General features: G+C 43.5%; 3 protein-coding genes across 5 annotated transcripts in view; 1 reads left to right on the forward strand and 2 right to left on the reverse strand.

Moving 5' to 3' along the window:
* ZDHHC20 (zinc finger DHHC-type palmitoyltransferase 20) overlaps nt 1-11,890 on the reverse strand; it is an 82,339-nt gene extending 70,449 nt beyond the window's left edge. For both annotated transcript variants that reach the window (XM_056561740.1, XM_056561739.1), the window contains exon 1: nt 11,718-11,890. In XM_056561740.1, the coding sequence (XP_056417715.1) occupies nt 11,718-11,835 (118 nt within the window). In that variant the 5' untranslated portion in view covers nt 11,836-11,890. The remainder of the gene's footprint in view (nt 1-11,717) is intronic.
* Nucleotides 11,891-46,451: 34,561 nt separating this feature from the next.
* On the reverse strand, nt 46,452-315,670 carry MICU2 (mitochondrial calcium uptake 2). Its single transcript, XM_056561738.1, has 12 exons — nt 315,422-315,670; nt 187,704-187,848; nt 132,291-132,322; nt 128,945-129,020; nt 115,206-115,253; nt 92,910-92,992; nt 87,041-87,091; nt 71,103-71,197; nt 56,493-56,664; nt 53,559-53,667; nt 49,405-49,562; nt 46,452-47,133 (listed from the first exon to the last, which is right to left on the reverse strand). The coding sequence occupies exons 1-12, from the start codon at nt 315,620-315,622 to the stop codon at nt 47,026-47,028; spliced, it is 1,278 nt and encodes a 425-aa protein (XP_056417713.1). The 5' UTR covers nt 315,623-315,670; the 3' UTR covers nt 46,452-47,025.
* A 156,647-nt stretch (nt 315,671-472,317) lies between these two features.
* FGF9 (fibroblast growth factor 9) overlaps nt 472,318-540,000 on the forward strand; it is a 124,934-nt gene continuing 57,251 nt past the window's right edge. The window contains exons 1-2 of one of the 2 annotated variants that reach the window (XM_056561746.1): nt 472,318-472,642; nt 486,793-486,954. In XM_056561746.1, coding sequence (XP_056417721.1) covers nt 472,630-472,642; nt 486,793-486,954 — 175 coding nt within the window. In that variant the 5' untranslated portion in view covers nt 472,318-472,629. Of the gene's footprint in view, nt 472,643-486,792; nt 486,955-527,912; nt 529,175-540,000 lie in introns of those variants that run through there. The other variant, XM_056561745.1, reaches the window with a different exon arrangement.

The following is a 540,000-nucleotide window of genomic DNA, read 5'->3' on the forward strand; positions in this document are numbered from 1 at the left end:
GATATATAAGGACAGTGTATACATATAATATAGTGATATATGAGGACAGTGTATACATATAATATAGTGATATATAAGGACAGTGTATACACATAATATAGTGATATATGAGGACAGTGTACACATATAATATAGTGATATATGAGGACAGTGTATATATATATATATATAGTGATATATGAGGACAGTGTATACATATAATATAGTGATATATGAGGACAGTGTATACATATAATATAGTGATATATGAGGACAGTGTATACATATAATATAGTGATATATGAGGACAGTGTATACAATATAGTGATATATGAGGACAGTGTATACACACAATATAGTGATATGAGGACAGTGTATACACATATAATATAGTGATATATGAGGACAGTGTATACATATAATATAGTGATATATGAGGACAGTGTATACATACAATATAGTGATATGAGGACAGTGTATACACATAATATAGTGATATATGAGGACAGTGTATACATATAATATAGTGATATATGAGGACAGTGTATACATACAATATAGTGATATGAGGACAGTGTATACACATAATATAGTGATATATGAGGACAGTGTATACACATAATATAGTGATATATGAGGACAGTGTATACATATAATATAGTGATATATAAGGACAGTGTATACATATAATATAGTGATATATAAGGACAGTGTATATATATATATATATATATATAATATAGTGATATATGAGGACAGTGTATACATATAATATAGTGATATATGAGGACAGTGTATACATATAATATAGTGATATATGAGGACAGTGTATACACATAATATAGTGATATATGAGGACAGTGTATACACATAATATAGTGATATATGAGGACAGTGTATACACATAATATAGTGATATATGAGGACAGTGTATACATATAATATAGTGATATATGAGGACAGTGTATACATATAATATAGTGATATATGAGGACAGTGTATACATATAATATAGTGATATATGAGGACAGTGTATACATATAATATAGTGATATATGAGGACAGTGTATACATATAATATAGTGATATATGAGGACAGTGTATACACATAATATAGTGATATGAGGTCAGTGTATACATATAATATAGTGATATATGAGGACAGTGTATACATATAATATAGTGATATGAGGACAGTGTATACATATAATATAGTGATATATAAGGACAGTGTATACATACAATATAGTGATATATGAGGACAGTGTATACACATAATATAGTGATATATGAGGACAGTGTATACACATATAATATAGAGATATGAGGTCAGTGTATACATATAATATAGTGATATATGAGGACAGTGTATACACATATAATATAGTGATATATGAGGACAGTGTATACATATAATATAGTGATATATGAGGACAGTGTATACACATATAATATAGTGATATATGAGGACAGTGTATACATATAATATAGTGATATATGAGGACAGTGTATACATATAATATAGTGATATATGAGGACAGTGTATACACATAATATAGTGATATATGAGGACAGTGTATACATATAATATAGTGATATATGAGGACAGTGTATACATATAATATAGTGATATATAAGGACAGTGTATACATATAATATAGTGATATATGAGGACAGTGTATACACATAATATAGTGATATGAGGTCAGTGTATACATATAATATAGTGATATATGAGGACAGTGTATACATATAATATAGTGATATGAGGACAGTGTATACATATAATATAGTGATATATAAGGACAGTGTATACATACAATATAGTGATATATGAGGACAGTGTATACACATAATATAGTGATATATGAGGACAGTGTATACACATATAATATAGAGATATGAGGTCAGTGTATACATATAATATAGTGATATATGAGGACAGTGTATACACATATAATATAGTGATATATGAGGACAGTGTATACACATATAATATAGTGATATATGAGGACAGTGTATACATATAATACAGTGATATATAAGGACAGTGTATACATATAATATAGTGATATATGAGGACAGTGTATACATATAATATAGTGATATATGAGGACAGTGTATACACATAATATAGTGATATATGAGGACAGTGTATACATATAATATAGTGATATGAGGACAGTGTATACATATAATATAGTGATATGAGGACAGTGTATACATATAATATAGTGATATATGAGGACAGTGTATACACATAATATAGTGATATATGAGGACAGTGTATACATATAATATAGTGATATATGAGGACAGTGTATACACATAATATAGTGATATATGAGGACAGTGTATACATATAATATAGTGATATATGAGGACAGTGTATACATATAATATAGTGATATATGAGGACAGTGTATACATATAATATAGTGATAAGGACAGCGATACATAAGGATATATATATATATATATATATATATATATATATATATATATCTATATATCCAGTATACCCAGTATGTCCCTGTGGCAGGCTCCCAGTAATATACATATATATACCCAGTATGTCCCTGTGGCAGGCTCCCAGTCATATACACATATATATACCCAGTATGTCCCTGTGGCAGGCTCCCAGTCATATACATATATATCCAGTATACCCAGTATGTCCCTGTGGCAGGCTCCCAGTCATATACATATATACCCAGTATGTCCCTGTGGCAGGCTCCCAGTCATATACATATATACCTAGTATACCCAGTATGTCCCTGTGGCAGGCTCCCAGTCATATACATATATACCCAGTATACCCAGTATGTCCCTGTGGCAGGCTCCCAGTCATATACATATATACCCAGTATACCCAGTATGTCCCTGTGGCAGGCTCCCAGTCATATACACATATATATACCCAGTATACCCAGTATGTCCCTGTGGCAGGCTCCCAGTCATATACATATATACCCAGTATGTCCCTGTGGCAGGCTCCCAGTCATATACATATATACCCAGTATGTCCCTGTGGCAGGCTCCCAGTCATATACATATATACCCAGTATACCCCTGTGGCAGGCTCCCAGTCATATACACATATATATACCCAGTATACCAAGTATGTCCCTGTGGCAGGCTCCCAGTCATATACATATATACCCAGTATGTCCCTGTGGCAGGCTCCCAGTCATATACATATATATCCAGTATACCCAGTATGTCCCTGTGGCAGGCTCCCAGTCATATACATATATACCCAGTATGTCCCTGTGGCAGGCTCCCAGTCATATACATATATACCCAGTATGTCCCTGTGGCAGGCTCCCAGTCATATACATATATACCTAGTATACCCAGTATGTCCCTGTGGCAGGCTCCCAGTCATATACATATATACCCAGTACACCCAGTATGTCCCTGTGGCAGGCTCCCAGTCATATACATATATACCCACTACACCCAGTATGTCCCTGTGGCAGGCTCCCAGTAATATACATATATACCCAGTATACCCAGTATGTCCCTGTGGCAGGCTCCCAGTCATATACATATATACCCAGTATACCCAGTATGTCCCTGTGGCAGGCTCCCAGTCATATACACATATATATACCCAGTATACCCAGTATGTCCCTGTGGCAGGCTCCCAGTCATATACATATATACCCAGTATGTCCCTGTGGCAGGCTCCCAGTCATATACATATATACCCAGTATACCCAGTATGTCCCTGTGGCAGGCTCCCAGTCATATACATATATACCCAGTATACCCAGTATGTCCCTGTGGCAGGCTCCCAGTCATATACAAATATACCCAGTATACCCAGTATGTCCCTGTGGCAGGCTCCCAGTCATATACATATATACCCAGTATGTCCCTGTGGCAGGCTCCCAGTCATATACAAATATACCCAGTATACCCAGTATGTCCTTGTGGCAGGCTCCCAGTCATATACAAATATACCCAGTATGTCCCTGTGGCAGGCTCCCAGTCATATACATATATACCCAGTATACCCAGTATGTCCCTGTGGCAGGCTCCCAGTCATATACATATATACCCAGTATGTCCCTGTGGCAGGCTCCCAGTCATATACATATATACCCAGTATACCCAGTATGTCCCTGTGGCAGGCTCCCAGTCATATACAAATATACCCAGTATGTCCCTGTGGCAGGCTCCCAGTCATATACAAATATACCCAGTATACCCAGTATGTCCCTGTGGCAGGCTCCCAGTCATATACATATATACCCAGTATACCCAGTATGTCCCTGTGGCAGGGTCCCAGTCATATACATATATACCCAGTATACCCAGTATGTCCCTGTGGCAGGCTCCCAGTCATATACATATATACCCAGTATACCCAGTATGTCCCTGTGGCAGGCTCCCAGTCATATACATATATACCCAGTATACCCAGTATGTCCCTGTGGCAGGCTCCCAGTCATATACATATATACCCAGTATACCCAGTATGTCCCTGTGGCAGGCTCCCAGTCATATACATATATACCCAGTATGTCCCTGTGGCAGGCTCCCAGTCATATACATATATACCCAGTATGTCCCTGTGGCAGGCTCCCAGTCATATACATATATACCCAGTATACCCAGTATGTCCCTGTGGCAGGGTCCCAGTCATATACATATATACCCAGTATACCCAGTATGTCCCTGTGGCAGGCTCCCAGTCATATACATATATACCCAGTATGTCCCTGTGGCAGGCTCCCAGTCATATACATATATACCCAGTATACCCAGTATGTCCCTGTGGCAGGCTCCCAGTCATATACATATATACCCAGTATACCCAGTATGTCCCTGTGGCAGGCTCCCAGTCATATACATATATACCCAGTATGTCCCTGTGGCAGGCTCCCAGTCATATACATATATACCCAGTATGTCCCTGTGGCAGGCTCCCAGTCATATACATATATACCCAGTATGTCCCTGTGGCAGGCTCCCAGTCATATACAAATATACCCAGTATACCCAGTATGTCCCTGTGGCAGGCTCCCAGTCATATACATATATACCCAGTATGTCCCTGTGGCAGGCTCCCAGTCATATACATATATACCCAGTATACCCAGTATGTCCCTGTGGCAGGCTCCCAGTCATATACATATATACCCAGTATGTCCCTGTGGCAGGCTCCCAGTCATATACATATATACCCAGTATGTCCCTGTGGCAGGCTCCCAGTCATATACATATATACCCAGTATGTCCCTGTGGCAGGCTCCCAGTCATATACATATATACCCAGTATACCCAGTATGTCCCTGTGGCAGGCTCCCAGTCATATACAAATATACCCAGTATACCCAGTATGTCCCTGTGGCAGGCTCCCAGTCATATACATATATACCCAGTATACCCAGTATGTCCCTGTGGCAGGCTCCCAGTCATATACATATATACCCAGTATACCCAGTATGTCCCTGTGGCAGGCTACCAGTCATATACATATATACCCAGTATACCCAGTATGTCCCTGTGGCAGGCTCCCAGTCATATACATATATACCCAGTATACCCAGTATGTCCCTGTGGCAGGCTCCCAGTCATATACAAATATACCCAGTATGTCCCTGTGGCAGGCTCCCAGTCATATACATATATACCCAGTACACCCAGTATGTCCCTGTGGCAGGCTCCCAGTCATATACATATATACCCAGTATGTCCCTGTGGCAGGCTCCCAGTCATATACATATATACCCAGTATACCCAGTATGTCCCTGTGGCAGGCTCCCAGTCATATACATATATACCCAGTATACCAAGTATGTCCCTGTGGCAGGCTCCCAGTCATATACAAATATACCCAGTATACCCAGTATGTCCCTGTGGCAGGCTCCCAGTCATATACATATATACCCAGTACACCCAGTATGTCCCTGTGGCAGGCTCCCAGTCATATACATATATACCCAGTACACCCAGTATATCCCTGTGGCAGGCTCCCAGTCATATACATATATACCCAGTACACCCAGTATGTCCCTGTGGCAGGCTCCCAGTCATATACATATATACCCAGTACACCCAGTATGTCCCTGTGGCAGGCTCCCAGTCATATACATATATACCCAGTACACCCAGTATGTCTCTGTGGCAGGCTCCCAGTCATATACATATATACCCAGTACACCCAGTATATCCCTGTGGCAGGCTCCCAGTCATATACATATATACCCAGTACACCCAGTATGTCCCTGTGGCAGGCTCCCAGTCATATACATATATACCCAGTATACCCAGTATGTCCCTGTGGCAGGCTCCCAGTCATATACATATATACCCAGTACACCCAGTATGTCCCTGTGGCAGGCTCCCAGTCATATACATATATACCCAGTACACCCAGTATGTCCCTGTGGCAGGCTCCCAGTCATATACATATATACCCAGTATGTCCCTGTGGCAGGCTCCCAGTCATATACATATATACCCAGTATGTCCCTGTGGCAGGCTCCCAGTCATATACACACATATATATACCCAGTATGTCCCTGTGGCAGGCTCCCAGTCATATACATATATACCCAGTATACCCAGTATGTCCCTGTGGCAGGCTCCCAGTCATATACATATATACCCAGTACACCCAGTATGTCCCTGTGGCAGGCTCCCAGTCATATACACATATATATACCCAGTATGTCCCTGTGGCAGGCTCCCAGTCATATACATATATACCCAGTACACCCAGTATGTCCCTGTGGCAGGCTCCCAGTCATATACATATATACCCAGTACACCCAGTATGTCCCTGTGGCAGGCTCCCAGTCATATACATATATACCCAGTACACCCAGTATGTCCCTGTGGCAGGCTCCCAGTCATATACATATATACCCAGTACACCCAGTATGTCCCTGTGGCAGGCTCCCAGTCATATACATATATACCCAGTATACCCAGTATGTCCCTGTGGCAGGCTCCCAGTCATATACATATATACCCAGTATGTCCCTGTGGCAGGCTCCCAGTCATATACATATATACCCAGTATACCCAGTATGTCCCTGTGGCAGGATCCCAGTCATATACATATATACCCAGTATACCCAGTATGTCCCTGTGGCAGGCTCCCAGTCATATACATATATACCCAGTATACCCAGTATGTCCCTGTGGCAGGCTCCCAGTCATATACATATATACCCAGTATACCCAGTATGTCCCTGTGGCAGGCTCCCAGTCATATACACACATATATATACCCAGTATGTCCCTGTGGCAGGCTCCCAGTCATATACATATATACCCAGTATACCCAGTATGTCCCTGTGGCAGGCTCCCAGTCATATACATATATACCCAGTATGTCCCTGTGGCAGGCTCCCAGTCATATACATATATACCCAGTACACCCAGTATGTCCCTGTGGCAGGCTCCCAGTCATATACATATATACCCAGTATACCCAGTATGTCCCTGTGGCAGGCTCCCAGTCATATACATATATATCCAGTATACCCAGTATGTCCCTGTGGCAGGCTCCCAGTCATATACATATATACCCAGTACACCCAGTATGTCCCTGTGGCAGGCTCCCAGTCATATACATATATACCCAGTACACCCAGTATGTCCCTGTGGCAGGCTCCCAGTCATATACATATATACCCAGTACACCCAGTATGTCCCTGTGGCAGGCTCCCAGTCATATACATATATACCCAGTACACCCAGTATGTCCCTGTGGCAGGCTCCCAGTCATATACATATATACCCAGTACACCCAGTATGTCCCTGTGGCAGGCTCCCAGTCATATACATATATACCCAGTACACCCAGTATGTCCCTGTGGCAGGCTCCCAGTCATATACATATATACCCAGTACACCCAGTATGTCCCTGTGGCAGGCTCCCAGTCATATACACATATATATACCCAGTATACCCAGTATGTCCCTGTGGCAGGCTCCCAGTCATATACACATATATATACCCAGTATACCCAGTATGTCCCTGTGGCAGGCTCCCAGTCATATACATATATACCCAGTATGTCCCTGTGGCAGGCTCCCAGTCATATACATATATACCCAGTATACCCAGTATACCCAGTATGTCCCTGTGGCAGGCTCCCAGTCATATACATATATACCCAGTATACCCAGTATGTCCCTGTGGCAGGCTCCCAGTCATATACATATATACCCAGTATACCCAGTATACCCAGTATGTCCCTGTGGCAGGCTCCCAGTCATATACATATATACCCAGTATACCCAGTATGTCCCTGTGGCAGGCTCCCAGTCATATACATATATACCCAGTATACCCAGTATGTCCCTGTGGCAGGCTCCCAGTTATATACATATATACCCAGTATACCCAGTATGTCCCTGTGGCAGGCTCCCAGTCTTACACACACACATATATATACCCAGTATGTCCCTGTGGCAGGCTCCCAGTCATATACATATATACCCAGTATGTCCCTGTGGCAGGCTCCCAGTCATATACATATATACCCAGTATGTCCCTGTGGCAGGCTCCCAGTCATATACATATATACCCAGTATACCCAGTATGTCCCTGTGGCAGGCTCCCAGTCATATACAAATATACCCAGTATACCCAGTATGTCCCTGTGGCAGGCTCCCAGTCATATACATATATACCCAGTATACCCAGTATGTCCCTGTGGCAGGCTCCCAGTCATATACATATATACCCAGTATACCCAGTATGTCCCTGTGGCAGGCTCCCAGTCATATACATATATACCCAGTATACCCAGTATGTCCCTGTGGCAGGCTCCCAGTCATATACAAATATACCCAGTATACCCAGTATGTCCCTGTGGCAGGCTCCCAGTCATATACATATATACCCAGTATACCCAGTATGTCCCTGTGGCAGGCTCCCAGTCATATACAAATATACCCAGTATACCCAGTATGTCCCTGTGGCAGGCTCCCAGTCATATACATATATACCCAGTATACCCAGTATGTCCCTGTGGCAGGCTCCCAGTCATATACATATATACCCAGTATGTCCCTGTGGCAGGCTCCCAGTCATATACAAATATACCCAGTATACCCAGTATGTCCCTGTGGCAGGCTCCCAGTCATATACATATATACCCAGTATGTCCCTGTGGCAGGCTCCCAGTCATATACATATATACCCAGTATGTCCCTGTGGCAGGCTCCCAGTCATATACAAATATACCCAGTATACCCAGTATGTCCCTGTGGCAGGCTCCCAGTCATATACATATATACCCAGTACACCCAGTATGTCCCTGTGGCAGGCTCCCAGTCATATACATATATACCCAGTACACCCAGTATGTCCCTGTGGCAGGCTCCCAGTCATATACATATATACCCAGTACACCCAGTATGTCCCTGTGGCAGGCTCCCAGTCATATACATATATACCCAGTACACCCAGTATGTCCCTGTGGCAGGCTCCCAGTCATATACATATATACCCAGTACACCCAGTATGTCCCTGTGGCAGGCTCCCAGTCATATACATATATACCCAGTACACCCAGTATGTCCCTGTGGCAGGCTCCCAGTCATATACACATATATATACCCAGTATACCCAGTATGTCCCTGTGGCAGGCTCCCAGTCATATACACATATATATACCCAGTATACCCAGTATGTCCCTGTGGCAGGCTCCCAGTCATATACATATATACCCAGTATGTCCCTGTGGCAGGCTCCCAGTCATATACATATATACCCAGTATACCCAGTATACCCAGTATGTCCCTGTGGCAGGCTCCCAGTCATATACATATATACCCAGTATACCCAGTATGTCCCTGTGGCAGGCTCCCAGTCATATACATATATACCCAGTATACCCAGTATGTCCCTGTGGCAGGCTCCCAGTCATATACATATATACCCAGTATACCCAGTATGTCCCTGTGGCAGGCTCCCAGTCATATACATATATACCCAGTATACCCAGTATGTCCCTGTGGCAGGCTCCCAGTTATATACATATATACCCAGTATACCCAGTATGTCCCTGTGGCAGGCTCCCAGTCTTACACACACACATATATATACCCAGTATGTCCCTGTGGCAGGCTCCCAGTCATATACATATATACCCAGTATGTCCCTGTGGCAGGCTCCCAGTCATATACATATATACCCAGTATGTCCCTGTGGCAGGCTCCCAGTCATATACATATATACCCAGTATACCCAGTATGTCCCTGTGGCAGGCTCCCAGTCATATACAAATATACCCAGTATACCCAGTATGTCCCTGTGGCAGGCTCCCAGTCATATACATATATACCCAGTATACCCAGTATGTCCCTGTGGCAGGCTCCCAGTCATATACATATATACCCAGTATACCCAGTATGTCCCTGTGGCAGGCTCCCAGTCATATACATATATACCCAGTATACCCAGTATGTCCCTGTGGCAGGCTCCCAGTCATATACAAATATACCCAGTATACCCAGTATGTCCCTGTGGCAGGCTCCCAGTCATATACATATATACCCAGTATACCCAGTATGTCCCTGTGGCAGGCTCCCAGTCATATACAAATATACCCAGTATACCCAGTATGTCCCTGTGGCAGGCTCCCAGTCATATACATATATACCCAGTATACCCAGTATGTCCCTGTGGCAGGCTCCCAGTCATATACATATATACCCAGTATGTCCCTGTGGCAGGCTCCCAGTCATATACAAATATACCCAGTATACCCAGTATGTCCCTGTGGCAGGCTCCCAGTCATATACATATATACCCAGTATGTCCCTGTGGCAGGCTCCCAGTCATATACATATATACCCAGTATGTCCCTGTGGCAGGCTCCCAGTCATATACAAATATACCCAGTATACCCAGTATGTCCCTGTGGCAGGCTCCCAGTCATATACATATATACCCAGTATACCCAGTATGTCCCTGTGGCAGGCTCCCAGTCATATACAAATATACCCAGTATACCCAGTATGTCCCTGTGGCAGGCTCCCAGTCATATACATATATACCCAGTATACCCAGTATGTCCCTGTGGCAGGCTCCCAGTCATATACATATATACCCAGTATGTCCCTGTGGCAGGCTCCCAGTCATATACAAATATACCCAGTATACCCAGTATGTCCCTGTGGCAGGCTCCCAGTCATATACATATATACCCAGTATGTCCCTGTGGCAGGCTCCCAGTCATATACATATATACCCAGTATGTCCCTGTGGCAGGCTCCCAGTCATATACAAATATACCCAGTATACCCAGTATGTCCCTGTGGCAGGCTCCCAGTCATATACATATATACCCAGTATACCCAGTATGTCCCTGTGGCAGGCTCCCAGTCATATACAAATATACCCAGTATACCCAGTATGTCCCTGTGGCAGGCTCCCAGTCATATACATATATACCCAGTATACCCAGTATGTCCCTGTGGCAGGCTCCCAGTCATATACATATATACCCAGTATGTCCCTGTGGCAGGCTCCCAGTCATATACATATATACCCAGTATACCCAGTATGTCCCTGTGGCAGGCTCCCAGTCATATACATATATATCCAGTATACCCAGTATGTCCCTGTGGCAGGCTCCCAGTCATATACATATATACCCAGTACACCCAGTATGTCCCTGTGGCAGGCTCCCAGTCTTACACACACAGGACCTCATGTGCACCCAGCCGGGGCGGATGTGGCCAGGAGGCGCAGTACTCACATATACAGAGCTCCAGCACGTAGGCGTAGTAGGACCAGCACACGACCAGCGTGATGAAGACCACCGGGACCCAGCCCACCACCCGCTGGCAGCAGCGCAGGACGTGAGCCGGCGCCATGATCCCGCAGCAGCTGCCCGTACAGAGCAGCCACTGTCACTGCACAGGGGGGCGGGGCCAGGACACCGAGTACCAGACGGACACGCCCACACTATACGTCAGCGCCATGTCACGGGACACTCAGGGTGGTGGTCGGGGCTGAACCCGGTAGTGGCCGGTTGTAGTGTACGGGATTCTTTTTATTGCAAGGTTTTATTTATCCTAGCCAAGTGTTTCCCAACCAGGGTGCCTCCAGCTGTTGCAAAACTACAACTCCCAGCATGCCCGGACAGCCGAAGGCTGTCCGGGCATGCTGGGAGTTGTAGTTTTTCACAGCTCCAGGCACCCAGGTTGGGAAACACTGTGTTAAGGTTTCTCATATTCAAATTATATTATATTATATATATATATATATATATTTTTTTTTTAACCCCTTAAAGGAGGCAGCGACTTTTATTTTCTGCGCTTTCATTTTTTTCCTCCTCACCTTCAATTTTCCACCTACAGACCCATACGAGGACTTTTATTTATTTATTTTTTGCGCCACCTGTTGTACTTTGTAATGACATCACTCATTTTACCACAAAATCTAAAAAATTATCTGTGGGGTGAAATTGAAAAAAATATAAATGCAATTTAGCAAATTTTTTTTTCTTTAGGGGGGGAGGGGAGGGGTCTTTCTACGTAGAGCACTTTATAGTAAGAAATGACACGTTATGTTTATTCTGTAGATCCATACGATTACAATGAGACCCAATTCGTATAGGTTTTGTTTACTTTTACTACTTTAATAAAAAACATTAGTATGGTTAAAATTGTCCTCTGCCGACCCCTATCACTCTTTAGTTTTTCATATATGGGGGATATCAGTGATTCTCTTACAGCCTACCAGCAGCACAGATGGGGTTAAAGGGGTATTCCGGCCTTATACATCGTATCCCCTATCCAAAGGATAAGATGTCTGATCGTGAGCCCCTGCTCCTGGGCGCAGTATCAAATCAGCCTTTGGCTGTCCAGGAATTTTGGGAGTTGTAGTTTTACAACAGCTGGAGGCACCCTGGTTGGCAGTGGCGTAGCTATAGAGGTCGCAAAGGTCGCCATTGCGACCAGGCCCCTTACCACAGGGGGCCCCCCTGCCACTATACTATATTATTGCCGCACTTCGAGCCCCCAGGTACAGCCCGAGGTCCCGGGCCTGAAGGGAAGGCTTGTAGCAGCGGCGCTGCCAGTTCCAGGCCCGGCGCTAGCCTCAAACCACCCCCCCCTTCCCCCTTCTACCGCAACCCCTAAGCACACACCATAATGTTGGCGAGTCGTACACCCCCCTCCTCCCCTCACCGTATGCAGACACACTGCTAATGCCTGCAGCAACGGCCTAGGAGTGAGCGCAGAGGCGGGACCGGATCACCAGCAGGTCTCCTCGCAGAACTTCATGGCGGCCGCAGGTGAGTGAGGAGGGGTTAATTTAATTTTGGGTCTGGAGGAGCGGCGGGGGGCTTAATTTGGGGTCCGGTGGAGCGGCAGGCAGGGGTGACCAGTTGATCGGGTTGCTGGGGCTTAATTTTCAGTCCGGAGAGGGGGGGGGGGAACGGGTCGGTGTTCATTTCGGGTCCGGAGGGGAGGGAAGACTGGGGGGGAGGGGTACGTGTTGATTTCGGGTCCGGAGGGGGAGTGTGTATGTATGATGTGTGTGTATGTACTGTATGTATGATGTATGAGTGATGTGTGTGTATGTACTGTATGTATGGTGTATGTATGATGTGTGTGTATGTACTGTATGTATGATGTATGAGTGATGTGTGTGTATATACTGTATGTATGGTGTATGTATGATGTGTGTGTATGTACTGTATGTATGGTGTATGTATGATGTGTGTGTATGTACTGTATGTATGGTGTATGTATGATGTGTGTATATGTACTGTATGTATGGTGTATGTATGATATGTGTGTGTATGTACTGTATGTATGGTGTATGTATGATGTGTGTGTATGTACTGTATGTATGGTGTATGTATGATGTGTGTATGTACTGTATGTATGGTGTATGTATGATGTGTGTATGGTGTATGTATGATGTGTGTGTATGAATGATGGGTGAAAGCAACATGTATGTATGTATGTATGATGTATGATGTGTGGAGATGTGTGTAAGCTAGAATGATGTATGTATGGAGATGTATTATGCGGGGCGGGATCTGGAGGTGTTAATGATGTGTGTGTAATGTGTATGTATGTATTATGCCTGTGGGGGGGGGGCATGTGTATGTATGATGTGTGTGTATGTACTGTATGTATGATGTATGAATGGTGTGTGTATATACTATATGTATGATGTATGAATGATGTGTGTGTATATACTGTATGTATGATGTATGAATGATGTGTGTGTATATACTGTATGTATGATGTATGAATGATGTGTGTATGTACTGTATATATGATGTATAAATGATGTGTGTGTGTCTATGTACTGTATATATGATGTATGAATGATGTGTGTGTACTGTATATATGATGTATGAATGATGTGTGTGTATGTACTGTATATATGATGTATGAATGAGGTGTGTATATACTGTATGTATGATGTATGAATGATGTGTGTATGTACTGTATATATGATGTATGAATGATGTGTGTATGTACTGTATATATGATGTATGAATGATGTATGTGTATATACTATATGTATGATGTATGAATGATGTGTGTATGTACTGTATGTATGATGTATGAATGATGTGTGTGTGTAGGTACTGTATGTATGATGTATGAGTGATGTGTGTATGTACTGTATATATGATGTATGAATGAGGTGTGTATATAATGTATGTATGATGTATGAATGATGTGTGTATGTACTGTATATATGATGTATGAATGATGTGTGTATGTACTGTATATATGATGTATGAATGATGTGTGTGTATATACTGTATATATGATGTATGAATGATGTATGTGTATATACTATATGTATGATGTATGAATGATGTGTGTGTATGTACTGTATGTATGAATGATGTGTGTGTGTGTGTATGTACTGTATGTATGATGTATGAGTGATGTGTGTGTATGAATGATAGATGTGTGTAAGCAAGATGTATGTATGATGTGTGGAGATGTGTGGAGACTGGGTCTTATATTAATTTTAGTCTCAAAAAACACACTAGGGCTCATTTTTAGGGGGACGGCTTATTTATTTATGGGGGGCTGCAGGAGTGTGGAGGATGGGGGGCTGTAGCAGTGTAGAGGATGAGGGGCTGTAGCAGTGTGGAGGATGCTGCACCCCCGCCCCCCATCTTCCACACTGCCACAGCCCCCCATCCTCCACACTGCTATACAGCCCTCCATCCTCCCTCAGTCTCCCATCCTCCACACTACTACAGCCCCCTCTTCCCCCGTGGTCCTCCACACTCCTACAGTGCCCCCCACCCCTCTGCCATAATAAACCAGCACTTCCCCACCTTCATAGCGTCCGCAACTGAAGCTGCAGCTCTCGGCGGCGGGATCTCCTTCTACTGCTTACCGGTAGCAGCTGGGGCTGAAACACGGTCCGTGACGTCGGGCGTGCATACGCGCAGACATTTTAAAGCGCCAGCGCCCCTGCCCCGGCTCATTTAACTTGCCAAGGGACCAGCCAGGGGGTCCGCATCGCGTTACTGGCGTCTGCAGTCCGCCAGTTGAGTACCCCTGGCCCTAGGGCTTATTTTCAGGGTAGGGCTTATATTGCAGCCCACCCCCGATAATCCAGCTAGGGCTTATTTTCGGGGTAGGGTGTATTTTCGGGGAAACAGGGTATGCTGGGAGATCTGGAGGCGGCAGGTGTATGTGTTTTTTTTATTTTTTTATAACTGTTTTTTTATTAAAGAATTTTTCTTTAAAACAGGTATTTGAGAATAAGGAAATTAAAGTACATAGAATAATAAACAGAGTCATTACATATTAATAAGACCAGGTTACAATATGATAGCATAGATCCGGCTGTAAAGATCTTGTAAAGTCCAGATTATTTCAGGTCGGCTCTGTGAGTATCCGGGGAAGACTCCACATCAGAGACATGAAGCTTAGATAATAAAGAATGAAGCGAGGATAATATGAAGTGCTATTAGAGGATACTAATAATATCTCTTGACTCCGGATCCATTACACCTCAGTTTATGGTCAATAATCCAGGCAATATGTAATGAAGAAGATGTAAAATAATGTAAAAAAAACCAGGAGGTAAAAAGTTTGTAAGAGGTAGAAAGTTATATAGAGAAAAGGACAGGTAAGTATGGAAGATAAAGATAAAGGGACGGATAAGTAGGGAAGATAAAGAGAATAAAGAAGTATCCGCTCGGCTCCAGCTCCTCGGGGTCCGTCCACCGCCTCAGACCACTCTCAGGGACTCCACATATTCATCCCACTGGCGCCACAAACCATCAAAAGCATCCAGTCTGTTTTCCACCATGGCAGACATATTTTCCATTCTCCGTATATCTGCGATTTTATCTAGTAGCATCTGGAATGGGGGAGGGGGCTATCAGTTTTCCTCCACCATTGAGCCACAAGACACTTGGCCGCAGGGAGTATATGTAAGAAGACTTTAGACTGAATGGTAGTGATTCCGCTGGGGGGGATGTTCAGAAGATATGTCTCCGCTGACAGTGGGATGTGGGACCCTATAACCCTCCTAACTAGTGACTGCACCTCCAGCCAAAAGTGTCTTAGAAGTGGGCAGTCCCAAAATATGTGTGGTATAGAACCAATATTTCTGTTACACCTCCAACAAGAGGATGAAAGCTGCGGGAAGAGGCGGTGCAGCAGCTCAGGCGTGTGATACCAATGTAGTAAGATTTTGTACTGGTTCTCTTTGTGTGTGATACAAGTCGAGGACTTAGCTGCCCGGGACCATATGACCGGCCATTGTGCAAAGGTGAGGGCTTTCCCTAAATAAGATTCCCACTTGGTCATGTATGTGTTTATGTATAATGTATGTGTGTGTATGATGTGCGTGTATATGTATATATTATGCATGTGTGTGTTGGAGGGGCGGGGGGGATGGCGGATGGTCTAGGGAGGGGGAAGAGGAGCATGTAGGAGGACTTATGGGTCTGGGAGGAAAGGGGGGTTGGAACAGAGGAGCTAGGAGGAGGACAGAGGGGTCTGGAGGAGGACAGAGGGGTCTGGAGGAGGACAAGGTGTGATTCAGCTAAACTGAGAAGAAACAGTATGTAACAGTATTATTATTATGGAGGGATTATTATATTTGGAAGGTAGTGTGTGGCAGGGTTATATTCAGAGGGTACAGCATATAACATGGTTATTTCTGAGGGTTTATATTCAGGGTGTACAGTGTGTGGAAGTATTATATTCAGGGGTACAGTGTGTGGAAGTATTATATTCAGGGGTACAGTGGGTGGCAGTATTATATTCAGGGGATACAGTGTGTGGCAGTATTATATTCATGGGGTACAGTGTCTGGCAGTATTATATTCAGGGGGTACAGTAGGTGGCAGTATCATATTCAGGGGGTACAGTAGGTGGCAGTATTATATTCAGGGGGTACAGTAGATGGCCGTATTATATTCAGGGGGTACAGTGGGTGGCAGTATTATATTCAGGGGATACAGTGTCTGGCAATATTATATTCAGGGGATACAGTGTCTGGCAGTATTATATTCAGGGGGTACAGTAGGTGGCAGTATCATATTCAGGGGGTACAGTAGGTGGCAGTATTATATTCAGGGGGTACAGTAGATGGCCGTATTATATTCAGGGGGTACAGTGGGTGGCAGTATTATATTCAGGGGATACAGTGTGTGGCAGTATTATATTCAGTGGGTGCAGTGTCTGGCAGTATTATATTCAGGGGATACAGTGTCTGGCAATATTATATTCAGGGGATACAGTGTCTGGCAGTATTATATTCAGGGGGTACAGTAGGTGGCAGTATCATATTCAGGGGGTACAGTAGGTAGCAGTATTATATTCAGGGGGTACAGTGTCTGGCAGTATTATATTCAGGGGGTACAGTGGGTGGCAGTATTATATTCAGGGGATACAGTGTCTGGCAATATTATATTCAGGGGATACAGTGTCTGGCAGTATTATATTCAGGGGGTACAGTAGGTGGCAGTATTATATTCAGGGGATACAGTGTTTGGCAGTATTATATTCGGGGGGTACAGTGGGTGGCAGTATTATATTCAGGGGATACAGTGTCTGGCAATATTATATTCAGGGGATACAGTGTCTGGCAGTATTATATTCAGGGGGTACAGTGTCTGGCAGTATTATATTCAGGGGATACAGTGTCAGGCAGTATTATATTCAGGGGGTACAGTGGGTGGCAGTATTATATTCAGGGGATACAGTGTCTGGCAATATTATATTCAGGGAATACAGTGTCTGGCAGTATTATATTCAGGGGGTACAGTAGATGGCCATATTATATTCAGGGGGTACAGTGGGTGGCAGTATTATATTCAGGGGATACAGTGTGTAGCAGTATTATATTCAGGGGGTAGAGTGTCTGGCAGTATTATATTCAGGGGATACAGTGTCTGTCAGTATTCTATTCAGGGGGTACAGTGGGTGGCAGTATTATATTCAGGGGTACAGTAGATGGCCATATTATATTCAGGGGGTACAGTGGGTGGCAGTATTATATTCAGGGGATACAGTGTGTGGCAGTATTATATTCAGGGGGTAGAGTGTCTGGCAGTATTATATTCAGGGGATACAGTGTCTGTCAGTATTCTATTCAGGGGGTACAGTGGGTGGCAGTATTATATTCAGGGGATACAGTGTCTGGCAATATTATATTCAGGGGATACAGTGTCTGGCAGTATTATATTCAGGGGATACAGTGTGTGGCAGTATTATATTCAGAGAGTACAGTAGATGGCTGTATTATATTCAGGGGGTACAGTGGGTGGCAGTATTATATTCAGGGGGTGCAGTGGGTGGCAGTATTATATTTAGGGGTGCAGTAGGAGGAAGTATTATATTCAGGGGGTACAGTGTGTGGCAGTATTATATTCAGGGGGTACAGTTTTTAGCAGAATAATAATGATTATTGTCTTCATACAGAGGATGAGGATCTACTGACATAGTGAGAACCTATGATGTCCGGGCGTCAGACTCTGCAGAGAAGATGGAGCTGGAAGAAGTCCTGACGTCTGAACCAGATGAAGAAGAAAAGAAAAGACAACAGAGAAGATGTCACTCAGGTCACTGATATCATTGTGTATTGTCCTGACTGTCCCATCAGAGCTGTATTCACTGATATCACTGTGTATTCTCCTGACTGTCCCATCAGCTGTAGTCACTTGATAGTTCTGCAGTGATGATAGGTGACGATGTACCCTAATCTGGGGCTCTCCAGCTGTTGCAAAACTACAACTCCTTTAATGCCTGAGGCTCTCCAGACATGATAGGAGTTATAGCTTTACAACAGCTGGAGAGCAACTGGAACCAAGGGGATAGTTGGACCCCCAGTAGAAAAATGGGCTGCTTATTCTTAAATGCCCGGGAATATGTTTTGTCTGTCCGGCCCTGCCTGTCAGTCACTTATATAGTTGTGTATTCTCCTGACTGTGTCTCATCAGTGCTGTAGTCAAATATCTTTGAGTAAGGGGTCGCCCGGGATTGGAGAAGCGGGTCGTCAGGTGATAGGGGGGCCCTGGGCAAATTTTTGCACCGGGGCCCTGTGGTTTCTAGCTACGCCCCTGCTGGTTGGGAAACACTGGATTAGATTGTGGGCTTGGTTGTAAATGGTGACGATCTCTTTAGCACACCATGGAATATGCTAGCACTATATAAGTACAGTAATAGGATGCCCTTACAAGAAATGTAACTGTGGATTAAAAAGGGGTACTCCCGTGGAAAACTTTTTTTTTTTTTAATCAACTGGTGCCAGAAAGTTAAACAGATTTGTAAATCACTTTTATTAAAAAAAATCTGAATCCTTCCATTACTTTTTAGGGGCTGTATTCTAAAGAGAAATCCAAAAAAGAAATGCATTTCCTGTGATGTCATGACCACAGTGCTCTCTGCTGTCCATTTTAGGAACTGTCCAGAGCAGCATATGTTTGCTATGGGGATTTTCTCCTGGTCTGGACAGTTCCTAAAATGGACAGCAGAGGTCAGCAGAGAGCACTGTGGTCATGACATCACAGGAAATGCATTTCTTTTTTGGATTTCTCTTTAGTATACAGCCCCTAAAAAGTACTGGAAGGATTAAGATTTTTTACTAAAAGTGATTTACAAATCTGTTTAACTTTCTGGTACCAGTTGATTTGAAAAAAAAAAAAAGTTTTCCACAGGAGTACCCCTTTAAAATATGTACACTTTTCTGTATTGAGGCTGGGATATAAATCTTGACGCAACTGATGCCACAACTGATGACAACCTGCATTAACTGTTTAACATCCGGCATCCATTGGCTCTAAGGCTAAGTTTCCACTTGTTTTTTTTCTGGCAGTTTTTGGAATACTGCCACTGCAGTTTTTGAGCCAAAGCCAGAAGTGGATCCATAAGGGAGGAGAAGTATTAGTCCTTCCTTTATATGTCCTATTCCTTTTGAATACACTTCTGGCTTTGGCTCAAAAACTGCAGTGGCAGATATCCAAAATCTGCCAGAAAAAAAACCAAGTGGAAACCTAGCCTAAGGCTGCATTCACACCACGTTTTTGCAATACATTTCCCGCATACGCTTCCAATGTGAAAACTGTACAGAACCGTATTGAAAACCGTATGCAAAAATATGCATCTTATATGGTTTTGTCAGTTTTTTTCCCGTACCCAAAACCGTAGTCTACCATGGTATTTGGTCCGGGTGAAAAACTGTATTAACCCCTTAAGGACCAGGCGTTTTTCGTTTTTTGCACTTTCTAGACCCCTCAAGGTATTCGCTAGGGGGTACAGCGAGTATTTTAACACCACAGTTTTTGGGCAGGAATTATTACAATGTCAGTATAAAAAATTCGAAATTTGCCTTTTTTCACAAATGCACTATTTGTGGGGCATATTTTTTGGACATCACTTCTGATATTGCAAGAAATGCACCCTATATTTTATTAAGCTGCTCGGCCTGTGTTTGGAAATACCCCCAATTAGGCCACATTTGGTTCCTTGGCCGCGTGGTTGGACCCAGAAGGAGAGGAGCCCCCTTTGGCTTTCAGGGCATCATTATTATATGAATAGTCCCCAGTCATCCTGCGTTTCTGCAGTATAGGTGTCCGTTGTCATGTCAAAAAAGGGATCCATTGTATACTGTACCCGTCTCATTCAGAAATAAATGGAGCTGCTACAGTATACGTCAGCATCACTCTTTTTGACGTGATGCCGACGGATACCTCTAACACTGCGGAAACGCAGTATGAATGGGACGCTGTGTAGGGTCACATAGAGCGCATCCGCAGCATATTTCACACTGCGGATGCCCCCGGCAGTCACAAGGGAGAGATCACTGCTGCGGCTGGGTAGCTCAGTGTGTCCGCTCATGACTGCCAGCGGGAAATCCACCGCTATTAGTGGACACACAAAGCTACCTAGCCGCAGCAGGGAGCTCATTATTGTGACTGTTGTCGGGCATCCGCAGCACGTAAATGCTGCGGATGTGCGCCGTGTGATCCTACACATTAAACATTTTTATGTTTTACTATATTTATTTAATAAATGTGTTTTTATTATTTTTTAAACTTTTTACACTTTTTTCACACTTTTTTTTACACTTTTTTATTTATTTATTTATTTACACTTTTTTTATACTTCTTGTTTTTATACACTTATTTATAAATTTTTTTTTTTACACTTTTTTTTAATGCTTTGGAATACTTAGTATTCCAAAGCATTGCAGTTATATGCTGCCTGCTAATTTTACACTAGCAGGCAGCATATGAGGACGTGCCTCTGGCTAATTTTTTGCACGGTGATCTGAAGTTTTTGTCGGTACCATTTATGCATTGATCGGACTTTTTGATCACTTTTTATTCACCTTTTCATGATATAAAAAGTGACCAAAAATGCGCTATTTTGGACTTTGGAATTTTTTTTGCGTGTACGCCATTGACCGTGCGATTTAAAAAGCAGTATATTTTTTATAATTCGGACATTTCTGGCCGCGGCGAGACCACATATGTTTATTTTTATTTACACTGTTTTTTTTTTTAATTCTTGGAAATGCCGGGTGATTCAAACTTTTATTAGGGGAAGGGATAATTGAAAGGGTTAATGATTTTTTTACACTTTTCTTATGCAATATTATAGCTCCTATAGGGGGCTATAACATTGCATGTACTGATCTTTTACACTGATTGATCCCTCTCCATAGGAATGGATCAATCAGTGTTTTTGGCAATTGAATGCTCAAGCCTGGATCTCAGGCCGTGATATGATGCGAGGTCACCGTGTAACCCCTCGTTATATCACGGGAGCGGGACCAAGGATGTACCCATACGTCCTTGGTCCTTAAGGGGTTAAACCGTATACGTTTTTTTTTAAACATGGGAGTCAATGGGAACCGTACAGAACCGTATGTGCGTACAGTTCCATCCGGTTTTTAACTTTGCACAGTTTTTTTTTCTTGGAATTTCAATCAAACAAGTGAAACTTTATTCAAAATGGAGTGAAAAGTTAAAAACGTATACGTTTTTTTCTTAAAAAAACAGATACCACCGGACATAATTTTTCAAACTGTAAACGTTTTGATACAGTTTAGTCCGGTTTTGTGGAATCAGTTTTTCATCAAAAACCTGATACGGGAACTGTGTTTGCAAAAACGTGGTGTGAATGCAGCCTAAATGCCGGACGGTGGAACACAGCAAGATGCGTTCCCCTGTCCGGTGGCGGTCTGGCATGTCCAACCATCAGGCATCCAAACTTAGATGCTGGATGAATGTGAACTGTCCCATTTAAATGTATGAGATCAGTTTTGCTATCAGTTTCCCTCCAGTGCTGTAGAAAAGATGGCAGACATATGTAAAGGAGGCCTTACGGGAGCAAGAACACCTGTTCATTCCCAAATTTCCTGCTCCTGTACAGCACCATATATGTTGCGGTTTATCCCTGTTGGAAAAAACATGAGTCCCTGCTCTTGTGGAGATAAACATGAGTCCCTGCTCTTGTGGAGATAAACATGAGTCCCTGCTCCTGGGTGCAGCATTAAATCCTCATAATTCAGATCTCAAACTCGGGCTTGTTCCTGTACAGTATATATAAAAGTTAGCAGTGAGTGCCATCTAGTGGTACAACATGATAAGTACATGCAAATTGGATCACTAATATTATTATTATTATTATTATTTTTGAAGGGCAGTAATCCTCATAAATCCTCCTGAGCAGTTTGAAGCCAACATCACATGGAGATCATTCATAATGAAATAAACCACAGATGCTGCTTTTCTTTATTTCTTTTTGCCTTTTGATTTGGTAAAGTTTCAGGAGAATAGTGTTTTTGTTAATAATTGTAGCATGAACGGGATAGGTGTCTGATCACCGGGGGTCCCCAGTAGTGATGAGCGGCATTGCTCATATTCGAATTCGCGATATTCCACGAATATATAGACGAATATTCATCCTATATTCGCTAATTTCGCATATGCGAATGTTCGCATATGTGAATATTCGCATATTCGAGGAAGAAAACAGTGAGGGGGGAGGGCAACTTTACTATTGGTTGCTAGGGAGGTTGTTGATAACCTCTGACAAGTGTATTTGCATCATTCTAATTGGCCCACAAGTGAAACAAAGGAATATGCGAATGTTCACATAGGCAAATATGCGCATATGCGGGGAAAAAAAAGCTAATTTTCTAAATTTCGAAAATATTCGCGAATTTGCGATAAAAATTCGAAATGCGAATATTCGCGCTCAACATTAGTCCCCAGAACGAGAGCAGTCTCCTACCCTGATCTCAGGAGTGACTGACCGCTCCGTAAATCACCCCCTGAGTCAGGACATTGCTGAGGACGATGCATCGTACGGTCACTCGTAAGATCAGTTTATCTTTGAAGTAGGGGCTGGAGCGCCCCGAGGTAGAAGACCGTCCCCTAGTAACAAATTTGGAACCATATACCTCTAGGACAGTGGTCTCCAACCTGCGGACCTCCAGATGTTGCAAAACTACAACTCCCAGCATGCCCGGACAGCCAACGGCTGTCCGGGCATGCTGGGAGTTGTAGTTTTGCAACATCTGGAGGTCCGCCAATGGCTGTCCGGGCATGCTGGGAGTTGTAGTTTTGCAACATCTGGAGGTCCGCCAACGGCTGTCCGGGCATGCTGGGAGTTGTAGTTTTGCAACATCTGGAGGTCCGCCAACGGCTGTCCGGGCATGCTGGCAGTTGTAGTTTTGCAAAATCTGGAGGTCCGCCAACGGCTGTCCGGGCATGCTGGGAGTTGTAGTTTTGCAACATCTGGAGGTCCGCAAGTTGAAGACCACTGCTCTAGGAGAATACCTGGGTTACTGGTACATGATAGGAATAATAGAAATATTATTGTATGAGACCGTGCTTAAAGGAATGTATTTTATTAAAATTCAATGTATATAAAGTTAGTGCCTCCTGTCACAGGGCCCTTGTGGCAGGGATAGATGCACTACTATAAAAACATAGCACAATTATTAGCACATATATTAACAGGACATAAAATTAAATAAAAAAGGACAATTAGTATTTAGAATCCAGCGTATGTAGAAATAAAGTATATATAGAAATAAAAAGGTTCTATAAGGTTATCTTGTTAGACAGTTCTTATACAGGGGTTTCCCCTATGGATGGTAAGATGTCTGCCGGTTACCTTCAGAGACAATCAACTGGTGCCAGAAAGTTAAACAGATTTGTAAATTACTTCTATTAAAAAAATCTTAATCCTTCCGGTACTTTTTAGGGGCTGTATACTAAAGAGAAATCCAAAAAAGAAATGCAATTCCTCTGATGTCACGACCACAGTGCTCTCTGCTGACCTCTGCTGTCCATTTTAGGAACTATCCAGAGCAGCATATGTTTGCTATGAGGATTTTCTCCTGCTCTGGACAGTTCCTAAAATGGACAGCAGAGGTCAGCAGAGAGCACTGAGGTCATGACAACAGAGGAAATGCATTTCTTTTTTGGATTTCTCTTTAGTATACAGCCCCTAAAAAGTACTGGAAGGATTAAGATTTTTTTTTAAATAGAAGTGATTTACAAATCTGTTTAACTTTCTGGCACCAGTTGATTTAAAAAAAAAAAAAAAAAAAGTTTTCCACGGGAGTACCCCTTTAATAACTTAGTCCGGCAAGTTAAAGTGCATTCACACCACGTTTTTGCAATGCAGTTCCCGTATCAGGTTTTTGATGAAAAATGGATTCCTCAAAACCTAAACCCGTACACAGTTAAAAACCGTATACAGTTTGAAAAATGATGTCCGGTTGCATCCGTTTTTTAAGAAAAAAACGTATAAGTTTTTAACTGTTCACTCCATTTTGAATAAAGTTTCACTTGTTTGATTTAAATTCCAAGAAAAAAAATACTGTGCAAAGTCAAAAACCGTATGGTGGAAATTGGATGGAACCGTATGCACATACAGTTCTGTACGGTTCCCATTGACTCCCATGTTTAAAAAAAACGTATACAGTTTTTCACCCGGACCAAAAAACTGTGTTAGGCTACGGTTTTGGGTACGGGGGGAAAAAAATGGACAAAACCGTACAAGAGGCAAAAAATGGACACAACCTGATGCATCGTTTGGCATACGGTTTTCAATGGAGAGTTAATGCATACAGTATTCAATACGGTTCCGTACGGTTTTCACATTGCAAACATATACGGGAATTGTATTACAAAAACGTGGTGTGAACGCAGCCTTAGATAGGTAGCGCTGGCAGGTTGGTCCGGATGCACCAGATCCTATGTATAACGCAGATAGATGGAATCCAGGAGACTGTGCAGGACGTGGGGAGCGCGGGGGCAGGCGCTGGTGGTTTATTTGGGTCCCGTAGTAGGTGTAATGTAGATCGTGGACAATCCGGCTGGGTGCCCGTAGCTGCTGCACTTGGATGGAATAGCACAAGAGAATCCTCGTGGATGAGCGTCTGACGTCGGTGGCAGGTCGAAGGTTTACGGATGAGTTTAGGTATAGTCCCAAAATGTGGATAGCTGGACTATATAGGCTGAGAACTCTTGCTGAATATATATATATATATATATATATATATATATATATATATATTAAAGTGTTCATAAAATTACTAGACGCGTTTCAGGGTACTTAAAAATACCTAACGACCCTCTGTAAATACAGATACAGGTCCTTTTTATATACATGGTCTCGATTTGCACAGATGATACAGATAAAACAATTGGTCATAATGTAGCACATAAGACCGGCAATGTTCTGGAGTTTGCAGGGGGGGGGGGGGGGGGTCACAGCAGTTGGACCCCAGCAATCAGGAGTTTATACCCTATCCCAGTGGTCTCCAACCTGCAGACCTCAGATGTTGCAAAACTATAACTCCCAGCATGCCCGGACAGCCAACGGCTGTCCGGGCATGCTGGGAGTTGTAGTTTTGCAACATCTGGAGGTCCGCAGGTTGGAGACCACTGCCCTATCCTGTAGATAGGGGACAACCGCTTTAAACTGCAGAAGATAACCAGGCGCTCATGTTGGTTGCTGCACTGCCTCGGTGTTCCATTGCACTTGTTTTTGTATGCTCACCTGCATAATAGTCTTCCTTTATCCTAGTGGTTTATCCACTTTTTATCTACCATTTCTCTGCATTCTCACAGGTCTAACGCACCATAGAGGAGATTTTCTCCATAATAGTTCCATGCAGACAATTAGACATGAGCGAACTTACAGTAAATTCGATTCGTCACGAACTTCTCGGCTCGGCAGTTGATGACTTTTCCTGCATAAATTAGTTCAGCTTTCCGGTGCTCCAGTGGGCTGGAAAAGGTGGATACAGTCCTAGAAAGAGTCTCCTAGGACTGTATCCACCTTTTCCAGCCCACGGGAGCACCTGAAAGCTGAACTAATTTATGCAGGAAAAGTCATCAACTGCCGAGCCGAGAAGTTCGTGATGAATCGAATTTACTGTAAGTTCGCTCATCTCTACAGACAACCACTGGCAACTCTACAGTATACATGAGGCCTGAACATGAATATTTAGGGCTAGTAGGTGGGATTGGATCCTGTTCTGTGCCACTCTAATTTAGCTAGTGGTGGGTTCCATTGATTCCAAGGTAGGCCCTGAAAGGTTGTACACCCACCAATCAGACATTAATGGCCTATCATATTAGTGTCTGGTTCTGGTGTGAAAGGGCAGTATGAAATGGTAAGAAGAATATAAAATTGCCAATATAAAAACACATCAGATCAGCACTTCCCGAAATGAGCAAACATACAGCTCTCCTAAGAAAAGAAGCAACAGAAGCTTTAGGCTTTAAAGGGGTTATCCAGGAAAAAAACATCTTTTTATATTTCAACCGTTTCCAGAAAGTTAAACAGATTTGTAAATTACTTCTATTAAATAATCTTAATCCTTTCAGTACTTATGAGCTTCTGAAGTTAAGGTTGTTCTTTTCTGTCTAAGTGCTCTCTGATGACACGTGTCTCGGGAAACGCCCAGTTTAGAAGCAAATCCCCATAGCAAACCTCTTCTAAACTGGGCGGTTCCCGAGACAGGTGTCATCAGAGAGCATTTAGACAGAAAAGAACAACCTTAACTTAACAACTTCAGAAGCTCATAAGTACTGAAAGGATTAAGATTTTTTAATAGAAGTAATTTACAAATCTGTTTAACTTTCTGGAGCCAGTTGATATATAAAAAAAAAGTTTTTTCCTGGAATACCTCTTTAACCCCTTAAGGACACATGACGTACTGGAACGTCATGTGTCCACTCCCGATCTATAACGCGGGGCCACGGCGTGGCCCCGCGTCATAGCGGGTCGGGCCCGGCCTCTAACAACGGCCGGGACCCGTGGCTAATAGCGCGCGGCATTGATCGCTGTGCCGCGCGCTATTAACCCTTTAGACGCGGCGTTCAAAGTTGAACGCCGCGTCTAAAGTGAAACCGAAAGCATGCCGGCTAGCTCAGTGGGCTGTTCGGGATAGCCGCGGTGAAATCGCGGCATCCCGAACAGCTGACAGGACAGCGGGAGGGCCCCTACCTGCCTCCTCGCTGTCCGATCGCCGAATGACTGCTCAGTGCCTGAGATCCAGGCATGAGCAGTCATGCGGCAGAATCATCGATCACTGGTTTCTTATGAGAAACCAGTGATCAATGTAAAAGATCAGTGTGTGCAGTGTTATAGGTCCCTATGGGACCTATAACACTGCAAAAAAAAAGTGCAAAAAAAAAGTGAATAAACATAATTTAACCCCTTCCCTATTAAAAGTTTGAATCACCCCCCTTTTCCCATAAAAGAAAAAACACAGTGTAAATAAAAATAAACATAAATGGTATCGCCGCGTGCGGAAATGTCCGAATTATAAAAATATATCGTTAATTAAACCGCACGGTCAATGGCGTGCGCGCAAAAAAATTCCAAAGTCCAAAATAGTGCATTTTTGGTCACTTTTTATATCATGAAAAAATGAATAAAAAGCGATCAATAAGTCCTATCAATGCAAAAATGGTACCGTTAAAAACTTCAGATCACGGCGCAAAAAATGAGCCCTCATACCGCCCCATACACGGAAAAATAAAAAAGTTATAGGGGTCAGAAGATGACAATTTTAAACGTATTAATTTTCCTGCATGTAGTTATGATTTTTTCCAGAAGTCCGACAAAATCAAACCTATATAAGTAGGGTATCATTTTAATCGTATGGACCTACAGAATACATATCAGGTGTCATTTTTACCGAAAAATGTACTACGTAGAAACGGAAGCCCCCAAAAGTTACAAAACAGCGTTTTTTTTTTTAATTTTGTCGCACAATGATTTTTTTTCCTGCTTCACCATAGATTTTTGGGCAAAATGACTGACGTCATTACAAAGTAGAATTGGTGGCGCAAAAAATAAGCCATCATATGGATTTTTAGGTGTAAATTTGAAAGAGTTATGATTTTTTAAAGGCAAGGAGCAAAAAACGAAAATGCAAAAACGGAAAAACCTCCGGTCCTTAAGGGGTTAAAGGGGTACTCCCATGGAAAACATTTTTTTTAAATCAACTGGTGCCAGAAAGTTAAACAGATTTGTAAATTACTTCTATTAAAAAATCTTAATCCTTTCAGTACTTTTTAGGGGCTGTATAGAGGAAATGCATTTCTTTTTTGGATTTCTCTTTAGTATACAGCCACTAAAAAGTACTGGAAGGATTAAGATTTTTTTAACAGAAGTAATTTACAAATCTGTTTAACTTTATGGCACCAGTTGATTTAAAAAAATAAGTTTTCCACGGGAGTACCCCTTTAATAAAGGCTACCAGTTTATTGCATATATATGATTCCGCACCAGCAATTTACTTTATGTTGAACTTTTGATCCAGAACCTTACACCAACGTGTGCACTTTTTGTTATACTCTCCCCCCCCCCCCTAAGGCTGGAATTCCACTGAGTTTTTTTTTTGCAAAAACGCCGTAAAAAATGCCAATTTTCCCACACTGCGTTTTTTAGGCCAAATAACGCAGCGTCCAGATGTTAGCTGCAAGTCAATAGTAAGCTGCAAAATGCCAGACCACTTGACGTGTTGTAGTTTGGCGTTTCTTTTATCCTTTTGCCGTTTTTCAGCAATTTTGGGCTCAGAGGCTGGTTTTTCAAAACGCCCGACAAAACCTAGTTTGGCGTTTTTTCTGGCGTTTTTTTAATTCTTTTTTAGACTTTAGCGATCCAAAAAAATGATGGAGATACCTTTTCTATTAAAATTTAGTTGGGTACCATTAAAAAATAATAAAAAAGATACAGTAGTGATGGAAAAAATTGTATTTAACGAAATTTATCTTTTTTAGAACAACATTATTATTAATTTTTATGTGGGAGGGTAAAGCACTAAAAATGTAGCCGACAATAATAAAAATCTAGTGTGTGTGTGTTTTTCACTTTTTTCCCCAACTTTTTTTTAGGTAGTACTACTACTCCCAGCATAGAACACACTGTTCCATGATGGGAGTAGAAGTACCTGTAATAATTGACAGATCGCCCATTGCGATCCTCCTGTATAATGTATAGATTCGGCCGCTCTTCTATGGTCTCCTGCACGGCCGTATATATACACATATTCATATTTCCTGCAGAGCTGTGATTGGCCAGATGGTTCCAGCCAATCACAGCTCTAGGAATGTGTGTATATATACGGCCATGCAGGGGACCATAGAAGAGTGGCCACATCTATAGATTATACCGGAGGACCACAGCGGGTGTCAGGAGTGATACCCGCTGTGATCTGTTCTTATCTACAAGTACTACTACTCCCAACATGGAGCACACTCTGCTCCATGCTGGGAGCTGTAGTACCTGCATTAATAGACCGATCACAACAGGTGTCAGAAGTTACACTCCCTGCGATCTGTCTATTATTGTAAGTACTACAGCTCCTAGCATGGAGCAGTGTGCGCTCCATGTTGGGAGTAGTAGTACCTGCAGTTAAGGACAGATCACAGTGGAAATCACTCCTGACACTGGCTGCGATCATCCTTTCTATAGCAGAGATGTGGAGTGGCTCTATACAGCGCTCACATCTCTGCTCTGTACTCCGGCCAGTGATATGAATAGAACATCACTCTTTCATATTTCCCTCTGAGAGCTGTGATTGGCTGAAACCATTTGGCCAATCCCCACTCTGGGCGGAAGATATGAATGATGTTCTATTCACATCACTGGCCGGAGTACAAAGCAGAGATGTGAGCGCTGTATAGAGCCGCTCCACATCTCTGCTATATTATGGACGATCGCATCGGGTGTCAGTAGTGACGCCCGGGGCGATATGTCTAGTATTACAGGTACTACTACTCCCATCATGGAACAGTGTGATTCATGCTGGGAGTAGTAGTACTACCTAAAAAAAAAAAAAATTAAAAGAGAAAAAAAAGTTTAAACTCACACTTTATTAAAAAAATGTATTAAAATTTCGTTATAAAAAAAAAAACATTTAGTTAAATACATTTTTTTACATCCCTACTGTGTCTTTTTTTTCGTACCCAACTAATTTTGTACAAAAAACACCAAAGGGGCCAAAAAAGGCAAATTCCACACAAAAGGAAAAAACGTAAGAAAAAACACCAGAAAAAACTATGGGAAAAACAATGGCAGTTTTTCTTGCATTTTTAAGCCCCCCAAAAAATGCAGGGCAAAAACCTAGCTTAATACTCTGTTTTTACTTACAGGTTTTCAGTGACTTACATACTTACCCGTTTAGTATCGGCTACATACATTAGTATACATCGCAAGACAATAGCCTGACAAGATGATTGCCTAGTTGATAGCATCTTGTTGCTAAGCAACAAGTGGAAGCTTTAGCTGATCATCACTTTGGCTATGCGGTTACTTATACCCACGCGCTAGTGGGCGTGACCAAACAGACTTGCCGCGAAACGGGACTGTCACTCACGAGCTCAGGACTCCTCTTACCTTCGCCACCATTGTACAATGCACCAAGGACCTTGAAATAAAGCCCATCAGCAACAAGAAAGTGCTATTCATGATTTTCTCTACTTAACCCCTTAAGGACCAAGCCCATTTTGGCCTTAAAGGGGTATTCCGCGCCTAGACATCTAATCCTTTAAAATTTTTCAGTATAATCAGAATACCATACAATTTGTGTTTATAAATCTTTTAATACATTATTTTAAAAAATTTGGGGGAATATGATGTGACAAAAAAGCAGCAATTTAGAACTTTTTTAACGCTTACGGCGTTCACCATACGGGATTATTAACATTATATTTGGATAATTCAGACATTTATGCATGTGGTGACACCAAATATGTTTATTAATTTCATTTTAAATGCTTTTTGGGGGTAAAATGGGAAAAATGGACGTTTTATATTTTTATTGTTAGAGGGTATTTTTCATATTTTGTAACTTTTTTATTTTTTTATAAATACACTTTATGTCCCCATAGGGGACTGTTTATTGCAATCATTTGATTGCTAATACTGTTCAGTGCTATGCATAGGGCATAGCACTGATCAGTGTTATCGGTGATCTTCTGCTCTGGTCTGCTCGATCTCAGACCAGAGCAGAAGACCCCTGGAAACGGCCGCAGGCAGGTGAGGGGACCTCAGGCCACCATGCTGGATGATCGGATCCCCACAGCAGGGTTGTGGGTGATCCCATCATTAATTTTCAGTGCCGCACGGCCACAGATGCTGTGATCTGTATTGAGCACAGCATCTGAGGGGTTAATGGCAGACCTAGCTGCTGATAACGATGTTAAGGGGTTAAACTGTATTTTTGAGAGTATTTTCTCTCGATGTAAGAGCATCCTCTCTATGCAGAACACATACCTTTCGCTCTGCATCACACACTGATACTGCAGTATATCTCGTGGCTTGCCAAGGCTTTTTCCGCACTATAAAATATGAAAACACCATGGCCCAGATTTATCAAACAGAGAAAAGGCCGGTAACTACTCACTGGTAATTCTTCACAACAGCACCACCAGAGTGATGGACTCCTCCCCCTAGGGACAGGAAAAGGAAGCACAACCCTCCATAGCCTCAGTGAATTACCGAGACCCATTAAGAGCCTACAAACTAATTAGACTTTCTACAAATATACTGAACTACTAATAAGAAATTATATCATGTAGTCACAAAGTAGATCTACAAAACAAATTATAGTAGGAAAAAAAAATCATTTTTCTGTAAATGTTATTTATTAATTATATATACAAACTCCTTTATTTTTATTTTTTTTCCTTTTTCCTCACCCGTGCGAAAAAGAAACCCAGTGCACAGAAAAAAAAAAAAAAAAAAAAAAGGGGTGGGAATGCCGAGGTGCTGTCGTGACTACGAGGAAACAGAACTACCGGTGAGTAATTACCGGCTTTCCACCCAGTCACGACAGCACCACCAGAGAGAATACCAGAGTACCAGGATTAGGGTGGGACCACCGCCTACAGGACCTAACGTCCAAAGGAAAGAGAAGAAAAGTCAGCAAAGTAAAGCCTGTAGTGCCGAAAAAAAGTGTGTGGAGATGACCAGGTGGCCGCCTTACAAACTTGCTCAATAGAGGCCCCTCTCCTCTCAGCCCAAGAGGAGGCTATAGCTCTAGTAGAAGGGGTTTTTAGATTACCTATCGGAGGAAGCCCCTCTAATAGACAGGCAGAAGAGATAGACTGACGTATCCACCTAGATAGGGAATCTCTAGCAGCCTTGTTCCTTTTGTTAGGACCTGAAACCTGGCAAAAGAACTGATCTGACTTCTTTTGTCCTATTAATGTACTCTAGTACGCACCTCCTAACATCTAAATTATGAAATGATCTTTCCGTATGATTAGATGGGTTGGCACAAAAGGAGGGGAGAACAATTTCTTGTGACAGATGGGAGGCAGACACCACTTTTGGTAAGAAGGCAGGATCAGGACTGATTACAATTCTGTCATCCAGGATATTTGAATATGGTTCTTTGGTTGATAAGACAGAGAGTTCTCCTACTCGTCTGGCTGATGGGATGGCCAGTCGTTTGAGTCAAAACTGTTAACGGCATCTCAGGCAAGGGTTCAAATGGCTGCTTGCACAGAGAATTAAGTACCACAGTGAGGTCCCAGGCTGGTGTATTAATATTTTTTGACCATTGCATTCTGTTAACAGGTCTAAAAAAAATGTTATGATTCACGGGTGGTCAGCAATTCTGTGGCTGAAAAGAGCTCCCAAGGCAGACACCTGTACCGTAAGAGTAGCCGCTCTCAACCCCTTCTCAAGACCCCTCTGAAGAAAGTACAAAATAGCGGCTATGTTGGGCTTGTCAAAGTTTATATTAGGAAAAGCGTACCACCTCGAAAAATCTTCTCCAGACTCTAAAGTAAATTTTAGAGGTTACAGTCTTTCTGCTGGCTTGAAGGGTGTCAGTTACTGCCCCTAAAAGGCCTTTAGCTTTTAGGATTAGCCTTTCAAGAACCAGGCTGTCAGATGAAGACTGCGCACTTCTGGATGGACCCTGTATCGGGAGGTCCAGGACTTCTGAAGGGACCCAAGAGTCCAATATTGACATGGTCCTTAGGCAGGAGAACCATGCCCTCTGGGGCCAGAAGGGGGCAATCATGATTACTCTTGCCCTGTCCTCCCTGATGACCCTAGGGTTGAGCACAAGTGGAGGAAAAGCGTAAGCCAAATCCCACACCCATCTATGTGACAAAGCATCTACTGCTAAGGGCCTGTCTGATGGGGAGAGGGAAAGAACATTTTTAACTTGCCTGTTCCTTCTGGTGGGCAAATAAGTCCACCTGCGGAGTGCCCCACAGAGCTGTGACATTTTGAAAAACCTTCAGGTTCAACTGCCACTCTCCCTGCCGAACCTGATGTCTGCTCAAGAAGTCTGCCCTGATGTTTAGTTCCCCCCTCAAATTAACCGCTGTGATGGATTTCCCCTGAGCCTCTGCAAAGGAAAAGACCTGAAAAGATAACAACATAAGACTAGCACTTCTAGTCATACCTTGTCTATTAATAATGGATACAGCAGTAGTGTTACCCGAAAGTATCCTAAAGCTTGCAGAGCTTAAGGACCAAGAGCGTTTTTTGCACATTTGACCACTGTAACTTTAAGCATTAATAACTCTGGAATGCTTTTACTTATGAATTTGATTCCAAGATAGTTTTTTTTGTGACATATTCTACTTTAACATAGCAGTAAAATTTCGACGATACTTGCATCATTTCTTGGTGAAAAATTGCAAAATTTCATAATAAATTTGAAAATTTTGCAATTTTCGAACTTTGAAACTCTCTGCTTGTAAGGAACATAGACATACCAAATAAATTATATACGGATTCACATATACAACATGTCTACTTTATATTTGCATCATAAAGTTGACATGTTGTTACTTTTGGAAGACATCAGAGGGCTTCAAAGTTCAGCAGCAATTTTCAAATTTTTCACAAAATTTTCTAAATCTGAATTTTTCAGGGACCAGTTCAGGTTTGAAGTGGATTTGAAGGGCCTGCATATTAGAAATACCCCATAAATTATCCCATTATAAAAACTGCACCCCTCAACGTATTCAAAATGACATTCAGTAAGTGTGTTAACCCTTTAGGTGTTTCACAGGAATAGTAGGAAAGTGAAGTAGAAAATTCAAAATCTGCATTTTTTACACTCGCATGTTCTTGTAGACCCAGTTTTAGTATTTTTATAAGGGGTAAAAGGAGAGAAATCCCCCCAAAATTTGTAACCCAATTTCTCTCGAGTAAGGAAATACCTGATATGTGTATATCAAGTGTTCGATCGGCGCAGTAGAGGGCTCAGAATGGAAGGAGACAATGGGATTTTGGAGAATGATTTTTTCTGAAATGGTTTTTGGGGGGTATGTCACATTTAGTAAGCCCCTATGGTGCCAAAACAGCAAAAAAAAAAAAAATCCACGTGGCATACTATTATGGAAACTACACACCTCAAGGAAGGTAACAAGGGGTACAGTGAGCCTTAACACCCCACAGTTTTTTGACGACTTTTCGCTAAAGTCGGATGTGTAAAGGATTATTTTTTTTTTCACTAAAATGCTGGTTTTCCCCCAAATTTTACATTTTTACAAGGGGTAATAGGAGAAAATGACCCCCAAAATTTGTTAGGCAATTTCCCCTGAGTACGAAAATACCCCATATGTGGCCCTAAACTGTTGCCTTGAAATACGACAGGGCTCTGAAGTGAGAGAGTGCCATGCGCATTTGAGGACTAAATAGGGGATTTGCATAAGGACGGAACCGGATGCAAGAATGACACTTGCCTCCGATACCAAAAATACCCTATGGCAGTGTTTCCCAAACAGGGTGCCTCCAGCTGTTGCAAAACTTCCAGCATGCCTGGAAAGTCAATCGCTGTCCGGCAATGCTGGGAGTTGTCTTGCAACAGCTGGAGGCTCCGTTTTGAAAACAGTGTCATATGAGAATTTTTTTATTTGGGGTGGGGGGGGGGGGGGGTCTGTGTAGGGGTATGTGTATGTAGCGTTTAACTTTTTATTTTGTGTAATGTAGTATAGTGTGGTGTTTTTAGGGTACATTCACACGGCTGGGGTCTACAGCGAGCTTCCCGCTGGGAGTTTGAGCTGCGGCGGAAAACTTGCTGCATCTCAAGCTCACTGTAGACCCCGGCCGTGTGAATGTACCCTGTACATTCACATGGGGGGGGGGAGGGGCGCAAACCTCCAGCTGTTGCAAAACTACCACTACCAGCATGCCCTTTGGCTTTCCGAGCATGCTGGGGTTTGAAGTTATGCAACAGCTGGAGGCACACTGGTTGCAAAACACAGAGTTTGTTATTTAACTCTGTTTCGCAACCAATGTGCCTCCAGCTGTTGGAAAACTACAACTCCCTGCATGTACGGTCTATCAGTGCATGCAGGGAGTTGTAGTTTGCAACAGCTGGAGGCACACTGGTTGCGAAACACCGTGTTAGGTAACAAACTTCACAACCAGTGTGCCTTCAGCCGTTGCAAAAACTACAACTCTCAGCATGCAGTGACAACTGAGGGCATGCTGGGACTTGTAGTTATGCAACAGCTGGAGGCATACTACTAACACTCCCAGCATGCCCTTTCGCTGTCCGTGCATGCTGGGGGTTGTAGTTATGCAACAGCTGGAGGCACACTGGTTGCAAAACACTGAGTTTGTTACTTAACTCAGTGTTTCCCAAAAAGGGTGCCTCCAGCTGTTGAAAAACTACAACTCCCTGCATGCCCAGACCGCCGAAAGACATGTTGGGAGTTAGTTTTGCAATATCTGGGAGGGTCACAGTTTGGTGACCACTGTGCAGTGGTGTCCAAGCTGTAGCCCTCCAGATGTTGCAAAACTTCAACTCCAAGCATGCCCAGACTGTCCAGGCAAGCTTGGAGTTGTAGTTCTGCAACATCTGAAGGGCCACATGTTACAGAACTACAACTCCCAGCATGCTTGGACTGTCTGGGCATGCTGGGAGTTGTAGTTTTGCAACATCTGTAAGAGCACAGTTTGGACACCACTGCACAGTGGTCTCCAAACTGTGGGCCTCCAGATGTTGCAAAACTACAACTCCCAGCATGGCCAGCCTTTGGCTGTCTAGGCTTGCTGGGAGTTGTAGTTTGGCAACTCCTGGAACGCAGCAGTGAAGATCACTTACCGCTGATCTTCACTGCTGCGTCCGCCGCTGCCTCCGCCGGTCCCGCACTGTCTGTCCGGATACCGCCGCGGGTCCCGACACGATCGCCGGTCCCGGGACATAATCGTTGGTCCCGGGACCATCCGCCATCTTCCCCCCGCTCTGTCCCGACATCGAGGGGCGGGGCAGAGCGGGGATTTCACCTCTAACCTCCTGCCCCCCTCCTGCCATTGGTCGCTAGTCCTAACGACCAATGGCAGGGGTTTAGGAGCGAGGTGGCAGCTGCCACCACGCTCCTATCACTCAGGATGGATCGGAGCGGTCTCTGACTGCTCCGATCATCCCTATTTTCCGGGCGATCGGGTCACCAGAGACCCGATCAGCCCGGAACCCCGCAAGTCATTGTCATTAGTCAGTGACTAACTGACTGACTAATGACAACGATCTGCAGCAGGGGACCAGTCTGATTGGTCCCCTGCTGCATAGTGTCATCGGTCAGCTGTCCAGGACAGCTGAGATGACGTTTCTATCACCATGCCAACGGACATGGTGATAGAAAATGTATTGGACGTGTATAAACGTCCATTTGCGTTAAGTCACAGAAAAAATGGTCGTGTATACACGTCCATTTGCGGGAAGGGGTTAACATTAGTGTCCCAGGAACCCTGAAGGTCTCTATCCCCCACATGGACACCCCACCCCCAGGGACTGGCATCTGTGGTAATTACCATGGGCAAATGAACCTTCCAATCTAGACCTCGATTTAAATTATCCTCAACAAGTCACCACCCCAGGGAAGAGATCACTGACTGGGGTAAGAGGATAACTTTCTCCAAACCACCCTGGGACCCATCCCACTGATCTAAAATCTCTAACTGAAGGGTCCTAGAATGAAAATGGACCCAGGGTACTGCAGGAATGGCTGGAGTGAAGAGACCTAACAAGGACATACCTATTCTAATAGAGATTCTAGGGGACAAATAAACCTCTCTAACTAAAGACTGAAGCATGTTTATTTGTTGAGCAGGTAAAAAAGATTTTTTAAGTGTGGAATCTAAAAGAATCCCCCCAAAAATGTTCTGCTGCGTAGGAGAGGGAGAGGATTTCTCCCAGTTTACTAACCAGCCAAGTTTACTTAGAACCTTTAACCCCTTAAGGACCGGGGTTTTTTCTGTTTTTGCACTTTCGTTTTTTGCTCCTTGCATTTAAAAAATCATAACTCTTTCAATTTTGTACCAAAAAATCCATATGATTGCTTAATTTTTGCGCCACCAATTCTACTTTGTTATGACGTCAGTCATTTTGCCCAAAATTCTACGGTGAAACGGAAAAAAAAATCATTGTGAGACAAAATTGAAAAAAAAAATACGCCGTTTTGTAACTTTTGGGGGCTTCCGTTTCTACGCAGTACATTTTTTGGTAAAAATGACACCTTCACTTTATTCTGTAGGTGCATACGATTAAAATGATATCCTACTTATATAGGTTTGATTTTGTCAGACTTCTGGAAAAAATCATAACTTCATGCAGGAAAATTAATACGTTTAAAATTGTCATCTTCTGACCCCTATAACTTTTTTATTTTTCAGCATATGGGGCGGTATGAGGGCTCATTTTTTGCGCTGTGATCTGAAGTTTTTAACAGTACCATTTTTGCATTGATAGGATTTATTGATCGGACATTGATAGGACTTTTGGACTATTTTGGATTTTTTTTGCGCGTACGCCATTGACCGTGCGGTTTAATTAACGATATATTTTTATAATTCAGACATTTCCGCACGCGGTGATACGATATATGTTTATTTTTATTTACACTGTGTTTTTTTTATGGGAAAAGGGTGATTCAAACTTTTAATAGGGGAGGGGTTATATGATCTTTTTTCACTTTTTTTTCAGTGTTATAGCTCCCATAGGGACCTATAACACTGCACACACTGATCTTCATCATTGATCACTGGTTTCTCATAAGAAACCAGTGATCAACGATTCTGCCGCATGACTGCTCATGCCTGGATCTCAGGCACTGAGCAGTCATTCGGCGATCGGACAGCGAGGAGGCAGGTAGGGACCCTCCCGCTGTCCTGTAAGCTGTTCGGGATGCCGCGATTTCGCAGCGGCTATCCCGAACAGCCCACTGAGCTAACCGGCACTTTTTACTTTCACTTTTAGCCGCGTGGCTCAGCTTTGAGCGCGCGGCTAAAGGGTTGATAGCGCGCGGCACCGCGATCAGTGCCGCGCGCTGTTAGCGGCGGGTCCCGGCTTCACTATGACGCCGGGCCCGCCGGGATATGATGCGGGGTCACCGTGGGACCCCGCGTTATATCACAGGAGCGGGACCAAGGACGTACTCATACGTCCTTGGTCTTTAAGAGGTTAAAGTATAGTCTAGGAAACACTGTACCTTCTCAATTGTCTCTGCAACAATAAGGAAATCGTCCAGGTATGAAACAAATACACCCTCCCTCTCTGATGTGGGCCGCCATTTCTGAAATAATCTTGGTGAAGACTCTAGGGGCCACTGAGATTCCAAATTGGAGGGCTCGGAACTGGAAATGCATCAGATAATAGTCTATGTAAACCGCCAGTCTCAGATATTTTCGCTAGTCCTGATGAATGGAGACATGCAGGTATGCATCCATCAAATCTAGTGATGCCATAAAACAGTCCTTTGTTAGAAGGTTGATTCTTCCTCTCACACGGGATTGCACACAGTTTTGCCTCACAGTTACTGTCTCGTGTCCAACTCTTAATCCATAACGCTCTCCTAGCTGAGTTAACTAGGGCCCCCGACCTGGCGGACAGCCTCAGAGCATCCAAGGAGGAATCAGCTAAGAAGCCAGCCGCCTTCCTAATAGCATAGAAGCTAACAATTAATCTTTGGGAATATCATTTTTGACGGTTGCAGATAATTGGTCTATCCATAAAATAAGGGAACGAGCTACAGAGGTACCAGCCACATTAGGTTTTAAAGTAGCACCAACAGTCTTCCAAGATCTTTTAAAGAACCCCTTCCCTTTTCTGTCCATTGGGTCCTTAAGAGTACCTAAGTCCTCGAAGGGCAGTGACCCTTTCTTGGTCCCCTTGGCAATAGCTACATCAATCTTGGGCACTTGATCCCCATACTTGGAGTCTGCAGAATCAAAGGGATATTTTCTTTTTATGGCCCTGGGAATAAAAGATTTCTTATCTGGGTAATCCCACTCTCTAGAAATATTTTGGGAGATGTGAATGGGAAAAACTCTCCTCTTCTTAATTTCCAGTCCCTCGAACATAATGTCCTGGACGGATTTTTTGTTCCTTTGTCTCTTCCATCCCCATGGACGATCTGACTGCCTTTATTAACTGGTCAGTGTCCTCCACCAAAAATAAGGGTTTTCCTGTAGAATCATCATCTAATTACACAGATCTATCCCCTGTAGGGATGTACAGAGAAAAAAAAAACATCAGTATAGGGGAAACAATGGAAATATAAATAATTCAGGTTACAGAATGAAACCAATACCTGAGTCAGAGTTAACCAAAATCTGACCTTCTTCCTCCTCCACCACAGACGGAACAGAGGGATGAAGCGTCGGCTGAGGAGTCGGGGTGGGACCAGGCAATAACCCTCTTAGAGAAGCTTCAATCTGATTTTTAACTACCGTAATTCCTGCCTCTGCAGGAGTAGGGATGGGGTTTCAGCTGCTATAACTCGCCTAGTACAAGCCGCACAATTAGGCTTATCATAGTCCGTGACCAAACCAACTCTAAAGAAAAAAAATTAGAAAGCATAATAATAAAAAGAAAAAAATACCCTTAAAGGGGTTCTCCGGTGCTTAGACATCTTATCCCCTATCCAAAGGATAGGGGATAAGATGCCTGATCGCGGGAGTCCCGCCGCTGGGGACCCACGTGATCTTGCACGCGGCACCCCATTTGTAATCAGTCCCCGGAGCGTGTTCGCTCCGGGCCTGATTAATGTCGATCACGAGGCCGGCGGCGTGTGACGTCACGCCTCCGCCCATGTGTGACCTCATGCTCCGCCCCTCAATGTAAGTATATGGGAGGGGACGTGACAGCTATCACGCCCCTCCTCCCGCAGGGATCGCTGGTAATCCGACCCGGAGCGAACACGCTCCGGGGACTGATTACAAACGGGGTGCCACGTGCAAGATCAGCAGCGGGACTCCTACGATCAGGCATCTTATCCCCTATCCTTTGGATAGGGGATAAGATGTCTAAGCACCGGAGTACCCCTTTAAATGAAAGGTATTCACCCGGACATGAGGTAGCTGCACATAGCGCATTCCCTGTTCTTTGATTTTTTAGAGGCCTTTTTGGGGACATCACCCTAAATTAAAATCAAACTACCATTAGGAAAAAGGGCTTGTAGTAAAAAACCTTGTAACACTCACCCTCTCAGCCAGGTGACTACCGTGGATGAAGGTCTGGGAGAATCCATACAATCCCACTTGGAATGTTCACCAGAAGCACTCATTTATAGAAATGCACCCCCTCCTTGAAGTCTGCTATCACAGCTTGTACGGCTATCCAGCACACAGGAGGCAGATTGAAGCAAGGCGTTAGATTTAAAAAAAAAAAATCTCTACTGGGGGCATGCCGGAGAGCTCCCAATCAGGAGCTATTGAAGACTCTGCTAACCCTAACTTTGCAGGGACGCGACTTCCAGGCCTCTTCACCGTCACCATATCCCCATCAGGGACATGGACTGCTGGAGGCTTCCCATGGGGACAGAAAACCACTGAGGCTATGGAGGGTTGTGCTTCCTTTTGTGCTCTAGATTTCCTGTCTTTAGGGGAAGGAGTCTATCTTTTTGGTGGTGCTGTGGTGACAAGGTGGAAAATGGAGTGATTTTCCCACAACAACCAATCACAGTTCAGCTTTCACTTTACCAGAGCTTGTTAGCTGAGCTGTGATTGGTTACTGTGGGAAAAATCACTCTATTCTTTCTCTGACACAGTTGAATAAATCTGGGCCTATGTCTCCCCTACATGTTTCAATTCACCAGCCATGTCTTCAGGGGAATAGAGGCAAATAGATGCCATTTGCCTCTAAACCTGTTTGTTTTAGTAAAACTCAAATAAAAGTCAAGTTTTATAATATTACAGATAGTTATAGGGGGGGGGGGGGGGTTTGCACAATTAGGGATTTTGCACCCCGTACTGCGTGACTAGCAGTTTTATGAGTCAGGGACAGTGTCAGGATATACTTGCTTCACTCAAGTGTGTGTTTCTCCATCTGTATCCTTACTTGCCGTGGAATCGGCGTGGGAAGCCACTGCAACCGGTGCCTTGGAATTTGGACGTATAGGCTATTTAAATATTGTGCCTCTGTACACGCACAACACAAAAAGGTGAGTGAACTACTCAACCTCTCCTGATTATCATCCAGCAATATTAAGATTGTTCTGCACAAGGGAGCGCTCTTTGTTTCTTAGTATCTAGGGATATATTCTCTGGAAAATCAGGGTTTGGTGTTCTTTTGAGTTATAATTACCCCATATTTCCCCTTGGGAATTGTGTTCAGCTATGCAAGTCTATGGGACTTCCAGCAAATCTATATCCTGATTGCTTTAGTCCCAGGCTACGAAGTTAGCGGGAGATTTAAACACGTATCCTGCCTCTGCACCAACATCGGAGTTGCGCTTTAATAGTAATATGGTATGAAGTGACTTCCTAGGGATTCTCTAGTGGTGGTTGTCGGCAAAAAACGTGACATGAATGCAACTAGCCAAAAAGCCAAAACCTGTCCACTATAAAGAAAGATTATGAAATTAATCTGCATAGAATTTTAGACCCAATAACAACGGAAAAGTAAAAATAACTGTTCCATAGGAGCCCCCATGATCACCTGTATTTACCAATCATAATCCAGGGTAATTCCACCTTTTTTTATTTCAAGATTTAAATTGTAGAAGATTATGTATATATATATATAAAGATTCCATACCAAACATTAATAAAGAACTCAAACATTATTTTTCACTCAAACAATACTTAGATGAAAGAAAAAAAAAACACAAAAACCAACAAAACATTTTTTTTTCTTCCTTTAGTGATTATGTAAGCATTTTTCTTTTAATTTTTCCTCTTTTTTTCTTTTCTTTTTTTGAGAAATAAACACAGAGGCCCAGATTTATCAATCCATCATAAACAACAATATGTCTGGTTTTGCCCACAGCAACCAATCACAGATCAGCTTTTATGCTGGTGATGCTGGTAAAATGAAAGCTGAGCTGTCATTGGTTGTTATTAGCAAAACTAGACAGATTTGGGCCAGAGTATTCAGAAATACAGAGGACCCCCCCCCCCCCATTCACCCTGATAGATTGTGCAGTATCCCATGTAAACACCACGATCAGTACAGACACATCACTAACTTACACTCCAGTTTTTTGGCACAATGTTTCAGTAAACCTTGCTTTATTAGCAATGAAAATAATAAGAAATATTAAAGGGGTACTCCAGTGGGGAAAAAATAAAATTTCATATTAAACAGAAAATTTAACAGATTTGTAAATTACTTCTATTAAGAAATTCTTAATCCTTCCAGTACTTATCAGCTGGTGTATGCTTGAGTTGTTGTTTTCTGTCTGACCACAGTGCTCTCTGCTGACACCTCTGTCCGTGTCAGGAACTGTCCAGGGCAGGAGAAGTTTGCTTTGGGAATTTGCTTGTACTCTGGAAAGTTCCTGATATGGACAGAGGTGTCAGCAGAGAGCACTGTGGTCAGACAGAAAAGAAATTCAAAAGAAAAGTACTTCCTCTGTAGTATACAGCAGCTGATAAGTCCTGGAAGGATTAAGATTTTTAAATAGAAGTAATTTACCAATCTGTTTAACTTTCGTGCACCAGTTGATTTGAGAAGAAAAAAATAAAATTAAAAATAAAAGTTTTCCACCGGAGTACCCCTTTAATGAGATCCATTGAGATTGGAAATTGGGGAAAAATACGATGTTATCCAAAAAGACTGGTACATCAATGGAAACACATACGCAATGCCTGCAGTAGTGTTTCCCAACCAGTGTGCCTCCAGCTGTAGCAAAACTACAAATCCCAGCATGCCCGGACAGCCTTCGGCTGTCCGGGCATGCTGGGATTTGCAGTTTTGCTACAGCTGGAGGCACGCTGGTTGGGAAACACAGGTCTTACAGTATAACCAACCATTGAAAGGGCTTGGATAGATTTTGTTGCAGAAATAGCTGATGTCCCATTTATCTGCATAAGGGTATGTTCACACTGAGGAATTGGCGAGGAATCATTTTGGTCAGGAAATTCTTCAAATCTTCTGCATGGAGGAAAATTGGTGCGGAATTTACTGCAGAATTCTTAAGAGAAAATCTTGAGGAGGATCAGTACCACAACTATTAATCCTCCTCAGCACTTCAATGCTGCATCAATTGCACTAAAACCTCATTTAGTCAGGAAAAATAAAGTCCCATTGACATCAAAAGGATTCCGCCAGAAGGGTGAACATGTTTATTCTTCTGGTGGAATCCTTTCGTAAAAGCCCATTTTAAGGGTGGTCCGGGCATGCTGGGAGTTGTAGTTTTGCAACATCTGGAGGTCCACAGTTTGGAGACCACTGGCATAGACCATGTTTGGCAAATAAGATATAGATGAAGAAAAATTAATGAAAGAGCCTATGAAAGAGTGAGGTTTCTGCAAACACCACCCTAAAAATGGGCATCCCCTGGTGGTCTCAGGGTTGGGGACAGATTTTGTCTTTTTTTTTTAATTGTATTTTGTATCTCAGTGCAGACATAATGTTATAAATGCTGTTCGGTCTCGCACATATGAGACGAGGGAATGTTACAAAGTGCATTATTAAAGTCAGCGTACTTTACCATATATGGGGACTAGTGTTGAGCGGCATATTCGAATTTGTGATATTTCGCGAATATATGGAAGAATATTAGTCATATATTCGCAAAATTCGCATGCTTTTTTTTTACTATGCGCCATAAAATTTGCATGCGCATTGACCATTAAATTCACATGCGCAATATCGTGTAATAAAAGAGCTAAAAGAAGGGAGGGATCAATATGGGTGAAAATTAGCATATGCGAATTTCCGGGCGCCTTGTTTACACCACAAGCTGGAAGCAGGGAGGGATGATCACTGGGATGTATACTGTGAAAAAAAAAGCAAATATTCATAATTGCGAATATTTAGCGCTTTATTCGCGATAAATATTCGCATTGCGAATATTCGCGCCCCAACACTAATGGGGACTACCAATATATTGTTATAAAAAATAAAAATAAAGTCTTTGGGCCCCATCAGGCACCTTGGTTTGTGACTGCTACTAGAGAAGAGCGAACTTACAGTAAATTCGATTCGTCACGAACTTCTCCGCTCGGCGGTTGCTTTTCCTGCATAAATTAGTTCAGCTTTCCGGTGCTCCCGTGGGCTGGAAAAGGTGGATACAGTCCTAGGAAAGAGTCGCCTAGGAATGTATCCACCTTTTCCAGCCCACGGGAGCACCGGAAAGCTGAACTAATTTATGCAGGAAAAAGCATCAACTGCCGAGCCGAGAAGTTCGCGACGAATCGAATTTACTGTAAGTTCGCTCATCTCTAACTGCTACCTTTGCACCCTTATTGTTACCCCCCCTATATAAGATCTCAGACCAGCCTATATGACCTGCAGTGTATCTACCTACCTTGTGGAGAACATATATGCTGCAGGTGGACGGCATATTACCAGCACACTACTATATAGTATATGGCTCACCAGATGACTTCAGTACAAATATGACAAATAAATCACCTTGCCCAGTAATATTTCCCAGCAGCGGAGAATGACATCAGCCGGCTATGAGTACTTTACATCCATTAGTGAAAAAGCCATAATGTGATATGCGGCTTCTTAAAGAGGATCTGTCTGCTCCCCCAACCTCATGTATTCTCCTTATTTTGGAGCATCGTTTCTTAGAAGTGTGTTGTTCCGTTCCTCTGTTATTCCTCCTGAAAATGCACGAATTAACTGACAACTGGGTGTTACCATTCCCACTTAGGGTGCGTTCACACGGAGTAAATCAAGAGCAATTCACGCCGAAAAATTTACGGGCGGAATTTTTTTTTAAATTTTCGCAGTGTGAACAGGACAGCGGAAAAACCATTCAAGCCAATGGGCAGAGGAGATGTGAATTCATTTGGAACGGAAAATTCAAGAGGAATTACTCGACCCCTAGACATCTTATCCCCTATCCAAAGGATAGGGGATAAGATGTCTGATCGCGGGGGTCCCGCCGCTGGGGACCCCCCGCAGTATAGCATGCGGCACCCACCTGTTTCTTGTCCGCCCCCTCCCATAAACTTGCATTGAGGGGACGGGGTGTGACGTCACACGGGGGCGGAGTCATGATATCACGGACTTCCGCTCCCGTGGTCGCGACCCAGACCCTCCAGCGCTTCCGGACAAGAAACAGGTGGGTGCCGCATGCTATACTACGGGGGTCCCCAGCGATCAGACATCTTATCCCCTATCCTTTGGATAAGGGATAAGATGTCTAGGGGTGGAGTAGCCCTTTAAGTCAATGAGGCTCAGTTGCAATACCAGACTTGGCCAAGAGTGGAGCTGTTTCTAACATCAGGAAACTCATTTAGTTTATCCTTGTTATCCTAAATTTCTGGCCTCCCTTGTGAACTGTGATCGATTATTACAATATTGCATGTAAAAGTGTGACTCTCCAGCAATCCTGGGTGAATATGTGTCATACATTGCAAAAAATCAGTGCTGATGCTTTCTGGGATGTTTAGACACCAGAATAGCAGAGCCTGTTAAGTGCAGTTAGAAGCCAAATCTGTCCCCTTTAAGTGGGAACCCCGACATACATACAGTACAGGAAGAAACGGCCCATGAGATCAGTGCGGTGATGTAGAACAGGCTGATATGCGAGATGCAGACTGCTAGAAACAGGTAAACCAGACGTAAACACAAATATATGGTAAGAGAAATCCAATAAAACCCATACATCTCATATAAAATGAAGAACAATGTTAGAACGGGCTCTTCCCGACTTGTTTCCAAACTTCATTGGCGCCTTTAATGGTTTCCCGCTTGACGCACTTCCAATAGCCTTGTAGTCCCTGCTGTTGTGGCACATGCTAGGAGAGAATAAAGGAAAATGTATCTATTAATTTAGTAATAACTAGTAATGAGAATTTTATTTGATCAGTTCATGTTACAACATAACATTACAATTCTCACTATAAATTCGTTTTACTTTTTTTTTATTTTTTTATTTTTTTAAGTTATTCCCTGACGAAGGGGCTCCTAATCCCTAAAAACACGTTGTGTTTTATTTTACAATAAAAGGCACTTGTGATTAATTTATCACTCTATGTCAAGTGGATTGGCGGGTTGGGCCATACAACCAGTAACTCTTCCTCCTCTCAGATCTGCTGTACTCCTAGGCTGGTATACTCCATTGGCGATACCCAGAAGGCCGCACTGTCTGCATTAGGCCTACAAAAGTGGTTGTGTCTCTTGCACAACCAAAAACAGTAAGCAGACCTCTGTTGGGGTGCTTCCAATACCTGCCTTTATTATTGTGCAGTATATACTGCTCTGCTTTTTTCTTTGCTTTCCAAGATATACTGAATTGCTGCAATTACATCATGTACAGTGTTTATGTGACGCCTTAAGCCTGGAATGCTAGTGGTGGTGAATTTAGTGGCAAAAGGTTTTTTTTTTCTTTTTTTGGGGGCTGGTTATATAGAAAGTAGTACATTTATTGGCAAAAGTTTTTGCCACATTTTTTGTTTCCGTTACAGTCTGTTTAATTTAGCTGTAAGCAAAAATGCTGTCAGCCATGTTATTGTGTACGCCAAAAAAAAATTAAAAAAAATTAATAAAAGATACATTATGGTAAGATTATATTTTTAGAATTTAAGCCGTTGGGAAACATATTATGCTGAATGGTGTCTGTTTATGTATCCAATTTTTTCCTATAAAACGTATACTTTAGAAGGACAGCAATAACGCTGTGTGGATGCACCTTTACTGCAAAGGTATGTGCACATAGCCTTAGAAAGCCATACTGGGTCTCTGCCGGCCACCATACGATGCCTCAATACTGTTTTATTATGGACTCTTAACAAAATGATCCTCTCTAGCTGGGTCACATAGACTTCTATGGGTGCCTTATTATCAAAGTTAGAATACAGTAGTGCCAAGAGGTCTTAGGATGGGCTCGTCTATAACACAAACTGGGATTCCTGTCTTAATCTATTAGGGCAGTGGTCTTCAAACTGTGGCCCTCCAGCTGTTGCAAAACTACAATTCTCAGCATGCCCGGACAGCCAACGACTGTCCGGGCATGCTGGGAGTTGTAGTTTTGCAACATCTGGAGGGCCACAGTTTGAAGACCACTGTATTAGGGGCTAGTTATCTTTGTTCCTAGTCCACCTTGAAATGTAGCCATTGAGAGCCATCACTTGAGCATCAGCACCATGGTAAAACTATGATCCACCATAAACTCTGTATACACGGAGCTAAAGCAAAAATATGTATTCAGCACCAATAACAAAAAGGAAACAATTGGTCCTTTCCCCTCAAACATTCTCTGATCTACTGCACACCCTAATGGTCTATAGTTCAAAAACAGGTAAGAAAAAATAATGTCTGATGTAGCTTGAGAGATGTGCCTGTCCCTGGAACTGCAGATCCTGGTCCTGACAAAGACCAGGTTGACAAAGGGCCCTGCACAGGTGTCGGGTATATTTTTATTAATTTTATTTTCTTTAAAGGGGTACTCCACCTCTAGACATCTTATCCCCTATCCATAGGATAGGGGATAAGATGTCTGATCGCGGGGGTCCCGCCGCTGGGGACCCCCGCAATATAGCACTCAGCACCCACCTGTTACTGCTCCGGAAGCGCTAGCGGGTCTGGGTCCCGACCACCCGAACGGAAGTTCATGACGTCGCGACTCCGCCCCCGTGTGACGTCACGCCCCGTCCCCTCAATGCAAGTCTATGGGAGGGGGCGTGACGGCAGTCACGCCCCCTCCCATAGACTTGCATTGAGGGGACGGGGCGTGACGTCACACTGGGGGCGGAGTCGTGACATCACGGACCCTCTAGCGCTTCAGTAGCAAAAACAGGTGGGTGCCGCATGCTATATTGCGGGGGTCCCCTGCGGCGGGACCCCCGCGATCAGACATCTTATCCCCTATCCTTTGGATAGGGGGATAAGATGTCTAGGGGTGGAGTACACCTTTAAGGCTTGGATGCTGTCAGTCCTAAATTTTTTGCCAGATTTAGGGCATTGCCAGCTCGCGGACATTGCTTTGGATGCCTTTGAATCTGTCAGTAAAGAACCAGTTTTGGCGCCATAGTGGCTTTTTTTATGTGGACGCTGCTGTTTTTTCTTACCTTCAATCCTCTATGGAGCCTGTTCTTCAGGACACCCAAAAACTCTCCGTGGCTTAAACAGTTGTCTCCATCTAAATCAAAGATCTTGAAGACTGTATCCAAAACATTTTCTGATAATTCTTCTCCTGTTGCCACTTTCACCGCTCGCTTGAATTCAGCTGGAAAGTAATAAGAAAAAAATATAATGATATAAAACACAACCAACTCTCAGCCTCCACTGTCCAAACACAATTAACCCATTACACGTACATCTTACAAAGCTGCAAATATCGTCAGGACCCGGAATATCGTGTATGGAGCTGTCCCTACTTTCCCTGATGACAAATGCCAAGGGAAAAAAAGGGTGAAACATGTTGGATTGTAACATGCCTGAATCTCTGTTCCCACAGATTAGCTGCTGCCATAGATAAGTGGTAGCGGCCTATCCCAATTTCTCCACTAGAAAATAAGTGCATGGTCGACAAAGTAGAGGGGTTTATCTATGAGGCTGTCAGAAGGAATAGCTTTCAACCAAACAAGCATTCAGCTGACAGCTACTGAAGGTCAATGGCCAGATTAATGTACTTATTATTTGGTGCTTGACATTAAAATGGTCTTCAGCCAGTTAAGGCCATGCTCACACACCGCAAGAAAACAAACAATGGGTGTATTTTATTTATAGCAATTTTTGCAAATGATTACGGTAAACAAATGGCTGCAAAAAATACTGTAAACATATACACGTTGGCTGCCCAGGCATGCTGGGAGTTGTAGTTTTGCAACATCTGGAGGCCCACAGTTTAGAAGACCACTGGCCCAAAAGGTATGTTTTAAAGGGGTAATCCACTGGAAAAAAATTTTTTTTTTAAATCAACTGGTGCCAGAAAGTTAAACAGATTTGTAAATTACTTCTATTAAAAAATCTTAATCCTTCCGGTACTTATCAGCTGCTGTATGATCCACAGGAAGTTCTGTTTTTTTGTTAAATTTCCTTTCTGTCTGACCACAGTGCTCTCTGCTGACACCTCTTTCCATTTTAGGAACTGTCCAGAGCAGGATAGGTTTTCTATGGGGATTTGCTCCTACTCTGGACAGTTCCTAAAATGTACAGAGGTGTCAGCAGAGCGCACTGTGGTCAGACAGAAAGGAAATTTAAAAAAAGAACAGAACTTCCTGTGGATCATACAGCAGCTGATAAGTACTGGAAGGATTAAGATTTTTTTAATAGAAATAATTTACAAATCTGTTTTACTTTCTGGTACCAGTTGATTTGAAAAAAAAAAAAAAAATCCCAGTGTGCATGGTAACATCAGGCAGTGTGTTTAAACTACTAATTTAAGAGATAGAACCGAAAGCTGAGCACTATATAGTGATACCGATGGCGCCTATACTGTATGAAAGGAAATAAATCTCATGAGTTAGTTGCTACCATCTATTATATGTAGTCATCAGAGCACAATAAATCATTAACGGTTTGTGACATACAACTTTATGTGGCTAAGGAAACAAGTTTGGAAATTGATTTATAATTTATTTATTTTTTGCAAATACCGTATTTATCGGCATATAACACGCATTTTTAAAACTAAAATTTAAGGCAAAAAGCCTGCCTGCGGGTTATACACCGATAAGTCTTCTGGTCACTGATTTAAAGCGGCCGCGGCCACTTTAAATTAGTGACCAGCGGTGTCTCCTCCCCGCTCTGCTTTTAATTTTTCTTACCTCCTCCCTCCCTCATCATTCCCTCCTTTCCCAATGCTTTTAATAGTTTTTTTTTATTTTTCTTACCTGGCTGTGCTTCAGCAGGCCAGGTCAGACGGGGGGTCTTGCGGGCTGCGGTCAGTGAAGCAGATGAATGATGTCCTCTGCTGGTTTCTCTGCGCGGCATCAGAGACGTCAGTTTTGATTTCCTGCAGTCGCCACACTCCAAACTCTGACTAGCAACAGCTGCAGGAAATGAAAAGTGACGTCCCTGATGCCGTGCAGAGGAGCCGGGAGAGGACGTCATTCATCTGCTTCACTGACTGCAGCCCACAAGACACCCCACCTGACCTGACCTGCCGAAGCGCAGCCAGGTAAGGAAAATAAAAAAAAACTATGAAAAGCAGGGAAAAGGGGGAATGATGAGGGAAGGGAAGAATAACATAGGAGGAACATGATGGGGGGATGATGAGACAGGCAGAAATGATGAGGGCGGGAATGATGGGGGGGGATGATGAGACAGGGGGAAATTATGGTGGGGGGGGAGGCACTAAAGGCTTAATGTCTGTATGGCTAGTGGTGGTCTATGACGGGGAAATGATGAGACATGGGGGGGGGTGGCGATGAGACATGGGGGGGGGGTGGCGATGAGACATGGGGGGGGTGGCGATGAGACATGGGGGGGGTGGCGATGAGACATGGGGGGGGTGGCGATGAGACATGGGGGGGTGGCGATGAGACATGGGGGGGTGGCGATGAGACATGGGGGGTGGCGATGAGACATGGGGGGTGGCGATGAGACATGGGGGGTGGATGGCGATGAGACATGGGGGGTGGATGGCGATGAGACATGGGGGGATGATGATGATGAGACATGGGGGGGATGATGATGAGACATGGGGGGGATGATGATGAGACATGGGGGGGATGATGATGAGACATGGGGGGGATGATGATGAGACATGGGGGGGATGATGATGAGACATGGGGGGGATGATGATGAGACATGGGGGGGATGATGATGAGACATGGGGGGGATGATGATGAGACATGGGGGGGATGATGATGAGACATGGGGGGGATGATGATGAGACATGGGGGGGATGATGATGAGACATGGGGGGGATGATGAGGAGACACGGGGGGGATGATGATGAGACATGGGGGGGATGATGATGAGACACGGGGGGATGATGATGAGACACGGGGGGGATGATGATGAGACATGGGGGGATGATGATGATGAGACATGGGGGGATGATGATGAGACATGGGGGGATGATGATGAGACATGGGGGGATGATGATGAGACATGGGGGGATGATGATGAGACATGGGGGGATGATGATGAGACATGGGGGGATGATGATGAGACATGGGGGGATGATGAGACATGGGGGGATGATGATGAGACATGGGGGGATGATGATGAGACATGGGGGGATGATGATGAGACATGGGGGGATGATGATGAGACATGGGGGGATGATGATGAGACATGGGGGGATGATGATGAGACATGGGGGGATGATGATGAGACATGGGGGGAGGCGATGAGAGGGGTAAATGTGGCACAGGGACTGATAGAAGGGAATGAATGATGTGGCACTGGAGGGGACAGGACCAAACTGAGGAGCAGAAGAAATCAAAGTTGGGGGGGATGATGTGGCCTTTAGTCCAAGTCATTTATTTTACATTTCATTTTTTTAACTGAAATTTCCCTGTTAAAATGGGGGTGCGTGTTATACACCAGTGCGTGTTATACACCGATAAATACAGTATATGTTTTTACTTTTAAGAAGAAGAATAAAGAGAAAGTTGCTTGACAAATATTTCCTTTTGGGTTATATTCACTTGGATCTGCCACAGGTTGTGTCCGTGCACCAAGTCTCTATGTTGGGTCGGTGAGTTATACACTATGCTGGTTGGGGTTATTTTTATTGTTCATACATGGAGCAGCTCTACATAACAGTACCCAACTCTATGATGTTCATAGGACAGTGATTCCCAACCAGGGTGCCTCCAGCTATTGCAAAACTACAACTCTCAGCATGCTGGGTGTTGTAGTTTTGCAACAGCTGGAGGCACCCTGGTTGAGAAACACTGCCAGAGACTAAAATTAAGTGAATGAGTCAACTGGTGCCAGAACATTATACTGATTTATTAATTACTCTTATTTAAAAATCTTAATCCTTCCAGTACTTATCAGCTGCTGTATGCTGCAGGGGAAGTTGTGTAGTTCTTTCTAGTCTGACCAACATGCTGGGAGTTGTAGTTTTGCACTGAGACATTGCTAAAAATCCTGATGATTCTATATGGGGCTGAGGTGGATGTCTATTGGCTCAGACACCGCAACTACAAAAACCAAAAAGGAGACCACGCCAACACAGCAGTTACAGTAAGACACCAGTTAAATCAATGGTACTTTACTAAAAGTGCTGTACAGGCCTTTTATGTAGCGTTCTGACACTTACCCAACTTCACCGCTTTGTTTGCCATGCTGAACATTTTCATAGTGATAGAGAAATCTTCCAGATTGTTCATGAAATGATAGAACCTCTTAAATTCCTCCAAGCTGATACTCTGTAAATCCAAACGACACAAACCAATATCAGTGAGAAAAAAGATCCATAGTCACAAGACTCCATCCGCAATATTTGTTACCCTGCTAAACATTAGGGAAACTGTTCAGTCTATCCTCATGGGCAGCAGGGGCAAAAAGGACCACTGAATAAGGCATTGTAATTCTAATGAGGTTCAGAAGATGTTCTTGGTAAACATCAAAGTTTAGGTCTTTGTTAGCTAAAGCAGATACAATAACGCATTTCAGGGTTATTCACCCCTTCAGACTGGAACCTGATGAAGAGGTAAATGGTCCCGAAACATGTTAATGATGTATCTTCTTTTTGAGGTTTAACAAGAACCTCATTGGACTTGCAGTGCTTCATTGGATTCCTTTTTGTCGATATTGCCATTAAAGGGGTACTCCGGTGCAAAACATCTTATCCCCAACAAAAGGATAGGTGATAAGATGTTAGATTGCAGGGATCCCATCGCTGGGCACCTCCGCGATCTCCGGGCCGGCAGCAGAAGCGTCAGGAACACGGGAGCGTGTAGCTCCCATGTTTGTCACGCCACACCTCCTCCGTTCATGTCCAGTATGTAGCAGTCATGCCTGCTCCCATAGACCTGTAGTGGCTGTGGCTGTAGTCGCCAGTCATCCGGCACGGAGTGGAGTTTGCTCCGTGCACAGATGACCAGGGTGCTGGGGGTACCCAGTGGCGGGATCCCCGCGATCTAACATCTTATCCCCTATCCTTTTTATAGAGGATGTTTTGCGCTGGAGTATCCCTTTAAATTCACTACAGGACACGTTTTCAAAGACCCCTAGAATGAGCAGCATATTAAAATCTCTAGTAACCGTAAATCGGGGTCATATGCATGTTTTAACACGCTCCAAGGGAGTTTACAGCGTGTCAAACTATATCCCTTGCCAGAGGGTGTTCACCACTGGGGTAGCACACAATGGCGCCATCATCTGGCCTTTCTATCTCTTCCCATATAGCAATCCATGATCAGGCTTCTCTCCACATGATCTGCCTCCAGCCTTAAAGGGGTACTCCGGTGGAAAACATTTTTTTTTTTTTTTTATTAACTGGTGCAAGAAAGCTAAACAGATTTGTAAATTACTTCTATTAAAAAATCTTAATCCTTTTTTAATAGAAGTAATTTACAAATCTGTTTAACTTTCTGGCACCAGTTCATTAAAAAAAAAAAGTTTTCCACTGGAGTACCCCTTTAAAGGGGCAGTCCAGTGGAAAACAATTTACAAATCTGTTTAACTTTCTGGCACCAGTTGATTTAAAAAAATGATGTCTATTTAAAAATCTTAAAAGGGTTCTCCGGTGAAAAACAATAAAAAAATATATATATTTTTAAATATACTGGTGCCAGAACGTTAAACAGATTTGTAAATTACTTTTATTTGAAAACCTTTATCCTTCCAGTACTTAGCTGCTGTATTCTCCAGAGGAAGTTCTTTTCTTTTTGAATTTATTTTCTGTCTGACCACAGTGCTCTCTGCTGACACCTTTGTCCATGTCAGGAACTGTCCAGAGCAGGATAGGTTTGCTATGGGAATTTGCTCCTGCTCTGGACAGTTCTTGACATGGACAGAGGTGTCAGCAGAGAGCACTGTGGTCAGACTGGAAAGAAATGTAAAAAGAAAATAATTTCCTCTGTAGTATACAGCTGCTGATAAGTACTGGAAGGGTTAAGACTGTAATTTACAAATCTGTATAACTTTCTGGAGCCAGATGATACACCCTCAAGGGGTTTATTTCAAGAGAAAAAGGCATCCCCTTTTCACAGGATGGGTGATAACTAGCCGACCAAAAGAATGGAGATTAATGTCCTCTGAATGCAGCAGCAGCATGCAACCTCGGCCACCACTCCATTCGCTGTCTATAGGACTTCCAATCATAGCCAAGTCCAGCACTTTGCAATGTATTCCAACCATGGTGTCTCTTGCAACTCCTGGCGGCCCCCTGGTTGGGAAACGCTGCTATAGACAGTGAATTGACAGCCAGCCATGTGCACTGCCACTCCATCCACTCAGGAGACAACTGAGCATCAAGGGATCAAAGGGGTACTCTTTTAACGGAGAACCCTTTTAAGATTTTTAAATAGACATCATTTTTTTAAATCAACTGGTGCCAGAAAGTTAAACAGATTTGTAAATTGTTTTCCACTGGACTGCCCCTTTAAAGGGGTACTCCGGTGAAAAACTTTTCTTTTTTTAAAGCAACTGGTGCCAGAAAGTTAAACAGATTTGTAAATTACTTCTATTAAAAAATCTTAATCCTTCCTGTACTTATTAGCTGCTGAATACTACAGCGGAAATTATTTTCTTTTTGAAACACAGAGCTGTCTGCTGACATCATGAGCACAGTGCTCTCTGCTGACATCTCTGTCCATTTTAGGAACTGTCCAGAACAGCATATGTTTGCTATGGGGATTTCCTTTTCCTCTGGCAGTTCCTAAAATGGACAGAGATGTCAGCAGAGAGCACTGTGCTCATGATGTCAGCAGACAGCTCTGTGTTTCTAACGGAAAAGAATTTCCACTGTAGTATTCAGCAGCTAATAAGTACAGGAAGGATTAAGATTTTTTTAATAGAAGTAATTTACAAATCTGTTTAACTTTCTGGCACCAGTTGATTTAAAAAGAAAAAAGTTTTTCACTGGAGTACCCCTTTAAATCTACGTCTATACAGGGGATTGGAGCTCTGGCCATTATATATATATATATATATATATATAAAACCCAGTCTCCATCTAGGATGTAAACAGTATTCAGGAGTGGATGTTGACTTCAGGCTATAGGAGGACCAACTCAGCTGCACTCACTTCTCCTGGAGGGATCCTGGTTTTCACATTATGCCAGTAGATGTCATTGTCCTCCTCATCTGTGAAGAAAAGGAGCCATTCCGCAAAGTCCTCCTTCCTCATGAAGTCCAAACCCTTTGAGAACTGAGCGAATTCCATTTCTTGAACCTCTGTCTGGAGGTTTTCGATAAACCTGAAATAACAAAAAGCAAGAATTGCTGCTTCTTCGTGCAGGGTCACAGTAATCCCGGGTGCAATGTAGAAAGTAACTATCCTTTACATTCAGCTCAATTGCAGTGTTTCCCAACCGGGGTGCCTCCAGCTGTTGCAAAACTACAACTCCCAGCATGCCCGGACAGCCGAAGGCTGTCCGGGCATGCTGGGAGTTGTAGTTTTGAAACAGCTGGAGGCACCCTGGTTGGGAGACATTGCTAAATATTTTAAGCACAGAACATCAATAGAGGTTTATTCCCAGGGGTTGTATATAGTCATAAACTTGCAGCCAATGTCCCCCTTAGGTACATGAATAGAAGAGAACTCATTCTGAAGACCCACGCTTCCCATACATTCATATGTAGGTTTTATAAATAGGATGTTCATTCCAGAATATACGCCAGTAAGCTGCCCTACTGTGCACAGGGCTTTACCTATGTAGACCCCATGTCAGGTATTGTCCCCACACCAGGCCTTGCAATAGGCAAAACACTGGGATAGATTTTGCCAATCGTGTTCCATGTAAGGCTGGGTTCACATCACGTTTTTCCCAATACGGGACCCGTATCTCAGCCATATGCCGCCCGTATGTAATTCATTTCAATGAGCCGACCGGAGTGAAACGCCGACTCCGGTCGGCTCATTTTTGCCCCGTATGCGGTTTTCCCATAGCACCTAAAATCGTGGTCGACTACGATTTTAGGTCCGGTAAAAAACTGCATACGGGGCAAAAATGAGCCGACCGGAGTCGGCGTTTCACTCCGGTCGGCTCATTGAAATGAATTACATACGGGCGGCATATGGCTGAGATACGGGAGCACAAGGTTTTACTCCCCCCCCACTGTATGCGGTCCCGTATTGGGAAAAACGTGATGTGAAGCCGACTGTTAGGCTGGGTTCACACCACGTTTTTTGCCATACTGTTTTCAATCAGTTTAACTAAAGAAAACCGTATGGCAAAAAAAACCGGATGGAACAGTATGGGAAGAGTCAACCGTATGCGTTTTTAAACCGTATGTTTTTAAAATAGCATACAGTTCCGTCTGTTTAAAAAAAAAAAAAAAAAAAAAACGTTTTTTAAATTTTTTTCCATTTTTAATGGCAGGGGTGTTGGGTGGGGACTTTAGGATGCAAATGCGCAAGTGCAAAGTAAAAACCGTATACTGTATCCCGTATGGAACCGTATACATGTGCGTTTCCCATTGACGTCCATGTTAAAAAAGAAAAAATGTATGCGGTTGCATTACGGTTTTTTAACCGGAGTCAAAACCATGGTTGACCATGTTTTTGTCTCTGGTTTAAAAAACGTACTGCAACCGCATACTTTTTTTTGTATAACATGGACGTCAATGGGAAACGCACATGTACAGTATATGGAACATACGGGAAACAGTATACGTTTTTTACTTTGCACATGTGCATTGGCATCCTAAAGTCCCCACCCAACACCCCTCCCATAAAAAATTGACAACATTTTCAAAAACGTATGTTCTTTTTTAATTTTTATAAAAACAGACAAAACCTTATGCACTTTTAAAAACAGTATACGGTTTACATTTTCCCATACTGTTCCATCCGTTTTTTTGCCATAAGGTTTTCTTTAGAAAAACTGATTGAAAAGAGCATGGCAAAAATGTGGTGTGAACAACGCCTGAGGCGGGATTCACACTGCATAAAATTCGGAGCATATATTTTAATTTACAAGAATTGCAGTCACAGAAACAAATTGCAGCCGCATTTTGCGGGATATATAATAAACTATGAGCAGAAAAATTTACATTGTGTGAACGCAGCCCAAGTCTCAAGAACATGAGTTGAAGGGTAAACTGAATAGAGACTGCAGGAAGGAGCACGAAGAATTTTTAACTTTTGGCTGTGAATGGCAAAGAAACAACTCGTAACTAAAAAGTACAAGGAAGAATTAACACAACTTTTTATATGTTGCTAAAATCTCTATCTGTCACTAGAGGGTGCTAAAGTACCATCCTTAAACTTATAAGAAAAACGGGCAAAATAGGTGCAAAATATTCACCATTGAGCATCTGGTAAGAGTAAGTGCAATATCGAACATACAGAGACTACTGCTGTTTAGGAAGTTAACCATGAGTAGTGCATCCCCCCCTTGTACTCCGGTGGAAAACTTTTTTTTAATTTTTATAAACTGATGCCAGAAAGTTAAACAGATTTGTAAATTACTTCTATTAAAAAATCTTAATCCTTCCAGTAGCTGCTGAATACTACAGAGGAAATTCTTTTCACTTTGGAACACAAAGCTCTCTGCTGACATCACGAGCACAGTGCTCTCTGCTGACATCTCTGTCCATTTTAAGAACGGTCCAGAGTAGGAGAAAATCCCCATAGCAAACATATGCTGCTCTGGACAGTTCCTAAAATGGACAGAGATGTCAGCAGAGAGCACTGTGCTTGTGATTCAGCAGAGAGCACTGTGTTTCAAAAATAATTTCCTCTGTAATATTCAGCAGCTAATAAGTACTGGAAGGATTAAGATTTTTTTTAATAGAAGTCATTTACAAATCTGTTTAAGTTTCTGGCACCAGTTGATTTAAAAAAAAAGAAAGAAAAGTTTGCCACCGGAGTTCCCCTTTAAAGGGGTACTCCAGAGAAAAAAAAGGTTTTCAAATCAACTGACGCTAGAAAGTTATACCGATTAGTAAATTACTTCTATATAAAAATCTTAACACTTCCTGTACTTATCAGCTGCTGTATTATCCACATAAAGTTCGCTCTTTCCAGTCTGACCACAGTGCTCTCTGCTGACACCTCTGTCCATGTTGGGAACTGCCCAGAGCAGGAGCAAATCCACATAGCAAACCTCCCCTGCTCTGGACAGTTCCTGACATGGACAGAGGTGGCAGCAGAGAGCACTGTGGTCAGACAGAAAAGAACTGGTTAAGAGCAAGCAAGGACTATATGTTATAAAATGTTAAAGGGGTACTCCACCCCTAGACATCTTATCCCCTATCCAAAGGATAAGGGATAAGATGTCTGATCAAAGGGTCCCGCCACTGGGAATGCCAGGTGCAGGCGTTGTGATGCCATGGCCACGCCCCCTCATGACATCATGGCCACACCGCCTCAATGCAAGCATATGGGATATGGGAGGGGGTGTGGCGCATGAGGTCTAGCATTGTCTTGCATTAGGAGGAACCCAGGGCCAACCGCATCAGCATATGGTCTCACAAGGGGTCTGAGGATCTCATCTCGGTACCTAATTGCAGTTTATCTCTTGTAAGCACATGGAGGGCTGTGCGGCCCCCAAAGAAATGCCACCCCACACCATTACTGACCCACTGCCAAACTGGTCATGCTGGAGGATGTTGCAGGCAGCAGAACATTCTCCACGGCGTCTCCAGACTCTGTCACGTCTGTCACATGTGCTCAGTGTGAACCTGCTTTCATCTGTGAAGAGCACAGGGCGCCAGTGGTGAATTTGCCAATCTTGGTGTTCTCTGGCAAATGCCAAACATTCTGGACAGTGTTGGGCTGTAAGCACAACCCCCATCTGTGGACATCAGGCCCTCATACCACCCTCATGGAGTCTGTTTCTGACCGTTTGAGTGGACGCATGCACATTTGTGGCCTGCTGGAGGTCATTTTGAAGGACTCTGGCAGTGCTCCTCCTGTTTCTCCTTGCACAAAGGCGGAGGTAGTGGTCCTGCTGCTAGGTTGTTGCCCTCGTCCACGGCCTCGTCCATGTCCCCTGATGTACTGGCCTGTCTCCTGGTAGCGCCTCCATGCTCTGGACACTACGCTGACAGACACAGCAAATCTTCTTGCCACAGCTCTCATTGATGTGCGATCCTGGATGAGCTGCACTACCTGAGCCACTTGTGTGGGTTGTAGACTCCGTCTCATGCAACCACTAGAGTGAAAGCACCGCCAGCATTCAAAAGTGACCAAAACATCAGCCAGGAAGCATAGGAACTGAGAAGTGTTCTGTGGTCACCACCTGCAGAACCACTCCTTTATTGGGGGTGTCTTGCTAATTGCCTATAATTTCCACCTGTTGTCTGTTCCATTTGCACAACAGCATGTGAAATTGATTGTCAATCAGTGTTGCTTCCTGAGTGGACAGTGTGATTTCACAGAAGTGTCATTGACTTGGAGTTACATTGTGTTGCTTAAGTGTTCCCTTTATTTTTTTTTTAGCAGTGTGCAAAAAGAGACAGAATAAGATGACATAGTACAAGCAAAACAGGGATACAATAAAAAGGGAGAAATAAACAATTAACACATTTCTTTTAACACAATTACTTTTATTTAAAAATCTTAGTCCTTTCAGTACTTATCAGCTGCTGTATGCTCCAGAGGAAGTTGTATATTTTTTCTGCCTGACCACAGTGCTCTCTGCTGACACCTCTGTCCATGTCAGGAGCTGTCCAGAGTAGGAGCAAATTCCCATAGCAAACATCTCCTGCTCTGGACAGTTCCTGACATGGACAGAGGTGTCGGCAGAGAGCACTGTGGTCAGACTGAAAAGAACAACTCAACTTCCTCTGGAGTATTCAGCAGCTGATAAGTACTGGAAGGATTACGTTTTTTTTAATAGAAGTAATTTACAAATCTGTTCAACTTTTTGGCACCAGTTGATTAAAAAATGTTTTTTTCCACCGAAGTACCCAAAATAACCTTATTACATGACTGGGCCGATCACTGGATTGTTTGTGTGGCCCTTAGCTTTATTATTGTTGGCCGCACATACCCTGTGAACACTGATTTTATTGGCCACACCACAGACGCGATCAGCTGATCAACAAGCTTTTTCTCATTCGATGGCTGATTATCTGTAACAAATGTTCCTATGAACATTCATCAGATCTAAAGCCAAAATGAGATCACAGCGCTGCCCTGAGGCACCTTTGGTATTATGCTTGGTGCAGTTATAAATTTATGGCACCTACTGTTTTTACCCCTTAAGGACATGCACCGTAAATGTACGGCGCTGCTAAGAGGTACTTAGGGCACAGCGCCATACAATTGCGGCACAACTTTCCTGGATCACCGCGCAGGCAGCGGTGAATGGCGGCGGGGAGGACCGGCGGCAGCTGCTGCCTTGTAGTTCCACAGCTACAACTCCCAGCATGCCCAGACAGCCAAAGGCTGTCTGGGCATGCTGGGAGTTGTAGTTTTGCAACATCTTGGAGGGCTACAGTGTGGACACCACTGAATAGTGGTCCCCAAACTGTGTACTTCCAGATGTTGCAAAACTACAACTCCCAGCATGCCCAGACAGACCAGGCATGCTGAGCATTGTAGTTCTTAAACATCTGGAATATCTGTAAGGGCACAGTTTGGAGACCACTATACAGTGATGTCCAAACTGTAGCCATCCAGATGTTGCAAAACTACAACTCTCAGCATGCCCAGACAGTCCAGGCATGCTGAGCGTTGTAGTTAGGCAACATCTGAAGGGCCAGATGATGCAGAACTATAACTCCCAGCATGCCTGGGCTGTCTGGGCATGCTTGGAGTTAAAGTTTTGCAACATCTGTAGGGCCACAGTTTGGCGACCACTACACAGTGGTCTTCAAACTGTTCTCCTCCAGTTGTTGCAAAACTCCAACTCCCAGCATGCCCTTCAGCTGTTCGGGCATGCTGGGAGTTGTAGTTTTGCAACAACTGGTGGCACACTGGTTGGGAAACACTGTCTGTTTCCTAACTATGTGTTTCCCAAACCAGTGTGCCTCCAGCTGTTGTAAAACTACAACTCCCAGCATGCACTGACAGACGATGCATGCTGGGAGTTGTAGTTTTTCAACAGCTGGAGGTACACTGGTGCGGAAACACTGTCGTAGTCTGTTACCTAACTCAGTGTTTCCCAACCAGTGTCCCTACAGCTGGTGCATAACTACAACTCCCAGCATGCACAGTCTTTCAGTGCATGCTGGGAGTTGTAGTTTTGCAACAGCTGAAGGTTTGCCCAACCCCCCAAGTGAATGTACAGGGTACACTCACACAGGCAGAGGTTTCCCCTGGGTTAAGTATGAGCTGCCAGCGGGAAACTCGCTGTAAACCCCCACCCATATGTATGTACCCTAAAAACACTACACCTACACAAAACAAAGTGTAAAAAAACACTACATATACACACACTCTAACGCTGCCCCCTCCCCAAATAAAAATTAAAAACATCTCCTACGACACAGTTTCCAAAATGGAGCCTCCAGCTGTTGCAAAATAACTCCCAGTATTGCCGGACAGCCATTGACTGTCCAGGCATGCTGGGAGTCTTGCAGCAGATGGGGGCACACTGTTTGGGGAACACTGCCTTACAGTATTTTTGGTGGAGGAGGCAAGCACCATGCTTGCATCTTTGTCCGTCCCTATGCAAATCCCTAGGTTAGGTCTCAAATGTGCATGGCGCTCTCTCACTCCGGAGCCCTGTCGTATTTCAAGGAAACTGTTTATGGCCACATATAGGGTATTTCCGTACTGGGGAGAAATTGCGCTACAAATTTTGGGGGGGCTTTTTCTCCTTTTACCTCTTATGAAAAGGTAATGTTGGGGACTACACCAGCATGTTAGTGTAAAAAAAAATTTGTGTAAAATGCAAAAATTAGTGTTGCCCCATTCTTTTCATTTTCACAAGGGAAAAAAGAAAAAAAAAGCCCCCCAAAATGTGTAACCCCATAAAAACATACCCCATATGTGGATGTAAAGTGCTCTGCAGGCGAACTACAATGCTCAGAAGAGAAGGAGCGCCATTAGGCTTTTGGAGTGAAAATTTGTCCGGAATTGAAGGCCAAGTGTGTTTACAAAGCCTCCATGGTGCCAGAACAATGGACCCCCCCACGTGACCACATTTTGGAAACTACACCCCTCACTTAATAGTGTAATAAGGGGTACAGTGAGCATTTACGCCCCACAGGTATCTGACAGTAATTTTTCATTTGCACAGCCTACTGTTCCAAAGATCTGTCAAACGCCAGTGGGGCGTAAATGCTCACTGCACCCCTTATTAAATTCTGTGAGGGGTGTAGTTTACAAAATGGGGTCAAATATGGGGGGGGGGGGGGTCCACTGTTCTGGCACTATGTGGGCTTTGTAAACACACGCGTCCTTCAATTCCAGACACATTTTCTCTCCAAAAGCCTAATGGCGCTCCTCTTCTGAGCACTGTAGTGTGCCCGCAGAGCACTTTACATCCACATATGGTGTATGTTCTTACTCAGAAGAAATGGGGTTACACATATTGAGGGCCATTTTCTCTTATTACCCCTTGTAAAAATGTAAAAATTGGGGGGAAATTTTTTTAATGAAAAGTCATCAAACACCTGTGTGGTGTAGAGGCTCACTGTACCCCTTGTTTTGTTCCTTGAGGGGTGTAGTTTCCAAAATAGTGTGCCATGTGTTTTTTTTTTTGCTGTTCTGGCACCATAGGGGCTTCCCAATTGTGACATGCCCCCCAAAAACCAATTCAGCCAAATTTGCTTTCCAAAAGCCAAATGTGACTCCTTCTCTTCTGAGCATTGTAGTGCACCCGCAGTGCACTTGACTTCCACACATGGGGTATTTCCATACTCAGAAGAAATGGGGTTACAAATTTTGGGGGGCATTTTCTCCTATTACCCCTTGTAAAATGTAAAATTTGGGGAAAAACCAGCATTTTTGTGAAAAAAAAAAATTCATTTACACAACCAACTTTAACGAAAAGTCGTCAAACACCTGTGGGGTGTTAAGAGTCACTGTACCCCTTGTTACATTTCTTGAAGGGGGGAGGTTCCAAAATAGTATTCCATGTGTTTTTTTTTTCTGTTCTGGCACCAAAGGGGCTTCCTAAATGTGACATACCCCCCAAAAACCATTTCAGCAAAATCCACTCTTCAAAATCCCATTGTTGCTCCTTCCCTTCTGAGCCCTCTACTGCGCCCGCAGAACACTTTACATTCACATATGAGGTATTTCCTTACTTGAGAGAAATTGGATTACACATTTTGGGGGGATTTCTCTCTTTTTACCCCTTGTAAAAATTAAAAAAATGGCTCTACAAGAACATGCGCGTGTAAAAAAAAAAAGAAGATTTAGAATTTTCTCCTTCACTTTGCTGCTATCCGTGTGAAACACCTAAAGGGTTAAACTTTCTGAATGTCATTTTGAATACTTTGAGGGGTGCAGTTCCTATAATGGGGTCATTTATGGGGTATTTCTCGCAGAAAGGCCCCTCAAATCCACTTCCAACTTAACTGGTCCCTAAAAAATTCTGATTTTGAATTTTTCATGAAAATTTCGAAAATTGCTGCTATACTTTGGAGCCCTCTAATGTCTTCAAAAAGTAAAAACATGTCAACTTTATGATGCAAACAAAGTAGACATATTGTATTACTGAATCAATATATAATTTATTTGGAATGTCCATTTTCCTTACAAGCAGAGAGCTTCAAAGTTAGAAAAATGCTAAATTTTCATGACATTTTGGGATTTTTCACCAAGAAAGGATGCAAGTAATGACGAAAATTTACCACTATGTTACAGTTGAATATGTCAAGAAAAAATCTCGGTATCAGAATAAAAGGTAAAAGCATCCCAGAGTTATTAATGCATAAAGTGACAGTGGTCACAATTGCAAAAAGGGCTGAGTCCTTAAAGCGTACCCGTCAGATCCAACAAAAAAAACATTTTTTTTTTAAATATATCACTCAGTACCTAATCCTGACCATGTGCATCTAATTTTTATGTGTCTAGCACCTCTCAAAGGGAGGGGGCGTGGCCTCACTGTGCAGGTCTCCGCCCCCTCCCTCAGTATGCTGTCTGCTCACATCTCCCCTAGAATTACCAAAACTACAACTCCCAGCTTGTCCTCACTGACAGTAGCGGGACACAAGCTGACAGTGGGAGGATTTTTTCCTGCACTCACAGCTGTCAATCAAGGAAGTGTCCATGACATAAGTAATGATTCATGGACACAGCAGGACTAGTATGTGTCCAAGCAGGCGGGGGGGGGGGGGCAGTTGTTTGACAGGCTTTTTCAGTAATTTTCTAATGAAAGCAATTGCAAAACCTATTGGTTTTGCATGCTGTACAACATATCAAAAGTTTTTATATCTGACAGCGCCCATTTAAGGTGAAAATGAGTCCCTAAGGGGTTAAACATAATTTTTTGTTCCCCTGGAATACTCCTTTAAGAGCAATATACAGATGTGTCAGCTTTGCTTAATCTGGGACAACCAGCGTGTGACCTAACAGTACAATCTGTGCAATAACACAAAGGGAATGCCATGAAATCTAATATAATAGCAGAGGAATTACAGACCGCTTTATGAAGAATGTTGGTTACCATTGCCTGCCATTCTATGAATAATGAGAGGTGACAGAGTAAAATATTTCTTCAATAAGACTAAACCTGGCTGGCACCCATAAGAATATGGGCGCTATGTACAGAGCCCTGGAATGGAGCAGTTGATTAAATGAATTATTCATGGCGGCCCCCACATTGAGGATATGTTCCTGATAAGCCCGGCTCTCGCCCTTGTATGACATGAGGACGTTGTGTCTGCAGGCAGCTGCTTAAGATGCCGACACCTTACAATTAGTTCACCCAGAACTGTATCCGTATCTGTCGGAGGACGGCGATTAAAGATTTCATAGACTCAGAACAGCTTTTTGATATTAACTAAACTATGTCTGGCAAACGCTGGCCATAATCAGATGATCAGAGTCAGTGAAAAGCTGGGACGGCCATATCTCACTATTATTACAGTAAGGCCTTATCCAGATGGGCATTAGGTACCAATGTTTAATTGTCCATAAGCCAGATGTGACATCCAGACCCCCCAACGTTCTACTTAACTGAACTTACAGAACTATGGATGGTTTATGGGTTTACAGAGCTGTGCAGTGGGTCTTGGTATTTATTGGGTACCAAATGCTGATTTTAAAGGGGTACCCCGTCCCTAGACATCTTATCCCTTCTAAAGTATAGGGGATAAGATGCCTGATCGTGGGTGTCCCGCAGCTGGGAGCCCGCAATCGCTGTGCAGCACCCAGCATTTGTTTAGAATGCTGGGTGCCGGCGGCGGGGTCGTGACGTCACGACCACGCCCCTCGTGACATGACATCGCCTACCCCTCCCATAGACTTGCATTGAGGGGGCGTGGTGTGACATCACGAGGGGCAGCAGAGTACTCCTTTAATGTCAGATGAGGTTCAGTCTCTGCAATTATTGGGTCAGCAGGTCGATGGTGACTATTATGCCCTATTTGCCCCTTAGTTCCAATAAAGAAAATTCTAAAATATTAATCATACCAAGACATTTTGGACATTTGGGGATTTCAACTTTGAGGGAACAGTTTCGGCCCTGTTTTGTTCCACCATGACTGCGCTCCAGTGCACATAGCAAGGTCCATAAAGGCATGGTTGGGGGAGTCAGTGATGAAAGAACATGACCTGCACACAGCCCTTGGGATGAACCAGTGTCTGAGCTCAGTAAAGTTCTTCTGGATGAAGGGGAAAAAATTTCCACAGATACCTCCATAATCTTATAGAAAGTCTTCCCAGGAGATTGGAAGATGACCAACTCCAGTGGGGACCAACACCATATTAATGCCTATGGATTTAGAATGGAATGTGCTGAAAACTCCTGTAGGTGTGACATGAGGGTGTCCCAATACTTTTGTCCATATAGTATACATCTTACGTGCCCAAGCGGCAAGGGGAAGTCAAAACATTGCCCGAACTTGAATTTGGTGATAATATCAATGAGCTATTTTGTTCATAATGGTCAACCTTTAAAAACAAAAAAATGTGAGCAAAGGAATAGGTTGGTGGGAATGATCACTGTAGATGGACCACCTTGTGTTATGACTCCTCATACAGACCAACTAAAGTGTAGGTGTGCCCATTGCCACTCAGAAGTTCATGCTGTTGCATGCGATTCTCATGTTCTTATTTTTTTCCTATAGATTAAAATAGTAAAGAGATCCGTAAACCTGAGCGATCTTTTCTCACGTAATGTTCTCCATCTGACAGGTGTCTCCTTCATGTGTACAGAGAAGGTTTGTCTAAGCAGACAGGTGTCGTGTTTCTATATTCAGCCCTCTTCAGACCTGTCAGTACACTGTTATCTCAGCGCCTAAGAGCTCTCATGTGGGTCCACTCAAACTGTTCTAAAAAATGACGACTCCATCCAAAAACAAATACATATCGAGCCAACGTACTTCATGACTTTTTTTTATTTTTTTTCTTCTACAAGAAAGCGGAGACTTCTCAACAAACTCGTGATGGATTTGGAAGACTTCTGGCTTTTCCCACCAGGGTAGACATTTCCCTTGGTGAAATGATGTGTTCTTCTAAAAATCCTATCCGTCATCTCCTGTACAAACAGAGTGGGGCAGATCAAACACCCACAACAATGTTCTGTGTGAGGCAAAAAACATCAGCTAGAAAGCTGTCTGTGAAAGATCGAAGCTTACAAAAAAAAAAAAAGACGACGTGCTGGGTTTCCATTATTGTGTAGGATGATGTCAAGAGTGCTATTTACTCTGCTGCTCGGAGGGCTCTGATCTTCTCTTCAATGTGCCATGCATTAAATAAACTCTACTGTCAGCCTGTGATATATAGAATGATAAAAAACACATTCCAGTTCACAAGGAGGGGGGAATAAGTGACAATTTTGAAAATTACCAGGATTAGACCCTACACTTAGCCTGCAAACCTTGGAGTGAAATGTGGGAGTAAATCCTGATAACAGGCTTCTGTGTGTGCGGTGGATACAATCCTACTGCACAGGCCGTCCATGTAAAGTATGTGTTTTTATCAAGGCAAAGGCTTCCACGGAGGGTGAAATGGTATGGGATCTGCTGTAATACCCCACTATGTATACAATAAACAGAAAGGTTATCTCATAGAAAAGTCTATAAAAATTACCATTGCCTTTAGAATGATAACTTTTTGAAAATTAACATTTATGAGCATATTATATATAAATGATGTGTCTAAAATACCACTGTGGCAGAAATATGGTAACATTTGAGAATCAAATATCTTGTTAATAAGATAACTACAATAGTGAGAATAAGGCTCAGTTCAGGTCATCTTGCACCTTTTTCTGAGTTGGTTCCACTCCTGGTTTTATCTAAAACTACTGACCAAAATAAATATATATATTATATAGTATTCTTTATCTAAAACTACTGACCAAAATAAATATATATATTATATAGTATTCTTTATCTAAAACTACTGACCAAAATAAATATATATATTATATAGTATTCTTTATCTAAAACTTCTGACCAAAATATTATCTATCTATCTATACACACACACATATAAATAGGGGATGGATAATGCACTGTGTGTGATTTTACCAAGTTAGTGGATGCTCTGTCCTCAAAGGCCTGACCACGGTCACACTCCAATAAACGAAAAAGGTGGAAGGCGGCACTCCAAAATAGGTTTCAAAACAGGTAGTACGTTTATTCACCCATGCAATACAATACAAGTGATGCAACGTTTCGACCACTACTGAAAAAGCAGTAGAGGTCGAAACGTCACATCACTTGTATTGCATGGGAGAATAAACCTACTACCTGTTTTGAAAACTATTGCCATCTTCCACCTTTTTCGTATATATATGCGTGTGTGTGTGTATATATAAAAAATTAGGATAAATCCGCAGCACACAAGTCCATTAGAGGTGAAAAATGAAAATTTATTCCATAGCCAGGTGAATGTAACAGCAACGTTTCAACCAGCTCTCCTGGTCTTTCTCAAGCCTCTTGAGTGCTCCTTGAGTGCTGCTTCCCTCTTCAGTTTGCAGTTTTATATATATATATATATATATATATATATATATATATATATATATATATATATATATATATAAATATAGATAGATAGATAGATAGATAGTATTCTGTATGTAAAAATACTGACTCCTAAATATTAGATAATTAAAATAATCTATTTAGAAAAATACACATTTTGTTGACAACTGTTCAGATGACAATTTTTTATTAGTCTATGTTTACTGTGAACCCAAGGAAAGTAAATGCTAAATGTGTGTACAGGGTTACATTAGCCAGGGCCCTGTTAGGCAAATATACATTTGCCTAACAGTATACTGCAAAAAAGAAATCCTGGGATATAGTATACGGGATGCATTAGAAAAGAAAAAATGACATAATTTACATGCGACGAGCTTTCATTTAACGCATATGTAAGGAGTTTTTTCCTTACATATAAACAGAAACAAAAAATAAGATGTGAACAAAGCTGTAAGGAGTTGTTGAGGAAATGTGTTTATAAGTAAAACTGCTGAGGGTGGGGAACAAAAGTTTAAAAAAATTATAAATAAACAAACATGTACTCATTTGCTGCCAATCCCCTGCCAATGCCTTCCCTGCTGCTCGGAGTTGCCCGTTTTCCGTTCTGAGACACTGGAAATGCCCGCTCAGCCAAGCAATGGCCGCAGCAGCCCCCAGAGATTGGCTGACAAGGCATTTCCGGTGGGTCAGAATGGAGGACCAATTAACATACATCACCGGTAGGGGATCAGTAGGAGGTGAACATGTGCTTTTCTACTCTGTCCTTCCACCCGGAGCTGTTTTACATCTGAACATATCTACTTAGGCATCCCCTTAAAGGACATCTGCAGCGTTATAACACTTATCCCCTATCCACAGGATAGGGGATAAGTGTTTGATCGTGGGGAGTCCGACCACTGGGACCCCCCCCCCCCTGTGATCTCCTGAACGGGGCCCTTGCATTAGCGCTCAGTGAGAGCGCTAAAGTACGTAGCGTCGACCTAGAGAGGTCGATCATACGCCCCTTCCCCATACAGTTCTATGGGAGTGGCGGGGGGCACAAACATTGCCTCCCCGCCTCTCCTATAGAACTACATGGAGGAGGGTGTCGGCTGCGGCCCCGTGCAGATCACAGGGGGGGGGGGGGGGGTCCAAGCGTTGGTACCCCCGCGATCAAACACTTATCCCCTATCCTGTGCGTAGGGGAACAGTTGTTTTCACCCAAAGATGTCCTTTAAGCCTTATCACACCCAAATCATAATATATATTATGTTTACACAATATAAATAAGAAATCTTTAAATTTACCTGCTAAATTAGGAAGTACCAGGTATACAAAGTGCTACCAGAAAGCTAAAATTCAGAGTAAAGTGGAAACTCTTCCAACATTACTACCGTAGCCCATTAATAATTATATATTAAAATTATATATGCGCAAGTGAACTGAAAGCTGCTCCCGAAGTTTTTTTCTACTTTTACCGTAGCCCTTTGAAATTAGATGCAGTGTAGCTGCTGGCACACACATCATATCCTGCTTATTATACATTCATAATGATATGTGTATAGGAAGATTTCATTAGGACTTGACAATATTTCTGTATATGTCATATGTAACGTATAAGTTACAATGTGCTTTGATATAAACCAATAAATACCTGTAAAATCTGGAATACTGCAGCTTATCCTGTCCTCCACGACCAAAGAAATGAACGAGCAAGGTTGTCTTGATATCACTGTCTGAAGACGTCTCCTACAGAACACAGATAGTTCTACAGTGATCATTGCGTTTATCACAAAAGTATTGACCGAAATGTATACAGTGCAACTTGATTGTGAAACACAATTACCCCAAGACTCTTGGCTTGGAGTACAGATATCCCTATAACATAACTTTTATTGATATGTATTAAACGAAAACAAGCAGAAAATTGGTGCTCAAGGTGAGTTTTAAAATTACATGCACTTTATGCCTGTTCACATAATATTAACAGGTGGAAAACCACTCACTGAAATGCTCATAGTGGGAAATCAGACATAGTCCCACATTAATTGGCATATATGGCATGAGCTAAAAACATAGGATGCCTCCCCTACATGTTTCGGTGAAACGTCAAGTCATCAGGAGGTGTGGCAACAACCCGACCACGTAGATGTCCCCTTATTTATAGACGACAGGTACTGTGTCACAATCCTGTGCCCGTCTGGGCAACAGATACAAGCGCTTTTAAGAATCGACCTATCATGATAAACCGCTTGCCCCACCTCATTGGTGCTTACTACTATGACATGTAACAACGGCAGGTGTATAATTACCTGCGCGATTCACGTCACCAGAATCCGTCACTCTCAGAGCGCCGTGCACTCTGTTATGTTTTAGGGAATCCTCTTATATACCCCAAGCCAAGAGTCTTGGGGTAATTGTGTTTCATATTTAATCAGATCCCGGATTGCCCCTTGGGGTAATTGTGGTCAGTGCAACTTCATACATCCACTCCTTGGGGAGACCAGTCTTGATCCCAGCCTTTTTTTTGACAGGACCATGGGTGTTCATCTCAAAGAGGCTCTACTGCAGTGGTCTTCAACCTGCGGACCACCACATGTTGCAAAACTACAACTCCCAGCATGCCCGGACAGCCGTTGGCTGTCCGGGCATGCTGGGAGTTGTAGTTTTGCAACATCTGGTGGTCCACAGGTTGAAGACCACTTTGATTCACAGCCAGTAGAGCAGTAAAGTGTTTTTTTTTCAGTGCTGTATGAGCAGATGAAGTGTACGGGGGGCTCTGTACAATCTTTAAGTTTTATTGGGCCGTAAATTATTACTGTAATTGTCCATACTGAGCACTATACCTAGGGGGACTCTTTAAAGGGGTCCCCCGGTGGAAATTTTATTTTTATTTATTAATTTTTTTTTTAAATCAACTGGTGTCAGAAAATTTAACAGATTTGGAAATTACTTCTATTTAAAAATCTTAATCCTTCCAGTACTTATCAGCTGCTGTATGCTCCAGAGGAAGTCATTTTCTTTTTGAATTTATTTGTCTGACCACAGTGTTCTCTGCTGACACCTCTGTCCATGTCAGGAACTGTCCAGAGCAGGAAAGGTTTTCTATAGGGATTTGCTCCTACTCTGTCAGCAGAGAGCACTGTGGTCAGACAGAAAAGAAATGCAAAAAGTAAAGAAATTCCTTAGGAGCATACAGCAGCTGATAAGTACTGGAATGATTACGATTTTTAAATAGAAGTAATTTACAAATCTGTATAACTTTCTGGCACCAGTTGATCTGATGTAGGTCTTACTGGTGGGGCACCCAGCTGGGAGGATCTTATGCTACACTATCCGTCTGTTTCTGCAATCTATGGTTGGGCAATGAAACTTTAAGAATTCTAATTCTAATGTTTCATCGGGTTCAGGAGACAATTGAAAGAGACATTTCTTTAGTTCCTGATCATAGTGATGTTCAGGTTGGGGAGACCACAAAAGAAATGTATGTTTCCTTTGACACAAATAGAGTGCATAAAACTACAAGTGTGTAAGACAAAAATAAATTAATTGTGGGATTAAATGCTGGTTAAAGGGGAACTCTGGTGGAAAACTTTTTTTTTTTTTTTTTTAAATCAATTGGTGCCAGAAAGTTAAACAGATTTGTATATTACTTCTAATAAAAAAAATCTTAATCCTTCCAGTACTTATTAGCTGCTGAATACTACAGAAGAAATTATTTTCTTTTTGGAACACAGAGTTCTCTGCTGACATCATGACCTCAGTGCTCTCTGCTGACATCTCTATCCATTTTAGGAACTGCCCAGAGCAGCATATGTTTTCTATGGGGATTTTCTCCTACTATGGACAGTTCTTAAAATGGACAGAGGTGTCAGCAGAGAGCACTGTGTTCCCAAAAGTAAAGAATTTCCTCTGTAGTATTCAGCAGCTAAGTAGTACTGGAAGGATTAAGATTTTTTTTTAATAGAAGTAATTTACAAATCTGTTTAACTTTCTGGCACCAGTTGATAAAAAAAAAAATAAAAAAAAAAAAAAAATAAAAAGTTTTCAACTGGGGTACCCCTTTAAATGCTCAAACACAGTAGGTAACCAAGAGCTCTAGCTGAATTGAGAGTGCGGTTATTAGAAGAGTGTAAAATTGACAGAAAAGTTCAAAACAATGGAATCCATACCTTAAATAATTGACGTTTTTAGGGCTTAAAAAAAGAAAAAGACAAATGCAACATATTTTTGCAAGGTGGTGTAGAATAGAATCCCCATAAGCAAACAACATGAAGCAGTTTCCATAAATGTCCCCACACAGCGAATGTGTCCCAATGGGTTATCTGGCATGAAACACTATGAAGTGTTGGGGCTAATAGTTTGACCAATATGCAAAGGGGTGGTACAGGATAAGAACAACATGGCGTCTGTATTGTTGTGTCTGGTATCGCTTCTCACCCTTGTGAATGGGGATGACCATAAGGCTATGTTCCCACAACACTTTAACGGCCATAACATTAATGTGTGTGGGCACTGGGGGATAGAATTCCATGCAAAACATACATTGAAAAGAGGACAAAAAACCCTAGTGAGAACATACAGTAGTTTAAGGATAAAGAAGATGGCATCATTATATACAATACGTTCAGAAACTTTTTTTCACATTTTATTATGTTGGGGCACTGGGATTATATTTAAAAAATTAAGCTCCCATGCCCATCACTTACGCTCAGAATGAAAACGTGAAAACAGAATTTTTTTAAATTTTGCTCATTTATCAAAAACGACATTTTTGAATGGAAGTAAGTATTCTAACTAGGGGTGTGAATCGCCAAGAATTTGGCGATTCGATTCGAATCACGATACCAGTGTGGTGATTTGATATATCCCAATATATCGCGATACCGTCTAGGTGACGATACATCGCGATATATCCCGATTCTGTCTAAAAAACAATGTCTTTTACACTTTTATTAAAACTTTATTTTTATTTTATTTTTTTATACACTTTATTAGTCTTTTAGGAATCATTAGATTCTCCAGACAGATGAATAGAGATCTATTGAACTCCATTTATCTGCGATCCATTAATAGAGCCTGGTCCAGCCAGGCTCTATCAATGACAGAGCCACGGAGAGCAGGGAAGCAGAGGTAAGCCCGCCGGCTACCTCCACAGTGGATCGCCAGCCCGCGATCGCACTGCGGGGGGGGGGGGGGGGCTCTGATCTAGCCCACCAGGGAGCATACACATGTCCCTTTAGACGCCGCTGTCAGCTTTGACAGCGGCGATCTAAAGGGTTAATAATAGCCGCATGCTGGCTATTAGTGGCGGCCCCCGGCTACTGAGAACAGCCGGGGGCCGCAGAGTATGGAGTGGGCACGAGTCGGAGCCCGCTACATACACCCAGAGCGCCGCCACGTCAGATCCGGCTGACAAAATGTGGAACTTGTATCTCCTGATGCCCGGGGCATGCTGTTCCGGGATCAGGAGATACAAATTCCACATCACTAAAAGAATCGATTCAAAAATATTTTGAATCGATTCAGTATCGGCAAGTGAAAAATCGGGATAATCGCGGGAATCGATTTTTTCTTACATCCCTAATTCTAACCCTTGAATTTTAGCTCTGGGGCCTCCCAATTAGACATGAATTGGTAAGTTCTCACAGCTCACAATGCACATTAGAGCAAAAACCAAGCCATGAGGCAGAAATAACTAAAGAACTGCCCGTAAAGCTCAGAGACAGAATTGTGTTAAAGCACAGATGTGCAGAGGGCTACAAAAAAACATTCTGCTGTACTGAAAGTTTCCAAGAACATAGAGGCCTCTATAATTATGAAATGGAAGAAGTTTGGAACAATCAGGACTAATCATAAAGCTGGCTGCCTAACCAAACTAAGTAAACATGCTGTGGGGTGTTTTTAAGTGGCTGGGGCAGTGTGGCTGGTCATGATTGAGTAACATTTTTAATTAGAAAAAGTACATTGATATTTTTTAATAAAAACCTAATCCAGAGCGCTCCAGACCTCAGATTGGGCTAAAGGTTCATCTCCAAAAAGAGAATGACCCTAAGCACACAGCCTAGACAACACAGAAGTGGCTTAGGAAACTCTGAAGGTCCTGGAGTGGCCCAGACAGAGCCCTGATTTGAACCCCATAGAACATCGCTGGAGGAACCTGAAAATGCCTTCCACCGATGATACCCATCCAACGAGACAGAGTAGGAGAGGGTCTGGAGAGAAGAATGGCAGAAAATCCAGAATGGTGTACAAACCTTGTGGCCTCCTCCCCAAGAAGACTGGAGGCTGTAAACACTGCCAAACGGGCTTCAACCAAGTACAGTGATCCCTCAACTTACAATGGCCTCAGCATACAATAGTTTCAACATACAATGATCTTTTCTGGACCATTGTAACTTGAAACCAGACTCAACACACAATGCTATGGAATCTGTGAAATGTGTCGAGGGCTGGAAGAACCGACCAATCAGAATGGGCATCTCACTGATAAAAACCCCTGTATTACTGAAGTGCATGCACTGACTGGTGTCTTGTAATGCCCCCTACAGTACAGGGAGGTATTACATGTTCAGTATTCTTTACCTGTGCCAGGGTTAGCTGCTCCTTTGGACACCAGGTGAGGGCGGCTCCATTTTCCTTTTTTTAGGACATTGCGTGTTCTCTACAGGACCCTGAAGAAGCTTCTGTCCTCTACATAGACCAGGGTTTCCCATAGAGGGTGTCTCCAGCTGTTGCAAAACTACGACTCCCAGCATGCCCGGACAGCCGAAGGCTGTCCGGGCATGCTGGGAGTTGTAGTTTTGCAACAGCTGGAGGCACCTTCTTTAGGAAACACTGAAATAGACAGTGATTTACAGCTCCCAGCAGATCTTTCTAACTTTTATATGTAAGGATTTGTTTTATCTGTATTAGGTATCTACCTATTTTTGTTTAATCCTCACTTTTTCCTATTTTTGGATGACATTTTGGTGGCTTCAGAACCCATTACCAGGTTTCCATAGAGTTATGGACTCAACATACAATGGTTTCAACATACAATGGTCGTCCTGGAACCAATTAATATTGTAACTTGAGGGACCACTGTACTGAGTAAAGGGTCTGAATAATTATATCATTGAAATATTTGAGTTTTTCATAAATTTGCAAAAGACTTCCAATATTCTAATTTAGTTTTGTCATTATGGAGTATTGAGTGCAGAATGATAGGGGAAAATGTCATTTTTTTTTTAATTCGATTACAAGTCTGTAACATAACAAAATGTGAAAAAAAGTGAACCGGTCTGAAGACTTTTCGAATGCACTTTATAAGACAGTATAAGTGGTAGCTATTCCTTTTATATTCTAACCAGGTAATCTGACTATTTTCCTTTACTTCCTAAGAGACAGGTAATGTAACGGTACACTCGCATACGACAGAGCTGCTGATCCGCACAACATAATCCGGTGTGAAGTAAAACCTGTGGACACATCGCATGTCAGGCTCCCTAGAGAGCAGTATAGTAATGGAAAAGGAATTTTGTGAGTGACTTGTGAGCACGCTACACATAAGTGTTACTACCTTCATACTTGTTTATTCTGCTGCCTTCACACAGAAATCTTCCTCATAGAAATTTGCACCAACAAAGAGAGTTGGAAAAACTTAGCAATGTTCAACAGATGTGCATCCAAATAGTCATGAGTGATGAAGAATGGAGCAAATGACAAGGCCAAGAGGAGACTACCAGACATGCCTTACGACGCTTCATATGCCCCAGCCTTAAAGGAGTAGTCCAGTGGTGAACCAGTGGTGAACAACTTATCCCCTATCCTAAGGATAGGGGATAAGTTGCAGATCGCGGGGGGTCCGACCGCTGGGGCCCCCTGCGATCTCCTGTATGGAGCCCCGATAGCCCGCGGGAAGGGGGCGTGTCGACCCCCGCACGAAGCGGCGGCCGACACGCCCCCCCCAATACAACTCTATGGCAGAGCCGAAGCGCTGCCTTCGGCAATCTCCGGCTCTGCCATAGAGATGTATTGAGGGGGCGTGTCGGCCGCCGCTTCGTGCGGGGGTCGACACCCGCTATCTGGCCGGAGAGCCTGGCCCCCGTACAGAGAGATCGCAGGGGGCCCCAGCGGTCGCACCCCCCGCGATCTCAAACTTATCCCCTACCCTTACGATAGGGGATAAGTTTTTCACCACTGGACTACCCCTTTAATAAACAATATTAAAGCAGATGTCCGATGGCAGGGGGTCTGACCGCTGGGACCCCCTGCGATCTCCCCTACCAAGCCCCCGCTCTGCTAGAGTGAGTTTTGCACCCAGTACGTCAGCTGGTCAAAACACGCCACCTCCATTCATCTCTATGGGAGAGGCAGAGGCACGTGAACACTGTCATCCATAGAGAAGAATGGAGGGGGCGTGTGACCACCAGCTGACGTGCTGGGTGTGTAACGTCACTTTCTTTAGCAGTCTCTGGACCCCATATGGGAGATTTCAGGGGAGGTCAGACATTAAGGGGAAACATTTCTTACTGCTGAATATCTTCTTTAAAGGGGAACTCCGGTGGAAAACCATTTTTCTCAACTCAACTGGTTCCAGAAATTTAAACAGATTTGTAAATTACTTCTATTAAAAAAAATCTTAATCGTTCCAGTATTCATCAGCTGATGTATACTCCAGAGGAAGTTGAGTTGTTCTTTTCAGTGTGACCACAGTGCTCTCTGCTGCCACCTCTGTCAGGAACTGCTCAGAGCAGGAGAGGTTTGCTATGGGGATTTGCTCCTGCTCTGGACAGTTCCCCACATGGACAGAGGTGTCAGCAGAGAGCACTGTGGTCAGACAGAAAAGAACTACACAACTTCCTCTGTAGTATACAGCAGCTGATACGTACGGGAAGGGTTAAGATTATTAAATAGAAGTAAATTTACAAATCTGTTTAACTTTCTTGCACCAGTTGATATAAAAAAAATAAATGTTTTACCCCTTTTAAATACTATGTGGCCAAGACACCAAAGCAATGTGTATCAATGTTCACAGTCAGAGGTGTAACTTGCAGTTTCTGGGCCATAATGCAAAATCAGTAACAGGGCCCCATGTCTACCATGTGCCATTTATAATACTGGTGCTTTCTTATGGGGCACAGGTGTCTTCGGGGCCCCGATGGAACTGCTACCTCTGCACCCCCTATAGTTAGGTTACAATGTGGACCTGTCCCATCCAAGCATGGTTAGAAATAGGATTATCCAGGATAAGAGAGCTGCAATACCACACACACCTGTCAAGCTGGTACAAAAATACAACTCCCGGCATTCCCGTTTTTGCATTTAAAAAAAGCAGCATGTAACATTAGACCTCCCCTGTAATGGCCAATGGAGGGAAAAGGCAGCCCAGCGATAACAACTGATCACCAGGGCGGCTATCTTAGAGAAGAAGCAATCTTCATGATATAACCCCCTTTAAAGGGGTACTCCCCTGGAAAACTTATTTTTTTTTAATCATCTGGTGACAGAAAGTTAAACAGATATGCAAAGGATTTCTATTAAAAATCTTAATCCTTCCAATACTTATCAGCTGCTATATGCTCCACAGGAAGTTCTTTTCTTTTTGAATTTATTTTCTGTCTGACCACAGTGCTCTCTGCTGACACCTCTATCCATGTCATGGAACTGTCCAGAGCAGGAGAGGTTTGCTATGGGGATTTGCTCCTACTCTGGACAGTTCCTAAAATGGACAGAGGTGTCAGCAGAGAGCACTGTGGTCAGACAGAAAGGAAATTCAAAAAGAAAAGAACTTCCTCTGGAACATACAGCAGCTGATAAGTACTGGAAGGATTAAGTATGTAATTTACAAATCTGTTTAACTTCCTGGCACCAGCTGATATAAAAAAAATGGTCAGTGTTACTTTAGAAAACACTTATTATTTTATAGGGACATGTCATAAGTTTTAAATACTCTAACCTATAGCTAGACCTAGCTGGGAGAAGTCTATGGGATTGTCTTGGTCATGTGGCTGAGCCGTACACTTCTCTCCATGTGTATTCCCATGACCAGTCAGGATCTAAACACTCTAGGGACAAATTCCAGTAAGTTATAACAACCTTATGCCAGGCACACTTTTTATTTGTTGCCATTTTGTTGCTTTATATCCATTAAATAAATTATTTAATACTGTGTCCGAGTGTCAGAGTAGCGTGGCCCGGGGTCTACTAGGCTCCAGGGCCACAAGGCCTCTCTCCTCAGATGTTATGCCTGGTCCTCCCGGTGATTGACACACAGGGCACGTCTGCCTGTGGCGGCCCTGCACAGTTGGTGAGTGAGTGCGCGCACAGTCAATATGTGGCGGGCTGCCAGTGACTCAGAATCTATGACTGCACCGTAATACACAATAGTGGTGCATGGGCCGACTAACTACTTAACTTAATTGGGGCATAGCAGACTATGGAATACAAAACGTACCCTGGTGGGGTTACAGAGAAATTAACAACTTCAAATTACTCAAGATCCCAGTGAAATGGGATTACTCTAACCCTCTTGTTTACCCCACCAAAAACCTAACTTTTATTAGATATTTATTAAGAACTACTTGCACAAAAGCTCTTTAAAAATACCTATATCACGAGAGTATAAATATTGATGTGTGCCACACGGCTGAATAGTGTAAACCTCAGTGGTGCTTATAACTGTACACTGTATTGCACAACCCTATCGGCCTCTTTTATTGTCTTAGCAAATTGTTAGCTGCAGTCCACCAGCTTGCTTAAAGGGGTACTCCACCCCTAGACATCTTATCCCCTATCCAAAGGATAGGGGATAAGATGTCAGATCGCCAGGGTCCCGCTGCTGGGGAGCCCCGGATCGCCGCTGCGGCACCCCGCTATCATTACTGCACAGAGCGAGTTCGCTCTGTGCGTAATGACGGGCGATACAGGGGACGGAGCAACGTGACGTCATAGCTCCACCCCTCGTGACATCACGGCCCGCCCCCTTAATGCAAGTCTAAGGCAGGGGACGTGATGCCTTGAGGGGGGGAGCCATGACTTAACGATGCTCCGGCCCCTGTATCGCCCGTCATTACGCGAACTCGCTCTGTGCAGTAATGATAGCACGGTGCCACAGCAGCAATTCCGGGGGTCCCCAGCAGCGGGACCCCGGCGATCTGACATCTTATCCCCTATCCTTTGGATAGGGGATAAGATGTCTAGGGGCAGAGTACCCCTTTAAGGTATTCACTAGGTGACACTAGACATAACAATATTAACACACCTACCCCCCGACACGTTTCGCTCAGTCGAGCGGCTTCAGAGGTCTGGGCTAATGGTTGTCAAAAAGCTGCTGGCTTTGGTTTATATGTGCTTTGTTTGTGAGCACATACAGCATGTTTGGCTGTCCGGGTATGCTGGGAGTTGTAGTTTTGCAACAGCTGGAGGCACCCTGACTGGGAAACACTGCGTAAGACGATAAAGTGCTGAGCAGTTTAGTCAAGGCTTCCCTTCAGCAGTATTACTTCTCAGACTTACATCATTAGGGAACACATACAAGACAGACATTTCTTGGCATATGATACCAGTCAATTAATAACTTTCTTATCAATATTTCCTTGGCCATACAGGTGTAAGTAGAGATGCTCATGCCAACAGTAGTTTTGCATAGAGACAGGTTCTCTTCCAAGATGGCCTAGCCGCACAATTTATGATACTTAGGTAATGCATAGGATGCTTATTAGATAACATGAAGATGATTCAGTAGGTTTCCTCCTATCGTGTAGAATATGTTGTACTGTGCTTGGATTGGAAGGATTTATCTACACACTTTGTAATCCGTGGGACTGCGGCATGTTGTCTAGATTAGGACAATCTGCAGATACAATTCTGGAGCTGATCTCACTTGCAAAGAACGGTTTTTGGGTTTGATAGGTGCCATATGCTAAAGGCACACACATACTTTACTGTACATGTTATCTTCTGCTAATGAGGTGAGCTGCCAGTTACTATGTTAGGACTGTACACTCCTGTCCTGTAAGGATGGATGGATGGGCTCAGGCTACTCCCCCAGTACTGGTAAAGCTTCAATCACTAATGCAAGATGGCAAAGCTAGGAAAATGGTCTGAAAATGTATCAAGGACAGTCAATTTAGATGCTCACTATAGACAATTCACACAGACTATCCATATGATATTAGGGACCTTTTTTTTCTCCTGATAGGTAGAGATCCAATAACTGTCTATTAATCGGCTGAACCACATGTGCTTTAGGCCATGTTCACACGGCTGAAAATGAGCGGAATGTCCGCAAGAAAATACAGGCAGACATTCCGCACATTTGCTTGTCTTGTCTTCATAGACAGCAATGAATTTCCCAGTGGAATCTGCGGAAGTTCTGTCAGAACTGCAGATTCCTATTGAAAGCAATGGGACTCTGCTGCAGCAGAATGTTCAAAGGGAATATTCCCTCAGAATTCAACGCAAGCATTTCTCTGTGTGAACATAGCCTTAGGCTGATTATGCGTTTAGCATAAACTGTAGAAATAATTATTACGGTAATGGCTACAATACAATGGGGCACTCTTTTAGACACAGGCATGGACAAAGTCCAGTAAGTGAGGGTGGGCTAGCACTCCTCTGTGTGTCTGATGGGACATGAGAGAGCACAGAGGAGTCCTAACAGACAGGAGAGAGCACAGAGGAGTGCTATCAGACAGGAGAGAGCACAGAGGAGTGCTATCAGACAGGAGAGAGCACAGAGGAGTACTATCAGATAGGAGAGAGCACAGAGGAGTACTATCATATAGGAGAGAGCACAGAGGAGTGCTATCAGACAGGAGAGAGCACAGAGGAGTGCTATCAGACAGGAGAGAGCACAGAGGAGTACTATCAGATAGGAGAGAGCACAGAGGAGTACTATCAGATAGGAGAGAGCACAGAGGAGTACTATCAGACAGGAGAGAGCACAGAGGAGTACTATCAGGCAGGTGCGAGCACAGAGGAGACCTATCAGACAGGAGAGGGCACAGAGAAGTGCTATCAGACAGGAGAGTGCACAGAGGAGTTCTATCAGACAGGAGAAAGCACAGAGGAGTGCTATCAGACAAGAGAGCACAGAGGAGTTCTATCAGACAAGAGAGAGCACAGAGGAGTGCTATCAGACAGAAGAGAGCACAGAGGAGTGCTATCAGACAGGAGAGAGCACAGAGGAGTCCTACCAGACAGGAGAGAACACAGAGGAGTACTATCAGACAGGAGAGAGCACAGAGGAGTACTATCAGACAGGAGAGAGCACAGAGGAGTACTATCAGACAGGAGAGAGCACAGAGGAGTGCTATCAGACAGGAGAGTGAACAGAGGAGTACTATCAGACAGGAGAGAGCAGAGATGAAAACTATCAGACAGGAGAGAGCACAGAGGAGTCCTATCAGACAGGAGAGAGCACAGAGGAGAACTATCAGACAGGAGAGAGCACAGAGGAGTACTATCAGACAGGAGAGAGCAGAGATGAGAACTATCAGACAGGAGAGAGCACAGAGGAGTCCTATCAGACAGGAGAGAGCACAGAGGAGAACTATCAGACAGGAGAGAGCACAGAGGAGTACTATCAGACAGGAGAGAGCAGAGATGAGAACTATCAGACAGGAGAGAGCACAGAGGAGTGCTATCAGACAGAGGAGTGCTATCCCACCCTCACTTACTGGACTTTGTCCATGCCTGGGCTTCAGCTTGGACAAAGCCATAATTTTATAATCCATGATTTCTATAAAAAGGAAATACTATTTTCTTATGAAGTATATTAGAAAAGTTAATGTTTTGCCAAGATGTACAATATATAAAAAGTTTTTAAATTTGACAGTGCCCATTTAAAGTCACAGAGAATCCCTTAAACCTTATTCAAATTTATCAATAAAAAAACCCACTTTCCTCCATGTGCTGTGGTGTCTTTCTTTATAGGCATATCCATGACCATTAGAGGTGATAAACATTACACATAGCATTGGCATTCTTAAAAGTGGGTTGAAAAAAAGGCAGCAAAAACTAATTGTACATAGTAAAAAAGTGAGGTAAGGGAGATCATAAAGCATTTATTTTTATCCTATCATCCTAACTATTCCAAACCAGATGGCAAAACACACAGAATAAAGCCTTTCAATCCCTTAAACACTGAAACGTAGATTGAACTGTTAACATTACATGCAATATTTTGTCGAAAGACATACAATGCTTGGAGAGGAAATTGTAACATTTCGAGACGTCTGTCGGTGTCTTACATTTGCTAATTTTTTTTTTTTTTTGTCAATGCACTGCAAGCTAAATAGCCGGAGAGAAAATACACACTTGATGTCGGCCTAGGGGACGCTGAGAGTCTACAGTCGGGGCCTGGACTGAGATTCTCTTCTGTCACCGCGTGCGCTGGGCCATTCTTTGAACACAACAAATACACCAGGCAACATGAAGAAAGATAAAAAAAAAAAAAAAATGTTTTCAAGGGAAAAGAAGGAGGGTATCGGTATTTCAACAGAACTATTCTTATGACATCTAAATAGCCCCTGTGTCTTTTATCCCGCTGAAGAGGTAAGATGAAAGATGAGAATCTTTTCATGAGACTTAATACTAATGGTTATTTAGCTTTCAGCAAATCTTAAGAAACCAAAGCCATTAGTTCAGCGTGGGTCTTCATGCTTATTGCAGACGTGACATTTCAAATATTTTATAGTCCGGCCTGTAATGATCAGTGCTTAGTGGTGGACATCTACAGAGGACTATTATTTAAAGGGGTACTCCGGTGGAAAACTTTTTTTTTCAATAAACTGGTGCCAGAAAGTTAAACAGATTTGTAAATTACTTCTATTAAAAAATCTTAATCCTTCCAGTACTTATTAGCTGCTGAATACTACAGAGGAAATTATTTTCTTTTTGGAATGCAGAGCTCTCTGCTGTCATCACGAGCACAGTGCTCTCTGCTGACATCTCTGTCCATTTTAAGAACTGTCCAGAGTAGGAGAAAATCCCCATAGAAAACATATGCTGCTCTGAGAGATGTCAGCGGAGAGCACTGTGCTCGTGATGTCAGCAGAGAGCACTTAGTTCCAAAAAGAAAAGAATTTCCTCTGTAGTATTCAGCAGCCTATAAGTACTGGAAGGATTAAGATTTTTTAATAGAAGTAATTTACAAATCTGTTTAACTTTCTGGCACCAGTTGATTTAAAAAAACAATAATAAAATTTCCACCGGAGTACCCCTTTAACCCTTTCCAGACCAATTTTCCTTGATGGGTTTTGGAATAATGCTGTACAAAAGTCTTCCAAAAAGAAAAAAAAAAAGAAAAATTTGGGCTGTTTTTATGGCACCAAATGGAATCTACAATCTTGAGGGTGCACTTACACACACTGATCTGTTGCCTGGGCATGCTGGAGGTCCACAGTTTGAAGCCCTTGGAGGTATATGCTCCTACTGGCAGAACCGAAGCAAAACTACAGCGGCGGAGGAGAGCAGAAATGACGGTCCAAGGTCCAATGCACTTTTGCACCAGCAGTCGGACGCCGGAGAGGAGGGGCAGCTTGGCAGCAGACTGTATGTACCCTGCATTTGTACAGCGTCCTCTCCTCAGGAGAAGACTTCTGTCATGTCACCCCATCCTCAGCTCTGGTGTTAGCTCCACACGGACTGACCCCCATCTGTAAGGTTTGCCACAGTCGCACTTTTTCCCCCGGGATGGCAATCTAGCCCATATTCGAGTACAGAACAGGGAGATCCCTCCTTACACTGAGTCCCCGCTATGCCCCCTGCACAAGCTCTACTAAAATAACCTAGATCTGCCAAATCTCTTATATTTAAGGCCAGCTATAATACATAAGAGTCCTGTTTCTTCACCTAACCACTAGTAATCCTGTGAAAGCCAGTGTGGCCATGTTACGAGAATGAAAAATAAATAAAAAATAAATTGAAGCCTGCTGCGGCTTGTACGGATTCATATTAGATAACTAACAGCAACCTATATATTAGGAAGGATTTAAAGAATTTATAGCTGTAAGAGCGTGTCTAAGGTATTAACGTTATATTTGTAGATTCAGCTCTATACATGACTCAAAAATTCCCGTCTTTTGTGTTCCTTGGAAATCTTGGCCGATTAGCAGCGCTGTACATTCCTGTAATAACACCTCTACACGAGCGAGGAAAAGAAGCCGCTCAGTGCAGAGCTCTCCAAAATATTGATGGGAAGGAGACACATATAAACAATACCCATCTTGGCTTATCTGAGATGACATAGCCTATCCCTGCATTTATAAAATATATGCACCGACTTGTTTGCTAGTCATTTTATCAGCTGGGATTCCAAGGTGGGATTGGCGGATATCCAAGCACAATGTTAGTGGGAGTAGCAGATCAGTTTTAAGTTCTACAGAACACGGCCGCCTTTGCAAAGTAGAAGGGGAAAAAAAAGCTTGACTGCTGCTGGGAGAACTACAAAGCACATAACCTTAAATGAACGCACATTCTTGTTTTGTAGGCAGAGATAAATCTCTGTGCACATAACATTTTCAAATATTTAGTTATAATTTCAAAGTTGGATCATAATACACCTTGAAATCCCAGCTTCAGATCAAGGTTCTATACGTATACATTAATGTGGTTACATTAAAGGGGAATCACTTGTAAAATGGAGTAGGCAGAGAAGCGGGAATGAGATCAGCTTGGATGACTTATGGAGGCGTTTATTATTATTGACTTTTTTTAGCGTGATCATTTTGTATCATCATTGGCTGGCATTGTGACTTGTTATTTGCTGGTGGAACTGTACTTTCTTGCAGTCTCCTTTGTCAAGTGCTTGGTTGCTTGTTGTTACAAAGTTTGTTGTGCTTACTCTCATTAACATTAAAGGAAAACTGTCAGCTTTCTCCCCCGAACTAACCAGCAATACTGGCTGGTAGTACCGGGGAAGCTGATCAGTTTGGTCCTTACCGTGCCCGGATCCGCCACGCCGTTCGGCCGTAATCTTCAATTTTCGGAATATGCAAATGAGGAGCTAACTGGCACCGCCCAGGCTAACTGGCACTCTGACGTCAGTGCGGTTTGCTGCAGCGCCGCCTAGCTCATCAATATTCCTCCCCTCTCTCTTCATTACAGAGCGGGGAGAAGAGGGAGAGGAGGAATATTGATGATCTGGGCGGCGCTGCAGCCAGTTAGCGTCTCATTTGCATATTCCAAAAATAGAAGATTACGGCCAAATGGCACGGGGAATCTGGGCACGGTAAGGACCAAACTGATCAGCGTCACCCGCACTACCAGCCAGTACCATTGGTTAGTGCAGGGGGGGGAGAAGCCATACACTTTACTCATGGAGACGAACCCAACCCAACCTTTAGTCTAAGGTGTATGTGCACCTTTATTTTTCACCAAAGATGTGGTACATCTGGAAACAGAAACCCTGCACTCTTTCACACAGCCCAATCCATCTTCGCCCTCCGAATCTTTCCTCCCATAAAGATTAGATTATCTTCTGATCCTGCAGAAATGGGCATGCTCAGCTGTTTTTTTACCTAAATGTGTATGGCCAGTGGGATTAACCGTTTAAAGCAATAATCATTTTTTAAGAACTGAATACATTGCATGGTAGAGATTTACCTGTGTAAGGTTCATCTTGATTTCATCTTTTGTGCCAAGAATCTTTTGCAACTACAAGGTAAAAACAAAGAAAGTTAAAGCGTTTAACATGTAGCATAAGCAGGATAACAAAGTGAAAAGAAACCTTTTAAGAAGCAAATCTAAAAAGACAGCAGTGGTTATCTGGGCCTACCAGAAGAGACGAATATGAGGGCCTGCCTCTATCTATAAAGAATATGTGAATGTCAAGATCTAATAGGTTGTTCTTGAATCATTTAATAGAAGACCCTAGTGACCAGTGATTGGCTCTTGATATGTCTTCAGCTAGACCTTTGGCACCCAGCTGTACAAAGGTCTTATTATTGTGTAAGATTTAAGACCTCTAGAAGCCACTGATACCTTGATGGGTCCATCCAATTTTGAGCAATCTATAACACAGACAAAGGTTTGGTGCATTTTAAAACAACACATAGTCCTTAGACACAGCTCCAATACAATTACTTCATTCGTTTAGTACTCCACTCGTCTACAGGTATATTAGGTCTGCTGCTCAACCTCTTTAATGCAATATATAGACAAGCATACCTAAACAGCGTGGCTTCGGCTGACAGTCAGCGAAGTTACTCACAAGCTTTCTCATCAACTTCTTTTTATTTCAGTTTCCAAACATTACATATGGTAGCGATAACTTTAACATCAGATGTCCGATCTTATGCAGGTCAGATGGACAAAGACCTGTGCTCCATCCTGCTGTGCGCTACGTTTCAGGGCATACTCCCTGTAGTCATTCGCCAATTTGGTGCATTTTTAACCCAATGCGACTACATAGGTAACTATGAGTTGAGCAAATGTACACAAAGATGTACCGAATCTAAGGTATCAGTCGCAGGTTGACTCATCCAGTCTTGTAAAAGTCGTTCCGATTCCCTGGAGAAGTCTGGAATGAGACTATTTTCTCCTTTCGGACTTCTTCAGAGAACTGGAACACTTGGAAAACGGAACAACTTAAACAAGATTAAAACATATTTATGGCCAATTTATTAGAATTAGGTTTGGCAAATCTTACAGTAGACTAACTCAACTTTAGTAACCAAGAAAAATTAGTACATTTACTCTGTACAGATAGCCCATGCTTATTCACAGTTACCTACCAGCAGTATCAGACAGTATCAGAACCATCCCCATTAATAGTGTCTCACATACAGATCAAATAGTCAAGACAGTAACCTCAACGCATGTAAAAATAAACCACATACCTTACCGGGTCAGTCTCATTCCTCAAAGGTCAGCAAGAATAAAAATTGACTTGTGGTTAAATAGTATTATATAAACACATTTCTGATGTACAGGACCCACATGAGCAGAACTAGCTTTGTGCCCTGAGAATCAAATTTTTCCTATTCCATTAACATGGGCAGTGCTTTTATTTGAGACATATTTAGAATTTTTCCCCTCGGTAATGAAGTGAAAGCATGCGGCACAAACATAGAACAGAAGCTTGTCTAAAGTTAGAAGTTTGGGCAGAATAAAGTTATCTATAAAATGTACTTCAAAGCGGGCAAATCACTTTATTTCTAATATATTTAAAATTGATAAACCTGTAATGAAACTTTTTTTTTAAGTTGTTTTATAAATATATATATACACACACACACACACACACACACACTGCTTAAAAAAATGAAGGGAACACTAAGATAACACATCCTAGATCTGAATTAATGAACTAATCGAATGAAATACTTTCTTCTTTACATTACAAAATTATCAATGGAAAATCAAATTTATCAACCCATGGAGGTCTGGATATGGAGTCACACTCAACATCAAAGTGGAAAACCACATTACAGGCTGATCCAACTTTGATGTAATGTCCTTATACAAGTCAAAATGAGGCTCAGTAGTGTGTGTGGCCTTTACGTGCCCGTATGATCTCCCTACAACGCCTGGGCATGCTCCTGATGAGGTGGCGGATGGCCTCCTGAGGGATGTCCTCCCAGACCTGGACTAAAGCATCCGCCAACTCCTGGACAGTCTGTGGTACAACGTGGCGTTGGTGGATGAGCGAGACATGATATCCCAGATGTGCTCAATCGGATTCAGGTCTGGGGAACGGGCGGGCCAGTCCATGGCATCAATGCCTTCCGCTTGCAGGAACTGCTGACACACTCCAGCCACATGAGGTCTAGCAGTGTCTTGCATTAGGAGGAACCCAGGGCCAACCGCACCAGCATATGGTCTCACAAGGGGTCTGAGGATCTCATCTCGGTAACTAATGGCAGTCAGGCTACCTTTGCGGCCCCCAAAAGAAATGCCACCACAAAACATTACTGACCAACCGCCAAACCGATCATGCTGGAGGATGTTGCAGGCAGCAGAACGTTTTCCACGGCATCTCCAGACTCTGTCATGTCTGTCACGTGCTCAGTGTGAACCTGCTTTCATCTGTGAAGAGCACAGGGCGCTAGTAGCGAATATGGCAAACGTCCTGCATGGTGTTGGGCCGTAAGCACAACCCCCACCTGCTCCTCCTTGCACAAAGGTGGAGATAGCAGTCCTGCTGCTGGGTTGTTGCCCTCCTACAGCCTCTTCCACGTCTTCTGATGTACTGGCCTGTCTCCTGGTAGCGCCTCCATGCTCTGGACACTACGCTGACAGACACAGCAAACCTTCTTGCCACAGCTCGCATTGATAGGCCATCCTGGATGAGCTGCACTACCTGAGCCACTTTAAATAAAAGTGATCTACAAACTAGGGATCGACCGATTATCGGTATGGCCGATATTATCGGACGATAATCCCGATTGTGGGCATTATCGGTATCGGCAATTACCTTGCCGATAAGCCGATAATGCCCCCCCAACCCGCTGCACCGCGTCGCACCCCCCACCGTAGTGCTGGGCGGTATAACGGTATGAACCGGATACCGTTTTTTTTTCTCCCACGGTATGGATTTTTGCCCATACCACTATATCGGTCGGGCCCCTCCCCCACCCTCCGAGTCAATAAAGAAAATTAAACTTACCCGTAATGGGGGTGGTCAGGGCCATCCATCCTTCCTGTAGTGTCTGGTGGCATTCCGGGTGGAGGGTGAACCGGTCCGGGCTGTCCTTCTCCGGGGGTCCTCTTCTCCACTCTGGGCAGGCTCCGGCCTAGTACGCTGCATAGACGCCGCTACGCCGTGACGTCAGGTGCGTCGCTGCGCAGCGGCGTCTATGCAGCGTTACTAGGCCGGAGCCTGCCTGGAGTGGAGAAGAGGACCCCCGGAGAAGAAGGACAGCCCGGACCGGTTCACCCTCCACCCGGAATGCCGCCGGACACTACAGGAAGGATGGATGGCCCTGGACCACCCTCCCCGGACGGTCCCTGCAGCAACTGGGAAGGCGAGTCAGGGTTCTGGGATGGACAGGGGTCTGTATAATATACTATACCTACAGTAGGCCCTTCAGCTGTTGAGGCCCTCCAGCTGTTGCAAAACTACAACTCCCAGCATGCCCGGACAGCCAACGGCTGTCCGGGCATGCTGGGAGTAGTAGTTTTGCAACAGCTGGAGGCACCCCTAGGCGCGGTGCGGCGCGGCGGGGAGAGCGGTGGCGGTGATAGGTCTCAGGACCCCCAGACAGGCAGGGGGAGAGAAGCGGGTGGTGGCGGCGGCCTATGGCACCGCAAAAGCCACTGCAGTGCATTGATTTAAAGCGCCCGCTTTAAATCAATGATCTGCAGCGGTGTCGCAGGGGGATAAATAGCCGATAACTTATACCGGAATATCGGTATAAGTTATCGGCTATCGGCCCTAAGCTCCACCGATTATCGGTATCGGCCCTATAAAAACGATATCGGTCGATCCCTACTACAAACCTGTTTAACTTTCTTGCACCAGTTGATTTGAAAAAAACTTTTTTTTCCCACCGGAGTTCCCCTTTAATGCCCATGCAAAAATATAGTATCACACCCCATTCTCTTCATGTACTCACACCCATTTCTCTTATCCATCATCTTTCCATTTTGGTTGAATTTGAGGGTTAGGTATCTTTTTTTCCAACGACATTATGTAACTGTATGGATAACTAGATGGAAGCTAGATTGCATCCTTTTCCCTATGAAGGGCTGCCTGTAAGACTCCATATACACAGCTGGATTTCTTCCATGAGGTTTAAGAGGAAGTAAAAAAAATAACTACTGGAAATTAAGAGACCATATATTTTGGCCATATCACGAAAGTAATATACAAAGTATTTTAAAACAGAAGCACGAGCAGATATAGAAGTAAATGGAATTTGTCTCGTGTCAAATGTTTCTGAGCAAAATCTAACAATAAATGAGCACATGTAGGGGGCAGTAAATCAGAGAGGCTGCCCCCTTGAACAGTAGCATCCTAACATACTTGAGAGTACGAGGAATATATACAATCTACCCACTCCTCCATCTTCGTAATGGAACTTTTTCTACACAACTATAATTTGTAAGAGCTATTGCCGGCCTGTGCATAATTCTTTTTACCTAAATTTCCTGTCAATCTGATAAGTAGAGGACACTGGGAAGAGATGGGAGATCACATATCTACCTTTATGATTTAATACAGCAAGCAGGATAAACTGTATATTCTCCTAGCCATACCAACCCTGTAGTTCTCATCCCCCTCTAACTATCTTTAGAACATTTGAGTACAGTGATCCTTCAACTTACAATGGCCTCAACATACAATAGTTTCAACATACAATGGTCTTTTCTGGACCATCGTAAGTGTAAACCAGACTCAACATACAATGCTACAGACAGTCCAGATCTGTGAAACGTGTCAATGGCTGGAAGAACCGACCAATCAGAATAGGCATTCACTGGTAAAACCCCTGTATTACTGAAGTGTATGCACTGACTGGTGTCTGGTAGCGCCCCCTACAGTACAGGGAGGTATTACATGTTCTGTACACTTTACCTGTACCAGGGTTACCTGCTCTTCTGGACACCAGGTGAGGGCGACTCCATGTTACTTTTTTAGGACATCGTGTGTACTGTACAGGACCCTGAAGAAGCTCCTGTCCTCTACATAGACCAGTGTTTCCCAAGCAGGGTGCCCCCAGCTGTTGCAAAACTACAACTCCCAGCATGACCGGACAGCCTTTGGCTGTCCGGGCATGCTGGGAGTTGTAGTTTTGCAACAGCTGGAGGCTTCCTGCTTGGGAAACACTGACATAGACAGTGATTACAGCTCTCAGCAGATCTTTCTTACTTTTATATGTAAGGATTTGCTTTATCTGTATTAGGTATCTACTTATTTTTCTTTAATTCTCACTTTTTCCTATTTTTGGATGACATTTTGGTGCCTTTAGAACCAATTGCCAGGTTTCCATAGAGTTATGGTCTCAACATACAATGGTTTCAACATACAATGGTCGTCCAGGAACCGATTAATATTGTAACTTGAGGGACCACTGTATATAAAAATGTAGAAAATGTTAATTATTAGGGCATAGCCAAGTTACTTTCAAGGCAAAACCAAAGTGAGTGCAGGGTCCCGAATGACGCAACTCTGACGCACGTTGCGATATGTACACCTTTGTCATTGACTGACAGCTATCTGTGTATAAGTGTGAGCTGTCCTGCTTTGTGGGCATGTGCTGCTAATTATGAAACACAAATAGCTTCCAGCTATTGTAAAACTACAACTCCCAGCATGCCCAGACAGCCCTTGGTTGTAGTTTTGTAACAGCTGGTGGCATGCTGGTTAGGAAACACTGGCCTTAATGGTGCATCTGACAGATTCCCTTACGTGACTTGTTTCTTGCAGAATTTTCCACAGTACAGTACAAAGTTAATTTCACAAGATGCAATGCATATTTCTTTTAAGATGCATTGGTTCTTGCCACATACACACAGGTAAGATTCTTACCTTGAAAAACTCTTTCTTGTCCACCTGGTCATTGTCATCAGCGTCTAGCATCTCAAATGCAATTTGGAATCCAGTTTTAGGTTCTGACAAAAAAAAAAAAAATGGAATTGAATATATAGTATATATACATACATATACCCAGATTAAGGCCCCTGTGTGGTCTCAAAAATTTTCAGTATCACATGCACAGGAATTATGAGGACAACTGTTGGGTGCAAGAATCTGTATTCCCTATAAAATGCTTAGGATAGGCACATGGTTAGTGGGGTATATAGCAAAGATCAGAACACCCCCAATTCATTATATTTTTCTTGTTGCACTGATGCTAGATAGAGTAGGAGGGAGCAAGTGGCTTAGAAATTCTATCTCTGCCTTGACACTTGTCTGACCAATAAAAGGGCAGTTTTGGCAATTATAATAGGCTCCAGGAAAAGTAAAGTCTGTTTTTATAACCTAAGTACCCGGCATTCCCTGGTCTTCCTATCTAAACCTTGTGGGAGAGGAAAAGCTACAATGGCTCTTTGTTCGTATATCCTGTCCTCATAGCCCACCCTCCGCACTAACTAAATCTTTGCACTTGCCTACTGGACAGTCAGCAGGATGTTTTTAAGTCCTGGGCAATCTCTGCAGCTGGTCAGTAGATGTATCATAAGTCCCATAGACTTGCACGGCCTTCAGACGAAAAACCCCACCCTCACATAAGGGGGTGGGTTAGGGTTAATTTAATTATAATTCAAAATCTCCCATGGAGTACCCATTGTTAACTTAAATTTCAATTTCAATTACCTTCAGGGCATGAAGCCCTTCCGGGACAAAACCCTAAACTAGGGTTACCCCTTTTAAAATATCACTTATTTCATGTTGTTAAAATACCCCTATAATTGTGCTCAAAATAATACAAAAAATGTGTATTAAAAGCACAACCCGGGTTTGGGTACAGGTTCTATAGACCTGTTTATTTCTGGAGGTATTCAATATTGGTTCATAATTGTCACTCCTTTTATTTGGGTTATCAATTTATTCCCTTGTGGTTGAACCAATGCAAACTTCCTATTTTCCCTTCCGGATTGCTATATTAAAATACAAATGTCCCTAGCATCCCCCCGACATTTCGCCGATAAGAACTGGCTTTATCAAGGTGCGGGATACTAAGTATACTAGAAAAAACGAATAGAAAGCAAACGGGTGCAAACAGGTGACAAAGGACTGTAAAAAAATCCCATTGACATCAATGGGCTCCTTTTACAGCCGTTTGCAAAAGTATCAAACGGATTGCAGAATGGGCATGAATTAACGGGGACAGACGGCCGTGTGAACGAGCCCTCAAGTGTTTTGAAGGTTTTATCGCACAGAAAAGGTGCTAAAAATGCACAAAAAGGTGAGTTTTTGTGCAGACATTGTCCCTCATTTACTATTGAAAACCCGACATGTGCCAGAAATTCTGCCAGAAATTCTGTCTGCGCCAGATTTTGCGCCAGAATTGAAAAACCCCGACTAACTCTCCATTTTGCTAAGAGAACACCCCCAAAGGGGCGTGGCCAACAGGGAAAGGGGGCGTGGTATCCGAAAAGGGGCATGTTCCCAACATTTTCACAAAAACCCAACATATTTACTAAGGTTTCCACAGAAAATGTGGTGGATTTGAGCTGAGGAAAACTAGACAGATCAGGGAATGTGTAAAAAAAAATAAAAAAAAAAAAAAAAAAAAATAAAGTGTAGGGAAAGTGGAAAATGTAGGGAAACCTTAGTAAATACTGTGGAAAATAAATAGTAGGGAATTAAAACCCACAAAGAAACCTACACTCCACTCTTAGTAAATAAGGGCCATTGGCCCTTATTAACTAAGCTAAAACCCACTAGTTTGTGTCAGGTTTTTCCAAGTTATTTTGTGTTTATTTCAGTTTGAGACAGTGTGCACCAACTATCCCGACATTGCATTGTGAAAAGCCAAAAAAGGGCATGGTGTGTTACAAAGGGGGCATGGCCAGACTAAAAAGGGGTGTGGCTTCCGAACCCGACCTATTTAATATGAATTTTCTGTGAATAAATGGCTGGAAATTTCCACCTAGAAACAACGGGTCAGAAAATGTTCCCAACTTATTATTAAATCTGTGAATCCTTATAGTAGAGAGGTATCCTACAAAGTCTGAAATAACATTTCACACTAGTAAAAACCCAAACACTCTTGGCCAATGAGGGCAAATATGGCAGAATTATATACAAAATAAGTACTATGCATTTTAGTTTTTACAGGTAAATAAAATAAGGTCTTTAAAGAAACAAAAAAAAAAACTACACGTCAACTGTCAAACATTTCCGAATGAATTTAATGGTCTATACTAAGACTGTGATCAGTGTAGAATCCCAACAAACCCCTTCAACACCCCATTCCTGTTCAGCAGTATATTATGTCGGAGTGCTAAATTGTCGTCTTTCCCAATAAATATTCGTAAACGTGAGTGCACATTTCACTAAAGACAGGAGCACAGAAACCTGTTTATATAGCAAATGCCAGAACAGAGATCTCTCGTTCTAAAAAGACTTTGTTTTTCTAAATCTCATATTTCTGACTCTAAAGGTTCTGATACAGTAGAGCACCAGACAATGACACCTTTACAGTATCCAGAGTTGAGAGCATCAGTTCATACATGAACCTTTTAATATGAAAGGACACTTATCACATCCCACTTGACGTTATCTTGTGTGAAGGGTCCATTTGGAGCCTCCCATTACGTCTCGCACACCTAGCATTAGTCTAGGGTTCATCACAAGAGGAATCATCTCTTTGTAAAATGAACCTGAAGTGGGAGCCAGAAATTAAGAGCGGCTGGAACGTCCAACGTAAAGAACATTCTCTCTGGAAAATGAATTTTTCTTGATGGAATGTTGTTCTAAGATTTCTTAGATATTGGTTGAATTCTGATGCCTCCCGAGCTAAGTGGAGTGGATCGGTATGAAATATAATTCCTCCGCAAAGACAGAAGATGTTTGTTTCTAACAAGGGTCTTGTAATCTGTTACAAAGGCATGAATAGAGGAAAGTACAATGTCCCTCAGAAAAGGCGGCCACCACCTATTAGTGGTATCTGCAGTAATGAAATGATGGTTACACTCACTCCATGAATGATGCTTTCATTTCATCTGAAGATGACTGCAGATTGTTATAGTGTGCATTGTGCCGATGGAATTCCAAGATCAACCCTGTTGTTTCTTACCAAAAGTTACTGGCCATGAATCTGAAATATTATAGTTTATGTGCCAATTGTACTAAATGCAGGTGTGCACAGTGTTTCTTCAGACACCTGGAAGCAAATAAAGGGTTCAATACAAGGGTAAAGGTTGTAAGACAATTAATAACCCTACAATAACCTCAAACTTTACGGCAACAGTCTTTCCCAATTTCCCCATACGCATGGCCAAACATTCATGTTTCCTGTTTGCCGCACACCAACACCAAGGTTTCTCAAGTGGTACGGGACCTAACACTAACCTACCTGTGCCAGATAAGCAAAACCAGGAACCAAATTACAGCAGCCTTAGGTCCTTGTAGACTGCTCCCAGGTTACCTCCAGTGTGACTGAGAACACATACAAAGGGAGCAGGAGACAGGCTACAAGCCCCACCCTGGTTGGAGAATATATTGCCGGCCTCACAGGTGAAACCATAATGCTTCCCAATATAATAAGGATATACTGGCTAATGTCTAAATTTTACACCAGTTTTGAGGGTTATCTAATGTCATTGTTTACATCTACCACAGTAGTGCACCTATATTCCTGTTCTTTTGTAAAATTATGAGTGTTATACCCCAGCGTAGGTGCACTTGGGGTTGAGCACCTCCTGCCATTTCAGACCACGTCAATGTAGTTGTTTAAGATCCCTGTTCTTGGCGCCTCCAGTCACAGGAAGCCTGAGGTCCTGACATTACGGGAGCACCCCTATCTGGCCAGAAGCTCCGTTCTCCATCCTCTGTGCAATTACAGATCTTCCTTATGCAGGAAGGAGGCCCATCACTAGGGTCTCTGAACTGCAGCTTCTCCACTTTAGCAAGGCTCATAGGTTAACCCTTTAAGTGCAATCCCATCTCCTTTCTACCCTGTTAACCCTTCAGTTGCTGTACTTTTGCTCTTCACTTTGTTAGCCATTCAGGTGCTTCCCCCCCTCCCCCCCCCCCCGTTAACTCTTCACAAAGCGGTCCTCACTTCCTCCATTTAACCCTTCCCTGGTCCCCAAATCCTGTTTCTTTATCCGATTAATGGAACCAATAATAGGTCAACTAATCGATTTTACAAATAATCGTTAGTTGCAGCCCTAAAGGGCACCTAATGTTTACATTGCTAACAATGAATTGTATTTATTTATTACTAGACAGAAAGGAATATGGCACCATAATGAAGACTGCATGATAGATCTGGTAGCTGGAACCATGTCAGTGCTTAGAAGCATTCTTCCTTGTTTGTTCTATTAGTAGAATGCACTGCTGCACAGTCCCATTCAAGTAAAAATCTGCTGGATTTATCATTCTACACCTTTTTTGTGTGTTCTGGTAATGTGTAGGAGCACAAAATTTATTAAAAGGTAGAAGAGCATTTGATACATTTTGTGCAGGTCACATTTTCTGAAATTTCTCTCTTCACATACACAAAAAAGCTAATTCTGGGCTGGTGTAGTTTTAGAGACTTTTTTGGTGGTTTTGCGCCTTTTTTGCACCGTTTCACAAAAAGGTGCAGTTCACAAATCCCTTCTATATCATGTGTATTGCCAAAATCAGTGGAGTGCAACTCAAAATCAGCATAAATATGTAAACCTAAAGGTGCAAAAAATAAACCTTGCTTGGGCCTTTTTTGCACGTTTTTTAGACACAAAAAACTGTCTAAAGACCATGATAAATGTCGTCCTAAGTCTTTGTACTGATATCACTTCTGGAGGCAGCACTTGCTATACTATTAGTAGTGGAGATGTAAGGCAATGCAGAATTGTCCCATTTACTTAAAGGGGTACTCCGATGGAAGACATTTTTCTTAACTGGTGCCCGAAAGTTGAACAGATTTGTAAATTTCTTCTATTTCAAAATCTTAATCCTGCACTTTATACTACAGAGAAATTTCTTTTCTTTTTGGATTTTTTTTTTGTCTGTCCACAGTGCTCTCTGCTGAGACCTCTGTCCATGTCAGGAACTGTCCAGAGCAGGAGCAAATCCCCATAGCAAACCTTTCTTTCTGTGGACAATTCCTGACATGGACAGAGGTGCCAGCAGAGAGCACTGTGGACAGAAAAAAAAAATACAGAAAGAAAATAACTTTCTTTGTAGTATAAAGCAGCCAATAAGTACTGGAAGGGTAAAGATTTTTTTAATAGAAGTAATTTAAAAATCTGTTCAACTTTCTGGCACCAGTTGATTAAAAAAAAAAAAAAAATTCCATCAGAGTACCCCTTTAAACGGGCAAACACTGGAGCTACTACAGTGCAATAATAAGCCTCAGGAAACACTGACGTGGCCGTGGCACTTACACGCGCTGCAGCCCCTTCAAACAGGTGACCAGCAAATGTGCCAGGAGTTGAACTCCCGATGACCTAATATTGAAGACCCATCAAGTCACTGAGCCATTTAGTAGACCCATGCTAACAATATTTGTCTATGGTAGTGTTTCCCAACTAGGCTACCTCCAGCTGTTGCAAAACTACAACTCCCAAAATGTCTGGACAGCCAAAGCCTATGGCTGTCTGGGCACATTTGGAGTTTGTAGTTTTGCAACAGCTGGAGGCACCTTGGTTGGGATACACTGGTCTATGGAGAGTGCACGGCTGGGTGCTTGACTTTATGCAGCTGTTTGCAGTAAGTTTAACTAAAACACCTGAACTCCATAGTTGAGGGGGTTCCCTTTTAGTCTTATAGTGTAGTTATTTTCGAGGGGGATTCAGGCTAGGGCCACATTCCAACTTTGACTGTACGACACAGATTGCACTGGGACATGGTACAAAATGTTAGTGAATGGTGTTTTGTTGCAGCATGGAGCCTCTTTTATGGATTTTTAATTACAAGTTGGAGGTCAAATTCGATTTAGTCACTACTGACCTCAATGCACGTCGCATGTGACTGCAAAGTGCTAGCAAATCCACTGCTATGTGGCTATTTTTTAGACAGCCAAACTGTAAATGTAACAAAGACAATCAAAAGTAAATCACAAACAAGTCGCTTAAAGGGGTACTATGGAGGGAGGGAGGGTAAAAAAAGGATGGATGGATGGATGGAGGGAGGGAGGGTAAAAAAAAAAAAAAACGTTTTAAAATCAACTGGAGCCGGAAAATTTGTTAATTACTTCTATTTAAAAAACCTTAATACTTCCAATACTTATCAGCTGCTGTATACTACAGAGAAGGTTGTGTAGTTCTTTCCAGTCTGACCACAGTGCTTATACGTTCTGTGTGAGGAACAGTCCAGGGTAGGAGAGGTTTACTATGGGGATTTTCTCCTACTCTGGACAGTTCCTGACACAGACAGAGGTGTCAGCAGAGAGCACTGTCGTCATACTAAAAAGAACTACACAACTTCCTCTGTAGTATACAGAAGTTGATAAGTACTGGAAGGATTAAGATTTGTAAATAGAAGTAATTAACAAATTTGTATTTTCTGGCACCAGTGAAAAAATATATTTGTTGTGCAACTTAGATGTGATTTGCTTTTAGGTGTCGGTAGACTGCACTGAATTCTGGTGCTAGTCTGGATGTAGAATATTAGTTCTGTGGTAGGTCCTTTCTATTACAGACTATTGGTACATTATATGATGGTCAAATACTTCACACCACCAATGAGCTGCTAAATATATTACTCTTTAGATGATGGAATATACATAGGAATTGCAACATGTCACTAGCAAAATCTGCACGGTTTGGAGTGTATTAGTATCTGTAAAAAATTTTATAGATTTTCCACTGCTGAAAATCTGCAGCAAGTCAGTCCTATGTATAAACATCCACACAGAGTGATTTTCTATAAAAGTAACAAAGTGGCCAATAGATGGCGATAGATATTTACTATAACTAAATGTTTGGCAAATACCTGAGAAGTATGGAATCTATTGATATAGATCCTAAGTAATTGAGTGAAAAACTTTACTTGCAGGATTTGGAAAACAACTTATGATATATGGATACAGTCATGGCCCTAAATGTTGGCACCCCTGAAATTTTTCAAGAAAATTAGGTATTTCTCACAGAAAAGGATTGCAGTAACGCATGTTTTGCTATATACATGTGTATTCCCTTTGTGTGTATGGGAACTAAACAAAAAAAGGGAGGAAAAAAATAAAATTTGACATAATGTCACCAAACTCCAAAAATGGTCTGGACAAAATTATTGGCACCCTTAACGTCATATTTGGTTGCACACCCTTTGGAAAAAATAACTGAAATCAGATGCTTCCTATAACCATCAATAAGCTTCTTACACCTCTCAGCCGGAATGTTGGACCACTCTTCCTTTGCAAACTGCTCCAGGTCTCTCTTATTGGAAGGCACCTTTTCCCAACAAAAATTTTAAGATCTCTCCACAGGTGTTCAATGGGATTTAGATCTGGACTCATTGCTGCCACTTCAGAACTCTCCAGAGCTTTGTTGCCATCCATTTCTGGGTGCTTTTTGACGTATGTTTGGGGTCATTGTCCTGCTGGAAGACCCAAGATCTCGGACGCAAACCCGGCTTTCTGACACTGGGCTGTACAGTGCGACCCAAAATCCGTTGGTTATCCTCAGATTTCATGATGTCACATTCAAGGCCCCCAGTGCCAGAGGCAGCAAAACAACCCCAAAAACATAACAATCTCCACCATATTTCATTGTAGGTACTGTGTTCTTTTCTTTGTAGGCCTCATTCCGTTTTCGGTCAACAGTAGAATGATGTGCTTTACCAAAAAGCTCTATCTTCGTCTCATCTGTCCACAAGACGTTTTCCCAGAAGGATTTTGGCTTACTCAAGTTCATTTTGGCAAAATGTAGTCTTGCTTTTTCATGTCTGAATCAGCAGTGGGGTCTTCCTGGGTCTCCTGACATAGCGTTTCATTTCATTTAAATGTCGGCGGATAGTTTGCTCTGACACTAATGCTCCTTGAGCCTGCAGGACAGCTTGAATATCTTTGGAACTTGTTTGGGGCTGCTTATCCACCACCCGGACTATCCTGTGTTGAAACCTTTCATCAAATTTTCTCTTCAGTGTAGATTAGTTACAGTACCATGGGTTGCAAACTTTTTTTTTAAACATATTTTATAGAAATTTTTGACATCAGTAAATTCTCATCAAACCAAGAAAATAGAGGTATGCGTACATCATGCAATTCGTATCAGAAAAGAATGTCCCATAACAATCTAATGTAGGGCCGTGGTATAATGGGGTCAGTAGTGCCACAGTGAAGGGCAAAGTCCCACTGGAGGTATGCCAGTGTCCATAGGTAGCAGACCCAAACTTGATGCATTTCGAGAGGGGATTCCTCTCTTCGTCAGGTTGCTGACAAGGAGTGGAAACCTCTCTCGAAACGCGTTGTCCTGAGCACCCAGCTATATGTGTAACTAATTTGCCTCTGTATAACATATACTCTGGTGAATAAAAAGTTTTCACAGTAAACTGTCTGCGAGAACTACTTCTACATCCCACTGAAGTGCCGATATCGCAAGTCAGATTGGGGACCACCCCCTGCCAGGGATTCCCGCAACCTGCATCCAGCTGAGTTCCTGACTGCTGCCAGCGGTACTGACTATCGGTGGCTCCCGGAACGTGCCGCAACCTACACAAGTTATTCCCAGTGTTGTGCCTGCCAATAGCAGAACTGGTTAAGGTGAGCGGCACTTCTGCTATTCTTTAATGTACCAACTTTTTAAAAAGTTAAACTGCACTATCGGAGCACCGTTCTCTGTCTCTTTTTTTCTATACCCCCCTGTTCCAGTTTGTCAATGAAGAGCAACACATCATCCGCGAACATAGTATATTTTACCTCTCTCGCCCCTACCTTTATGTCAGCGTAAATGAAATGCTGACAATAGAGATTTCGCCAATCGTTCAAGTGCAAGGTCGAAAAGGAGTGGCGAGAGAGGGCAACCTTGTCGGGTGCCTTTGAACAGGGGAAAGGTGCCGAAAGGATACCTGGCGTATAGATTCTGGCCGTAGGAGTCGATTAAATACCGGAAAGATAATTGCAGAAAGGACCACGTAGGCCGGCACAGTCCAGCACCAGCCCCAACCAATCCCATCGAACATTATTAAAAGCCTTTTCGGCATCTAAGGACAATAGAGCGGGTTTTTCTCCCAGCAGGGGCTGGTGCTGTAACCGATCCAATACCGCAAGAACTGTCCTTAAATTCAGTGTCTAATAAAGCCCACTTGGTGGGTACCGATCAGGGCTGGCATGAAGCGGGATAAACTATCCGCAAGAATCTTAGACAGAATCTTGACTTCTTGATTTATCAAAGAAATTGGCCTATAGGAGCCCGGATCGCTGGGATCCTCGCCCAGTTTCGGTAGCACCATTATGTATGCTATAGAAGCTTCTTTAATGATCGACTCCGTGGAAATAAATTCCCTGAAAACTTCTACTAAGATCAGGGATAGTTGGTAGAGATGAGCGAAGTTACAGTGATTCGATTCGTCACGAACCTTGCGGCTCGGCGTTTGCTGACTTTAGCCTGCATAAATTAGTTCAGCTTTCAGGTGCTCCGATGGGCCGGAAAAGATGGATACAGACCTAGGAGACTCTCTCCTAGGACTGTATCCACCTTTTCCAGCCCACCGGAGCACCTGAAAGCTGAACTAATTTATGCAGGCTAAAGTCCGCAACTGCCGAGCCGAGAAGTTTGTGACGAATCAAATTACTGTAACTTCGCTCATCTCTAATAGTTGGGGTAAGAGAGCTTTATAAAATTACCCGAGTACCCATCTGGGCCCGGAGCTTTACCATTATGAAGATTTTTGACAACTGACTGAATTTCCTCCTCCGTCACCTGGGCATTTAGGATATCCCTCTGGTCATGAGTCAGCAAGGGGAAGTCAAGCCCCCTGAGGGAAAACTTCACCCGTGGATCCATCAGAGGGAGAGCTTTGATAAAGGTTGGTATAAAATTTAGCTAGAATGTTCTTTATGGAATGTGGATTCGTATGTTTCATTCCAGCGGGGTCAGTTATGTAGGACAGCCAAGAGGCGGCTGGCTTTATTCCCATGGTGGAAAAGGTCGACTTCAAATTGAGAGTGGTGGAGTCGCTCTATTCTGTCTAGCCAGAGCTCAAATTGAATCCTAGCTTCCTTCCAGGCCGACCTGTGGGCTCCGTAGGAGAGTTAAGAAAGAGGGTATTCATCTCTTAAACGGGAGATGGCTGCAGTGAACTGTGTTAGGCTGCTTTCACACTATAAAAATTAATCCGGTACAAACGTCCGTTAGAAAAGCCCTGGTAAACGTCCGTTAAAGAATCCCATTAAAGTCTATGGGATTTTTTGATTATCCTTTATGACCCGTTATAGTCCGTCATGAACAACGGCCGTTAGTTGTGACGGAAGAAATAACGGCACATGCACTAATTTTTCTTCCGTCACAAGAAACGGGTAAATTAACGGCCGTTATTTTTAACATTGAAGTCTATGGCTGATGGATGAGCCTTTATGTCATCCGTTTGCACACAGTTTATTATATCCGTTATTACTTCTGAGCATGCTCAGAAGAGGTGACATCAGCAGACTCCTGCAGTGCTGAGGGTGGACTACTACTCCCATCATGGAACATACTTGTTTCCATGATGGGAGTAGTAATTCCCTGGCTGCGGGAGTCTGCAGACAGCTGGGGAGGCTACATTACTGTTTGTACTACAACCCCCATCATGGAACAGAGTCTGTTCCATGATGGGGGTTGTAGTACAGGGGCTGAGGGATTGATCGCACCGGGTTTCACTTCTGAGACTCGATGCGATCAAAAGTTATTAAGCAGGGGAGCGGGCAGCATGCTCCGCAACCCTGCGATGTATCAGTGTGTTTTAACTTTAATTTTTGAATCCCCTGCAGGAAGCCCTGAATGGCCGATCAGGGCTCTCAGCGAGAGATTGAAAAATGAACTTTGAGAGTAGCAGGGGCCAAAGAGCACTGTGGGAGGCAAGATATATAGCGCTGCAGAGGGGGGGGGGGGGGGGGGGGGAGACATATAGCCTATATATCTAGCCCCCCCAGCAGCGCATTAGATATGACCCCTGCCGGCGCATGTATTTGTGCCCTCGCAGCTCTTCTATATACACATGCCCCTATCCCTGTATGAATGAAAAGTATTTCTATTAGCAGCGCATAGTGCCGGGAGCAGTCTCTATGCGCTGCTAATAGAAATACCTTTCATTCATACGGCGGTAGGGGCATGTGTATATAGAAGAGCTGTGGGGGGCAGGCATATAGGGTATATAGCTGCCCCCCCAGTGCTTCTACATACATATACACCTGCTGCCATATGAATGAAAGGTATTTCTATTAGCAGCGCATAGTGCCGGGAGCCGGCACTATGCGCTGCTAATAGAAATACTTTTCATTCATACGGCGGTAGGGGCATATGTATATAGAAGAGCTGCGAGGGCACATATACATGCGCTGCAGGGGTATATATTTAATGCGCCGGCGGGGGGTATATATTTAATGCGCAGGCGGGTATATATTTAATGCGCAGGCGGCGATCATATCTAATGCGCTGCTGGGGGGCTAGATATATAGGCTATATGTCTGCCCCCCTCTGCAGCGCTATATATCTTGCCCCCCATAGTGCTCTTTGGCCCCTACTACTCTCAAAGTTCATTTTTCAATCTCTCGCTGAGAGCCCTGATTGGCCATTCAGGGCTCCCCGCGGGGGATTCAAAAATGAAAGTTAAAACACACTGATACATCGCAGGGTTGTGGACCATGCCGCCCGCTCCCCTGCTTAATAACTTTTGATCGCATCGGGTCTCAGAAGTGAAACCCGGTGCGATCAATCCCTCAGCCCCTGTACTACAACCCCCATCATGGAACAGAGTCTCTTCCATGATGGGGGTAGTAGTACAAGCACTAATGTAGCCTCCCCAGCTGTCTGCAGACTCTTGCAGCTGGGGAATTACTACTCCCATCATGGAAACAAGTTTGTTCCATGATGGGAGCAGTAGTAGTCCCGGCTCTGGGAGTCTGTAGGCAGAGGTGTTTGGCCATACATGAGGGATAAGGGTAACGGATGAATATTTATTCAGCTGTTAGCACCCTTTATTTCATCCGTTATTAAACGTCAGTTTTTACACAGAAAACGGACATTTAATAACGGATGAATGCTCATAGTGTGGGCGCAGCCTAAGAGGTACGTTTCTAGGCTGATATATGAGCCATCAGACAGCCTCTAAGCACCGCTTTCCTCGTTTCCCAACAGAGTAGGGGGTCAGATCGATGCGCTTCATTGTGCACTGTAAACTCCAGCCACCATGCCTGTAGTTGTTCCACAAATGACTCATTTTTGATGAAGAGGGAGGAGAAACACCAGACAATATCGCTACATTTTGGGCAGGCGGGGTAAAACTGCAAGGTTAAAGGAGAGTGGTCCGATAGGGCCAGGTCTCCAACATCCACAGATTGCAGCTTAAAGGGTAGCTCCCACCATCCTATTTTTTTTTTTCTGTCCCTGCCTATTGCCAATCTATCCCTAACCCCCTCCCTGCTTTTAATTTTTACTATATTAAAAATGCTTTTTGTCTGCCTGGCAGTGTGCTCACTACCAGGCAGACTTCCCCAACAGGCACCACGTCACTGATGCCTGCCTGGGGGGACTTTCGCCCTTAGTTTATCTACACAGAGTGCCTCCAGCTGTTTCATCACTACAACTCCCAGCTTGCCCTGACATCTATTGGCTGTCAGGGCATGCTGGGAGTTGTAGTATTGAAACAGTTGGAGGCACCCTGTGTAGATAAACTATTAGTTACATGCGGCACTAGCCCGTCCCCTCCGTCTCCCTCCCCCCCCCCGCGCCAAACCCCGTTCCCTCCATCACAACACCCCCCCCCCTCTCCCCCCCATCACACTTACTGCAGAGTCCGGCAGCGGGCATGCGGGCATGCAGGGACAGCGGCAGCGACGAGGTGGAGGAGGCGATGTGCGGGAGGAGTGGCCTCCCAGCCAGTGGCAGGGGAGCCAATGCGCTCGCTCCATGCCTGTCTGATTGACAGGCAGGGAGCGAGCGCAGGCTGAATGAAAAAGGGCCAATGCCCGGCCGCAACGGTCCTTTTTCAGGTGTGACGTCACACCAGGCTGCAGCCGGCCACTAGGAGGGAGACCCCTAGTGGCCGGTTTTCAAATGTAAATTAAACAATTTTAATTAAAAAAAATTATAATAAAAGTATATTAGAGATATGTTGTAGTACATAAGTACTACAACATATCAAAAAATAAAGTTGGTGACAGTGGCCATTTAAGGCTAAGGTCATAGGTAACAAAAACAATTATCAATTCGAGACCAGGAATTATAGGAGTTCGAAAAATGCTTCCAATCGTCCTGCAGTCCCAAATGGTCCAAAAACAGGAGAAGAATACGGTCTCTAGATCTAACTTGTGCAGCAAGGGGCTGGGGGCTCTGTCTGTCCACAACGGGTTCTAGCACCATGCTAAAGTCACCCTCCCCCCCAATATTTTACCAACCGAGTCATCAGTCTGTAACCTGGACGTGAGATCCCTAAAGAAAGAAACATTCTCTCCATTAGGTGCATAAATGTTATATAGGCTGAGTATCTCTCCATTATGTTCTAATTTAAGGTGTGAAATCCTTCCCTTGTCATCTGTGTCATGGGATATAAACGTGAATGCAAATGATTTGTGTAACAGGGTGAGTACCCTTGCTTTCCCGTCTTTAGCTGCTGAGCCATAAACATGTCCCACCCATTGCTGCTGCATCTGAAAGAAATCAGCTTCAGGCAAGTGAGTTTCCTGAAGCAGCACAATGTCTGGGGTAAACCGTTTTAGAGCCTTCGCTTCTGAGGGGAGCGGAGGCCCTTTACATTCCAGGATACTATCTTAGCCGTTTACATCTCTTAAGAGGGAGACTCCCAAGGGAGATATAACTGGATAACAATTGGAAACATTTTGGGTTAGGTATCCTGTGACGGAAAGCAACAGCAATAAGTAGGTGTATTGAGGCCATCCCTCTACATGTGTTTGGGCGAGAGACAAGGGGGGACATGTATCATTATTTGTGTGTGGTAGAAGCATTTTACCCCTTTTCCCGAATTCTAAATTATGTGCAGAAGCGCTAAATTTATCAATCAAGTGCAATGAGCTTCATAAATTGCGGGTAAATATAGTGATCTCCTCAATCCACTCTTTGGAAAATAGATTCGATGATTTAGAGCATCTTGCTACGTTAAGTCCAAGATGGCTTATATCTGCGGAAAAAAAACTGCTCTTGTGGCAAAATTTTTGGTGTAAAGAAAAAGTACGCAGTTAATAAATCCATGTGTACTATAGATGTCACTCCAAGGTACCCTGATTCAGCCACATCCGGAGGACATGCTCTACCAAAACGTGCGCAAAAAAATTGCGCAAAAAAAGGGCTTGCGCAAAATTTTGCGCAAAAAAATACACACAAAACAGGGGTAAAATCTTTGATACATGTCCCCCAAGGTACAGAAATATAGCATACCTGAAAATGACAAAACAACCACAACATTAAACATAAATGTCTGTAAAGAGCAATGGACAAAGCTCAAAAATTACCAGCTGAAACATACAATGTGGGTGACCCACCAAAGGCCGCAAAAACTAGGGCCTCCCTCTTTGGGGTATAGGACTTTTTCGGATGATGCAGAGAGAGTAGAAAGACTAAACATAAGGGGATAGTGAGCCCCCCGCCCCTCCCCTCGGCAAGGACTTCAAGGAACTAAGGGAATAAACATGTGTATAGCAAAACATGTGCTACTGCAATCCTTTTCTGTGAGAAATACTTCATTTTCTAGAAAAATTTTAGGGCCTTGACTGAAGATAGATAGATAGATATCGATCCAAAGATAGGTGGCACTTCCACTTTAGCAATAAGTCCCGGGGTGCAAGCTGAAGACCACAGTCCCAATCGCAGACTGTGTAGATAATCCAGAAGCGAAAAAATTCCAGCACCACACCTGTTGTAAAAGTGCAAAAGATGGGATTTTATTGACCCATATCAAGTGGGTCAATAAAATCCCACCTTTTGCACTTTAACAACGGTAGATGGATAGATATGAGAGAGAGCGCGAGAGAGAGAGAGATACGAGGTAAATAGATAGATATGAGATAGATAGAAAGATTGATAGCTATATGATAGATAGTTAGTAATAGAAGCTATAAGATAACTCATAAATGCTATCAGATAATCTATATAGTAGGTCCTTGTATATAAAGATTGCAGCCGATTTGAGGACCACATCTCAGAATAATATGGCTGCTGTCCAAAGATAGTGCCAGACCTATCCACAGATTGCATGAGGTATTGTAGCTCAGACCCATTAACTTTAATGAAACTAATCTGCAAGACATAATGGACCAGTGTGGTACTGTTCCTGAAAAAAACAGCCATGTTTTTATAATGCTACACAAAGGGAACCTGTCACAGGGTACATGCTGCCCGAACCATGACAGGCTCCCCCCTCTGTACAGTGAGACACAAGATTTATGGTTCAGCATTTTAGAGGACATTGCAATTATAATTATAAAGCTTTCCGGGAATGGGGATCCTAATCATTGGTGTGGTCCCCAGCAGCTTTCCAGCTCCTCTAGGGTTCCTCTAAATGTTTCATGCTGTAAGTGATGGAATGATGGGGTTCCCTTTAAAGCATTTCCGTCACTTTAAAAAACTTTTGACACCTCACACAGATCTCCACCAATTGCATGATGGAGCCAGAAGAAGCTTGTGGCTGAGCACTTTACTGCTGACTCTGACAAACTCCATTGTAAGTCTATAGGGCTCGTCTCCTACAAGAAGTCAGATTGAGCAGGGAGCCAAGAAGTAACATGCTTAGCTGCATGCTTCTGCTGCCACTGTCTAGCGATTGGTGTCCATAATTCTTTAAGATGGCCATACACATTAGATAAAAGTTTCCTAATCCCAAGACTTTTCCAGAGGAACCATATACAGGAATGCTTCTCCAGATGTTGAAGAATTACAGTCGTCCCTTAAGTTACAATATATATAGGTTCCAGGACGAGTCCATTGTATGTGGAGACCATAACTCTATGGAAACCTGGTAATTCGTTTTGAAAGATAAATAAGTAGATAACTAATAGAGATAAAAAAAAGTCCTTACATATATAAAAAAAAAAAAAAGATCTGTTGGGAGCTGTAAATCACTGTCTATGTAGAGAACAGGAGCTTCTTCAGGGTCCTGTACAGTACATGCAATGTCCTAAAAAAGTAACATGGAGCCGCCCTCACCAGGTGTCCAAAAGAGCAGCTAACCCTGGTACAGGTAAAGAGTACAGAACATGTAATACCTCCCTGTACTGTAGGGGGCACTACCAGACACCAGTCAGTGCCTGCACTTCAGTAATACAGGGGTTTTACCAGTAAAATGCCCATTCTGATTGGTCAGTTCTTTTAGTCATTGACATGTTTCGCAGATCTGTACTGTCCGTAGCATTGTATGGTGAGTATCAAGTTACAATAATCCAGAAAAGACCATTGTATGTGGAAAATATTACCTGAGGCCATTGTTAGTAGAGAGATCACTGTACATCTGTCCTTATTCTACACTGTGCTCATTTTCATATTTTTTTGACACGCAGATCTGGACTGTCGGTAGCATTGTATGTCGAGTATGGGTTCAAGTTACAATAGTCCAGAAAAGACCATTGTATGGGGAAACTATTGTAACCTGAGACGATGTAAGTGGAGGGACCACTGTATTGGACGTGTGAAGAGTTTCTCTCTGGCAGCAGCTTATGTTCATCCTCACAAAAGTATGAATGCTCAACTGAGCGTGCATGGTTTTGGTGGCCAAACCAGCATTTGGTTATATCAAAATGTACAGCCGATGTGGCATCCCGCAAACAGGACTAGAACGCATTTGCTTTTTTTTTTTTTCTTTAGAAAAATTAAACGTCTCTCTTTAAGTGGTGGAGCTACAACGCTCAATGTGCATTACAAGAGGATAAACAAGTGCAGGTTCACGTAATCCAGATATTTAGGAAAATCTTCACATAGCAGGTGGTAAAACATCTACAATGCCCGCACATAAAACACACTCATGGAAGAAGTGAACAAATGATAAGAAAGATAAATAAACCACACAGAAGACGGCTAAACCGCAGTCTACCGTGATTTATAATGTCTATGATGCATAAATGTCAGGAGTGAAGTCATTTGCATGAGTAAATCAGATTAGGTCCGGTCTGCGGAGTGTGTGCTTCTCGGCGCAGGATCCTCACATTCCTGGCTCGCACTCCCCTTCCCATCTATATACAACCACCCTATCTCTACTAGAAGCTTATTTTATTTAGACTTTTACCCTGACTTGTCAAATTTGACAAAACTGACCTCCCACGTTAGTGCTTTGTAGACCTGTATCAGTAAGGGCCTAATACCTAATTGATAGTGGAGGTCCAATGGCTGGGACCAATACTGATCACTAAAACTAGGGTTCCTTGTCATCCGAGTGAATGGTGCAGTAGTGGGCATGCTTGCAGGGAATTAAGGTGGAAGAAGATGATCCATAAAAGAAAAACCTCTGCATCTCGGACTGACAGATCATTGCCAGTGTGACTGCTACAGGGGCTGTAAAGTTAGAGTAGTTTATAATATAGTGTCTGTACCTGTGTTTGACGACTGGTCTCGCAATTCCTATGTGATCTTTACCCTGATGCTTATTTTAAGCAGCATACAAAATGAGTGCCGTCTCAGCTTTTCCAAGGTGGCAGTGCGACCAGAGACATTACATCACTAGTCAGGTGTTCAAAGGAGCATATCTGTGCTTCAATGGGTGGAGTGACTGCTGGGTGGGATTCTCCACAGGGCTGCAGGGAATTGCAATTTCCTGCACAGCATGCAAGGCAGCTCAGCTGTGCTGCAATGGGTGGAGTGGCTGATGTGTGGGAGGGAGAAAAGTGACCTCACACTTACAAACAAGGGATCCTTGGACTTGTAGTTGGAGGGAAGGAACACGAACAGGAAATAGCCATTTCTCAAAAAGAAAGCAGCAGCGTTTTGGTAATCTGACAACAACAGCCCCAAGACAAGCACCGATCCTTCCTAAGCAGGTGCATAACTGTCTGTCAGGTAGGAACAAAAGTCACATTATGTTGGATAACCCCTTTAACATCTCAGACTAAAGTTTGCGATCTAGAAGAAGTTTACTGAAAAGACTATCCATAGGAAACCATATATATTCTTATCTAATATAGGAGTATGTTTTTCGAATGTACTGAACAGAAATGCTAGTGTTGCCTTTGTTTGGAGAATGACCAAAGTGCCACCAAGTTTGTCTGGCACTGGTTTGCTATCGAACATAGTTTTATGAAGGTTGTGGTCAAATGGGAGTCACACTGGACCCTGAAAGTTCTGACACTTAACAACAGGAATAATGCACCATTATGGAGGTGGGTGGAGGTGGGGCATCAAACCAAGAAACTTACATGATTATAAACCTATGCAACCTATTAGGAATCCACTAAAACAGGGATGTAACCTACACGTACAATCAAAATATCAGACTACATTAGCAAATATATTAATCATCACACATTCAAAATACCATATTAAACATGTTTTTATTTATTTTATTATGAGGGTAATAGAAAGTATAAAACAGAAATAAATGTGGAATGGTCTATATAGAATGCGTGCTGTACATCTAGTAGTCAAAGCAGTATATATGATAACCCCAAGGATGGTTATACACTTGTACGCTTAAATAATGTTTTATATGGCATTTTAGCATTTTAAACAAAAAGTTCAGAAAGTCTATTCATAAACTTTGTGTATAGGTCAATTAAAGTTTAAAAATGTATAAAATGATTTTAATTGTCATTCAGTATACCATAAAAATATCTGACTAAAATAGCTAATATCACTGAAGCAAAAAAATGTTTTGGCCACGACTGTACTCTTTGGTTGAGTTATCTCTGTCCTTCAAAGGGAACTCTGGGGGGGATGTTTTCAAATCAACTGGTGCCAGAAAGTTAAACAGATTTGTAAATTACTTCTATTAGAAAATCTTAATCCTTCCAGTACTTAGCTGCTGTATACTACAGAAGAAGTTGTGGTATTGTTTCCAGTCTGACTACAGTGCTCTCTGCTGACACCTCTGTCCATTTCAGGAACTGTCCAGAGCAGGAGATGTTTGCTATGGGGATTTGCTATTACTCTGGACAGTTCCTGACATGGACAGAGGTGTCACCAGAGAGTACTGTGGTCAGACCACAACTTCTTCTGTAGTATACAGCAGCTAATAAGTACTGGAAGGATTAAGATTTTTTAATAGAAGTAATTTACAAATCTGTTTAACTTTCTGGCACCAGTTGTTTTGAAAACATTTGTTTTCCACTTGTTTCCTCCTGAGTTTTTTTTTAACCAGCAACGATCAATATGATCAATGCGGGTTCAGGTTCGGCTTCTTGTCAGACAGGATACATCGCTACAGCCTGGTGAGATGAATAAGCTTGTGGACATCAAATACTAACCCCTCCACTACTTTAGGACACCAGGGAAGAAGGCCCTGACTGTTCTAACATGCTAAATCACCAGGAAGCAGGCATTAACACCTTCACTACCCTAGATCACTAGGGATGTAGGGCTTTAATTGGTCCACTGCCCTAGACCACCAGGGAAGCAGTCATTGTTCCATTACCTTAGACAATCAGGAAAGTAGGTATTAACCCCCAACTACCCTAGACCACCAGGGATGTAGGCTTTAACTGTTCCACTGCCCTAGACCACCAGGGATGTAGGCTTTAACTGTTCCACTGCCATAGACCACCAGGGAAGCAGTCACTGTTCCACTACTTTAAACAATCAGGAACCCCCAACTACTCTAGACCACTAGGGAAACAGATGATATCTGCAACACTGCCCTAGACAACCAGGGACGTGTGCATTGAATCTTCCACTACCTTAGATCATTATAGAACAGTATTTCCTGACCAGTGTGCCTCCAGCTGTTGCAAAACTTCAACTCCCAGCATGCCCAGACAGCCGTTGGCTGTCCGGGCATGCTGGGAGTTGAAGTTTTGCAACAGCTGGAGGCACACTGGTCGGGAAACACTGCCATAGGAAATTGTAAATAAGTCATGTATTTTTAATCATGAGAATTTGTTACCCACTATTCTTTGCTCACAAAAAAGAAATCACTATATGCTGATTTTTTGCAGCAAATAATGACAAGCAAATTCAATATTGGAAATTTCTGTAATAATCATAAATGGCAAATAACAGAAGCTGCAGGTGATGACAATATTAATGCCGACACTGAGAATATTTGTATTTTTCTTGACTTGTACAAAAAATCCAGGAAGTCCTAGAGGCATACTGTATATTAGGCTGCTTTCACACTATAAAATTCATCCCTTTCAAAGATCCGTTTGATGTTCCGTTATGAAAACCCTGAAAATCGGCCATTAAATGTCCGTTAGAAAATCCCATTATAGTCTATGGGATTTTTACATTATCCGTTTTAATCCGTTATAGTCCGTTATTAATAACGGACGTTATTTTGTGACGGAAGATAGTAACGGGAGAAAGTGCATGCGCTATTTCTTCCGTTCATTCTCCCGTCACAAAATAACGTCCATTATTAATAACGGACTATAACGGATTAAAACGGATAATGTAATCCCATAGACCATAATGGGATTTTCTAATGGACATTTAATGGCCGATTTTCAGGGTTTTCATAACGGAACATCAAACAGATCTTTGAAACGGATGAATTTTATAGTGTGAAAGCAGCCTAATATACAGTATGCCTCTAGGACTACCTGAATTTTTTGTACAAGTCAAGAAAAATACAAACATTCTCAGTGTCGGCATTAATATTGTCATCACCTGAAGCTTCTGTTATTTGCCATTTATGATTATTACAGAAATTTCCAATATTGAATTTGCTTGTCATTATTTGATGCAAAAAATCTGCATATAGTGATTTCTTTTTTGTGAGCAAAGAATAGTGGGTAACAAATTCTCATGATTAAAAATACATGACTTATTTACAATTTCCTATGGCAGTGTTTCCCGACCAGTGTGCCTCCAGCTGTTGCAAAACTTCAACTCCCAGCATGCCCGGACAGCCAACGGCTGTCCGGGCATGCTGGGAGTTGAAGTTTTGCAACAGCTGGAGGCACACTGGTCGGGAAATACTGTTCTATGGTGATCTAAGGTAGTGGAAGATTCAATGCACACGTCCCTGGTTGTCTAGGGCAGTGTTGCAGATAATATCTGTTTCCCTAGTGGTCTAGAGTAGTTGGGTGTTCCTGATTGTTTAAAGTAGTGGAGCAGTGACTGCTTCCCTGGTGGTCTAGGGCAGTTGAACAGTTAAAGCCTACATTCCTGGTGGTCTAGGGCAGTGGAACAGTTAAAGCCTACATCCCTGGTGGTCTAGGGTAGTTGGGGGTTAATACCTACTTTCCTGATTGTCTAAGGTGCATTCACACCACATTTTTGCAATACAGTTCCCGTATCAGGTTTTTGAAAAACGGATTCCTCAAAACCTGACTAAACTGTATCATAACATGTGTACACATTTCAACCCGTATACAGTTAAAAACCGTATACGGTTTGCAAAATGATGTCCGGTTGCATCCGTTTTGTAAGAAAAAAACGTATATGTTTTTAACTTTTCACTCCATTTTGAATAAAGTTTCACTTGTTTGATTGAAATTCCAAGAAAAACCGTATGGTGAAAACCAGATGGAACCGTATGTACATACGGTTCTGTATGGTTCCCATTGACTCCCATGTTAAAAAAAAACCGTATACGGTTTAATGCAGTTTTTCACCCGGACCAAAAAGCGTGGTAGACTCCAGATTTGGGTACAGGTAAAAAAAACTGTACAAAACCGGATGAGGTGCAAAACCGACGCAACCTGATGCATCTTTTGGCATACGGTTTTCAATGGAGAGTTAATGCATACGGTTTTCAATACGGTTCTCACATTGAAAAAGTATACGGGAACTGTATTGCAAAAACGTGGTGTGAATGCAGCCTGACAGTGATTTATTTCATACTAGATAACCATTTTGATAATAAAAGTTTGCAGAGTGAACAGACAGAGAAAGCATCCATGTATTGTTGTCCCACAAAACAATGGTCAATACCTACTTGTTAGAATGGTGAGAAGAAACAGGTACTCTGTGTATGAGATGAGCCCTGAGGAGAAGAACAGGGACATGGTAAGACAGCAGTAATAGTACCATAGCATGCAGCACAGCAGACATTCCAGACCATTCTTATTGATGACATTGCAGTTTATGTTACCTTGTCACATTTACACAAATAATGGCAGAGCAGATAAGTTTGACATTTTTCATTGTGTCATCGGTAAGGCTCAGACCGTGCAAAATCGGCCCATATGTTTGTAGTGCACTGAGCGTGATATTTTTTTTTTTCTTTTTGCTAGAATGTCAGCATCTGTTTTAAGCTTTTTATTTTTTTTTACCCAATTAAACAGAGTTACATGTATTTGTTTTATTAAGACGTCTGCACTAAATCTTTCCCGCAACACACTTTCACTATTCCCTTAGAATACGCACTGTTTATATAGATATCCATCTCCTATCTACATGAAAAGACCTAAAAATGTTAAGTGGGCCTGCAGGTAAACCCGAAAAAAAAAAAAAATAACGCCTATCAGGGCTCATGAAAGCAAACTGTAGTGCCCTTTAGCAGTGGATCTGCCATGGATTTCGGCCAATTCACGCCTTAGGGTATGCGTACGCAGCGTATTTGTTGGAAATATACTGCACAAAATACATGGCATCAATTCGGAGAGTAGCTTAAAGTGGTACTCTGCTGCTCAGCGTTTGGAAGAAACTGTTCCGAATGCTAGATCCAGCGGCGGGATTGAGGGGGTGGGGCGTGAAGTCATGAGGGGGCGGGGCTATGATGTCACAAGCTCCCGACACAGGCTTGAGCATTCGGAACAGTTTGATCCAAACGCTGAGCAGCGGAGTACCCCTGTAAGATTTCTGCTAATATATAAGCATTTTGGTCCATATATTTTGTGCCTGCTTTGGATTCAGATTAGTCCTATTTGAAGGGGCTAATCTGCATCTTGGACTTCTGACACGCTTTATGTATTTACCAATAAACATATGTGGAATAAGTGACATTCATTTCAGGGTATTTGAAATAGACAGCAAAAAAATATACACGCCACCGTCCACATCATCCCACAGTCCACATCATCCCACATGAATTACCTTTGAAAACAATTAGATGCATTAAGCTTAATTTTTTGCACAAATGCAAGAATGGGACTAAGCTGTAGTAGTACACATGACCTGTGGACATAAGTGGTGCTGTTTTTCTAGTCCTGGACAACCCCTTTAATGCTACGTGAATAGACAGACGTATGGTACAAGTATTTTATTATACATATTCTAGATCCCCAGTGGTTCTACTAAACCAAAGTTACAACACCATAGTATCTACTATGAAGTAAATTTGATTCAGCAGAAAATCTGGGTGTTATGTCCAGAATATAGACTGACAAAAACAAGTACAATATTAAAGCAACTATATCCCCTTTTGGCCCAGGCCTTCCCTTCCTGCTCCAGTAAGAGCCAGAACCCTTCATATAACACCCTATAGCTTAGCGTCCCAGCAATATGAGAGTATGAAGAGTTAGGGAAAGTGCAGGGATTTACATTAACGTTGCAATATTTACAGGGAATAGGTCACTAGATTTATGCTGCGCTATTCACCTGAAGTGAAACACAGTTTGACATTTCTCTGTACAGCTAAATAAATCACAGCCGTCTATTGAGCGAGCGCGCACAATTAGTGGCCGCTTTGAACCCACCCACACCCCCCATTATGTCTGTGACCAGTAGTGACAGAACTCAGTAGAGGGTGGGCTGAAAAATACACTCATGAATATCGCAGACTACTGGGTGCATGCTCACTCAGCAGTCTTTTATTTAAGAATATTTTTATTCATTTTGAAAATTTACAGGTCATAACAATAAGTTGGGACAACCCCCTGAACAAATCATCATGGAATTGTAGCCACTGGTACAGAGGTAAAGAAACTAAGACAATAAGAATACAAACCAAAACTAAAACCAGCAAAACAGACTCCCCCCCCCCCCCCCCAAATTAATTGGAATGGCTATCTATAAGACAAGACAACACATGAGTCCATGTACTAGGCATATGACAGTTGAGTATCGAAAAAAAAGCAATAGAAACATGAAAAGTACACTGTTTACAAGCAAGCATGGTGCACACTAGTCCATCAAAAGAGATCCCCATCTCCCCAGGGGATTTGAAGCCTCCCCAGAGAACCCGCTAGACCTCTATTTAAATACCAGGTCGTATCCAGAAAAGACCCCACCACCTGAGCTCTCTCGGAATCACTAAGAAAGGTTACTATAAACGTCTGCCAGTTTCTAAAAAAAAAAAAAAACCTTGGCCAACTTTTCCTTCATATGAGTCAATTCAGCCATGTCTATAAAGTATCTCTTATGCTGACCACCACAGAGGTGCTTTAACAGGTTATCAGCCACCAGCCTGTGGTTAAGCAGGCAACATTTTGCCACTATAGTGTCATCTGGCTTTATATGCAACAGGATAAGTTTCGAGCCAACAGGTAGAGTAACATTTAATTGATGGCTAATAAGGGCAAATTATTAAGTCCAGAATCTATGAGTAAGGGGACAGGTCACTAGTCCATAAAGATGGTCAGTCCCATGTTCCCAACAATTAGGACAATCCTCAATTCTCTCCGGCCTGTCTGGCGTGTGAGGGAAAGTAAAGCCATAAACGGCATGATGAATGATCTTGAATTGAGTTGACCTTGTCCCAACCCTCGAGGATCTGCAGAGTCAACAATAACTAAACAGGGAAGTGCACACCGATTAAGGCTCCCTACGTTTCACGTGTCTATAGAGACAAGAAAGAGTACAAATGCATACAAGAACAAAAGTTTTAAAGGAAGTAGTAGCAAATTCCTTGGATAAGCTGCCCAGTCTAGGTTGCAGGAGGGCCATAACCTGGCCATATGGTAGAAAGTGACCTGGCTTCCCAACCATGGAGGTTAAAAAGATCTGGAAAGGTAAGATAGAAGGGCTCAGAGGCAAACGATGGCATAAAGTCAATATCCCGGCTTCCCTCCACCGATCAAACATGGGATTTTCTCTGGCCAATGTAAACTCAGGATGTGTCCACAGGAGCACGTGTTTGCTTAACATGAAGGGAAGCCCTATAAGCATACAACAAGCCTTCCATGCTGCGACAGAATCATGCAAGAGAAGGCTGCCTCTCAAATCCTTCGGCATGGCTCTAAAAGGTTGTGTGGAGGAGAGTTGGCAACAACCATGGACCAAACATACCAGCCTCCAATTCCAATAGCAATTACTATTCCTCAGTCTAAACTAGGACGGTAGAGACAGGCTAAAATGTAATGTCTAATGTCTGGGAAACACACCCTCCCTTTTCCTTAGGCAGCATTAACTTCGTCAAGGATAAGTGAGGACTTTTATACGCCCAAATAAAATTTGTAAATGCAGACGTCAGAAGATTACGTTCCGATGCTTTAGTAATACTAGAATCGTCTGCAAAGGGTATAATAACTTGGAAAAGCTCAGTATTTTGACCAGATGACATCTAGCCAAGAGAGGTAAAGGCAATGTCACCCACTGGTGCAGTTCCCCTCTGTAGTCTGCTTTGATTTAGGCTAGGGTCACTCGTACAGTATTTTGCTGCATATTTTGCTGCTGCGTGTTTCCTGCCCAAAATCAGTTGCAGAAAAATATTCAGCAAAATATGGCACGTGTGACCTACCCTTACAATTTTAGTTGTACATATCTACAGAAAAATATAAAATAGGGATTCACTCTGGGTCCCCCTCACCTCGGATAGGGCAGCACAAATCTGGTGACAGTGTGTCTTTAAGACTTCTCTTATGTTAAATAGATCAAAGTATTTCAAGCCCTTCAAGAGCCAAAGAAGAGTGGAGAGTCACCTGTCCAGAATCCCATGTGGCTATTGAAAACAAGTAAGCCTGTCAGGTCACTTGATCACAACGATAACACAAATAGGTCTTTTGCCAAAAACAAGATTTTTCCCTCTCTATTCAATGTGTCATTTTCACAAGGCGATTTCTTTCGACTTCACGAACTGCAAGGTTAGAATATACTAGTGTGGTTCAGGTCGAGATTTTGGCACACACAGTGGTAGTCAGCACAAGATTATACACCATGGAGGGGGCTGAGAAGAGGCAGTGTCCTTTCATTCCTTATGTGTTTGAATACCTTGAAACACATTGCAAAGCCTAACAGGCAGTAGGGGGATTAATCACTCGATAGAAGCTTATACAGTACAGAAGACATTTCGCTGTGGCATGTTTAAACACCGCTTACAAAAACGTAAACCCCATTTACTTCCGTTTACATTGAGCCAAATTAATAGATAAAGGAAACCCATCAGTCTCTGGCACAAAGGGTGGATGCTAATAGTACTTCTGGTAGCAAAAGGAAGTGTGAATGGGATCTTAGAGGAAGCAGCAGCATTGTAAAATTGGCAATCCATGGGTGACAACCAACTGGTTTGCATTCCTAGGCTTCTGACTATCTTGTCTGCCTGGATGTGCTAGAGTATTTAACAGTATACACCAATCAGCTAAAATATTAAAACCACTTGCCAAATATTAGGTCCCTCGTGTGCCACCAAAACAGCTCTGACTACTCGAGACTTAGACTCAACAAGATAGCCTGAAGGTATCCAATTGTATATGGTACCACCAAGATGTTAGCAGCAGATCCAAGTCCTGTAAGTTGTGAGGTGAGGTCTCCACATATTGGACATGTTTTTCTGGCACATGCTAAAGACTATTTGGAAGGCAAGTCAACACCTTGAACTCTTTGTTATGTTCTCTATTTTAGAATTTTTTGCAATATGTCCAGGGCAGTATCGTGCTAAAAGAGGCTACTGCCATTAAGTAATATTGCTGCCAAGGATGGGGGTTGGAATTGGCCTGTACAATGTTTAGGTAGGTGGTACATGTCACATCCACATAAATTCTAGGCCCCAAGAGCATGACGCTGCCTCCTGCAGCTTATCTTTTTCTCATAGTGCATCCTGGTGCCTTCTCTTCTACAGGTAAGTCATGTACACACACCTGGCTGTCCACATGATGTAAACAAAAACATGATTCATTAGACCAGCCCAGCTTCTTCTATTTCCCATGATCCAGTAATGATGCTCGTGAGCTCATTGTAGGTGCTTATGACAGTGGACAGGAGTCAGCATGGGGACATCACCATTCTACAGCTATGGAGCCTCAGGCTGAGATACCCTATGTGTTGTGACTACTATCATAGCCCCCAGAAACCTTTTAAGCACTTAAGGTTATTACTGATCCTTTGTTGCTGTCACTGGCCCACCAGTTGTCCTGCCTTGGACCACTTTTGGTAGGTTCTAACCACTACAAATGGGAAAAACTTCATAAAACCTGCTTTTTTTTGTAGAAGCTCTGAATCAGTCTAGCCGTCACAATTTGGCCCTTGTCACAGCTCAGATCCTTACTCTTGCCCATTTTTTCTGCTGCCAAGACATCAACTCCAAGAACTGACTGTTCACTTACTGTCTACCACCCCTGACAGATGCTGTTGTCATGAGATAATCAGTGTTTTTCCCATTCCGTCAGTGGTTTTAATGTTATGGTGTATAGTTGGTATATAACTAGGCACATCTGCCATGCTAGGCTATACAGCACACATTCTTGTCTGTTTTAATACATTTAAAAAGGCAAAAAGTAATCCTAATAAGACTGTGAAAAGTCTTTGATAAAGATACACCCGATTTCACTGCCATTATATAGGAAAGCATTCTGTAAAACAAACAGTGAAGCAGAAGTGCTGTGATTTGTATATTTTTACTTGTATGGGGCAGGACACAATAAAAATGCAGTAACCATAATGCCCTTTGATGAGATGTCAGCACTGCCCAATCTGCAGCAGGAATGTGGGTTTACACAGCACAGCGACATATAGTTTAGGAATCCTTAGAGTAGTGCAGACCCCCCGGACCCTAGAAGCACCTGACAAAGTCCTGGACAGGAACAGCTTAATGCAATTACTTCATTTACAGTTAGTGTGACCATATGCACCAAGTGCACTATAGACTAAGGACATTATATTCCGACTACTACAACGTATTTATGCAACCCTTCTTAATACTTAAGAATACTACTGTTTGTATCCAGGACATGGGGAGTGCAGAAAAGTAGTCCTAACCCATTATGAAGCCCATACTCAGTAGTCCAGGTAGCCCTTTATGAGTTGCCACTACCCCCCACCCACCGGTTGCTGATTGACAATTTTGTGCCTATGCTGTACATAGACAAAAAGTACAGTAATTGGGTACAGTAATGCTTTGCCGTAACCAAGGTCTTCGTGACTTATTTATACTGCCCACAGACGGGGGGTTATCAGTGACTGTGCCACCACCTGCAGTAACTGGATCAGTAATACTGTCTGGTACCTGAAGGTGTTAACCATCGTACACATTCCTATCAGTGGTTTTCAGTGGGAGCCATCATGGATTGCAGAGTTGCACTGCAGTGACTGTGATGCATTGCAGCTTAAATAAGTGAATGGGGCCGTGTTAGGACCCACAATGGTCTGCAAGCACGGCCCGACAGTCGCAAGTAGAGATGAGCGAACTTACAGTGAATTCTATTCGTCACGAACTTCTCGGCTTGGCAGTTGATGACTTATCCTGCATAAATTAGTTCAGCTTTCAGGTGCTCCGTTGGGCTGGAAAAGGTGGATACATTCCTAGGAGAGAGTCTCCTAGAACTGTATCCACCTTTTCCAGCCCACCGGAGCACCTGAAAGCTGAACTAATTTATGCAGGATAAGTTATCAACTGCCAAGCCGAGACGTTTGTGACGAATCAAATTTACTGTAAGTTCGCTCATCTCTAGTCACGAACTTCTCAGCTCGGCGGTTGCTGACTTTTCCTGCATAAATTAGTTCATCTTTCCGATGCTCCAGTGGGCTGGAAAAGGTGGATACAGTCCTAGGAGACTCTTTCCTAGGACTGTATCCACCTTTTCCAGCCCACCGGAGCACCGGAAAGCTGAACTAATTTATGCAGGAAAAGTCAGCAACCGCCGAGCTGAGAAGTTTGTGACGAATCGAATTTACTGTAAGTTCGCTCATCTCTAGTCGCAAGAATTCCATTTGATATGGGGGCATAGCAGAGAATCTCTGAATGCAGGTTCTCTTTCTATGAAGTACACTTTCCCTTATAGGCCTAAATGTAAAGTGGTTCTTCTCTGCCTTCTCCCACTAGCACATAGGGGGGTATTTATCAATGGATTTATGTGTTTCTTTTAACACAACTTTGGTGCAATATTTCGGTGCAGTGTCTTTTTGCGCCAAAGTTTGGCGCATCTTCTCCACTGTCATTTCTACAACTTTCTCAAAATCACAGGGTCCTGTGTGTGATTTTAACTTTAGTCAGTAATTCATCATTTGCGCCAATCGATCTATGGCACAAATCCCGTTTTTTTGGGGGCGCAAATCGCCGCCAAGAAATTTTGCACATGGAAAACACACTTGGCAATGTCAGAAAATGTAAAGGCGTCAAAATACATTAAAAAAATGTTTTTGGTGAAAGCAGCGACGCCTCCGGGGCTGCTCAATACTATCCTGCGACATAGTTGTCTCTGAGGAACCTTCACCCTCCGTTGAGCCAGCATTGGACATGGCCGCACAGGTTCAGGAAAGGGAAGCACTAAAGCAGTGGTCTTCAACCTGTGGACCTCCAGATGTTGCAAAACTACAACTCCCAGCATGCCCGGACAGCCAACGGCTGTCCGGGCATGCTGGGAGTTGTAGTTTTGCAACATCTGAAGGTCCGCAGGTTGAAGATCACTGTCCTATACTTGTACATTGTATTTGGTTCAGAATCTTTTTCTAGATTTTTATCCTATAAAATTAGGTGCGTCTTCTATGACGAAAAATACGGTGTTTTAGTTGAGGCATTGGACAGAAGGCTCCGTACAGTAAGGGGAAGGTGCTGGGGTCCATTTACACTATGTGTATTAACTGACAACAAAGATTGCTTTTTCCAAGAGAAAGGAAATGTTCTCTCTGGGAAATAACTTGCCTTGCAGATATATTTTATAATTACAGGATTAGTGAGGAGTAAGCTGACACCGCATTTATCTATAGATTGCTGACTAATTTCTGACCTTTCTTAGTGTGAAATTTACAAATGTGCAGATGGGTAAAAGAAAGGGGCTGAGCCGATAACCCGTACGATAATGATGGCCTATTCTCTTACATAGGCTTCTGAGTATTAACTGTTTTTGCTTCGGTCTGGTAGACTGCATACAGTCTCTTACATCAGGGCATCCACTCTTACTGCAGGTCACTGACTTATATCCCCATCTCAAAGATTTATGGCCCATTTACTTAATATTAGAGAGGAGCGAACTTACAGTAAATTCGATTCGTCACGAACTTCTCGGCTCGGCAGTTGATGCCTTTTCCTGCATGAATTAGTTCAGCTTTCAGGTGCTCCGGTGGGCTGGAAAAGGTGGATACAGTCCTAGAAAAGAGTCTCCTAGGACTGTATCCACCTTTTCCAGCCCACCGGAGCACCTGAAAGCTGAACTCATTTATGCAGGAAAAGTCATCAACTGCCGAGCCGAGAAGTTCGTGACGAATCGAACTTACTGTAAGTTCGCTCATCTCTACTTAACCTCTTCAGGACGTAGGGCGTATGGATACGCCCTGCATTCAGAGTTCTTAAGGACCGAGGGCGTATCCATACGCCCGTGGGAAATCCGGTCCCCACCGCTAGATGGTTGGGGACCGGAGCCGGATGCCTGCTGAAATCATTCAGCAGGCACCCTGGCACCTCGCCCAGGGGGGTTCTGAGACCCCCCCCCCCCCCATGTCGGCGAACGGAGAAAATCGCATGTCAATTCAGACATGCGATTTTCTCCAATTCCGGGCTGATCGGGTCTCTGGTGACCCGATCACCTGGAAAATAGGGCTGATCGGAGTTGTCAGCAACACCCCCGATCAGCCTAAAGGATAGGAGTGAGATTGCAAAGCTGCGATCTACTCCTATCCCCTGCCATTACTCAGAACGGAGTTCTGACCAATGGCAGCGCAGGACAGGGGGTTGCCATGGCAACCCCCCGTTCTCCCCGCCCCTGGATGTCGAGGGGCTCTGGGAAGAAGATGGAGGCCGTACCTGCAGGAGAAGATGCCTGGGGACCTGGGATCTTCGCTGGAGCCTGCAGGATCCTGATCAGGTAGGGAATCGACAGTGGGGGGGGGGGGGGGGGGGGAATTGAAAGTGAAAGTAAATCGATCTTTACTGTGGCAACCACTAGGGGGGCCAAACTGCAACTCCCAGCATGCCCAGAGAGCCAAAGGCTGTCTGGGCATGCTGGGAGTTGTAGTTTTGCAACATCTGGAGGGTCACAGTTTGGAGACCACTGTTACAGTGGTGCCCAAACAGTAGCCCTCCAGATGTTGCCAAACTACAACTCTCAGCATGCCTCGACTGCCCAGGCATGCTGGGAGTTGTAGTTCTGTAACATCTGTCCCTTCAGATTTAGCAATTTTCATGACATTTTTGAAAATTGCTGCTCTACTTTGAAGCCCTCTAATTTTTTCAATAAGCAAAAGTATGTCCATTTTATGATGCCAACATAAAGTGGACATATTGTGTTTGTGAAGAAAAATAAAATTTATTTGGAATATCCATTTTCCTTACAAGCAGAGAGCTTCAAAGTTAGAAAAATGCAAAATTTTCATGAAATTTGGGGATTTTTCACCAAAAAAGGATGCAATTAACGCCGAAAATTTACCACCAAAATAAATTAGAATATGTCACGAAAAAACAATCTCAGAATCAGAATATTCGGTAAAAGCGCTTTCACGTTATTAATTTGTAAAGTGACGGTGGTCAGAATTGCGAAAAAGGGCTCAGTCCTTAAGGTGAAAAAGGGCTGCGTCCTTAAGGGGTTAATATGCCATAATTGTCTTGGTCCCACCTTGAAAACCTGTACCTACCACACCAACGAGGGTCCCTTAGATGCCTGACTGTCCACACAAGTCCCACAAACAATCAAAACGAGTTGCATAAACTGAGTGGTGCCACAATCTCCACTGTATGCACCCCCGTATTCTGACCCCTATAACTTTTTATTTTCTTATCTTTGGAGCTGTGTGGGGGATCACTTTTAATGTGGTTAGTTTGTGGTGTCCATTGTGCATGAAAAAATAAAATTTTAATAGGTCACACATTTACCTATGCAGCATATAAAATTAATTTTTGTAGCTTAAATTTATTTATACAATATATATGGCTTTGAGGTGTACCATAAAGGTCTGGGACCCATTACCTACGGCCTATATATCAGCTGGCACCTGCTGAGTATACAGAGGGCTCAGTTCCTGAGTCATTTTCATACTTCCCCATACTACATACAACTTATCCGTATCTGAAATATCAAGGAGGAGTTTTTTCCCTCTAGTTGCACCAGCCACAACATTTTATATTTAAAGCTACATAGCTACTTGTTTTTTTCCAGTACAAGTGGCACATACACTTTTTAGGGGAAAATATATGGCAACACTTAACTTTTAACCATTGTTTTGTTTTTTTTCATAAAAATTAATTTAAATAATTTTACATTTTTATAGTCACCGTATAATAACACAATAACATATAATGATAAGTCTATATGCAAGATATATTACTTCCTACAATAGCTGGTTATTGCATAAAGCGATATTAGACTTCCTGCAGACCAGACAACATACCAAGTGTCAAAAACAAATTCAGTATTCTGCCTGAGGCACCCAGGAGAGGGTCAAACTACCTTTAAATGGGCACTGTCATCAACCTTTTTTTCTTTTTTGATATGTTGTAGTACTTATGTACTACAACATATCTCGGTGGGTCGTTCCACCCTGTGGGCATTGGTGTCGCGGCGGTGGTGGTCGCCGCCCGGTGCTGCGCCATTTTATGCTAGGGACGTTGGGGACCCACTCTAAATAGGTGGCCTTGACGTGGCGAGTGGGCTTGTACTTTTTGATCAAAAATGTATACTAACAACCTGTTAGTTTTTGATATTATGCTGAGAAACAATCAGATCATTATACAAGATTGTAGATGTGCACCATGTCTGTTTTTCTACCCGAATTCACACATATCTCGAAAATACTTCTATTATTTTTTTTGTGGTTAAATTATTTTAGTTTGCTCTTGAAATCTGGCCACTAGGGGGTCTCCCTATTAGTGGCCGGCTGAAGACTGCTGTGACATCACAGCTGAATTTGGACCAATCCCGGCTGGGCATTCGGTCTGAATTCAGTCATCCTGCGCTCGCTTCCTGCCTGTCAATCAGACAGGCGGGAGCGAGCGCTTTGAACGCCTTGGCTGCGCACATTGGGTCACTGGCTTCTCGTGCTGGCTGTCCCCGCCCCCGGCATGTATAGTCTGGAGGCAGCATGCGCACTGAATCTCAGTGCTGCGCTGATGCTCCAGGACTGTTCATGTCCTGTACAGGTAAGTCTGATCTGAGGTCTTATTTCACATATTTCGGTCCCGGGTCTCGGCGGTGTAGAATAACACGGCAGGTGGGCGATGCTCCTATGCTCCTCCTCCCTGGATAACACAACACTGCTAAACAGAAAGGAGGAGACCCCGGAGCAGCCTGCCGTGCTATTAACCGCTCATCTATGCACGCTCCCGACGGGAGCACAGCATAGCTGAGCTAAGGGTGGAAGTCAGCCCCCAGCAGGCATCAGTGATGTTTTGCCTGCTGGGGAAGTCTGCCTGGTAAGTGAGCACACTATCAGGTAGACAAAAAGAAATTTCCAAAGTAGTAAAAAAAAATAATTTAAGACAGGGAGGGGGTTAAGGATAGATGGGCAATAGGCAGGGACAGAAACATTTTTTTTTTTTTTACATGGTGGGAGCTACTCTTTAATGGCTAAATAACACAAGACAGCAAGTAACACATAATAGTATCAAGGCATACAGCAAGATTACTGGAGCAGGGATGATGCAAACAAAGAAACTCAGCAAAATGCACACATTATTCTAAGTATAATATGTATGCTTACTGTAGAAAACCCCTTTAAGAGGTGGAGCTTGGGCCCAAAACATGCCACATCATGGATGTGAGATGAAACATCCATGTTAATAAAGGAAACCTAAATAGGAACGCACAGATTGAAGAACTTTAACTGCAGCTTGATCCCAATGATTCTGTACGCAGTGTACGATCTTCACATAAGCAGTGGTTGTGTATAATCTCAGGCTGCAGTGATTAGTTGCTGCAAACAAAAGCAGGAAATTACACATACAAATTGTTTTAGAAGTCGTAGTTTGTTTTCTAGGCTTCGACATGGAGAACACAGGATTAAGTGCTTCATCAAATTGCCTCATGATCCAAAATCTCAGGACCAAGGCTATAAAATGAAGGTTTATAAACATAAGTTAATTGTAGCATACATGTATACTTACTGAAACACCAACGATGTACTCACCTTTTAAAGCGCCTGTGTCGATAGTGGCTAAAGTATCAGTTCAAAATGTGACTTTGGCAGCTAATACCTGGTTTTAATGTTGAAGGGAATCTGTCAGTTCTAAAAGATGCTCAGAGCTCAACGGTCAAGGAGGCAGTGCTGAGCCGCAGCATGCATGGCTCCTCCCTCATACAGCCTTGACTAATTGATGTACAGGGATTTTTCTTCCAGCATTGAGTCTAGGTAGTGAAGGTCATAGGGGAGGCGGGTATGCTGCACCTTCTCTAGGACACCTAAACTCTGAGCATGATCTAAAGCAAATAGATTCCCTTTAACATGCAAACTTTATTGCCGGCGCTACTGTGCTCAGAGATTGGCTGCCACGTAGAGATGCAGTAAGGATGCTTCACTGTTGCACAGAACCAGACAAAGAAAAAAAATGCCTTTACCATAGAAGTGAAGCAGAAGATGTGTACTGAGTGCAATCTACCACCTTTCCAATTGGGTCTATAACAGTGGTCTCCGACCTGCGGACCTCCAGATGTTGCAAAACTACAACTCCCAGTATGCCCGGACAGCCGTTGGCTGTCCGGGCATGCTGGGAGTTGTAGTTTTGCAACATCTGGAGGTCCACAGGTTGAAGACCACTGGTCTATAAGATGCATCGCCGATTAGTTAGATGTTAAATTAGTATTACTTAACACCTGCACAAAGCTTAAAGGGGTACTCCGGTGAAACCCTTTTAACTTTTAAATCAACTGATGGCAGAAAGTTAAACATATTTGTAAATTACTTCTATTAAAAAATCTTAATCCTTCCAGTACTTATTAGCTGCTGAATGCAACAGAGGAAATTCCATTCTTTTTGGAACACTGATGACATCACGAACACAGTGCTCTCTGCTGACATCTCTGTCCATTTTAGCAACCGTGCATAGCAGATGTATGCTAAGGGCAGCATGGTGGCTCAGTGGTTAGAACTGCTGCCTTGCAGTGCTGGGGACTTAGGTTCAAATCCCACTAAGGACAACAATAAATAAAGCGTTATTATTATTATAATAACGTCAGCAGAGACAACTGTGCTCGTGATGTCATCAGAGAGCATTCCAAAAAGAAAAGTGTAGTATTCAGCAGCTAATAAGTACAGGAAGGATTAAGATTTTTTTCAATAGAAGTAATTTACAAATATGTTTAACTTTCTGCCAACAATTGATTTAAAAGAAAAAAGGTTTTCACCGGAGTACCCCTTTAACTCTATGTACACTAGAAGGCTGTAAAATAAATGACTTTGCGGTGTGTTGATGTGTTTCATTAATAGAGAAAGACTTACCGTTATCCCCCAAGTCTCTGAAGAATTTCGGACCTGGTTTAGCTTTAGCTGCCACAGAAAGCATTGAATCAAATTCCTATAGAAGAGAAACGATAAGCTTACATCTGGCCATACAAAGATGTTGTAGAATAACAGAAATGTTAACAATTTTTACATTTTTAGCCAAAAGACTTAGTAAGTGGCAGAGGTATAGTATAAGGCTCCTAGGCTATTGTCTTGCAATTTTTATGATATGCCAATACAGTGCAGCCCCCTTACACTGCTGCCACCAGGATCTTTAGACCTCTCCAGTATCAGGACAAGGGTATGACTGCACATCTAGCGATACCTGGCAGTATATCATCCCTTAATGGGGTCTCCCACTAATCAGTCTCTTTCTGTCTATAAAATAGCTGATGCCAGGGTGTCCCGCTGCTGGGACCCATCATCTGTAGTTTGAAGAGAAAACTTGTATTAGATGTTTAATTACAGGAACCCCTACCTCCCCCTACCCCCCCCCCCCCAAAAAAAAAAAAAAAAAAAAAAAGGCAAAACGGAGCACTACATGGTGATATTGAAATCAATAGGTTTTTTTTTAGCTGTCCTTCTAGTCTGCAATCACAAAAAGATGAGCAGTGGGACTGGGCTTAAAGGGGTTATCCAGGAACATTTTTTTTTTTTAATATATATATATATATATATATATATATATATATATATATATATATATATCAACTGGCTCCAGAAAGTTGAACAGATTTGTAAATTAGTGCGAGGATAAGGATCAAAGGAAAAAAACGGCAGACTCACCGACAGGTACTCTTCAGGACTTTCTTTTTTTATTGAAAATATTCACAATTACATGGTAGAACGTGGGGAGGGACGGGACGGGGGGGGGGGGTATGGGGGGACACAAATCCGGCCGGATTGGTGTACCCCCTGTCCCGTCCCTCCTCACGTTCTACCATGTAATTGTGAGTATTTTCAATAAAGAAGAAAGTCCTGAAGAGTACCTGTCGGTGAGTCAGCCGTTTTTTTCCTTTGATCCTTATCCTCGCACAGTTTTACTTCTTTGTTGGAACCAGGGCACCACCGCTACTCCAGGCTATACAGACTCTGCTCTTTCCTAGCCCGTGTGTCCGGCTTGCTGATCCTTGCAGTGCCGAACCAGCTTTGTGTTCCTTTGAGATTCGTAAATTACTTCTATTAATTATTTTTTTTTAATCCTTTCAGTACTTATGAGCTTCTGAAGTTAAGGTTGTTCTTTTCTGTCTAAGTGCTCTCTGATGACACATGTCTCGGGAACCGCCCAGTTTAGAAGTGGTTTGCTATGGGGATTTGCTTCTCTGCTTTTCTGTCTAAGTGCTCTGTGATGACACGTTTCTTGGGAAACACCCAGTTTAGAAGCAAATCCCCATAGCAAACCTCTAAACTGGGCGTTTCCCGAGACAGGCGTCAACAGAGAGCACTTAGACAGAAAAGAACAACCTTAACTTCAGAAGCTCATAAGTACTGAAAGGATTAAGATTTTTTTTTATAGAAGTAATTTACAAATCTGTTTAACTTTCTGGAGCCAGTTGATATATAAAAAAAAAGTTTTTTTCCTGGAATACCCCTTTAAGGGCACATTTTTTTTTATTTTTTACTATTATTAATCTCAGAATCTCTTTAACTCATAATATAGTATGGTGTTTATAGTTCTTTTTTTTCACAGTTCAGAATGGTGTTAAATAATAAAAGAAGTCATGCTGACTATTAATCCCTGTTCTGAGACATTCCTGGGTCAAGCTGGTTTCTGTACATCCTGGTTCTTTTCAAAGAAACTCCTGCAGCACTTGCCGCAACAGTGACCGACTAAAGCAAGTGGCTGTCGGGTGTCCATGTCAAGTGGGACCAGGAAGTACACTAGCAGGAACCATTGGAACTGGAGAGGTAAGTCAAGTATACCTTCCAACTTTTCCCAAGACCAATGAAAGTTGTCAGGATGCTTGGATGGCTGTCTTTAGAGAAGGAAGTATATATCAGGCCTAAAGACAAATATATACTGTATATTCACATAATTATGATGTACACCTGCACTGTAATATAACACTGCACTGTAATGTTAAAATCTATGCCCTAGTTTGAGGATCAGAACCCGGAGGCATGTATTAATGTATGAGATGTTTATTTTGGTTCCCTTTACACATGATCTGTGTATATAATATGCATCTTTTTTACACTTATATATTTAATTATGTAAACACGTTAATTGGTCCTGCATGGCCATAAAACTACACCACTGCTGTTATTCTTTGCTTGACAATGGCAACGTGAGGTTGCCGAAACGTAGCACCATTTGAAGTGAACAAAGATCACTTTTAGAAGGTTCCCCGACCAGGATTAACTGCAGCAGGCACCCACTCACCACTGGAGTGCTGCTTTCTTTGCTTTACTATATATTATATATATATATATTCACTAACCATGACTCCACAAGACACCCCAGCTGATTTGTTTCAAAATCAGACACCCCATAGCCCCCCATAAACAGTCTTTGAAAATCCAGGTATTTCCTGGTTTGTGCGGGGAGCTGGAAGCTGCAGAAAACTAAAAAAGACCATCATCACCTCCTGTGCTTGTTTCCTGTGTGACCTGCCGGGAGGAATTGCCTCTAGAAAGCTGAGCAGGTCACATGGTTAGAGAAGCAGTGAACATAGATGAGGGAGGTGTGTGAGTGCGGCCTCAGCCAACTATGGACAATCACACACTGAAGTGCTCTCCACTCTCTAAGAGCTGAGGAGAAGGGAGTGCGACATTGCAAAGTGAGATGTTCTCTACACAAAGCAAAGTGTAGACAACAGTCACCATGTGTGCTATGAGGCTTACCCTTCCCCTCCTCATAGAGGACACATGGACATTTGGCAGTGCCGAGCAATCATTATGGGGAGGTCAGGAAAGATAACTGACTGCCAAAATTTGGCAGTCAGGTATTGAAAATGCATGGTCACCTTAAGACTGTTAACAAATCTTTTTTTGTAAATGAACTTGAACAATTTAAAATGGCCAAATGATGAGTCAGCACTATAAACTGGAATTTACTACGAGGCTGGTGCAAATGGATTGGTCATGAGACTTCCAGGGTAAATCATATAGAAAATAGGACATTCCTTTCATGATTTAGCAGAGTACGTAACACTGTATTACTGGGTAGGTGTGGATGGCGCATACCACACAGTGTGGACTTTTACCATGAATTTCCTTCCTTTTATCAGATGAGTAAGATGACAGGTAGTAAGTTGTAAATACTTTGAGACAGATTACCGTATTCACGGCTGATGTATATGGCTCACATTTATCAAATACTTCAGGTGGTAAAACTCCTTACCTTTTTTGTCAGATTCCGAGCGCTGGTTTTATCTAGAAAAGGAAAAAAAAAACATATAAGAAAGGCTTAGTCACTGTATTCGGCTGGGATAAGAAGTATGAGGCACAGAGGGTATATCGGTTAGTCAGATTTTATGGCATATTTCAGGTATGTAAAGACCACATCATACACTCAAGGATCACAGTCCAGACTATACAAAGGCCGTAGTGAATCACCATCATCCGAAGAGGTTCCATGATTTTTTAATTCAAGACTGGAGACAAAGGCATGGTTTCTCAACTAGGATGTCCAGCATGCATCAGCTGCAGAGGCCGGGTTGGGAAACATAGAATGTGTCGGCAGATCAGAACCATTCGGCCCATCTAGTCTGCCCAATATCCTGAATACTATGAATAGTCCCTGGCCCTATCTTATATGAAGGATAGCCTTATGTCTATCCCATACATGCTTAAACTCCTTCACTGTATTTGTAGCTACCACATCTGCAGGAAGGCTATTCCATGCATCCACTACTGTCTCAGTAAAGTAATACTTCCCGATATTACTGCAGAAACCTTTCCCCTCTAATACACTGCTGAAAAAAAATAAAGGGAACACTTAAACATCACAATGTAACTCCAAGTCAATGACACTTCTGTGAAATCACACTGTCCACTCAGGAAGCAACACTGATTGACAATTTCACATGCTGTTGTGCAAATGGAACAGACAACAGGTGGAAATTATAGGCAATTAGCAAGACACCCCCAATAAAGGAGTGGTTCTGCAGGTGGTGACCACAGACCACTTCTCAGTTCCTATACTTTCTGGCTGATGTTTTGGTCACTTTTGAATGCTGGTAGTGCTTTCACTCTAGTGGTAGCATGAGACAGAGTCTACAACCCACACAAGTAGTGCAGATCATCCAGGATGGCACATCAATGCGAGCTGTGGCAAGAAGGTTTGCTGTGTCTGTCAGCGTAGTGTCCAGAGCATGGAGGCGCTACCAGGAGACAGGCCAGTACATCAGTAGACGTGGAGGAGGCCTTAGAAAGGCAACAACCCAGCAGCAGGACCGCTACCTCTGCCTTTGTGCAAGGAGGAGCCGGAGGAGCACTGCCAGAGCCCTGCAAAATGACCTCCAGCAGGATACAAATATGCATGTGTCCACTCAAACGGTAAGAAACAGACTCCATGAGGGTGGTATGAGGGCCCAACGTCCACAGGTTGGGGTTGTGCTTACAGCCCAACACTGTGCAGAACGTTTGACATTTGCCAGAGAACACCAAGACTGGCGCCCTGTGCTCTTCACAGATGAAAGCAGGTTCACACTGAGCACATGTGACAGAGTCTGGAGACACCAGGGAGAATGTTCTGCTGCCTGCAACATCCTCCAGCATGACCGGTTTGGCAGTGGGTCAGTAATGGTGTGGGGTGGCATATCTTTGGGGGGCCGCGCAGCCCTCTATGTGCTTGCCAGTGGTAGCCTGACTGCCTGAGATCCTCAGACTCCTTGTGAGACCATATGCTGGTGCGGATGACCCTGGGTTCCTCGTAATGCAAGATAATGCTAGACCTCATGTGGCTGGAGTGTCAGCAGTTCCTGCAAGAGGAAGACAATGATGCTATGGACTGGCCCGCCCGTTCCCCACACCTGAATCCGATTAAACAAATACATTGACGTGGTTTCAGATGGCAGAAGGTGCTCAACCCCTGAATGCAGATGTGCATAGATACAGGGGGGAGCAGAGCCTGTGCTTGTGGTCCGTTGCTATGGGCAATCCCCAGCAAAAAATGCATACAATGGAGGATGCCTAAAAACGACCACAAGTACCACAATGTCATCCTGCACCAGATATATAGGTGTGGATGTAAAACAATCAAAATAATCTACGTGGAATATCTGTGCACTACTGTGGTAGATGTAATAATGACATTGCCTAACCCTCAAAACTGATATTAAAATTGAGACATTATCCAGTATATCCTTATATGAAGGACATACTTTAGCTTGTGCAGGATGCCATTGTGGTACTTGTGGTCATTTGCAGGCATCCTCCATTGTATGTATTTTTTGCTGGGGATTGCCCATTGAAACAGACCACAAGCGCAGGCTCTGCCCCCCAGTATGTATGCACATCTGCATTCAGGGGTTGAGCACCTTCTACCATCTGATCCCACGTCAATGTATTTGTTCAAAGTTTATACTAATGCAGCCTTTATTATCATTTTAGATAGCATTAAGGTTCACCTGTGAGGCCGGCAACATATCAGCCAGCTTGGTTGGGGCTTATGGTCTGCCTCCCTCCTCCCATTGTATGTGTGCTCAGTCACACTGGAGGTAACCTGGGAGGGGGCTGTGAGTCTGACCTAATACTGCTGTAATTGCCAACTGGCCCCTGGTTTTGCTGATCACACACAGGTAGGTTAGTGTTAGGTCCCGTGCCACTTGAGAAACCTTGGCTTTGGTGTGTGGGCTCGGGTATGTCCTTCATATAAGGATATACTGGCTAATGTCTCAATTTTAATATCAGTTTTGAGAGTTAGCCAATGTCATTGTTACATCTACCACAGTAGTGCACAGATATTTCACATAGATTATTCTGAATCCGATTGAGCACATCTGGGACATCATGTCTCATTCCATCCACCAACGCCATGTTGCACCACAGGCTGTCCAGGAGTTGGGAGGACATCCATCACCTCATCAGGAGCATGCCCAGGCATTGTAGGGAGATCATACAGGCACGTGGAGGCCACACACAATACTGAGCCTCATTTTGACTTGTTTTAAGGACATTAAATCAAAGTTTAAGGACATTACATCAAAGACCATTACTGTAGTTTACCCAAATTCTTTTCCATTGGACGTATCCCCCCCAGGAGCACCAACCCTGTTACATATCTCTGTGTCACAAGCAAAAAGACCAATATCGAACCACCAAGACCTTCTGCAATATCACTAATAAAAATTTCAAACAAAATTGGTCCCAGTACAGATGCCTGAGGTCCCAACTAGCAACAAGACCTTGCTCTTAATATTCTCCATTGACTACAACCCTCTGGCTGTCTGTCCCTCAGCCACTGCCTAATCCACTCAACAATATGGGAGTCCAAGGATAAAGACTGCAGTTTATTGATAAGTCTTCTATGTTGCACAGTGTCAAAAGTCTTACTAAAATCAAGATTAGCGATGTCTACTGCCATTCCGCCAACTAAGATTTTATTTACCCTATCAAAAGATTTGTGTGACATAATCTCCCTGAAGTAAACCCATGTCGTTCTTCATCTTGCAATCCATGGGATTTTAGATGTTCCACAATCCTAAGGCTTCTTTTGTAAAACGTATCTCCTGGCAGCATCTCATCTTCTTTGAGAACCAAAGGATCCGATGTTGAAAACTAACATCCCCAATCTCCTTTGTTTGGGAAGATTCGGCACACATCCTAACACATAAAATAGTTGACTGGAGACAATGAAACGGTCATGTTCAGCAGAATGTGCTCCTGGGCACCCTTACATATGCTCACAAAAACCAAAAATGCATATAGGTAGCTGTATTTGGATTCATGGGCCACCTTTATCAATGCATTGACACCTATTATTATCTTTAAGAACCCCCTGAACTCTTTGAAACTCATTTATCAACGTTAATGCCAAAGTTTTTCCCCTGTGATGGAATTATCAGGGTGTGTACTCAGTTGATAAATATGTTGCACCCTGACAGATTGGTGCACAACTATAAATAAATCTCACATTGGACCTCATTTATCATGACTGTCTAACAAAAACATTGGCCTGGTTGTCCATACCAAGAGATCAACATTTACTTGTAAGTTCTTGAAGGGATTGCCTCCATATTTGGGCATACAGAGGTCATGGGGGGGGAGGGGGGGTCTCGATTCTGGGAATCTCCCGATGATCTAGAATACAGATGTCAGAGAGAGGGCTCATATCCGGGAATCTTCCAATAATAGAGAAAATCTTTATACAGTGGTCCCTCAAGTTACAATATGAATTGGTTCCAGGAATACCATTGTAGGTTGAGACCATTGTATATTGAGACCATAACTCTATGGTTCTGAAACCCCAAAATGTTATCCAAAAATAGGAAAAAGTAAGGATGATAAAAAAAAAAAAATGGATAACTAATACAGATAAAGCAAGTCTTTACATATAAAAGTAAGAAAGATCTGCTGGGAGCTGTAAATCACTGTGTATGTAGAGGACAGGAGCTTCTTCAGGGTCCTGTACAGTACACAGGGGCCTAAAAAAAGTAAAATGGAGCCGCCCTCCCCTGGTGTTCAAAGGAGCAGCTAACACTGGCACAGGAAAAGAGTAGCACAGAACAACTAGTACCTCCCTGTATTGTAGGGAGGCGCTACCAGACAGTGCAAACAATGCATTTATACAGTAGTAGGGGGACCTACTATGAGGTCCTACTCAAACCTCCACAAGAGAGGTCATAAAGTGAGAAATAAGTGTACCTGTCTCTTTAACAAAAAGACTTTGAACCTTTCCTAGCATTACGTCATAAGTTGATTGTTCTAGTGATCGGACGGGATCTAAACACTCAGACCACAACCAAACAGAGAGAGAAGCGCATGGCTGAGTGCTTCTTTTACTCCTCTCTGTGGCAGCCACTGAGATGATCCCTTAGACTTACATTTTTAATTTGTCTTGGTCATGTGGCACAGAGCTTAAAGAGAACGGGCTAAGAGTGCTCTTTTCCCAACCTGTTCTTTTTACATGTCTATGCAACATGTCAAACGTTTTTATTTATTTATTTAATTTATTTTTTTAAATTTACCTGCCCATTTAAAGGGGTACTCCAGTTGCAAACTTTTTTATTTATTTATTTTTTTTTAAAATGAAGTGGTGCCAAAAATTTACAGATTTGTAAATCACTTCTATTAAAAGAATCTTAATCCTTCCAGTACTTTTTAGGGGCTGTATACTAAAGAGAAATCCAAAAAATAAATGTATTTCCTCTGATGTCATGACCACAATGCTCTCTGCTGACCACTGCTGTCCATTTTAGGAACTGTCCAGAGCAGCATATGTTTGCTATAGGGATTTTTTTCCTGCTCTGGACAGTTCATGAAATGGACAGCAGAGGTCAGCAGAGAGCACTGTGGTCATGACAACAGAGGAAATACATTTCTTTTTTTGGATTTCTCTTTAGTATACAGCCCCTAAAAAGTACTGGAAGGATTAAGATTTTTTAATAGAAGTGATTTACAAATCTGTAACTTTTTGGCACAAGTTGATTAAAAAAAATAAATAAAATAAATAAATAAAAGTTTTCCACAGGAGTAGCCCTTTAAAGAAATTAGACAGAATAATTCTGTGGGAGTTGAGCTAAGAGACTCATGGATTTTGGCCATCAGACAGAGGAGACTTCTAGGGACAACTCTGTAAAATATAACTCATTAAGTGTCGAGAACCAAGATAGGTAGAATACTTATTATTTGTTATATGGCAAGTGTTTTGAACCAACAAATTACAGTTATGACCCGGAGAGTGACATGTTCATCCATATTAATAATATATAACCAGGGAAGGCAGTGGGGTAGCCCCTCCGAGACCACAGTTGCACAATAGGCCAGGCACACAACAGTCACTTTGATCTAGTGAAACTCCAGAGGAGTTTGAGATCCCCAATATCAGTTATGGGCTGCACTGTAGGGTCATAAAATATGTTGTAGATAAACAGATTTATTGAAAACAGGAGTGTTTTTCTGGTGAAACATTAAAAAGTACCTGTCATATCCCACAAAAAAAACACAAATGTTATATTTTACTCAGTACCTAACGCACATTAATTTTTGTGTGTCTAGCACCTATATTTCTCTCACAAATACCTTCTATCTGTTGCTCACTTGGTTTGTCATTTTGTGCTTTGAAAGGGGGAGTGTCCTACCTCTGCATGACTCCTCTTCCTCCCTGAGTCTGCTGTGCTGGGTCTCTTCATCCAGTCACTGCAGGCTGCTCAGCAACCCCATTCACTCTGTTTTAACGCTGCAGTCTGACAGGACAGGAGTGAGCACAGAAAAATGCTAGTCCCACCCTCACTTACTGGACCACGTCCCAACCTGTGCTTCAGCTGGGACAAAGAATATGCTGCAGTCGGACAGGATTATGTTATGGATGGTGTGGGGGCCCCCATTGATTTATTTATTTATATTTTTAAATGTTTGGCCAAGATGTACAAGATATAAAAAGTTTTTGAATCGAACAGTGACTATTTAGAAAAATATATAAAATTTAGATATATACACACACATATACAGTTTATGTATGTATATATATATATATATATATATATATATATATATATATATATATTATAAACAACCACCATTGTTGGGGTGTGTAATGACATGTCATCCATAGTGATGTCGAAACGCTAAGTCAGCCAGTCACAAGACTTGTTAAACATTTTTGCTTATTCCTGGAAAACCCCTTAAATAATTAAGTCATAAATGTTAATAGTGAGTGAAACCCTTTAAGAAAATGATGCAATGCCATTAATCCGATGTACAGCACGCCTTTTTCTTATTCTCTCAAGTGCTGTGAAGGAAGGATAATGGTTCGAGTTAGCAATTCTCTTTCATCTTATAAAACATTAGGATTTTTATTATCACCCAGACACATCTTCAGATTGTTTTCTCAGTGACCGTGTTCCTTTGAATTCAGCTGTCACTGTTAAGCCTTTTAACTGTATAAAAGTGATGGGTGTTGCGGAGTGCAAGTGAGCACTAGCTTTAATTCTTCCGAGTGCATTTCCAAACTCTGATGTCAGCCATGTTCCATGTATTTGTGTTGAAGCATGATAGATCATGGAAAAAACATTTCCAGTCTCAGAATTAGATCTGACATGAAACCACTATTGCCCGTGGCAAATCGGAGTCAGAATCTGCTGCGTTGGGTGATGTTATGTTAGTTACAGTTATCATCTAATTTGATTCGCTTAGCCACGGGCACGGACTCCTCTGACGCTATCTAAACATATTATAATAGCCGGTGTGTAAATGTGGCCCTCTGCCTGTAATATCATTAAGTGTTTGTAGCCAGTGACTATTTTGCGCATTCTAAGCAGTATAAACAGAGCACAGAATATTTGAGATAGGTGGAGACATGCTGAAGAAGAAAAAAAAAAAAATGTACTATATGTTGGAAGCCAAAATTCCATCAAGAGGTTCAGAGATCTGCAGAGCCAGCTTTTCTTAAGCTCTACACTTCGGCAAGTAGCATGTAAACTACATAAAAAATAGTTTTTTACTTTAACACAGCAAGAACTGGATGGAAGGTCTAATCCCATCACAGAAGGCCAAAAGAAAATATCTCACATTTTGAAGGCATTCTTCTTAAGATGTAAAGCATACTTTTCGGGAAGTATACCCCAGTTTGGAGCCACTTACAATAATCCATTAGGAAAATGGCCAACAAGCAATTTCATAATACAGTGTTTCCTAACCAGAGTGCTTCCAGCTGTTGCAAAACTACAACTCTTATCATGCGTGGACAGTATGTTGGGTTCCTGTGGCCAAAGAAGAAATAGATACAGAATGCGCCGGTGATTGGCTGGCAGAGGGAATGGGGTCCCTGACTGACTTACCTCCCTTCCATTTGACAAATCTGTCAATCTGAAGAAGGGGTATGCTAACCCCGAAACGCGTTATTGTTGTGTACCAATAAACCTTGAACTTATATTCACTTCCATGACGTGGTTGTGAGATCTCTTTGGATCCCCGAGCACCTGGATAAAGGTCACTTTTTTTCTTACTACCAAGTTCCCTTCCATATGGACTCCCATGACTTTCGAAAACCTTTTGGCAGCATAGGAGACTGCAATCTACGCTACATCAACAGCAGTTTTAGGCTCCCTGTTGCATACAAATTGTTGTAAACCAATGGGGTAAATGTAGAAGAATTGGTCCTTGACCACAAGATCTTCCAGGTCCTCAAAGCTTGTAAAAGACCCACTGCCAGAAAGTGGTAAAAAAGCTCTCAATAACAAATACATAGCTGCCAGCTGTAGACTTCAAAACTTTCTGCAGCACCTCTCTGGGGTGAGGTTGTACTTTCTGATTAAAAACGTCCAAGACTTTGCCTTTTAATCCTCAAATACAAAAATGTGCCCACTGCTCAAGAGACAGGTATTGCCTGCAGAAATGCCTGCAAACCTTAGCAAAAAAATCCCAATCTTTTCCAATCACAGGCAGTTTCGGCAAATGAGGGACAATTTATGTTCCAGGATTGGGGGTTGCATCTGTTTCTCCTTTGAAGCTTGTGCCCAGCTCTCTCTTGACCTTGTGTTCTGCACCTTCTCATTCACTATTAGGCTAGGTTCAGACTACCAATCTCCGGGCAGAAAATTTCCACCCAGAGATTCCGAGTGTGGCCAGCGCTGAATCAGTCGGCGCTAGGACCGCGCGGACACTGCAGTCTCCAATAGACTGCAATGTGTTCCACGTGGATTTCTGCCTGAAGAAAGAGCAACGCCATTCTTCAGGCGGAAATTTCCAAGCGGATTTTCCGTTCCCAAATTCCGCTTCACAAATTCCGTAGTGTGAATTTGTGAACGGAAAAACATTCATTACACTATACATTTTAGCAAGGGGAATTTTCGCCTGCAATTTCAAAGCGAAATTGCAGGCGGAAATTCCGTAGTCTGAACCTAGTCTTATTGTCTGCGTTCTGCAGCAGAAGCCTACTGATAATGTAGAATGAGTAGCAGGTGCGTACTATGGTCAAAGGCACCCAACTGGTGAAGAGCCATTTGAACAGAGAAGTCCATGCCCTCCTAAAACTGGTGGTACAGGTATCCTTAGGAGAAGGATAATAATGCCCATTGCCTTGTTCTGGTTCCACAACAATCTGCTCCATCCATACACAAATCAACAGAATACAATAGGTTTAGAGTTACGGTAAATAGAAGAAATCCCGGCACACACGGATAGATGCAAATCACCAGAAGTGTTTATTCTCAAGTTAGCATGGCATGGCAATGTAGCGACACGCAGTGTCGCTACATTGCCATGCCATGCTATGCTAACTTGTGAATAAACACTTCAGGTGATTTACATCTATCCGTGTGTGCCGGGATTTCTTCCATTTACCGTATGCTGACCAGTCCACGGGCACCACCCTACCAGCTACGAGTGCCGATTCCTTCTACTTCTACTATAGGTTTAGAGTTAGGCCTTGGAGAACTGGGGTGCTCCTTGCAAGGATACTGAGGATCCTTTAGTGCAGAAAAAAACTGCTTGAACCAAGCACGTATGCTCTATCTGTGCACACTTCCTCAGTACTTGACGTTGGTGTGAATTTAAGAGATTAATCTATCACTCACTTTCCCATCAGGTTAAAAAATTTGGCATCAATCAAATGCTCTTTATCTCAGGAGAAAAGTCAGCAGAAACTTTCAAGGAATTGCCTTTTGACCTTAGAGTTTGATACTGTGACCCATGTCCACAGGCCCATCATACTGCAGGCTCTCTCTTGACCAAAACTAGCCTATTGGTACTACAAAATGAGCTGCAGGTGCATACTTCAGGTCCCAGGCACCCAAGAGCAATGTGATAAGAAAAGTCAATGCCCTTCTGAGAACCGGTGCTGTGAGGATCCTTTGGAACACCCTTCATTGCTCAGCTACTCTGAGTGTGACTAGAGCCACGTACAGGGGTCATGGAACACTGATCTGACTTATGCTCCAAGCCCAAACCTGCAATCCCTTTGGAAAGTCACTTGTCTGAAAGGTTTCGGCGGATGAAATAATTCCAATGTAAATTACTAAAACTTGCTGCTGCAGTACATTCGGTATTGCCATTTTTCAAGAGTTGTCAACAGACTACCATGGTGCTCCGCAATTACCATTCATGGGTGATTAAAAGAATTATTCGGTGCTATACATGCCTTCATATCACTGGTGGGGAACATTTTTTGGTCCTCTGACTGGCAGGACAATTTGTAGCCTTATGATGGTGATTTGGGAGATTACAAAGTTTATTGTCTTGAGGTTAAAGTAACGCACTTCAGAAAGTATAATTTATATTAATAAAATACATTTGAAACAAATTTTCTCAATGTTTAGGAGAGAATTTACCAAAAAACTAGATCAAACATTAAAAGTTAAAAAGGGAAAATTGTTACTAGACACACAGACTGGCAATGAGGTGGGAGGATTCGTGGTGCCAGGAGGCAGATTGCTGCTATTTACGTAAGTAATAAACAGAGCCTGGTAATCACATAAAGCATCAGACTGCTCACTTGGCACCTGACCCCTTTCTTCTCTTTAGATCATGACATTGCCTGCACAGGAAAAGTGGGGCGGACAAACTTAAAAGAAGCAATTTAACAAGATCATATAAAGTGCAGACCAACTGCATAGAAGAAAAGATAATGAACTATACAAGGAAGATGAAGATTTCTGAGCCGTAGATAAAAACTATATTGAGAAGATCAAGGACTATATTGAATGCTAAGCTGCAAAAATAGATATAACAAGCATATTAAGGGAAAAACAGCAAAGTGCATGTATTCATCCCTCAATCCGTACATCAAAAGTAAAGGACAACTTTACGTGATCAACCGTGATGGTAATCTTGCTGGTAAATGTGGAGGAATACGAGAGGTGTAAAATACATATAGTGGTGGAGCTAGAGGAAGCATTGGTGACCGACAGACTCCAGCAGTATGCAGTATTGAGTAGGGCTGAAACCAACCATTATTTGCCGATTATTGGTTTGATTCATCGGATTTAAACAGAAAACGGTATTAGGGGACAAAGGAAAGGTTAACAGGAGGGAGTAGGAACTGCATTGTGAAGAGTTAAAGGCCATCTGCGGCCGAAAACAACTTATCCACAGCATAGGGGATAAGTGTTTGATCGCAGAGGGGGACGGGGGCGGTCTGAACGCTGCAGGAAGTGTGCTGGCAGAAGCATGACGTTGCGGCCAACACGCCTCCTCCATGTAGTTCTATGGGAGAGGCAGAGTTAGTGTCTCCCCGCTTCTCCCATAAAACTGTATGGGGAGGGGGCATACCGTGGACCTCTCTAGGTCGAAGCTACGCACATTAGTGCTCTCAATGAGCGCTAATGCGGGGGCCCTGTTCATCTTAGCGGCGTGACCCCTATGATCTAACACCTTGTGCCCTATCCTTTGGATAGGGGATAAGATGTTTGGGGCGGAATACCCCTTTAAGTATCTAAATAGGCTATGTGCTTAAAGGAGTTATCCCTAGGTAGACACTTATCACTTTTCCACAGGATAGATGATAAGTGTGTGATTGGTGGAGATCTAACCACTGGGACTAGTGCTGAGTGGTATGACCAAATATGTATATCACTGTATTTTTCTGAATTATGGCGGTTTCACGGTATTTCGGGGGGGGGGGGGGGGGGGGTCCTCAGTATAGTGTCAGGTGGTGCTCACTATGGTACCCGGGGTCTCTGTCAGGCCGCCCGGTAACTCTCCTCCATGTCTCCGCAGATCTGCTCGAGTTTCCCGCGCTCACCTGGAAGTCACGTGCCCGCCGGGAGTTGCCCAGCTCCTCACTGTCAGTTCAGTGCGGCTCGGACTACACTTCCCAGGGACGCTTCTCTACGCCATCACACATTGGAGTTGGTTGCTATGGAAACGGTAGTGTGGCATGTGAAAAATTCATATCGTAAAGAAAAAACATACAGGTATTCGGTATGAACCGCTATACCGCCCAGCACTAACTGGGATCCTGTGATCAAAAGAATAAGGTTCTTTGTTCTCCTTTGTGAATAGAGCTGGAGTCGCATATGTATTTCACTTTTTAAAACTAATGGGGATACTGGAGTACAGAGTTTAGCTATTTTCAGCAGTCCCATAGAAAGTGAAGGGGCAGTGGCAATGCAAGTGCATACAACTGAATTCCAAAAGGAGCACCTGTGGACCACCATTGTTGAGAACGCTTGGTGTTCAAGTGTTTTTACAACACTTGAATACTCCTTTTTCGTAAAAATCCAAATAGCCATGCAGATATACTATCAACAGTACTATATACCTTCCCCTACGTCCTGTGCTTATTCTATTCCATGATCGGCAAACTAATGCCCCAATACATTTTCAGTCTGCAGAGACCAAAGTTAGTAGTCCTATCCATGCATACTACATGATGGTTTGCACCTTTCAGACATGAAAAAAAAAAGAAAGATATGGCTATTTTATTGCCTATCATCATCATCATCATCATCATCATCAGACTACCAGGGATTAACACTTAAGGACACAGACCATTTTGGCCTTAAGGACGAAGACAATTTTATTTTTGCAGTTTCGTTTTTTCCTCCTCGCCTTCTAAAAATCATAACTCATATATTTTCATCCACAGATGAGAGTGAGGGCTAATTTTTTGAGCGACCAGTTGTTCTTTGTAATGACATCACTCATTATACCATAAAATGTATGGCGAAATTTAAAAAAATACTATTTGTGTGGGGAAATTGACAAGAAAACCACAATTTTGCAAATTTTGGAAGTTTTCAAAATGTTGGAATGTTTAACATGTTTTCTGATTCTGTGGGTCAATACGATTAAAATGATACCCATGATTACATTCTTTTCTATTGATGTACCGCTTTAAAAAAACTCAAACTTTTTAACCAAATTAGTGCCTTTAAAATCCCTCTATTTTGATGACCTATAACTTTTTCATTTTTCCATATAAGCGGCGGTATGATGGCTTATTTTTTTGCGTCGTGATCTGTACTTTTTTTTATACCACAATTGCATATATGAAACTTTTAATTAATTATTATTATTTTTTTTAATCTTTGGGAATAATATGTGACAAAAAAGCATAAATTTTTTTTTTCCTTAACATTGTTTACCTTATTGGGATCAACAAGATTATATTTTGATAGTTAGGACATTTAGGCACGCGCAGATACCAAATTTGTTTATTAATTTTATTTTATTTACACTTTCTGGGGGTAAAATGGAAAAGAGTGATGATTTACATTTGTATTGGGGGAGGGGATTTTTCAAATTTTTTAAACTTTTTTTAAACACTTTAATAGTAATCATTCAATTGCTAATACTGTTCAGTGCTATGCATAGGGAATAGCACTGATCAGTATTATCGGCGATCTTCTGCTCTGGTCTGTTCGATCTCAGACCAGAGCAGAAGACCCTTGGAGACAGACAGAGGCAGGTGAGGGGACCTCTGTCCGCCATTATGGATGATCGGATCCTCGCGGCAGTGCCGAGGGCGATCCCATCATCCATTTTACTGACTGCAATGCCGCAGATGCCGTGATCTATATTGATCACTACATCTAAGAAGTTAATGGCGCACATTAGCACGATCGCTGATGTCCGCCATCACCGGCAGATCCCTGGCTGCTGATAGCAGCCGGGACCTGCTGTGCACGACACGAGCACCACTCTGGTGCTCGTGGTCATGTACAGGACGTAAATGTACGTCCTGGTGCGTTAAGTGCCAGGGCACCAGGACGTACATTTACATCCTATGTCATTAAGGGGTTAATCTGTATAAAATTCCCTCTATAGTAATATTATGCAGAATTTAACAATAAAATAAAACACCAACGTACATGACTATTAGATCATTAAAAGCAACCTTACGTTCACGGACATAAAGCCACTTTAATGAATGTCCCTTTACCAGCAGATGTAAAACTTCAGAGCTGGATATCGTGTCCTGGGACATTTCTGCGTACACAGCTGCCCCTCCAGCGCTGACCAAGGATTACAGCATTCCATTGCAGCAATAACATCGCTGGTCAGGAGGCTTTCAGACTGACATACATATCAACAAAAGAGATATGCACATGAAATGCCATTACAACAAGAATGGCCATGTAATAGCGGGGGATGAATAAATGCATTCTGATGATGCCTTCGGGGCATTTTACCACATACTGTAGACCGTCAGATTTGCTTTCAAAGAGTCCACCTGTGCCGGCTGGATAGACTGAAAACAAGCGAGTGACACAGTGCACTCGGGTTCAACATCACAAAATCTTCAGAAAGAGATGAGCAAATTTACAGTAAATTCGATTCGTCACAAACTTCTCGGCTCGGCAGTTGATGACTTTTCCTGCATAAATTAGTTCAGCTTTCAGGTGCTCCGGTGGGCTGGAAAAGGTGGACACAGTTCTAGGAGACTCTTTCCTAGGAATGTATCCACCTTTTCCAGCCCACCGGAGCACCTGAAGGCTGAACTAATTTACGCAGGATAAGTCATCACCTGCCGAGCCGAGAAGTTCGTGACGAATCGAATTTACTGTAAGTTCGCTCATCTCCAATGGGAGCCTTTAAAATGAAGGGAAACCTGGGCGACAATGATTTGTAACCTGGGTATTAATCTGCAAATGTGGAACATATGAATTCCCTTTTATCAAGTAGAGAATAATGCGTCTAGGGCAGTGGTCTTCAACCTGCGGACCTCCAGATGTTTCAAAACTACAACTCCCAGCATGCCCGGACAGCTTGCTTTTGGAACAATTTTACTTTGTAATGACACCTTTTAATTTTACCATATAATGTTTTGTGCATAATAGGTTTCGTTTTCATTCCATAAGGTAAAACTGACATGTTTTCTTTACTCTGTGGGTCAGTATGATTATACCACCACCCAGGGTTACATGATTTTTTATTATTGTACTCCTAAAATAATCCTCAAACAGGGTTATATGTGCACTTACTTTTTGCGCCTTGATCTGTAGTTTTTATTGGTACCACTTTTGCATATATGGGATTTTTTTTTTTTAAATAATTTTGACATACAAAATACCGTATTTTTTGCCGTATAAGACGCACTTTTACTTCCCCAAAACTGGGGGGGGGGAAAGTTGGTGCATCTTATACGGCGAATACACACACCTATCGGGTCGGTCCCTGCGGCCATCAATAGCCGGGACCGGCGGCTAATACAGGACATCACCGATCGCGGTGATGCCCTGTATTAACCCTTCAGACGCGGCGATCAAAGCGGACCGCCACGTCTGAAGCGAAAGTGACACTAACCTGGCTGCTCAGTCGGGCTGTTCTGGACCACCGCGGTGAAATCGAGGCATCCCGAACAGCTTACAGGACACCGGGAGGGAACTTACCTGCCTCATCGGTGTCTGCTCCGTGCCGGGATCCCCTGCATGGTGGCGCTCCCCTTCGACGTCATCACGTCGTCGCGCACGCCGTCCCTTCATCCAATAGGAGCAGCGTGCGTAGCGACGTGATGACGGCGGAGTGATGACGGCGACTGAGAGCGTGGCGTGACGTCACGATACTCCGGCCCCGTGGTCGTGAGGCTTCAGACACAGAGCGATCATCGCTTTGTGCAGCTGAGACAGGTGGGTGCTGCATGAGAGATTGCGGGGGTCCCCAGCGGCGGGACCCCCGCGATCAGACATCTTATCCCCTATCCATTGGATAAGGGATGAGATGTCTTAGGACCGGAATGCCCCTTTAATGGACAGGTTATTCCATATAATCTTTGAATATACTCACATACTTAAATGCAATACTGATTCACTTCCTGACAATCCCATAACAAATGTATTATCCCAGCTTCTTCATAATCACATCTTGGGCATTTGGAATCAAGTCTATATCCCATTTTATACAGTGCTAATGGTGAGAGATGCAATCTATGTGCTATCTTAAATAAAGTTATTTTGTGATTAACCCCTTAAGGACTTTTATTTTTACGTTTTCGTTTTTTCCTCCTCGCCTTCTAAAAATCATAACTCTTATGTTTTAAACCACAGAAGAGTATGAGGGTTTGTTTTTTGCGAGACCAATTGTCCTTTGTAATGACATCACTCCGGAATATCGGTATAAGTTATCGGCTATCGGCCTGAAAGGCCACAGATCGGTATCGGCCCTAAAAAAAATCGATATCGGTCGATCCCTAGTATGAGGGCTAATTTTTTGCGCCGTGATCTGAAGTTTTAATCAGTACCATTTTAGTTTTGATCGCTTTTTATTCCTTTTTTTATGGTATGAAAAGTGACCAAAAATACGCTATTTTGGACTTTGGAATTCTTTGTCGCATACGCCATTGAGCGTGCGGTTTAATTTACGATATATTTCTATAGTTCGGACATTTACGCACGTGGCAATATCATAGATGTTTATTTTCATTATGGTTATATATTTTTTTATATGGAATTTGGGAAAAGGGGGGTGAATTTAACTTTTAATAAGGAAGGGGTTAATGTGTGTTTTTAAACTTTTTTAAAACTTTTTTTTTGTCCCTTTGGGGACTTTTAGGAGGAATCATTTGATTCTTCATAAAGATCAATGGGATTACATACAATCCCATTGATCTGTGTGCTCCCCACTTGATTGATAAAGCCTGGCCTTGTTGAGCACCGGAGCCGCCACTGCAGAAGAGGTAAGCCCTCAGGCTACCTAAGTAGTGGATCAGCGTGATCGCGCTGCGGGGGGGGGGGGCGATCTACCCCACTGAACCACCAGGGACTGGATACAGGCACCTTTAGACGCTGCTGTCAACTTTGACAGCGGCGATCTAAAGGGTTAATAACCGGCCGCAGCATGTTGGCTATTAACGCCGGCCCCCAGCTACAGGAATCAGCTAGGGGCCAACCGGTATGACAAGGGCTCGAGACGGGCCTGTGTCATACCCCGTTAACGGCCATTGGAAGAGCATAGACTTCCATGGTCGTTATCGGGTTAATGTACCGCTTTAAAAAAAAAAAAAGCAAACTTTTTAACCAAATTGGTACGTTTAAAATCCCTCTAATTTGCTGACTAATAACTTATTTTTCCGTATAAGCAGCAGTATGATGGCTCATTTTTTGCACCGTGATCTTTACTTTTTATTGATACCACATTTACAAATATAAAACTTTAAATTTTATATACATTTTTTTTTAATCAAATGTTACAAAAAAAAGCAGCAATTTTGGACTTAAAAATTATTATTATTTTTTTTTTACATTCACGCCGTTCACCGAACGGGATTATTAACATTATATTTTAATAGTTCGGATATTTACGCATGCAGCGATACCAAATATGTTTATTCATTCTTTTTTTTTTTATTTACTTTTTTTTATTTATTTATTTATCTTTTATACTTTTTGGGGGTAAAATGGGAAAAAAGGGACATTTTACATTTTACAATTTTTTTTATACTTTTATTTTTACACTTTAAAGGGTAACTTTCATCAAATAAACTTTTGATATATTTTAGATTAATGAATGTTGAATAACTTTCCAATAGCATGTTAATGAAAAATATGCTTCTTTCTATTGTGTTTTTCCCGATCAGTCCTGTCAGAAAGCATTTCTGACTCATGCTGGAGTCCTAAACACTCAGAGCTGCCAGCCTGCTTTGTTCACAGCCAAACAGGCTGTGAACAAAGCAGGCTGGCAGCTCTGAGTGTTCTCCTTTGTGAACAAAGCAGACTGGCAGCTCGTAGTGTTTAGGACTCCAGCATGAGTCTGAAATGCTTGCTGCCAGGACTGGTAGGGAGACCCCTAGTGGTCATTTCTTCAAAGTGGAAAATTAAATAGAAAGAAGCATCTTTTTTAATAACATGCAATTGTAAAGTTATTCTGCATACATTAATCTATAATATATCAAAAGTTTTTTTGATGAGAGGTACCCTTTTTAATAGTCCCTGTAGGAGACTCTCTATAGCAATCACTTGATTGCTAATACTGTTCAGTGTTATGCATAGGGCATAGCACTGATCAGTATTATCGGTCATCTTCTGCTCTGGAGATGGACTGGAGATGGACTGGAGATGGACTGAGGAAGGTGAGGGGACCTCCGTCCGCCATGCTGGATGATCGATCCATTTTAGTGACCGCACTGCCGCAGATGCCGTGATCTGTATTGATCATGGCATCTGAGGGGTTAATGGCACACATCAGCACAATCGCTGATGTGCGCCATTACCTGCGGGTCCCTGGCTGCTAACAGCAGCCGGGACCTGCTGCGCATGACCCGAGCATTGGTCCGATGCTTGTACAGGACATAAATACACGTCCTGCGTCGTTAAGGGGTTAAAGCTAATTTTTACTTTATTCATATCAACCCACATCTCTATCCATTACGCAACAGAGATATTTTCTAACTCCACTATCCATTTTTCTCTACTTTTTGGTGAGTTTTGTGCACTGGTGCTCTTGATTAATTTTTTATAAATATTTCCTATTGTGAGTTTTCCTATATAGTGTACCTGTCGTCAACAAAAACTTTTTATATAATGTAGATAATAAAATGATATGTATATTTGTAATATACATTGGATAAAAAATGTGTATATTTTTGGGTCAAGAAATGTCCAAATACAGGAAGTGAGGGCAGGACAAGCAGGATTCTGAGCAGGCTCCTGGCTTGTCAATCATCCTGATGTGGGAGCCCATAGCATGTCACAAAGCCTCAGTGTACAAAGCCCTGCTTGTCCTCAGTGTACAGAGCCCTGCTTGTCCTCAGTGTACAGAGCCCTGCTTGTCCCCAGTGCACAGAGCCCTGCTTGTCCTCAGTGTACAGAGCCCTGCTTTTCCTCAGTGTACAGAGCCCTGCTTTTCCTCAGTGTACAGAGCCCTGCTTGTCCACCCTCACTTCCTGTATTTGGACTCCTCATAGAGACACACTGGCAATAACCAATGTATATTACAAATATACATATAATAGGATTATTTACATTATCTGGGAATATCCAATAACAGATGACAGTGCCAGACAATGTAAGCCCCCAACTGGTTATTCTAGTAAGGGTAAGTGCACACTATGGAATCTTTTGGCAGAGATTCCATTGCAGCAGGCACCATTGAAATCCATCAGCACTAAAAACATGCAAACCTGCGCAGTCACCATTGGGTATGCCGGGTCACGCCTCCATTGCGCAAAGCCGGCTATTAGCAATGGAGGCTGATACAATGGGTATCTCCGGAAATGGACCCCGGATAAGTGTAAGTGATACAGGTCACTTGCACTATAACACTGTGTATTGAGTTTTGTGCAGGTTAATTGGGTGTCAGTTTACCTTTAAAGGGGTTCTCCGGTGCTTACACATCTTATCCCCTTTCCAAAGGATAGGGGATAAGATGCCTGATCGCAGGAGTCCCACCGCTGGGGACGCCCGTGATCATGCAGGCTTGCATTGAGGGGCGGAGCGTGAAGTCACATGGGGCAGAGGCGTGACGTCACACGCCGCCGGCCCTGTAGTCGCCCGTAATCAGACCCGGAGCGAACACGCTCCGGGGACTGATTACAAACGGGGTGGCGCGTGCATGATCACGGGCGTCCCCAGCTGCGGGACTCCTGCGATCAGGCATCTTATCCCCTATCCAAAGGATAGGGGATAAGATGTGTAAGCATCGGAGAACCCCTTTAAGGCCTTAAGAATACATTCACATATGGTCACATTTTTATGCACTTTCCACAAAACTGGATAGGTCCTAGAAATGTTGCCAGGTCCAAGGCAAGACATGACCCTCTCTATAAGGAATGTATAAAAGTATAAAAAGATAAATACTGTTGTATAAATCCATGCACAATAATTTCTATAAATATATTCCCTGACCGATGGTCTACTTTGTGATCTGTAGACCCAACTACCTGTCGTCCATTACAGTAGCCACAATACTGAATCATTTGTTGTGAGTGCAGAAAGTGTCTGAAATGTATATGCAGGGTCCTTGTGCCAATGTCCTCCGTTATTTAGATCAGTCATCTCTCTAAGGAAATTAGGAGAGCTTATGTACACTGTTGGGAAGACGCCAGGCCTGGCAGCGATCCACTGCAGACGGAGCTTTGCGTCACCGGCCAGCCATACCCATCTCACTGCCAGCAGGCAAACAGGAGCTATACCGCAGGATACCGCAAAGCAATACTGTCAGCTTAGAAACCACTTAGTACTCCTAGAACACTTCACACTGGAACACGCAAGGTAAAGCTTCCAAGCCACATAACCCCCCTCCAGCAAAGCCTGAATGCTATGCTCTTACCGTTCACTTTTAGACTGCATAAAAGGCATGTTGACTGTGAAAAGTTAATTGCAAAGGCAATAAACAAACGTATCCAATATGTATGTTATACATGTGTACCGTATATACTCGCGTATAAGCCGAGGTTTTCAGCACGATTTTTTGTGCTGAAAACGCCCCCCTCAGCTTTTACCAGAGTGAACAAAAAAAAACTTTCTGGCCTGTCAATCCCTTCTCAGTGGTCTTCAACCTGCGGACCTCCAGATGTTGCAAAACTACAACTCCCAGCATGCCCGGACAGCCATTGGCTGTCCGGGCATGCTGGGAGTTGTAGTTTTGAAACATCTGGAGGTCCGCAGGTTGAAGACCACTGCGGCCTTCGTCATCATCCAGACACCCCTTTTGTTTTCTACTTACCTCCCCTCGGTGGAAAGGAAGGGTGAGCTGGTCCGGGCCATCTATGCTGCAGGGACCGTCCGGTGGGGAGGGCTAGTCGTTCCGGGTTGTCCATTTTCACAGAGAGGCCCTCTTCTCCGCTCTGTCCCCGGACTAATGACGCTGCATTGACACCACCGCGCAGGGACGTTCATGCGCACGGACGTGACATGCGCGTCGTCGTCTGGATGATGAAGGGGGGATGATGGCGGGGGTGTTAATGATGGGGGTCTGGATGATGACATGGGGGGGGATGATATATTTCCCACCCTAGGCTTATATTCAAGTCAATAACTTTTCCTGGGTTTTTGGGGTGAAATTAGGGGCCTCGGCTTATACTCGAGTATATATGGCACCTATGCAAGTTTATTCAGCATTGCTTCGTATGAAATTATATTTGGAAACATAGAAGGTTTATTCATATATGTTTGTTTTTAACAAAATTTCCTCTGAAATCATCTATATTCTACAGGGGCCAAGTATAATTTCCCTGCAGCACCTCTACAGGGTTAATGAAGCATTACACACTTACCATTAAATTAAATGAGCTGTCCATGTAAAAAAACAGAGGAACTGGGTCCTCCAAAGCAAGAGATGCTTTGTAGTAGTTTAAAGTCCTTTCCTCTATTAAAGGGGTACTCCAGTGGAAAACTTTTTTTAAAATTTTTTTTAAATGAACTGGTACCAGAAAGTTAAACGGATTTGTAAATTACTTCTATTAAAAAATCTTAATCCTTTTAGTACTTTTTAGCAGCTGTATGCTACAGAGGAAATTCTTTACTTTTTGAATTTCTTTTTTGTGTTGTCCACAGTGCTCTCTGCTGACACCTCTGTCCGTGTCAGGAACTGTCCAGAGCAGCATAGGTTTGCTATGGGGATTTCTCCTGCTCTGGACAGTTCCTGATACGGGCATCAGGTGTCAGCAGAGAGCACTGTGGACAACAGAAAAAAGAAATTAAAAAAAATAAAGATTTTCCTCTGTAGCTGCTAAAAAGTACTGAAAGGATAAAGATTTTTTAATAGCAGTAATTTACAAATCTGTTTAGCTTTCTGGCACCAGTTCATTAAAAAAAAAAAAAAAAAAAATAGAAAAGTTCTCCAGCGGAGTACCCGTTATCTCTCCATTTTATAATAGGGTATTGAAAAATTTATCTTAAAAACATACAGCCATTTAAAGCGGGTGTATAGTCATTTGTATGCCTAAAGAAGATGTAATCTTTGCCACTAAAGAGCAGGACTAATGCTGGGAAAACAGGACCTCCTTTGTGTAACTCATAACACCATCCCATGCTGGGTTCACAAATGCGTTGGAGCCTCTGTTCGGGCGTCCATTGCAGGTTCCAGTCAAAAGAACTGAGCGACCAATTGTATGACAGACACCAACACATCTGGAGAAACCATATTGGCCCTGATTTACTATTGTAAACCTGACCTGTTTTGTCGGGTTGGGCACCACAATGTGTTGCATTGCGCCACAAATTGTGTCTGCACCAGAATTTGCGCCAAAATAAAAAACGGCCAACTCTCCATTTAACTCGAAAATTCAAAAAAGGCGTGGCTGCTGGGGAAAGGGGATGTGGCCAATGAAAAGGGGTGTGTCTAAGACATTTTAGAAATATCACAACATATTTACTAATGTTTCCACAACAAATGTGGCGGATTTGAGCTCTGGCAAACCCTACAGCCCAGAGCAGTTATAAAAAAAATGTTAAAAAAATTAAAAAAGCAAAATGTAGGGGAAAAGTATATATAAAAAAAACAAACAAAAAAACACAACACTGGAAAAATATCTGTTGGAAAAAAAACCCACAAAGAAAACTCCACTCTTCTCTAAAATCAGGGCCAATGACTTCAATGGGGTCTGTCAGGTTTCCATCATTTTGGAGGATTCTAACAGGACACAAAACACTTTATGCAGCATTTTTTTTTAAAGGGGCACTCCGCTGTTCAGCGTTTGGAACAAGCTGTTTCGAACGCTGGAGCCGGGAGACATGAGGTCACGCCCCCTCCCATAGACTTGCATTGAGGAGGCAGGGTGTGACATCATGAGGTGGCGGGGCTATAACCTCACGAGCTCCAGGCGCCGGCTCCAGCGTTCGGAAGTTTGTTCAAAAGGCTGAGCAGTGGAGTACCCCTTTAATCCTGTTATTTGGAATTCATAATAGAGCCTCCGAGAAAGATGTGAATGAAGCCTTACCTGTATGAACATTACTTTAAAGGAATCCTGTCATCAGTTTCATGCTCCCTGAACAACAAGTCCCAGGGCCCTGTCCCTGTCAGCTTCTCCCCGCCCACCGGCCTTGATTGATAGATCCCTCCCTATCCTCAAACAGGTAAAGATCTATCAATCAAAGCCAGTAGTGCAGGCTGAAGCCACCAGGAACCGCCCAATGACTTGTGGCTTATAAAGCATCTACTATATATTGTAGGTGCCCCATTTCTTAACCAGGTGTCTCCCACAGCCATGTTTTTATACAGTTTGCACATTAAGTCCCTTTCACACTATAAAAACACTTCCGTTATGAACGCCCGTTTAGAAATATCGGCAGCTATACAACTGGTACAAAATCACTAACGGCCGTTAGAAAATCCCATTATAGTCTATGGAATTTTTCTAATAGATGTTTTAACCCATTATCGCCCGTTATTAATAACGGACTTTATTTTGTGATGGGCGATAGTAACGGGAGAATTAGTGCATGTATTATTTCTCCCGTTCATTCGCCTGTCACAAAATAAGGGCCGTTATTAATAACGGGAGACTATTAGAAAAATCCCAGAGACTATAATGGGATTTTGTAACGGCCATTAGTGATTTTGTACCGGCTGGATAACTGCCGATTTCCTAACGGGCGTTCATAACGGAAGTGTTTTTATCGTGTGAAAGGGGCCTTAAAGTGTAGCTCCCACCATCCTTTTTTTTTCTCCTGTCCCTGCCTATTTCCCATCTATCCCTAACCCCCTCCCTGCCTTGAATTTTTTTTTTTTTACATATTAAAAATGCCTTTTCTCTGCCTGGTAGTGAGCTCACTACGAGACTTCCCCAGCAGGCACGACGTCACTGATGTCATCGGATAACAGCACAGTTAAATCTGATATACATTATATACTCAAGTATTAGCCGTTCCAAATATAAGCCGAGGCCCCTAATTTCTCCCCAAAAACCTAGGAAAAGTTATTGACTTGACTATAAGCCTAGGGTGGGAAATACATCATCCCCCCATGTCATCATCCCCCCATGGGAATGGGGGGTGTTTTCAGCCCGAAAAATTGTGCTGAAATACTCTGCTTATACTCGAGTATATACGGTATGTGAAGAGTGCATTAGAGAAGATGAAGGTTTAAACATTAAGGTGCAATGATTTCTTACTTGATATAGGGCTCATGATATCACACCAATAACACTACCTTATTTCAGAATGTATCCTGTACTTTAAATTAACAAAACACTATATAACAATAAAATGATATTTATGTAACCATTAAAATCCAGTTTACCTTAACCCCTTAATAACCACTTTTTTTTTTTGCACTTTAGTTTTTTCCTCTTCACCTTCTAAAAAACGCTTTAAATTTTCCACCTACAGACCCATATGAGGGCTTTTTTTTTTTTGCACCATTAATTTTACTTTGTAATGACATCAATAATTTTACCACAAAGTCTACTGCAAAACCAGAAAAAAAATATTTGTGGGGCTAAAATGAAATAAAACAAACAAACAAAAAAAAGGCATTTTGTATCTTTATGGGGCTTCCGTTTATACGCAGTGCACTTGTTGATAAAGTGACACCTTATCTTTATTCTGTAGGCCCATGTGGTTAACATTTCCTCTTCTGACCCCTATAACTTTTTTTATTTTTGCGTATACGGGGATGTACGGGGCTCATTTTTTACACCAGGATCTGAAGTTTTCATTGGTTCCATTTCTGTTTTGATCAGTGTTTATAAAAAATTTAGGGTATACAAAGTGATCAAAAATATGCAATTTAGGCCTTTGGAATTTTTTTTAAAGTATATGCCATCGACCAGGCGGTTTCATTAACCTTATATTTATATAGTTCGGACATTTATGCACGTGGAGATACCACATATGTTTATTTTTATTATGTTTATATTTTTTATATGGAATTTGGGAAAAGGGGGGGGGGGTGATTTAAACTTTTAATAAGGAAGGGGTTCATGTGTGTGTTTTTAAACTTTTGCAAAAAATGTTTTTACACTTTTAGTCCCCTTAAGCAACTTTTAAAGAAAGTGGTTCCACATTGATCTGTGTGCTCTGCGCTCGATTGATGAAGCCTGGTCCTACTAGGCTTTATCATTCCCAGTGCAGCAGCCACAGGACTTGAGGTAAGCCCTCCGGCTACCTCAGGGGTGGTGATCCACCCCACTATACACTCTGCTACACACAGCTCAGAGCAGTTCAGTGTGAGATGAGCTATGATTGGCTAAGGCTGCACACACACCCCTCAGCACTCCAGACTTTTCCTGATTTTAGATTTCTGCCAGGCCAGGAGGAGTCCAAAGTCTGTGTAAGAGATGGGGGGAAATGTGCTCTAGATAAGTAGGGAGACATCTAGTGGCAGCGTTTTTTTAAACACAAATAAAACAGAAAAACCTCACTTTTTTTTTTACAACAAGGTATATTAGAAAGATTTTTTATTTACCATAAGGAGTGCAACAGCAAAAATAGTTTTAATGAGAGTGCCCATTTAACCCCTTAAGACGCAGGACGTATATTTATGTCCTGCGCCGGCTCCCGCTATATGAAGCTGCGACCCCGCATCACATTGCGTCGGTCCCGGCGCTCATCAACGGCCGGGACACGCAGCTAATACCCCACATCGCCGATTGCGGCAATGTTCGGTATTAACCATTTAGAAGCGGCGGTCAAAGCTGACCGCCGCTTCTAAAGTGAAAGTGAAACTATCCCAGCTAGTCAGTCGGGCTGTTCGGGACCACCGCGGTGAAATCGCGGCGTCCTGAACAGCTTACAGGACACCGGGAGGGCCCTTACCTGCCTCCTCGGTGTCCGATCGAGGAATGACTGCTCCGTGTCTGAGATCCAGGCAGGAGCAGTCCAGCGCCAATAACACTGATCACAGGCGTATTAATACACGCCAGTGATCAGCATGAGAGATCAGTGTGTGCAGTGTTATAGGTCCCTATTAAAGTGTTAATAAAGGCAATTTAACCCCTTCCCTAATAAAAGTTTGAATCACCCCCCTTTTCGCATAAAAAAAAAAAAACTGTGTAAAAAAACAAAAAAACATATGTGGTATCGCTGCGTGTGCAAATGTCCGAACTATAAAAATATAGCATTAATTAAACTGCACGGTCAATGGTGTACGTGCAAAAAAATTCCAAAGTCCAAAAAAGCGTATTTTTGGTCACTTTTTATACCATTAAAAAATGAATAAAGTGATCAAAAAAGTTCGATCAAAACAAAAATTGTACCGATAAAAACTTCAGATCACGGCACAAAAAATGAGCCCCCATACCACCCTGTACGTGGAAAAATAAAAAAGTTATAGGGGTCAGAAGATGACATTTTTAAACGTATAAATTTTCCTGCATGTAGTTATGATTTTTTCCAGAAGTACGACAAAATCAAACCTATATAAGTAGGGGATCATTTTAACCGTATGGACCTACAGAATAATGATAAGGTGTAATTTTTACCGAAATATGCACTGCGTAGAAACGGAAGCCCCCAAAAGTTACAAAATGGCGTTTTTTCTTCGATTTTGTCACACAATTTTTTTTTCCGTTTCGCCGTGAATTTTTGGGTAAAATGTCTAATGTCACTACAAAATAGAATTGGTGACGCAACAAATAAGCCATCATATGGATTTTTAGGTGGAAAATTGAAAGGGTTATGATTTTTAAAAGGTAAGGAGGAAAAAACGAAAGTGGAAAAACCCTGAGTCCTTAAGGGGTTAAGCATAGGAATATCATCTGAAGAATATTTCCCTGTAAACACAGTCAAATAAAGAATACACAAACAGTGAAGGCATTGGGGGCATTTTTTTATTTTGTGTAGCTCTTACGGTAGAAAATAAATGTAGTTCTATAAAAATGCTAGTACTTGAGCGATCGATTGCAGCCAAACAAGGAGGGCACAGGGGACATTACATGGAAAATGCTTTATTTGTGAGAATGGAAATGTTGTTCTTACAGTGATGACACTGCAGGAAGGCTACATCAGATGAACAGCTCGCAGGAAGCCTTGCTAGGCTCTCCTTACTGCTACAGCGGGTTTCATGTGCTGTGACCTTGTTTTGAGGACAGTGAATCTGCACAGATCAAAGTCACAATCTGACGTCTGCAGTTTCAGATTTGAAGATATGTTTGATAAGAAGACATCTGATTTAATAAGACTGCAATGACCCCACAGAGTTTACAAGGCTTCCATTTACTCTCACTCTATATCCAAGTGCAAATTAATAAAATAAAGGCCCATATTCATCTGTTCACGAGGCTAAAATTCAAATAAATGTGAGAAATATTATATAAGAGACAGATATGCCAAGCCTCAAACCTCCTTCTTGGTCCCCAGTTCATTGTCAATGCTGCCTTGACGTTCTTTACCTAAATACTCCAGTGACATTGGTTGGTATTCTGAGTATTTGAAGCTGGAAGAAATGACTAAGCTTAAAGGAGTATTCCAGGCCAAAACTTTTTTTATATATCAACTGGCTCCAGAAAGTTAAACAGATTTGTAAATTACTTTTGTTAAAAAATCTTAATCCTTCCAATAGTTATTAGCTTCTGAAGTGGAGTTGTTGTTTTCTATCTAACTGCTCTCTGATGACTCACTTCCCGGGAGCTGTGCAGTTCCTATGAGGATATTCTCCCATCATGCACAGCTCCCGGGACGTGACATCATCATTGAGCAGTTAGACAGAAAACTTCAGAAGCTAATAACTATTGGAAGGATTAAGATTTTTTTAATATAAGTAATTTACAAATCTCTTTAACTTTCCGGAGCCAGTTGATATATATAAAAAAAGGTTTTGCCTGGAATACCCCTTTAAAGTGTTACTGTCATTAAAAACGCAAAGACATGACAAAAGTTATGATCTCTTGTGTTCTCCGTACCAAGACCCCCCCCCCCCAATAAATAGTTATTGGAGGGGGTGAAGCGCTTGGCAGCAAGCTTTACTTTCTGGCCCAGCATGCAGTCCAGATGACAGAGCACTGAGCTGGAGAGTCAAGTGCACTGTCAGCACCAAGATCCTGCCCAATCTTAAAGGGGTATTCCAATCTCAGCCTTTTACCCCTTATCCATAGAACATGGATATAACAAGCTGATCAGTGGGGTCTGATTGCTGGGACCCCGCAGATTCAGAGACAGTGGATAGAATTGTCTATGGAATAAATGGAGCTCCCCAAAAAAAACATGCTTGTATGTGTGCGGAAATGTCTGAATGATTAAAGTAATTGATCCTGTACGGTTAACTGTATAAATGAAATACCACATGCAAAAATTATAAAATTTTGGTCACACCACAACCCAGAAAATGTCCCATCAACACTGAAGTAGTACCAATTAGAATTACAGGTCACAGCACATAAAATGAGCTTTCATACAGCTTCGTAGATGCAAAAGGTGTAGGCCTCAGAATACTGCGATTCAAAGCATTCTATATATTTTTATATATATATATATATATATATATATATATATATATATATATATTTTAACCTCTTGGGGACGCAGGACGTACAGGTATGTCCTGAATCCTCGGTCCTTAATGACGCAGGGCGTACCTTTACGCCCTGGTTCCGTTTATCAGGTTTAAACCATTCTCACCAGCGGAGAACGGGTTAAACCCGGTGGGTCCCAGTTGCTTTGAGCAGCCAGGACCCACGGCTAATGCCAGGCACTGCATGGCTGATGCCTGGCATTAACCCTTTAGACACCGCGATCAAAGTTGATTGCGGCATCTAAAGCGAAAGTAAAAGAATCCCGGCAGCTCAGCTCCGACAAAATCATGATGTCCCGATCAGCTTACTGAACGACGGGAGGGTGCTTACCTGCCTCTCCGTCGTCTGATCGGCGATATACTGCTCCATGCCTGCTCAGCAGGCAGGAGCAGCAGACAGCCGAGAACACTGATCAATGCTATACTATGGCATAGCATTGATCAGTGTAAGCAATCAGAAGATTGCCTGTTGTAGCCCCCTATGGGGGTTACATTTTTTTTTAAATAAAAGTCCATTAACCCCTTCGCTATTAAAAGTTTAAATCACCCCCCTTTCCCATTTTTAAATAAAATAATGTAATAAAGAATATAATAATCATATGTGATATCACCGCATGCATAAATGTCAAAACTATTAAAATAGAAGGTTAGCTAAATCACACGGTCGATGGCGTACACGTAAAAAAAATACCAAATTCCGAATTTTTGCCTTTTTGGTCAATTCATATACCATAAAAATATCAATAAAAAGTGATCAAAAAGTCCTATCAAAACAAAAATTGAACCTATAACATCTACAGACGACGGCACAAAAAATTTGCCCTAATGCCACCCCGTACGCAGAAAAATAAAAAAGTTATAGGCATCAGAAAATGCTGGGAACTCCTGCCAGGCATCCCAGCCTCCTAAACATTTCTCAGCATTTGAGCAACTGCAGGAGTCACATTCTGCTAAAGGGACAACGTTTTTTTTTGTCTCGGATCAGATTTAGCGCTCGTGTATCTACGACTCTCCAATAGAGATGCATGATGGGGGCGTGTTGATCCTGTGGATAGGGGATAAGATGTTATGTACCGGAGTTCCCCTTTAACAGGTCTAAGCACGACAGTAATGTGAACCCAGCTTAAAGTACTACTTCCTGATATTACTTTTACACCTTTGCTCCTCTAAGTTAAAACTAGGTTTTCCTGTCTTTCAAAAAGTATAAGCCCTCATCTGGCTCTGTATATGGAAAAAATAGAAGACTTCTAGATCTTAGAAGATGAGCAGTTACAAACATGAGAGGGAAAAGGGTTAATATATACCAATTGCCAGTTATACACAAAAATGAAAATGGATTTAACAGTCCAAAGTATTTCTCATCATGTATAATTATTACCCTCCCGATCCCAATGGACTCTGAATTACGTCACATACATACGGCATGTCTACTACCTCAACCATTTCTATATGAAGCCTATAGTCATATCTATTAGGTATTAACCTTTATAGCCAATTCACGGCTTGCAAACGTCTTTTATGAGTTTTGTAAACACTAGTTTTAAATACTATGAAGAGCAGCTTTCCACGAGCATCCAGTCAGATCAGCCCCCTAACCAGAAGGAGAATCACCCCAGACAGAAAGGCTGCCTTGTGCTGCAGCGAGAGCGTGCAAGAAAGTCAGCCAAAAGTCCAGGCGGCTGGCAGGTCAATGCAACCAGATGCAACTCCTGGAAAAACACATTCCTGAGATTGCCTTCCCAGATCAATAGCTACCAGAGAACACCCCGAGTACGATCCGTCAAGTTGTTTTTAAGGCTTTCACAATATAAAAAATAGTGGGATTGCCTGCTACCATGAATTCCTAGACACTTAGATTTATGTGCTGGGAAACTATTTACTAATGTTCTCCTCATTACGTTACATAACAGGCTTCCCGGCCTGCTTTTATGTCCGCTAATGTAAACACTAAGTACAGATGGAATAAAACTTAAGACGTAACAGTGCACAGCCTCAGGACAGGTGCTTCTATACAATATATACCTAGAAATGTACACTGGCAGCGCTGGCATCCTGGGTTCAAATATGTTCAAGAGCAATATCTGCATGGAGTTTGTATGTTCTTCTTGTACTTGCCTGGTTTGTATGTTCTCCTTACATCTATAGCCCAAGTCTCCAAATTGGGTAAGTCCATCTCTTGCAAAACTACAACTCTGAGCATGTCCGGACAGCCAATGGCTGTCCAGGCATGCATGGAGTTGTAGTTTTGCAACATCTGAAGGTTAGTGCTCTCAATTTACCCAAGTGCAAGTAAAAAGTGCAACATGTGTTCACACAAAAAAACGTGCACAAGGATGCGGTCCATCGCAAGCCCTTCTCCGAAAGAAGAGAGGCCCCCCCAATAAACCAAACCCTTCTCCTCCGGGCCAAAAGGTTCCAGGTACAATGTACCCTTTCGCAAAGCCAAAAGTGCTCCTGGGGAACAACTAGCCTTAAGCCAGGTTGTCACCAAGAAGCCAGTAAAACCAGTTTGGCATTCCTGTCGAAGTAGGGCTACACAGGGCATGGCAAGGAGGTGAGGAACCTAATGGTCACACAAACCTCACCTAGACTGCCAAGAGGGACACGCAGAAGGGCAACAGCACCCTGACTAATCCAAGTGAACAAACAAAGCACACAGTGACAAAAACATACGTAATGCAACATCTAGAGGTCCAGTTTAGAGATCACTGATCTATAGTCTATTCAGACTGAGCACCCACTGGGACGGGGACCCATGTAAAGATCTTTGTACATCACTGTGGAATATTTTGGTGCTATAAAAGCAACAAGAAATAACTTAATACCTTCGTGACTAGACACCTGTTCATATGTACTTGTCCTCTTAAAAAATGTCTAAAAATGTATCTTTTAAATGACTTTACTATTGTTTAATGTTTTGTCTGTGTCACTAAAATAGACCCATTACTCAGAAATCTGATACATCGGTCAGATCACTTATCGATCATGTTTCAAATATTACAGTTTGCCATCAGCGGCAAACTCATTTACTATTATCTGTGAAGAATATGAGGACAATGATCCGGCCCATACAAAAACAATTATGGTAAAATGATGTTCCATGTAAACTCCCCCAAAAGAGGGCACTCCCTCCAACTGGAGAAAAAAAGGTTCAACTTACTACACCCATAAGAAGTGCGAATGTTTGGAACTTTTCGGAGCCGGTTTATTTGTTTATTGGCTTAAAAACATGGTGGGGGTACATGTGGTAACTAATGTTGGAGAACAAAGGGGGACCTAAGTACAACATGTAAGCCCAGAGGGGGTCCTAACTATACTGTGGGACACAAAGTTGGGCCAACTACAATATGGAAACACAAAGGGGTGCTAATTGTTTTTTGAAGACACAAAGAGGACCCTTACTGTAATGGTTGCTAAAGGGGGCACTCTGGAAGAGAGTTACTTAGAGAAGAAACCTAAGATGTTTGTCTGGCAATTTAGAGTTGTGGCTGGAAGAAGTCTTCTTAGCGATATGGACTGATATTACCTGTGAGTATAGTCTGCAGAGAGCCTATAACAACAAAAAAAGAGGAGCTATTTGCAAGATAAACAATTGATCTTTATTGGAAAAATACATATTCAAACAGTGCATGAATAAAATCATTTAAAATAGGAGGAAAGGACGACAAAAAGGCGGCCATACCTGGGACAAACCACTTGTCAGGCAGTAATGAATATAATTAATGGATGTAAAAAGTAAGAAACAAGATGTGCAGCAGCTACTAGTTAAATGGCAGGGGATCTGGACAACATAAGTCCTAAGGTGCAGGTGCAATCCACTATATGCCGCACTAAACACAATACATAAGGCTGAACAAACACCAAGTTTACATACCAGATAATAACAGAAAGTACTGCAAGTCCCAGGGTGGCGGCATCCTGGGACTTGCAGTACTTTCTGTTATTATCTGGTATGTGAACTTGGTGTTTGTTCAGCCTTATGTATTGTGTTTAGTGGATTGCACCTGCACCTTAGGACTTATATTGTCCAGATCTCCTGCCATTTTGCACATTTAACTAGTAGCTGCTTCACATCTTGTTTCTTACTTTTTACATCCATTAATTATATTCATTACTGCCTGACAAGTGGTTTGTCCCAGGTATGGCCGCCTTTTTGTCGTCCTTTCCTCCTATTTTAAATGATTTTATTCATGCACTGTTTGAATATGTATTTTTCCAATAAAGATCAATTGTTTATCTTTCAAATAGCTCCCCTTTTTGTTGTTATTGATTCAATTTGGAGTCTAGTTGGCATTTCTTGTAAACCAGTAAGGTTTTTTTTAGTATTACAGCACCCCACTTCTCACTTGAGAATCTACCATAGTCATTCCCCCATTGCGGTGTTCGCTATAGGTGGTTGCTAGTACATGCCCTAGCTATATAGTGATTTTTTTGCATGTTTTTTGTATTGTCTGCAGAGAGCCTGTATAGAACTGGCATCTACACCTATATGGTCCATGAATGGTGGTATTGGTCTTAGTACTTTTTATTGAGTAATAGTAAGGTGTTATTATTCAGTCACTATATGGTAGAAATGCTTATTTAGTCACCATGTGATGTAATGGTAGTGGTCACAGTGTGGCGGTATTATATCAAGGCAGTATCGGCCAGACTATATGTGCTAACTGTATCTGCTCTTTGCATACTAGTATTGCTTGGTAACTATATAGCTATTATACAGTATTATCATACATAGAACGTTGTTGTATAGCCAAGTTGACATTGGGGGAGGGACTGGACAAAAAAATGGCAGCAATGTTGAGTTGTCCATATATATTTGATTATGGATAGTTAAAAAGTATTCGTAAGCTCAAACAAGATCTTACAGGATTTTGGCACCTCACCAATTTCATGACATAATGCTGAGATAATAGGTTTGTAATATGCCATAAAGCTATTGAGCAGATACCCATCATATCGGCACAGCTATCCGGCTCATACTGAGGCTTATTCACATGGCATATGAAGCAGTCGGTCTGCAGTGGATTGTGCATCTACCCAGCATAAGTTTGCATTGGCATAGCCAAAAGAAAGGAATATAAATCATGAATACATAATAGCACTTATAATTTATAAACAACCCAATTTCACTATTAAACACCACTGCTGTAGGTACAACATGTACATGTAAAATCATATTTTCAACAGACCTTTATAGATTCAGAAAAACGTAAATTATCCTTTTTTTTAACAATACGAATTGTTTCCAGCACATTTTTTTTTTCTGCAAATATAATGATTTTTATTTTGTAATTCTTTGGCACAACTTAAAAGGCTTGGAACGGAGGTTGTCTGATGCCATTCTGTAGACTAGTCATGTTTCATAGTAAGAAATCTTCCACTAGAAGCACATCAAGATTATGTTAACAATTACCGCTAAGCAATATGAATTGACTGGGTTAGTTTGCCGAAAACTTGCACATACTTAAAATTATTTTTAGCTCGCTGAGGCAGGACAGTCATTTTTATCATTCTTAGACTTTCTTTACTTTCCACTCTTGAACAAGAGATAATTCGTCTCACAGTGGATTTGGCCATTTTTTGCCAACAACACACAAATTATAAATTGAGACTATATAACATTTCTTAATAGAAGATTAGAAAATAAATTAAAATACGTAAAAGAGAAGCTTAAGAAAAAATTCTTACATGCGCCAAACTTAATGGCTGAGGGCATAAAAAGTTATCTGGCTGTTACTCAATCGTAACTTAATAAAACTAATGTACTGTAATTCTGAATGCTGCACCGATCTGGCAATTCTAGACTCCTCTCTCTGTCCAAATACTTAACTTTTGCCTTTCTCTTGATACAGGCACAGATCTCCCCTTCTGTTTGTCAGTGACCTGTATGGGGGCTGTCTGTCTGGCTCCGCTAATGAACCGAGTCACACAGCCGGCCCCCTACATACACATTCCCGACACAGAGAAAAGAGGAAAGCTCTCTGCCTGTGTCGGAATAAACACCGAAGTGAAGTTGCCGTGAATGCAAGACAGGGCATGGAACAGGGACAATGGCACAATATTCAGAATTACAGCACTTTAGTGAGCTTTAATAATTTACTTTTGAAAAAACACTAAATAACTATGTATATTCAAGTTAACCCTTGCCAATAAATAACCCCTATTAGGGCACAGGCACATCATACAGGGAAGGGAATCCCTGCTCATGGCCCCCATTAACAGCAAAGCCGAAAGTTGCAGATGAAGTGGCTTCCACTCTTGACATGTCATACATGGGTGTAGATTTATTTGATCTCCATTGGACGGGAAATGTATTGTTAGCTGCAGCATTCAATAGGGCTTCTTTAGGTAACCCCTGTTCTATTAGTCAGACTAGCTAATCTAACAGCTAATAGACCAACCATTTGTTTGGCTACCACTGACATTAACATAATTGCCAATCCATCAAGTCAAACTTGATAGAAAATGTGCCAAAAATAACAGGTGACATGATGGGTGATAGGTTAAAAGTAACTCGGAGAGGTACTTTTTAAATGGTGCCAATTTTGGCACAACATGTACAGAATAGCCTATGGTCCAAAATTTTGGTAAAAAACAAAGCATAAAAAATGTCAGACACAGTTTAATTTTACTGCACTGGTCATTGAAGACAGCGAACAATGCCATAAAAACACAATGTATCTAAAATACATATAAGACAGAAGGGATATTATTCACCGATGTTTTATATGCCCTTTCTGCTGAATGGTTGCATCAGTAGGCTTGACAGCCCACAAACTACTAACAATATCCAACTCATTTCGCCCTTTTCTTGGAAGCCGGATTACTTACCAGAAAAGGGAAATATTAGTTGTTTTTGAAATTTCAGACAGTTTTAGTCTGAATCAGCTTTTCACTGGAAACTTTCTGTCTAATAATTCCCTTTCCGTCTAATAATTATAATAAAACAGAAATCTAGCAAAAAAGGCTTTACAGTGGTCCCTCAACATACGATGGTAATCCGTTCCAAATGGACCATCGTTTGTTGAAACCATCGTATGTTGAGGGATCCGTGCAATGTAAAGTATAGGACAGTGGTCTACAACCTGCAGACCTCCAGATGTTGCAAAACTACAACACCCAGCATTCTGGGAGTTGTAGTTTTGCTGCATCTGTAGGTCCGCAGGTTGAAGACCACTGGTATTGGAGGTTATACTCACGTGTCCCCGCTGCTCCGGACCGTCACCACTCGCCACCGCTGCCCTGGATGTCGCCTTTCATCGCTGTCGCCGCGTCCCCGGGGTGTCCCCGATGCTCCGGCAAGTCCTCTGCTTCCACGGAATCCTCGCTCTCACGTCGCCGCTCCTATTGGATGACGGGACAGCATGCGCAGCGACGTGATGACGACGATGGAGAGCGCCGACGATGCAGGGGATCTCGAAGAGGACGCGCCGGAGCCCCGAGGATAGGTAAGTGATCGTCAGCGGACCACACGGGGCACCGTAAACGGCTATCCGGTGGCAGCTGAAGCAGTCTGCGCTGCCGGATAGCCAATAATGTGATGGCCCCGACATACAAAAGCATCGTATGTTGATGCTGCCTTCAACATGCGATGGCCTCCGAGAGGTCATCGTATGTTGAAATGATCATATGTCGGGGCCATTGTAGGTCGGGGGGTCACTGTACCAGGCTCAACAAGTACGGATCACCATGACGCAGAAGCTAAAAGATACGTCCATATACTGTGTAGACCTCAATCATGCTGTTACCAGAGTTAAGTAGTGTCAGTGCTAACAACAAACTGACTTTCCTATAGAATTAATTTATGGCAATTGTCTTGCTGTCAAATCATTCATGATTTTCTAGGAAGGAATAAGGCTGCGTTTTCACTTGGCAGCTTTTCTGTAAAACTGCCATTGCAGTTTTTGAGCCAAAGCCAGAAGTGTATTGGTAAGGTATGGGAAACATAAAGGAAGGACTTATACTTATCTTTTCTGGTGGATCCACTTCTGGCTGAGGCTCAAAAACTGCAGTGGTAGTATTCAAAAAATAAAAAATAAATAAAAAAAAAACTTGCCAACAACCCAGAGTAGACTAGAGATGACAAGCACTCAAGTGAGATGGATAAGCAAAGTTGTATTTCAGCTTGCCTAGGAGTATCGTAGTGCAGGAATATCCTCTCAAAGTCTAAAAATAGCCATTAGCAATGTAATTAAAAAAATCCTTTAGGATCAAGCAACATCTTGCACACAAAAAAAATATATCAAAATACAGAAGAAACACACACATAGATGATGTTAGGGATAGATATCTTCTGCATTTCGATATATTTACTCCTAAGATACTCCATGATGAGCTGTAACACAACTTTGCGTATGTTTGTGTTTTTCCAAAAATTCTATATATTTTTATGTCTATAACATACTGCTGGAACCTAAAGAATTTTTCATTGGATTGAAAATGAAGCAGTAAGTTTTATTCCAGTACGTGCCAGATACAGTGGACCCACCCCAATTTCTGTGAGGTAGAAATCAGTCTTTGGCTACATCACATCACGTTTGGGGCAAAAATTTCCTGATCGGAGTCACTAGCTGTCTCTGTTGGGCTAACTGAAATGAATGAGGTACAGCACCGGCACATCTGGAATACGGAAGCAGCCATTTTTTTTTATTCTCTTGCCGGACTGCCATATGGCCCAAATGTGATGTAAATGCAACATATGACAGTTTTTTTTTATATAATTCAAAATATGCTTTTAAAAAGGTATGGCAACTTTTAAGATTATATATGTACACCACAAGTAGGTGAAAGCCCTACATAATGGATCTCACCCTCACAAAGTGATGAAAGAGAAGTAGACAGAAGTTTCATCTAAGCCTTGTCCTACCAAATTATGTGCTAGATTAAGACATATCTGGGAACATAAAAATAAAATAGAGGAAATGTAATTTATATTGCATCTGTAAAACTATATTCATACATTGATACAGTGGAAATTTTGCGTAATATTCCTTATGCATACATTTAGCCTATTAAAATCACGTAGACAAGACTGAATGACACATATCCTCTGGTTATCTGACGTATTATAAGGCTGGAAAAACAGGAAATCACGCAAAATCCGTTAATCAGATAGTATTAAATTATAATCTCTATATGTATATTTACTCCTAACAGGAACCACGTATGAATCAGATGAAAAATATGGTGACATGTATGAGAGATGGAGCTGGAGGTTCAGACCTAGTACTAAAAGGACAATGCAGCCCTGGTTGTGCCTGGTACCAGTTTGAAGGAATGTTTGTATTAGGGGGATGGGTGCAAATATCTTGAGTATTCCCACTCTACACCCATTAACGTCACACATTTAAAAGGAATATCTCATAATCTTATCAGAAAAGCTGTTAAATTGAGTGAAGACTTAATTTGATACTGGCCTTCTGTAAATATAAACAGGGTAAAACATTGCATTGACCAGGATATTTGGTAGGCAGCCCATCGCTGAGGCCAGATACAAATTAATAGACTTGGTCATGCAAACATATTGAGTGACGAAGCCCGCAGTGCAAACACTCCACACAATCCTGGCAATGGCACTGTCAGATGCACAGAGACACTCAGCCAGGGGAGAGATCGATCCATCTGGAAGGAAAAGAAGAGGCTCGTGCGTCCAGACATCTCATATTCTAAGACGCCTACGCCAAAACTATCTACGTTAGTCGAATAATAGCCCATCATAAGGCCACGTCACCAATCCAGATAACCAGTATTATGTGACTAACATTACAGATATGGAACATATATTAAAGCTTCTAAATCCAAACAGTGTAAAGGATATTAATTTTGTAAGGCTGCAAGAAGAGTGACTAAAGGTAAAGTGAAAAACAAATCTGTCTCAGTCATATGTTTAATCTTCTGAATGAAAGAAAAATATATAACAAAATAGGAAAAAAATAAAAAAACTTTTGTAATAAAAAAAAATTCATGGGCATGACATTTATATCATTATTTTTATTTTTCCATTCTGCCCAGGCTGCAACAACAAAAATAATAAGCTTTTAAAGAGGTTATCCACCATAAGGTGATTATAGTACGTACCTATGTTTTGAGATTACTAAAACACTGTCGCTAGTTTTTTGTGAACTGGTATTTCCTGCTTGAGTTTTCTTTTTTGACTACAAATGCCATAATTCCATTTTCCTCCCTCCCACACATCAGCCACCCCACCCATTAAAACATAAATGAGCAGCATCCATTCAAAAGACTTGTGGTTTTCAATCAGGGTGCCCACAGCTGTTGCATTAGTTGCAGTTTGATCTCTCTCCCACCAAGCGATCGCTCCACCCATTGAAGCAGACTAATGAGTCAGGTCTCGGCCACATTGCAGCCTAGGAAAAATCTGAGAGAACAGTCATTTTGTATGCTGTTAAAAATAAATATTGGGGTGACAATCGCATACAAATTGTGAGAAAACAGTCACATACAGGTACAGACACTATATCTATCTATCTATCTATCTATCTATCTATCTATCTATATATATATATATATATATATTATATATATATATGAACTACACTAACTTTACAGACCCTGTAGCATAGTCAAAAAAAAATCCTGGAATACCCCTTACATTACCTTACGCCGCTCTCCCAGTGCCATCGATATTGGTCCCCTGTCCTTCAATCCCGACCGTCCGCATTCCAGTGCTAAAAAGTGTTACAATCTGTTAACTTATCACCAGCCGGACCCGTTACATCACACTGCCACTCAGTGTATCACCGTCTGAGGCCGGACATTACTACAGACAGCAATAAGCTCAGCGCAGAGTGGCATGTCGGGCCCCAGAATGCGGAAGAAGCCTGGGGCCAAAGAACAGGAGACCAATATCAGCGCCCAGGGAGCGGAGTAAGGTCAATTAAAGTTTATTGCTTCTTTTGTTGCAGCCTGGAAAAAACAAAATCTTGCTGAATCTCTGCTCGCGGAATTCAGCAAGCGAAGATTCAGCCTGGCAGCCGTCGGCGGGAGGAACCCGCAGCACTGCGCCGTCACCATTGATGGCAATGGAGTGCTTGCGTAATTTCGCTCAAAGAATTAATATGTTCTTTCTTTGAGCGGAACAATGTTGAACAATTCAAAATAGCAACAATTTCAAGGTTACAAGTCCATCTCCAGAGATCTAGATTTGCCTTTGTCCACAGTCGCAACATTATTAAGAAGCTTGCAACCCTTGGTGCTGTAGCTAATCTCCCTGGGCGTGGACAGAAGAGAAAAATTGACGACAGGTGTCAACACAGGATAGTCCGGATGGTAGATAAGCAGCCCCAAACAAGTTCCAGATAGATATTCAAGATATTCAAGCTGTCCTGCAGGCTCAGGGAGCATCAGTGTCCGCGTGAACTATCCGTCGACATTTAAATGAAATGAAACGCTATGGCAGAAGTCCACTGCTGACACAGAGACATAAAAAAGCAAGACTACATTTTGCCAAAATCCTTCTGGGAAAAGTCTTGTGGACAGATGAGACCAAGATAGAGCTTTTTGGTAAAGCACATCATTCTAATGTTTACCCAAAAACGGAATGAACACAGTACCTACAGTGAAATATGGTGCAGGTTCAATGATGTTTTGGGGTTGTTTTGCTGCCTCTGGCACTGGGTGCCTTGAATGTGTGCAAGGTATCATGAAATCTGAAGATTACCAACGGATTTTGGGTCACACTGTACAGCCCAGTGTCAGAAAACTGGGTTTACGTCCGAGAGCTTGGGTCTTCCAGCAGGACAATGACCCCAAACATATGTCAAAAAGCACCCAGAAATGGATGGCAACAAAGCGCTGGAGAGTTCTGAAGTGGCCAGCAATGAGTCCAGATCTAAATCCCATTGAACACCTGTGGAGAGATCTTAAAATTGCTGTTGGTAAAAGGCGCCTTCCAATAAGAGAGACCTGGAGCAGTTTGCAAAGGAAGAGTGGTCCAACATTCTGGCTGAGAGGTGTAGGAAGCTTATTGATGGTTATAGGAAGCCACTGATTTCAGTTATTTTTTCCAAAGGGTGTGCAGCCAAATATTAAAGGGGTATTCCGGGTAAAAACATTTTATCCCCTATCCAAAGGATAGGGGATACAATGTCTGATCACGGGGAGCCCGCTGCTGAGACCCCCCGCGATCTCCCTACAGCACCCACATTCTATGCGGGTGCTGAGTCTCCAGTTTCGGAAACCTCCGCTGGAGACTCGGCACCCGCATAAAATGTGGGTGCTGCAGGGAGACCGCGGGGGTTCTCAGCAGCAGGCTCCCTGCGATCAGACATCTTATCCCCTGTCCTTAGGATAGGGGATAAAATGTTTTTGCCCGGAATACCCCTTTAAGTTAAATGGGTACTCCCATGGAAAAAAAATTTTTTTTTAAATCAACTGGTGTCAGAAAGTTACAGATTTGTAAATTACTTCTATAAAAAAAAAAAATCTTAATCCTTCCAGTACTTTTTAGTGGCTGCATACTACAAAGGAAATGCTTTTCTTTTTGGATTTCTCTTCTGTCACAACCACAGTGCTCTCTGCTGATCTCTACTGTCCATTTTAGGAATTGTCCAGAGCAGGAGAAAATCCCCATAGAAAACATATCCTGCTCTGGACAGTTCCTAAAATGGACAGCAGAGGTCAACAGAGAGCACTGTGGTCATGACAGAAGAGAAATCCAAAAAGAAAAGCATTTCCTCTGTAGTATACAGCCCCTAAAAAGTACTGGAAGGATTAAGTTTTTTTTTTTTTTTTTTAAATTGAAGTAATTAACAAATCTGTTTAACTTTCTGGCACCAGTTGACTTAAAAAAAAGAAAAAGTTTTCCAAAAGGAGTACCCCTTTAAGAGTGCCAATAATTTTTTCCAGCCCATTTCTGGAGTTTGGTGTGACATTATGTCCAATTTGCTTTTTTCCTCCCTTTTTTGGTTTAATTCCAATACACACAAAGGGAAAAAACATATGTATAGCAAAACATGTGTTACTGCAATCCTTTTCAGTGAGAAATACTTAATTTCCTTGAAAAATTTCAGAGGTGCCAACATTTATGGCCATGGCTGTAATGTACATTTATTTAAATAAATTGTATATTTTTGGGTGAAAAAATGCTGTCCATGCAGTTATTGCCTGTGTGTCTCTATGACAAGTCCAAATACAGGAAGTGAGGGCAGGACAAGCAGGGCTATTCGCAGGCTCCTGGCTTGTCAACCATCCTGCTGTGTGAGCTGGGAGCTTGTCCCAGAGTCCTGCTTGTCCTCAGTGTACAGATCCCAGCTTGTCCTCCCACACTTCCTGTGTTTGGACTCCTCACAGAGACATTCAGACAATAGCTGTAGGGACAAAAATATACACATTTTTTAACCAATGTATATTACAAATATTCATATAATGGTATTATCTACATTGCATAGAAAGTTTTTTGTTAATGATAGGTACACTTTAAAGGCATTTTCAAAGACTTTTTCAATAGTGGTCTATGCTCAGGATAAGCTAATAATATCTGATGGGTGGGGGTACGACACCCATTGCCCCACCAATCGGCTGTTTGCCAGAGTTGAAATGCCTGGATACACGGTGAACATGGCTGGAGGCAGAGAGCTCCATACATTGTGTTGCGGACATGTTGGGTTACAGCAGCTCAACTTCCATTGAAATGAATGCTTAGTATAAAGCCCATCTCAGGCTGGAATCACATACACCGTTTTTATTGAGTCAAATATAGGAGTGGATCCAAAGCAGAGACTGATACTCCTCTTTCTTTCACTCGCCTTTGTGTTTGGCTTAAAAACTGGAGGTGTGATTTCAGCCTTGTGGAGTGATAACTTAGTGCACCCACGTGTTACGTGACAATAATTGAAAATAATGCCGATCTCCTTGATAAAGGTCAAAAAAGGTTTACGCAGGAAAATCAATGATCAACTGACTGTTCTTACGAAAATGCATAGAGATGTTTTCACATTCCACACTCTTCCAACGAGTAGTGTAACGACAAAGATAAGCAAAAAGACTGCCTAAATAGAGGCAAACTCATTGGCTATTGATGTTATAATTCGTGCATGTTTCAGTCTCTAATGATCCGCCTTGGTTTCTAGTCATTTTGTCTTAGATAAAGAGGGATAAGCTATAAAAATAGAACTAGTAATACGATTGCCACAATTTAAACTTCTGTGTTAGACTGTCATAACACAAAGTCTTCCGATTATTGTTTTATTGCTCTTAAATTGCGATTACTTTTCATTACTTTGACATGTTAAGGAAAAAAAAAGTTATTTCCTCCTTGAAAGTAGAATGAAGGTAATGGCTTCAGTTATAGTACATCTTTTGGGATCTAGAGGACCTGTGGTGTATTATACAGACAATCCAATGGTTTGAATGGCAATGTGTAATGCCCAGTGTTTACTGCGGTGGCACTGTAGGGAGAATTAACACTTACTGACAGGTTTTCCTACAAATTGCTGGGGTTCTCTGTAGGGGGATACTTTGTGATCAGATTATCAAGGTTCTCCCGAAAACAACCCCAAAAGTCCCTTGTAACAATGTAGAAAGTCACCTAGAGACTACTTTGGGGCCTCACTTTATCTGTGTATGCATGTTATATCGTAAATCAGAGGTAACTAAGGGACTACGGATCCATAGTATAAATCATCAAATACATTTGTATCCATACAGCCTCTGTACCCAACGTTCTGCTATGAATGTAATGAACCAAATTATTCTACTTGTTAAAATTATCCAAATTATAGCAAAATCTTCAATTACTGATTGTCTGGTTCCATTGAAAAAAACAAAACTAGCTTAAAAAGGAGAAAAGGAGTTTTCCCATCTGCATAATATATATATATACTTCCTGGCCATCTCCAGTCTGATTTTGGCAGCTGGATAACAAGATGGCTGTTTTTAACAAATTTCAAAAAGATTCCCTTTGACTTCCTGACCAACTCCAGTGGCTGCAAAAAGGCTGGAGACTGACAGGAAGCCATCTTTATCATAGATGGGGAAACCCCTTATAAGACTGGTGTTACACACAGCTTTATTCAGGTAGAATCCCTTCAAGATCAGATTAACACTCTGGGGTCTGGGGTTAAAACAGCCTTATATCTCTCCACAGACAAGCTGATGAGTAATCTTCCCTATTTCAGGACAATTCTCTAGCCTTATAGATGATCCATTAGGTTTCTTCTGCTTCCCTTATTCTAAAACATCTGTCAAGCATCAGGCCAACAGTAAAGTAATGTATTGTTGACCCATATGATTCTAGACAATTTTAATGTATCGCATTAGAAGGATATTAATAAAACTCATCAATACACACCCCATAAAGATAGTAGGTGGAATAAGTTTTTGTCAGTAACTTTGGTGTGTAACATTCCCAAGCCAAAGCCCATTTATGGCAGACGGCCAGGAACGAAAGAGAAGCGAGACTGAATGTTTGCAGAATAAATCAAGTGATCTGAGATTTGCACAGCATGTATTGGAAAAACACTATGCAATCTGCAGTAATACAGATGTTGCAGAACTATAACTCCCAGCATTCTCAGCCAAGCACAAGCCTTTTGTGGTTTAGAGAGTCAATGACTGTGAATCGGTTGGATTTATGATACATGGTCAATATCAGACATTTTTTAAATGAAGTTTTAGGTTTGGCTCTTCCCATGGTTATTGAGAACAGGTGTTTTGGCAATTTGTTACAGAATTCATTGCCTCTGAAAATCAAGCAGAAGTTTTTATTCTTTGAAATGACTACTGTATAATGTCTCCTGTCGTAGAATACATCTGTCTATCAGGGAAAGAGAGGGAGACATTGTTAATCTCAGTAGTAAAATGTTCTCATTAAACCTATCACTGAGGTTTTCCACCTGTACATTCCTGTGGCTCGTGAAGGCGGCGGGCAGTCAAAAGAAGGACCAATCCGTAGCATCACACCTGCTCTTTTTAGATGGTCTCCCTATCATTTCAACATTATTGCAAATCTCCACTGGAAAATATATCTGACCTGTTGTTAAACTGCTGCAAAGCCCTTTGTTTTAATACTGGTGCTCTGTGGTAAAATATAAGCAAAGCTTCTTCAAGCCCTCAGCATGTGGGGTATTCTAATCTTATAAAGTAATAGAGTGCTAGTATATGACATCCCTTTATGACTGGTGGGGGATCAACCTCTGGGACCCCTGTGATCCCGAGAATACCCTCATCCCCCTACAAGTAAATGCGGTGACTGCAGTTCACTGCATAGGGTGGAACAGGGCACAGAATCAATGCTGCAGCCCCTTCTTTCTCAGGATAAGCATAATCGGTCACCCAAGGACTATAAAGTGATGACACATAATTAGCCATATTCTACCACTTTAAGAGACAGGAATACCCCTTAAACTGTAATATCTCATGGCTAAGTCTTAAAGTGTCCATGTCATTTAAAAAACTAAGTTTTGACATGTGACCGAGAATGTCGATTTGGATGTTCAGACCACCAATCAATCATTAAAAAAAAGATAGAAGAGCACTGCTAAGAGCTGCTCTCTCTGTCTTGCTGCAATATCTATCTCACTGCAGAAGATGGGCTACATTGAAAGTCAAGTCTTTCTTTTCTAGAAAAAAAGAGATCATAGTGTTTCAGGGAGAGAGGTGCACAGCAGCTTCTCTTTCTAATGGTGAGGGTCTAAACACCCAGCCCTTGACCAATTAAACCTTGACGTTTCTCTGTGACATGTCAAAAGTCTTTTCAAATGCTGCTTACCTACAAGTCAAAAGCCCATAAACCACAGGAGAAGTGTTGATAATGAAAGCCCTTAACGTATTGGACAAGAAAAAATGATCTTCTTTATACCAAAATAGACAAATCTGACTTCTTCAGGAAAACTACAGGTATAAACGCAAGATGATATATGTGTACAAAGATACACAGGATGACCCGGAAGAATACCCTTTAACACTATAAGTTAAGAATAATAAGAAGTGAAAATAAATGCATATGAACACAACACAAGAAAACAGAAAAATACATTGGCATAAGAAAGCCAAGACAAGCAAAGAACATAACGGTGCCGCAAGTGGCCGAAAGGAGTCCAAGGGAACATAAGCCAAGCAGGTAAGTCCATGCTGACACAATATATAAGGTGCTCCATAAATTTATAGCCTCTGTTGCTTCAGATTGAACTTTTGGTGCCTCCATATGGTACCATATTACAGAGGTATTCTCTCACAGAAGCAATGTTTCTAGGTAAGAATATGTCTGTAATACGGCATATGATGGAACATACAAAGAAAAAAAACCAAGGGAAGGACAAGTATGACAAAATGGGTTCAGTATTACAATGCCATTCAACACTAGAACTTGTGGAGATCTGGAACACATCCACAAAACCTTATGCAGAAGTTACATAGAATTACTTTTTAAGACTTCTATTACACAATTTAGCACCCCACCAGGATGCATTCTAAGAAATATATCTGAACACGAGGGAAATTATAAGAACAAACCAGTCCAAAGTACAATATCTTTGTCTTCACAAGATACATTGCGATGAAAAGCACTGGGGGGGGGACCTATCCGCTCTATTTGCTAAGTCAATACCAAGGGAAAAGACCAGGGAGCCGATTATCAGCTTATGCGGTCAAAGCGATAGGACTGTAAATATTTTCCCACGTTATCGGAGGGGTAGTAAATAACTTTGCAGGTGTGATTCAGTGGAATGAAGCATCATAATTCTCCTAATTTCTCTTTTTGTACAGGGCAGAAAAATCTGCAGTAAAAAAGGATTCTGCGTATGGCAGGTGGGAGCTCGAGAATGCTACAAAGTTGAAACTAGTGCAAAGAAGGTTCAAGATCAATCAATATGCGAGTGCCAGGGACACTCAGGGATTTTATTGTCTGAAGTGTCAATTCATCAGCGATTGCATAATGCTCACAGGAGTGGTCGGGAATGCATTTCACAGAGGACTTGCTAGTATTAGCTGAACATTTCTGATGGCTCTGACATACTGTATAACACTTGGCCACCGTCCAACTTAAACAAAGGCCTCACACAACCGATCAACAGATTGGGATATCATTTTGCTTCATACTGTGTCATCTTGGTTCCAACTTCAAGGGATTCCATCATGAAAAATCATGTACCTTGAAATGTACGGTGGAGCCACAAAGTCCTTTGTTACATACTGCAAGCAGAGCTGCCAGTTTTTCATTTTTTTCATTTTCTTCTGTCTTTGACTGTAATTGAAGAGGAATTCCTTCCATCTTGTCTCTATCATAAGATTGTGTCTCTCCCAAGAAAGCATTAACAGAAAGGTGTTGTTTGATCATTTCCTTCTCTCTGTAAGTGTTTGAGGGCCAGGGATAAAACTGGAAAGAAAATCTAGTTCAGCTAAACACTATTGGAATAATAGTAAACCTATTGGCTGCTGTGACAATCTTTTGTTGATTTAGAGCACTGCACCACCACCACCACCACCACCAACACCCAAAAAAGCCATCTTTAGATTCATTATTGGTATACATATGAGAAAGATACTCTTGCTAATTTACCAAACTTTTTCTACAACCATGACCTTGGATCTGTCAAACCATCTTTTTCCTTAACGTGCATGGTAATATAGGTTCTACAAAGCCTGCCAATTTTGGCATCACTGGTAGATAGATGTCATACATGTCAAAAATATGTATTTGCATTGGAAAAGCTTAAAGTGGTTACCTGGAAAAATACTTTAGCAATTAAAAATGCTCATGATGGGGGGACACTTACTTGCCTGTTCCCGGTCTGCAGTACTGTTCTGGACCTGCCTGCCACACTGCTCAAAGATTCCTGTTTCCAGTCAATCAGTAGTCACAGTGGTGACCCTCCTAAGCTTGTGATTTACTGGGCATTGGTTATGTTTTGGCCTGGAGAACAGGAAGCTCTGAACAGTGGGACCAATAGCGTCTGATCGGCATCGACAGGTAATCAGTGGCAGGTAAGTTTTTTCTTTTTTTTCTGCCAGCCTTATTTTTAAGCCTTAAAATATTTCTCTGGATAACCCCTTCAACAGTCTATTGATGGCAGGATGAAAAAAGGATCCAGCATGCCCTTCTTCTGAGATCATTGGTCGGTGTAGATATACAAAGAGAGTACTTATGAAATGAGCCAAAGCGGACAACCCCTTTTAGATAACTTTGTGGCCGCAGTCTGGACAGGGTTCTGAATGGAGCGCGTTGGATTTAAACATGCCTGATCAATTATTTAACTGAGCCAAGTATACTTATGAGGACAGGGGTGATACAAACAAAGTAGAGTGTAAACAATTTTTTGGTTGGCCAGAATATAACGTTTTTCACAAAATGATATTTAAAAAAATCTGTAGAATAGGAATTCAACATTAAATGACACAATTGACAAAATGACAATGTGCAGTGGACGGTTTTGTGGTGTCTATGCCTGGTACTGCATCTTTAAACTTATTCTACTGCCTGTAAGATTGGTATCTACACAATGCCAATAGGCAGGTAACAGTGTGATGTGGGATTATGATTTTCTGTACTTCTTGGAATTCTGATCGAGGAACTCCAATAATGAAGGAAATAGAGAATCTAGGATTGTCACACTCCAGCACTTATTGATTCATTGTTATTAGTAAACATTAAACAAATGTACAAAGACAAATAGAAAAACACAGCCGCACATCCACAATTTGTATTTTGATCTACTTGCTTCTCAGCATAATTTAAAAAACAAACAGGTTGTTAGTATACATTTTGATCAAAAAGTACAAGCCCACTCGCCACGTCAAGGCCACCTAGTGCCGGGCGGCGATCGGTCGGGCAGCAGTGGGGCTGTCTGGCCACTGGGTCGCTCCCCCTATGGGCGTGGTGTTGCGGTGGTTGTGGACGCTGCCCGCCGCTACGCCAATGTCAGTAAGTAGATCAAAATTCTAATTGTGGATGTGCAGCTGTGTTTCTTTTTCTCTATTTTTTGTTTTACAGATGTTAAACAATCCTCAACCAAAATAGGGAGAGATCTATTAACGAAGGTGGGGCGGGAAGAAGCCACTGGCTGCCAAACACTACTCAGATGACTGATTGTTCAGGCAGCATGAAATGTTCTCTTTAACCCCTTAAGGACCAGGGGTTTTTCCGTTTTTGCATTTTCGTTTTTTCCTCTTTGCCTTTAAAAAAATCATAACTCTTTAAATTTTGCACCTAAAAATCCATATGATGGCTTATTTTTTGTGCCACCAATTCTACTTTGTAATGACGTCAGTTATTTTGCCCAAAAATCGACGGCGAAACAGGAAAAAAAATCATTGTGAGACAAAATTGAAAAAAACAAAACGCCATTTTGTTACTTTTGGGGGCTTCCGTTTCTACCTAGTACATTTTTCGGTAAAAATGACACCTTATCTTTATTCTGTAGGTCCATACAATTAAAATGATACCCTACTTAGGGTGGGTTCACACTACGTTTTCTCCCATACGGGAGCGCATACGGCAGGGGAGAGCTAAAACCTCGCGCTCCCGTATGCCTTCGTATGCGCTCCCGTATGTCATTCATTTCAATGAGCCGACCGGAGTGAAACGTTCGGTCGGCTCATTTTTGCGCCGTATGTGCTTTTAGAACCGGACCTCAAACCGTGGTTGACCACAGTTTTAGGTCCGGTTGTAAAAGCGCATACGGTGCAAAAATGAGCCGACTGGACCTAACGTTTCACTCCGGCCGGCTCATTGAAATGAATGACATACGGGAGCGCATACGAAGGCATACGGGAGCGCGAGGTTTTAGCTCCCCCCTGCCGTATGCGCTCCCGTATGGGAGAAAACGTGGTGTGAACCCAGCCTTATATAGGTTTGATTTTGTCGTACTTCTGGAAAAAAAATCATAACTACATGCAGGAAAATTAATACGTTTCAAATTGTCATGTTCTGACCCCTATAACTTTTTTTTTTCCGCGTATGGGGCGGTATGAGGGCTCATTTTTTGCGACGTGATCTGAAGTCTTTAGTGGTACAATTTTTGCATTGATAGGACTTATTGATCACTTTTTATTCATTTTTTCATGATATAAAAAGTGACCAAAAATGCACTATTTTGGACTTTGGAATTTTTTTGCACGTACGCCATTGACCGTGCGGTTTAATTAACTATATATTTTTATAATTCGGACATTTCCGCATGCGGCGATACCATATATGTTTATTTTTATTTTTACTGGGGGTTTTTTTTATGGGAAAAGGGGGGTGATTCAAACTTTTAATAGGGGAGGGGTTAAATGATCTTTATTCACTTATTTTTTTCCCACTTTTTTTTGCAGTGTTATAGCTCCCATAGGGACCTATAACACTGCACACACTGATCTATTACATTGATCACTGGTTTCTCATAAGAAACCACTGATCGATGATTCTGCCGCTTGACTGCTCATGCCTGGATCTCAGGCACTGAGCAGTCATTCGGCGATCGGACAGCGAGGAGGCAGGTAGGGATCCTCCAGCTGTCTTGTAAGCTGTTCGGGATGCCGCGATTTCGCCACGACTATCCCGAACAGCTCCCTGAGCTAACCGGCATGCTTTCACTTTAGACGCGACGTTCAACTTTGAACGCCGCGTCTAAAGGGTTAATAACGCGCAACACCGTGATCAATGCCGCGCGCTATTAGCCACGGCTCCCGGCTCCCATTATAGATCGGGAGCAGACTCATGACGTAAGGTTACGTCATTGGTCCTGAACAGGTTAAAGGGGTACTTCAGTGGAATTCAAAATGAAAAGAACTTTCTTTGGAGCATACAGCAGCTGATAAGTACTGGAAGGATTAAGATTTTTAAATAGAAGTAATTTACAAATCTGTGTAACTTTCTGGTACCAGTTGATTTAAAAAAAATAAATAAAAAAAAAATTCCACCAGAGCACCCCTTTAAGTGCTTAAAAGTTTGTAAGCTACACTGCTTATATAGTATTTAGATTTTGGAGTAAATTTTTTTGTGTGATAGTGCTACAGTCTATTTTTAAGACACTACATACTGTCCAACTAACATATCACTGTTGTTTGTTCCTTGGATATTCAATCTACGGATTTCCTAAAAAAATTTGTTCCATGGCTAATAAATTATCCAAAAAATCTAAAGTGAAAGTGAACATGTTGAGAAAAACAAATATTCTGTGAATATTCTGTCAATTTTAGTAAATACTTGTATTTTTCATGAAATAACAATTCAATAACAATTCCAGAAAAAAAATCTATAAGTTAATGAATAAATTGACAATTTGCTGTTACCAGAACATTCAGCAGACAGCTATTTTTTCCAATCTCTTAGTACACACGAATGTTCAGCAGGACCCACTGTTCATGTGTTCTTAATGGCAGGAGGAGTAAGACACTGCCAGACAGCTCTGGCAGCAGCTTATCACTCTGAGAACAATAGACTCAAGCGACTGAAATCCAGTATGCCCTTCTCTCCTCTGACATCATTTGTTGGGGAGATATACAAAGAAAGTCACTGGGTCCCGCCAAAGTTATCGGGTAAGGCCTACTTTTGGAAAGATGAGCCAAAGCAGACAACCCTTTTTAGATAACTATGTGGCAGCAGTCTGGACAGGGTACTACACCAATAACCACTATAAAAGAGGAGGAGTAGTCTCTAAGTGTATAAGTATGCTAGTGAGGTAGTCTTTCCATGCCAACCACGTGGATATAAACTTAGGCACCGTGTCTGAATTTTGGCTATTATACATATATAATATTATGTGCAAATAAAATAAACATAATAAGCGGCAGGCTGGTGGTTTGTTTCAGTCTTTGTTTTATACTTTCATGAAACAACACCGATAACATAATCATTCCGTCTTGTTTTTGTTGTACTTGTCACGCGAAAAACATTTTGAGCACAATGCACAGAAAAAAAATAAAAAAAATAAATCAAACTTGTAAAGAATGTGATGGGGGAAATTCCTTAAATTAAAGCCAAGATTCTAACTTCATGAGGAGATTATGGGACAAACAACACATGGAAAATGATGTTTATATCATTAATAGGCTTTCAACATTGTGCTAAGCATTACAAAACGTCTCGCTCCACAGGTGCTGTGTAAAGCACTATGATCATGGCTCAATGTAGAAAGAAACATGTTCTGATCACAGAGACTATTTTTTGGGGAAATTTTAAATGGTACTATCTCTATTCCAAGTATGCATTTAATCTATGCATAGCAAACAGAACTTGCAGAAACTGCTGAAACACATTCAGACACCTACAAAAAGGACAAGGACTGATCACCATCGGGCTCAAACATGGGAAATTATTCAAGGAGTCAAGTTGGACACAAGGTTTTAAAACAGTTAAACAAATTTCCTTATCACGTTTCTAGTTTTCACTTGTATTCTTGAACATGATTTTTGGGTGTTGGGAACTTCTGGAGCATTGGACATGCGCCAAAGTGCACCCAGATGACCAAACAAAGAGGTTTTCTTTTACTTGACCTCTCTTTTAAAATTAAAATGTTTACAGGGAAAAAAAACACATGGACATTTTGGATAACTATCTAAAAGTGAAGACTTTCTCAGATATACAGGAAATAATACTACGTGTTTGGCAAACAATGTTAATCCATAGAGGGGAATGCATTTCCCCATACTATTTTTCATCACAATTTACCGTATTTTTCGCCGTATAAGACGCACTTTTTCTTCCCCAAAACTGGGGGGGGGGGAAGTTGGTGCGTCTTATACAGAGAATACCTGCGGCCATCAACGGTCGGGACCCGAAGCTAATACAGGACATCACCGATCACGGTGATGCCCTGTATTAACCCTTCAGACGCGGTGATCAAAGCTGACCGCCGCGTCTGAAGCGAAAATAACACTAAGCCGGCTAACTAACGCTCAGCCGGGCTGTTCGGGACGGCCGCGGTGAAATCGCGGCGTCCCGAACAGCTTACAGGACACCGGGAGGGACCTTACCTGCCTCCTCGGTGTCTGCTCCGTGCCGGCATCCCCTGCATGGCCGGCGCTCTCCTTCGACGTCATCACGCACGCTGACCCGCCATCCAATAGGAGCGGCGTGTGTAGCGACGTGATGACAGCGACAGAGAGCGTGGATCCTGGGGAAGAAGACGTCCGGAGCGTCGGGGACACCACAGGGACCTGGTGACAGCGATGGAGCGACATCCAAGGCAGCGGTGACGGGTCCGGAGCGGCGGGGACACGTGAGTGTAACCTCCTATACCAGTGGTCTTCAACCTGCGGACCTCCAGATGTTGCAAAACTACAACTCTCAGCATGCCCGGACAGCCTTTGGGAGATGTAGTTTTGCTGGGAGTTGTAGTTTTGCAACATCTGGAGGTCCGCAGGTTGAAGATCACTGTTGGGTTCAGAATCTTTTTTTTCTAGATTTTGGATCTTTATATGCCGGTGCGTCCTATAGGGCAAAAAATACGGTATACGGAACTTAAAAAGTAAATATTGGCCAATATGTAAGTTTAACAAATGCAATAGCCATAATGTAATGTTAAGGTGAATACTGAGGTCAGACTTAGAATAGAATGTAAAGTACAGTAGCAGTAAAGAAAAGAAAGATGAATTCTTTTTTTTAAAAGCCTTCTATAAGTCAGTAACAGTTATAACAGTTTCTCTTCAAATCATGTCCTGAAGTACCCAGCCTTATTGCATTAACATAGAAAAAAAAAATCTTATATATTACTCACTAGGTCATGCAAATTCTTTACATGTCTATTTTTATGTGTTCTGCATTTGGCTCACATATCCTCTGTTCTGCTGCTCACATATTTTGACATCCACTTCTCAGGAAGGGGTGTGTCTGAAAAGAGAACTAAGCCTGCCTTCACTCACCTTGCATTCACTTCCTCCCTAAGTCTGTGGTGTTCTGGGTCTCTTCATCTAATCACTGCAGGCTGCTCAGTAAACCCCTCCACCCTGTTTTCTTGTTGCAGTCTCTTAGACAGGACAGGAGTGAGCACAGAGTAGTGGTTTTTTTTTTTAATAATTGTATGTTTATTTAAGAAGTTTTCAGTAATACAAAGAATAACATAACAGGCGAACAAGCCAGAAATGCATCAATATAGCACATTAAACCCTTGTTTTTTATTTTATTTTATTTATAAGCCATGATTTCTATAAAAAAGGTATTTACGAAGTATATAAGAAAGGTTATTGTTTTGTCAAGATGTTGGCTGACCCAATCAACTTTGGCAGGTCCGATGTAAGGGGTATTTCTGGCTCTCCTTCAATAGAAGATATCGGAAAGAAGGATCAGGCATGTTGGATTTCAACTGCTTGATCCTTTTATTCTTGAAGAGATAAAGCGCCATCAGAGGAATGAGGTAGTGGCATACCACTCCTCCCTCCCCTCTCTCCATTCAGAATGGCAAGGAGAGACAGCTGTCAGCATAGTTATCTTAAGGCCACACCACTATGGCCAAGACCAAAGAGCTGTCAAAGGACACCAGAAATTAATTTGCAGACCTGCACCAGGCTGGGAAGACTGAATGTGCATAGGCAAGCAGCTTGGTGTGAAGAAATCAACTGTGAGAGCAATTATTAGAAAATTGAAGACATACAAGACCACTGATAATCTCCCTCAATCTGGGGCTCCACACAAGATCTCCACCCCGTGGTGTCAAAATGATCACAAGAACGGTGAGCAAAATGAATAACTTGCAGAGAGCTGGGACCAAAGTAAAAAGGACCACCATCAGTAACACACTACGCCACCAGGGACTCAAATCATGCAGTGCCAGACGTTATTTTATTTATTAAAGGGGTATTCCAGGATTTTTTTTTTATTTGACTATGCTACAGGGGCTGTAAAGTTAGTGTACTTCATAATATAGTGTCTGTACCTGTGTGTGACGGTTTTCTCACAATTCTTCTGTGATTTTCACCCAATATTTATTTTTAAAAGCATACAAAATGACTGTTGTCTCCGATTTTTCCCAGGTTGCAATGCGGCCGAGACCTGACTCACTAGTCAGCTGATGACAGGGAGCCTGTCTGCTTCAATGGGTGGAGCGATCGCTTGGTGGGAGAGAGATCAATCTGTAACTAATGCAACAGCTGTAGGCACCCTGATTGAAAACCACAAGTCTTTTGAATGGATGCCTCTCATTTATGTTTCAATGGGTGGGGTGGCTGATGTGTGGGAGGGAGGACAATGGAATTATGGGATTAGTAGGCAAAGAAGAAAACTCAAAAAGGAAATACCAGTTCACAAAAAGGTAGCCAGTGTTATGGTAATCTCACAACATAGCCATTTAGCCCCAAGACAAGCGCAGATCCTTCCTAAGCATGTCCATTACTGCATATAGACAAGCCTGATGCATTTCGGAAAGTTCTGCAGACCGATGAGGTTAAAATTGAAGTTTTTGGCCGGAATGAGCAAAGGTATGTTTGGAGAAGGGGAACCAAATTTAATGAAAAGAACCTCTGTCCAACAGTTAAGCATGGGGGTGGATCAATCATGCTTTGGGGTTGTATTGCAGCCAGTGGCACAGGGAACATCTCATGAGTAGAAGGAAAAAAGGATTCAATAAAATTTCAGCAAATTTTGGATGCTAACTTGATGTAGCCCTCCAGATGTTGCCAAACTACAACTCTCAGCATGCCTGACTGCCCAGGCATGCTGGGAGTTGTAGTTCTGTAACATCTGTCCCATCAGATTTAGGAATTTTCATGACATTTTTGAAAATTGCTGCTCTACTTTGAAGCCCTCTAATTTTTTCAAAAAGCAAATGTATGTCCATTTTATGATGCTAACATAAAGTGGACATATTGTATTTGTGAAGAAAAATAAAATGTATTTGGAATATCCATTTTCCTTACAATTAGAGAGCTTCAAAGTTAGAAAAATGCAAAATTTTCAAAATTTTCATGACATTTTGGGATTTTTCACCAAAAAAGGATGCAATTAACGCCGAAAATTTACCACCAAAATAAAGTAGAATATGTCACGAAAAAACAATCTCAGAATCAGAATATTGCCCGACTGTACTATTTAGTGTTTTTTTTTCATTCTCCCCGTTCCCCTTGTTTGCTGCTTTTGACTACAATATTGCAGGAGATGGAGGGGCATATGGCCAGACACGTATATTGGCAACTTACATATAACATCTAGGACCTGTGTAGGTGAAGATAAAATTACTTTCAACTGTGCTAATGCAGGTCCTGCAGATCTAGGAAGCTGCCGGGGACATGGTTCTTGTAATAGATGAACCAAGTAGTGAATCACCCAGTGATCAACACGTATAACCTATCCTGTAAATTGGTGACAAGAGTTTGATGCAACCCCCCTTAAAATGCATGAACTTAAAAGCATCAGATGTCTTGTTGTATACATTAATATAATGTGACTTACGCTGCAAATTTTCAAACATTACAGAGAAGAGGAAGTCACGTGGGGTCATGTAATACTCTCCCTCGTACTCCAGTGAGGCAAAATGCATAAAGCGCTGCTTGCGGAGGGACTGTTTCTCTTGGGTCTCATCAACAGTAACTTCACTCTGCAATACATAAATTTAAGAAAATGTTATCAAATGCATATCGGTCATAAGAATTTCAAAAGGTCAATAGAAAACAAAAGTCAGAGTCATGAGTTAAGTGAATGTTCTCAATATGTAACATTAATGTGTATGGGGCCCGCTTGACTCTTCCTCAATGGCAGATGTCACAGAAGAGAAGGATCATTCATGCTGAATTTCAACAGGACACTTCTTTAGTCTCAAACAGATAGGCCGCCAACATAGATATGTGTGAGTGGTGGTGGTGGGGGTAGCTGTTGGCCACTGAGCAGAGCTACCTTACTGTATGGCCAGTTTTATTCCCCTCTCCCCATTCAGTGTGAGTCTAATGTGCCAATTACTTACCATGATGTATGTTTGGGGTTCTGTCAGACAGAATGGATCTGACAATGGAAATCTAAACAGATCCTTTTAGGGTCTATTCACACGTACAGTATTCTGCGATTTGATGCGCAGGATTTGGAGCTGTGTTCAGTCATTTAGTTTACATTGAAATCTGCAGCAGAAAATCCTGCGCGCCAAATCTGCGCAGAATACTGTACGTGTGAATAGACCATTAAAGGGGATGTCGGGTGGGGGCAGGGGCCAAATCATCCCCTGTTTATAGCATAGGGGATAAGTGTCTAATCATGTGATGCATGAACACTGGACCCCTACCCCAATCTCTTGTACAGGGCCCAGTCTTTAGCTGCTCCACTCAGTCCCCTGAGTGATCTGGCGCCACCCCATGCTAAAAAGAATATCAGCCATAGCTGCTAGAAGGTCCTTTAAGAACCAGATTACATACATACAACCATACACAAAAAGCTCAAGTTACAGAATTCATATGTTCTAATTCCTATAACACAAATCTGATGTTTAATTTTGAATTTTGTGACTTTAAAAACATGTCATAAAGAAATCTCATGATGACAAATGTGCAATCTAATCCATGTAACATGAGTCTGTCCCGTCTCTTAGCATAGAAAGCAGCAGTCATATGCTGGGCATGTACTGACAGACATAGTGGAAGGTAAATCACACCACAGCCGAATATTCTCTGTCAGCTAGAACAGAAAAAAAGGAAACGGGGTCCTCCATGTGCCAATGGCAGGGAGCAAGCTATTGGATAGTACAAGGTGCCACATACTGCAAGGACCAAGAGACAGCCAAAGACAACTTCTGTGGATAGGAACTTTCTCAACAGTAAAACATAAAAAATAAAGTACAAAAAGAAAAAAGGCTGGTTCACACCAGTATGTCTTCATCATCTTGGAGCTGATTTTTGTCAGTATTTTTTTTTTGTGGTTCCAAAACAAACTTAAAAAAGGTGCAAATATTAGTTTTTTTTTTCTGTGTCTTTTCCACCTCTGATTTTGGCTGAAAATTCTCACCAAAATCAGCTACAAAATGAAGATCATATTTTGATTAAAATACTGTGTGGATCTTAACAAGTAGGAAGGTTAAATCAGCATTTAGATTTTTTTTCTTTAGAGACTTATAAATATATGTTTTTATAACCTGATCTATTCTGTAGGATAGGGATGTATGTATTGTGGATGATGGAGGAATATACCTACCACCCGTCCGGCTACAGAGATATCAAAGAACTGATTTTGCCAGGGTGTTGGATTTGCAGTGATTCTTCTTATGTAAAAATCAGGAGTGTGATAACCCGATTAAGAAAAATGCTATTTCAAAGTGTACCTATCTTTTAGGAAAACTATTAACATGTCACAGAGACACATAGAAAGCTTTGATTGGTCAGGGTCTCAGTGCTAAAAAAATAAACCAGAAAAAGCACGGCATAGTGCCCTTTACTACCCTGCGCTCTGTGATATCCATCCTGCGGCCCCATTATAAGTCTAAGCTGGACGAATAGCATTGAAAGCCAGGGAGTGAAGCGCACGCTACCCCCCCCCACTCCTGATTAGTGGAGGGTCTCAGCAACCAATCAAAATGACTGACATATCTAAAGTTTGCTAAATGACAGGGACACTTTGATATATATATATTTTTTTCACATTTGTAAAAATGCAGCTATATCCAGAGCTTGGAAGCCATTTATATACCGAATGACTTCAGCTTGTAAGAGAACATGAACCCATCACTGTGACTTCTGCTTTATTTTGGCTTTAAAAATTTTTGGTTTGATCTCTGTTTTTCGCAGTTAAACATTTTTGAATGTTTCATAAATATTACGCCAGTCCTTAAGAAAGAACAAAAAGAAGAAAAAAGGATTTAGTTTCTATTTCTACACTTGCTGAAAGATGAGCGAGTCTTGTAACATGTCTGGCCTTAAGTACTGTAACCTCAGCTGGTTGATATCCCATTCGAGAAAGTTCATCTGTCCAAAATGCCACAACTGGATCCATTTATCTCATTTCACCTACAGAGTCTTTCCACATAAATATCAGTCTTCATTCTCCAGACCCTCCAGAACAAAACTGAACACCATGACATGTCCTCAGAAAGACGTCTGAAACATGTCTAGTCTTCCATATATTGGAGCTCTGTCATCCCACTTTTTAATGATGACGAATGGTTTTCCTTCAGAACTTCTCTACGCAACATGACTCTTTATTCTTGCAAATCAGATAGCGTGTCTGGCAGTGGCTTATCTTCCATGGGGACAAAGCAAATCAAACATATCTGACTCTTCTCACCTCCAACATCTGCTGTCGGAGGATCCAAATATACTAGGTTGGTGGCTTCAGCCAGAGCTTTGTCTAATGTCTATGGGCAAGTTTAATCACCTACTTTACGGAGTTTAGTTGAATTTTACGATTAACCACTTAATGACCAGTGACTAATATGCCTAAGTGCCTAAGGAATTGTCACCCTGGCAAATTTACTTTTTAGGTAGGGTCACACGTGCCGTTCTTGACGCTGTGTATTTTCCTACCCATGGAAGTGAATAGGTATAAAAATCAGCTAAGTATTTTTCTACCCAAAATGGGTAGGAAAATACGCGGCAGCAAAAATACAGCACCTGCAACCCTACCCTAACAAAAGATATTTTGTCTCAGGATGCTTGATGATGTTTTTATTAAAAAAAAAATTTGCTGAATAAATAAAGTGCCCCAGAGTAAAACTGAAATGCTGGGTTCACAAAAAAAGGAATCTCCTGCTGGAAATGTGGTTGGAGATCCCGGGAGCTGCCAGTGTGGACAGTAGTCTTGGCTAGGACTGTGCAGACTGCATTGCTGTCGCCATAGACGGCAATTCATTTTTGAGCTGATCAGCCAAAAGAATTATCTTTTGCTGATCCTCTGAGAAATGCATTGGCGTCTATTTAGACACCAATTTAGTCCACACCGTCCCGGCGCCAACTGCTGTCGGCACCAGCCGGTCACCATTCCGATCATAGATTCATTTTGCATGATCCCAGCCTCAGGTTGGCTTTAAACATTGTGAATTTTTAAACCAACAAAGAATGAATATGAATCCTACAAACATTTTAACAGGACAAATCTCATGGCTATCATGGAAGAGACGAGTGTGAGAGATGGTAAGCAACAATGACTACCATGTAAATCTGATGGCTGCGATTACCGTTACAATTACTTGGTCATTGAAAATGGGACATTACCCTTGTACAGGTATATGCAATATTCTCAGAAAAGAAGGACACACAAAAAATCTTACAAATTGTTTGTGGAATAAAGGTGAAGGCCAAATTGATGCATGACACCAGTGCAAACCAGTTACATTGCAGAAAGAATACACTTGCTAGTCCTCAGCAAACCAGTATCTCCATAAAACTTCCAAGCTTATACGCAGCCGACAGGGTAAAAAATTTTTATAATAAATTCAAAATAAACCTGTAATATTTCATATGCAAATAATGTTTATGATTATGTGAAACCACCAGTAGATTACATAGATAGAAGTCAGGTATGTAAAACAGTCCTAACAGTAAAAGATCTGTCAAAAATGTATTTGATGTCAGAAAAATGTAAATATAATAAAGACATTAAGACTTACAGTCAACCCTGAGATATAGGAAAGGAAAAAAAAATATCTGCTCCAACAGCATAAGATATCTTTGTTCAAATTCCACTTTTTTTTTTTACATGAGGGAATAGTAGAAATAAAAAGGAAAGATCGGGGGGGGATTAGGAGACGGTAATGATTATTATTTATAATGACAGCTCTTTACTGTACCCTCCGCCTGACAGCACCTGTACAGCTCATGACCTCACCTGAGTCACAGAAGAAAGGATGTCTTCACGTTACTCATGTCCCACGTCTCAAAAAGATAAATAATTGGAGGAATATTCCTTTTATTAGATGTCTAGGGAAAGGATCCTGCCTCAGGGCGTGTAAAAACTGAGAGGTAAATCCACATTTGTCACGTTCCCTATACTTGATGGATTTTTCAGTCTTGTATAATATAGTGACTGCGCTTTAATGCTTATTTTGCTATAAACTATCCTAAAGAAACTTACAGCTGTCTCCACTACAAAACAAAGGCGTCTTAATTAAGAGCGAGGAGATCTATGTCGTAGCTTGGATCAGCCGCATGGCGTGAGAAGTACACCTGTCAGGAGGATGCAATCCTGATGGTTGGGATGTTCAATATAAGTGAGCGAGAGGGAAATCTACAAGTGCGTCTGGTTGCGTAATGGTATGAAATATGCAACAGGTAAAGTCCATTTAAAAATAATCTTACGTATTATGGTGCCACGTAATATCATGGAACAATATCTTTTTATTGATTTGGTGAGTAGGGCTGCACGATTTGGGGAATATGTGTGATTGCTATTATGGGATGAATATTGCAATTTCGATGTATGGCTGCAATATAATAAACAAATGGGGAAATCGCCACATTTCATGTTTAATTCCATTCATTTCATGACTTATACCCTCGTTTCATGTCCGATGCCCTTATTTCATGGCCATTCTCTTACCCCCATTTCATGTCCACTCCCCTAATTTTATCATAAGCATTCCCCTGGTATTATCATGAAATTAGAAGAATGGCCATATGAATGATGGGAAATGGCTATAGGAAATTCTGTGTTGATGTGGGCTAACCTCTCCCCATAGAGACCACAGGAAAATTCAGCCATGCCAAAAAAATGATGTGTGATCCTAGCCAAAGTCTGTCCTTTGAAATATGCAGAGGTTTCATATGAGTATCTGGTAGATCATATTTATTGGGTTTCTAATTACACCCAATGTATTACCTCAGAGCAGCAAACTGGGGGCTACAAATGACACATTCTCTATATGGCCATGTAGTGATTTTATACCAAAGTAGTCATACCAAAGCCAGAAAACAAAGTCAAAACTATAATGGAAACATTTCTGTTTTGGACCCACTCCTGATTTGGGTAAAAATAATGACCAAATGAATACTAGGTCTGAATCCAGCCACAAACTCTACACAGAAGTATGTAGATAAGACTTCGCACACCCCTTTAAAGTTGAATCAAGGTAATTTTTATTTGCAATCCAAAATTTATTTTAATGACGTTTTGGTCCACACTAGACCTTCATCAAATCTAGGAATTACATGAACAAATATATAACAAATAATATGTCTAGTAACGTCAAGGTCATGGAAAAAATAAAAATAAAAAGGCACTGATAGAAATAAATAGTACCACAAATATATTATAACTAGCATAGCAAAGTAGAAAGGAAATTGCTGTCTATAACTAGTTAGGTAGGTAACTACAGTATCAGAGTATGCTCTGTATAATTTAAGAAAAGCAGATCAGTATAAACCATGTAACGGCAAATTATATATATACATATACAGTGGTCCCTCAACATACGATGGTAATTCGTTCTAAACAAGCCATCGTTTGTCGAATCCATCGTATGTTGAGGGATTCGTGCAATGTAAAGTATAGGAAGCTGTACTCGCCTATCCCCGCCGCTCGCGATAGTGTCCTAGCCGCTCCCGATGGTGACCTCGGGCCTCCGCTGGGCTCTCCTGGTCTTCTCCGGTCCTCCACTGTCTTCTCTGGTCCTCTGCTGTCTTCCGCAAGGCCTTACTGGGCCTGTGTAGTGATGTCATTACGCTGCTGCGTACGCTATTCCTATTGGATGACGTGCGCAGCAGCGTATTGACGTCATCGGAGAGGGCCGAGAAGACACCGGAAGACCAGTGCTGGACCCGGAGGGCACCCCGGAGCATCGTGGAGTGGTAAGTAATACTTACCGCACCACACGGGGAACATTAAGCTGCTATCCAGCAGCAGCTTAAGCATTTTGCGCTGTCGGATAGCACTTAATGCGATGGCCCCGACATAAAAAAGCATGGTATGTCGATGCTGACATCGACATGCGATGGCCTCTGAGAGGCCATCGTATGTCGATTTGATCATATGTCGGGGCCATCGTAGGTCGGGGGGTCACTGTATATATACACATCCAACAACAGGGCACTCCCTCCGTCTGGAGAAGAAAAAGTTTAGTCTCAATGGGCGACACGCCTTCTTTACCATGAGGACTGTGAATTTATGGAACGGTCTACCTCAGGAACTGGTCACAGCAGGAACAATTAACAGCTTTAAAACAGGATTAGATACATTCCTGGAACAAAATAACATTAATGCTTATGAAGAAATATAAAATCCCGCCCCTTCCCGAATATAGCGCCACACCTCTACCCCTTAATTCCCTGGTTGAACTTGATGGACATATGTCTTTTTTCGACCGTACTAACTATGTAACTATGTAACAGTAAAATGCAAATAATATAGTAAATGACGCATACTGAGTGTACATTTTACCAAGCCAAAAAGTACAATCACAGAAATGGCTTGGTAAAATGTACACTCCCTCAGTATGCGTCATTTACTATGTTAATTGTTTTTTACTGTTATTGGATATATATACCATATTTATCGGCGTATAACACGCACTTTTTAGGCTAAAATTTTTAGCCTAAAGTCTGTGTGCGTGTTATATGCCAATACACCCCCAGGAAAGGCAGGGGGAGAGAGGCCGTCGCTGCCCGCCTCTCTCCCCCTGCTTTCCCTGGGGTCTAGAGCGCTGCTGTTGGCCCTTCTCACCCCTTGGCTATCGGCGCCGCTGCCCGTTCTGTCCCCCTGACTATCGGTGCCGGCGCCCCATTGCCGGCGCCGATAGCCAGGGGGAGAGAAGGGGCAGCGGCACCCATTGCCGATGCCGCTGCCCCGTTGCCTCCCCCCATCCCCGGTGGCATAATTACCTGAGTCGGGTCCGCGCTGCTGCAGGCCTCCGGCGTGCATCCCCGACGTCGTTGCTATGCGCTGAACGTCATGACGTCAGTGCGCCGCGCCGTGCATAGCAACGACGCAGGGGACGCACGCCGGAGGCCTGCAGCAGCGCGGACCCGACTCAGGTAATTATGCCACCGGGGATGGGGGGAGGCAACGGGGCAGCAGCGCCGGCAATGGGTGCCGCTGCCCCTTCTCTCCCCCTGGCTGTCGGCGCCGCTTCTCTCCCCCTGGCTATCGGCGCCGGCAATGGGGCGCCGGCACCGATAGTCAGGGGGACAGAACGGGCAGCGGCGCCGATAGCCAGGGGGTGAGAAGGGCCGACAGCAGCGCTCTAGACCCCAGGAAAGGCAGGGGGAGAGAAGCGGGCAGTGACGGCCTCTCTCCCCCTGCCTTTCCTGGGGGTATATCGGGGTATACACGCGCACACACGCACCCTCATTTTACCATGGATATTTGGGTAAAAAACTTTTTTTACCCAAATATCCTTGGTAAAATGAGGGTGCGTGTTATAGGCCGGTGCGTGGTATACCCCGATAAATACGGTATATATACATACATACATACACACACACACACATACACATACACTTGCTGTTACATGGTTTATACTGATCTGCTTTTCTTAAATTATACAGAGCATACTCTGATACTGTAGTCACCTACCTAACTAGCTGTAGACAGCAATTTCCTTTCTACTTTGCTATGCTAGTTATAATATATTTGTGTTCCTAGATCTGATGAAGGTCCAGTGTGGACCGAAAAGTCATTACAATAAATTTTGGATTGCAAATAAAAATTACCTTGATTCAACTTTAAAGTGGTGTGCGAAGTCTTATCTACATAGTTGTTTAAGGATTGGGATTCCTAAACAACTTCATTTGAGAGTGACGTATTTCTACTTGAAATCTACACAGAGGTAGCCCTTGGCCAAATTTGAATCCATGATTACAGCGGTGCATGGCAATGCTAAACGCTGAAGCAGCCCTTTAGTGAGCAGAAGCAGGGTCATATTTTCTGGGCCCTAATAAAATCTGTTCTCACAATAACGACAGTCATAATTGAAATTCATGTGAAAGAAGGCCCTATTCAATGTGACTGCAACCTCAGCACTACCTTTAGCTACTACACCCCTGAGGAGCACAATTAGCATCAGCTACCTTAATTCTACTTAAACGTGGACCTGTCAGTTCTAATAGCTAGGGTGGACAAATACACCAGTGGATACTTTGTTTTTTGACACTGTCAAAAGCCTTTTGAAAACAAAAGTATTCAAGTCGTAAACTTAGTATGGAGACATACTTATAGTAAGGTTAATGCATAAAACGTTCATATATAGCAAAAAAAAAAAAAATAATCCCATTACCTGGCTCCTGGGATTTATCATTACTATCTATTGACTTTCTTTTAAGAAATTTTTTTTTTTTTAAGTTATTAAAAAAAAAAAAAAAAAAAAAAAACGAAGGAACTTCCAATCTTTAAATCGGTTTGTTTTATTTACTCCAGTTGACATCAAAGCGATCGGGTTTACAATTAGAACAGTATATCAATCGTGTGTATTGTGCCTTCCGGAGACATACCAATGTGTAATCATTTAATCATTTTCACGGCTATGAAGTCGGCTGTATTTCCACCCAAAATAGAAGTGGAGCTTTTTATGACCATTTAAACAAAAATGCTTAGAAGTGTGCACATCAAAAGATCAACACACACAAAGACATGTCGCAGCACACATAAAACACCTTGACATACAAACCATGTCCAGACCCAGCTATGTCAGTGTGAAATGTGGCTTCATCACCATTGTTAACCTGTAAGAACACTGCATCTATACAACGAGGTATCTATACATTCAGAGCCCATAAGAGGCCCAAAAAAAAAAAAAACGCTTATTGGCCAAAACCTTGACGTCAGAAATGTAAGGGTTTTGTAAGTTGTGTTTTCTTCTAAATCTACTGATGAAATATTGATAATTTGGCCAATGTGACTGAGAACATGTATTTTGGGGGGATAGTCTGTGACAGCAGGTTTATTAAAAAAATTAAAATGAGACGTGGACCCATTTAGGATTTTTAGTACATAAGTAGCTGGATCTTCACCTTTTAGTGTGAGAAGAAGCAAGTCAAGAAGTTCTTCAACATTTCATAAAGCTCAGCTTTTCATCAAGCAAAACCTAACATGTGTCCAAAAAGTCCAGCAAGACCACCAACAATACATGTACGTCTACTTGTGTTGACTTCTTTGGTGGCTCCTGATTGTCACTGAGGAGATCATGCTGAAGGAGTCTTTTAGGCAATGCTCCATGGGGAAAAAAGTATGCAATCCTCCAGAAGAAATAAAGTGCCTCCTACAGGTAACCCTAGAATTCAAAGACCAACTCACAAAAGAGATTTAAATCTCAAGGTCAAGGTCTAAAGGGTTGTCTGAGGACTTCTTTTAAATCTAAAAGTGGCCAGGCAGAAAAAATAAAATAAAAATAAAGTGTACTTGTCTGCTGTAAATACCCACTACCACCAGCACTGCTTACCACTCTCGTAGTGATGTCTTAACACAGACAAATAGCCTCTTTGTTTACCCTCGCAGTGGTGACCCACCTAATACAGTGATCGGCTGAATGGGCACCTACTTGAGACCAGAAAGTGCTGAGCAGCAGAAACGGGCACTATCGGAATGCAGCAGCGCGGGGTAAAGGCAGGCCCAGCCTGTGAAGCTACCTCCAAAAGGGGCTACTAAAGAGACAGCCTTCTTGCTTCAGAAAGAAAAACAATTTGCATACATTGGTAGCGAACAAAACTTAGGTCACTGGTTGGAAATTTATACATTGATGTTTATTAATATTTATTCTAGATATTTTTATATTGCATGTCCAGGCAGCCATAATTAACGCAACATAAGGATCAATATAATTGGTTCCTATTATTCTGATTGAAAATGTGGTTAAACAAGCTTTGCAGCTTAGGTCAACAGAAATAGACTCCACCTATAAAAAAAAAAACTAAACTTTCTAATACAATTGCAGTTTAATTTGTTACAAGACAAACAATATTCACATTTCACCTGTGTAAGTCAGGAGTGGATTTACTTTCCTTACTCTATATACAAGAGCCATGCACGAGTCCTAATAAATTCCATGTTCACTTCCTCTTCTAGTAGCATACGAGAGAACATAAGAGAATAGTAAACAATCCTTTACGAAAATAGGTGGTTAACTATAAAGATCTGATCTGAGTAACTAGAAGAAGCAAATAAATGTTTTGTAATGCTTTTAAGTCCTTTGTAATAAATCTACAGATTACTACAGAGAGCAGCGCGCCAAACATCCCGAAGTCCGTAAAGATCTGTCTGATCTGTAAAAATAAGTAGATAGGCCATAGATGAGATACAAGTTAGATAAAGGCCTCTGGCCCGTGTTACCTACACATCTTTAGACATATCCATTGTTGGGCTTTAAAAAGAAAAAAGGATGAAGAAAAAAGTCCACAAGCCATACAAATGCGTGGAGGTTTATAGGAGATTAAGCTGGCCAATACACATTAAATAGACGTCAGCTGAACGCTCTTTCTCCCGATTATCAGATAAACATGCAAGCTCAGAGGAGCATGTGTGTGTTCTGCATAAAAATGGGGGATAACCCTTTGGAAAGTAATCTATGTCAGAGGGGTTCTCTCCTCCTAGAACAAAAGGAATGGGGCAATCGAAAGTAGACATGCTTAACCCCTTAAGGACCCGGGCTTTTTCCGTTTTTTCATTTTCTATTTTTCCTCCTTAACTTAAAAAAATCATAACTCTTAAAAATTTTCAACTAAAATTATATATAATGGCTTAATTTTTGCGTCACTAATTCTACTTTGTAATGACATTAGTCATTTTACCCAAAAATCTACGGTGAAACGGGAAAAAAATCAATGTGCGACAAAATTGATGAAAAAACACTATTTTGTAAGTTTTGGGGGCTTCTGTTTTTACGCAGTACATTTTTTGTCAAAAATGATACCTTATCTTTATTCTGTAGGTCAATACGGTTAAAATGATACCCTACTTGTATAGGTTTGAATTTGTATCACTTCCGAAAAAAATCATGAATACATGCAGGAAAATGTATACGTTTAAAATGGTCATTGTTTGACCCCTATAACTTTTTTATTTTTCTGTGTTCAGGGCGCTTTGAGGACTCATTTTTTGCGCCGTCATCTGAAGTTTTTAGCGGTACCATTTTTGTTCTGATCAGACTTTTTGATCACTTTTTGATCACTTTTTTGTGGTATAAAAAGTGATAAAAAATGCGCTATTTTGGACTTTGGAATTTTTTTGTGCGTACGCCATTGAACGAGCGGTTTAAAAAGCGGTATATTTTTATAATTCGGACATTTCCGCACGCGGCAATACCACATATGTTTATTTTTATTATTATTTACATAATGTTTTTTTTTTTTTTTAGGAAATGCCGGGTGATTCAAACTTTTATTAGGGGAAAGGATAATTGAAAGGGTTAATGATTTTTTTACACTTTTTTTATGCAATATTATAGCTCCTATAGGGGGCTATAACATTGCATGTACTGATCTTTTACACTGATTGATCCCTCTCCATAGGAATGGATCAATCAGTGTTTTCGGCGATTGAATGCTCAAGCCTGGATCTCAGGCTTGAAGCATTCATTCGGCGATCGGACAGCACAGGAGAAGGTAAGAAGACCTCCTCCTGTGCTACAGCTGTTCGGGATGCCGCGATTATACCGCGGCGATCCCAAACAGCTCCCTGAGCTAACCGGCACATTTTACTTTCGTTTTTAGCCGCGCGGCTCAGCTTTGAGCACGCGGCTAAAGGGTTAATAGCGCGCGGCACAGCGATCAGTGCCGCGCGCTATTAGAGGCGGGTCCCGGCTTCACTATGATGCCGGGCCCGCCGCGATATGATGCGGGGTCACCGTGTGACCCCGCGTTATATCGCAGGACCGGGACCCAGGACGTACTCATACGTCCTGGGTCCTTAAGAGGTTAAAGGGGTACTCCGGTGAAAAACGTTTTTTTTTTAAATCAACTGGTGCCAGAAAGTAAAACAGATGTGTTAATTACTTCTATTAAAAAATCTTAATCCTTCCTGTACTTATTAGCTGCTGAATACTACAGCGGAAAATCTTTTCTTTTTGAAACACAGAGCTCTCTGCTGACATCACGAGCACAGTGCTCTCTGCTGACATCTCTGTCCATTTTATGAACTGTCCAGAACAGCATATGTTTGCTATGGGGATTTCCTTTTACCCTGGACAGTTCCTAAAAATGGACAGAGATGTCAGCAGAGAGCGCTGTGCTCGTGATTCAGAAGACAGCTCTGTGTTTCAAACGGAAAATTATTTTCACTGTAGTATTCAGCAGCTAATAAGTACAGGGAGGATTAAGATTTTTTTTAATAGAAGTAATTTACAAATCTGTTTAACTTTCTGGCACCGGTTGATTTAAAAAATAAAATAAAATAAAAATTTTCACCGGAGTACCCCTTTTACCTTTCACTCCCCTGACATCTGTTGTCAAAGAGTGTGGAGGCCACATACATATGAGATGGTTGACCATTGTAAAATCAGTTGGTTCAGCCAACACATATCTAATGCGTAGGGGCAGCTAAGGCCTAGATGTCTAGCCATGTACTAGAGATGTTGGATAGACAAAATAAAATCTTTCCGATAACCATCCACACTTTTTTGTGACAAAAAATAGAAGTGCCGGTGTTTACTGAGGCCCAGCATTCTGCATATGGCTGAGATCACACGATGCTGGCAAGTCAGTACGTCCAGATGAAGTGTACACATCATCAGGGGGCTGGGCTTGTCAGGGAGGACAAGAAGAAGCCAAGCACCCTGGGTAAAACTGTTGTCTCGAGCCACACAGGATCATGGAAAAGCATAGGATAATGGGATAACATCAAGAAGTTCTAGGAGGCCTCCATAGATGTTACATCATAACCAATCCAACCAATAAAAGCCTTTTCCAGGCTTTTTTCGCTTCATTTTTAAAACCCAAAAATTATTATTGATGAAATGTGCATAGGCCCTATATGGCTTAAATGGTAGAATCTGTAAGGGGAGGGAAGGGTCAAAAGGAAGAGTTTTTAAAGAGAATAAAAGTCGGAAGTAGTAAGAAATTACAAAGCTCGCTGCACTCGGCTGCAGATAATCACTGGTTTTGTGAGCAATATTGGTCGTGGGATACAGGAGGTTTCTTTCTGTATCCAGTGGCCAAGATTGCTCAATAAACCTGTTAGAATCTGCACCCGAGTGCCACCAGCCTTGTGTTTTCTTACTACTTTGGACTATGTGGTTCTAAGACCTTGCTGAGCACCACAGCCGATTGCTGCTTGGGTCAGAGAGCTGTGTATTTGAAAAAGTGTTAAGCGTATGGTCAGCCTTTTGTTCTTTCCTTGTGCTAGTAAAAAGGTATTTAGAAAAGGATGAAAAGAATCAGTTTACAAAAATTTTTGCCCTTAAGAAACCACTTGACTAATGTTCACCACCTCCAGATAAATGTATACCGCTACCCCAAAACTATAGTAAAAGTGTCAGCTCTTTTTACCGTCAACTTATAAGGAGCCCCTAACAAGACAAACGGATAAGGGAAAAGAAGTAAAATAAGAAGCCTAGGAATAAAAGGTGAAAATGAAACATAACAGTAGGGCTGGGCGGTATACCGGTTCATACCGAATACCGACATTTTTGTGCTGCACGATATGAATTTTAACCCATACCGCAATACCGGTTGGGCCCCTCCCCCTCGGGAATGAGCCCAGCTCTGCGTTGTCCCCACATCGGGGAACTAATCACAAGTCACCCGCGAGCGCTGTTCTGCCCCCCAATTTATTAGCCCAGCGCTGTCCCCATCGGGGTAAATACTGATATGTCACCCGCATGCGCTGCCCTCCTCATCCTCATGTTTGTTGCGGCCGCCGTCGCTGACACTCTATACCAGTGGTCTTCAACCTGCCGACCTCCAGATTTTGCAAAACTACAACTCTCAGCATGCCCGGACAGCCGTTGGCTGTCCGGGCATGCTGGGAGTTGTAGTTTTGCAACATCTGGAGGTCGGCAGGTTGAAAACCACTGCTCTATACTGTGTGGTATCCCTATTCCCGGGCTGCAAAATATAAACAAAATAAACTTTAACTCACCTCCCGTTGGTCTGGTACCGGCCTCATCTGCTTCCCAGTGAATGGAACGTCGGACAGCCGCCATCCTATCACCAGCCGCAGCGATGTTCCGCCTCGGTTGCTTATAGGCTGAGCCCACGGTCATGTAAGAAGCCACCCAGAGCTTCTTACATGACAGTGGGCTCAGCCTATCAGCGGCCGAGGCAGAACATCGCTGCGGCCGGTGATAGGCTGATGGCTGTCCGACGTTTCCATCCCCAGCGTAAGGCCGAAGTCAGAACATGTGTTAGTTTATTTTGTTTACCTTGTGTCTGCGCCGGCAACAAACAGCACGAGGTGGGCAGCGGGTGACATTTGAGTATTTACCCCGATGGGGGTAGCACTGGGCTGATCATTTTTGTTGGGGGGTCAGAATAGCGCAGCGCTGGGCTGATAATTAATTTGGGGGGGAGGAAATACCGTTATATACTGTGGAACCGCCGAAAGTTACAAAAATACCGTGATACGCAGATTTGGTCATACCGCCCAGCCCTAGTATATTTTCAAGTCACTTGTAAAGCCAAAGCGTAGTTTCTTGGCAAAATGAAGGTTCTACCACAAATATGTTGATAGCAGTGCTGAGGAGTCACATGAGGAATAACCCTGATTTCCAATCAGCGTAAAAAGGAATCGTTTTTTTTCTCTTGCATAACTAATTGTTTAATTGTCATCAGTTTTAACCGCATTAACCTGTGGATATAAAAATACAGCATATAGAAAACCAAGCAGGGCACTCACCATAGGCGTTAAAAACTTTCTTCTTTATCCATATAAAAGTACAGTGCTGCGAGACCGGAACGGATGGACAAAGTACAGGAATGTCTCACAGGCAACGGTGCCGTTTCGCGCAGTATGCGCTTCTGCTGGCATTCTTTTCTATATGCTGTATTTTCGGATTGAGCCTTCATCCTAGCAGTGAGCACCAACTGGCAGGTGAGCTGTCGGGATTCATTATTATCAACACTCCTAGAGGCAGAGCATACCGCACGCAGTGCAGAGTTATCCTCTAAGTGTATTTGTGAACCTGTTTATATAGGTGTGTAGTGCGGGTGACACGGATCGGGGACAGGTAAGAATGGTCATCATCAGCACTACAAACCTTTTTAATTTTATTTGTTTTGTTTGGTGTGTTCATTAATTTAACAATAAAGATGAGTTAGTTATATGTGGGAAATAGGGTATTTTTGGATCACTTAGGTGATCTATAGGTTAATAATTGCGATTATACCCACCATATATTGGTCTTTTGAATATTCAACGATCAGGCCTGTCCCGACCAAGAGCAGAAATTTCACTTGGCCTCTTAGGACACACCCTATCCACGTGCTCGTGGGAACCAAAGATTGAGCAGAAATTTCTATTTGGGGGTAGTCGCAAATACTCTTCTGAGGACTTAAGAGAAAACCTAATACATATTGTAGATTTTGGGCAACTGAAGCAGCAAAGTATATTAAATGTGAAATAAAGTCATTTCCTCAGACACAGGATGCCGAAGTAATATGTTTTATTGAAGACTGTAATGACACTGATCTCTGCACTCTTTTACTATGTAAAATAAGTATACATCTTTGTACAAGACAGTCTGTAATGCCCATTTCCAACAGAGGGGAGAGAAAAGACTGGAACAGGTGGTGTATGATCTGAGGGAATAATAACAGAGCTTTTCCTGCCATTACAGAAGTGCAGACAGCTTGGGAACTTTGGTTAAGAAAATTCCACTCCTTTCGATGGCTCCAGCTGCTGTGCTATGTAATGAAGGATGAAGGAACGATTTCAGGCTTTACCCACAACAAGATTAGTATATAATAATTGATTTTCCTAGGCCGATTAACTCTTACCTGCCCAGGAAGGGGTTATGGTGTGGGGCAATTATGCAGCTGTCAGATTCCCTTTAACACTGAGGCTGGGTTCACACTAGCATAATACAGACTCACTTTTTGTGTCTTCATTACATCTAGAAGACCTGTAGTTAAACCTGCAGCTAGGCCAGCATTGTGAGAGATTTCTGAAAGCTGTCAGCGATGACCCAAATGACAACTGCCAGTTTAGGTTATTAGACCTGCAGCTAGACCCCTGTTGTGTCAGATTTCTGGACTGCAGCTGTTACTTAGTAATGAATGGTACTGCGCACGCGCAGGTACATACCCCGGGTTCTAGGTCAAGCAAATTGATAGACCTAGCAGGCACAAGCAATGGATGGCAGAGACATTCTGTTCATCACAAAGTGCTGCTCTTGCCCACGTGCATAATATTGAGGGGTTAACATAACAGTGGTGCAGCATATGTGCGGTGTGCATGGAGAAGATACCCGGCAGGTTTGTTTCAATTGTCACCTGCCCCTCCCAATGCACCCCACACGTACCACGCATGGTAGTGTGTAACCCACTGCCCTCAAAATTATACAAATGGGCAACAACAGAACTTTACCATGAATCAGAATAGCTCTGCCAATGCTTGCTTGTGCCTGTGAGGTCTATCATGTTATTTGACCTATAATGGATGGGGGCACACGATTATTTCAGAGTAACCGCTGTGATCAAGTCACGGTCCTTTCGAACAAGTGCAGAAATATGGCACAACACCTGCCTAGATGCGGGTCTAATGACCTGACCTTCTGGTTGTCGGTTTGGGCCATCAGGCTAGCGAGCTCTCCAATTCAACACAAAGATGAAGCTGTTCATTCGGCCAACAAGTATCTTTCCTGATACTCCTGAACGTTCGTCTCAGCTGAACATTCATGTTTCCTCTATGAGAAGGGGTAAGCCAAAACAATAGGGTCAGGTGGTGAAAAACAAACACCCCTGATTCCTTTCTTCACCAACCTATGGCAGGGAGTCGAACCTGCCGTAGGCAGCGCGCGTTTACTGTACATTGTAAGGGATCCTTTAAAGTCAAGGATACACAAGATGACTTTGTGAAGTAATAGAAGACGGGGATAGAGGCAAAAGTAATAATAATGATAAGTGTATATACTTGCTACTAATTACTTATGTAAGCGAACCTAACTCCAGCAGTAAAGTACCTGTTGGATACACGACCTCCTTCCAGACTAGGTGCCCTTCACCTTAAGGATGTTTAAGAATGTGTGCAAGAAAATAGCTTTGAAGATGATTACATTTCAAGTCCATAATCTATGCTGCTGAATTTGTAAATCATTCAGAAAAAGCGGCATATTATTCATCTCCAAGAAATACCTTTGTGGGAAACAGCGCTAGGTATGTTAAGTCAGTGACCCAACTAAATTGGCCGGTGTTAATGGCCCACTCTGAAAATTGAGAAGTGATTTAACAAGCACTGTGGTATTGCTTTGATCATTTAACATCATTACCTCCAGCTACTAAATCTCTTTAAGTTATGCAGCACTTTATCTATTAGTTCTGCTAGAGATAAAGCCTCCTGTGCCGCACAGCCTTACGACGTTCTCCAGACTTTACAACTACCAACAAATGAATTTAGCCAGTATTTATTTTACCCCAAAAAAAGTCAAGGATGTGAAGGCAACGCAAAGTGAGGCGACACAGCTGGGTTACTTCCGTAAGTACACGGGGTGAAGAGAGAAGGAGCGTTGCCTCCATAACTTATCCCATTACTAATAGTTCTTCTAGCAGTAGTCGCCGATGGCAAAACTCCGGCCTTCAGAGGAAGCCACTTTAATTGTCCTGACATTTATTGTTGCGTTCATCTATAGGAAGGGAAGAAGGGGGTAGAAGATCTAGACAATTTATCCTGGTTCATCAAACATCAAACAATCGGATCTATTAGCCATCTGTAACTAGCACCATATGGATAGAAGTTAATAGGCAACCTCTTTATAGTGACAGTGTTAGTTACTAGGAGGGGAAGGCACGGTAATGAAGAGGAAATGAAATATCACACAGGGATGAAGGGGAAATTAGACATCCCACAGGGGAAAAGAGACCACACTAAGGGGACTAATGGAATAATCGGGGGGTGTAAAAGACACAGGTGAAAGGTGTGATAAAATATAGATACTTATTCCAGTCTGCCGTAGTGATAGTGTGCGGGTGTTACATCTAACCGGGAAAAACACAATGCATCCCTAATATATCTTTAATAATTTTGTCTTTTAGAAGAGGAGATTTATTTTGGAATTTACAATACATAAAAGTAGCAAAAAAAACTAAAATGCATTGTAAGTGGTTTACTGCCTGATGTGAGTAGGAATACATAGACTACAAAAACTCTACACACTTAAAGGGGTACTAAACTGTTCCGAACGCTGGAGTCGGGAGCCTGTGATGTCATAGCCCCGCCCCTCATGACATCACGCCCTGCCCCCTCAATGCAAGTCTATGGGAGGGGGCGTGACTGCCATCACGCCCCCTCCCAAAGACTTGCATTGAGGGGGCAGGGCGTGACATCATGAGGGGGGTGGGGTTATGACATCACAAGCTCCCGGTTTGTTTCAAACGTTGAGCAGCGGAGTACCCCTTTAAGAAAAAATTTGCACCAAATCTGTAGCATGTCAAATTTGGGGTCAGAATCACTTGGAGATTATTGCAGTATTTATCAAGTCGACTTTAAAAAGAAAGTCAAAATTTTTATAATCCAGACTGAATTTTTTATTTAAATAATCCAGACTGAAAAACAATATCAAATTTGTGGGTTTTGGAACAGAAATGCGTTTCCACTGTGAGCGCACAGGGTTGCTGCAGGTAGCACTGTGTGTCTGCTTATAGGAGAATATTCTGTGCAGCCTTTTTTGCTTAGAGTGAAATACGCTGGGTATACGCTGTGTGTGACCCTTCCCGAAAGCTACAAGTGAATTGGATGTACATTCCTGTTATAATGTTTCTTGCCACAAAAACTTTTCCTATACAGATGTCCCTCAAGTGCACACAGTCTCCGAATATAATATTTTTAGCATAAAATGGCTGTTTTTGGGCCACTGTAACTTGAAACCACATTCACCATACAATGCTACAGATACTACTGATTATGTGGGTAATGGACATTTTACTAGTAAATACGCTATTACTTAAGTGCATACACTTTAGGTAGCTCCTATCTAAAGTATAGTGCAGCACTCTAGGTCCTGCTCCTTTAGGTCCAGGTGAGGATGGCATAAAGGGGTAATCTGCTGGAAAACATTTTTCTTCAAATCAACTGGTGCAAGAAAGTTAAGAAGATTTGTTAATGACTTCTATTTAAAAATCTCAACCCTTCCAGTACTTATCAGCTGCCAATTGTTCCACAGGAAGTTCTGTATGACCACACTGCTCTCTGCTGACACCTCTGTCCATGTCAGGAACAGTTTCTGACTTGGACAGAAGTGTCAGCAGAGAGCACTGTGGTCAGACAAAGGAAATCCAAAAAGAAAAAAAAACTTCCTGTGGGGCAAACACCAGCTGTTAAGGACTGGATGGGTTAAGATTAAATAGAAGTAATTTACAAATCTGTTTAACTTTCTGGCACCCGTTGATTAAAAATTTAAGTTTTCTAGCGGAGTACCCCTTTAACGGTATTGTTCTGTACTATACAGGACTCTGAGGAAGCCCCTCGTCTATACTATACAAAGAAAGTGATTTTGCAACTTTCAGCAGCTATTTTTTTCTTTTTACATGTAAAAGTTTATAGGGCCTTTAATCCAGGACAATTATTGCCCTTTATGAAAGGCCAAGCAATAAACCAGCAAATGAACAATCCCTCATTTGTTCGGGGGCCGCACATATCACGGTGTCGACAGGGAAAGAGTGGCCGACAACGATGCAAGTGAACGGCAGCAAAAATCTCGACCTGGTCTTATAAAGCCCATATTTATGTCTTGGAATGAGGTTGTCCATTAAACACTGTCTATGTATCAGTAGGAGACATGTTATGTGAACCAAAGTAACATACAGCATTTTTCATTTAACATCGCTGTATAGCTAAGAAATATACATACATTTTCCGAAAATGGTGGAATAACACAAGCAAATGATGAACAAGTTTGTAAAGATATAAGATTAGAAAAAGTTTGGGATTGTAGTCCAACTACCTACAAGACCCTGTCCCCATAACCCAGTGTTTCTCAATTCCAGTCCTCAGGGCCCCCTAACAGGTCGTTTTTTCAGGATTTCCCAAGTCCTTCACAGGTGACATATTTATGGTCAGTGAATCGGGCATCTCTACAATTATATCACCTGTGAAAGACTAAGGAAATCCTGAAAACACGACCTGTTAGGGGGCCCTGAGGACTGGAATTGAGAAACACTACCATAACCCAATAAAACCCCTTGTAGGCAAAAAAAAGTCTTGTGTCTTTCTGAAATACAGACAGAAAGCAAGAAGGCAATAAATGCGTGCACATTCTAGACAGTACACTATGGCCAATGTCACTTTATGAAGATGAAATCTGTGACAGAGGTACAAAAACACCACATACCGCACTAATTTTACTATCCGCTAAAGAATTTATAGGCCAAATTCCTTGTGTTACAATGAGGTCAGAAGAACTCAGGCAAACGTTACGCTGCAAGAAAAGATGTCTGCAGGGCAGGTAATTGAGATCACAAGCAGATTATATTATTTTCTACTACTGACCTATAAATAATTCAGGAAGTCTGTGTCCAAGTCTGCTATAAGACGACCATAATGCAGGAGTCCATTTTACGCCCACTATGTGGCTTTACAGAACTTTGGTTCAGTTCAAGAGACCTCGGTCATAAGGTTAATTCCCTTCCCCATTTATCACTATTTTATCTCTCATATCTCGAGACCAGGAAATAATAAACTGTGGATGAATACTAGGAGCAAATATTAAGTTAAAACAGACATTTTACATCTCAAAAGGACTTCTCAAATACACAGCCTTATAGTTTAAGGGTAAATTCACACGTACGCAGATTTGATGCGCAGGATTTGATGCACAGGATTTGATGCACAGGATTTTCTGCTGCAGATTTCAATGTAAAGTAAATGACTGAGCACAGCTTCTAATCTGCAGCTACAAATCCTGCGCATCAAATCTGCACTGGATCCTGTATGTGTGAACGTACCCTAAATCTGTTTTGAGACATAGTTGGAATGCTGCCATATAGGAGCATGTCATGTGCCCTATAAAAATGTCCTAGAGGACTGTGTGTCCATCCCAGCACTTGGGATGGTACTGAAACCAGTTAGTGTTTAGAGCTATAGATATAGCTCAAAAGTCCCAATAGTGAATTACATTGGTATAGTCCCATATACACACTCACATTCATTCATTCCTACGTTAAATGGCCACTCTGGTTTGGAAAAACTTTTGGCATGTCCTGTCGACCTGTCAAAAGTTTAAATCGACAAAGGTCTGAGTATTTAGAACTCCACCGATCAGAGTAACAAGCTGGAAGTCTGAGCTCAGGATGTTTTTTCACGGATTGGTGTCATGTGATCCAGAGAAACTCGCAAGGTAGGAGCGTATCTCGATCATGTGACAGAGCTAGGACATGTGAAAAAATTTTTGTACTCTTTGAGGAACTTCATATGGAGCCCAAAGAGTTGGTGCAGCACCAGGATATCATGTTTTAAAGGGGTACTCCAGCCCTAGACATCTTATCCCCTATCCAAAGGATAGGGGATAAGATGTCAGATCGCAGGGGTCCCGCAGCTGGGGACCCCCGCGATCTCTTATGCGGACACCCACCTGTGGCAGCTGCACAGAGCGATGTTCGCTCTTTGTCTGAAGGGCGGAGTCGTGATGTCACAAAACTCTGGCCCTGTAGTCATCCCCCTCCAGGCACGGAGCGAACATCGCTCTGTGCAGCTGCCACCGGTGGGTGTCTGCATGAGAGATTGTGGGGGTCCCCTACGGCAGCACCCCCGCGATCAGACATCTTATCCCCTATCCTTTGGATAGGGAATAAGATGTCTTAGGGCTGGAGTAGCCCTTTAACTTAGCCCCAATTTTTATTTACAGAACAGAGGCATTTTTGTATACTTTTGTCTTTTAAAAGGAAAGTAACATGGAAAACCTAGCCTTGGCAGTATGATACGTTTATCGATATCTAAAGTCAGGGTTTTTGCCTTAAAGCAATGTTGTATACATATACCAACTCAAACCTAGTGTATACTAAATCTGTAAAGTCTGGAGGAAAGAAGGCAAATGGGGGAGGGGACATGATCGAAACCTTTTAATATTAAACATCTTTGGAGAGACCTTCAAAATGGCTTCCACCTACCGTCCCCATCCAACCTGATAAAACTTAAGAGGATCTGCAGAGAAGAATGGCAGAAACTCCCCAACTTCAGGTGTTTATATCTCATCCCCCAAGAAGACTGGAGGCTGCAATTGCTTCCAAAGGGACTGAGTAACGGGTCTGAATATTTAGGTCATTGCAATATTTTAGTTTTGATATATATATATATATCTATATATAAATTTGCAAGAATTTCTAAAATTCTGTTTTCACATTATGGGTACTGAGTGCAAATTGATAAAAGAAAACACAAAACCAAAGTGGCAAAGTAAAAGGATCTGAAGAATGCACTAAATGAGACAGTCAATAAAGGGTATTAAAAATGTATTTTAGACACCGCTTCCCCCCCCCCCCCCCCCAATAAGCCTTATATGGAATGCCTATAAAATCACAGAAATTATAAAAACTCATGTTTATAGGTTATAATAATCCGCCTACTACCACTGAACACAACTATTTAAAAAATGTCTGACGGAACAATTAGGAGATCTTACAGACAAAGGAGTAAACTTCCAGCCTCTGTAGATGCAGATTTTCCATTTTATCTAAAGTCTTGCAAAACCTGAACATCCTGCGTGATTTCTAAACAGCATATTAAAGCCGTTTATCAGAGACGTGAAAATCTCGAGCTTTAAATTCTTTCAATAGGTGAGTGGAAAAATTGTTGATTCTGGTTTATTTGTCCTCACAGAGGCCGACAAGACCCGGTCACACTTATACTGGAAGAGTTATGGGGAACGGACTCTGTAAAGGACTTTGTAAGTAATCCTAACAGAGCTAAACAGGTCATTCGACTGCCATATTTGTAACTACCTGTGTGTTCTTTTCCCAGTTACTAAAGATAAAAAGAACCTTATAAATGAGACAACTGCATAGACAAAAAAAAAAAGTGACACTCATACACATATCGTACAGTTAGCTGTTCTCATCCCTCCATACACAAATATTTGGCTTAGTTAAAGGGGTACTCCGCTGCTCAGCGTTTGGAACAAACTGTTCCGAACACTGGAGCTGGCAGCTCGTGATGTCATAGCCCTGCCCCCTCAATGCAAGTCTATGGGAGGGGGCGTGACAGCTGTTACCCCACCCCCCCCTCCAATAGACTTGCATTGAGGGTGGGGGTGTGACTTCATGAGGGGGCGGGGCTATGACATCACAAGCTCCCGCCACCGGGAGAAGAGAAGGGAACGACGCTGACTTTAGAAGACGTCACTTGTGAGTTGCTGCATAAAGCAGCTCTGTAATCTACATACACACAGATGAATTGATATTGTGCATTGTGGTTATTTTCCCTATATTTACTTTTTTTTTTTTTGCTTGTTAAAATTCGATAGGGGTTCCCCACAATAAAAATAATTTTCTGAGGGGTTTCCCAAGCCGAAAAAGGATGGGAAACACTGCCCTAGACAGTTGTCTTGTCCTGCCAAATCCGGTGGGTTTGGACAATTTTGAGCAGTGTTTGGCAGCACATTTTGGCACCTATATTCAATTAGGACCCCAATACATAGTAATCCAATGGGTTAAGTGAACCAAATTAAAATCACCATAGGATCTTATTCTGATCTACAAAAGAAGCAGTTGTGGTAAGCACAGGACATCTACATAAGGGGGCACATCACTATGAAATCAGAATAGAGGACACCCGTGTAAACCTGCTTCCCTGTCAAGTGCATAAAACAAGGATCCGCACCATGTTGATCTAAGATCTCATACAGCGGGATGTAGATTTATGTCTAGACATTGTACAGTGTCAAAAATTCATATAAAAGTTTAACATGTCATGCATCGTATTTTATGGCTTTACAAATAACTGTTTCCTAGAGCAGTTTGAATAGGAGAAGCATTTGTGACTCAATATAGAATTTATTTTATTCATATTTTATAGTCTCACTCATACAAGAAATAACATTCTAGCATGCGTCACATCGGAAACGCGTCGGTGGGCTCCCGGTAGCTGATACTCTGTATTGCTTATTTTAACACACTTAATAGTTAGAATTAGATTTTAACCATAAGAAGACGGATCCATAATTCTTTGGATATTGAACATGATAGAAGTACAGCCCGGGAACAAAGCACCAATCTTTAAGATATATATGGCTGCAAAAATCAGTAATACATAGGGTATTTTTGATTTGGTTACAAAAACTAAGTTTACATCTTGCCTTGCGGTTTCATGCACATGGCAGGGTTATATGCACAGTGCCTGCCATAGTATGTGTAACACAGTACTGCATTACTGAGATGATTTTTGTTATGAACATAAGATCAACCCCAGGACAGCACAATGGGGGAGATCAAAACCTGTCCAGAAGAAAAGTTGCCCATAGCAACCAATCAGATCGCTTCATTCATTTTTTTTTAAAAGGCCTCTAAAAATTAAAGAAGCGATCTGATTGGTTGCTATGGGCAACTCAGCAACTTTTCATCTGGACAGGTTTTGATAAATCTCCCCCAACGATTGCTTCTGTTAGACTTTATAAGCAGTTTTCAGAAATGTTCTTAAAGTGTCCCTGTCATGTGGAAAAAACTTTTGACAAGTCGCAAACGTGCCAAAAGTTTTGATCGGCTGTGGTCTGAGTATTCAAAACCCCACTGATCTCTAGATATCTGGGAGAAGCGATTGGCTACTCTATGCGACCTCAGGGTCACTGTGCGAGACTAGGGGAGCTCAGCCAAGCACTTCTCCAGGTTATATTAAAGGGGTACTCCGCCCTTAGACATCTTATCCCCTATCCAAAGGATAGGGAATTAGATATCAGATTGACGGGGTTGCGCCACTGGGGACTCCCACACTATAGCAAGCAGCACCCACCTGTAACCAGAAGCGCTGGAGGATCTCAGGCTAATTCCTCCCAACCACGGGGACGGAAGATTGTGACGTCACGACTCCGCCCCCGTGTGAGGTCACGCCCCACCCCCTCAATGCAAGTCTATGGGAGGGGGCGTGACGGCACACGGGGGCGGAGTTGTGACGATACGATCTTCCATCCCTGTGGTCGGGAGGAATTAGCCTGAGATCCTCCAGCGCTTCTGGAAGCAGTTACAGGTGGGTGCTGCTTGCTATATTGCGGGGGTCCCCAGCGATCTGAAATCTTATCCCCTATCCTTTGGATAGGGGATAAGATATCTAGGGGCAGAGTACCCCTTAAGAGACCAGTGTAGGTATATACACTCAGACCATGACCGATCAAAACTTTCATAAGACAAACTTTTTTTTTTTTAAATGACAGGAACAATTTAAAATAAAATCACTTACGTGAAAAACTGTACCTCTCATACTGCATGTGAACAGGAGTATTTATTACAGATCACAATGGGGTAGGTGGAAAAAGTCACTTAGATTTTCCAAAAGCTACACTGGTGGGTGTTTGTGTGTGACTTACCTAGGAAAGAAATAGCACCAGGATGTACTATAGGAAGAAGACGGTGGAGGCAGCGCGACACTCTTGACAACGTTCTGTTGGAAAACCTTGAGTCCTGGCAATCATGTGGATGAGACACCCGAAAGTAGCACCCAAGAACATTTATCATAGAATTCCTTAAAGGGGTACGCCACACCTAGACATCTTATCCCCTATTGAAAGGTGAGGGGATAAGATGCATGATTGCGGGGGTGACGCTGCTGGGGATCCCCACGATCTCCCTGCTGCACCCAGCATACGTTTAGAGTGTCATGTGCAGCGCCGGAGGATCGTGATGTCACGGCCACGCCACGCTCATGACATCACAGCCCACAATACAAGGCCATGGGAGGGGGCGTCCCCTCCCATAGACTTTCATTGAGGGGCCATGGTGTCACGAGCCTCCTCCCCGCATTGCCAATCATCCGGTACGGAGCAGAGATTGCGGGGGTCCCCAGCGGCGGAACGACTGCAATCAGACATCTTATCCTCTATGCTTTGGATAGGAGATAAGATGTCTAGGGGCAGAGTACCTGCAAGATCCCCAGGGCCTCACTGAGAACACTATCCTGATAGGTCCAGGGGATCCGACAAATACTTTTTAATGGCAATGGCCTTTTTCAGCAGGATAAAGCTCCATGACATGCTACAACTCCAGAAATGGATGAAGGAACATAAAAAAGGGTGCAAGGTGAATAATCACCCCATCCCAGGCATGAACTGCGAATGCTGGAAGATGAATGGATCTCACCCACTGTTCCATAGTATGAAATGGGGCATAGTGCCACATCTTTGGACAACCTGTATATTTGCTCTTTGGCATGATTACACCAGATCCAAATATGCTGCATGTAATGGGTTTTTGATCCAGGGAAACTACACTAGACAGCAGCTTTACCAGTTTGTCTGATTTAGGTCAACCTGGCCTTATTCTACAAATCTAAATCCATTCAAGCATCACTATAAAAGCCTAATCATAATGGATATAAAATGATATGGACATATTTGTGTACTATTTTTTTATTACAGCATTGTACATAATAAAGTGCAAAAATAAATAAAAAAACTTTTTCTGTAAGCCTTCAGTAAATATTTTGCTCAGTTTTTCTTCTGCAGCCTGCATATTTTCACGCTTTGTCTCGTTCAGACTGGTATCTGTCAGAGGAGCAGTTCAATGCCTTGGTCTCCAGCCCTTCATTCTCCTCTCCTGAATGATCTTATAAATTGATTTAGGACCAAAAGATAAGTCATATTTTGAGTCTCAATGTATGCCTCATCGCCTGTAATCTGTGCCGGATGACTGGCGATGAGGGGCGGAGGCTTGTGACGTCACGGAAACGCTCCCTCAATGCAAGTCTATAGGAGGGGGCGTGACTGACGCTGCACCCGATGTGGGACCGCCGTGATCAGACATCTTATCCCCTATGCTTTGGATAGGGGATAAGCTGTCTAGGGGCGGAGTACCCCTTTAACAATCCAGGCACAAAAATAAAAGTAAATTATATATATATTTTTTTTTTATTTTTTTTTACTCTTACTGCCCTCTTATTGAACTTTCACACAGTAAATATTACTGTTACAAACCTCCATAAAGCAATCTGAAAACCTTTATTACACCCAATGCTTGTATGTTTTTTTACATTTTTTTTCTCTATTACATGTCTGTCTCCACTTCACATTTTCGAGAATTAAATAATTACTGACGTTTGCTTGTTAAAAAAAAAAGTAATGTCATTGACCGCTGTGTTTACCTGGCAGAAGCTCAAATACGGGGCCATCATTTTATAGCTTTTCTTGTTAAATGCGTCACAGAAAATTACTGAACATAAATATGAAAAAAACTCATAGAGGTGGGTTATCATTATAGTGAATTATCTCTCTTGCTCAGGGTTAGTTTGGTCAATTTTTGATTAGTTTTTTTTTTTTTCTCACCTGGATAGGGAATACACTTGTTCTGGTTTTTGGGTGGCTTTTAAAGCACATCAGGGAACATGAATATTTTAATGGCACTTCCCTCCCCATTGTAAGATTCAATTTTGATTTGATCAGAAATCAGCTTAGATGAGGGGTTCAGGAAAAAGACTGAGCTGCCAGAAAACGGTCTGTCAAAAACAAATCTAAACAGCTTACCATGTATTGTAAAAGATGAAAGCTGCTGAACACAAAACAGTGTAAGATTTTTAAGAAAACAAAAATAATACAAGTAATTCAATAATCCATAGCCTTTAAAGAGGCACCGTCATCGTTAAAAACTTTTCATATATTGCAGGACTCATTATAATATGACATTTCACAATATACACCTGTTAAATTTTTTTTTTTAATTTCACCTGAAATTCAAGATAAAAATAGCCACCACTAGAGGTCGCCTGTCTTTTAGCCAGACAGACTAGTCTAGATTTTACAGCATACTGGATACCGGCTGTAAAGCATACCGGTATCCAGTATAGGAGATTTCTACTGTGTATGCAAAACTACAGATAACGGATGTGTGGACATGCTGGGAGCTGTAGTTTTACAACAGCTGGAGGCAACACTGCTCTAACACAGTTATTTACAAACATTGCAGCTTCAGTTGTTACTAAACTACAGCTCCCAGCATGCTGAAATAGTCAAGGCTTTCTCAGACTCCTGAATGACAAAGAAGTTGATCAGACATTCAGGAGTCTGTGAAAGATTAATGACACACATAGTGACAGCTATGCTGATTAGCATCCAGCTTTACTAGGAGAAGATAAAACAGATAGAACATGTATTCATAAAAATGCTGTACTTTTATCTAAAAAATACTTGCACTAATTTTATAAAGATCTATTCTTATATTTATACATTTTATCCTGTTCTGAATTCACCATAATGTCTTCTGATTACTGCAGGCAAGCTCCAAGTATCTTCATATGACACATGACACAGCATAAAACCAGAGAGGAAAGGGTTACAGAGTAGAGAGTACTGATTGGCTGACTGCACAGGCTTGCTCCTGTGAGGGAGACAGACTGACACGCCCCCTCCAGCCTGCACAATGAAAAAGTAACTCACCAGCAGCTAAATGCTTATATCTCTGGATATATAGGTCGAATTATATGCACATGATCAGGATGGGGTCCTGGTTAACATATCACTTCTTTTCTTTTTTTTGCACTATGACAGGTACGCTTTAAGTTTTATTTGTAAATATTATTTAAATAGGATTGGTGGTCAGATTACATTTCTTAATGGGGCGTGATCACATTGCACTACTCCATCCCCCCCCCCATCATCATCATCCCTGAGAGAGTGCGATTGAGGCGATTCATGTCAAAAGGGAAGGGAACCGGATTATAAAGTATGTTGTGTTCCACTGTTTGGGGGAAGGTGCTTGTCGTGAATATTTAATGTATGGGGGTGTGTCTTCATTTTGCTTAGGGACAGGATCTCATGAGATCTTGGTGATCGTATGAGTTCCTGTACAAGCCCCAATACATTAAATATTCACTCACCCCAGGTCACAAACACAAGACATATTTTAATCATAGTTTCCACCCCTCTGTCAGGCCCCATTAAGCTTTGTAAAGGTTTCACTAACTTGTTTTTTAAGGAGTGACCACATGCTTATCATTTGACAAATTTGATCTCAGGTGGGTGTGAAGATGGCTGAATAGGGGTTTAATGTCATTCAGGTGAAGAATTATACTCACCCATCTGCTTACTTCCAGTCCAGTGCTGAAGCTTCAGAAATGCCACAATGTCCGTTTACACCCAGCATGAGACACTGCAGCCAATTACTGGCCTTAGGGCTTACATGCAAAAGCATGCACCCATGACCACAGAGGCCACGAACCGGCTTGTGGCACCCCGAGTTCAGTGAGCAGAAACATAATGGAGGACACATCTGCCAGGCACCCTGGAGCTGTGGTGGCAGTTCTGAACCAGGAGTGAACTATGGGGTTAGTACAGGGCAGGGCTGGGCGGTATGACCAAATGTGTGTATCACGGTATTTTTGTAACTTTTGGCAGTTCCATGGTATATAACGGTATTTCCGTTATTAGGGATACCGCCCAGTATAGAGCAGTGGTCTTCAACCTGCGGACCTCCAGATGTTGCAAAACTACAACTCCCAGCATGCCCGGACAGCAGTTGTTTTGCAACATCTGCAGTTCCGCAGGTTGAAGACCACTGGTATAGTGTGTCAGCGCCGGCGGCCGCAACAAACAGGAGGAGGAGGAGGGCAGCGCTTGCGGGTGAAATGCGAGTATTTACCCCGATGGGGACAGCGTTGGGCTGATAATTAATTGGGGGGGAGCAGAACAGTGCTCACGGGTCACATATGATTAGTTCCCCGATGTGGGGACAGTGCAGCGTTGGGCTGATTCATTCATTCCCGAGGGGGAGGGGCCAAACCGGTATGGGGAAAAATTAATATCGTGCTGCACAAAAATGTCGGTATTCGGTATGAACCGGTATACCGCCCAGCCCTAGTACAGGGTTTCTTTTATTTCTTTATTTTTTCTTTAGTAGTTGTCCTCCCATTCCTGCCCTTGGGCAATATTAAAATCCTTTAATGGTAGTGCAATATTCTGCACTATTCATATCCATGTAAACCTCTAACAGCAATATATCATATGTAGCAATTTAGGAGTTAACGTTTTCTTGTCACTTCAGGAACAAGAGCTTTTTCTTGGTTTACAGTGTGAAACTAATAAAATGCATACTTGAATGTGTTGGTTCTTTTATTGCCAATTTTCCAATGTATTTATATGTCTGTCAGCAGCAGGTGCCATCTTCTTTCAGAAAGTTCTTGGTAGTAACTCAGCATTTATGAGAAAGCACCCACCCATTGCTGTAAGTAAACTCCCAATTCCCAGCTAATCTTTCACACAACTTGGACGTAATAAGGTCCAACTCCTGGATCACATTCATAATACACTATCAGTGATGGAGAACAAATTCTGAATAGAAAGAAGGTGCTGCAAGGATCACATGATTGTAGGAACGCATGACCGTCTGTACTTGGCTCCTAGACTGGAATCCATATTTAGAATACTTGAAAAATATGTATTGTAATCAATAATGTATACACTAAGAATAGCTGGTGCTGGGCTCACACCAATATAAAAATCATCTCCTTAAAGTCTAACACTATGCTGTAAAGGTTTATGGCTACTATAAATTAAAAATAGGTAGATTTGTGAAGCAATGACACTCAAAACTGACGTAAGAGGAACTGCATACCTCTATCTCCTGTTACAATTAAACTTTCACCAGCCAAATGGCTCTGCTGCAACAGACTGCAATTGGGGGCAAAAAGTAGGACATCCCTATATTGTTCTGTTATTTATAGCCAACGACACCTATAACTATAGTACAACTCTGACATATATTGAACAGATATATTGAACAGATCTTCAGTTGTTTCCCCATGAAAATCAGAAGCTTCAGTGATCCCATATAAGCACCTTAGGATATGAACATCAGCGAGCAAACTCAAGTTTCCAGTTTAAAATTAAAATATTATTGACAGGGTTTGCAGAGGTAAGTCAAAAGTAATCATTTCTGAGAACCACTGCGATCGCTAGTTATAAGCAGCAATTCGTAGCTCACTGCCAGGCTGTCACTCAGATAGAGATCACAGAGGAGTGCTATAAGACAGGAGAGAGCACAGAGGAGTCCTATCAGACAGGAGAGAGCACAGAGGAGTACTATCAGACAGGAGAGATCACAGAGGAGTACTATCAGACAGGAGAGATCACAGAGGAGTGCTATAAGACAGGAGAGAGCACAGAGGAGTACTATCAGACAGGAGAGAGTACAGAGGAGTGCTATAAGACAGGAGAGAGCACAGAGGAGTACTATCAGACAGGAGAGAGTACAGAGGAGTGCTATAAGACAGGAGAGAGCACAGAGGAGTACTATCAGACAGGAGAGAGTACAGAGGAGTGCTATAAGACAGGAGAGAGTACAGAGGAGTGCTATCAGACAGGAGAGAGTACAGAGGAGTGCTATAAGACAGGAGAGAGCACAGAGGAGTGCTATAAGACAGGAGAGAGCACAGAGGAGTGCTATAAGACAGGAGAGAGCACAGAGGAGTCCTATCAGACAGGAGAGAACACAGAGGAGTCCTATCAGACAGGAGAGAGCACATAGGAATGCTATCAGACAGGAAAGAGCACAGAGGAGTGCTAGCCCATCCTCACTTTCTGGACTTTGTCCATGCCTGTGATTCAGCTTGGACAAAGCCATGATTTTATAATCCATGATTTCTATAAAAAGGAAATCCAATTTTCTTATGAAGTATATTAGAAAAGTTAATATTTTGCCAAAATGTACAGCATACAAAAACTTTTCATATCTGACCATTTAAAAGGGGTTGTCCGGCCTTATTTGTTTGTATATGATGTATGTGGGTAGTGGTCTTACATTATCTAAAGTATTATTTTCTTTAATTGGTTTTCCTGGCTGGCCTCATTTCGGTGATGTCCTGTTTGTGGCTCTGTTTTCTGGCAGCTCACCTATACAGGACATCATTATTGACATCAGTACAGTCAAGTCATGGAAGTGTAGTACATAGCAGGGGCATGTGTTGTGCCACTGCTGCACATTTGCATCAGGCATGCACTAATATAGGTAAAGAGGTACTCCACTGGAAAACTTTTTTTTATTTTTTTTATCAAATGGTGCCAGAAAGTTTAAAAGATTTGTAAATTACTTCTATTAAAAAAAATCTTAATCCTTCCAGTATTTATAAGATGCTGTTATAATCCACAGGAAGTTGTTTTCTTTTTGAATTTCTTTTCTGCCTGACCATACTGCTCTTTGTTGACACCTCTGCCCATTTTAGGAAATCCCCGTAGAAAACCTATCCTGCTCTGTCCTAAAATGGACAGAGGTGTCAGCAGAGAGCACTGTATCCAGCTGAAAGGAAATTAAAAAAGAACTTCCTGTGGATCATAACAGCAGCTGATAAATACTGGAAGGATTAAGAATTTTTAATAGAAGTCATTTACAAATCTGTTTAACTTTCTGGCACCAGTTGAGTTAAAAAAAAAAAAAAAAAAAAGTCCTGCACCTGCCTCCCGGCATCACATTTAACCCCTTAAGGACCAAGCCCATTTTCCAGGCCAATTTTATTTTTGCATTTTCGTTTTTTCCTCCTCATCTTCTAAAAATCGTAACTCTTTTATATTTTCATCCACAGACTAGTATGAGGGCTTGTTTTTTGTGTGACCAGTTGTCCTGCATAATGACATCACTAATTTTACCATAAAATGTATGGCGCAACCAATTCACGCCATACAATTTACAGTAAAAATGACATGTGTTCTTTATTCTGTGGGTCAATACGATTAAAATGATACCCGTGATTATATACTTTTCTATTATTGTTGCGCTTAAAAAAATTAATCGCAAACTTTTTAACCAAATTAGTATGCTTAAAATCTATTTTGACTACCTATAACTTTTTCATTTTTCTGTATAAGTGGCGGTATGAGGGCTCATTTTTTGCGCCATGATCTGTACTTTTTATTGATACCACATTTGTGGTTAATAAACTTTCATTAATTTTTTTATTATAATTTTTAAAAATAAAATGTGGCAAAAAAAAGTAGCAATTTTGCGCTTTTTATTTTTACGTTCACGCCGTTCACCATACGGGATCAATAACATTATATTTTAAATAGTTTGGATATTTACGCATGCGGTGATACTAAATATGTGTATAATTTTTTTTATTTTTTTTTTTACCCTTTATGGGGGTAAAAATGGGAAAAAAGGACATTTTACATTTTTATTGGGGGAGGGGATTTTTCACTTTTACTTTTTTTACTTTCATTTTTACACTTTAATAGTCCCCATAGGGGACTATCTATAGCAATCGTTTAATTGCTAATACTGTTCAGTGCTATGTATAGGACATAGCACTGATCAGTATTATCGATGATCTTTTGCTCTGGTCTGCTCGATCTCAGACCAGAGCAGAAGACCCCAGGAGACGGCGGGAGCAAGGTGAGGGGACCTCCGGCTGCCATGCTGGATGATCGGATCCTCGCGGCAGCTCCAATCATCTATTGAAAGTATCGCACTGCCGCAGATGCCGTGATCTGTATTGAGGGGTTAATGGCGGACATCCGTGTGATCGCGGGTGTCAGCCATTACCGGTGGGTCCCTGGCTGCTGATAGCTGCGTGCATCCGCCAGGTGCTCGCAGTCATGGCAGCGCGTAAATGTACGTCATGGTGCGTTATGTACCACGTCATCATGAGGTACATTTACATCAATTGTCGTTAAGGGGTTAAAGAATGCTAGGAGTAGAGAGGGTGGAGAAACAAAGGGTGCATAGTATGAGGCTTACCAAGCTGACTGTTGGCCATAAACCTGGATATGATGTATAACAAAATAGGAAAATGAAAACAAGCAAGCACCCACCCAACAAAAAATAAAAAGCAACAGGGATGAACAAGGTCATGGAGGAAAACAAAAGGGTATAAAAACAATCCGGACACACGAAGGCTACGAAATGAGAGTCAATTTACATATGAATGGACAACCCCTTCAACAGGTAACAGATCTAAAAATAAATAAATAATAATATGAGTATTTTGTAATATTTCTTACTTTCAATTTCATTTTTAAAGTCCCCGACAACGCCTTTAAAGGGGTATTTCCGTTTTTTTTATTTTATTTGACTATGCTACATGGCTGTAAAGTTACATACTAAAATCTTCTTATGGTGGATAACCCCTTTAAAGTCAGCTAATAGACTTGCAGAGACCGTGACAGGTGACTAGGTTGAGCTCTACTGTATCTGTAACTTGGTAGACAACAATAAAAATGTCCTGTTCGCAAATAATAATAAAAAATAAAAAGGCTTTTTCTTAAGATAGGCCATTTGTATTAGCTTATTTGGGATCTGATCAGCTGTATGAATGGGCTGAGGAAATCTTTTTATTTTAAGTAGTTAAAATGTTTTTGCTTTACTACATGCTGCACGTTAAATAGGGGTTTCCAAGCTTTACTCAGACCTTTAGTCTTGTATTTGTCTTACATACATTTATAAATGTAATTATATAACAAAACAATCAGTTTTTATACCTCAATGGAATTTTCTTATGCCTTGGAAGGATATATTTATAAGGTCAGTGGTAGGATATGCTTTGAACTTTAGTTAATAAGTCATCAGAACAGTCTGTTCTTTTATCTTACAAAACAAGGCTTCATAATAGGGAGGAACAAATGATGGTACAATGTAAATGGGGTATCAAACTATCATTTTAGGTACTCAAAATAGGACAACCCTATGGTTAAAAAAAAAAAAAAAAAAAAAATCATGCCACAACTGTCATGCCAAAATGATTACTGCTTCATCGATATACCTGTAAGGGATCTTAAAGGGGTATTCCAGGCAAAAACTTTTTTTTATATATCAACTGGCTCCGGAAAGTTAAACAGATTTGTAAATTACTTCTATTAAAAAATCTTAATCCTTCCAATAGTTATTAGCTTCTGAAGTTGAGTTGCTGTTTTCTGTCTAACTGCTCTCTGATGACTCACGTCCTGGGAGCTGTCCAGCTCCTATGGGGATATTTTCCCATCATGCACAGCTCCCGGGACGTGACATCATCATTGAGCAGTTAGACAGAAAACCCTGTATCAGGCTAGCAGGGACAGACAGACTTCTCCATTATTTTTCTTTAATGCCGGTGTGGTGCAGGAGCCTATGCAAGTCTGCACCTCACACCGGTGCTCAGAGTGTATGGAGGGGGCGGCGGCCCCCCAGCTGATTTCAGTAGCCGGGGGCCGTTGCTCAGAGCTGGGGAAGCCGGTGTGTGGGGATCTCAGGAGTGAGGGCAGAGCCCCAGGTCGCACGCCCGCAGGAGATGATTAAGCCACGCCCCCTCATCCCCCCCTCCCGGAGGATGGAGAGCGCAGCTCTGCATAATACAAGACAACAGGGGGAGAAGGAGGACGTACACAGCTCCTCCCTCCCCCACACACAGCCTCTCCCTCCCCCACACACAGCCTCTCCCTTCCCCCTGCTCTGTCTACACAGGACCTCATTTATCACGGGGAGGTTTCAAGTATTCACGGGGGAAAATACAGAGCGGGGAGAGGACGTGTGTGAGGAGACTGCACTGCACGGGCTGGGGATTTCACCTCACACCGGCTCAGGTGAGGAGGCCGAGCATGCAGGTTGCGGGAAGGGTGGTTTTATATGTATGTACTGTATAATTAGGGGGGGGGGTATCAGCGGCGGGTGTATGTATGATGTGTGCATATGTATGATGTCTGTGTATATATGATGTGTGTATGATGTGAGCATATGTATGGTGTATGTGTCGTGTATATATGAAGTGTATATGTGTATGGTGTATGTGTGTATGATGTGGGTGTATCAGCGGCGGGTGTATGTATAACGTGTGCATATGTATGGTGTATGTGTCATGTGTATATATGATGTATGATGTCTGTGTATGTGTGATGTGTGCATGTAATGTATGATATAGCGGGCAGTGGCAGGTGTATGTGTGCATATGTATGGTGTATATTTATGGTGTGAGTATGTGTATATATGATGTGTGTATGGTATTTGTGTGATGTGTGTATGTAATGTATGATGGGGGGCAGCGGCGGGTGTATGTATGATGTGTATGTATGATGTATGTATGTAATGTATGATATAGGGGGCAGTGGCCGGTGTATGTATGTATGTTTTGTACAGGGGCGGACTGACAAGTGCTGCCACCAGTTGTGCTATGTAATTTTATTTATTTTGAGTGGCTTCTGGCCCCCCGCACTAAATTGCACCCCCAGAATCCCGCCCCCTTCATACTCGCCCGCCGACCTAGAGCCCCACGGATGGACGCAAACACGCCCAAAACTACAACTTCCAGCATGTTACACCGTAACCTAAACTGTAGAACTATAAAATGTAGCATGCTGGGAGTTGTAGTTTTGGTTCGGGTCAGCTGCAGAGCCATAGGCTGCATCAGGGCATGCTGGGTGTTGTAGTTACTAACTGTAATTCCCAGTATTCCTTGACACACCCTATGGCTCTGCAGCGGACACAAACCAAAACTACAACTCCCAGCATGTTACACAATAATCTTAACTGTACTACTATACAGTGCAACATGTTGCAACACCCACACAACCATAGGCTGTATCAGAGCATGCTGGGAGTTGTAGTTATCTAGTAACTAGATGCAACTTCCAGCATTTTCTGACACATAATTAGAGTAAATAAAATGCAGAAGCAGAACGCACTCCCAGTAACACAGCATTGTTCAGTGTTTTCCAATCAAAAGACTCCATATATAAGACTGGAGTCTGAAGACTGAAAAATAGTGATTAAAATATTTTAAGAAGTGCGTATATATGTGAATAAGCCCCTTTCCTAATAGAAGTTCCGATAAAAACTACAGATCATGTCACACAAGATTACCCTCATCCCTGTATATAGAAAAATTGGAGTTATAGGGTCAGATGGGGGGGCAATTTTCTGGGCTTGCCTCGGGTGTAAAAGGAGCTAGCTACAGCCCTCCCTCCCGCCGCTAATAGCCTGACATGCTGCGATTGCCGTGGCCGCTATTAAACCATTAGATCACCGCTGTCTAAGTTGACAGCAGTGTCTAAAGGGATCATATATCCATCCCTGTTGGTCTAGTGGGGTGCATCGTACTATTTTGGTTGAAATTATTTTATCTACCAGGACAAGTGGATTTTCTTGAGGGACAAGTAGATTGTGTTCCGCTTTAGTCCCTTGGACAAGTATTTTTTTTATTTCCACACCCCTGTGTGTATGTGTGTGTGTGTGTGTGTGTGTGTGTGTGTGTGTGTGTGTGTATGTATGTATATATATATATATATATATATATATATATATATATATATATATATACACCGTATTTATTTATTTTTATGGTTCGGAGAATATGTTATTGAAAAATTAAAAGGTATCATTACAGTAGTTCGCTATGGCTATTATAGGGCGAGGAGGAAAAAAAAAGAGAGTGTAAAAGTAAAAATTGGCCCGGACAAGTGGATCGTCATGAGGGACAAGTAGATTTTGCTCCGTTTTAGTCTCGTGGACAAGTAGTTTTTTTAATTAAATTTCCACACCTCTGAGAAGTACGGTAATTTACAATTCTATATAACTTTCTGACACCAGTTGATTTAAAAAAAAATGTTTTCCAGTGGAGTACCCCTTTAATCTTTACATACGTTTCCAGCAGGTTGAATGAAAGGGCCGACAAATGATTCAGAGCTGAATTGATAAAATCATCAATAAAAGTCGAATAATAGAACATACAGGTAACATATTGGGCAGCCAACGTCATCTTACAATGAGGAAGTAGAGGAAATTAAGTTTTGGACTGTGCAAACAGTAACCTCATGGATACTCCACATTCAGATAATGTAATATGATGTCAATGGAGGCAAAATAAACAGCCTATCAATAAACAAACGCAAATGACAACAATAAAAAGGATATAAAAGACTATATCTAATGCAATGGAAAAAAACATCATGAAATGCAGATGTTATCCCTAACTCAAAAAAGTGGGGTGGGGGCTCTCTCATATTAGTAAAATACTGTATGATTTTAATAGTTGTAAAAAGATTTAGGTTATAGTCACATGTGGAAGATTTGCTGCAGAAATTTCTGTGACTGTCTACTACTGCAGAAATTAGTTTGTAGAAATCCATATCCAAGTTCTCCTCTATTAAACCTAGGGGTGTGAATCGCCAAGAATTTGGCGATTCGATTCGAATCGCGATACCAGTGTGGCGATTCGATATATCGCGATATATCGCGATACCGTCTAGGTGACGATACATCGCGATATATCGCCCACCTGGGAGCATTCATAGATCCCAATAGACGCCGCTGTCAGCTTTGACAGCGGCGATCTAGTACTCCGGTGCTGCAAAATAAAATAAAACACACTTTATCTTACCTGCCAACCAGCCCGCGGAGCTCCGGTACAGGTGTTCGGTCCCCGGGCTGTATTCTTCTTACTTCCTGTTAGTCCGGCACGTCACATGGAGCTTCAGCCTATCACCAGCGGAGGCGGGACATCGCTGCGGCTGGTGATAGGCTGAAGCTCCATGTGACGAGCCGGACTAACAGGAAGTAAGAAGAATACAGCCCGGGGACCGAACACCTGTACCGGAGCTCCGCGGGCTCGTTGGCAGGTAAGATAAAGTGTGTTTTATTAAAAATTCCACATCCCTAAAAGAATCGATTCAAAAATATTTTGAATCGATTCTGTATCGGCAAATGAAAAATCGCGATTATCGCGAGAATCGATTTTTTCTTACATCCCTAATTAAACCTGGACCATGTTGAAAAGAGGGTCATCAATCAGGAAACACACGCGAGTCTAAAAGTCTCCAATATTTACCATAATGTTTAGCAGCACTCTATCTGCATCCCCATACTTTGGACCACCTCTGGTAAATACTGAATAGACTGCAGGACTCGACAAGAGCCATGACCCGTTGAAACAGATAGAGATGACTTTGACACATTGTCACTGACCCCCCCCCTCCCCCCCCAATACTGAAACGTGTTGCGTGATGTGGTCTCCCAGGCACCTGTCTTGCACCCTCTCTATGCAGTTTTTATTTTTCTCTATTAGCATTTTTGTGATTTGTACCAATATTATTTGCCCATTTTAATCCCGTTTTATACCTATATCTTTATATTTATGTAAAGATTGGACCTCTTTTCAGGACTGCTTTAGATTAGTTTTTATTGTTTTTAAGCAGGGATGTACAGATATTGGTATTGGGATTCGGGACCGATACTGGGCATTTGTACGAGTACTTGTACTCGTGCAAATGTCCCCGATACCTAATCCCATACCTCCCGTCGGGAGTCCCGCCGGCAGGTATTACAGAGGTGCGGTAAGCCACCTGCACTCTCCGCTCCTGAGCTTTGTAGTGCGCTCAGCAGCTGATTGTAAAAAAATTGTAAAAAAATTAAATAAAAAATAATAAATGTGAATTAACCCCTTCCCAATAAAAAAAATTTGAATCACCCCCCTTTCAAAATGTTTAAATATAATAAAAAAAATATATTTTTTTATATAAAAAAAAAAAAAAAAAGCCCTTTCCCTTATAAAAACAAAACAAAAAAAAAACACCCCTTTTTCCCATTAAGGGTATGTTTACACGGGCAGATCCACAGCGTATTTTACACTGCGGATCCGCCGCTGAAGGAACGCTACATGCTGCCCTTAGAGGAGCCTGCTGGGAGCGGCAATATGCCACTACGAACAGACACACTGAAGCAATATGTGAGTCGCCATGCATGCGCGGTGTACTCACACACATCGCAGCCGCTCCCCCTGCTCCATGAGCTAGGCCGAGAGTGGCCACGCATTGGGTATTGCTGCTCCAAGCAGGCACATCTAAAGGCACCACATAGTAGTGCTTCAGTAGCGGATCTGCAGCGTAAAATATGATGTAGATCTGCCCGTGTAAGGGGGGAAAAAAAAACCCTGTCACGTGACAAAAGTATCGGTAATTGGTATCGCCGAGTAATTAAGAAAAAGTATCTGTACTCGTACTCTGTCTTGGGAATCGGGACATCCCCATTTTTAAGTATTGGCACATAAAGATGTATTTGGATTATTCTGAGGTGTTCTGCATATTTCTTTGGTGTTGCTTGAATCTTGCTATCGATGTGCAGAAAAACTTAATACCGTAGTTGATGTTATCACTGCGCTAAGATGCTGACACTCAACATAAATGAAACCTAAATACGGTGGGCACAGACTAGTCAAATCAACAATTACACAGAATCATGGAAGGTTAGCTCCATTGGTATCAGTGGTCTTTGGACAAAGCATTTTAGAGGAATACTTCTCATACAAAATGATATCAATACCATGAATGAAACAGATCATAGTCTGATCATAGAAGGTCAGGGTCAGAATGACGGTTATTTGTCCTCATTCTGGAAACTTCCATTCTGGACTCCCAGAGCTTACAATGACAGGCACACTATCCCTTTGCGTTGTTTAGTCTAAGTTTACTAATCATCACAGGCTCGCTGAGAAGGTTTCTGGGGAACATCACAAGTGCTTCTCATTGCAGGAATATTCTTCATGCTTCATGGCAAAAAAATGGAGAGACAGATTCTTTCTAATCTCCCGGGAAAAAATGTATTTGGTTACTGCTTTTATTATTATTTTTATTCTTATTTTCTAGTAGCTCTAGCAACAAATGTGAATCATATCCCCCTGTTTGTATCACTTTACGTTCCGCTTCACAGTCATCTCGCATTCGTGTCTAAATGAATAGCAGACAGACATTCAGCGCGGTGCGTTTAATTGGATGTGTACAACAACTGTACCATTACAAAGGGATGTAAAAGGGGTTAAGGCGTTTAATCCTCTTCTGACAAGAGGAATGGAGTAACCCCAGCAGCTGAGCAGTGCTCTTTGGTTTGGGCAAGGAGACATAAAGTCCAGACACTTGTACTTGGTCGGAACGCGGTATCCCTTAAAGACGGGAGAGAGTTGCAGTCAGTTTATGTCCTAGGACTTGGAGCTTCTCATAAAAGAGATAACATATTTCTGGATCTCACTGATCCATTATCATATGTGTAATTCCTTTTCCTATGTGCCACAGAAAATCTAGAATAAGTCAGCCAAAACATAGCAACTCTATCTGATGACATAACGCTGACGAATTCTCTGTAACGCATGACAATGGCATGGAAGTCTCCTGTAGCCGTGGTCATAAGCCAATACAAACCAAAAACACACTGCTCCTTCTGGCACGCTCCTCTGTAATGTAATGTCACTGGCCAGAAAGTGAGACAGTATGCAACAGCTCAGAGTAGCCACTGGGTGTCAGAAGATTGATGTCTTACTGAAAGAGCGGCAAGAGGCGAGGAGATGAATAGTGAAGGAAACCCAGGAAAGGATTACATGAGAGAATTCCAACGCCCAGAGCCATCACACGGTGTAATGTGAGCAGCTTGAACAATACGGAGAAGGAAAAAAAAAAACTACAGCAGGGAGAGTAAAGATTTATTAGGAATTCGAAAAAAAATCTCTAATGAATAATTGCAATGGTTTTTACTGTAAAAATCCAGCAATGAATTCAATCGTAGGCACATATAAGGGAGCTATTACAGCTAATTTTGTCCTATTTTCTTAAAAATCCTAGTGACTTATGATGGGGTCAAGCAGGTTCCAGAATTTTTTTTTACCATCTGCAGAAGTTGCACAATTATTAGTGTCAAAATAGAGGAAGCATAAAAATAAAAGTGTGAACCAAGCCTTATGACATGAGATGCACAATAACAATTTCACTGCAAGTTTATGCGTATTCATACATCAAACAAATCTAAAAGAGAGGAACACTGGATCAAAAGGTAGGGGTAGGTTGTCAATGACCCCTGAAATTTCACATGGGTACCAAACTTTCAGATTTGTACTGATTTTCACCATTCCTTTATCTATGGGAGCTGAGGACATACAAATGCTGTTCAAATTAGTTCCCGTTTTCGAGATCGTGTGGTGCCCCAGTGGTCGTAACCCACCCATCAGATAGTTATCGGCTACGATAACTTTACAACATAGGAAAACTTTTTAAGCACTGGAGAATGAAAACTTTCCCAGAGGAAGATCAATATGTGCCAAACTCTACAATTTCAGTGGGACAGGCCAACCATCTAATGAGTGGTCAGCCTCCCGACTTTTCCCTGGTGGCAGACAAAGAAAAGTAGGATCATCCAGTCAGATTTCAACATTTCTGATCCTTCTGTTCAGAGAGGAGATAAACCACAGCCTAAAGAGTCTGGCAGTGCACCTTACACGTTTCTCCCCATTAAGAATAGCATTTTCCACTTGACATGGGGGGAGGGTCAGTATAGGGGTCGGTTGGCCTGTCGTTTGTTTGGCAATCAGTTGTCTGAAGTGTATGACCAGCTTTAGTTCTGATCCTATCTTCCCTTTGTGTGCAAGAATACATACAGCCCCACAACGACACCCAGAGTAGTCCCACATGTCTAAATTACCCGCATCAACAAGTTGGAAACGCTCTATAACTTTAAAGTGTTTTCACTTGTAAAATGCAGCCAATGCCTACAGTATTATTCTGAAGAGTCAATAAGTAATCATTTATTATGAACTATCGATGCTAAGAATAGCCAAATCAATCAGTGACCTTTGGAGCAGGTTCTGGTATTTTACAGGGAGATCCTGCACTTCTAAGTCCTAAACGGCAAAACCTACAAAGCAGAAATTTAAAACCATAATGTGAGACATTTTGCTTGAATAAATTAAATGACAAAAGCAAAGCAGAATCAGCCGTTACATAAGGCACCAGAATACAGATAAGGCTCAGTTATCTTCTCTGCTGCTCCAGAGCTAGTCCAACTTTACATTAAATTTACAATATCAAATAGTATTCATGGAAAATGGAGCTGTCCAGGCCAGAAGCCTCGTCCAAGAAAACCTGAATGTAATATATTCAGCAAAACATCATTGTCTTAAATATAAAGGGAATCTGTCACCAGGTTTATGATGTCCAACCTGAGGGCAACATGAAGTCGTGACAGATATGCAGATTTCAGATGTGTGTCAATATTTACTTGTCAATATGCAGTCATTTCCATAAAAACTAAATTAATGGGATGGAGTGCGAGCCGAGTGCTGTGTGACCTACGAGTCCTTGTAGGCCCTGCACTCCCCAAAACACACACACACACACCCAATCCAAATTAGCTGTCTCCATATTATTGGGCATACAGAAAAGCTGTCAATCGGGAATGGAAGGGAAAAGAATGGGGGGGCATGCAAGCCATAAATAGTAAAACACCAAAACGCATGCGCATTACTGAAAGTACTGGTGGTCCCATAGGGCTCTGCTTATGCTGCACCTGATAAACACTCATTTTATGGATTCTACACCATACTGACAAGTGATATAACACAAAATCAGGGTGTCACACAAAGTTTGAACAGTGGCAGTGGACATGTTTAACCAATGCTTTGACATGTCTGTGGAAACACAAGATCCCTGTTCTCTCGATTGGTGGGGGGTCATAGTGGTCAGTCTCCCATGATCTGTTTTGTTACTAAACCTTGAATAAATAACAATAAAAACTGCTCCACAAAAGGAAAGCTTGGGGCCCCAGTTATACTGATTGGAGGGGGAACAGCTGTAGGACTCCCATCCATCACACATGTATCACCTATCATGTGCATGGATGAGAGATTTTTTTTGTGTGTTATCCACCAATTGTCATATTCCAGAATTAACATCACCAAAACACCCAGTAACCATATTATATTTAAAAATAGTATTAGCATTCTACTTCATGCGCACTTGGTGCAGAAAGGCCTTCAGATCAGCTCCACTGCACATTAAGGGCAGAAATCTCAGGGTCATCCATGGATTTCTGAAGTGGATCCTTTTATTACAGGGGTATTTCAGGATTTCTCTTTAGCCTTTTACTCTATATCTGTTACCTCCGTGCACTGCTTTGTCCCATTTTCATGAATAGGACCCACACCAGGCCCCCATGCGGCCAGAGACAAAATTTTAAAAGTCACAATGTCTTTAGGAGGCGTGGCTGTGCTGCAGTGGGTGGCTGAACAGCAGGTTAGAAAGAATTTTATGAAGTAACGCTATCCAACCACGCACTGCAGCACAGCCGCCCGCCCCTAGACAATGTGACTTTTTGACATATGATCCTTGGCTGCTAGGAAAGGTCAAAGACAACAGCAAAGCACAGATAAAGCACTTCCGGGTGCAGGTCCAGTGCATGAAAACAGGACAAAGGGGCGTACCGAGGTAATAGAAAAATATTACACAGCATTATAACTTGGCATTATAGGTTCTAAGACTAAAAGGTAAGAGGTGCCTGGTGCAACAACCAATAAAATACTCCAGCTGCAGTAATGTAAAGCAGCATAGGAAGAAAAGAGAGGGGTGAGGCAGGACCCTCAGACAACCTTATCCTGCCCCCCTATTCACAAACCTATCTCACTGCATTTGGTGCAAGTGGATTCCTTGCCCCTCCATCACTATATCCCTGGAACCATGAAACTCTATTGGTGCCCTATTTCAGCTCCATATAAAACAGAAGTGCATAAGGGAATCTTATCACTTTTATGCTGCCTGGACCATAATTCAATGGGACGGTCCCAAATTGCTTCTCCCCAGCCCACCAATCTCTATTGCAAGAGGTCTCCCTGTTTGGTTGTAGGGAGAAATCTATCAAACAAGGTTGGCAGAGCAAGCAGAAGCCACTGGGGACTGCCCAGATGACTTGTGGTTCAGGCAGCATTAAAGCGATGACAGATTCCCATGAAGCAACTACATAACCCTCCCAGAACAGCACTACAACTATAATATACCTCTATCCAGTCACAACAAATGTACGCCCCATACCTTTAATGCATCATCCCTTAAATGAACAGTACAGTGCTGTACCGTTTGCCTTAACCATGAGGAGATCTGTATGAAAGGATATTTCACCAAGCTGTTGGATTGGTCACATATTGCTCTCATTCAGTCAACCAATACACTGCTCTGCACTAACAAGGGCCAAGAACCCTGAAAGAACTCTCTACAGATGGGTCTCCTTGCATTTGGAGGTGGTTTTGATTTGGCTCATAATCCCTAGTCATGTTTCATGAATCTTTAAAGGGGCTGAGCATTGACTTACAAAGTAACCCTTAATAGTTGGTCCTAAAGATGCCAGCTCCTTTCCTTCTAGAGGTAGCATTGCATGGTCTATAAAACTCCTTACAAAAGATGGCAGTCTCCCCAAGAAGACACATTACCCTCTAAAAAAGAAGCATAGAAGAATCACTTATTGGAAACAATAAAATGACTTAAGATTTTACAGCAAAGCTACATTAAATGCAAATTTCTTGTTTAGTATTTCCAAGTGCTTTCCTTTTTTTTTCTAAGCTGCAATTCAATACAAAATACAATGGGTGTGCCCCATTAATAAGTTGCCTATACTCCACGAGTAGTGACATAAACGTGACACAGAGGGGGCAATTTTTGGTGCACCTGCTCTTGATAACAGGACAAACGCTCGGACATTGCCCTTTAACTGCTGATACAATAAAGAACAAGCAAAGAAGTAAAGGTGATACGGTTATTTAAAGTCTAACCTTTGAACTTTCACACAAAGTACAGTATACAAACACAGGAGCAATGACCGACGTTATGGGTGTGCTTTATTGAAAATAAAAATAAAATATAAGTAGGCAACAAAATTAGAAAGGGCAACTCTAGATCAGAAAGATGTAATGAGAATAAAACACTGTCAAAATGCCAAGATTTCACAATAACATGCCATGTAAACCACATAAACTACAACAAGGACACTCTAGAGCCAGTCACACGTGTTCAGTTATAGTGGGCTGAAATACTGATTTTAGCAGGATCGGCCATGGATCTACTCTAACCTGACAGCGTTTTTTGCAGACGATAGTCTACCAATAACCATCGTGATCAATTGCTTGTGTAGAAGTCTTAAAAGTTATTATCCAAATTAACCTAATTCTAATACTGACTTCTCAGGTGTATGGACAGATGGTCTCACACCAGCATTTTATAGCAAAATGCCATTGCAGTTTTTGGAGCCAAATAAAGGAGCTAGTTCCCCCAAAAATTTCATCAAAAACTGCAATGTTAAGTCTCAAAAAATGCTGTGTTTGAAACCACTGCCATCTATTTCATGAGGATAAGACAGCAGTCTAAACTGTATTAACAAAGAAAATATATAAGTTAAAGCATGACTGAAAAACCACAGACCCCAACCAATCACTTGAAATAGCGGGGAGAATAGCATGCAGCTGAACGCTTCTTCATGTGAGACGAAGCCAGGAGAGAATGAACTTAGTGCACACTTTTCCCATCTTTACCTAGCAATAGGTCGGGGTCTGAACACTGACACAGGAATCAAAACTTTTGATGTAGGTTTATGAAATATCAAAAGTTTTTGTGTGTGACAGTGCCCATTTAAAAACATAAATGTGACCAAGCAAGGAAGCTTAATGGACATCTGCAGCAAAAAAAAAAAAAACGTATCCCCTATCCACAGGATTAGGGGAGAAGTGTCTGATCGAAGGGGGTCCAACCACTGGCACCCCCCATGATCTCCTGAACGGGGTCCCCGCATTGCTGTGCGCCAGCTAAAGCGCGTAGTGTCGAGCTCACTGAGATCGACGGATGCACCCCCTCCATATAGCTCAATGGGAGAGCCAGGGAGGCACGAACGCTGCTTCCCTGCCTCTCCCATAAAGATACATAGAGGGGGAGTGTCTGCCGCAATGTCAAGCTGCGGCCGTCACGCCACCTGCACGGGAGAGCCGCAGCAATGCAGAGGCCCCGTGTAGGAGATCGTGGGGGGGTCCCAGCGTTCGGACCCCCCGCGATCAGACACTTATCCCCTATCCTGTGAATAGGAGATACGTTTTTTCGCTGCAGATTTCCTTTAAGAAAATCATTTCAGAACTGCATTTATGGGAAACAGTGCTCCTGAATGGTAAATATTTAGACCCCACAGAAAATATCAAAAAGAGCTTTGAATTAAGGTGGAGAAGATTTTGTTCCCTCTTAGTAGAAACCCCCAGACGATTCTAGTCTTTTCGGGACCACTACTGTTTTTGTTTTCTATGGTCTATGTAATGTTTGTTGTTGTTTTTTTGTACAGATTGTTTTTTTTTAAACTACCTTTCTTTTCAAAAGAAACAAAGGGCTCCCCATAATCTTATCGGGTTTTGCCACCTAAAACAGGAGGTTTGGGTAAAGTCATAAACTGGTACTCAAGGGGACGAGACCAACCAGAGCTGGGCCCCTTCCATCCAATGATCCCAAAGCAGCCAAATAGTCTTTTAGGATGGCTTAGCACTAAATTGTGGGGCTGCATACAAAAGTGAAAAAGAGAGGCTTTGTCCCAAAAGCATGTAAATTGAATAATAATAAACCCTGTTTGCCAATATATGACACAAGGTTACATGTATTACACAAAAAAGAAAAATGTGAGCTGGGTCAAAATATAAGACCTTTCACTAAACCAAAAGTATTAAAAATCAAGCTTGTAATTATATATATATATATATATATATATATATATATATATATATATAAATAATACTTTACACGTAATACTTTCAGATTTCAAATAGAAAATTAAGAAAACCGTACATTTGCACATTTTGCAAGGTTCTAAAACTATAGCCGTTCTTGGCACTAGTGTGTAATATTGTCTTTTTTTTTCACTGGAGTTACCATATTTTTGGTCGTATAAGACGCACTTTTTCTTCCCCAAAACTGGGGGGGGAAAGTTGGTGCGTCTTATATGGCAAATACACATTAAAACTCTGTCATATCGCGGCGGTCCCTGCGGCCATCAACAGCCGGGACCCGCGGCTAACACAGGACATCACCGATGGCAGTGATGCCCTGTATTAACCCTTCAGACACGGCAATCAAAGCTGACCGTCGCGTCTGAAGCAAAAGTGAAACTAACCCGGCTGCTCATTCGTGCTGTTCGGGACCGCCGCGGTGAAATCGCGGCATCTCGAACAGCTTACAAGACACCGGGAGGGACCTTACCTGCCTCCTCGGTGTCTGCTCCGTGCCAGGATCCCCTGCATGACCGGCGCTCTACTTCCTCGTCATCACGTCATCGCGCACGCTGTCCTGTCATCCAATAGGAGCGGCAAGCGTAGCGACGTGATGGTGGCGACGGAGAGCGAGGATCCTGGGCAGCAGAGACGTTCCAGAGCGACAGGGACACCCCGGGGACGCGGCAATAGCGATGGAGGGCGACATCCAGGGCAGTGGTGACGGTTCCGGAGCGGCGGGGACATGTGAGAATTATCTCCTATACCTGGGAGTTGTAGTTTTGCAACATCTGGAGGTCCGCAGGTTGAAGATCACTGTCCTATACATTACATTGTATTTGGTTCAGAATCTTTTTTTTTTCTAGATTTTCCTCCTTTAAAATTGGGTGCGTCTTATATGCCGGAGCGTCTTATATGGCGAAAAATACGGTGATCTCATTGGAAAAACCCTACGTAGTGAATCCTGAGGCTAAATGTATAGTTAATGGTGGTACGTCCCCGAGACTTTTACCTGAACAATTCTTTCCCCAATTCTCTCTCGCTGCATACTTTTTATAGAGGTCGTGTTCACATTGCACCCTATGTAAAGACAATTGGTGCCAAATCTAATTAAAATACCATGAGATGAGGGACACCAAAAGTTTCAGCAAAGCTTTTCTCGCACATCTGTTATGATCATTCGTATAGGGGCAACACGTCTGCCAAGTGTCTGTACTGCTATACATGACCAAATGACTCTTTATAAAGTCATAGCAGGAATTCTTAAACAATGAGCATTTGACTTCTGGCTATAGTGAAGTTTGTTCAAGCAGAAAATAGAACTTTGGCAGGCCCTAATAATAATGTACTTGCCTATTACACATCTGCATTATATGTATGGAAAAAAAAAAGATAGAAAATAAGAGTTGGTACCGAAAAGCCCCACATTAATCAAAAACATTGAAGGTTTCCAATGCACATAGCCTCGGAGCTGTCTTCTGAATGCAGGTCAGACAATACCTCACCGGCGAGATCTGGTTTCCTTTTGACTAAATGAGAAAGAATGCTAATAATTAGCCACCCAAGTGGCAGAAATTTCACAAGGTTTTTGATACTCTGTGGCTTCAATTGTTGTGGGAATTGAAAATTTCTTGTAAAACAGATTTTGAATGTTGGCTGCATCTCATCGGTGGATTGATATGTTTTGTGCTAGGACTATGAAATATCATGAGCTTTTTTTTTTTTCTTCTTTTTTTCACAAGACGCTTTGTTTAATGAGTATAGATAAGGAAAATTTCACAGCTCCGAATCTTTCTTCCATAATTCCATTAGCAGAATCCATGAGGACCCGTCAAGTAATTAGTCTGTGTAATTAGGTCAATCAGTAATAGAGAGAAACTAATCTACATGGAAGCCCCCCCGAGTGTTACCTGCCAGGCCCATGCCAGCTAGGGCTGCACGATTTGGGGAAAACATGCGACTGCAATTATAGATGTAAATATTGTGATTTCAAAATGTGACTGCAATAAAATAAACAAATGTGCAATCCTCAAATTTCATGTCCAATTCTCCTCATTCATTTCTCCCATTTCACATCCATCCCCCCCCCCATTTCACGTCCATCCCCCCATTTCACATCCATCCCCCCCATTCATTTCATGTCCACCCATCTCCCCCCCCCCATTTCAGGTCAATCCCCCATTTCACTTCCCCTGACAACATGATGCTTACCTAACCCCAGTCCCCATAGGGATCTGCCTCAGCTCGCGATCTCCTCCATGCAGTGTGGTGTCTTATAGGACTTACAGGACCTTGCTGCTCAGCCAATCAATGGCGTGACAAATCTTCACATCCCTATTATTACTTAGGACAGTGTTTTCCAACCAGGGTGCCTCCAGCTGTTGCAAAACTACAACTCCCAGCATGAGGCTGTCCAGGCATGTTGGGAGTTGTAGTTGGCCAACAGCTGGAGGCACCCTGGTTGTGATTACCTGCAAATTTTGGTTAGGGTACTGCTAAAATTCAAATGTTAAGTCCATGTTTCCCAAATTTCCCTGGGGGCCATATTGCAAAAATCGCAATGCGACTGCAATATACGTGCAGCCCTGATGCCAGTTAGACTGTCAAGAGACATACTACAGCAATTTATCATGCCGATGACATTCGGGTCAGTTTTTGGCCCATCTGATCGTTGAACACATGATCCATATACTAACAGAAATCTAAAAATGTAGTCTATAAACATCAAGATAGTGATCTTTACTGCATATACATAATTACAATGCAAAAGCCTTAACCCTGTTTTAACTGGCAGACTCTCTGACAAGCATTATTAAGATTCCACTAAATGGGTAAAGTGAATAGTAATGAACATTCTACAATTATTACTTATCTACAGTCAAGGACAAAATATTGGGAAAAAGTAAAACAAGATGACATCATTTGTACTGTTCTCCAGATGCTTAATTCAGAAGCTGGTATGAGTGGTGGGCACAATGGTATGGACCAGTCTGTGTTAAAGTATTCAAATTATTATCGGACTAGCAATAGTGCATCACCATTGTAGAATAAGGCTATGTTCACATGGCGGAATTTCTGCTATTCCACTCAAATTCCATTTTGCAAAGCTTGCTCCAGAATTTTTGCAGTTTTGCAGAATTTGAGCATAATTTCGGCATAATTTCTGTGTGCCAAAATTCAAAGTCCCATTGACTTCAGTGGGATTCCATGCAGAATTCTGAATTCCATTCTTAAAAGCAGACTCTCTTACGTCTCTTACTCTCTTACGTCACAGACTTCCGTTCCCGTGGTCGCGACCCAGACCCTCCAGCGCTTCCGGACAAGAAACAGGTAAGTGCCGCATGCAATATCGCGGGGGTCCCCAGCGGTGGGACCCCTGCGATCAGACATCTTATCCCCTATCCTTTGAATAGGGGATAAGACATCTAGGGTGGGAGTACCCCTTTAAGTCAGCAGTGGAAAGGAGCAGCAAGGTGGCAGAACAATGTAGGAACTATGTGACTCTAGTGTGGAAAGTTGGCTATGACCTTATGCATATGCCAAAGCAGTGTGTATGGACCCTATGTAGCAAAACATGAAGTACCCACAGTCCTGTATAACTATATGATGCCTTCAAAAAGACAGTAAGGTGACCGTGCACATTAGATAAATATTGGCTGAAAGTGCCTACTTTGTCAGGACCAGATGACAATGTAATGCATACGGGAACCTCTCAACTCTTCCCCCAATGGCAGTGGGAAAGAAAGATTAAGAGGTTGGATTTCAATATGTCTGATCCATCAGTCCAACAGGTAAGAAAGAGAAGTTGGCAATACCGCTGGAATTTATGGCAGTACTGGAGACTGTTTTTCCTTTAGTTATGGTGGTAGGGGCTTATTCCTCTCTTCCTATTGAGAACCCAAGCATGCATGCCATTGCTGGAGATGGGAGGAATAGCTGTTGGCTGGTCTTAGAGACAGTACTTCTAGGAAAGAAGACCTACTACGTACATGCCACAAGCTCCAAGTGCCTCCATATAACATTGGAAGCAAACATGTAGCAGAGCCCAAAGCTGTGCACAAGTCCCTTGGGATTAGTAGTATCCTTGAAGACACAAACTGCAGAAAGGCAAACGTCAAACCAGCACAACTTACTTATGACATACGGTACTAAAAGTACAGTGTATAATTGGAGCTTTTATCAGCCTTCAAGACTAAACAACTTAAAAGAGGGTATATAGGAACTTGGTGGGATTCTTTTTCACTACTAGCTCGGGGGTCCAAGTAAAGGATTACTAGCACCAGTTTATAGCACCAATTACATTACAACTTAATCTGAGAAATCTGTGATAACCAATTTAAAGAAATGAACTTTCCTTTTCTGAAGTTCAGTGATCTGAATGGACTGAACCTCCTGAAATCTTCATTACACAAGCAAAACACTAAGCAGGCTGCGGTTCATACGAGACAAATAGCTACCCGAAAAAAGGCACAAATTACACCTAATTACAGGGTATAAGTCTGTCATCTTCCCTTTTATAACCTAACCGTTTACACACTTTGATTTTTTTTTTTTTTTTACTTCCATTTAGGTTTATTAACATCAAAGCTTTTGTTATCACTTATGTTTCAACAGATTTTTCTTTTTTTAACCTAAGGCGATAAATTAAAGCTTCTTTGCATTCCTTGGGTTCTAATGCACTCTGGAATAGTCTGCATTCTGCTTATGATGTTTCATGCTTAATAAACTTTTGTAAGCTGCTGTAAAAGTTTATGGTGCACGGCAAGCTGGGCTAAAACTCTCCAATATGAAAATCTATTGTCCCTATACACACAATGAGCCAAGAACATAGGCTCTGCCAGAAAACCCCTCTCTACTGCTTTTCCACTATGGCCAGCAGTTTTCTTAATAGTAATTGCAATCTCCATTCACATTTATTAAATGAATGTAAGAGACCATAGCAAGCTACAGCGGGTAACCTTTCAGCATAAGGGCCCATTCACACTACGGAATATTCGCCTGTAGAAATTCCAGACGGAGACTTGCTGAGCAGCAGGCATCGCCCCTAAGACCGCTCGGAGTTCCCTTAAAAAGAACTAATAAGTTAATTCTTTTGGCGGAGTCTGGAATCCACTGTGGAATTTCCATAGTGTGAATGGAGCAGCAGAATCCCAAATAAAACAATAAGAGACTGCTGCCCAAGATTTTCGGCAGCATGAATTCTGGAGCAGAAGTTCGATTAGAAAATATATGTAGTGTCAATGGGCCCTTAGGGTATTACCTCAGTGGATTTGCACCATTTAAATAAGAAATAAACTGTCAGAAATCAAAGTCCCATTGATTAATGGGACTTGGAGGGTGAATATCGCCGAAAGAATGAACAAGTGTTCTTTCCAGGAACTCTGATCCACGGTAAAAATTTAGTAATCAAAACTTTGCTGTGCGAACTGAGCAGCAGAATCCCATTGAAAGCGGAATTTCCGTAGTGTGAACCTGAGACTGTATCAATTATCTAAATGGAGCTTGTAGAAATCCACTCAAATTTGTTGACTGTAAACATATCCCCTGAATGTTTGGTTTCAAATACAAAACAATCTAATATAGGAATCTTGAAACACTACACTTTTTCATATTTTATTGGCACATGGCTTTGGTCCACAATACTTCTTACCTTGACAGACACATCCAACATAACCATCATGCACTTGTCCCAACCTAATATAGGACACGTCCAAAAAGACTCGCCAGGAATCGGATTGTTGACTGTTGCTTTGGCAACTGCCCTGTCCAATGTGTAGCAGTGTCTTTTCACCCATCTCAGATCTGATGGAGGATAAAGGCACTGGTCAACCCAGTTAAGTTTTAATATAGGGGCATTTATTTATTGTTCTGCGAGGTTAAAATCCAATTATGATGCCCATACCAGGGAGCATGGAGTGGAGAATGTGACGTCTTTGTTGATGTCTCTTAAGCATGAGTGTGAAGAGAAGGGGACGAGTTTTATGTTGGAGAAGTATGAGGAAGGCACAGCATCAAACAGTGAACCTTCTCCAAAAGAGTCCCTCCTTGAGAGAATCAACCCCTTATTTAGACAAGATTTTGTGTGATATTTCTCAGTCTACCATACTTTAAGAAGACTATGCCCCAAAGAAGATACTTATCAATACAACTGTTAGCGGCCTTCTCAAAGAGATTTTACAGTACAGTGGTCCCTTAAGTTATAATGGCCTCAAGTTACAATATATTCAACATACAATGCTACAGACAGTCCCAATCTGCAGAACATATGGATAGCTGGAAGATCCAACCATTCAGAGACGGCATTTGCTTGTAAAACTTCTGTATTACTGAATTACTAGTAGTCTAGTAGGGCGTCTTTACCTGTACTAGGATGAGCTGCTCCTTTGGATACCAGGTGAGGGCGGCTTCATGTTACTTTTCTGGTGCACTGTGTGTACTGCACAGGACCTCAGAAGCTGCTGTTATCTACATCGAAAGTGATTCACAACTTCCAGAAGGTCTTTCTGATTTTTATATGTAAGGACTTGCTTTATTTGTATAGAATTATCCGCTTATTTTTCCTATTTTTGGATGACATTTTTTAGAGTTCAGAACCAATTACCAGTTTTACATAGAGTTATGATCTCAAAATACAATGGTTTTAACTTACAATAGTTGTTCTGGTACAAATTAATATTGTAACTTGAGGGGCCACTGTAATAGCATTTCTTTGTTTCCCTTTTATGGGCGCTGTTTCCCCCCAGTCTTCAGAAATGTGAATTAGCTTCTGCTAGACTGCCATAAATGCCCAAGTCCAGCAAACAGCCCAAAGCCATACAACATGGTCTTACAAGACACAGGGTAGAAACCCCCAACCTATAGAACTCTCCTGTTATTTATTTTTTTAAATCTATAGAAAAAGAAAAATAGCTAACAAAATAAGTAGTGCTACTTAATAGAAAGGTCATTAAGTAGATGATACTCACCTGGTGAACATGGGAAGCTGTGTGAATATCCCCAACAACTAAACATGACACACTGAGAAAATCCTCTCAATTAAATTTTGGGTCAGAAATCAATTTTTGCGGGTATTTGACGTTGAATTTGGACCAGAAATACAAAATCCTATTTAACTTAAAGGACATGTCTGGTGCTCACTTTTCTTATTTTATCCGTTCCGGGCTGAAAAATAAAAGAAAACAAATTTTCTCTTACCTGCCTAGGCTTCCCCGGTGCTTCAGTACAGGTGTTCGGTCCCAGGGCTGTATTCTTCTTACTTCCTGTTAGCCCGGCACGTCACACGGAGCTTCAACCTATCACCGGCCACAGCGATGTCCCGCCTCGGCCAGTGATAGGCTGAAGCTCCGTGTGACGTGCCGGGCTAACAGGAAGTAAGAAGAATACAGCCCGGGGACCGAATGCCTGTACTGGAGCACCGGGGGAGCGTAGGCAGGCAAGAGAAAGCTTATTTTCTTTTTTTTGCAGCCCGGAACGGATACAATAAGAAAAGTGAGCACCGGACAGGTCCTTTATTGGGATTTTACTCACAAATTCTGCCTCAAGAATTGACAGGTCAATTATTCCAACAGAAATCAGATCCGCGTTGGAAACTTCTGTGTAGAATTTACTCAGTGTAAACAGAGTTTTAAAAAAACTCCCATGGAACTCAACAGGAGGCGTATTCCATGCGAATTTCACATGGATTTTGAGGCTTAACCCCCTTTAAAATCAGCGCGAGTTCTGCCTAAATTGTTCAGTGCCCACTGGACCATTAAATTCACTGGTGAATAAGAAATCATTCATCATTAAATCCTAATTTAGTGGAGTTTATAACACATTAATGGCACATCTGTAGTAAATCCCAAACATATAGATAAATGTTTAAACAATTTAAAAAAAAAAAACACGATTAAGTGCAGCGGATTCCACTTAGGTATTGCTGAGGAAATTATTTTTTAAAGACTCTAGAAATTAAAATTAGAAATGAAAATATGTTTTCACCCCCCCCCCCTTATGCAAATGAATTAAAAACATAACACATACCAGAGTATGTATGGCAAGATATTAAAAAAAAAAATGGATCCAAAAACAAATAAAAAACAAATTATTAAAACAAACTCTTTAAAAATAAAAAATAAAATAAAGAGCTTAAACAAGGCCCAGATGTATAAGTAGTGTCCTGGCTTTATAGCGATTATTGCTTGTGGTTATACTGAAACAATTAATATCCCAAAGCAGATCTGTTTATATAAACAGCAACCTAACCCCAAAGCCTCCAACAAGACGGCCGCGCTCTAGGAATAGCCTGCGTGTGTGGGATAACGAAATACATAGAATTGGTAGGAATGCAATAAAGGCGACCTCTGACTATTGACCGTTTACCAGTAGGCACATAGTGGCATTCAGGGGGGTAACCAGCAGCTAAGTATGGCACAAGAAGAACCATCATGTTCCTGCCTGAACTATTTCAGCTCTGAGAACAGTGAAGTTGTCTTTTTGTTCAGCTAATAGAGCAGAATTAATGTTCTAATTTGGCTGGTAACAATCACTTTGCGGTGAATGCTAAAGCTAAACCAAGGGTTTCATGTGGCATTTACACGTCTACAAGGACAAAGAATGTGCTTTCTTTTAATAGGTTTATAGATTTTATATGGCAATATTACAAATGGTCAAACAATGTAAAAATACAAAAACAAGTAATACTTTCCAGCTAACACACACACACAATCTGGGGTATTTACCACTATGTTCAGTACAGGGCAAAGAACATTAAAAAAATGCTGGAAGGAATTGTAAAAGTTATAAAATTTTACACCATATTTTTAAAGTTTCTCCCAAGTGACTGGTAAAAAGCTGCAAAACAGTGTGGCAAAATTCAAGTGAAACTTAAAACCAGGAAAAAAAACTATTTGGTTTAACTCTTAATGTTTAGCTTTTACAAACAAATCCTGATTTTCAGTAAAATGGAGGAGTTATTCTAAGACTCTTTACAATTTTCAGAAGGGATTTTCAGAAATAAACGAGATGTCTACAAAAAGTTCGAAAAACCCCATCTTGCCATGATACCATTAGGGCATCAGGATGGAATCATAGGTCATGATTGCCTTTGTGTGCCTTGAAAACAGGTACTCACCGAAAAGCTAACACACACTAAAGCTGGCAATACACATTAAAAGGTAGGGTCACACTGTATTTGATGCTGCGTGACCCTATCCTAAAGGGGTATTCCGGGACTTTTTAGTTGTTTGAATGTGAGACAGGGGCAGCAATATTAGTCTAGCTACTAATATACTTTACTTATCTATGTTATCAACAGCTTGTGTGTCAGGTGATGTTGCGCAAGTCAGGTGATAAAAGGGAGTATGTGTGTGTGTGTGTGTGTGTGTGTGTCCCAACCAGGGTGCCTCAGCTGCTAAACTGCTAAAGCCAAAGGCTACATATTATCTAAAAAGAAAAAAATGTGTGTAGCTCACTTAGAACTAAGTATATACCTAAGGTTACTGGTGTTGCCTACACCCAGAACAGGCCAAGGGTAAATAAATGGAAAATATAAATTATAGAATAAATTTATATATATATATATATATATATATATATATATATATATATATTATATATATATTATATATATATTATATATATATTATATATATATTATATATATATATATATATATATATATACACACACACACACACACACACACACACACACACACACACACACACCAGTCCTCAGAGGTACATAGAAATAAGAAGAGAGATTAGATCAGGTAATTATGAAAAAACAATGTGGTAGAATAAATAACTTTATTCAGTGTAAAATGGGATTAATAAGCCTACTTTCACCTGAGCAGGGCCCTTGCCCTTATCCCAAGATACATAAGAACTCCACCGACCCTCTCGGTCGCCCAATAGTATCGGGCATTAATTCATTGACCTCTAATCTTTCACAATTAATTGACCGCTTTCTCCAACCTTTTGTACAGACTACAACCTTTTATCCCAAAGACACCACCCAAGCGATACAAATTCTTGAAAATGTCAAATGGGAATCTGACTATATACTTGCCTCTCTGGATGTAAGCTCTCTTTACACTATTATCAAACAAGAAGATGGTCTAAATGCTGTCAGACATAACAAAAGGGGATATCTTGCCAGAACAAATTGATTTAATCCATTTCTTTTTAACCCATAATTATTTTTATCTTGAAAACAATTTTTATTTACAGCTAACTGGTACCGCCATGGGTACGAAATTCACGCCCAGCTACGCAAATCTCTTCATGGCAGCCTAGGAGGAACAATACATTACTCCCAGGATCGGCGCGGATCTAGTCCTATGGCGGCATTACATAAACAATATTGTTTTTATTTGGAAAGTAAACAGAAATCTGTTGGAGAATTTTATCCAGGAAATAAATACTAATGTTTTAAATCTTAATTTTACACCCCATATCAGCACAGACACTTTAGAATTTTTATTATATTTTAATTACCATTGATTCTTCAAAAAAATTTCTGTAGTACATACCACAAGCCAGTGGCGAAAAAAAGTTTTATTCTTTTTAATAATTGCCATTTACCTAGATGGCTTTTAAATGTCTCAATGGGTCAGTACTGCAGACTAAAAAGAAATTGCACTTTACATGCAAAATTTGAGGATGAAGCACACGCCCTAACGAAAAAAATTCCTGGATAAAAATTATCCTAAGACTATCCTGGACCAATCTTTTAAAATAAAATATGCATTTTAGACATATCTTCATTTTTTTTTATCTCTAAGCCAGTTGATTCATCAACTCACAACGATGATCCTAAACTATTTTTACCATTTAATAAAGAAAATAGAAAAATTGAAATGACTATTAAAAAAAACTGGTATTTTTTTAAGAAATTACAAAATCATCAGACAAGACATCCCCTTCAATCCACCTCAGAGATGTGGAATTCCTATCGCCCGACGCCCGGGACATGCAGTTCCGGGCGCCGTGCAGGTGAATTTTTCCGGCCCTTAGCCCGGCTTCGGGCAAGCAGGGCCGGGACCTGACAAGCGCGGCGGCGCTCAGCAGTCTGTATGGAGTGGGCTCCCGAATCGTGCCCGCCACGGCTGTTCTTAGTAGCCGGGGGGCCACCACTAATAGCCAGCATGCGGCTGGCTATTAACCCTTTAGATCGCCGCTGTCAAAGCAGATAGTGGCGTCTAAAAGTACATGTGAATGCTCCCTGGTGGGCTAGTGGGGTGGATATAAGCCCTATTCAGAGTAACTCAGACAACAAAAGATGCACAGAAGAAGACAAAATGGTAACCCCCTGTAGAGGCAAATGCCACCTGCACTTACCCCAACATACGTTTTAGTCCCGTGGGCAAGTCGTTTTTTATTAAATTTCCACACCCCTGCACCTATAGTCTACACCAAGGCCCCCAATCTGGGCATTCAGGTCACCCCACTATTAGACATGCACCTACTGTACATTCATCTTCCACATGGCTACAGACTAAAGGGTTCCACAGATGTGGATCTTGTCTGGGCTGTAACACCACAGATTTCCCCAGAAAAATTAAGAAATTTCATCTACCTCCAACAAATTTATATACAAAATTTCAGAATGTCTCACCTGCCATAGCAAAGGAGTAATTTACTTAATTCAGTGCAATTGCAGCTAACAATATATGGGCCATACAAAATGACAATTAAAGACCTGTATCTCTGAACATATTCACAATATAAAAAAGGGAATAAAAACACACCCATTATCACTTCATTTCAGCAAACATCATAATCAGAACCCATCTGACTTTTTCTTTGTGGCCATTCAAAGTGTGAGAAGATGTGGGAGAGGTGGAGATTTTAACATGTTTGTCAAGAGCCGAATCCAGAAAGATCTTCGAGTTCGACTCATTGATACCAAGAGGGCTCAATGCCGAACTCGAAATTTTTGGGTTTCTTTAGCTTTTTGTGTGGTTTGGCTCTTCCCCGTGGCCAGTCACTGGCTGGTCGCATATCGACGCAGTGACTGTCCCCTGGGGTTTAGCCCACCCAAGACTATCATCGTTTCTGAATTTTTATACAATTTTATGTATTCTACTTATTTATTTGCCATTAGCGTTTGGAGTCTATTGTTTAGTTCTATATGGTTACATTTATCCTTACTATAAGCCTATCTGACTCATATTTAGTGTCATTCTCAATGTCGTTTATTTTAATGCTATTTTTACTGCTACTTTTACTTCTTATTTTCTCTCTTTCTTATCCTTAAATTTTTGTACCCTTCTGTCTCCTAGAGACATGTATGATTTATATATTTACATAACCCATTATTTTCCATGTGTCCTTTCCCATGTTCCCCTGTCCAGGCATGCTGGGAGATGTAGTTTAGCAGATGAGGCACCCTGGTTGGGACACACACACATACATACATGCTCCCTTTGATCACATGACTTGCGCGACATTACCTGACACACAAGCTGTTGATAACATAGGGAAGTAAAAGTATATTAGTAGCTAGACTAACTTTGCTACCCCTGTCTCACATTCAAACAACTAATAAGTCACGGAATACCTCTTTAGGATAGGGTCACACTGGGTAGATACGGGAAATCTTCAGAGCAGCAGGAAATACAATGTGTTTGCACTAGAAGCAGACACAGGGACACTGCGCGCAACCGGCTCCCGAACCTTATTAAAATACAGGGCTGTAGCGGGGAAAGCCCTGTCTTGTATTAGTCCCTTCACCTGATGAAAGGGCCCTGCTAAGGTGATAGGATGCTAAATAATCCCATTTTACACAGAATAAATAGTTAATTATATCACATTGTTTTTTCATAATAACTGGATCTAATCTCGCTTTTCTTATTTCCATGTACCTTTGAGGACTGGTATACCGTATATAATTTATTCTATAAATTTATATTAGCCATTTACATATATTATCTATTTGAGCCAGTCTACGATGCCCAATGCAGAATGACAGCTTTGTTTACCTAATAACACAATAAATGAATGTTACTGAATATCTTTGGCATCACGTAAGGCTACATTGGCCCTTCAAGTTTCAATGTAAATGTAGTTTGGGATTACCATTGTGACATGCAAATTGTAAAATATCCCTATGGAAAACTGGCTTTTGCTTCGACGCCCCAAAATAATACAAGTAAAATTAAAGAAAATTAAGCAGATAAGTAAGAGAGATAAAGGAGGTTCTTACATATAAAAGTCAGAAGGAGCTGCTGGAAACGGTAAATGACGAGGACAGTAGCTTCTTTAGGAAACTGTACAGTATACAACAACACAGCATGGAGCTGCTATTAGGCCTTGTTTGTTTGCACTGGAGCTCCATTAGAAGAATCTGTTCAAAGAGAAGTAGGTGCTGCCATATCGGATGTGGAATAAAATTAAGGAGTTTATAAAGTTTCTTTAGCGTAAGTTTTAAATCCTTACAACCCTTAGGGTCTAGTCACACGGCAGAATTTCCGCTTGCAGAATTCCACCTCAAATTAAAGCCCTTAGACTTCTATGGGATTCTGCACTCCCATTCACACTTCTGAATTTCCGCTTGCTGAATTCCGCAAGCGGAAATTCAGAAGTGTGAATGGGAGTGCGGAATCCCATAGAAGTATATAGGCTTTAATTTAAGGTGGAATTCCGCAAGTTGAAATTCTGCCGTGTGAATAGACCCTTATTATCAAACCCCAGTGAACATAGAAAACATCCCTGTGATCATAGAAAATACATCCAAACTTGTCCAGATCTAGAGCCTCCAGGGCTATAAGCATAGTGCATATCCAGATTTTTTAAATAGACACCCAAAGAAACCAGAACACAGGCACCTGAGTCATTTCCATGAATGCAGCTTTTACCAGTGATTCTTTGCACTGTAAGAATTGCTCCTATACATTCCAATACTCCTATACAGTCTTGATGTCAAGACCAACTTGACATCAAACCCACCAAACACTGACATATAATCTATAGCAACAAAATCCTCACCCAAAGCTCCATCACCACAATTAACAGCTGACAGCAGTGTAATGTGTGCCCTTAGTGCTGAGCAGAACACTGGCAGCACCTTATTAAGTTGAGGGGATCTTACGTACATAGGTGACAACTCTTCTTACAGGAAAAAAGCATCATGTGTGAAAGAAGGCCGACCAGTTAAGTGAAGGGAACGCTCCCCCAGTTCAGTTCTGTACATTAAGAAACAAGTATATGTCCTTAGCTTGCACACTTCTGATCTCAAAACGTTAAATATGGATTAAAAAATACAGATTAAAAAAAAGTGTTTCATTCATCAATCTCCAAAGATAATAAACATTTCCAAATGGACTCCTTCACGGACCACCAAAGCTGTTTCAAGTCTACTGACATCCAATTACAGGCCAATTCCGAAGCATTAGTTTACAATATGATACTATGGCCTATGCTGCTCAGTGAGGCACAATATTTCAAGAGATTTACAATATGTCAAAAGATTTAGGTAGATGTATATTACAGCTCTGTACAACACAGGTCAAAAATAATATATTTGTATAAGACTAACCGATTCAGAAGCACTTTACAATTCATATAGGGTACATATAGACAAAAATCAGACATTACAAAAATACACATTATTAAATCAGACATGAGGAATTAGGTTCCTGCTCGCAAGAGCTTACAATCCACGAGCCAGCCATAATGAGGCTGTTTATTTGTGCCCTAAAAGAGAATTACTAAGTGCTAAAGTGTTTATACTGAGCTGAGGTAGGGTAAACATAAAAACAAGTAATAATACTCGCCTACCCTGATCCCCCACAACTGTAGGTCCCAGTCCCGGCTCCTTCCTCATCTGAATGAAGCCTCATCAAGAACTACTCCTTCAGTCAATCAGTAAAATAAAAGTTTCCTTCTTTTATTTTTAAAAAAGACCTGTGAAAAGTGAAAGAAGCAATCTGATTGGTTTCCATGGGTGACTGCACCACTCTTTCTCTATACAGGTTTTGATAAATCTCCCCCAATGGGTTTTAGGAACCAGGAAGAAATAATGACAAGCATGGAAAAGTAGCTTAAGGTGAGCAGGGAAGGTGAATATTTTTTTATTTTTACACTTTCCCAGCCAGATATAAAAACATGCTATCCCCCCAGACAAACTCTGATATTAGAAGATCAGAAGTTACAGGAGCAAATATTCTTGCTGTTATTTCTCTATTCCGTTGTAGTGGAACTCTCTGGATGTACAGTCACCCTATTTGTCATAACTAAATTGGCTTCTCAGCATCAGATGATAAAGCAGTCACTTAGTTATTGAAAGTTGGTAAAACGAATATTGGCTTCAGAAAGTACGGTAATCCAAAAGTATCAATCAATATGGCTGCATTCTTGCCACTTTTTCAAATAAAATTGTGGTGAGCCACGGGGGTTCGATGTGAGGTGTAGGGGCAGATGGTGTTGCCCAGGTGTAGATGGTGTTAACCCCTCAGTGATTGTGATGCCAGGGCGTGGTTTGCCTATGTAACCACCCGAAGGTAGCACTGCTAGTCCTAGGTTAGGCAGGGTCAAATAAAAGGGTGGGTATATCAACTAAAGGGGGGGGGGGGGGTATATCAACTAAACTAAGACAAGTTCCTCGGTGGGATGCAGGATTTTTTGTCCAGTCAAATGAGACCTTTGGGCACAATTGTAGTGCTTGAAAAAAATGTTGAGACTAAAGGAATACAATATATGGTAAATTGTAGTAATAGGGGTAAAATGTTGATTTAAAAAAGGGTTTTATTTTCTCCACTCAAGGGTAAGCAGTGGGAATGGTTTAAATTTGTGTAGATGGAAATCAAAATTTTACCAATAAATGCCAAGACCTGGGTAAAGATCAAAGAAAAGTAGTGTATGACCTCCCTACAATGCCTGGGCATGCTCCTGATGAGGTCGACAGTCTGTGGTGCAATGTGGCATTGGTGGATGGAGCAAGTCATGATGTCCCAGATGTGCTCAATCAGATTCAGGTCTGAGGAATGGGCAGGCCAGTCCATAGCATCAATGCCTGCCTCTTGCAGGAACTGCTGACACACTCCAGCCACATGAGGTCTAGCACTGTCTTGCATTAGGAGGAACACAGGGCCAACCGCAGCAGCATATGGTCTCACAAGGGGTCTGAGGATCTCAGTACCTAATGGCAGTCCACTGCTACCTCTGGCAAGCACATGGAGGGCTGTGTGGCCCTTCCCCCCCCCCCCCCCAAAGAAATGCCACCCCACACCACTACTCTGACCCACCGCCAAACCGGTCATGCTGGAGGATGTTGCAAGCAGCAGAACATTCTCCATGGCGTCTCCAGACTCTGTCACGTCTGTCACATGTGCTCAGTGTGCACCTGCTTTCATCTGTGAAGAGCACAGGGTGTCAGTGGTGAATTTGCCAATCTTGGTGTTCTTTGGCAAATGCCAAACATCCTGCACGGTGTTGGGCTGTAAGCACAACCCCCACCTGTGGACTTCGGGCCCTCATACCATCCTCATGGAGTCTGTTTCTGACCACTGGAGTGGACACATGCACATTTGTGGCCTGCTGGAGGTCATTTTGCAGGGCTCTGGCAGTGCTTCTCCTGTTCCTCTTTGAACAAAGGTGGAGTTAACGGTCCTGCTGCTGGGTTGTTGCCCTCCCACGGCCTCCTCCGTGTCTCCTGATGTACTGACCTGTCTCCTGGTAGTGCCTCCATGCTCTAGACACTACGGTGACAGACACAGCAAACCTTCTTGCCACAGCTCGCATTGATGTGCCATCCTGGATGAGCTGCACTACCTGAGCTACTTGTGTGGGTTGTAGTCTCCGTCTCATGCTTCCACTAGAGTGAAAGCACCGCCAGCATTCTAAAGTGACCAAATCATCAGCCAGGAAGCATAGGAACTGAGAAGTGGTCTGTGGTCATCACCTGCAGAACACCTCCTTTATTGGGGTGTCTTGCTAATTGCCTATTATTTCCACCTGTTGCCTGTTCCATTTGCACAACAGCATGTGAAATTGATTGTCGATCAGAGTTGCTTCCTGAGTGGACAGTGTGATTTCACAGAAGTGTCATTGACTTGGAGTTACATTGTGTTGTTTAAGTGTTCCCTTTTTTTTTTGAACAGTTTATATACGGTGATCTCTCAACTTACAATGGCTTCAACATACAATATTTTCAACATACAATGGTCTTTTCTGAACCATTGTAACTTGAAACCAGACTCAACATACAATGCTAAGGACAGTCCAGATCTGAGAAACGTTTCAATGGCTGGAAGAACTGACCAATTAGACTGGGCATTCACTGGTAAAACCCCTGTTTTACTTAAAGGGGTATTCCAGGCCAAAACTTTTTTTATATATCAACTGGCTGCGGAAAGTTAATCAGATTTGTAAATTACTTCTATTAAAAAATCTTAATCCTTCCAATAGTTATTAGCTTCTGAAGTTGAGTTGCTGTTTTCTGTCTAACTGCTTTCTGATGACTCACGTCCCGGGAACTGTGCAGTTTCTATGGGGATATTTTCCCATCATGCACAGCTCCCGGGACGTGACATCATCATTGAGCAGTTAGACAGAAAACTTCAGAAGCTAATAACTATTGGAAGGATTAAGATATTTTAATAGAAGTAATTTACAAATCTGTTTAACTTTCCGTAGCCAGTTGATATATAAAAAAAAGTTTTTGCCTGGAATACCCCTTTAAGTGTATGGACTGACTGGCTGTCTGCTAGCGCCTCCCTAAAGTACTTTAATCCTCACTTTTCTTATTTTTGGATGGCATTTTGGTGGCTTCAGAACAAATGACCAGGTTTCTATAGAGTTATGGTCTTAACATTCAAAGGTTTCAACTTACAATGGTCGTCCTGGAACAAATTATTTGTAGCTTGGAGGGACCACTGTAGTTGAATTACTTTTTGGGTGGAAATACATTTTAGGAAGAGAGTTTTAAAAAGCCCTTTTTAAGTGTAAAAAAAAAATACTGCAATCTGACAGGTAACTTCAGTTTAGCGTAAAGCCCTACACTATAGGCAGTATTTTCCCCTTGATACCACCCGGACATGAAAAAGGTAATGCAAACCTTTTCCTACACCCTGGCATCTGGTCACTTTAAGTTAAAAGGGACAGGCAATGATAGATTATATTTATTAGTGACATAAGAGAAACCCATAGAGAGTATGTGACAAATGGTACATCCACCTGCCAGAGGACAACGCACGCACATGGTCAAACAGATAACCTTACAATTCTTTGTCCAGGATTTGAAGACAATCTAGGCTTTAGTAGTGTCCAAAATCTTTTTTTTTCTGTTAACATATGGTTACTTTTTGTTTTGCGTAAGTGAAAACATGCCCTATGTGCGCTTTCCCAACAGGCATATCAAGTAATTTCTCTCAGATGGACACACAAGACTTTCTCCGGAGTTTCAACTTTACCATAAGGAGAAGTGTGCAATACCCGATATTCAAGATCTTAAATGAAAGCCTGAAAATAATAACTTTTGTAGTTAGCAGCTTTGTTAGGAACACATCACTAACCTCCTTCGTGCCACATTTCAGCTGGAGATCCTATCATATTGAGGAATACCTCCAGTTTTGGAAAACTTCTGCTATGTCATAGCGACAGGAAGTGCTGATTGGTAGAGTTTAGGGACCCCCAAACATAGCTGACACGAACAGGCAGAAGGGCTCAGCCCCTTTGGCTGTGATTGTCTCGTCTTGCGCCTCTATGGAGAGCCAAACATAAATGAGCTCCTAGTAAGTCTGTATGTCTATACACACCAAATTCTGCATCTCCAATACAGCCAATCACAGCTGGGCACTTCTACCCCTATTTAGTAGCGATCAGTGGGGATCTTCAAAGTTTTTATGGGTGGGGCTTCTGGCACCGGTATATCACTATGACATGCCAATTTTTTATAAAAACTGAAGGTAGGCTTCAAGAAAGTATTTCCTAGCTGAGCAACTCATTCAAAGGTTTTCTATACACACACACACACACACACACACACACATATATATATATATATAAAAATATATATATATATATATACATAGTGCTTTTCCCTAAAATAGTATCTCCCTACTATTACATCTATAGACATGACATAGCTGATGGTTGCCTCTGATCCAACATAAATGTTTCTTAATTCGGCTTGTATAGCCCAATCCTCCTTTTGCCCCAACAAATGTCTTTGGGAGAAAGTCAGGACATCTCCATAAGTTTTAGCTGGTTGGCTGGTTTAGCTGAAGTTGAAGGATTCGGCTGACATCAAAGCGTAACTCCAGCATTGCTCTCCTGCTGGTTGTTTAAAGCTTGGTATTTAAGGGGTACTCCACCCCTAGACATCTTATCCCCTATCTAAAGGATAGGGGATAAGATGTCTGATCACTGGGGTCCCGCTGCTGGGACCCCCGCGATCTATGTGCAGCGTTCGTTTAGAAAGCTGGGTGTGGGCAGCTGGGGTTGTGACGTCACAGCCACGTCCTTCATGAGGTCACACCACACCTCCTCAATGCAAACCTATGGGAGGGGGCGTAGCGGCTGCAAAATGTTCCGAATGCTGGAGCAGCAGAGTACCCCTTTAAGAGACGCCATATACAGGGCAGTCGGATTGCCAATTCTATGATTCCTCTCCAATGCAACCATATAATGCCCAGCGAGTTCAGTGCACAAGTCCTATTACTTCCAAAAAGGGAGTGACCAGAACTTGCTGGCAATTGTATGGTGGTCTTGGCAGGAAAGCAATGCTGGGGTTTAATCTGAAGTATATGGCCACCTTAAGACTGAAATGAAATGCAACTGGAGCCATTGATTCTGGATAACGGTCATCTAAAAGTAGATAAAGCTTTATTGTGACCATTCACACATAAATGATGTCATAAGAATGTCTAGACAACCATATTGAATCTATGAATGATGAAGGTAAAGCATAAACTGTAATAGCTCCTTCAGACGAGTCCTATTAGAAGTGTTTAACATTTACATAGCTTATCCTATGTACATTAACAGGCCAATGCAACGAATGAAAGTGGTGATGCTCCGTTACTAAAAAGAACCACACTGCCTCGCTGTCTCATGTCTCCTCGGGCTCTAAAGGACTGGAACAAGTGATTAGAAATTAGACCAAAGAATGTCTTTTTGGCTTGCTATAATTTCCTTTTATTCTTTTCCAAATGAAGCAATCTGTGCGGAAACTGAGTGACATATCAGATCCAGCACAATACCTAGAGATAAATAAATAGATAATGCAAGTTCAATGGGCCATACACATGTTCTACTTTCATGACTTGCAGATGGCTAACTTGATGACTGAAGCCACATGAAAGAAAATTATGCATTTTCTTTGACAAAACTTTCCTTTGTTGCCATGTCTAAAAAAAAATGTCTTTTGCGGATTTCAGATGAAGCTATCCATTGTTAAACTGGTTAACTGAGCTTACAAAGAATATTGAAAAATACTTCTACGTGTGTGCTCACCAGGTAATACCACAGTAGGTCAGAAGTAATTCTTGCTGCACCTTTGTTTTCATGCTGCCACTGCTTGCTGTGGGTGTGACTGCAATGTAAAAAATATAGGGGGAGATTTATCAAAACCTGTCCAGAGCAACCAATCAGATCGCTTCTTTCATTTTTGAAAAGGCCTCTGAAAATAAGTGATCTGATTGGTTGATATGGGCAACTCAGCAACTTTTCCTCTGGACAGATTTTATTAAATCTCCCCCATAGTTTCTATGATTCATCTCCTGTAATAGGCATTACTGCTATTTACATCCCCCTGTGTGTCCTTATATTATATGGTATAAAGTAGAACACTAAAGAGGTATCCAAAGGATAGGGGATAAGATATATGACCGCAGGGGTCCTGCCGCTGGGGATCCCCGCGATCTCGGTGCAAACCCCGGCATTCTAGGAGGCATGAAGGAAAGTAGGCATGGTGTGACGTCACTAGGGGGTATATCCGTGACATCACGTCCCCGCCTTGGAGGCAGTGCCCGGCTCAGAATGCCGGGGGCTGCACCAAGATCGTGGGGGACCCCAGCAGCGGGACACCTGTGATCATACATCTTATTCCCTATCCTTTAGATAGGGGATAAGATGTATAAAGATGGCATACCGCTTTTATCACCATCTACACACAGACCCACACACAAAAGGGGGTGAAAGCAATAAGCAACATATGAATAGGACATCATATTCAGGAGGTAAACATTAGAAGCTTGGTCATATGACTGCCTGTGGGACTTGTCTGCTGGCACATTTCCGATACAGACAGTATATTAGTAAGAAACAAACCTTGCAGCATGTAAACCATTCACACACTATTTATAGAGAATAGAAGCCCTTTAATATGTTACCCTCATTAACGTATCAACCTTGCTCAAGTCTACTCATATTTTAAGTAATCTTATTTAAGTCAAACTCAAAATGTTATTCCCCCTTACATCTTTTTCTAAATACCATCTATTATACACCTTATCTAAGAGGACAGTTATCCGACCCGAGGCTTATCGGCTTCTATGAAATGATATCCTCCTGCATGCACTTACACATCTACTCTAAGGACAATGCACAAGGATGATCATTTTCTTACTCTTATAGTCTCATATCACAATAAATTATACCTGCTGTGAAAAATAACTTTATAGGTGGTCTTTGATCCTTGTGTCTCATACCCATAAAAACTTTTTCTTTAAGCACAGCTTAATTTGCCTTGCAAACCTTTAGTTTTTCCAAATTCATTAAAGGGGTACTAAAAAAAAGTTTTCCACGGGAGTACCCCTTTAAAGAAGCATTACCGGAATGCCTATATAATGTAGTTTAGGCTATTAGAAAATAATGTAATAGCTCGTGTATGCATTTTGCTTAGCTCTTTTTGCTAAAATGGCAGGCACGGGAAAGGCTACATTTTGGTTTACAAATGCACAATGATGTGGGTTTTGTAAAGCAGCCTGAATTTCCCATGAATCCTCTGCCTCTGGCTGGGGCGCATGACCATTGCACCTGGTCATCTCGTCAGACTGGTCATCTCGTCAGACTGTTGGTCCCCCCATCCCACTAGGACAATGTAGTGTCCCCAAATGAGTTGAGCTGTCTAATTACTTTGCCTGACCTGCACAAGACACCACAACGCATTTATCAGCTGATCTGTCCCACTTTGTTGAGGACATACACATTTGCTGACTGCGTATGCCCCTGTGGGAATTCTTCGCAACACGCAACTAGCATCAGCAATCCCCACTGGGCAAGCATATATGACATTCGCCATTTCTCGTTGTTTCTGTGCGGCAACCATCTTCACCCTGATGCTTTTCTCCTTAAGAGTTTGGCAAGGGCCTTCAGGGGCTAGTAGCCAGTGAACCCTGTATTAGAAAATGAACTTGTGACCCAAATTAATTACTTACTGAGCCACTAGAGCTGCTGCTGGTTCTTCTATTAGGCTTGTTAGGTGGACACCTAAGGCCAGGTCACTGGCCACCACTTCAAGATTATGGGGACATTCACACTACGTAGCTTCCGAGTGGAGTTCCGTTTCAGAAAATCTGGTGCCGTAGCCTTTCAATGCTTTTAATGGGATTCCGCTGCACCTTTTACAATATAGAATTTCTGCAACCAAACATTTCTGCTCGGAAATGCACTGCCAACTATGAAGACTGCGCACTTCTGAGCTGTCCTAGCGCTAGGAGAACAAGCTGACGCTAGGACTGCTCACAAATGTGCACTACAGATGGAATCTCCACCTGGACTATCTCGAGACAAAGATTACGTAGAGTGAATAAGCCCGAAGAGACCTTGCTGGTAGTAGCAGACGTGCTGCTTCAACTAGACTGATGACATAACACGTGTCAACATTTTGCAGGGTTGTAATTTTACAACCAAGGACAAATGTGGGTCCTGAGGCTACACAGGTTAGGAACCATTGGTCTAGATTACCAGACATAGAATGGTATAAATACAAAATAAATAATTTCCTAATTGCTTTTTTCTGGTTTTGTCTTATAAAAGTCTAAATTATATAGGTTATTTGGAAATATAAAATATCTTAAGGCATATGAGTGCACATCATTGCAGAATAACAGCAACGTTTGCTGTATAACAAGATCTCAAATAAACTCATCACTGGCTATCCCAATATCCCTAATAAAATTCACACTCGTGTTGAGAAATAGCCTCTTAAGCACATACAGTTATATATAAAAAGATTGCAATTTTTACTGACACATAGACAGCAAGTGTTAGGAATAAGGATACTAAGGAATATGCCTTTGGCTGCCAACTCTTGCCCATGCCAGTTACTTCAGCTTTACAGATCTTGTAATTAGTTCTTTAATACGCTTGGCTTCTACAAGTGATTATTATGTGTTAAGAAGTCAGCAAACCCACTTCCACAAACAGACTTCCTATGTGGCCTGACATGTCATACTCCTGTTGTGCTGACACAGGTTTTTTCCCCTTTTGCACAAGACGGATTTGGCTTAGAAACATAATTATTTCATCAATGGAGGAGAGAACCAGATTTCCAGCTCGGCAGCGTGCCTTCACATCCATGAAGATTTCTGTCTGCATTACAGAATCTGCCACATGTGGACATGGCCTAAGAAGGTATTCAAGACGTAAGAATTTATCCTCACCGCGCAATTTTTTCTAGCGTTTTTTTTAAACTGTCAAAGCAGTATCTGAGCCAAAGCCATAACTGTATTCAAAAGGAATGGGAAATATAAAGGAAGGACTCACACTTGTTCTTCCTACTGGATCCACTTCTGAGTTCAGCTTAAAAACTGCAGTGGCAGTATCAAATAAGACGCCAGAAAGAAAAACCTGTGGAAACCTAGCAGAATGGGGATCTTGGTATGTAGGATGAGCCCATACTGCGTTAACCTTGTTTTTGAAGGAGCAATAAAAATTGTGTATGCCATTGGCGGTAAGGCCATGTTCACATGGTGGAATTTCTGAGTGGAATTCCGTAGAAGAATTCCGCATAGACATTCCTCTGCAGCAGAGTCCTATTTATTTCAGTGGGATTCTGCTGCACTGTCCACACGGCAGGATTTTTGTGCCAGAAGTTTCTACTGTGGAAATTCCGACTCCTGCATCCGCAAGGAAATGCACTGCTGACTATGAAACGGAGCATATACGAGCAGTCCTAGCGGCCGCTGGATTAGACAAATGTGCGGAATGTCCGCACATATTTTCCATGCGGACATTCCACTCATTTTTCACCGTGGGAACTCGCCATAAAGTTCCAAAAAAGTTTAGTGGATAGCAGAAAAAGTCAACTTTAAAAGGTTAGATTCAAAACGTTATATTTGTTGTACATCTTGACAAAACATTAACCTTTCTAATATACCTCATAAGAAAAATATCAATTTTTGTATATTTTTTTATAGAAATCATGAATTGAATAAAAAAAAAAAAAAAAAAAACAAACAAAAAAAAAAAAACAACCCAGAGCTCTGCTCCCTGTGCGTTCACCCGCAGCCTTCATTAGCATAATAATGAGATGGACAGGGCAATATGGAATAGACCGGGGAGCTTGGCCAGCTGGCCCCCCACCTCCAATGCACGCTGGGATGCATTAGCATCTAACCTACCGATTTTAGGGCGTAACCACTCATTTTACAGCTCTTTACCCGCACTATAACCCAGTATATTGGGTTTGGTGTGTGTGAACAAGCTGCCAGATACTCTTGTGGTATATGTTAAAAAAGTGGACAACCGGTATACAGACATACCACAGAATACACCTTCTGGATTCATTTAATTCATTGTACCAAACAGTCTAAAAGTTACTACATTGGTGAGCGTATACAGTTTTTGTTTTTTAGTATGTTTTTTTTCCAGGTGAACCACTCCATCTCCCGGCAGAAAAAAAAAATAAATAAAAAAATTATATATAGATACACAGTACACACATTATATATATATATATATATATATATATATATATATATATATATATATATATTTATTTACATACATACACTCACAAATGTACAAAACTTAGTCACTTTTGGACTCCATTAGGCGCATTGAAATGAATGAATCAAGCAGGTGTACGCCATGGTATATGTTGGCATACCAGATGGTCTGTTTACCAACAAATACACAGCAGACTGCGCTTGAGAAATACCGTGCATCCAGTCTCATATACTAATAGGTGTCTCCCTGCACACAATGTATTATAACTAGTTTAAAAAAATCAGATATCTTGCAAACATTAACCCTGTGTGTAATATTTTTAGTTATATCAATGGAATATTACTTGGCTTACATCTCTGAGACGACTGTTGTTCTTTTGTGTATTCACGAGTATATAGGCTCTTTGGATATATGCATTTGCCTTTGTTTATAAACACTTAGACATGGAGACAGAGGTAGACAGGCATACAGACACAAAGATATACCCGTCATGCATGGAATATTCTTCTTTGAAGTTTCATAATTTGATGAATAGCTTTCCAAAGTTAGGCACGAATAACTTTCTAAACCTAGGCTTAAATACCTTACCAAATTTAGGGCTGAAAGCTATACGCCAAAAGGGCTGGTAATAATAAACTGCTAGGAATATGCGCTGCTTATTTTATTTATTTCCCAATTATCACGGGGGACAGCGACCGTCTAACCTTTTACCCCATGTACGAATTTCTGTAAGAGCTTTTAATGCTCCAATACAAGATCGCGGAATCACTGAGTAATATGGATTACTGGATCCAAGGAGAAGATAATAAATTCAGCACAACTTAATGCCCATGACCGTTCCAGGAAAAAGATATTTGTGTCTTTACAAATTATGCTTTTGGAAATACAAAAACATAATCTTGTGTTTACTTATTAGTTTAGAAGGTCTTTTCTTAAAGGGGTACTCCGGTGGAAAACTTTTTAAATGAACTGGTGCCAGAAAGTTAAAACAGATTTGTAAATGACTTCTATAAAAAAAAAATAAAAAAAAAATCTTAATCCTTTTGGTACTTTTTAGCAGCTGTATGCTACAGAGGAAATTCTTTACTTTTTTTTTATATCTTTTTTGTGTTCTCCATAGTGCTCTCTGCTGACACCTCTGTCCATTTTAGGAACTGTGCAGAACAGCATAGGTTTGCTATAGGGATTTTCTCCTGCTCTGGAAAGTTCCTGATACGGGCATCAGGTGTCAGCAGAGAGCACTGTGGCCAGACAAAAGAAATTCAAAAAGAAAAGAATTTCCTCTGTAGCATACAGCTGCTAAAAAGTACTGGATGGATTAAGATTTTTTAATAAGAGTCATTTACAAATCTGTTTAACTTTCTGGCACCAGTTAATTAAAAAAAAAAAAAAAAAGTTTTCCACCAGAGTACCTCTTTAACAGTGTGCCTCTAGCTGTTGAAAAACTAAAGCCAAAGGCTGTCCAGGCATGCTGAAAGTTGTAGTTTTGCAACTGCTGGAGGCACACTGTTTGGAAAAAAATGCATTACTGTATATCAATGACAAGGTGACTTTATTCAGCATGTAGTGGCCAACCCTGGTTACTGCAGCTCAGCTCCTGTTCAAGTTTGGATAGGCCATCAATTGGATTTGTCTGAAAAACACCTGTAGGGCTTATTCACATGGGCGGATTTCATTGCGAGATCACAGGCTCTGCACAGCATATTTTCGGCAGTGGAAGTTATAACAAAAAAACAAAAAAAAAGTCAGAGCAGGACATGCCCACTTAGCCAATCACTGACAAAGGCTGTGTCCTGTCTTGGCCAGTGATTGGCTGAGCAAGCAGGTCCTGCTCTGACTCCCCAATCCAGAGAAGGGAGAGGCAGTGAGCAGCAGGGAACTGGATTGTGTCTGTAACAGGAGCTGCAGGGGAACAGGGTAGGTAAATATGACTTGTTTATTATTTTTTCAGAATGCCCAGCAATATCATTTTTGGTACTTTTGCTAGAAGACCCATTTATCCTATTAGAAATAATATAAGGGCAGACTAGGTGGACCATGTAGTCTTATTTTTTTTGCTGACAATTTTCTTGCTCTATGCTTTTTCTTATACGCTTCCTTTTCACCACCAGCCATGGTAGAAAAGAACTTTCAGTGCACTAGATTTTTATCACTCTTGGTTGTGAAGGTCAGAAATCCTACATGAACAATATCTTGGGAAATTAACTGGAAAGCATTATGGAAGCATAAACCACTTTTCCCTACTTAAAAGGACTTAAAACAGTTAAGACCCAAAACTTCTGTTAATAGAAATTTACAATTTTCTGTGGTTAAAACTGGGGGGGGAAAACACCTTACATACAGTCATGGCCGTTAATGTTGGCACCCCTGACATTTTTCACGAAAATTAAGTATTTCTCACAGAAAAGGATTGCAGCAACTAGAAAAACACCAATAAGGCTGAGATAAAACTCAACTCTTACTTAAATAATAATTAGATAATAGTAATTAGGGTACACACTAACAACAATTGGGGATAGGGGAAATTGGGTACAGGTGATGCCCTAACCTACAGGTTCTAATTACATAGAACACTGCTAATTTCTAGGTGTGGAAATGGGGAGAGGGATGAATAAACAACAACATTGATACAATGACAATAGCAAGTGGCAGACCTCTCTTGCCAACGTGTTTCACCCCTTTCACAGGGGCTCATCAGGGATAAGAGGAAATCACGATAAAGAAAGATACATGTACCAAATGGATAATACTAGAATTTATCTTTCTTTAATGTGATTACTGTGGTTTCCTCTTATCCCTGATGAGCCCCTGTGATGTTAGAGGTCAAAAGTGTTGGCAAGAGAGGTCTGCCACTTGCTATTATCATTGTATCAATGTTGTTGTTTATTCATCCCTCTCCCCATTTCCACACCTAGAAATTAGCAGTGTTCTATGTAATTAGAACCTGTAGGTTAGGGCATCACCTGTACCCAATTTCCCCTATCCCCAATTGTTGTTAGTGTGTACCCTAATTACTATTATCTAATTATTATTTAACCCCTTAAGGACTCAGCCCATTTTGGCCTTAAGGACTCAGACAATTAAATTTTTAAGTTTTCATTTTTTCCTCCTCGCCTTCTAAAAATCATAACTCTTTTATATTTTCATCCACAGACTAGTATGAGGGCTTGTTTTTTGCGCGACCAGTTGTCCTTTGTAATGACATCACTCATTATATCATAAAATGTATGGCGCAACCAAAAAACACTATTTTTGTGGGGAAATTAAAACGAAAAACGCAATTTTGCTAATTTTGGAAGGTTTCGTTTTCACGCCGTACAATTTATGGTAAAAATGACACGTGTTCTTTATTCTGAGGGTCAATACGATTAAAATGATACCCATTATTACATACTTTTCCATTATTGTTGCGCTTAAAAAAAATCAAACTTTTTAACCAAATTAGTACGTTTATAATCCCTTTATTTTGATGACCTCTAACTTTTTTATTTTTCCGTATAAGCGGCGGTATGGGGGCTCATTTTTTGCGCCATGATCTGTACTTTTTTTTATACCACATTTGCATATGAAAAACTTTTAATTAATTTTTTTTTAATAAAATGCATTACAAAAGTAGGAATTTTGGACTTTTATTTTTTTTTTTTTCGTTCACGCCGTTCACCGTACGGGATCATTAACATTTTATTTTAATAGTTCGGACATTTGCGCACGCGGCGATACCAAATATGTCTATAAAAAAAATTTTTACGCTTTTTGAGGGTAAAATAGGAAAAAACGGACGTTTTACTTTTTTATTGGGGGAGGGGATTTTTCACATTTTTTTTACTTTTACTTTTAAATTTTTTTTTACACTTGAATAGTCCCCACTATTCATAGCAATACCATGATTGCTAATACTGATCTGTTCTATGTATAGGACATAGAACAGATCAGTATTATCGGTCATCTCCTGCTCTGGTCTGCTCGATCACAGACCAGAGCAGGAGACGCCGGGAGCCGCACGGAGGAAGGAGAGGGGACCTCCGTGCGGCGTTATGAATGATCGGATCTCCGCAGCAGCGCTGCGGGCGATCCGATCATTCATTCAAATCGCAAACTGCCGCAGATGCCGGGATCTGTATTGATCCCGGCACCTGAGGGGTTAATGGCGGACGCCCGCGAGATCGCGGGCGTCGGCCATTGCCGGCGGGTCCCTGGCTGCGATCAGCAGCTGGGATCAGCCGCGCATGACACGGGCATCGCTCCGATGCCCGCGGTTATGCATAGGACGTAAATGTACGTCCTGGTGCGTTAAGTACCACCTCACCAGGACGTACATTTACGTCCTGCGTCCTTAAGGGGTTAAGGAAAAGATAAGTTTTATCTCAGCCTTATTGGCGTTTTTCTAATTGATGCTATATTCAAGATATTGCCACGAAGGGCTTAATATCACAGTGGGTCCTGGTACCCCCATCGGTTGCCAGAAGTGGGATAACTAAGAAAAGTATTGCAATAACACATAAACAACTCCAAAACATCATTAAACCTCCACCATATTTCACTCTAGGTACTGTGTTCTTTTCTTTGTAGGCATCATTCCATTTTCGGTAAACAGAATGATGTGCTTTACCAAAAAGCTCTATCTTGGTCTCATCTATCCACAAGACGTTTTCCCAGAAGGATTTTGGCTTACTCCAGTTCATTTTGGCAAAATGTAGTCTTGCTTTTTTTATGTCTCTGTGTCAGCAGTGTCGGTCCTCCTGGGTCTCCTGCCATAGCGTTTCATTTCATTTGAAAGTCAAAGGATAGTTCGCGCTGACACTGATTCTCCCTGAGCCTGCAGGACAGCTTGAATATCTTTGGAACTTGTTTGGAGCTGCTTATCCATCATCCCGACTATCCTGCTTTGACATATTTCATCAGTTTTTCTCTTCCAGCCATGCCCAGGGAGATTAGCTACAGTGCCATGGGTTGCAAACTTCTTGATAATGTTGCACAAAGTGGACAAAGGCAAATCTAGATCACTGGAGATGGACTTGTAACCTTGAGATTATTGATATTTTTCAACAATATTGGTTCTTAAGTCCTCAGACAGTTCTCTTCTCCTCTTTCTGTTGTCCATGCTCAGTGTGACACACACAGACACACAATGCAAAGACTAAGTGAACTTCTCTCCTTTTTTATATACTTTTAGGAGTGATTTTTATATTTTCCACACCTGTTACTTGCCCCGAGTTTAAAGGAGCATCGCATGCTTGAAACAATCTTATGTTTCCACAATTTTGAAAGGGTGCCAATAATTTTGTACAGCCCATTTTTGGAGTTTGGTGACATTATGTACAATTGGCTTTTTTTCCTCCTTTTTTTTCTTTAGTTCCAATACACACAAAGGGAATAAACATGTGTACAGCAAAATGTGTTACTGCAATCCCTTTCTGTGAGAAATACTTCATTTTCTTGAAAAATTTCAGGGGTGCAAACATTTACGGCCATGACGGTACTATATATCTAGTCCATTTTGCAACGGTCCCAAATATGCTATGCAAAAGCAAAATCTGGTGTAAGGCTGGGCATGTAACAATTGGTCCATGAGGTCATGTGACATTCAGTCACTGCATTGTCTTTGAATCACAAGATACAGTGCGATGTTACAGCATGATGATGTAGTATAAATAAAGGTAATTCTTATCTATTCTGAGATCGCTTTGTAAGCCTAGAGCCAATTCTCACATACAGATACTTCATGTACTCGTGAGGCTGCCTTGTTATGCTAGGTGAGATAACGAAATGTGCACTCTAATTTTTTAACTATAGTAAATATAGTTAATCATTTTGAATGAAACTTCAAAATTATAAAGTCACAGCAGATTTGCACCTGCCAATTTATTTGCCTTTTAAAATTTTACATACGGGGGGCGTGGACTACTTCACCTCAGTTGGGTACTCTGTCCAAGGCTATTTTTATTTAGTATAAAGTGGGTTGCTTTAAATTCAAACATAGCAGCAATGCAGTAAAAAAAAAAAAATTATATTTTATATATATATATATATATATATATATATATATATATATATATATATATATCCCAATCGCGATAATTGCAGATTGCAATAGATTGGCCCTTTGCGGATATCTAGCTGGGAGGAGACACAGTGGGCCGCACGCCAGAGGTGCCAGGCCAGGTCGCACGCAGCAGTGCTGAGCGCTGGAAGGAGGTAAATACAACTGGCCGCCGTATATGTATAAAGCACAGCGGTGTGGCGGGTGTTTGAAGAGAGCTTAGAAGCTGATTTTGCTTCATACTGGCTAATGTCGAACATCACTGATCGTAGCTTCTAAAAATTCTGAAAACAAGTGCCGGTAGCTCAGTGGAGCCGATCGAGACACCCGATGTGCGCGGTCACGATCAGCTGAGAGGACGGGTGGAGGGTCCAATAATGCAGGTAGCCTCAGCAGTCTGTAGTAATGGAGCGCCGATAACACTGATCAGTGCTGTGCTATAGACACTTATGGCACAGTATTGCCACGGTTTTTGGTTCGGGTGAAAAGCCGTATTGAAATGTATACTTTTTTTTTTTTTTACATGGGAGTCATTGGAAACCGTACAGAACCGTATGTGCGTACAGTTCTATCCGGTTTTCACCATACAGTTTTTGGCTTTGCACAGTTTTTTTTTCTTGGAATTTCAATCAAACAAGTGAAACTTTATTCATAATGGAATGAAAAGTAAAAAATGTATACGTTTTTTTATTAAAAAACTGATGCAACCAGACATCATTTTTCAAACCGTATACGGATTCAAATTTGTACACACATTTTGATACAGTTTAGTCAGGTTTTGTGGAATCAATTTTTTATCAAAAACCTAATACGGGAACTGTATTGCAAAAACGTGGTGTGAACCCAGCCTTAAAACTGATTTAACCCCTTAACCCCTTAAGGACTCAGCCCATTTTGGCCTTAAGGACTCAGACAATTTAATTTTTACGTTTTCATTTTTTCCTCCTCGCCTTCTAAAAATCATAACTCTTTTATATTTTCATCCACAGACTAGTATGAGGGCTTGTTTTTTGCGCGACCAGTTGTCCTTTGTAATGACATCACTCATTATATCATAAAATGTATGGCGCAACCAAAAAACACTATTTTTGTGGGGAAATTAAAACGAAAAACGCAATTTTGCTAATTTTGGAAGGTTTTGTTTTCACGCCGTACAATTTCTGGTAAAAATGACATGTGTTCTTTATTCTGAGGGTCAATACGATTAAAATGATACCCATTATTATATACTTTTATATTATTGTTGCGCTTAAAAAAAATCACAAACTTTTTAACCAAATTAGTACGTTTATAATCCCTTTATTTTGATGACCTATAACTTTTTTATTTTTCCGTATAAGCGGCGGTATGGGGGCTCATTTTTTGCGCCATGATCTGTACTTTTTTTTGATACCACATTTGTATATAAAAAACTTTTAATACATTTTTTATAATTTTTTTTTTAATAAAATGTATTAAAAAAGTAGGAATTTTGGACTTTTTTAATTTTTTTTCGTTCACGCCGTTTACCGTACGGGATCATTAACATTTTATTTTAATAGTTCGGACATTTACGCACGCGGCGATACCAAATATGTCTATAAAAAATGTTTTTTACGCTTTTTGGGGGTAAAATAGGAAAAAACGGACGTTTTACTTTTTTATTGGGGGAGGGGATTTTTCACTTTTTTTTTACTTTTACTTTTACATTTTTTTACATTTTTTTTTACACTTGAATAGTCCCCATAGGGGACTATTCATAGCAATACCATGATTGCTAATACTGATCTGTTCTATGTATAGGACATAGAACAGATCAGTATTATCGGTCATCTCCTGCTCTGGTCTGCTCGATCACAGACCAGAGCAGGAGACGCCGGGAGCCGCACGGAGGAAGGTGAGGGGACCTCCGTGCGGCGTTATGAATGATCGGATCCCCGCAGCAGCGCTGCGGGCGATCCGATCGTTCATTTTAATCGCGAACTCCCGCAGATGCCGGGATCTGTATTGATCCCGGCACCTGAGGGGTTAATGGCGGACGCCCGCGAGATCGCGGGCGTCGGCCATTGCCGGCGGGTCCCTGGCTGCGATCAGCAGCCGGGATCAGCCGCGCATGACACGGGCATCGCTCCGATGCCCGCGGTTATGCTTAGGACGTAAATGTACGTCCTGGTGCGTTAAGTACCACCTCACCAGGACGTACATTTACGTCCTGCGTCCTTAAGGGGTTAAGGACGCAGGGTATTTCGGTTTTTGCATTTTCCTTTTTTCCTCATCACCTTCTAATAATCATAACGCTTTCAATTTTGCACTTAAAATTCCATATGATGGCTCCTTTTTTGTGCCACCAATTCTACTTTGCAGTGACATTAGTCATTTTACCAAAAAATCCACAGCGAAAAAGGAAAAAAAAATTCATTGTGCGACAAAATTGAAGAAAAAAACGCCATTTGGTAACTTTTTGGGGCTTCCGTTTCTACGCAGTGCATATTTCGGTAAAAATGACACCTCATCTTCATTCTGTAGGTCCACACGGTTAAAATGATACCCTACTTATATAGGTTTGATTTTGTCGTACTTCTGGAAAAAAATCATAACTACATGCAGGAAAATTTATACGTAAAAAATTCTCATGTTCTGACCCCTATAACTTATTTTTCCGCGTACGGGCCAGTATGAGGGCCCATTTTTTGCGCCGTAATCTGAAGTTTTTATCGGTACCATTTTTGTATTGATCTGACTTTTTGATCACTTTTTATTCATTTTTTCAGGATATAAAAAGTGACCAAAAATACAAAATTTTGGACTTTGGAATTTTATTGCGCATACACCATTGACCGTGCGGTTTAATTATTGATATATTTTTATAATTAGGACATTTTCGCACGTGGCGATACCACATATCTTTATTTTTATTTACACTTTTTTTTTTTTTATGGGAAAAGGGGTTTTCACTTTTTAATTGCAGTGTTATAGCTCCCATAGGGGACTATAACACTGCACACACTGATCTTTTACACTGATCCCTGCAAAGCCATAGCTTTGCATGGATCAGTGTTATAGGCGGTCAATTGCTCAAGCCTGTATCTCAGGCTTTGAGCAATCAAACACCGATCGGATGCGACGGAGCAAGGTAAGGGGACCTCCGCTCGCATGCTAGCTGATCGGGACATCGTGATTTTATCGCGACAGTCCTGATCAGCCCGACTGAGCTGCCGGGAAGCTTTCACTTTCATATTAGACGCGGCGATCAACTATGATCACCGCGTCTAAAGGGTTAATAGCGTACGGCACAACGATCGGTGCCGCACACTATTAGCCCAGAGTCCCGGCTATCATTAGCCGCCGGGACCGACCCGGTATGATGCGGGGTCACGGCGTGACCCCGTTTTAAATACCTGGCGTAGGGCGTACAGGTACGCCCTACGTGCTTAAGAGGTTAAACTGGAGAAAGCTGGTTTGAACGAAATGAACAAAACCTGAGAAAACTAGTTTGAGGGTACGTTCACACCTACAAGATCCTGCGCAGAATTTGTAACTGCCTATTAGAAGGTGTGTTCAGTCATTTCATTAACATTTAAATCTACAGCAGAAAATCCTGCGCATCAAATCTGCTTATGTGTGAACGTACCCTTGATGAAATTACTGTAATACATGAAGAAAGTTGAGCACCTGATAATGCAGTTGGTATTAGATGCCCTATTATCTTGGTATGTTATCGTTGAATCTGTTTTAAAACTAGTACCGTTTTCCTCAAAATAAGACAGTGTCATATAATTTTTTGCTCCCAAAGATGCGCTACGTCTTATTTTCAGGGGATGTCCTATTTTTCATTTTACGGAGTGTGATCCCCCTCCCCACCCCTGTGCCAGTGGATTATGCATTCTCAACCCCCCTCTCAGACAACCGTGTGTCTGTGTCACTTTTATGCTCACATTGCCCACCTCCTGCTGCTACTCACTCTCACTCACAGAGCGACCAGCAGGCAGCAGTGTGTCCTGGTGTGGCGGCGTGGGCTCTGTGAAGGCGAGTGACGCCCCCCTGCGCAACGTCAGGGGAGTGAGTCACTCTTCATCCATTGAGTCGGCCACCGCAGCTCACTGATTGAAGCTCATAGCTCACTGCAGACATTCCGTGAGCTGTGCGGCGGCACCTGCCGCTACACTACAGAAAGGTCCGACTTATACCGGTACTGTATTTTTTTTTGAGGGGGAGGCCTTAGCTTTCGGGGTGGGGGGGGGGGCATTATTTCCTGGGGATGCCTTATATTTAGCCTGAATTCAAAGGCACAATAGGCATTATTTTCGGGGGATGTCTAATTTTTGGAGGAAAGACTGCATTACCTTGGGAAACCTGTTTGGGTGAAACAAATCAGTTGAAAGCAATTAAAAGTGTCAATCAGGAATTAAAGGAGATCTGCACTGTACGACACTTATCCCCTATCCGCAGGATAGGTGAGAAGTATCTGATCTCCCTTACAGGCCCTGGCTCTTCCGCGGTTCTCCCTTGTCGGCCGCAGCATGATGTTGAAGCCGACACGCCCCCTCCTTGTATCTCTATGGGAGAGGCAGAGATGCAGCATTCGTGCATTCCCGCGTCTCCCATTGAGCTATATGGTGTGTCATGTCAGCGACCAGTCCCCGTACGGGAGATCGCGGGGGGGGGGGGGGGGGGTCCCAGCGGTCGGACCATCCGCGATCAGACACTTATCCCCTATCCTGCAGATGGGGGATAAGTGTCTTACACTGCAGTAATCCTTTGAAACCTAAGGATATCATATAACATATAAATAGCGTTTTTTTGTATTAGCAGTAACATTCTAGTTTGAGAGAAGGCATTCAGTAAAAACCTGGTTTTCACTAGGGAAAAGCAGTATATTCTAGTTTTCACAAAGGCGTTCAGTCAAAACTGGTTTTCACTAGGGAAAACCAGTTTTAAAGCGTACCGGTCAGATCCCACAAAAAAATATAAACTGTTATATGTTGCTCAGTACCTCTTCCTGATCATGTACATGTAATTTATATATCTCTATCACCCATATTTCACTAAAAAATAACAAATTAACAGTGCTCACTGTCTCTTCATCTTGTCAAAGGGCCCCTCCCTCTATTGCTTTCACTGTGATGACTCCTCCCACTCCCTCACTGCTCTGGGGGAGTGAGCCTGGCAGCCCTGGTCTGTAACCCTTTCCTATCTGGTTTTATGCTGTGCACACACACACACACACACTGATTATTGAAGAATGCCTGTACTCTACCACCAAAGACAATATGGTTAGTGTATAACTTAGATTTTCTTATGTCATTCATGTGTGTCATCCTTAGACAGTCCTCTAATGCTGGGACTTGTTTCCTGGAGGCAGATGTTTGGTAAAACGCTGTGTTACAGCAGGGATTCTGCAGGCTGTGTTCCTCCTGCAGCCTTGTCAATCAGCCATTTTGTGTCCATGCCCGTTGGACACAATCATGCTGCTGTGGGACTCCGTGTCCCAGGAAGTATGGGGACCCCTAGTAGTGGGATTTTCATAGGCAGTTTTCTTTAATAAAATGTTTAAGAAGTATATTAGAAGAACTATTGTTTTGCAAAGATGTACAACACATAAAAAGTTTTTATATCCGACAGTGCCCATTTAACCAAAAAAAATAAAATATAAAAAGTTTTAACTGCAATATACATACACAAACACGCATCCTGTGTGAACTCTTAAGTTTTTTCGTATCTATAACCATCTAAAAATCCAGAATATTTGATTTCTGCTCACCAATGAGCTTCTCTGTATGTATCTTTCATACTGCTCTACCACAATCTCTCCTGCATAGAGGGAAAAAGGTTAAATGAGTGAAACTTGGTAATATAAGTAAATGGACGGCAAAAAATAAAAAATAAACTAAAAACGCAGTTAAAGAGTGGTGTGAGAATACCCTGCTGAGCTGGAACAAAAAGGTAGCAGTCTACCTTTCCAGCTACACAGGAGACTACAAGCAAACAGCTGTCAACAAGCCTATGCATGACTGCAGTCAAATTACAAATAGTAAGGGGATAGGTTTTTGAACTCTGTGCCAGAAAAAGATCATGTATCTAATCCATGAAGGAATTACAGACCTCTAGACTGCTATTATTTTATTAGCCATACCACTTACATTTTGATCTCGCTCAGTTTTTTCTGTTTGAACTTACCTGACAATGATACCTTACGGGAGCGATTATAGGACACAGCTCAGTACTCTTCACATCGCATGTCCAGCAGCACCTACGCAGATTATAGGGCTTCTTCTCGTCAGGGATAAGGGGGGGCTTGTTAGATTCACACACACACACATATATATATACACTAGCAAAGCTAAAAGGGGAAAGAAATGGGGTATAAACTACATTAAATAAACCAGTGTATCGAATACTGATCTTATTGGCATGTAACAGATGGTTTCGGCTGTATTTCCAGATTAAGTTTTTTTTTTTTTTTTCATTAAAAGAAGAGCATTTTTCCCAACAAGTATGGATAAAGTATTGACAATAAGGTACGGGGTCAATTGACTATTGGGGGAAAAAAAGTATGAAATACAGATGATGGAAGATGAATACAGTGGTCCCTCAAGTTACAATATTAATTGGTTCCAGGACGGCCATTGTATGTTGAAACCATTGTATGATGAGACCAGAACTCTATGGAAACCTGGTAATTGGATCTAAAAGCACCAAAAATAGGAAAAAGTGAGAATTAAAGAAAAATAAGTAGATAACTAATATAGATATAGCAAGTCGTTACATATAAAAGTAAGAAAGATCTGCTGGGAGCTGTAAATGTCAGTGTTTCCCAAGCAGGGAGCCTCCAGCTGTTGCAAAACTACAATTCCCAGCATGCCCGGACAGCCAAAGGCTGTCCGGTCATGCTGGGAGTTGTAGTTTTGCAAAAGCTAGGGGTACCCTGCTTGGGAAGCACTGGTCTATGTAGAGGACAGGAGCTTCTTTGGGGTCCAGTACAGTACATGCAATGTCCTAAAAAAAATGCCCTCATCTGATGTCCAAAGGAGCAGCTAATCCTGGCCCAAAGAGTAGTACAGAACATGTAATACCTCCCTATACTGTAGGGGGCGCTACCAGACACCAGTCAGTGCATACGCTTCAGTAATACAGGGGTCTTACCAGTGAAATGTCCATTCTGATTGGTCAGTTCATTGACACATTTCACAGATCTGGACTGTCCGTAACATTGTATGTTGAGTTTGGCTACCAGAAAAGACCATTGTATGTTGAAACTATTGTATGTTGAGGCCATTGTAAATAGAGGGATTACTGTACACTTAAAGCAAAGTCAAAATGAACACCACCACGTAAAACATTAAAGCCCAGACAATTGTGATGTATCACAGTCCATAATGATTAGGCAATAGTGAAAAAATTTGAGTTTCAGGCTTTATATAGAATATATATCTACAGTATATCCATCCATCTCTATCTAGATCTATGTAACTATATTCATACAAAAAAGCTGTATATATGTTAAAGAAAAACGGTCACCCATTCACCCACACTAAGCCCAATACACCGGGTTATAGTGCGGGTGAACCGGAGACCAATCCTGGCTCTCTGACTAATATACATATACATACCTGCAGTCCGGCGCCCGATCCCTCTGAAGACCGGCTTCTTTCTGCACTGAATTGCGTGCTGGAGGCGGGCCCGTCTGCTTGATTTGAATATTCATGGTCGCTGGTCACACGAGTGCTTGTGCCTGCTGAGAGCTCACATGACCAGTGACCATGAATATTCAAATATCTGCAGCCCAGTGCCCGCCTTCAGCGCGCAATTCAGTGAAGATAGAGGATCTTCAGAGGGACCGGGTGCCGGACTTCAGGTATGTATATTAGTCAGAGACCCCGCAACCTTCTCCTGTTCACCTGCACTATAACACGGTGTATTGGGTTTAGTGTGGGTGAACAGGTGACTTTTTTTTTCCTTTAAAGGGGATCTGTAAGCTGCAGATAAAGGGGTTATCCAGGAAAAAACTTTTTTTTTATATATCAACTGGCTCCAGAAAGTTAAACAGATTTGTAAATTACTTCTATTAAAAAATATTAATCCTTTCAGTACTTATGAGCTTCTGAAGTTTAGGTTGTTCTTTTCTGTCTAAGTAATCTCTGATGACACGTGGCTCGGGAACCGCCCAGTTTAGAAGAGGTTTGCTATGGGAATTTGCTTCTAAACTGGGCATTTTCCGAGACACATGTCATCAGAGATTACTTAGACAGAAAACAACAACTTTAACTTCAGAATCTCATAAGTACTGAAAGGATTAAGATTTTTTAATAGAAGTAATTTACAAATCTGTTTAACTTTCTGGAACCAGTTGATATATAAAAAAAAGTTTTTTCCTGGATTACCCATTTAATGTTAGAAGCTTTAGAAAACATTGGGTGGCTGTCCGGGTATAAAAAGGGAACTTTACGTTTTCTGGAGCTGATAGTTGCTGTCAAACTTTTAAAACTGTCTTTTTATTTCTCAGCTAAGTATCAAGGAGGCGGAACCGAGTAGTTCAAGTGAAAGTCTGAGTCAGTCTTCTCACTAACCCTCACCTCTAAGCACTTTCTTGATTGATGTAAATAAGGAAGTTCAAGGAAGAACTGAATATAAAAGGCGAGCGAGGAGGTGTGTCAGGCTTTGGCATTTGAGCAGCTCAGACCCGCCCCTTTGACACTTGACTGTGAAGCTGCAGTTCTTAGCAGCAAACAGAGTTGAAAGATTCTCTTAAAAATAATAAATAATCAAGTAAATGGTCGCTAAGCTCCATGTTGCTGCTGCAGCAACTGATTGGCGTGAGATCATGACCAGGATATGATGTGCAATGGGACTGGACTCCGTCAGAGCAGCAGTGGCTGGTGATCAGGGCAGGCAAGTACTCATCTTATCTATTATACCAAACTGAGCACATTTCCCTGTAAATCATTCTCAGAAATACCCCATTTAAAGCTCATTTTCATTTTTTTGTGGTCAAGATCCACATTGGGACATTTATTGAGATTACCTTGTGGTGGTATGCATTACCTTTTCTCCACTTTAACAAAAGAATAGATTAGCTCTGCATAAATAAAATCCTGTTGTGAGGTCCGCACCTTCAGACATATGTAGCTTGCTGGTGGGAAAGCAATTACATACCGGGCGGGGCGGGGGGTGGTATGCCATTACACACTTATTAGACTTGAGTCCTTGGCCAACTTACCTGGCACACGTCTCAACAGAAAATAGCAATCAACTTCCTACTCACTAATTCAATCCATTTTTTCCCAGAACAATCTTTAACATTTTTTGTCGTCCCTTTTTTTTTCTTTACATCAAAAGATCAAAAAGAGAAGATTAGAGGTCGTTGGGTGCCCCTCCCATTATATCAGCAGGTAATGTCCATTTTTCATGAAGATTTCAAAGTCCAGGAAGAAAGTTTATAATCAGCGTAATTACAATGTTGGAAGAGCCCCAGCTACGAGAGAATGCGGATGGCGGAGCACACAACCTATGAACATCTCCAGAAAGAAATACGATAATGTTACTGAGACAAAGGGGGTCCGGCCTCTGCACACACGCACCGGCTCTGTGGCAGCTGTTTCTCACTTGTATAATGAGAACTGTAAATTCAGAATATTGCCCTAGGTATTGCTAAAAAGCCATAGAAAAGAGTGAGAAGCACTACAGGTCAAGGCTGGCAAGGCCACATTTACATGACATTTTCAAGGGTAGATCACCAGTATCTGATGGGACAACCGCTTAAAGTTGTTCTAATGTACATTGCTGCATACTCCTAGCATGCCAATTGATTTTAGACCAAATACAGTGCCTTTGTTTGGACCATTTCCTGAACAAATACTAAAACCGCAGCTGACTATGCTTTTAAGTCCTGCAAAACACATATGTAACAGTCCCTAGTAGACTACACTTGGCTATAAGAGTATGTTCACATGGGGGATTGTACGAACAAAGAATCTCCATGTGGACACTCCCCTGAATGTGGCGGAACGCTCGGGGATGCGCCATCTCACAGACGGCAATGCATTTTGGTGCGTTGTCCGTAGAAAGGATTGACATGTCTATTCTTTTTGCGGACACAGCATTAAAATTTCAGCGCCAGATGTGAACACTGCAGCAGAATTTTGATGAAATCAATAGGACTTTGCTGCTGCAATATCTCCATGCAGAAAACTGTACTGAAATTCCACTGTGTGAACATAGCCTTAAAGGGGTACTTCTCTGTTCATCGTTTGGAACAAACTGTTCCGACCGCTGGAGGCGGGAGCTCGTGAGGTCATAGCCCTGCCCCTCATGTCATTCCCCACCCCTCAATGCAAGTCTATGGGGGGGCGTGACAGCCGCCATGCCCCCTTGCCGTAGACTTGCATTGAGGGGGCGGGGTGTGATGTCATGAGGGGGTGGGGCTATGACGTCACAAGCTCCCGGCGCCAGCTTCTGAGTTCGGAACAGTTTGTTCCAAACACTGAGCAGCAGGGTACCCCTTTAAAGTTAATGCAAACACCACTTGTATGCCCCACTATAGTTCAGGATTCTTTTTTGCAGGTATTCCAAAAACATCATGTGTTTGTGAACAGGATGACCATTTTACTTTAAAGCTTCCTAAAACCTGCCATCCACATACAACAGGTACCACGGGGATATAAAGCAATCCCCTGTCTCACATGGGCTTCAATTGTGATATTGTGTAGAGATTTTTTGTCACCCTCAAGATGCTGTATAAATCTGGATATAAAGAAAAAAAATCATGACATGGTCCATTGAATGCAGTTATTATTGTGCTATATATTTATTGCTACAGTGTGCAAGAAAGAAGTCACTTATGAATTGTTTAACTATTCATCTGCTTAAACAAAGTAAAAAAAAGCAAAGAAACCCTGAACGTCACTATTATCGGTGACAGGAACCCAAATCTCTCATTAAAGAGTACGTGTCATGGTCTTTATAAATTTTATAATCCTCGCAGTTCACTGCCCCCTGCCTTTATTTTTATTATTTGTTAGTTTTCTACCTTGATATTGCTCTCTATTTTCTGCTCAGTCTCAGCCAGATTCACAGACTGGGAAGGGGCGTTCCCCAGCAGGCGTGACATCATCTGAAGCCATACAGGGGAGAACTTCCTCCCTCACTCACTCAGCTACACACAGCCCAGGGCAGTTCAGTGTGAGATGAGCTATGACTGGATAAGGCTGCACACACACCCCCTCTCAGCACTCCAGACCGCATTTCCTAAAAATAGAAAGCTTCATGTTTTTTTTTTTTTTTTTTTTTTAAACAAAGTCCATTAGAAAGATTTTTTATTTACACTAGCAAAAAATTGTTTTAAATTAGAGTGGCCATTTAAATAAATGCCTTTTAGCAAGTGCAAATAATCCGTTCCTTACATAAGGTCTGCCGTATTTATGCTAAGTGATGAATCAGGAGATCCAAGAACAGTGTTCTGTTTCTCATTAGATCCATGTTTCCCTATCAGGGTGCCTCCAGCTGTTGCAAAACTACAACTCATAGCATGCCCGGACAGCCTTTGGCTGTCCGGGCATGCTAGGAGTTGTAGTTTTGCAACAGCTGGAGGCACCCTGGTTGGGAAACACTGCATTAGATACAAAGGGTAACACAGACATGAGAATCATTCTGTGTTTTCTCCTTAGTCAGATATCTACATGTGCAAATAGTGAAGACCCGGAATCCTGACAGCTACACGTCAAGCCTCGTGACATTGCATCAATCACAGGTCTGCACATCAGCAGCCAATGTCAAAATACTTAGCATGTAATTGCTTTTTAATGGGGATGTCAGACACGTGTTCAATGCATCTCATGCAGGACAAACACATCGCTATTAGTAAGGAATCAATTAGATGTTTAATTAATAACAGTAAAAAATCCATTAAAACAAACAACATGTGTGGAAAGTATCTCAGAATATATTTAGTTACATCTGACATTATGTGAAGAAAAAAAACAAAACAAAAAAAAAAAAACACTGAATTCCTCTCTTGTTACATTACAGATGGAATCTGATGGTACGGCTGTGCTGTGCTCCGACATTTGCGCTAAAGAACAGTAGAGAAAATGCATTGGAAAAATACATGGTAAAGTCCACACAGACACTTTAGGCTTTAATCATATAAACAAAAACAAAAAAATACAGCAAAACGCTAGTGGTGGAATACATTCTAAGACACGCGGCAGAAAAAGTCCAGGCACATATTTAAAAAACCACAGCAAAGGCAAGAAGATCATCACTATCACAACAGCTATGATCAGAATCAGTAAAGGGGACCTCTAAGGTCAGTTTTGGACCTTTAAAAGGGCATTTAAGTAATGAGCACTTACTCCCTATCCGTAAAATAGGGAATAAAAAGTACGATTACAGAGGGTTTGACTGCTGGTACTCTGTTCCAATCTTGACAACAGGTTCCTAGGTAGTTTGTGTAAAACACTGATCCATTCATTGTCAATGGGAGCTGCCTGAGATAACCAAGCGCTACCTTAGACAACATAAAGCAGCCATGACTGCTACTCTGCACCTGGTTGTCGAAAACCGCCGGGGTTGCAGAAGTTGAAACTCCTGCATTCATGCAATTTATTTTCTTATGCTGCGGACAGAGGATGTGTGTACATGGCTGGAATCCTCACTTTAAACAGTACCTGTCTTTAAGAAAAACTTCTGATATAACGTTGAGAATACTATTATATGTATATTTGTAATATGCATTAATTAAAACATGTGTATATTTTTGGCTGTGCAGGCTCCTGGCTTGTCAATCATCCTGCTGTGTGAGCCAGGAGCATGTCCTCAGTGGTACAGAGCCCCGCTTGTCCTCAGTGGTACAGAGCCCCGCTTGTCCTCAGTGGTACAGAGCCCCGCTTGTCCTCAGTGGTACAGAGCCCCGCTTGTCCTCAGTGGTACAGAGCCCCGCTTGTCCTCAGTGGTACAGAGCCCCGCTTGTCCTCAGTGGTACAGAGCCCCGCTTGTCCTCAGTGGTACAGAGCCCCGCTTGTCCTCAGTGGTACAGAGCCCCGCTTGTCCTCAGTGGTACAGAGCCCCGCTTGTCCTCAGTGGTACAGAGCCCCGCTTGTCCTCAGTTGTACAGAGCCCCGCTTGTCCTCAGTTGTACAGAGCCCCGCTTGTCCTCAGTTGTACAGAGCCCCGCTTGTCTTCAGTTGTACAGAGCCCCGCTTGTCTTCAGTTGTACAGAGCCCCGCTTGTCTTCAGTTGTACAGAGCCCCGCTTGTCTTCAGTTGTACAGAGCCCCGCTTGTCTTCAGTTGTACAAAGCCTCGCTTGTCTTCAGTTGTACAGAGCCCCGCTTGTCTTCAGTTGTACAGAGCCCCGCTTGTCTTCAGTTGTACAAAGCCTCGCTTCTATTAAGATTTTTTAATATAAGTAATTTAAAAATCTGTTTAACTTTCTGGCACCAGATTAAAAAATATAAAATAAAAATAAAAAAAATAAAAAGGGTTTCCAGAGTACCCCTCGGTTAGGTTTACATGGAGAAAATTCAGCAAGGAATTTCCTCAGTGGATTTTTATAGTTTAAAATAATCTAAAATCGGTGCTTATGTCTGCAGCAAATTGCCATGGACAGAACTTCTTGGTGGATTACGCCTGAAGATTAAACATGGTCAATCTGTTGCCGGAATTCGTTCCTCCTCAGATTTTCTATTGCAAAACTTCTGACATGTTAACTGAGCAGTGGAATTTCCATTGATATCAATTGGATGCTGCTGCATCCAATGTGGAATCCGTGCGGAATATCCTTAAGGATATTCTGGTGGATTCTCTGTAGTGTGGACAGGGGTGTTCTGGTCTTGTGACCCCCAGTATCTGGAAGTATGTGTTCAGTTCCCAGCAGCGCCATCACTGGGGAAACTTAGCATTGCACAGTGCTTATGAAATCAAAATGTAATGCACAGACATGCTGGATCCCTCAGAGAGAGAATGATTCTTTGCATTTGCTCCCTCCTCTATTAACTCAAACTTCTAATAGGGTCTTCTGAAGCAGAGAACCCCTTTAATGTAGTTAATTTAGAGTACATCTTTTCTTAAGCCACCAGCAATTACAGACATATCTTTTATCATATACAACGGACCGTTTTGGAAACATAAAAAAAAAAAAGAAAGTCAAGAGAACTTATCTTTGGAGGGAAATGGGATGTTATCTTTGGTTGTCAGTGAAGAACTACCACTTATTGTCTTAAGAATGGTAATATGTTCGGCAGCCCACGCTCTGGCACTTCTCTACCACTCAGATTTGTTGATTTCATAGCCAATTGCACATGGGCTGTATCGATGTGTTGACTCCTAGATTGGCCTGATCAAACAATCCCCATGTGGTGGCGCCCGGTATGACTAGTCATATTTCACACTCTCAGACCCCCTCAAATTAATATCCTCCCCAATGAGCTTTTGGCGCTGTCTAGATAGTTGTTCTCCAAGAAAGCCACCTACAGACAGAACTATTTTGTTTTCAGAAACGTGTCACTTCTATGCCACAGGAGATCAGTTTCTAATTTTCGGATCATAATGTATTTTACGCCTTAGTAGCAATACAAAGGACGCTCTCAGGATAAGGGAGTAAACAATGAGTAATTGTTTATAGCATTAATATCATAAACTGAAACAGACTGGACTTGTTAGAAGTTTCTGCTCTGTTGGCTGCATTCATATCTTCATGGCTGAGGAAGCTAAAATTTGTGGCAATACACATGGGGTCTCAGACAGTACGTGGCCTACCTACACTTTCCAACAATTTCTTACTTTAAAGGGGTACTCCGGTGGAAAACTTTTTTTTTTTTTTTTAAACAAACTGGTGCCAGAAAGTTAAACAGTTTTGTAAATTACTTCTATTAAAAAATATGAATCCTTCGAGAACTTATCTGCTGAATAGTACTGAGGAAATTCTTTTCTTTTTGGAACACAGAGTTCTCTGCTGACATCATGACCACAGTGCTCTCTGCTGACAAACATATGCTGCTCTGGACAGTTCCTAAAATGGACAGAGGTGTCAGCAGAGAGCACTGTGTTCTAAAAAGAAAATAATTTCCTCTGTAGTTTTCAGCAGCTAATAAGTACTGGAAGGATTAAGATTTTTTAAAAGAAGTAATTTATAAATCTGTTTAACTTTCTGGCACCAGTTGATATAAAAAAAAATATAAAAAAAAGTTTTCCACCGGAGTTCCCCTTTAATCTAATGTTCATATCCTATACTACATGAACGTAGCATGTTGCACTTTGTGGGGATTTACAGCTAATTAAATTTGTCATTTTATTGCACTGTTATACGAAATCTTTTTGTTTGTTTCTGCTATTGGTGGCTGCTGATGTGCAGGAGTCATCCGAGTGTTCCTGGTGGCTTCTCCCAACCACACAAGCTTTGATACATCTCTCACAATACTCAAACAGGGAGAAATCTATCAATTCAGGCCAGAGAGGTGGGAAGAAGCAACTGGTTAGCACCCCATTGACCCCAGCATAGAAGTGATGACATGTTCCCATTAACCCCTTAAGGAGACTGTAAGACCTTAAGGAGCCATGAATGTACGACACTGCTCAGTGATACTTAGCGCACAGCACCGTACATGTACGTCGTGGCTGTGACGCGAGCGCAGGAGCTGCGCACGTTTAATTCACGGCGGGTCACAGCAGCTTTCAGCAGCCACAGACCTGCTAGTAATGGCGGACATCAGTGATGGCGCTGATGTCTGCCATTAACCCCTCAGATGCCGGAATCAATACAGATCACGGCATCTGCGGCATTTAAAATGGCTGATCTGATCACCCGCGGAACTGCCGCGTGGATCAGATCAGCCAAGATGGTGGACAGAGGTCCCCTCACCTGCCTCCGTCCTTCTCCCGGGGTCTTCTGCACTGATCTGCCTTCCAGCAGACCAGAGCAGAAGTACGCCAATAATACTGATCAGTGCCCTATGCATAGCACTGAACAGTATTAGCAATCTAATGACTGCTATAAATAGTCCCCTATGAGGACATAAAAAGTGTAAAATAAATGTAAAAAAAGTTTTATAAAAAGTAAAAATGTGAAAAAGCCCCTCCCCCAATAAAGTTTTAAATTCCCCTTTTACCCATAATACAAAAAAAGTGTAAAAAAAAAAGAAACTAAAACATATTTGGTATTGTTGCGTGCATAAAAATGTCCAAACTAAAAAAATATAATGATCCCCTACGGCGAACGTCGTAAAAAGGAAAAAAAAAAGTTTTTAATTTCTGCTTTTTTTGTCACATCAAACTGCAAAAAAAATTACTAAAAAGCAAATCAAAAAGTCACATATACGCAAAAGTGGTAAAACAAAAACTACAGATCATGGTGCAAAAAATAGGGACAACTGTTTTTGTAAAAAATAAAGTTTGAGATTTCTTAAAAGCGGTACAATAATAGAAATGTATGTAACCATTTTAATCATTGACCCAGCAAATAAAGAAAACATGTAATTTTCACCATAAAATGTACAGCGTGAAATACGAACCCCCCCCCAAGTTTGCAAAAATATGATTTCCATTTAAATTTCCTTACACCAAATTTTTTTTTAGGGTCTACCATACATTTTAGGGTAAAGGTACTACTGGTTACGCAAAAAACAAGCCCTGGTATGGGTCTGTGAATGGAAATATAAAAAAAAAAAAAAGAAACGCAAAAATAAAATCGTCTGTGTCCTTAAGGGGTTAAATGTGATATCCTTTCTAACATGCTACGCTTTACATTGCTACCTGCTGCCGGGGCCAAAAATGTCACACTGGCGCTCAGCCTAAAGCTGCGCGATTTGGAACTTCGCTGCGGCTGGTGATTGGCTGAGTGCAGTATGACACGCCGACCACCGGCAACCAGGAAGAGGATCGCGGCGGAGAGTGGGTTACCGGAGGTACCAGAGGAGCGAAGGAAGGTATCTATCTATTTATTCTTTTGCTGCCGGCAGTATGGATGAACATTTTTCTATTCTCGAGTTCTCCTTTAATAAAAATCCAGTGAAAAAAAAAATATATATGATATCTTAATACAGAATTTTTTTTTTTTTTTACAAATTTTACAAATTACTTCCTTGCCTCCCTCCCACAAACAACGTTCATTCACTCTAAATAAGTGATTGTGTTTTGTATTTACAAGACAGACTAGCGGTTCACTTAAGGATCAGGTTACATGCTGCTATATATGTCTATGCAGAGGGAAGGGGGCAATGAGGGGGAGTGACTGGAGAGAGTCAAACGCAAACAGAGGCTGCAACGAGTGTTCATTAAGTGATCTCACTCCAAGGCTTGACTCACAGCTTGGACTGTTCATTATTGCTCCCCAACATTCTTAAAAGGGATACTCCAGTGGAAAACTTTTTTATTTTATTTTTTTATTTAACTGGTGCCAGAAAGTTAAACAGATTTCTATTTAATAATGTTCAATTCGCTTTTTTCCCTCTTTTTTGGTTTAGTTCCAATACACCAGGGATCGACCGATTATCGTTTTGGCCGATATTCACGATTTTGGACGTTACCGGCAATTACCTTGACGATAATCCGATAATGCCCCGCGCCCGCACCCCCCCCCCCCCCCCCCCGGCCAGAGACCGCCGCTGCCCCATTGCCTCCCCCATCATCGGTTTTATAATTACCTGTTCCCGGGGCCCGTGCTACTTCTGGCTACTGCGGCATCCTGTGTTACGCTGTGCGTTGCACAATGACGAGTGACGTCCTCAACGTGACGTCACCGTCAGTGCGCACAGTGACAGCTCAGAAGGACGCCACCGGAGCCAGAAGTAGCGAGGACCCCAGGAACAGGTCATTATAAAACCGGCGGCGGCGGCCTCTGGCCGGGGCGTGCGGTGGTGGAGATGGGACTCAGGAGTACCCCAGGATAGGAAGGGGGAGAGAAGCGGGTGGCGGCGGTCTCTGGCACCGCAAAAGCCCCTGGAGTTTATTGATTTAAAGCTCCCGCTTTAAATCAATGATCTGCAGCAGTGTCGCTGGGGGGATAAATAGCCGATAACTTATACCGATATTCTGGTATAAGTTATCGGCCCTAAAAAGGGAATAAAACAAGTGTATAGCAAAACGTGTGTTAATGCAAACCATGTATTACTGCAATCCTTTTCTGTGAGAAATACTTCATTTTCTTGAAAAACATTTACGGCCATGACTGTATTTTTAATAGTAATCCATATAAAATATCACAGCCTCATAAAATTCTGAAATGTGTATCATGTCTCTAATATTATGAAACAAATGCATGCCCCCTCCCCCCAGTCCTATCAAGGGCTACACTACCTCCATCGTCACTTGAAGGATTCCAGGCTAACTATACCATAATCTATTATAAGCGCTGACATGGTGATGTCCATATGTCAGCGATGCTGGATATGGACTTGTGATCTTTTTAATGACTGTTATTGGTAAAGACTTGAGAGATGACACTGGAGACATAAAATACATACATCTTCAAACCACAAATTCCTGGTTGCAGCGTCCCTGGTAAGCACAGTGGAGGCAGTCACAGAAATCCTCATGAGTCTGCAGTCTAGCGGGGCAAAAGGAATTTCCAGCACAGAATACAATTCTAATTCCAACCTGTTAGAGAGACGCGGCAGCTCTTGAAGGGGACAGACCAATTAATCCTGGAGCTTTTATGCTAAATAGGAATGTTCCAAATATGCTGCAGTTTTGTGCAAGAAAAATCCAAAGTGGGATCGAGGTTATGTTACGGAATTGTAGCAGATTTAACAGTTAATTTTATCTCAGTCCGTGTAAGAAGTGTAAAATCTGAGGCCAATCCACAGCACATTTTTGTGTTAAAGGGGTATTCCAGGATTTTTTTTTTTATTTGACTATGCTACAGGGACTGTAAATTTAGTGTAATTCATAATATAGTGTCTGTACCTGTGTGTGACGGTTTTCTCACAATTCTTCTGTGATTTTCACCCCACTATTTATTTTTAACAGCATACAAAATGACTGTTGTCTCGGATTTTTCCCAGCTTGCAATGCGGCCGAGACCTGACTCACTAGTCAGCTGATGACAGGGAGCCTGTCTGCTTAAATGGGTGGAGGGATGAATCTGCAACTAATGCAACAGCTGTGGGCACCCTGATTGAAAATCACAGGTCTTTTGTTTCAATGGGTGGGGTGGCTGATGTTTGGGAGGGAGGAAAATGGAATTGTGGGATTTGTAGTCAAAAAAACATAAGTCAAACAGGAAATACAAGTTCACAAAAAGCTAGTCACAGTGTTATGGTAATCTCATGACATAACCATTTAGCCCCAAGACAAGAGCAGATCCTTCCTAAGCATGTCCATTACTGTCTGCCAGGTAGGTACTAAAATCACCTTATGGCGGAGAACCCCTTTAAAGGTTTTGCAGTAAAATCCACAACAGACGTAGGAAAGGGGTACTCAAGTGGAAAACAGTTTTTTTTTTTCATATCAACTGGCTCCAGGAAGGTAAACAGATTTGTAAATGACTTCTATTTAAGAATCTTAATCCTTCCAGTACTTATCAGCTGCTTTATACTACAGTTGTAAAGAGCTTTTTTGTATGACCCCAGTGCTCTCTGCTGACACCTTTGTCCATGTCAGGAATTGTCCAGTGCAGGATAGGTTTGCCATGGGGATTTGCTCCTGCTCTGGACAGTGCCTGATATGGACAGAGGTGGCAGCAGAGAGCAGTGTGGTAAAAAAACAACAACTCAACTTACTCTGTAGTACACAGCAACTGATAAGTACTGGAAGGGTTAAGATTTGTTAATAGAAGTAAATTACAAAACTGTTTAACTTTCTGGCACCAGTTAATTTGAAAATAAATAAATAAAATGATTTCCACCGGAATACCCCTTTAAAGGGGTTATCCCAAGTTTTAAAGTTATAACTAGCTGATCAATGGGGTCTTACTACTCGGACCTCTACGTACCTCGAGAGCAAAAGCCAACGGAATGGAACGCACATGTTTAGTCAGCATTGCATTCTATTTACTCTTCATTCTGAGCATAGTCAAGTTTGGCAACTGACAATCTTCAGATGCCTAATAGAGAATGAAGGGCGATGAAGTTGAGCATGTGCGGATGTCTCTTTATTCATTAAAAAAAATAATGGACCTTAAGTTCATGATTAGTGGGGGTCCCAGCAGTCACATCCTAACTGCAGGGGTGTGGAAATTTTATAAAAAACTACTTGTCCACGGGACTAAAATGGAGCAAAATCTACTTGTCCCTCATGACGATCCACTTGTCCGGGCCAATTTTCGCTTTTACACTCTCGTTTTTTTCCTATAATAGCCATAACTACCTACTATAATGATACCTTTTAATTTTTCAATAACATATTCTCCGAACCAAAAAATAAATATATATATATATATATATATATATATATATATATATATATATTTATTAAGGGAAGTGAAATTGAAATAGTAAAAGATAATTTTGCAGATTTGGTGGTTTTCTTTTCTACCCCATTTACCTTGTGGTTGAGATAACATGTTAGTTTTATACTTTAGGCGCCTGATTACAGCGATACCAGTCCTCATTTGTATCATTTACATCATGTTTTACTAATTCTGGATTTTTTCAAATTTTTTTAATTGCCATTTTTTAACTCCTGTAGATTTTTTTTCCGCATACCAGGCTGTATGAGGACTCATTTTTTGCGCCATAATCAGTTTTTTGATTCGGTACCATCTTGGTATTGATCTGACTTTTTAATCGCTTTTTAACTTTTTTTTCTGGGATATTATAAAAATTGCAAATCTGTGGTTTGGTATTTTTTATTACATTTACCGTACGGGATACATAATGTTTTATTTTAATAGGTTGTACAATTACGCACGAAGCAATACCAAATATGTTTATTTTTATTATGTTTACGTGTTTTTATATAGGGAAAGGGGGCGATTTGAACTTTTAACATGGAAGGGGTTAATGCAGCGGTCTTCAAACTGTGGCCCTCCAGATGTTGCAAAACTACAACTCCCAGCATACCCGGACAGCCAACGGCTGTCCTGGCATGCTGAGAATTGTAGTTTTGTAACATCTGGAGGGGCACAGTTTGAAGACCACTAGGTTAATGTGTCTTTCAAACTTTTATTAAAACTTTTTTATTTTATTTTATTTATTTATTTTTTTACACTTTATTACACTTATAGGAGGAATCATTAGATTCCTCAGACAGATGAATAGAGTTCTACTGAACTCTATTAATCTGTGTGCTCTGTGATCCATTGATAGAGCCTGGTCCAGCCAGGATCTATCAATGACAGAGCGGGACAGCAGGGAACAGAGGTAAGTTCTCCGGCTACCTCCATAGTGGATCGCCCCCCTGCGATCGCGATGCCTTATCCGGTGATAGATTTTATTATTGAGATAACCCCTTTCATTGTTAGCCATTTTATTTCCCATACACACTGTAAGACAGTGAAAGAAATAGTGGTCCGGGATCGTTCCCCAAAGTTCCTGTCATATGTATCTACCAGGGTTCAGGAAGTTCACATCATATCCAGGGAAAGTTTGATGAAATACAGAATATTCATGAGTTGAATCCATAGCAGCCCATAGTTTGTCAAGTCTTTTTTGGACCTGAATTTTTAGACCTTAAAGGGGTACTCCGGTGGAAATTTTTATTTTTATTTTAATCAACTGGTGCCAGAAAGTTAAACAGATTTGTAAATTACTTCTATTAAAGCATATTAATCCTTCCAGAACTTATTAGTGTCTGTAAACTACAGAGGAAATTATTTTCTTTTTGGATTTCTTTTCTGTCACAAACACAGTGCTCTCTGCTGACGCCTCTGTCCATGTCAGGAACTGTCCAGAGCAGGAGAAAATCCCCAAGTTACAAAACGGCGGGTTTTTGTCGCACAATGATTTTTTTTCCGTTTCACCGTAGATTTTTAGGCAAAATTACTGACGTCATTACAAAGTAGAATTGGTGGCACAAAAAATAAGCCATCATATGGATTTTTAGGTGCAAAATTGAAAGAGTTATGATTTTTTTAAAGGCAAGGAGCAAAAAACGAAAATGCAAAAACGGAAAAAACCCCGGTCCTTAAGGGATTAAGGATGCAGGGTTTTTCCATTTTTGCATTTTAATTTTTCTAAAAATCATAACGCTTTAAATTTTGCATATAAAATTTCATATGATGGCTTACTTTTTGCGCCACCAATTCTACTTTGCAGTGACAGTCATTTACCCAAAAATCCATGGCGAAACGGAAAAAACATTAATTGTGTCACAAAATTGAAGAAAAAAAATTTTATTTTGTAACTTTTGGGGGCTTCCGTTTCTATGCAGTGCATTTTTCAGTAAAAATGACACCTTATCTTTATTCTGCAGGTCCATACGGTTAAAATAATACCCTACTTATATAGGTTTGATTTTGTCGTACTTCAGAAAAAAAATCATAACTACATGCAGGAAAATGTATACGTTAAAAATTCTCATCTTTTAACCCCTATAACTTTTTTTTTTTTCCACGTACGGGCTGGTATGAGGACTAATTTTTTGCACCGTGTTCTGAAGTTTTTATCGGTGCCATTTGTATTGATCAGACTTTTTGATCGCTTTTTATTCATTAAATAAAGAGTGACCAAAAATACGCTATTTTGGAATTTGGAATTTTTTTGCGCGTACGCCATTGACCGTGCGGTTTCATTAACGATATATTTTTATAGTTCAGACATTTCCGCACGCGGCGATACCACGTGTGTTTATTTTTATTTACACAGTTTTTATGGGAAAAGGGGGGTGATTCAAACTTTTATTAGGGAAGGGGTTAAATGACCTTTGTTAACTTTTTTTTTCACTTTTTTTTTTTTTTTTTTTGCAGTGTTATAGCTCCCATAGGGACCTATAACACTGCACACACTGATCTTTTACCCTGATCCCTGCAAAGCCATAGCTTTGCAGGGATCAGCGCGATTTTATCGCGATGTCTGGATAAGCCTGACTGAGCTGCCGGGAGGCGTTTACTATCATTTTTAGACGTGGCGGTCAACTTTGATCGCCATGTCTAAAAGGTTAATAGCGCGCGGCACAATGATCGGTGCCGCGCGCTATTAGCCCAGGATCCCGGCTATCGTTAGCAGCCGGGACCAACACTGTGTGATGCGGGGTCCGGTGTGACCCTGTTTTAAACACCGGGACCGGGCGAGGGGCATACAGGTAGGCCCTTCGCCCTGAAGGAGTTAAACCAGCATAGGTGCTGAAGACAGATTGTTAATATGCTTTAAGAAAAGGTCTAGCCCAACCTTCAGATTGAGCCTGTGAAAGGTAGATAACCATAGGTAAGACCTATTTCCCAGCACTTCATTTTCAGGGAAACTTAGGACTGTTGAAAGCAAACAGGACTAAAGCTTCTTCTTTCATAACAGCAGAGACTGTGTCGGTCAGCCTGACTGTCCCCCATTAGACTGTTAGCTGATCTTGCTGGTTCCTTCAATTTTTATTTTATATTTATGGCCAGCTTAAAGGGGTATCCCAGCCAACTCTGTTTCATTCAGAGCCATAAACTTAGAATGGAGCAGAAGGACACATGCTTAACCGGTGTGGCGCCCAACCAATCTATCATTTATCACCTATCCTATGGATGGGCGGTAACTACAGGTGCCCAAAAATATCACTTCAACAGCTAGGAAGAGTACCATAGAAGGTTTTAGCCTTTTCAGTAATTTTTGCTTCTGTGTGCCACCATTCGTGGAAGGCTCATTGGTGAACCGTATAGGGCAGATAAGCCTTTGGTTAGTAGGGTTGCGCTCTGGCTCGTATTACTTACAAGCACCTGAAATAGACAGTAAATTGCCAGGAAATTTGATGGGTGATGAACTGGCAACAGAAAGGGCAGCAGTCTCTTTATTTTAGATATTAGCGGCGGTGTCCGCTCCTGACCCCTACTGCAAAAGGATAGTGAACCCTTCAACGTGGCTCAATATTACCCAGCATATGGCTTTAGGCCCAGTTAATTCGTCTTCCTATAGCTTGTGTTTGGAGAAAAGCCGGCACTGGCCATCAGAAAACAGATGTTTGTAATGTAAAGGTGTTTTGGTTTTAATATCGCCATTACATTTTTTCGATTAATGTAACATATTATTTGCGAGCGGCCTGCTTTGAATCAATTGACATAACCTTACAGATCACAACAGTGGCGTGGTAGATGACATGCTTAGTCTAAAATCTCGGATACCTTCCCGTTGATCCTCGGACAGATGGGAAACATTAGAGGATTGCCATTAGAAACACTCGGCGCTCAAATGTATCGAGTTGCAGAAAACATGTGTTTTTATTAAGAGAGTTAAAATCGGAGTATGTGGGCACAAATTAAGCATATTTGACAAATGTGGATATTAAATATGTGAGCTCATACAAACTAATAGATCATTTGCCTTCAAAATTTGGAAAAATGCAATTAGATTCTATTGCAAAGCTAAATTATGTGATACTTGAAATTTACCAGGGAAACGGAGGGGGTCACATATAACAGACACACACAGACATACGGAGTGCGGTGTCATATGGTTTCATTCGTAGCCTACAGCAAGTGTTCCTCGTACTCCAATAAGCTGTGGATAAAAGAGTGACAGGCGCTTACACAGGAGAGGTTGGTAAGTAATATACTAGACATGCAAGGAGGATTCGGATATGGTGGTCTAAAGCATGAATGCCTGCCTGTCCTGGATGTCATGAAGCATGATACCTTTGGAACCCAGACACTATTTGTTTTGTTCACTGTTATAGACATTATGGAAGCTGTCTTATGTAGTCAAACCTTGTCAATATGCCCTATTTCAAGGGGTACTCCATTGGCCAGCATTCGGAAGTAAATGTTCTGAACGCTGTTTTCACGATGTGGGGGTCGGCCATGCCCCTCGTGACATCACGGTCATGCCCCCTCAATGCAAGTCTATGGGAGGGGACGTGACGGTAGTCACGTCCCCTCCCATAGACTTGCATTGAGGGGGCGTGACCGTGATGTCACGAGGGGCATGGCCGACCCCCACAGCGTTTGGACATTTACTTCCGAACGCTGGCCAATGGAGTACCCCTTTAAAAAGGGGTATTCCCATCCCCACAGGATATTCTATAAATGTCTGAGAGGTGCAGGTCCTATTCTGGGGCCCTCACCTATCTGGCCAGGTTATAGTAGTTGTAGGTGGCTGGGGATTAGAAATAGCTGGGCAGTCCATTTCTTGCTGGTTTTAAAGACAGTAAAGGAAGTTGCAATAACAGTGAAGCACTGCAAGCTCTCGTATAATGTGGATATGCTATAAATGTCAGACTGCAATCTCCCTACAGGTCCTCACTTTGGAGAACCCTGTGTAACCAAGAACAGACAGTTATTCAGGAAGACTGGTTCCCACCAATGCATTGGGAGAGAAGCATTAAAAGGAGTACTCCAGTGCAGTAAAATTTATCCCCTATCCGAAGGATAGGGGATACGTTTTAGATTGCAGGGGTCCGACCGCTGGGACACCCTCTGATCTCCAGCATGGCAGCCCAGCAGTCCCCAGTAGGGGGCGTGTCGACCCCCATACAAAGCAGTAGCCGACACGCTTTGAAAAGAGGATAATTTTTACTGTACTGGAGTACTCCTTTAAGCAGGTGCATATATATTTATATAGTAAGTGTGTGACAGGAATGGTGGTTGGAGATCGCTTTATTTCCCCAAGGTACCTGTCATATGTAGACACTAGTTATGGGGAAGTACATATCCCATCCAGACAAAGCTGGGTGAGATATGGGAAGTCCAGAAAGGGATTTTTATGGATTGAAAGGCAGGATTGGCAGTAGGGACTTTCATTACACCTCCAGGGCCACTCCAGGTTTTTAGACGAGCCCAGAGATACACAGGTTCTGAGACAACTCATCATTGGGCAATAAGAATTGCTAAGGGTCAGTCTGTTTAGAGCAGTGTTTCCCAGCTAGGGTGCCTCCAGCTGTTGCAAAACTACAAATCCCAGCATGCCTGGATAGCCTTTGGCTGTCCGGGCAAGCTGGGAGTTATAGTTTTGCAACAGCTGGAGGCACCCTGATTGGGAAACACTGCTCTAGAGAGACTGTGTGGGGAACTTGACCATAAGTTCTGATGTCTGAGTAGCCACTCCTGGGACAATTTGCCATTTGTGTAAGGTCACACATTTAAAGATTATTTTGTTGGGTGATGGGTAGGGAGCCAGCTGTATAGTGAGAGCAAGTTAAAGTGTTTAGTTTCTAATCGAAAATAAAACAACAGGAGAAGCCCTGTATTTGAACTGTGTCACTGTCTCTAACTGCTGTTTACTGCCGTTTGCCCATCTTTATCGAGCTAAACACCCACAATAGCCCGAAACAGGTTTCCCGATGTTAACTGCTGATTTTCAGGGTTAGAGACGCCGAATCTACAGTAATCAGCTTATGTGGATTTTCTCTATGGGACACATACATATATATTATTGTGAAGCCATAAATGTCTGGCTGGTGGGGGTTCTGACTCGCAGAGGTGTTCCAGAGCAGAGGGGAATACCCACTTCGATGTTCATATGCTCTACTGATCAGTTAAAGGGGTACTCCGGTGAAAAACTTTTTTTTATTTTTTTTTATATATATTTTTTTAAATCAACTGGTGCCGGAAAGTTAAACAGATTTGTAAATTACTTCTATTAAAAAATCTTAATCCTTCCTGTACTTATTAGCTGCTGAATACTACAGCAGAAATTATTTGTTTTTGAAACACAGAGCTCTCTGCTGACATCATGAGCACAGTGCTCTCTGCTGACATCTCTGTTCATTTTAGGAACTGTCCAGAACATCATATGTTTGCTATGGGGATTTCCTTTTACTCTGGACAGTTCCTAAAATGGACAGAGATGTCAGCAGAGAGCACTGTGCTCGTGATGTCAGCAGACAGCTCTGTGTTTCAAACGGAAAAAAATTTCCACTGTAGTATTGAGCAGCTAATAAGTACAGGAAGGATTAAGATTTTTTAATATAAGGAATTTACAAATCTGTTTATCTTTCTGGCACCAGTTGATTAAAAAAATAAACATTTTTTAACCGGAGTACCCCTTTAAGTGTACCTGTCGTCAACAAAAAAACTTTTGATATAATGTAGATAATACCATTATATGTATATTTGTAATATACATTGGTTAAAAATTGTGTATATTTTTGGGTGAAGCTATTGTCTGTGTGTCTCTATGATGAGTCCAAAACAGGAAGTGAGGGTGGGACAAGCAGGGATCTGTGCAGACTCCTAGCTTGTCAATCATCCTGATGTATGAGCCAGGAGCATGTTATAGAGCTGTGGTCTCCAACCTGTGGACCTCCAGATGTTGCAAAACTACAACTCCCAGCATGCACGGACAGCCAACGGCTGTCCGGGCATGCTGGGAGTTGTAGTTTTGCAACATCTGGAGGTCCGGGAGTTGTAGTTTTGCAACATCTGGAGGTCCGGGAGTTGTAGTTTTGCAACATCTGGAGGTCCGCAGGTTGAAGACCACTGTTATAGAGCATCAGTGCACGCTGTCATGCTTTTTCTTACTGCACAGAACCCTGCTTGTCCTGCCCTCACTTCCTGTATTTGGACTCCTCATAGAGACACACAGGCAATAGCTGCAGGGACAAAAATATACACAATTTTTAACCAATATATATTACAAATATACATGTAATGGTATTATCTACAGTATATAAAAAGTTTTTGTTGACGACAGGTACACTGTAAGGTTACTAACAAACTTTTTGTTTTTAGCCTGAAAATTAATAAATAAATAAAATGCCCCAAAAAACTGCCCGTAATTTTTCTCCTTCGTGATGCAGGTTTTGTAGCATTTGACAGAGATCACTGTGAGCCAAGTGCACTTCTCCCTGCTCGTTCTCATAATCGAGAGGGGTCTCATCACTGAGACCCCAACTGATCAAAACTTTACAGATTCAAACTTTAATCTGACTTGGATCCAGAGATAGGCTTGGTCAAAATCCACAACAAAATTTGAACTGTGCGATACATAAATCATAATAAAAGAATGAATATAGGTGAAGCACTCACCAGTTCAGATTGTACCATACAAAACTTCTTTATTGCATGTCAAAGTCCAGACATAAACAACGATACAGCGGGGAGACACAAGACAAACAGGGAGCGTGGACTGGCAACAACTGTTTTTTACCAAACAGGTGCCTCTTCAGGCCTCCATGGAGGTCGGAAGAAGCACCTGTTTGGTGAGAAACGGTCATTACCAATCCGCACTCCCTGTCTGTCTCGTATCTTCCTGCTGTGTATCTATGTCTGGACTTTGACAAGCAATAAAGAAGCTTTTTAAGGTACAATCTGAACTGGTGAGTGCTTCACCTATATTCATTCTTCTACTATGTATGCTTGCACTGCTTGCTATCAGATGTTTTGAACACCCCAGCCCGTGCCACACCAGTGGTCCTACCCCGCAGTCCGCACTTCTCAATGTTGGATTTTATTGGTGCTGTGCCTGGTCTTACTTCCACATAACATTGCAAAATTTAAACTGTCTCTTTCTTCCCCAACAAATTAAGAAATTGCAAAGTCTATGCAATTTTAAAATCTCATGGAAAATTCCTCCAGTGTTTGCACGAGTGCACTTTAAAGTTTGTTCACATGGCGGAATGTCGGCATGGAAAATTTCTGTGCGGAAAGTCCACTTTAAAGGGTACCTCATCAAAAAAACCTTTGATATATTATAGATTAATGTATGCAGAATAACTTTACAATTGCATGTTATTAAAAAATATGCTTCTTTATATTTAATTTTCCACTTTGAAGAAATGACCACTAGGGGTCTCCCTACCAGTCCTGGCAGCAAGCATTTCAGACTCATGCTGGAGTCCTAAACACTACGAGCTGCCAGTCTGCTTTGTTCACAAAGGAGAACACTCAGAGCTGCCAGCCTGCTTTGTTCACAGCCTGTTTGGCTGTGAACAAAGCAGGCTGGCAGCTCTGAGTGTTTAGGACTCCAGCATGAGTCAGAAATGCTTGCTGACAGGACTGATCGGGAAAAATACAATAGAAAGAAGCATATTTTTCATTAACATGCTATTGGAAAGTTATTCAACATTCATTAATCTAAAATATATCAAACGTTTATTTGATGAGAGGTACCCTTTAAGCTGAGAACCGGCAGAGCATGACAGAGCATGACAAATGCATAGTCTCATAGATGGCAATACATTTCCGAGTGGAATCTGCAAAAACATTGAACAGGTTGAATGTTTTTGCTGCCCCGGAAATTCTGCCATGAGAACAGAGCAGCAGAATCGCATTAAAATCAATTGGACCCTGCTGGTGTGGAATGTCCATGCAAAATATTTATGCAGAATTCCGCACAGACATTCTGCCGTGTGAACATACCCTAATAGGCTGCGGAAACCTGGAGAAAATCTGCAGCAAATCTGTTACGAGTGTGATTATATGGCTGCCATGCCTTAAAGGGGTACTCCGCCCCTAGACATCTTCTCCCCTATCCAAAAGTATAGGGGATAAGATGTTTGATCGCGGGGTCCCAACGCTCTCCTGCAGCACCTCCCGTCATCAGTGCACGGAACGAGCTTCGCTCGTGCATGATGACTGGCGATGCAGGGACTGGAGGATCGTTACATCGTGGCTCCGCCCCATCATGACGTCACGACTCCCCTCAATACAAGTCTATGGGAGAAGGGCATGACGTCCACCACCCCCCCCTCCCATTGACTTGCATTAAGGGGGTGGAGTGTGTTGTAACTTGGGGTGGGGCTGTGACGTCACGATCCTCCAGCCCCTGCCTCGCCAGTCATCATGCACGGAGCAAAGCTCGCTCCATACACTAATGACAGGGGGTGCTGCAGGTGAGATCGCGGATAGGGGTTTAAGAGGTCTAGGGTCGGAGTACCCCTTTAAACAATTATTGTAAAGTATAAAGCAGACTAGTCAAAAGAAACCACTGTAAATTGAAAGTGATGCTGTGCAGAAAGAGTCATCCATCTGTAGTAGAAATCGGTATAAAGTGCTCGGAACCCTGCTCCTTACCCCTCTTCTCTTAATACGCTCACTGATGACTTGGCACTGGCAGCTTAATACAGATCCTTTTCATTTCACGCTCCAGTCCAACACATGCAAAACCCCAAAAGCTACAATTAATTTGCATTGCTCCATAAAAGCTTTAATCACTGAGTTTTAGGATTCATATATGCGCTCTGTTCCCAGATTGACTATTTTATTGTTTACAGTTCGGCAGGGCTGGTAAGATTTCTGCCACACTTAAAATCAAAGATTGGAAGGTTTTGGCCGGTCCAACATGACTACAGCGGTATCACAGACACAATCAGAGCGGGGAGGAGCGCCGCTGATTACTGCCTGCGAGGCCTTTATTATCAGCCTCACATCTGAGGGAACGCTACAGAATTTACCTCAGTCCAAAAACCTTCTTAGTCACTGAGGCGGGGGGGGTTCTAGCTTAATGAAAGCCAGGGCATCGCTATGTAAATGTGTCTGACGTCTGCGCCTAACACAACCCTAGTGACCTTTCTAAAGCTGTGCAAGTGTTGCTTGGCGAGACATGATTCTATATATCAGTATACAGGTGACCTTACTCAATTATGGAAAAAACCTTTACTAATACTTCTAGAAATTCAGAGCATTACTTATGTTGTTTGGATCCTTCTCCAATGGGACAAGTTGACATGTATACAGGCTCACCCCAAACAGCTTAGGCTGGGTTCACACCACGTTTTGTTAAATACGGTTCCCGTATACGGCTGGGAGGAGGGGGGTGGGGCTTAATTGCGGCGCCCGCACTCAGCCGTATTCGGGGACCGTATTTAATGCATGTCTATGAGCCGACTGGAGTGAACCGCAGGCTCTGGTCGGCTTCGTTTTCAGCCGTATGCGGTTTCCCGACCGCAGGCAAAAACGTGGTCGACCGCGTTTTTGCCTACGGTCGGGAAACCGCGTACGGCCGAAAACGAACCCGACCGGAGCCTGCGGTTCACTCCAGTCGGCTCATAGACATACATTAAATACGGTTTCGGAATACAGCTGAGTGCGGGCGCCTCGATTAAGCCCCGCCCCCCTCCTCCCAGCCGTATACGGGAACCGTATTTAACAAAACGTGGTATGAACCCAGCCTAAGTCATTGCTTAATGCATATCCCAAATTGAAGAGCACCACAGCATGCTTTACATGGAAGAGCTGGAAGAGTTGAGCTCTGGAGTCTGCAAAATTGTGAATGCAGCACAGTGACTCAATGGATAGCACTGATACCTTGCAGTGATGGGGCCCTAGGTTCAAATCCCTCCAAGGATCTGCAAAGAGTTTGTATGTTCTCCCTATATTTCTTTGTGTTCCTCCCACAATATAAAAAAAAACATACTGAAAGACCCCACTTAACTGGGACCCATTAGATATTCTAGTAAGTTAGAGGGTTCATGTTACTACAAGGATGTACAATTCAAAAGGAGAGAGGCAGCCCAGACAGAACTCCAACAATTTTTTTTGCCACTATATGAATAATAAATATTTTGGGAATTGTCAGCAGTTATGAGCTACCAAAAGTGCCAAGACCCCCTTTGTTAAGGGGAGAGATTGTTACCGTATTTTTCGCCGTATAAGATGCACTTTTTCTTCCCCAAAAAATTGGGGGGGAAAAATTGGTGCGTCTTATACGGCAAATACACACCTATCGGGTCGGTCCCTGCGGCCATCAACAGCCGGGACCCGCGGCTAATACAGGACATCACCGATCGCGGTGATGCCCTGTATTAACCCTTCAGACGCGGCGATCAAAGCTGACCGCCACGTCTGAAGGGAAAGTGACACTAACCCGGCTGCTCAGTCAGGCTGTTCGGGACCGCTGTGGTGAAATCGCAACGTCCCGAACAGCTTACAGGACACCGGGAGGGACCTTACCTGCCTCCTCGGTGTCTGCTCCGTGCCGGGATCCCCTTCATGGCCGGCGCTCTCCTTCGACGTCATCATGTCGTTGCACAAGCCGCCCCGTCATCCAATAGGAGCGGCGTGAGTAGCGACGGGATGATGGCGACGTCATGGCGGCGACGGAGAGCGTGGATCCCGGGGAAGAAGACGTCCGGAGCGTCGGGGACACCACGGGGATGCGGCGACAGCGATGGAGCGACATCCAGGGCAGCGGTGACAGGTCCGGAACGGGGGGGGACACGTGAGTATTACCTCCTATCCAGTGGTCTTCAACCTGAGGACCTCCAGATATTGCAAAACTACAACTCCCAGCATGCCCGGACAGCCAACGTCTGTCCGGGCATGCTGGGAGTTGTAGTTTTGCAACATCTGGAGGTCCGCAGGTTGAAGATCACTGTTGGGTTCAGAATCTTTTTTTTCTACATTTTGCACCTTTAAAATTGGGTGCGTCTTATATGCCGATGCATCCTATAGGGCCTGTGATATTATATTTCTCTAGAAAAACATCCAGGGGCCCCTTGAAGATAAATGCTGTTCTTTGCCCCAGTGAGCGTCAAAGAGGTAGGCGAGCACCCTGCATTGAGACCTGTCCTGGCACCGCCTCTCCTTTATGACTGGCACTTCTCGCATCCAATCAGAGGATGGCTATGGTTGTTAATCGTGGCTGAGGGGAAGGGCTGGAAATGCTGTCAATGCAGAAAGCTTTATGCACCAAAAAGGAAGAACCCACCTCTCTGACACTCATGGCAGCTGGGGCACAGAACAGCTTTTATCTCAGGAGTGAAGGCTACATGACCAAACCCTAAAGCATGATTTCCCTCCCCAACGTCTTTATGGGGTCAGTCAGCAGCTTTGGTAGCTTAAAACTGCCGACTGACGTCAAGTCACGCCACCTCCATGCAAGTCTATGGGAGGGGGCATAGCAGCCGCCACGCCCCCTCCCATAGACTTGCATTGAGGGGGAGTGGCGTGATGTCATGGGGGCATGGCCATGACGTCACAACCTCCGTAGCCCGCACCCAGCGTTCAGAACAAAATGTTCCAAACGCTGGGGCAGTGGAGTACCCCTTTAAACCTGCATTAGGCTGGTTTCAAACTAACTTAATATAGACGCATCTCGACATCTGTATTACAACCGCAAGATGATCACAGGTCTGATGACTTGAGCCGACAGATGTCATTTGGGACTTGTGGCTGCAATATAGAAGCAAAGACGCATCCATATTAAGCAAGGGTAAAAACTGCCTGCAGATTTAAGAAGAGTTGTACAGTGGTCCCTCAACATACGATGTTAATCTGTTCCAAACGGACCATTGTTTGTTGAAACCATCGTATGTTGAGGGATACGTGCAATGTAAAGTATAGGACAGTGGTCTACAACCTGCGGACCTCCAGATGTTGCAAAACTACAACACCCAGCTGGGTGTTGTAGTTTTGCAACATCTGGAGGTCCGCAGGTTGTAGACCACTTTTAGAGGAAGTTGTACTCACCTGTCCCCGCCGCTCTGGACCGTCACCGCTGCCCGGGATGTCGCCTTCCATCGCTGTCGCCGCGTCCCCGGGGTGTCCCTGATGCTCCAGCAAGGCCTCTGCTTCCCCGGCATCCTCGTTCTCCGTCGCCGCCATAACGTCGCTCCGCACGCCGCTCCTATTGGATGACGGCGTGCGCAGCGACGTGATGACGATGGAGAGCGCCGACAATGCAGAGGATCCCGAAGACACGCCGGAGCCCCGAGGACAGGTAAGTGACCATCACCGGAGCTCACGGGGCACCGTAAACGGCTATCCGGCAGCAGCTGTAGCAGTCTACGCTGCCGTATAGCCGTTTATGCGATGGCCCCAACATTCAAAAGCATCGTATGTTGATGCTGCCTTCAACATGCGATGGCCTCTCAGAGGCCATCGCATGTTGAAATTATCGTATGTCGGGGCCATCGTAGGTCAATGGGGTCACTGTACTATAAAAAAATTACCCAGGTATCTCTGGCTTCTACTTTGGATAATCACTACTTGTTAGAAGGGTCACAATAAGCTGGACACAAAGTATCGCTGCTGCAATCTTCCAGTGATCAGCTGTCTCCACAGAGGAAGTTGAAGAGAACCTGTCATGATCTTGTTAAATTTTATAATCCTCCCAGGTCACTGCCCCCATCATGATAAACCACCCCCTGCCTTTATATTTATTATTTTTTAGTTTTCTACCTTGATATTTCTCTGTATTTTCTGCTCAGTCAGATTCACAGACTGGGAAGGGGCTTTCCTTAGCAGGCGTCACATCATCTGAAGCCATACAGGGGAGAACTTCCTCCTTCACTGTGCTACACAGCCCAGAGCAGTTCAGAGTGAGATGAGCTATGATTGGATAAGGCTGCACACACCCCTCAGCATTTCCTGATTTTGGGCGCTCTAGACAAGTAGGGAGACACCTAGTGGCAGCTTTTTTAAACCAATAAAGAAAAAAAAAAGAAAAAATATATAAGTTTTCTCTGTTTTAACTAAGTACATTATAAAGTGTTTTATTTACCACATGGAGTTCAATAGCAAAAATTAGTTTTAATGAGAGTGACCATTTAAGAATTACACAGAGTTCAAATAAATAAACGGGTTGTCCGAGTGATGAAGGACAGGCCAGGTCTGAGAGATGCTCTTTGTAACCTCTCTCCATGCTGACCAAGAGAAGAGGATCCTGAAAAGAGGATTCATCTTTAACAACTCAGACTCTCTAATACAGTATGTGAAAATGATGAATTAGGACTTTATTGATGATGAATTAGGACATTTCTAAAAAACATTGGTACACTAGGCCCATGACACTTTGGTACCGTAAATGCATACTGTTTCTAAAGCTGCTGTTTAGAGATGAGCGAACTTACAGTAAATTCAATTCGTCACAAACTTCTCAGCTCGGCAGTTGATGGCTTATCCTGCATAAATTAGTTCAGCTTTCAGGTGCTCCGGTGGGCTGGAAAAGGTGGATACAGTCCTAGGAAAGAGTCTCCTAGGACTCTATCCACCTTTTCCAGCCCACCGGAGCACCTGAAAGCTGAACTAATTTATGCAGGAAAAGTCATCAACTGCCGAGCCGAGAAGTTCGTGACGAATCGAATTTACTGTAAGTTCGCTCATCTCTGCTACTGTTATGTGTTGTATCCATAAAAACAGGCAGTGCAGCTTGTGTCCCTCTACTTATATTTAATAACTCTAAATATACCACAGCTGCTGTGAGCTCAAAATGCACAAGTCACTGTAATATATCCCTCAGCGCCCAGGACACACCCTCTGCAGGTATTTCACAACTATGTCATCAGCACGAGCCGTAATAATAGCACATACAAGCAACCTAGGATAACACAGTCTGCCCTCATTAAAGATGGCTGCCGAATCCCACCAACATAGAAATAAACTCATCTATATTATTTAGAAGCAATATGCAAAATCAGTCAAAGATGGAGACCAGGACTTTTCACAGACACAATCATTCTACGTCAGGACTTTGATGGTCGCACACATGGACTCCGCACACAATTACAATACAGCAAAAGATGCAACAGAATTGATCACTATAAATCAGCATCAATCACAATGACTGGTACCTGCCGACAGGAGGAAATCCTGAGGGAGAACACATGAAGAGCCCTATTAGAACTCCTTAACCCTTTAAGAATGAAGATCGTTTACTTAGCCTTAAGTCTTTTTTTATTGTCACATTCTGGCTGTCTTCGTGGTTTAATTTTATATAGCTGTACAAGCTTTTTTTCTTATTAGCTTTATTTTAATTTATTTTCTTTACAATTTTCCCCACCTTAAAGATTGAACTTTATTAACCCCTTATTGAGGAAATGACGACTTTATTAATTATTATATCATCTATCTATTGGATAGGTAAAGAGTAGCTGCTGCTCCATTCACGCAAGGGCACTTGTCATGTCCCCATTTTGAAAACAGAGGGGACCCAGTGCTCAGAGCTTCACCAATAAGCCCACAGGATATGGGGCAGGGGGTGATAAGTTAAAACATTGGGATCACTGCTTTAAGGGCCCCAACTTGTTTTTAGACAATTCTCCATTTTAGCTAGTTAAAAAAAAAAAAAAAATATTTAAATTCACAGTGCTCTTCACTGTCAAAAATTATTTAGGTCTGCTAAACCTCAGCCATCACTTGGGTCCAATAAAGGCAGCGCCATTGCTCTCTGAGCTCTATGTAGACTGGAAAGAAAGAAAGAAAAGACGGAAACTGTTATAAGCTACATCTTTCTTCCCCTCAAAGTTCCTGGCTGGACGCCAAACTTGCTTCTGCTACATTGCAAGAGCTTTAAAGGGGTACTCCACTGCCACAGCCTCCGAAACATTTAGTTCAGAACGCTGGGTGCGGGTGTCGTGATGTCACACCCCTTCAATGCAAGTCTATGGGAGAGGGCGTGACTGACGTCACGCCCCCTCCCATAGACTTGCATTGAGGGGGCGTGGTGTGATATCACAACCCCCGCAGCCCCTACCAAGCATTCGGAACTAAATGTTCAGGACACTGGGGCAGTGGATTACCCCTATAAAGTAGGGACGCCAAAAAGATGTTGCTGCAGACTTAGGCCTTCCAGTGCCCACCATCAAAAAGACAGTGAGAAGTCATTAAGGGGTTAAACCATATGCTGGCATATGACTTGAAAAACCTTTAGTTGGCCACTGATATGTTTTTTAATGACAAAAAGGTCCTGTAAGATTCCAGGAGGAACCCCCTGCACTACATAGGTCCCCAGGACCAGAAACCTCAAGGAGCATCACACGATGTCACATAGGTGAAATGCTTCCTTCTCTGTTGACAAGGGAAATCTAAAAATATCCATGTGGAGCGCTCTGTATGAGATCACAGCGAGAACAAGTCCTCCGACTGACAAGAGATTCCTCGCAGGAGACCCTCATTAAAGTGACACAGCTGTACACGTACTGACAGACGGGAGCCACAACACCGGGACTGACACCGCACGCAGGACTGCCTGCAGACTGGACACATAAGGTTAGAACAGAAAACACTGCGGGTTTACATGGGGTGGGAGTGGCCCCCAGTGATTTCTATAAAGAAGGGGCTCTAGGCATTTTTGACATGAAGGGACTGAGGTAACACAAGAAACATAGTCCATGGATTCCCACAGATGAAAGGTTTTAAAACTGGAGAAAAAGTTGAGGGAATGTAAAAAAAAAAGTTTGAGAAATCCCCGGTAATACGAGAGTTAAAATGTGAGATAACTCATAATGTGCCGTTCGGCTAATTATCAGTTTTTTTTTTACTGCAAATTGCTGCCATTCTGTAAGGCTAAGGCCGCAACATGGGTCATGTAGACAGATAGCTATGGTTCTCTCCCTGAATTTTGCTGCGGCCACTTGCAAGTTGCATTGCAACCCCATTCACTTACACGAGCCGAGATGTAGAAGAATTCAGGGTGAGTACACAGAGACTTGTGTCATGGCCCAAGTTCCCATAATGCCCTAGCCTAATAAGGTTTGTGGCCATTTGGTTTTGATAGGTGAAACACACAGAAAGTCATCTTCGCAGTTTCCTTACAAAGGGGCCTTTGAGCCAGTGTAATATCCTATCAATTCCGTGTGCTGCTTTGTCGAGTTTTCATACACAGGACCCACATTCGGAAGTGTTGTTGGGCAAGTGTTTTTATTTTATTGTTGTCTTGGGCCTATCCCAGCATTCCATGTAGTCCGAGGCATAAGTGACATGGTCTCCAGGGGGTGTGGCTATGCTGCAGTGGGTGGGTGGGTGGATAGCATTAGCTATAGCATTAGCTATAGCATTAGCATAGCATTACTTCAGTAAATCCCTTTCACCGTGTTATCCACCCATCCAATGCAGCATAGCCACACCCTTTGGAAACCATGTGACTTATGACATATTGTCTCTGGCTGCATGGAATGCTGGGTAAGGTCCGAGATAACAATAAAATAAAAAGACTGGCACTAAAGCACTTCCAGGTGTGGGTCTTGTGCATAAAAACGGGACAAAGTAGAGTACAGAGGTAATAGAAGCAGATTACTCTGGATTATAACTTGGCACCATGGGCTCAAAGGCAGAAGGAAAAAAACTATTCTGGAATACTCCTTTAGGGTACATTCAAATGTACAAAATCTGCTGTAGATTTTCCATTGTGGATTACATATGTGTGAACGTACCCTTAACATGACATACAGTAATGGCCGGAAATGTTGACACTCCTGAAATTTTTCAAGAAAATGAGGTATTTCTCACAGGAAAGGATTGCAGTAACACATGTTTTGCTATACACGTGTTTATTCCCTTTGTGTGTATTGGAACTAAACCAAAAAATTGAAGGAACAAAAAAATGGTCTGGACAAAATTATTGGCGCCCTTAACTTAATATTTGGTTGCACACCCTTTGGAAAAAATAACGGAAATCAGTCGCTTCCTATAACCATCAATAAGCTTCTTACACCTCTCAGCCGGAATGTTGGACCACTCTTCCTTTGCAAGCTGCTCCAGGTCTCTCTTATTGGAAGGCGCCTTTTCCCAATGGCAATTTTAAGATCTCTCCACAGATGTTCAATGGGATTTAGATCTGGACTCATTGTTGGCCACTTCAGAACTCTCCAGTGCTTTATTGCCATCCATTTCTGGCTGCTTTTTGACGTGTTTGGGGGTCATTGTCCTGCTGGAAGACCCAAGATCTTGGACGCAAACCCAACTTTCTGACACTGGGCTGTACAGTGCGACACAAAATCTGTTGGTAATCCTTAGATTTCATGATGCCTTGCACACATTCAAGGCCCCCAGTGCCAGAGGCAGCAAAACAACCCCAAAACATCATTGAACCTTCACCATATTTCACTGTAGGTACTGTGTTCTTTTCTTTGTAGGCCTCATTCAGTTTTCAGTAAACAGTAGAATGATGTGCTTTACCAAAAAGCTCTATCTTGGTCTCATCTGTCCACAAAACGTTTTCCCAGAAGGATTTTGGCTTACTAAAGTTCATTTTTGGCGAATTGTATTCTTGCTTTTTTATGTCTCTGTGTCAGCAGTGGGGTCCTCCTGGGTCTCCTGCCATAGCGTTTCATTTCATTTAAATGTCGACGGATAGTTCGCTCTGACACTTATGCTCCCTGAGCCTGCAGGACAGCTTGAATATCTTTGGAACTTGTTTGGGGCTGCTTATCCACCATCCAGACTATCCTGTGTTGACACCTTTCATCAATTTTTCTCTTCCGTCCACACCCAGGCATATTAGCTACAGTGCCATGGGTTGCAAACTTCTTGAAAATGTAGCGCATGGTGGAAAAAGGCAAATCTAGATTTCTGGAGATGGACTTGTAACCTTGAGATTGTTGATATTTTTCCACAATTTTTGTTCTCAAGTCCTCAGACAGTTCTCTTCTCTTTCTGTTGTCCATGCTTAGTGTGACACACACAGACACACAATGCAAAGACTAAGTGAACTTCTCTCTTTTTTTATCTGCTTCCAGGTGTGATTTTTATATTGCCCACACCTGTTACTTGCCCCAGGTGAGTTTAACCCCTTAAGGACGCAGCCCATTTGGGCCTTAAGGACGCAGACAATTTTATTTTTACGTTTTTGTTTTTTCCTACTCGCCTTCAAAAAATCATAACTCTTATATTTTCTTCAACAAACTAGTATGAGGGCTTATTTTTTGCGCGACCAGTTTTCCGTTGTAATGCCATCACTCACTTTACCATAAAATGTATGGCGCAACCAAAAAAATACTATTTGTGTGGGGAAATTAAAAAGAAAACCGCAATTTTGCTAATTTTGGAAGGTTTCATTTTCACGCCGTACAATTTACAGTAAAAATGACATGTGTTATTTATTCTTTGGGACAATACGATTAAAATGATACCCATGATTATATACTTTTCTATTACTGTTGCGCTTAAAAAAAAAAAATCACAAACTTTTTAACCAAATTAGTGCGTTTAAAATCCCCCTATTTTGAAGACCCATAACTTTTTCATTTTTCCGAATAAGCGGCGGTATGAGGGCTCATTTGTTGCGCCGTGATCTGTACTTTTTATTGATACCATATTTGCTTATATAAAACTTTTAATACATTTATTCATTTTTTGGGGAATAAAATGCTATAAAAAAGCAGCTATTTTGGACTTTTTTTTTTTACGTTCACATCATTCACTGTACGGTATCATTAACATTTTATTTTAATAGTTCAGATATTTACGTACGCGGCGATACCAAATATGTATTATAAAAAAAATTTTAACACTTTTTGGGGGTGAAATAGGGAAAATGGGACAATTTACATTTTTATTGGGGGAGGGGAGGCAGGTGAGGGGACCTCCGGCTGCCGTGCAGGATGATCGGATCGCAGCGCTGCGGGCGATCCGATCATCTATTTTAGTGTCCGCAATGCTGCAGATGCCATGATCTGTATTGATCACGGCATCTGAGGGGTTAATGGCGGACATCCGCGGGATCACGGGTGTCCGCCATTACCGGTGGGTCCCTGGCTGCGATCAACAGCTGTGACCTGCCGCGCATGATCCGGGCATCGCTCCGATGCCCGCGGCTAAGCTTAGGACGTAAATGTACGTCCTGGTGCGTTAAGTACCACGTCACCAGGACGTACATTTACGCCCTTCGTCGTTAAAGGGTTAAAGGAGCATCACAAGCTTGAAACAATGTTATTTTTCCCACAATTTTGAAAGGGTGACAATTTTTTCCAGCCCATTTTTGGAGTTTGGTGACATTATATCCAATTTGTTTTTTTCCTCCCTTTTTTGGTTTAGTTCCAATACACACAAAGGGAATAAACATGTGTATAGCAAAACATGTATTACTACAATCCTTTTCTGTGAGAAATACTTCATTTTCTAGAAAAATTTCAGGGGTGCCAACATTTACAACCATGACTGTATAGGGAAGGGATTATTTTGTCCTCCTATTCTGATGTACCCAATAAAGCTTTATCAAGCACAAAATACTGTAAAAAGGTTGATGTCATTTAAGAGAAAAAAAAAAAACATAAAAGAACAAAATATCATGCAGGCAAAAACTAAAGAGATATTGGATGTATCAAAGATAATACAAGTTAAGAAAGCTAAAATTGTGCTGTTCCTTCTATGCTCAATATCCACAATTAGAAAATACTTCCACGAAAGATCCGTATGAAACAAACTTACAAAATCCCTAAACTGCGGCATCTCATGTATCAAACTGAAGTATAAAAACAGGAAAGATTTAGGCCAGCGCTTTATTAAGCTGGTAGCGCTGGGATTACAGCAGCAGCTGCTACTTCTATGTTTATGACGCGGCAAGTTTGATCCTTCGACCCAACACTTCAAAATATCCATGAAACGAGCGCGATAATAAACGCGGAGGACCAGCTGAGGAGGGAGAATAGAGGTCCGAGCGAAGGAAGGATCAGGGTGGGGGAAGGAGAGAAACCCTGCTACCAAGACAGACACAAGTACATAAATATAGGGTTTCATATCCTTTTTTCTTTTCCCAGTATTGACCCAAACTACACCGTTTTGTCTTCCCACAGGTATTCTTATTTTAATTCATCTAAAATAAAATATGAAACAATTCTGATTCTGCAGTCATGTACTATAGCGATCATTCACATTACAGTGAACACCCCCCCCCCCAAACTACAACGGCCCCGACATACGATCATTTCAACATATGAGGCCATCGCATGTTGAAGGAAGCATCAACATCCGATGCTTTTGTATGTCGGGGCCATCGCATGAATGGCTATCCGGCAGCGCAGACTGCTTCAGCTGCCACCGGATAGCTGTTTACTGTGCCCCGTGTGCTCCGGTGATGGTCTCCTGCCTGTCCTCGGGGCTCCGGCGCGTCGTCGTCGGGATCCTCTGCATTGTCGGCTCTCTCCATCGTCGTCATCACGTCGCTGCGCACGCCGTCCCGTCTTCCAATAGGAGCGGCGTGCGTAACGAAGTGATGGCGGCGACGGAGGGAGAAGATGCCGGGGAAGCAGAGGCCTTGCCGGAGAGTCGGGGACAACCCGGGGACGCGGCGACAGCAATTGAGGGTGACATCCAGGGCAGCGGTGACGAGCGGTGACGGTCCGGAGGGGTGGGGACAGGCGAGTACAACTTCCTCTACCAGTGGTCTTCAAAATGTGGACCTCCAGATGTTGCAAAACTACAACTCCCAGCATGCCCGGACAACCAACGGCTGTCCGAGCATGCTGGGTGTTGTAGTTTTGCAACATCTGGAGGTCCACAGGTTGAAGACCACTGTCCTATACTTTACATTGCACGGATCCCTCAACATGGTTTCAACAAATGATGGTTCATTTGGAACGGATTACCATCATATGTTGAGGGACCACTGTACATTGATTCTGGCTGAACCCGCCAATTTAGTCTGAACACGTCTACTAACTAGGGATCGACCGATATCGGTTTTTTAGGGGCGATAATCGGTGGAGGTTAGGGCCGATAACTTATACCGATATTCCGGTATAAGTTATCGGCTATTTATCCCCCCGCGACACCGCTGCAGATCATTGATTTAAAGCGGGTGCTTTAAATCAATGCACTGCAGTGGCTTTTGCGGTGCCATAGGCCGCCGCCGCCTCCACCCGCTTCTCTCCCCCTACCTGTCAGGGTGGTCCGGGCCATCTATCCTTCCTGTAGTGTCTGGCGGCATTTCGGGTGGAGGGTGAAGCGGTCCGGGCTGTACTTCTTCTCCGGGGTCCTCTTCTCCACACCGGCCTAGTAACGCAGCATAGACGCCGCTGCGCAGTGACGCCCGTGCGCAGCGACGCACCTGACGTCACGGCGTCTATGCAGCGTACTAGGCCGGAGCCTGCCCGGAGTGGAGAAGAGGACCCCGGAGAAGGACAGCCCGTACCGGTTCACCCTCCACCCGGAATGCTGCCGGACACTACACGAAGGATGGATGGCCCGGACCACCCACATTACGGGTAAGTTTAATTTTTTTTATTGACTCGGAGGGTGGGGGAGGGGCCCGACCGGTATAGCGGTATGGGCAAAAATCCATACCGTGGGAGAAAAAAAAACGGTATCCAGTTCATACCGGTATAACGCCCAGCACTACGGTGGGGGGTGCGACGCGGTGGGTCGGGGGGGGGTGGTCGCGGTGCGGTGCATTATCGGCAAGGTAATTGCCGATACCGATAATGCCCAAAATCGTGATTATCGGCTGATAATATCGGCCATACCTATAATCGGTCGATCCCTACTACTAACAGCATGCCCTTTGTTGCAGATACCAGGCTGTGTTCACACGTGGCTTTTAATTTGCATTACCATAGATCTTCGTTGGTGACGTCATGAGGGGGCGGCCCTGAACACGGAAGCCCGCACACAGTGTTCGGAACAATAAACTTCCGGATGCTGGGGAGTAGAGCTCCGGAAGCAGGGCAGCGGAGTACCCCTTTAACATGGCACTTGCAAGCAGACCCTGGATAGGAAAAATAATAGAACATCTGGCTGTGACTATTTTACAGTAGTTCTATCTAAAGCTTTAGAGCTGCTGTACGTTTCAAGCAATTACTTCCCAAAATAATGTGTTATACAGAAGACACAGAACCATTCACTTCATAACAAGGAACAAGGGCTCCGCTATATACCAATGCAGATAGCTGCTCTTTGTGGAAACAGTAATATCTCTAGTGAGATGGTTACTATCTGATAGAACCTACAGGGCTCTGTAGTCAGACACCAAAAACAAGTCCCTCTAAAAACCATGGGGGACATTTATCAATGTTTGCTTAAGTATTCTTTTTTAGTTCTTTTCTTCTTACTATTTTTTTGCTTATGTGCGACTTATTTTTCAACTGGTTTCAGCTTGTTGATAAATTTCTTTCATGTAAGCAATAATTACTATTTTTTTTTTTTTTTTGCGTTGGTAGTGGCCTTTTCTGCTCCATGTCTGAGCTGGAGTAAATTTAGTAGGTTTTTTCATGCGATGCGACTTTCGCACTTTATAAATCTCTGACCACTGCAAGTCAAAAATCACTTTTTGCTTTGGTAAGCATGTTTCTTTTTCTTTTTTTTATTTTATTAATTTTTTGCTTAGGGCACTGCACAATCAAAAAGTCGCACAAAAAATAGAGTAGTCACATATGCGACTTTTTTGCGACAATTTTAAGCAACAATAAATACTAAATGCTTTGATAAATGTCCCCCCCCCCCCTTATCTTAAGCCACTGCCCCATTACCTACAAGTATGGGAATCCTGACTATTGCACTATGTGGCATATTTACTGGAAACACTAAGAACTCATATCAGGTTACGTTCACACATACATAATGCGCTGCGACCATACTATGATACTGCAGTCCAGCTCCCATTCACTTCAGAAAGGGTCTAAGCAGTTCTGCAATATATCTTGAAGACGTTGAAGGAGCGTGGTATGTAGACAGACAAGTGCACTGAGCTAAGTTGGTGCCAGTGTTACAGTTACCCATAGCCCCCAACTCAATATCCACAGGGTCTCTAAAAAAAGGAAAGCTGGAGTCTGTGGTTGTTAAGAGCAGCTGCTGGAGTTTTCCGAACCAATGTTTTGTAGGTGGGGATCTTAGTGCGGAGACTTCAAATGAGGGCTATGGCAGATTCAGCTGTGTTATTCCTTGTAAGTCAATCACTGTTTCCAAATCAAGTATAAGGGGCCATAACCCCATTCATCAGGCACTGAGGTATTAAAGGGGTACTCCGGTGAATACCTTTTTTCTTTTAAATCAACTGGTGGCAGAAAGTTAAACATATTTGTAAATTACTTCTATTAAAAAATCTTAATCCTTCCTGTACTTATTAGCTGCTGAATACTACAGAGGAAATTCTTTTCTTCTTGGAATGCTCTCTGATGACATCACGAGCACAGTGCTCTCTGCTGAAGTCATTATAATAATAATAATAATGCTTTATTTATTGTTGTCTTTAGTGGGATTTGAACCCAAGTCCCCAGCACTGCAAGGCAGCAGTGCTAACCACTGAGCCACCATGCTGCCCTTAGCATACATCTGCTATGCATGGTTGCTAAAATGGACAGAGATGTCAGCAGAGAGCACTGTGCTCGTGATGTCATCAGTGTTCCAAAAAGAAAGGAATTTCCTCTATAGCATTCAGCAGCTAATAAGTACTGGAAGGATTAATATTTTTAAATAGAAGTAATTTACAAATATGTTTAACTTTCTGCCACCAGTTGATTTAAAAGAAAAAAGGTTTTCACCGGAGTACCCCTTTAAGGCCTATTCCAACCTTCATATTTTTTTATTGCATGTAAAATAGCAAAGAAACCCACATTACAAAAATACTTGAATGAATAAAATCTCAATGGCTGTGTACACATATTAGTCTGGTCACTATTTTTACCCAAACCACAAAAAATTATTTCTATTATGGCTTTTCTCTGTGCCTCTTTCACTTCTACGTTTTGTTAAAACAAATATTATTACCTGTGTACTTAGGCTGAGGCTACACGGATACTTTGGTCATGTGACACAAAGATCACCGTTTTGCACCACAAAGTCATGTTAATGAATTGTGTTGCACTGCAACATGGTTTGGGCTACATGGTGACTTCAGTCACATGACACAAAGACTGAAGTGTCGTGCGTAAAAACTCCACACAAATTCCGTTCGGCAAAGTTGCGCAATTCCACCCGAATTTCGAATTTCTGTGTTCTCAAAACCAGCCCCAAGAATTCAATAGGATTCTGCTAATCATAAGACTGTTTTTATAGTTTTGCAGAAAGTGGATTTTCTGTATGTCTGAATGGGACTGCGGAATCACATTGGGCAGTAAATGTCGGTAGAATTCTTCAACAGAATTCCACTGGGAAATTCCAACGTGTGAACTAGTGCTGGGCGGTATACCAGTTCATACCGAATACCGGTGTGTTTTTTCTTTACGATATGTATTTTTCACATACCGCAATACCGTTTCCATAGCAACCAACTCCAATGCGTGATGGCGTAGAGAAACATCCGGCCGCACAGCATCTCTGGGAAGTGTAGTCCGAGCCGCACTGGACTGACTTTGGGGAGCTGGGAGGGGACTACAACTCCCGGCGGGCACGTGACTTCCGGGCGGGCGCGGGAAACTTGAGCAGAACTGTGGAGACATGGAGGAGAGTTACCGGGTGGCCTGACCGAGACCCCGGGTACCATGGTGACCCCGGGTACCATGGTGAGGACCCCCGACCACCTGACCCTATACTAAGGACCTCCAAACCCCGCAAAATAATGTTAAATACCGTGAAACCGCCATAGTTTAGAAAAATACAGTGATATACATTTTTGGTCATACTGCCCAGCACTAGTGTGAACATAGCCTTAGGGAGTATTCAGGTACACCAAATCTACTGCGGATTTAAGGTTGTGGATTTTGCAATGCAATAAAAATGACATAAAACCTGCTTGTAAATCCGCAGATTCAAAATTCTAAAATGTACAACTTTACTGCGTGTAAGAACGCTGCCATAGGCTAGGTTTCCACACAGGTTTTTTTGGGCGTTTTACTGGAAAACTGCTACAACAGTATTTGAGCCAAAGTCAGAAATGGATCCAGTAAGAAGTAGTATAAATTAGGGATCGACTAATATTGTTTTTTTAGGGCCGATATAGATAATCGGTGGAGGTTAGGGCCGATAGCTTATACCGATATTCCGGTATAAGTTATCGGCTATTTATCCCACCGCGACACCGCTGCAGATCATTGATTTAAAGCGGGCGCTTTAAATCAATGCACTGCAGTGGCTTTTGCGGTTCCAGAGACCGCCGCCACCACCCGCTTCTCTCCCCCTGCCTGTCCCGAGACCTATCACCACCACCGCTCCCCCCCGTTGCGCCTAGGGGTGCCTCCAGCTGTTGCAAAACTACTACTCCCAGCATGCCCGGACAGCCGTTGGCTGTCCGGGCATGCTGGGAGTTGTAGTTTTGCAACAGCCAGAGGGCCTACTGTAGGTATAGTATATTATACAGACCCCTGTCCATCCCAGAACCCTGACTCACCTTCCCAGTTGCTGCAGGGACCGTCTGGGGAGGGTGGTCCGGGCCATCCATCCTTCCAGTAGTGTCCGGTCCGGGCTGTCCTTCTCCGGGTGTCCTCTTCTCCACTCCGGGCAGGCTTCGGCCTAGTAAAGCTGCATAGACGCCGCTGCGCAGCGACACACCTGACGTCACGGCGTAGCGGCGTCTATGCAGCGTTACTAGGCCGGAGCCTGCCCGGAGTGGAGAAGAGGACCCCGGAGAAGGACAGCCCGGACCGGTTCACCCTCCACCCGGAATGCCACCGGACACTACAGGAAGGATGGATGGCCCGGACCACCCCCATTACGGGTAAGTTTAATTTTTTTTTATTGACTCGGAGGGTGGGGGAGGGGCCCGACCGGTATAGCGGCATGGGCAAAAATCCATACCGTGGGAGAAAAAAAAAAAAAAAAAAAAAATCGGTATCCAGTTCATACCGGTATACCGCCCAGCACTACGGTGGGGGGGGGGGGGGTGCGACGAGGTGCGGGCGGTGCGGGGCATTATCGGCAAGGTAATTGCCGATACCGATAATGCCCAAAATCGTGATTATCGGCCGATCCCTAGTATAAATCCTCTGTTTATATTACCCATTCCTTCTTAATGCACTTCTGGCTTTGGCTCAATAACTGCAGTGGCAGTATTAAAAAAAATAAAAATAAAAAAACTGCCAAGTGGAAGCACAGCCTAAAGCATTATTCACATGACCGAAAACGTGCAGAATGTTTACTCCCGGAAAATACAGGCTGACATTCTGCACATTTGAATGTTCTGGTGGGCGCTAGGACGGCTCTGAAGTGGGTCATCTGATAGACAGCAATGCATTCCTGCAGAATCCGCAGAAAGAATAGACATGTTTACTCTTTCTTCAGATGCCAGAATCAGGATTTCAGCCGCAGAAATTTTACCATGTGCACAGTGCAGAAGAATCCCTTTGAAATCGATCGGACTCTGCTACAGTGGAATTTCTGAGCAGAGTATTATTCCATTAGGAAAATACGTTGTGTGAACATAACCCTGGGCTATGTTGACGTGGTGGAATTTCTGTGCTCACATTCCATTCTGCCAATTAGACAGCAGATTTGACAATTCCAGAATTTCTTGTACTCCACAAACAGGTTCCGCACGGAATTTAGAGTCCCATTGACTTTAATTGTGGTCTACGGCAGAATCCTGACAACTGGATCAGACAAATCTGGGTTTGTTTATAGTCTGTAACCATGGAGACACATCAGTCGGCACAGGAGCTGTATATATATACCATTTGTAGTGTTGCTTCCTTTTTCTATTCTGGGGGAAAATTGAAGATTTGGTTGCAAAAGTAGAAATTGTCTTAATAAAAGAAAAAAAAATTATCAGTCATGTGACATTTCCACAACCTCTGATTGGAGGATTTCGTGATGCACTACAAGTGCAAGTTATAATGACGTTCAACAGAATGAATCATACGGCTGTGTTCACACTGTGTGGTTGTTTTCATTGGTGAGAAGTGGGGGGGGGGGGGGTTTGCCAAAGAAAAGAGGAAACGCAACAAAAACAGTGTGAACACAGCCCAAGTGGCCATGCACATCACACAGGATGACAGGCTGCGCTTGGACTTGTAGTTCCACCTATATGCAGATATGGTAAACACAGTCATAACAACACTGTCCTGTGAGCACAGAGCCCGCACTCACCTGGGCGCACACCCGCATCACTATTCCCGGGCTCTGGTATCCGCTCCTCTTCACCAGCATTATCCCCGTATACACGGCCCCGGCACCGGCCAGGGCCACTCCAGCCATACGTGTCGCTTTTGTCGTTATCCGTATCCCAGGGCCCCCAAGGGCCACCAATTTACGAGCAAAACCAGAGAGCCCCCTTCCCAAAGCCGCCATTTTCCCGGAAGTGTCAGCTGTCACCGGACCGCTCAATTCTCGCGAGAAGCAGTTACCTGTGAGTGTGCGTGACGTCACAGCAGCTGCCTTAGCGATACTGCGCGTGCGCGTGGCTGCTCACCTGGCGGGCTGTCTCAGTGTGGCTCTCTCCTCCTCCTCCTGCTCCTGCTGCTGCAGAACCTCCAGGATGGCTGTCAGGGCAATGATTGTTGTTATAGTTTTGCAGCAGCTGGAGAACTACCACCTTGGGAAACACTGCTGTATTGTGTGTTCTGTCCTGTGTAAAGCTAGCAGACACAAGAGTATTAGGATAATACTAGACAGTGTTTCTCAAACAGGACACCTCCAGCTGTTGCAAAACTACAACCCCCAGCATGCCCGGACAGCCTTTGGCTGTCCGGGCATGCTGGGAGTTGTAGTTTTGCAAAAGCTGGAGGCATTTTGGTTGGGAAACAGTGGGGGAGATTTATCAAAAAGATTTAGAGTGTTTTTTCCTGTGTAAATTTGTCGCACAGAAAGTCGCAGTCTAAATATGTGCGACATTTCTGCGACTTTTGCTCTAGAGGATTTTTAGAACATGATGCATTCTAGTCTATCTTAGACGGAAAGATGCATTGGTGCTGAATTTATCAAAAGCGACTTTTCAGCGACAACTCGCATCGGCTGAAATGTCAGACCGTGCTGGAACAGGTTTAAATACAGTCTAAAGCATAGATCCCGAAGTCCGTGCGCAGAATTTAGCAAGAGCCGTGCAACGTTTGATAAATTAGGCCCACAATAGACCGGCCTAACCCTCTGTAGTTTGGTCTATATTGATGCGGGACATAGCTTTGATACATCTCCCCCACTGATCTAAAAATTGAGCAGTTCATATAATGATTGTAAAGATATGATACATAAAATGGTGCACGCAAGGTTCACAAAGCAAAACCCAACAGCAGTCTCCCGCTTTTTTCACCTGATGCGGGAGCTCCGATTGCGCACTTTTCAGAATGAATCCGCTAAGGCCATGTTCACAGGTTCGGAATTTCAGCATTGGAAATCCACCCGAGATTCTGGAGCAGCAGAGTCCCGTTGAATTTAATGGGATTTTGCTGCACTGTGCACACGGAAACATCTGGCATGAAAATTCCGTGTTCATTCTTTCTGCTGACTCCGCACGAAATGCATAGCCTTCTATGAGACGGCGCATTCCTGTGCGGTCTTAGGGTATGTTCACACTGTCAGGCCCAAGGCCTGATTATGGAAACATACATGTGTTTTATAATTGTATCTGTGTATAAACTAAGACCTGGGGGTGAGGTGTGGGTTTGTATATTGCATTTTATTGGGGGTCTGGCTGTTTGGGATCTCCTTTGAAGTCATGCAACTGGTCCCATCATATAATAAAACTGATAAGGGGTCAGGAAGAGAGATGCCCCACCTGGCGGGATCAGAGGGGAGGGGGGAATGGAGTTTCCCTTCAAAGAAGCAGATAAGACTTAAAATGCTGGACTCAACTGCTGTTGAAGGCTGTGCCCAAAGCTGACAAGAGCTGGACTCTCACTGACAAGGACGGCTATACCATCATTCTGTAAGAACTTCATCTTTTGTTTTCTGAACTTGCCTTGCTAAACTCTTTCATATTTTTGTAACTGTATGTCATTTGTTTATTTTTTTATATATAGCACTGTGATACCTTTTATCAGATTAAATGTTTAATTAATCAGCTCTGGTCTTTGATCTCTAAATATATGAGCTCACCTTTCTGAAGGCAGCTCTGGTGGAAACACGTTTATCTAAGGGTTAACTTGGTGACTTGCTGGGACTAGTAGTGGATACCCAGAGGTCTGGTGGCCTTAACCCTTGCACCATCACACTCTTTCTAGCGTCTTAGCTGGACCGATAGGGTGTGATCGTGACACACACATCATGGAAAATCCATAACGTGTGAACATAGCCTAAGGCTTCAATTGGAAAAAAAACATGACATAACCAAACCTCATCATTTTGCACTCCCAACATGTAGTTTTTGGATTCGTTCATGATGTGAATAAAGGATTTCTATCAAAGATTCCTATGGAAAAACACCACATTACATTTTTCTGAACGTCCCCCCCCCCCCCCCCCCCAAAAAAAAAAAAAAAACATAGTCCCAGCTGGTTTGGCATTTTATATTTCCCTATTGACTCCTAGCTGGTATCTGAAACCTATTGGCCAAGGGTAACCCCTTGGTCACTAATACCCTTATTAACTTCCCAACCCTAAAACTTTATAATAAGCTAAATAAAAGCTAACACAAAGAGTCACTTTAAAAACACAATCCTCAGGTGTATTTTATCAATATCTGCTGTAAACAATTATCCGTGGCCTGTAGGTCCACTTCTTAGTAAAGCACACTATAAACACACTCTGGGATTGCTTATTAAAAGGTTATCTATGCCCCCTCTATATGTTTCGTTACATCAGTAACGTCTTCAGGAGGGAAACTGACATCAACCTGTGCCGCCAACTAGCTAACTATTCATGGGCTCAGATAAATGCCATCCATTAATGCCGCCCTCTGATTGCCAATTGTCCTATCAGCACCATAGTTCCAGTGGCAGTGTGTCATTTACCTATCACTGTTGCAATCTATTTATAAACATCTGGACATATTCGCCAGTCGCGTGTCTTTACCTGCCTGCGTCATCAGTCAGTCACTGAGCCCATAAATAGGGAGCTAGTTGGCGGCACAGGTTGATGCCCCTTTCCCTCCTGAAGACGTAACAAAACATGTAGAGGGGGCATGGATAACCTTTTAATAAGCAATCCCAGAGTGTGTTTTAGTATCAGACTGTATTAACCACTGGGTTATTACCACTATCCCAGTCATATTGATACGACAAATTTTTACTTTGATGCTGCATTTTAGCACCATTGTGTATCTATATTGTTATCAGGTGTCTATTATGAGTGCATTAAGCCATTGTCGCTTATTATCTTTATTTTGATTGTTGTTTGTTGCCAATGTCCTCTGATGATCCTATACAAACCTGACAGGTGAAATGCGTTGGAACTGGGAATTTTTTTGGCCGCATTGGTGATTTTATTACACCTGTGTGTTTCACATATTTAGTTGGCATTTTTGGGGGTATTGTGGAGCCCCGGGGTGTATATCTGACCCTTCTTTTGCTGTATTACTCAGTTTTTTGTTTTTTCTCCCTCACTTAGGTAGTGCAGGGACCGGCAATGTGGTTGAGGCTACCCTGTTAAGGAGGTGGGTTGCTCAAAAGGCAGGGACAGAGGGACGGACATCTTAATGTTAGTGGGCACCTATCCCTTCCCTCCTTCCATCTAATCGCCTATACTTATATAACATAGTTCATCTAGATACTAGTACCCGCACTATCTCATCTACATATAGGGGATTACACTTTGTATCTGACTAACCAGCTGTCAATTCTCTATCTTGACTACCAAGTCAATTTGACACCCCTGGGCTCCAAGCAATACACTTTTTGGTGTTGCACTGTTTTTTACTTTTCTTATTATTTTTGTTCTATGGTATCTTTTAGTACATTATATTAAAGGTTATTGTTACGTCTAGCGCTCCGGGTCCCCGCTCCTCCCCGGAGCGCTCACGGCGTCTTTCTCCCTGCAGCGCCCCGGTCGGTCCCGCTGACCGGGAGCGCTGTACTGTCATGGCCGTCGGGGATGCGATTCGCACAGCGGGACGCGCCCGCTCGCGAATCGCATCTCAGGTCACTTACCCGTCCCTGTCCCCTGCTGTCTTGTGCTGGCGCGCGCGGCTCCGCTCTCTAGGGCGCGCGCGCGCCAGCTCTCTGAGACTTAAAGGGCCAGTGCACCAATGATTGGTGCCTGGCCCAATTAGCTTAATTGGCTTCCATCTGCTCCCTGGCTATATCTGATATCCTCCCTTGCACTCCCTGGCCGGATCTTGTTGCCTTGTGCCAGTGAAAGCGTTTAGTGTGTCCAAAGCCTGTGTACCTGAACTTCTGCTATCCATCCTGACTACGAACCTTGCCGCCTGCCCCCGACCTTCTGCTACGTCTGACCTTGCCTCTGCCTAGTCCTTCTGTCCCACGCCTTCTCAGCAGTCAGCGAGGTAGAGCCGTTGCTAGTGGATACGACCTGGTTGCTACTGCCGCAGCAAGACCATCCCGCTTTGGGGCGGGCTCTGGTGAACACCAGTAGCCTCTTAGAACCGGTCCACTAGCACGGTCCACGCCAATCCCTCGCTGACACAGAGGATCCACTACCTGGAAGCTGAATCGTGACAGTAGATCCGGCCATGGATCCCGCTGAGGTGCCGCTGCCAAGTCTCGCTGACCTTACCACGGTGGTCGCTCAGCAATCGCAGCAAATTGCCCAACAAGGACAGCAGCTGTCGCAGTTGACCGCCACGTTACAGCAACTTCTGCCTCTGCTACAGCAGCAACCATCTCCTCCGCCAGCTCCTGCACCTCCTCCGCAGCGAGTGGCCGCTCCTAGCCTCCGCTTGTCCCTGCCGGACAAATTTGATGGGGACTCTAAACTCTGCCGTGGATTTTTGTCTCAGTGTTCCCTGCATATGGAGTCGTTGTCGGACTTGTTTCCTTCAGAACGGTCTAAGGTGGCGTTCGTAGTAAGCCTTCTTTCAGGAAAGGCCTTGTCTTGGGCCACACCACTCTGGGACCGCAATGATCCTGCCACAGCCACAGTCCAGGCCTTCTTCGCTGAACTCCGGAGTGTCTTCGAGGAGCCAGCCCGAGCTTCTTCTGCCGAGACTGCCCTGTTGAACCTGGTCCAGGGTAATTCTTCAGTGGGCGAGTACGCCATCCAATTTCGTACTCTTGCTTCCGAGTTATCATGGAATAACGAGGCTCTCTGCGCGACCTTTAAAAAAGGCCTATCCAGTCGCATCAAGGATGTGCTGGCCGCACGAGAGATTCCTGCCAACCTGCACGAACTCATCCATTTAGCTACCCGCATTGACATGCGTTTTTCTGAGCGACACCAAGAGCTCCGCCAGGAAAAAGACTTAGATCTCTGGGCACCTCTCCCACAGTATCCGTTGCAATCTACGCCTGGGCCTCCCGCCGAGGAGGCCATGCAAGTGGATAGGTCTCGCCTGACCCAGGAAGAGAGGAATCGCCGTAGGGAAGAAAATCTCTGTCTTTACTGTGCCAGTACCGAGCATTTCTTGGTGGATTGCCCTATCCGTCCTCCACGCACGCACCCAGCTCACGTCGGTGTGGCGTCTCTTGGTTCCAAGTCTGCTCCTCCACGTCTCACGGTGCCCGTGCGGATTTCTCCTTCAGCCAACTCCTCCCTCTCAGCCGTGGCCTGCTTGGACTCCGGTGCCTCTGGAAATTTTATTTTGGAGTCGTTTGTTAATAAATTCCGCATCCCGGTGACCCGTCTTGTCAAGCCGCTCTACATTTCCGCGGTCAATGGAGTCAGACTGGATTGCACCGTGCGTTACCGCACAGAACCCCTCCTGATGTGTATTGGACCCCACCACGAAAGGATTGAGCTCTTCGTTCTCCCCAACTGTACCTCTGAGGTCCTCCTCGGTCTGCCGTGGCTCCGGCTTCATTCTCCCACCCTTGATTGGACCACCGGGGAGATCAAGAACTGGGACTCTGCCTGCCTTAGGAAGTGCCTCTCCCCCCCTCCCAGTCCCGTCAGGCAAGCCTCTGTGCCTCCTCATGGCTCCCGTCCTTGTGTCACCCTGCCCCGTGCCAAGCTTCACCCTCTGCCCTCCCTCCCCATTCCTACTCCTGCTGCTCTGCCTGCCGTTGAGGAAACCCTCCATTCTTTCCCGGTGTCCTCAACCCAGGGGAGGCAGTTACCGGACAAAAAAAAGGGGAGACCTAAGGGGGGGGGGGTACTGTTACGCCTAGCGCTCCGGGTCCCCGCTCCTCCCCGGAGCGCTCACGGCGTCTTTCTCCCTGCAGCGCCCCGGTCGGTCCCGCTGACCGGGAGCGCTGTACTGTCATGGCCGTCGGGGATGCGATTCGCACAGCGGGACGCGCCCGCTCGCGAATCGCATCCCAGGTCACTTACCCGTCCCGGTCCCCTGCTGTCTTGTGCTGGCGCGCGCGGCTCCGCTCTCTAGGGCGCGCGCGCGCCAGCTCTCTGAGACTTAAAGGGCCAGTGCACCAATGATTGGTGCCTGGCCCAATTAGCTTAATTGGCTTCCATCTGCTCCCTGGCTATATCTGATCTCCTCCCTTGCACTCCCTGGCCGGATCTTGTTGCCTTGTGCCAGTGAAAGCGTTTAGTGTGTCCAAAGCCTGTGTACATGAACTTCTGCTATCCATCCTGACTACGAACCTTGCCGCCTGCCCCCGACCTTCTGCTACGTCTGACCTTGCCTCTGCCTAGTCCTTCTGTCCCACGCCTTCTCAGCAGTCAGCGAGGTAGAGCCGTTGCTAGTGGATACGACCTGGTTGCTACTGCCGCAGCAAGACCATCCCGCTTTGCGGCGGGCTCTGGTGAACACCAGTAGCCTCTTAGAACCGGTCCACTAGCACGGTCCACGCCAATCCCTCGCTGACACAGAGGATCCACTACCTGGAAGCCGAATCGTGACAGTTATGTTTTAAGCTTATTTTGATAGATCAGGAGGATTTGTTTTGGTGATTTCTATAGTGTGCTGTACTAAGTGGACCTGCAGGCCACGGATGATTTTTTGCAGCACTCATATAGACAAAGCCTAAGATGAATTATTACTGAAAGGATATTGACAAACACCATAGGATTGTGTGACTCCTTGTGTTATATTTTATAATAAGCTAAATAAAGCTAAGTTTTAGGGTTGGGAAGTCAATCAACACTGCTGCCCTAGGCACAGGCCTTATGGAAAAGATTCAAAGTCATCACCTATCCATGAGGTAATGTAATAATTTGATCGGTAGGGTCTGACTACTGGGACCCCCACTGATCATTAAAACAGAGTTCCCTTGTCTCCCAGGTAAATAGAGCAGTAGTGAAAATGATCCCCCTAGTTATGTACATACAGAGCTGCAGAATATGTGGCCACTATTAGAATAAAGAAATTATTATTTAAGAAACGTTCGGATTTGGATGAGATCAAAGATAGCACTGAATGCACAAAAAACTCATAATTTACAGAACAAGTGTTTTCTTTAGCTCTCCCATTGATTTCAATGATAGAAAACATTGCTGCTTAGGCCCCTTTCACACTGCTGTTGTGACCCAGCAGACAGCAGACATCAGAAATGGGGGGAGAGTAGCGGGAGAAAAATTAGTGCTTGCAACATCTTTTTCTCCCGCTACTCCTGCTACAAAAAGAATGTCGCTTGACGGACTCTATTATAGTCAATGGGATCCATCGGGACCCATTGTTGTCAGTTGTGCCAGACATGAAAGGCCAAGAAAAAAAAGAGAGCCTAATTACCGTTTTCGGACAGGGCACAGCGGCAGTGTGAAAGTAGTGGTTTTCCCATGTGAACATGTCTTTACAGATCTAGATTGTATAGATGCATATACAGGTGCCTGTAATGACCACAGAAGGAAACAGCTGGTTCTGGGATAACCTGGCGAGGTTGCCTCAGTATTCCGGCAGAAAAATCCGATTTCGGCTAGAGGCGCACACCCAGTGGCATTGCGACCGGGTTGCGGCCCGCACCGGGTGACACCATCCTGATGGGGTGACACCAGGTACGCCGCCGGTCCTCAGTTGCGCTACCTGTCTCCGTACTAGCAGCACCCCCCCGGCCCCCACTTGCGCTGTCTCTGTGATAGCATCCCCCACCCCCCCCTCACTTGTTGCGCCTCCGTACTAGCACCCCCCCCGTCACCTGCACAGTGAACCAGCCTGCGCCCCCACGTCTTCTGTTGCGCTGGTCCGACGTCCCTCCGCAGGGCCGGCGCAGGAGGATGTGACGTCACTCGCAGAGCTCCCGGAGAGAAGGAGCGCTGCGCTGGATGGGTGAGTGAGCGTGTGTCTGTCTTACTCTCTCTGTTTGTGTGTCTCTGTCTGTGTGTGACTGTGTGTGTGTGACTGTGTGTCTGTGAGTGTGTGTCTCTCTGTGTGTGTTTGTGTGTGTCTGTCGCTATCTCTGTCTGTGTGTGACTCTCTGTCTGTGTGTGTGTGTCTCTGTGTGTCTCTGTGTTGTGTGTGTGTGGTTTTTTTTGTGTGGGGGGAGGGGGGGGGGGGTTTGTTTGAACCAGCGATCTAATGTGGGGAGACTTTGACCTATTGTGGGGAACATGCAAGGGAACCTGCGGCCTAATGGGGGGAGACTACTACCAAATGTGGGGAATCTTTTCTACCTAATGTGGGAAAACTGCTACCTAATGTGGGGAATCTGTGCTACCTAATGTGGGGAAACTGCTACCTAATGTGGGGAATCTATGCTACTTAATGTGTGGAATCTGAGCTACCTAATGTAGCTATATGGTCTCCTCATGCTGCCACAAACTCCATGCTATGCCATTCAGCCACTATATGGTCTCCTCATGCTTCAGCCACCTCCAGGCTGTCCCATTCAGCCGCTATATGGTCTCATGGTTCAGCCACCTCCAGGCTGTACCATTCAGACACTATATGGTCTCCTCATGCTCCCACAAACTCCAGGCTTTGCCATTCAGAAACTATATGGTCTCCTCATCCTTCAGCCACCTCCAGGCTGTGGCATTCAGACACTATATGGTCTCCTCATTCTTCAGCCACCTCCAGGCTTTATCATTCAGACACTATATGGTCTCCTTATGCTGCCACAAACTCCAGGCTGTGCCATTCAGCCACTATATGGTCTCCTCATGCTGCCACAAACTCCAAGCGGTGCAATTCAGCAACTAAATGGTCTCCTCATGCTTCAGCCACCTCCAGTCTGTGCCAATTAGACACTATATGGTCTCCTCATGCTTCTGCCACCTCCAGGCTGTGCCATTCAGCCACTATATCGTCTCCTTATGCTGCCACAAACTCCAAGCTGTGCCATTCAGCCACTATATGGTCTCTCCTCAAGCTTCAGCCACCTCTAGGCTGTGCTATTCAGACACTCTATACCATATTTATCGGCGTATAACACGCACTGGTGTAAATTACTTTGATGTTCTGAACTTAATGTCACATCATTTCCCCCATTTGCCACATAATTTTCCTGCTCCTCAGTCTGCCCCCCCCTCCATTGTGCCACATCATTTCTTCCCCTTTAGTAACCCCTGTGCTACAACATGCCCCCCATCCCCCTGTGGCTCATCATTTACCCCGTGCCTCATTTGCCCCTATGATTTGTGATCCCCCTGGGCCTAATTTGCCCCTATGATTTGTGATCCCCCTGAGCCTAATTTGCCCCTGTGATTTGTGATCCCCCTGTGCCTCATTTCCCCTTAGTGATTCCCCTGTGCATCATTTCCCTTTAGTTATACCCCTGTGCCTCTGTGATCCCCCTCCTGTGCCTCATCACCCCCCCCCCCCCAGATAATCTGTGTCTTATGATTGTCCTCCCTCCTTCACACTGATTTTTCTCCCCTGCTTTTTTTCAAATTTTATTTGACCTCGACTGGCTACGCTCCGGCAGGCTCAGCTTCAGACTGTGGGGCTTCCGGGGCTGCATGGCCAGTAAAGGATTGAAAGTATGCTGAGTGATGATCCCTGCCTGCTCCTCTTCTGCGCTGCATCAGGGACGTCACTTTCACCCGCTGCAGGGAATGATGAGTGACGTCCCTGATGCCACACAAAAGAGCCGGCAGGGATCATCACTCGGCACACTTTCAATGCTTTACTGGCCACGCAGCCCCGAAAGACCCGCAGCCTGAATCTGAGCCAGAGCGCGGCCAGGTGAGGTTAAATTTACAAATAAGCAGGGGAGAAAAGCCGGGGAAAAGGGGGAGGACAATGTTAGGTGTAATCTGCGCTGCAGCAGCCTCCGCTGGTCACTGTTTTAAAGTGGCCGCAGCCGAGCTGCTGATCTTTTAGCAAACAGCCAGGGTTGTGGCCACTTTCAATCAGTGATCTGCAGATTTATCGGCGTATAACACGCTATATAATTGTAGTTATCCTCATGCTGCCACAAATTCCAGGTGGTCATTCAGCCACTATATGGTCTTCTCATACTGATGCCACCTCCAGGCTCTGTCATTGTGCCGTCACGTGACATGTGACTCCTTGTTAGATTTGGCCCTTTGTAACCACACACCTGGGCCCAGGACACAAAAACTTGGGAGTGTTAGCTAAAATTTCAATTTCAAAATCTTAAATTTCAATTTCAAAATCTTAAATTTCATTGGTCTCTTCATGCTTCTGCCAACTCCAGGCAGTGCCATTCAGCCACTATATGGTCTCTCCTCAAGCTTCAGCCACCTCCAGGCTGTGCCATTCAGACACTATATAATTGCTGCCACAAACTCCAGGCAGTCATTCAGCTACTATTGTCTTCTCATACTGATGCCACCTCCAGGCTCTGTCAATATGCCATCATGTGACTCCTTGTTAGATTTGGTCCTTTGTAACCACACAGCGGGGTCAGGGACACAAAAACTTGGGAGTGTTAGCTAAAATTTCAATGTCAAAATCTTAAATCTCAATTTAAAAATCTTAAATTTCATTGGTCTTCTTATGCTTCTGCCAACTCCAGGCTGTGCCATTCATCCACTATATGGTCTCCTCATACTGATGCCACCTCCAGGGTCTGTCATTCTTCCGCCATGTGAATGGTGACTCCTTGTTAGATTTGGTCCTTTGTACCCACAGGCCGGGACCCGGACACTAAAACATGGGAGTGTTACAAATTCAAAATTTTAAATGTCAAAATCTTAAATTTCAATGGTCTCCTCATGCTTCTGCTAACTCCAGGCTGTGCCATTTAGACACTATATGGTCTCCTCATGCTTCAGACCACTCCAGGCTGTGCCATTCAGACACTGTATGGTCGCCTCATGCTTCAGTCACCTCCAGGCTGTGCCATTCAGCCAATATATGGTTTACTGATGCTGCTGGGCTTGGGTCATTACCTACAAATATTTTATGATAGCACTAGCTAACATAATTTTTCAGTTTCAATTTGTAGAGACTAGGGATTGTGAAGCCCTAGTGTATACTTATGCTGCCGCCTGCTCCAGGCTGTGTTATTCAGCAACTATATGGTTTAGTGATGCTGCTGGGACTGGGACATTACCTTAAATTCCAATTCCAGGCTGTGTCATTCTGCCAGACTATGGTCTCCTCATGCTGCTGTCCCCTTTAGGCTCTGTCATTGTGCCACTGTAACACTCGCGTTTCTGAAAACAGGAACCCCAGTGGATGTGCATCCACTGTACCTGTGTGGCAAGTGACTCAGACCGTACCAGGGAGCAGAGTCTACGGTGCCGCTGGTTTTCACCAGAGCCCACCGCAAAGCGGGATAGACTTGCTGCGGCAGGCGGCACCCAGGTCGCTACCCCTGGCACAGCTCGTCCACACAGGCAGCTGAGGAGATGCAGGAGATGCGAGGCACAGAAGGGATAAGGCAACTCGTAGTCTGGATAGCAGAAGGTCAGGGCAGGTGGCACAGTAGCGTAGTCAAAGCAAAGCAGGAGTTCAGTAGGCAGGCAGCAGAGGAGCAAGGTCAAATCACAAGAGCAAGAGATCTGATACACAGCAAGGCAATACAGAGGAATGCTTTATCAAAGGCACAAGACAACAAAGATCCTGCAGGGAACTGAGGAGGGTGGAGAAATTTATAAATGAGTCACAGGTGTTTTACACTAATTAGCGTACTGGCCCTTTAAATCTTAAAGCTCCAGCACGCACGTGCCCTAGGGGACAGGGACACGTGCGCCAGAGCAGAGAGGCAGAGGCAGGAGAAACACCAGGAGAGTGACGGACTGGGGCTTGCATGAGGGCACGTCACGCGATGCGAGTCCCAACCCCGTCGGCAGCAGAAAGTAACAGTACCCCCCCCCCCTTTGGTCTCCCCCTCCTTTTACAAGAGAGAAAACTCCTGAGAAGGTCACGGTCCAGAATATTCTCCTCAGGCTCCTAAGATCTCTCCTCAGGACCGTAGCCCTCCCAGTCGACCAAAAAAAATTGTTTACCTCTCTCAGTATTTGCAGCAAGAATCTGTTTAACTTTGTAGACGTCAGATGAGCCGCAGACAGGTGTGGGAACAAGATTCTTCTGAGAGAATCGGTTTATGACGAGGCTTCAGGAGAGGGATGTGGAAGGAATTGGGAATACATAACGTAGCAGATAGACGGAGTTTGTAGGAGACAGGATAGATTTTTTGTAGAATCTGGAAGGGACCAAGCTTGTAAGAGGATATCTTGAAGCGGACGTACTTGGATGAAAGCCATACCATGTCACCAGGAGAGAAGGACAGAGGAGGTCTTCCACCTTTATCCCCTAGCGCCTTAATGTGTGAAGAAGCCTGGGACAATGACTGTCGGGCCTGTTGCCAGATGCTGGAGAAGTCACGAACCAGCTCATTAACAGCAGGCACACCGGAGGAGACTGGGAGAGGAAGAGGAGAACGGAGATGGAGTCCGTAGACAACAAAAAAGGGGCGACCTCGTGGACTCGGAATCCTTATGATTATATGAGAATTCAGCCCAGGGGAGAAGGTCGACCCAATCACCCAATCACCTTTGCAAGCTGAAACAAAATGCTGAAGATAAGTCTCAAGGATTTGATTAACCCTCTCCACCTGACCATTGGACTGAGGGTGGTAGGCCGAAGAGAAGTCCAGATTGATGTCCAGACAGTTACAAAGGGCTCGCCAGACATTAGAGACTAACTGCACACCTCGATCCAAAACAATATGCTGAGGAAGACCATGTAAACGAAAGACATGCAACAAGAAGTACTTAGCCAGCTGCGGGGCAGAAGGAAGACCTGGTAGAGGAATGAAATGAGCCATTTTGGAAAACCGATCTACAACGACCCAAATGACAGTGTTATTATGAGATGGGGACAAATCGGTGATGAAATCCATGGCAATATGGGACCAGGAAGTCTCCGGAATCGGTAAAGGGTGTAAGAGTCCTGCAGGTCTCTGTTGAGGGCACAAGTTTCACAGGAACGAACAAAATCAGAAACATCACATTCAAGATGGGGCCACCAGAAGTGCTGGGAGATTAGAAGTAGAGTCTTGCGTATACCAGGATGACCTGCTGTCAAGGAAGAATGACCCCATTTCAGTACCTTGTGTATCAATCTGGTGGACACAAAGGATTTTCTGGAGGAACTTGCTGAATTTCAGCAGGAGCGGCAGGAATCAAACGGTCAGGAGGAATAATATGCCTAGGCGTGGATTCCAAACCAATGACGTCAGAGGACCTAGAGAGAGCATCTGCCCTGATGTTCTTATCTGCCGGACGGAAGTGGATGTAGAAGTTGAACCTAGAAAAGAACAGTGACCACCTTGCCTGGTAGGGGTTCAAACACTGAGCAGACTGAAGGTATAGAAGATGCTTATGGTCGGAGTAGATGCTGACCGGAACCTCCAATAAAAGTCGCCATTCCTCCACGGCTAGCTTAGGGAGTTCACGATATCCAATGGAGTAATTCCTCTCAGCAGGAGAAAAGGTCTTGGAGAAGAACCCACAAGTTACAGTCTTGCCCTTGGCGTTTTTCTGAGTAAGAACCGCACCCGCTCCAATAGATGAGGCATCAACCTCCAAAGCAAAGTGCCTCTCCGGATCTGGTCTGGTAAGCAGAGGCAAACGCAGACTTTAAATGGGAGAAGGCCTCTTCAGCCTCTTGAGGCCATGATTTAGGATTAGAAGTCTTCTTAGTGAGAGCCACGATTGGAGCAACCAAGGACAAAAAATATGGGATAAATTGATGATAATAGTTAGCGAATCCCAGAAAGTGTTGAATAGCATGTAGGCCAGAAGGACGAGGCCAATCCAGTATTGCAGACAATTTATCTGGATCCATCTGCAGGCCCAAAGAGAGACAATGTAGCCAAGAAATGGAAGACTAGACTTCGAACAGGCATTTCTCCAGTTTTGCATAGAGATGATTCTTCCGTAGTCACTGAAGAACCAGACGAACATGAGTACGATGTTCCTCAAAGTTGGAAGAGAAGATCAGGATGTCATCTAGGTATACGACAACACAGGTGTAGAGAAGATCATGGAAGATATCATTGACAAGCTCTTGAAAAAACAACTGGAGCATTGCAGAGACCAAAAGGCATTACAAGATACTCAAAATGTCCATCATGAGTATTGAAGGCCGTTTTCCATTCATCTCCCTTGCGGATACGAATGAGGTTATACGCTCCACATAAGTCCAACTTGGAGAAAACCTTGGCACCACTTAGAGGTTGGAGGCAAAGATTTTGACAGGATTGTCCCCAGCAAATTATTTCTCCAGTTCTCCAATCCAGTGCGGAGAATGGCGTTGCAGTCAAGGAAGGTCAAAAAGAATCTCAGAAGTTAAGCATGGAGACGTAGTATTCACACCCAGAGATTGGCTGGTTCCCTCTCTAAGCGCAATTCCTCCTGTCTCTCAGCAAATAGCACATCAATGCGTGTGGCCAAGTGGATAAGTTCAGTCAAAGAAGATGGAGGATCACGTGATGCGAGGCCATCTTTAATCCTGCTTGACAGTCCTTTTCTGAATGTGGCACGCAAGGCCTCATCATTCCATGCAAGTTTTGAGGCTAGAGTGCAGAATTGAACCGCGTAGTCACCAACAGAAGAATTCCCTTGACAGAGGTTCAATAAGCCGTCTCAGCAGAAGAGGCACGTGCGGGTTCCTCAAAGACATTGCGAAATTCTGCCAAGAAAGCCGACAAATTGGAGGATACCAGATCACCACTGTCCCAAAGGGGTGTAGCCCAGGCCTGGGCTTTTCCGGACAATAGACTAATGACAAAGGCCACCTTTGCACGTTCCATCGGAAACTGTTCAGACATGAGCTCCAAGTGCATGGAGCACTGTGTAACGAAGCCTCTGCATAACTTGGAATCATCATCATATTTGGAAGGTAAAGGCAGGCGTAGCTGGGAGCCAGAAGACACTGCAGGAACTGGTAGTGGGAGTGGGCTAGGTTGCGGTACCTGCTGCTGTTGTTGCTGCAAGGCCAATAGCTGTTGCATCATAGCAGACAGTTGGGTGAGTTGCTGCTCTGCCGCACCAATTGCTGAGACTGACGTACCACAATGGAGGGAAGATCCGCGACTTCAGGCAGGGGTACCTCAGCGGGATCCATGGCCAGATCTTACTGCAACACTCACATTTCAGTAGACTGGAACACTGATGATAGTGGATCCGCTGGACCTGTGTCGTAAATGACTCGGACCGTACCAGGGAGCGGATTCTAAGGTGCCGCTGGTTTTCACCAGAGACCGCAGCAAGCGGGATTGACTTGCTGCAGCAGGCGACACCCAAGTCACTACCCCTGGCACGGCTTGACCACACAGGCGGGTGAGGAGGTTCGAGGCACAGGTGGGATAAGGCAACTCATGGTCATGATAGCAGAAGGTCAGGGCAGGTAGCACAGTAGCGTAGTCAGCAACGTAGCAAGCGGTCAGTAGGCAGGTGGCAAAGGAGCAAGGTCTGGTCACGGAGCAAAGGGTATGATACACAGCAAGGCAACTCTCAGGAACGCTTTCTCTCAGGCACTAGGGCAACAAAGATCTGGCAGGGAAGTGTGGGAGGTGAAGGAATTTATCAATGAGCCACAGGTGTTACTTTACTAATGGGCACACTGGCCCTAGGGGACGGGGACATGTGCGCCAGAGCAGAGAGGCAGAGGCAGGGGCAGGAGAAGCACCAGGTGAGTGATGGGCTGGGATTTGCATACGGGTGTGTCCCGCGATGCAATCCCAGCCCCGCCGGCAGCAGCAGGTAACAGGATCATACGCTCACGGCCAGCATGTGCGGCCGGAGCGCATAATGTAACAAGGTGGCATCTCGCCTGGTGGAGGACCGCCAGCTAAATGCTCACCAGAATGGGTACTCAAAAATTTTTTTTTTTTAAGCTTTCAAAAAATATATTTATTGTAAGAAAAAGCAAAAAAGACAATAAAACTATACAGACAAAAGTCATGAGGACAAACGGCAGCATCACCAGCATAAGAACAATATAGGCAAGTCAATAAGGCAAAAGAAAACATACTGATAACACCGCCTAGTAGCACATATCAATCAGAGTTAAGCGGAGCTAAATATAGAGACTGAGACACGTGCATGTGAGGGGCTGTAAACACCAGTATACTGGTGGGTGAAGCCAGTCAACACAGACAATAATAAATCCACTAAACCAACCAAAAGGGCAGGGGGAGGCAAGGGAGACCTAGAGGGACAAAGGAAGAGTAGGAACAGAGGGAGAGTAGAGGAGGGGCAAGAGGAAAGGAAAAGAAAAAAAGCAGTACACTAACCTGAGGTCCGCTGGTCAGCACCCCCCGACCATCGGTCATCCGCCAGTCTCCGAGCTACTGCAGTTTGAAGGGACGCCTAACCGAATCGCATTGGCTGGGCAGGGCCAGGGAGAGGTATGTGGGAAGGTGGGGGGGGGGGCAGAAGTCTACAGTCTATACAGAGGGGAGTCTACAAACGAGAGCCACGGGCTCCAAATAGCTGTAAACCGATCAACTCGGCCCGAGGAGTCCGCCATTAACTCCTCCATCCTACATATGAAAAGGATTTCCGAGTACCATTCTGACAGAGTCGGGGATCCGAGTTCTTCCATCTCCTGGTAATCACTGTATGCGCTGCCATTAACAGAAGGTGGGCCAGAACTTTAGCTGGGGATCTGCGGGACACAGGCAAGATGGTCAAGAGCAGAACCTTGGGGTCATTAGGATACGTGACTCCAGTAATCAAAGCAATACGAGACACCACCATAGTCCAGAAGGGGCTAAGGAGGGAACAGGACCACCATATATGGACCATCAAACCCCTTTCCAATCCACAGCACCAACAGAGCTCAGAGACAGACAGAAGCATTCTGTGCAAAGCCACGGGGACTGTGTACCAGCAAGAAAGCAGCTTGTAATTGGTTTCTTGAGCCTTTCAAGAAATCGAAAGCTTGTGGCATAATGTAAAGGAAGCAGTCCAGTCAGATGGGGCAATTGAAGTCTGCAGTTCCTCCTCCCATGCTGCGACAAAGGGCGGCGGGCGCTGCGCTGCCTCCACTAGCAGAAGAGCATAAATGTGGGAGACCGCTCTAGTTGTCGGGGAGGGGGAAGTGCACAGTTTCTCAAACGGAAGAAGGGATCTACCCAAACGCAATCGACTTCCCTCTCTAGCAATAAAGTGTTTGAGTTGGAGGTATTGCATATGTAGCAAAGGTGTGCGGGACTGAGTCAGGACTAAGGTCTCATAGGGGTGCAGGGCTGTACTGTCTAGGAACACCCTCAGTGGCAGGGTAGGTGGGTCCGAGACACCAAGAAAGGAAGAGTGTAAGGACCCCGTCGGGAACTGAGGATTACCCAGGAGGGGTTTCAAGGGACCATCCGGCAAGGCAAATGTCTTTGAATGGATGCAAACAGTTCTCTAGAAACCCATGGGAGAGAGCTCCTAACACGGGAAGACACCGTTCCAGATGGCAGCCAGAGCGCTGATGTCATCTCCAGGGGTGATCCGTCTAATTCCACCTCCACCCACCTTTTGTAAGAACGGCCATGGAAGAAGTCCAATAACCTGGTCAGGGTGGCCGAGACGTAGTAGGCTCTACAGTCTGGAACCGCTAGACCCCCCGAACGCTTACACCTCATGAGCGTTTTTCTGGAGATCCTCGACGGCCGTCCCAACCAGATGAAGGAGCGGAAAAGGGTCTCTAGTTTCTTGAAGAACGCAACTGGCAGTGTGAGCGGGATCGCTTGGATGAGATATAATAAGCGCGGCAGGACATTCATTTTTAGCATAGTCGCGCGCCCTAGCCAAGAGAAAGTGCCCTTAGACCATCTGTTCAAGTCACTCTCTATGACAGCAAGCAGCGGAAGAAAATTGAGAGTATAGCTATCCTGCAGGTTAGCGGGGACTTGTATACCCAGGTATTTGAAAGAACTAGTCACCCACCTAAATGGCTGAGTGGCACGGGCCTCAGAGAGCTCGGAAGCGGGGAGGGTAATGCTTAACGCTACGCGTTTGGTCGTTTATTTTATGATTACTGTAAACTGAGTAAGATTGTAGTACACGAGCAATCGCAGGAAGGGACGTGGTCGGGGAGGAGACGAATAGGAGAATGTCATCCGCAAAGGCAGAGCATAGATGCTCGCTTCTCCCAACCTCAAATCCCCTAACGTTCGGGTCCTTGCGAAGTGCAATCAAGAGGTGTTCCATACACAAAACATAGGGGATCGGAGAGAGCGGACACCCCTGTCTCGTACCATTGCGGATGGGAAAGGGAGAGGAAAGGGAACCATTCACCCATACTCGAGCTCGGGGGTGGTCATATAAGGCAAAAATCCAGTCCAGCATACATGGGCCTAACCCTATCTGAGACAGAGAGGCCCTCAAGAATCCCCAGTCCACCCGATCAAACGCCTTCTCGGCATCCAGCGAGAGCAGCATCAAAGGTTGATTACGAGCTATGGCCTGATGAATGATCGAAAAAGTGCGGATAGTATTATCACGAGCTTCGCGTGAACGTATAAAACCGGACTTAGCTCTGAGGGCTCTAGCTAGGGTCTTACCGGGCTTGTTGCCCCACTCATAGAATGATTTGGCACAACGCTGCTTGAAGTGTTTGAAAGAGTCGTTCAGGAGGGCATTTCGGTAGGAGACTGAAGAGTGTCTGGATGATGTGTCAAGGAGGGGTTGCAAAGGTAGGTTGAAATCTCCCCCCAGAAGGAACATGCCTCGGGTAAAGGAGGACAGTTCCTCCAGTGTATTTGTAAGGAAGGACAGTTGGGCAGTATTGGGAACATATACAGTCGCTATCGTCACATCCTGGTCAAGGATCCGGCCCCTAACAAATAAATATCTGGCAGCCGGGTCCATCACGACATCATGAACCGTGAATGGGCATGAACGGTGAAAACCAATGGACACACCCTTAGTACGCGCATCAGGATTAGAGCTGTGATACCAAGTGGGATAATAGCGACTGATATTGTCAGGGACGTGTCCTGATTTGAAATGTGTCTCCTGTATGCAGAGGACTCCCAGCCTGTGTATGGGATCTTGGACCTTTTCTCTGGGACATTAAATGCCTGAACATTTAACGTAGCTAGAGTGACAGTGGACATACTCACAATTTAGAAGTCAGAGACCGGTAGATTCAGCAAAGAAGACCAGTCGAGAGGCGATGACCAGAGACCACAGGAGCAAACAAAAAAAAAAAAAGAGAAAGATGAAGGTTAGGACAGGGGAAAGAGAGGAATAAGAGGGGGGGGGGACAAGTCAGGTAAGGAGTGGTAGGGAGAAAACAAAAAGGAGAACCTAACTAAATCAATAAGCAAGTGAACTTGCAAGGGTCTATAGGAGTGCAGAAATGCAATCTGCCAAACAGGCGTGTATGATCACGCCCACCCTATTGGGGGAAGGGATGCCAAGGTAGAAGAAACACCTTATCAGGTCTAAGATAACAATACTCAAATAACTAGGGACAGCGGAGAACCGTCCACGGCCATGATAGGACAATAGAATACACGTAATAACGGGGGGATGCTAGTAATATTATCACTAAGAGGGATCTGAGCAAACAGCAAGGACAGGACGTAGGAGAGAAAAAGTTCAGCAACAACAAGTCCAACAACAGTAGGGCTAAGTCAGGTACAGTCTCTGCGGAGAGACAACAAGGTCACCAGCACACAGTTCAGAGTTCCGGAGGAAGACCCTCCGAGCGGTATCTGGGGCGTCTTTGGCGTTGAGGTAACTGCCAGTCAGGGTGGGGCCTCCTGGTCGCCAGCCTTTGGGTCACCCCATACGTAGGTGCAGGGGCATAGGGATCTCTCAGGAACTCAATCCAGTCAGGAAGTGTGATCAGTGGTAGTTTGTGTCTCCAAGAATCTAGGCAGGTCCTTCGGGACACGAAGGGTGGCCACAGAGTCACCAGAAGTGACATGTAGTGCAAAGGGGAAGCCCCATCTATATGCCAGTCGACGCTCTTGCAAAACATGGAGCAGGGGTCTGAGCAGAGCTCTCTGACGGAGGGTGCGTCTAGATAGGTCTGGGTAGATTTGGATGTTAGCCCCGTCAAAGTCCAGGTCCCCCTGTTGACGCACTTTCATCATAAGGTGTTCTTTCAGGCTGTAACGGTGAATAAGGCAGATGACATCTCTGGGGCGAGCGGGGTCTGTACTAGGAGCTCTCAGGGCCCTGTGTGCTCTATCGATCTCTATGTGTGTCTCTGGTGGGCGCCCCAAAATCATGTTAAATATGCCCGTAACCGTGGGTATCAGATCCTGAGACCGTGTCGCCTCAGGGAGCCCTCTGATGCGGACATTGTTCCACCTACTCCTATTCTCGATATCGTCCAAATGGTCCGCTAACGCATGGTGAGTGAGGGCATGAGAGTGTAAGGAAGATTGCATGTCCTTTATAGAGTCAAGAACAGAGGTTTGGAAGGTCTCAAGTGCCTCAACTCTACCCTGCAGGGCTGACACTTCTTGTCGGACCGGTTGGAGATCCTGCTGCCATGCTACTTTCAGATCATGGGCCAAGGCAGATACGTCCGCTTTAGTAGGAAGGAGCACCAGGAGTGCCTGAAGTTCAGGGTGCCCTTTGAGTAGCGCCGCCGCCTGAGCGAGGGGAGGTAAGGATGAAGTAAAAGGGTCCACAGCAGGTAAATCCCTCACTGCAGGTGAGGGGGCAGCAGAACGTCCAGGGAGTAATTGCTGATGGAGCACACCAGTAGTACCCCCAGGAGAGAGCAACATGTCAGCCATATGAACAGGGGTCACATGTTGGGATGACCCTGGGCTTCCCCCCGCATCCTCCCCACCATTTAAGAGAGAATACTGGGGCGTAGGGGGACAGGGGGGGCTCCTAAACACCTCAGGGATGCTCTGGAACAGCGATGGAGATGGAGCTCTCACCCCTGCATGAGGAGGGGGGGGAGAGGCATCCATCCCTCCTTTCTTATGTCCTGCACACAGGGCCTCACAGCCACCAACCTTGCCAGGGGACGAATCTCCACCAACCTTCTGAGTAGCAGGTGCCAAAAGCTCAATCCCACCACCGGGGGCACCCAGGAGGGAGAGCGGCAGCTCCGGGTGTCATGTGCACAGCGCAGCCTCGGTCCCGGCGGGCGCGCGCGGCAAAGAGGGTCCTCTCACTTCTCCTTCCTGCAGCGGGGTGAGAGAGAGGCTCAGGGACAGCACCGCAGGCGGAGAGGAGCGTGGCTGCTGGAGATTTCTGGAGGGAAGGTCCCGGAGAGCAGGTAAGTGGTCTCGCTGTCCCCCGGTCACAGTGGGCACCTTGTCTTCTCCTCTGAGTGCCACGTTGCAGGAGGCTGTGGTAGCACGGGAAGATGCTGGCGCCCCCGCCATCTTGGATTGACCCGCCGTCCTGGAGGGAGTCTCGCTAAGCTCCCGTAGGGGTTCAAAGTAGTTAGAAATAGACACCTCGGGTGCCTGGGAGGATCCCCTGCTCTTTCGGTGCCTCCCAGTCTGTCTGGTTCCCATATAGGCTGCAGAAAAGCCCCGATTTACTGGCCGTGAAGACGGAGCTCACAGGTCCCGCAGCTTCCTCCTCACATGGCAAACCACGTCCCCGGGTACTCAAAATTTTTTAATAAAATAAAATAAAAATGACATGAAAAAATCTATTTATCCTCTTCAATTCTGACACCATATGGTCTCCCTGCTGCCACAACAACGCTCTGCAGCAGTGATTCTAATAGCAATGCCTGTAATCTGCGTGTCATACTGAATAACAGTATTATTTCATTAACACAGCACACTCCCTATGCGTGTTAGAACAAAGCAAACTGTTCTACACCCCTATTGAGGCTCTCTGTAGGCCAGAAATAGCCGTTTTTAATACAGATTCGCCGCAAATAAATTTGACCTGAAACTAATTTTGGGGGAAAATTTTGTGAATTGGCCGAATCGAAAAGTTCGCTCATCTCTACATACATTACTTAGTATATATGGCCCATAGTCAGCATAGAGCAATGATCTAAAAATCCTGCCTGCTCCTTTTTGTTGAGCACAACAAAGGGGACACATTTTTGAAATGACAGACCCTTTAAAAGACGGAATGCTCTGCAGTCATCCCGGAAAATTAAAACTGCATTTAATTGTGGGTGACCCGCTTCAATGAAATATTGGCATCTATCACAGCTGCTGTGCTTAACTAAATATCCAATAAATCCCAGGGATAAAAGCGGCTACAGACTTTGTAAAAGATACGAGAGGTGGATATATCAGAGATTTCTGTCCATAAGAAACACATTGTAGCTAAATGTCACATTATGCTAGAAAAATTCTTAGAGATCACTTTCATTAGAAAGAAATAAATGATCCTGTTTATCCAGTTGAGTTGAGATCTAAAACTGTAAATATTAACATTTTATGCCCAAGTCAAACAAGCAGAAATCTGGGACAAAGCTGCATTTTTTTGTGAAGATAAGAAAGAATTATATTATTTGTTTAAGAATCAAGTGTAAAAATTTTAACTGCCTTATACCCTTGTGTAGTGGTCTTTTCCTGGCTGTACAGATTGAGAAGTGTGAAGGCAACACCCGTGGAAACACACCAACATTTGGCGTATACCCACCCACGGGCTGGTATGCATTGACGTTGCATATATTGGAATTAAGAAGCACACCCAAAATTTTATGTTTAAATAAAGCAGAAACAATGTGACCCTGTGCAAATGCCGTCCTTTCCTAAACCATGATCTAAAATCTTCGTGACACACCCCTTCCAGATATAATTGCTTGTGGGAGCAAAGAATGTCGAGGGAATTAAAAAAGAACTTTATAATTAGTTACACGTATTGCTCAATTAATGTTATTTGTGTATCAAGAGTCGTCATGTGTTCGACAAATTTGTTGAAGTGTCCTAAAACCTCAAACACAAGATGTCTTAGTAAGAGTGTACAGAGCGCCAAGCCTGGATTTACACTAGTTGAGCCTTGAAGCAAACAGTATTTGGCTGCGTTCACACTGCATTTAGCAGTGATCTAGCAGCTTCTGTTTAACACAAATGCGCCGGAGAGTCCCATTCACCCGAAAGAGGGCAAAAATGTGTGTAGATGTTACCAATGATGCCACTACATAATGCATAAGAAATACCAACACACCATGACTGTCTACTCTCACTAACACTACAAACAGTACAGACCCTATAAGGGATTATAGTGTAGTGGCAGCCATTGACTGCATCACATGTGACGTCTTCTCTGATCAGAGAATCGCTCATTTTTCCTTTTCTTCTTCATCTGGCCCAAACTACCAGGATCATTTTTTCCAGCCACAAATTATCTCATCAGAACCTGACAAACAAACATCTTAGGCTCAGCACTTTTGCAGCACCTATAGAATCCCAAACAGTAATAATGCCATCCCTTGGTATCCCAAACAGCAGAGTGGGTAAGTACTGTAAGTGGGTTTAACCTCTTAAGGACCCATGACGTATGCGTACGTCATGAGTCCCGGTCCTGCGATATAACGCGGGGTCACACGGTGACCCCGCATCATATCGCGGCGGGCCCGGCGTCATAGTGAAGCCGGGACCCGCCTCTAATAGCGCGCGGCACTGATCGCTGTGCCGCGCGCTATTAACCCTTTAGCCGCGCGCTCAAAGCTGAGCGGCGCGGCTAAAAACGAAAGTAAAATGTGCCGGTTAGCTCAGGGAGCTGTTCGGGATCGCCGCGGTATAATCACGGCATCCCGAACAGCTGTAGCACAGGAGGAGGTCTTCTTACCTTCTCCTGTGCTGTCCGATCGCCGAATGAATGCTTCAAGCCTGAGATCCAGGCTTGAGCATTCAATCGCCGAAAACACTGATTGATCCATTCCTATGGAGATGGATCAATCAGTGTAAAATATCAGTACATGCAATGTTATAGCCCCCTATAGGAGCTATAATATTGCATAAGAAAAGTGTAAAAAAATCATTAACCCTTTCAATTATCCCTTCCCCTAATAAAAGTTTGAATCACCCGGCATTTCCAAAAATAAAAAAAAATTATGTAAATAATAATAAAAATAAACATATGTGGTATCACCGCGTGCGGAAATGTCCGAATTATAAAAATATACTGCTTTTTAAACCACTTGTTCAATGGCATACGCGCAAAAAAATTCCAAAGTCCAAAATAGCGCATTTTTGATCACTTTTTATACCACAAAAAAGTGAATAAAAAGTGATCAAAAAGTCTGATCAGAGCAAAAATGGTACCGCTAAAAACTTCAGATGACGGCCCAAAAAATGAGCGCCCTGAACACAGAAAAATAAAAAAGTTATAGGGGTCAAAAGATTACCATTTTAAACGTATAAATTTTCATGCATGTATTCATGATTTTTTTCGGAAGTGATACAAATTCAAACCTATACAAGTAGGGTATCATTTTAACCGTATGGACCTACAGAATAAAGATAAGGTATCATTTTTGACCAAAAATGTACTGCGTAAAAACAGAAGCCCCCAAAACTCACAAAATAGTGTTTTTTCATCAATTTTGTCGCACATTGATTTTTTTTCCCGTTTCACCGTAGATTTTTGGGTAGAATGACTAATGTCATTACAAAGTAGAATTAGTGACGCAAAAATTAAGCCATTATATATAATTTTAGGTGAAAATTTTAAAGAGTTATGATTTTTTAAAATTAAGGAGGAAAAATTGAAAATGAAAAAACGGAAAAAGCCCGGGTCCTTAAGGGGTTAAGAAGAGGTCTAGGAGAGTTGGGGAGATGTATGTAGATAGATTGTTCCAGCCAGTAGACCAGTTTTCCCAATAGGTAGTTTCCCCATTACGTAGGTGCCCCCCCCCCCCCTCGTAGGTAGGTCTCCCTGTAAGTTGGTCCTTCATGAAGGTAGGTCTTCCTGCAAACAGGTCTCCCACTTGCTACAGTTCGCTGGGTGCTGACACGGCGGACACGGTGCTGACCATAAAGATGTTTGTTAGTGTCTCTCGTTTAGGTCTAAGGTGACTGGGTGGCAGGGTTTCAAACAGTGTGGGATTAACCCATGGGGAGATAGATGATCTACAATGCTTTAGTAAATAAATCAAGGCTTTTCCAACCCCTGAACCCCCCCCCCCCCAATTGGATTATCCCTCTTCCACTAAACTTTAGCTGACACAATGCAGGCAGGTAATGTTCTTCTGGCATTCAACAAACCTAGACTTGTCCACTCCACGTAACACGTGTCCACTGCTCCAGAGTTTAGTGGTAGCTGCTTTACCCCACTCCATCCAATACTTGGTGATGTAAGGCTTGCATGTAGCTGCTCGGCTATAATAAAAACCCTGCCATAAAGCTCCTTGCAGGTCACAATTTGTGCAGAGTTAAAGGGGAACGCTGGTGGAAAACATTTTATTTTTTTAATCAACTGGTGCCAGAAAGTTAAATAGATCTGTATATTACATCTATTAAAAAATCTTAATCCTTCTAGTACATATCAGATGCTGTATAAAACAGAGGAAGTTTTTTCTATTTAATTTATTTTCTGTCTGTCCACAGTGCTCTCTGCTGACACCTCTGTCCATATCAGGAACTGTCAAGAGCAGGATAGGTTTGCTATGGGGAATTGTTCCTGCTCTGGACAGTTTCTGACATGGACAGAGGTGTCAGCAGAGAGCACTTCCTGTGGAACACAGCAGCTGTTGGGTGTGTCTGACTTCCAGAGAGAGAGGATTGAAGCAGTGTTTCCTACAGCCTTTTCCCCAGGAGGGTGGCAGCTTCCTTGGGAGAGCCTCCTGCTATGGAGCCCCAGACTTCCACCCCTCGAACTAGGCCGGAGGGGGGTGGGAGTAAGAGAGAGCTACGGCCGATTCCAAGGACAGGGTGAGAAGATCCAGCAGGCTCCGCAGTAATGTGGAGCCCACTCCCCCGTCCTTCGCTGGAAACCGCAAGGCGTCTGGTAAGAAGCTTATGGTTATGTCTTCGGGGACTGTGTCTGATACTATGGAACCCCAGCAATGGGGGGTGAAGGGTCCCAGGGAGTCGCTAGCTACTTTCGGTTCCCGCATGCAGGCAAATCTTGTAGAATATGAGCATCTGGGGAAAAAGCTGAAAATCATAAGGGAAGACCTGAAGTTTGCTCGCTACCAAACAGATAACTCTGCCAAGGCTATGAGGGCTAAGTTTGCTGCCAGGGTGTGTGAGCTGAAGGCAGAGGAGCAGGAGGTGGTGAGAGCCCGAATGCTGATTGTAGAGGGAGCAGGCATGTTTAAAGAAAAATTAAAGAATGAAGACCGCTATAAAACCATGCGGACCCCTGTGAAGGAGGAAGAGGATAGTCAGGGGGAGGAAGAGTGCTTGTGTGTCACGGAGGAGAAGATGGAGGAAGGTGGTGAGGGAGATGGCGGCAGTGAGGGTGATGAGAGTGAGGGGGATGTGTGTGATACCCCGTGTACCCCTAAGACCTCTGTCACCCCGAGTGCGGATTACATCAACCCTGCCCAAGTCGCCCTACCAGCCACCTCTGAGGAAAGTGACAGTAATGATGGCGGTGACAGTGGACTGGTCTGTGGGGGGCTCCTGCGGGCCATAGTGATGCAGGAGTCACCCACCCGTCTGGAAAATTTCAGTTTTGGCCAGGACCTGGGCCCTGAGGAGAGGAAGAGGAAGAAGAAGAAGAAGAAGAAAAAGGCTGAGGAGCAGATAAAGTTTGTTTTCTCTCCTATCCAGCAGTCTGGGCCACCTGAAAAGTTGGTTCAGGCTGCTGGGCCCCCCACCCTGCCAGATCCCGCTTCTGCTGTGGAACGGGACCAGCACGGGGGGTACAGTGCTGCATCCAACATGGCCGCGGGTGCTACAGTCACGCGTCCTGCTGGTAGGGAAGAGCAGGACAGGCTAATAGTGGGCAATAGTTATGCGGCAGTTTGCAAGGGGAGCGGTTCCCCGAGTATTGTGGGCAATGTTACTAGCCCTGCGGGGCACTTCCCTGAGAGGGGGGGGGGAGTGTCCAGGCACCTGAGGTGTGTGGTGAGATCTTCTGCTTGGGGGGCGGTCCCCTGGGCGCTGCTAGTAGTGTCGGTGCTGCGGGGCACTCCCCTGAGAGGGGGGGGAGCGTCCAGGTGTCAGAACCTGCTGCTGAGCCCGTGCGGTTGGGCACAGTGTGTGGCGCAGGCACTGCAGTGATCTCCCCTGTGAGAGAGGGGAGTCCCTGCACATCAGTGGCAGGAGGAGTGGTGGAGGTGCGCCTAGAGGGGCAGCCTCAGCTTCGGGAGGTGATGTCGGCGGTGACATCTCGAATGGAGGAGGAGTCAGCGTCGCCGACAATGGCAGCCGCCGGCGACCTGAGAATGTACAAAAAGGCCAAGCTAAAGCATGTCCAGGCCAGCCCAGAGGTAGTGGGTGAAGCAGCTGCTGATCCCAAAAATACTGTCAATAAAAGCAATGTTAATACAAGGTGTGTGAAAGATGGGAGTGGTAGTGCTGTGGATGAGAGGGGTGTATGTGGCAGTGGTAGTGGTGCAGATGGGAGGAGTGGTAGTGGTGCAGATGGGAGGAGTGGTAGTGGTGTGAATGAGAGTGGTGATAGTGGAGTGAATGAGAGGAGTGGTAGTGGTGCAGATGGGAGAAGTGGTAGTGGTGCAGATGGGAGGAGTGGTAGTGGTGTGAATGAGAGTGGTGATAGTGGAGTGAATGAGAGGAGTGGTAGTGGTGCAGATGGGAGGAGTGGTAGTGGAGTGATCTGGAGGAGTGGCAGTGAAGTGATTAAGAGTGGTGATAGTGGAGTGAATAGGAGAGGTGGTAGTGGTGTAAATGAGAGGAGTGGTAGTGGTGCAGATGGGAGGAGTAGTGGTGTGAATGAGAGTAGTAGTAGTAGTGGTGTGGATGGTAGGAATAAGAGTGGCTTTTGTGGCAGTACAGGTGGCCTAGGCGGGGATGTAGGGACGGTGTCTGGTCCGGCTGCCCCCCCGGTCGTCAGGAGTTATGCAAGTGTGGCGGCTGGGGGTTCAGTAGGATCTTTACCTCCTGCATCTGGTGAAGGTCAGTTGCAACGGCGTCTCCTGGAGGCACTAAAGAGAGGAGAAAGGACGCTCCAGGTAGAGGGAAAGGAGATGGACCTGTATTTTTGGGTGGAGAGACATGGTCTGGGAGCGTTCCGAGAGAGGAATGGGGAGACCGTATGGTCCCTCCAGACACACGGGCAGGAGGTAGGTCGCAGGAATGTGGCCCGTTTGGTCTGGAAAGGCGAAGATGCGTGCCCCCAAAGGGGCAAGGTGGTGGAGCTTCTTTTCCAGATGGGTTTCAGGGCTGGGGACATCTTTGCCCTGATTCACCCCTTCGGCTCCTCCGAGTTTGACGTCAGCTTTGTTAGGCCGGAAGGACTAGATCTCTTTTGGTCTAATTATGAGCTGATAAAAAACGAGCCCGGATGGCGAGATTTCGCTGTAAAAGCGGTATCTCGCCAGAGTATGGTAAAGAAAGTGACCGTTTTGACCCGTAACGAGTCACTTTCTTGTTATGACATTATGACCTGGCTGGGCAGGTACGGGGAGGTGACGGACGTCCCCCGGAAGAACTTTGACGAGCACAATATATGGTCTGGGGCCTGGACGTTTTCCGTTTGTCTCAGGCGTTCATGGAACACGGTCACCCACATCCCTTCGGCCGCCTTTCTGGGACGCGACAGGATTCAGATCTTCTACCAGGGGCAGCCGAGGCTGTGTCACAGGTGTGGTGACCCAAACCACTTTAGTGCCAACTGCACTCAGCAGATATGCGCCCTCTGCTGTGGGGTGGGTCATCTGGCGGCCACCTGTGGGCAGATTCGGTGTAACTTGTGTGGTGACTTAGGTCACCCGTTCAGCCGGTGTCCACGCTCCTTCTCCAACACTGTGACCGCCCCAGCTGGGGAGAGCCTAACGGTTGCCCCAGCGGGGGAGGGGACTAGTGGAGGAGAGGGGGCACCAAAGCCAGTGAAGGAAAAACATAAGACCCCCTCTATGCGGAGGCGAGAGGAGAAGCGCAGGTTGGAGAGGGCCCTTGAGAATGCCCAGGTGCCAGGGGTAGCTCGGGGTCCCACTCCAGACACTGGCTCAGAAGGAGGTCAGAATAACTCTGAGGCTTTGGGTGGGGCCGAACTGGATGAGGAGATAGGGAGACTGCGTAGGGAAGAATGTCAAGATGCTCCTTCCTCCAGTCATGCCTCTGAATCCGAAACTGTGGATGAGGAGGAGAAGGAGGGGCAGACAGTAAATGGTGGCCAGGAAAAGAAGAAGAGGAGGAAGAAGGGTAAGAGTAAGGCAGCGCCGTCCTCCTCTTCAGTTGTAGCCTCAGACCATAGAAGGAACAACTCAGTCTCTGACCCTCTGATCGTCCTTTCAAATCGATATGAGGCCCTTGGGGATACCATCTCCCCTCCTCTTCTCGAGGGTCCGGAGGCAGTGCGGCCTCCAGGAGGTGCCGAGCCTCCTTCCTCTGGGGCAGTTTCCTCAGGGGGAGAGGTAACAACAGATGCTGGAGGTAAAGATCCTGGGATGGATATATCCCTGAGTTTAAAAAGAGGCAAAGGGTCTTCCTCCGATTCAGATGGGGGTGGAGGGAAGGAGAGGAAGAAGGTTTAAAGGGTGAGGCCATCTAACTCAATCACCCAGGATGGCGGCACTCACCCCACTGACACTGGCATCTATTAACTGTGCCAGCATAAAGTCTGATACGGCTAGATTCGCAGCCTTTGATTTTCTCGGCCGTGTTGAAGCCGACATTTTGTATCTGCAAGAGACCAGGTTGTCAGATCTAGCCTCCCTGGTAAAAGCCAGAAGAGAGTGGAGGCGCGGTCCCTCCCACTGGTCTCTTGCGGCTGAGCCGTATAGTGGGGTGGCGGTCCTTTTTACCGCTCCTGTTGAATGCAGACGGGTTATTGAGTTAGAAATGGGGAGGTGCCTGATCTTAGATGTCTTCATGAAGGGACAAGAGCTCCGGCTCATTAACATCTATGCCCCACAAACTAAGCGGGGCCGTAAAGATCTCTTTATGAGGATTAAGCCCTTTCTTTTTACGAGTCGGCAAGTGATCTTTGGAGGGGACTTCAATAATGTCACGAGGTCCCAAGATAGGAGAGGCTCCAATGGTCCGCTGACTTGCGATAGTGTGGCACTGATTAGCATAGCTAGAGAATCTCGCCTAGAGGACGCCCACATCCGGAGCCCCTCAGGCCACATGGGTTTCACCTATCATCAAGGTAGTCGCAGGTCTAGGATAGATAGGTTTTATTTAAAGGAGGAAGCCGTCTCTTCCGCAGTGTCCGTGGTTGAGGTGGAGTTCTCCGACCACTGTATGATTTTGTTTTCCCTGAATGTTTCAGAGACCCCCCGGATGGGAAAAGGTTATTGGAAGCTGAATTCGTCCCTCCTGGAGGAAGCGGAGATAAGACAGTCCTTTGAGGATTTTCTTCAGAGTCAGGTACCTTTACTGGGCCTATGTAGTAGTAAGTCAGAGTGGTGGGAGATATTCAAGAAGCGGGTTGCGGGGTTCTTCCGCCAGCTCTCGAGCCTCAGGTCCCTGAACAGGTATCGCCTGTATCAGGGTCTGAGGAGGAAACTCGAGCTCCTTGTCTCGACTGGAGGTAGCCGAGAGGATATCTCCAGAGTGAAATCCTTGCTGATGAGGTGTCAGTACGATAGGCACGCATCTTTGGTTTTTGAGAGGGATTTCGGGAAGTACCGCTCGCCCGACCCTTACAGAAACTGTAAGATGTCAGTGAGTAGTAAAGTCATTTCAGGACTGATTGATAGTACAGGATCTCTGAATCGGTCCAGATCAGGGATCTTGGAGGTCGTCAGATCCTTCTACTCGCACCTCTTGGGGAGGAAGGATCTAGATCGAGACAAGATGTCGGCTTTCCTGGCTGAAACCATTCCTGAGCCAGGGGTAGACCCCTCTCTTGATGTTTTGGCAGAAGGAATCAGGGAAGAGGAAGTGAGACTGGCGATCGAGGGGCTCGCCCCTAAGAAGTCGCCGGGTCCGGATGGCTTAACATCCGAGTGGTACAGGACCTTTAAGGAGTCTTTAGCTCCCCTCTTGACTGAGGTATTCAATGAGTGTCTCTCCTCGGGCACTCTGCCGAAGTCAATGAGGAGGTCAGCCCTGATTCTTCTATCAAAGGGTAAAGATCCCAGCCGTATTGAGAATTGGAGGCCCATAGCTCTTCTCAATACGGACAGGAAGCTTCTGGCCAAGATACTGTTTAATCGGCTGGTGAAGTTTGCACCCCGGCTCCTTTCAGGAGCTCAGCACTGCTCTGTTCCAGGCCGAAGCACCTTAAGTGCGGTCCTTAGTGTCAGGGAGGCAGTGGAGAGGAGTAGTGCGGGTTTCTGGAAGGGGTACTTGCTGTCCCTGGATCAGGCCAAAGCGTTTGATCGGGTGAACCACGAGTACCTCTGGTCCGTCCTCCTGAGATATGGCTTACCAAGTACTTTTGTGAATTGGCTTAAGATCTTGTATGCAGGGGCAGAGAGTTTCCCACTGGTGAACGGTTGGTCTGGCCGCTCTTTTGAGGTGGGGTCCGGAGTCCGTCAGGGTTGTCCTTTGAGCCCGCTGTTATACGTGTTCGCAATCGATCCCTTCGTCCGGAGGGTAGATTGTGGGCCGTTGGCGGGAGTCGGGATGAACCTGGCAGAGCTGGATGTCGCCCAGAGAGTGGTGGCGTACGCTGACGATGTCACCATTTTCGTGTCCTCGCGAGAGGAGGTCGATGTGGTGATGTCGGAAGTGGACCGCTACTCGGAGGCATCCGGGTCTAAGATCAACCGGGATAAGTGTGAGAGTCTCTGGCTGGGAGGGGGAGATCCCACGTTTGATCTCCCGGACACCCTTCCAGGGCCCCAAGAGTCAGCAAAAGTGTTGGGCATCATATTCGGCCAGGATGATTATCCCACCAAAAACTGGGATGGTAAGCTCCAGGATGCCACTCAGAAGGTGGACCAGTGGAAGGGTTGGTCTATGACCCTCAGGGAAAGGGTACACCTGATCAAATCGTACCTGCTCCCCTTGTTTATCTATCTGGGCAGCGTATGTATCCTGCCAGAGGCTTACTACACTAGGGTCTACAGCCTGTTTTTCCAACTGTTATGGGGAAACAGGATGAACCTAGTCAAGAGGGAGGTTACGTACTGCACGAGGAGACTAGGGGGTTTATCTATGGTAAACCCTGTGGTGTTCTTAACCAACACCTTCTTGAAAGCTAACATCTCAAACCTCTGGTCAGAGAGGGCTTCTCCGTGGGTACTCTCCTGTAGGGAATGGTTTCGGCCTTTCTTCCAGGAATGGGAGACAGGAGGGCAAGTGAAGGACCTCCGTACGCCCCATGGATATCTTCCGGCTTACGCTACCCCGACTCTGAAGGCGATACGACGGTGGGGTCTGGGAGTGTGGGAGATCAGGACCCAGTCAAGGCAGTTCCTTGACAAACGGGTTCTGTTGACCCACTTCCAGAAGCCTCTGGCGCTCAGGGACTGCCCAGGTCGGGATCTGAGGGTGGGGTTGTACCTTTTAAACATGAAAAGGATCCCCCAGAAGTTTTGGGACTTGGCCTGGCCCTGCTTTCAGGGGAAGCTATATGTGAGGGACAATTTGAAGTGTAGGAACTCTGATGACCGGGGATGTCCCCGAGAAGAGTGTGGGGACACGCTGGAAAGCATGGACCATTTCCTGCTTCATTGTCCCTTTAATATAGGAGTTTACAACAGGGTGGGCGCTTCCATCGGCTGGAGTCAACTTGCCGGCCTTACCTATCAGGAGTGGGCTTTTGGGGCATTCAGGAACCTGGGTGGCCGAGATCGGGGCACTTTATTCTTAGTCAGTTTAGTGGTTAGGTACTACACGTGGAATGCACGGTGTTTAGTGTCGACCCAACAGAAAATCCTCTCCGAGGTGGAGGTCTGTAGGAACATCACCGGTGACCTTGGGAAGATCAGGTCTTTGGAGTATGGCAGTCTTGGTACCAGTAGGGCTTCTCTCCTGTGGAGAGGGTTTTCTTTTGATGTGCCCTAGGTACTAGATCTTTTGGGTAGAGTACCTTTATTTTGGTTGGGGACAGTGATGCAGGGACAGAGATAGGATGAGAACAGGGTTAGTTTGAATGAAGGGATAGGATTAGGGAGAATTGTAGGGGGAGTTAGGGAAAGAGTGTAAAATTATTTTGAATGTATCAAGTCTGCCATCCTTCTCCCTGGTGGTGGGCTGATGCATGTGCACGCTAGTTTTTTGTTTTGTTTTTAAGCTGATATGGTATGAAGGGCTTACAGGCGACCAAACTTGGGCCTAAAGTGGGTTGTGGTTCAGTTTGTATAAGTTTGTGTATAAGTTGGTTGGGAGGAGTGCTAGGTGGGGAGGGTGTGCTTGTGGGTGGTGGTGTTCATCTTTGGGGGACCTGACATGGGTCAGTTAAGGACTGGACTTTGTGAACTGTAAGAACGGTATGGACTCTGACCCATGTACAGGAGGGGTGGTGTGGGTGAGGGTACAGTTTTAGTGTAGGGTTTTTCCTAGGGTTTTCTATTGATTTTGTAGGGGTTTTCTGTAGTGCATATATTTTGTTTATATTCTATTTTATTTATATAGTATATTTAGTAATTTTGTACCTATATTGTGTTATATCTATATTGTTTCATATTGTTTCAGCGTTATGGTAGCTGGACCAGTTGCTGTGTTGATATGTGGTTTATTTAGTTTATTTCAGTTATTTGGTCTGTTTTATGTTTTCTTTGGTATTTTCATTAGTCCCGGATAGAGGATCCAGTTAATTTGGACGTTTTGTAAGTGAATGTATGTGTGACATGATTATTTTGATGATTATTATTATTATTATTACTATTATAGTTTTTGTTTGTATGTATGTATATGTACAAAAAATGTAATAATTTTTTTTTTTTTTTTTGAGGTGTGCTTGCTACGTTTCTGTTTAGTTTTCTTGTTGCGTGTTCCCAAGTATGGATGGTTTTGAGTTATAGTCGGATAATGATAACTTTTATGTTTATATTTTGACAAGCCAAGTTGTGCTATTTTATTTATTTATTTTTCTTATGTTCATTTTCGGTAAGTGTGTGAGTGTTTGATTAGATATTTTGGGCATACTTTAATATCTTAGTATTTTAGTATCTCAGTAAAGCTGGGCTGGCCGGTTAGGCAGGGTTTTGTTTATGAGGTTTTGTTTTTGGTTCTAGAGTATTTCTTATTTATGTTATAGCTGGTTAAGCTTGCTTTGTGTTTTGGATTTGATAAGTTTTGTATTTTTCTAATAAAAAGAGTGTCAGCAGAGAGCACTGTGGACAGGCAGAAATAACCTTACTCTGTATTATACAGCAGCTGATAAGTACTGGAAGGATTAAGATTGTTAAATAGAAGTCATTTACAAATCGGTTTAACTTTCTGGCACCAGTTGATTTAAAAGAAAATGTTTTCCACCGGAGTACCCCTTTAACCCCTTAACGACGAAGGACGTATATTTACTTCCTCCGCTGGCATCCGCGATATGCCGCAGGGGTTCACGCGGTGTCCCCGCGGTGTCCCCAACGGCCGGGACCCGCGGCTAATACAGGACATCACCGATCGCGGTGATGCCCTGTATTAACCCTTCAGACGCGGTGATCAAAGCTGACCGCTGCGTTTGAAGTGCTCAGTCGGGCTGTTCGGGACAGCCGCGGTGAAATCGCGGCGTCCCAAACAGCTTACAGGACACCGAGAGGGCCCTTACCTGCCTCCTCGGTGTCCGATTGACGAATGACGAATGAGATCCAGGCAGGAGCAGTCAAGCGCCGATAACACTGATCACAGGCGTGTTAATACACACCAGTGATCAGCATGAGAGATCAGTGTGTGCAGTGTTATAGGTCCCTATGGGACCTATAACACTGCAAAAAAAAGTAAAAAAAAAAGTGTTAATAAAGGTCATTAACCCCTTCCCTAATAAAAGTTTGAATCACCCCCCTTTTCGCATAAAAAAATAAAACAGTGTAAATAAAAATAAATATATGTGGTACGCCGCTTGCGTAAATGTCCGAACTATAGAACTATAAAAATATATCATTAATTAAACACGGTCAATGGCGTACAAAAGCGTATTTTTAGTCACTTTTTATACCATTAAAAAATGAATAAAAAGTGATCAAAAGGTCCTATCAAAACAAAAATGGTACCGATAAAAACTTCAGATCACGGCACAAAAAATGAGTCCTCATACTGCCCTGTACGTGGAAAAATAAAAAAGGTTATAGGGGTTAGAAGAGGACATTTTTAAACGTATACATTTTCCTGCATGTAGTTATGATTTTTTCCAGAGGTATGACAAAATGAAACCTATATAAGTAGGGTATCATTTTAACCGTATGGACCTACAGAATAATGATAAGTTGTAATTTTTACTGAAATATGCACTGCGTAGAAACGGAAGCCCCCAAAAGTTCCAAAATGGCGTTTTTTCTTCGATTTTGTCGCACAATGATTTTTTTTCCCATTTCGCCGTGAATTTTTGGGTAAAATGACTAATGTCACTGCAATGTAAAATAAGCCATAATATGGATTTTTAGGTGGAAAATTGAAAGGGTTATGATTTTGAAAAGGTGATGAGGAAAAAACGAAAGTGCAAAAACTGAAAAACCCTGCGTCCTTAAGGGGTTAAATGTCAGATGAGGTTTGGCCAGTTATTGAGTATACTATGCACATCAACACTTTTCTTTCTAACTTTACATGGTCTTAGCTTCGTGGCTGAGTTACTGTGGTTTCTGGACACTCACATCTGTTGATAGAAGATCTAGGAGGGAAGACATTTCATGATCTGACCTGTTGTTGCGGTGGCTCCTAATACAGGACCATGCTGGAATTTAGTAAGCTCTTTAGAACCAACCATTCTTTTACCAATGTTCATCAAGGTGGCTGCATTGGTAGAGGCTGAATTTTAACCTTCTGTGAAAATGAAACTGATTGAAACACCTGAATTCAATGATTAAGAGGTGGACCAATTCCTTTACCCATGTAGGTTATTGCTTGGCTAGATATTTGGTAATGCTCAACTCTTCTTGATATACATACACAAAAGTTGAGTGTTTGCAGAATGCATGTTTAACTAAAAGCTATCCTTTCTGACCTTACACTTGGCCGAGCATGCATTTAAACTCAGCTGGCGTAAACATTTAATGAATGCTCTAATATGAGGTTCCTAATCTCTTTAAAGATTGTTAACGATTTCAAAATATCTGTGTATGAAAAGGAAACAAGCCTATTAAAGATATAACCAAGTGATATGTCTTACCCCAGTGTGAACTGATATGATGTGGACCCTGGTACTAATACTGCGAAGACCTCCCATGTGCCTTATGGTACCATACTATGTGGGTGTAGCATGCCCTACAAAGGTATATTAAATGAAGTTAAAGGAGAACTCCAGCCAAAACTAACGTATCCCCTATCCACAGATCTTTACCTATTGTAAATGGTGGATTCTGTATTACCTGTTTATGGGTGTTGTCTTTCACTGTAATCCCAATGTGATATCTGCTGATAATTGAGCTATACAGATCAGGAAGTGTCAGCTTCTTAAAAGGCTCACTGGGCAGAGAGAAAAAAAATCAGGATAATTTAAAAATATAGATCCTCCTGACATAGGAGAAAAAAAAACAAAGACATTTAAAAATAGGTTCTTTTCTAATAAGACATTCCTTTTAAAGTGCAACTACCAACTTTGCGTTGTGGGAAAATCCCCTTAAGAAATTAACTTGTATATATTCCTGAAATTTCTTTTTGGACAAACATTTCTGTATTCTATTGCCAAATGTTTGAAGAATATCCATCTATTCATTCTCTAAGTATATACAATATATTAACTTGTACTCATATGTTTTTATATTGGTTAGCCTACAAAGAACCTCTCTAGGCCATTTCATACTTGGATTATCTATGGAATGCCCAGCATAAGTGTAAGTGAAAGCCTGGCTTACATGGTGTACAGTTTACTGTTCCTGTGCCAACCTATAATACAGAAAACAGTGTATGGAGACACTCAGTCTTTTACAAAGCAGATTGTTCTTTGACGGTAAACCCCCTTGTCAGTCTTTAATCCATATATGATATGCAGTGAAGGAGCAGGGTGGGAAAGAGTCATTCCTGGAATATAATAGAGTTAAATAGGTAAAGAAACAGCTTAGATGTGAGATTCCATTAGTCTATCGAACCCCTTAAATTTTCAACTGCCTATAAAATAACATAATAAACATACACATGTATCTACACATACACATAAACATCCTGCCTGGCAGTATAGATTCAGTATAGAAAAGGCACCTGAGCCTCCACAGCTTCTCAGTATCACATAGCCCAATACAAATTGCACACGTACAACAAGAAATTTGTGTTCAAAATCACCACTTTTACTTCGACAATATGTCTTCATACAAAAAACTATAAATACGGGAACAGTGTATAAGAACACAACATATTCACCCAGTACTCGTTCGCTGATTCGATCTACGGCATAGGATGAATTTCTTCTGCTCCCTCCAGAGCTCCGTGCTGAAGTGTCCAGGTTAGCCGTTCACCTTGCTTTTCTCTGTAGACAGCGAATGGAAGCTCACTCCCAGGTGGGTGTGATTGGCGACATTTCAGGATCTCTCCCTTTCTTGTATTGGACTATGTGACAGAAAAGATTAACAGGATATATAACATCTGCCATTGTACCTGTGGCTTTATCAGTGACCTGGGGCATAACTATTGGGGAGGCTTGGTTTATGAATCACTGGAATTTTCTTTATGATTGGACAGCCCCCGGTCCTAGCGAATTTTACATGATGGTCATAAGTTACCATAACATATTAGTTTTGGTACTTAACAATGACTTGGGGCGAACTGTTTTTCACCCTCTGGCTGGTAGATGTAGTATGAAGTGGTGGTCCAACCCTATGGGCCATTTCCACTACATGAGGGCTAGGTAGACCAAGGGCCTCAGTAAGTTTCATTGAGCAAAATTGAGAAAATTGGTTAGTGAGGATAGCCTCTGGAAGTGTGACAATGCGCAGATTGTTTTGCATGGCCCTTTTTTCTAGGTCATGCCATTTTCTAGATCAATCTGAGAAGCTGGTTAGAACGGCTCAGTTGTCACAATGTGGCACGATCAGCACCAACTTCTTCCTCCAAACAGCTAACTCTTTACTTCAGCTCAGTGATGTGAGGAGTGTTGTGAGACTTCATGTTGTGGCTGTGACAGTGTGGCCTCCAAAGAAGCCTTCATCTCTGGTAATAGATGCTGGACTACTATTTCAGCCTTATCCTTGTAAGGAAAAAAAGCTGGATCTGCGTCCCCTGCCCCACTATCTGACCAACAGTCACCATTTTATACCCCTGCACCATGTGAGATCTGCATGGCTGGAAAGGATCTGTGCGGATGTCTTCGTTCTGGCAGAGAAACCTCTCCATATGCAGGCAGGTGAGCTAAGTGCTAAGGCTTGACTCTGGTGAAATCCTTGTCTGCTGATTTTGTACCATTTTGTTTCTGTGTTGCTGACCTGGCCTGTCTGAATTTCCTTGTTGCCCTGTGCACTTAGTCCAGAGTACCCAAAAACTCAACAAACTATGGTGCAAGTGCATTTTTTTTTATTTGTTTCTCAATATATTTTATGGTACATTAATGGATACCATTAGAGATACAACTAGTTTAAAAAAAAACAATAAGCTCTCATATGTTTTGTTCAATAAAAAATACAAATGTTATGGTTCTTGGAAGGTGAGAAATAAAAAATAAATAAAAAAGTGACTTACTTATAGAAAATTATGGAAAATAGTAATGCAACTGACAAAATGGTTCACATATAATAAGGCTTGTCATAAGCTGTTTCTTATATTCCCCACAAAATTTATAGTTTATTGAGTGTTCTGTGGTTTTTCTGTAATAGTTTGGCAGAATCCATCTAAAACTAGGAAACTAACCGATCCCACCGTTTTTTTTTTTTTTTGCAGGATCCCGGATTACACGTTGACCCCATGATAATCTGTTTCACACTTTGCCAAAAAAGACATTTACGTTTCATCCAGCTTCGTGACAAACAGCATTATTATTATTATAATCTGAAAACATGCAAAAGAACCCAAGTGAAAACATATTTGTCCTTTCAACACACTGACATATATTCCAACCATCCCGTAGTTTTATAGTCATGGTTGAGCACATTCCACTTTTCTCGAGTCATTTCACAGATCTGCTGCCAGTGAGACATGGAATAGGTTAGTTGTGGTTTGTGTAGTCAACAGCACAGAAAACAGCAAACAGGGTCATAAACAAAAACTTGTAGCTGCCACCCACACATGGAGTGAAATTCAAACGAAATGCAATTTACTAAGAAACGTTTAAGATGTTAAACAATTAACTCAATTGGGAGGAATTCCTTGAAAACAAAATTGCAACTAAAAAGGAAAGGTGTTTTGCATAGCGACTGGCCTACAAGAAAAGCTTGAAATAACTAAATATGTTTTTTTAAGGCCACGCAGCACTGATATTTTGGTATTTCTATAAGAATACCCATAAACAACTGAAATACAGGCTTAACACTTATACATGTAAAACATTTCTCATTATAAGAGCTTGCCTTAGTTATAGTAGGGCTCTCCAAATTTTAATGGGCTGTCCCATGGGAACCCTATATATGTAATTTTAAAACCTGTCAATCAAACAGGTTATAAAAGTAAGTAAGGCGGGGGGCGGGGGTGAGGGGGCCTAGATCTGGGACCACCACTGTTGCTGAGAACGAAAAGCTCCCAAATCCCCTCTCTCCGAGGTCAGGGCATGAATGCTCCCTTTTTTTTCTGTTAATATGAAGTTGGAAATGGTCAAACATGGCTTAGCTGTTTCTAAATTTCTTATTCACTGTGTATAAATGCAATGAAAATTGTTAATATGACAAATTCTTTTGTTACCCTGACACCTGTTGGGGTGGGGGGTAAGTCGAGAGGACACCATATACATAAGATTTTTGGTGTGTCCCATTAAAATCCTTGGGATCCCACAACATTATTCTAATGCATATGGCCAAATAAATTGCATGTAATCTGACATCAGTCCAATAAAGATTGTTGCCTAATTGAAGTCCAACAACCTCTACTGCAGAGGTCATATATGGCAGGTCGAAATAAACTACACATATTATAAAAGGGGTTATCTAACATAAGGTGACTTTAGTACTTACCTGCCAGACAGTAATGGACATGCTTAGGGAGGATCCGTGCTTGTCTTGAGGCTAAATGGCTATGTTGTAAGTCCAACATAACACTGCTGGTTTCTTTTTGTGAAATGGCTATTTCCTGTTGGAGTTCCCTCTCACCAAGTCCAGGATCCCTTGTTTGTAAGTAAGAGTTCACTTTTCTTCCACCCACACATAAGCCACCCCACCCATTGCAGCCCAACTGAACTCCCTTGTATGCTGTGCTTGAAACTACAATTCCCTGCAGCCCTGTGGAGAATAATTTCCCTCTCACCCAGCAGTCGCTCCACCCATTGAAGCTCAGACCAAGCGCAATGTCATGTAAGGAGCCAGCCCAAGCTCCTTACATGACAGTGCACTCAGCCTATCACGAGCTGAGGTGGGACATCGCTGCGGCCCGTGATACACTGACTGCAGTGTGACGTTTTGAGCTTTTGCATTCACTTCCTGGCAGTAAAAGAGAGAGGTGGTGTCTGGTAACTATAAAAGAAAGTATACTAAGCGATTGTCTGAGCTAGTGATTGTGTGTCTGTATACAAGAGTGTGAAGTATACAAGTGAGTGTAAGTATAAAAGTGAGAGGGACTTAAAATTAAGGGACATTAAATTCAGGGAGTTTAATTGAAATATTTGTTTTCTTACTGTTAATTTTTGCAATCCCCAAATCTAGTATGGCCTCCATGTTGGAAAATGCAGTCCAGTGTGCATCTTACACAATGTCTGCAATCCTTGAACAGCAGTTCAAGGGTGCAAATTGTTGTGTGCGAGTTGTTCATTTGGAAGCCCAGATCATGGTTCTAGAGGAACAACTGGGAACACTGAGACACATTGACAACTGAGCAGGTACTCTCTGGGGAAGAGGTGGGGGAGGATAGCGGGACTGAGGTGCAGAACAGTCAGGCAGTTAGCTGGGTTACAGTTAGAAAACGGGGTAAAGGGAACAGTGTCAGGGAGGCTAGTCCTGATCTGGCACACCCCAACAGGTTTGCCCGGTTGGCAGATGTGGGTGATGCCATTTCAGAGCTAGCATCACTGCAGCAAGACTCTGCCTCTGACCGCAAGGGGAGTGTCTGCTCCAGTAAGGAGGGAGGGAGGAGTGCAGGGCAGGCCAGACAGGTACTGATAGTGGAGGACTCAATTATTAAGAGGACAGACAGGGCGATCTGTCACAAAGACCAGGATCGCCAAACAGTGTGTTGGTTTCCTGGTGCTCGAGTTAGGCACATCGCGGATCAGGTTAACAGACTGCTGGGTGGGGCTGGAGAGGACCCAGCAGTCATGGTACATATTGGCACTAATGACAAAGTAAGAGGTAGGTGGAGTGTCCTTAAAAATTATTTCAGGGACTTAGACCACAAGCTCAAGGAAAGGACCTCCAAGGTCATATTTTCTGAAATATTACCTGTACCACGAGCCACACCAGAGAGGCAGCAGGAGATTAGGGAGATTTTCTTGTATTAGGAGGAACCAGGGCCAACCGCACCAGCATATGGTCTCACAAGGAGTCTGAGGATCTCATCTCGGTACCTAATGGCAGTCAGGCTACCTCTGGCAAGCACATGGAGGGCTGTGCGGCCCCCCAAAGAAATGCCACCCCACACCATTACTGACCCACCGCCAAACTGGTCATGCTGGAGGATGTTGTAGGCAGCAGAACGTTCTCCACGGCGTCTCCAGACTCTGTTACATCTGTCATCTGTGAAGAGCACAGGGCGCCAGTGGCGAATTTGCCATTCTTGGTGTTCTCTGGAAAATGCCAAACATCCTGCACAGTGTTGGGCTGTAAGCACAAGCCCCACCTGTGGACGTTGGGTCCTCCTACCACCCTCATGGAGTCTGTTTCTGACCGTTTAAATGGACACATGCATATATCTGGCCTGCTGGAGGTCAGTGCTCCTTCTGCTCCTCCTTGCACAAAGGCGGAGGTAGCGGTCCTGCTGCTGGTTTCTTGCTGGTTGTTTAAGTGTTCACTTTATTTTTTTGAGCAGTGTATACACCTTATGGGTATAAAAGGGTCAGAAATAAAAGAAAACCAATATGAATGAATAATAATGTTAACACCTTGGGGAAAATTTAAAGGGGTACTCCGGCACTTAGACATCTTATCCCCTATCCAAAGGATAGGGGATGAGATGCCTGATCACGTGGGTCCCGCTGCTGGGGACCACCGTGATCTTGCACGCAGCACCCCAGTTAAAATCAGTCCCCGAAGCACGTTCGCTCCGGGTCTCATTACCGGCGACCACAGGGCCGGCGGCGTGTGTCACGGCCCCTCCCATAGGTTTGCATTGAGGGGTGGAAAGTGACCTCACACAGTGGCGGAGGTGTGACGTCACACGCCGCCGGCCCCGTGGTCGCCGGTAATCAGACCCGGAGCGAACATGCTCTGGGGACTGATTTTAATTTGGGTGCTGCGTGCAAGATCACAGGGGTCCCCAGCGGTAGGACCCCCGCGATCAGGCATCTTATCCCCTATCCTTTGGATGGGGATAAGATGTCTAAGCGCCGGAGTACCCCTGTAAACTTTTAAAATTGTCATCTTCTGACCCCCCCTATAACTCTTTTATTTTTCCGCATACGGGGTGGTATGAGGGCAAATTTGATCTGAAGTTTTTAGCGGTACCATTTAAGTATTGATCGGACTTTTTGATCACTTTTTATTCATTTTTTCATGACATAAAAAGTGAACAAAAATACGCTATTTTGGACTTTGGAATTTTTTTGCACGTACGCTGTTGACCGTGCAGTTTAATTAATGATATATTTTTATAATTCGGACATTTCCGCATGTGGCGATACCACATATGTTTGTTTATTTTTATTTACACAGTTATTTTCTTTAAATGGGAAAAGGGGGTGATTCAAACTTTTATTAGGGAAGGGGTTAAATGATCTTTATTCGCTTTTTAAAACATTTTTTTTGCAGTGTTATAGCTCCCATAGGGGGCTATAACACTGCACACACTGATCTTTTACATTGATCAATGGTTTCTCATAGGAAACCATTGATCAATGATTTTGCCGCTTGACTGCTCATGCCTGGATCTCAGGCACTGAGCAGTCATTCGGCGATCGGACAGCGGGGAGGAAGGTAGGGGCCCTCCTGCTTTCCTGTAAGCTGTTCAGGATGCCGCGATTTCATCATTGATCCTGAACAGCCCCCTGAGCTAACCGGCAATGTCTTACTTTAACTTTGAACGCCGTGGGTTCTAAAGGGTTAATGGTGCGCGGCACCACAATCAGTGACGCACGCTATTAGCCATGGGTCTCGGCCGTTGTTAGAGGCCGGGCCCGACCCGCTATGACGCTATAGAAAGTTATAGAAAGGGAGTGGGCAGAGGGCGTATAGGTACGCCCTGCATCACCAACAGGTTAAGGGGGCAATAAATTACAAGAATAAAGCATTTAAACGAATAAATCAGGACAGCAGTGAAAAAGCATTAAAAAGCTATAGAGAAAAATGTAAAATATGTAAAAAAAAAAAAAAAAAAAGGAGAGTAACACTAACCCCAAAGTGTTCTTTAACTATATACAGTGGGGATCAAAAGTTTGGGCACCCCAGGTAAAAATTTGTATTAATGTGCATAAAGAAGCCAAGGAAAGATGGAAAAATCTCGAAAAGGCATCAAATTACAGATTAGGCATTCTTATAATATGTCAACAAAAGTAAGATTTTATTTCCATCATTTACACTTTCAAAATAATAGAAAACGAAAAAATGGCATCTGGAAAAGTTTGGGCACCCTGCAGAATTTATAGCATGCACTGATCCCTTTGCAAAGCTGAGACCTGTCAGTGTCATGGATTGTTCTCAATCATCATCTGGGAAGTCCAGGGGATGTCAATCTCAAAGGTTTTAAATGCCCAGACTCATCTGAATTTGCCCCAACAATCAGCACCATGGGTTCTTCTAAGCAGTTGTCAAGAAATCTGAAACTGAAAATAGTTGACGCTCACAAAGCTGGATAAGGCTATAAGAAGATAGCAAAATGTTTTCAGATGTCAATATCCTCTTTTCGGAATGTAATTAAGAAATGGCAGTCATCAGGAACAGTGGAAGTTAAAGCAAGATCTAGAAGATCAAGAAAAATATTAGACAGAACAGCTCGCAGAATTGTGAGAAAAACACAATCCCTCCAGAAAAATCTGGCAGACACTGGAGTTGTGGTACACTATTCCACTATAAAGAGATACTTGTACAAATATGGTCTTCATGGAAGAGTCATCAGAAGAAAACCTCTTCTACGTCCTCACCACAAAAATCAGCGTTTGAACTTTGCAAATGAACATATAGACAAGTCTGATGCATTTTGGAAACAAGTTGTGTGGACCGATGAGGTTAAAATTTAATTTTTTGGTCGAAATGAAAAAAGGTACGTTTGAAGAAGAAGGGGAACAGAATTTAATGAAAAGAACCTATGTCCAACTGTTAAGCATGGGGGTGGATAAATCATGCTTTGGGGTTGTATTGCAGCCAGTGGCACAGGGAGGATCTCACGAGTAGAAGGAAGAATGGATTCAATAAAATTTCAGCAAATTTTGGATGCTAACTTGATGCCATCTGTGAAAAAGCTGAAGTTAAAGAGAGGATAGCTTCTACAAATGCATAATGATCCTAAACACACCTCAAAATCCATGGGGGATTACATCAAGATTCGTAAACTGAAGGTTTTGCCATGACCTTTACAATCTCCTGACCTCAACATAATTGAAAATCTATGGATAGACCTTAAAAGAGCAGTGCGTGACAGACAGCCCAGAAATCTCAAAGAACTGGAAGACTTTTGTAAGGAAGAATGGGCAAAGATACCTCAAACAAGAATTGAAAGACTCTTGCCTGGCTACAAAAAGCGTTTGCAAGCTGTGATACTTGCTAAAGGGGGCAGTACAAGATATTAACTCTGCAGGGTGCCCATTTTTTTGTTTTCTGTTATTTTGCAAGTGGAAATGATGGAAATAAAATCTAACTTTTGTTGACATATTATAAGAATGTCTAATCTGTAATTTGATGCCTTTTGGAGATTTTTCCATCTTTCCTTGGCTTCTTTATGCACATGAATACAAATGTTTACCTGGGGTGCCCAAACTTTTGATCCCCACTGTAAATAGCAAAAAGGTCAAAAATGAAAGTGTAGACCCTTTAAAAAATGATGAGGAAGAAATTATAAACGGGAATGAGGAAAAAGCAAATATATTAAACAAATTCTTCTCCACTGTATTCACCGAGGAAAATAAAATGCCAGGTGAAATACAGTTTGATAAGGTAAACTCCCCAGTACAGGTCACCTGTCTAACCCCGGAAGAAGTACAGAGCCGCCTACAAAAAATCAAAATAAACAAATCACCAGGTCCAGATGGCATTCACCCCCGTGTTTTAAAGGAATTAAGTAATGTAATAGACAGACCCCTATTTTTAATATTCAGGGACTCTATAGGGACAGGGACTGTTCCACAGGACTGGCCCATGGCAAATGCTGTGCCAATATTCAAAAAGGGGTCAAAAGGTGACCTCGGGAATTATAGGCCTGTTAGTTTAACCTCCATATTATGTAAATTGTTTGAGGGTTTTCTAAGAGACGCTATTTTGGAGTATCTTGATAAAAATAAATGAATGACTCCATATTAGCATGGCTTTATGAGGGATCGGTCCTGTCAAACTAACCTGATCAGCTTTTATGAGGAGGTGAGCTCCAGACTGGACCAAGGGGAATCGCTGGATGTTGGATATCTGGATTGTTTCAAAGCATTTGATACGGTGCCACATAAAAGGTTGGTGCATAAAATGAGAAGGATGGGGCTGGGGGAGAATGTGTGTAAGTGGGTAAGTAACTGGCTCAGTGATAGGAAACAGAGGGTGGTTATTAATGGTACTTATTCTGATTGGGTGACTGTTACTAATGGGGTACCACAGGGGTCAGTTTTGGGTCCTGTTCTAATTAATATATTCATTAATGACCTTGTGAAGGGGTTGAATAGTAAAGTAGCAATCTTTGCAGATGATACTAAACTTTGTAAAGCGGTAAACACAATAGAGGACAGCGCACTGTTACAAATGGAACTGGATAGGTTGGAGGTTTGGGTTAAAAAGTGGCAGATGAGGTTCAACACTGATAAATGTAAGGTAATGCACATGGGGAAGAAAAATCCAGGCTGGGATTATGCATTAAATAAATGGGAGCACACTTGGGACAAAAGATGTGGAAAAGGACTTAGGAGTCTTAGTTAATAGTAAATTTAGCTGTAGTGACCAGTGTCAGGCAGCTGCTGCCAAGGCAAATAAAATCATGGGGGGCATCAATAGCGACATAGATGCCCACGACAAGGAAATAATTCTACCGCTGTACAAATCACTAGTCAGATCACACATAGAATACTGTGTACAGTACTGGTCACCAGTGTACAAGAAAGATATAGTGGAGCTGGAGAAGGTTCAAAGATGGGCAACCAGGGTAATACGGGGAATGGGAGGACTACAGTACCCAGAAAGATTATCAGAATTGGGGTTATTTATTATAGAAAAAAGAAGGCTTAGGGGAGACCTCATAATTATGTATAAATATATCAGGGGACAGGACAGAGATCTCTCCCATGATCTATTTATACCCAGGACTGTATAACAAGGGGGCATCCTCTATGTTTAGAGGAAAGAAGGTTTCTACACCAGCACAGACGGGGGTTCTTTACTGTAAGAGCAGTGAGACTGTGGAATTCTCTGCCAGAGGAGGTGGTCATGGTGAATGATAACATTACAGGTTATGGAGTCAAGATCTACAGGGACAAAAGGTTGATCCAAGTATTTATTCTGATGCCATATTTGGAGTCGGGAAGGATTTTTTTTTTTACCTCTAGTATGAGGGTTTTTGCCTTCCTCTGGATCAACTCAGTAGGGACTCATTAGGGTTATAGGTTGAACATGATGGACTCTGGTCTTTTTTCATCCTAATGAACTACTGTATGTTACTATGTTACTTTGTAAGAAGCACGGACCCGAGCAGCACCGGAGGAACGGGATGCTGATACCGGAGCAACGGGGGGAACGTAGGAAGGTGAGTTAAAGTTAGTTTTTTTAGTCTTTGCAGCATGGACACAGGGGAACTTAAAAGATTTCTGCATGGTAGTCCTGGTAGAGCAGGGGAACTGTGCTGGGACCAGCGCCGGAGGTCCCTTACCAGAGGCGATCCTCCTCTCTGCGGCGATCCTCTGTGTGTGGCAGCTGCGGCGATCCTTCAACTGACGGGTGAGTTGTTGCCTAGAAACATCTGGAGGGCCACAGTTTACAGTGATCTCTAAGCTGTAGCCCTCCAGATGTTGCAAAACTACAACTCCCAGCATGCCCAAACAGTCGGTTGCTGTTTGGGCATGCTGGGATTTGTAGTTTTGCAAGATTTAGAGGGATACAGTTTGGAGATCACTGTGCAGTGGTCTCTAAACTGTGTTCCTCTAGATCTTGCAAAACTACAACTCCCAGCATGCCCACACAGCAGTTTGCTGTCTGGGCATGCTGGGATTTGTGGTTTTGCAACATCTGGAGGGTCACATTTTGGAGATCACTGTGCGGTGGTTTCAAAACCGTGGCTCTCTAAATCTTGCAAAGCAACAACTCCCAGCATGCATGAACAGCAAAGGGCTGTCTCGGCATGCTGGGAGTTGTAGTTGTGTGCCTCCAGCTGTTGCATAACTACATCTCCCAGCATGCCCTTTTGGTGATCAGTACATGCTGGGAGTTGTAGTTTTGCAACAACTGGAGGCATACTGGTTGGAAAATAGTGCGTTAGGTAACAGAACCTAACTCAAGGTTTTCCAACCAGTATGCCTCCAGCTGTTGCAAAAGTACAACTCCCAGCATGCACGGTCTGTCAGTGCATGGTGGGAGTTGTAGTTTTGCAACAGCTGGAGGTTTGCCCCCCCCCCCCCCCAATGTACAGAGTACATTCACACGGGCGGGTTTACAGCGAGTTTCCTGCTTCAAGTTTGAGCTGCAGCAAATTTTTTGCGTGAAGCCCAAACTCCTAGCGGGAAACTCACCGTAAACCCCCGCCAGTGAATGTACCCTAAAAACACTACATTATACTACACATAACACATAATAAAGGGTAAAACCCTACATATACACCCCCTTACACTGCCCCCCCCCCCCCCCAAAAAAAAACATATCGTACTGCAGTGTTTCCACAACAACTCCCAGCATTTCCGGACAGCCACTAACTATCCAGGCATTCTGGGAGTTTAGCAACAGCTAAAGGCACCCTGTTTGGGAATCACTGGCGTAGAATACCCCTTGCTCTTCTGAGTAAGAGGGGGCGTGAAAGAGGAGTTAAATAAACAGGAGTTTGAAAGCAGGAGGTTGAGATCGCTGTGAGTGTTAATTTCTGAACCCACAAGGTCTACAAAAAATTTTAAGTGTAATTTTGACTGTCTGTTTTTTCCTATACATTTGTGAAATCCCCATAACTAGATGGCCTCCATGTTGGAAAATGCAGTCCAATGTACATCCTGTTCAATGTATGCAATCCTTGAACAACAGTTTGAGGGTGCATATTGTTGTGCGAGATGTGTGCTAGTTGTCCGTTTGGAAGCCCAGATCCTGCATCTAGAGGGGCGACTGGCAACAATGAGAAGCATTAACAACATGGAGAGGAGTCTCGTGCTCACTGAGCAGGCACTCTCAGGAATAGAGGTGGGGGAGGACAGTGGGACGGAGTTGCAGGACAGTCAGGCAGTTAGCTGGGTTACAGTTAGAAAGAGGGGTAGGGGAAAAAGTTTCAGGGAGGCTAGTCCTGAACTGGCACACCCCAACAAGTTTGCCCGCTTGGCAGATGAGGGGGATGCCATTACAGAGCTAGCAGAACTGCAGCAGGATACCGCCTCTGACCGCCAGGGGGGTGTCTGCTCCAGTAAGGAGGGAGGGAGGAGTACAGGGCAGGCCAGACAGGTACTAGTGGTGGGGGACTCAATTATTAGGGGGACAGACAGGGCAATCTGTCACAAAGACCGGGATCGCCGAACAGTGTGTCGTCTGCCTGGCGCACGAGTTCGGCACATCGCGGATCGGGTTGACAGGTTGCTGGGTGGGGCTGGAGAGGACCCAGCAGTCATGGTACATATTAGCACAAATGACAAAGTAAGAGGTAGGTGGAGTGTCCTTAAAAATGATTTCAGGGACTTAGGCCGCAAGCTTAAGGCAAGGACCTCCAAGGTAGTATTTTCTGAAATACTACCAGTACCACGAGCCACACCAGAGAGGCAGCGGGAGATCAGGGAGGTAAACAAGTGGCTCAGAAGCTGGTGTAGGAAGGAAGGGTTTGGGTTCATGGAGAACTGGGCTGACTTCGCTGTCGGTTACCGGCTCTACCGTAGGGACGGGCTGCACCTCAATGGGGAGGGTGCAGCTTTGCTTGGGGAGAAGATGGCTAGAAGGGTGGAGGAGTGTTTAAACTAGGGACTTGGGGGGAGGGAACCTACAGCAAAGAGGGGGAAGATAACGTAGATAGAGAGGGGGGAATTATTAATGTACCTGGGGGTGGAGCGGAGGGAGGGGTTAGAATAGTTAATAGGAATAGGCTTCATAGGAAAATAAAACTTACACCCTTGAATCCCATTAACCCCAATAACATAAAGGATGGAAATGTAAAGTGTATGTTCACAAATGCCAGAAGCCTAGCAAATAAAATGGGGGAGCTTGAGGCCTTGATACTGGAGGAACATATTGATAAAGTTGGGGTCACTGAGACATGGCTGGACTCCTCGCATGACTGGGCTGTCAATCTGCAGGGGTTTACATTGTTTCGCAAGGATAGAATGAACAGAAAAGGTGGTGGAGTCTGTCTGTATGTAAGAAGTGGTATGAAAGTCAGTGTGAACGATGCCATAGTGTGTGATGATTTTGAGGAGGTGGAATCACTGTGGGTAGAATTACAAAAGAAGGGAAATACTGAAAAAATAATATTTGGGGTAATCTACAGACCCCCTAATATCACTGAAGAGATAGAAGGTCGGCTGCATAAACAAATAGAGAGGGCCGCCCGGGCAGGTACAGTGGTAATAATGGGAGATTTTAACTATCCAGATATAGATTGGGGTCCGGGGTTGGCTAAAACTACAAAGGGGCGACAATTCCTAAATTTATTGCAGGATAATTTTATGGGCCAGTTTGTGGAGGACCCAACAAGAAGTGATGCCTTGTTGGATCTGATCATTTCCAACAATGCAGAGCTGGTTGGTAATGTAACTGTGCGGGAAAACCTTGGTAATAGCGACCACAATATAGTTACTTTTGACTTAAAATGTAGAAAACAAAGACAGGCGGGGAAGGCAAAAACATATAACTTTAAAAAGGCAAATTTCCCTGGGCTGAGAGCTGCACTACAGGACATAGACTGGGGGGAGATGTTCTCAAATACTGATACAGAAGGTAAATGGGACATTTTTAAATCAACTCTAAATAACTATACAGCTAAATATATAGCAAAGGGGAACAAATATAAACGATTAAAACTAAATCCTACATGGCTGACACATGATGTTAAAAGAGCAATAAACAACAAAAAAATAGCCTTCAAAAAATACAAATCTGATGGGTCAGCTATAACATTTAAACAGTACAAAGAGCTTAATAAAATCTGTAAAAATGTAATAAAAACAGCAAAAATTCAAAACGAGAGACAGGTGGCCAAAGAAAGCAAAACTAATCCTAAATATTTTTTTAGATATATAAATGCAAAAAAAACAAGGACAGAGCATGTAGGACCCCTTAATAATGATAATGGGGAGGTTGTCACGGGCGATCAAGAGAAGGCGGAGCTACTGAATGGGTTCTTTAGTTCTGTATACACTATGGAAAAAGGAGCTGACATTGGACAGGTCAGTGCTGGTAACACATCATGTAATGTACTGAACTGGCTTAATGTAGAGATGGTACAAGGTAAGTTAAGTGATATAAATGTAAGCAAATCCCCAGGACCAGATGGACTACACCCAAGAGTTCTTAGAGAGGTAAGTTCAGTAATATCTGTACCCCTGTTCATGATATTTAGAGATTCTCTGGTGTCTGGTATTGTGCCAAGGGACTGGCGCAAGGCGAATGTGGTGCCAATCTTCAAAAAGGGCTCTAGGTCTTCCCCAGGAAACTATAGACCGGTAAGTTTAACGTGCATTGTGGGTAAATTGTTTGAAGGACTTATAAGGGATTACATACAGGAATACATAGGGGTTAAATGTATTATATGGAGAAAAACTGTTCCAGGTTAAACCCCCCCAAAGGACGAGGGGGCACTCCCTCCGTCTGGAGAAGAAAAAGTTTAGTCTCAAGGGGCGACACGCCTTCTTTACCGTGAGGACTGTGAATTTATGGAACGGTCTACCTCAGGAACTGGTCACAGCAGGAACAATTAACAGCTTTAAAACAGGATTAGATACATTCATGGAACAAAATAACATTAATGCTTATGAAGAAATATAAAATCCCATCCCTTCCCCAATATCGCGCCACACCCCTACCCCTTAATTCCCTGGTTGAACTTGATGGACATATGTCTTTTTTCGACCGTACTAACTATGTAACTATGTAACTATGTCCACCCCTATGCAATCCCTTATTTAGGCCTCAAATGCGCATGGTGCTCTCTCACTTCGAAACCCTGTCATATTTCAAGGAAACAGTTTAGGGCCACATATGGGGTATTTTCGTATTCGGAAGCAATTGCGTTACAAATTTTTTTTTTCTCCTTTTACCCCTTATGAAAAGGAAAAGTTGGGGTCTACACCAGCCTGTTAGTGTAAAAAATGAAAAAATTTTACACTAATATGCTGGTGTTGCTCCATACTTTTCATTTTCAAAAGCAGTAAAAGGAAAAAAAAAAACTAAATTTGTAAAGCAATTTATCCTGAGTGCGGAAATACCCCGTATGTGGGCGTAAAATGCTCTGCGGATGCACAAGGCTCAGGAGTGAGAGCGCACCATGTACATTTGAGGCCTAAATTAGTGATTTGCACAGGGGTGGCTGATCGTTACAGTGGTTCTGTGGAAAAAAAATAAATACCCACATGTGACCCCATTTTGGAAACTACACCCATCACGGAACGTAACAAGGTTTATAGTGAGCCTTAATACCCCACAGGTGTTTGACAAATGGTTGTTAAAGTTGGATGGGAAAATGAAAAAAAAATAATTTTGTTCACTAAAATGCTGGTGTTACCATAGGAAAAAAAAATAAAAAATGTGTAGCCCCATTTCTTCTGAGTAAGGGAATACCCCATATGTGGATGTAAAGTGCTCTGTGGGCGAACTACAATGCTCAGAAGAGATGGGTTTTTGGAGAGAAAATTTGTCCGGAATTGAAGGCCATGGTGCCAGAGCAATGCAACACCCCCCCGTCATGTGACCCCATTTTGGAAACTACAGCCCTTACGTAATGTAATGAGGGGTGCAGTGAGCATTTATGCCCCACTGGTGTCTGACAGATTTTTGGAACCGTGGTCTGTGAAAATGAAAAATGTAATTTTACATTTGCACAGCCCACTGTTCCAATGTCCAAAAAAATGCTCTGGTCCTTAATAGAGATGAGCGAACTTACAGTAAATTCGATTCGTGTTACGCCGAGCGCTCCGGGTCCCCGCTCCTCCCCGGAGCGCTCGCTACACTCTCCTCACTGCAGCGCTCCGGTCAGATCCACTGACCCGGGGCGCTGCGATACCGCCTCCAGCCGGGATGCGATTCGCGATGCGGGTAGCGCCCGCTCGCGATGCGCACCCCGGCTCCCGTACCTTACTCGCTCTCCGTCAGTCCTGTCCCGGCGCGCGCGGCCCCGCTCCCTAGGGCGCGCGCGCGCCGGGTCTTTGCGATTTAAAGGGCCACTGCGCCGCTGATTGGCGCAGTGGTTCCAATTAGTGTTATCACCTGTGCACTTCCCTATATCACCTCACTTCCCCTGCACTTCCTTGCCGGATCTTGTTGCCATCGTGCCAGTGAAAGCGTTTCCTTGTGTGTTCCTAGCCTGTGTTCCAGACCTCCTGCCGTTGCCCCTGACTACGATCCTTGCTGCCTGCCCCGACCTTCTGCTACGTCCGACCTTGCTTCTGTCTACTCCCTTGTACCGCGCCTATCTTCAGCAGCCAGAGAGGTTGAGCCGTTGCTAGTGGATACGACCTGGTCACTACCGCCGCAGCAAGACCATCCCGCTTTGCGGCGGGCTCTGGTGAAAACCAGTAGTGACTTAGAACCGATCCACTAGCACGGTCCACGCCAATCCCTCTCTGGCACAGAGGATCCACTACCTGCCAGCCGGCATCGTGACAGTAGATCCGGCCATGGATCCCGCTGAAGTTCCTCTGCCAGTTGTCGCTGACCTCACCACGGTGGTCGCCCAGCAGTCACAACAGATAGCGCAACAAGGCCAACAGCTGTCTCAACTGACCGTTATGCTACAGCAGTTACTACCACAGCTTCAGCAATCATCTCCTCCGCCAGCTCCTGCACCTCCTCCGCAGCGAGTGGCCGCTTCTGGACTACGACTATCCTTGCCGGATAAATTTGATGGGGACTCTAAGTTTTGCCGTGGCTTTCTTTCCCAATGTTCATTGCACTTGGAGATGATGTCGGACCAGTTTCCCACTGAAAGGTCTAAGGTGGCTTTCGTAGTCAGCCTTCTGTCTGGAAAAGCCCTGTCTTGGGCCACACCGCTCTGGGACCGCAATGACCCCGTCACTGCCTCTGTACACTCCTTCTTCTCGGAAATTCGAAGTGTCTTTGAGGAACCTGCCCGAGCCTCTTCTGCTGAGACTGCCCTGTTGAACCTGGTCCAGGGTAATTCTTCCGTTGGCGAGTATGCCGTACAATTCCGTACTCTTGCTTCAGAATTATCCTGGAATAATGAGGCACTCTGCGCGACCTTTAAAAAAGGCCTATCCAGCAACATTAAAGATGTTCTGGCCGCACGAGAAATCCCTGCTAATCTACATGAACTCATTCACCTAGCCACTCGCATTGACATGCGTTTTTCCGAAAGGCGTCAGGAGCTCCGCCAGGATATGGACTCTGTTCGCACGAGGCGTTTCTTCTCCCCGGCTCCTCTCTCCTCTGGTCCCCTGCAATCTGTTCCTGTGCCTCCCGCCGTGGAGGCTATGCAGGTCGACCGGTCTCGCCTGACACCTCAAGAGAGGACACGACGCCGCATGGAGAACCTCTGCCTGTACTGTGCTAGTACCGAACACTTCCTGAAGGATTGTCCTATCCGTCCTCCCCGCCTGGAAAGACGTACGCTGACTCCGCACAAAGGTGAGACAGTCCTTGATGTCTACTCTGCTTCTCCACGTCTTACTGTGCCTGTGCGGATGTCTGCCTCTGCCTTCTCCTTCTCTGCTGTGGCCTTCTTGGACTCCGGATCTGCAGGAAATTTTATTTTGGCCTCTCTCGTCAACAGGTTCAACATCCCGGTGACCAGTCTCGCCAGACCCCTCTACATCAATTGTGTAAACAATGAAAGATTGGACTGTACCATACGTTTCCGCACGGAGCCCCTTCTAATGTGCATCGGATCTCATCACGAGAGGATTGAACTTTTGGTCCTCCCCAATTGCACTTCTGAAATTCTCCTTGGACTTCCCTGGCTTCAACTTCATTCCCCAACCCTGGATTGGTCCACTGGGGAGATCAAGAGTTGGGGGCCCTCTTGTTCCAAGGACTGCCTAAAACCGGTTCCCAGTAACCCTTGCCGTGACTCTGTGGTTCCTCCTGTAACCGGTCTCCCTAAGGCCTATATGGACTTTGCGGATGTTTTTTGCAAAAAACAAGCTGAGACTCTACCTCCTCACAGGCCTTATGATTGTCCTATCGACCTCCTCCCGGGCACTACTCCACCCCGGGGCAGAATCTATCCTCTGTCCGTCCCAGAGACTCTTGCCATGTCTGAATACATCCAGGAAAATTTAAAAAAGGGCTTTATCCGTAAATCCTCCTCTCCTGCCGGAGCCGGATTTTTCTTTGTGTCCAAAAAAGATGGCTCCCTACGTCCTTGCATTGACTACCGCGGTCTTAATAAAATCACGGTTAAGAACCGCTACCCCCTACCCCTCATCTCTGAACTCTTTGATCGCCTCCAAGGTGCCCACATCTTTACCAAACTGGACTTAAGAGGTGCTTATAATCTCATCCGCATCAGAGAGGGGGATGAATGGAAAACGGCATTTTACACCAGAGATGGACACTTTGAGTATCTGGTCATGCCCTTTGGCCTGTGCAACGCCCCTGCCGTCTTCCAAGACTTTGTTAATGAAATTTTTCGTGATCTCCTATACTCCTGTGTTGTTGTATATCTGGACGATATCCTGATTTTTTCTGCCAATCTAGAAGAACACCGCCAGCATGTCCGTATGGTTCTTCAGAGACTTCGTGACAATCAACTCTATGCCAAAATAGAGAAATGTCTGTTTGAATGCCAATCTCTTCCTTTCCTAGGATACTTGGTCTCTGGCCAGGGACTACAAATGGATCCAGACAAACTCTCTGCCGTCTTAGATTGGCCACGCCCCTCCGGACTCCGTGCCATCCAACGTTTTTTGGGGTTCGCCAATTATTACAGGCAATTTATTCCACATTTTTCTACCGTTGTGGCTCCTATCGTGGCTTTAACCAAAAAAAATGCCGATCCCAAGTCTTGGCCTCCTCAAGCGGAAGACGCCTTTAAACGGCTCAAGTCTGCCTTTTCTTCGGCTCCCGTGCTCTCCAGACCTGACCCATCTAAACCCTTCCTATTGGAGGTTGATGCCTCCTCAGTGGGAGCTGGAGCTGTCCTTCTACAAAAAAATTCTTCCGGGCATGCTGTTACTTGTGGTTTTTTTTCTAGGACCTTCTCTCCGGCGGAGAGGAACTACTCCATCGGGGATCGAGAGCTTCTAGCCATTAAATTAGCACTTGAGGAATGGAGGCATCTGCTGGAGGGATCAAGATTTCCAGTTATTATTTACACCGATCACAAGAACCTCTCCTACCTCCAGTCTGCCCAACGGCTGAATCCTCGCCAGGCCAGGTGGTCTCTGTTCTTTGCCCGATTTAATTTTGAAATTCACTTTCGGCCTGCCGACAAGAACATTAGGGCCGATGCTCTCTCTCGTTCCTCAGATGCTTCTGAAGTTGAACTCTCTCCTCAACACATCATTCCTCCTGACTGCCTGATTTCCACTTCTCCAGCCTCCATCAGGCAAACTCCTCCAGGAAAGACCTTTGTTTCTCCACGCCAACGCCTCGGAATCCTCAAATGGGGTCACTCCTCCCATCTCGCAGGTCATGCGGGCATCAAGAAATCTGTGCAACTCATTTCTCGCTTCTATTGGTGGCCGACTCTAGAGACAGATGTGGTGGACTTTGTGCGAGCCTGCACTATCTGTGCCCGGGATAAGACTCCTCGCCAGAAGCCCGCTGGTTTTCTTCATCCTCTGCCTGTCCCCGAACAGCCTTGGTCTCTGATTGGTATGGATTTTATTACTGACTTACCCCCATCCCGTGGCAACACTGTTATTTGGGTGGTCGTTGATCGATTCTCCAAAATGGCACATTTCATCCCTCTTCCTGGTCTTCCTTCAGCGCCTCAGTTGGCTAAACAATTTTTTGTACATATTTTTCGTCTTCACGGGTTGCCTACGCAGATCGTCTCGGATAGAGGCGTCCAATTCGTGTCTAAATTCTGGAGGGCTCTCTGTAAACAACTCAAGATTAAATTAAATTTCTCTTCTGCATATCATCCTCAATCCAATGGACAAGTAGAAAGAATTAACCAGGTCTTGGGTGATTATTTACGACATTTTGTTTCCTCCCGCCAGGATGACTGGGCAGATCTTCTACCTTGGGCCGAATTCTCGTATAATTTCAGAGTCTCTGAATCTTCCTCCAAATCCCCATTTTTCGTGGTGTACGGCCGTCACCCTCTTCCCCCCCTCCCTACCCCCTTGCCCTCTGGTCTGCCCGCTGTGGATGAAATTTCTCGTGACCTTTCCATCATATGGAGAGAGACCCAAAATTCTCTCTTACAGGCTTCATCACGCATGAAGAAGTTCGCGGATAAGAAAAGAAGAGCTCCTCCCATTTTTTCCCCTGGAGACAAGGTATGGCTCTCCGCTAAATATGTCCGCTTCCGTGTCCCTAGCTATAAGTTGGGACCACGCTATCTTGGTCCTTTCAAAATTTTGTGCCAGATTAATCCTGTCTCTTACAAACTTCTTCTTCCTCCTTCTCTTCGTATTCCTAATGCCTTTCACGTTTCTCTTCTTAAACCACTTATCATTAACCGTTTCTCTCCCAAATCTGTTCCTCCCACTCCTGTTTCCGGCTCCTCGGACATCTTCTCCGTCAAAGAGATTTTGGCATCCAAAAAGGTCAGAGGGAAAAACTTTTTTTTAGTGGATTGGGAGGGTTGTGGTCCAGAAGAGAGATCCTGGGAACCTGAGGACAATATCCTAGACAAAAGTCTGCTCCTCAGGTTCTCAGGCTCTAAGAAGAGGGGGAGACCCAAGGGGGGGGGGGTACTGTTACGCCGAGCGCTCCGGGTCCCTGCTCCTCCCCGGAGCGCTCGCTACACTCTCCTCACTGCAGCGCTCCGGTCAGATCCACTGACCCGGGGCGCTGCGATACCGCCTCCAGCCGGGATGCGATTCGCGATGCGGGTAGCGCCCGCTCGCGATGCGCACCCCGGCTCCCGTACCTTACTCGCTCTCCGTCAGTCCTGTCCCGGCGCGCGCGGCCCCGCTCCCTAGGGCGCGCGCGCGCCGGGTCTTTGCGATTTAAAGGGCCACTGCGCCGCTGATTGGCGCAGTGGTTCCAATTAGTGTTATCACCTGTGCACTTCCCTATATCACCTCACTTCCCCTGCACTTCCTTGCCGGATCTTGTTGCCATCGTGCCAGTGAAAGCGTTTCCTTGTGTGTTCCTAGCCTGTGTTCCAGACCTCCTGCCGTTGCCCCTGACTACGATCCTTGCTGCCTGCCCCGACCTTCTGCTACGTCCGACCTTGCTTCTGTCTACTCCCTTGTACCGCGCCTATCTTCAGCAGCCAGAGAGGTTGAGCCGTTGCTAGTGGATACGACCTGGTCACTACCGCCGCAGCAAGACCATCCCGCTTTGCGGCGGGCTCTGGTGAAAACCAGTAGTGACTTAGAACCGATCCACTAGCACGGTCCACGCCAATCCCTCTCTGGCACAGAGGATCCACTACCTGCCAGCCGGCATCGTGACAATTCGTCACAAACTTCTCGGCTCGCCAGTTGATGACTTATCCTGCATAAATTAGTTCAGCTTTTAGGTGCTCCGGTGGGCTGGAAAAGGTGGATACAGTCCTAGGAAAGACTCTCCTAGGACTGTATCCACCTTTTCCAGCCCACCGGAGCACCTGAAAGCTGAACGAATTTATGCAGGAAAAGTCAGCGACCACCGAGCCGAGAAGTTCGTGATGAGTCAAATTTACTGTAAGTTCGCTCATCTCTAGTCCTTAAGGTCATAATGGGCTGTGTCCTTAAGGGGTTACTCAAACAGGCTAGGTTAACATTGAGGAGATTCAGAGGGCGGAATTAGTCAGCGCTAGTCCCGATGCAGACAATGCTTTCCACCACTTGTGTTTTGGTGAAAGAATGACAAGCTCATACTTTCGGTGGTGGAATTTCATCGACAGAGAGCTCTGCCACTAAAATTTTGTAGTGCACACTGTGCAGCGGAATGCCATTGACAACAATTTTGGAGCAGAATTTCAGCGCAGGATTTTGCTTGGAAATTCCATAGTGCATACCCAGCCTAAGAGTTCTTTCGATTAAGGCTGATGGGGAGGAGTGAAGCCACCATGAACTGTCCAAATGACTCGTGCTTCAGGCAGCATGAAATTTATACCAGATTCCCTCAGTATGCATTTATTGGGTTTATTAATTTGCACCCTGCCAACTTCATTTCACTATGAATAGGATGAAACTTGAATGAATCCAATCCTTTACTACTCCTTGCTAAGAAAGTATACCAGTCTTATCTAAGTTTACCAGAGATTACTAGATATCTAAGATTACCAAATCTCATCTTAGATAAGATAGATATACAGTTAAAATACTGTGACTGGGATATCTTAACCTCACAGTGAATTACAAGTAGTTTATGTGTCTGTAGAAAAAAGTTGCTGGCTAAAAAAAAGTTGTTATCACAGCAGCATCAGAACTGATTCAAGCTATAGAATTTCCTTTCAGTGAATTAAAGGGGTATTCCAAGTTTTTTATTTTATTTGACTGTGCTACAATGACTGTAAAGTAAGTGTAGTTCATAACATAGTGTCTGTATGTGTTTGGTGGCTGGTCTTGCAATTCCTATATGATATTTGCCCGATGTTCATTTTTAGCAGCATGCAAAATGAGTGTTGTCTTGGGCTTTTCTCAGGTTGCAGTGCGGCCCGAGACATTACATCACTAGTCAGGTGCTTGAATGGATGAAGTGACCACTGGGTGGAAAGGAGATCATTCTTCACAGGGCGGCAGGGAATTGTAGTTTCAAGCACAGCATGCATGGAAAGGAGCCTAGCTGGTCTCCAATGGGTGGGGTGGCTGATGTGAGGGAGGGATATAAGTGTCCTCACACTTACAAACAAGCAATCTTGGGACGTGTAGTTGAAGGAAGGGAACTTGAACAGCCATTTCATAAATAGAAATCAGCAGCATTATGGTGGACTCACATTTAGCCCCAAGATAAGCACAGATCCTTCCTCAATATGTCCATTACTGTCTGGCAAAGAAGAACTAAAGTCACCTTATGTTGTTTAACCCGTTTAAGAAGAGGCCTGCAGTACAAACAGCTAAGCAGGTGGCATGGCTTTTACCAATGGGGTGCCTCTAGCTGTTGCAAAACTACAACTCCCAGCATGCCTGGACAGCCTTTCATGCTGGGATTTGTAATTTTGCAACAGCTGGAGGTTCTCTGGTTGGGAAACACTGCCTTAGCCAATGATATGGGTTTAACCTGAAAGGAGTAGTGCAGTGAAAAATAACTTATCACCTATCCAAAAGTTATAGATTATGGGGGTCTGAACGCTGACCGCAATCTCCTGAATGGGGCCCCAGCAGTCTGGCAGTTCCCACCCCGGCAGGAAGCCGCGGCCGACTTGTCCCCTCCCTGTATCTCTCTGGGATACATGGAGGGGGTGTGTCGGCTGCTGCTCCATACAGGGTTCGGCACGCCCTCTTCCAGCAGACTGCCAGGCCCTGTTCAGGAGATTGTGGGGTTCCAGCGGTTGGAACCCCCGCAATCTATAACTTATCCTGGATAGGGGATAATTTATCTTTCACTAGACTGCTCCTTTAACCTTTCTGTCCAGTTCTAGCAGCACTTATCCCTGGTGCAATGGTGCAAAATAGAATTTTCTGCTGGGACAGTTAGTGAGCCACAATCAGGAGGGCCTAAGAACTGGAGATGAGCGAATCGAAGCTGACGAACCCAAATTCGTTATGAATTTCATGAAAAATCGTTTTGCAACGAATGCGAATATCGCCGGGATTTTATAGCGCAAATCGCATAATTAAACTCCATTTACTGCAGTCCAGGCTCCAGGGCATCTAAAATGGTGGATCCGCATGTCAGTACATGAGGCAAGGAACGCTGAGAAGGTAGGAAGGCAAGGCGGGAAGGGAAGTAGGCGGGATGACCCTGAATCACATTCAGGATGCAGCCTATCAGCAGCCAGTCACCCCTGTGATGTCACAGCCCTATATATTCGGCAGCCATTTTGCAGCTCATCATATCATTCATTACACTGCATACAGATAAGGTGGACATTGCTGTGTGTGTGTGTGTGTTACACAGAAAAGCTCATTCCGGCAGCATTTCACATCCTAGTCAGATCAGCATTCTGGTGGACAGAGAACAGTGTTTTTTTCACTGAAAAGGATTTTTACTGCAGCCATTAACCTCCCAGTTACTTTCTTCAGCATTGTATTACAGAGAGGGGCAGATAACTGTGTGTTGCCTCAAACATTTCAACAAGCTGCCTCAACTTCATAAACCTTAGCAGGGGAGGCAGGAATAATTTATTAGCACAAGTCTGTGTCTTTGTTCCACAACAAATCATCTGCTGGTTATACTAGTCTGTAGATGGTATAATACCCAGAAGTCCATTCCTAATAGTTTTTGAGTGCAATTTTGTGTTTAGTACACTTTTTTTTTGTGCTGCAGCACTGTTGTGTACTGCTGGTGTTGTGAAAAAAATATGTTTTTTTTAATGCATTTTTCTGCCCTCATAAGTACATTCTTCATACGTACATTCTTCATAACTGCATACCACATACGTACATCCAAGTAGTGTACTATTTGTACCTGTCAATCTGTCAAGGGCCTATATACTGTGAAAGTCCAGGCAAAAGTACCGTATTTATCGGCGTATAAAATGCATTTTTTAGGCTCAAATTTTTGCCTAAAGTCTATCTGCATGTAATATGGCGATAAGCCGCTGCAGTTCAATGATTTAAAGCGGGCGCTTTAAATCAATGAACTGCAGCAGCTTTTGCAGGTGCAGAGACCTACCGTCGCTGCCGGCTTCTCTGCCCTGACTGTCCTGGGGTCCAGAGACTGACGGCGCCATTGCCTCCCCCTATCCCCGGTTTTTCTGACCCCGCACAAGCCCCCAGGAAAGGCAGGGGGAGAGAGGCCGTCGCTGCCCGCTTCTCTCCCCCTGCCTTTCCTGAGGTCTAGAGCCAGGCTGCCGCTGCTTCTCTCCCCCTGGCTATCGGCGCCGCTGCCCCATTGCCTTCCCCATCCCCGGTTGTATAATTACCTGTTGTCAGGGTCGGGTCCGTGATGCTTCTGACCTTCGGTGTGGCACCCCCTGCGTTTTTGCTATGCGCTGCACGGCGCGGCGCAATGACGAGTGACGTCACGTTGAAGACGTCACTCATCATTGCGTCTCGCAGCGCATAGCAACGACACAGGGGACGCCACACCGGAGGCCAGAAGCAGCGTGGACCCAACCCCGGCAACAGGTAATTATAAAACCGGGGATGGGGGAGGCAACGGGGCAGCGGCGTCGGCAATGGGTGTCGCTGCCCCTTCTCTCCCCCTGGCTATCGGCGCCGCTGCCCCATTGCCAGCGCCACTTCTCTCCCCCTGGCTATCGGCGCAGCGGCGCTGATAGCCAGGGGGAGAGAAGGGGCAGCGGCGCTGATAGCCAGGGGGAGAGAAGCAGCGGCAGCAGGGCTCTAGACCCCAGGAAAGGCAGGGGGAGAGAAGCGGGCAGCAACCGCCTCTCTCCCCCTGCCTTTCCTGGGGGTTCTGAGGGGTCAGAAACAGTGTATCGGGGTATACACATGCACACACACGCACCCTCATTTTACCAAGGATATTTGGGTAGCTAAACTTTGTTTTACCCAAATATCCTTGGTAAAATGAGGGTGCATGTTATAGGCCGGTGCGTGGTATACCCCGATAAATACGGTAATCACCGGCTGGTGTTTTACTAACTGTACTGTACTGCATTTTTCTGCCCTCATAAGTGCATACTACATACATACATCTAAGTAGTGTACTATTTTGTACCTGTTAATCTGTCAAGGGCCTAAATACTGTGAAAGTCCAGGCAAAAGTAATCACCGGCTGGTGTTTTACTAAAATATGTTTTTTTTAGCGTACTGTACTGCATTTTTCTGCCCTCATAAGTGCATACCACATACATACATCTAAGTAGTGTACTATTTTGTACCTGTTAATCTGTCAAGGGCCTAGATACTGTGAAAGTCCAGGCAAAAGTAATCACCGGCTGGTGTTTTAATAAAATATGTTTTTTTTTAGCGTACTGTACCGCATTTTTCTGCCCTCATAAGTGCATACCACATACATACATCTAAATAGTGTACAATGTTGTACCTGTTAATCTGTCAAGGGTCTATAAACTGTGAAAGTCCAGGCAAAAGTAATCACTGGCTGCTGTTCTAGACAAACACTGTTTTAAGCATAGTGAAGCGTATTTTACTCCCCTCATAGACACACTAAGTATGTCAGGCAGAGAAGTGCCAGGATGTGCACAGTGGCAGTGGCAGAGGCCTAAATTCATCAGGCAGAGGTCGCAGCAGACTAGGGGCGAGTGGCAGCAGGAGTTGCAACGAGAGGCCTGAGCTCCCGTTTTCAGTTAGCGGTTGTGTCTCGACCAGCAACCCATCTGCCGTCATCAATTGGTTAATAGTGATGAGCGGCATTGCCTATATTCGAATTTGCAATATTTTGTGAATATATAGACGAATATTTATCCCATATTCGCGAATTTCACGTATTCGTTATGTTCGCATATTCGCATATGTGAATATTTGCATAATCGCGTCTCGAGGAAGAAAACAGTGAGGAGGTGGGCAACTTTACTATTGGTTGCTAGGGATGTTGTTGATAACCTCTGACAAGTGTATTTGCATCATTCTAATTGTCCCACAAGTGAAAAAAAGGAATATGTGAATATTCACATATGCGAATATGCGCATATGCAAATATTCACATATGCGAATATGCGCATATGCGGAAAAAAGTGAATATTTGTCATTTCAAATATATATAGTGAATATATTCGCAATATTCACGAATTCGCGAATTTGCAATATTCGCGATAAAAATTTGAAATGACATCTGATACCCCCAGTCAACAGTCGGTGGGTTCCTCAGACAAAACCCTCAGTTGGTATTGCCCAAGAGCAGTCCCTGTTCTCCCATTGCCTCGGTCCTATGCTGTTCCCTCACCTAAAGAAGTATCTTCTGCTATGGGTTCAGCTCCACTATTCAGTGAGGACAATCTAAGAGAGGACAGTCAGCATCTACTGCCCAGCCAAGAAGTGGAGGAGACATCTGCCGCTTTACCCGCTAGGCGGGCAAGTAGTGATCAGGAGAGTGATGTGGGAAGTGGTGTTGCCAGCATTCAGGGTCCTGAAGCAGACACTATTGAGGAACCTGAGGAGGACATCAGTGACACGCAGACACTTGTTGGAGATGATGAAGCCGATCGCAATTGGGAGCCGGGTGCAGAAGGTGCTTCATCATTATCAGGAAAAGAGAGTTGCAGGTTGCCTGTGAGGCAGCAGCTTAGCCAGCAAGGTGGTAGCATGGTTGGCAGTCAGCATGGAGGCAGAAGTGGAAATTCTGGAGCCAAACGTGCCCGGGGAGACCACCTGCTTCGCGGCGGCCTACCTTCCCTGGAGGTAGAGGAACAGAGATTCCTGGAGATGGCGGCAGTAGCAGTCAATTAGTGCAGACTGTTGGTGGGAAAATCAGCTATTTGGCGGTGTGGCAGTTTTTCATCAAGCATCCGGAGGAGGTTCACATAGCCACATGTAAGATATGTCGGCAGAAGGTGAAGCGTGGCCAGGGTCCCAATGTTGGCACCACGGCCCTGCGTCAACATATGCTTCGCCACCATAAAGCGGCCTGGGAGAACTGTGGCTCCGATGTAGCGGTCCGGCCTGCAGCATCCCCCAGTGGCACTCTGCTCCCTCTTTCAGCCAGTCAAGGCTCCACCACCTCAGCCTAAGGGAGCTGTGTGTCATATCCTCCTTCTGTCACGCCAACAATCCAAAGCCATGTCCAAGAGACAACAGTATGTGCCCACTCATCCAATGGCGCAGAAACTGAATGTGCTTCTGTCTAAGTTGCTAGTGCTGCAGTCCCTCCCTTTTCAAGCGGTGGACTCTGCACCTTTCAGAGAACTGATAGCTTGTGCCGAGCCGAGGTGGAGAATCCCAAGCCGTCATTTCTTTGCGAAGAAGGCAGTACCAGCCCTGCACAATTTTGTGGAAGAGAAGGTGGGCCAGTCCTTGAGCCTGTCGGTGTGTACCAAAGTGCACTGCAGCGCCGACGTGTGGAGCTATAACTATGGTCATGTCCTTAACGGTTCACTGAATGTGGTTCCTGCATAGCCACAACACCAACTTGGACAGGTCACGCCGCTTCCTCCTCCACTCTCTAATGCCGTTGGTCCTGTCCTCCTCATCCTCCACCATGTCCTCAGCCTACACTGCCCCGACAAGTCTCAGTGGCCCTTCAGCATACCATGTTGTCACGCTGTTCTTCACATGGTTTGACTTGGCGAACAAAGTCACACAGGGGAGGAACTGCTAAAAGTAATTCATAAAGAAATCGGAGCATGGCTTACTCCACAAAAACTGGAAATGGGAACCATGGTGACCGACAACGGGACAAACATCTTGCATGCATTGCTACTGGGAAGGCTGAGCCATGCTCCCTGCATGGCACAAGTGTTCAATCTGGTTGTGAAGTGGTTCCTTAGGTGTTCCCCTATTTGCAAGACATCCTAACAATGGGAAGGAAACTTTGCATGCACTTCAGCCACTCATACACCGCAAAGCACACCCTCCTTGAGTTGCAGCGTCAGAACAGTATCCCTCAACATTTTTTACGTTGCCACACGTTGGAATTCCACCCTCCATAAGTTGGACCGACTATACGAACAGAGAAAAGCCATCACCGATTTCTTGATGATCCAAGTGGATAGGGGTACGCCCATGTGTAACTCATACGTGACACCTGCCGTTTGCTCAGGCCCTTTGAGGAAGCCACGTTATTAGTAAATCACCAGGATGATGGGATTAACAACGTCATTCCACTGCTTCATCTACTACAACACGTGTTGGAAACGATGGCTTGTCAGGGCAATGGAGACGTGGCGCCTACATCTCACGGTCACATGAGCCCTGTGGGGGCTGAACTGGAGGAGGAGGGGAAGGAGCACAGTGGAGCACAGTTTAGGGTTTACCAAATGGGTGTTTTTTCTAGTCATCTGACAGGAGAGGAGGAGCAGCCAGAGGAGCTAGAGGGTAATGAGGTAGGTGAGACAGAGGACCCAGACACACCATGGTAGTATGCAGTGGAGATGGAGGCAGGGAGTCCCTCCGAGTCACTTGCTCAAATGTCACGATGCATGCTCAGTTGCTTGCGTAGTGGCAGCCGAATTGTCACCATTCGGCAGTGGGATCTTCTGGGTCTCCACCTTATTGGACCCTCGCTACCGGCACAAAATGGGGGGCCTTTTTTACACCCACTGAGAGGGAGGAAAAACTGACCTACTACAGAGACATCCTACGTAGTCAGTTGGCCGATGCCTATCAGCGCCATCGTCCATCCTCTCCCAGGTCTGACTCGGGGGGCCCTCTGCGCTCACCTTCCACTGCCATGGCTGCTGGGGAGGGGAGGGGTGGCAGGAGCAGTACCAGCTCTATCAGCAGCAGCCTGAGTCTACAGTCGCTGATGAGTAGCTTTCTTCACCCGCATAGTGAAGCAACTCATCAGCAGCAGGTAGACCTGGAGCAGGACCTGAACCAGCAAGTGGTGACATACCTTGACATGCCCATGCCAAACGCACCTTGAAGATCCGCGGGAATTCTGGTCAGCCAAACTTGATTTGTGGCCGCAACTAGCAGAGTTTGCCCTGGGAAAGCTGTCCTGCCCTGCCAGTAGTGTGCCATCAGAGTGGGTGTTTAGTGCGGCGGGGGCCATAGTAACTCCAAGGAGAACTCTTCTGTCCACCAAAAATGTGGAGAGATTAACCTTTGTCAAGATGAATCAGGTTTGGATCAGCCAGGATTTCCACCTACCAATGCCTGATGCATCAGAGTAGATTGACCATGGTGCCACACCAACACTTCACAAATATGGATATAGATAAAAATATTTAAGGTGGTGCTCCCCAGTTACAGAAATTCCTCCGCATCAGACCACAAGTAAGTATTGAGGATATGTATTAGCTAAAACTTTACTTTTCTTAGGATAAAATATATGGACCCAATTTTTTTTTTTTTAATCTAACAAAAGGAAAGGTGTACAAAAAGACCATGTGCCACCTACACCACCAAATATTAATGTGATGCAAAGACCTCTAAAAGGGGGAAGGGAACAACGTATGGTCCATTGTAACAGGTGGGGCTAAAAACTTCCCCTGTAAGGCCATACTCTCGCACTATTAATTCCCTTCTTGGCAAGTGTTACTCGCCCTAAAAAGGGCAGCCACACACAGGAACCTCTCCTTATTTCCACCTACAAACACTGCCATTTCCCAGGGAATTAATAGGGTGAGAGTAGGGCCTTACAGGGGAAGTTTTTACCCCCACCTCCTGCAATGGACAATACGTTGTTCTCTTCCATCTTTTGGAGGCAAGTGTTACTCGTCCTAAAAAGGGCGTCCCCACACAGGAACCTCTCCCTATTTCCAACTAAAAACCCTGGGAAATGGCAGTGTTTTCAGGTGGAAATAGGGAGTGGTTCCTGTGTGGGGCCGCCCTTTTTAGGGCAAGTAACACTTGAAGGGAATTAATAGTGCGAGAGTAAGGCCTTACAGCAGAAGTTTTTACCCCCACCTGTTACAATGGACCATATGTTGTTCCCTTAAACCTTTTAGAGGTCTTTGCATCACATTAATACTTGGTGGTATAGGTGGCACTTGTTTTTTTTTCTCCTTTTCTTAGATATAAAAAAAAAAATTGGATCCATATATTTTATCCTAAGAATATTAAAAGTTAAGTTTTACGTAATGCATATCCTCAATACTTACTTGTGCACACCAAGACTGTTTTCTTCTGCCTACCTGTCTCAACTACTATTTTGATCCTGCCACCCGCCTGATGCCACACATCTGAGGCCAAGTGCGCCTTCTTTCACCCACCTTCGTCACCTGGTACTGGTATTGCCACTCTCCGCTACACTCTTTCACCGGGACAATTTCAGGACTCCTGATGCTGCTGATGCCACCTCCATGCTGTGTCATGCTGCCACCATGTGTTCTCCTCATGCTGATGCCACCTCCAGGCTGTGTCATTCTGCCACCATATGTTCTCCTTATGCTGATGCCACCTCAAGGCTGTGTCATTCAGCCACTATATGGTCTCCTAATACTTCCTCCACCTCCAGTCTGTGTCATTCAGCCACTATATGGTCTCCTCATTCTGCCACTATATGTTCTCTTCATGCTTCCGCCACCTCCAGGCTGCATTATTCTGCCACTATATCGTCTCCTATATCGCAACTATATGGTCTCCTCATACTTCCTCATACTTCCTCCACCTCCGGGCTGTGTCATTCTGTCACTATATGGTCTCCTCTTGTTCCCGCCAACTCCAGGCTGTGTCATTCTGCCACATTATGGTATCCTAATGCTGCTGCCACCTCCAGGCTTTGTCATTGTGCCACCATGTGGTCTCCTCATGCTGCTGGCACATTAAATAAAACATTTTATGTTAATCTATTTGAAATCTTCAATTGAAATTTCTAAAAAATATCTTTAATCTTTTCTATTGTGAGGCCTTGTGGTCTTGTTAGGCTGACGCCACCACCAGGCTGTGTCATTGTGCCACCATGTGGTCTCCTCATTCTGCTGGCACATTAAATAAAACTTTTTATGTTAATCTATTTGAAATCTTCAATTCAAATTTCTAAAAAATCTTATCAATTGTGAGGCCCTATGTTCGTCGTCATATATTACCTGTGGAATTACCAAAAGAATCCAATGAAACAGGTTGGAGTGATAACAATGAACCATAACTGATCAAATGAAACATTTGCAGTTTCACAGTCGGGGAGGGGGGGGGGGCACTGAAAGGCAAGGGCTGGAACAGGTGGTATTTCGGCTCACGGCGGACCGCCAGCTCGATTTTAAGATACAAGTACAAGCTTTTTCACTGCAGCAATTATACACTATTTTAGCTGGAATTACTGTGGCTGCTGGCACCAGACTTGCCCTCCAATGGGTCCTCAATAGAGATGAGCGAATCAAATCGGACTAATCAAATTTAACAAAAAATCCATTCCAGGTGGTAGCTCGCCTCGTGGTGGACCGCCAGCTCGATGCTCATCAGAATAGGTCCTCAATAAAGGATTTTAAAAAATGTAAAAAATTTTTATTAAATTAAATAAAAATGTAATTAAGAAATCTCGTTAATCACTTCAATTGTGAGGCCATACATTCTCCCGATCCTGCCGCAAAACATCCAGACAGTCTGCGTCAGTGATTCTTATAGCCATGCCTGTAATCTGTATGTCATTCTGAATAACAGTATTATTTCACTAACACAGCACACTCCCTATGGGTGTTACGACAAGGCAGAGTGTTCTACACCCCTATTGAAGCTCTCTGTAGCCTGGAAATAGCCATTTTTAATAGCAATTCGCTGCAAATAAATTTGGAAAATTCTGAATTTTTCTAAAATTCGCTCATCTCTAGTAGATATATTTAAACCTCCTACCTCTATCCTTGTAGAATGACCTTTGCACAGGTCGCAGAACATGCCCAAAAAAGTTACTATTCTAGAGAATAGGGTCTGCTCCAGACCATTGCGTCTTTGTCCATGGGGCTTGCTCTAAAACATATCTCTAACTGCTTTTGAAAACATCTCAGGCAAGATGGCTGCCTTTATAATAATGTACTAAAAATATATATATTTTTAATTACATTTAGAAAATAGAAACCAACTAGTAAAAAAGAACATGTTTCAGTATCTGGCTCTAAAAAAACATACATTCCCTTTAGCTTTCTTTATACTGAAACGTGTGTTGTATAATTTAGAATTTGTTCCTACATCACTACTCACACTTTAACCTCCTAAAAAAAATAGGAAAAATAAAGAAATATTTCTCTTTTCAACACTTTATCTGCTCCAACCATACCGCAGTGAAATAAGAGCCACATCTGGTAATATATGATAAGTCAGGCATTGCTTATTTTAGCAAGAAAAAGGTTAGGACTGTGGCTAAGAGCAACTTTCCTTTTTCTTCTCCATCCAACCCAGACCATCATGACGATTTCTTTCTAGCTACAACTTGTCTCTACATTACCTGCCAGACAAACATTTTAGGTTTTGCACTTTTCCAGCACTTATAGTGTCCCTAACAGTAATATTTCCCCCTTTGGTGTCCAACACAGTAAAGTGGGTAGATATGTTGGTGGGGGAACAGTGTAGGGCATATGCCGGAAATCCTCTGTGAGGCGTTGAGCCACACAGCATAATCCAGAACGTACGTCACTGAAGAGATTAACGAAAGCAGAGGGATCCTTGCTCAGCTTTCTTCTCCTCTGGCTAAGACGATGCTCGAGCTGTAAACTTTGCCTTCACAGAATGGACAGGAAATGAACTTTTGGGCAAAATCCTGGACAGTGGCAGTGCCGTGATTATGACACCAATGGCCCGGTCTTTCTCAGATGATTGAACTTGCAGCTTGTAGTAGGCTTGAACTTGAACAGCATACAGAACAGGACTGGCCTAAGTTAAACTAGGAATAACATTAACAATGACCTAGGAATAACACTGTGGCCTAGGTGTTTTTATGCCTAGCAGTAGTCGAGCTATGTGAGATGTTACGCAGACCTAGAATGAACTAACTGGTATGGGTTCAATTCTCTGGGGAGAGGAGGTTTTACTATGGACTCTTTCCAAAGCCTCCAAGAAGTTTCTGCATAGAAACGCGTTGAAAAGCAATATGTGAACAAGGCATCATTTATCTGATACAAGTGTATGCCATACAAGGCAATGCAATGTATAAAATAGTTTTCGTCAGTTAACTCACAGTACCCCATACATAGATTTATGCAGGAAGAAAAAAGTTCTCTCAGACATAGGGCAACTTGTGGTAGATCGCAGCTGGAACATGGACACCAGAAAACTACAATGACCCCTTTTAGAGTGTGGTACAAAAGTGTCTAAAACACATTGCAAAATGTGGTGCAATTCATGTATGCCAGTTCTTTTGTGCAAATTGCACCAGATTTGGTGCAGGCAGTTTTCATTATCTCCCCCAGAGTTTGTAGTCTGTTACAGTGGGAAAAGAAAGGTCCGGAGCAGTAAAAATTGGTTGCAGAGTCTTTAATCTTTCTCCACTTTGGTTAAAAGTAATTTACTGTAATAACAAATTACACAAATGTAGAAACCTCAGTCATACGGAGTAACCACAATCTCCATTAGGGCAGAACATATGTGGTTTGGGAGATTGATATCCCCAAGCTGTTTCTTTCATATTTGCTTTACTTTTCGCATCAGAATTAGCTTTGTACAATATGATTTTAACTAAGTGGGTAGTTATCAAGGCTCCCCCTTAACCTATCCCCATTTCCACTATGCCACACCACTTGTGCAAGTGCCGGTGGTACCTGCAAATAATCACATCTGCAGCTAGTACAGAAATCATGTGATAATTTGCCGTTTTCAATAGACAGAAAAATAGTCGCAGATGATAACTACCCCCTTAGTGTCTAAGTTGCTCTTACATGCAATTGTACTGTCCACAGTTGCCGCATGCATCCCTTAATTATAGTTGGAACCTGGACCTGCCACGTGCCCTATTTTGCTGCATATTTTTTGCAGCTGTATTTTGCTACCCATTGACTTTAATGGACAGAAAAATATGCAGCAGCAAATACACCACAAAGTACCCTTAAGCAGTTTGTAGCAGTTACAGTTTTCTGTTTGGGATGTGTGTATATACTGTGGTATTTGGTATCATTTGGTGGGGATGGTTACATATACCAAGCTCCTTGACAGAATGGCGACTGTTTATTGAAAGATGCATTCGATATATCTGTTAATTCTATGTGCATAGAGATTGCAGCAGTAATGTGTATTAATTGAATTCAATATATAATTGAATATATACTCTAGATTTAACCACTGCATTTATTGTCAGATATAGAATTATTGGTACATACATTCATGACTTGCATTGTCTAGTGTACTTATATTCAGGGACGGACTGACCAGCCGGTCCATTCGGATGTGGTCCGAGGGCCCGGCCTGGTAAAGGGCCCGCCGTTGCTACTGGGGATCCAGGAAACTTGTCCCGGATCCCCAGGCAGGCAATTGCCCAGGGCCCCCATCCACAGCGGGCCCACTGAGGATACGGGGCACAAGAGTTTAGACCTGGCGCCCCAGTTCCCGGGGTTGCAGAACATCACTCTCAGCTGTATGTGGCTTTCGGCACATACAGCTGAAATTTATGACAGGCTAACTATACAGACCATAGCTGTATGCTACGGTCTATAGTAAGCTGAGAGCTCGCGCAGGACATCGGGGTCACATCGGTGCGTGCGATGACGTCACTTGTCAGCGCACGTGCCCTCCACTAGCATACGGCAGGCAGAAGACCTTGCTGAGATGCAGATCCTTCCTACTTACTTAGTAGGGGGACATCCTACCTATCTAATAGAGTGATCTTCCTACACACTTACTGTGTGGAGCACAGAAGGGTGTAATTCTATACTGTGTGGGACATCACAAAGGACATTATTAACATTTTGTGCTTTATTTATGGGAAATTTGTGTAGGTTGTTAAAAGGTTGGGAAGGTACAGGAAAAATGCAGAGTCCAACATGTTCGTCTTGCAGATGTTAGGAGATGAGTTTTGGCTGGAATAAGCAGTATGAGCCAAATGGAAAAGAAGGAAAGAGGACAACACTGATCAGAAAATACATAATTGTGAGTCCCTAGATGCAACTGTAATCTCTTATATTGTATACAGATCCTGTGTACAGCTGGTATTTATCTCTATATGGTCCTCTAAATAATCACTTATATGGTATACAGATCCTGTGTACAGCTGGTATCTACCACTATATGGGCATTGTATAGGGGAATATTGGTCTGTGTACAGTGGTTTTATTCAAGACAGTTATATGGTATTGAATTATTGTGTGGTGGTATATTTTTTTTCCTTGTATACTGGTATTATTGGTCATGGAAAATGATCTTACCTACATAAACATGTCATGTATATACACTGTTCAAAAAAAAAAATAAGGGAACACTAAAATAACACATCCTAGATCTGAATGAATTAACTAATTGTATGAAATACTTTCGGCTTTACATAGTTGAATGTGCTGACAACAAAATCCCACAAAAATTATCAATGGAAATCAAATTTATTAACCCATGGAGGTCTGGATATGGAGTCACACTCAAAATCAAAATAGAAAACCACACTACAGGCTGATCCAACTTTGATGTAATGTCCTTAAAATAAGTCAAAATGAGACTCAGTAGTGTGTGGCCTCCACGTGCCCGTATGACCTCCTAACAATGCCTGGGCATGCTCCTGATGAGGTGGCAGATGGTCTCCTAAGGGATGTCCTCCCAGACCTGGACTAAAGCATCCGCCAACTCCTGGACAGTCTGTGGTGCAACGTGGCGTTGGTGGATGGAGCGAGATATGATGTCCCAGATGTGCTCAATCGGATTAAGGTCTGGGAAACGGGCAGGCCAGTCCATAGCATCAATGCCTTCCTCTCACAGGAACTGCTGACACACTCCAGCCACATGAGGTCTAGCATTGTCTTGCATTAGGAGGAACCAAGGGCTAACCGCACCAGCATATGGTCTCACAAGGGGTCTGAGTATCTCATCTCGGTACCTAAAGGCAGTCAGTCTACCTCTGGCAAGCACATGGAGGGCTGTGAGGCCTCCCCCAAAGAAATGCCACCCCACACCATTACTGACCCACCGCCAAACCGGTCATGCTGGAGGATGTTGCAGGCAGCTCCACGGCGTCTCCAGACTCTGTCACATGTGCTCAGTGTGAACCTGCTTTCATCTGTGAAGAGCACAGGGCGCCAGTGGTGAATTTGCCAATCTTGGTGTTCTCTGGCAAATGCCAAACGTCCAGCCCGCACGGTGTTGGGCTGTAAGCACAACCCCCACCTGTGTACGTTGGGCCCTCATACCACCCTCATGGAGTCTGTTTCTGATGGTTTGAGTGGACACATGCACATTTGTGGCCTGCTGGTGGTCATTTTGCAGGGGTCTGGCAGTGCTCCTTCTGTTCCTCCTTGCACAAAGTCGGAGGTAGCGGTCCTGCTGCTGGGTTGTTGTCCTCCTACGGCCTCCTCCACATCTCCTGATGTACTGACCTGTCTCCTGGTAGTGCCTCCATGCTCTGGACATTATGCTGACAGACACAGCAAACCTTCTTGCCACAGCTCGCATTGATTTGCCATCCTGGATGAGCTGCACTACCTGAGCTACTTGTGTGAGTTGTAGACTCTGTCTCATGCTACCACTAGAGTGAAAGCACCGCCAGCATTCAAAAGTGACCAAAACATCAGCCAGGAAGCATAGGAACTGAGAAGTGGTCTGTGGTCACCACCTGCAAAACCACTCCTTTATTGTGGATGTCTTGTTAATTGCCTATCATTTCCACCTGTTGCCTGTCCCATTTGCACAACAGCATGTGAAATTGATTGTCAATCAGTGTTGCTTCCTGAGTGGACAGTGGGATTTCACAGAAGTGTGATTGACTTGGAGTTACATTGTGTTGTTTATTTGTTCCCTTAATTTTTTTGAGCAATGTGTGTGTGTGTGTATATATATATATATATATATATATATATATATATTTATATACATATATCTATATATATAGATATATATATATATTTGAATAATTAAAATTTTTGTGTGTATGGGTGGTGGATTTGGGTGGATTAGGGGCGGGGCAGAGGTGTGGCCAGGGGCAGAGTCTAGCAGGGAACCCTTGCTTTATTTGGTCCCGGGGCCCTGACTTATATTTGAATTGTACTAATGCACTTCTTATGTGATGTTTGCCCTGATGTTCCTTTTTAGCATCATATAAAATTACTGTTGTCTCAGCTTTTCCCAGTTAGCAGTGTGACCCATGACATTACATCACTAGTCAGATGTTGAAAAGGAGCGTGTCTGTGCATCAATGGGTGAAGCAACCGCTGAATGGGGAGATCATTCTCCAGAGGGGTGCAGGGACTTGTAGGTTCAAGCACAGCATGCATGGAAGGGAGCCTACCTGTGCTGCAATGGGTGGGGTGACCGATGTGTGGGAGGGAGATAAGTTACCTTCCAACTATAAACAAGGGATCTGTGGGGAATTGTAGTTGGAGGGAAGGCACAGAAATAGGAATAAGCCAGTTCACACATAACAGCCAGCAGCATGATGAAGGATACCGGACACGGCCATTTACCACAACACAAGCATTAATTCTTGCTTAGCATGTCCATTACTGTCTGGCAGGTAAGTACTAAAGTCACCTTATGTTGGATAATCCCTTTAATTTTTCCTTGTGCAACAGGGATAATATACTGTTCTGTAGTCTTGTTTCTTTTGGACTTTGTGTCAGGTTGGTTTCTTATGTATGTTTTGTACATATCTGCACTAGCAAAAGTCACATCATACATTACCAAAGAAGAGCATCAATTTACCTGGGGCACAGCTCTTCATACATGACCCAGAAACTGTTTAAATGGCATATAGTTAGATGATCAATGTTATTAGTGGGAAAGTTAAACAGATTTGTAAATTACTTCTATTAAAAAAATCTTAATCCTTCCCATACTTATTAGCTGCTGAATACTACAGAGGAAAGTATTTTCTTTTTGGAACACATAGCTCTCTGCTGACATCACGAGCACAGTGCTCTCTGCTGACATCTCTGTCCATTTTAAGAACTGTCCAGAGTAGGAGAAAATCCCCAAACATATGCTGCTCTGGACAGTTACTAAAATGGACAAATATGTCAACAGAGAGCACTGTGGTCATGATGTCAGCAGAGAGCTTTGTGTTCCAAAAAGAAAATAATTTCCTCTGTAGTATTAAGCAGCTAATAAGTACTGAAAGGATTAAGATTTTTTTTTATAGAAGTCATTTACAAATCTCTTCAACTTTCTGGCACCAGTTGATAAAAAAAAAAATACAAATAAAAGTTTTCCACCAGAGTACCCCTTTAAGTTTCCAGATATCGGCTCATAGGCTTTTGCTGGTGGTCGTTGTCTTAGATCTAAGCTTTTCCAAATACACAATAGGACCATTGTGGCTTTTGCACAAGTAATGATTTCATATGTAGCTACCATCTGAAGAGTACTCTCATGCCTGTAAATGGCATATTCAAAAGGTCAATGGAGTGCAGTGATTCTGACTTAAGATAACACATTTTCCTCATCAGCTTCAGTCTTCAGTGACTTTGCTGCAGATCTCTTTAAATGTAAGAACCCAAGAGGTTTTTATTCCTTTTTCATTAAATGGACTTTGTCTTAATGAAAGGGATTAAAGAAATTCCCATCTCATTATCAATCCATTTATCTTTTACAGGAAACTTGTAACCAAAATGAATTCTTTAGAAATGTGCTTTATTTGATTTTTTAGTCTGTCCTATATGTATATAAGCTTATCATGTAACATGGTTAAAAAAGCATCACATAACATGTGGGCAATGAAGGAAGCCATAATCAGTACACCTGAGCACCAGTTGCCACCACCTACCGTATTTTTCGCCGTATGAGACGCACTTTTTGTTCCCCAAAGTTGGTAAGTTGGGAAAGTTGGTACGTCTTATACGGCAAATACACATTAAAACTCTGTCCTATCGGGTCGGTCTCTGCGGCCATCAACGGCTGGGACCCGCGGCTAATACAGGACATCACTGATCGCGGCTGAAGCTGACTACCACGTCTGAAGTGAAAGTGACACTAACCCTGTTCAGTCGGGCTGTTCGGGACCATCGCGGTGAAATCCCGGCATCCCGAACAGCTTACAGGACACCGGGAGGGACCTTGCCTGCCTCCTCGGTGTCTGCTCCATGCTGGGATCCCCTGCATGGCCGACGCTCTCTTTCGTCGTCATCACGTCGTCGCGCACGCCGTCCCTTCATCCAATAGGAGCGGCGTGCGTAGCGACGTGATGGCGGCGACGGGAGCGAGGATACCGAGCAGCAGAGACGTTCCGGAGCCACGGGGACACCCCAGGGACGCGGCGACAGCGATGGAGGGCGACATCCAGGGCAGCGGTGACGAGCGGTGACGGGTCCGGAGCGGCGGGGACACGTGAGTACTACCTCCTATACCAGTGGTCGTCAACCTGCGGACCTCCGGATGTTGCAAAACTACAACTCCCAGCATGCCCGGACAGCCAACGGCTGTCCGGGCATGCTGGGAGTTGTAGTTTTGCAACATCTGAAGGTCCGCAGGTTGAAGATCACTGTCCTATACTTTACATTGTATTTGGTTCAGAATCTTTATTTTCTGGATTTTTATCCTTTAAAATTGGGTGCGTCTTATATGCCGGAGCGTCTTATAGGCCAAAAAATACGGTATATATTGTATTTAAAGACACACGGGCGAACATTCCTCAAATAGCATGTTCTGCCAGCGCTAGGACCGCTCGGAAATGCGCCATCTACGGCAATACATTTCCGATTGGATTCAGATGAAAGAATGAACATGTTCATTCTATCAGCAGAGAGCAGAATTGCACTTCAAGAGCCATGACCTTTTATTTTTCCATCAATATAGCTTTATGGAGGGCTTGTTTTTTGTGGAATGATTTGAATTTTTTGAGTGCCAACATATTCATGATTATATGATGTTTTTTGTTGATGTTTAGTATGCATTAATTAAAGCATTAAGTTTCAAGTAAACCTAATTCTATGGTGTTTTTTTTTAACAATACAAATGTGAGAATTCTGAGAAGACTTCTTTATGTAGATGTATAAAGGCTCCTTTTTTGCAGGAGGTGTTGAAGTATATATTGGTACCTTTAATGTATTAATTCATTTTTAGATTTTTTTTCCCCAGAGGGTAGACAAAAGATAAATTCTACCATTGTCTATTTTTCTGTTGTTTACTTGCAGTAAAATTAAGAAGTTTTTAAATAAATATATTTATTAAATGTAATTATACTTTTTCACTTAGGGAACTTTGAAACAGTGAATGCCCTAAAACACATTACACAAACTATTGCTTGATGGCACAGCCAATTTAGATTTTTAGGTTTTTATTTTTTCATTCTTACCTAAAAGCCATAAGTCTGATATCTTCCTATCTACAGAGTCATATCAGGGCTAGTTTTTTGCAGAACCAATTGTACTATGTAGTGACACCTTTCATTTTACCATAAAATGGTGAAACGGTGAAACTAAAAAAACATATTAGCAGATCTAGTCAGGCACTCAATAGACACAACACTAGTCATTTAGCCTTTTAAATGCCACATTTGCTATTTATTGCAGCATTCAAAGGGATTTTAATGACCAACATCAGCATGCTTAACTTGTGAACGCATTTCCTACATCCATTTAGGCACATGATGTAACAAGTACAGTGGTCCCTCAACATACGATGGTAATTCGTTCCAAACGACCCATCGTTTGTCGAATCCATCGTATGTTGAGGGATCCGTGCAATGTAAAGTATAGGAAGCTGAACTCACCTGTCCCCGTCGCTCCGGACCAGGTCCTCACCGCTCCCGATGCTGTCCCAGGGGCTCCCGATGCTGTCCCGCTGCTCCGGTGTCTTCTTCCCGATCCTCCGGCTTCTTCCGCATCTTCTGCAGTGTCCGGGCCTCGCTTTCTGGCGACGTTATTACGCTGCTGCGCCGGCGCGGCATGCGTAGTGACGTAATAACGACGCCGGAAAGCGAGGCCCGGACCCTGGAGAAGATGCGCAAGACACCGGAGGATCGCGAAGTGGACCCGGAGCAGCGGGAATAGGTAGGCGAACCTGCCAGGGATGCTTAAACTGCTGTCCGACAGCAGCTTAAGCATTCTGCGCTGTCGGATAGCAGTTAATGCGATGGCCCCGACATATAAAAGCATCGTATGTCGATGCTGACATCGACATGCGATGGCCTCTGAGAGGCCATCGTATGTCGATTTTATCATATGTCTGGGCCATCATAGGTCGGGGGGTTACTGTATGTTGTTTTGCTGCAAGGGGTTAAAAGGCAAATGCTTATAACAGACCTTGGGGCTCTTGATAGAATTCCCATGATTAAATTGCGTGGCACCAGTGGGCTAACAGAGCTACTTTCCTCTTTTAAACTCCTTAGATACTATGGTATTTGTAGACAGTGGCATCTAAAGGGTTAAATCATTGGAAATTAACTTTCCTGCTCTCTGACTCGTGCTGTGATGCCGAAAGCAGATGATTGAGACTAGGGATGAGCGAATGGAATCTGACAAATCCAAATTAGTTCTGAATTTCAGGAAAAATATGCTTAGTAACAAATCCGAATATCGCCGCAATCCGATCGTACAAATCGCTTCAATAAACTCCATTTAGTTTGGTCCAGGCTTCAGGGCATCTAAAATGGCAGATCCACATGTGAGGACATGGGGCAAGGAATTCTGGGGAAGGCGACAGAGTGGGTAGGTGGGATGATCCTGAATCACATGCAGGATGCAGCCTATCACTAGCCAGTCACCCCTGTGATGTCACAGCCCTATATAATCGGCAGCCATCTTGCGGCCAGTCACTTCAGCGTTTTATTTCAGAGAGAGGGTATCATTGCAGGTAGAGATAGAGCATTGTGTGCATTGCACAGAAAAACATCTTTACAGCAGCGATTCACCACAAGCCCAAATCACGGCATAAAAGCACTGACAGAGAGAGAGAGAGTACACTTTTGGGTGTAATACACAGCGACTCCACTGCTGCAGTGGGGTGTACAGTAACTCTAAAGCTCATAGGGGCCAGTTAGGCAGAGCACTAAAATCCATTGTCACCTGCTATTAGTGCCTAATAATACTGTACTGGGCTCTACTACACAGTGATTCTGTATTGCTGCAGCTGGTTGTACAACAACTGTAAAGTTAACAGGGGCCAATTAGGGTGAACACAAAAAGCCATAGTCACTTGATTTCAGTGCCTAATACAGATTGTGTAGCGGAGCTTACTGTCCTCTCATAAGTGTAATCTGTGCATACATAGGTGGTGTAATTTTTTTTCCCCCTGAAAAACTAATTTGGGCCTAATTACTGTGAAAGGCCAGCCAAATCTACACCCTTGTTTCTGTAGCCTTATATAGTTTTAAGCTGAGCATATTGTTCAGCTCTCATAGTTGTAAACTGTACGTACACCTACATGGTGTAGGTTTTTATTTTTGTTTCTGAAAAACAAATTTGGCCTAGTTACTGTGAAAGGCCAGACAAATCTACACACTTGTTTCTGTGGTCTTACACAGTTTGTAGTGGAGTGCATAGTCCTCCTCTCATTAGTTTAAACTGTACGTACACCTATGTGGTGTTGTTTTTTTTTTCCTGAAAAACTAATTTTGGCCTAGTTACTGTGAATGGCCAGCCAAAGCTACAGCCTTGTTTCTGTAGCCTTATACAGTTTTAAAGGGGTCCAAAGGATAGGGGATAAGATGTCTGATCGCGGGGGGCCCACCGCTGGGACCCCTACGATCTCCCTGCAGCAGCCCGCATTCTATGCGTAGCTGCGTCTGCAGTTTCGGAAACCGCCGGGCTTCTGAGACGGGGACGTGACGTCATGCCCCCTCCATTCATGTCTATGGGAGGGGGCGTTGCGGGCTGCTGCAGGGAGATCGCGGAGGGTCCCAGCACGCCCCCCCCCCCCCCCCACGCGATCAGACATCTTATCCCCTATGCTTTGGATAGGGGATAAGATGTTTTTACACACTTGTTTTTGTAGCATTATACAGTTTGTCCACACCTCTCATAAGTGTAAACTGTACGTACACCTACGTGGCGTCCTTTATATATTTTCCTGTTAAATTAATTTGGGCCTCATTACTGTGAAAGTCCAGCCAAAGTTACACACTTGTTTCTTGTAGTCTAATACAGTTTTAAGGGTAGTGGAGCGTATTGTCTTCCTTTCATAAGTGTAACATATACGCACTCAGGTGGTGTATAAATATGTCAGGCAGAGAAGTTCCAGGAGGTGCACAGAGGAGTAGCAGAGGACTAAATTCATCAAGCAGAGGTCGCAGCTGACTAGGGGCGAGTGGCAGCAGGAGTCGCAGTGAGAGGCCTGAGCTCCTGGTATCAGCTAGCGGTCATGTCTCGACCAGCAACCCATCTGCTGCCATTGATTGGTTAACTCGGTCATCCACTTCATCACAAGTGACCTCAGACACAACCCTCAGTTGGCATGGCCCGGGAGCAGTCTCTGTCCTTCCATTGCCTCTGTCCTATGCTGTTCCTTCCCCCACAGAAGTATTTTATGCTGTGGGTTCAGCTCCACTATTTAGTGAGGACGATCTACTAGAGGACAGTCAGCAGCTACTGCCCAGCCAAGAAGTGGAGGAGACATCCGCCGCTTCCTCCGCTAGGAGGGCAAGTAGTGATGAGGAGAGTGGCGAGGGAGGTGGTGTTGCGAGTGTTCAAGCTCCTGAAGCAGACACTGTTGGGAAACCTGAGGAGGACATCAGTGATGTGCAGATACAACTCGATGATCATGAAGCCGATCGCACTTGGTAGCCATGTGCAGAAGGGGCTTCATCATCATCAGGAGAAGCAGGTTGCCCGTGAGGCAGCAGCTGAACCAGCAAGGTGGTAGCATGGCTGGGAGTCAGCATGGTGGCAGAAGTGGAAAGTCTGGAGGAAAACGTGCCCGGGGTAGACCACCTGCTATGCGGCAGCCTACTTTCCCGGGAAGTAGTGGAACAGGGGTTCCTTGAGTCAGCGGTAGTAGCAATCAATCAGTGCGGACTGTTGGTGGGAAAATCAGCTACTCGGCGGTGTGGCAGTTTTTCATCAAGCATCCAGAGGAGGTTAACCTGGCCACATGCAAGATGTGTCGGCAGAAGGTGAAGCATGGCCAGGGTCTTAATGTTGGCACAATGGCCCTGCGTCAACATATGTAGCATCATCATAAAGCGGGCTGGGAGAATCGTGGCTCAAATGCAGTGGTCCAGCTTGCTTGTTCAGCCAGTGGCACGCTGCTCCCTGTTTCAGCCAGCCAAGGCTCCACCACCTCAACCGAAGGGAGCTGTCTGTCATACCCATCTTCGATCGCTCCAGATGCTCATGTTCCTGCTCCTGGTCATTCCGCCACCAATCCATCAGCAAAGCCATGTCCAAGAGGCAGCAATATGCGACCACTAATCCAACGGCGCAGATGCTGAATGTGCTCCTGTCCAAGTTGCTGGTGCTGCATTTCCTCCCTTTTCAAGCGGTGGACTCTGCACCTTTCAGAAAACTGATGGCTTGTGCCGAGCCAAGGTGGAGAGTCCCAAGCAGTCATTCCTTTCTGCGAAAAAGGCAGTACCAGCCCTGCACAATTTTGTGGACTAGAAGGTGGGCCAGTCCTTGAGCCTGTCGGTGTGTACCAAAGTGCACGGCAGCGCCGACGTGTGGAACTGTAACTACGGTCAGGGACAATACATGTCCTTTACGGCCCACTGGGTAAATGTGGTTCCTGCCCAGCCACAACAGCAACTTGGACAGGTCTCACCGCTTCCTCCTCCGACGTATGACTCTGTACGACTCTGTCTCCTCATCCTCCACCGTGTCCTCAGCATTCACTGCACAGACAAGTCTCAGTGCCCATCCAGCATACCAGGTTTGCCTTGGCGAACGGAGTCACACAGGGGAGGAACTGCTAAAAGTCATTCATCAAGAAATCAAATCATGGCTTAGTTTATAAAAACTGGAAATGGGAACTATGGTGACCGACAACGGGAAGAACATAGTAGCATAGAGAAAAGCCATCACCAATTTCTAGATGATCCAAGTGGATAGGGGGACTCCCCTGTGTAACTTCCATGTCAACCAGTGGCAGCTCGTAAGTGACACCTGCCATATGCTCAGGCCCTTTGAGGAAGCCACATTATTAGTCAGTCGTCAGGATTACGGGATGAACGACATCATTCCACTGCTTCATTTCCTACAACACATGTTGGAAGCGATGGCTGGTCAGGGCACTGGAGTCATGGCACCTACATCTCACAGCAACATGAGCCCTGGGGGGCTGAAATGGAAGAGGAGGAGGAGGGGGACAGTGGAGCACAGTTTAGGTTTCGCGAAATGGGTGGTTTTTATAGTCATCTGACAGGAGAGGAGGAGCAGGAGCTACAGGGTGAAGGGGAAGACTAGAGAGAGGACGCAGACACACCGTGGCAGTATACAGTGAAGATGGAGGCAGGGAGTCCCTACGAGACACTTGCACAAATAGCACGATGCATGCTCACTTGTTTGCGTAGCGACTGCCGAATTGTCACCATTTGACAGCTGGATGACTTCTGGCTCTCCACCTTATTGGACCCCTGCTACTGGCACAAAATGAGGGCCTTTTTTACACCCACTGAGAGGGAGGACAAACTGGCCTACTACAGACACATCCTACGTAGTTAGTTGGCCAATGCTTATCTGCGTTATCGTCCATCCTTTTGCAGGTCTTACTCGGGGGGCCCTCTGCCCTCTTGTTCCACTGCCATGACTGCTGGAGAGGGGTGGGTTGGCAGGAGCAGTACCAGCTCCATCAGCAGCAGCCTGAGTCTACAGTTGCTGATGAGTAGCTTTCTTCACCCGCATAGTGAAGCAACTCATCAGCAGCAGGTAGACTTGGAGCAGGACCTCAACCAGCAGATGGTGACATACCTTGACTTGTTCCTGCCAACACACTCTAAAGATCCGCTGGGCTTCTTGGCTGTCAAACTTCATTTGTGGCCGCAACTAGCAGAGTTTGCCCTGGAAATGCTGTCCTGCCCTGCCAGTAGTGTTTCATCAGAGCGGATGTTTAGTGCAGCGGGGCCCAGAGTAGAACTCGTCTATCAATGAAAAATGTGGAGAGACTGAAATTTGTGAAGATAAATCAGGCATGGATCAGCCAGGACTTCCACCCACCAATGCCTGATGCATCAGAGTAGATTGACCATGGTGCCACACCAACACTTCACAAATATTGATAGTGCAAAACATATTTAAGGTGCTGCTCCCCAGTTACAGAAATTCCTCCACATCAGACCACAAGTAAGTATTGAGGATATGCATTAGCTAAAACTTTACTTTTCTTAGGATAAAATATATTGACCCATTGTAACAGGTGGGGGTAAAAACTTCCCCGGTAAGGCCCTACTTTCTCACTATTAATTCCCTTCTTGGCAAGTGTTACTCATCCTAAAAAGCACAACACAGGAGCCTCTCCCTATTTCCACCTAAAAACACTGCCATTTCCCAGGGTTTTTTAGTTGTAAATAGGGAGAGGTTCCTGTGTGGGGCTGCCCTTTTTAGGGCAAGTAACACTTGCCAAGAAGGGAATTAATAGTGTGAGAGTAGGGCCTTACAGGAGAAGTTTTTACCCCCTCCTGCTATAATGGACAATACGTTGTTCCCTACCACCTTTTGGAGGCAAGTGTTACTCATCCTAAAAGGGCAGCCCCACACAGGAACCTCTCCCTATTTCCACCTAAAAAACCTGGGAAATGGCAGTGTTTGTAGGTGGAAATAGGGAGAGGTTCCTGTGTGGGGCTGCCCTTTTTAGGGCGAGTAACACTTGCCAAGAAGAGAATTAATAGTGTGAGAGTAGGGCCTCATAGGGGAAGTTTTTACCCCCACCGGTTACAATGGACCATACGTTGTTCCCTTCCACCTTTTAGAGTTCTTGATGGTGTAGGTGGCACATGGTGTTTCCTGCACACCTTTCCTTTTGTTAAATAAAGAAAAATGTTGGTTCCATATATTTTATCCTAAGAATATTGTTAAAAGTTAAGTTTTACATAATGCATATCCTCAATACTTACTTGTGCACACTAACACTTTTACAAAAGAGATTGTTTTCTTCTGCCTACCTGCCTCAGCTGCTATTCTGATCCTGCCACCCGCCTGATGCCACACATCTGATGCAAAGTTCTTCTCCTTTCACCCACCTTCGTCACGAGTACTGGTATTGCCCCCACCGCTCCACTCTGTGACCGGGTCACTTTCGGTACTCCTGATGCTACTGATGCCACCTCCAGGCTGTCTCATTCTGCAACCATATGTTCTCCTCATGCTGATGCCAGCTCCAAGCTTTCTCAGTCTGCCACCATATGTTCTCCTCATTCTGATGCCAGCTCCAGACTTTCTCATTCTGCCACCATATGTTCTTTTTATTCTGGTGCCAGCTCAGGCTGTCTCTTTCTGCCACCATATGTTCTCCACATGCATCCACCACCTCCAGGCTGTGTCATTCAGCCACTATATGGTCTCCTCATGGTGCCGCCACCTCCAGGCTGTGTCATTCTGCCATATTATGGTCTACTCATGCTGCTGCCACCTCCATGCTGTGTCACTGTGCCGCCATGTGGTCTTCTCATGCTCCTGGCACATTAAATAAAACTTTTTAGGTTCATCTATTTGAATTCTTCAATTTAAATGTTAAAAAATATTTTTAATCTTTTCAATTGTGAGGCCCTATGGTTTTGTCTGGCTGTTGCCAACTCCAAGCTGTGTCATTCCGCCACTACTTGGTCTCATCAGGCTGTAGCCAACTCCAGGCTGTGTCATTCTGCCAGATTATGGTCTACTCATGCTGCTGCCACCTCCAGGCTGTGTCACTGTGTCACCATGTTGTCTCCTCATGCTGCTGGCACATTGAATAAAAAAATTTAGGTTCATCTATTTGAAATCTTCAATTTAAATGTTAAAAAATATATTTAATGTTTTCAATTGTGAGGCCCTATGGTCTCGTCAGGCTATTGCCAACTCCAAGCTGTGGCATTCATCCACTATTTGGTCTCCTCTTACTGCCGCCAATTCCAGGCTGTGTCATTCTGCCACATTATGGTCTCCTCATGCTGATGCCACCTCCACGCTGTGTCACTGTGCCGCCATGTGGTCTCCTCATGCTGCTGGCACATTAAATAAAACTTTTTAGGTTCATCTATTTGAAATCTTCAATTTAAATGTAAAAAAATATCTTTAATGTTTTCAATTGTGAGGCCCTATGGTCTTGTCAGGCTGTTGTCACCTCCAGGCTTGGTCATTCAGCCACTATATGGTCTCCTCATGCTGCCACCACCTCCACGCTGTGTCATTCAGGCACTATATGTAACACCTGCGATGAACACACCGGCCGTGAGCGCTCTCTTCTTATGTCCCGATGCTGGCGGGGCTGGGATTCGCATTGCGGGACGCGCCCGCATGCGAATCCCAGCCCATCGCTCACCTCCTTCATCTTCCGCCTCTCCATGTCCCCGGTGCGCATACCCCTGCCTCCTAGGGCGCGCGCGCCCCAGAGCTCTTTCACTTAAAGGGCCAGTGCTCAATTAATCTAGTGTCTACACATGTCCCCTGTCCTTAAATATCAGCTCCTCCCTTGGTTCCCTGCCGGATCTTTGGTTACCTTGTGCCATAGTGAAAATCCTATGTACCTGTTCCTTGCTTTCTTACCTCCCCTGCAACTGTGTTACCTGCCCTGACCTACTGCCATCATGCCACGACCTGCCAGTCTCCTTCTGGGACATGCCACCTCCCAGCTACCTGTGTGGACCAGTCGTGCCAGGTGTAGTGACCTTGGTGCCGCCTGCTGCAGCAAGACCATCCCACTTTGCGGCAGGCTCTGGTGAAAACCAGCGGCACCTTAGACTCTGCTCCCTGGCATGGCTCACGTCATCTTCCACATAGGCCTAGAGGATCCACCACCAGCTGTGTCCCGTTACACTATATGGTCTCCTCATGCGGTCGCCACCACCATGCTGTGTCCTTCAGCCACTATATGGTCTCCTCATGCTGCCGCCACCTCCAGGCTGTGTCATTCTGCCGCCATAAGGTCTCCTCATACTGATGCCACCTCCAGGCTCTGTCATTGTGCCGCTCTGCGACAGTGATTGTAATAGCGACACCTGTAATCTGCATGTCATACTGAATAACAGTATTATTTCACTAACACAGCACACTTCGGACCGAACCAAATTTTTTCAGATGATTCGGTCGAATCGAATTTTTCAAAAATTCACTCATCTCTAATTGGGACTGTACAGCTCATAGCACTGCAATGTCCTTCTGAAGGGTTGTCCCCTAAGCAGCTGCCGTAAAAACTCTATACAGCAGTGACTAAGGGGTTAAATAGTGCATATTTTATTCTGGAGGAGTTTATATGTATTGAGTTGCCTTCTAAGTTGCCATATACTGTAAGCAATATCTTCAGAAACACCACAAAAGGCAACCAACCCAAGAATATTGATCCAAAGTTGAATTTTTCCCAGAGAACACTTGATACTGCAATGGTTTATCTCAGCCCACAACCTAAGTGACTTTACCCAAGCCACCTCAAATGATTTGTTAGTGCCGGTTTTATGGCGTGTAGAATAATAGAAGGCTTCTTTTATGATCAGTGGCATAATAAAATCCTAAAATTCTTCAGCGCTTAACATAGATGTAACATCTCAAAAAGAATGGTTTCGTTTAAACAAATGTCTGGACATTGGACAAAAATGATTCAAAAGTGCAATACTTAACTAGGAGGCATTTATCATGAAATGGTTGAACTGGCCTGATCTTCAATTTGCTAAATACTTTGGCAGAAAAGTGGCTATATTATTTTTGTCACATTTGAACATGATGACAAAGGAAAAATGCGCCTGACATGCCAAATTCTGCAAATGTGTAATTCAATACACATTCTATTCGCCTTTGTTTATCCTTCATTATTTGTTTATCCTGTAACAAATCTCTCTAAATTACATAAAGAAAAACAAAACTTTTCTAAGAGCCTGATACATTTTTCCGATGTCAGATATCGATCTATAGGGCCCGATACATTCTATTTAATGCAAAGAAAATGTAACTTTCTCATCATATAAATGACCATTATAAAAATCTATCATAAAACTTCTGAAGAAGAGACCTGTGAAGTTTCGAAATCTTATTTATAAGAGCATCTGGATGAGATTAAGTCAACCTTATAAAAGACATCATAGTTGGCAGGATCATACCCCACCAGAGGCCTCTCTACTCCTCCTATGAAAACGAAGAGCAGGAACTGTCCCTAAAAATGTTTTGTATGATAAACATTTGCAAATTCTGTTTCTCATTTTCAGCATTCTCATTACGGTAGAATTTAATTATACATTTTTTTACATTTTTAAATCAGAAGAAATATAAAAAGAATCATTTTTGAGTAAGAACTAATTCTATAAAGAGTTGGCCTTTTCTTTGGGTGCATACATATCTATATTAGATACAGCAGATTCATGTACAGCGTTAGAGCTCATGTATGTGTATCGTGGCTCTGAATGACCTCTGAGACTTATGGAGCCATAATATTGTACCTTAGAAGTCTATAAACCCTAATGTACTTTCGGCTACTGTTGGGCTTCTAGATCCCTTCTCCTGGAGGTGTTGTGCTACAGCAGCAAGGCTATACCTAAAAAAGTAGGGATCCCAGAGGGAAATCATGCTACACACAAACCTCTTTGATACCACCAAAAAATTGTCAGACCGCTTGTATAGTGGTTCTGATGGTCAGTCCATTTCACTTATTCATTTTCTTTTCCTCCACCAAGCTCTAGTCTGGACTGCAACAGGTAAACTGTACTACACTGTGGGTTTTGATGCATACAAAGCTTGTAGACCTCCCATGACCCTCACAGTGGAAAGACAAAGGGAATTTCCTCTGAAATGTCTAAAGATTTTTTCCGGGCAGGGAGAGTTTTTGACATAGAGGAAATATATACTGCTCAAAAAAATTAAGGGAACACATAAACAACACAATGTAACTCCAAGTCAATGACACTTCTGTGAACTCACACTGTCCACTCAGGAAGCAACACTGATTGACAATCAATTTCACATGCTGTTGTGCAAATGGAACAGACAACAGCTGGAAATTATAGGCAATTAGCAAGACAACCCCAAGAAAGGAGTGGTTCTGCAGGTGGTGACCACAGACCACTTCTTGTTCCTATGCTTCATGGCTGATGTTTTGGTCACTTTTGAATGCTGGCGGTGCTTTCACACTAGTGGTAGCATGAGACGGAGTCTACAACCATCAAAAGTTGCTCAGGTAGTCCAGCTCATCCAGGATGGCACAGCAATGCGAGCTGTGGCAAAAAGATTTGCTGTGTCTGTCACTGAAGTGTCCAGAGCAGGGAGCTGCTACCAGGAGACAGGCCAGTACATCAGGAGACATGGAGGAGGCCGTAGGAGGGCAACAACCCAGCATCAGGACTGCTACCTCCGCCTTTGTGCAAGGAGGAGCACTGCCAGAGCCCTGCAAAATGACCTCCAGCAGGCCACAAATGTGCATGTGTCCACTCAAACGGTCAGAAACAGACTCCATGAGGGTGGTATGAGGGCCCAACATTCACAGGTGGGGGTTGTGCTTACAGCCCAACACCATGCAGGATGTTTGACATTTGCCAGAGAACACCAAGTGATCTTCACAGATGAAAGCAGGTTCACACTGAGCACATGTGACGGATGTGACAGAGTCTGGAGACGCTGTGGAGGACATTCTGCGGCCTGCAACATTCTCCGGGATGACCAGTTTGGCGGTGGGTCAGTAATGGTGTGGGGTGGCATTTCGTAGAGGGGCCGCACAGCCCTCCATGTACTTGCCAGAGGTAGCCTGAATGCCATTAGGTACCGAGATGAGATCTTCAGACCCGTTGTGAGACCATATGCTGGTGCAGTTGGCCCTGGGTTCATCCTAATGCAAGGCAATGCTAGACCTCATGTGGCTGGAGTGTGTCAGCAGTTTCTGCAAGAGGAACGCATTGATGCTATGGACCAGCCCACCCGTTCCCCAGACCTGAGTCCAATTGAGCACATTTGGGACATCATGTCTCGCTCCATCCACCAACGCCACGTTGCATCACAGACTGTCCAGGAGTTAGAGGATGCTTCAGTCCAGGTCTGGGAGGACATTCCTCAGGAGACCATCCGCCACCTCATCAGGAGCATGCCCAGGTGTTGTAGGGAGGTCATACGGGCACGTGGAGGCCACACACACTACTGAGCCTCATATTGACTTGTTTTAAGGACATTACATCAAAGTTGGATCAGCCTGTACTGTGGTTTTCCACTTTGATTTTGAGTGTGACTCCATATCCAGACCTCCATGGGTTGATAAATTTGATTTCCATTGATCATTTTTGTGTGATTTTGTTGTCAGCACATTTAACTATGATATGATTAGTTCGTTCAGATCTAGGATGTGTTATTTTAATGTTCCCTTTATTTTTTTTAGTTTACCTAAAGGGGTTATCTGCCATAAGATGACTTTAGTACTTACCTGCTAGACAGTAATGGACATGCTTAGGAAGGATCCGTGCTTGTCTTGGGGCTAAATGTTGTGAGTCCATTATAACGCTGCTGATTTCTTTTTGTGAACTGGCTTTTACCTGTTGGAGTTCCCTCCCTGAAACTACAAGTCTCATGATCCCTTGTTTGTAAGTGTGAGGTAACTTTTCTCCCTGCCACACATAAATCACCCCACCCATTCCAGTACACTTGAGCTACAGTTCCCTGCAGGCCTGTGGAGAATGATCTCCTTTTGACCCAACCAATTTGTCACGTTCAGCCCATACGACCTGGCGTACTGACACGTCCAAGCCTCTCTGAAAAGAGTGAGCGGACTAAAAAAACACAACACCAACAGAATATTTACTCTAATATTTTAACACTAAGCTGCCACCTTGTTACGTTCACACTTAGCTCCCTTGAGCACGCGCTACTCCCTTATGAGCCAGTGACACACTGTTTGTAGGTCCCCATGTCTTCCTGCACACGGGACCTCGGCTGGGAAGGTAAAGGGGTACTCTGCTTCCAGGCTCACCTTCACACACACCTACCACAATAGGCCCTAAAGATGAGATACACACACCCCAAAACCAGTCCACAAGTCCACACACAAATACGCTGCCACCATCTATCAGTAGGCCGATAGAACGCCTCCGTTCATACAAAGATTCTTACACCGAAACTATGGTAACGGCACGATTCACACGTATACATTGATACAACTATATAAACTATAGGGCTATTGGTTGGTTAGAGCATACAAGGCTATGCATTAAAGTAATGGCTTTAATGTACATAAAGGGTACAGTCCTTAGTTACAAAAAGAGTTAAGAAAACAGACAAACAAAATGTGCAAAAACAGTTATACAAAATAAAAGGGAAAAAAATCAGAAGAGTTCCATACTTAACGTCATTGAGTAAAGTTCTTATCTGTCCGTAAAGTTCTTATCTGTCCTGGGGCCAAGGAAGAAAAATAGCGGCACAAGTCCATTCAGAATGGGCCCCAAACCTGTAACACTAGATGGTGTTGGACCCCCACTTTTATGGGTGCAGCAGAGGGTTGGGTTAGGAGGGAGGTCTCCAGCTTCTTCTTAGATCAGCCCACAGGGAGGGCACATCTTCCTAACTCCCAAATGTCCCAGCCTCCTCTTAGATACATGAAGGGGTTATAATAAACACCAAGGTAAGGATACATACAGCATCACTCATACCTGGCTGTGTGCTCCTAACAAGGACCCCTGCCTCCCCCCCCCCTTTACAGCTATCTTCTAGGGAGAGCCCAGACTATTAGGCTAGGTTCACATTGTGGAATTTCTGGGCAGAATATCTGTCGGAGATCGAGCAGGCGGCACTAGGATCGGACTACATTGCCGTTCCCATACATGGTAATGCATTTCTGGGCAGCTCTCCCAAAAGATCCACCCAGAAATGCATTGCAGTCTATGGGGACAGCAATGCAGTCTGCTCGGTCCTAGCACCGCCAGCTCGATCTCCGGCAGAAATTCCGCCCAGAAATTCTGCAGTGTGAACCCAGCCTTATGTTTCCTTTCCTTATATGCAGACTTCCCACACTTCTGCTGGCCTCATTAATTAGGCACCCGATGAGCCTCTCTGCTAGCTCACCTTGGATAAAGGTCTTGGAAAACACCCTCTCATTGCCCTAAAACCTGCCACAGTATGTATTTTATGTATATACAGTGACCCCCCCCCCCGACCTACGATGGCCCCGACATACGATCATTTCAGCATGCGATGACCTCTCAGAGGCCATCGCATATTGAAGGCAGCGTCAACATACGATGCTTTTGTATGTCGGGGCCATCGCATAAACGGCTATCCGGCAGCGCAAACTGCTTCAGCTGCCGCTGGATAGCCGATTACGGTGCCCCGTGTGGTCCGCTGACGATCACTCACCTGTCCTCGGGGCTCCGGCGCGTCCTCTTTGGGATCCCCTGCATCTTTGGCGCTCTCCATCGTCGTCATCACGTTGCTGCGCACGCCGTCCCGTCATCCAATAGGAGCAGCGTGCGTAGCAATGTGATGGCGGCGATGGAGACCGAGGATGCCAGGGAAGCAGAGGCCTTGCTGGAGCATCGGGGACACCCCTGGGATGCGGCGACAGCGATGGAATGCGACATCCAGGGCAGCGGTGACGAGCGGTGACGGTCCGGAGCGGCAGGGACACGTGAGCACAACCTCCAATACCAGTGGTCTTCAACCTGCGGACCGTTGGCTGTCTGGGCCAGCTGGGTGTTGTAGTTTTGCAACATCTGGAGGTCCGCAGGTTGTAGACCACTGTCCTATACTTTACATTGCACGGATCCCTCAACATACGATGGTTTCAACTAACGATGGTCCATTTGGAACGGATTACCATCATATGTTGAGGGATCACTGTATTCATTTTTCCTTCCTCAATGGCAAACATATGTAAATGTAAAGGCTTGCATTCCCATCTATTTAACATATCCATTTATTATTTTCAGACATTTGCAGTAACGTATATGTATTTATGTAATAAAAATATATAGAATGTATGTGTGCAATAAAAAAAAAAACATACGTAATATTTGGAAGACAAGCTTTTCTCACTTTTCCAACACAAAGTTTTGCATTTCTATTCTTGAAAGTTATACTCTATTTTACATTTGCTGTTTTGGTGTTTTTTCTGGAGAGCTTACACCTGCTACCATGCACATAAACACTGTTGTAATAAAAGAATTCCATGTTGCCCATAGCAACCAATGAAATGATCAGTTTTCATCTTTTTTGAGTAGATTTAAAGGTGTTCTCCGGCGCTTAGACATTTTACCCCCTATCCAAAGGATAGGGGATAAGTCGCCTGATCGCGGGGGTCTCGCCGCTGGGGACCCCCGTGATCTTGCACGCTGTACCCCGTTAAAATCAGTCCCCGAAGCGTGTTCGCTCCGGGTCTGATTACTGTTGATCACGGGGTCGGAGCATTGTGAGGTCACGGCTCTGCCCCGTGTGACGTCACGCTCCGTCCCCTCAATGCAAGCCTATGGGAGGCCTCCCATAGGCTTGCATTGAGGGGGTGGAGCGTGACGTCACACACTGGGGCGGAGCGTGATGTCACATTGGGGCGGAGCCGTGAAGTCACAATGCTCTGACCCTGTGATCGACAGTAATCAGACCCGGAGCGAACGCGCACCGGGGACTGATTTTAACGGGGTGCGGTGTGCAAGATAGCGGGGGTCCCCAGAGGCGGGACCCCTGCGATCAGGCATCTTAAGCCCTATCCTTTGGATAGGGGATAAGATGTCTAAGCACCGGAGTACCCCTTTAAAAATTTTTGGGGGGAATCTGATTGGTTGTCATAAGCAACACAGAAATTGTTTTGTTTGTAAATATGATGTCAGTGTTCTGGTGAACTCTACTCTATATATTCAAGCCAGAGCAAAACAAAAATAGAAATGTGGCCTTTTTTTCCTACTGTACATGACATTTATAAATCTGTCCAACACCTTCCATGGTCTGCTGGGATCAAAAAATGTTGTAATAATGTCTCTGAAATGTCACATTTTTGCTAAATATGTTGCAAGCACGGCGTATGGAGACTCAGCCAAGCCACTTCTTAGCAACTAAATAAAGAACTTGGAGCAGAGAGAAAGAGAAAACAAGGCACCTTTAGAGTGGTTTCACACGCTGCGTGTTTTGGAAAAAACGCCACTGTAGTTTTTGATGCAGTCTTTTGTGTCAATGCCAGACGTGGATTCGGCCAGAAAGGAGAAGTCTTGCCTTTATAGTTCACATCCGTTTTGAATCCCCTCTTGGATTTTGCTCAATACACTACATCAACATCTTCAATGACGGTTTTCCAAAAAACAAAAAAAAACATTGTTTACAAAACCATCCTCAGTTACAAGTATGTAGCCTATTTAAGACTCCAAATATTCTCTGTCTTTATAATGCAAGATTCCATTATGACCCCCTTTACAGTGCCTTGCATGCGTATTCCCGGCACTTTTTGCCTGTGTTGCTACTGTTACGAACTGTAATTCCAATAGACTTAAATAGTCTTTTACGATTTGATGAACACGGCATGCATAGGACTTTAAAGGGGTACTCTGCCCCTACACATCTTATCCAAAGGATAGGGGATAAGATGTCTGATTGCGGGGGGTCCTGCCGCTGGGGACCCTGCAATTTTGGCTGCGGCACCCCAGACATCCGGTGCACGGAGCGAACTTTGCTTCATGCCGGATGATTGGCGATGTGGGGCGGAGGCTCGTTCATGCCCCACTCATGTGGTCACGGCCACGTCCCCTCAATGCAAGTCTTTGGGAGGGAGCGTGTTTTTTTTAATTCAGACATTCCGGGCAAGTTTTTTTTTTTTACAAAGTTCCAGCCCAGCGTACACCATAAATCATTAATTAAAACAAGGTAATGTTATGTAACTTCTCCATGGTCTTTAGCCATGCTTCTGCTACTCTCCAATGGCTTTCCAAAAACAAACATTTTTTTCCTTCCAGTTCTAGCGGTTGCATTAGTAACATGGCTGTCCATGAAGAATCTTTATGTAGAAAATGCATGTCATGGAGAAAGAAAAGATAGCCATGACATACATTTTTGACATAGTAGATAAGGATTTAAAGGGAATCTGTCAGCGGCAATTCACAGTTGAAAATGCTGACACTGCTGAATAGATGTTAGGGCAAGGAGACACATGGGACATTTCATACATCTGTATTTGCTTCCATAATGTACAAAAATGCTTTTATTCTCTGCTGTCAAGTGTCACCGAGGCGTTACCAAGCAGCTACAGTGCTAAGAAATGGGAACTCCTCCTCGCTTCCCCTCCCATTCCTGTCCTTGCTTGATTGACAGTCAGCTGGAAGTTGAACCCTGTTTTCAAATCTTGTTCTTGCATTCTGCATACAAATTGTGTGAGATTTGGAAACAGGGCTTGGCTTCCAGCTGTCTGGCAGTCAAGCAGGAAAATGGATGGAAGGGGGAGCAAGAAGACAGAAGAATAATAGCATTTTTCTAAATGAGGGAGGAACAGACGGACACACACGGAACGCATCCGCAACATATTTTACGCTGCAGATCCGTGGATGATGGACCCTACAGTGTGCCTCCAGCGATCTGCGAGTTGCAGCACGCAGTTGCTCTCAGCCTAGCTCAGGGAGCAGGGGGAGAGGCCGCGATGTGTGTGTGTAAAATGCACATGCGCGCACGACTTGCAGATTGCTGTGTGTCTGTTAGTAGCAGCAGATTGCCACTACAAGCAGGCACAGCTGAAGGCAAACCATAAGGTCCATTATCGGTGGATCCACAGCGTTCCGTGTGACCCTACCCTTTAATAGAACTGTGTGAATAAAATAAGCAATCTGATTGGTTGCTATGGTCAACTGCACCACACTTTCTCTATACAGTTTTTGATAAATCTCCCCCTATGTGTCTCATTATCCTAACAGGCATCTAATAGTGTCAGCAGATTTTGAGTTCATCTGGTTCCCGGAAAGTCATGGGGGAATGGGGTGCTTGTCAGTGCAAGCTTCTATAATAACCCTTACAGTTTGGGAGTCACGACATTGGACAGAGGTTAAAATAAAAATAAACAATATCACAAGGTAACAAGACAATGGCCCTCATTTACTAAGAGTGTTGTGTAGGTTTCTTTGTGGGTTTTAATTCCCTACAATTTATTTTCCACGGTATTTACTAAGGTTTCCCTACACTTTTCTTTTTTTACATGATCTGATCTGTCAGGTTTTCCTCAGCTGAAATCCACCACATTTTATGTGGAAACCTTAGTAAATATGTTAGGTTTTTGTGAAAATGTCGGGGACACGGCCCTTTTGGAGTCCACGCCCCCTTTCCCACAAGCCACGCCCCTTTTGGGGGGTTTTCTTAGCAAAATGGAGAGTTAGTCGGGGTTTTTTCAATTCTGGCGCACATTCTGGCGCAGACAGAATTTCTGGCGCAATAGTAAATGAGGGCCATTGTGTTTCAAAGGAGAATTTCTTTCTTCCTCAGGTCCATCCATCACATTGTCAGCAGTTTGGAATATGAATTACAGCTGGCAGAGTCCCTTTAAAATAGAAATAGCAAAAAAAACTAATATCCCAGCAGTTTTCCCCTAACCTCATTTTTATTTATATTCTATTCTATTTAGTCTCATATTATTAGGAGTTCCTTTGACATGTAAACATGATGTTTACATATGTTAGTGGTTGAATTAAAAGCTGTGCACTAAGTTCCTGGCTGCAATCTCAATTCCTTCATCATTTTTCATACTTCCTGATATGCAGTTTGCAACCTGCTCCCAGTTTCTGACTTTTACAAGCTGGATAGAAGTTCTGTAGATCCAAAAGACGGCTGCTTTTACCAGCTCTTGTGTATCAGTACAGCTTCATTTCTGCATTGCTTTCATCTTTCCACAGACCATGAGAGAGTGTGATTCCCCTTTCTCTCTACACTCATGCTCGGCCTGTGTGCTTCCTATCTACAGCCTGTGTGATCTGCCTTACCTGGGTTTCAGGGAAGGCAGATCACACAGGCTGTAGATAGGAATCAAAACACACACTATTACTTAATTTTGCATGTAAGGATCCAATAGGCAAGGAAAAAATATAGAAATTTTTAGAACGGTGTCCATAGTTTTTTTTAATTTTTTTTTTAAATCCTACCCGCCCTGTGTTGTACCCTTATGTTGAGGGAATTACTTCTGGTGCAGTGATGGAAGCCGTGCTCGTGCCGTCTCCTGCTGGTACTGGCTATATTATACTGATGATACTTTGCTCTAACAGGTGAGACTGGAGATAACTTTGATCAAGACTGTTTACCTCCCATAGGTGCCATAGTAATTGCGCACTGCAGCATCTTAGTGTTTTTACAGAGGACTACCACATAACTGGTGGCACCACTACACCCTGTTCTAAATGATTATGCAAATGATATTTAAGCATCATAAAGATTAAATAATTTGTTTTTCAGTTTAACTCATGGATGGCATTATGTCTCAGGGCTCTTTTGATCATTGAAAACAATCTCGGACACCTGTGATAATTAGACTGCCAGGTGAGCCCAATTTAAGGAAAAACTACTAAAGGTGGGTGTTCCCCATTATTAAGCAGAGCACCATTTTCAAGCAATTTGGGGGAATAAAAAGGATCTCTCTGCTGCCGAAAAGAGAGAAATAGTTCAGTGCCTTTGACGAGGTATGAAAACATTAGTTATTTCACATAAACTTTAGCGTTATCATCGCACTATTAAGAGATTTGTGGCTGATTCAGAGCACAGACAGGTTTGTACAGATAAAGGCACATTTAGGAAGATTTCTGCCAGATCCATGCATCGGATCAAGAGAGGAGCTGCTAAAATACCATTACATAGCAGCAAACAGATATTTGAAGCTACTGGTGCCTCTAGTGTCCCACGGCGATCAAGGTGCCTCCAAAGTCTAGCAACTGTGCATAAACCTTCTATTCGGCCACCACTAACCAATTCTCACAAGCAGAAATGGCTGGCTCGGGAAGAAAAATACCTGGATGGTCCAGATGGATGGAGTAGTGGATGGTTGGTGGATGGCCACCCTGTTCCAACAAGGTTGCGACATTAACAAGGCAGTGGTGGAGTTATATTTTGGGCCAGAATCATGGGAAGAGAGCTGGTCGGCCCCTTTAGGGTCCCTGAAGGTGTAAAGATGACCTCTGCAAAGTATGTGGAGTTTCTTACTGACCACTTTCTTCCCTGGTACAGAAGGAAGAACTATGCTTTCCGTAATAAAATCATCTTCATGCATGACAATGCACCATCTCATGCTGCAAAGAATACCTCTGCATCAATGGCTGCTATAGGGATAAAAGGAGAGAAATTAATGGTGTGGCCTCCATCCTCCCCTGATCTCAATCCTATTGAGAACCTTTGGCGCATCCTAAAGCAAAAGATCTATGAGGGTAGGAGGCAGTTTACATCCAAACAGCTATTCTATTCTGACATCTTGCAAACAAATTCAAGCAAAAACTGTCCAAAAACTCACAATTTCAATGGATGCAAATGACAATTTTCAGTTCTTTACAACCTATAAAGTGTTTTGAAACTTACTGTATGTAATAATTTGGAACAGTGCATTGTTAGTTGTTTATGTTTAAAAATATATATATTATCATTAGGAGGTTTGTTCAATAAAATTTGAATTGTACTCTTACTTGTTGATAACATGAGAATTATGCTGACTGTTCTTTACATCAATTATTAACCTCTTAAGGACTTAGGGCGTACCTGTATGCTCTAAGCCCGGTCCCGGTGTGAAAAACGGGGTCACGGAGTTGCACATTGCACTGGGTAGGTACCGGCTGCTTATGATAGCCGGGACCCTGGGCTAACAGCGCGCGGCATCGAACGTTGTGCCGCGTGCTGTTAGCCCTTCAGACGCGGCGATCAAAGTTGATCGCCGCGTCTGAAAACAAAAGTAAACGGTTCCCGGCAGCTCAGTCGGGCTGATCGGGACATCGCGATGTTCCAATCAGCTGGGACGCAGGCGGAGGTCTCATTACCTCTCTCCACGGCGTCTGATCGGGGATTGATTGCTCCAAGCCTGAGCTACAGGCTTGAGCAATCGAGCCCCTATCTGACTGATCCCTGCAAAGCTATGGCTTTGCAGGGATCAGCATAGGAGATCAGTGTGTGCAGTGTTATAGGTCCCTATGGGAGCTATAACACTGCAAAAAAAGTGGAAAAAAAAGTTAACAAAGGTCATTTAACCCCTTCCCTATTAAAAGTTTGAATTAAAAAAAGGTAATTTAACCCCTTCCCTATTAAAAGTTTCCCATAAAAAAAAAAGTGTAAATAAAAATAAACATATGTGGTATCACCGTGTGCGAAAATGTCTGAACTATAAAAATATATCATTAATTAAATTGCACGGTCAATGGCGTGCGCGCCAAAAAATTCCAAAGTCCAAAATAGTATATTTTTGGTCACTTTTTATATCATGAAAAAATGAATAAAAAGTCCGATCAATACAAAAATGGTACCGATAAAAACTTCAGAACACGGTGCAAAAAATTAGTCCTCATACCGGCCCGTATGCGGAAAAATAAAAAAGTTATGGGGGTCAGAAGATGACAATTTTAAACGTATAAATTTTCCATCATGTAGTTATGATTTTTTCCGAAGTACGACAATATCCAACCTATATAAGTAGGGTATCATTTTAACCATATGGACCTACAGAATAAAGATAAGGTGTTATTTTTACCGAAAAATGCACTGCGTAGAAACGGAAGCCCCCAAAAGTTACAAAATGAAATGTTTTCTTCAATTTTGCCGCACAATTATTTTTTTTTCGGTTTCGCTGTGAATTTTGTGGTAAAATGACTAATGTCACTGCAAAGTAGAATTGGTGGCGCAAAAAATAAGCCATCATATGGATTTTTAGGTGCAAAATTGAAAGCGTTATGATTTTTAGAAGGTGATGAGGAAAAAATGAAAATGCAAAAATGGAAAAACGCTCAGTCCTTAAGGGGTTAAGGTAAATGAGAAAAATATAATTTGCATAATAATTTGGAACAGGGTGTATGTGTTTATGAATGCTGCATGTGTTGGGTCCATATGGCCACCAGGGACCGTACAAGGGGTCCTAGCTCTACCATTCTTATACACCTACTAGGCCTTGCCAGAGACAGAGCCCAACAGAATGGTCTTTAGTTTTAAAGAATGTCCAGTGAGGGTCGGCACTGCACTGAATGTCGGTGCTCGTGGACCAGTGAAGAATCAAAATCTATTCAAGGAAGGAGCCCGGCACTCTTTTTCTTGCTCAATCTCAATCTGTTTATTTATGCACTAAACGGCATAGAATACAGAACAGAACGCGTTAAGGCTAGGCAGCCTTTAACAACTGTATACAGGTATCCGTTAGGATGCACTTTATATACATCATCCGATTCACAGATACCACGTCATCACAATTAGTTAATTAACAACATAATGATTCACATATGGAAAAACAATCTGTATCACAGTAATTACTTGTATCATTCTAAGCGAAGTCTTCTGGGAGTAATCATTCAATTCACTCTCTGTAGAAAAAAGTATAATACCATTAACCCATATACGACCATGTACTGTTAATCGATGTAATAGTTGTGACAACTCATAGTCGCGGTTCAGTCCCCAGGCGGTGAATCCACAATGCTTCCTTGCGCACCAGTAATTTCTCAATATCACCCCCTCTTCTGGGCTGCGGTACCTCATCTATGACTTGATACTGTAGCTGCGCTATAGAGTGACCTTTATTTTTGAAATGCTATGGAATTGGAAGCAATAAGTTTTGGCACCTTATGCTTGACTTATGTTGATTAATGAGGCCTCTTACATGCTGGGTGGTCTCCCCAACGTATAGGAGACCGCATGGACACTTTATGAGGTATACCACATTGCGAGATTGACCAGTAAAGACTTTAGTGATAGGAAACTTTGTGCCAGTATGGGGGTGTGTGATCTGATTGCCCTTAATAACATTGGTACATTCAGACATGGGAATGTTCTCATGCGCTTTGCACCTAAGAATGTTTGTTTGCTTTTATGTTTACTGCCTATGTCTGCGCTGATGAGAGTGTCCTTGATATTCCTAGGACATTTAATACAAATGAGTGGAGATGTTTTAAACTCCTCTATTTGGGGGTATGATTTCTCAAGAATATGCCAACAATTTTAAATGAAAGGGGATGGTACGTCCTAATGAAGGGGATTGTCTTTTTTTATCTCTGTTACGGGTCTGTTTCTCTCGAAGGGGTGGGGGGGGGGGGGGTTAGCACTTCTTTTTGAGTAGCCCCTCTCTAGGAACTTCTTTTTCTTTTAATCTTACATCTCTCTATATAGGATTTCTTACTATTCTTTCTATTCTCTTCTTCTGAGAAATAGGAATTGACCTCTTATCTGCCGGTGGATGGGCACTAGTGTAATGAAGTAGACTATTTTTGTCCGTTGGTTTTCTGTATGTCAGTGCACAAGCCTCCTCTCCCGTCCTTTTGTACCATTGTGTCCAATAAGCTAACCTTTGATTGATCTGCTGTCATCGTGAATTTTAGTTCTGGCCTGATATTGTTTATAAAACAGAAGAATTCATCCAATGATGAATGCGGGTAAACCTGGGTGAACCTGTTTGCAGATGACGAGCACTACTGTAGAGATTTTGAGAAAATATTAAACAAATGCTCTATGGACATAATCGTGCCAATATTGGATCGTTTACAAAAAGTTATTGTGAATATAAAAAAAGAAGTCCAAGCTGCAGAACAACAATTGAAGGATACTTTGACCAGTGAGGAGTTTACTAAATCAAAGGAAAATCTTGACACACAAATTGCCGCACTAAGAAAGGATCTGGAAGAACGCAAAAGGAAAAAAAAATTTGAGAGATACTGAGGATTATTTCGCAAAGTGGGTATATAGATGGCGGGATACCTCTGGAAACACACTACGGAGACCCTCCTGTCAAAGCTGAGGAGGGTACTTCTCATCCAGCTCGGGAAGCTATTTCCAGCCACGCCGAGACTGGCACCCCCCTTTTTTGCATCGCAGGCGAGGATCATCGGCGCAGCTACAGGACTGGTGATGATGAGAACACAGGTAATACCCAGACTTTAGCTCCTCCTAATAATATTGTGATTAATATTTCCTCAAAGTGTCTCTTATCTGTGGAGATCAGGGTGCTACAGAAGAGACTTTTGTTTTGTCCGATAGACAGACTGGACACTTTACAATTAGACATTGATCTGGAACAGTTCTTCCGCAGTGTCAGACTAAAAGCACACTTGTCCACAGATGGACTTATGCAAGATTCCATCTCTAATGCAGGATCAGAATTGAACCAGAGTACAGGTACTTTGAAACTTTAATTTTAGACAAAAGAGTCACTTCATGCCTCCAAGGTATTATCATCCTATTCAAACTTATTGTAAGTTAGTAGAGAATGATGTTGATAGACTGGTATAGGAAATACAGAGGGGGAAACATAAAGTGCATGGTAACATCTCAATATTAGAGAAAAGAGCTTTGTCTGATCTGGCAGCTGACTGCACCATCACAATTAAACCAGGTGATAAAGGTGGCTAGAGTCATTATGGACACCGCCACAGATAAGAAAGAGGTGATGCGGCAGCTGTCAGATACCGATACATGTCTGAGACTAGAGGGAAATCCACTTTTATTTGCAGAATAAAAATCCAAAAACACCAATATTTAATATCCTGACGAAGATTCATAAAAGTCTCGTTTATCACCCGGGCCGCCGGATAGTTTCTTTAATGGATTTGTTACTTTCCCCCTGTCAATTGTATTGTAGAAAGTATTTACTCCTTAGATAAAGTGTATACCAGCTTTCTTACTAGATATGGGTGATTTTTTAGATGTATTGTCCAAAGTGGAAAATGTGACTGATGAAACCTGGTTGGTTACTATTGATGTGGTAGGTTTGTATACGGCCATAGAGCATGAAAAGGGATACAATGCTACTAAATGGATTTTGGATAAACGTGAATACAGTCACAAACAAAAGTGTTTTTTTCTGGATATGCTGGAAATAGTTTTGAGGGGAAATTATTTCTTATTTAAAGATATCTATTACTTGCAATGCTGGGGACCGGCGATGGGGGTGAACATGACCCCTCCCTATGCAAATGCATATATGTCACATTTTGAAGAAGAATACAGCTTTTCACATGAGCTTTTAAAAATATGCCAAAATATGGCAAAGGTTTACAGAGGACATTGTGTGCGTTTGGGAGGGGCCATGTTCATCATTGGATGAATTCTTCTTTTTTATAAACAATATCAGTCCAGAACTAAAATTCATGATGACAGCAGATCAATCAAAGGTTAGCTTATTGGACACAATGGTACAAAAGGACGGGAGAGGAGGCTTGTGCACTGACTTATACAGAAAACCAACGGACAAAAGTAGTCTACTTCATTACACTATTGCCCATCCACCGGCAGATAAGAGGTCAATTCCTATTTCTCAGAAGAAGAGGATAGAAAGAATAGTAACAGATCCTATACAAAGATAAGATTAAAAGAATTAGAAGAAAAGTTCCTAGAGAGGCTTCCCAAAAAGAGTGCTGAAACCTCTTGAGAGACATACCCGTAACAGAGATAAAAAGACAATCCCCTTCATTAGGACTTACCATCCCCTTTCATTTAAAATTAATAGCATAATAAAATATTACTGGCATATTCTTGAGAAATCCCCTCCACTCAATTGTAATAAATGTCCTAGGAACATTAGCGCAGACATAGGCAGTAAACATAAAAGCAAACAAACATTCTTTGGTGCAAAATGCATGTGAACATTCCCATGTCTGAATTGAGCTCAATGGGGGAGATTTATCAAAGCTGTCTATTTCCCGCATCAATATAGACCAACCTACAGAGCATTAGGCCGGTCTATTGTGCCTAATTTATCAAAAGCCGCACGGGATAAATTCTGCGCACGGACTTCAGGATCTATGGTTTAGACTGTATTTAAATCTGCTCCAGCATGGTCTGCCATTTCAGCGTACTCTCGCCCGATGCGAATATTCGCCGAAAGTCGAATGTAGAGCCGAAGCGCTAACTTGGCAGAAGCAAAGACTTGTACAGAAATGGTCACGTGAGGAGAGGTGGTATTCACACCTAGGGACGCCTCTCCTACGTGCCCTAGGTACGAGCGTTTTCCCGGATACTGTGGACAAACAGAACAGTCTTTGAGGAAGTGCTCCGGGCTAGCACAATACAAACACAAATTCTCACTGCGTCATCGTGATCTGTCCTGTTGCGTAGGACGGGAACGATCCACTTGCATAGCCTCTTCGGCAAGAGGCGCAGGAAACTGTAGATGTGGACGTTGAAACATGGGTGCCAGGCGAGAATATCTCTGTATTCAAGCAGGTTCCCTCTCTAAGCGCAGTTCTTCCTGCCTCTCAGCAAAACATACATCAATACGTGTGGCCAGGTGGATAAGTTCAGTCAGAGAAGGAGGAGGATCACGTGCAGTAAGGGCATCTTTAATCCTGCTTGACAGTCCTTTTTTGAATGTGGCACACAAGTCCTCATCATTCCATACAAGTTCTGAGGCTAGAGTGTGGAATTTAACTGCGTAGTCACCAACGGAAGTATTCCCTTGACAGAGATTCAGCCGTCTCAGCAGAAGAGGCATGTGCGGGTTTCTCAAAGACACAGCGAAATGCTGCCAGAAAAGCCGTCAAGTTGGAAGCTACCGGATCACCGCAGTCCCAAAGGGGTGTAACCCAGGTCAGGGCTTTTCCGGACACCTTAGCATGTTCTGTCGGAAACAGTTAAGACATGAGCTTTAAATGCAAGGAGCACTGTGTAACAAAGCCTCTGCATAACTTGAAATCACCGTCATATTTAGAAGGTAATGGTAGACATAGCTGGGAGCCAGAAGACACTGCAGGAGCTGAAGGAGGGAGTGGGACAGGATGTGGGTGCTGCTGCTGTTGCAAGGCCAAAAGCTGTTGTATCACAGTAGACAGTTTGGTAAGTTGCTGCATCTGTCGCGCCAATTGCAGAGACTAACATACCACAATGGAGGGAAGATCAGCAACTTCAGGCAGGGGTTACCTCAGCGGGATCCATGGCCGGATCTTACTGTAACACTCACGTTTCAGAAGAAAGGAACTCCGGTGGAGAGGATCTGCTGGACCTGTGTGGTAGATGACTTCGACCGTACAAGGGAGTGGAGTCTAAGGTGCCACTGGTTTTCACCAGAGCCCGCCGCAAAGTGGGATGGACTTGCTGCGGCAGGCAGCACCCAGGTCGCTACCCCTGGCACGGCTCGAACACACAGGTGGCTGAGTAGATGCGAGGCACAGGAGGGATAAGGCAGCTCATAGTCAGGAAAGCAGAAGGTCAAGGCAGGCGGCACAGTAGCGTGGTCAAGATGTAGCAGGAGGTCAATAGTCAGGCGGCAGAGGAGCAAGGTCAAGTCACAGAGCAAAGGATCAGATACACAGCAAGGCAACTCTCTGAAATGCTTTCTCTCAGGCACAAGGCAACAAAGATCCGTCAGGGAAGTGGGGAGGGTGGAGGAATTTATCAATGAGCCACAGGTGAATTACACTAATGAGCGCACTGTCCCTTTAAATCTTAAAGCTCCGGCGCGCGCCCTAGGGGATGAGGACACACGTGCCGGAGCAGAGAGGCAGAGGCGGGGGAAGGAGAAGCACCAGGTGAGTGATGGACTGGGGCTCGCATGCAGGCACGTCCCGTGATGCGAGTCCCAGCCCCAGCAGCAGGTAACGGGACCATGCGCTCACGGCACGTGTGCGGCTGGAGCGCATAACGAAACAACATAAATGGAGGCGTGACGTCACGAGGGAGGCGTGGTGTTACGTAACGTCTCCAGTCCTGTAAACTTCTGGTTTACGAGCCTGGAGACGCAGCTCCGCACATAATGCGGGTGCTACAGGGAGATCCCTTTGGATAGGGGATAAAATGTCTAAAGCCTGAATACCCCTTTAACAAAATATAACAACCAAAAAAATTATAAAATTAGGGATCAATGGGATTATTTGTAAAAAAAAAGGGAACCAATCATTAGATTTTACCCTATATAATGCTTGGCAGAGCATTATATAGGGTAAAATCTTTATCCTCACCATCCCCGTAGGACACCCCTGCCTGCGGGGATGGTGATGATATGAACTTATAAAATGCTCCCCGTCGGCCCCGTAAGTAGACCCCTGGGAGAGCAGCTCCTCTCACCTAGTCCTTTGTCTTCAGTCTGCAGCGACGCCCCTTTCGCTTGATTGATGGGCTGCTTCATCGCTTTGCTCACTGACCAGATGGAGCAGAGCGATGATGCGGTCATCAATCAAGCGGAGGGGGCGTCGCTGCCGGCTGAAGACACAGGACTAGGTGAGAGGGTCTTCTCACGGGGACGGCAGGGAGCATCTTATAAGTTCATATCCTCACCATCCCTGGGGGCAGGAATGTCCCCCGGAGATGGTGAGGATAAAGATTTTACCATATATATAACGCTTTGCCAAGCGTTATATTGGGTAAAATCTGATGATTTGTTCACTTTAATTTAAAATTTTATATATTATTAGATTAGATTACCCTTAAGATTAAAGCTAAAATTTCATTTTAAACGTAAACTGCACTGTGTGGCATGGTACATCCTAAAAAATTGATAAAAGGCTTCCTACTAACTATTTAGAATGGATTTCCGCCAGGTCTGACATGGTCTGACATTTCAACGTATTTTCCATTGACGCAACTTTTTTGAGACTTTCCAATAAAAGTTTCAGTTTTTAAGCCCTATTGTAGACCACTATACTATTTCTATGGAGAAGGCCTCTAAAGCAAAAGTCACATAAAAGTCTCAACTAAATAGACTGAGACTTTCTGAGAGACAAATACAGTATAGACTGTCTAAACCAGTGGTTCTCATCCTTTTTGCGACTGCACCCCCAAAGGGTGAAAGTATGTCTGCGGTTACCACTTGCGTGCAAATTCACGCGGAACTTATGTACCAGGGGTGCCATTATTCCCCCTCCCTCTGATCCCCTTTTGCCATTATCCCTCCCCATCTTAATGCCCTTGTGCCATTATTTCTCTCCCCCCCCCCCCCCCCCATCCACCCTCCGATCCCACTGGGCTCATATATACATACAATAACATCCCTCCCTCCCATACACTTAGTATTTACTTTTTTTTTTTTTTTACATTACACGGCCTGTTTGGGTGTACAGTGCTCCCAGAGTCCCGTTCGGTGGGGCCGCACTGACGGGTGGCATCTTCCTGTGCTGTGCGGCATCAGGGGATGTCACATGTCTGCCTGGCAACCACGCAGCTCCCGTAAAGTAGCTCCAGCCGTGGTACTATACAGAAAGCTGCTGCGGACATTCTTGGCTGTGTGCTGACAAATACTGGCCAATGCATAGCTGGTATTTGTCAGCGCATTGGCGTACCCCCGCACAACCCGTGGCGTACCCCTAGGGGTATGCGTACCACAGGTTGAGAACCCCTGGTCAAAACTGGTCTAAATAGTTTGATAAATGTCCCCCAAAGAGTTTCAAGCCCTGCGCCTTGACTATAACCTTCCCTGTCCACAGCTAAACAGGAAATTAACCCATGTTCTTTGCAGGATTTCTACAAGACAGTTTGTTTAAAGAGCATGTTTTGTCTACCTCCCTGGCCCACATGCTGTGCAGCAGACCCTCCACCGATGGGGTTATAGGTTAAGAACAGGAAACTTTAGTCCAGTTTAGTCAATGCCAGCCGATTGAAGCTGCAGTTGCAGCGGTCCACTCCATATCAAACATTTCAGTTATCTACGAGCCCTATTTTCTGAAAAACTGTTTTAGCAATCTTCCACTATTCTCCATTTGGGAGACTCTGCTTTGGCACAGCTATCATTTGTTTTTTTGTTAAAGTTTCTTAGATCAACTTTCACAGCTTCATTAAACAACTTCTTTTTTTTCTATGTCTTTTCAACACACTTTCATTTAGCCAAAAATGTTAATTTCCATTATACTTAACAGATTAAAATTTAGGTCATTTCCCAGAAAAATGCACCAAAGTATTTATAGTCACATTGTGGGGACTTCACTTTCTGCCATTAAATGTCCTTGCACAACAATTTTTTTTCGGCACCACATTCTAATGTTCTGCGCTATGTATTGTTCATGTGTGGTGAAGCAGCCTTCAAAGTGAGTACATTCCATTTGAGGTAACCTCTTATTTCTGTTTGCCTTCTCAGAAGTGTCAGTGGCCATCAGATGTCTCTTTGTTGAGATGATGAGAACCTGGTTCTTATTATGGAACAAACATAGAAGAAGCATAGAGCTAATTTCAGGATATTCTTAGAAGTAATTAATTCCAACTGCCTTGCGATGGATCGGTCATCAGAATATTTAATGAAAAGAACTGGAATCAGCGAGATGCCGTTTGAAAATCCATTTTGTGGTTGTCTCCAGCAGTTCATGTACTTGGCAATTGTATATTGAAACATCTGTCATCCAGAAGAAATAAGATGAGCTACACCAAGGGATCTCCATGTACTCTGTTGTAGACCATGGTACGTTGGTTGTGACGGATGAGAGTACCCCAAATCAAAAACATACCTGTAAGTGACTGATATATGGAGACTGGGAACCTTTCATGACTATTGCAGAACCCAGTTTGTTGGGGGCACGTAAAATGACACTCTGGCCCTTTTCGGGCCTTCTGCAGTGAAATAGAGTTTTCCGCTATAATTAAATTCCATAACTTTTAATGACTCTGTTTCAGTCTATACAGCAAAGCTGAAAGGTGATCTGCATAAAAAAAAAAAAAAAAGGAAATAAAGGAATAGGAGGTAAAGTTTGAATGGGGGAGAGGATAAGCTGGGTAAGCTGTACTAGAGTAGCGACACTATTTCTATTGTTACATAATTATACAGAATATGCAAGTTTTCACCAAAGTTCTGTTCTGCCAGCTTCATCTCTAATTTTCGGTTGTCCTTGTGCTACTGGGTGGAAAGAAGCCTTTGTGTTGTTTCTGCACACACATGCAGAGGGCATCCTGCATCTCATATTTATTTAGCACACCCTCAGAAGCAGCAGCTGCGTGGACACTATAGAGAAGTACTGAGCAGTGTAAGTATTGGGGTGATTTCTAATACTCAATACAAACTCCTGCAGTTTCCATGTATTTCTGTGTATATCTCTTATCTCTCTCCAGCCACATCTCCCTTCTCTCCCTCTTTCCCCTTCCTCTCTCCACAGACTTCTATGGATAGCTGTAACCCGATGGCTCAGTGTGCTAATAAACCCTCTCCTCTCTCCAGGTTAGGAAAGGAATCTGATCAGTGTAGAAAGACACATTTGATACAAAGGAAAGGAAACTGACATAAGGAGAAAGAGACATTTTGCTATAAGATTTATAAGTTTCTTATATTCATACAATGTTGATTATGCCAACATAAGCTTAGGGACTGGTACTTTTAAAACCTCTTAAACAGGTACTGAGAGATGTTTAACTTTATGAGAATAATAATAATAATCATATTCAGATCAAATTCAATTAGATCTTTTCCTTTGAGATAACAGGCTTCCTTGCCATTTTACACAGATTGAGACTACGTCAGTCCTGTTCCCTTGTGGGGTTTACTATCTAATTCAGGAACCCACAGTCCCATACCGGGTCCAGTTTTATAGGACTCTATAGGACATTGCTTGTTTAAAGGAAAACTGTATCCTGTTCACCCACACTAAAGCCAATACACCGGACCAGTGACCATGAATATTCAAATTCAGCTGTCAGGCCCGCCTCTAGCGTGTAATTCAGTGTAGATAGAAGAGGGTCTCCAGAGGGACCGGGCGCCAGAAAGAAGGTATATACATTAGTCAGAGACCCCACATCTGTTCACTCACACTATAACCTGGTGTATTGGGTTTAGTTTGGGTGAACAGGATGACAGTTTTCCTTTAAGGAGCCTGAGAGGTGCACGAGGAGACCATACAAACTGCTCAGGTCGGTTTTAAATCCAAGGCTGCAAGGCTATAGTGCTAGCGACAGCGTTTGATCTCTGCGGCATGTTGAGGGTTAAAATAAGTCATATTTTAAATTTTTAAAAAATACACCCAGCTGGCTTCAGAAGTGTGGAGGTAAGTCTTCAACTTAATTGTCAGGTTTCATATGACTCCGGAACATGACTGTAAACATCCCAACCAGCCTCTACTTCCCATTCTAGTTTACTTTTTTTGAACACGGAAAAAAATACATAACACAGAGAGGAAATGTACATGCCAGTTTAATTACCATTACACACTTGTGCAAGTATATGGGGATATCCTCTTAACACAAGTGCACAACATATGGTTTTCCATGCAGTAATACTTTAACAGACCATAAAAGTATATACTGTACTTGGGCACATATGCAGAGTAGCTGAGTGATAACCAATATGTTCTTCATTACTGCTCCAATATTGGAGTTGTCTCGAAATTTCCTAGACATCCTGTCACCTCTATCTCACCTAAAGGCATAGGGGAAGATGTATCACAATACGTGTAGAGGAAAAATGGTGCGGTTGTCTATAGCAACCAATCAGATTGCTTCTTTCATTTTTAAATAGGCCTGTGAAAAATGAAAAAAGCGATCAGATTGGTTGCTATGGGCAACAGCCCCCCTTGTCCTCTACACAGGTTTTGATAAATCTCCCCTATAGTCAATGTTATCTCAGCATACAATTTGGGCCGCCATGCACATTAGAAAAGTTTCAGCCAAACCTGCCAATTTCAATGGAACTAACACTTTAATATGTATAGAGGCCTCCAGACTATTTCCGAAAATGATAGCAGGGAACAGAAGGATGTGGCATGTTATAATTCAATGCGTGATCCTTTCTGGTCTCCAAACTGTGGCCCTGCAGATGTTGCAAAACTTCAACTCCCAGCATAACCACAGTGCTCTCTGGTGACACCTCTGTCCATGTCAGGAACTGTCCAGAGCAGGAGCAAATCCCCATAGCAAACCTATCCTGCTCTGGACAGTTCCTGACACAGACAGAGGTGTCAGCAGAGAGCACATCCTGTGAAACACAGCTGTTCAGTGTGAGAAGTGTGCGGGTGTGTCCCTGTTTGAGCTCTCCAGGACTTCCAAGAGAACTACAGAGGCAGGTGTTCTAACTGCTTTTCCCAGGAGGGTGGCAGACTCCTGGGGAGAGCCTCCCCTGCATGGAGCCCCGGAAATCTCGAGCCTCCACTTCCCGTTCTTCCAGGCTGGCGGGGGGTGGAGAGAAAACTGCAACAGCCATTGTTCCGGCCGGAGGAAGAAAATCTGGCAGAGTCTGCAGCAATGCAGGCTCTGCTTCCACGGCGACGGGTGCCAACCAGAGATCTGGAGGAAGCAAGGCGAGGAGGAAAAAAGTGGAGATGTGGGCAGAGAGAGGGCCCAAGGAGTCGAGCGATACATACTGCTCCCGCATGGCCGCACGCTTTGCGGAATATGACCAGTGCGGTAAGGAGCTGAGGATGGCCAGGGAGGATCTACGTGTGGCTCAGAATCTGGTGAGCACGGGGTCCAAAAAGAACAGGCCAGAGCTAAGAAAGAGGATCACAGCGCTGAAAAGCGAGATTGTGAAGCTGGAGGAGAGGAGAGACGAGATCCTGGAGGGAAGCGGTCTTTTCCAGGAAAAGCTGATTAATGAAGACCGGTTTGCCGCCACAAAATCCCCAGGTAAGGTGGAGGTGGATGATGGGGAGAGTAGTGGCGGTGAAGAAAGTGAGGATGGTGGTGATGAGGAAAAGGATGAGAATGTGGAGGAAGACGCTGTGCCTGTGGCTGCTCCCTGTGACACCCAGGCCACCCAGGACAGCTATATTGAACCGGCCCAGGTGGCTCTTCCTTCAAGTGAGAGCGAGGAGGATGATGAGGAGAGTGAGGCTGGGGGATTGCTAAGGGCGATAGTCATGCAGGAGTCCCCAGCCCACCTCCAGCATTTCACCTTTGGTGATGATCTCTGTGATGATGTGGCAGTTAAGAGGAAAAAGCAAAAGACACAAGAATCAGTGAAGTACGTGTTTGTTCCTTTCCAGCAGTCTGGGCCAGCTGCAAAGCTGGTTCAGGCTGCTGGGCCCCCCAGACTGCCAGACTCCGTTTCTGTGGTGGAACGGAGCCAGCATGGGGGGTACAGCATGGCGTCAGTAAAAGCTGCAGACGCAATAGATGTGAAGCCCACCCATCCTGCCGGTAGGGAGGGGCAGGATGGGCTTATGGTGGGAAGCGCGAGTTATGCCCCTGTGTGCTCGGGGGGCGGTTCCCCGAGTACTGTGGGCATTACCGGCACTGCGGGGCACTCCCCTGTGAGGGGGGGGGTGTCCGGGCGCCGGGATTATCCACAGAGCCTGTGAAGTTGGGTGAAGCAGGTGCTGGCGCTGTGGGAGGAGCTGGGGTGCGCCCGGTGGGGCAGCCCCAGAATCAAGATATGATATCAGCCATGAAGGAGAAACCATCGGCGTCGACCCCAGCAGCGGCTAAGCCAGCACAAAGGACTTTACTAAAGCCAGCCATACTACAAGTCCCAGCCAGCCCAGAATTTGTTAGTCAGGACAAGAATGTAGGATGTGATATTGATGGGTGTAGTAGTGTTGTGGGTGAGAGGAGTGTATGTGGGAGTGTCAGTGGATTGAATGTTGATGGGAGTGGTAGTAGTATGGCTGGAAATAAAGAGGTTGAGAGTTGTGGTGTGAATGGTGTTGTAAGTGGTTCTGGCTCTGGGTCTGGTCCGGCTGCCCCCCCGGCAGTGACTGCTCCTAGGAGCTATGCTAATGTCGCTGCCGGGGGTTCAGGGGGGTCCCCGTCTCCGTCCGGCCCTGGGGGCCATTTGCAACAGCGCCTCCTGGAGGCTCTACGCAGGGGTGACAGGTCGATCCAGGTAGAGGGAAGGGGTGAGGTTGACCTGTCTTTCTGGATAGAGAGGCACGGTTTGGGGGCTTTCCGAGAGCGGAATGGGGAGGTGGTCTGGTCCCTCCCGACAACCGGGCAGGACAATAACCGTAGGAATGTGGTCCGTCTGATTTGGAGGGGCGAGGATGCGTGCCCACCTCGCGCTAAAGTGGTTGAGCTCCTCCTTCAGATGGAATTCAGGGCGAGTGACATCTTTGCCCTGATTCACCCCTACGGATCGTCTGAGTTTGACGTCAGTTTCGTTCGGCCAGAGGGTCTCGAACTCTTCTGGTCGAATTACGAAGTGGCAAAAAACGAGCCCGGCTGGCGGGATTTTGTCGTAAAGGCGATTTCCCGTCAGAATGCTGTCAAGAAGGTGACCGTTTTGACCCGTAACGAGTCACTTTCTTGTTATGACATCATGACCTGGCTCGGACGGTATGGGGATGTGACGGACATGCCCAAGAAAAACTTGGATGAGCACGGGATCTGGTCCGGGGCCTGGACGTTTTCCGTCAAACTCAAGCGTTCAGGGAGTACGGTTGCCCACATTCCGTCAGCCGCCTTCCTTGGACGTGATAGGATCCAGGTCTTCTACCAGGGGCAGCCTAAGGTCTGTCACAGGTGTGGCAGCCCCACCCACTTTAGCGCAGCCTGTACTGTACAGGTTTGCGCTTTGTGTGGTGGGGTGGGACATCTGGCCGCATCCTGTAGGCAGATCCGGTGCCACCTGTGTGGTGTCCTTGGGCACCCATTTAGCCGTTGTCCTAGCGCCTTCGCCCGTGCAGCGGCCGCTCCGGCTGAGGAGAGCTGTGAAGTTGCCTCGGCCGGGGAGGGTATGGGCAGGGATGGGGGTGCAACAGGGCTCGTGAGGAGGAAAAAGGGCCCCGCCAAACTAAGGCGGGAGGAAAATCGTAGAAGGAGTAGGGAGCTGGAGAGTGCCCAGGTGACGGGGGTAGCTCCGGCCTCTGCTCTTGAAGCTGGCCCTGTAACCGCTGAAGCCCTGGAGGAGGATGTGCTGGATGGGGAGATCAGGAGGCTTCACAGAGAGGAAGGCAATATGGCCGACCCTTCCGATTCCTCCCACTATGAAAGTGTGGATGAGGAGAGTGGGGAGAGGCCTAAAAAGAAAGACAAGGGCAAAAGGAAAGGGAGAAAGAAGAGGTCAGAGCCCTCTGTTCCTTGTACTACGGGCCAGGTTCAAAACGGAAGCCTGACTGCCCCCCCTCTGGTTGACCTGTCAAACCGGTACCTCGTCCTCGATACCATCTCCTCCCCCTCCTTGGCTGGGGAGGGTGAGGGCGAGGTGCCTAGGGAGAAAGAGCCTCTGGGAGGAACTGGGCCCTGTCCTATTGAGGCACCTTCCTCAGAGGGCAGGGCTAGACCGGGGCCGGACGGAGACGGGGATAATATGGATCTATCTGAATCGAAAAAAAGATCCAAGAGTGGTCCTGCCCTCTCGTCTTCTTCGGGGGATGAGGGGGCAAAAAAGAAGGGAAAACAAAAGTAAAGGGTGTGGCCGTCTAATTTAATCACCCTGTATGGCGGCACTCACCCCATTGACGCTGGCATCTATTAATTGTGCCAGCATAAAGTCGGATACGGCTAGATTCGCAGCCTTTGATTTTCTCGGCCGCGTTGAAGCCGACATTTTCTTTTTACAGGAGACCAGGTTGTCAGATCTAGCCTCTCTGGTAAAAGCCAGAAGAGAGTGGAGGCGCGGTCCCTCCCACTGGTCTCTTGCGGCTGAGCCGTATAGTGGGGTGGCGGTCCTTTTTACCGCTCCTGTTGAATGCCGACGGGTTATTGAATTAGAAATGGGGAGGTGCCTGATCTTAGATGTCTTCATGAAGGGACAAGAGCTCCGGCTCATTAACATCTACGCCCCGCAAAGTAAGCGGGGCCGTAAAGATCTCTTTATGAGGATTAAGCCCTTTCTTTTTACGAGTCGGCAGGTGATCTTTGGAGGGGACTTCAATAATGTCACGAGGTCCCAAGATAGGAGAGGCTCCAATAGTCCGCTGACTTGCGATAGTGTGGCGCTGATTAGCATAGCTAGAGAAGCTCGCCTAGAGGATGCCCACATCCGGAGCCCCTCGGGCCACGCGGGTTTCACCTATCATCAAGGTAGTCGCAGGTCTAGGATAGATAGGTTTTATTTAAAGGAGGAAGCCGTCTCTTCTGCAGTGTCCGTGGTTGAGGTGGAGTTCTCCGATCACTGTATGATTTTGTTTTCCCTGAATGTTTCAGAAACCCCCCGGATGGGAAAAGGTTATTGGAAGCTGAATTCGTCCCTCCTGGAGGAAGCGGAGATAAGACAGTCCTTTGAGGATTTTCTTCAGAGTCAGGTACCTTTACTGGGCCTATGTAGTAGTAAGTCAGAGTGGTGGGAGATATTCAAGAAGCGGGTTGCGGGGTTCTTCCGCCAGCTCTCGAGCCTCAGGTCCCTGAACAGGTATCGCCTGTATCAGGGTCTGAGGAGGAAACTCGAGCTTCTTGTCTCGACTGGAGGTAGCCAAGAGGATATCTCCAGAGTGAAGTCCTTGCTGATGAGGTGTCAGTACGATAGGCACGCATCTTTGGTTTTTGAGAGGGATTTCAGGAAGTACCGCTCGCCCGACCCTTACAGAAACTGTAAGATGTCAGTGAGTAGTAAAGTCATTTCAGGACTGATTGATAGTACAGGATCTCTGAATCGGTCCAGATCAGGGATCTTGGAGATCGTCAGATCCTTCTACTCTCACCTCTTGGGAAGGAAGGATCTGGATCGGGATGTGATGTCGGGTTTCCTGGCTGAAACCATTCCTGAGCCAGGGGTAGACCCCTCTCTTGGCGTTTTGGCAGAAGAGATCAGGGAAGAGGAAGTGAGACTGGCGATCGAGGGGCTTGCCCCCAAGAAGTCGCCAGGTCCGGATGGCTTAACATCTGAGTGGTACAGGACCTTTAAGGAGTCTTTAGCTCCCCTCTTGACTGAGGTATTCAATGAGTGTCTCTCCTCGGGCACTCTGCCAAAGTCAATGAGGAGGTCAGCCCTGATTCTTCTCTCAAAGGGTAAAGATCCCAGCCGTATTGAGAATTGGAGACCCATAGCTGTTCTCAATACGGACAGGAAGCTTCTGGCCAAGATACTGTTTAATCGGCTGGTGAAGTTTGCACCCCGGCTCCTTTCGGAGGCCCAGCACTGCACTGTTCCAGGCCGAAGCACCTTAAGTGCTGTCCTTAGTGTCAGGGAGGCAGTGGGGCGGAGTAGTGCGGGTTTCTGAAAGGGGTACTTGCTGTCCTTGGATCAGGCCAAAGCATTTGATCGGGTGAACCACGAGTACCTCTGGTCCGTCCTCCTGAGATATGGCTTACCGAGTACTTTTGTTAATTGGCTTAAGATCTTGTATGCAGGGGCAGAGAGTTTCCCACTGGTGAACGGGTGGTCTGGCCACTCTTTTGGAGTGGGGTCTGGAGTCCGTCAGGGTTGTCCTTTGAGCCCGCTGTTATATGTGTTCGCGATTGATCCCTTCCTTAGGAGGGTGAGTTGCGGACCGTTGGTGGGAGTCGGGATGAGTTTGGCGGAGCCGGGGGCCATCCAGGGGGTAGTGGCGTACGCCGACGATGTCACTATTTTCGTCTCCTCGAGAGAGGGGGTTGATGTGGTGATGTCGGAGGTGGAACGCTACTCGGAGGCATCCGGGTCTAAGATCAACCGGGATAAGTGTGAGAGTCTCTGGCTGGGAGGGGGGGATCCCACGTTTGATCTCCCGGACACCCTTCCAGGGCCCCAAGAATCAGCAAAAGTCTTAGGCATCACATTTGGCCAGGATGATTATCCCACCAAAAACTGGGATGGTAAGCTCCAGGATGCCACTCAGAAGGTGGACCAGTGGAAGGGTTGGTCTTTGACCCTCAGGGAAAGGGTACACCTGATCAAATCGTACCTGCTCCCCTTGTTTATCTATCTGGGCAGCGTATGTATCTTGCCAGAGGCTTACTACACTAGGATCTACAGCCTGTTTTTTCAACTGTTATGGGGGAACAGGATGAACCTAGTCAAGAGGGAGGTTATGTACCGCACGAGGAGACTAGGGGGTTTATCTATGGTAAACCCTGTGGTGTTCTTAACAAACACCTTTTTAAAAGCTAACATCTCAAACCTCTGGTCAGAGAGGGCTCCTCCGTGGGTACTCTCCTGCAGGGAATGGTTTCGGCCTTTCTTCCAGGAATGGGAGACAGGAGGGCAAGTGAAGGACCTCCGTACGCCCCATGGATATCTTCCGGCTTACGCTACCCCGACTCTGAAGGCGATACATCGGTGGGGTCTGGGAGTGTGGGAGATCAGGACCCAGTCAAGGCAGTTCCTTGACAAACGGGTTCTGTTGACCCACTTCCAGAAGCCTCTGGCACTCAGGGACTGCCCAGGTCGGGATCTGAGGGTGGGGTTGTACCTTTTAAACATGAAAAGGATCCCCCAGAAGTTTTGGGACTTGGCCTGGCGCTGCTTTCAGGGGAAGCTATATGTAAGGGACAACCTGAAGTGCAGGAACTCTGATGACCGGGGATGTCCCCGAGAAGAGTGTGGGGACACGCTGGAAAGCATGGACCATTTCCTGCTTCATTGTCCCTTTAATATAGGGGTTTACAACCGGGTGGGCGCTTCCATCGGCTGGAGTCAACTTGCCGGCCTTACCTATCCGGAGTGGGCTTATGGGGCATTCAGGACACTGGGTGGCCGAGATCGGGGCACTTTATTCTTAGTTAGTTTAGTGGTTAGGTACTACACGTGGAATGCACGGTGTTTAGTGTCGACCCAGCAGAAAATCCTCTCCGAGGTGGAGGTCTGTAGGAACATCACCGGTGACCTCGGGAAGATCAGGTCTTTGGAGTATGGCAGTCTTGGTACCAGTAGGGCTTCTCTCCTGTGGAGAGGGTTTTCTTTTGATGTGCCCTAGGTACTAGATCTTTTGGGTAGAGTACCTTTATTTTGGATAGGTGAAGTGTGATAGGGATAGAGATAGGGTGAGAGTAGGGTTAGCTTTAATGGAGGGATAGAATTAGGGAGAATTGTAGGGGGAGTTAGGAAAAGAGTTAAAAATTATTTTGGTGTATCAAGTCTGCCATCCTTCTTTCTGGTGGTGGGCTAATGCATGTGCACGCTAGCTTTTTTGTTTTGTTTTAAGCTGATATGGCATGAAGGGCTTACATTCGACCAAACTTGGGCCTAAAGTGGGTTGTGGTTCAGTGTCTGTTAGTTAGTATGTATAAGTTGGTTGGGTGGAGTGCTAGGTGGGGAGGGTGTATTTGTGGGTGGTGGTGTGTTTTCGTGTTTTTGGGGGACCTGACATGGGTCAGTTAAGGACAGAACTTTGTAAACTGTAGAGGAATGGTATTGTCACGATGCCGGCTGGCAGGAGGTGGATCCTCTGAGCCAGAGAGGGATTGGCGTGGACCGTGCTAGTGGACCGGTTCTAAGTCACTACTGGTTTTCACCAGAGCCCGCCGCAAAGCGGGATGGTCTTGCTGCGGCGGTAGTGACCAGGTCGTATCCACTAGCAACGGCTCAACCTCTCTGACTGCTGAAGATAGGCGCGGTACAAGGGAGTAGACAGAAGCAAGGTCGGACGTAGCAGAAGGTCGGGGCAGGCAGCAAGGATCGTAGTCAGGGGCAACGGCAGGAGGTCTGGAACACAGGCTAGGAACACACAAGGAAACGCTTTCACTGGCACAATGGCAACAAGATCCGGCGAGGGAGTGCAGGGGAAGTGAGGTATAAATAGGGAGTGCACAGGTGAACACACTAATTAGAACCACTGCGCCAATCAGCGGCGCAGTGGCCCTTTAAATCGCAGAGACCCGGCGCGCGCGCGCCCTAGGGAGCGGGGCCGCGCGCGCCGGGACAGGACCGACGGAGAGCGAGTCAGGTACGGGAGCCGGGGTGCGCATCGCGAGCGGGCGCCACCCGCATCGCGAATCGCATCCCGGCTGGAGGCGGTATCGCAGCGCACCGGGTCAGTGGATCTGACCGGAGCGCTGCAGTAGCGAGAGTGTAGCGAGTGCTCCGGGGAGGAGCGGGGACCCGGAGCGCTCGGCGTAACAGTACCCCCCCCTTGGGTCTCCCCCTCTTCTTAGAGCCTGAGAACCTGAGGAGCAGACTTTTGTCTAGGATATTGTCCTCAGGTTCCCAGGATCTCTCTTCAGGACCACAACCCTCCCAATCGACTAAAAAAAAAGTTTTCCCTCTGACCTTCTTGGAGGCCAGTATCTCCTTTACGGAGAAGATGTCCGAGGAGCCGGAAACAGGAGTGGGAGAAACAAGTTTGGGAGAGAAACGGTTGATGATGAGTGGTTTAAGAAGAGAAACGTGAAAGGCATTAGGAATACGAAGAGAAGGAGGAAGAAGAAGTTTGTAAGAGACAGGATTAATCTGGCACAAAATTTTGAAAGGACCAAGATAACGTGGTCCCAATTTGTAGCTAGGGACACGGAAGCGGACATATTTAGCGGAGAGCCATACCTTGTCTCCAGGAGAAAAAATGGGGGGAGCTCTTCTTTTTTTATCAGCAAACTTCTTCATGCGTGATGAAGCCTGTAAGAGAGAATTTTGGGTCTCTTTCCATATGGTGGAAAGATCACGAGATATTTCATCCACAGCGGGCAAACCAGAGGGCAAGGGAGTAGGGAGGGGTGGAAGAGGGTGACGGCCGTACACCACGAAAAATGGGGATTTGGAGGAAGATTCAGAGATTCTGAAGTTATACGAGAATTCGGCCCATGGTAGAAGATCTGCCCAGTCATCCTGGTGGGAGGAAACAAAATGCCGTAAATAATCACCCAAGACCTGGTTAATTCTTTCTACTTGCCCATTGGATTGAGGATGATATGCAGAAGAAAAGTTTAATTTAATCTTGAGTTGTTTACAGAGAGCCCTCCAGAATTTTGACACGAATTGGACGCCTCTATCCGAGACGATCTGCGTGGGCAACCCGTGAAGACGAAAAATGTGTACAAAAAATTGTTTTGCCAACTGAGGCGCTGAAGGAAGACCAGGAAGAGGGATGAAATGTGCCATTTTGGAGAATCGATCAACGACCACCCAAACAACAGTGTTGCCACGGGATGGGGGTAAGTCTGTAATAAAGTCCATACCAATCAGAGACCAAGGCTGTTCGGGGACAGGCAGAGGATGAAGAAGACCAGCGGGCTTCTGGCGAGGAGTCTTATCCCGGGCACAGACAGTGCAGGCTCGCACAAAATCCACGACATCCGTCTCCAGAGACGGCCACCAATAGAAACGAGAGATGAGTTGCACGGATTTCTTGATGCCTGCATGACCTGCGAGATGGGAGGAGTGACCCCATTTGAGGATTCCGAGGCGTTGGCGTGGAGAGACGAAGGTCTTCCCTGGAGGAGTTTGCCTGATGGAGGCTGGAGAAGTGGAGATCAGGCAGTCAGGAGGAATGATGTGTTGCGGAGAGAGCTCTACTTCCGAGGCATCCGAGGAACGAGAGAGAGCATCGGCCCTAATGTTCTTATCGGCAGGCCGAAAGTGAATTTCAAAATTAAATCGGGCAAAGAACAGAGACCACCTGGCCTGGCGAGGATTCAGCCGTTGGGCAGACTGGAGATAGGAGAGGTTCTTGTGATCGGTGTAAATAATAACTGGAAATCTTGATCCCTCCAGCAGATGCCTCCATTCCTCAAGTGCTAATTTAATGGCTAGAAGCTCTCGATACCCGATGGAGTAGTTCCTCTCCGCCGGAGAGAAGGTCCTAGAAAAAAAACCACAAGTAACAGCATGCCCGGAAGAATTTTTTTGTAGAAGGACCGCTCCAGCTCCCACTGAGGAGGCATCAACCTCCAATAGGAAGGGTTTAGATGGGTCAGGTCTGGAGAGCACGGGAGCCGAAGAAAAGGCAGACTTGAGCTGTTTAAAGGCGTCTTCCGCTTGAGGAGGCCATGACTTAGGATTGGCATTCTTTTTGGTTAAAGCCACGATAGGAGCCACAATGGTAGAAAAATGTGGAATAAATTGTCTGTAATAATTGGCGAACCCCAAAAAACGTTGGATAGCACGGAGTCCGGAGGGGCGTGGCCAATCTAAGACGGCAGAGAGTTTGTCTGGATCCATTTGTAGTCCCTGGCCAGAGACCAAGTATCCTAGGAAAGGAAGAGATTGGCATTCAAACAGACATTTCTCCATCTTGGCATAAAGTTGATTGTCACGAAGTCTCTGAAGAACCATACGGACATGCTGGCGGTGTTCTTCTAGATTGGCAGAAAAAATCAGGATATCGTCCAGATATACAACAACACAGGAGTATAAGAGGTCACGAAAAATTTCATTAACAAAGTCTTGGAAGACGGCAGGGGCGTTGCACAGGCCAAAGGGCATGACCAGATACTCAAAGTGTCCATCTCTAGTGTTAAATGCCGTTTTCCATTCATCCCCCTCTCTGATGCGGATGAGATTATAAGCACCTCTTAAGTCCAGTTTGGTAAAGATGTGGGCACCTTGGAGGCGATCAAAGAGTTCAGAGATGAGAGGTAGGGGGTAGCGGTTCTTTACCGTGATTTTATTAAGACCGCGGTAGTCAATGCAAGGACGTAGGGAGCCATCTTTTTTGGACACAAAGAAAAATCCGGCTCCGGCAGGAGAGGAGGATTTGCGGATAAAGCCCTTTTTTAAATTTTCCTGGATATACTCAGACATAGCAAGAGTCTCTGGGGCAGAGAGAGGATAAATTCTGCCCCGGGGTGGAGTAGTGCCCGGGAGGAGGTCAATAGGACAGTCATAAGGCCTGTGAGGAGGTAGAGTCTCAGCTTGTTTTTTGCAAAAAACATCCGCAAAGTCCATATAGGCCTTAGGGAGACTGGTTACAGGGGGAACCACAGAGTCACGGCAAATTTAGAGTCCCCATCAAATTTATCCGGCAAGGATAGTCGTAGGCCTGGAGCGGCCACTCGCTGCGGAGGAGGTGCAGGAGCTGGCAGAGGAGATGATTGCTGAAGCTGTGGTAGTAGCTGCTGTAGCATCACGGTCAGTTGAGACAGCTGGTGGCCTTGTTGCGCTATCTGTTGTGACTGCTGGGCGACCACCGTGGTGAGGTCGGCGACAACTGGCAGAGGAACTTCAGCGGGATCCATGGCCGGATCTACTGTCACGATGCCGGCTGGCAGGAGGTGGATCCTCTGTGCCAGAGAGGGATTGGCGTGGACCGTGCTAGTGGACCGGTTCTAAGTCACTACTGGTTTTCACCAGAGCCCGCCGCAAAGCGGGATGGTCTTGCTGTGGCGGTAGTGACCAGGTCGTATCCACTAGCAACGGCTCAACCTCTCTGACTGCTGAAGATAGGCGCGGTACAAGGGAGTAGACAGAAGCAAGGTCGGACGTAGCAGAAGGTCGGGGCAGGCAGCAAGGATCGTAGTCAGGGGCAACGGCAGGAGGTCTGGAACACAGGCTAGGAACACACAAGGAAACGCTTTCACTGGCACAATGGCAACAAGATCCGGCGAGGGAGTGCAGGGGAAGTGAGGTATAAATAGGGAGTGCACAGGTGAACACACTAATTAGAACCACTGCGCCAATCAGCGGCGCAGTGGCCCTTTAAATCGCAGAGACCCGGCGCGCGCGCCCTAGGGAGCGGGGCCGCGCGTGCCGGGACAGGACCGACGGAGAGCGAGTCAGGTACGGGAGCCGGGGTGCGCATCGCGAGCGGGCGCCACCCGCATCGCGAATCGCATCCCGGCTGGAGGCGGTATCGCAGCGCACCGGGTCAGTGGATCTGACCGGAGCGCTGCAGTAGCGAGAGTGTAGCGAGCGCTCCGGGGAGGAGCGGGGACCCGGAGCGCTCGGCGTAACAGGTATGGACTCTGACCCATGTGCAGGAGGGGTGGTGTGGGTGAGGGCACAGTTCTAGTGTAGGGATTTCCTGTATTTTTTTTTTTTTTTTTTGTAGGTTTCTGTAAATAGGGTGCATATATTTATGTTTATATACTATAATTTATTAATTTCTATTAGTGATTTTGTATCTATTTGGTTTTGTATCTACATCGTTTTATATTGTCTCATATTATAGTTATGGCAGTCGGACCAGTTGTTGTGTTATGTGTTTTTGTTTATTTATTTATATTTTTAATTTTTATATTTTTTATTTATTTATTTTCCCCTTTTGTTTTGTTTCCCGAATATGGATGGTTTTGAGTCACAGCCGGGTAGGGCTAATTTTATGTTTATGTTTAAGCCAAGTTGTGCTGTTTATTTTTATTTATTTATTTATTTATTTTTATAATTATTATTTATTTATTTATTTATTTTTTATTTTTTACCCCCCCCGAGTATGGATGGTTTGAGTTACAGCCAGGTAGTGCTAATTTTATGTTTATGTTTAAGCCAAGTTGTGCTGTTTTTATGTTCATTTTTGGTATGTGTGTCAGTGTGTTTTTGTTTGTTTGTTTTTCTTTTTGCTTTGTAAAGCTGGGCTGGCCGGTTAGGCAGGGTTTTGTTTTTGATTTATATTATAGCTGGTTAAGCTTGTTTTTTGTTGTATTGGATAAGTTTTGTATTTTTATAATAAAAAGAGTGTCAGCAGAGAGCACTGTGGTCAGACAGAAAAGAGCAACTCAACTTCCTCTGTAGTATACAGCAGCTGATAAGGACTGGAAGGGTCTGTAAATCTGTTTAACTTTCTGGCACCAATTGATTTGAAAAAAAAATGATAAATATATATTTCCACCGGAGTACCCCTTTAAGTCACATTTGTTAAGATTTTTTTATTTTATTTTTTATTTTTTTTTAAACTATTTTTAATCCCCATAGGGAACTATAACATGCAATCATTAGATTGCATACACTGAACAATGCTATGCCATAGCATAGCATTGATCAGTGTTATTGGAGCTCCATTACTTCAGCCTGCCATGGCTGGCTTAAGCCTTGGAGAACCGATCGGACATCGAGGAGGTAGATAAGGGCCCTCCCGCAGTCTTCTCAGCTGATTGGGACATCGCGATTTTCCCCGGAGCTGCCTGGAATGTTTCTTAATCTTTAGACACTGTGATTAACTTTGATTGTGGTGTTTAAGGGGTTAATGCTGGGCATCACAGCGATCGGTGATGTCCGGCATTAGAAACGGTTCAGCCATCAGGACCACCCCACTATGATGCTCCTGAACCCGCGTCATAGAAGGGGAGCGGGCGCAGGGCGTGCATGTACACCCTTCTTCTTTAGGGGGTTAAAGTCAACTGGTGACAGAAAATGTAAAAGATTTGTAAACTACTTTTGTATAAAAATCTTAATTCTTCCAGTACTTATCAGCCACTGTATGCTCCACATGAAGTTGTGTAGTTCTTTTCAGTCTGACCACAGTGCTCTCTGCTGCCACCTCTGTCTGTGTCAGGAACTGTCCAGAGCAGGAGAGGTTCGCTATGGTATTTTGCTCCTACTCTGGACAGTTCCTGGCACGGATAGAGGTGGCAGCAGAAAGCACTGTGATCAGACTGTATATGCCGTTAGTCCAAAGATCTGGTAACTTTGCATTTGTTGATGATGACATTACATCATTCATACTTACATATAATGACCCTGGCTCATGACAACTAGAGATGAGCGAAGTTACAGTACTTCGATTCTGCACGAACCTCGCGGCTCGGCGGTTGCTGACTTTAGCCTGCATAAATGAGTTCACCTTTCAGGTGCTCCGGTGGGTTGGAAAAGGTGGATACAGTCCTACGATACAGGACCTCTCTAGGGCTGTATCCATCTTTTCCAGCCCACCGAAGCCCCTGAAAGCTGAACTAATTTATGCAGGATAAAGTCAGCAACTGCAGAGCCGCGAGGTTCGTGCAGAATTGAAGTACTGTAACTTTGCTCATCTCTAATGACAACCACTACCTAAAGGGGTACTCCACCCCTAGCCATCTTATGCCTTATCCAAAGGATAGGGGATAAGATGTCTGATCGCGGGGGTCCCGCAGCTGGTGACCCCCGCAATATAGCATGCAGCACCCACCTGTATCTGCTTCCGGCAGCGCTGGAGGTTCTGGCTCCTGACCACGGAAATGGAAGATCGTGACGTCACGACTATACTGCGGGGGTCCCCAGAGGCGGGACCCCCGCGATCAGACATCTTATCCCCTATCCTTTGGATAGGGGATAAGATGTCTAGGAGTGGAGTACCCCTTTAAAGTACCGTATTTATCGGGGTATACCACGCACCGGCCTATAACACGCACCCTCATTTTACCAAGGATATTTGGGTAAAAAAAGTTTTTTACCCAAATATCCATGGTAAAATGAGGGTGCGTGTGTGCGCGTGTATACCCCGATATACCCCCAGGAAAGGCAGGGGGAGAGAGGCCGTCGCTGCCCGCTTCTCTCCCCCTGCCTTTCCTGGGGTCTAGAGCGCTGCTGTCGGCCCTTCTCACCCCCTGGTTATCGGCGCCGCTGCCCGTTCTGTCCCCCTGACTATCGGTGCCAGTGCCGATAGCCAGGGGGAGAGAAGCGGCGCCGACAGCCAGGGGGAGAGAAGGGGCAGCGTCACCCATTGCCGGCGCCGCTGCCCCGTTGCCTCCCCCCATCCCCGGTGGCTTAATTACCTGAGTCGGGTCTGCGCTGCTGCAGGCCTCCGTCGTGCGTCCCCAGCGTCGTTGCTATGCACGGCGCGGCGCACTGACGTCATGCGCCGCGCCGTTCAGCGCATAGCAACGACACCGGGGACGCACGCCGGAGGCCTGGAGCAGCGCAGACCCGACTCAGGTAATTATGCCACCGGGGATGGGGGGAGGCAACGGGGCAGCGGCGCCGGCAATGGGTGCCGCTGCCCCTTCTCTCCCCCTGGCTGTCGGCGCCGCTTCTCTCCCCCTGGCTATCGGCGCCGGCACCGATAGTCAGGGGGACAGAACGGGCAGCGGCGCCGATAATCAGGGGGTGAGAAGGGCCGACAGCAGCGCTCTAGACCCCAGGAAAGGCAGGGGGAGAGAAGCGGGCAGCGACGGCCTCTCTCCCCCTGCCTTTCCTGGGGGTGTATCGGCGTATAACACGCACACAGACTTTAGGCTAAAAATTTTAGCCTAAAAAGTGCGTGTTAAACGCCGATAAATACGGTATATACTAATAAACCATTTTCTTCTGGTCCGGTGATATTGGAGTATAATAGTATTGCGGCATCATATTTATTTTACACAATGTATTTCATGGATATTATTTATATTGTTACCTCTTTAAGGAAAAATGTATAAATTATAGGTGAATTGTAATATAGTTGTGTTATAGACACCTCACAGAAGCTGGTGAATTTATGTTACCAACTACAGTAAGTAACAATTAGAAAATCACCACATTCACCTTCGCTGCTGCTTGAGTTGCAGAAAGTGAAACATTTAACATCATGGTCTGGCAAATAATAACACTTCATTATATTTAATTAAAGAATACATGTCTGAAGTAAAGCGCTACAGTGCTGACTAAACAGATGACTCGGCAGATCTCGCAGCGCTTGCTGTTGAGACTTAGCTGAAGAAAACTTTAAGAGGGACATTTATCATCATTGCTTTGGGAAGCGAGTTCTGTAGGCATTTTATTTTTTTGCTTTGGTTTTGCTTATGTGTGACACATTTATCGTACTGTCACAGGTGGTTGATAAATTTGTCTCACATAAGCAAAAATCTATAAAATCACTTTGGAATACCATTTTCTTAGCACACATAAGCAAAAAAAATAAAATGTGTGTGTGTTTATTACATATTTTTACCACTTTTCCCCCCCTAAATGTGGTTACCCATTTTTTTTTTCTTCATTTCAGATCCATCTATCCTGTGGGCTACTTCAGATATGGTGGACTACAATGACCAGCGTTTTTTTTTTTGGTTTAATATTAACAACATTTTGTAAAGAGGGCTTGTGGGGGAGTGTTTTTGGAATTACCCCGGTACCCACCGCCACAGGGGTGTCTGGAAGAGCCGGCAACAACAGGCCCGGAGTGTCAAAAATAGCGCTCCTGGGAGTAGGCGGTAAAAGGCTGACGTTACTTAGGCTAGGGAGGGCCAGTAACAATGGTCCTCGCCCACCCTGGGTACATCAAGCTGTTGCTGCTTGGCTGGTATCTGGCTGAGAATTAAAAAAATTATTTTATTATTTAATTGTTCATGAAAAAAATGCATAGGGTTCCCCATATGTTCATTCACAGCCAAATACCAACCAAGCAGCAACAGCCTGACGTTACCAGGGTGGACTGGCCCTCCCCAGCCTAAATAACGCCAGCCTGTTACCGCCTAGGCCCAGGAGCGCCATATTTGATGCTCCGGGCCTGTTGATAGCGGCTCTTCCCGGTACCCCTGTGGCGGTGGGTACCGGGGTAATAATTGGGGGTTAGCGCTAGCTGTTTTTTGGTGCTAACACTAAGCCCTGGCTTAGTAATGGACTCCGTCTATAAGACAGCTTCCACTACTAAGCCTGTAAAGTGAATGAAAAAAACAACATGTTTAAAAAACTTTTATTTAAAAAAACACTCCCTCACAAGCCCTCGTTAACCATTTTATTAACATAAAAAAACATACTGGTCATCATCGTAGTCCACAGGATACGCAGATCTGAAATGAGAAGGAAAAAAACCCCAAAAAGAATAGGTTAGTACATTTATTGTAACCCACCCACACATTTCCCGCCCGCACCGCATGACTATAACTCCCAGCGCATGCCGTTACAGTAAGGACATGCTGGGAGTTGTAGTCATGCGGCACGGGCAGTTGACAAGCTTGTCATCTGCCCGCCCATCTAACACACCCCCCGTGCACCACAACTACAATTACCAGCATGTCCTTACAGTAAGGACATGCTGGGAGTTGTAGTAGTGTTGTGTGGGCGGGAGATGTGCAGGTGAGTGACAAGCTTGTCACCCTCCTGTACATCTCCTACCCGCTCGTCCCACGGTGCCTGTGAAAATGAAAGTAAAAAAAAGTCGCACAAAATGTCTCACCTGCGACTTTTTGCTCGGCTTCGCAGCCCGACCACCCACGTCTACCACCCACCTGCTAGCTATTGCAGGACTACAACTCCCAGCATGCCTTTACAGTGAGGACATGCTGGGAGTTGTAGTCCCAACAGCTTGCGGGTGGTAGCTGTGAGCGGGTGCCGGGGAGTGGAGCTGTGCAAAAAGTCACACAAAAGGTCTCACGTGCGACTTTTTGAAGTTTGTAAGCCAGGTGTGACCTTGCTTACACTTGCAAGTTTTTGAAGGGGGTTTGCGACTACTATTTGCTTACGTGCGACTTTCGTAATGATAAATCCTGGACCACTGCAAAGTAAAAACTGAAAATTGCTTAGGTAGGGCTGCCTGGTATTTTTTGCTTACCCACAAAAGTCACACAAAAAATAGCTTAGGCGCACGTGTGACTTTTTGTGCGACTTTTGTAAAAAAAAAAAAAAAAATGCTTAAATCCCTTGATAAATCTCTGTCCTGGCAGTATCTGCTCCTTTACTTTCAAACTATTCTCCACTGGTATCTTGAACTTGGTGGATACTATAAACGATAGTAAACACTTAATATAGACGGCAGTAAACACTTTTGGCCAGAATAAATTAAAAAAAATTGGAAAAAAAATAAAATAAAAATTACTGAACAATGTTTGCATTGTGGACAGGGCTTTATCCTGCTGAAAGAGACCCACTGCCATTAATTAGGGAATAAAGATGAAATGGGCACCTTCAAAATCCAAAACCTTTAATATGTTTTCTATCTTCCTTTCTAATATACTTCCTTAATTTTTTTAATCTCAATTTCATACAAATCATGGCTTATAAAAAAAAAAAAAAAAGACCACTAGGGGTCCCCATATCATGCAGAACATAATACTGTCTGACTGCAGCATCATCTTTGTCCCAGCTGAAGCACAGGCTGGGACAAAGTCCATTAAGTGAGGGCGGGACTAGTGCTCCTATGTGCTCAATCCTGTCCTGTCTATAAGACTCCTTTCTGAAACCAGAGAGGAGAGGGTAACAGAGCAGCTTGAAGTGATTGGATGATGATATCCAACACAGCACAGGAAGTGAATGCATGGTGAGTGAAGGAGGGCTCAGAGCTTGTCTTGGACACGCCCCTTCTTGATGAGTTGATATCAGAATGAGGGAGCAGAAGAACAGACGGATTTGTGAGCCAAATACAGAAGATAGAAACATAAAAAGGCATGTAAAGAATCTGCATGACCTAGTGAGTAACATATAATACCATCATTTTGTCTACAATATGACAGGTAGGTGTTAAAGGACATGTCCGGTGCTCACTTTTCTTATTGTATCCGTTCCGGGCAGCAAAAAAAAAAAGAAAATAAGCTTTCTCTTGCCTGCCTACGCTCCCCCGGTGCTTCAGTACAGGTGTTCGGTCCCCGGGCTGTATTCTTCTTACTTCCTGTTAGCCCGTCACGTCACACGGAGCTTCAACCTATCACTGGCCGAGGCGGGACATCGCTGCGGCCGGTGATAGGTTGAAGCTTCGTGTGACGTGCCGGGCTAACAGGAAGTAAGAAGAATACAGCCCGGGGACCGAACACCTGTACCGGAGCTCCGGGGGAGCGTAGGCAGGTAAGAGAAATTTTGTTTTCTTTTATTTTTCAGCCCGGAACGGATAAAATAAGAAAAGTGAGCACCGGACATCTCCTTTAAGGGAAAATTGTGGTCTGCAACAATGTTTAGGTAGATGGAACATATCAAATTAACATTGACATGAATGCCAGGACCCTTTCCAGGAGAACATTGCCCAGAACATCACATGCCGGCTTGGCTGTTTCCCCTAGTGCATCCTAATACCATCTCTTCCCCCAGGATTCACCCAACCATCCACATGATGTAAAGTGATTCATCAGATGAGGCCACCATCTTTCATCACTCCACAGTCCAGATCTGATGCTTATTGTTCACACTTTCTGCAGTGGACAGGAATCAGGCCCTATCCAGTCTGACTATGGAGGAGATTTATCAAAACCTGTGTAGAGGAAGAGCGGTGCAGTTTCCCATAGCAACCAATCAGATGGCTTCTTTCATTTTTCAGAGGCCCTTTTAAAAATGAAAGAAGGAATCTGATTGGTTGCTATGGGCAACTGCACCACTTTTCCTTTACACGGGTTTTGATAAATCTCCAACTTTGTGTCTGACACCTTCAATTTGAGCTACAGGAGCTCCTCTGTGCATTGGACCGAACACTTTTCCATGTCCATGGATAAGGCTTGGGCAGCAATGGCTGTGTTTTTGGTTTACCGGTTGTCCTTCCTCTTCAACTAACCACGACATACCGGAAACATCCACAAGACCCTTCATTCTGGAGATGCCCTGACCCAGTCATTTAGCCATCACTATTTAACCCTTGTCAAAGCTGGTCCGAGCCTTACACTTGTCCACTTTGTTCCCTTCGCCGTAATCTCTTTACACACAACATTCAATTATGGCTGAATATACAGGAAAAAAAGATGAAAAGATTTGCAACGCTATAAATACGTTTCAGTTAATATGGAGCCTGTAAGTGAGCAACACTAAAAGAATAAGAACAGTGAAGCTAGTTGCTACAGCCAGATGCTTTATGTACCTACAACTAGAGGTCTACTGGCAATCCTCTGTCCATGGTACTGATGGGTCAGACGCTGATCCCACAACCCTGAGCAGTGTTTCCCAACCAGGGTGCCTCCAGCTGTTGCAAAACTACAACCTCCAGCATGCCCAGAAAGCCAAAGGCTGTCCCGGCATGCTGGGAGTTGTCGTTTTTCAACAGCTGGAGGCACACTGGTTGGAAAAACACTTACCTAGAATGTCTACTATTTAAGAAATACGGCCCCTACTCCTAAATTTGAGCCTGTGAGCAGTGTTTCCCAACCTGGGTGTCTCCAGCTGTTGCAAAACTACAACTTCCAGCATGCCCGTACAGCCGAAGGCTGTCTGGGCATGCTGGGAGTTGTAGTTTTAACACTTGTTAAGTTACCCAGCGGGCACCCCTGGGTAACTTAACAAGTGTTAAAACTACAACTCCCAGCATGCCCGAACAGCCTTCGGCTGTACGGGCATGCTGGGAGTTGTAGTTTTGCAACAGCTGGAGGCACACTGACCTAGAATGTCTATTATTTAAGAAATAAGGCCCCTACTCCCCTAAATATGGGCCTGTGAACATTGGGTGCCTCCAGCTGTTGCAAAACTACAACTTCCAGCATGCCCGTACAGCCGAAGGCTGTCCGGGCATGCTGGGAGTTGTAGTTTTAACGCTTGTTAAGTTACCCAGCGGGCACCCCTGGGTAACTTAACAAGTGCTAAAACTACAACTCCCAGCATGCCCGGACAGCCTTCGGCTGTCCGGGCATGCTGGGAGTTGTAGTTTTGCAACAGCTGGAGGCAGACTGACCTAGAATGTCTATTATTTAAGAAATAAGGCCCCTTCTAACCTAAATATGGGCCTGTGAACATTGTTTTCCAACCTGGGTGCCTCCGGCTGTTGCAAAACTACAACTTCCAGCATGCTAGAACAACCCCTAAAATATAACTTTTATTTATTTAGTATACACAATAAAAGTTATATTTTAGGGGTTGTTCTAATAGGGGTGTTTTACCCCGGGCTACGGCCCTGGGGTTTGGTAAGGATTGTAGTTTTGCAACAGCTGGAGGCACCCTGGTTGTAAAAACACTGACCTAGAGTATCTACTGTCTAAGAAATATGGCCCCTACTCCCCTAAATGTGAGCCTCAATTTTGCTATATTGTTGTACGGTATGTTCACGCAGCAAAGATTAAAGAAATACCGTACTTCAGTTAACACAGGTAGTACCGAGTGCATGTCCTAAAGTAGTGGTCTTCAACCTGCGGACCTTCAGCTGTTGCAAAACTACAACTACCAGCATGCCCGGACAGCCATCGGCTGTCCGGGCATGCTGGGAGTTGTCGTTTTGAAACATCTGGAGGTCCGCAGGTTGAAGACCACTTTCCTAAAGGGTTGTCCGGGTATGCTGAGAGTTGAGGATTTTGCAACAGCTGGAGGCACCCTGGTTGGGAAACACTTGTATCACAGGTAACCAAATTTTTCTTAAAGGAGTAGTCCAGTGGTGAACCCAGTGGTGAACAACTTATCCCCTATCCTAAGGATAGGGGATAAGTTTGAGATCGCGGGGGGTCCGACCGCTGGGCCCCCCCCCGCCATCTCCTGTACGGAGCCCCGACAGCCTGCGGGAAGGGGGCGTGTCGACCTCCGCACGAAGCGGCGGCCGACACGCCCCCTCAATACAACTCTATGGCAGAGCCGGAGCGCTGCCTTCGGCAATCTCCGGCTCTGCCATAGAGATGTATTGAGGGGGCGTGTCGGCCGCCGCTTCGTACGGAGGTCGACACCCGCTATCTGGCCGGAGAGCCTGGCCCCTGTACAGAGAGATCGCAGGGGGCCCCAGCAGTCTGACCCCCTGCGATCTCAAACGTATCCCCTATCCTTAGAATAGGGATACATTTTTCACCACTGGACTACCCCTTTAATGTGAAGCTCTATGACATTTCGGGTAATGATTTGTGACTTACTATACCCTGGGCTCGGTGGGCTTGGTTTTAGCATGCATTATAGTTACCTGAGAAAAAGGTTTAAACAAGTCATGCCATTGCTGCTGTGTTTGTGATGCTGAGCTTCCAGGAGAGGCAAGGAGGAAAAATGTTCCTCCCATGACATTCATTTTCAGAAGCGAAATCCCACGAGGACCAGAAATAACATTGTACACGCGCATCTTGCCACGTAATTGGATCCAGCCCCACCGCCACCTTAAAGTGAATGTGTCGCCTTTTTTTTCTTAACTGATTACAACCAGATACTGAGGCTTTTTTTCTTGTGTCTCTATTTTTTATTTTATTTTTTGTCATTTTTTTAAATTTAATTTTTAGTATATTATTATTATTACCATCTTGATTGAGATGTTTTAACAGAATTTAGCAAGGTAGAGATGGGCAAACGGCATTAAACACCAGTCAGAGACAGTGACATGGCGCAGGGCTTCTTATGCAGTTTATTGTTCAAAAACAAAATACAGCCATATTCACATTGGCATAAAGCAAAACAATAACATTTTAACTGCCCACGCTATACAAGTGGCTTACTACCAGCCACTCAACAAAACAAGCTGTAATTGTGTTACCATTCACCTCTGACACCTGTTACAAAGTCCACTTTTTGAGGCTGCAGCTTTCCGGAGTACAATTCCCAACAGACTCACTTTCAGCTAGTTTTAATACCCAGTGACCAACTGTTTCAGCACCTGTGCTGATCTGGGCTTATCTAAAAACTTGGTAAGACCAAGGAAACGCAATAAAAGCCCCTTCCCCTCCTAATCCTGTCTTTCGTTCCATAAAAATCCAGGCCTGAAAATACGACTTACCAAAAGTTTTGCCAGAGATTTGCCTGGATTCCCCTTATGTCACCCAGCTTTGCCTAGATTGGATGTACACTTTTTGGACCATAGTCACAAGAGAACATAGACACAATGGGGGGTATTTATTAAAGGATTTATGTGTTTTTTTTCACATAACTTTTGCGCAATACTTTGGCGCAGTGTCTTTTTGCACCAAAGTTTGGCGCATCTTCTCCACTGTCATTTTTACAACTTTCTCAAAATCACACGGTCCTGTGTGTGATTTCAACTTTAGTCGGTAATTCATCATTTGCGCCAATCGATCTTTGGCGCAATTTTGGCGCAAATCCCGTTTTTTTTGGCGCAAATCCCTGCCAAAAAATTTTGCACATGGAAAACACACTTAGCAATGTCAGAAAATGTAAAAGCGACAAAATACATTAAAAATTTTTTTAGTGAAAGCAGCGACGCCTCCGGGGCTGCTCAATACTATCCTGCGACATAGTTGTCTCTGAGGAACCTTCACCCTCCGTTGAGCCAGCATTGGACATGGCCACACAGGTTCAGGAAAGGTAAGCACTAAAGCAGTGGTCTCCAACCTGCGGACCTCCAGATGTTCCAAAACTACAACTCCCAGCATGCCCGGACAGCCAACGGCTGTCCGGGCATGCTGGGAATTGTAGTTTTGCAACAGCTGGAGGTCCGCAGGTTGAAGACCACTGCACTAAAGTAACAAAAAAAAATAAAAACTACCCAAGTTGAAAATAAAATCCATTTCACATGGTGACTATAAACCCCACAAAAGAAAACAACTCATGTCGCTTGCTGATATACTGCAGGAGGGACTCCGAAATGGCTGCTCTACAGGGTAAAATACGCGTCCTCTGTGGTGGTAAGTTCTGTGTAAAAGGCGCTGGGAACAGCTGATTTCAACATTTGAGCCAAAATTACTAACAACTTGCACCAAATGATAAATTTGGTGCATGTCCACGAAAACCAAAGTGAAAAAAAAAAAGGGTAAAAAGAAACTTTCAACAGACAAAATTGATAAATACCCCCCTATGAACATCTCCAGATCCTATTCTTTGTATAGGGGAGGTTGGTAAGCACATTATGATCTGTGACCTATGTAGAGGAGGCTGAGCCCATATTGTTTTCTCTATCTACTGGTGTCATGTTTTGCTGTAATTTAATGCAGATTACTTTCCAGCTAGCTCCTCCTTATCACCACAGACAGAACAGGAAGACTCAGCTTATAGTTGGACCTAGTGGTGAGAAGAAAATCTGCAAGGTGGCTGGCCGGGTAATGAAGTGTGCAGCCGTGCACTTCACTCGCTATAACTAGCGATCGAAGCGAGTCTCAAGACTCATACCCGAAGCGATCTAAACTGTCAAAAGCTTGTGAATATGAAAGTAACACTTTAAACATAAAATCTTGATTTAAACAAAAGGTCACTTTCTTTAAAGGAGTACTCCGGCGCGCACTTTTCTCATTTTATCCCGTCCGGGCTGCAAAATAAAAGAGAACAAACTTTCTCTTACCTGCCAACGAGCCCCCGGAGCTCCGGTACACTCCGGTACAGGTGTTTGGTCCCCGGGCTGTATTCTTCTTACTTCCTGTTAGCCCGGCACGTCACACGGAGCTTCAGCCTATCACCGGCCGCAGCGATGTCCCGCCTCTGTGAGGTAAGAGACGGTTTTTCTCAAGTGTCAGTGATGCAGATTGCAGTCTGACACTTTAGCCATTACCGTATTTTTCGCCATATAAGACGCACTTTTTCTTCCCTAAAACAAACGGCGAATACACACCTATCGTGGCGGTCCCTGCGGCAATCAACGGCCGGGACCCACGGCTAATACAGGAGATAACCGATCGCGGTGATGCCCTGTATTAACCCTTCAGACGCGGCGATCAAAGCTGACCGCCGCGTCTGAAGCGAAAATAACACTAACCCGGCTGTTCAGTAGGGCTGTTCGGGACCACCGCGGTGAAATCGCGGCGTCCTGAACAGCTTACAGGACCTTACCTGCCTCCTCGGTGTCTGCTCCGTGCCGGGATCCCCTGCATGGCCGGCGCTCTACTTCGTCGTCATCACGTCGTCGCGCACGCCTTCCCGTCATGCAATAGGAGTGGCTTGCGTAGCGACATCATGGTGGCGACGGAGAGCAAGTCTACCAGGCAGCAGAGACGTTCCGGAGCGACGGGGACACCCCGGGGATGCGGCGACAGCGATGGAGGGCGACATCCAGGGCAGCGGTGATGGGTCCGGAGCGGCGGGGACACGTGAGTACTACCTCCTATACCAGTGGTCTTCAACCTGTGGACCTCCAGATGTTGCCAAACTACAACTCCCAGCATGCCCTGACAGCCAACGGCTGTCCGGGCATGCTGGGAGTTGTAGTTTTGCAACATCTAAAGGTCAGCAGGTTGAAGATCACTGTCCTATACTTTACATTGTATTTGGTTCAGAATCTTTATTTTCTAGATTTTTATCCTATAAAATTAGGTGCGTCTTATATGCCGGAGCGTCTTATATGACGAAAAGCTGATCCGGGACGGCTTTTACTGGGAATAGTCAAAGTGCTGGGTGAGTGACTATTCCCCATGTTCCAGGCCGGGTCTTGGCAGGCTTATAAAGCAGTCAGGAAAGGTAAAGAAGTCCCGGCACTCGCTGGATGCTTTTGCAAATAGTAGCGTGTTTTATTCACACGGTGCAAGTCACAGATATATTACAACGCGTTTCGGCCTTTCTCAGACTGACATACAAAACTGTGGTCACATCACATTATATACACAGAAGCCCATCCCACTTCCTGTTCTGATTGTTACCATGGATACCAATTTGTTTACTGAACATCACATATATTTTTCAATCTCACTTAGATATGGCTTTTGAACCAAACAAATTATTACAATATACAGTAAAATAACAAAAATAATGTACTGATCTCATATGTCTTGCATGCTGATGTTTGGTTCCTCCCTTCAGTGAAGTATCTATGGGCAATAAAAACAAAAAAATTAAAAACTTTACAAAAATGCAGAGAACTCATAGGGGGAGATTTATCAAAACCAGTGTAAAGGAAGAATGGTGCAGTTGCCCAGAGCAACCAATCAGATCGTTTCTTTCATTTTACACAGGCCTCTTTGAAAAAGAAAGAAGCAATCTCATTGGTCGCTATAGGCAACTCAGCAACTTTTGCTCTGGACAGTTTTTGATAAATCTCCCCCATAATCTCTATTTAAACCTCTTGGTTCTAAAATAGACAGGCGGTGGATCCAGTGGGCTTCCTTTTTCCTTAGAAGGGTTTTTACATCACCACCTCTCCTAGGTTTTTGTACCTCATCTATTGCGTGGTATTTCAACTGCGAAATGTTGTGTCCCGATTTCTCAAAATGAAATGGAATGGGGTACAACAAATTCTTGCATCTTATGGATGACTTATGTCTATTTATGATGTCTCCCACACGCTGGGGGTCTCCCCAACATATAGGAGACCGCATGGACATTTGATGAAAAATTTTGTGAAAGAGGTTATCCGGAATGGATCTTAGAAGATGCCAGAACCCCCTCAAACAGAAACAGAGATTCAAAAGAACTTAGAATCCCCTTTGTGCGACAGTACCATCCTTTAGTCCACAAGGTAGATGCTATTGTTCAGAAATATTGGCAGGTAATGAGAGGTTCATACCCCAAAATTCGGGAATTTGCGACCACCCCATTGATATGTAATAAGAGAGCCCCAAATTTGAGGGATAAAATAGTCAGAATGGATGTGGGGTCGCAAAAATCTGAACTAAAACAAACAGTTCTGAGAAGTCAGTGTAAGGGCACTTATCCATGCTTACATTGCGCCCACTGTAGTAATATAATTAAAAGGGACAGTCACATACAGGAGAAGTCATTAAATTGAAATCTCAATACATGTGACTCAAAAAATTTTGTTTTCACAATCAAATGTCCATGTAGTCTCCTATATGTTGGGGAGACCCCCAGCGTGTGGGAGACCGCATAAATAGACATAAGTCATCCATAAGATGCAAGAATTTGTTGTACCCCATTAAATTTCATTTTGATAAATCGGGACACAACATTTCGCAGTTGAAATACCAGGTAATAGATCAGGTACAGAAACCTAGGAGAGGTGGTGATGTAAAAACCCTCCTAAGGAAAAAGGAAGCCTACTGGATCCACCGCCTGTCTACTTTAGAACCAAGAGGTTTAAAGGGGTACTCCGGCACTTAGACATCTTATCCCCTATCCAAAGAATAGGGAATAAGATGCCTGATCATGGGGGTCCCGCCGCTGGGGACCCCCGTGATCTTGCAATAATCAGTCCCGGGAGCGTGTTTGCTCAGGGTCTGATTACTGTCGATCACGGGCCGGAGCGTTGTGACGTCAAGGCTCCGCCCCATGTGATGTCATGCTCCGCCCCTCAATGCAAGGCACGCCCCCTCCCATAGGCTTGCATTGAGGGCCGGAGCGTGACGTCCCACAGGGGCAGAGGCGTGACGTCCCACAGGGACAGAGGCGTGACGTCACACGCCGCCGGCCCTGTGGTCACCGGTAATCAGACCCGGAGCGAACATGCTCCGGGGACTGATTTTAACTGGGGTGCTGCATGCAAGCAGCAGCGGGACCCCCGCGATCAGGCATCTTATCCCCTATCCTTTGGATAGGGGATAAGATGTCTAAGCGCCAGAGTACCCCTTTAAATAGAGATTATGAGTTCTCTGCATTTTTGTAAAGTTTTAATTTTTTGGTTTTTATTGCCCATAGATACTTCACTGAAGGGAGGAACCAAAACATCAGCATGCAAGACATATGAGATCAGTACATTATTTTTGTTATTTTACTGTATATTGTAATAATTTGTTTGGTTCAAAAGCCATATCTAAGTGAGATTGAAAAATACATGTGATGTTCAGTAAACAAATTGGTATCCATGGTAACCATCAGAACAGGAAGTGGGATGGGCTTCTGTGTATATAATGTGATGTGACCACAGTTTTGTATGTCAGTCTGAGAAAGGCCGAAACGCGTTATAATACATCTGTGACTTGCACCGTGTGAATAAAACGCGCTACTATTTGCAAAAGCATCCAGCGAATGCCGGGAATTCTTTACCTTTACAGTATCCTGCTTTCCGCGAGCACCGCTAATACCCGAGTGCCGACCCTCCTTGCTTTATCCTGTAAAGCAGTCAGCACTGTAAGGTGAGGGTGTGTGTGATTGTCCGCCATCTGAGTCCTCTGAGCTGAGGGCTAAAGACTGCGAACAGGCGTGCAGCTCGCATGGAAGCCTGCCTGGGAACTTTCCTGTGGCTGAACGTTTAGCCGGGTGTGAACCGACACCTAGGATTCCAGGTGAACTTTGTTTTGCTGTGTATGAACAAGCACCAAGACTGTTATGTTTTGCTGAGTGTGAATAAAACACTAAAGTTTGATTTACAACCTGGTTCCTTGCCTCTATACTGCGTCCGCTAACCTGACTACCAGAGCAAATCCCCACAATATATATCTTAATACATCACTACAAATGTGAAGAGGTTATCCAGGAAAAAACTTTTTTATATATATCAACTGGCTCCAGAAAGTTAAACAGATTTGCAAATGACTTCTATTACTTAATCCTTTTCAGTACTTATGAGCTGCTGAAGTTGAGTTGTTCTTTTCTGTCTAAGTGCTCTCTGATGACACCTGCTTCGGGAACTGTCCAGAGTAGAAGCAAATCCCCGTAGCAAACCTCTTCTACTCTGTGCAGTTCCAGAGACAAGCAGAGATGTCAGCAGAGAGCACTGTTGCCAGACAGAAAAGAACAACTCACCTTCAGCAGTTGATAATTATTGGAAAGATTAAGATTTTTTAATAGAAGTAATTTGCAAATCTGTTTAACTTTCTGGAGTCAGTTGATATAAAAAAAAGTTTTTCCTGGAATACCCCTTTCAATAGATGGTAAATTACATCCCCCTTCCCCCAATATAATTTATGGTAGCAAAAAACAGAGATGAATCAATGATCAAGCCCATCTGAAATTAACTTGGCTGTGCATGTTGAAACAAGAAGTTGTGACAGTGTATTTATATATAAGGGGTTGGCACCCTGCAGAAATGTTGCAGACAGTTCATTTTTTATGTAATTTTTTTTTAATATAATATTATATTTTCTAATTATATATTTCTAATTACTTTATAGCAGAGGGCAGTGCAGTAAATCAATGTGCTGCAAGGTATTTTACTGCACTGCACCCCCAAAGGTTCATGAAGGCCCCCAGTGCCCCCATAGATAGGTGTAAGTCCCCATTCCCCTATAGGTAGATGAAGGCCCCCAGTGCCCCCATAGGTAGATGAAGGCCCCCCAGTGCCCCCATAGGTGGGTGTAAGTCCCCATTCCCCTATAGGTAGGTGTAGGCCCCTTGTGTCCCCTTAGGTAGATGAAGGCCCCCCAGTGTCCTCATAGGTAGGTGTAGGCCCCCAGTGACCACATAGGTAGGTGTAGGCCCCCTGTGCCCCGACAGACATAATGGCTCCAGCCATATACAGTATAGTGTTGGAGGTAGTATGTCTGTCTATTGCCCTACTTCTGTGTTCCGACCACTGCTCCACCACTCCGGGAACTATGGGCTATAGCAGTAGGTCCTTGGACTGGAGGAGCATTGGTCGAAACACCCAAGGTGGCGTGCTATTCTGGTCTAATTACATAGTCGGACATTTGTCTTCCTGCTCAGCGGCGCTCCTCCGCTCCTACTGTTCCCTCCGGTGCTCATGTCATGTACAGGACGTATATATGCATCCTAGCGCATCAGGACGTACATTTACGTCAGTTGTCCTTAAAGGATTGAAAGCAATCTGTTATTAGTGTCACCTGCACTAACCTGTCGGTACAGACGGTTAATGCAAGAGACACTGATGATAACCATTTACCTATCTTCCTCCGTATCTTCTGTAATGTGGCCGACTTGGAGCATGGGCAGAGTATTCTGACATTGCCGAAGATGCTTCTCTCCTGGGTCCCAATTCTAGCAAGCAGCAGCAGAGACGTCAGGAAGCTCCGCGCATGCTTCAAGTATGCCCGGAAACAGAAGATACGGAGAAAGATAGCTGGAGAACAAGTGCATGGAGCGGGAACAGGTAAGTATAGTTATCATCAGTGTCACCACCACTATCTGTCTGTTCCAACAAGTTAGTGCAGGTGACACTGACGACAGATTTCCTTTAAACTAAGGTGATAAATTCTATTTCTTAGACTAGGTTCACATTGAGGATTCTTATTTCCGTAGGCACCCTGTGTTGTCTGAAATAGTCACCGCCACTAAGACTGTGCGGACATTGCCATCCCCATAGACACCAATGTATTCCATGGGGCTTTCCCAAAAGAATTACAGAGATCATTGATTCGGTGGCGGAATTCCCATCAGACTGTGCAGCGGAATTGACAGCTACTAGGATTCTGGGACTCTGCTGCACCTGCATTTCCGATTGTAATTTCTAAAAGGAATAACGCTCAAAAGAATTCCTCAGTCTGAACCCCGCCTTACACTTTAGAATTCCTGTGCTTACCGCACATGGAATTTCCTGACTACATATTCTATTGATTGGGAAATTCCATTTTGCTTTATGTTATGTTGACACAGTGCAATGACTTATCTTAGAATACTATGCTCATTGTAAATATAGTCCATTTCTTGTTCTATAAAATATATTGATCTGGCAAGGAAATAGCATTTTGCTTACGTGATCTTGTAATGGCGTTGATACAATGTTAGCTAAATTCTCTGTATAAAATACTATTATTACAAATGCTGTTACAATAATATATACTGTTGCTAGGTTAGAGCATCGTGTTCTTTTCGAAACTAGAGACTGCAGTCACGCGCTGCTGATAATGATATCTCAGTGTATTCAAAAGTTTCTCTTATTAGGCTGCATTCACATCTCGTTTTTACACTACGGGTGCTGGATCCGGCTGGGGGAGGGGCAAACCGGGCTCTCCCGTACCCCAGCCGGACAAGCGCTGAACTCCATTCACTTTAATGAGCCGACCGGAGTCAAACGGTGACTCCGGTCGGCTCATTTTTGACCCGTATCCAGTTTTGTGACGGACCTAAAACCGTAGTATACTACGGTTTTACGTCCTGTCACAAAACTTGATACGGGTCAAAAATGAGCCGACCGGAGTCACCGTTTGACTCCGGTCGGCTCATTAAAGTGAATGAGGTTCAGCGCTGGTCCGGCTGGGGTACGGGAGAGCCCGGTTTGCCCCTCCCCCAGCCCAATCCGGCACCCGTAGTGTAAAACCGAGATGTGAATGCAGCCTTAGATGGCAACTCATTTTGTCTTAGACTTTACCACCTACTCCTTGCCACTTAGTGAACTTGGTAGAACTACTAGACATTAGGCTATTTCACATTGAAAATTCTCTAGCCGTAAATATTTCCAGGGAGGCCAGGGCCGACTGAATCAGCATTCTGCATTATGTTTTATTTTCCACTTCAATTTATCCATAGCTCCCCGCAGCCTGCTCTGTTATAGGTGGAGGAAAAACATCTTTTAAAGGGGTACTCCGGCGCTAAGACATCTTATCCCCTATCCAAAGGATAGGGGATAAGATGCCTGATCGCTTCGGTCCCGCCGCTGGGGACCCCCGTGATCTTGCATGCAGCACCCCGTTACAATCAGTCTCCGGAGCATGTTCGCTCCAGGTCTAATTACTGGCGATCACGGGGCTGGAGCATTGTGACATGACGGCTCTGCCCCTGTGTGACGTCACACTCCCCCCCCTAAATGCAATCCTACGGGAGGGGCCGTGTCATGCCCCCTCCCATAGGTTTGCATTGAGGGGGCGGAGCATCACACGGGGGGCTTCGGCCCCATGATCGCCAGTAATTAGACCCGGAGCGAACATGCTCCTGGGACTGATTGTAACAGGGTGTTGAGTGCATGATCACAGGGGTCCCCAGCAGCGGGACCCCCGCGATCAGGCATCTTATCCCCTATCCTTTGGATAGGGGATAAGATGTCTTAGCGCCAGAGTACCCCTTTAAATGAACCGATGCCAGAAAATTATACAGATTTGTGATTCCTTTGGAGTATACAGCAGCTGATAAGTACTGGAAAACTTAAAGGGGTTATCCACCGTTATTTTTTTTTTAAATTTTCCCCCAGTACTTGGGCAGTTTTGTGCTTACAAAAAACAAACTATTACTCTTCTCCTGTGCTCCAGCGGTGGGTTTTTAAGATTTTTGAACAGAAGTCATTTACAAATTTTTATAACTTTCTGGCACCAGTTGATTGGAAAACATTATTACTAGTACCCACTAATACCCCTTCATAAAATCCTAGCTTCATTATTTATCAGATAACGCTTCTATCTATGCTCAATGTCCCTGACGTGGGGCCTTCCCAGGATACTCACAGAGCCGACCTGAGAAAATCTGGACTTTACAACATCTTGACAGCCGGATCTATGCAGATAACCATATTGTAACCACGTCTTGTTAATATGTAATGACCTTTGTTTATCATTCTACGTACTTATATTTTCTTTACTGTCAAATATCTGTTTTAAAGAAAAATTCTTTAATATATAAAAACAGTTGAACAAAAAAAAAAAGAGATTTTTTTTTTCTTCCTCTGGAGTATCCCTTTAAAGGAGAACTCTGGAATAGCAAAATTATAGACCATAATGCTGGCAGTAAAAAAATAAACAGGTATATTCCTTCCTTTGCTCCCCTGATGCATCCAGTAACCGGCTCCGGTCTCCACCACGATCCTCTTCCTGGTTGCCGGTGGTTGGCGAGTCATACTGCACTCAGCCAATCACCGGCCACAGCGAAGTCCCGACTCGGCTGGCGATAGGCTGAGCGGCAGTGTGACGTTTTCGGACCCGGCAGCAGGTGCCGTGCCCGGGAACGTCACCCTGCCGGTTACTGGAGGCACTGGGGGAGCGAAGGAAGGCATGTACCTGTTTATTTTTTTTTACTGCCGGCAGTATGGACGATTATTTTCCTATTCTGGAGTTCTCCTTTAAAGGGGTACTCCGGCGCTACGACATCTTATCCCCTATCCAAAGGATAGGGGATAAGATGCCTGATCGCAGGGGTCCCGCTGCTGGGGATCCCCGTGATCTTCCAAGCCGCACCCCGTTAGAATCAGCCCCCGGAGCGTGCTCGCTCCGGGTCTGATTACTGGCGATCACGGGGATGGAGCATAGTGACGTCACGGCTCTGCTCCCATGTGACGTCACGCTCCGTCCCCTCAATGCAAGCCTATGGAGGGATATTATCAGCCACAAAGTGACGGATCAATTGTTGTGGGATCATTTATACGAATGGTCCCACCAGCAACCTGCTTGACTAAACTGGCAGACAACTGTTATTATTTAACCACTTACTGATTGCCCCCTAGCCTTTAAACAATTACTGTATTTTTCGCCGTATAAGACGCACTTTTTCTTCCCCAAAACTGGGGGGAAAAAGTTGGCGCGTCTTATACGGCGAATACACCCCTATCGCGGCGGTCCCTGTGGCCATGAACGGCCGGGACCCGCGGCTAATACAGGACATCACCGATCACGGTGATGCCCTGTATTAACCCTTCAGACGCGGCGATCAAAGCTGACCGCCTCGTCTGAAGGGAAAGTGACACTAACCCGGCTGTTCAGTCGGGCTGTTCGGGACCGCCATAATTTCACCGCGGCGGTCCCGAACAGCCCGACTGAATAGCCGGGTTAGTGCTTACAGGACACCGGGAGGGACCTTACCTGCCTCCTCGGTGTCTTCTTCGTTCAGGGATCCCCTGTATGGCCGGCGCTCTCCTTCCTCGTCATCACGTCGTCGCGTACGTGTGTCGGCGTGCGTAACAACGTGATGGCAGCGACGGAGAGCGAGGATACCCGGCCGGCAGCAGAGACGTTCCGGAGCGACGGCGACAGCGATGGAGCGAAATCCAGGGCAGCGGTGACAGGTCCGGAGCGGCGGGGACACGTGAGTATTACCTCCTATGCAGTGGTCTTCAATCTGCGGACCTCCAGATGTTGCAAAACTGCAACATCTGGAGGTCTGCAGGTTGAAGACCACTATTGGGTTCAAAATCTTTAATTTTTTAGATTTTGCACCTAAAAATAGGGTGCGTCTTATACGCCGGTGCGTCCTATAGGGCGAAAAATACGGTAATCATTTTGATTAAAATGAATCACTAAATGTGGTGAGAATCAGAATTAGTGCTAAATGTGGTGCAAATCATCTAAGACTTTTTTTTTTTTTTTGGCGCCAAAATGTTGACACATCTGCAAAAGTAAATCTAGGAAAAAAATATTGGTCAATATTTGGTTCTCATTTTGGCCAATAGTTTCAGTCAAAACTAGGAATGGGACCAAAACAGAGAAAATCATATAAAACTTTCCACTATAGTTTTCTTTTGTGTCTGCTCCATTTCTGATTTTGGTTACAAGTGCTGACCAACATAATGACCCTCATTTACTATTGCAAAGCCGACATGTTTTGTCGGGTTGTGCGCCAGATTATGTCGCATTGTGCCATAAATTCTGTCTGCGCCAGAATTTGCGCCAGAATTGAAAAAACCCCGACTAACTCTCCATTTTGCTAAGAAAACCCGAAAAAGGGGCGTGGCTGCCTGGGAAAGGGGGTGTGTCTCCAAAAAAGGGGCGTGTTCCCAACATTTTCACACAAAAAACCCACATATTTACTAAGGTTTCCACATAAAATGTGGTGGATTTGAGCTGAGGAAAATTCTACAGATCAGAGAATGGCCCTCATTTACTAAGAAAATCGGGTTGTAAGTCTATCTTGCTTTCTTACCCGATTGCTTTTTTCCCCTGGTATTTATTATTATGTCGCATCCTGTTTGTCGCACGTGGGTTTTGTAGGTTTTGGTTTCCAACTCCTCTGAGCTGTCGGGAAAAAATCCACAACAATTCAACAAATTCGGGTTGGAAACTTTAATAAATACGTGGGAAAGCTCAGAAATGTCGGGTTACGCCCCTTTTTCGGGTTTGGGAGAATCCACATCGGGTCCGTCGGGAAAAAATGTCGCATAGTGTCGCAGACTGGCGCACGATGTCTGCGACATGGCGCAGACAAAGATGCGCCAAAAAAACCCGACAAAAGAGGTCGGGTTTAGAATAGTAAATGAGGGCCAATGTGTAAAAAAAGCAAAATGTTGGGAAAGTGGAAAAAGTAGGGAAACCTTAGTAAATACCGTGGGAAATTAATTGTAGGGAATTAAAACCCACAAAGAAACCTACACTCCACTCTTAGTAAATGAGGGCCATTGTGTGAACCTAGGATTTTCTAGTATCTCCTCCACTAAATTCTACAACTCTTACCCCATCTATTTACGATCTGCCTTAAGGTATATTAGAAGCTAAACCAAACTGGAAGTCTTGACCCAGACAACATAGTCAAAAAAAAAAGGAAAACGTCAATGTAATGAAGACAGATCGTATTCCCTGCTACTATCCAGACCTTCTGCTGGTTCATCAATCAGTAAATAGCTGATTCAGACATACAATTGATGATACTAAATAGCTTCCTCGTGGAGAAGATTGAGAGACACATCTCTACACTGCCAGGAGCCTAAACACTAGGGCGGACACAAACAAGGCCATGTATGAGACGTGTAGTGTAGATAGTAGATAGTGTACGCAGGGGCGGACTGACAACACTCACACTGTCACACTTGTGCCCCTATTCCACCCAAATCCCTCGACCACCCAACATACAAAATAAACTAAATTTTATATATATAAGAAACACTTTAATGTAGGTAAAATCATTTTCCATGACCAATAATACCAGTATACAATGAGTAAATATCTACCGCTACACTAACTGGATAATACCGCCATACTGTACTGAATAAAACTGCTATACACAGACCAGTATACTATACAGGATCTGTATACAATATAAGTGATTATATACAGGACAATATGGCGGTAGATATCAGCTGTACACAGGATGGGGGAGATTTATCAAAACCTGTCCCGAGGAAAAGTTGCCCAGTTGCCCATAGCAACCAATCAGATCGCTTCTTTCATTTTGCAGAGGCCTTGTTAGAAATGAAAGAAGCGATCTGATTGGTTGCTATGGGCAACTCAGCAACTTTTTCTTGGGACAGGTTTTGATAAATCTCCCCCGATATGTATACCATATAAGTGATTACAGTTACATAAAGGGACTCACAATTACATCTTTTCTGATCGGTGGCATCCCCTTTCCTTTTCTTCTCCGTCTGGATCAGACCACCATGTAGATCTCTTAACATCTGCAGGACAAACATGTCAGACTCTGCATTTTCACATAAGAACAAGGGTCTGGGTGTATTTTAGCAACTGGGTGTAATGAAGTGCACCTGAGTCTCCACGACACTCGACAGTATATAACCAGTCCAACATAGAAAGCACTCGTACTACACTTATGTTCCAAGACTTTAACACTTTACTTCCAATGTTTCTTCATACAAGAATACTTTTCATAAAGGAATAGTGTACTTGAACATAATGCAAAATCACCCAGTGCATACTCGGCGATACGTGATCGTGGCTTGACAAAGGGAGTGATCCTGAAACGTCGCCAATCAAGCTCACCGGCTGGTGAGCCTCTTACGCTGATTTCAGAGGAAGCAAGTTACACAGCACAATTGGACACGTCCGTATTGAGCTCCGGCTGGAGCCGAAGAGGTCCGTTGTGATGCTGTGATCACGTATCGGCGAGTATGCACTGGGTGATTATGCATTATGTTCAAGTACACTATTCCTTTATGAAAAGTATTCTTGTATGAAGAAACATTGGAAGTAAAGTGTTAAAGTCTTGGAACATAAGTGTTGTACGAGTGCTTTCTATGTTAGACTCTGCATTTTTCCAGTACCCTCCCCTCCTCTACACAATCTTCACATTTATAGGCCCACAAACTGTCCTTAATGCCCTCCTTGGTGTACTGCACAGTAAAAGGGTGGGTAGGTAGGTAGCCAGGTAAATAGGCAGGTAGATCAGAAAGCCAGCTATGTAGGTAGGTGACTAGCTAGGTACTTAGGCAGCCATGTATGAAGGCCAGGTATGTACATAGTTAGGTAGGTAGATAGGTAGCAAGAGATGTAGGTAGGTAGTTAGACAGTCAGGTATGTAGGTAGTTAGATAGCCAGGTTAGTTAAGCATCCAGGTAAAAAGTTAGGTAGCCAGGTAATCATGTATGTAGCCAACACCCCCCTCCACCCAGTGGAAGATCCAGAGTCTAGTCTCGGGAGGGGCCCTATCAGAGTATTTTGTGTTAGCGGAAAGAAAATAAGGTGTTGCTTATGGAAGTTGCATGTAGGTAATGTTCCCAGGAGGTAGTGGCCCCTAGTAGATCATGCCCCCAGGTATTTAATGTCTCCCAGGTAGGTAGTTATGCCCTCTGTGGGTAAATCCCCCAGATAGCTGCCCCTGTATGAAAACCCCCTATGTATGTAGTAGGTAGCCCTCCTATTAGTTTGGTAGTTTGTCCCCATATTAGCTAGGCACGAACATAGGTTAGGTAGGTAGTCCCTCACATTAGGTGTAGGCAGCAGAGGTAGTCCCTGGCATTAGGTGTAGACAGCAGAGGTAATCCCTCACATTAGGTGTAGGCAGCAGAGGTAGTCCCCCAGCATTAGGTGTCGGCAGCAGAGGTAGTCCCCCAGTATTAGGTGTCGGCAGCAGAGGTAGTCCCCCAGCATTATGTGTTGGCAGCAGAGGTCGTCCCCCTGCATTAGGTGTCGGCAGCAGAGGTTGTCCCCCATCATTAGGTGTCGGCAGCAGAGTTCGTCTCCCCGCATTAGGTGTCGGCAGTAGAGGGCATCCCCCCGCATTAGGTGTCGGCAGCAGAGGTCATCCCCCGCAGTAGGTGTCGGCAGCAGAGGTCGTCCCTCGCAGTAGGTGTCAGCAGCAGAGGTCGTCCCCATTCCCCCCAACAATCCTAGGTTGAAGAAAAAAAAATTATGCTCACCTGATGTCCCATACAGCGATCTGCATCTTCTTTCCTCCACAGTGCAGGTGCTGATGGGTGACGTCATCGGCGCCTGCACTGCGCAGCAGGGGAAGAGGTCACGTCTCCTCTATGTAGGCGCAGACGTGGCTCACACAGAGGGGATGCCTTCTCCTGTATGTGCGTGTATCGCACATAAAGTTGTGGTGGCGGGGTGTGTGGTACAGGGAAGATGTTGTTACCCTAGGGGTAGATGGTATTAACCTTTTGTATTCGTGACACCAGGGAGTGGTTTACTTTTTTATTTTTTTACTGTAATTTTTATTAAAGAAATTTTCAGAAGTACAAATCCAAATATCGTGAAAATAAGACACAAATAGCATCATAAAGGGTCGAGACCCATGACAGTTAGAATGTAAGAAATGACAAAATGATGAATGGGGAGGACCAATGTAAGCCAATGAAACCATATAAAACTAGGTAAAGGCCTCCAGTACCAGGGTACCCATAAAAAAAAAACATAACCTTAACCATAAAGATCCATCAACAAGTGTATATTTGCGTACCGACAAATATATGCAGTGAGGCCCAAGGGCCACAGAGTAAAGAAGGGGAGGGGGGGGGGAAGGGGGAAGAACAAAAATAAAAGACCATAAAGACAGACACGGAACAAACCAAAAAATGGCTTTTTAGATAGAGTAGGGTGAGAAAGATGAAGAAGGTAGACAAGTGGGTCCAGTGGAACCGAAACACCCAGGGCAACAGAACAGGGCGTGGTTTAGCCTATAACCACCCTTAGGTATACCGCTGGATCCTGGGCTAGGCACAGGGGCAATAAAGACTCCGATGCCGAGTTACAGACAACAGTAGCTTTACTGAGGATAGACAGTTGGTAAAATCTATACAGTGCAGCCAGGGCCCAAGGAGGTGACCAGTGACTCAAAGACGTTGCAGGCTCACTGGGACTTGTAGTAGGACTGGGTATTTTAGTGCAGGCCACCTTGACTAGACAGACGACTTGACTGGTGACTGACAATTATTTCAGGTTCAGCTTACTTGCACTTGTCTGTGGCTGCATATTGGGCTTGAGGCCTCCAATGCTCTGGACACTGAGACAGCTTGACTGCACTGGACCTCAGCAACAAGAGAGAGAAGCTCCACCCAGGGCTTATATGGGGGAGACTAGCAGTGAGCCCATAGGTCACCCTTGTGGTGAGCTGGTCACTGGTACCTCCTGGGTAACAATCACATGGTATATTTATTAAAGGTATAACAAATCTTATAATACAAAACATATGTACAAATGGGGAAACTACAGGGGTCCCTGGGGACACTGAGGGACGCTGCCGGACAGGGCAGGAAAGGTACGGGGCAACACCATCCCATACTGGGCCACCACACAGGAGAAGGCAGCGCCATCTTTCCGGGACAAGTATCTTGGATCCTCAGCAGCGGCGGGTCCTGTAGCCAGCTGGGCCCTCGGACAACATCCGATCAGACCGGCCAGTCAGTCTGCCCTGGGAGTGTACGCCGCTATACATGGTAAGCTAAGCTGAGGTCTGGCTTCCCGACTAAGAGGAGGACAGTCACCAAGCTGGTCATAGACCATTGTCCATTGGATCTTTCAATTTTGATGGCTGATTTCTAATTTCTCAACGTATCTAGTCAGTCCCAGGGCTCAAGTCCTGCAGGAATGCATGGGAACAGAGTTCCTGAACTTTTTCCACAGCAGAAACACTGTTCCTATTAGCAGGACTCCTGCAGGACCAGCCCTTGAGTGGAAATCTTGAGTGAGTTCCCAAATTTTTTTCCCCAGGACTTGACCCCTGGACTGGTCAATCCCCTCCACCAACGAGAACATTACAGATCTTAGTCTTGTGAAACTACATGAAGACCTACCTACTTTTGGTCTAGAGGACCCTGTAATATTTGTCTATGTTTTGCCCTGTGCTATGCAACACGTGTCATAGACGGGACCTGTGGCTAATGCCGCACATCACTGATCACGGTGATATCCGGCGTTAACCCTTTAGACGCCGTGATCAAAGTTCATGGCATCGTCTAAAAGTCCTGAAGTTAACTGCCGGTAGCTCAGGGATGCTGATCGGGATCCCAGCTGGAGATCTCTTACAGTGCCCCGTGCCGTCTCATTGTCGCTCCTATACTACAGCCAACCATGGCAGGCAGTAGTGAAGAAGCGCCAATAACACTGATAAATTCTGTGCTATGGCAGACTATTGATCAGTTTTATGCAATCTACAGATTGCATGTAATAGTCCCCTATAGGGACTAAAAAATAGTAAAAAGTGTTCAAAAAATAACAAATGTGAATTAACCACTTCCCTAATAAAAGTTTGAATCACCCCCCCCCCTTTTCAGCCAGAGACCCGCCGGTAATGGCGGACAGCCGCGATTGCGTGGATGTCCGCCATTAACCTCTCAGATGCCGTGATCAATACAGATCACTGCATCTGCGGCAGTGCGGTACTTTGAATGGATGAACGGATCGCCTGCAGCGCTGTCACGGGGAATCCAATCATCCAGCTGTCCAGCTGTCTCCCGGGGTCTTCTGCTCTGGTCTGAGATCGAGCAGACCAGAGCAAAAGATCACCGATAACACTGATCAGTGCTATGCTCTATGCACAGCACTGAACAATATCAGCAATCAAATGATTGCTATAAATAGTCTATTAAGACTATTAAAGTGTAAAAAAAAAAAAAAGGAGTAAAAAAAATTTAAAATTAAAGGGGTATTCCAGGCAAAAACTTTTTTTTATATATCAACTTGCTCCAGAAAGTTAAACAGATTTGTAAATTACTTCTATTAAAAAATCTTAATCCTTCCAATAGTTATTAGCTTCTGAAGTTGAGTTGCTGTTTTCTGTCTAACTGCTTTCTGATGACTCACATCTCGGGAGCTGTCCAGTTCCTATGGGGATATTCTCCCATCATGCAAGGGATATTCTCCCATCATGCACAGCTCCCGTGATGTGACATCATCATTGAGCAGTTAGACAGAAAACTTCAGAAGCTAATAACTATTGGAAGGATTAAGATTTTTTAATAGAAGTAATTTACAAATCTGTTTAACTTTCCGGAGCCAGTTGATTTATAAAAAAAAGTTTTTGCCTGGAATACCCCTTTAAAAAATAAAAATATTAGAAAAATCCCCTCCCCCAATAAAAAAGTAAAACGTCATTTTTTCCCATTTTACCATAAAAAATACACATATTTGGTACCACCATGTGCATAAAAGTCTGAGCTATTAAAATATATTGTTAATTATCTCGTAACATGAATGGCGTAAACGTAAAAAAATTTAAAAAGGGCCAAAATTGCTGCTTTTTTGTCACATTTTATTCCAAAAAAAAATTAATAACAAATTAAGCAAATGTGATACTGATAAAAACTACAGATCATGGCGCAAAAAAGTAGCCCTCATACCGCCCCATATACGGAAAAATGAGAAAGTTATAGGTGGTCAAAATTGGGCAATTTAAACATACTAATTTTGTTAAAATGGTTTGAGATTTTTTTTAAGCGGTACAATTATAGAAAATAATATAACCATAGGTATTTTAATCATATTGACCCACAGAATAAAGAGAACATGTCATTTTTACCGGAAAGTGTACATCGTGAAAACAAAACCTTCCAAAATTTGCTAAATTGCAGTTTTCTTTTCAATTTTCCCACATAAATAATATTTGTTTGGTTGCGCCGTACATTTTATGGTAAAATAAGTGATGTAATTACAAAGTACAATTGGGGACGCAAAAAACAAGCCCTCATATGGGTCTGTGGATGGAAATATAAGAGAGTTATGATTTTTAGAAGGAGAGGAGGAAAAAACAAAAATGCAAAAATAAAATTGATCTGGTCCTTAAGGCCAAAATGGGCTTGGTCCTTAATAAAAAATGTTATTTACTCTAATAAAGTCTGAAAAAACCCGTGTTGTTAACCTTTAAAAAACATTGAATTTAAAAAAAACAAAACCCTGTCACATTACATTAAAAAAAAAAGTATTGGTAATTGGTATCTGCGAGTACTTAAAAAAAAAAGTATTGGTACTCGTACTTGGTATCGGGACATCCTAAGTAGATACCAGAGAAGGACCCAGGAATGGCAGAGAATTGGTAAAGTAAGTATCATTTGTATTATTTTAGAACATTCTGAACTGTTTTTAAGGGCCTTTTAGGGTGCGTTCCCACAGGGCGTATACGCAGCGTATTTGACGCTGCGCAAAATTTATGGCAGCAGCGGGAAATACGCTGCGTATCCCTTGCTCACTATACACACAGGGCTTTCCGGCGGCAGCCCTATGTGTGTAGTGAGTTTTGGAGGCGGAGCCATATGCCGGCGTGTCTGTGACGCGTGGCTCCGCCTCCAAAACTCACTACACACATAGGGCTGCCACCGGAAAGCCCTGTGTGTATAGTGAGCAAGGGATACGCAGCGTATTTCCCGCTGCTGCCATAAATTTTGCGCAGCGTCAAATACGCTGCGTATACGCCCTGTGGGAACGCACCCTTAAGCATTTTTGCAAGAAAACTGACCCCATCATGATTGCGGGGCTACTGTAAATTATTATGATCTGTTTCAATCCTTGATCTGTGATCGTCCATTTTTTGGGAGCCACTCATGAGAATAAACCCCATGTTACATACTGATACTCAATGGTGTAATTTTTTTGGGTAATTTCGCAGTAGTTAGAGCTCCATGTGTTATTAAAGAAGTTGTAATAAACACGGCTGCTTTCTTCTGGAAAAGGAAATACCACACCCGTGCACAGGTTGTGACTGGAACTGCAATGTGGCTTGGCTGAAGTGAGTAGGGTTGAGTTGCAACACCAACCATAACCTGTGGATAGGCATGACACTGTTTTTGAAAGAAAGCAACCATGTTTTAATGCTGTTACTTTAAAATTCTCAACCCAGATTTTTTTTTGTAAATTTTGTAGGTGATTAAGACCAGTCTCTAAAACTCATATGTGTATTTAAAAGTTAAAGCAAGTTTAACTTGTTAATCATGTACATATCTGCTCACTCTGGGCTTTGGAGTTAAAGGGGTACTCCGCCCCTAGACATGTTATCCCCTATCTAAAGGTTAGAGGATAACACGTCTGATTACGGGGGTCCGGCCGATGGGTCCGCCACCCCCCCACCCCCGTGCACGCCATGCCCCCTTCATTCATGTCTATCAAAGGGGTGTGGCAGCTATTAGACAGCTGTCACACCTCCTCCCATACACATGAATGGAGGGGGCGTGGCAGCTGTGATCGCCAGTCATCCCGCAGCCGGACCCCCACGATCAAATACGATATAACATGTCTAGCAGCGGAGTACCTCTTTAAGTGGGCTGGCTTTGTAGTTATTGGCAGGTATGCCTGTATGCACACTCACTCACTGTCAATCACGAGAAGGCCCACCCACTGGACTTCAGGCTCGCGCTCAGCATTACCGTCATGAAAGCCTTTGGCTTACGTGATCATGATGTCACGCCACGCCCCCTTCATTCATGTCTATGGAAGGGGGCGTGGCAGCTAGACAGCCATCACACCTCTTTCCATACACATGAATGGAGGGGGCGTCATCTTAGCAGCCGGACCCCACGATCCCAGCAGCCAGACGCCCATGATCAAACATGTTATCCCCTGGCAGCAGAGTACCTCTTTAAGTGGGCAGGCTTTTTAGTTATTGGCAGGTATGCCTGTATGCACACTTACTGTCAATCACTGATAAGTACTGCCCGTGGGACTCTCAAGCCTAGAGCAGGAAGAGATGTAAATTAAAAATCACAAGTCATACTGAATGTTTTACCACAAACATATATATCAACATGCTCAGCTTCCGAGCCCTATAATACAATGACTGCAGTTTGGACTGCACATACAACATGACAGGTTTCATTTAAAGGATTTGCCAAAAATAATTGGTATCTCAGGAAAAGGCTCGTTTAAGGCTGTGTTTCCATTTTCCCAAACAAAAAAAACAAAAAATGAATAAAACTAATTTGCTTCATGACATATTTTCATCCTTTATTGGCATTTATTAACTCGCTGTCAGTTTTCCAAAATTGCAGCATGCTGAGACTAAGGCATTTAAAAAATATATATATATATATTATATTTATATTTTCCTATATACTTCTATGGGAGGGAAAAAACACGAAGAAAAACACAATGACCCTAATTTACTAAGAGTGGAGTGTAGTTTTCTTTTGTGGGTTTTAATTCTCTACAAATTTTTTCCACGGTACTTACTAAGGTTTCCCTACGGGTTTGCTTTTTTTATACATACTCTGATCTGTCGGGTTTTCCTCAGCTAAAATCCAAAAAAATGTTTTTTTTTGTTTGGCGGGCACGCCCACTTTTCCCAGCCTTTTTCGGGTTTTCTCAGTAAAATGGAGAGTTAGTCGGGTTTTTCCCAATTTTGGCGCAAATTCTGGCGCAGACAATCTGGCGCACAACCCGACAAAAATGTTGGGTTTTCAATAGTAAATCAGGGCCAATGTGGGTTTCAAGGGGTTCTCCACCATAAGGTGATTTTAGTACGTACCTGGCAGACAGTAACGGACATGTTTAGGAAGGATCTGCGCTTGTCTTGGGGCTAAGTGGTTATGTCATGAGATTAACATAAAACTGTGGCTAGCTTTTTGTGAACTTGTATTTCCTTTTTGACTACAAATCCCATAATTCCAATTTCCTCCCTCCCACACATCAGCCACCCCACCCATTGAAACAAAAGACCTGTGGTTTTCAATCAGGGTGCCTACAGCTGTTGCATTAGTTGCAGATTGATCTCTCTCTCACCAAGCGATCCCTCCACCCATTGAAGCAGACAGGCTTCCTGTCATCAGCTGACTAGTGAGTCAGGTCTCGGCCGCATTGCAAGCTGGGAAAAATCTGAGACAACAGTCATTTTGTATGCTGTTAAAAATAAATAGTTGGGTGAAAATCACAGAAGAATTGGGAGAAAACCGTCACACACAGGTACAGACACTATATTATGAATTACACTAACTTTACAGCCCATGTAGCATAGTCAAATAAAGAAAATTCCTGGAATACCCCTTTAACGTGGGCATTTGTTGTAATTTTCTCTCCCCGCTAAAACTTTTTGAAAAAAGGCCACAAACATTTTGGATTTTAGGAGTGCAAAATAATTTTTTGTGTGCCATTCTTTTTAGGTCAAACACCAAAATTAAGTTGCGTGAAAATGTATCCTCAGTCTTGTTTGTTCAGGTCTACTAGGCTGGTTTTTCCCTATTGAAATGAATAGTCATTGGGGTTTATTTACTAGCTTGATCCCGACTTTTTTTTGTCGGGTTTTGCGCCCAAATTGTGTCGCACATTCCATGCGACATGATTTGCGACCCAAAAAAAACCCAAACCCTCCAGTTTACAAGGAAAAACCTGAGAATGGGCGTGTCCACCAGAGAAAGTGGGCGTGGCCCAGACAAAATGGGCGTGTCCCCAAGAGTTTTGAAAAATCACAACATATTTACTAAGTTTTCCACAGAAAATGTGGTGGATTTGAGCTGGGAAAAACCGACAGATCAGAACAGTTGCAAAATGTAGGGAAACCTTAGTAAATACCTTGGTAAAATAAGTGTCGGAAATCAAAGCCCACAAAGAAAACTACACAACACTCTTAGTAAATAAACCCCATTGGCCCTCATGTTTTGTCAGGTTGTGCGCCAGTCTCTGTCGCATTGCGCCAGAAATTCTGTCTGCGCGATTTGTGCCAGAATTGAAAAAAACCCTCTCCATTTTGCAAAGAAACCCCAAAAAGGGGCGTGGCTACTGGGAAAAGGGGGCTTGGTCTCCAAAAGGGGCGTGTTCCCGACATTTTCACAAAAAAACAACATATTTACTAAGGTTTCCACATAAAATGTGGTGGATTTCACCTGAGGAAAAACCCGACAGATCAGAGCATGTGTTAAAAAAAAAGAAGCAAAGTGTAGGGAAAGTGGGAAATGTAGGGAAACCTTAGTAAATACCGTGGAAAATAAATTGTAGGGAATTAAAACCCACAAAGAAACCTACACAACACTCTTAGTAAATAGGGGCCAATGTATACTATAGGCCTGACCACACAATTCTCTCACAACCGACTAGGCCCACTGGGCATCTTCAGAAGGTCATAATGTAAACCTGCTAGAGGTTGACTCCTGAAGAACCTTTTTTGTTTAGTCTTTTCCACAATTGACCTTCCTCGAGCTTTAGTACTCTCATTTAAAAGAATTAAAGACATATTGCTAAGGGCAATTGCCATCCCGGCTGTCTACCCATGAGCAGATTAAGAGAATTGTAGACGTAAATCTCTTAGCAGGAGCCCCCAGGCTCTTCCCTTCTAAGAAGCTAAAAATCAGCGTTTATAAGGCGTGTTAAAGAACCGATGGCTAATTTACTGTGACAATAGTTTTTTTTTAGTAAATAAGGCAAAGAAAAAACAGCCCCTTGACAAATCCTGAGAAATGTCTGAGAGTCTCGCGGGGGCCTCGGATGAGGTGTGACAGATTAGCCTGTGCCATTGGAAACATAGCACCTAGGTCTGAATTGCAGGACTCCGGTGACAAGCTGCTACTTGCAAGTCTCCTTAGCTGTTTTGTTATAAATAAATAGCTGTGCAATGTAAAATCCTGAAGAATGGACCATTTATCTCCAGTCGGTGTTTAAAGGGGTATTCCAGGAAAAAACTTTTTTTTAAATATCAACTGGCTCCAGAAAGTTAAACAGATTTGTAAATTACTTCTATTAAAAAATCTTAAAGGAAAACTGTCACATGTTTTGTCCCGCACTATCCAGGGGTACCTGTGAATAGTGCGGGAGACGCTGAACAATTTGAGTCCTACCTTGCCCGGATCCGCTGCGCCGTTTGCCCGTTACAGGTCTTTTTCTGTGTATTAAAATTAGCACTTAACTGGCAAAGGCGGGGTTACTGCCTTCAACTGCCACTGTGTTGTAACCGCCGCCCTGCCCGCAGCACCGCCCGGCTAATGAATATTCATATATTGCCTTACTATGTTGTCTCATATCGTCCGAGTTCCGGAGGCTACTGCGCATGTGCGGGATTTCTCACTACACCCGGAAGCGGTCTTCAGCGCTGCTTCATTTGTCCGGAGCAGCGCTGGAGTAAGGGTGTAGGCAGTTTGAGACTCGGCCGATATGAGACAACATAGTAAGGCAATATATGAATATTCATTAGCCGGGTGGTGCTGCGGGCAGGGCGGCGGTTACAACACAGTGGCAGTTGAAGGCAGTAACCCCGCCTTTGCCAGTTAAGTGCTAATTTTAATACACATAAAAAGACCTGTAACGGGCAAACGGCGCAGCGGATCCGATCAAGGTAGGACTCAAATTGTTCAGCGTCTCCCGCACTATCTACAGGTACCTGTGGATAATGCGGGACAAAACATGTGACAGTTTTCCTTTAATCCTTTCAGTACTTATGAGCTTCTGAAGTTAAGGTTGTTCTTTTCTGTCTAAGTGCTCTCTGATGACACGTGTCTCAGGAACCGCCCAGTTTAGAAGAGGTTTGATATGGGGATTTGCTTCTAAACTGGGCGGTTCCAGAGACACGTGTCATCAGAGAGCACTTAGACAGAAAAGAACAACCTTAACTTCAGAAGCTCATAAGTACTGAAAGGATTAAGATTTTTTTTATAGAAGTAATTTACAAATCTGTTTATATATATATATATATATATATATATATATATAAAGCTTTTTCCTGGATAACCCCTTTAACCCCAGCCTGGGAAGGTTGCTGCTGACAGCAGACAGATGGGATCCTGATAGCCCTTGCAGCAATGTGAGTGGCACAGGCTGACCCCTATAGACTGACACATCTCTGCCCTCTGAAGTCTGCCACCGAACACTAAGGTAAACAGTAGGATAAATGATTCCTTCCAGTGTTTTTTTTTTTTTACACCTCCTTGAGGTTAACACTTTCAGGGCTGGAGACAAGCTATACTTCTCAGCTGTCACTTGTACGCTTCACCTTAGCTGACTCCCTCCTAGCATCTGCTAATCTTTCAGGTTTCGCAATATTGTCTTTTTTCATTCCACTGCAGTGTTTTTTTTATATATATATAGACAGATTGTTCGTGTATCACAGTTGCCAACATTTTAGAGAGAAATTTCCAGGGATTCTTCTTCTGTACAAAGAGAATAGGGTAAATAGGGGACTTCAAAAGGTGTAATGTTCTCAACGTCCTTCGTAGGTTATGGAAGAAGGCGCTGTGTGTACAAAGAGCTTTATATTTGAAACTATTTTCATAATATATCAGGAATTCGCACAATCCTCTAAAACATGGTGGTGATCTGCTTAAAAGGTGGAGTGATAATGTAAATAAAAAAGTTACTGTATTTTTCGCCGTATAAGACGCACTTATTCTTTGGGGGGAAAAGTTGGTGCGTCTTATACGGCGAATACACACCTATCGCGGCGGTCCCTGCGGCCATCAACGGCCGGGACCCGCGGCTAATACAGGACCTCACCGATCGCGGTGATCCCCTATATTAACCCTTCAGACGCGGCGATCAAAGCTGACCGCCGCGTCTGAAGCGAAAGTGACACTAACCCGGCTGCTCATTTGGGCTGTTCTGGACCGCCGCGGTGAAATTGCGGCGTCCCGAACGGCTTCAGGACACCGGGAGGGACCTTACCTGCCTCCTCTGTGTCTGCTCCGTGCCGGGATCCCCTGCATGGCGGCGCTCTCCTTCGACGTCATCACGTCATCGCGCGCGCCGTCCCGTCATCCAATAGGAGCGACATGATGACGGTGACGTGATGATGGCGACGGAGAGCGTGGATCCCGGGGAAAAAGACGTCCGGAGCATCGAGGACATCCCGGGGACGTGGCGACAGCGATGGAGCGACATCCAGAGCACCAGTGACGAGCGGTGATGGGTCTGGAGCGGCGGGGACATGTGAGTACTATCTCCTATCCAGTGGTCTTCAACCTGCGCAACCTCCAGATGTTGCAAAACTACAACTCCCAGCATGCCCGGACAGCCAACGGCTGTCCGGACATGCTGGGAGTTGTAGTTTTGCAACATCTGGAGGTCCGCAGGTTGAAGATCACTGTTGGGTACAACAGTAGACATTCTGAGTGCAGAAGATGCCACCAATCACCTACGATCACCAGGACGTGCACCATCCCCATTGACGGCAATGCAGTCCAGACAGAATTTCACCAAAGGAATGAGCGTGTTCATTACATAGGTTGAAAAAAGACCAGAGTCCATCAACTTCGACCGATATCCCTATTTTGTCCCTACTGTGTTGATCCAGAAAAAACGCAAAAAATCCATATGAGTCTGATGCCAGTTGTCCCATACCAGGGGGGGGGGGGGGGGGGGGAATTGTTCCCAACTCCAAATATGGCATCAGAATAAATCCCTGTATTAACATCCCATCCCTATAGATATAGAGTCCCAATTAGGTTATAGATTTAGTATCCATAACCTGTAATATTATTACTCTCCAGAAATGTATCCAGGCTCCTCCTGATCTCTTTTAGTTTAGTGAGTTTACAACTTCCCCTGGAAGAGAATTCCACAGTCTCATTGCTCTTACAGTAAAAAATCCTGTCTGTGCTGATGTAGAATCCTTTATTCCTCTAGACGTAGAGGATGCCCCCTTGTTTTGGATACAGTCCTGGGTATAAATAGATCATGGGAGAGATCTCTGTACTGTCCCCTGATATATTTATACATAGTTATTAGGTCTCCCCTAAGACTTCTTTTTTCTAAACTAAATAACCCTAATTCTGATAATCTTTCTGGGTGCTGTAGTCCTCCCATTCCCCGTATTACTCTGGTTGCCCGTCTTTGAACCCTCTCCAGCTCCACTATATCTTTCTTGTACACTGGTGCCCAGTACTGTACACAGTATTCTATGTGAGGTCTGACTAGTGATTTGTACAGCGGTAGAATTATTTCCTTGTTGTCTATGCCCCTTTTGATGCACCCCATGATTTTATTTGCTTTTGCTGCCCGACACTGGTCACTACAGCTAAATTTACTAAGACTCCTAAGTCCTTTTCCATGTTAGTCATCCTCAGTGTTTTACCATTCCATACATAATCCCAGCCTGGATGTTCCCCTCCCATGTACATAACCTTACATTTATCACTTCCTGGCACAAGCCTCCAACTTATTCAGATCCATTTCTACCAGTACACTGTCCTCTATTGTGTTATCTACTATATGAAGTACACTGTCCTCTATGTCCTCAATTGTGTTATCTACTATACACAGTGCACTGTCTTCTATTGTGTTAACCATTATGCTAACCATTCTTTCAGCAGCTCCAAAATCCAGAATTCCCAAGGCACACAAGGAAATTCCACAGAGTGCACAGTGCAATAGAATCCCATTGAAAACAATGGGAGTCTGCTGCAAGTAGATTCCCCTCGCTCTGAACTCCATTTTCAGAGTATGTAGGCTTCAGAGTTGGAAGCGTTAATCGGGATTAGAAAAACCTTTCTTTCTTCTTTCAAGAACAATGTCCCACCTGTCTTCACCTTGTATGCATTCCACCACAGGGACCCCTGCCGATCCTGAGAACGAATGAAAAATGCACCCTATGAGTGGAGCGCACCACATGTGCACGCCCAGCACTCCATTTATTCTGCTTGGCATAGAGCCTAGGTCTCTGAACTGTGGATTGTCAGCTGTTGCAAAACTACAACTCCCAGCATGCCCGGACAGCCGTTGGCTGTCCGGGCATGCTGGGGGTTGTAGTTTTGCAACAGCTGGAGGTCCACAGTTTGAAGACCATTGCCTCAGAGAATGACTGGAGCAATGGCCACACACGTACGGTGCGCTTTTCCCTTCGTTCTCAGGATCAGTCGAACCTCCACAATCCTGTAGATAGGGGATAACTATTTTGAAATGAAATATCCCTTTAATGTTAGTTATTCCTACATATGCACTATAAAGTAATGTTCAGGCATACCTTTATTAACAAACAACAATATATATGTCATAAAATGTCAGGTATATGCCACCAACCTGTGTATAACAAGTCATAAAACTTCTACTTTTCAGGAAGCTTGTTCAATATGCTGCGTTAAAGGGTCACTCTCATTAAAACTAATTTTTGCTATTGCACTTCTTATGGTAAATGAAAAATATTTCTAATATACTTTGTTTAAAAAAAATGAAGTTTTCTATGTTTTATTTGTGCTTAAAAAAGCTCAAGAGCCCATTTTCCACCATCTTATACACAGACTTTGGACCAAAGTCCGAACACAGGAAGTGCAGCCTGGAGTGCTGGGGGGGGGGGGGGGTGTCCAGCCTCATCCAATCATAGCTCCTCTCACACATAACTGCCATATGCTGTTGGCTGGACACACACCCCTCAGCACTCCAGGCGGCACTTCCTGTGTTTGGACTTTGGTCCAAAGTCTGTGTATGAGTTGGGGGAAAATGGGCTCTTGAGCTTTTTTTAAGCACAAATAAAACATAGAAAACTTCATTTTTTTTTAAACAAAGTATATTAGAAATATTTTTCATTTACCATAAGGAGTGCAATTCTGCAGGACAACAAAGGATAGGGGATAAGTGTCTGATTGCAGGGGTCCGACCAGCGGCACCCCGGCTCTCCCCAGGAACGGAGCGTGTCGACCCCAGCACAAAGCGGCTGCAGACACACCCCCTCCATATATCTCTATGGGAGAGCTGGGGATACAGCGTTCGGGTTCTCCCATAGAGATACATGAAGGGGGGGTGTCGGCTGCCGCTTCATGTGGGGGTTATCACGCTCTGAGTCATGGTGCCGTGCAGGTCCCAGCAGTCGGACCCCAGCGATCAGTCACTTATCCCCTATCCTTTGGATAGGGGATAAATGTTCATGCACGATAGTACTTCTATAAAGAGGTACTCCGCTGGAAATGATTTATTTATTTATTTTTAATCAACTGATGCCAAAAAGTTAAACAGATTTGTAAATTGAGGCCGGTAGAAGCAGGCACTTACGTGCGAAACTGCCGGCGTAGCCTCCGCGAGCGCCACACACCAGCACCTATGCCGTGACCCGGCATCCCGTTACCGGACCTCCAGACCCCGATCGTCTCTGCTTTGCGGTGAGTGCACGTACGTGCCCCTCTTTTTGTTTAGATTTGTAAATTACTTCTATTTAAAAAAAAATCTTAATCCTTCCAGTAGTTATCAGCTGCTGTTTACTCCACAGGAAGTTCTTTTGTTTTTGAATTTTCCCAGTGCTCTCTGCTGATCCCAGTGCTCTCTACTGACCCCTCTGTCCATTTTAGGAACTGTCCAGAGCAGGAGCAAATCCCCATAGCAAACCTCTCCTGCTCTGGACAGTTCCTAAAATGGACAGAGATGTCAGTAGAGAGCACTGTGGTCAGAAAGAAAGGAAATCCAAAAAGAAAAGAACTTCAGCTGATAATTACGGGATCATTTTACAAATCTGTATTTAACTTTCTGGAATCATATGATTAAAAAAAAAAGATGTTTTCCAGTGGAGTACCCCTTTAAGGAATTGTAGATTCTACAGCTACATTCCGCAAAGCGGTCACAGAATATTTCTGAATATTTTAGTCATCGGTTATTAAATATTAGATATGATACTGGGTTTATCTCAGGTAGGATGAATCCCGAAGGGCAGTAAATCTTTCCGAAACAACTACAAAATGTTCTGTGTTAAAAGTAGCTACTAAATGTGGAGGGGCTCAGGGTGCCAAGAGCTCAGACCACACAAGAGTTTGCTTACACTAACCTACACTCTTCCAGCAGGGGAAATTCTTCTCTATTAGTCGTATTGCATAGAACTATCACAATGGATTACAGTGCTGAACTCTCATGGCTGTTCTGCATGCGGTAAAATTCCTTTAGGCCACTTTTACATGGCACGGCATCCGTGTTTGTAAACCAAAAACTTGGAGGGGGGCTATAAGGCTGAGTTCACACCACAGTTAAGCTCCATCCATACATTAAAAGTACAGTGGTCCCTCAACATACGATGGTAATCCGTTCCAAACGGACCATCGTTTGTTGAAACCATCGTATGTTGAGGGATCCGTGCAATGTAAAGTATAGGACAGTGGTCTACAACCTGCGGACCTCCAGATGTTGCAAAACTACAACACCCAGCATGCCCGGACAGCCAACGGCTGTCCGGGCATGCTGGGTATTGTAGTTTTGCAACATCTGGAGGTCCGCAGGTTGAAGACCACTGTTAGAGAAAATTGTACTCACCTGTCCCCACCGCTCCGGACCGTCACCGCTCGTCACCGCTGCCCTGGATGCCGCCTTCCATCGCTGTCGCCGCGTCCCGGGGTGTTCCCGATGCTCCGGCAAGGCCTCTGCTTCCCCGGCATCCTCGTTCTCCGTCGCCGCCATCACGTCGCTACGCACGCCGCTCCTATTGGATGACGGGACAGCGTGTGCAGCAACGTGATGACGACGATGGAGAGCGCCGACGATGCAGGGGATCCCGAAGAGGACGCACTGGAGCCCCGAAGACAGGTAAGTGATCGTCAGCGGACCACACGGGCACCGTAAACGGCTATCCGGCGGCAGCTGAAGCAGTCAGCGCTGCCGGATAGCCGTTTATGCGATGGCCCCGACATACAAAAGCATTGTATGTTGATGCTGCCTTCAACATGCAATGGCCTCTGAGAGACCATTGTATGTTGAAATGATCGTACGTCGGGGGGGGGGGGGGGGGTCACTGTATAATGAAATCACTGAGTTGCCTGCATCTAAGAGGAACCACTGTTAGAGGAAATTGTGCTCACCTGTCCCCGCCGCTCCGGACCGTCACCGCTCTTCACAGCTGCCCGGGATGTCGCCCTCCATCGCTGTCGCCGCGTCCCTGTGGTGTCCCCGACGCTCCGGCAAGGCCTCTGCTTCCCCGGCATCTGCACTCTCCGTCGCCGCCATCATGTCGCTACACACGTCGCTCCTAATGGATGATGGGACGGCGTGCGCAGCGACGATGGAGAGTGCCGACGATGCAGGGGATCCCGAAGAGGAAGCGCCGGAGCCCCGAGGACAGGTAAATGATCATCAGCGGAGCACACGGGGCACAGTAAACGGCTATCCGGTGGCAGCTGAAGCAGTCTGCGCTGCCGGATTGCCATTTATGCGATGGCCCCGACATACAAAAGCATCGTATGTTGATACTGCCTTCAACATGCAATGGCCTCTGAGAGGTAATCGCATGTTGAAATGATCGTATGTCGGGGCCATCGTAGGTTGAGGGGTCACTGTAGTGATAAGTGGAGAAAAAACATACTGTAGGTCCGTATTCTCACACTGCTCAACTCAACCAAAACAAAGAACACCAGATGGAAAACCAGACGGACCTCAACAGGCTCTGTCAGGAACCACTGGTGTATTCAGCTCTGCTATGTGTCGCAAAACGGACCCTGGACGGAGTTGAATGGTGGTGTGCACTAACATGGAAGAGTGGAATTTCTTTCAATCACAGTTTTTGTTTTTAAGGCCATGTTCATCGGGTGGAATTCCCCAGGAATATTCTGCTTGGAAATTCCACTGCAGCAGAGTCCCATTCCCATTGATTTCAATGGGATTCTGCTGCACTGTTCACATGGCGGAATTTACACGGTAGATGTTTCTACTGCGGAAATCCTGATTCCGGCATTTGCCGTCTATGGAGATGCCGCATCTTTTAGGTGGTCCTTGTGCTGCCCAATCACATAAATGTGCGAAATGTCCACCTGTATTTACTTTCCGCACGTTTTCCAAAATACTGCCTTTTGAACAGTACACTTCCACTTGTTTTTTTTTTTTTAAACACCCCCCCCCCCCCCCCCCCCCCCAAAAAAAAAAACACCACAAATGCCACACTACATTTTTTTTTTTGGGTGAAAACACGCTGCGACCAGATGTTAGCTGAAAGGCAATAGGGATTTCTAAAAAGCCAAATGCACTTTTTTTTTTTCCTTTGCCCTTTTTTTCACTCCTCTTTAGGGTTTTCAGCATTTGGGGCTCTGTGGGTGACTTTCAAAATGGCAGCATGTTTAGACTATGGCGATTTTTTTCACTGAAATCTTGGCATTTCTCTACCATAAAAGTCCCAGAGAGATACAAACCGCCATGAAAATACTCAGTGTGGGTTTTACATTTTCTGTCGAGGAACAGGAAAAACTGCCAAAGGAGAAAAAAACGCAGTTTCCACACAAAGGAAAAAATGCCAGAAAAAGAAAGAAAAAATGCAGGAAAACGCTGTGGCAGTTTTTCTGGCGTTTTTTTTCCCCCTGTGTTTTTTTTGGACAAAAAAAATGCTGGCAAAAAATTAAAAATAAACTTATGGAAACCTAGCCTTAGTCTGATACCTGATAACTTAGACCAGTGTTTCCTAACCAGGGTGCCTCCAGTATTTGCAAAACTACAACTCCCAGCATGCCCAGACAGCCTTTGGCCAGTGGTCCAGCCATAAATGGTCTCAACGATGATGAGCAAACCTCTAAATTTGCTTCGGGAGGTTTAACTTGAATTGGCCGTTGGATTGAATGGCCAATTTGGATTTGGCCCAACACTTACGGGGCTAGATACATATATGCATAGAATTATTACTTATCTCCTTTGGCCATACAGTAAGCAGCAATGCATTTTTTGCAGAGGCCTTTTTAAAAATTAAAGAAGGGGGAGATTTATCAAAACCTGTGCAGAGGAAAAGTTGATCAGTTGCCCATAGCAACCAATCAGATTGATTCTTTTATTTTTAACCCCTTAACGACCAAGGATGCATATTTACGTCCTTGGCCGGCTCCCGCGATATAACGCGGGGTCACACGGTGACCCTGCGTCATATCGGGTCGGCCCTGGCATGTATCTGAAGCGCGCTATTAACCCTTTAGATGCGGCATTCAAAGTTGAATGCCGCGTCTAAAACGAAAGTGAAAGCTGCCCGGCTGCTCAGTGGGGCTGATCGGGACCACCGCAGTGAAAATGCGGTGTCCCGGTCAGCTGGGACAGGAGCGGAGATCCTCTTACCTGCCTCCGGCATGTCCTCTTGGCGATTGATTGCTCCAAGCCTGAGATGCAGGCTTGAGCAATCGACCGCCGAAAACACTGATCAATGCAAAGCTATGGCTTTGCAGTGAACAGGGTATAAGATCAGAGTGTGCAATGTTATAGGTCCCTATGGGAGCTATAACACTGCAAAAAAAAAGTGTAAAAAAAAAGTTAATGCCATTTAACCCTTTCCTTAATAAAAGTTTGAATCACCCCCCTTTTCCCATTAAAAAAACATGAAATAAAAATAAATATAAACATATGTGGTATCGCCACGTGCGTAAATGTCCGAACTATAAAAATATATCATCAATTGAACCGCACGGTCAATGGCATACACGCAAAAAAAATCCCAAATTCCAAATTCCAAAATCCAAAATAAAGTATTTTTGGTCACTTTTTACATCATAAAAATTGAATAAGCGATCAAAAAGTCTGATCAATAGAAATGGTACCGCTAAAAACTTCAGATCACGGCGCAAAAAATGAGCCCTCATACCGCCCCATAAGCGGTAAAATAAAAAAGTTATAGGGGTCAGAAGATGACCATTTTAAACGTATACATTTTCCTGCATGTAATTATGATTTTTTCCAGAAGTCTGACAAAATCAAACCTATATAAGTAGAGTATCACTTTAATCGTATCGACCTATAGAATAAAAAGAAGGTGTCATTTTTACCGAAAAATTTACTGCGTAGAAACGGAAGCCCCCAAAAGTTCCAAAAGGTGTTTTTTCTTCAATTTTGTCGCACAATAATTTTTTTTCCCATTTCGCCGTAGATTTTTGGGTAAAATGACTGATGCCACTGCAAAGTAGAATTGGTGGCGCAAAAAATAAGGTGCAAAATTGAAAGGGTTATGATTTTTAAAAGGTGAGGAGGAAAAAACGAAAGTGCAAAAACGGAAAAACCCGTGGTCCTTAAGGGGTTAAGGACGGACCCATTTTCTACCTTAATGACCAGGCTCTTTTTATTTTATTTTTTTTGACATGTGTCTCTATGGTAATAACTTCAGAACGCTTTTTCTGAGTAGAGTGATTCTGATATCGTTTTTCTGTGACATATTGTACTTTATATAAGTGGCACATTTTTGTTGACACGTGCAGCATTTTTTATGAAAAACTCCAAAATATTGTGAAAAACTGGAAAATTTCTGCCATATTTTATTTATTTTTTTTATAGTGTACACTGTGCGGTAAAAGTGATGTTATATTTATTCTGTGGGTCAGTACGATTATGGCGATACCATTTTATATGGCTTTCTATGTTCTTTTTCCTTTTCTGAGCAAAATTCTTTTTCTGTCACTCATTTTCCAACAGCCGTAACTTTTTTATTTTTTGTCCCATGCCATTGAGTGAGGGCTTATTTTTTGCGGGATGAGCTGTACTTTCCATTGATATCAGTTTTGTGATATGTGCTACCTTTTGATCTTTTTTATTCCGCTATTTGTACCAAAATTGGCGAATTTTGTGCTTTTTTTTTTTATTTATTTTTTTTTTTTACGGCGTTCACCGTACTGGATAATTTACATTATAGTTTTATAGTACACATCATTACGGATGTGACAATACCTATTATGTATATGATTTGTGTTTTTGATCTTTTTTGGTGATAATACAGGGCTTTTATTGGGCATTTAAAAAAATTTTTTACACTTGCTTTTATTTAAGAACTTTTTATCATATTTCTTACACTTTTTACAGGTTATATTATGGTGCAATAGATTTGTACTGCAGCACAGCATTACCCGATCAGCTGCACACAGTACACAGGCTTCCGTAGCAGGCAGACAGGAAGTCATGATCTGACCTCCTGGTGCCCATAGCAACCAACGGTGACCAGCGATCGTATCACGGCACCACCGTTGGTGAACAGCACCAAGGATTCGTAATCAGGATTGATTACCGCATCTATGGGGTTAATGCTGCCGGGACTGGCGCGATCGCGACCCCGGCAGCTGCGGCGGGACTCCAGCTGTGATTGACAGCCGGGTCCCGCCGCCGATCTCCTGCGCTCGTGGCAGTGCAGAAGATCACTAGGACGGATGCATACGTCCCACAGTGGGAAGGGGTTAAAAAGGTCTCTGCGAAATGAAAGAAGCAGTCTGATTGGTTGCTGTGGGCAACTGGTCAACTTTTCCTCTGCACAGGTTTTGATAAATCTCCCTTTATTATAATGCCTGTGAAAACGACAAAAGTCACTACTTATCTACATAGTTTCTATGGTGACCTACGCTGTATGCCTTTTGCTTATGGATCGCAGAGCAGAGTGTTGAACTCAACAAGGGTAAAAAGCAATACTTACAGGCACTGCCACTTGCTTTTGAGTGGCACTCAAAAATCTCAGCCAAAATACAGAGCTTTTACTTACCCTTACACCAAGCTTCTATATAGTAGCTCAAAAAAATTGGAAATATTTTTCCTGTCATGGTAATATAATTTGGAATTACTGTATTAGGGATTCCAGGAGATCCCCTATTGACTATTTCCAATGGGAAAGTTACCTCCACTTCTGAAGGTTCAAGAAATATTGGGGAATTGCATTATGAGCAAAAGTGAATTTATGCTTTAGATAAAATACACAGTGGGGTATGACCGTCATCGGCTGCATCGACTCTGCTGACCGTCATCGGCTGCATCGACTCTGCTGACCGTCATCGGCTGCATCGACTCTGCTGACCGTCATCGGCTGCATCGACTCTGCTGCTATGTAGTAATGGGCTTCATAGATCGCAGGAACCATGCAGCAGATGTAGGCTAAAAAAAAATGCACATGTTGTAGGAGACAATAGAACCCTATTGATTTATCTGAGATTTCGAGCCTGTGATTGATACCGTTCAATTGTCCTTGAATTGTACCATTTCTAAGGATGAGATAGAAACAAAAATGCTCTTCTTTATCATCTACTTCACCGCACACCATTCTGAAGCTGTGGGTGATGGGAAAGCTGCTTGGATTTCGGTCTTTTTGCCCTATTTTCTTAAGCTATATAAAATTATAATCACAAATGTAATTCTGACTGATACAATGTCTCATTGATTATACTTAAAATGAATTGGTGCCCCTACGTGGCTTAAAGCAAGAGAACAGAACTAGCCACATGCCCATTAAGGGTGGATTTACACGTCCGGTATTCTGCGCAGATTTGATGCGCAGGCTTTTCTGCTGCAGATTTCAATGTAAAGGAAATGATTGAGCGCAGCTTCTAATCTGCAGTTACAACCTGCACAGGATACTATACGGGTGAATAGAACCTGAAGGGGTACTCTGCTGAAAAAATCTTATCCTGTCTAAAGGATAGGGGATAACATGTGAGATCGCCACAATCAGCGGCAGCAGTGAAGTCCGGAACACGGAAGCTTGCAGCTTTCACGTTCGTGACATCACGCCACGCCCCCTCCATTCATGTCTATGGGAGGGGGCATGGCGGCAGGTACATAGCCCATAGACGTGAATGGAGGGGATGTGGCGGTCTTCATCTCCAGTCATCGGGCACGGAGCGGAGTTAGCTCCATGCATCGAATGACAGTGGTGCCGTGCCGGAAATCGTGGGAGTCCCCAGCGGCGAGACCGCTGCGATCTTACAAAGGATAGGGGATAAGATGTTTTCAGTGGAGTACCCCTTTAAGGCTGTAATGTTGTGGCTGCTACATACAGATGAAACAAGACTCACATGCAATGGCCGCACAATTTTTTGGTAATATTGTGGTATTATCAGCAAAGTTATGCACCGTATGTGGGCATAGTCTGGTCAGTGTATGCAGCGTGAGAACCCAGCCTTACCAGTTACCATTAATATTGCTAGTGGAAAAATGTCTTGAGCTTCAATGTAGATTTACGTTTTTTTTTTTTTTTCTAGTTTTTCCCAAGTCTTATAATACCATAAAGGGAGATCTACAATAATTTACATTAGACTTTTTGTAACATCTGGATTCCATCCTCAGGGTTCTGTATATTCACATGAAGCAGATTTGCTGCAGAAATTGTGACTGTCCCATCGCTGCCCATGAATGGAGTTTGCAGAATTCCACACACGTGCTGCAGGAACAACCTTATTCAGACATTTAGGACTCATTTTCAGTTGCATAACTTTCTTCAACAAATCTGCTATGTGTGAATAACATCATGTAAAACACGACTGGGTGCCTTCACGCCTGACTTTTGTCACTGTTTTTAGATGTGGCAGTGTTGCAGCTCCTTGACGCTATGTGTGATGCCTGCCTAATGAATTAAACTGCTAATGTATTATTCTAATCCCATTTATTACATTATTTATTTTTATTTATGTGTTTATTATTAATTAATTATTATTATTGTTAATATAGTAGAAATACCGTTGTAACATAGAAGAGAGGGGATTCTGGAAAATGAGAAAAAATCATTGGAAAATCCCAATTAAATTCTGGTTTAGGTTTAACCACTGTGAACAATATGAAGACAAACCAGCCCCATTAGCCGCACATACAGGAAGCATTACACAGGAATACTGTATACAAGTTGATTTTCCGTGCAGTCAATCATATGATTGGATACATATATATACACAAACATACAATCACTTCCATATTTATTTTGAATTGTCTTTGTTGTTTTACAACACGAACGAAGCAGATGGAAAACAAAAAAAACAGAAGCTTGATCCTACTGGGGAGTATGTACAGCTCAACCACATATCCCAATTCTGCTCCACAACATGTGTCCTCAGTCACTTGTTCTAAAGTGGCTTCCCAAAGATTAGAACAGATCCCCTGTCCAAGTAAAAGGGATAACTAGCTCATCTGTGGGGGGCCTGACTTTTTGGACCCCCACCAGTTACCATAATGTAAGTCAATTGTCTCCTAAGTGAATGGAGTAGGAATGTGCATGCTCGACCATTGCTCCATTGCACTGAACTTATTCAGAAGAAAAAAATAAGGAATGAATAAAACAGTGGGCGAGCATATGCGCTCACTCACTCTTAGGTCAACCGTCCTCCATTCTCGTGATCGTTGGACATCTTAGCATATATATTGTTTGTGGTGAAATCCGTCAGTACCGAAATATATGTACTGCAGATTTTCTAATCCACACTGCAAGGTCAATTTCTATATGGGGAGATTGTGCAGCATAGGATTTAAAAAAAAAACTATCCACATTCCTGATACTGTAATCTGCAGTGGGTTTTGTTGGATAATTCTGCAGTCAATCCACCATGATGTGTGAATTGACTAAGGCAATGTTTCTGAGTAGAAATCTACATATAATCCTAGTGAGGCATAGTGAGTCAGCCCCATAAACACCTCTAACTTGCTGTTTTTTATGGTCTTATATAGGTGTATGGAGATCACCTGCTTATGGAACAAGGGCCCAATGGGCACCAATAGTCTGGCCTGGAGCATGGACCTTAAAAGACTCTAGTACATTCCTGGAGAACTGGAACTTGTACGTATTTGCAGTCCTGACACCAGAGGACCCTCAACTTACAATGGCTTCAGGTTACAATATTTTCAACATAGAATGATCTTTTCTGGACCATTGTAACTTGAAACCAGACTCAACATACATACAGTCCAGATGTAATGTCCGTTTATTTGTTTTTGTATTTTTCTGTTTAGGTGTGTATTCACACCCTAGGTTGTTCTGAGCAGTTTGCTATTCTCCCTTGATTGGGAATTCTCTGCTGGTTATTTTGTGCAATAATGCGACTATGATGTCTGTTTGTGCAATACACTTCCAAGTCTGCTTGAGCATGCACCTTGTATTTATCTTGTTATATTATCTAAGTTTTAGCCATAGTTAAATAGTCCTGTTTATTGTAGATTTTAGTCTGTGTAATATTTGTCAGTTTTAGGATTAGTATGTCCGTTCTGCTTAGTCTGTGTTCACACTGTGTTAGTCTGGTGTTACCTGTGCTCTGTATGTAATTATTTCTGTTTGGTATCTTGGAGTCTGTTCAGACTCGTCCGGTTTTAGTCTTGCTTGTTACCTATTTTCTGTATGTTATAATTTCTGTTTGGTATCCTGGAGTCTTTTTAGACTCATCTGATTCTAGTCTAAAGTTTCATGTATTATATTTCTGTTTCCTACTGGGTCAGCATCCTGATCACATGGTGGAGTGTGCCTGCTGGCCAGTAGTCTATTTGGCTTTATTATAATTGCTACTCCTTTTGTGTAGTGGGGTGTCCAGTTTGTTTGTTCTGTGTCCCAGTGTGAACAGTGTCCTATGTTCCTGATCAGGTTAGTGTCTAGCTTTCAGTTCTTCTGTTCATCCCCTGCATGTCCATGTCTCTGCTGTATACTCGTACCATATACTCCTAGTCTTGTTCATTTATCCATGTCTGCCATTTATCTGGATGCCGGTTTGTGAACTGTTTGTTAATACACTATATTCTGCCCTGTTAGTATTTGTATCCTGTCTGGTGTATCTGGTTGTCTGGTAGTTTTCCTTTTCTGGCCTGTGACAGACTATGTTTATTTGTTTTTTTACACCACTGCACTGTAGCAGGGAGGGATCGGCTCCAAGTTGTCGATTCACCGCTTAGGGTGTATGGGCAAGTAGGCAGGGAGAGTGTTACTAGGGACAGCTTAGGGCTCGCTCTCCCTGTGCCCCCGGTCGGTCATGACACCAGATTTGTGAAACATGTCAATGGCTGGAAAAACTAATCAATCAGAATTGGCATTTCACTGGTGTAACCCCTGTATTACTGAAGCGTATGCACTGAATTCCTCTCTGGTAGTGCCTCCCTACAGTATAGGGAGGTATTACATGTTCTGCACTCTTTACCTGTGCCATAGTTAGCTGCGCCTTCAGACACCAGGTGAGGGTGGCTCCATGTTACTTTTTCAGGACACTGTGTGTACTGTACAGGACCCTGTAGAAGCTCCTGTCCTCTACATAGACATAGTAGATTGTATTAATTATCTACTTATTTTTCCTATTTTCCTATTTTTGGATGACCTTTCAGGACTTCAGATTCATGAATTATGGTCTCAACATACAATAGTTTCAACTTACAATGATCATCCTGGAACAAAGTAATATTGCAACTTAAGGGGTCACTGTACATTTAAAGTAAAGAGAACACGGGGGCAAAGGATTGGGCAAGGATTGATTATTGCTTATTTTTCTCTCTCAATTTTGATACTTATTTTACTATGTTCTGTTCCAAATTCCTGCCAGTTCTTCCTTTTGCCAGTCTTTCCATTCTCCTTTCTGACATCCTGATTTGCTCCATCCAACATACCTTCTACCAGAAATGGACTAGGCACCTTGGTTCTACCATAAGACATAATTTTGAGGGCCCTTAGGTTTGACAATGCAATTGCTCCAGGTTGCAGAATAAGCACCAGAAGTGCCATGGCCGCCAACATTAAGATTCCAGACATAACATATATGTAAATAAAAGAAAATCTGAAAAAAACTTTTATTTTATAATAAATGACATTATCAGCAAATGTATTTCTGTTATTCAGCTATAACTTTAGGAGTAGACAGATTCCGATGAGCCGGGCATCAGCAGAAGAATCCAGGAGCTGCTTGTGGTATCTGTGGCTGCTCACTTGTATTACCCAAACGCTAACTTCACTTTATAGAGGAAGTGATTCAACCTCAATAATAAATTGCTGATTATACAGTTCCCAAACCTTAATAGAATAGCTTAGTAATGCCAGACCTCCACCAAAAGGACTGTACTTAAAGAGGACATGTGGTCAGTATGAAAAATAGAATTATTCTGATTTTGTAGCTTTTGGTGCCCTGGTTTTAATGCTGTTTTTATTACATATGCGAGTAAGGGTATGTTCACACTGAGGAATTGGAGAGGAATAACCACGAGTAAATCTGCTCGCTTATTCCTCTCCAATTCATTCAGCAGTGCCATACCCCATAGTATGTAGTTAACTTTCCTCTCCTCAGTTCACACTGAGGAAATTCCGCTTGCGGAATTCTGTCATAGAATTCCGTTCCGCATGAAGAATGAACATGTTCTTTCTTCATGCGGAATTCGGCTCGTAACGCGGAATTTGCTTGGAATTTGCGCAGAATTTGTGTATTTTACTGTGTGTCCTATACTCTTTAATTTCCATGCGGAATTCAGCGCGAATCCCGCGCAAATCCCGCGCGGAAAAAAACTGTGTTTTGGAGCAGATTTTGTAAGCGAACATTCCGCTCACACCTTGACCAGTGTGAACATACCCTAAGAAGAAACATGGACTCGGCAACTCGGGTTTAAGTGATCCAAAGTAGTAACTTCTTTATTACAGAGACATACAGGATAATACGTACAGATGTTGGGACATAGTGGGGAGAGACAAACGGGGGAGGTTATGGAACAGTGGAATCTGACAGCCATTTTTTTCCCATAATGCACTTACTGTCCATAATGTCAGACCACCAATGAAGTGCACTATGGTCAACACCTGTACGTATTATCCTGTATGTCCTTGTATTAAAGAAGTTACTACTTTGGATCAGCTATACCAGAGTTGCTGATTTCATGCATCTTCTTACTGAGAATTGGTATGAATATGAGGCTGAGGAGTCGTGAATATGAGTCTGAGGGGTGTGAATATGGGGCTGAGAGGGATGAATCATACCCCTTTTTTAAATAAAGTTTACACCCACCTAACTATTAATGGAAAAGTATAGTCAACCAAATAGTAAAATCGCTATATTATTAATATAGTTAATTCCACCCCCCATCCATAGACTTATATGGGCAGCATGTAACCAAATCTCTCACTGTATGGACTGTATGGTCACTGTATGGACTTGAGCTGCTTTTCAGAGTAAATGATTAGTTTAAAGTGGGGGTAAGAAAGGAGCCCGATGTAGAGAAGGAGGCATTATATTTTGTAAATATTAATATATTATACACTTTTACTTTATGCAGCGTTTGTTGAATGTGTAACAACCATTTAATGTATTTTTTTTAATACTGCAACAGATCTCATGAAAGGCAATAAAGAAAAAAAATTACCGGTATATATTTTTGGGCAAAGCAAACATAGATTGAAGAATTAGCATTTGTAGCTCATGAATTCATATTGAACCATCCTGTCATGTCTTCCGATGTTCATATCTCGGACCTTCCTTGTAAAGAATACAAACATTTGCTTTAAGCAAAGTAATGATTTTTTTTTCTCTGCACAACAGCAATCAACAGCAATGATACCAATAGCGGTGCAAGGGTTAAATCATGAAGACTCTTCCCTGTCACCTTGAGTTATCAGTGTTACATCTGCCGGCTTGATAAGGCGCAATTTACCTTGAAAACTGAGATTTCCCAAGGCTAATAAATCACTGCTGTTCCTGGTGAACAGTAAGGAGCAGAACAATGCAATAGATGTCAAAAAAAGCGCAGAATATTTCAGAACAGACTGTCCCACTTGGGATTGAGTTTCCTATTCGTGTCACAAGGGACTATCTAAGTGCCAGGAAAAAAATATTGGAAAGTAACCGGATCAAAGGTTTGACTGGGTGAGATCTGGTAACCTTTGACCTACTACAATGCTACTTGTAAACTGGCAATGAGGCACCATCTCATTGTGGGTGGACATGTATGTAGCAATGTTCTAGAGCAGTGGTCTCAAATTGTGGCCCTCCAGAAGTTGCAAAACTTCAACTCCCAGCATGCCTGGACAGCCAACAGCCACAGTACTCTCTGCTGACACCTCTGTCCATTTTAGGAACCGTCCATAGTAGGAGCAAATCCCCATAGCAAGCCTCTCCTGCTTTGGAAAAGAACTTTCATTGTGTTATACAGCAGCTGATAAGTACTGGTAGGATTAAGATTTTTTTAATAGAAGTAATTTACAAATCGGTTTAACTTTCTGGCACCAGTTGATTTAAAAAAAATAAAATAAAAAAAATAAAATAAAATAAATGTTTTCCAGCGGAGTACCCCTTTTATGACATGTGCCGTTTCTGTTGAGTATCTGACCGGCACCCCCCACAACATGCCTGCCATGGGGAGATCTGCTAATACAGGCTGCCTCAGGCAGGCTGTTTTAGCAGAGCACTGATATAACTGATCAATGCTATGCAGAAAAAAAAGAAGAAGAAAAAAAAAAACCACCAGAGTTGCTGATTTTATGTTACATCATAGTTATGAAATGTATAATAAGTGATCAAAATTTTCATCTACACCAAAATGGTACCAATAATAACTACAGTTTATGGCTCATAAAATGGGCCCTCACACAGCCCCATAGACAGAAAAATAAAAAAGGTTATTATCGGGGTCAGAATAAGGTGATTTAAAGCATACTAATTAGTAAAATAAAACAAATATTATGTAATCATGGGTAGCATTGTAATTGTATTGACCCACAGAATAAAGAGAACCTGACAGTTTTAGTACACTGCGCAAAAAAAAGAAAAAAAAGTAGCAAAATTGTGTGTGTTTTTGTTTTTTTTTATAACTTCACCCCTCAAATAATATTTTTGGTGTATATACAGAAAAGGTGCAAATCTTTCTATTATAGTTTTCCTCAGTTCCACTCCTGGTTTTGGTAAAAAAAAAAAAAAAGATAGCTATGCGTATGGCAAGGTAGAATAAACAATATTAGAGTTATGGTGAGGAGGAATAAACAAAAACGTTAAAATTTCAAATTAACTGTGTCCACAAGGCCAAATTTTCTTTTTCTCACTTCAGTTTTTTCCTTCTTCTCTTCTAAAAATCATAAAGCTTTTAGTTTTGCTTCTACAGACCCATATTTAAGGGCTTGTTTTTTGCGTCACCAATCATACTTTTTTATGACATCACCTATTTAATCCCTTAAAGGAGAACTCCAGAATATAAAAATTGTCCCCCATACTGCCGGCAGTAAAAAATAAAGATGTACATACCTTCCTCCGCTCCCCCGGGGCCTCCGGTAACCGGCTCCGGTCTCCGCCGCGATCCTCTTTCTGGTTGCCGGTGGTCGGATGAATCATACTGCACTCAGCCAATCACCAGCCGCAGCGAAGTCAGACTCAGCCGGCGATAGGCGGCAGTGTGAAAATGCTTCAGGACACAAAATTCTTCACTACACCGGGGCCAAAAACGTCACACTGCCACTCAGCCTATCGCCGGCCGAGTCGATTGCAGTTATATGCTGCCTGCCAGTTTTACACTTGCAGGCAGCATATCAGGACGTGCCTTTGTTAAAACCATAATCTGCGGCAAAACATAAAAATGCATTTGTAAGGTTAAATAAAAAAAATACATTTTGTAATTATTAGGGGCTTTCATTTCTATGCAGAGCACTTTTTGGTAAAAGTGACACCTTATTGTTATTCTGTAGGTCCATAAGGTTACAAGGATACCTAATTTATGAAGTTCTTATTTTATTTTACTACTTAAAACAAATTATAACTACATGCACCAAAATTAGTATGTTTAAAATTGTCATCAACTGACCCTATACATTTTTCCGCATACACAGCTATACGAGGGCTCATTTTTGCGCCGTGGTCTGTGGTCTTTGGTCAGTGTTATTGGTGCTCTGCTGCCCCAGCCTGTGGAGGCTGGAGACAGCAGAGGATCGCCGATCAGACAGCGTGGAGGCAGGTATGGGCCCTCCAGCCATCCTCTCCGCTCAGCTCAATTTCATCGCGATGGTCCCGATCAGCTTCGTTGAGCTGCCGGGATCGTTTCACTTCCATTTTAGATGCACGCTTTAAACATGGTACAAGGTACAGTTACACCCTGCATCCTTAAGTACCAGGAAACAAGGGTGTACCCATACGCCCTGCATCCTGAACAGGTTAAGTGTACTGTGGCTTTGCTGTGTTTTTAACTCAATGTTGTCAAAATTGAGGCAAAAATGGCATTTATTTTACAGTGATTGCTGCATTGCCTAAATTGTCTGTGGCTTAATCTGTAGAGACACCAGAGTAGTAAATGGGTTGTATGGAATTAGGAAAACATGGCTACATTTTTTCTAAAAACAGCAACACACCTGTCCACAGGTTGTGTGTGGTATTGCAGCTCAGGTCCATTGGACAAGTGTGGTACTGTGTTTTTAAAAAAATATCATGTTTTTCTATTTATGTACAACTACTATACATTCCAGCAAAACATTTTAAAAATGACGTCTATAGTAGGTGTCAGACGTCATAGCTTCCGTTTAATGTGATTTCCGTGTGAATCATAGCCACCTTTTCATAGTTTATTTTCCACATTGATTCCCATTGACTCATAAAAGGTTTGTAATCTGGCATCACAATTGTGTTATCAGATCATTACACCTACGTCAATATGATCTCTGCTTTTCCTGTGCACTGGATAGCTGAGAGAATTTACACTATGGCTTAGTACACTGTAGACAGAGAAACTATAGTTACATAGTTATACAGTTTATCAAGAGTCCATCAAGTTCAACCTATATCCCCATTGTGTACCTACTGTGTTGATCCAGAGGAAGGTAAAAAAAAAAAAACATTATGAGGCTGATGCCAAATGCCTCATACTGTTACGCCGAGCGTTCCGGGTCCCTGCTCCTCCCCGGAGCGCTCACAGCGTCTCTCTCTCTGCAGCGCCCCGGTCAGACCCGCTGACCGGGAGCGCTGCACTGACATTGCCGGCGGGGATGCGATTCGCATAGCGGGACGCGCCCGCTTGCGAATCGCATCCAAAGTCACTTACCCGTCCCGGTCCCCGGCTGTCATGTGCTGGCGCGCGCGGCTCCGCACTCTAGGGCGCGCGCGCGCCAGCTCTCTGAGACTTAAAGGGCCAGTGCACCAATGATTGGTGCCTGGCCCAATTAGCCTAATTAGCTTCCACCTGCTCCCTGGCTATATCACATCCCTTCCCCTGCACTCCCTGGCCGGATCTTGTTGCCTTGTGCCAGTGAAAGCGTTTAGTGTTGTCCAAAGCCTGTGTTTCCAGATCTCCTGCTATCCATATTGACTACGAACCTTGCCGCCTGCCCCTACCTTCTGCTACGTCTGACCTTGCCTCTGCCTAGTCCTTCTGTCCCACGCCTTCTCAGCACTCAGCGAGGTTGAGCCGTTGCCAGTGGATACGACCTGGTTGCTACCGCCGCAGCAAGACCATCCCGCTTTGCGGCGTGCTCTGGTGAATACCAGTAGCATCTTAGAACCGGTCCACCGGCACGGTCCACGCCAATCCCTCGCTGACACAGAGGATCCACAACCAGCTAGCCGAATCGTGACACATACCAGGGAAAAAATGTTTTCCCGACTCAAATATGGGATCAGAATAAATCCCTGGATCAACATTCTGTCCCTATAAATTCAGTATCCATAACTTGTAATATTATTACTCTACAGAAATGCATCTAGGCCCCTCCTTATCTCTTTTACAGAGTTCCTCATGACCACCTCCTCAGGCAGAGAATTCCACAGTCTCACTGCTCTTACAGTAAAGAACCCCCGTCTGTGCTGGTGTAGAAACCTTCTTTCCTCAAGACGTAGAGGATGCCCCTGTTATGCCGAGCGCTCCGGGTCCCTGCTCCTCCCCAGAGGGACGCGCCCGCTCGCGAATCGCATCCCAAGTCACTCACCTGTCCCGGTCCCCGGCTGTCATGTCCTGGCGCGCGCAGCTCCGCTCCTTAGGGCACGCGCGCGCCAGCTCTCTAAGATTTAAAGGGCCAGTGCACCAATGATTGGTGCCTGGTCCAATCAGTCTAATTAGCCTCCACCTGTTCCCTGCTCATATAACCTCACTTCCCCTTCACTTCCTTGCCGGATCTTGTTGCCATTGTGCCTTGAGAAAGCGTTTATTGTGTTTGCCATAACGGTGTTCCTGACCTCTTGCTATCTCCATTGACTATGAACCTTGCCGCCTGGCCCGACCTTGTGCTACGTCTGATCTTGCCTCTGCCTAGTCCTTCTGTCCCACGCCTTCTCAGCAGTCAGCGAGGTTGAGCCGTTGCCGGTGGAGACGACCTGGTTGCTACCGCCGCAGCAAGGCCATCCCGCTTTGCGGCGGGCTCTGGTGAAGACCAGTAGCAACCTAGAACCGGTCCACTGACACGGTCCACGCCAATCCCTCGCAGACACAGAGGATCCACATCCAGCCTGCCGAATCCTAACAGCCCCCTTGTTATAGATACAGTCCTGGGTATAAATAGATCATGGGAGAGATCTCTTTAAAGTCCCCTGATATATTTATACATAGTTATTAGGTCTCCCCTAAGCCTTCTTTTTTCTAAACTAAATAACCCTAATTCTGATAATCTTTCTGGGTACTGTAGTCCTCCCATTCCCCGTATTACCCTGGTTGCCCGTCTTTGAACCCTCTCCAGCTCCACTATATCTTTCTTGTACACTGGTGCCCAGTACTGTACAGAGTATTCTATGTGTGATCTGACTAGTGATTTGTACAGCGATAGAATTTTTTCTTTGGGTGATGGCATCTATGCCCCTTTTGATGCCCCCCATCAATAGTGCAAATACCTTGTTACTGTCATAATCATTAGACAACATGATGTCTCACAGTGGGAATAAAAATGGGATTACAGAAATTATCTATCTTGAAAAATGATTGGATTGGTTGGGGGGCCAACTCCTAACGTCCCATTATCAGCTCCTGAAGAGGATGTGGCGGTCATGCAAGCGCTCTTCAATGTTTACTTGTGCGCATTTGTTGAAGGCAAAGTACTACAGCATTGCCCCTTTCATTTGAATAGGACAACAATGCAGATTATAAATAATAAAGCAAAAAAACAATGGGGGACCTATTCAAAAACTTGCTTAGTTTTACATAAATTAGACAGTTTTAAGATTGTGCCATATTTTTAACAAGGCTTTTTGAAAATCTGACATTTCTTAGACTGTGTGCCTCTGAGGTGGATGGGAGATAAAATAGGAGATCACGGGGAGTCCGGCAGCTGGGACCCCCACATGATCTCCAGGCTAGCACCGTGGTCGTACAGAACATGGAAGCTTGGGGCATCAGATTATGCTCCGTGCATCCGATTAGGGGGTGCTGCGCTGCAGATCACAGAGGGTTCCAGCGGCCAGCCCCCCGCGATCCGACATGTTATCTTCTATCCTTTGGATATTGCAAATGGTATAAACCATTCAAAATTATTTCAAAAATGTGTACTCATCACATTTTCAACAAATCTGGTGCAGTCTACAGAAAACAGTATTAAAAAAATTTCAGTTTTGAATATTTCCCCCATTGGGTTGGACCTCTTCCCATCTAGTATTGTCTTATCGGTTGGATAGGCCATCAATTTGTACATGCTGGATAACCCCCTTCAAATATTAACCTGTCTCCTATGATTTCAGTACTAATCTCTCGCTTGGTCCTAAAGATCCTTAGTCAATAAGAAATAAGCTGGCCATACACCTTCACTGTTGTCCAAATATCTATTGTTTCCAACTCACCAATACATATAAGAGAGCAAAGACATAGACCCTGATTTACTAAGAGTGGAGTGGGAGTGTAGTTTTCTTAGTTTTTTTTATTTTCTACAAGTATTTTCCATGGTATTTACCCTATATTTTGCACTTTTCCCTACATTTTGCTTTTTTACACATGTTCTGAGCTGTGGGGTTTTCCTCAGCTCAAATCCACCACATTTTCAGTGTAAACCTTAGTAAATATGTTGGAAAATGTTGGGGACACGCCCCCTTTTCAGAGACCACGCCCACTTTCCCTGACGGCCACGCTCCTTTTTCGGCTACGTTCAGACTACGGAATCTCCGGGCAGAAAATTTCCGCCCGGAGATTCCGAGTGCGGCCAGCTTTGACTGGATCAGTCGGTGCTAGGACCGCGCGGACAGTCTCCAATAGACTGCAATGTGTTCAGCGTGGATTTCCGCCTGAAGAAAGAGCAACTCCTTTCTTCAGGCGGAAATTTCCAAGCGGATTTTCCGTTCACAAATTCCGCTTCACAAATTCTGAAGTGTGAATTTGTGAACGGAAAACCATTCACTACACTATGCATTTTAGCAAGCTGAATTTCCGCCTGCAATTTCAAAGCGAAATTACAGGCGGAAATTCCGTAGTCTGAACCTAGCCTTCGAGTTTCTTCAGTAAAATGGAGAGTTGGTCGGGTTTTTTTCAATTCTGGCGCAAATTCTGGTGAAGACAGAATTTCTGGTGCAATGAATCTGACGCACAACCGGACAAAACAGATCAGGTTTACTATAGTAAATCAGGGCCATAATGATGTGTGGAGATTTATAGGCCATTTATGCTCTATGGGAATTCTGAAAAGTATATGTAAATATGGTTATGGATATTGGATTTATGTGGATAGACTATTGATCCAGGGATTTATTTTGGTTACCATTTGGAGTCGGAAAGGTATTTTCCCTCTGGTATGGAGCAATTGGCTTCCTCTGGACAGTCAGGACACAATAGAGATATGGGTTGAACATGATGGACTTGGGTCCTTTTTCAATCTTAGGAACTTTGTAACTATCAGTATTCTGATGCTACCTTTTGGCTGTAGATTTTGTCTGACTCCAATAAGGGGCCTTACATTGAAGCCAAGCATATGAATTGCGGATTATTCTAGGAGGAAGAACTCCTTTTTTTTTCCTCGGGTGCTCCTTATATTAGAACATATGTTCTATCAGCAGTACAAAACGGTTCTTCGGAACCCTAAGGCCATATTCGCACTTTGAAATGTCCGCACGGAAAATCTCAGTGCGGACATTCCGGAGACTGCGGGTGCTGACATAATATATAGACGCTAGGGCAGCACAGGGATGTGCCGTCTAATTGACAACTATGCATTCCGTATGGTGTCCACAGAAATTAACATGTTCATTCCAAAACATCTGGCACGGATATTCCGGACATGTGCACAGCGCAGCAGCAGAATCCTGTTGAAATCAATGGGACTCTGCTGCTCAGTAATCTCAGGCAGGAATTTTGAATTCCGCATTGAGATTCTGGACTTGTGAACATGGCCTCAGGCTATGTTCACATACCAGAATTTCTGCATGGAATTCTGCATGAACTTATAGCCAATACACTTCAATGGGATTTCGCTGTCCCATTCACAAAGCAGAATTTCCTCCACAGAATTTCCGCTGCAGGAATTCCATTAAAGTGAATGGGCAATTCATTTATGTGGAATTTACTGCAGAATTTTCATGCAGAATTCTGTGCAGAAATACTGCTGTGTGTGAACTTATTCTCAAAGTAGACAGCCAACATTCCATAATTGTCAGCAGTCCCAATATTGGTGCCAATCGAGCTACAAAAAGGGCTGGGTCTATGCAGACCCGACATAAAATTGGTCATTTTGAGGACGTTCTCAAGATACAGCTTAGAAGTCCTGGTTTTGGTAAGTATAATATACGGGATGGAGACTGAAAATCTGGCACAGAGGTCTTTAGAGACTTCTCACAAGTTTACCGGAATGCAAAATTAAAGTGCCACTAAGGAATTTTGGGACAGGCGTAAAGAAGAGGGGAGGGGGGGGGGATTTATCAAAACCTGTGTTGAGGAAGAGTGGTGCATTTGCCCATAGAAACCAATCAGATTGCCTATTTCATTTTTAAGACACCCTTTTTAAAATGAAAGAGGCAATCTACTTGGTTGCTATGAGCAACTTTTCCTCTGGACAGGTTTTCCTAAATCTCCCCTTCTAGAGGAGATTTATCAAAAGTTGCCCAGTTGCCCATAGCAACCAATCAGATTGCCTCTTTCATTTTTAACAAGGCCTCTGAAAAATGAAAGGAGCGATCTGATTGGTTGCTATGGGCAACTGGTCAACTTTTCCTCTGCACAAGTTTTAATAAATCTCCCCCTTGGAACTTATGAGTGGTAAAATGTTCTCCTAAAAGTTGTCTCCAGATTCAACCAGCACAGGAACAAACTAGAAAGTGCAAAGTAGTGTAAAAAAATAAAAAGTAAATGAAATACAATAGTGCGGAGGACAGCTTTACCTTTGACCTCGAGGTTGTGAGCCTCTCTGTCTTCGTAACATCCTGTAATTTCAGAAGTTTCATGGGGTAAGATGCAGACGCCCTCCACGTGCTCGGCCTCCTTATTGCCCTGCAGTCTGAATGTTTAACTTGTGTCTCCTAATTGCTCCTGGAGTTAACGAGCCCTTGGCCCTTTGTTTTATGTGACATTCATTGCGGTGTTGTACATAGCCGTTCTGGTTGAAACTGACATCTGTCCAAGTTTCTTGGTTTACTGCCTTAGGCCATGTCCCTATTGCTTATCCCCAGTTCTGTAATACCACAAACTCCATTTTGCATTGAATAAATAGGACCATCCAGTACCGTGGTCTGCAAACTGTGGCCCTCCAGATGTTGCATTCCGGATGCCTCTTAAGAGACTGTCATGTTTAGAGACTGTTGCATGAAAAGTTCTTCAGTTTATTCATAAAGTCTGCTGTGGACATTCCGTTATTTTCCCTACCGTTTCTGGGACGTTGTTGGTAGGAATATTAACACTAAGGAAACCCCACCCTGGCGTCACGACATCTAAGGGTTAATACCACCAGACCCTGCACTTACATCACCGCAACACCGCAGACACCACAACTCTCCTGGTCCACCACAGAGCCAAATTGTATTCATATGCAATACCCAAATAAACAGAATAACATTTTAAACCCAAGGCTGGGTTCACACTACGTTTTTCAACTACGGTTCCCGCATACGTTTTCTATCAAAAACCGTATGGGGGAAAAAACGGATTGAACAGTATGGGAAAAAGTAAACCTTATGGGTTTTTAAACAGTATACTGTTTTTAAAAGTGCATACAGTTCCGTCAGTTTTCGTAGAAAAAAACCCATGCGTTTTTGAAAATTTTGTCCATTTTTAATGGGAGGGGTCTTGGGTGGGGACTTCAGGATTCAAAAGCGCATGTGCAAAGTAAATACGTATACGTTTTTCCCGTATGGAACCGTATACATGTGCGTTTCCCATTGACGTCCATGTTTAAAAAAACGTATGCAGTTGCAGTACGGTTTTTAAACCGGAGACAAAATCGTGGTCAACCACGGTTTTGATTCCGGTTTAAAAACCGTAATGCACTTTTAAAAACAGTATACTGTTTAAAAACCCATACGGTTTACTTTTTCCCATACTGTTCCATCCGTTTTTTTCCCCATACGGTTTTTGATAGAAAACGTATGCGGGAACCGTAGTTGAAAAACGTAGTGTGAACCCAGCCTAACAGCGTCTGTAGACAGCAGCTACACTCCAGCCCACTTGGCTCACCTGTGCAGCGGACCCGCCGGCACCGCCCCGGCTTCAAGCAGTGAAGTCTATGCAATGAAGAAATGTCCAGCACCCGGCGATCAAGTAAAACTTCTTGCAAGGATATTTGAGAGGATAAAACAGGTACAAACAGTAACCTCTGGCGCGTTTCACAGTGAGGTATATGACTAAGTGCATCACTGCGTGAAACGTGTCAGAGGTCTACTATTTGTACCTGTTTTAGGCCCCTTTCACACTACCGTTAAGCCCCGTCAATAATGACCGTCAAACTCTTTCTTTTTTTTTTTATTTATGAGTTTGACGACCGTCATTTTGACGGGTCATAATGGGCAGTAACGGGTCCCGATGGACCCCATTATAGTCAATGGGGTCCAGCGGGCACCGCTATTTTCAGAATGAATAGCAGGAGAAAAAGACTGTACAAGCACTATTTTTTTTTTTCTCAAATTATTCGAGATCCTAAAATAACAAGCTTCACACTGCCGGAGAAAAACGGCAATGTGAATATAGCCTTAACCTGACAAATTTCCTTAATAAAGAGCAAGACGTTTTACTTGATCACCAGGTGCTGGACATTTCTTCTTTGTATGAACATTTTAAACCCCACCCCTTTACCTTTGGCCCCTAGCGTTACCTGTTCAATGAATAGAATTGTATTGACACAAAGGTCCTGACCAAGTGTTATATAATGTGTAACCTATTCTTTATCTGCTCTTTACATGACCAACTACAAAAATAGGCGTCATGGGGATAAATCGACACTTTTTAAATTACTGTCAGAATCAAAAACTTTTTAGATGTTGTACATCTTGCAAAACATTAATCTTTCTAATATACTTCATAAAAAAGTATTTTTTATAGAAATCATGGGTTATATAAAAGACCACTAGGGGTCCTCATACTATCCAGAACATGGTTCTGTACATCTGCAGCCAGGGGCGGAATGACACCACCCAGGGCCCCCGGACCAAATAAAGCAAGAGCCCCCAGCAAGACTCCACCCCTGGCCCCACCTCTGCCCCGCCCCTATTCCCGCCCAGTATGCATATGAATATTTGCCATAGAAAGGAATAGGGGGTGCAGTGCGCTTGAGGCTATGGGGTACTTTGAGGGATGGCAATGCCAATCACCTTAACTACACCGAGGGGGAGATTTATCAAAACGTGTGCAGAGGAAAAGTTGTCCAGTTGCCCATAGCAACCAGTCAAATTGCTTCTCTCATTTTTCAGAAGCCTTTTTAAAAATGAAAGAAATGATCTGATTGGTTGCTATGGGCAACTCGGCAACTTTTCTTCTGGACAGGTTTTGATGAATCTCCCCCCAAGTGCCATAAAACACTGAACTCCTCCTTTTTGTGCCAACTTGGGATCTCTGTTTGTGATACCCAGTCCAACTTGCCTCTACTCACCTTTAAAGGGGTACTCCGGTGGAAAACTTCTTTTTTAAATCAACTGGTGCCAAAAAGTTAAACAGATTTGTAAATTACTTCTATTAAAAATTCTTAATCCTTCCAGTACCTATTAGCTGCTGTATACTACAGAGGAAATTCTCTTCTATTTGGAATTTCTTCTCTGTCACGACCACAGTGCTCTCTGCTGACACCTCTGTCCATTTTGGGAAATGTCCAGAGCAGCATATGTTTGCTATGGGGATTTTCTTCTGCTCTGGACAGTTCCTAAAATGGACAGAGGTGTCAGCAGAGAGCACTGTGGTCGTGACAGAAAATAAATCCCAAATAGAAAAGAACAGCTGCTTATAAGTACTGAAAGGATTATAACATTTTAATAGAAATAATTTAAATATCTGTTTAACTTTCTGGTACCAGTTGATTTAAAAAAACAAAACAAAAAAAAACAGGAGTACCTGCCTTTCACCGCTCACTACATGATGGCACAGTCAGATATATAACTCATCTCTGACATCATATAGTGAGCGGTGAAAGGAAGATAGAATATAGCAATTAGTCCATTTATAAGCCACACACTTTACCTTTTTTGCCTCCTGCTTGGCTGAGGCCTCTTAGATTTATTACAGAAATAGCACAGCAGCACAGAGTATTTCTGGAGGGAACTGTAGTGAGTCAGACTGTCTGAAATACTCTGTGCGGCTGGGAATCCTACTCCATCTTCTATCTGCCTTTTACCGCCCCCTACATGATGGCACAGTCAGAGATAGAAGTTATATTTCACATATAACTAAGTCAGACTGTTCCATCATGTAGGGAGCAGTGAAAGGCAGGTAGAAAATACATACAATTATACAATTCATAACCACCCACCTGGCCAGGCTACCCTGTTTATGTGTCCATGCAGATGCCGACTGAGAAAGCTGGCAGAGAGATCAGGGCACTTCTTCGGCAGGGATCTGTACACCGAGGACAAGCAGGGCTCTGTACACCGAGGACAGGCGGGGATCTGTATACCGAGGACAGGCGGGGATCTGTACACCGAGAACAGGCGGGGATCTGTACACTGAGGACAGGCGGGGCTCTGTATACCGAGGACAGGCAGGGATCTGTACACCGAGGACAGGCGGGGCCCTGTACACTGAGTACAAGCGGGGCCCTGTACACTGAGTACAAGCGGGGCCCTGTACACTGAGGACAAGCGGGGCCCTGTACACTGAGGACAAGCGGGGCTCTGTACACTGAGGACAAGCGGGGCTCTGTACACTGAGGACAAGCGGGGCCCTGTACACTGAGGACAAGCGGGGCCCTATACACTGAGGACAAGCGGGGCCCTGTACACTGAGGACAAGCGGGGCCCTGTACACTGAGGACAAGTGGGCTCTGTACACTGAGGACAAGCGGGGCTCTGTACACTGAGGACAAGCGGGGCCCTGTACACTAAGGACAAGAGGGGCTCTGTACACTGAGGACAAGCTGGGCCCTGTACACTGAGGACAAGCGGGGCCCTGTACACTGAGGACAAGAGGGGCCCTGTACACTGAGGACAAGCGGGGCTCTGTACACTGAGGACAAGCGGGGCCCTGTACACTGAGGACAAGCGGGGTTCTGTACCTGAGGACAAGTGGGCTCTGTACACTGAGGACAAAAGGGGCTCTGTTCATTGAGGACAAGCGGGGCCCTGTACACTGAGGACAAGAGGGGCTCATTACACTGAGGACAAGTGGGGCCCTGTACACTGAGGACAAGTGGGGCCCTGTACACTGAGGACAAGCGGGGCTCTGTACTTGAGGACAAGCGGGGCCCTGTACACTGAGGACAAGCAGGGCTCTGTACACTGAGGACAAAAGGGGCCCTGTACACTGAGGACAAGCGGGGCCCTGTACACTGAGGACAAGCGGGCCCTGTACACTGAGGACAAGCAGGGCCCTGTACACTGAGGACAAGCAGGGCCCTGTACACTGAGGACAAGCGGGGTTCCGTACCTGAGGACAAGTGAGCTCTGTACACTGAGGACAAAAGGGGCTCTGTACATTGAGGACAAGCGGGGCCCTGTACACTGAGGACAAGAGGGGCCCATTACACTGAGGACAAGTGGGGCCCTGTACACTGAGGACAAGCGGGGCCCTGTACACTGAGGACAAGCAGGGCTCTGTACTTGAGGACAAGCGGGGCCCTGTACACTGAGGACAAGCAGGGCTCTGTACACTGAGGACAAGCGGGGCCCTGTACACTGAGGACAAGCGGGCCCTGTACACTGAGGACAAGCGGGGCCCTGCACACTGAGGACAAGCAGGGCTCCGTACACTGAGGAAAAGCGGGGTTCCGTACCTGAGGACAAGTGGGCCCTGTACGAGAGAACGAGCGAGCAGGGCGGCGGGCGCACAGTGAGCTCCGACATGGCCTCCGACGTGACCTCACGCGCAGCAGCGACACGCCGGAGTTCAAAGCGCATCTCCCAGGCAGCCACTGCAGTTCTCTTACAGGGCTGCCGTGGCTGTTTGGGAGATGCCAAACAGCAGCCAGCAGCACCATTCTCCGGGTCCGGTGTGTGCCGGGCCCGGGTCCGGGTGTGTGCCGGGCAATTAGATAACATTTTTATTTCATGAGGCAGGCGGCGGACAGCGGGCCCTTTCCCCGTCCGGGCCTTCGGACGAGGGCCGATTGGACCGGCCTGTCAGTCCGCCCCTGTCTGCAGCAGTATCTTTGTCCAAGCTGAAGCACAGGCAGGGACAAAGTCCAGGAAGTGAGGGTAGCACTAGCACTCCTCTGTGCTCACTCCTGTTCTGTCAGTCAGATTCCTGTCTGAAAACAGACAGGAGAGGGTTACAGAGCAGCCTGCAGTGATTGGATAAGGAGACCTAGCACAGCCCAGCAGACTTAGGGAGGAAGTGAATGCATGGTGAGTGAGGGCAGGCTCAGTGCTTGCTTTGGGCACACCCCTTCCTGAGCAGTGGATGTCAGAATGAGTGAGCAGTAGGAGGAGGGATTTGTGAGCCAAATACAGAAGCTAGACATATAAAAAGAAGGACATGTAAAGAATCTGTGTGAACTAGTGAGGAACATATATATGCATTATTTTTTTTTCTGTGATATGACAGGTAAACCTTACATTTTTTTTACTTTGTTTTGGGTAGAAAAAGACAGTTCCAAAGAAACCAATCCACAAAAAGAAAAAGAGATTTAATGCATTGATGCTTTTGCATTTTGATGCGTTTCTTTGGCGACAAAGTTATTCCACATGGTTGGGATTTAAATTATCAACAAATGCAGGAACACACGCCCTGATGGGACAGTCAGGCAGAATTCACAGTGACATACAGTTAACGTTCCAATTCCTCTCCATCTTGTCCAGACCGCCATGACTTCTTACTGTTCCTTCTTGTCTCTGCAGAATTTGCAGACCAGGCATAGTCACGCTCCTTGCAGTGCCACTGAATATGGTACTGCCACACACTGCATCCCACAAACACAACATTACACTAGGTGCCCCTTGAATACAATGATGCCACAATTATAATCTGCATTGTGTACCCCCTGTATATTGGAGTGCAAGATAAAGATACTCATCTGTCCCTGTTCCTGCTCAGCTGTGCAGAGATGTTGGTCTGGTTTCTTTTGCCCATTCCTGGATACTAGGGCAGAACATGGATAGCATAATGATGTAACTGAGTTGCCTGCATCTAAGAGGAAATACTAAATCAGTGGTCTTCAAACCTCCAGAGTGTTGCAAAACTACAACGCTGGGCATGCTGGGGGTTGTAGTTTTCTAACTGAAGGTCCAAAGTCTGGAGATCACTGATTTACTGTTTCCTCTTAGATGCAGACAAGTCAGTGATTTCATTATATAGTGACCCCCCCCCCCCCCGACATACGATCATTTCAACATACAATGGCCTCTCAGAGGCAGCATCAACATACAATGCTTTTGTATGTCGAGGCCATCGCATAAACGGCTATCCGGCAGCGCAGACTGCTTCAGCTGCCACCGGATAGCCGTTTACGGTGCCCCGTGGGGTCCGCTGACGATCACTTACCTGTCCTCGGGGGCTCCGGCGCGTCCTCTTCGGGATCCCCTGCATCGTCGGCGCTCTCCATTGTCGTCATCATGTCACTGCGCACGCCGTCCCGTTATCCAATAGGAGCGGCGTGCGTAGCGACGTGATGGCGGCGACGGAGAGCGAGGATGCCGGGGAAGCAGAGGCCTTGCCAAAACGTCGGAGACGCGGCGACAGCGATGGAAGGCGACATCCAGGGCAGCGGTGACGGTCCGGAGCGGCGGGGACACGTGGGTATAACCTCCAATACTAGTGGTCTTCAACCTGCGGACCTCCAGATGTTGCAAAACTACAACACCCTGCATGCCCGGACAGCCGTTGGCTGTCCGGGCATGCTGGGTGTTGTAGTTTTGCAACATCTGGAGGTCCGCAGGTTGTAGACCACTGTCCTATACTTTACAATGTACGGATCCCACAACATACGATGGTCCATTTGGAACGGATCACCATCGTATGTTGAGGGACCACTGTACTATCCATGTTCTGCCCTAATATCCAGGAATGGGCAGAAGAAACCAGACCAACATCTCTGCACAGCAGAGGCAGAGCAGGAACAGGGATAGATGAGTATCTTTATGGAACCAAAGGGTGCCCTCCACAGTGATTCTTATTCTCAAGGGCCTATATAAATCGACCAGATCTGGCATCTCCAGTCAATATAGGCACATCATTTCTGATGGCTCTATTATAACTAGGGTCACACTATTGAACCCCAACCTCAGATACGTGGCACTGATTACACGAAAACTCCCCCTGTTGTCAGCTATACCCAAATGCTGGCACTGCTATTATTCAGAATGCTAGCTTCAGATAAAGGATCAGGATACTTGCACAATATTGTCAGCAATTAAATCATCCCATGATCCATCAGAAGCATTGTGCAAGTCACCGTTGCTCCCATTCCTCAGGTTAATGTCTGAACAAGCCCTTATCTGACACAATCACTACAAGGAATTATTCTGAATTAAGGTAAAAGTAGACATGAGGAAGAATGTGTTCATATAGATAGTCTTTAAAGGGGTACTTCGGTGAAAACCTTTTTTCTTTTAAATCAACTGGTGGCAGAAAGTTAAACATATTTGTAAATTACTCCTATTAAAAAATCTTAATCCTTCCAGTACTTATTAGCTGCTGAATGCTACAGAGGAAATTCCTTTCTTTTTGGAACACTGATGACATCACGAGCACAGTGCTCTCTGCTGACATCTCTGTCCATTTAAGCAACCGTGCATAGCAGATGTATGCTAAGTGCAGCATGGTGGCTCAGTGGTTAGCACTGCTGCCTTGCAGTGCTAGGGACCTGGGTTCAAATCCCACTAAGGACAACAATAAATAAAGCGTTATTATAATAACGTCAGCAGAGAGCACTGTGCTCGTGATGTCATCAGAGAGCATTCCAAAAAGAAAGGAATTTCCTCTGTAGTATTCAGCAGCTAATAAGTACAGGAAGGATTAAGATTTTTTAATAGAAGTAATTTACAAATATGTTTAACTTTCTGGCACCAGTTGATTTAAAAGAAAAAAGGTTTTCACCGGAGTACCCCTTTAACGCAGCACAAAGTTACCATCAGCCCCCGGAGCATGTTCGCTCCAGGTCTGATGACTGCCGATCACGGGGCCGGAGCATTGTGACGTCACGCTCCGCCCCCTCAATGCAAGCCTATAGGAGGGGGCGTGACAGGTGTTTTATGAAGATATGAAGGCGATGGTCAAATTTTCACAGCATGTTTGTATCCATTCCCTGTGTTTTGACCATGTATTTGTTTTGACTTTCCAAAATTGCTGTTAAAGTTATGCTTTTTTTTTTGCAATTTGTGCGATTGCAGTAAAACAGTGCAATTTTCCTATAAATTTGGAAAAATCACAAATCAAAAACATAGAAAAAAAATGCAATGTGTGGACACCAGGGAGGTGTATCACTACTCTATATCCTGATCCTATGGAGATAGCAGCAGTGTACAGATAGAGCTAGGAGGGGAGGGGTATGTGAGCTACTAGGAGGGATTTGTTAGATGATGATTAGAGATGAGCGAACTTACAGTAAATTCGATTCGTCACAAACTTCTCGGCTCGGCAGTTGATGACTTTTCCTGCATAAATTAGTTCAGCTTTCAGGTGCTCCCGTGGGCTGGAAAAGGTGGATACAGTCCTAGGAGACTCTTTCCTAGGACTGTATCCACCTTTTCCAGCCCACCGGAGCACCTGAAAGCTGAACTAATTTATGCAGGATAAGTTATCAACTGCCAAGCCGAGAAGTTCGTGACGAATCGAATTTACTGTAAGTTCGCTCATCTCTAATGATGATGTTATCCTGTAGTTCACAGGAAGTCATCTGACCCCGGACTGACCACTTTCTCTGACACATCCAACAATATGAATTTCTGCGGGTCAGACTGGTGATCACCTAACCAAGTTACAGTAATGAAACAGATAGATGTCGCTGGAATAAAAAAACAATTGAGAGGGTTCATTGTATGGGCAAAAAACAAAAACAAAACCTTTGTGTTATGAAATATGCACAGGATAAAGTACATGTGAATACACTTTTAAAGGGGCACTCCGGTGAAAACCTTTTTTCTTTTAAAACAACTGGTGCCAGAAAGTTAAACATATTTGTAAATTACTTCTCTTAAAAAATCTTAATCCTTCCTGTACTTATTAGCTGCTGAATACTACAGAGGAAATTCCTTTCTTTTTGGAATGCTCTCTGATGACATCACCAGCACAGTGCTCTCTGCTGACGTTATTATAATAATAATAATAATAATAATAAGTCTTTATTTATTGTTGTCCTTAGTGGGATTTGAACCCAAGGCATCAGCACTGCAAGGCAGCAGTGCTAACCACTGAGCCACCATGCTGCCCTTAGCATACATCTGCTATTCATGGTTGCTAAAATGGACAGAGATGTCAGCAGAGAGCACTGTGCTCGTGATGTCATCAGTGTTCCAAAAAGAAAGGAATTTCCTCTGTAGCATTCAGCAGCTAATAAGTACTGGAAAGATTAAGATTTTTTAATAGAAGTAATTTACAAATATGTTTAACTTTCTGGCACCAGTTGATTTAAAAGAAAAAAGGTTTTCACCAGAGTACCCCTTTAAAAGGTCACTGGGCACTAGTACAGGGCCTGGGGCGGTGGTCTTCAACCTGCGAACCTCCAGATGTTGCAAAACTACAATTCCCAGCATGCCCGGACAGCCAACGGCTGTCCGGGCATGCTGGGAATTGTAGTTTTGCAACATCTGGAGGTCCACAGGTTGAAGACCACTGGCCTAGGGGGACAATGCATGACACAAGGTTTACATTTTGAAGCAGAAATATCCATGGATTTCGCTCTTTGCATAGTAATAAACAGGACATGCTATTGATAACAGGGCAGGCTGTACAGCTGCGGGGTTAGGGCAGTGTCATTGCACTCTGTAGTATCAGCACCATTGAGCCCTTATACACTTTGCACTTCCTACATTCTTCTTCACCTATTTATAAAAGTTTGCCTCTTTGTTTACTCAGTTTTTGTATCATTTGTACAGTGCAGCAGAGTCCCATTGAAATCAATCGAGGAATTTTTCGAGCAGGATATTTTTTGTGGAATTCCACTTGGAAATTTTGTGGTGTGAACATAGTCTTAAAGAGTTTCTCAGGAATAAAAAATAAGTCATGGTTAATCCACGCCCGTCACCCCTGCTGATCAGTTGTTTGGGCGAGCTGCTACATCTAGATTTAAAGGGGTACTCCGGTGGAAAACTTTTTTATTTTTAAATCAACTGGTGCCAGAAAGTTAAACAGATTTGTAAATTATTCTGTTATTATGTAAAAAATTCTATTAAAAATTCTTAATCCTTCCAGTACTTATTAGCGACTGTATGCTACAGAGGAAATTCTTTTCTTTTGGGATTTCTTTTCTGTCACGACCACAGTGCTCTCTGCTGACACCTCTGTCCAGGTCAGGAACTGTCCAGAGCAGGAAAGGTTTGCTATGGGGATTTTCTCCTGCTCTGGACAGTTCCTGACATGGACAGAGGTGTCAGCAGAGAGCACTGTGGTTGTGACAGAAAAGAAATCCAAAAAGAAAAGAATTGCCGCTAATAAGTACTGGAAGGATTTAAGATTTTTTTTTATAGAAGTAATTTACAAATCTGTTTAACTTTCTGGCATCGGTTGATTTAAAAAAATAAATAAATACATTTCCACCGGAGTACCCCTTAAAATGCAGTGGACGGAGCAGCGAGCCTTTGCTCCTTACATCATGTTACTGCAGCTTCGCTTCCATTGAATTGACTGCGCCACCAATACATAATGTAAGGAACCAAAAGCCTTCTGTTAGGGTAGATCAGCTGATCATAGGGGGTGCTGGGTGTTGGCACCCAGCCAATCAGCTATAGTCTATTCCAGTTGTTTCCAAACTATAGACCTCCAACTGTTGCAATTCTACAACTTTTAGCATGCCCAAACAGTCAACAGTTGCCCGAGCATGTTGGGAACTGCAGTTTGGCAACAGCTGGAGGTCAACAGTTTGGAGACCTAGGGCATATCCTGTGAATAGGTCATGAGCCCCATAAGATTACAGATAATGAATGTTAGGCCTCCACCAATCACTAGAACAATTGCCCTGGGCCTCCCTTCTCCCTCACTGCAAGACCATAAGGGTCTATTCACGCGGCAGAATTTCTACCTCAAATTAAAGACCATAGACTTCTATGGGATTCTGCACTACCATTCATATTTCTGAATTTCCGCTTGCGGAATTCCACTAGCTTCCGAAAGTGGAAATTCAGAAGTGTGAATGGGAGTGCGGAATCCCATAGAAGTCTATGGACGGCATTTATCATTGTAGGTGTAAGTGAAGCATTTATCATTGAAGGTGTAAATGAAGCATTTATCATTGTAGGTGTAAGTGAAGCATTTATCATTGTAGGTGTAAGTGAAGCATTTATCATTGTAGGTGTAAGTGAAGCATTTATCATTGTAGGTGTAAGTGAAGCATTTATCATTGTAGGTGTAAGTGAAGCATTTATCATAGTGGGTGTAAGTGAAGCATTTATCATTGTAGGTGTAAGTGAAGCATTTATCATTGTAGGTGTAAGTGAAGCATTTATCATTGTAGGTGTAAGTGAAGCATTTATCATTGTAGGTGTAAGTGAAGCATTTATCATTGTAGGTGTAAGTGAAGCATTTTTCTACACCTTTTTTTTGTGTGCTGATAATGTGTAGGAGCAACTAATGTATTATATGGTCACAGAACATTTGATACATTTTGTGCAGGTCACATTTTCTGAAATTTCTTTCTTCACATACACCAAAAAGCTAAGTCTGGGCTGGTGTAGTTTTAGAGACTTTTCAGTGGCTTTGCGCTTTTTTTTTGCGCCTTTTCACAAAAGGTATCATGTGTATTTGCCAAAATCAGTGGATTACAACTCAAAATCAGCAGAAATGTGTAAACCAAAAGGCGCAAATAAACCCTGCTTGCACCTTTTTTTGCGCCTTTTCTAGACCCAAAAACAGTCTAAAGACAATTATACATGTCAGACTTTAATTTGAGGCGGAATACCGCAAGTGGAAATTCTGCCATGTGAATAGACCCTAAGGGGGCCTACATTAATAAATGCTTCACTTACACCTACAAGGATAAATGCCGGCCCTAATTGATTACATGTACACCCCCTGCACTCCAAACAATATTTATGTGACTGAAAGTAGGCGATACAGTGCTCATCTCTGTCAGTCCCAGAGGGACCTTGCCTGTGAAGACTTACAATCTACAAAGATAAGCAGGAGATGGCGACTTTTAGAGCAGATTATCACAACAATTTTTTACTTTTCACAAATTATCAACATAAACATAAATTTTTTTTTTTTAACACATTGTTAGGTGAGTGGTGGGTATGACTTGGGTTAGTGATGATGAGGACATGAAAGCTACAGGGAATAGCCGAGCTTTATTTTATTACAGCTCAGTTGTCTACATGCAGTGGTCTCCCCGTCCTCCAGGCCCACCAACATTCTGTTTTTTTTTTTGTTTTTTTTTTTAGTTACTCCATTGGAATAGAGCAGGGAAAATTCTTATCCTGGACTGTTGGTGGACTTTGAGGACTGGGTTTGGGACCTCTGGTCAACAGAAACTGGGGCATCTATAGGAGTTACAGTTACAGCTAAATATCTGGAGTTGATCTGGATCTGCTAGAACCCATCAGATCTGCCATGTAGGGGGGGCTATCAGTGATCATGTGATCAGTCATGTAATCTTTGTATCTGGCGTTGCTTCTGTCTGCTTTCCTGCATCTCTTTATGTCTTTGACAGACAGGCACTAGAGTTGTTGTTTTCAAGGCTTTAGATTTACGCTTTAGGCTACGTTCACACAGGCAGATTTAGAAGTGAATTTGCAGTAAGTTTCCCGCTGAGAGTTTGAGCCATAGCAGAAAATCTGCAGCAGATTATATTGATTATATTGACTTCCATGGGGTTGGCTGCAGAAAATCCACCGCCGCTCAAACTTGCAATACTAAACTCGCTTCTAAATTTGCTTGTGTGAGCGTACACTTAGGACCCATTCATACTAAATACTCTCTGCCTGGAGAAATCCCTGTGCAGGAGGCGCCGGAAGAACAAACGGTAGGATTTCTCGGAAATGCGCCATCTCTATAGATGGCAATGCATTCTTGAGCAGATTCCATTAAAAGAATGAACATGTTCATTCTTTCACCGGAGTCTGGGATCCAAAATTTCCACTGCAGAACGTCCACCACAGAAATTCTGCAGGGAGAATGGTGCAGCAGAATCCCACTGAAAACAATGCACCAGATTTTCTGCGGAATTCCACTCAGAAAATACGTAGTGTGAATAGGCCTAAGGCTATGTTTGCAAAGCGGAATTTCCGAATAGAATCTGCTGGAAAATTCTGCTTAGAAATTCTGCAAAATCTTGTGCACGTTGAATTGTATGGGGATCCCGCTGAGCTATTCACATGGCAGAATTTTCCTGCAGAAATTCTAGAGAAGAATTCTGCAAGAATGTAAGATCTGTCTTTAAAGGGGTACTCTGGGGGAAAACACCTTTTTTTTTTTTTAATATCAACTGGCGGCAAAAAGTTAAACAGATTTGTAAATTACTTCTATTTATAAATCTTAATCCTTCCAATACTTATTAGCTGCTGTTTGCTCCACATGAAGTTGTTTAGTTCTTAAGGGAATCAACATGGTAAAGGAGGAGAGAATATTTAAAAGAAGAAAAACTACCACAAGAGGACATAGTTTTATATTAGAGGGGAAAAGTTTCTGCAGTAATATCAGGAAGTATTACTTTACTGAGAGAGTAGTGGATGCATGGAATAGCCTTCCTGCAGAAGTGGTCGCTGCAAATACTGTGAAGGAGTATAAACATGCATGGGATAAGCATAAGGCTATCCTTCATATAAGATAGGGCCAGGGACTATTCATAGTATTCAGATTATTGGGCAGACTAGATGGGCCGAATGGTTCTTATCTGCCGACACATTCTATGTTTCAAGTCTGACACCTCTGTCTATATCAGGAACTGTCCAGAGCAGAAGCAAAACCCCATAGCAAACCTATCCTGCTCCGGACAGTTCCTGACACAGAGGTGTCAGCAGAGAGCACTGTGGTCAGACAGAAAAGAAATTAAAGGGGTACTTACTTTTTTTTTTATGAAATGGTGGCAGAAAGTGAAACAGATTTTTAAATTACTTCTGTAAAAAAAATCTGTATCCTTCCAGTACTTATTTGCAGCTGGAAATTCTTTGCTTTTTGAATTTCTGCTGTTCTGCTGACACCTCTGTACGTGTCAGGAACTGTCCTGAGTAGCATAGGTTTGCTGAGAGCACTGTGGACAAGACAAAAAAAGCATACAGCTGCTGAAAAGTACTGGAAGGATAAAGATTTTGTAATAGAAGTAATTTACAAATCTGTTTAACTTTCTGGCAACAGTTGATAAAAAAATAAAAAAAGATTTCCACCGGAGTACTTCTTTAAATTTTGCAGAATTCCGGGTGGAATCCCATCAAACACAAGGGGGCTTTGAATTTCACCAGAATTCTGTGTTTTGAGCGCACAGGAATCCTGCTTAAATATCACAAAAATTCTGCAAAACTGCAAAAATTCTGCAGAAAGCTTTGCAGAACGGAATTTGACTGGAATAGCAGAATTTCCACTTACATGGACCATCATTTACTGTTTTTAGATCAGAACTAATAGAAGGAGATTTATCAAGCTCTGTGACGTGCGACTTTTCTATACATGCTGCGACTTTTTGATTTTTGCTTATTCCAAAACACATTTCTGAAATCTGATCATGTAGTAATTATTATTTTTTTTTACTTTGCAGTGGTCAGGTGTTTATCAAATGCGATAGTCGCTATTTATGAAGAAAAAAAGTTGCATCTCCATTTAAAAGTCGCATATGTATTCCAGGTCCAACCTGGCTTACAGAAAGTGCACACGTCTGCAGAAAAGGACATTAACACCCACTGCAACAACTGTTCTTCTTCTGCATAATGCAACAAAGCTTCTACATTAATGTTAATTATAGAAAAAAATCATTATATAACTAATAACTATTAATTTTAAGGTTGAAAATACCCACTGCACACCTTGTTAATTTTAGGACACGTACATGCTGGCGCACCCACTAAATTTTAAAATTAATGTTGTGTTAAAATAGAATAAGGCACAAAATAATTGTGTAAGAATTTTTACAGACTACGTAAATGACCCATATGTGGCACTAACATTTTTCCTTAAAAAAAAAAAAAAAAGAAACCTCCATAGTAATACAGCTTCATGCACATTTTGGGGTGGGTAACGTACTGAGACTTGGGTTTTCTTTTTTTTTTTTGTGGCTTCACTATTGTTTATGTGCTTCTTGGTGCTGCGCTGTCTTCCTTCCTGATGTAAACTCCGGCCTGAGCGCAGCGACGCAAGTCTCCGCCCACGAACGTCACAAAATGCGGGCTCAAAATTAAACAAAAAAGCCTCCAGAGTTCGGATATTCATGGTGCGGCATAGTATGTTTGTAATATTTTTTCATTTCTGAGGAGGGTGGATGTGTTGTTGCGGGATAGTTGGAGTGCAGCTATTTAGTGCCAGGCAGGCCAGTCAGGGTGTCCCCCTATGCGGTACGCCCCCCCCCCCTCCCTGTCCCTCTCTAGTAATGCTACTGGTAATAAAGGGTAGATAAAGAACTTCAGCTATTAACAGAAGGGAAAACTTTCCTGCTTTAACCCCTTAAGGACTCAGCGTTTTTCCATTTTTGCATTTTCATTTTTTCCTCATCACCTTCTAAAAATCATAACACTTTAAATTTTGCACATAAAATTCCATATTATGGCTTATTTTTCGCGCCACCAATTCTACTTTGCAGTGACATTAGTCATTTTACCAAAAAATCCACGGCGAAACAAAAAAAAATTAATTGTGCTACAAAATGTAAGAAAAAAATGTCATTTTGTAAATTTTGGGAGCTTCCCTTTCTACGCAGTGCATTTTTCGGTAAAAATTACACCTTCTCTTTATTCTGTAGGTCCATATGATTAAAATGATACCCTACTTATATAGGTTTGATTTTGTCGTACTTCTGAAAAAAAATCATAACTACATGCAGGAAAATTTATACGTTAAAAATTTTCATCTTCTGACCCCTATAACTTTTTTATTTTTCCATGTACAGGGCAGTATGAGGATTCATGTTTTGTGCCGTGTTCTGATGTTTTTATCCGTACCATTTTTGCATTGATCGGACTTTTCGATCGCTTTTTATGATATAAAAAGTGACCAAAATTATGCTATTTTGGACTTTGGAATTTTTTTGCGCGTACGCCATTGACCGTGCGGTTTAATTAGCAATATATTCTTATAGTTCGGACATTTATGCATTCGGCGATACCACATATGTTTATTTTTATTTACGGTTTTTTTTTATGGGAAAAGGGGGGCAATTCAAACTTTTATTAGGAAAGGGGTTAAATGACCTTCGTTAACTTTTCCCCCCTTTTTTTTTTGAGTGTTATAGCTCCCATAGGGGGTTATAACACTGCACACACTGATCTTTTACCCTGATCCCTGCAAAACCATAGCTTTGCATGGATCAGCGTAATAGGGGGTTGATTGCTCAAGCCTGTAGCTCAGGCTTGGAGCAATCAAACGCCGATCGGACGCGACGGAGACAGGTGAGGGGACCTCCGCTCGCATTCTAGCTGATCGGGCCATTTTATCGCGATAGTCCCGATCAGCTGCCTGGAAGCTTTTACTTTCGTTTTCCACGCAGCGATCAACTTTGATCGCCGCGTCTGAAGGGTTAATAGCGAGCGTCCCAACGATCTGTGCTGCGCGTTTAGCCTAGGGTCCCGGCTGATATTAATTGATCAATAGCAGCCGGGACCGACCCGGTGTGATGTGGGGTCACAGTGTGACCCCATTTTAAACACCGGGTGCAGGGCGTACAGGTACGCCCTGCATCCTTTAGCGGTTAAAAAATGCTTTTGTTTTGCTTACGTGCGATTTATTTATCAAGTTGTGCGACTATTTGATAAACAGGTCACATGTAAGCAAAAGTAAGTTAAAAAAAATTGTCATATAAAAGCCATACGTTTGAAAAAATGATAAATCTGCAAACTTTTACCATCCACCGTTGTCCCAAACCAACATATGACACATCAATAGATGACTTTTTGGCAGGATTTCCCCATTCGTTTGCCTACCCCATGTGATCGGATGCCAACACTGGCAAAAATTGAAAGCACAGAAGTAAAGGATCAACTCATAGCACTCCGTAATGTAAAGTAAGGACTTTCCGAAAAAGGATTAAGGTTGCAGGGTCACAGTACATAGAATAACCCTTTCATATTTTATGGTAGATTCCCCCTAAGCCTTTCCGTGCTTTGCGGTAAAAGACGGAGATAATCCTCCACCATAATGTCCTCTGCAACAACTGCATACACAATGCCGGCAGTTCATGTCAATGTAACATAAGTATTTAATATCTGCCGGGATCATAAGTCACCTCCCGAGGATTCTTTATAACATTCCGGCCCTTTAATATGATTACATAAAGCGTAAACTACAAGTCATAGCCGACCGAAGAAAAGCCGGTTATATGGTTAAAGATACTTTCCAGGTTACAATTGTACGGTATATTTATAGATGCTGATATGTCAGATTTATAGGGTTCTATATAGGAGAATTAGAAAATCAGCAGTCTCCAAACTATGAACCTCCAGCTGCTGCAAAACTACAACTCCCAGCATGCCCGGACAGCCAACGGCTGTCCGGGCATGCTGGGAATTGTAGTTTTGCAACAACTAGAGTTCGGTTGGGTTCACATCACGTTTTTCCCATACTGTTTTCAATCCGTTTTTCTAAAGAAAAACTTATGGCAAAAAAACGGATGGAACAGTATGGGAAAAAGTAAACCGTATTCGTTTTTAAACTGTATACTGTTTTTAAAAGTGCATATAGTTCCGTCCGTTTTTATAAAAAAAAAACATACATTTTTGAAAATTTTGTCCATTTTTAATGGGAGGGGTGTTGGGTGGGGATGTTAGGATGCAAATGCGCATGTGCAAAGTAAAAACCGTATACGGTTTCCCGTATGGAACCGTATACATGTGCGTTTCCCATTGACGTCCATGTAAAAAAAAAAAAATAAGTATGCGGTTGCAGTACGGTTATTAAACCGGAGTCAAAACCGTGGTTGACCATGTTTTTGTCTCCGGTTTAAAAACCGTACTGCAACGCATAAGTTTTTTTTTTTTTTTTTAACATGGACGTCAATGGGAAATGCACATGTATACGGTTCCATACGGGAAACCGTATACGGTTTTTACTTTGCACATGCGCATTTGCATCCTAAAGTCCCCACCCACCCAACACCCCTCCCATTAAAAATGGACAAATTTTTCAAAAACGTATGTTTTTAAAAAAAATAAAAACAGACAGAACTGTATGCACTTTTAAAAACAGTATACAGTTTAAAAACGCATACGGTTTACTTTTTCCCATACTGTTCCATCCGTTTTTTTGCCATACAGTTTTCTTTACAAAAACTCATTGAAAACAGTATGGCAGGAACGTAATGTGAACCCAGCCGGGTTCCCATTCCGTTTTCCCCCATACGGGAGCGCATACAGCAGGGGAGAGCTAAAAACTTGCACTCCCGTATGCCTTTCTATGCGCTCCCGTATGTAATTGATTTCAATGAGCCGACCGCAGTGAAACGTTCGGTCCGGTCGGCTAATTTTTGCCCTGTATGCGCTTTTACAACCGGACCTAAAACCGCGGTGGACCACTGTTTTAGGTGCGGGGAAAAAGCGCATAGGGGGCAAAAATTAGCCGACCGGACCAAATGTTTCACTGCGGTCGGCTCATTGAAATCAATTACATATGTGAGCACATAGAAAGGCATATGGGAGCGCAAGTTTTTAGCTCTCCCCTGCCGTATGCGCTCCCGTATGGGGGAAAACGTAATGTGAACCCAGCCTTATAGCGGGAGATTTATCAAAACCTGGGAGAGGGAAAAATGACCAGTTGCCCATAGCAACCAATCAGATCGCTTCTTTTATTTCTTACAGGGCCTATGAAAAATGAAAGAAGCAATCTGATTGGTTGCTATGGGCATCTGGTCAGCTTTTTCCACAGTACATACTATAAATAACCCCCCATAGGGTCCTACATAAGGTATTCAGTAGATCAGTGGTATCCAATCTGTGGACCCCCAACCAACGGCTGTCCAGGCATGCTGGGAATTGTAGTTTTGCAACAACTAGAGGTCCACAGTTTTAAACATCTAGGGCGACTTAGGGTGTATCCTGTGAATAGGCCATGAACCCCTTTAGATGGTCCAAATTTATAGGGTCCTATATGAGATATTAAGTAAGTCAGCCAATGGCTGTTTGGGCATGCTGGGAGTTGTAGTTTTGTAACAGCTGGAGGTTCACAGTTTGGAAACCTAGGGAGACCTAGGACGTATCCTGTGAAAAGGTCATGAACCATTTTAGATGGTTCCGATTTATAGGGTCCTTATAGGGTATTCAGTAGATTAGTGGTCTCCAAACAGTGGGGTTCCAGCTGTTGTAAAGCTATAACTCCCAGCATGCCCGGACAGCCAGGAGTTTTCCTTCGTATCCTGTGAATAGGCCATGAACCCCTTAGGATGGTTTAGATTTATAGGGTCCTATATAAGGTATTCAGTAGGTCAGCCCACGGCTGTCAGGGCATGCTGGGAGTTGTAGTTTTTTTTAACAGCTGGAGGTCCACAGTTTTAAACATTTAGGGCGACTTAGGGTGTATCCAGTGAATAGGCCATGAACCCCTTTAGATGGTTCAGATTTATATGGTCCTATTTAAGATATTCAGTACGTAAGCCAATGGCTGGTTGGGCATGCTGGGAGTTGTAGTTTTGTAACAGCTGGAGGTCCACAGTTTGGAAACCTAGGGTGACCTAGGGCATATCCTTTGAATAGGCCATGAACCCCTTTAGATGGTTCAAACAGACTTATAGGTTCCTTTTAGGGTATTCAGTAGATCAGTGGTCTCCAAACTGTGGCCCTCCAGCTGTTTGGGCATGCTGGGAATTGTAGTTTTGCAACAGTTAGAGGTCCACAGTTTAAAGACCTAGGGCGTATCCTGTGAATAGGTCATGAACCATTTTAGATTTATAGGTTCCTTACAGTGCATTCAGTAGATTAATGGTCTCCCAGCTGTGGACCTCCAGCTGTTGCAAAACTACAACTCCCTGTCCGGCTATGCTGGGAGATGTAATTCTGCAACAGCTGGAGGTCTACAGTTTGGAGACCACTGCGGATAAAGTTGCAATAACTCTTTTCTACATTCATACTTATATGCAATCCTTTATCAGCCTTCTCAGGCTAGTGAGCGAGAGACGTTCGGTGGTGATAGGAAGTCCAGAAAAAAAGGCCTGCCCCTTATAATCACTATCTATCTTTATAGACATGGTTTCTGGAACATTTAAAAATGTTCTTTTATCTTGTCGGTAAAACCTGACTCACGATCACATAGCGCTTGGAGGCGAATTCACTTCAAAACCGGATGATATACTGCAAATGAGGATGAACTATATGGTCTCAACTTGGTATCCGAACAGCTGTTCAGATTATGTTCATTGCTATATCTCTACGAATGTCTCACTTATATCCTATGACACAGACTATGAAGCGTTTGTCTGCATTTGTGTATATATATATATATATATATATATATATATATATATATATATATTGGTATAACCTACTATAAAATGATTCATCTAATAGAGGGTGTCCACTGTTCGGGGTCCTCCTCTATGATCCAGAGCAAAAAACTATTCTAAAAACCTTTGGAGGACCCCAGACATCTGTGCATTACATTGATTTTAGTTAGAAGTGTAATACTTCATTTTCCCTGTGGGGGCACCGCAGGGAAACTGAGCACATGCTGCCGAGGCTCTATCAAAGATTACTATTGATCTTTGGTGATCCACGTAGGGTGGCGCTGTGCTCAGCTTATTTTACTGGGACTGTTTTCGCAAAAAAGTTGTCACATTTTATTAACTCAGTCCATGGTTATGTGATCCCAGGAAAGTTAACGGTTATCCAGAATTAGAAAAACAGAGCTGATTTCTTCCAAAAACAACACCATGTCTGTCCTCAGGTTGTGTGTGGTATTACAGCTCAATTCCATTGAACTGAACAGAGCCAAGTTGGAATACCACACACAACCTGAAGGGGTGGTGCTGTTTTTGGAAGACATTAGCTCTGTTTTTCTTTTCCTGGATAACTCCTTTAACTTTTTTTTTAACTGTTGCTGATCCCAATATGAAAAACAAACAAAAAAAACACATACTCACCTCATATTTGATGTCTTCAGCTCATCATTCGTCTTCCTACTTCTGAGACAGATTTGTCAGTGACAACCTGATCAGCCAATCACTGGCCACAGCGGTGTCACGCCTTAGTTAGTGGTTTGTTAATGGGGCCGTCACTTCCGAAGAAGAGTGAAGAGCGGGGAGCCCAGAGGGAGCGAGGTAGGTGAGTGGTTTTTTTCATTAAAAATAATTATAAAAAATAAGTATCCTGAGTACCCCTTTTTAAGGGCTATTCCCATTGTCAAAAGTTATCCCCAATCCACAGAATAGGGGATAAGAAGCTGACTGTGGGGCCCTGATTGCTGGGACCCTCACCGATCATACATTTTTCACTTATCCTGTGGATTGGTGATGGGTGGTTGTTGGGAACGCTGAGCTTGGCAATGTTCAGAAGCCCCATAGAGAGTGAATGTAGTGTTGGCCTCACATGGTGTTTTCATTCAATGGGACAATTTTCCATTGTTAGTCTGATTGGTGGTGATTCCAAGGGTCTGACCCCATCCCATCATTTTGTTGTTCCTTATCCTGTGGGGGGGGGGGGGGGGATAAAGGGGTTGTCTCCAAACTTTTCTGCCGTCTTACTCAGCAAAAATATAACTTGCTAATAAAACGCTGCATAACTATCCAACTATTGTTCAGGATACCTGGAAAGCTGGGTAGTAATATCTGTGGGGCGGTGCAATAAAAGTTTATAATGGTTATCAACTAACTTTCCAAGAAATGGACGCTAACAATTGGACAGAAAGAAATTGTACAGACTTCTATTTTCTGGTGTTTTCATGGGTGAATCAGTACTTGGATACAGCACAGACACTTACCTGCTCTCCACGCTGTACTGTGTATGGCCAAAACATTTCCACTTTGTCATATCCAGAGGCAGAGGATACAGTAAAGAAAAAAAAGTTGCAACATTATTGTTAAAACTGTTGGTAATGAGTGGGTGTAATACACTAAATAGCCCACTAGGGGCACTGCATCCTACTATTAACAGCATTTATATTCCTTGTTACTGTTACTGTATCTCACACATCATCTGTATCCTGCTACTGGTTACCTGTCCTAACCCTGAATATATCTGAGAAGCAAAAGTTATCATGTAGCGCTTTCTTTTAAGGGTTAATGCAGACAGATGTATAGGACATTATGTACATACGTAACGCAGAACTGAATTATGACTTACAATGCTGCCAGGCACAGGAAACCCTGTCAATACTTCCATCATTTCTATTGAAAACAAATAAGAAAGACAGGTTGTTTTCCAAAAAAAACAGTGCCACTCTTCTCTGCAGGCTTTGTACAGTATTGCAGCTCTGCCCTATTTAAGTGAGCTTCAATACCAGGCACAGACGTAGCGCTATTTGTGGAAAAAATAAAACCCAAAATAAATAAATATTATAAATCATCCTTATAATAAAACCTAAATAAATAAATAAATATTATAAATCATCATTATAATAAAACCTAAATAAATAAATAAATATTATAAATCATCATTATAATAAAACCTAAATAAATATTATAAATCATCATTATAATAAAACCTAAATAAATAATTATAAATCATCATTATAATAAAACCTAAATAAATAAATATTATAAATCATCATTATAATAAAACCTAAATAAATAAATATTATAAATCATCATTATAATAAAACCTAAATAAATAAATATTATAAATCATCATTATAATAAAACCTAAATAAATAAATATTATAAATCATCATCTTGCAATGGTTTATTAACAAATAATAATAATAATCAGAGCATAACAATTACATAACAATAATTTAAAAAAATATATACATTTTACATGTTTTAATACTGATTTTAGGATGAAATCTGGTAAGGCAGTGTTTCTCAAACAGGGTACCTCCAGCTGTTGCAAAACTACACTTCCCAGCATGCCCGGACAGCCAAAGGCTGTCCGGGCATGCTGGGAAGTGTAGTTTTGCAACAGCTGGAGGCTCCCTGGTTGCGAAACACTGTGGCAAGGGATGGACCACAATTCACTTTATGGTGCCTCCAGCTGTTGGGAAACACTAGTCTTAGGCTGGCATTGCTCCCAGACATCAAATGTATGCATAGGCCCCCATTCAGCAGGATAGGTCGGTATACCTTTTTTCCCCCCTGCTATATGAAATAGTGCAGCAGATCTTTGGCTGTCCGGGCATGCTGGGAGTTGTAGTTTTGCAGCAGCTGGAGGCACCCTGGTTGGGAAACACTATGGTAAAGGATGAACTACTATATGGCTACATGGCCACTTCGGTATCACCACAGCGAATCACATTGCTGTAGTGCAACATTATTACGGGTCCTAATAGGCTGTTAAAAATAAAAAATAAAATAAAAAAAGACTGAATAAATTTAAAATAAATAGAAAACCAAATCACAGAAAAGCCGTGAGAAGGTCGCTAGAGATAAGCGAACTTACAGTAAATTCGATTCGTCACGAACTTCTCGGCTCGGCAGTTGATGACTTATCCTGCATAAATTAGTTCAGCTTTCCGGTGCTCCCGTGGGCTGGAAAAGGTGGATACGGTCCTAGGAGACTCTTTCCTAGGACTGTATCCACCTTTTCCAGCCCACCTGAAAGCTGAACTAATTTATGCAGGATAAGACATCAACTGCCGAGCCGAGAAGTTCGTGACAAATCGAATTTACTGTAAGTTCGCTCATCTCTAAAGGTCGCAGTCACAAATGACTGGCATTAATGAGTCCATGTTGACAAAGTCGGGTGTATTTTTGAACAACTATGATAATGAATTGTATGGTTCATATTCATTTTATTTTTTTTGTATCATTCCACCTATGGTGTGGCAATATCAAGTCGAATGGGTAATAGGGAGGTATCACACGACATATTTTTCTGCAAAAATGTTGTAGCCACACGATAACTGGGAGTCAATAGGGAAATATAAAATGCTATAACTAGAAGACATTTTTAGTTAAAGGGGCACTCAACTGGTGCAAGAAAGGTAAACAGATATTTGTAAATTACTTCTATTCAAAAATCTGAATCCATCCAGTACTTATTAGCTGCTGAATACTACAGAGGACATTCTTTTTGGAACACAGTGCTCTCTGCTGACATCTCTGTCCATTTTAAGAACTGTCCAGAGAAGGAGAAAATCCCCATAGCAAACTTATGCTGCTCTGGACAGTTCCTAAAATGGACAGAGATGTCAGCAGAGAGCACTGTGTTCCAAAAAGAAAGAATTTCCTCTATAGTATTCAGCAGCTTATAAGTACTGGAAGGATTAAAAAATTTTAATAGAAGTACTTTACAAATATGTTTAACTTTCTGGCACCACTTGATAAAAAAAAAAAATAAATAAAAATAAATAAAAGGTTTTCCACTGTGGTACCCCTTTAATAGTGATATTTGTGTCAGTGTCCTAGCTATGGTGTGTTTTTTTTTAACCTAATATCTGACATTTCTCCTATAGACCTACATAGGTTAAAAAAATAAAATAAATAAATAAATATATATATATATATATATATATATATATATATATATATATATACACACACACACACACACACACACACACACAATCCCATGTGTAAATGTGTGTTTGCGGTTTTTTTTTGTGGCGTTCTTTTCTCACGTTCTTTATTAGAAGATGTTTGAATTACATGACTTAAAATGAGAAGAATGCAACATAAATATCTCATTAAAATACCTGTACTAATACATATTATTTTTGGGGACAAAAAAAAGGGCATAAAAACTGCATCATAGAGGACCAAAATAAGTAATTAAAGCATTAAAACGCCACACAAAAAGTATGTGTCAAGAAAGCCATTTTCTGATATATATATATATATATAAATTATATATTCTTAAGGGGAACCTGTCACATTGAATACATAGTTCATTCTGCAGGCATCAGGTTATAGAGCAGAAGGAGCTGAGCAGATTTTCATATAGTCATGTAGCTGATCTTGTCATTTATTTATGTAAATCTCTGCTTATTCTGGGCTAAGTAGTCATGTGGGCGGTCCTACTCAGTGATTGACAGCTATCTGTCTATAGATGTGCATATACGGACAGCTGCCAATCAATAGTAGGACCGCCCACATAACTACTTAGTGCAGAATAAACAAAGATTTCTATAAATAAATACCACATCATCCTCCTATAAAACTATATCTATCTATCTGAATATATCAGTGTTTCCCAATTAAAGGGGTACTCCGGTGGAAAACTTTTTTTTTTTTTTTTTTATCAACTGTTGCCAGAAAGTTAAACAGATTTATCAATTATTTCTATTAAAAATTCTTAATCCTTCTAGTACTTATTAGCTGCTGAATACTACAGAGGAAATTATTTTCTTTTTGGAACACAGAGCTCTCTGCTTACATAATGACCACAGTGCTCTCTGCTGACATCTCTGTCCATTTTAAGAACTGTCCAGAGCAGGAGAAAAATCCCATTAGAAAACATATGCTGCTCTGGACAGTTCCTAAAATGGACAGAGATGTCAGCAGAGAGCACTGTGGTCATGATGTCAGCAGCGAGCACTGTGTTCCAAAAAGAAAACAATTTCCTCTGTAGTATTCAGCAGCTAATAAGTACTAGAAGGATTAAGAATTTTTTTTTTTTTTATTTTTTTTTTTTTATAGAAGTAATTTGCAAACCTGTTTAACTTTCTGGCACCAGATTAAAAAAAAAAAAGTTTTCCACTGGAGTACCCCTTTAAGGTGCCTCCAGCTGTTGCAAAACTAACAAGTCCCAGCATGTCCACACAGCTGGGAGTTGTAGTTTTGCAACAGATAAAGGAACCCCAGTTGGGAAACACTGGTGAATATATAATGTATTGCATTTTATGCGGGTAATAAAAAAAAAGCTGGGAAATAAACATTTTAACAAACAGTATACACACAATAATGTTCTAATAATAAAACATTAATATATTAAATAACTTCACACACATACATATATTGTTACACAATACATCATAATAACCACTTGTCTTGTGATAACAATACACTTTTTTTTTTATAAAGATGAGAAAGAAACCTTAGAACAAACAGTAATAAATAAACAGTACATTTAATATAATTAATAAACAACATTATAAAACAAACAATAATGTGGATAATACAACAAGATTTATTATAAAATACATAAGTTCACACCTATCTACAAAACACATCATCATGGTAAGGCAGTGTTTCTCAACCAGGGTACCTCCAGCTGTTGCAAAACTGCAACTCCCAGCATGCTGGGAGTTGTAGTTTTGCAACAGCTGGAGGTACTCTGGTTAGGAAACACTGTGGCGAGGGATGGACCACAATTCCCTTAATGGTGCCTCCAGCTGTTGCAAAACAATTTATCCACATTATGAAACAAACAATAATGTGGATGATAATAATAAAACAATATTTCTTAGAAAATACACACATGATCATGACAAGGCAGTGTTTACATACAATAACACACAATAGTGTTAATAATAAATAAACATTTACTTTATACATTTAATATAATAAATAACATAATACAACAAACAATAATGAGAATAATAATAAAACAATATTTATTAGAAAATACCTAAGTCCACACCTATTTACAAAACACTCCATCATGATAAGGCAGTGTTTCCCAACCAAGGTGCCTCCAGCTGTGGCAAAACTACAACTCTCAGCATGCCCGGACAGCCTTTGGCTGTCCGGGCATGCTGGAAGTTGTAGTTTTGACACAGCCGGAGGCCACCTGGTTGGGAAACACTGTGGCAAGGGATGGACCACAATTCACTTGATGGTGCCTCCAGCTGTTGCAAAACTACAGCTTCCAGCATGCAGGACATTATAAATAATTTATAAATATTAATCATTATAAATAATACAATACGTTTAATATAATAAATAACATAATACATTATACAGCAAACAATAATGTGGATAATATTAATAAAACAATATTTATTAGAAAATACCTAAGTTCACACCTATTTACAAAACACCTCATCATGGTAAGGCAGTGTTTCTCAACCAACGTACCTCCAGCTGTTGCAAAACTACAACTCCCAGCATGCCCGGACAGCCAAAGGCTGTTGTAGTTGTAGTTTTGCAACAGCTGGAGGCCCCCTGCTTGGGAAATACTGTGGCAAGGGATGGACCACAATTCACTTTATGGTGCCTCCAGCTGTTGCAAAACTACAACTCCCAGCATGCTGGACAGCCAAAGGCTCTTTTAGTTGTAATTTAGCAACAGCTGGAGGCCCCCTGGTTGGGAAACACTGTGGCAAGGGATGGACCACAATTCATTTTATGGTGCCTCCAGCTATTGCAAAACTACAACTCCCAGTATGCTGGACAGCTGAAGGCTCTTTTAGTTGTAGTTTTGCAACAGCTGGAGGCCCCCTGGTTGGGAAATACTGTGGCAAGGGATGGACCACAATTCACTTTATGGTGCCTCCAGCTGTTGCAAAACTACAACTCCCAGCATGCTGGACAGCCAAAGGCTCTTGTAGTTGTAGTTTTGCAACAGCTGGAGGCCCCCTGGTTGGGAAACACTATGGCAAGGGATGGACCACAATTCACTTGATGGTGCCTCCAGCTGTTGCAAAACTACAACTCCCATCATGCTGGATAGCCAAAGGCTGTTGTAGTAGTCGTTTTGCAACAGCTGGAAGCCCCCTGGTTGGGAAACACTGTGGCAAGGGATGGACCACAATTCACTTGATGGTGCCTCCAGCTGTTGCAAAACTACAACTCCCATCATGCTGGACAGCCAAAGGCTGTTGTAGTAGTCATGTTGCAACAGCTGGAAGCCCCCTGGTTGGGAAACACTGTGGCAAGGGATGGACCACAATTCACTTTATGGTGCCTCCAGCTGTTGCAAAACTTACAACTCACAGCATGCTTGACATTATAAATAATTTATAATTATTAATATTTATAAATAAAACAATACATTTAATATAAGTAATAATAAAACAACATTTATTATCAAATAAATAAATACCTAAGTTCGCACCCAAAGACACAACCAATGTTAATCCAAACAATAATGTTAATGATGATAAATATAATAGTACAGTATATAATACACAGTCTCCCCATGACAGTAAACACTGCAGGCTGTATTTGAAGTTTCCATGTGGTGCCCTCCTCTTACTGCATTGCCTTCCACTGCATACAGTGTCCATACAGTGCCGCAGAGCAGTGCCTGTGTGTGTGTGTGAGCCGGCGCTTATCCAGCGGGCGGTAGGACCCGGGAGGACGCGGCTTGGCAGGAAGGCAGTAAGGCTACCTTAAACCCAGCCCAATGCCTGCTGCTGCGCCACTCTGCGAGCTGGATGGAAAAGCCAGAGCAGCCGCCGCAGCCTCCTCCTCACAGCACTTGTATGCCCAGCACAGACACCTGTTCCCAGGCAGCAGCACTCCGTGCACACACACAGGGATACGGGGCTGCCACCTGAAAAGTTTCCCTGCCTTCCTCCTGATGTATGCAGTGCATTCTCCAGCCAAGACAGCGCATGCCTCCCCGGAGTCAGGATCCATACATTCTGACGTAGCCTGGACATCTTAAAAGAAAATCAGGCTGCTGGAAGTTGGCATGAGCAGTGCTGGTCTTCTACCCAATGGAGGAACTCCTCATCCCCCCCCTGCCTGCCACTGCATGGGCTGACCAAGGACAAGGAGCCCTGCTCGCCTGCTGAGATGTGTGGACAGCACTATGTCACTAGTGGGTGAGCTCCGAGTGCTGCTGCTTCCTTAGGTTTGACCTTGAACCTCTCAGCCCACAATCTTGTCTTATTGATGGATTGAAGAGAGACAGAGGCACCATCCTCCCCCCTCCCTGACTGAGTCATCCAGAGGATACAGTCTACCTACCTACCTACCTACACACACATACATATATATATATCTATCTATATACACCTGACCTGAGCTGCTTCCTCTTTGCATCTCTTCTCTCCAGCACCAACACAAGGCTGATGGCTCCCTTGGGTGAAGTTGGCAACTATTTCGCAGTGCAGGATGCTGTGTCTTTTGGAAATGTACCTGTTCTGCCAGTGGATAACCCTGTGTTGTTGAGTGACCACCTGAGCCAGGCTGAGGCTGGGGGGCTGCCCAGAGGCTCTGCAGTCACTGACTTGGAACACTTAAAGGGGATTCTCAGAAGGAGGCAGCTTTACTGCAGGACTGGATTCCATTTAGAGATTTTTCCTAATGGGACTATCCAGGGGACAAGGCAGGACCACAATAGATTTGGTAGGTCATTCCGCATGCAGGGCACTGAATTAAGGTTTTTTTTTTTATATATATATATTTTTCATGTTGTAAAGTTCCCTGCTGCATGCCTTGTACTTTGCTGTGCTATGTGTTGGCACTATAGAAATGTAGTAGTAGTTCAGGACCCCCCATGACATGTCCTATTGTAATGGATGGCTTGGGCTCTATACCAGGCCACTGTGCCCACCCTCCTGGCTATTATTGATCAGGGAAGTGTTTCCAAATCAGTGTGCCTCCAGCTGTTGCAAAACTACAACTCCTTTGGCTGTCCGGGCATGCGGGGAGTTGTAGTTTTGCAACAACTGGAGGCACCCTGATTGAGAAACCCTGTTCTGAAGGATGTCAGGGCATGCTGGGAGTTGTAGTTTTGCAACAGCTGGAGGCACACCGAGGAACACTGTTATGAAGGCTGTCCGGGCATGCTGGGAGTTGTAGTTCTGCAACAGCTGGAGGCACCCTGATTGAGAAACACTGTTCTGAAGGCTGTCAGGGCATGCTGGGAGTTGTAGTTCTGCAACAGCTGGAGGCACCCTGGTTGAGAAACACTGTTCCTAAGGTTGTCTGGGCATGCTGGGAGTTGTAGTTTTGCAACAGCTGGAGGCACCCTGGTTGGGAAACACTGGATCAGGGTCTATTTGGAGAGGTCTGTGATGTTGGGTTGGGGGGGGGCAGATTTTTAGAAAGCACATATGTTTGATGCCATTTGCTTTGTCCACCCCAAATTCCTGGGTGACTGCAGTGCTGGGTGCAGGGATAAACCCACAGACTAATTTTAAAGGGCATACCATTGGCTTATACTTCTATAGGGTGCTATTTGTGACTCAGCATTAAGTGCTGGAGACTGGAGGGCGCATAGCATCCCAACAACCCCCCCACTTCTTCTTTAACCATTTAACTCTTGGGATGCAGCAGCTGCTGGGACATTGTTCTGCATTGCTACAAGTTCCATCAAGGTTGCAGCTTTGGAGGCAGAACTGTGTGCAGCCGCTTTAGCTGTGTGCTGAGTTGTGCTATAGATCGAAATATTGCTATTGGAGACCTCGGATGATGGGGGTGGCATATGGATGATGGGGGTGGCATATGGATGTTGGTGCAGTGATGGAAAGTACTTGCAGGCTGCACCCTGTGTGACCAGGGCTCTATCCTTGACATGTATGAGTTACTTAATCCATCTAGTGCAGGGTTTCCCAGCCGGGGTGCCTCCAGCTGTTGCAAAACTACAACTCCCAGCATGCCCGGACAGCCTTTGGCTGTCCGGGCATGCTGGGAGTTGTAGTTTTGCAACAGCTGGAGGCACCCCGGCTGGGAAACTGATCTAGTGTGATGGGGGGTCCAGGCTTTTTGCACCCACAGCCCCATGACTTACTTTTGTTTTCCTTCCTCCCCACGGGTGATCCAGCATGCACACAGCTGTCTCACCCCATTAGGGTCAGACATGATGCAGTGAGGTGTTTGCAGCGCACGGTACATTGGGGAGAAGAGCATGGTCTGCATTGCTTCCAGCCCGGGCTCCACGCCTCCAGCAGGTGTCTAGTGTGTGTGCCGGGCGGCCGCCGGGTCCTAAGCACCGCCGGCTTCTCCAGCACGTGGGGCGGCCCGCAGAGAGGAAAGAGACAGCAGCTGCGGCGCTACTACAGAGATTACGGGAATCGCTCAATTTCCCAGTGCTTGGAATTGACAGGACATTTATTAACATGTTAGCTTCCGGGGACTGCTCAGCTATTGGGGGGTAAACAGTGTGTGCATTGCAATGACCTGAATCGGAGAAGGGTTTTTCTTTGATTTTATTTATTTTAATGCACTTAAAGATCTTAACCTGGGGAAAGTTATACAAGGCTGGGTTCACACACATCACTTCCAGAAGGATCAGGTATATATATATATATATATATATATATATATATATATATTATACTGATCATAACTTATGCACTCAGTTGGGGGTCACTTTTAGAGAATATATATATATATATATATTATATTCTCTAAAAGTGACCCCCAACTGAGTGCATCAGTTATGATCAGATTATATATATATATATATATATATATATATATATATTATATATATTTTTTTTTTTTTATGCACTTAGAGATCATTCCCTGGGGAAAGTTATTAGAAATGAGCGAACTTACAGTAAATTCTATTCGTCACGAACTTCTCGGCTCGGCAGTTGATGACTTATCCTGCATAAATTAGTTCAGCTTTCAGGTGGTCCCGTGGGCTGGAAAAGGTGGCTACAGTCCTAGGAGACTCTTTCCTAGGACTGTATCCACCTTTTCCAGCCCACCGGAGCACCTGAAAGCTGAACTAATTTATGCAGGATAAGGCATAAACTGCCGAGCCGAGAAGTTCGTGACGAATCGAATTTACTGTAAGTTCGCTCATCTCTAAAAGTTATACTAGGCTGGGTTCACGCACATCGCTTCCATAAGGATCAGGTTATTTTTAATTTTTATTTATTTATTTTTTATGCAAAAAGTGACCCCCAACTGAGTGCATCAGTTATAATAAGGCTTTATTTTATTTAATTTTTTTTATTAAATTTTTTTACCATTTTATACTACCCAAGCCAGTTAGGGAAAAAAAAAAAAAAAACGCAATTTAAGCGCCTTATACCACGAACGATCCTATTTCAAAATGGGATCCATTGTGGTATCACTTAAACTCTGCCGGACTTGAATGAGCCTTAAGCCAGTCATAGATGAAAGGACTTTTGCGTTAGAAAGAAAAAAAAAAAAAGTGGCGTTTTTTTTTTAATTGGCGCAAAAGCTGATTTAAGTCATAGCGTAAATCCTGAGCCATTTATAAAATTTATGTAGGACAACATTTAAAAAATTTATTTATTTTTTTAAAGTATTGTATATACTTTTGCGCAATATTATTGTAAGATGTTGGCACTAAACGTGTAACGGCTATGGCTAACTGTTGGCGATATAGGTCATATGGTGGGAAAGGATGTTTCGCCTGTAGCTCGCGTTTTTTTTTAAAAGTAATGTTAAGTCAGTAGTTATGTTCTTGGTTACAAAGGCGACAGATTACCTGTCTTCAGTCTTTGTAGCACGGTTGAACGTTTTCCCCTATGTAGTAATGTTTAGAATGTGTAGAAACGTGGTGTGTGTGACCTGCTATCTAAGTCCTGTGAAGCTTGCGACCAAAAATGCATCGATTTTGGTCGCAAATTGACCTCATTGACCATCATGAGATGCCATGTGTGGGAACAAAGTTGCAGTGTAACACTAGCCTAAATTTTCCTTACTAGTATGAGTATATTGAGGGGTGGGTGGGTGGTTGTGATTTTGTTTTTAATTTTTTAATTTATTTTTTTTAAATATTTTTTTTAATTATTATTATATTATTATTTAATTATTATTATTATTATTATTATTATTATTTATTATTTAAAAAAATATATATATAATTTTTTTTAATTCTAAATATTTAAGTTTGAGTATATTGGTGTGTTAGTGGTTTTTATTTATTATCATTATTATTTAATATTATTTTTAATTATATTATTATTATTAATACATATTATACCATTTATTATTATTATTTTTTTTTTTTTGGTCTGTTCAGCTTTAAGGGCATCCTTAAGCTATTTGCTTTCCAATGTGGCAGTGAATGTGTTAACCAGAGCACACATCATAAAAGGCACAGTGGCCTGTGTATTATAGGAATGTCATATTATGACCACGCTGGTGAGAATTTCCTCCTTCCTTAGCATTCCTGCCGCTTCTTTATCATTTTAGTTAATATGTATCTGTTGCAGTCATTCGGCGACTGCCGGGATTTCTGGATTTGAACCTGTAAAGTTTTCGACTTTTTTTTTTTTTTTCTTTTCTTCTTCTTCTTCTTTTTGCTTCTTTTGCATTCTGGTGACTTTGTACCCTACAGCATGGGAAATTAGCATTTTAGACTTGAAAGCTCTTATCTCCCCTTGTTTTACATGTGGATGGGTGCTAATTGGTTTAAGTAATTGTTGCCGTGACAACCCCGACGCCTCGTCATGTCACAACTCATTATTAACATGGGGGGGGGGGGGTGCATGCTGGCGGGGCCGGCTTTGCGGTTGCTAGCGGAGACTAATTAATAATTGATACAATAAATATGGCTGTGTTTACACTGTAGGGTTAAAGGGTTACGTATGTTGTATAATAATTTGCTACAATGTGACAATGTTGGATCGCGGTGACACAATGTAATCTTGGAATGATCCCGTCTGGTTCCGGAAAATATCCTGATATTGCTATAGGAAAGCGGGTATTGGAAGGGAATTGGCCGGTCTTGTAGGTAGCGCCATGTTTATGCATGATGGGAGTTGTAGTTCTGCAACAGCTGGATAGTCACCTGTTGGGTAACACCAAAGTAGGGGATCATCCTGGCACGTGAATGTGGATTGAAAGGGGAGCTGGCTGGTCTATACGGTATACAAGGGTGCCTCCAGCTGTTGCAAAACTACAACTCCCAGCATGCCCGGACAGCCGTTGGCTGTCCGGGCATGCTGGGAGTTGTAGTTTTGCAACAGCTGGAGGTGCTCTGGTTGGGAAACACCTAGGGTAGAGCCAGGACTGATCTATAATCCACGTGTTTTTCTGATAGAAGAGAGAATAGTTTCCCAACCTGCGGCCCTCCAGCTGTTGAAAAACGACAACTCCCATGAGTTTTGCTACAGCTGGAGAGTCCCCATTAAAGTAGGGGATCACCTCGGCGCACACACTGACTTGTAGCTTTACTATGATAGAGGAATTCACATGGGGATTGCATGTTAAACTGATAAGGTCGGGCAGTGTTCCCTACCTTGTTGCAAAAGTACAACTCCCATCAGGCATGGGGAGTCACACGTTGGGGAACATCGAAGTATAAAATCCCCCCCGGCACATCCAGTGTTGTAGTCTTGTCATAATATAGGAATGAGAATAGGAGGTTGTAGGGAACTGACCAGATTATAGGTAGAGCCAAGACCTACCTATAGACCTCCTTATTTTATGATCCACCTGTTCAGTAGCTCTCCGGCTATTGTAAAACAGCTTCCATCATGCCCTGACAGCCTTTGGCTCCCATTGCATCATGGGAGTTATAGTTTTGCCACATCTGGAGTGTACATCAAAGTAGAGGGATCACCCTGGTACACCCGGCATTGTAGATTCCTCTACAGATGTGTCGATGTTCACACACACAGGTGTAAGATATGAGCGCGCTGGGCTGGAAGTCAGACGGTCTCTTCGCCACTGCGCGAGTGCGCGCCACTGGTTACTTTAGATAGAAGTCACGGAACTGGTTTCCAGCAGGAGGGCATGAAACGGACCCTCAATGGCTCTTGACTTCAGGAGATATGCCCATATGGTTTAATTTCTTATTTTGTTGACTTCTAATTTAAAGGGGTTCTCCGGTGCTTAGACATCTTATCCCCTATCCAAAGGATAGGGGATAAGATGCCTGATCGCAGGAGTCCCGCCGCTGGGGACCCCGGGATCATGCACGTGGCACCCCGTTTGTAATCAGTCCCCGGAGCGTGTTTGTTCCATGACTTACTACCGGCGACTACAGGGCGGGCGGCGTGTGACGTCACGCCCCCGTGTGATGTCACGCTCTGCCCCTCAATGCAAGCCTACGGGAGGGGGCGTGACAGCTATCACACCCCCTCCAGTAGGCTTGCATTGAGGGGCGGAGCGTGACATCACACGGGGGCGGAGGCGTGACGTCACACGCCGCCCGCCCTGTAGTCGCCGGAAATCAGTCCCAGAGCGAACATGCTCCAGGGACTGATTACAACGGGGTGCCGCGTGCATGATCCCGGGGTCCCCAGCGGCGGGACTCCCGCGATCAGGCATCTTATCCCCTATCCTTTGGATAAGGGATAAGATGTCTAAGCACCGGAGTACCCTTTTTAAGAGCTAACTCCACACTAAAAAACAAATGTAAGAATTACCTACAGATGCTCTTCATAAGTCCATAGAAAATGCCTATGGCAGTACATATCAGTATGGGCGGAGTAATTTGTGATGGGTGGGGTATAATGGTGTGGGCGTGGCATACCTTGTGGGGGAGGAGCTTAGGGGCCTTCTCAAAAAATCTCGCAGGGGGGCCCACAAATTTATTGTTACCCCACTGCACTAATGCACACCCACTGATTTATTACAAGTGTCTGGTACAAGTTCGTTTTTACAGGTTTAACTAACAGACCCTGACAGCGCATTTGAGACTCCTTAAGCTCAAAATCTCCCCTGATGACATTGGAGAAAAAGGTGATAGAAACGCGTTGAGAGAACCAGTCACCCTAAATGGATTACTGAGGGAGTGATATTTTTTTTATTTTTTTTTTATAGATCATCTTTATGAGCTGCCCTATGCTGTCCATGAGGTGCTTTTGATTTAATACCAGTACTCCGGAGCAGTGATATTATCTTTTATTAGTTTTCTTAACAGCTCTTATGATTGCAAGTAGTACCATATATACAGCACTTGAAACACTGAGTTTGCTTTATAGTTTTTAATATAACCAATAAAAGGTAAATTTTAGGCACCTCTTTACACTGGTATTGGTCAGCTGGTGTTACATTCTTTATCTAAGCTAGGAGGATTTGTTATACCGGTCGTGTAGATGACTCTATTATTTGTGCGAAAAAGTTAGGTGTTAGATATGCTCTTCCTCATAAATATTTGTAAATATTTTTGTAACATTTTTTCTGTTGACTTTTATATATGTTTTATTCCTCATTACATGTCATAATTAAAGAGTATGTAAAGTGTTGCTGTCCTCCTGATCACAGGTGGAGCAGGAATTGAGAATGTTTGCCCCCCCCCCCCCTAAAGGGGCACTAAATTATTGGAGTCTTCCAATGCAATATAAGCCATCATGCACATGTCAGAACGGAGGCACTCCTGCTCCATGCTTTAAACAGTAGGCGCTCTGTATGTTGTCCATATAAAAGACTGGATTAGGGAAATATTCGGGAGAATAGCTCAGTAATATGGCTACTATTCTACAGCATTATATAGCTTGGAGATTGTATAGAGCAGTAATACGCCTGTGTGTATCAGCCCTAAACATAACATGCATAACTTTGTTACTGCATGGCCTGCACTTTAATCGAAGAAGCATTATGACTGGCTGAGGCTGTGTTCACATGGCGGAATCCGGCGAAAGGTTTTTTCCCTCAGTAAATTCTGTTGCAGCAGAGTCTCATTGTTTTCAATGGGATTCTTCTGTACTGTGCACACAGCAGCATTTCCGTGGCAGAAACATCTGCCGTGGAAATTCTGATTCCGGCCTCCGCAGAGAGAACTGAAGTGTCAATTATTTTTGCTATACCCGCTCGAAAATGCATTGCCGCATAGGGAGACGGGCATTTGTGAGTGGTCCTAGCGCTGGCATGGTTTGCCGGGACCCGCTGTCTGCGGAATGTCCAGCCGGACATTCCACCGTGTGAACATAACCTCAGGCAATGTTTCGCAACCAGGATGCCTCCAGCTGTTGCAAAACGACAACTCCCAACATGCTGGAGGAACCCTGGTTGGGATAATAATAGTTTACAGAGGCTATGGGCTATAAGGCATTGCCCTAAGGCTGTTTCAGACATCAAATATATCAACAGGCCCCTATTCATCTGGGTAGAATATGTCAGTATACAATTTTTTTTTTTTTTTTATTTATTTTTTTTTTTTTTTATTATTATTATTATTATTATTTATTAATTATTATTATTATTATTATATTTTTTTATTTATATTTTTTTATATTTTTTGACTCCTTGTAATTTGAAGATGCTGAATCTGCTACAGGGCCCCAAGATATAATGCTTCATTTATAACACTGGTCTTCTCCCATAGAAAAGAGAGACACTATGGGCCCCTTATTCTTCTTTCCTGGGTGCAACCACACCCTCTGCACCCCCTATAGTTCGGACATCTACATCTAACAGACACTGTAAAGTATAGAGCTGTTTTGGCAGGGAAAGGTCAGATTATAACAAATAACTGGCTATATATAAAGTGGTCATGATACATGCCTTTAATGCAGTGTTTCCCCACCAGAGTTCCTCCAGCTGTTGCAAAAACTACAACTCCTAGATGGGAGTTGTAGTTTTGCAATAGCTGGAGCTACACTGGTTGGGAAACACTACTTTAATGATTCAAAATCCTTCATATCCAGTATGCTAGAATGGAAAGGAAACCCTATTTGGATGGACAGCAGGTATATAGTTTGCTATGATGGAAGCAATTTTCCTATGGGAACGTAGGACTGGGATTTCCATCTAATTGTGGGGGCAGTCGTCCCAGGTCAAGCCAGCCTGAGGTCATGAGTGTCAGCACCATGATGGCATAGGGGAATAAGGGAAATGTTATGGCCATCCTAAGAAGTAAAATGCATGTCTGCAGGGGATAATGTATGGGTGGCATGCTGTAATGCAGTCGGGCATATGTAATCTTTATAAATCCAATAACTCCTTTACAGTGGGCGTCCCCCTCTAGCATCAGCAGAACCGCCGCATGCACAGCATTTAAAAAAAAGTAAGAAAACCTAGGAACACGCAGAATGGCAAAGTCACGAGAGGAGGTGACCTCCATTTACTGACGCAGGGCACAGAGAATGGTTTAATGCTGCATCTCCCATCCACGTAGAGAAATTGTGCTTACGAAGCCTGGCATGCTGACACCGGGCACCACTCCTCTTTTCTGCCTCCTCATTCTGTTCCACTGCAGAATATTGCAGATTCACTCAAAGAAAGATCTATACATAGGATCTTTACAGGGCTGCCATTTTGATGCCCTCTAAATGTTGGGACAAGAGCGTTCACGTGGATGCGATCAGATGTTTGCAGTCACTGCAGTCTTCTTTTCTCCTCTGTGTTCTCTATAGCAGATGCATTTTGCTTCTTGACATTGAATAGGTAGCACATGCTCATTTTATTATACTTCACTGCATTTTATTGCAAATTTACATTTTTAAAGTGAACCTGCCAGCATGAAAATGCTATCTATTCTGCACCATATTGTAGAGCAGGAAGAGCTGAGTGGATTGATATATATCTTTGTGGGAAAAGATTCAGTGTAACTTGTATCACTGCTCATTTTGGGCTTAGGAGTCCAGTGGGTGGTCCTTAAAGCCTTTCTTTTATGAACTGCCCACTGGACTCCTAAGCTTATAAAGGATAGAGATTTAAACTATAAGTTGTAAGTTACACTGAATCTTTTCCCCACAAAACTATATATCAATCTGCTCAGCTCCTACTGCTCTATAACCTGATGCCCGCACATATTATGTGACAATTTCTCTTTGAAATAATCTTCAGGTATACCATTTTGTAAGGAAGCTGGATATGGCTAGAGTTAGGCTGGGTTCACATCACGTTTTTGTCATACTGTTTTCAATCAGTTTTTCTAAAGAAAACCGTATGGCAAAAAAACCTGGATGGAACAGTATGGGGAAAAAGTAAACCGTATGCGTTTTTAAACCGTATAATGTTTTTAAAAGAGCATACAGTTCCGTCCGTTTTTATTAAAAAAAAAAAAAAAAAAACATACCTTTTTGAAAATTTGGTCCAGTTTTAATGGGAGGGGTGTTGGTTGGGGACTTTAGGATGCAAATGCGCATGTGCAAAGTAAAAACCGTATACGGTTTCCCGTATGGAACTGTATACATGTGCGTTTCCCATTAACGTCCATGTTAAAAAAAAAAAAAAAAATAAAAAAAACACGTATGCAGTTGCAGTATGGTCTTTAAACCGGAGACAAAATCGTGGTTGACCACGATTTTGTCTCCGGTTTAAATATTTTTAAATTCAATATTTTGCATTCAATGGGATTCTGCTGCACCGTGCACACAGTGAAACATCCTACTGTGAAAATCCTGATTCCGGCCTCCTACATAAGAATTGACATGTCAATTCTTACGGTGAAATCCGCTCTGAAATGCATTGCCTTCTATGGAGACGGAGCATTCCGAGCCGTCCGCCAAATGTCTGCCTGTGTTTTCTGGGCGGACATTCTGCAAATTTTCTGCCATGTACCTGTCGTGCAGCGGGCCTGTTTCCTCATGCTGCTACTGAAACGAACCTGCAGCAGAGGCTCCTAACAGATCCTCCAAAGCACATGTGGACCTAGCCTAAGATATAGGTAAAGGAGAGGTTTTTAGGATAGTGGGGGAGATTTATTATTGATAAAACCTGTGTAGAGTAGTTGCCCATAGCAACAACAGTAAAATTGAATCTGATTGGTTGCTTTGAGCAGCTGCTCCACTTTCCCTTTAGACAGGTTTTGATAAATTTCCCACAGGGTTTTCTAACCAGTGTTCCTCCAGCTGTTACAAAATTACAACTTCCAGGATGCCCGGACAGCCAAAGGCGAAGGCAAATCTTCCCCTTTGTCTTTTATTCAGGTGCAGTTTAAAACTCTATAGTGCAGGATGCCAGGGTCGGCAGCGTGGTGCAGTGAACAGCTGCTTTCGCACCAAAGGCTGGCGCTTCTTCAGACGGGTAGTCTGAAGAAGCGCCAGCCTTCAGCACGAAAGCAGCTGTTCACTGCACTATGGTGTCCTGCGCTATGGAATTTTAAACTGCACCTGAACAAAAGACAAAGTCTGCACCTTTCAAGAGACTCCGACTCGTAAGTGCCCCCTATTTTCTTTCTTACTTCCAGTTGCCATATGTTGGAGTCTGTACGGGGTTGAGCACAGTGTGGAGGACCGTAGGTGATTGCTGTTTGGGGAAACCGCTAGCATGCTGTGATGAATGGAGAAACCTGGATAAAAAGTTCAATAGTGCCAACCGCTGTGTCTTTGTGTGTGTATAATACACACGCG

Source organism: Hyla sarda, chromosome 2 (genome assembly GCF_029499605.1).
Source record: "Hyla sarda isolate aHylSar1 chromosome 2, aHylSar1.hap1, whole genome shotgun sequence".
NCBI classification, from domain to species: Eukaryota; Metazoa; Chordata; class Amphibia; order Anura; family Hylidae; genus Hyla; species Hyla sarda.

Bases quoted from the DNA above. Each gene is read 5' to 3' on its own strand.
- MICU2 (XM_056561738.1), bottom strand. From the start codon at position 315,622: ATGGCGGCTTTGGGAAGGGGGCTCTCTGGTTTTGCTCGTAAATTGGTG. The intron at 115,254-128,944 runs GTAAGTCTTTCT...TCTTCTCCTCAG, and splicing joins CAGAGACTTGGGGGATAACG to GGCTCATCTCATACACAGAG. The intron at 47,134-49,404 runs GTAAGAAAAAAC...ATTCTCTCCTAG, and splicing joins GGCTCCATAGAGGATTGAAG to CATGTGCCACAACAGCAGGG.